This window comes from Thamnophis elegans, chromosome Z, assembly GCF_009769535.1.
Source record: "Thamnophis elegans isolate rThaEle1 chromosome Z, rThaEle1.pri, whole genome shotgun sequence".
Taxonomy (NCBI): Eukaryota; Metazoa; Chordata; class Lepidosauria; order Squamata; family Colubridae; genus Thamnophis; species Thamnophis elegans.
In genome coordinates this window covers 79,150,144-79,726,859 of record NC_045558.1, presented here as the reverse complement: position 1 = coordinate 79,726,859, position 576,716 = coordinate 79,150,144, and the positions used below count along the sequence as shown (strand labels likewise).

The window sequence follows — 576,716 nt, the reverse complement described above, 5'->3', positions numbered from 1 at the left end:
GGAAGAAGAATCGAGTTTAGTGTGTGTAGGTGAGCTCATTTCAGTTCAAAAAAGGATTTTCATGAAAATATTGTAATAAAACTTTAATTTTATAAGTCTATTTCCATTTATTTTGAGGTATTGCCTTATTTAATATAGTTACCTAAATTGTCAGGAAACGTGATGTCCTATGACAAAATGGAGATCATTTTTGGATTCAGCACACCAAAAACATAAAGATTACGTGGAATAACCAAAACAGCTCTCGAAAAATTTTTTTTTGCAGACCTGTGAAATCTGTCTATGGGTGGCTAAGGGCCAATCCAGTTTAAGTTTGTCTGGTCTTCAACCTCCCCTCCCCAGGAATGCTTGGGGGGAGTAAAGCTAAAACAAATAAAGGGTAACTAGGATTTATCTGTCTCCCAGAAATATGTACCTATTGATGAAGAGGATACTAAATAGGTATCTCCTTGGCCTATAGAGATGAAATACTACAATTGCTTTTTTTTAACTATGTGAAGTGACATTATTTACTTTTTAAAAATCCAGTGTGTTTACAGCAACATCTAATTCCTTGAATAATGGTTTCTTCTTGTGCCCAGCTTTTCCTAGAAACATGATCTGTGCCAAAATATTTAATGTTTTTAAGTTCTGAAAGTTCTATCAATTACCTTGAACAAAACAAAATAAAACAAACAGCAGTTTTGAAGTACTAGACCGAATACTTGGAAAAAATGCCAGACATCAAAAGTAAAAAATATATTTCTAAAAATTCAAAGTACATTAATCATAGAACTATAGATAATAAAGCTGTGTTTTATTTGTTTGCTTGCTTGTTTATATTTGAAAGAATTTCAACCTCCCCACCACCCAAGGTCTAAGAATGATCAAAAGGCAAGTTGTAGCAACAGCTAACCTCTAAACTCATAATAGCTTACAAGTTTGGAAAAAATCTTTACGGCTCCTGTAATATTACATATAAGAATTTATTTTCCAAATTCCAAAGCTGTTAAAGTTTGAATAAAAATTGGAATGGTTATATTCACTCACCTTCATTTTAAGGTTGGATTGTGATGATGTTTGTTGAATTTGCCTCTGTATGTGTGTGTGTGTGTGTGTGTGTGTGTTTAGGGAATAGCCAGTTGTGCACTTTGGTTGATTTGGAAAAGCTAAAGTGAAACCAGTTGCCAAATTGTTGCCAGAAACTTCTTCACTATGTTGACCCTGAGTTGAATTAAAATGGACCAGAAGGAGAACAATGTAGTATTTTAGTAAACAAAATATTGCTTGCTTGCTTCAATGTTTATATTTGTTATGTGCCATCAAATTAGCACTGACTCCTAGTGACCACATAAATATATTTTCTCCATGATTTTATCTTCCTAAATTGGCCCTTCAGCTTTTCCAACAGATCACCCATCAACACATAAGTGGAGTCCAATTATCTGGTTCCTGGCCAATCCTTTCACCTTCCTACCAGAAGAGCACTAGCTTGCTTAATGTGCCTCAAATTGGATAATTTGAGTCTATCACTGAAATTTGCAGTAGATACCTGCAAATCAGTGAATCTTCATTAGAGAAAGGAAAAGAGAGAGAAATTAATCAGGGGAGAGAGAGCGAGAGCTAGAGAGCAAGAGAGCGAGCGAGCGAGCGAGAGAGAGAGATCACAGTACTGTTTTAATCTTCACAGCTCTGATGAAGGAGATGATGATGAACTTAATTTCCCCAAAAGTTGGGAACATTTATCACTGGTCCTGCTGTAGCACACAAACACACACATAAACAGATTACTACATTTTTGTGAAAAGTGGACCATTTTTGGGAGGTCTGCAGAGTGCAACCTCCCTTTTTTTTATTTGCCTCTTCAAAATCTTGGTGCATCTTACACTCCAGGGTGTCTTATACACCAAAAAATACGGTATTATAGTGCAAATTGATAGCATGTGCTATGCAAACATGCATTTAATAAAGCATTCTGGTACCCAAAAATATATTTGTTTAAATGTTAAAATGAAATAATATACAGTACACACAAAATGATGCAGAATGAATGGATTCAGAAACAAACTAATATGCACATATATGTACAAGACAAACTAATGCAAAAACTAATGAAAAAGTACACATATATGTGTCCACAGGACATGGAGAAAATAATGGTATGTCTCTTGGAAGCACTAACTTCCTTTTGTTCTATATCAGAGTTGAGACCAAGCTTATAAATTCACATTTTGTGACATTGCATCCTCATAAATGACAAGACAAGGGGAAGAGCAATGGCTCAGTGGCTAAGATGCTGGGTTTGTCAGCTAGAAAGCCAACAACCTGGGTTCAAAATTCGAGCATTACACAATGGGATGAGCTCCTGGTTTTCACTCCGGTTCCTGCCAGCCTAGTAGTTCAAAAACATGCAAATGCAAGTAAATAAATAGGTATCTACTTGCCTTTGCATACAATAGAAGGGTATATTAGACAACATAGGCTATCTAGGCATAGAATTAGAGATGTGCACCATCCCTTTGAGTTGAGAATGTGTGATAGAGTCAACAAGGAAGCTCATAAAGTAAATATTATTTTGTAATGCACACACTATGTTCCTATGTTGGATATAATTTTGCAATATGCACACCCTGTTCTTAGGATGAACCAGATAAACTGTCATGCACATTATTGAGAAAGATTCATCTACAATTCTTCTAGTTTGGCCTTGAAAATCACATAGTTTACTTACATTTTCTGGCTGAGGTCTAAAATTGAATCACAGTTGAGGATAGCATGGTAGCGGATAGCTTTGAAGTGAAAGACTTTATGCACTTACAAATGGTCATATGATTTATTGTTTGTAGTTCTTCATATTTAGTATGAAAAGGTGTTTTGCCTTTCACTTGCATTTTTGTTCTAGTTCTAAAATATTTAGTTGTAGAAAACAATATAATAATAATATACAGCTAGACTACTTCATGTATTTAATAACAATTTAATTTTGGGTAGGCTCATGCTGTTTTTCACAGATAGTATCTGCTACAAAATAAGAACCCAAAAAATTACAGGTTTTCAATTACTCTCTCACTAGATTGCATTCTTATTTCAGAGAGAAACAAAATTGCAGGCAAAAGCATGCAGGTCATACTGTAATTTTCTTCTTCTTTGAATGCTGCACTGTGTAGGATATTTGCAGGACTGGAGTGCTAAAATGAAAGCCCTCTGACTTGGGTCCTACATCTACATGGAGGGAAGTAAGCAGTGGGTACCCTAAGATTTGGTCTTAGACTCAGTAGTCTTCATTATCTTTATAAATGATTTAAATGAGGGAACAGAAGGAGAAATTTGCAAATTTATAAAATTTGCAGACCATACCACACTGGCAATAGCCAACATTCCAGAAGATAGGCTCAAGATCCAGAAGGATCTTGAGAGATTCAAACACTGGGCCCTATCTAACAAAATGAAATTCAATGGTGAGAAAAGTTAGGTCTTACACTTAGGAAAAAAACCCCACACACTTTTGTACAGGTATAGAATAGATGGAACCTGCTGAATAGCAGTAACTGCGAGAGGAATCTTGGAGTCCTAATGAACAACGACATAAATATGAGCCAGTGGTGTACAGCTGCTGAAGTAAATCTATTACATTCCTTGGCTAAAAATACCAGTTCCTAAAAAAAATAAGGTTCTTAGGAAAGCTTTAAAAAAGAAATGATGAATTAACATAATTTTAGAAACAATTTTTACAGTACAAAAAATAATATCTAGGGGAGGGAGAGAAGGAGGGAGAGAGGAAATGCTTCTTTGCAATAGGAAAATATTTGGGGAATTAAAATGAAGAGAATTTTTTTCCCCAAAACCTGTGCTCCTTGAATTATTCTGTAGTATAGTATAGCTCACCTCCATAGATCACTTCCTTGTCAAGTTGAAGGGGCTTGCAAGTGCAAAGGGCTATGAGGTAAACCTTGCAAAATATACAGATCATAATGGAGATTTCTGACAAAGCATGATCCACTGGAGAGGGAAATGGCAACCCACTCCATTATCCTTGCCAAGAAAACTTCACAGGCACTACCAAAATATTAAAATACGTATAAGAAGTCAGAAGATGAATCCTTCAGGTTGGAAGGATTTGCTATTGGGGAAGAGCTGAAAGCAATTACAAGTAGCTCAGAAAGAGAGATGTGGCTGGACCAAAGTTAAAAGGAGGCTCAGCTGTAGATGTCTCTAGTGGTAAAACTAAAGGCCAATTATTAAAGAACAATAGTGCATAGGAACCAGGAATGTAAGATGTAGGATTCAAAGCTAATTGGATGCAGTCAAATATGAGATGGCAAGATAGAACATTGACTTCTCAGGAATTGGTGAACTAAAGTGGACAGGAGTAGGAAAATTTACTTCAGATGACCAACATATCTACAACTGTGGGCGAAATCCCTTAGAAGAAAAACAATACAGGAATACAATCTCCAAAATGATATAAAGATATCAGTTCAAAACCAAGGCAAATAATTCATCATCACAGTAACCTATGCCCTAACCATTGACGTTGAAGAGGTTGGAATTAACTGCTTCTATGAAACCTACAAGACCTTTTTTGCTCTAAAAAAGATATGGCTCAATAGCAGATATTTGATTCAATAACTGTAAGTATGAGAGGGAACCTGGAGTCCTAGTGAACAATCTTTTAACTAGGAGCTAACAATGTGCTCCAAAAAGCCAATGAAACCCATTAACTGAATGATAGAATCAGGACCATGTGAAGTGTTACTACCACTTTATAGTACCTTGATAAGACCACATCTGGAACACTGAATCCAGTTTTGCTCATCATAATATAAAAAACATGTTGAAGCTCTGGAAAGAATGCAGAGAAGAGCAACAAAGATGATTAAGGGGCTGGAGACTAAAACATATGAAGAATAGTTGCAGAAATTGGGAATATCTAGTCTAGTGAAAAGAAGGATTATGGGTGACACAATAGCAATGTTCCAGTATCTGAGTGACTGATACAAAAAAAGGGGGTCAAATTATTTTCCAAAGTACAAGAAATTCAAAATAAGCAGTGGATAGAAACTAATCAAAGAGGTTCAGCCCAAAACTAACCAGAATTTTCCTAACCGTGAGAACAATTAACCAGTGGAATAGCTTTCTTCCATAAATTGTAGATGTTCCATTGCTGGAGATTTTTAAAGAAAAGATTGGAAAACCTTTTATCTCAACTGGTGTAGGGTGTTCTGCTTGTGCAGGTGTTGGACTAAAAGACCACCAAGTTCCCTTCAAACTCTTTTATTCTGTTATGTTATTTTCATCATATGGTATTTGAATGCTAAAGTCAGGAAATAATCGGAGTAACAGGCAAGTTTGGCCTTGGAGTACAAAATGAAGCAGGACAAAATAGAGTTTTGTCAAGACAACACACTGGTCATAGAAAACATTCTTTTACAATAACACAAGAACTGAAGAAGCTTCTTGGATGAGATGCAAAACGTCTTTAAAAAAAACCAGAAAAGCTAGTTGCCTCTTGAAAAAGCACCTTCGGAATTCCAGTCAGTATATTTCTAGTACCTGAGGACTGGAAAAGAGCTGATATGATTCCCATCTTCATAAAAGGGGAAAAAAACAGATACAGAAAACTACAGACCAATCCACCATGACATCAATACCTGGAATGATCCTGGAAAATATAATAATAATAATAAAAAAACAAATCTGACTAAATTAGTGGATCAGCAAAATGCTGTTCCCATAGTATATTTAGACTATAGAAAGGCATTCAACAAAGTACAACCTACTTCTTTATAAGCTAGAAAAATGTGGGATAGACAGAATAACCATCTGATGGATTTGAAACTGACTGACATATACTCAACAAGTAGTGTTTAATGGTACTACCTCTACATGGAGGGAACTAAAGTTTCATCTTAAGCCCAGTATTCTTTAATATCTTCACAAATGACTTAGATGAGGAAATAGGAGGGGAACTCATCAAATCTGCAGATAACACTAAGCTGGGAGCTTAGTGTCAACCAAGCCAACACTCCATAAATTAAGCTCAGTATTAGATTCTGGACTGATTGAGGAGATGTGAGACTGGCTGAGGTAAGTTGAACAGCTTTTATTAACACAGAACAACTCAACAACAATTATAAACAGATTCAGCACCTTGCCCTGCTTGACCGGAGCTGTCAAGCAGGGCGACCAATATGAACATAATAGATAGCCCATGCTTAGCCAGCCACGCCTAAGCCAATAAGGGCAATGATAAGGACATCATCAAAGTAGGGAACCACACCTGGGAGCCCATGGAGCAATCCCCAGGGCAATGGAGCAGCCAAATTGCAAATGGCGGCAGCGGAAAGCCCCACGGTGGGTGACAAAGGTCTGGGAAGTGGTGGCCTCATCATTCACCAGAAGCTTCTGATAGGCTTGTGTCATAGCCAGCTTGGCAAATATGCAGCCCTGCCCCAAAGAGTGGAGCAGGTGCTGCACTACCGGAACTGGATACGGATTTGCCTGGAGGCCGAAGTTGATGGTCGACTTATACTCGGCGCAAATAGGGCTGGCAGGGACTTCCCCAGTGCTAATATGGGGAGCTTTCCATAGAAATCCCCATAGTTCACCTAAACATCATAGCTGCCCAGGGTAGGAATTTGATTCCACTGGTAGTCTTTTAAAGTTGTATCTGGAGACATCAGCTGGCTGTGTGAGATGGTAGGGCACATCTTGGAGAGGGCACCCTATGACAAGAGGGAGCAGGAAGATCCCGAGTCCACTCCATGACATAAGGTGAGCTGTCAATGAGCAGGGAAATCATGATCTTTTTTGCGTCAGCTGAAGCTTTGCTGACCAAGGCAGTTGAGATGTCTTGCAGGTTTTTGGAGATTGTATAGCAGTCGTCCCTCTGGGTCTGCTGTCATTGTTGCTGTTGGCTGGGAGCCTGGTGGTATTTGGCTTGAGGTGCCGGAGGTAAGTGAGGCAGACATGAGCGAGGTGGCCTTTTTTCGTACAGCAGTGGCAGGTGGCAGGTGGCAGCTTTGAATGGGCAGCCAGTGGAGGCAGTCTTCTAGGTTAAGCCCAGAGGTGGTCAACCTGGTCTTCTTCCAGGTCATCTAGTGGGACTAGCTCATTTATGAGGCAGGTTCTTGGAGGACGCACAATTAGCTTTTGGCACCGCTGTATTTCTGCTGTAGATTTTTCAGAGAGCTTGACGGCTCTGGCTTCGTCCATTCCTGCTGAAGGGTGATGTCTATTCAGGCTAGCAATCTCCTCTTGAGGTGGACATCATGGACCCAACAGACGAACTGCTCGACCAGTGTGTCATCGAGATTGATGAATTCGCATTGTATAGCTGCCATTCAGAGAGACTAAGAACTGGCTTACAGTCTCAAAGTCTTTTTGAATGCACTTACGGAAAGCATAGCGGCAGGCTATTCGAGATGGGAGTCGGTACATAATGATTTTTTAACTTGGCAATGAGTGTGTCCCAGTTCAACTCGTAGATGGCCAAAGGCAAAGCAAGAGCTCTGGCTGTTGTGAACATTTCCGGACCACATGAGCTGAGGAAAATACTGCATTTTCATTCTGATGGCAGCTGGTGAAAATTGTTAGCAATGAGGAAACACTTGAAGCGTTCAAGGAAACCGGGCTATGATTTGTTGGCCATACCGAAAGGCACGAATGGAGGCAGTGAAGCACGCTGAGGTAATTTTTTTTCCTTTTGCGCAGAGAAATCAAACAATTTTTCCTTCCTTCGCAGCTGTTCACTGTAAAACTCTCAGTATCCCACCCTCGTCGCCAGTATTAAATTCTGGACTGATTGAAGAGACATGAGACTGGCTGAAGTAAGTTGAAATAAAATAAAAGCTGTTAATTAACACAGAACAACTCAACAACAACTATAAACAGATTCGGCACCTCACCCTGCTTGACAGCTATTTATACTGGAGCTGTCAAGCAGGGCGACCAATAGGAATGCGATAGACAGCTCACACTTAGCCAGCCGCGTCTTAGCCAATCAGGCACAGCTGAGCTGTTGCTGGCTGTCAATTGTAAGTCAAAGACTTAGGACCAGTCGCAAGTCGAGGACTTAGCACTCAGGATCCAAAAGCTTTTGACAGACTTGAACAATGGGCCCTATCCAACAAAATGAAATTTAATGTAGAAAAAAATTAAGGTTTTAGAACTGGGCAGCAAATCCAAATGTACAAGTACAGGTTAGGTGAATTCTGTTTCAAAAATAGTAACCGTGAGAGGAATCTTGTAGTCCACTAGATAATCACTTAAATGTGAGTCAGTAGGGTATGGCAGGAGCCAAAAAAGCTAATGCAATCCTTGAGGAATAGAGTCAAGATCATGTGGAGTGTTAGTATCACTTTATAAAGCCTTAATAAAACCACACCTGGTTTTGGTCACCATATGACAAAAAAGATGTTGAGACTTTAGAAAAAGTGCATAAAAGAGTAACTAAGATGATTAAGAGCCCGGAGATTAAAACATATGAAGAACAGTTGCAGGAATTGGATATGACTACTCTAATGAAAAGGACTAGTGGTGACATGGCAATCCCTTTCGATATTTGAGGGACTGCAACAAAGAAGAGGGGATTAACTTATTTTCTGAAGCATCAGAAGGCAAGACAAGAAACAATGGATGGAAACTAATTGAGGAAAGAAGCAACCCAAAATTAAGGAGAAATCCTAACAGCTTGCTTAAGAAATTGTGGGTGCTTTGTCACTGGAGGTTTTAAGAAGAGACTGGACAGCCAATCATCTGGAATAGTTTAGGATGTCTTGTCTGAGCAGGAAATTAAACTAACATGCATTCTGAACTCTCTTATTTGTGGAGAGGGATCTCTGCTGGAGTTTGTGAGAAGATCTTTATACAGATCTAACAATAGTTCCAGCTATGGATTACTTCCCTTTAGATATCTTCCAATTGGAGCTATCCTTTATCAGTAAGAGCCAAAGATATTATTTGCTTGATAGAGCAATTAAAAGAATGTCAAGACACTAAAATTTTATGGGTTCCGTCTGAGTTCATAAAATCAAACATTATATGGTGGAATACTGATCTTATTCACATATATTCACCAATTCCTTTGGGATGGTCTGTCTGTTCTATGTTGTCTAGATGATTGTCAGGGTGCAGTGAGATGGGGCTGTAAAAGAATAATTTGGGTTTTGGGTACTGGAAAGGGGAAGAAAGAAATGTTGAAAGGTTCCATTCTGAGGATAATTGGGATCAACTATTTTTGTGAAATTTACTCAAATTTAATACATACATTTGTAGGTATTGAGCACAATTTTTGTTTTATTGTCAAGTTTTGCATTCTATTTTCTACTAGTACTTTGCTTCTGAATAAGAGTTCCAAGATTTTATTTATAAAAATATAGCTTGAAAAAAGTTTCAACGTTCAGCTAAATTTCTTACAATTAAAGTATCTTTTGCTATAAAATGAATAATGCTCATGTTGGTTTTCTAGCTTTTGTCCTTCATATGGCTGGAGATTTTGATAAGCATGGATTAACAGACTGGAAAACAAAATAAAAAGGGAAATGCTCTTTCAAGTCTTCTTTGTTAGGACTTAGCTCATTTTAATCTTCTTCCATGTGGTCCATCTTGCAAATGTCTTAGTTATCTAAAAACCAATCTTGATACAAAATTATTTTGTTTAAACCCTGTAGAATGCAACAAATAGTAAAGTTCTGAGCTGGATAATTGAAATTTGTCTTAATAATGCTGCTTTGCTGTCAAGAAGAAAAATGTCAATACTGAAAATAAAGTATTGTGCCCTATAACCTAACACAAAGCCTAAGAATCATAGAAGAGGGAATAACTACATTAAATGTGAAGCAGCCACTGCAGCTAGATAATCTTCACCATTTTCAGAACCAGTAGAGAGCCACAGGTTGAATTCTCAACAAAAACAGATTCAAAGTGAATTGGATTAGTTATTCTGTTAAATTAGACATTTCTTAGGCATTCTGCAGATTCTTAGAATGCCAACACCCAGAGAAAGATTAATTTAAAGAAAATCCTCCCCTTCATGGATCACTGCCTTGTTTCAACCAAGGAGCTTGTACAACTCAAAGAAGCTATGAGCTAAGCCATGAAAGTCCCAGAGGTGCTTTTTTTTTTCAATAGGCAACTGGATTTTCTGCTTTTTCTTTGAAGACATTCCACTTCTCATCCAAGAAGCTTCTTCAGATCTGACTTGATGGTGGGAAAGATCTATTTGTATAGTAGGCAAATTGAATAGGAACCTGGAATGTAAAATCTATGAATCAAGGTAAGAGAATCATGGTGGCCACAGTGATTAGAATGCAGTATTACAGGCTAATTGTGCTGACTGCCAGCAGTTTGATTCTCACCAGCTCAATCTTGACTCAATTTTCTATCCTTCTGATGTGGTAAAATGAGGAGCCAGATTGTTGGGGGCAATATGCTGACCAGGGGTGGCATTCACTTACCTTCCATACTGGTTCATAAATGTGAGTGCGCATGCACACTCGCTTCGCTCGTACGCGCCATCTCCACACATGCACTCAGCCTTCTGTGTATGCACTTTTGGCCTAAATGGGATGCCATGAGCTGGGTCATGTGGGTGGGGCCACCCATGATTTCTTTTACCAGTTCAGGCGAACTGGTCTGAACTGGTAGAATACCACCTCTGATGCTGACTCTGTAAATTGCTTTAAGGGGATTGTATAGCACTATGAATTTGTATATAAATCAGTAAACTAAAGTTCCATTTTTTTTCCAAATCTTTTTCCATTAAACCCCCCAAACAAGTTTCCAGAATTATCTTTATATTCATTTTAAGAATCTTCTGTATTAGAATATGACTCCTATTCCAATATTTCTTGCTTTATCATAAATTTTTAAAAAGTCCCTTTTTTACATTTACATTTTCAACCTTCATTTGAAATACCTTTATACATTCTTGATAACTTGTCTAGTGTTAAATACCAATGATACTGATAATTTTTTCTTTTAAATTGTAATTTAATGTAAATTTAAAACCCTTTGTCCACATACTTTCCCATTATTCAGACATTACATTATTTTCAAAATTCCATGCCCACTGAATCATACAATGCTTGACATTTTCACTTTTCAAATTCAAATTCAATAACATTTTATATACCTTAGTAGTAATATGTTTATCACTAGAAAGAGGTTCATTTTAAAAATGTTTAACAATATTCTTTTGGCTATTTTCAAGACTGCTCTTGCCTACTGGGTCCCTAATCAGTTCAAAAGTTGTTTTGGGTCACTCCTAAGTACTCCCATTCAAAACCAGAGCAATCCTGTCAAAGCACCAGCTTTAACAGTGAAACCACCAGATCAATGGTAAGAAAAGAAGAAACTCTTACTGTGCAGCAGTCATCATGAAAGGGCAGGCAACTCGAATGTAGCTTAGACTGATTACAAGAAGTCATTTGACTCCATGCCACATGACTGGATAATCAAGTACCTAGAAATAACAAGAATCAACAGAAACATCAGAAGCAGATGGCACAATGGAAGAAACAGTTTCTTTTATTGACACTCATTATGACACTGCTGTTTGTTATTGTACTTATTCTTCTATCAACAATACTGAACAAATCAAGCCATGGCTATCAAGCATCAAAAACATCGGCCAGACAATCTCTTTTACGTGCATGAGGTGAAGCTTTATGACCATATGAAATAGAATCACTGTTTGCATATATAGCCAAGACATTACAGTGGACTGGACAAATGTGCCATCCTCACCATCAACAAGGAAAAATATCCAATATCCAATTATTTTCTCCTTGAGAGAGGGATGTAAAAAGGGTAAAGGAGTCCCTTAGGATTTTATTCCAATTTGTCAACTATAAGGGACAGTGCTCATCTGTTTTTCAATACCATTGAGCCAGCACTGTCCGAAGACATTTCCATGGTCATATAGACAGCACGAAGTCACAGAGTGCTGCTGAAATGGTACCTATTAATCTACTCAAGAGAGGGAGGAGGAACACTTAAACCTATTTCAAAGACAGAAAAAAAGAGGAAGGAATCCTCTTCCTCTTTGAAATTTATCAAGGTACCAAAAATGTTGTGCTTATGGGGATAGCAACACTATAAAATATTAGAGGTATAATTATAATTAGATTTTCTGCAATAAATAATTAAAATTTGCTATTTATTAGAATTTGAATCTAGCTTTACAATGAAAAATCAGAAAAGTGAATATTGAACTCTATATTTTTTCCTATGTTGCATGGCATTTTTCATCAAAAAAAAAACAAAGCAGTTTTGTACTAGAGTGTTATTACTGTACAATTTATAATTTTTAACCAAGAAATTTACATGTTTATCTATACAGTTCAACTATAAGATGCATCCACACAGTGGTGGGATTCAAATAATTTAACAACTGGTTCTCTGCCCTAATGATTTCTTCCAACCAGTTCACCAAACTGCTCAGAAACTTAACAACTGGTTCTCCCAAAGTGGTGCGAACTGAATCCAACCACTGCATCCACATCAGGGACGTGCAGTCAGGGGAGGCAGGGGAGGCAGAGCCTCACCAATGTCATCATGAAAAGAAAAAAAATGTAAAGGAAAAAGGCAAGAGCTGAGGTCAGGATGAGCTAGTTGCTGCCAGAGTCACCATGGATGACTCTGCTTAGTGCTTAACTGTTTAAAAAAGCCTCTAAAAAAGTGCCCTCTACAGGAGGAGGCAGGAGAACGACGTGACTCATCTAGTCTGGCGTTTTATGATCACTTGAGCAGAGTTAAGCAAGGGTTAAAAGCTGAAAAATTCCAGACGTAGTACCTGGGTCCAGCTGCCTGGTCGCCTGCCTGCTGTCTGCATCCATTGCATTGGAGAGCTGCTGATTCTGCCAGCTGGTAAGTGATGCGGGTTTTTTTCTTTATGCCTTAAATGTTTTCTTTAAAGGATATTTTAGTTATTGTTTATAGAATATTTTTATATGGTTTTTAGGGATTTTTTTTATTTATAGAATATTTTTAATTTTTTTAAATGCATTGTTTAAAGAATATTTTAAATGTTTTTAAATTTATTGTTTATAGAATATTTTTAAATGTTTTTTTAATTTATTGTTTATAGAATATGTTTCTTTTTTTAAATGGTTTTTAGGGATTTTTTTTATTTGTTTATAGAATATGTTTTTTAATGGTGTTTAGGGAATTTTGTTTGTTTATATAATATTCTTTTTAAATGGTTTTTTAAATTTATTGTTTATAGAATATGTTTTTAATATGTTTTAATTTATTCTTTACATAATATGTTTCTTTTTTAAAATGGATTTTATGGATTTTTTAATTTGTTCATTGAATATTTTTAAATGTTTTTTAATTATTTATAGAATCTTTTTAAATTGTTTTTTTAACATATTGTTTATATAATATTTTTAATTTTATTATTTATTGTTATTTATTTAATAACAATTTATTGTTTTCAGAAAATGTTTATTACACAGGAAATGTTATTTGCTTTTGGGAAATATTTTATTTGTGATGCAATATGTTGCTTTTAAGTGTGCAGGTTGGTACATGGTTTGGGAGATTGTGTTTCTGTAGTGAATTCACTACAGAAATAAGCACTTTGTGTGCAGATTTCATCCTTAATGTAGTAGTGCATGCAATTAAAGTCTTCCTTTCTGTGTCTCTTTGTGCAGATCATTCATTGGATCAAGGTGGCAGTCCGTGATGTTGAAGACACACAAAAGGACAGTCATCTTCCTTTTCTATTATTTTGTGTGCTTGTTTCATCCTAATGCAGTGCATGCAATTGAAGAGTTCATTTCTGTGTCTCTTCTTTGTTCAGGCCATTCATTGGAGCAAGGTGGTCAGTGATATTGAAGACTGGCTAGGACAGTCATCTTCCTTCTGTAAGTAGCTCTTTTATTGTTTTGTGTGCTTGTTTAATCCTAATGTAGTGCATGCAATTGAAGAGTTCATTTCTGTGTCTCTTCTTTGTCAGGCCATTCATTGGAGCAAGGTGGTCAGTGATATTGAAGACTGGCAAGGACTGTCATCTTCCTTCTGTAATTAGCTCTTTTATTGTTTTGTGTACTTATTTTAATCTTATTTAAGTAGTAAGTGCACAAAATAATAAATCTCCTGTTTTATATCTTCTTTTTATAGGTCATTCATTGGGGTAAAGAATTCAGTGAGATCGACTTGGCCACTCCCACCAGGTCACATGATTACCAAGCCATTCCCACTCGATCACATGACCACCAAGCTACTCCCGCCTGGTCACATGACCGCCAAGCCACTCCCACAAAACAGGACACACCTACAGAAGAGGTTCTAAACAATTTTGAAACCCATCACTGTTCTAGATGCTCCAACCCTGGAGATTTTTAAGAAGACATTTAACAACCATTTGTTTAAAACGTTATAAGGTTTCCTGCTTGAGCAAGGAACTACAAGGACTTTTCAATTTTGTTATTCTCTTATAGATATGATATGTGTTTGTTTTATATTTGCTATTGCTTACTTTTATTAAGAGCCGAGGTAGCGCAGTGGTTAGAGTGCAGTACTGCAGCCACTTCAGCTGACTGCTAACTGCAGTTCTCACTGGCTCAGGGTTGACTCAGCCTTCCATCCTTCCGAGGTGGGTAAAATGAGGACCCAGACTGTGGGGGCAATATGCTGACTCTGTAAACCGCTTAGAGAGGGCTGAAAGCCCTATGAAGCGGTATATAAGTCTAACTGCTATTGCTATTGTTATTTTGGTGCCATTTTTCAATTTCAAATCGCAGTCATATGCATTTGTGTTTCTCCCAGCTCCTCAAGTACTTAGGTCCATTCCCAACTGTATGTGTTCTTTATGTTTTGCAACAATACTTCCATTAAATGAAAGGCTGGAAGGCTGGAATACTGACAGCATAGGAAACTGACAAGCACCAAGCACTTTGATAGCCTTCTATTAGCAGTTATTGTTTATGCAGACTGGTCCTTGAAACTTTATGGAAACTTAGTGTGTTATTATGTTTTATGGCCCCACAGGCCACAAGAAAATGACTTGCTCTAATTGCCAAATGTAAGCCCAGATGAAATTTAGAAATACCAGCATGTTTCTAAATCTATGCTTGCCACCTGCTAACCTCATGGTCCCTCCTCCTTTGCTTCTGCAGCTTGCCTTTCAAAAGGAAACTGTGTGGAACAGAAAAGAGGCTTTTAAGAGCCACGTTTGAGTCATGGCCAATTTCATATTGATGGAGGAATGCTGTCTTAGAAAGCCATAAATTATTGTACTGTGAACAAGGAGAATATTTTCCATTGATTTAATTGCATCATAAAATTCAGTTTTGCACAAGAACTGTCAAGAGCTGCATACTCTCATATACAGATATCTTCTCAAATATCTTTTCAAATATTAATAGGATCCTTCAACTTGTTACTATTTTACAAAACATTTTACCTTAATTGGTAAACTTCTCAGTGTAAATGCTCTGTTTGCAACAGCACCTATCTATCAAGAAAACATCTGGTTATTATTGGAACACTTGCATCATTCAATTTACCATCAAAGTAGCAACTACAAATTTGTATTGGAAGTTGCCCAGTACTTAAATTGAAGCAGACATGTGCAACAATAAGACTCCAAAGTATGTTGTAATCAAATTAACATTTTCACTCACCTTTTTTTTTAAAAAAAAATGCTTTGATCTTTTTAATGCTGTGTGCTTATAGGTGTCCGTGGGTGTGCATACAAGTGCCTCAGAGAGACAGGTATCAAATGCTTTTTAGAAATTATTCTGTGTAAATCTTATAGTTAAAAGTTAAACCTCCCAGATTATTAATAAATCTGTAAATTGCAGTTCTATTTCATGAACGCAACTGGACCGATGAGTATATACCTCAGTCTCCTTACACACAATTGCAATTCCTTAGTTTGATTTAAATCTTCTCATCCAATTCATTTTTAATCATGAAGAATGCAATGCTCAGGCATTGAACTATTTCATTGTGATTTTTACAGCCTCTATGTATCCACATAATAGTCATGCTATCTAATCCACACTTAACTAACCTATTAATCATTAAATTTTTTATAAATGCTTTCAAATGCTATCTGAAATCAAGATATATCAACAGCCTTCATACAATATACTACAAAATTACCCAATCAGAAAATAAGATATAGAGAGTCTGAAAGACAGACTTAGATTTGGCAAGGCCATATATAGTTAGTTGTTGAAGTTATATTTGGCCACTGTTATTAACAGAGAATAAGGCTATGTAACACTAGATTGGCAAGAATGCTGGCATAGTATATAAAAATGCTATAATGAGTTCACATAAGTTAAGTCAAACACATATCTTGTCCATACAACTGATTATAAACATAAGTTAAGCAAATGGAAATATATCACAGTAGTAATGGGATACTTTAACTACTCTGATATCAACTGAGAGACAAATTTTTCAGTAAGTGGGAAATTGAGCAGCATCCCAGCCAACTTAGCTGGGAACTTTGTCAACCAAAAGTATAGAAGGAAACTAGAAGGAAAACTTTACTAGACCTAATTCTTACTAATGGAAAAAAAGGGATAGAGTTGAAATTGCAGGAAACTTGGGCAAGAGTGACATGTCATGCTGAATTCAATATAATGCAAAGCAATAGAATATAATCAAACCTCCCTGGTGCTTTGAAAAATAAGTTGACCCCCTCTTCTTTCTGGTAACCTCTCAAATACTGGAATATTGCTATCATGTGACTAGTAGTTCTTTCTCTAGACTAGCTTCTACAGGTTGTTCCAAAATTCCTCAATACATGGGGCAGCCCTTGAAGAGCGTTCGGAGACTCCAGTTTGTCCAGAATGCAGCCGCGCAAGCAATTGTGGGTGCACCTCGGTATACCCACGTTACACCTGTCCTCCGCGAGCTGCACTGGCTGCCTATTGGTCTCCGGATACGCTTCAAGGTGCTAGTCATTACTTATAAAGCCCTACATAGTATTGGACCTGGGTACTTGAGAGACCGCCTCCTGCCGATCACCTCCCAAAGACCTATTAGATCCCACAGACTAGGCCTCCTCCGAATTCCATCTGCTGGCCAATGCCGATTGTCGACCACCCAGAGGAGGGCCTTCTCTGTGGCTGCTCCGGCCCTCTGGAACGATCTCCCTGTGGAGATTCGGACCCTCCCTACCCTTCAGGTTTTCCGTAAAGCCATTAAGACCTGGCTGTTCCGGCAGGCCTGGGGCTGTTGAGTTCCATCCGCACTCGAATTGGTGTGTTTGTTGAGACCTTTTAAACTGGTTTTGTATTGTTGTTTGTCTTGTTTTTTTTTCCTTTTGTATTGTTCCCTTCCCTTCCGGTTTGTTCGCCACCCTGAGTCCCTTTGGGAATAGGGCGGCATACAAGTTGAATAAAACCTCAAACCTCAAACCTCAATCTCTGAGAAATTTCTTCCCTTAGTGGTGTTGCCACATCCATGTCTTCGTTCATTCTCTTTTTCCAAGAGACATTGCAATGACAAAAATAAAAACTAATGCAAACTAAAAAAATAAATAAATAAAAGGATACAAAAAAATACAGAAATGGAAAAAGTAGAAAGAGAAATAGAAAAGAGAAAAAAATAAAAATATAGTAAAAAACAAGTATCAACAATTTTAGTAACTTATTACCTACTGCTAGAATACAATGTATTACTTCTTTTTTCTATATTCCATTTATTTTCTATAAACAAATATTTTACAAACTTTTCACTTTGGTCCTAATCAGTAAAAGTCCAAGAAGATTATCAGAGATAAAAACATGTCACACGTCTATTTCAGCCCTGATATAAATCAACTTCTTTTATTTTTCACTTTCTTGATATCTTGTCCCTTCAAATAATGTCCTAGAACCGTAATGGCGAACCTATGGCATGTGTGCCACAGGTGGCATGTGGAGGCATTTCTGAGGGCACATAAGGTGTTTCCCTGTCAGCTCCAGCACACATGTGCGTGCTGGCCAGCTGATTTTTGGCTGTTTTTCATCTTCTGGAGGCTTCAGAGAAGCCTCCAGAAGGTGAAAGATAGTTCAACGCACAAACCGGAAATGAGGAAGAGAGCTGCCGGCATGAGGGAAAGACAAATGCAGGCAAGGAGAAAAAGTGGCTTCCTTCCCTCATGCTGGCTGCTCTGTTCCCACCACCACCGCCCTGTGCTACCAAAGAGAAATGCTTGTGGGAAGTCGGGGCCTGGGAGATGGCGGGTGGGGCAGGCTCCACGGTGTGGCACTAAAATGGAGAAAAGGAGCAGCTATCATGAGGTGGAAAAGCTACTTTTTTTCTTTCCTTGCTACTTATCTTTTCCTCGTGCCAGGAGCTCTCTTCCTCATTTTCCTATAGATTGCAGCACCCAGGCGCTCTTTGGTAGCGTGGGGTGGTAGTGGGGAAAACAGAAAAGCCAGCACGAGGGAAGGCAGCCACTTTTTCTCCTTGCCTCCTGCTTGTCTTTCCCTCGTGCCAGCAGCTCCCTTCCTCATTTCTCTATTGACTGTAAGGCCCATGATTCTCTTTGATTGGGGAAGGGGCAATATAGCAACCGGGCTCACACCAGAAAGAGTAAAAAGGGACCAATCTTTACACAGGAGAATGATAAGGGAAGGTTTTTTGACCCAGGAGCGTGCTCGAGCATTCCCCTTGCCCCTCCCCTATCTCTGCCTGTTTGTGGCAGAGCAACTTCTCCCATCACTGGGTGTTAGCCAAGGGGAAGCAGCCCGAGCAGGGAGTGGCACAGAAGCCTTGCTCAAAAATGCACGGTCCGTGGAGGTGAGGGGGCATTAAATTATGGGAGTGGGCGAGCACCCGTAATAGCACATGTGTGCATGCTTTTGGCACCTAAGGCAAAAAAGTTTTGCCATCACTGTCCTAGAACTTGGTTTCTTTTCAGTTTGCGATGGTCTGGCATCTTTATTTGTTGTATTAATTTAAAATAATTATCTTTTTTAATGGTTGCACATATCACCATTAACCAAATTCCTAAATATTTTACTTTTTAGTTATCTGAATGCCCATCTTTTCCATCAATCCATTTTTCTGTTTATTTATAAGATTCTTTACCAGCATCGTAGTCTTTTCTTTGTTTATTTTTAATCCTGCTATTTCACCAAAATCTATTTTTAAATTTTATTTAGATCCAATTTCTAATGGTTCTTCTAGTATAAATACTAGATCATGCACAAACGCCTGTAATCTGTAATTTTCTTGTTTTATTTCCATATCTTTTATTTCTAGGTCTTGTCTAATCAAGACTTCCAAAGTTAGTATAGGGGGAAGAGAGGACATTCTTGTCTTGCACCTTTACTTATGTTAAAATTCTCTGACATATCCCCATTTACTATCACTTTCACCATTTGTTTAGAATATTTTGCCTTAATCATATTTATAAATTTTTCATTAAAGTCCATACATTTCAGTTGTAATATCATGAATTGCCAATTTAGGTTATCAAAGGCTTTTTGTGCATCTAAAAAGATCAATGCTAACTGTTTTCCAGAGTGTACTTCATAATATTCCAATGTGTTCAAGATGATTCTCATATTATTTTTAAATTGTATTTGGGTAAGAAACCATTCTGGTCTGGGTGTATAAATTCATTCAGGAACCATTTTAGTCTCTCTGCTACTATTGAAACACATATTTTGTAGACTACATTTAATAGCAATATTGGTTTATTGTTTTTTATTTGCTGTAAAACTGAATCTTCTTTTGGTATTAAGGTAATATTTGCATCTGCCAACGTTTTGGGAAGATTGGCTCTTAACAACACATCATTATAGATCTCCAAGCCTAAGAAATCTTGTAAATGTTTATAAATTTCTGCCAGAAGCCCATCTGGTCCAGGTGTTTTATTGTTTTTTTTTGCCTTTTAATTGCTTCTGTTAATTCCATCATTGTTATTCTTTTGTTTAGCATCACTTTCACTCTTTCTGGTTTTTAGGTTATGTGGCCTTTTATAAGTATTATTTTATTATATCTTCAGACACTTTTTATGGACTGTAAAGTTTCCCATAGAATTCCTGAATTATTTTCTTTTTATCTTTATTTTGATAGTTAAGGATCCCCTTCTCATCTATCAATTTCTTCTCTTTCTCTTTTTTCAGCTTGTATGCTAGTCATCTGCCTGGCTTATTTGCATCTTCCAAAACAAATGTATTGCCATTTTATTTTTTTGTGCCATTTCTTCTTCTTAAGTTTAATTTATGTTTTATTAATGCCATTTTCTCTTTTACACAATTCTATCTCCAGTTTTTTGAGTTATTCTTGTAGTGTTTTTAGTTGTTTCTTTTTCTTGTTTCTTCTTGATATTTATGTTATGGCTAATCCTCACATATATATGCATTAACCATATCCCAAACATTTTGTAGTGATGTTTTTTTTCTTTTCTATTTTCTTTAAAAACAATATAAAAAAAAAACAGTTTTGTTGTGCTCTTTTGATGATGTTTTTGATGTTAGGTGTCCATTTCAACTTCTGAGATATTATAGAACCCAGAAAAGTAAAGATCTCTACTGTTAACACTGTGTTGTCTAGTATTGTAAGATGTGGTTGAATAAGAAGGCTTCTCCTAAAATCTACCATAATTTTTATAGTTTTGAGTGTGTTTACTTCAAGATTGTTCCAGCTGCAATATGTGGTCAGTTGTTCAATTACTCCTCTCAAATGAGACTGATGACTGTTGTATCATTTGTAAGTACTTTAACAGAGAGAAGAAGGAAGACTTGCCTACAATCCAAGAATGGACATTGAAAGTCACAAACTTAGCCGAGATGGCTAAAATATCGGCATATCTTAAAGATCACTCAAATGAGAGATATAAACGAGACTGGAAAAAATGGATTGACTATATACAAAATAAATACGGGACAAAGAAATTCCAGTTAGCCTATGCTTAAGATCAGAAATGATTTAAACTGTTTAAAGTTAGTTCAGTAAGAAGAAGCTAAGGTCAATGTAGAATGTCATTAATTTCTTTATTTCTTTTTTCTCAATAGATTTTAGACTGTGTTAGTTAAAAATCCATACTGTGTACGGGTTCTGGGAAGTTGGGGGGGGAAGGAGGAGGGGGCTGGGGGGGGTGGAGGGAGGGAGGGGCATACAAAAAAAATTGTACTTCAATGTTTTAATGATTGACGAATGATGAAATATTTGTGTTTTTTAAAAGAAATAAAACCTTTTTTCCAAAAAAAACAACAACAGAGGGATCCTTTCAGATGCAGTCTTTGGAATAGACAGAAAAGAGTAAGGAAGAGAGTACCCAGTCTTGGGAGGCACTAGTGCCAATTGTATAGCATCTGGTGTAATTTTTCGGGAGAACTGGTAGTTAAAAATGCTTTAAAAAGTTTTTTAAAAAGTTTCCACGATTATGCAGCAAAGCTGATTGTTGCACAGATGATTGTCAGAAGTTTTTTTTTCTTTTTAAAGCATTTTTCACTACTGGTTTGGGCGAGCTGGCCCGAACCAGTAGCATTTCACCCCTGTCCTACCTACTTCTGTATATGTTACTTCTCAAATGTTCCCTACAGATGTGTTTAAAATGTTGTTCTTTGCATTAAGGTGTAGCCAAAAGCAGGAAATACTACAGTCATGGCAAACAGGGCTGTGATAGAGTCCTATTTAATTCATTCATTACATTTGCCAGTGAAAAATAGACAAAACCAGGACTATTTGCACAGCAGGGATTTACTTCCAGATTAAGTGGAAGACTTTTAATTCATTCATTACATTTCCCAGTGAAGAATAGACAAAACTAGGGCTATTTGCACAGCTTGAAAATAAATTTTATAAACTATCTCTAAATTTACTATTCATATTTATACCATTAAACTGTCTTCAAGTTTAATCTGGTGAGAATCTAAGTGGCAATATTGGAAAGTGCTGGACTTAAATAATATGATAGAACATCTTTTGGCAACAACCCTGATTCTTCTTTTTCTGTGTGGGTGGTGTGTGTGTGACAGAGAGGGGGGAGGGAGGGAGGGAGGGAGATTTGTACCATATGTAGAGATTGGATAACCATCACATAAATTGAGCTATTTCATCAGACATGGAGCAAATTGCATATCCTTGAATAAAACATTTACTTTCTTCGGTCTTTATGGATGTCCCTATGCTGTGACCAGTATGACATCATTGTTTCAAAAATAATCAACAGATGCTAAATCAAAAGAAGGCAGATGACGAAGGTGGAATAAAACTGAAAATGTGCATACACACACACACACACACACACACATATATGTTCTAATTCTAATACGTAGCAAAATAAATATTACATAGTATCGTGATATATTACACTAGTGTAGATTAGGGAGGGACTTGCTTCTGAAACTGAAAAGGGGCTGAATCATATTTATTGGAAACTTCTCAAACATTGGCAACCTAACAGGACTTGTGAAATCACATGAATAAGAGGACATATTTTAACATATAAACTGTATGAATATCATCACTCAGATGAAACTGAGGTAGTTATTGTTTATTGTTGTTTACTATTTATTATATGAAGTAGTTATAGTTATTGATTAAGTTTGGATTCATTTTCCTGAAAGAAAACGTTCTCTTGACAATGGGGGGGGGGGGTTGATTCCCATTTTTTTAGTGCTCATGTGAAAATTCCATATATGAAATTGGAACTGGAAGTGAAAGTGCATATTTCACTTTTCCTAATTTTCTTGGAAGAAAAGTGTAAGCCAAATGTAATACTGAATAAAACTAAAATCCCAAGCCTCAGAAAATTGATATAGTTGTTCCCACATGGCCCATGTTTATGTAGGAAGATAATATAAGGCTGAATAGATATATTTCCAGATTTAGCAATTAAATCTTTCATTATTGATGCTTCAAATATTCTGAAAACCATGTTGGAATTTGCAAATTAGGAAGCATGTATTGTTCCATCTCATGTATGTATGTATGTATGTATGTATGTGTGTGTATGTATGTATGCGTACATGCGTGCATGCATGTATATAATAGGAAATCATTTTTAGACTACTGGATATATCTTTTAGTTTCTCCATTTATAGAGGAGGAGGAGGAGGAGGAGGAGGAGGACGACGACGACGACGACTTTTGATATACCACATCAAATATATAAAAATAATAAAATAGAAATATATAAAATAGAAATAGATACAAAGAAAACAAAACTTCATTATAACGTCTCAGTTCTACAGTTAACCTCAATCTGTTATTTTTTAATTTTTATTTTATTTTGTCAAGAATGTATTAAGCAACATACTGTATTTTTTGGAGTATAAGACACACCGGAGTATAAGACACAACAAGGTTTTGAAGAGGCAAATTTTTAAAAAAGTAGGTAGGTAGATAGGGAGAGAGAGGGACAGAGAAAAACACAGTAGGTAGGTAGGGAGAGGGAGAGAGAGAGTACTTAGGTAGGTAGGTAGGGAGGGAGGGAGGGAGGGAGGGAGGGAGAGAAATACAGTAGGTAAGTAGGGAGAGTATGTGTCTGTGTGTAGGTAGGTAGAAGGATAGAGAGAGAGAAATAGAGGAAAGAGAAATACAGTAGATAGGTAGGTTGGTAGGTAGAGGGAGACAGAGAAAGAGAGGGAGAGAGAGAAATACAGTATAGGTAGGGAGAGAGAGAGAGTAGGTAGGTAGGTATGTAGGTAGATAGAGGGGAGAGAGAGAAATGCAGTAGATAGAGAAAGAGAGAGAAAGAGAGAGAAATACAGTAGGTAGGTAGGGGGAGAGAGTAGGTAGGTAGGTAGATGTTTTCAGGTGTATTTATCCATGTGTTGGAGAAGGAAATATTGACAATCTGCAGCATCTAAAACTTTGTTTCTGCTGGCATAGCACTTGATCAATGTAATTCTCATCAATCAGTTTAAGAGCTTTCTGAAAGGGGGAAAAAAGGTTTTTGCACTCTGCAAACCTCCCAAAAACTGCCCATTTTTTGCAAAAATGGGCCCATTTTTTGTCAAAAATTGTCTTATGGAGACTTATAGAGTCCTCTCTATAATGGGATGGGGGGAGGGGAAATTGAGCATAAAAGCCTGGTTTTTTTGCTCATTTCTGCCCTCCCCAGCCCCCAGGCGCTCTCTGAAAGCCTCCATAAGGCTATGCACAACCATTTTTGTGAAGGGGCAGGGCTTCAAGAGGCAAAAAATGCTGTATACAATGTATAAGATGCACCCAGATTTTCAGCCTCTTTTTTGAGGAAAAAAGGTGCATTTTACAATCCGAAAAATACGGTATGTAAGTTTACAGTCAAAAGTTTTTTCTTTTTTAATGATACATATAATATAATCCAAAGTATACCAGTACATCTTAACAAGCATTTTTGAGTATTCAATAATATATCAATTCCTTTTGCCATTAAGCCTCTTCAATTTTTATTTGCTCTTCTGCTTTCCATACACCATATTTATTTATTATCTATTTCATATTCAGCTCTCCTCCTCTCCTTCTCTTCTCCTCCCTACTCCTTTCCTCCCTCCTCTTCTCTTCCCTCTACCCTCTCTCACTTCTCTACTTCCCCTTGCTCTCTCCCTCTCCTCTCTTTCCACACCTTCCCTCTCTCCTATTCTTTCCCTCCCTTCTATTTCCCACTCCTGTCTCCTTTCTCTCTTTCCCTCTCTTTATCACCCTTCCATTCTCTATTTTACATGGTATATTTCCACCTTTTAGCAAACCCCATTTAATATCAATGGCATTAATAATTGTATTCTCAAAGAAAAAAGAAAAAAATATTTTCCATATTGCTAGTTTTTCTTTCAGAGATATACATTTATACCAATTCCATTTGTTTTCCCTCCCTGCTCTGTAGCAACCTCTTTTTTGGATGCAGTGTGTTAGATATTAGCAACTGTTATAATGGTTTCCACCAAGGTCCTCTGTTCCGGCGGGAACAGAGATTCAATCTCATTGGTCGAAGGGTCTGACAGCTCCCTATAAAAGGACTGCTGTCAAACTGAACCTTCACTGGATTGTACATAGTTGTTCTTTGCAATAAAGAGCTGTTGTTGCCTTTAGCTTGAGTGTGCCTTTCCTTTATCCAATCTAACACTGGTGACAAGGATGGGATTGGAAGACAACTAGGCAAACCAAAAAGAGTGTAGCAATCCAGCAAGTAAATCCAGCCCAGAGCTCAGCGCAGCTTCGAGCAGTCATTTTTGAGTGGCAAACTCAAAAAGCCCTCAGAACCCAAAATGGCCATGCAAGCCCCATCGACTCCATACAACCCAGTTACAGAGCACTGGGAATGGTATATGCTGAGGTTTGATTGCTTCCTCGAAGCCAACGACCTCATGGGCCTTTCTGAAGGCCAAAAGGAGAACATGTTCCAAGGTTACTGTGGACAGGAAGTGTTTGAAACAGCCAAAGATCTATCTGAGCCAACGCCACTCCAATCGGTCGCTTGATCAGTGCTCCAACAGACGCTAAGGACACACTATGCTCCCAAGCCTAAGCACGTCTGCTGGCACAAATTTAATATTCGCAATCAGAAGGAAGGTGAATCAATCAACAAGTATGTTGCGGTGCTGCAGTGTACTGCAAGTTCAGAAACCTAGATTAACTCATAGTTGACCGCATCATATGCGTTGTGCGGTACATTAATTTACAGAGGAGATTACTTGCCAAATCTAATCTCACTCTGCAAATTGCCTTGGACAAAGCCAGGGCATCCAAATCTGCCGTTAAGTCTACAGAAACCCTGCAGCACCAAAGAACTCCACAAGAGCGAAAGAGCGCACACGTACATTGCGAGGCTACAGAGGCCGAGGGCTCAGAAAGCGAAGATGACAGTGACCGCACCAAGTCAGTGTGCAAATTCAAACTGCATTTCCAGCCTTGTGCAAGCTGCATCACAGATCATGCCAGATCATTTTGCCATTTCTGTGGCGTCATCTGCCAGTGCTGCAAGCAGAAGGGGCACATCGCCAAGGTTTGCAGAAGCGAGCATCCCACAATGACCTGGAAGCCCAGAAGCCAAACTAACTGCCAGCAGAGGCCCAACCAATGGGCATAGCAGCCGCTACCACGGCACTCAGAGGGCGACACCAGAGTCACCTACCACACCTCAATTGGCCAATCCGCAAAAGGCAGCGGAAGGCATCAAGAGCTCTCCATGCGAGATGAAGATCGATGCAGGGTCATCACTGACCATCATGCCATGGTCTATACTCAAGCAGGCTATCCCTAGCCTGAAGAAGCAGCATTTACACACCCCTGACATCTGCCTTCACGATTAGCAGGTGAACTGAATCCCCATTGTGGGCCAGGGTACCTTCCGGGTGCAATTCAAAAACTTCAGCGACCAGGTTCCAGTGACGGTGGTCAGCGGTGACCTGCAGAGCATCCTGGGGCTTAACTGGTTTGAAGCCCTGGGCCTAGAAGTGACTGGTATCAATGCCTTGAAAGACGAGAGGGTCAAATAATTCTTTAAGGAGTTCAAGGGTGTCTTCAGCACCGGACTAGGTAAAATATGTGGGGACCCCAATCTCTTTTAATTTGGACCCCAACATAGCCCCCATCAGGTAAAACCCAGGAGAGTATCTTTCGCTTTCTGCTCTAAAATTGATCTGGAAATTGATAATCTCATAGGCCAGGGAATCCTAGAGCCAGTTGATCACGCATGCTGGAAATCTCTATAATGACACCTGTCAAATCTGATGGGTCTGTCCGTATCTGCACGGACTACAAGTCCACAATCAATAAAGTGTTACAAGAAAGTGCTTACCCTGTACCCATTGTACAGCATTTTTACATTCCTTAGGCCCTGGCAAAGTATTCGCTAAATTAGACATGGCGCAGGCATCCCAACAATTGCCTGTAGCTGGCGCTAAGGTGGAGGCCCAAACCATCGTGATGCACAGGGGTGCATTCAAATGTAACCGCCTGCAATTTGGAGTTAGTATTGCCCCTGGACTGTTCCAAAGCGTCATGGAATGGCTTTTGCAGGGGATTCCAGGAGTTGTCCCCTATTTTGATCACATCTTGATATCGGCTGCAAATGAGGCACAACTTTTCAAACGTTTAAGAACTGTTTTGATCAGAATTAGAGACAAGAGCCTCCGTCTCAAAAAAGAAAAATGCCAAATTAACGTGCCAAGGGTTGAATTCTTAGGGTACCTCATCGATGGCTCTGGGATTCACCCGATCTCTAAAAAAATTAAAGCAATCCAGGACATCCCTACACCTCACAATCATATTGAACTGCAGGCGTTCTTTGGGCTCCTTAATTTCTACAGTGTCTTTTTTAAGCAGAAAGCCACCGTTGCTGAGCCCTTACATCGTCTCCTGGCAAAGAACACAAAGTGGTCCTGGGGCAGAGCTGAAGCAGCCACATTTGCCATGGTAAAGCAGACACATTCCTGGCTCAGTACAGCCAGACAATGCCACTTGTGTTAACTTGTGACGCTTCCCCGTTTGGCATTGGAGCTGTCCTCAGCCATCGTATGCCCAATGGAACCAAGGCACTCATAGCCTATTACTCAAGGACCTTGTCCACTACAGCCAGCTGGACCACGAGGCTTAGATCAGCTACACCCAAACTATTCTGCCTCATCACCCCGAGACTCAACAAGCAAAATTCAGAATTTTAGCTTAGGGGATTCAGTTTATGGCACAACTACACTGGGGGAACTCTGTGGATTCCTGCCACAGTGATAGGCATCACCGGGCCTCGCTCTTATCTCGTAGAACTCGAGGACAGTTGGAATGGGAGGAGGCATGTTGAACAACTCTGTGGCCACCTCTCCAACTGCACTCTTAGCCTGCCAGAGGTAACTCCTGCACAAAGTTTAGCCAAAGCCCTACCCAAAAGGAGCACGAAGTCACTCCTTCCACAGTCAACTCAAACTCGAAGACACTGGGATACTTGTGCTGCAGACCCACAGCGAGCTCCGAGTGAACCAGCTCTAGAAGCTCCAGCTGCGGCCTGTGAAAGATTCCAGGAGCTTCCACCAGCAAAGCTGCAGAGCCAACAGGTCCGTCTGACCTGTCCAAAGAACACCCTCCGACCTAACTGCACAGGTCTGGCAGAGTTACCTAAAAGCCCGCCTACCTGTGTGACTATGTCACAAGTTGGTTGATTCCATCTAAGAGGGGAGGGGTGTTAGATATTAGCAACTGTTATAATGATTTCCACCAAGGTCCTCTGTTCCAGCAGGAACAGAGATTCAATCTCATTGATCGAAAGGTCTGGCAGCTCCCTATAAAAGGGCTGCTGTCAGACTGAACCTTTGCTGGATTGTACATAGTTGTTCTGTTACAATAAAGAGCTGTTGTTGCCTTTAGGCTGAGTGTGCCTTTCCTTTACCAAATCTAACACAGTGCAAGATGGATTCAAATTTCCCACTATCCTCATAATGCTGTTACATACATTTACATCATTAAGCGCCCCTATTTTATCTCATTTTATGATTTAAACTATATATTATTAGGCGTATTTCCATCTTTTCCCTTCATTTTCCCCTCCTCTAATAACTTTCCCAACTAATGTTTTTCTTGTTTGTAACCTGGCATAATCATTTCACCTTCCATTATTAATACATGTCAGCTAACCTATTACTTTATTCGCCTTAATTAGTTTACTTTTGATTCTTTTTTGCTTACAATCCTTTCTATACCATACACACATATTACATTTCAGTGTTACAGTTAATTAAAGTTCACAATAGCATATGCTTTAACATTCTCCATTCCCCCCCTCATCTACCAATTTTTATTTCCCCTTCCATTTATTTTTAAAAAATCTTAAATCCCAATCTCTTAACTTCTCCCTTCTCTCTCTGCTATTTATATATCTTTTCTTCCCAATATTTTTATAGCTTTTTGTTGTACCATTCGTCATGTCCTCTTCAGGATTTCCTTTTGTCTCCTCAGTCTAGTTTCCCTTTTTCTTTTCTTATTATATTTTCCTCCTGTAATAAACTTTTTTCTTTCTTTTATCGTGCTGCCTGTCTGCTCCATTCTTTTCTTTTCCTTTCTTTTGTTTTTTTTATTGGGACACACCCTTCCCTTTTCTTTGTGCCCCTATTAAGTCCAAAGAGATCCTTTATGTGCTTATTATTTCCCTGACTCTCTCTTGTCTTTTTTCATTTTCAATTCTTTCCATAATATCCAGGCTATGATCCTTTCTCAACACAAATGATTCACACATATTTTTCAACATTTTGCAAATTTCTTTAAGATCCCACCCCTCCATAGTGCCCAACTTTTAATTTGCTATTTTCGTTCTTCAAGTCATTTCCCAATTCTTTACATTTCAAACCTCCCCCCTTCAAACAAAAAAGGAAGAGGGTTTCATTGTAACAGAAAGTAGTTAAACTGCTTGTGCTCAATTCAATTCAGCTCTTTCATTTTCTTTTGTTCTTCCCAATGAATTTTTCTAGTAGAAATGTAAATGTAATCTTTAACTCCACGAAGACGCAAAATGCAAATTATAACAAAGGAGTAGGAGAGGAGAGGGGATTTCTTCTTTAGATTTGAAATCATGTTGAAATCATGTTGAAAGCAAGTCTCTTGGCTTTTGTTGTTAAACTCTGGCTGCCCACTCCTTCAGTTCCCAATTTTGTCTCTGCCTGATAATGGTTGTTTTCTAGTAAGTGCTTCCACTTTTTTTTTTCCAGTCAGTTATCTTAGGTTTCAAATGTAAACTTTAATCTTTAACTCCACGGAAGCACAGAATACAAGTTGCAGCAGAGAAGCGGGAGGGGGGTATTCTTCTTCAGTTTTAAATCAAGTTGTTGTTGTTTTCCCCCCCCCTCCTTCAGCTCCTTTGTAACATTTCTACGGGATTTGAAGTTTATCAGTTATCAATTATCCGCTATTAATCCAAAATCTTTCCAGATTTCAAGTTCAACTAGAGAGAAGATTTTTTCCCCTGTGTTAATAAAATATTCAGTCCTTCTTTTAATTCGGCCTCCTAAACTTGATAATCCTTCCGTACTCTTTAGGCTGTAATGTTTTTAAACCACCATCTTTTTTCCTTTCTCTCTGTTTTGCCATGCAGTTCCCAATTCCTCCATTTATGCTAGTTTACATTTGAATTCTCTCCTAATCACAACTCCACTCTTATTCTATTGATGGGTTTTTAAATCTTCTCACCCAATCTTGTCACTTTGTCTAACTGTGATTCCTGTTCTTGTGTTTAGCCTGGTTACCTCCAACTATATGACAGACATTTTGCTATGTCTGCCTCCCCCATTGCCTGGTCATAGAGCTAGTCTCTGGCTTTCGAGGAATCAGTTTCTTCTCTCTTGGTCATTTGAGATGCTGCTTTTTTTTCACCTTCACTCCAAGAAGGTTCCTGACTAAAAGACCCCCAGGCAATGGTTTGTCAGCCTGGATTCCACGGGTGCCTCAGGAGCTGTTTCCCAGTCTGTCTCATTGCAGCGCTAACCGGAAGTCAATCAGTATATAAATTTAAACATGATTTTAGATACATGAAATGGATACAAATAAAAAGAAACATTAGGAGAGGGATGGTAGGTACATTGGTACACTTATGCATACCCCTTATAAACCTCTTAGGAATGTGGTGAGGTCGATAGTAGACAGTCTAAGGTTAAAGTTTTGAGGGGTTTGGGGCAGAAACCACAGAGTCAGGTAGTGCATTCAAGGCATTGATCACTCTGTTGCAGAGGTCGTATTTTCTGCAGTCAAGTTTGAGGCGATTTACCTTAAGTTTATGTCTATTGTGTGCTCATATATTGCTGTGGTTGAAGTTGAAGTAGTCATTGACAGGTAGGTCATTGTAGCGGATAATTTTATGTACTATGCTTAGGTCAGACCGAAGGCAGCATAGTTCTAAGTTGTCTAAGCCCAAAATTTCAAATCTGGTGACATAGGGTATTCTGTTGTGAGCAGAGCAGCATAGGACTCTTCTTGTGAAGTATTTCTGGACACACTCAATTCTATTAATGTCCCATATGCAGTGGAGTTTCCAGGCAGATGAGCTGTATTCAAGAATTGGTCTAGCAAATGTTTTGTATGCTCTGGTTTGCAGTACTATATTACAAGAGAAGAAGCTATGCAAGATTAGGTTAACAACTCTTAATGCCTTTTTGGCAATATTATTACAGTGGGCTCTGGCACTTAGATCATTAGATATGAGTACTCCTTGACAAAGTGAGGGTTGTCTACAAGGTCATGTACAATCAGCTTGTATTTTGCATTCTGTTTTTTTTTTTTTTTTGCCAATGTGTAAGACAGAGCATTTGTTGGTTGAGATTTGAAGTTGTATTTTTGTAACATTTCTCTAAAAACTTGGGTGTTACATCGGGTGAATGAAGGCACACTCAGGCTTCAGAGTAACAAGCAGCTCTTTATTAACATGTCAACTATGTACAATCCAGCGAAAGTTCAGTCTGATAGTAGCCCTTTTATAGGGAGCTGTCAGACCCTTCAACCAATCAGGTTGAATCTCTGTTCCCACCGGAACAGAGGACCTTGGTGTAAACCATTACCAATGTTTCTGGCATCTAACACCTCTCCCCTCTTAGATGGGCTCAACCAACTTGTGACGTAGTCACGCAGGAAGGCAGGCTTCCTGGTGGCTCGCCCAGACCTGCGCAGTTCAGTTGGTGGGTGTTCTTCAGTCAGGTTGGATGGATCTGTTGTCTCCGCAGCTTCACCTGGGGGAAGCTCCTCGAACTTCTCACAGGCCGCAGCTGGAGTTTCTGGAGCCAGTTCACTCAGAACTTGCTGTGGGCCTGCAACAATTAAAGATAAGTGCCCCGGTACCTTTGGGATTGAGTTATCTGTGGAAGGAGTGAATTCGTGCTCCTTTTGTGTAAGGCTTTGGCTAACTCGTGCAGGAGTTACCTCTGGTTGCCTATGACTGGAGTTGGAGATGCGGCCATGGAGTTGGTCAATGTGCCGTCTCCAATTTCAACCGTCCTTGAGCTCTAATAGGTAAGAGCGAAGCCCGGTGATTCCTATTAGTTGTGGGCGTAAACTTGATCCCCCACACTAAAGTTTCTTATTTTGCCAGTTGAATCTGGGGGCGATGTGGCAGAGTAGTTTGGGTGTAGCCGGTCTAAGTGGGATCTTAGCCGGAGACCCATTTGAAGCTCGGAAGGGCTTCTATCCATGGTAGCACTTGGTGTGATGTGCTGTATGAGGAGGAATTGATCAACCCATGTTTGCCAATCTCCCGGGCCCATCCTGGATAGGGCTTCTTTTGCAGATCTCACCATTCTCTCCACCTGACCATTGGAAGCCGGATGGAATGGAGAGACCAGGACATATCTGATTCCCTGTGCTGCTAAATAGGTCTTGAATTGCATGGCTGTGAATTGGGGCCTATTGTCAGAGACCAGGATATTGGGCAGGCCATGTGTGGAGAAAAGTATCCATAGCACCTTGATGACTGCTTCTGCCATGGTAGAGGTCATGAGGACAACCTCTAGTCATTTCGAGCATGCGTCCACAACTACTAAGAATGTCTGGCCATGAACTGGGCCAGTGAAATCTATGTGCACCCTAGACAATGGTGCTTGAGGTTGCTCCTACTCCTTAGTGGGTGCCTCTGGGGGAGCTGGCCTGGACTCCTGGCATGGTGTGCAGGTAGCCACCCATTCTTCTGTCTCCCTGTCCATGTTAGGCCACCACACGTAACTCCTGGCCAAAGATTTCATCCAGACAATTCCCGGATGCCCCACATGCAAAGCTTCTAATACTGCAATGCACAGTTTGGGTGGAACAACAATCCAGTCCACCCACAACGAACAGCCATTAATAACAGACAATTCATCTCTTTTACAATAATACATTTTGAAATCAGACCCAACAGGCCCCTTCCCCCCCCCCCCATAGTTCAAAACTTGTTTGATCATGGAGTCTCTTGCAGAGTGGTGGGCAACATCACTAGATGAGACAGGATCAATCTCTAAGCAGTCAATAAGGAGGACTGGCATCTTGGGAGTAGGGTCTGCAAGTACTTCAGGCAGTGGGCATCAACTCAAGGCGTCAGCATGCACCAAGGTAGAGCCAGGTCGATGGACAAGGCGATAACTGTAGGCCACAAGGAAGATTGTCCATCTGGTCATTTGCGGCGACAAAGAAGCAGGGGTAGGCCGGTCCCCAACCAGCAATCCCAGCAATGGTTTGTGGTCCATGATAAGTTCAAAGTCATAGCCGTAGATGTAATTGTGGAACTATTTCAAGCCGGCAACTGCAGCCAGAACATCATGGTATAGTTGGCTGTAGTTCCGCTCAGTAGCAGACAATGTTCGTGAGTAGTAGGCGATGGGCGCCTTGGTTCCATTGGGCATGCGGCTCTTACGCCAAACGGGGAAGTGTCGCACGTTAGGACAAGTGGCAGAGTCTGGCTGTATTGGACCAAAAACATGTCTGCTGACAGCAGTTTCTTCACCGTGGCAAATACGGCTTCTTCAGGTCTGCCCCAGGACCACTTGGCGTGTTTGCTGAGCAGCTGATGCAAAGGCTCAGCAACCATGGCTTTCTGCTTGAGAAATACACTGTAGAAGTTAAGGAGCCCAAGGAATGCCTGCAATTTGGTCTGATTGCGAGGTGTAGGGGAGTCCTGGATTGCCTTAATTTTTTTGTTGGTCGGGTGAACCCCAGAGCCATCGATGAGGTACCCTAGGAATTCAACCCTTGGCAGGTTAATTTGGAATTTTTCTATTTTGAGGCGGAGGCCTTTGTCTCTGATTGTGGCCAGAACAGTTCCCAATCTTTAAAATAATTGAGCCTTATTTGCAGCCAATACCAAGCTGTTCCATGACCCTTTGGAACAGTCCAGGGGCAATACTAACTCCAAATTGAAGGCGGGTACATTTGAATGCACCCCTGTGTGTCACAATGGTTTGGGCCTCTGCTGTGGCACCATCTACAGGCAACTGCTGGTATGCCTGCACCATATCTAATTTTGCAAAAACTTTTCCGGGGCCTAATGAGTGCAGTAAATGCTGTACAATGGGTATGGGATAAGCACTTTGCTGCAAAGCTTTGTTTATCGTGCACTTGTAATCTGCGCAGATGTGGACAGATCCATCAGGCTTGACAGGTGTCACTATAGGGGTCCCCCAGCATGCGTGATCTACCGGCTCTAAGATTCCCTGGCCAATCAATTTGTCTAGTTCCAAATCAATTTTAGGGCAGAGAGCAAAAAGTACCCTCCTGGGTTTTAGCCTGAGGGGGGCTACATTGGGGTCCAAGTTAAAAGATATTGGAGTCCCCTCATACTTACCTAGACTGGTGCCGAAGACGTCCTCAAACTCCTTAAGGAATTCCTCAGTGCTTTCATCTCGTATGGCTTTGATTCCAGTCACTTCTAGGCCCAGGGCTTCGAACCAATCAAGCCCCAGGAGGCTCTATAGGTTGACTACCATCACTGGTAGCTGGCCGCAGAAGGTCTTGAACCTCACCCGGAAGGTCCCCTGGCCCACGATGGGGACTTGGTTCCCCTGGTAGTCGCAAAGGCGGATATCTGGAACCCGCAGCTGATGCTTTTTAAGGCTAGGGATAGGCTGTTTGAGTGCTGCCCAAGACATTATGATCAAGGATAACCCCATGTCAATCTCCATATGACTTTCAGCTTTTTTGACTGCTTCATGCGGACCTGGCCTATGGAGATGTGGTAGGTAACTCTGGTGTCGCCTTCTGTTCACCATGGTGGCAGCTGCCATGCCCCTTGGTTGGGCCTCTGCTGGTGGTTAGGTATGCTTCTGGACTTCTAGGTTGTAGCAAGGCGATCACTTCTACAGATCCTGGTGATGTGCTCCTTGTGTTCGCAGCGTTGACTGATGGCATTGTGAAAACGGCAATATGTTCTGAGGTGGTTTCCTCCACAGCCAGTGCAAGATGGGAAACACAGTTCAAATTTTTGCACCGGCTTGGTGCGATCACTGTGCATGCGGTAGCTGTCATCTTCGCTCTCTGAGCCTTCAGGCTCTGTGGCCTCGTGATGCATGCCTGTACTCTTCTGTGCGCTCTTTGGACTATTTTGGCACTGCATGGTTTCCGTTCATTTAATTGAAGACTCAATAGCCCTGGCTTCATCTAGGAAAATTTGGAGAGTAAGCTTAGTTTTTGCTAATAACATCCTCTGCAGGCCAATGTCCCTAACACCACATATGATGCTGTCAAGTAGTAGTTCATCAAGCTCTCTAAACTTGCAGTACACAGCAGCCTTTCTGAACGCCACAACGTATTCGTAGATAGATTTCCCTTCTTTTTGGTTACGGATGTTGAATTCGTGCCTCCAGACATATTTAGATGGTCTGGGAGTGTAGTGTGTCCTCAGTGTCTGTTGTAGAACAGACCAAGTGACCGGTTGGAGTGGCATTGGCTCGGACAAATCCTTCGCCATCTCGAACACCTGTGGCCCGCAGTAGCTCAGGAACATATTCTTTTTCCAGCCTTCAGAAAGGCCCATGAGTTTGTTGGCTTCGAGGAAGCAATCAAACCTCATCATGTAGGATTCCCAGTGTTTGGTAGCTGGGTTGTATGGAGTCGGTGAAGTGTGAGTTGTCATCTTGTGTTCCTGAGCGCGTTTTAATTTGATGCTCAAAGATGGCTGTTCGATGCCGCGCCGTGCTCTGGGCTGGATTGACTTGCTGGATTGTCGTGCTCTTTTTGTCTGCCTAGTTGCCTTCTGATCCCACCTTCGTCACCAATGTTAGATCGGGTGAATGAATGCACACTCAGGCTTCAGAGTAACAAGCAGCTCTTTATTAGCACAAGTCAACTATGTACAATCCAGCGAAGGTTCAGTCTGATAGCAACCCTTTTATAGGGGAGCTGTTAGACCCTTTGACCAATCAGATTGAATCTCTGTTCCCGCCAGAACAGAGGACCTTGTTGTAAACCATTACCAATGTTTCTGGTATCTAACATTGGGAATGGGAGAATTTTTGTATCCTCACTTCCTGTTTTTTTAAAAGTCATTTATAAATACTCAGATCTTCCAAGTAATACATCATAATGTCCTGCCAAGCTCCATGAAATGAACATTTTCTACAATTTGATTTGAAGAGAAACAAAATTAAATTAGAAATTTAAAAAATCTAAACAGATGGTTAACGTCAGTCAGATGGAAAGTGGTAATTGGCATGAATTTTGACTTGTAAGTAGGAACAGTAAAAAGAATGTTTATTCTTAATAAAGGTACATCTTTGTGTAGCATACTTAGAATACGGTCAAGAGAAGGCTGATGTAATAATACTTTTCAAAGTAGAAAATTGAAACTTCTAAATAAGGCATCCATGAAATGTTCCAGATTATATTTTTTATACTTAGATTTTAACTTTCAACCTCTGTTTTTATCTACTGGGTGACTCACACTGAATCCTGTAAAAACTTCTAGCTAACCTTTTTTTAAATTTACTCATTTTGGGCCAGAATCCCATATTTTACAGCCATGATGACGTATTTGCTAACTTAGAACTTTGATTCTATCATAAACTCAGAACAATATTTGAGAAGAGAGTTTTTAAAAAAGCATTAATCTTCTCTCTTCTAATAAATGCTGGAACACTTGAAATTAATTGGCAATAGCTTAAAACAACTGAACTGCTTTTTAACACTATATTTATATGTCCATCCTGAGAAATTATTCTGGTTGGCTAACACAATACAAATATCAATATAAAAATAAAAAACAATATAAAAAATGGCAACTGATGATAGACCTATCAACAACAAATTCACACAATTAAGAATCAGTTATATCCCCATTCTCATCTCTGGAAAAACATCTACATCTTGAGAGTTTTATAGAAGAAATCAACTTATCTTTGCTACTGGTTCACAAACATGAGTATGCATGATATATATGTGTTGGAGACAAAAGGTGGATCAAAGCACCATCTTTTTCTGCATCTGTCAACACAGCGCACCAATGATTGCAATGCCATTTATAAGATTGTCCTTGTGTTCATAAAAGGGACTTGCAAAATTTACACAAGCTCAAAACCTGAGAGAAATTTTTTATAAGATGTTCTATAGATGGCATTTAGATCCTAAAAAGCTGGCTTCTATGTATCCGAATTTACAGCCTAAATGTTGGAGATGTGGCTCTCTCGATGCTATATATTTTCATATATGGTGGACCTGCCAAAAGGTTAAGGCATTTTGGATAAAAATATGGTGGATTATGCAAAATATCTTTAAAAGAAGGATAAAGTTTACTCCTCAGTTATTTTTACTAGGTATAAGTACTGACTTTACAGTGGTAGAGACTAACTTGATTCTGCACCTAATAACGGCAGCAAGACTGTTGGTGGCGCAATACTGGAAGAAGGAAGATCTGCCTACAATTCAAGAATGGACATTGAAAGTTACAAACTTAGCCGAGATGGCTAAAATATCGGCATATCTTAAAGATCACTCAAATGAGAGATATAAATGAGACTGGAAAAAATGGATTGACTATATACAAAATAAATACGGGACCAAGAAATTCCAGTTAGCCTATGCCTAAGATCAGGAATGATTTAAATTGTTTAAAGTTAGTTCAGCAAGAAGAAGCTAAGATCAATGTAGAGATGTTATTAATTTCTTTATTTCTTTTTTCTCAATAGATTTTAGACTGTGTTTGTTAAAAATCTATACCGTGTATGGGTTCTGGGAAGTCGGGGGGGAGGAGGGGGGTTGGGGGGAGGGTGGAGGGAGGGAGGGGTATACATTAGGCTAGACACGATGTGATAGTTCTCAATGCAATGTGACTTCACATGTATACTGTTTTTCTCTTAATTTCTCTGTAAAAATAGGATGTTAAGTATATTGACATATAGTGGAAATACACCAAGGGGAGGAGGAGTGGGATAGAAGAAAGATGGGTAGAGAGGGATGGGAGAGAGGGTGGGAGGGAAAGTGAGAAGAAAGGAAGGGAGGGAGTGGATGGGGAGAGAGGAGTGGTAGAGGGGGAGGGGAAGTAGGCTAGAGGGGGATGATGGAGGGAGGATAGAAAGTTGGAGCGGGTGGAAGAAAGAGGTGTATGGAGAGTGGAAGAGGTATATTGGGTTTCTATTTTTTTAGGTATTGTTGACAAGAGGAATTGCTGCGATTATTGTTTAATGTTGTATGGCATTGGCTATGCACAGTATACATGTGAGTGTATGAAAATGAAAAAATGGAAAATAAAAATATTATCCATTAAAAAAAAAGATGAAGACCTATCAACAACAAATTCACACAATTAAGAATCAGTTATATCCCCATTCTCATCTCTGGAAAAACATCTACATCTTGAGAGTTTTATAGAAGACATCAACTTATCTTTGCTACTGGTTCACAAAAGTGAGCATGCATGATATATATGTGTTGGAGACAAAAGGTGGATCAAAGCACCATCTTTTTCTGCATCTGTCAACACAGCGCACCAATGATTGCAATGCCATTTATAAGACTGTCCTTGTGTTCATAAAAGGGACTTGCAAAATCACAATCAGAGGACAATTTAATTAAAATTACAAATGATCACAATGAGAATCATTTTAGAAAAATATATCCAGTTGATCTTATAGGTGCACATAGAGTTGTTAAAAATGGGATAAGGGATATGATTTTCAAACTAGCATAGCTAAAAAAAAAGTGGTGAGCTCCTCGATATTTGCTGCTGTCACTAATTATACCATATTATTTCATCCCATGTTAAATTCAATGCATTCCAGCAAGTGGGAAAATTGCTTACTTTTGTAAAATTGTTATATAAACATAGCTAACTCCAATTTGTTAGCCAGCCAATAGGTTATTATTTTAACAAACAGAGGCAAGACTGATTGGAGCCTTCAGTATACAAATGTGTAATGAAGGGATTAACAGATGTAACCTAGAGGTTCAGTGCAGGACACAGTATGGATTAAATGCTGAAGGTTATAGATTTTTCAGTAAACAATATTTTTTAGATTACTCTACTAATTTGGTTATAAACAGAATATTACTGTATATTAGCTTAAACAGACTTTCAATTTTATATTACATGTCTATCATTATTTAATTCTGATAATGAATGAGTGGGATTTATGGTTGTACTTTTTGCTTAATTATATGAATTATATTTGAAATGCTAAGATTCAAAAATGTTTTAGCAACAAATTTTGTATCTGTACTCTTATGAAAGTACATACAAATTTTGTATCTGTACTCTTATGAAATGCAAAGCTGAATTAAACAATTTTAAATCATGCACACCATTCCAAACACATTTCAGGTTTTTCAGTACTGCTTTGTTATTTCATTTCATTCTTTCTTAGTTTTATTTTTATTGTTGTTTTTCCCTCTGCTTAGTTTTATTTTTATTGTTGTTTTTCATGTCTCATAACATAATTCATGATAGCAATTATATTTTAACTTATGCGGTGCTAAATATCTGATGCCAAATTCAGAACTTGTACTAGTTTCCAATCTTTCAATATACTGTTGTATACATGGATTATCCTGCCAGATGGCTACCAGGGAGGAATAAATACAGTTACAGTCCCTCATTGCTGCAAAATTGATTGATATCTCTGCTTTTCATCTCAAATCATAATAACCAACATTGTTAAACAATATGCTAAATTTTATATTTATCAAAAACAACCTTGCATTTTGTATGAGTTTATAATAAGTAAGTGGCTCTCTCTTTGACTTTTGAAAGATGTTAGCCATATACATTAAACTATATTTGCATATAATTATGCATTATTATTTTGTGAGCCATCTAGAATATGTCTATTGCAAGATGAGTGTCAAATAAATTCAATTTAATAATAATATATTTATTAAGTTTTTAAAAATATAAAGTTTGGTGAAGCACTGAGCTGCTGGCTGCAAAAGCTGAGCAGGAACCAGTATAAATGTTTATGAATTAGAATCTCCATGAATAGATCACATGTATATCCTATATTTCAAAGAAGAAGATAAATCTCAGTAATAGTAACAGAGTTGGAAGGATTTTAGAGGTCATCCAGTCCAACCCACTGCTCTCACAGGAGACCTATGCTATTTCTGATAAATGGCTATCCAATCTCTTTTTAAAAGCTTTTCGTGATAGGACACCCACAACGTCCAAAAATAATTTGTTCCGCTGGTTAATTGTTCTCACTGTTAGTTTCTCCTTAGTTCTAGGTTGTTTTTCTTAAAACTAGAAACAATTCAAACCATTCTTTCATGCAGATATACTTAGAATTGTCTGTCTTCTGCCTGCCTGCCTGCCTATCTCACAATGGACAGCCACATTTCTACTTTGGAAGATGTTAGCTTTAAAATCTTGGAGTTTTTAAAACATTATCTATTTCATAGTCATGATTGATTTGATTTAATTTTGGTCAATTACTACATTATTTCCAAATTGAAGCCAAAAGTGACAGTAAAAAATGCTTCAACTAGAATAAACTAAACTAGAAAATAAACAAATAAATCAAGAGACATGACTCTTAGGGAGAAAAAAAGAGTGACAAATAAGTGTCAAAAAAGATTCCTCTTTGAACATTATTATTTTAATTTAATTAATTATCTTCACTCTCATAGAAAATAAAATTTTAAAAATTTGGATCTGGAAGTTTATTATCCTTATATCTGGATTAGGTTGCAGTGCCTCAGACAGACCATGTGGATAGTCTGGGGTTCCCCTAGACTTGCATCTTTTCCTCAAATGTCAGATGACAGTAAGCTGGTAGGAATAGCCCATATCCCAGAAGACAGGCTCAGGATCCAAATGGATCTTGATAGATTTGAACACTGAGCCCTATCTAACAAAATGAAATTCAATGGAGAAAAACATACGGTTCTACATCTAGCAAAGAAAAGAGGTACAGATTAGGTGAACCTTGGCTCAGTAGCAGTAACTGTGAGAGGGACCTTGGAATGCTAATGGATAATCACTTAAATATGAACCAGCAGTGTGGAGCAGCAGCCAAAAAAATCAATAGAGTTGTAGGCTGCATTAACAGAGGCATAAAATCAAGATCATGTGAAGTATTAGTACTCCTTTCTAAACTCTTAGTAAGACTTGGAATACTGCATCAGTTTAGGTTACCACAATATAGGATAGATGTTGAGACCACTGTTTTGCTCTAAGGTGCGCGGCTGTGCATGTGGAAAGTAAACACTGCGCAGCAGTTTCCAACTGCCATGCAGTGTCATTTGCTGGACACAGACTGTAGTCTGTGCACAATCATGATTGAAACCCCCTCCAGCTAAACAGGAGTGTTGAGCTGCAGCAAGGCAGCAAAGTGACTAGGTTGAGGGCTTGTAGTGGCTCGGGCTTCCTGGAGCAACTATTTAGAGGGAACATTGCCCACAGCTGCCTTTGCACAAATTTAAGAGGGCTAAATTTGTCTCGTTGAGTGGGTGGGGGAGGGAGTGATTGGCTGAAACTCGCTGAAGGAAAGTTCCATGTCTTTCTGACCTGCGTGATTAATTCAGCCTCTGAGATAAGTGTATTGTGTGAAAGCAGCTGGCTTCCCTTCCTCTCCATCATCTGTGCCTTGATTAACACATAAAAGCCCACAAGGGGTGGGGGTGGGGGCTGGTCGCGAACCAAGAACAAGCTAACTAAGCCGAGTGTGGGTTGCTCCGCAGAGAGTAACCCACACCGCCGTTTCTCTCGAGGCTACCCACCTGAGGCTCGCATTGGCAAATCCAGGACAGTGCAACAGCGATCCTAAACTCCCACCTAGAGCGACTGTGCCACAGAATCCAAATGCAAGAAGCAGGGTCTTTTCCTCGCTCATCTCTCTATTTCAAAGAAAGCCTTCCTTGTTCTACCTCTCCTGGCTGCTATCTCAGCTATCTTTGAGTCTCCCGCCGGCCAAGTGACATCACATGATATTTGATAACTCATTGTGATTTTCAAAGTCATTGAGAATAGTTTTGCTTTTAAGCTAATTAAACTTCCTATCTGTCAGTTTATCTGTGCAATTTTGTTGGATATTTTGGGTCACTAGTTACTATCACTAGTTATATGCAGAATTGTCTCCCAGAGTTCAGTAGTAGTAGGTTACTGAAACCACTTGTATAGAGAGGAACAAATTGCCACAATTTTTTAAACAATCAGCAAGCATTGTTGAACAGACAGGCAATAAATCCTTGCGTTTACAAATTAATGATGGAAGAAAACTGTTCGATGTGAATTAGACTTTATGCATGGGGATTTTAATCATTTTACTCATTTAAAATAGCAAATTGCATATAATACATTAAAATGAAGTATATCAAGTGAAATTCATTAAAATGAAGTATATCAAACATATATCTTTGAGTCTCCCGCCGGCCAAGTGACATCACATGATATTTGATAACTCATTGTGATTTTTAATCACAATGTTATTTTAATATTACCAGTATTAAGTGCCATTTATATATTCATTTCAAAGCTCTTTTTTATTTAATCCAAAATGAATTTGAAAAGATAATTGTAGTGAGTTTGCTTTTGAACAAATATTTCTAAATTTATTTGTTTACAATTTTATTCGTTTTAAAATTTTATTAGTTTGATTTGATATAACACTTATTTCATTGTTGTCTTGGGTGACATCTGTGAAAAAAATTCAGGTGCTCAGGCATGAAAATGTGTCGCTCAAACACTATACTTTTCTGCCCACACTGAAAAAAAAATTAGAGGGAACATTGGTTGAAACTCTGGAAAGAATTCTGAGAAGAGCTACGAAGATGATTAGGGGGGGTGGGTGCTAAAACATGAAGAATGGTTGCAGGAATTGGATATGCCTAGATTAGTGAAAAGCAGGACTAGGAGTGGCCTTTTCTGCTTGGAGCTTCGTGCAGCAGTAGCGGCAGGAAGTATGAAAATGGGAATGCTTTCAGCTGCCACAAACATGTTACACTTTTTGACAAAGTGACTAAATTAATGGATCAACAAAATGCAGTGTTCTTAGTATATTTGGATATCTGTATTTTATTTGGAAAGAATGCAGTGATCAATGGAAATAATGTTATTGTTCCCTTTTAATAGCTGTAATCAAAACTATAGGCTACTTTTTCTGATTGGAATTGGTTTATAACAGATGTCATATACATTAACCCTCTGTGATTTCTGCTGCTGATTCCAAATGATTCCCTTGATCTATAACTTATAAAAAACAGCTTAGTGAGCTAAAATTTATTTCACTGAAAGCATTTTCAAGTTCATAACAATGAGAACAATTAACAAGTGGAATGGGTTGCCTTCTGAAGTTGTGGGTACTCCATTACTGGAGGTTTTTATAAAGAGATTGGACAGCTGTTTTCATAACACCCCTTCTTTTTACATTGTTTGGGAAAAGGGACACACTATACTTTGTCAACCATGGTATGAGGTAAAATTTATGTCCTTCCTGACCATAGGACTCCTAACATATTTTTACCAGTGTCTGCTTCTTGGTTCATTAGTATTAATTAATCATTTTCAGATGCACAAGTGTATTTGCAGGCCAATTGAATACTTCTGCAGTAAAGATAAATTATCAAAGATTAACATATCAGAATATTGCCTGACAGGATATGGCTGAATGCAAGCAAATGAAACAAGCTTGAATAATTCATTGCATTTCCTATTTAGGTAAAAACAACATTATTCAACTACAGAGAACTTTAGTACTATTTAATTTTCTAAATTGGAGGTTTTTCAAGAAGATATTGGACATCCCTTTGTGTGGAACAGTATAGCATCACTCCTGTTCAATCTTGGGATTGCATTAGAAGACTTCCAACTCTTCCAACTTATTCTAAATTCAAGTTTCTAATCTTTTATCATTATATCAAACTGTCTCTCTATAAAAAAGTAAGTCTTCCTTTCCTTAAGAAAAATACACACATTTGACAACAACCTATCCACTTTGCAATAGCAAGGCTTTTCAAATGCATACACTGAATTATACCTTAAAGTCTCAAAATAAAATCATATCAAACTTCATCTATTTTGTTCAAATCTCATTCAAATGTTTCTTTAATTCACTCCTATATAAAAAAGGAAGAAGAGGTATAGCACAATCCAGCTTGCAAATATCAAGGTTGACTCAGTCTTCCATCCTTCTGAAATAGGAAAAATGAAGACCCAGATTGTTGGGTGCAATATGCTGACCAGAGGTAGGTTTATGGTGGTTCGCCCTGGATCAGACGAACCAGTAGAGGCTCCACCCACCCACCAGTTCATCCTGCACAAGCAAACCGGTAGTAAAATAAATTGAAACCCACCACTGATGCTGACTCTATAAACTGCTTAGAGAGGTACTGTAAAGCTGTATATAAGTCTAACTACTATTGCTATTGCTAGGATAGCCATTCTGGATAAAAATGCTTTTAACCATTCGGTATAATTGATTTCTGGTCTTGTCTCTCTAATGTGTTTACAATATTTCTATTGCCTTTTTTTTTTTGCCAAAATGTTACTTATGTTCTTATTGAGTAATGATGCTAATACTACTATTGGAAAAAAGAACAGCACTAAGAATGTGAATTCCAGGCCTGCCTCTGTTCAAAACCCAAGAAAGAAACCCCCCAACTTCATTGAAGTAGAGAAGAGGTACTTTTCCTGAGTTTGAAATGATAGCAGCAAAAGAAAAGCATTACCTGAGCCAAACGGCACAAAAATTACATATTGAAAGTTTTCCCAAATCCCTCCTCCCAGGGACCCAGGCTGAATGTCCAATCCACGTCCTGCACAATGCCATGTGTGGCACATCTTCAGGTGCATTCATCCATTTGTAGTTCTAGGATGGTTGGCCTTGACTGGATGTAAACAACTCTATTCAGCTGCACAATAATTCTGGAGAGCAAACCTCCCTTTTAGTTTACATGGGCCATTATCATATCAGCACACTTTCCAAACCCCAATGCCACACTCCTCCTCCCCATTACTATAGCAGCTGATAGCAAGTAAGAGAAAACCCATGCTGGAGATCCGGCTGACAGTGCAATTCAGCTGAATAAAGAATACTTTCTTATGTCGCCAATTATCCTGGTAACTGCCAATATAAAGACTAAATGCATAAAATGCCAATATGAAGATGAAATACAACAAAGCAGATGACACAGCAGTAGTGGTGGGATCAATAACAGGTTCTCTGCACTAATGACTGGCTGAGCAGGCATGACTGGGTGGTCATGTGACTGGGTGTGGCCAGGATCAGAGGTGGGTTCCTACCAGTTCGCACCTATTCGGTAGAACCGGTTCGTCAAATCTACCGAACTGGTTAGAAGAGGTTCCACCAGAAAGCAGGCCACACCTACAGAAGAGGTTCCAAAAAATTTTGAAACCCACCACTGACACACACACACACACACACACACACACACACACACACACACACACACACAGACTCATACAGAGGAAGAAAGGAAGAAAGAAAGAAATAAAAAAGAAAGAAAAAGTGAGAGAGAGATGAAAGAAAAAAAAGAAAAAGGGACAGAGAGACAAAAGGAAGGAGAGAGAGGGGGGAGGGGGAGAGAGAGAGAAAAAAAACATGGCCGGCAAGCCACTCCCACCAGGTCACATGGCCAGCAAGCCACTCCCACAAAGGAGGCCACACCCACAGAGTAGGTTCGAAAATTTTTTGAAACCCACCACTGGCCAGGATGGATGTGACATGGGATTCATCTGGTGCTAAGGCAGGACTTCCCTGAGATCCTCCCTCACTCTCATTATACAGGTAATCCTCCTGTTACAAATGTGATAGAGCCTGCCAATTATATTTGTAACCTGGGGATTCATTTGATTGAACCCTGCTTTCCCGAATGCATTTGTTAATTGAATATGCAGATCTTTAAATGCACATAAGATATCTCAGGCTGGGGAAAAGCATGTAAAACCTAGTGCTGTAGCAGACCATCCAAGGTCTTGAACCAGTCCGAACTGGTTTGCCTGAACCAGTCTGAACTGACTAAATCTCACTTCTGTGCAGCAGCCCTCAAAAACCTAAACAAGGACCAAACCATCACTATCTTCCCAGCAGACAAAGACTCAACCATGATTATTTTATTGGCAGAATACAATGCATACAGAAAGCCAAAGAATTATCAAGGACAAAGAAACCTACATCTCAATAAACACCAATGCAATACCAAAAAACCTAAAATACAACATAGTTAAAGAACTTATCAAGAACTTGGACAGCTCCTAGAGGAAAATAAATATTCCATTAATTCCCCATTATGAAGCCAAGAGCCTAAAAATAGAAGAATATGAAATTATGGTTTTATTCAATATCATAGTACTCTTCATATCCTATATGAAGAACAACCTAAAAAAATCCATGGCAGCAGTATTATATAACAAATCTAATCTTGCCAATATACTCAGATTGAAATATCTAGCATATGTACCTTATCAATCTCTGCCTCACTATTTTCTTTAAGTTTGATGGACAAATAGACCAACACAGCAGAGGAACAGTATTCTCAGGACTCATTACAGAGATCATAAACTGTAACACTTCCACACATACAGTATAATCAACATATGGATCTGATATGTAAACAACACTTCTGTTATAATAAAAAAAGAAACAAACAGAGAAGATATATAAAACAATCAACAATAACTTCAAATAAATGGAATTTACAAGAGAAGAAAACTGCAACAGAATAATAACTTTCCTGGGAATCATTTCACAGAGGAAATGATGCCAAAATAGAAATGTTGAAAAACAATCCACACTAACTAAATGCTCCATTACTAAAGCAACAACTCTACCTTCCACAAGAGGAGCTGTGTAAGAACATTATTCAAATGAGCATAAATGCAACGCAGCAAACCTGAACAGCAGAAAAATGAAACTGACCACATTTACAACATCTTCCCACAAAATGGATATTCTCACAAAATGTCTGACCACCGAACCCACTATAGCACATCTAACACACCTATGAAAAGGATAATGACATTACATATATCAAAACATCACCGAAACAACCAACAAAAGCAGCTCCATCGCACACAAACAAACTAAAGCCCTCCACAACACCTTAAGTAAACAAAAAATACACTCAATCAAGAAGAAGAAACAGGAATTATTTACAACATAGAGCAGGGGTCCCCAAGCACCGATCCATTAGGAACCAGGGCAGCAAGTGGTGGGTGTGCTTGTGAAAAGCTCCATCCTCCCCCATCCATGGCTGCCACCAGTCCACAGAGCCAGAAAAGTTGGGGATTGCTGATATAGAGCATAGAGATTGTAACCGCACTCTATTGGACAGGCAGGAAGAAGACAAGTAGAGCACATCATTAGATACCAATTAACAATCAGAACATATAATGAAAATCCCTTTATGTCACGGTACATGAATAGACTCAACATAGTTTCAACTGAGAAGTTCTAAACATCCTAGCCAAGCCAAATCCAAAACTGTGAGGAAATTCCTGAAAGCTTGGCCTTCAGACAAATGAAACATCAACAGACACATAGAAATAAAATAAACATACACATCATTCAAGCAGGCAACAAAAAGTTGAGAAGCAAAAAAGATTAGACCATATTCCTGTCCTTTAGCCAGCACAAGGTAAATAGCGATTAACACCAGACCTCCCCCCCACCCCAACCCCAAAAAATCAAGCAAAAAATAATAATCAAATCAAAGAAGTATCAAGGAGAAAATCACATTCTCACAAAACAGAACCATAACAGAAATGGAAATAGCAAACCAACAATCCCTTGTACCAATAACTCTGTTTTTCTGTAATTTAGTTATTCCTGATGTAATAGAGCAGTATTTCTCAACCTTGGCTACTTGAAGATGTCTGGACTTCAACTTCCAGAATTCCCCAGCCAGCGAGGGGAATCGCTGTAATAGAGGATCTGAGGAAGGCTATTCCACAATTCTATGTGTTTTATTGAAAAATTTTTCTATTGCATCCTTAAGAGAGAACACTGTTCTGAATTTTAAAATCTTTCTGTGGCTAAATGTTGGTTAGTTATTTTTTTATTAAATTTACTCATTGCCCATCTCACCACAGCTTTATCATATCATGAATCTGCAAAAGCCCCAATATTTTATTTTAAGAGAAATTATTGGCTTCATCTTTTGGAGTTTAAAATTTCTTTTTATCTCTTCTTATTATCTCAAAACCATATTTTTGAACTTGGTAGCAAAATGAATAATAGTCACAATGTTTTGTTATATAAACATTTTTTTTTGAAAAAGCCAAGGCAAATGGATGAAAATTGGGGGAATATGTCCAAACAGAACTAAGTGAGAGGAACTCAGAAATAATGTTTATTATGTCTTCTGACTCAATAAGCATTCATATGTTCCAATCTTGTTGTACAGTATACTTAGAGACAGGCATTATTTTTGAACTATTCCCCTCTATACCGATATGGAAGTGAATCAAATATTCTGATTTGATTCTGATCTGAGGATTTTGAAGGGCAATTGTTCAGAAAGCATGAAAGTTCTGACATATAGAAAAATTCCACCATCCCACACTACATCATTTTTATTCGTTTTTGAAAAGTATTAAAATGGGAGAAACTATGCAGAGCCAAAAAAAAAGGAGGGATGCTTTTCCATGTATATATTTAAACCTAATGCCATGAATGTAGTGTGAAAAAATGATATAATGTCAAACAGAAAAGAGTGATGTCTAAAAAAAATGTAAGTTTATTGGGATTTGTTCCAGATAGGTTTGTTCTAATATATGATGAAAATACCGTGCTGCAGGAAGTGGAAACTAAGCATAATGAGGTTGGATTGAAATCTGAATGAGAAGCAACAAGAAAATTTCAGACCTGTGGGCTAGACTGGAAGGTCGACAAACATTCCAGGAGAAGACAAAGGCGCACTATTTCAACATTATTACCAAACAAGTGCCATTGAAGTAAACATGTGCCCCAGGTGTTTAGCTTGATTTTAGAATATTTTATTATACAATGTTCTACATAAACAGCAGTTTCCCATAGATAATCTACTATATATTCCCAGATGATAAAAGTAGACTTTTTCTTTGAAAATTGCCTTAAAAAATGCTTTGAAACATAGAGCTGATAAACATTGTTGATGAGAAACTTCTGTTACACTTCTGCTGTCCTTGGGCTAATCTGCTTTCCATGGAGATACGTTTTGATGTGCTTCTTATCATTCAACACCTGGAAAAAACCTTCAAAAGTTAATTTCCATATGAAAGCATAGAAGCTAGAGCATCTGTAATCTTCTTTTCTCTTCACCATGGGATTTAGCATTTGTATATGAACTAAATGCCATATTTATGTTGTTCATGACAGTAAATTCAATATTGTTCAACAAAATTAGGATATGTTTTGCTATTAAATAAAATTTTAATTAGACCTAAATTATTATCTGTGTTGTGCATGAATACCTACATGAATACATCAATATATGAATACATTCAGGAAGTTTCCTCTCATTCAGTACAATTAGAATTTAATTTATCAATGTGGCATTTGCGCCCCATAACTTCATTGTCCCTATGAAGAGTTAAGCATTTTGTTGGTAATGAGAAATATGACTATTGTATTCCATTTGGCATTTATTAAGGCTAATTGAATATCAGCACAGCCCTGCATTTATTTTGAAGGATCTGAAAAATGTACATAAGCAATACCTGAGGGCTTCTGGGTGATCTCTGAGCTTGCTTGTTTTGTTGCAGACCTTTTATTACCCAAAATAGGTAACATCGTCAGTGCATCTGTAATTATTTCTGAGTCTCAGGAAAATTTGCAACGCATGTTAAGACCATAATTTTCTATTTAAAATATCAGTTCCAGTAGTACACATCCTTTTGCATTAGGTAAAGGAAAATAATGGAAATGTGTAATGGAAAATCATATTGAAATTTGTGACAAGAACAAGGAAAATTTGAGCAAACTCCAATCAACCATCAATAAATAAATAGAAAACTAGAGCAGGACTATCACATATATTGCACTGAATATCACACATACAGTAGGTCTCTCTCAATGCAGGATCAAAGTCCTGAGTATCAATCACTGCAATGAACACCTGGCTCTTAATTTTGTTTCTTAAGACTAATTTAACTGAATTGTAGAATATGGGAATTCATTTATTAAACAATTTTATACAACTGCCCCACTCACACACAGTGACAGCTTGGTGAAGCAAGCTTTAGAGGTAAAATGAGCAGATGTAATGGAATCTACCCTGCAGAAGCAGAAGGAAAGACTTTTGGAAACACAGAGCTTTCTCAGAAAGAAACCTGGATTAAGATAATGCACATAGGGTGTAGTATTACCAATTTACTACACACTGGCAATTGCTGAATGGCCAACTATTTTAGCATTTGGTAAACTATTAAAGATGACTGAAGTATTCCAGAAGGAGAATTTTAAAATCCTATGATTTTTTTTCTATATATTCTCTTTTAAAATCCATGTATGTGGTTATTTTCCCAACAACTGCATCTGATTCTCCTTCATGATAAACTGGATTATCTGGATGACCATGCACATTTATATTTATTGAACTGCATTTACTTTTTATATGGTAAATAGTAAGCTAGCTAATTGACCACTACTGGCATTCATCTATAGTGCTATTTTCTGGAAATGGCAATAGCATATTAATCAGAATTATCATTGTCAATTCCTCCATTTTTTAAATAAATATTTCTATTTCTGAGTTTAAAACAAAAATAATATCTTTTTCAGAAGATAAATATTTTAATGTTAAACTAACATGAAACTTATTTTTGAATCAAGTCTCAGGTGACATAATTTTTTTTTCTCATGATAGAGAAAAATTATCCACTTATCAGCAGCAAATTTAAAATTTAACCATTAGCTACATCTCCTAGTTGCTACTCTTCATGCTGGGGGTTAGGCCTTTGCCTTCCCATTAAATGTGGTACATAGAGAGGGCAACGAGTGTGATAGGCAGTGCCATGCTTTTCATTTATTTTGAATTAAATTAATATTTTGAATTATTGACTAAACTCACTATAAACCATTCTGTCATGGCCCCCTCAGAGCCTGGTTTGGAGGAGGAGGAGCTGGAACTAGAACCATCTGACAGGAATAGTACGTCTCCCTTGGCATGTTTGGAAAGGCCAGGGGCTGAGGACGATGCTCAGATATTGGGGAGGTGGACAACTAGACAGAGTTGCTGCTAACCTTCACAGACACAGGGGAGGATCAGCTGCTGGCAGCAGATAGGGAACAGCTCACTTCTCTACTCCAAGAACATGGAGAGTGGAGTGTAGGCAAGCTCAGAGAAAGGCTGCAAGGCTACTCAAGAGGAAGACACCCCACCCCTCCTCCCAAGGAACACCTGAAGGAGAGTAATTTAGGGAAAAGCCATGGGGCCTTTGCCATGAACAAATGTTTGTTTTGGATTATACTCCCCCAGCTTTGACTCGTACCTTTGGCTTGTTTCAAGGACTTCTTTTCGCCTTTGCTTTGAGGACTGCTGTTTGTCTTGCCTTCGCCTTGTGTATTGCTTTGCTTTACCTTCAGAATTGTCATGTACCTTGTCAAAGATATGCATTCTGCCTGCTACTCTTATTCTGATATTCTTCCATTACTCAATTTTGAACATAATTTTCCCAATGTTTATTCTCTCCCTCCCTCCCCCCTCTCTCACACACACAGACACATGCACCCACACTTTTTCATTCCACCACTGAATCTGTTTAGTGTTCACCTTTAAGTAAATGAATAAAGAAGAATGCCAAAATAATTTTTTTACTTTGATAAACTATTCAGTTTCATAAAGTAATACTTGTTTTTTATTTGGAATAATATTGATCCACAGTTGTAAAATAATGCAGAAATAGATCATTATAATTTGGAAACCATCCTTTTATTACCTTGTAGGCATGAGAAGAAATTTTATGCCATTAATATAACTTTTCTGCAGCAAAAGAATATTGCAGCTTGTAAAAGTGCCAAATAGAACCCATTAGAAACACCCAATCTAACTTGCCCTGGCATGAAAAATGTTTAATAGAAGTTGTTCTTGTCTGAGCAAGATGGATGTTTCCTTTGATCTCCTTCCCCCTATTAAAAGACAGTTACTTCACTACCAATTTTCTTTAAAGAATATTATTTTATGTTCTATTTGCATTCAAATGCTAGATATAAGGATTTGAAACAGAAGAAACATAACTTTAAAATTTCTTGATACGGAACAGAGCCTGGCTTTGAACAGGATAATCCCAATTTAGATTATTTTTTGTTTAGATATTATAAACAAAACTTGTTATCTTAAGCATTTTGGCAGTAGGTGGCAATTGCTGATTTGATACAACATATTATTATTGCTTTATTTTTAGCACATGCTTAAACATGTACTGTAGCTCTGTTACAATATTTGCCTAAATCAAGGAGTTTGAAGGGCTAAGTTTTGTATTGTGTGCAACTGCTGATGGGGATGAGGAAACAAGTTAGGTACACTATTACACATGGCAACCCTTTAACTATTCCATTGAAATGATCACAACTTCAAATAAATGAATTATTTAATTAAATTTATCACAGAGGGGTATAAAAAGCTAATATTGCAAATAAAATTTAAAAATGTTGCATGCATAATATAATCCAGTGCTAAGTACTAAATTAAAAGCAACGCCACCTGGCACAAATCTGCCTTCTGTCGTAGGAGCTCATAAAATGGAGTATCACAAAGTGGTTGTGAGAAAATTAGATAAGTCTCTACAATGCATATTAATGTTTGATCCTGTAGGACAGGAGATATATAAATGGAATAAATAAATAAAGTGATATATTTTAATGTATAAATAGTAATGCTATTAATTTATTCTTAGTTTCTAAAAATATATACATACTGTTGAAGTCTGGATTGACAGAAAAAGTGACAGACTAGCTGAGGTAAAACGGAACAGCTTTATTGCCAAAGAACAACCAACAAGGTAACTACAGAACACTTCAGCACCCTACTCTGCTTGACAGCTATTTATAAGAGAGCTGTCAAGCAGAGCAGCCAATAGTAACAGTGTAAAAAGCCTGCTTCCAGCCTGACGCATCTTAGCCAATAGGTGCGAGCCTTCGGTTACCAGGCAGTCAGTTGTAAGTCGAGGATTTTACACCTCTTCCCCCCCTCCCCAAGTGGGTGCATGCGTAGTCTGCTAAATAGGCAGGGCGCCGCCGGACCCACCCTGAACACCTCATTTGCTGCTCATGGGTGGACAAGGTAGGATACCCTGTTGCAGCTCCACTCCAGTTGGGGAGGAGCTCCAGGTGACATCACGAGGTTCCAGCCCTGGAGGTGAGCCCAGCTCCAGAGGTAAGTCCTGCGGCGGATATTGTGATGCAGGTTGAGGAGGAGCTTAGTCTGTCTGCCGGTAGGTGGAGGCTGGATGTGGGTCTTTGTAGGTGAGGCCTGACTGGGGGAAGGCCTCTGTTGGAAGATGGCACCTCAATTGATCGATGTGGCACCACCATTCTCGCCCATCACATAGGACCCTGTAGGAACAGGGGCCAGTTAAATTGGTAACGTGGCTGGTACCCACTTAGGATCCCCTGTGCAGTTCCTGGCATATATGGGTTCCCCCTCCTTGAAGTGGTGTGTGGATGCCCCCAGGTTGCCAGGCCATAAGGCGCCATACAGTGGGTGCAGCCTGTCCAAGGTGATTCTCAAGCGCTAGCCCATCAGCATCTCTGCGAGACTTTTGTTGGTAGAGGGACATGATGTGGAGTGTTGGACAAAGAGGCCCCCCTCCTCGGTCCATCCGTCCCAAAGCTTCTTTGGCCGATCAGGTGGCCCGTTCTGCTTGGCCATTGCAAGAAGGGTGATACAGAGCGGTGTGGGCATGGTGGATCCCTGGCTAGCCAGTAATTCTTGGAAGGATGTGGCTGTGAATTGGGTTCCATTATTGGAGACCAAGGTGTCTGGTAGGCCGTGCATGGCAAAAAAGCACCACAATCCCCTGATGGTGGCCTCAGTGATGGTGGCTGCTATTAGAAGGAGCACCACCTACTTGGAATAAGCATCCACCACCACTAGGAAGTTCTGGCCATGGAAGGGGCCTGCATAGTCTATGTGGATCCCGGACCAGGGTCCATGAGGCAATTCCCACTTCCTGACATATGCGGCTGGGAGAGCTGACCAAGATTCCTGGCATGGGTGACAGCTGGCCACACAGGTTGTGTGATGGTGTCATCCATTTTGGGCCACCAAACATATCTGAGGGCCAAGGCCTTCATGCGTGCTATGCTTGGGTGGCCTGAATGGAAGCGGTCAAGCACCTGGGTTCACAGGGACTCCCTCTCATCCCAGAGCAAGCACCCTCTCTGGAGTGACAGCTCCAGCTGGCTGGTTTTGTAGGGTCTGAACTCCTTGGCAATCCTGCTCAAGGGCCACCCCCTTCTTACCCAGTGGAGGACCTGAGAGAGGAAGGGGTCAGTGAGGGAGTGGTGGGCCACATCGGAGCAGACATAGGGAGGTCAAGGGCCTTAAATAACAAGACCAAGGAGGCCAGGGAGGGGTCAGCATCAATGGAGGGAAGGGGGCAGCAGCTGAGGGCATCAGCATGCCCCAGCTGCTTCCCCAGATGGTCTTGCAGCATATATCGATACACTGCAAAGAATTCTGCATACCTGGACATGCGAGGGGACAGGATGGGTCTGATGGTCACCAGCCAGAAGCCCAAGGAGAGGCTTGTGGTCGGTGAGCAAGGTGAAATGCCGTCCATGTAGATATTCGTGGAATCTTTTAATCCCAGACACTGCAGCCAGAGCCTCCTTGTCGATCTGGTTGTAGTTCCTCTCCACAGAAGAGAGAGTCTGGGAGTAAAAGGTGATGGGGCCTTCTGAGCCATTTGGGACGGCATGGCTCAGGACAGCCCCAACTCCAAAAGGGGAGGCATCACAGGCCAACATCAGTGGCAACCTGTCATTTTATTGTACTAGGACAGCCGCTGATGTAAGCATGTGCTTCGCAGTTGCCCCAGCACCAGGCCGCCAATCGGTAAAGCAACCAATGGAGGGGCTTGGCTAGTGATGCTTTGTGAAGTATGAATGGGGCGTAGAAATTAAGGAGGCCCAGGAACGCTTGCAATTTGGCCTTGGAGATCAGAGTGGGAACATTCCTGATGGCCTCAAGTTTTGAGGTGGTGGGGTGGATTGTCTGGGCATAAGGAAGCCCAAGAATTCCACCTGTGGCACAGCAAAAGAGCATTTGCTGTGCTTCAATTTCAAGCCTGTGCCCCTAAAATGAAAGAGAACCCTGTGTAATACTTCGATGAGCCCTGATCAGCTGTCAGCAGTGATCAGGATGTCATTGAAGTAAGGGACAGTGCCTAGTAGTCCATGGAGCAATTACTCCATAAGGCTTTGGAAGATCCCAGAGGCCATGGAGACGTTAAATTGTAGGCGGTGGCAATGGAAAGCTCCGCAGTGGGTGACGATGGTCTTGGCAGTGGTGGCCTCATCATCCACCGGGAGCTGCTGGTAGGCCTGAGCCATATCCAGCTTCACAAAGGTGCAGCCTTGCCCCAAAGAGTGGAGCAAGTACTGCACCATGGGAACTGGATACGGGTTTGCCTGGAGGCCTTTGTTGATGGTCATTTGTAGTCAGCGCAGATCCTGATGGACTCGTTAGCCTTAATGGGACCACAATTGCTGTCTCCCATTTGGACTGGTCGATGGGCTCCAAGACGCCTTGCGTCAAGAGCTTATCCAGCTCGGCATCAACCTTGAGCCTCAAGGCAAAGGGAACCCAGCAGGCCTTAAGCCTGATGGGGGTAATCTAGGGGTCCAAATTAAGGGAGATGGGAGAACCCAGGGTGCCATTGAAGATGTCTGTGAACTCGTGTAGGACGTGTTTAACTGAAATGACTTGAGGGCAGGTAGGGTGGACAAGCAAGAGGGATAGGCCCAGGGGGTTAAACCAATCTAAACCCAATAGGGCAGGCAGGGGCTTAGCAATGACCAAGATAGGCAACCCTGCCGTGGAAATCAGCATAATCCACCCAAACATTCAGGCAGCCCAGGGTAGGAATGTTAGTCCCTGGTAGTCTTTTAAGGTGGTGTCTGCCACAGTCAGGTGGTCATGGGAGATGGCTGGACACAAAGAGGTAAGGGTGCTCCATGGAAAGATTGACCTGGAGGAGCCAGAGTCCATTTCAATACAGCATGGAGCGCCCTCAATGAGCAAGGATCTGTAAATCTTCTTGCTGACAGTCAACCGAGATGTCACATTGCTGACCGAGATGGCAGGGAGGTCTTGGTTCCTGGAGATGGCAAAGCAGTCATCTCTGGGCATGGATGGGCAACATTGGGGCAGTTGTTGGATGAAGCTGGAGCTGGAAGGGAGGCATGTCAGACATAGGCAAATTGGCCCTTCTTGCTGCAGTGGCAGCAAACAGTGGTTTTAAAAGGACAGGCGGTATGAGCATGGGCACCTCTGCAGCCCTAACAACCCCCCGGCCTGAGAGTGGGAGAAGGCAGGAGCGGGAGTCTGTCTACTCAGTTGCAATTAGAGGCGATCAATTTGGTCTTCCTCAAGGTCATTTAAAGGGGCCAGCTCATCAATGAGGCAGGTCGCCCGGGTTTGCGAGACATACTGCTGGCATTTTTGTATTTTGGCCGTGGATCTGTCCGAGAGTTCTGCAGCTCTGGCTTCATCCACTGCTGTTTGATGTCTGAGCAGGCCAGCAGCCTCCAAGGTGGATGTCTCACACCCTGCAGACAAACTGCTCCAGCAGTGAGTCATCCAGGTTAGGGAATTCACACTGGATGGCTGCTGTTCTGAGGGACGCGAGTAACTGGCTGACCATTTTGTGTCTTTCTGGACACATTTCCGGAAAGCACAGTGCCAGCCAATGCAGGAAGGTGTCGGAGTATAGTGTTTCTGAGTTTAGCAATAAGTGTGTTCCACACTAATGTGTGGATAGCCAATGGGATGGCCAATGCTCGGTCATGAACATGTCAGGACCATAAGAGCTGAGGAAAAAAACGCATTTCTGATCCTCAGGCAACTGGTGGTAATTATTGGCTATTAAAAAGCATTCAAATATCTCCAAAAATCCAGCCCAAGATTCCATAGGGGAACCAAAAGGGGCAAAATGGGGGAGAGAAGCTATTGTAGCCACTTTACCAAAGCTGAGGAAAAAAATGAGAGGAATTTTTTTTTCTTCTTTCTTCTAGCTGTTCGTGCAGGGGGTTCCTCAGAATCCCATCCTCAACACCAGCGTTGAAGTCTGGACCGACAGAAAAGGTGACAGACTGGTTGAGGTAAAATGGAACAGATTTATTGCCAAAGAACAACCAACAAGATAACTACAAAACACTTCAGCACCCTGCTCTGCTTGACTGCTATTTATACGAGAGCTGTCAAGCAGAACAGCCAATAGTAACAGTGTAAAAAGCCCGCTTCCAGCCCAGCGCGTCTTAGCCAATAGGGACTTGTGACCGGTCGTACGTTGAGGACTTTGCACATACTATAGATTAATATTACTGCTTTATATTTATACTATAAAATCTTGAGTTAAAATTCTCTTTAAAGTAGATTTCATATTTCAAATATTAAAAATACCTTCCATGAGTTTTTTTCACAACACTTTTATTTTTATAAAATATCCCTCTTATATTTAGATTCAGTTACTTTAATGGCAGTCCCTCTTTTACTATTTTAACTTCTGGAAAGGTGTTTTGCATAATCACATGTCAACTCCAGTTTGAAATTTATCACCATACTAAGTTAATATTTTGAGGAAACCCAGACCCAAACTTGAAAACATCCTGGCAATTATTTTGTTAGAAAACATAAGTGGTCAGTAGAGTTGGTATGCCTTAAATGAATTAACAGTATCAGACAAGTGATATTTGTTATATGAAGAGTTGTCATATGTATATATCATTTGTCAAAAAGTGCAGATTGATGGTTTATTTCATGAAAACATCTCCCCTAACTGCTGCAGAATCTCCTTTAAAGTAGAAATTGGAAACTATTAGAAAATTACTGTGGATAATTATGTTGTCAGATTAGTTTCCACCCAGCACACTCTCAGTCTTTTCCTGTATGCAGATCAGACCAAGCGGGCACATCACTCAGTTCAATTTGCAAAAATATAACTTGAAGTTTATTTATTAAACATCACAAACATCAAAAATAATTAACATGCAAAGAGAATAAAAGGATGGCTAAGAAAGGGAGATAGTTGTGAACAAAGAGAAGAAATAAAAAGATCATCGGTGTTAATATTAACAAACCACATACTCTAAATATTTGTATCTCTGAAGCATCAATTTTGCAGAGTCCCTGGAAGCACTAACTAGCATGGATAAGGAATGACATTTGATTATTTCAACTTTAACATGCAGATGAAAACTGCAAACATATCTTGTATAAGTGAGCACAGTTGAGTTTTGTAAAAGGTGCTTTTTTACTATTTTCTTTGCTTTTTAATCACAGCTTATTTATGTTAAATTTTATATTATAACTTTTAATCTGTCCTCCAACTGATGATGGTGGAAAAATATGACATTAATTTTCTGCAGTAAGTGGGAAGGTTATTTTAGAATTGCAAAAAGAGGCAATTTATGGAATTGAACACAATATAGTTTGAATAAAATAATGAGTTTATTTATAAACAGTTAGAATATACCAAATTAATTGTTGTAGAATAAAGACCTGAAATATCCATTATATAAATATAGCAATATCCATGTCTTTTTTTATATAGACCTGGTAATCATGTTTAAGGCAAGAAAAATATTGTTTCATATAGCAATAGCAATAGCAGTTAGACTTATATACCGCTTCATAGGGCTTTCAGCCCTCTCTAAGCGGTTTACAGAGTCAGCATATTGCCCCCAACAACAATCCGGGTCCTCATTTTACCCACCTCGGAAGGATGGAAGGCTGAGTCAACCCTGAGCCGGTGAGATTTGAACAGCCGAACTGCGGAACTGAATTGCAGATGAATTGAACACCTATAGATTTTGGAATGAAATTAATAGATTCAGTCAAATACTGAAGAAACAGTATTCATAATACAATTTATATGATATGACATTTTCATGAAATAAGGGAAGCTGAAGCCTAAAACATTTTTTCCAGTAATAGAACCAACAATGTATAAATAGCTTTTCTTTGGATATTAAGCAGACCTACATGATGTCCTTCTGGAAAAGTAGACTATTCTGGAATAGTCAGCAATCAAATGCAAATTGTTGTTGTTAAATCATGATAATGAAATCATTATAATGTGAAATCATTGCTGATTGCTATATTATGGATCTTAATTTATGGTTAAAACAACATGTTATAGTTTCTTATAGTTGTGATTATGGATATTTTACTGCTTACTACAGGCATTTTAATGTTTATCAAGATTTTAAAAATAAGCCATGATGAAATTAAATAATTATAAATTTGTTTAATAAATAATAAATTAAAAATGCCATAGAGAAAAGGTTGAAGCTGGTGTACCAGGAATCCATGATTCTCAGACTATAGGGAAGCATTGTAGAAGTAAATGTCTCCTAAGAGAGGGAGGGAGGGAGAGGGAGGGATTTGATATCTTTGTTCTGCAGCAACAGATCTTCTGCATATACGATTTAAGTGTATCAACAAACACATTGATGGAAGACCTGAAAGGTCAGATCTAAGATAGATCACCTGGAGAGAGTTTATCTATGTTGTCAGTTAGAGCTCACATCCACTTGATGCTACATAATCAGGCAAAGTAACTTTTTCAGCAGGGTCAACTCTGTAAAGTTTCCACTCTAACTGAATATTGAGTTTCTGAGTAAGCTTTGTACTAATAAATTTTGAAAGATAGATTATTAGTATATTTTATTATTATACTTTATTCATTAAACATGAAACTCAGCCAACTGAACATTCAAAAATACATTACAAATACCATTGACTGGTGCTAATGGGTGATACTGTTTGCTGCCAGCATCCTAGATATCAACCAAGTACCTTCCAGTTGATGATGATGATTATCATTATTATTATTTTTATTATTTTTATTATTATTATTATTATTATTATTATTATTATTATTATCATCATCATCATCATCATCATCACAGTCAGCCAGATGTTCAGACTGAGTTTGGCATTTTTGTGTAACTATCAAATCCTTACCAAGGACCTAGGATAGGCTGATCTGGATGTTTGATGGTGTTACAGATATCACAGCAGAATGGAAGCTGTTCCAAATAAAGCAGTCTTCTGCAATTGATTGATAGCAAATTTGCAATGCCAATGGTGTTCAAGTGGTGCTTCAGTTGTTTTGGAACTGCACCCAAGCTGCCTACAATTGGTACTATCTTGCTTGTCTTTGCCACAGTCATTCTATTTCTCTTTGTATTTTGTTACCTCCTTTCTCTTCTATTCTGCTATCTCCAGGTTCTGCCAAATCAACAATCCAGACTTTTGTCTTTCCTAATCACAATTTTTAACTCTGGGGTGTTATGTGTCAGATGCCTGTATTTCAATTCTAAAGTCCAAGAGCAGCCTTATTCTGAGATTTTTGTGCTCTTCTAGATGCTCAGTTATTCTTTGTTTCAATTTTTCTACTTCTTTAGTTAGAGGGTTTTGTTCTTCCTGAGTGGAGTGGGTGTCTGGTTTCTACATGAAAACAACTGCATATCTCTGCTGAATTCCTCTACTGCTAACTCCCCCTGGTTTGACTCTACATTCTGAGTTATTTTTGGCAAGGCTTTGATTTCTTTGCCATGGGTAAATCTATGCAGTTCTTCCAATTCTGCTGCTTGTGATACTTTATTTTGTATTATAAATCAACATTGATCTGTTAGCCTCTGTTCTGTTATGATTCTGGAGATTGTTCTTTCTAGAACTGGTGCATTCATTTTAAATATCCTTTTCTTGTTAGACTTGATTTGTAATAACCGATCATTATTTCTTTGTTTTCAATCACTGTGTATTAGCAACAGGCAAACCACCTTTCTTCTGGTAGTTCTGCAGCTGCTGGCCTTGGTTGCTCAGCCAACAGACCTGAGACTTGTAGCCCATTTTTCATCAGATTTCGAGGAACTCCAACATATAGCATGAACCTTGTTAACCCAGGTGACATCCAAGCTGGTATGGCTTTCCGAAATTTACACCTCACCATATTTTTTATGGGAGAGACACTCTTTGCCTGACACCTCTGATGAAACTTGTTCAGTATAGTTGAACCTGTAGCATAGCTCTCATCTTCCTCAGAGCACACAAAGCCCACAATCATATCAAGGTAGTGCCTCACTGGGGGTATTGTTATTGTTGTTGTTGTTGTTGTTATTATTATTATTATTATTATTATTATTATTATACTTTATTCATTAAACATGAAACTCAGTCAACTGAACATTCAAAAATGTGTCACAAATACCATTGATTGGTGCTAATGGTTGATATGGGTTGCTGCCAGCGTCCTAGGTATCAACCAAGTATCTTCTTAAAATATATTATGTTCCTAGTAGCGCAGCTCTTTGCAGCTTTGCTGATGTTATTGCAGGAAGCTGCAATTTCTTGATGTGTTTGTAAAATTTTTGGACATGGTACCAAGGTACCCAATGACAATGGGTATCTGTTACATGTTTCATCCGTAGCTGTGTAATTTCAGTTGTCAGGTTGTGATATTTCGTGATTTTTTCCAGTTCTTTTTCTTCAACTATGGCATCCCCTGGTTCAGCGATATCAATAAACTGTATGCTTCGGCCCTCTACAACCATGATATCTGACATGTTGTGTTCCAAATGATGATCTGTCTTTATTGGAAAGTCCCACAAAATCTTCACCTTCTCATTTTCAGTAACATTTTCCACTTTGTGCCCCTATGACTTTTTGGATACAGGTAAGTCATATTTTTTACATAATAATCAGTGGATTAATTTAGTAACTCGGTTGGGTCTAGCTTTGTAATCAGTTTGTGCAATTTTGCTGCATTCACATATTAAATGTGGAAACAGTTTTGACTTTGTCGTTGCATAGTTGGCAGTTTGGATTGTCAGTGGATTTTTGTATCTTCGCTTTCATGGCATTAGTTTGTAGTGCTTGTTCTTGAGCAGCCAATATTAAACCTTCCTTTTCATTCTTGATAGTTCCCATCTTAAGCCATGCCCATGTAAGTTGTCATCACATTATCCTTCAATGTTTTTCAAGTGCTGTCCCTGCCATGCTTTGATTTTCCATTTATTTAATCTGTCATCCAGCTGTTTTTCCTTATATTCTGTCTTTGTTTCTGTTGTTTTCATAATGTTCTCCATTCTCACAGCTTGCGGCAATTTTTCTGTACTTTGGTTCACATAATTATTGAAACCTTTTTCTTCTACAGTTTGATGGATTTGCAATAGCCCTCTGATGCCTATTTTTCTTGACAGGTCCAACCTTTATGTTGAATATGTTACATATTCAAATGTTTGCACATTTTCTGGTCCCTATTTTCTAGTTCAGCCAGAGTCCAGTTGATGATTCCAGCTGAGTAGCATATCACTGGAATTGCCCATGTATTTAATGGCTTTAATTATGTTGCTAGTATTCAGCTTTGATTTTAATATTTTGTGCACCGTTCTGATTTATTCCTTTTGTGTTGACTCTTTGACTTTTCCATTCAAGATGTTATCTGCTTCCAATATGCCTAGGTATTTGTAGCCATAATCTTTTGCTAATGCTTTCACTATGCTTCCATTCCCCAGCTCTATTGCTTCTATTTTTTCCATGTTTCATCACTGCATGGATAATATAGCACATTTTTCAAGTCCAAAGTTTTGATGTCACTCTGAATAGTTGAACTGTATTGAGTATTATTTAAGTTCAGTGGGGTTTTTCGCATACATTTTTAAGTCATCCACGTATAGTAGATAGTTTATCTTGCCCTGTTGGCTTAAAAACATCCAATGATGGAGCGCTCACAACTTCTGGAGGCAAGCCATTCCACTAGTTAATTGTTATCACTGTCAGTAAATAACCAGTTCTAGGCTGGTTCTCCCCTTGATTAGTTTTCATCCATTTCTTCTTTTCCTGTCTTCAGGAGCTTTGGAGAAGAAAGTTGGTCCTACCTGAACATTGTTTCTCAGGATACTGTGGGAGGGGCCAGAAGTGGGATTATCACATCCTGATTGGTCCAAAGACTAGGTGAAATTTTTTGTAGCCACATCTCTGATTCTCTCTCTTGGCTCCAGCTTTCAATGAGGTTGCAGTTTACAGAGTGATCTGAAATGGCAAGAAAGACAACTAGCCCACCCCCCAACACTAACTTGCTACAGACCACAATTAGACCTGGTCCCTCCTCAGTGTCCTGAGAAACAACGTTCAGGTAAGACCAATGTTCCTTCTCCAGGGTATACGGTGGGAGGGGCCAGGAGTGGGACATACCCAAGCTATCATTCTAAGGGGGAGGGGAAGAAGCCTATCTAGTCCAGAGCAGCTGAGGTGACAATAACCCTGCGGCCGAAGGAAGTCTCGACGGATGTGAAAGCATGCTGCCAGTAATGTCTTATAAAGAGCAACGGTGTTCCCAGGAGGCCACTTTGCAGATGTCCTTGAAAGGAGCCCTGGTTGCCAATGCTGTGGTGGTGGCAGTGCTCCTGGTGGACTGGGCCATAATTCCAGCTGGTGGTGGACAACCCCTGGCCTCATATGCTCTAGCAATCACCTCTTACAACCAATGACCAATGGTCGTAGGAATGACTCTTGCTCCCAGTGTTGCTATCTGGAAAGGAATGAATAGCGTCTCGGTCCTCCGGATTGTAGCTGTGCATGTAAGATAAATCCGGAGGGCTCTACGGATTTTGAGTCTGTGCCAGAGGTATTCCCTATCATGCAATGAGGCAGGACAAAAATCTGGCAGGATTACCTCCTGCGACCTCTGGAAAGGGTATTCACTTTCGGATTGAAGGTGGGGTCCAATTGAAGGATAACCCTATCTTGGTGAAAAATGCACAAGCCTCCCCTTGAAGAGAGAGACCCTAGCTCTGAGATGTGTCTGGCTGATGTTATGGCAATCAGAAATGCAACCTTGAGCATGAGGAACTGAAGGCTAACTGTTCAAAATAACTCAAAGGGAGCATCTGTTAGGGCCTGAAGGACCAGAGGCAGATCCCATGTGGGAAACTTATGAATAGTAGAGGGTCAGAGATTAGCCGCCCCCTTGTTAAATGTGTAAGTATGCCTCTGTGAGGTCTATTGACACTAGGTGGTGCCCCGCCTGATCCTCTTTAGGATGGACCTTAGGGAGGATATCTTGAACCTCCTGTAGATGAGGTAAGTGTTTGGAAGCTTCAGATTGAGAATCGCCCCATCCCCCTAAATTCTTCAGTACTACAAAGAGGTTGGAGTAGAATCCCAACCCCTGCTCCACTGGTGGAACTGGTTCGATCACTTGTATCTCTAGTAGATGTTGAATAGCGAGCCACAGGAGCTTCTGATTCACCGGGCTCCTTGATGCCGGGAAATATCCTGAAGTAATTCAGAGGGAGAGAAATTCCAGTCTGAGTCCCTCCTTCACTGTGCTGAGAACCCAGGCACCAGTTGTGATTCGCTCCCATTGATCCACAAACTGAGCTAAATGACCACCAACGGTGAGACTCGGGTTCAAGCCACGTCCCCCTGCGATAGGGGCAACCGCTGGCCCCATGAAAGGGCTTCTTGGATTGGTTTTGGAATCTACTTCTGTGCTGATAGTAGGGCCTAGCGGTTTGCCTGTCTGACCTTGCATGAAAGTATCTATGCTGATGGAAGTCTGAGTCCAGTGGCCATAATGATGGCATGTGGTTATAAGGAGCTGGGCATGATGCAGTGCACTTGGCTGTCGTAGGCAACACCTTCTTCTTACCCTTGTTTTCTACAAGAATGGGATCCAAGATTCCCCAAACAAGGACCCCCCCCCAAGTACGAGGCTGTTACTACATGCCACTTAGACTTATTATCTGCCTGCCAGTTCTGTAACCACAAGAGATGTCTGGATGTTACAGAAGACGACAAAGCCCAGGACGCATATTTAACCGAGATAAGGGTGGCATCCTCAGAGAACTGGGTAGCTGCTATTATTTTGTTGACATCCTGCTGCAGGCATGGGTCTTAAGGGGGGATGCAGTCCTGCAATTGATGTAGCCACAGCAAAGTGGTATGATTAAAGAAAGAGGCCGCAGCCACCGATTTAATGGCCTGGAATGTCTTACATAATGTAAGTTTGCCTTTCTTATCCTCAGCTTTGAGGTTGTCAGCAATGTCTCCTGAAACTAAGGAGGGAGAAGATGTTAAGGCCACTACCGGGGCATCAATGGTTGGAATCTGTAGAGCCTAGGAGAACCACTGGTCCATGTTATTGAACCTGCGGTCATTGTCACCCAGGTTGGGAAAAGCCCCTGGTTCTACTCCACTGCTTTTTTACAACCTCCAAATATAACTGCAAAGCCAAAGGTTCTGAAAACTTCCCTCTTCAGGATCCTTCTGGGTTGTGGCCATAGCTGGAGCAATAGCTCCTGTCTCCAATTTGGTAGTAGCATGGGCCTTGTGAAGAAGGGGCATAAAGAGAGAAGGAGAAAAGAACCCTGAGAAAGTTGGGAGATTTGGAACCAATGCCTCATCATCGTCCAACATATCGAAGTCTCACTGAGCATCATCCCCCATGTTAGACCCTTCACTGGCCAGCGATGGAGAAATAGGTCTGTGCTCATCCTGGGCTGAGCCCTATGGCCTGAGTGGAGTGACCAGGCAACCTCGCCTTGCTCTAGAAACCGGGACAGGCTCTCTTTGTTGTCTTAGGCCTGAAGCAATGCCCTGTGATATGGCTGAGGCAATAATTTTTTGCAGGCTGTCTAGAAAGTTGTCCAGACCTGTGTGGTCCTCATAAGAATCAACGTCCCCTTGCTGAGATGGTGCCTGTGGAGCCAGAGTGGGTCCATGCAAAAGGTGCTCTGAGGCCTGAGATCCACCTTCCAAGGGATCCCCCCTAACTCCCCTAATGGTCCCGGGAGACGGGGGTGGGGAGGGTGAAATATCATGCCTAGAGTACCCTCGTAAACAAATGGGAGACAGAGGAGGAGGAGGAGAAGCACTAGAGCCTCTGACTTGGGATCAAGACCAGTGGGATGGACTAGGCCTTGAGCCATGGGCCTCCCTCTGTCTCTCTGCCCTGGACGCCCTCTTCTCCAGCACCTTCTGTCTGCATTGTTCATCCCTAACAGTGGCTCTTGAGGGGAACTGGGCAGACAAGATCTTAGCCTTCTTGGCCCTAGTATGGAGCCTGGCTGAGTCCTCTTCTCTTTCTGGGGCTCGGACTAGATCTGAGGGCCCCGACTCAGCATCAGCTCTGACAGCTGCCATCCTGCCTTGCCATGGAGTACTCACACACCTTTCGCTGCACTCCTCTCTGTCTCTCAACCAAGCATTAATAATTTAGCCACTTCCGATGACCTTGCCAGGTATCATGGCTGACTTGATGATTCTCGCAGCTGCTTCGCATAGCTCCCCAGTCTTTTGGAGCAGCTATGGACCATGTGGTGTGCTTTAAAATGGCTGCCATCTGTCCATCACTCCTCCAACCCTTGACATCGAAAAACAAGAAAGCTGATCATTGCCGGCATTTCCAAATGAACAGGCCACTACCAGGCTGTGAAAAAGTGCTATTCCTGGCTGTTTAGTTCTGCTGAATCCTTGCACCCCCTAATGAACAAAAACTCTACATGCTCCACATGGCCAATGAAGTTAGAAAATGGCTGTGACTGGCATTCCGAAGCTCCAGCAAGGTGGCTGCATTAGACAGTCCCTGAAGTAGCAATCTCTCTTTGACCAGACTGAGTTGAAAACTGGAGCCAAGAGAGCGAGTCAGAGGCATGGCTACAAAAAATATCACTCAGTCTCTAGACCAATCAGGATGTGATAATCCCATTCCTGTCCCTTCCCACAGTATACCCTGGAGAATATGTTAACCCCTTCATTTTTAACAGCCCCTCAAATATTGGAACACTGCTAATTCTTTCACCTACTGTTGCATTCAGTCTATATAATCATCTTTATTATTAATTGCTTCACCCACCATTGAACCCCATTATTTCTTTGTGAAGACATTAAACTAATAGCCATTTGTGGTAGAAAATTCCATATGATATATTGGAGTTGTGTAAGAAAGTGAATCCTTCTGTCTATTCTGTATGACTCATCTCTTCTTTGAATATAAAATCTGAATCCTATGATTAAGAAACCATTAAATTGCATTGGTAAGGGTGGTCTTGTTTAGAAACCACAATTAGAAGCAGCAACTAGGTTGAGAAACAAATTGGTCACTAAGTAAAACTGCAGCTGTGCTTGAGGTCTCACTTCAGTTCTCCTTTAATTTACATCTGCAAACATCATAAACCTACTTACTTAATAATTTTTGTTTATTTTTCAAGTTTATATAGCATCCCAATTAGAGTAGTTTATATAGATCCTAAAAATAACACAAAATATGGGATATTTCAAGATGCTGATTTAGCCCTGAGGTGAAAAGTTCTTCATATCTATGTATAAACTAGGATATTTACACACCTACCTTGTTGGTTATTTTTTTACAAACTAGCTGGATTATTATAATCCTTACCGGTTTAGTATCAATCTATCAAGTTTAATAATTGTCCCCCCAAATAAGATTGCTGACAATCTTAATTCAAATGTGCATTAGCAACATAGATTCTTGCCTTACTACTTGATTGATCAAAGAAACTTAAGGACATTTATTCTACTAGTAATTAGAATAAAACTGGAAGGATCTTTGGAGGTCTTCTAGTCGAGCCCCCTGCTCAAGCAGGAGAACCAATACTATTTCAGATAAGTGGCTGTCTAGTCTCTTCTTAAAAACTTCCAGTGATGGAGTGCCCGCAATTTCTGAATGCAAGCTATTCCAATTAAACCAGAGCTATCCTAATTTTACAAAATGACTGTTTTTTAGCCACAGCTAGATGTTTTAAAACTACATTCAGGAATATTTTATCTGTGATCATCAGATAGCATCATTAGGTAGCAAAAATATTTCTTATTTTGTGACAGTATAACTATAGAGAACAGACAGACCTATTTTTTACCATTTTCTCAATATTTTGTTAATTTCACAATGCTGATTGCTGTTATTCTATCCTTCTATCATTTCCATTATAAAAGTCACTGGATCTGCCTTCCAGTTTTGGTTTTTCCTCTTTTCCCTCTGCTGTTTTCTTCTTATCTTCCTTTCAGCTGATCTGATTCTATTTTGGCTTCCTTTCTTTCATTCCTTTCCTTGTTCTCCTCCTTCATTATACATAAACTGACACTTGCCTGAACTGACCTAAGCCCTATCCATTCTAAATCCCTCCCATTTTCCACTTCTATATTCAAAGTCCTAAAGCTCTACAGACATCATAAATATTTATTTAAATTGAACCCAGTGCTTCTGCTCAAAAATTGATTATTTGTGCAATTTTGGAATTATAAATGGACATTTGCTTGGCTTGCAGCATGAAGACATCTGGTGTTTTGTTCAGTTTCCTTTTTACAGATTAATTTCCAGGAAGTGCTGCTAATGACAACGTTCAGCAAATTCAGCAAAGCAGGTTATATTGTTGCATATTAGCAATATGTTTAATTTCCATGAAATCATATCTTAAGATCCTGTCTTCCACTTATTTAATGTACTTCATAATTAAAATACATTTTAATTTATTTTCATAAAATACTGCAAATATATTAACTTTATTTAATTCTCAATTTTCAAGCCACATTTTAAAATTGAATAGATTTTTCATAAAACAGACATATTACTATGTAAAATATAAAAATATGTACAGTAAATATTTTTCATACAAAAATATTTTACTGTATTTCATACAATTTCTTCCATAGAAGAAAAAAAATAGGGCAGCTATTTTTGGTTTACTATTGTTATATGTCCGGGATGGCGAACCTATGGCACATGTGCCACAGGTGGCATATGGAGCCATTTGTCAGGGCACGCGAGGCGTTGCCCTGTCAGCTGAGTTCAGCCTTTTTAAAAGCCATTTTTGCCATCCCCAGGTTCCAGAGGCTTTATACTCCTTTACACCTTCCTGGGGAGGGTGAAAAGAGTCTCCCTGCCCCCCCCCCGGAGGTTTCGGGAGCTTTCCTGAAGCCTCTGGAGCACAAAAAAACCGGTCCTATGGGCAAACAGGATATTCGGAAATGGACTTCTGGTTTTCTCATAGGGTCGGTTTTTTCCTCCGGAGGCTTCAGGGAAGCCTTCTGAAGATCCCTGAAGCCCCTGGAGGGCCTCGGAGGGGGGGGGAGTTTCTTTTTCCCCTCCCCAGGTTCCTATAAAGCCTCTGGAGCCTGGGGAGGGCGAAAAAAACATGCAAAAATGGGGGAAGCGCGTACAAGATTATATTTTAAAATGAAATACACTTGATAAGGAAATCTACTTTGTTCTCAATATGATGACTACTTAAACTTCTGTGTTTTCCTAGAAGCTTTCATCTGTGGAAACCATAGAAACTAAAAATGTCAAGTTCTAGGCTTGGTCCACTGTTTAAATTTTGACCTGAATTTGTGTCAAAATGCTATTTTTCTTTAACCAGCAGATAAGTTTGTTCTCTTCTTCCATATGGTTACCCCCAATATGTAAGATCTTGCTCAATTCAACCAGCTAGGGTTGTATGAGCTGCACTGGTTAAAAGTCAGCTGCTAGGTGCAATTCAAATTATGATTGTTCACTTTAAAGCATATCATGGTAAAAGATCTGGTTATCTGAGATCTGGTTATTCCTCTTGTTTTTGTCCAGTTAGTCAGCATATAGCACTAGGACAGCATTTATTGTGCTCTTGAATTGTCTTTGGTGGACTCAGAATGGGGTGGTATAACCAGCTTTAATTGCTTTCTCAATAGCCTTTGATATCATCAATTGTAGTTGGTTGAGGGGTATGGAGTCAGATGCAATGTCCTTCAGTGATTTTCCTCTGTTGTTTTTATTGGCCCCTGCTTTGTGGGATGCTACAGGACTTGTCTCTATTCCTGTTCAAAGAGTGAGTGGCAGGTGTTGCCAAAGGGACCTTTGCACAGATACAGTTGTTCCTTTCCTACATTGAAGGGGGACACCACTCTTGGTCATGCCTTAATCACCTCCCAATTGGACTTTTGCAATTCAGTCTGTATGGGATTGCCCTTGAACAGTTTTGGTAGCTACAGCTAGTTCATAATGCAACCACATAGGTAGTAATGGGCACACTGGAACTACCATGTAACTATTGTGTAACTACCACAATTGCATGAGATGCATGGGTCCTGCTAGCTTCCAGGGGCAATTCAGGTGACTGATTGTCACTTTTAAAACCCTACATGGTAAAGACCAGATTACTTTTATTCAGTTTACAATAAAAATGCTGAAACACTATTCCCTAGAGGGACCCTGCAAGTATGTACTCTATCAAACATCTTGATTTATGGACAGTCTCCTCCCTAAGATATGTCTTTGAGCCTGTTGCCTTTCACTTAACATTGAAGATCTGGCTTTTCCTCAACATATTGAGACCAGGACATTAATAGAGTTATCATATAGTGTTTGATGGATAAATGTTAAGTTTTATTGGGGTTCAACATTATTTTAAATATCTATGTTGTTTTATTGTATTTTTGTTTTGTTTGCTACCCAGAGTTCCTTCTGGTACAAGGAGAGCTATATAAATTTATTAAATAAATCAGATTACCACAGAAAAACATTATGATTTGAAGGAACTATGGAGATGAAGCTTTCTTAGTTGCAATATCTGTTTTCTGGATTCATTTTCTGGAATACACCCTGGAGATTTGAGTAGCTCCAAACTCTTGCTCTTTCCATAGGCCTGGTTTTTCCTTCAAGTCCTGAGTTAAAAGCAGGCGTTTCCTCAACATGATTTTACTGTCCCTTTGCAGTATGTTGTTTCCCTGGTTTAGCCTTTCATTTTTTTATTTACTGTCTTATGTTTTAACATTGTTGTTCTTAATTAGATGGTTTATTAAATTATGCCCCATTGTACCACAATGAAGTTTGCCTTTAGATGAGTCCCGAGGCAGGTTATATACAGGTGATAACAGTAGAAACTTGTTAAGTCATTGTTCACTACATAATGCCGTAAGTATTGATGTGATTGTTTTATAGAGAAACACGTTCAGAGCCAAAGTAAATAAACATGACTAAAAGTCTCTAAGTATTGTAGAAGTAAAGAAAGAATTACAAAATAGTGAAATCATAAAGTTCAAAGTGATCTAGTCCAATTCTTTTTGGTGTCAGATCCACTATACCATCCTCTCCCTAAAGATCTTGAGTGACCTTTATGAAGAAAGGAACCAAAACGAAATCTCTTCATTCATAAAATGAATTCTTGCAGATGCTATGCTTTCCCTCTTAAAAAAATTCTGGTCACAGTTTTATCTATCATAATTTCCCTGGTCTTCTTGAACTCCATCTTTTTAAAAGGAAGAAACTTGTCAGAAGAATCAATCCACAAGCCAGGTTAATGCAACACAATTCCTGTATTTATAAAACATCTTCTGTCCAAATAAAGAAGTCATCCTATGTCTTAACATTGGGTCCTATTCAAACAATATCCTAAGGCAAGGACATGTTTCTACCACACACTGAACCACCTCCTCACCACCTTCAGTTAGCTTTGTCTTGAGCATCATAGGAATGAAACAAAGCTGCCATGGTTTTGTTTTTACTTCAGGAAGTAATTGCATATGCTATGCTATATTTCCACTTTTCTTATAATTTCTTTCTTTTCTAACTGTGGTTTTATTCTAATGTTTTTCTTAGAATTTTCTTTTCTTTCTTCGAGGAGGAAGAAAGGTAGATGAACAATTATTTTTATGATTATTTAAACTTCTCTGTTTAAATTTGAAGAATGACCAGCTTAAAAGAACAAAGATTCTGTACCTTACTGTTCAAAATTCACAAGTCATTTAAGATAATTTGGAATATATATAATAAAGAAATTGCAATATTTCCCTTCCCTTTTCTTCTTACATAAATATGAATCATAAAAATTTAGCAAGATCTATTTTAGCCCTTTCAAAGTTTGATAGTGTTTAGAGTTCATCTTTGGTGCCATTCCAGTGGTCCTTCCTTCTCCTATGGGAACATTTTCTTAATAAAAATTAAATTAACTCACTTTTTATTATAAGGTAGCTAGCATACAGCATTTGTTTGGGAATCTGTACAGATAGAGTGTTGATAGGATGGCTAGAATGAGATTTAGATGAAGGTATTGTAGGTAAACAAATGACCAGACAATTGTTAGTGAGCCATTCTCACATCAGGGCAAGGAGGCTGTGTGAGCTTGCCCAAATAAAATAGTAGTAGTTGTTACGTTTTCATTGGTTATTTACATAACAATAGATTCAGATGTAATCAATTCATATACACTTACATTTATTTTAATAAATAAACATTAACTTAATTTAATGTTAATGGTTTTTTCATTGCCAAAGTCACAATGTGTGACATATAAAATAAATGACATACACAAATGATAATAAATGAAACTGATACAAACAGCGGGTGCCTGATTCTGGAGAGCAATTATAATCAGATCCAAATACACTGAATTATTGTCTAAAATGTTGAAGTTATCCTGGGATCTGGAATGGTAATATATTTGTTTGCACATCACAAGCAAAGTAACACAACTTAAAATATGTGTAGCTCTAGTTCTACTTCTTTCTCTACTTCCTGGATACCAAGCAAGCACAATGAAGGAAAAGATGTTCTAGCAGAGAAACAAAAACCTTTTTTCACAAATGTTATGTGGTGCAGATGTGCTGATATTATTAATCATTCTCTCATCACTCTGAAAATATAATTAGCTCAGAGTCTTACAGTGGTTTACATATATAATATGTTTCTGGGCAAAATAAGGACAGAGGGGGAATGAATTATCATGGACTACTGTAGTTAGTCCATAATCTAATATTCTTTCCTATACAGTCTCTTAATGTTATTTCCCAGACTATGTGAAACCTAGCAGCATATGCCATTTGGGCAAGATTCCAAAGTTGATATCATTACACCGGACATCCTGCCTTGCCACAGCAAGAACTTGCTAAGCCAGCTGGCCACGCCATGTATCTCCTACTGGAAATGGCAAATGTCCTTACACAATCTCTGCTCACAGAATAAAGAAGTCAGATCTTATTTTCCAACCCTAGGGACAGAATTTTGAGAATTGAGGGAGGAAGTATGCTGGCAGATAAAACAAAGAAACTATGTGACAAAATGCAGCACTTCTGAAATCTTAGTGGTAGTATACTTAGTAGTAATTAGTAGTATATTATAGTAATATATAGAGATATGGATAGATAGGTGGATAGATAGGTAGATAGGTAGATAGATAGACAGACAGACAGATAGACAGACAGATCTATGTATCTGTATATCTATCTTACTATCTCTCTATATATCACTATAGTATATCTATAAAAAACTATATATATATATATGTGTGTGTGTGTGTGTGTGTGTGTGTGTGTATGTATGTCTATGTGTATATATGTATATGTGTATGTATGTATCTATGTATGTATGTATATGTGTCCATATAAATACATATAAATACACACACACACACACACACATACATACATATAGACACACATACACAAACACATACATATACACCCACACATACACATATATACACATATACATATACATACACCAACCCCTACTTAAACGCACAATCCCATCACTACCCTGCCCAGGTCAACTCTGTAGCCAAGACCTTCATCTCTAGAACCAAATGCCTAGATGACAAAGACCACCTGAAAACTGAATTATACACTCTCACAAACGTATTAATTGCCAATGGGCCCGTTCTGGTTTGGCATCACGCCGGTGTGAGCTGCTGACAGATCCTCTGCTCGGTTCGCCCGGCCTTTTGCACGAGCGTGGCTGTAGCAGGCAAGGACTTTTCGAGGTGCAAGGACCAGTGGAGAGGGGAAGCATCGGAGCAGCGGAGGGAGAAAAGCGATCTCCCCAACGAAGCGAGAGGCTCCCTCAGATCGAGTGCAAAGGAGGTCGGCTGATTAATGGCCGACCAGAAGATGTGACTGCCAGCCTTTAACAAGGAAGGGAAAGACAGCTGCAGGGAACATATTGGATTGAAAGACGGTAAACGAAAGACCTTGATTTAAGAACCTAAATTTGAAGAAATTAATAATCTAATTGTTCTAAGCACGGATACGTAAGTGGGTGCATTGAGCTGAAGCGGCGAGTAAAGACAGACAGGAAAAGATTTAAGAGAGCTGAGCGGCAGATCGGATAGAGAAGGACTGAGTTTTTGAATATTTAAATTTGGAGGATTAACAGTGGGCGAGACGGTGAAGAGAAAGACAGTCGGTTGGATCTGTCCTCCTCGTGGGAAAAAGGGGAAAAAGATCCGCGAGTCACGAGGGTTTGATACTGATAGAGACAACAGAAGGGCGACATCTTAAAAGCGAAAACTGAGTGGCGGGGGGGGGAACCATCTCCCCCTGCCTCTTTCTTTACCTCACTGACAACAAGAAGTGATTGATGGGTGAGCTTTGAAACGACTATCGTGAACTCTGACCTCTCCTGTCTCTTGACTCTCCACGCTGAAACGTTTTCTCCCTATCTAGTGGACGCCTCTTAGATACTATAGAACTGTTCTACTGTATAGTACTGCTCTAATTTAACTATCTTTCTTTTTTTGGGTGTTCATTATACTGGATTGATTGTTGTTGAACAACACACTGAGACTTGATATATTGTTAACATTACTGACTAGATACCTAACTCATTGGTTAATCAATTAATTAATTAAATATAAATTACTTAAAAAGTTTATAGATTAATGTAATAGAATTGTATAAATACTCTAACAGCAGCTAGAAGGTACTGGAACTATAGATCAAAGCTGAATTAAGTTAAATGGCAACAAGAATAGTAACCTTAACTAAAGGAAGCAAAAAACAAACTTCTCTATCCACTCCGGTGAGGGAAAAGTCGCCTGAGGGCAGGCTGATGGGAGATAAGACAGCCTCAACTTCACAAGGCCAGGAGGTAACAATGGACTCTCTACAGGAAGCAATATTGAAGATGAATGAAAACACAACCAAAGGCCTGGAGGGAGTAAAGAACGAAATGAGTGAAGTCAAAAATAATATGGAGAGGATTGAAGAACGTGTAGGGGCTATCCAAGCAGCTTTGTCAAGGAATGAACAGGAAATAAAAGAAGTTAAGGAGAGAACGGAAATAGCAGAAAAAAGAATAGATAAGACAGAGGATAGACTGGAATCCATAAACACAAATCTGGAGGAGGCCATCCTCCACCTAGAATTAGAGAGATCAGCGTTTTATTTGAGACTACAAAATGTAGAAGAAGCGAGAGATGAAAATCTTCGGGAGCTGATTGCAGAAATTCTGGGACTAGTACTCGACAGACCCAAAAATGAGGTCATCAACGAATTGGATGAAGTTTACAGAATTAACACAAGCTTTGCGAGACGTCATCAACTTCCAAGGGAGATCCATGTGAGGGTTCTAAGAAGACAATTGAGAGAGGATATTTTAAGCACAATAAGAGGGGACTCATTAACATATAAAGGTAAAGAAATTCTTATCTTAAAGCAGATCCCCCGGAGAGTTAGAGAGAAGAGAAGGAAATATAACTTCCTCTTCTCACAATTAAATAGACATAGAATCCCGTTTCGATGGCTCCTTCCGGAAGGAATGATAGTAACATGGAGGGAAAAGAAGTACTGGATAGACACCTTGGAGAAAGCTCAAGAATTCCAGGAACTTTTATTTGCAGACGAAGAGAGGTTTAATAAAGAAGGAACCTCAAGTAGAAGACAGGAAGATATTATAACTGAATCCCAACTGGAGGAGCGAGAGACGAGAGAGGTCAGAGAGCGAGAGAGATATGGCAGAAAAGAATCAAGAGCAAGGTCACCAATTGAGACAAGATCTAAAGGTGCCCTCAAAGCAAACAGCATGTAAAGGAGTTGAGGAATGGGAAACGAATATACTATCAGCAAATATAAATGGTCTTAACATAACATCAAAAAGAAAACGTGTACTGTTGGATTTATTGAAACAAAAGTTAGATGTAATCTGTCTTCAGGAAACCCACATTAAAGAGAAATATAATAACCTGTTGAAATGCCCAAAATTAGGTAAAGCATTTTGTTCGTCAGCACAAACTAGAAAAAGGGGAATTGTGTTGTATATAAAAGAATGGTTGAACCCAAAATTAAAATATGCAGATAAAGAGGGTAGAATATTAATGGTGGAGATAACGAATGGTGGGAAAAAAATCTTACTAGTTGGAATTTATGCCCCAAACCAAAAACAAGAAAGATTCTATGTAAATTTACACAAGAGGATAAATGAAATAAAGTGGCAAAATATATGTATTCTAGGGGACTTCAATGCAGTAGTAGACGGTAAAATGGATTACAAGGGTATATACAAGAAAAGTACTAGAAGGAAACTACCGACTGCCTATGCAAATATGGTGAAGGAACTAGACCTCTATGATGTCTGGCGAACAATGAATGACAAGATACAACAGTACACATTCTACTCTCAACCACATAATTCTTGGTCACGTATTGATATGGTCTGGTCAAACCCGGCACTACTTATGGATACTGTAAATATTGAAATAACAACAAACAAGTGGGCCGACCATCATCCAGTCTTATGGCAATGGAAAGGAAAGACAAGGATAAAACCTAGGTGAACATAAACCAGAACATATTACAAGAGAAACAATTTGTACAATCAATAGAAAAGGAATTGGGATACTTTTTCAAAGAAAACGGTAAAGAGCAGACATCAATACAAAATGTCTGGGATATGATGAAGGCAGTCGTGAGGGGAACATCAATAGCCTATATAGCAAGAAGAAATAAATAGGGAAAAACTTAATACATTGAACAAAGAATTAAGAGAGATAGAACTGCTGATTCAGAAAGAGCCAGACAATATTAAATACAGGGAAAAAGGAGAGTTAATTAAACACCAAATAAATCTGATTTCTCAAGAGGAAGTAGCACAAAACATTAAGAGAATGAAGCAGAACTATTTTGAACACGCAAATAAAACTGGGAGATGGCTGGCTCACAAAATAAGAAAAGATGATGCAAAAAGAACTATTAAACAACTGAGGGATGAGGAGGGGAACTTGAAACAGGAAATAGGGGGAAAGAAAAAGATTGTACAGAACTACTATAAGAAACTATATGAACCGGACGAAATTAGTGAACAAGACATCAGAAAATACCTAATAGAACAGAAACTTCCAGTCTTGCCGGAGGAGATGAGAGAGATGCTTGACAAGGAAATTAAACAAGAGGAATTGAAAAAGGCCATGCAAAAACAAAAAAAACAATAAAACACCTGGTCCAGGTGGGCTTCCGTCAGAAATTTATAAAAAACTCCAATATACCGTAGAAGACAAATTATTAGAATTATTTAATGAGGCACTACAAAACGGTAAGGTTCCAAAATCATGGGGGGAGGCTTTCATTACCCTAATACCAAAGGAAGAGGTGGATAGTAGTAAAATCCAAAACTATAGACCTATATCCTTGTTAAACGCGGATTACAAAATTTTTATATCAATTTTGGCGGAAAGATTAAAAATAATATTAAATCAAAACATCCATTCAGACCAAAACGGCTTTCTCCCTAAAAGATACATTCGGAACAATACAAGAATAATAATTAACACCCTGGAATTCTATGAAACAAGATCTGAGAAAAATTAGCATTAATTTTTGTCAATGCGCAGAAAGCATTCGATAACTTAGATTGGAATTTTTTAATCACACAACTAAAAATGATGAAATTCGGCGACAAATTTATTAAGATTATAGAAACTATATATTCACAGCAATTAGCAAACATTATAATTAATGGAGAATTAACAGAGAGGGTACGAATCGGAAAGGGTGTTAGACAAGGGTGTCCGCTCTCCCCATTATTATTTATTATGTCGTTAGAGGTACTCCTAAATCAGATAAGATTAAATCAGGAAATTAGGGGTTTGACCATAAAAAAAGAATAATATAAAACACAGGCCTTCGCTGACGACATGGTCTTTATTGTGGAAGACCCTCTAATCTCAGGACTGAAATTAATGAAGGACATTGAGGACTTTGGGCGTGTGGCCGGGTTAAAAATAAATAAGGAAAAAACAAAAATGATTATAAAGAACTTTCCCAAAAAACAGATAGAAGAACTAGAGAAAGCAATGGAATTAAAGATAACTAAAAAGGTCAAATACTTAGGGATCTGGCTATCTGCGAAATGCTCTTCTATAAAAGAAGATAACTATGATAAACTATTACGAAACATCCAAAAAGATTTAAAAAATTGGTCGAAGCTACAAATATCGTTGATGGGAAGAATCGCAGTAATCAAGATGAATGTCTTGCCAAAAATACTCTATTTATTTCAAACGGCACCGGTCAACTTAGGAGAAAATTTTTATAACGATTTGGATAAAATGGTACGAAATTTTGTGTGGAATGGCAAAAAGCCTAGAATAAAATATAAGCATCTTCAAGATAAAAGAGAGCAAGGTGGAATGGGTCTACCGGAATGGAAAGCATATCATCAAGCAGCAACAACAATGTGGATAAAGGAGTGGGTAATGTTAACCAACAAAAGAATCCTAACGATAGATGGCCATGACTTGCAATGGGGGTGGCACAATTACTTATGGTGTGAGGGAAACAAAGTCCACAATTATTTTAGAAGACACCATTTAAGAGGGGTACTGATTAATGATTGGCTGGAAATTAGAAGAAAATTCTATATCCAACTACCCAAATGGATATCCCCGACGGAAGCCCTGATATACCCAAATCTGATAAATTTTGACAAAAATGTTATTTACAAACAGCTGTTAGATGACCAAAATAGACTAAATTCCAGGGAAAATTTGGCTGAAATGGGAATAAATATTGATTGGTGGCCATACTTTCAAATACAAAATAAATACAAATCAGATCTAGCACAATTTGGCTTTCAGGACAAGGACCAGGAATTGGATAAAATCTTAATAGGACCAGATGAGAAATTAATCTCGAAACTATATAACTGCTTGCTGATCTGAAAAATGGAAGCAGAAAGAGTGAAAGAAGTCATGGTAACCTGGGCCCAGAATATCGGCTACAAAATTGACCTGGATGACTGGGAAAGGGTATGGGAGTGGAACCTGAAATTAACGAAGTCGACGGCCTATAAAGAAAATATATACAAAATGTTCTATCGCTGGTATCTCCCTCCGACAAGACTGGCAAAAATTTCCTCAAAATTATCGGCCAAATGCTGGAAATGCAAAACAACACTGGCCACGTACTACCACATGTGGTGGACGTGTCTGGTGGCTAAGACATATTGGAAGCGAACGCTAAGATGGCTGAATGAAATCATGTCAATTAAATTAAGTCTTAGGCCGGAAATGTTTCTATTAGGGATAACAGATCAAAAAATCAATCAATACCTTCTCATCCACATCTTGACGGTGGCAAGGATCGCTTACGCGCAGTGCTGGAAGAGTGAAAATGCCCCCACTAGTACAATGGTGATGAAAAAGAAGACACAGACTTTTACAAAGTCTGGGAGAAATTATACAAATGGCTTGTTGAGACAGTGAGGATTCAGATATAAAAGGAGATAGCTGACTAACTTAAAATGATCTAAGCAACAACTCAAATAAACAATACACAAAGACAGAAGGACAAATGAGAGTAGAAATGTATTAGAGGTGAGAATTCACCGACGAGTAATACCATTAGACCACAACATTGGAAAAACTTGAAAAGCTGATAGGAAATCTGTTATAACTACCTGCGTGGAATTAGCAACCTAGTCTTATACTAGGTAAGGTGAGATGAGCTATGGGAGATGAAAATATGTAAAGAGCTTTATCTATTTTTGTATCTTGTATTTTGTAAATCTTGCCTTTTTTTATATAACTTTCAAATAAGGAGAAAAAAAAGAGAGAACCAGGTCATCCCCTGAAGAGGAGAATATGTAAACACAACAACGGATAGAGTGGATGGAGGGAGGAGTAGAAGGAAAGATAGGAAGGAGAGGAGAAAGGAGAGGAATAGGAGAAAGGGAAAGGCAGAGGAAGAATGGGAGGGAATGTAAGAGTAGGAAAGAGGGGAGGAATGGGAAGAAGAGGGGAAGGGTAAAGGGGAGGAAGGGAAAGGAGAGAAGGAAAAGGAGAGGAGGAAGGAAGGAGAGAAGAAAGAGAAGAAAGGGGGTAGGAAGGAGGGAGGGAAGGAGGGAGGGAAGCAAGGAGGGAAGGAAGGAGGGAAGGAAGAAGAGAAGAAAGGAGGGAAGGAAGGAGGGAAGGAAGGAGAGAAGGAGAGAAGAAAGGAGGGAAGAAAGGAGGGAATGTAGGAGATAAGGAAGGGGGAAGGAAGGAGGAAAGGAAGGGGGAAAGGAAGGAGAGGAGAGAAGAAAGGAGGGAAGGAAGGAAGGAAGGAAGGAAGGAAGGAAGGAGAGAAGGAGAGAAGAAAGGAGGGAGGGAAGGGGGAAGGAAGGAGGGAAGGAAGGAGAGTAGGAGAGAAGAAACGAGGGAAGGAAAGAGGGAGGGAGGGAAGAGGAAGTAGGACCATTGTAAGATAAGATGGATCTATGGGATGGTAAGAAAGCAATTTTCAAGTATATTGTCAACTGTAGGGAAAAAAATGTTATAAATACATATTATTAATAACAGTGATGAGATCATATAATTGTGACTGTATATATGAAATTGATAAAATAAAAAATTAATAAAAAAATAATTGCCAATGGATTCCAAAGTAACACAATTACCTAATTACCTACCACAACCTAATCCAAAAGGAGATACCCCCCCCCCAAGATCTGAGACACAGAACAGGACAACAGCATCACCCTCCTCCCTTACATCAAAGGCACCACAGATGAAATCAACAAAATTCTCCACAAACACAATATCAAGACAGCCTTTGGCACTGACCAAAAAATAGTGAACATCTTAAGACAAGATCCAGCTAGAAAACCAAGGAGTCTATGAAATACCATGAAAAAACTGCCCAGCCACATAAATTGGACAAACTAATAGGAGAATAAATGCACGCATTGCAAAACACAAGAACGCAGTCAGAAAAGAAGAAAAAACTTCCTCCCTCTTCCAACACCTTAAAGCTACAAGACATGAAATTGATTTTGAAAGAACCAAATTAATCTCTAAAACTGAACACTTCAACAAGAGAATAATTATGGAAGCCATAGAAAAACATGAATAAATGTGACGATACCTCCCGCCTACCAGACATCTGGAAACTAGCCCTAGTCAACAAATGAATCCCAGCCATGAAAACCGACACCAGACCTAGAACAACACAGGACTCAATCACCAATCACCCTCACCAGACTAAACCCAAACCCAAACCCATCCCATAGACCAAATGCAACCACCATCCAGAAGCCAAACCATGGCGGCATCACCAACTGCTGCATCCTGCTCTGATCCTCACATAAAGCAAACTGACACATGCCATGAACACATGGCCAGACCGCAAATTCGGAGCCAAACCAAAGGCCAGGATGTTACACCTTAGCCATCTGCTCAGGACATTCCATCACAGAACTCAGGAGATTACAAGACAAAGGCTCATGATGCAGCCAACCCCCACCTCACCCTCACAGGTTGCCACACAGGACTCAGGATATCACTACAATAGAGCTCAGGAGGTCATCACACAGCCCATTACAGGTTGTTACAACAAAGAAGAACAATAGGCATACAGCCAGTACCTCAGCCACACAGGATGTTATGAAACAGCTGAATAATCTGCAAACATCAACACCATCAACTAATCAAGATGTTACAACACAGCCAACCAATCTGCTTGCAGCAACAGAGCCAGCACTCCACATACCCCCACCAGTATTTATAGAGGGACAGCAGCTCCGATCACGCTTTGCTCGCACAGGCATGAGGCTGAAGACACCAGTCTGATGACGAGTGGGACCTTGTCGAAACATCGCCAAGATTCATAGATTTGTAGATTTTTACGGTTATAGGTATGCTGGTCTTGTTGTATTTGGGTCTTTTTCCATGTAAGATTGAGATTGCCTTGGCAACGTTTCGGCGAGGTCTCACTCGCCATCTTCAGGCTGGGTTTTGGGCCTAAAGCATGGCAGAGCTGCCATCTTTCTATAAATCTTGGTGTGTTTGGGGTGTGTGTGTGTGTGTGTGTGTGTGTGTGTGTGTGTGTGTGTGTGGAGTGCTGCCTTTGTTTCAGTAAGTGGAATGATTGGTTGTGTGCTTGTATCATGATTGGTAGATTGCTGCTGATTGGTGCGGCTGTGTGTCCATTTTTGTTTCAGGTTGCAATGGCCTGGATGGTGGGTGGAGCTCATTTGTTGACTAGGGCTGGTTTCCAAATGTCTGGTAGGCAGGAGGTATTGTCACATTTATTCATGTTGTGGGGGTGTTTCTCTATTTCGATAGCTTCCATAATTATTCTCTTGTTGAAATGTTCGGTTTTGGAGATTAACCTGGTTCCTTCAAAATTAATTTCATGCCCTGTAGCTTTAAGGTGCTGGAAAAGGGGGGAAGTTTTTTCTTTTTTTCTTACTGAGTTCTTGTGTTCTGCGATGCGTGCATTTATTCTCCTGTTTGTTTGTCCTATGTATGTTGCAGGGCAGATTTTGTATGGTATTTTGTAGACTCCTTGGTTTTCTAGCTGGATTTTGTCTTTGAGGTTTCTTAAGATGTTGGCTATGTTTTGGTCAGTGTTGAAGGCTGTCTTGATATTGTGTTTGTGGAGAATTTTGCTGATTTTCTCTGTGGTGCCTTTGATGTAAGGGAGGAGAACAATGCCTTTGTCCTGTTCTCCCTTTGGATTAGGTTGGTAATTGTTTTTCTTTGGAATCCATTGGAAATTAATACGTTTGTGAGAGTGTGTAATTCAGTTTTCTGGTGGCCTTGTCGGCTAGGCATTTGGTTCTGGAGATGAGGGTTACCCTAACTATCCAACATACTCCAAGACTCGTCGAAAAACTGAAGTTGTCTGAGCTGTCTGTAATTCAAGGATGTTTCTATGAGGCTCTCGCATCATGGTTCTGACAGCCCATATTGCTCTATCTCCATGAGGGCCATCCTAGTGGCATGAAATCCCTAGGGCGCAGCTATATCTGGATAGCGACATTACGATATCACAAGCTGGGTGCAACATTGCTCCCCTTGCCAACAAGTCCAATCAGCGCCTCCCGCCATTCCGCCCAGGGACTGAGACATGCCCATGGCTCCGTGGAGTGGACACTACGTTGACTTCATGGGTCCCATTGCTGGCCAAATGCTTCTTATCATAGTAGATGCCCTGTCCAAATGGATCAAACTTTTTCACATGTGCAGCACCACATCTGAAGTTACCATTACAATATTAGATAGCCTTTTTACAACCCATGGGTTACCAGACATTTTAGTGTCTGATAATGGTTCTAAATTTACATCCGCTACTTTTCAAACTTATTTAGGTGGCCTTGGCATCTGCCATGCTTTGGTAGCTCCATATCACTCGGCAGGGAATGGGCTGGCCGAACACACTGTGCACTCTGCTAAGGAGTCGTTAAGCCACAGGGAACTGCTGCCCGGGAAAAATCCTAAAAGTTCTAAAGGGCCGCTGGCTATGAACTACGTTAGACAGACTCCATCTTTCCTACTCTTCTTACAGTTCCCGCCACTTAAACCTGCCCAGGGCGTTTGCTGTGAGGGATGGGGTATTCACTCAGAATTTTGCAGGTGAGCCCAAGTGGCTGCTAGGCTGGATTACCCAGATAACCGGGCCCTGTTCCTACAGGGTCCAACTCACGGATGGGAGACATTGGCACCATCCTGTGAACCAACTGCACCACCACACCACAGAGGAGCCCCCAAGCCTGCAGACCAGACTGGCCTCCATTGACAGCCCTGACACTGCCTGCGAAGCCAAAAGAGCAGTTCCCATTGTGATCTCAGCGGAGGACTTACCGTTTGTCACCGGCTCAGCGTTCTGTCAATGCCGCTCTTCCTATTCGTCCTCCTAATAGAGACATCACTCCTCCTCTGGCGATGGACACCCCCATATCAAGATGATCGCAGCACATGCACCGAAGGCCGGCCTATCTGCAAGATTACACATGCATAGTCTGGGGGGAAGGAGTGTTGTGTCCTTGGAGATATGACTCATGCTGCCAAGAAATACAGGGGGAGCCCTGATTGGCTGTGATGTGCCTGGCGGCTGGTGGGAAAAATGCAGTTCCCCTATTGGTTCTCCGTCTAACACCTACCTTTTAAATAGCTATCAGACGGGGGTTGTTCGTTTGTTCTGTTCTGATTGTGTTAGAGTTAATAAATAGTTCTGCTGCAACTAGTCGCCTCCTCAGTTATTCAATATTCTGCCAACGGACATAAATCTGATGGTAGTAGACTACTACAGCAAATATTTTGAACTAGTGCAGCTGGGAAGTCTAAAAGTGTCAACAGTCATATGGGCTTTTAAGACAATACTTTCAAGACATGGAGTGTGTGAAGAACTTGTGTCCGACAATGGGCCACAATTCTCATGTGCTGAATTCCAGTACTTCCTGAGTGAATGGGGAATCAAGCACAAACCCACAAGCCCACAGGCCAACGGCCTAGCAAAGAAGTATGTTGGCATAGCCAATTCCATTATACAGAAAGCACAATCACCAGGGCAGGATGTGTACTTAAGCCTGTTAAACTCTTGTGCAACACCCATTGAGGGTTTATGTTCACCTGCACAGCTGCTAAGGGGGGACCACAGTGCCTACTGCACCACATAAATTGCAGCCTCATTCTATCCCACATGAGTGGGTAACAGCTCAGAAGATCATAAACATGAGAAAGCAAAAACTGTATTTTGATAAATCTACGAAGTCTCTTCGTCCACTGTTTAGGTTTTAGGTTTTATTGAACACTTATAGGCCGCCCTTTTCCCTGAGGGGACTCAGGGCGGCTTACAATAATGAGGGAGGGGAGTGCAAGACAAGACATAAAAGAAAATGTGAGTAAAAATAATTAACAATAAAAGCACAACATTCACTCGGCATTCGGGCGGGGAGAGAGTAAAGTTCTATCCCCAGGCCTGACGGGATAGCCAGATCTTAAGGGCCGTGCGGAAGGCCTGGACGGTGGTGAGGGTGCGGATCTCCACGGGGAGATTGTTCCATAGCGTCGGAGCTGCAACTGAGAAGGCTCTCCTCCGCGTAGTCGCCAGTCGGCACTGACTGGCGGATGGAATTCGGAGGAGGCCTACCCTGTGCGATCTGATGGGACGCAGGGAGGTAATTGGCAGAAGGTGGTCTCTCAAATAGCCAGATCCACTACCATGGAGCGCTTTGTGGATGGTAAGTAGGACCTTGAAGTGCACCCGGAGATCAACAGGTAGCCAGCGCAGCTCACGGAGGATCGGTGTTATGTGGGCGAACCGCGGTGCGCCCACGATCACTCGCGCGGCCACATTCTGGACTAGCTGAAGTCGCCGGATGCTCTTCAAGGGCAGCCCCATGTAGAGCACATTGCAGTATTCCAGCCTAGAGAGCACAAGGGCTCGAGTGACTGTTGTGAGGGCCTCCCGGTTCAGGTAGGGCCGCAACTGGCGCACCAGGCGAACCTGGGCAAATGCCCCCCTGGTCACAGCTGACAAGTGATGGTCGAAACTCAGCTGTGGGTCCAGGAGGACTCCCAAGTTGCGGACCCTGTCTGAGGGGTATAAATTTTGCCCCCCCAGCCTGATTGATGGAACATTCGCCAAATTGTTGGGAGGAAAACACAACAGCCACTCGGTCTTTTCCGGGTTGAGTATCAGTTTGTTAGCTCTCATCCAGTCTTTAACAGCCTCAAGGCCCCGGTTCATCACGTCCACCGCTTCATTGAGTTGGCACGGGGCGGACAGATACAACTGTGTATCGTCCGCGTATTGATGGTATTTTATCCCGTGCCTCCGAATGATCTCGCCCAGCGGTTTCATGTATATGTTGAATAGTAGGGGGGATAAGACCGAGCCCTGCGGCACCCCATAAGTTAGGGGCCTCGGGGACGATCTCTGCCCCCCCCACCAACACCGACTGCGACCTGTCCGAGAGGTAGGAGGAGAACCACTGCAAAACAGTGCCGCCCACCCCCACCTCCCGCAGTCGTCGCAGAAGGATACCATGGTCGATGGTATCGAAAGCCGCTGAGAGGTCAAGGAGAACCAGGATGGACGCATGGCCTCCATCTCTGGCTCTCCAGAGATCATCGGTCAATGCGACCAAAGCGGTTTCTGTGCTGTAACCGGGCCTGAAGCCGGACTGGAAGGGGTCAAGATAGTTAGCTTCCTCCAAGGTACGCTGAAGCTGGAAGGCCACCACCTTCTCAACAACCTTCCCCACAAAGGGGAGGTTGGAGACTGGACGGTAGTTATTAAGAACTGCTGGATCCAAAGACGGTTTCTTCAGGAGGGGCCTCACCACCGCCGCCTTAAGCGCGGTGGGGAAGTACCCCTCCCGAAGAGAGGCGGTAACAACCGCCTGGATCCAGCCTCGTGTCACCTCACTGCTGTTGGCAACCAGCCAGGAGGGACACGGGTCCAGTATACAGGTGGAGGTGCTCACAGCTCGCATAGCCTTGTCCACATCCCCGGAGGCAACATCCTGAAACTCAACCCAGAGATGGTCTGCCAGATCATTCCCTTGTGTCTCGGCTGGATCTGCAGGAATGGAGTCCAGGTCCGATAGAAACCGAGCAACTTTGTCCGCCAAGAACTGAACATACTCCTCCACTGTGTCCTGGACAAGCTGTGAAACACAGAGTCACTGGGAGAACATAGGAACTTGCTCGAATTGTCAGAGAAGCCAATTCACCAAAATCATATGTAATTGAAACCAAGTGTGGACAGCAACTGAGAAGAAACAGGCGTCATTTTCGTCCAGACACTGCTGCTGATATTTCATCAGAAGAAGCAAATATCAAGGAAAATGAAGCGCAAACGCACAATGGCACAAAATAGCTGAACACGGATACACAGTCTACTGAGGACGCAAGGATAACGTAAGCATATCAGCATGTGACAATGCTGGGAGTGACTCTCAACTTGACAGCAATCCTACTGATGATGAGACAGAGGTTACTTCCTCTCACTATGGTCGAGCTATTAAACCAAAAATATGGAAAGACTTTGTATCATATTAGATGCCTTATACTTAAGAGGGAAGATGTAATAATGTGTATGTTTTATGTTATATCTCAAGTTCAATTGTTATGCCCAGTTCTTTATGCATGTTAGGAAACAGTTAACATTTCTAGTCATGTGATCTGGAGGTAGGAAGTTGTTGTAAGATGGATGCTGCTGAGTAAAGACAAGCCTCTGGTTCCAGCTCCTTGCTGTCTGTCTTTATTTGTATTAAATCATCACAGTAATCAGTATCGTCTAAATAAACCAATGAATTGCATAAGGTAGTTTAACATAAATTATACAGATAATCCTTTCAATGCTGCATTGTCTACTTTGTTTTAATTTTTTCTCTATTTTTCTAATAAAAAAGGAAAAGAAGAAGAAAGTAGTACTGGGAAAGCACTAGAAATTGCAAAATGATTTCGTTAATTCATAGAACTCCATGAAGATAGCATTGCTGCATAACACAAGACTCATCTTGAAATGTTATTTATTTGCTTAATGTGAAAATGTAAAATTAAAAAAGGATAGATCTTCTGGACAGAATGGAAGCACAGGGGTCTGCAATAGTTAGAAAAAAATTCAAGATTGCAATTGCAAGTGTGTAATCAAAATGCTGACCTATTTTTACATGCATCATATGGTGACACATGTAATAAGTGACATGGCTGTGATCACATGATGAGAATATCTTCTTAACTTTTCAAACCCCATCTTGGATGAAGTAAAAGCAACAAGTGGTCTCTTTTCACCTGACAGAAAGAACTCTTTGGTTCTAAGAAAGGCAGTTTATTATTTATTTATTTATTTATTTATTTATTTATTTATTTATTTATTTATTTATTTATTTATTATTTATTTATTTATTTATTTGACTTATATACCGCTTCATAGGGCTTTCAGCCCTCTCTAAATGGTTTACAGATTTTTAGCAAATTGAGTCAGCAAATTGCCCCCACATTCTGGGTCCTCATTTCACCCACCTCAGAAGGATGGAAGGCTGAGTCAACCTTGAGCCGGTGAGATTTGAACCGCTGAACTGCAGATAGCAGTCAGCTGAAGTGGCCTGCAGTACTGCACCCTAACCACTGCGCCACCTCGGTTTGATTTTAATCATATTTTTCTATCGCTTTTTAATAGCAGAGTGAGAATGATTACTGTCCCCAATAAATTATTATCATACTGCAAGACAAACTAACCATTTTCAGAAGTTTCTAGCTTTCAGAAGTACAACCAACATCAATCAGAGTTCCTAGGAGACAGATTTAACCACTATTTCAATAATCTCTCTACCTTTGCTTTTACTCTCTTATTACTTTGCAGTCACAGTGTGAGAATGTATTTATGCAGTTAGTTTGTTTCTGTCCTCTGTCAAACTAGTTTGACAGGCAATATTTGGGTCAACTGGGGTAAGTTTAGCATTGCCTGAAACATTGACCTCAATATCTATATCCAGCATAGCATTACCTTGCTTTTTTAAAAAAGGTATTTCTGTAGCCTCCAGCAAATTATGGTGGCTAATAATCACAGCGGAATGAACATACACACCCTCTTGTCAGACATCTGTTGATAGCCATAAGGTAACTATGAGATAATATTTTGTAATGAATTGACAACTTCAATGACTCTTAATCAGCAGACCTCTTATGCACTACTTTAATTCATAATTAGCAGTCTTGTTTTGCTTTAGAAAGACGTAAATGGAATAATTAAATGGCTTTAAGATTTAATTGGTAAATTCAATTCATAATTCATCTTATACTTTAAATTTTGATACCAAAAGTTACCCAAATTTAATAACTACTTAAAATACATTATACAGTAAAAATGTGCACTGAAACTCCTAATCACTACAACTTTATTGCAATGTTAGAATTAGTAAAGATGTATTTAAATTTATCCAAGTATCATTCTTGGTGGCAAAAATAAGGTACACTACTACCTTCAGAGTGCAATAGACATCCACATTTACTCCCTTTATGAAATATACACTTTTATTATATATTATATGTGTTTCATTCTGTTCTTGTCCCCCAGTAATCTCAACCACCTCTTTCCTCCCTAAAGACTGCCTTAAATTACAAAACGTAAGATAAGCTGAGGTGCCTTGGCAACACTATAAGATTAAAGGTTCTTCTGCCTCTAAGATGAGACAAATGCAATCCAGCAATAAAAAATAGTTTCATGTAAACATCTAAGGACAAACCACTGTCTTTACAAACTGAAAGTTACTAACAAAACATAACTTAAAAACTATTCAAACCAATGAGAAAAGTCCAAGAAATAATTTAGTTACTTAAAGGTGGCAGACGTCCACTGTTTATTATTATCATACTTTGCTGCTCAGAAATGATATTCACTGGAACTATTGTATGTGCCCATGTGTGTACATAATAATTTTAACAAGAATGAAGATAGTTTAAAGCCTGATTTCTAGTTTTATATCAACATAAAACAGTTTTTAAACAACAAACCATTTAGAACTCTCACTTGACAAATTATAAGCAGCAGTTTGTTTCAAAGAAATAAAAATGATTCCTCTGGAACTTCTTTAAATCAGATCAATTACAAATTTATCGGGATGAATCAGAAACCGGCATTCCAGAATTCAGATGACATAGTCCAATTGATTTATTATATCTGCTATAAACACAAGTCAGTCAGTTCCTGCTTTTTTTCTGTGAATTGCCAAAAAGTATACCACAATATGTATGTGTGAGTCAGGGGTGGGTTTCTCGCCCCGTTCCAACCGGTTCGGTTGGAACGGGGCCGGCGGCGTCCTCGTGCACGCACGTGGTGCATGCATGCATACTAGTGTTTGCGCGACGCTCCAGCTGCTCCTGGAGGATCGCGCAGGCGCTGTATGCGTCCTGCGCATGTGTGGAAGCACTGAACTCGTCAAAACCGGGTAAGGACCGCGGGCAGGCGAGCGGGCCCTTTGCCATTCCCGGAAGTTACTTACTTCCGGGTTCGCCGACCAACCGGTTCGCAGGGACCGCCGCAAACCAGTTGAAACCCACCCCTAGTGTGAGCATATATGTATGCTTCATAAGAACAAAAATAATGGTTAGATAAGTAATCACAGAATTCATATTTAATGGAACTTCTTTTTCATCCTGTTATAAAGCTGAATATATGATAAATGTTATGATATATTCCCACAATGCTTTGTCCTGTCCATCTTTTAACAATTAAATGCTCTTTATTGTTCTATTAGTGCTGTAGTTTCAATTAAATATAAATAAGGATAAATGAATTAGATACACTCCCCTACTACTATTAGTAGAAGTATTACTACTATCACCAATAAGCCAGAAAACCACTGATCCCAACAATTCGTTACTCATTCCAATATCCACAAACATATACCATGTGTCTGTGTGTGTGTGTGCGCGCGCGCGTGTGTGTGTGTCTGTCTGTGTGTGTGTGTGAGTGTGTGTGTAATTATACAAGAGGAAGTGTAAGGGATTTTTCTCCTTATTAGATGACTATTTCTCATATTAAGACTTCTTCCTTCTGCTTAAAAAATAGTTCTTCCTTGAACTATTATGATGGTTAAGTAATTAGTGCCTGATTTGAACTCTGCTGACCTTGCCCACTTTCCATGGCTGATTGTGTTTTTGTGTGCCAAATTTGCTCTTGAAAATAATTTTAGACATGGTATGCATTTATCTAGTAGTCTGTACTTTGCTAATATTGTTACATTTATTCAAGCAGATGCTTCAAGTCAGTCAGTCTCTATGTCTTATACAGTTTCATTTCTACAAGTAAAGCAAAATACTGGTGCATATAATTTGAGAAACTAAATGCACTATGTCCAAGTATCTGTTTATGTGATTTGATATGCAGCTTTTTCTGACTGATCAATCTTGCAAACTAATTTTTTTCTTTTGATCAGGTATGTTTTTCTGTTGCTTATTTATTGGACCTTCCAAAAAAGTAATGCCAATGAGTATACAGGAATTATAATTTATATAGGCAAACAAAGTAACAGAAAAACCCAATATTGGATCACAGGTAAGCTTAACAATCAAGAATGACAATAGCCAATATACTACAGGTTTATCAACAGGAGTTGATGTACAATATTCATAGCTTTTTCTCATTCAAAGAAAACATATCTATTTTTGGTTCATTACTACTTGGCATAAAAATAATTGTGGAATAGAATGGGAGTTACACCGTAATGATCAAAATAAATTAAAAAATTTACTTTATTAAATATATATGTAACCTAATTCCCAGAGATCCTGGATGATACTTGTATTCAATAATATAAGAAAACATTTGTTAAAATGGTTTTGGAGTTCAATTGACTTATGAAATATGTACATCATACCAGTCCGAATAGCCAGACATATCTAGCTTGTTAGCTACTGCTACATATGGGTGGATGTTATTAAATTTACATGTTTTAACATGCTCACCGGGGTTTGGTTGTCCAAACCCTGGGAAGTTTAAGCAACTGTCATTGGCCGGCTGGGCTGCCAGAGCTCCTTAATTTATATCTTTTCACATGCTTACCTGGGATTGGTTGCCAAAACCCTGGTAGTTTAAACAACTGTCATTGGTTTGGCTGGGCTACCAGAGCTCCTTAAAAGGCGAGCTCCGGCAGCCCAACCGGCAGAGTTGCAGTCTAATCCCATGGGTGGTGTCATACTTTGATGACATATTCATCTCAGGGGACTCCATAAAGTAGCTGATGGAACACGTGAATGAGACTTTGGGGAGGTTCAAGGAGAAGGGACTTAAAGTGAACCCAAAGAAATGTAAAATCGACGTGAGGCAGGTAAGAGTTCCTAGGATACCTCATAGATGGGTTGAGCATCCACCCCACCGACAGCAAGTAAAGACCATTAGAAATACCCCCACCCCAAGGAACAAGACAGTGGTCCAAGCCTTCTTAGGACTATTGAAGTTTAATAGTATTTTTTTACAACAGAAGGCCACCATTGCTGAGCAGCTGCATAAGCTCCTGGGAAAGACAGCACCGTGGACCTGGAGACAGAAGGAAGACCGGGCCTTCATAGCGGTAAAAGAGCTCCTATCCTCCAACTATCCAGTTCAACCATACTTTGCCAGTTCGGATCACCTGTGATGCCCCCCCCCCCCTTCGGAGTCGGAGCAGTGCTCAGCCATTGCCTACTGGATGGATCAGAGGTTCCCATAGCCTATTACTCCAAAACCTTGTCCTCGGCTGAACGCAACTACAGCCAGATCAACAAGGAAGCCTTGGCTGCAGTCGTAGGGATCAAGAGATTCCATGAGTCCATGTATGGCAAACATTTCGAACTCGTCATGGACCATAAGTCACTGCTGGGGCTCCTTGCTGGGAACCAACAAACCCCGCTGTACATGTCCCCAAGATGACCAGATGGGACATTTTCCTCATGGCGTACGACTATGAGCTGATCCACCGCCCAGGGAAGGACATCAGCCATGCCGATGCACTTAACCATTCCCCGTTATTGGAGATGGTGGAAGACCCCGCCCCCACTGCCATGGAACTGCTGATTGATGTTGGCCCAGCCAGCCTGGTCACCACCAGGGATATCACCAAGCACACACAAAAGGACAAGGGATTGTGAAAGGTTCTGAATTGGATGTTGGGGGGGGTGGCCACAGGAGAAACTGAGTGAGGCGTTCCAGAGCTACCAGAATAAGCAGGCAGAAATATCAACTATCAAGGATTGCTTGTCGTGGGGGTGAAGAGAGTCATTGTATCTCAGAGGCTGCAGAGGTGAGCCATGGAAGCCCTCCAAGAGGATCACCAGGGATACTACAGATGAAGGCACTAGCCAGGAGCTACGTCTTGTAACCCAATATGGATAAGGACATCATGGAGTGGGTAGCCACTTACAGACCCTGCCAGGAGACATGACCAGCCTCACTCCAGGCATCCGTGCGAGAGTGGGAAGCAGCCAAGGGACCGTGGTCATGCATCCACATCGACTTAGCGGGACCAGTGGAAGGGCAGATGTTCCTGATTGTAGTGGATGCTTACTCCAAAAGGCTGGAGGTCATTATCATGCAATCAACCATGGCAGAGGCCACCATCAAAGCTCTCCAGAATTTTTTTTGTGATCCATGGCCTACCTGACACCCTGGTCTCCGACATTGGCCCACAACTGACTGCCAAGACGATGAAGGCATTCCTCGCAGAGCAAGGGATCCAGCATTTTCTCATTGCCCCATTCAATCCGTCGATCAATGGACAAGCCAAGTGAATGGTGAGGCTCACAAAAGAAACCCCGACCTGAATGGTACCAGGAAGCTGGCAGGAAAAGGTCAACAAAAATGGGCTGTTTTTTGTTCATTTTTGCCACCATCCCCACCCCCCCAGGGGCACTCTGCAAGCACCCCCCCCAAGGCTATTCATGCCTTTTTTGGGAAGGAAACCAGGCCCATTTTTGTGAAAAATGGGCCATTTTGGGGCGGTATGCAGAGTGCAAAAACTTTTTTTTCCTTTTGGAAAGCTCTTTAACTGATTGATGAGAATTACATTGATCAAGTGCTCTGCCAGCAGAAACAAAGTCTTAGGTGCTGCAGATTGTCAGCAAATTCCTTCTCCAGCACATGGATAAATACACCTGGAAACATCTACTCTCTCTCTCTCTCCCTACCTACTGTATTTCTCTCTCTCTCCTTCTGTCCCTCTATCTACCTACCTACTCTCTCTCTCTCTCTCTCCCTACCTATCTACTATATTTCTCTCTCTTCCTCCCCCCTCTATCTACCTAGGTATCTACCAACTCTCTCTCTCTTCCTACCTACCAGTGTATTTCTCTCTCCCCCCTCTACCTACCTACCTACCTACTCTCTCTCCCTACTTATCTACTGTATTTCTCTCTCTCTCCCCTCTATCTACCTACATACCTACTTATTCTCTCTCTCTCTCTCTTTCTCTCTCTCTCTCTCTCTCTCCCTACCTACCATGTTTCCTCCAAAATACAACAGGGTCTTATTTTATTTTTACCTACAAAATATGACCTTGGGCTTATTATAGGGGAGGGCTTATTGTTTTGGGGTTGCCGGGTGGCTGCTCGCGAACTGGCTCTCGAAGAGCTGGGCACAGCCTCAGGGGCGAAGTAGCAACTCACAAGCAACTGCCCGGCAAGCCCCCTCTCCAGTCAGGCAGAGTGCCATTCACTGACCAATGGGGTATCCCTAAGGCACCAAGCCACATGGTGCTCTGCCCACTTCCCAGCTCCCGCGGGTTGGCACATTAGGGATACCCCTTAGGTCAGTGCATGGAGCTCTGCCCGGCTGGAGCTCCAGAGCTGCCCAGGGGGGTTATTTTTGGGGGTGGGCTTACATTTTTGCCCACGTGAAAAATGTGGCAAGGCTTTAGTTTCAGGACAGGTCGTATTTTGGGGGAAACATGGTATCTACTGTATTTCTCTCTCTCCCTACCTATCTACAGTATTTCTTTCTCTCTCTCTCTCTCTCCCCCTCTATTTACCTAACTATTCTCTCACTCTCTTCCTACCTACCTATTGTATTTCTCTCCCTCTCTATCCCTCTATCTACCTACCTACTTTTTAAAAAAATTGCCTCTTCAAAACCTTGGTGCGTCTTATACTTCGGTGCATCTTATACTCAGAAAAATATGGTACTCTTGCAATAAAAAGGTGCTGAAACTCACCTGCGCCTCTCGCCTGCTGCTTCTTGCCTATCTAATAGCTACCGTAGACAGAGGTACAATATTAACAATGCCATTTTAGAAAATATATAATTATAAAACTAAAATCTAGAAGATAGGGCTTTCTGTTGCAAGAATAGGGCAGGTCTTTTTATGAATTAAGATTGTGAAAAAACACTGTGGAGTGGGAGAAGAATCTCACAGGATCCAAGCTCTCAGAAAAAAATTGATGTAAGAAGAGAAGCTGCAGATCAATGCAGCCTTTGTTACCTTGAAACACAGAATCTGGTCTTGATTTCAAGAGCTGATTTCCCAGAGAATCTTATTCAGCTTTTACAGAATTCATTTTAGGCAAATCTGCTGAGTAACCTTCCACCAACAGGTAGGCACTATGTATTGATTTGCCTCCAATATGGAAAAAATACCAATTATTTCTAGTTTTGAACTTCTTACAACTTTTTGACCAATATTATTAGGAAATAGCTTACATCCACAAGAGTGATGTAACATGAATAACACTAAGCCACTGAAAATATGAATGAGTCTCTCTGGGTCCTGTGGTGGGGGAGAAAAGATTTCCTTAGAATTAGAACTTGGCATCCTCTTTCACACATGTATAGTGAAAATCAAAACCATATTATGTATTCAAATAATTTCACCCTCTTTCTTTTGTACAAAGTAATTATTGCAAAAAGTCTCATATATTGTAATGGCATGAGGGATTGATTTTGGGAAGCAAGGATAAAGGTGCTGCCTAATGATCAGATAAAAAGGCATGGGGGAGGGGAGACTGCAGTTGAATAATGAACAGAGAGAAGAAACTTATAAAGAATCATCCCCGATTTATCATACTATAAAAAGGGACAATGGTAGATTTGTACATTCTGACTTGCAATATAGTAGAATTGTTATATTTCATGTCTGGTCTACTTAGAATGTTGACAGGTAACTTACTTCCATTAATGCTAGGTTCCTCCTCTGGAATATGTCTTCAATCTTTCTAGCTTGTCTTAATTTTCTTTGTAACCCTAGAAATCTCAGTTCTCCACCCAAATCCCCTGAGCAATTTTCTCAAAGGTGAAACAGACCCCCCTTCTATATTAATCTCCAGGTAAGCCATAATTCAGGAAGTCTAATAGGAGCTGTTTATATCCATCCACAATCTCCATCTTTTATTTTCCTACTACCATTTATGTATGATTTCTGAGGTTTCCATTTCTGCATCTTGCAATTTGAGCTTAGTACATTTTCTGAGTTTGCAATAAGTTTACTTCAACCTTCAGGAAGTATTTGAGGGGCAATGAGCCAGAATTTTCTGCCAATGTGCTTTATGTAATTGGCTGAAAATGTATTTGACTGAAAATGTATTTTGGCTGATCATTTGGCATATTACACTTTCCACAGCACTTTTCTAGTCAAGTGGGCCAGAGTAATAGAGGGAGCCAGTTTGACTCTCCCTGTATTGAAAATATTGGAGCAAGGAAACCTTTGTGTGTAATTTGTAATCTGCGGGTTCCTTCTTCTGCTAGCAAGAGATTAGTATTATGAATCAGACATGAGACACAATGGAAAAATCAAAATAAAGTAGGATCATATCAGGGGTGAAATCCAGGTTCTGACAGGTTCTGAACAACTGGTAGCAGAAATTTTGAATAGTTTGGAAAATCAGCAAATGCCACCTCTAGGTGGCCCCAGATTGGGGTGGGAATGGAGATTTTGCAGTATCCTTCCCCTTGAATAGTGTGGGAATGAAGATTTTACAGTATCCTTCCCCTTGAATAGTGTGGGAATGAAGATTTTACAGTATCCTTCCCCTTGAATAGTGTGGGAATGAAGATTTTACAGTATCCTTCCCCAGCCACCCACCAAGATGCGCCTACCAAGCAATGCCCACCAAGCTACACCACACCCACCAAGACACTCCCACAGAACCGGTAGTAAAAAAAATTGAATTTCACCACTGGATCATATAGACAACAGCATTTCCATTAACACAGAAGTCTTTGTTTAGTAGATTTATACAATTAAGTATTACACTTCTTCCTTCTTCCCCTAACTCTATTTTACAGTTTCTACTGTATATGAGTGATATTCCTTAGATTGTGCATGAGAAATCCAAATTATAAATTAGTACCACTCTACTGCAATTTAAATGCAGCACGACATCCTAAAACAGTTATGTTTGTATTGCCCAATCTATACAATTGGGTTCATAGACAGAGTTTTTGATGTTGTTGAGATATCATAAAATTCCAGCTTAATGGAAGAAAATGCCACTAAATGTGGTGCCGATCGTAATTTGAATTACTAGCATATAGAAAGGACTTGCAGATTTTAATTTGAGCTATATTCTAGACACAGAATGTGTCAGTATAGCTGGATATACTATAAGTATAAAATAATAATATAATCATAATGTTTCAGCTAACATTTTTTTAAATTTGAAAATATAGATGCTGGTCCACTGCTTGTGAAACAGTGTAAGTCAGCAATTCTTTTTGAGGATGTGAACAAGACGAACACATTTACCTAATGACTTCGGAATTGAAGTTAGTTATTTTAATCACATGCTTTAGGTTTTCCTATTTGTAAGAATATTTAATTATGAGAAATAATGCAAAACCAAAATATATTTTATAAACTAGATCTATCTTTGCATACACATACACACCGAGAGAGCAATCACTTAAAAAAATAATAGATGGCAGTGTGCCATAATGCTAGAATACATATTACAGTTCTACAAAATGCTGTTGTGTGTTTCTGATTGATGAGAAACACCCAAACCCAAAACAGCATAAATAAGTAAATTATAACTCATTGTAGAAAGACCTCCAAATATTTTAATATCACTAAGCAGAACATGTAATTCTAATACTGTTCCATTTACACTGGGTGGAAATGGATTTTCTTTCCATAATAACAACTCAAACTTTCACTTCCTATCCAAAACTACACAATGGTTGGCCTGCCAGCTGCATGGGGCATACATGGTAATGCAGTAAGAGAAACAGTATTTTCTATCATGTTTTCATGGCAGATAATAATAACTGTGGGAAATAGTTGAATGTGTTTCAGTGTTGCAAAAACACCACAACTGAAGAATAAGAAAGGGCATTGGAAGATTATTTGAAGGACTGTGAAGAAGATGCACTGAAGCTAATATACCACGAAGGCTTATCGAGACTAGAGAGATCAGAAAAGCTGAAGAAAGTTAATACTACCAGATGATGACACAGATAATGGCATGAGAAAGTCACAATGATGGTGCATTGGAAGATCAGCAAGAAATACCATTTGCCTATAAGCAAGAACTAGTAGGACCACAAAATACACCAAGTAATGGAAACTGAAGAAGCAGAGGTTTTCTGGGACTTTAGAATTCAAACAGACAAGCACCTGCCAAAATTAACAACTTAGATATGAAAGACAAAAAGGTTTGGTTAATAGATGTTACAGTGTGGAGACAGAAGAATAAACAAAAAAATAGAGAGAGAAAATCACAAAATTTCCCAAGAACCTGCGAATAAATGTAGAATGATTCTAAAAAATAAAAAAGTAAAGATAGTATCAATAGTAATAAATCCATTGGGCACAATTTCAAAATCTCTGACGTCCCAGCCTTGACAAAGTCATCATCAATTTATCCATTGCAAAAGGCAGATTTATTCAGAACAGGTTACATTAGATTTAAGCCAATCACACAGCAGCTGCGTATCCCAAGTCCTTAGAAATAATCTGATAGGTGGATAAAAATGCCACATCCAGTATAAACATCTTGCTAACTATGCGTCACACCATAGTGGCAATAATATTAAATCCTTGGGAAGGACTTGATAGGGGGATAACAATGCCATGTCCAATGTAAACATCTTACTAACTATGCGTCAAACTATGATGACAAAAACATTAGGTCCTTGAGAAGAACTAGATAGATGAATAAAAATGCCAAATTTAATCTAACCACCTATTATGCAACCAGCCATAATAATGATAATACTCTGGCATTGACTCTGTAGTAGGATCCAACCAGCCTGATAATTTTTAAGGGGTTTTTTTGTGGGGTGAGGAGGAAGTTTTAGACAGGATTATTGGTGTGAGCAATAGTCCACTGTTTCTTATAACTCCCTGTCTTGATTTCAGGTGTAGGGTTAATCATGATTAAGAATACACTGTCATAGGAAAATTCCAATAGAAAAGATAGGCAACAACACAAGCAATAATTCTTACTTTAAGATCACAGGTTTATTGTTTCTAATATTTTGGAACATTAGAAATGAATAGATATAAAAGATACAATAGCAGCATTGACATATTAATGCAGTGGGCCAATGAGAAATAGCAAGTCCTACAAGGACTGCTATAAATCAAAGAGCCCGAGCTGATCTATCCTTTATACTGTTCCTCTAACCACATACATGATTCACAACTTCACTAACTGTCACTATCTGTGAACACCTGTGTACATTATTTTCAATTCCTCATTTCCAACAGTTTCTTTAAACAGTTCCTGTTTTAAATGAATCCATACAAGTGCATATTTTACAAAAATTTATTTCACAGTTAGCAACGGTTCAGAAGAATTGCAAATATTTCTGGTAAATTTTGAAATCATCCTAATTGAAAACTTTGGTTCATATCTCTTTCTTCTGGGGCCTTCTATCATCCATAGAACTTATTGAATCTAATAGATCAATAGACTATATTTCTTGATTCTCACAACACTTTATATTCTTATAGTCCTTCTGTTATATATTTCCATAACATTTTATATATTTTCAAATGATAATTTACACTGGTGAAAAAAATCAACAATATGACATTTGCATATTTTAATATGTCTGCCCTTCCTGGCTATTTAAAGGGCAAATAATCCAATATGAACTGTTTCATACCATAAAAAGAACTTCCAGGAAGAGAATTTCCTTGGGTTAGAAAGAGAAAATCGCAGTCGCCACAAAAGAGAATATTTGGTAATCATATTATTATCTCATTTATCATATCTGATGAAGTTCCTCCTCCAAGCAGGATGCATTTGTTAACCTTATTTAAAGGTTCAGTGATCACCCAAAAGGAAAGTGAAATGTCAAATCCAAAAAGGACACATTTTTACTTCTCTAGAAAAGGCAGGTTTTGGCCTTGATTGGCATTGACTGGGTAGGAAAAGCAATCTACTCATCCTTACTGCTGACCACAGGGACACTGAAATGCTTCTCCCATCTATCCTTTCCCTCATCCCACCCAAATGGATCCCACAGGCCTTAGGTCTGCTTTCCATCTCATTGGCTCCCGCACTCCCCCCCCCCCCCAAACATTATGCTTTGTTTCTCTTTTCTTTGCAGAAGATCACCTTCAAGAAGGAGAACTGGCCAATCCTCCCTGCACCCTTCCTATGCACCCTCAATTTTTTACCCCCAAAATGATGGTACTTGTGGTATGTAGGAATATATAGGAAGTCTGCAGGGTGGATCAACAAGCCCACTTCTCTGAGCTTCCGCTCCTCTGCCACTTAGCTCTGCACAGCTGTTGCTCAGGGTACATCATGCTGCTCTCTGCTGGTCTTCTGCCACCTTTGTTCTTAAAAACTGGTGTCTTCAACAAAACTTTGGTTTTCTAGATCATGGTCTGTATTACATACATGAATGGCTACTGGCAAGGGGAAATGACTGGCTCCTCTTATCAGAAAGGCTTTAAACTAAAAATGAGGGGGAGATGGAGCCAATCTTTCATACCTTTAGAACCTGATTCCAAGCAAAAAGCATTAGATAAGCAGTCATATAAAGAGCTGGGGAATAAAGGGAAAGAAGAAATAAAAAACCAGTGAAGTAGAGTGATGGAAAGGATGGAAAGCCAAGATACAAAGTAGGAGATATAAGAAAAATACCCAAGAGCCTATAAAGGACTCAAATGCCTATACACAAATACTCAAAAGTTTAGGGAACAAACCGGGTGAAGTTGAAATACCAATACATGAAGGTAAATATGATACAGTTGCCATTACTGAAATTTGGTGGAGTAAAACTCATGCTCTAATAAAAGAGAAGGTGGAATTGCATTATATATAAAAAATCACTACATCTCTACAGAAATAAGCAAAACCCAGGATGGAAACTTCCTAGAATCCATATGGGTCAATATAAAAGGAAAAAAAGAATGACATTGCAACAGGTGTATAGGCCACCCAACCAAACAGAAGAAATAGATGAACCTTGCAAAACAACTAATAAATGTATGTAGGAAATATACTACAGTAGTAATGGGAGACTTCAACTATTCTGATATTGACTGGAAGACAAACTCTGTAGCAAGTGGGATATCAAACAGATTCCTAACCAACCTAAATTATAACTTTGTCATCCAAGATAGAGGAGGCAACTAGAGGAAAAACTATATTAGATCTATTTCTTACTAATAGAGAACAAGTGATAGAAGGGTTTGAAATTGCTGGAACCTTGGGCGAAAGTAACCATGTCATATTGGAATTCAATATACAATACAAGCAAACACAATTCAATATACAAGCAAACACAAATAATAGAATATAATCCAACCAGTGTCTTAAACTTTAAAAGAGCTGATTTTAACAAACCCAGAATTGGTCTAAGAAAAATTCCATGGATGAAAGTCATAAAGGTGAATATAACTTAAGAAATGAGGGAAACTCTGAAAAATATGGTCATAAAAGCCCAGTTCCACACAATACCACTTAAAAAGAAAAACAAGAAATCCAAAAAGAAACCAGCATGGTTGCACAAAAATCTCTCTGATAAACTGAAAGACAACAAGTACAAGGACAAAAAATGGAAAGAGGGACACATAACTAAGAGAGTGTATCAGCAAATAGCTGAATCTGCAAAGATGAAGTCAGAAAGAAAAGGCTCAGAATGAACAAAGACTTGCAATGAAAGTCAAAGATAATAAAAAAAGTTTGTTTCAACATCTGAGTAACAAGAAAAAAAGCCAAGGAAACAGTAGGCCCACTTAAGAGAGAAAATGGCAAGGAACAGGCAGTAGAAAGAAAGTAGACTGCTTGACTCATTCTTTGCATCAGTCTTCACACAAAAAGAAATTATAGCCCAACCTACCAAAAACCTAACTGTAAAAGATAGACTAGAAATAAAAATTAAAATAAGCAAGAAATTGGTTAGAGAGCATCTATCTAATCTTGATGAATATAAATCACTGGAATCTGATGGATAACATGCTAGAGTTCTGAAGGAGCTGACAGATGGTATCTCAGAACCATTATACCATCCCTGGAATATTGGATAAACTACATGAGGATTGGAAAAGAGCTGATCATATTCAAAATGATCAGCATCTGATGATTTTGTCATCTTTAAAAAAGGAAGAAAAAAAAACAGACCCAGGAAACTACAGACTAATCAACCTAACATCAATTCTTGGAAAGATACTTGGAAAAATAATCAAATAAATAATTATTAATTAAATAATTATATAAAAAATACCAGTGACTAAATTAATAACAACTGGAATAAGAGCTTCACCACCAGATGGATTTATAGCTGGCTGACAAACCATACTCAACGAATAGTCCTTAATGATACAACGTCCACATAGAGGGTAGTAAACAATGGGATACCACAAAGTTCTGCCTTAGACCCAGTACAATTCAGTATCTTTGCAAATGACTTAGATGAGGAAATAAAAAGGGAATTCATTAAATTTTCAGATGACACTAAGCTGGCAGGAATAACCAACACTCCAGAAAACAAGCAAGGATGCAGAAAGATCTTGAAAGATTTGAATAATGTTTCCTATAAAATAACAATTAAATTTAATGTGGAGAAAACAAGGTTTTACACTTAAGCAGGAAAAAACAAAGATAGAACTACTTGGCTCAGTAATTCTGAGGGGATCCTTGAAGTCCTAGTGGACAATCACTTAAATATGAGCCAGGAGTGTATGGCAGAGCCAAAAAGCTAATACAATACTGGATTGTATAAACAAAGGCATAGAATCAAAATCACATGAGGTATTAGTATCACTTTATATAGCCTTAATGATAACATCTGGAATACTGCATTCATTTTTTGTCATCACATTACAAAAAAGATGTTGAGACTTTGGAAAAAGTGCAAAGAAAAGTAACTAAGTTGGTTAAAGACCTGGGGACTAAAACAACATGGTTGCTGGATTTGGGTTTGGCTAGTCTAGAGAAAAGAAGGACTAGGGGTGACATGATAGCAGTATTCCAGTAGCTGAGAGGTTGCCACAAAGAAGAGAGGGTCAATTTATTTACCAAAGCAACTGTAGGCAGAATAAGAAACAATGGACAGAAACTAATCAAGGAGAGAAGCAATCTGGAATTAAGGAGACTCTTCCTAACAGTGAGAACAATTAACCAATGGAATAGCTTACAATTAGAAGTTGCTTCATCACTAGAGTTTTTTAAAGAAGAGAATGGATAGTCAGTTGTCTGAAATTATAGGGTGTCCTGCTTGAACAGAGGGGTGGGTTAGAAGATCTCCAAGGTCCCTTCCAGCTCTATTCTGATTCACTTGCTGGTGGTTATGGTTTTATGCTTGGGTCTTTGCTACCTTCAAATGTATGTTCTCCAGGAACCCTACATGTTCTAGGCACGATATAATTGTGTGGCTCAAGACATTGGGAAGTTTGCAATTCCCTCAATCAGAATATCAAATCAGAGGAATCCTCATCATTTCATTTTAATTCAGTTTATTTCCTTTCATTAAACATTGCACAGAAATATAAAGCCACTATAGCTCATGCAACAGAAATATTACATGGGCAAGCCCAGGGGCATCCATCACTGTGCATACTACAACATTCTAGACCAATTGAAGTTTTTGGGTGATCTTCAACAGTAGTCCTATATATAGTGCATTGCAGTAATCCAGACAGGGAGTGACCAAGGCATCACTAACTGTGAGCAAGATCTTGAGATCCAGAAGAGAGTGCTATTGGCACCCCAAATATGTATAACCCCCCTCTCCCCCAAGCATGGCTGAAACCTGCTCCTTGAACATGAATTGGGAGTTCAGGAGGAATATATATATATATATCTCTTGTGACGAGCCGAAGACAGAGAGTGGAAGTGTGACCTTCCCCCCATATTTGGGCATACCAGGGGTTGTGACTTTAAATATATACCTTTCACCCTGGCCTCGCTGATAAGGAGTCGAGCCCTGTAGCTCAATGGTTAACACATCTGCCTTAGAGGCAATAGAGCACAGGTTCGATTCCCAGTAAGGGTGTGGCTAGCTGATGAGAGCTAAGTAGCTTGAAATAGATCTATACTAGTCTCCCTTTATTTATTTATCAGCATAAATATAACTAATTAATATATATATATATATATATATATATATATATATATATATATATATATATATATATATATATATATATATATATATATAATGTTTTTTTATTTGTGCTGATAAATAAATAAAGGGAGACTAGTATAGATCTATTTCAAGCTATTTAGCTCTCATCAGCTAGCCACACCCTTACTGGGATTTGAACCTGGGCTATATTGCACACTAGGCATACTAGGCAGAGATCTTAGCCATTAGGCCACAGGCTCTTATCCGTTTATCAGCGAAGCCAGGGTGAAAGGTATCTATTAGATTTTTTTATACATACATACATACATACATACATACATACATACATATATATATATACACACACACACACACACACACATACATACATACACGTACGTACGTACACACACACGCGCACACACACACACACACACACACACACAAACACATATACATATGAGTGTCATCAGCATACTAATGACACCCAACTCTAAACCAACAGATGACTTTCCCTAAGGTTTCATGTAGATGTTACAAAGCAGTGAGTGGTGAAAGGCACCCATACTTGAGGAGCGTAAGGTTCGATCTCTCCTCTCCTATCAATAGAGACTGAAACTGGCCATGAAGGAAGGAGGAAGAGGAAAATGACTAATAGAGTCCTCCAGCTTCCAATCCCCAAAGCTGGTACAGAACAACACCATGGTAAATAGTATTGAAAGTCGCTGAGAAGTCCAGGAAGATCAGAATGGTTGCAATAAGAACAAAGAAGTTACAAAATTGGTTGAAAAGAGAAATAAAGCATTTAATTTTGGATTGTGTTATATGATACTTTAGTTTTGTAATATTGTAAGCTTCTTATATTTCCAGACCTTAGGAGGTAACTTATAGATCAGTGATGGCTAACCTTTTCCCCATCGCGTGCCAAAAGCAGGGGGAGCGCAGGGGGGTCGTGCGTGGGCATGCCCACACCTATAATTCTATGCACGCTTTTGGTGTGCGATGGACCCATTTTTCCCCTTCCCTAGAGGCTTTCTAGGAGCCTCCCCCACCCCCACCCCTGGAGGTCCTCCGGAGGCTTTAGGAGGCTTCCATGAATCCTCCGGAGGGTGAAAAACGTCTCTATAGGCAAACCAGAAGTCCATTCCCAAACTTCTGGTTTGCATGTTGGGTTGTTTTTTGCCCTCCAGAAGCTTCAGGGAAGTGTCTGGAGGGTGAAAGACAGCCGAAAATGAAGGCTGAAGTCAGCTGAGGTGTGCTGGAGCTGGCAGGGCAATGCATCACGTGCCCTAATAAATGGCTCCGCATGCCACCCATGCCATAGGTTTACCATCACGGTTATAGATGATTTTAACAAACAATTCTAGCAAACAAACATTTGCCTGCAATTTTCAAATTATCTCAAAGGGTCATATATTCTGTGAATATGGTTCACGATTCTGTAATGTCTTCAAAATATGTCTCTCAAGCTTTAATACTAGAAGTACAATAATTCGGAAACAGAAAACAGTTACAATCATGATATCAAAGGGAAATGGGAGGAAACACATAATAAATTTATAATTGTATGGGCAATTTTTTAGGCAAAACAAAACTCGTCGCCACCTAATGCATAATATAACCTGATTTACTTTGCATGATTGCACCATATTCTATGGTCCTGATTCACACCATATATAAAATGCCCTACCTTCTCAAGACACCTCATTTAGTTAACTTTGCTTTTTATATGCAAACTAAATAGAATTTGTAAAAGGATTTCTTGATATTAATATCTATGTGCAAATGAATGACATCTGTCAGTTTAACAAATTGATATGCTGCTGTATGACATCAAGTTATTTTCAAATTGATTTTGTATGAGATTTCAATTGCCAGGATATGGATGGTCAGACCCTTATGGACAGTAGCTTTCTTTCTTATGTATGGTCCAGATCAAGTTATTGCATTTCGGACCAACATAAATCAAATTGACAATTTAGCAATTACCTAAGTTAAATTCTATTAATATTAATGGGAATATAGTATAAACATTCAAGCTTGAATTAGATTTATATTGTAGGTGTATTATTCCATGAAACATTAGCATATTCAACAGTCTTATAACAAATTGTAAGGACCTTACAATACATGAGGACATATTACTGAAGATGCATACTATCTTCATGCAACTTCTAAAATAACTATGGTCATCTAGGGTATACAAGTACTGATATTGATCTGTGAGCCCCCAATACCTCAGTGTCCCTCTTATTACACAATAACTATTTCTGGTATGTTGATCTAGGTCCCTGCATGTCAGGAGTAAGGCGGCTGGTGGCAATAATACAACTCAGCTCTGTGCTTTTTGTCCTTTTGAGGCATACATGCTTATTAAATAGAATCTAGGTTGTTTTTTTTCTAGAAATCATCTGCATTTCAATTTTTTAAAAAATTTTGGGCTGACAAGAAGCACAAAATGTTTTCAGCAAACAGGAATATGATTTCACATAAGTGTGAGTAACAAGTACTTTTCTTACAAATATGTGCATGAATCTCCTAATCTTTTAAGTAAATGCGTTCTTTCACAAGCTACTCCTACAGTAGTGGATTGAAGATATCAGCAAGTATCTGTTTTCTCGTAAATTTCTGTTGAATGAGACTATTTTACTATATAGAGCGCTCGAATACTGATCGAATGATCCCGGGGCCCAATCGCCAGACAACGTTACTGGCCGCGCATAGGAAAAGGATGAAGCGTGCTGTTAGGCACGAGCTCCTGCAGGACGCAAATCTGCTTTTCTCATTCTCATTCTGTGAACTCTGGAAAAGGAAACGCGAACTACGCGGGGTAAATGGAGTAAAAGCGTCAGTAGACAGGCGGCAGTGCGTCCTAGATCTGAGGAAAGGGAAGAGGCAAAAAGCTTTCTGGGGGCGGCGGTAATGAAGACGCCGCGTTAACCCCAAACCGACCTGCCTGAATCATGTGCTTCCCAGCTGTTATCCTCAGGAGAGTCGGGAAGAGAGGGCAGAATGCAACACGCCAAGCAAATCGCTTTTGTTTGTGTTCCTGGCATGAGAAAGCGGCGACTCACTACGGCGAGAGATGATAAATAAAGGCAGAGATGAATAGCATGTCCATTACTTTCAGCACGTAGCTTCGACCTCATCTCTGAAATTGCCCTGTCTCTATCCACCTCTTCATTTTCCCGGATTCTTGGTGTACTCATTTTTAACGCGCATTGATCAAGGTGGCAACAGATCTCAAGATTTTAAAGAAGTCAAGCTATATTTTACCTGAATAGGTAATACTTGGATTAAATACACTAGGAAATCTTATATCATAGACTGGGAAATTGAACAACAAAGACCACAGAAGAAGGCTCTTACCAAGAGGAATAAAATGTAGAATATATTAGTTTATAAAGCCCAGATTGCAGTTCAACTCAGAAATTGATTCTTTGGAATGGGTGTGTTGGCTTCTGCCCTCTCCTCATCTCTTTCTGACATCAGTATGTCTGTGTGAAAAATTGCAATATCTTCTTGGCCAACTTAGTCAAATCTTTTCTCAAACAAAGTTAAAACATATAGTCTCAAAAAATATGTGTCTGAAACTATGGTAGATCAAATATTATCTCCAGCCTCATTAAATGTATGTTAAAGGTGAAATATGGGGTGGAAGAAGAGCTTTTTAAATGCTTTTTACATCTGTAATAATTTCCTGTCATAAACATTGAGACTTAAAAAGAATTCATCCCAATTGTATTGAACTATACCCTTAGGAAAGCTGGAAATGCATAATAACCACATAGTTGTATACTAGATCTTCTCCACACCCACTCCTAGAATACTTAAACACTAATTAAAGGAAAGGACTATTCACTGACATCTTACTATTTTCTCACTCTACATGATGCCAACATTGAATTTGATTTTAATTTATGGCAACACACGTGAATATGATATATTATTGAGACTAATGTTCTTTTAAGCCTAGAGACTTAAAATAAATTTATTATAAAGAATTTCTAAACATCCAGATTGTTCATGAATCAAAGAAGACAACCTTTTGACTCTGAATTGGAAGTTTTGACAGTTTTTCTGATATTTTAATTCCCATCATAATTCTTTTAAAAATAGTATGAGTGGCCCTCTCCAAATATATCAGTGATATAAATGAAAATTCCATGGCAATCAAAATTACTATTTATATAAATCACAAATAGGCTTTACAAGTCCAGAAAACCACTAGATGCTAACATAGAAAAAGAGAAAACTTCTAATTCTCTCCTTCCAATTAGAGGCCTTGGGATTTTAATAGCTCAGATATGGAATGCTTAGTTTCCTTTCAACTCCATCATTTTTAGTAACTTTATGGGAATTAATATATTATTAAAAGATCCCACATATTATTTACTTGGCCAGAGTATTTCCTATTATTTGCTTCAAACTTTAGATAACATTGGAAATTGATTACCCATAATTACATTTATTTTTGGTTATTCATGAATAACCTATTGTTCCATAATTTTATTTTTAAAGTATTATTAGCTGAAATGACTTATTTGGGGAAGGGGTTGTCCATGGAATATTTTATGTCTGTGTTTAATAATGATATCTTCTGGCATCAGGCAGCCGTTTAATCTGTTTTTAAAATAAATACCTTGATTTTCCAAGGTTATATTTAGGACCTTTTTTTTTAGAAATAACATTTTTCCTGGAAAAAGTGAAAAATTCTCCAGTACACTCCATTTCATATTTTGTAGTCAATTCAGTTGAATATTTCAGTTTTGGGTCCATCCACATATTTGCAGCAAATATTTGTAAGGTGCCCAGAGTCATCAGTGAGACAGGCAGCATATAAATTCAATAAACAAACATGCATATTCAATTTTGTTCTGTTCCAGAATCATAACATAATTAATAGGACCATTAGTTTACTAAATTTCAACTGTAGGATGTAGAAGAGGGATGAAAAACTTGAGAAAATAAGGTTTTATTCCATAATTTTTCACCATAGCAAGCTTATGAGGTGTCACATATGGATTTGTACAGAAAAACATTTCTTTCTACCATAGTTTAAGCATTATTTAGCTAAGAAATGTGTAACAATCTGTCAGCACCTTATTTTTTTATTATTATGATTATAATTATGGTTAATCTTCAATCCACAGTCTGGATTGGTAAAAATTTAATAGTTCAAGTTATAACCAAGGACCTAAGTTACTGTCCGATTAAGGTGAAGTGTTGTTGTTTTTTTTTGTTGCAAAGTCAGGATATTCAGGTCTAATAAGTTCAGAATTTCCTTGCTCTTTCGTTATTGCTCCAAGAACTCCAATTACTATTAGTACAATCATTGATTTCTTTCTCCACAATTGCTGAATTTCAATTTGCAAATCACAATATTATGTTATTTTTTTCTAGCTGTTTCTCTTCAATTCGTGCATCACTTGGTATTACAATATCAATTAACCAGACTATTTTCTTTTCCACAATAGTGATATCAGCATTATTTTGGGCCAGATGTCTCTCTGTTTGAATCTGAAAGTTCCACAGGATTTTGATCTCTTCATTTTCAAGAACTTTGTCAATTTGGTATTCCCAGTAATTTTTACTGCTTTCAAACTCAAATTTCTGGCAAAATTTTTAATGTAAGATTTTGGCAACTTGATCATGATGTTGTAGATAATCTGTAGTCTGTGAAATTTTGCTGCAGCCACTGATTCAGTGATTCACTGTTTCATCTTTCTCATTGCATAAGTGACATTTGCTGTTGTTAGTGACATGTTGAATTTTTGTTTTCATGGAATTGTTCTTGGGCAACAAAAATGAAGCCTTCAGTTTCTTTCTTCAGCATCCCTGATCTCAATCATCGCCATGTTAGCTTCGTATCTGCCTTTCTTTCAATGTCCTTCAGGTATTGGCTGCACATAAGCTTCTTTTTACCATTAGAAACTCAATTCTCAATTGTTTCTTTTCAATATTCTGCTTTTAATCTTGTTGTTTTAAAGAGGTTTCCTTTATTCACTTCCTTCAGCAGAGGCTCTTTGCTTTTTATGTAGTCATTTAAGCCATGTTTTTCCTTTTCCACAGAAGAGGAAAAATTCTTACAAACCTGTAAGAGTGCTCTGCCACCCTCAGATCTGGACAAATACAATAAATTGATATCATTTTTTGGGTGCATAGCATGATTAGGGTGACCAGACGTCCCGCATTTGGCGGGACAGGCACGTCTTCTCATAATTTTTCCCGCGTCCCGGGCCATTCCCAAAAGATCCCGCTTATTTTTGGCGCCTTCTTCGACTCGCTCCCCCGCCCATCCGCTGCCGCTCACATGGGCGGAGCAGCGTAGCAAGTGAGTGGGCGGATGGGCGGGGGAGCGAGCTCGCCTTTCCGGCCCCACCTCCGGACAAGCCGTGGGAAAGCCTCTGGGAAAAGAGCCACCTGGGGCCGCCGCTTCTCCAAACTCAGAGTAAGTGACGGGCGGGGCGAGTGAGCGGGCGGATGGTGGTTTTTTTTAAAAAAACAACACGCCAGATTCCTTGAATGCCCGCACATGTGCGCAACACAGCTAGGCAGGGGGAGCTCCACTTGGGATGCCCTCCATAGCCGGGTTTTTTTCTTTTCTTTTTTTAATTTAATATTTTTAAAATATTAAATGAAGCCGCCAAAGCCCAGGATCCCTGCCTGCCCAGCTGAGGTGTGCTCCGAGCCTAGGGGGGAAGGGGGAGGCGCTGCCGCCACTGTGAAGCCTCCAAAAGCAAAGGATCCCTGCCTGCAGAGCTAAGGTGTGATCCAAGCCGAGGGGGGGAGGGGGAGGCGCCGCCGCCGCTGTGAAGCCTCCAAAAGAAAGGATCCCTGCCTGCAGAGCTGAGGTGTGATCCGAGCCGAGGGGGGAGGAGGGGGAGGCACCGCCGCCGCTGTGAAGCCTCCAAAAGCAAAGGATTCCTGCCTGCAGAGCTGAGGTGTGATCCGAGCCGAGGGGGGAGGAGGGGGAGGCACCACCCTTGCTGTGAAGCCTCCAAAAGCAAAAGTTCTCTGCCTGCTAAGCTGAGGTGTGATCCGAGCTGAGGGGGGGAGGAGGGGGAGGCACCACCCTTGCTGTGAAGCCTCCAAAAGCAAAAGATCCCTGCCTGCCCAGCTGAGGTGTGATTCGAGCCGAGGGGGGGGAGGGGGAGGCACCACCCTTGCTGTGAAGCCTCCAAAAGCAAAAGTTCCCTGCCTGCTCAGCTGAGGTGTGCTCAGAAGACCTCCAAGGTCCCCTCCAGCTCAATTCTGATTTGACCAGAGTCCTGGTCAACAGCTGCAACACCGACATTGTGGAATGAGGGTTGCAATGGCCATTGCAAGCCACTAAATGGACTTTCCAGCCCCTGTTGTCTTTCTTAGAGAAGAATGCAGAATACCTGAGCTGGAGGTCATCTAGTCCAACTCCCTGCTCAAGCAGGAGACCTGATACCATTTCAGGCAAACTGTTGTACATTATCTTTTTCAAAACCTCCTGTGATGGATCACCCACAACTTCTGGAGGGAAGCCGTTCCACTGGTTAATTGTCCTCACTGTCAGGAAATTTCTCCTTAGTTCTAGGTTGCTTCTCTCTCTGGTTAGTTTCCATTAATTGCTTCTTGTCCTTCAGGGGCTTTGGAGAATAGGTTGACCCCTTCTTCTTTGGGGCAGCCCCTCAAATATTGGAAGACTGCCATCATGTCACTCCTAGATCTTCTTTTCTATAGACTAGAAATCCACAATTCCTGCAACTGTTCATATATTTTATCCTCTGGTCCCCTAATCATCTTTCTTGCTTTTCTCTGCACTCTTTCCAGAGTTTCCATGTCTTGAGACTGATTGATTGGTCGATCTCAAGTAGCTTCTATCCATCTCAAAGCCACAAAGTGTTTCCTCCAGCCTCTTATCACAGATCACTTATGTTACTAACTTATCAGCTGCAGTTATTCACTTAAGAACTGTCAACTGTGGCAAGAAAGGTGGTATAATGGGCTTAGTGACCAAAGTTACAATGGCATTGAAAAAAGTGACTGATGACCATTTTTCACACTTAGCGACCATTGCAGCATCCTCATGGTCACGTGATCAAAATTTTGATGTTTGGCAACAGATTCATATTTATGATGCTTTCAGTGCCCTGGGGTCATGCCATTTGGCTCTATCTGGACTCGCTTTTTAACAACTTAATAAGTGCGCAATTCTATTCTTTTCTTTCTTTTTTTTATTTTTCTATCTTTTTTCTTACTGTGTTTGGGATATGTTAGGAGTATGTATGAGATTGAATGAATGATCCCACTTTTTATCATTATTACTGTTGTATTTTTGTGTTTTAATTATCACGTGGGGATTGTTTGAGTGAGTGAATGAGTATGTATGATTCGGAGGACCTGGTGGGATTTGCGGGGGCCACCGGGGTGGTTGGGGGAACTACATCCACGGGAGAGGGTCGGAGCATTGCGGTCATAACAGGGAGAGGCAGATACGGCGGGGACTTTAGGGCTGGCCATTACCGGGGAAGGAGGGTTCGCTATATTACAGAGATCCCTCCTTCCGGCCCTACGAGTCCCACTCCAAGGTCAGATGGCGCGAGCAGTCAGGACCCTGGTCTCAGGCTGCTGTCGCTAAATGCCAGGTCTGTTGTTCACAAGGCTCCCCTCGTCCGGGACTTGATAACAGACGAGGGCGCAGACCTGGCATGTATTACTGAAACCTGGCTGGGCACAGAAGGAGGAGTCCCCCTCGTAGAGATGTGCCCAGATGGATTTCAGGTGCTTCATCAGCCGAGAGCCCAGGGAAGGGGTGGCGGTGTGGCTATTGTAATCCGGGAGTCCTTAGCACCTCGTAGGATCCCTGCTCCGGAGCTTGTCGGGTGTGAGTCCCTACTGGTGACGCTGGACCTCAAGGGTCAAGTGGGTCTGCTGCTTACGTACCTGCCTCCCAACTGCGTTGCAGCAGCCCTCCCCTCGCTCCTCGAGTCAGTAGCCGAGCTGGCAGTTGAGTTCCCTAGGCTTATGGTTCTGGGGGACTTCAATTTGCCTTCGCTCGGTGAACACTCTGATGGAGCGCAGGAGTTCATGGCTTCCATGACAGCCATGGGCTTGACCCAAGTAATTCGAGGCCCAACCCACTCAGCGGGTCACACGCTCGACCTCGTATTCCTCTCGGAGCAGTGGAGTTATGATCTTGGTCTGAGGGGAAATGAGATCATTCCCCTGTCGTGGTCAGACCACTGCCTACTGAGGCTAGACTTCCGGAGGCCAAACCCCCACCGTAGGGAGGAGGAACCGACCAGGTGGTTCCGCCCCAGGCGACTTATGGACCCAGTAAGGTTCCAGACGGAGCTTGGGGTTATTCCAGATGCTCTCGCCCACAGTTCGGCGGAGACTCTTGCTGCTGCCTGGCACTCGGCAGCATCAGAGTCTCTAAACCGGATTGCGCCACTACGGCCCCTCCGGGTCAGTGGCCCACGGAGGCCTCCTTGGTTCACCGAGGAGCTCCGTGAGATAAAGCGCCGGAGGAGACGCCTAGAGCACCTGTGGATGTCTGATAGGTCCGAGTCGAGCCGGGCACTGTTGACAGCTTGCACCAAGGAGTATATTCGGGCTCTAAGAACAGCCAAAAGATCACACATTGCCTCCTTGGTAGCGTCCGCCGAGTCCCGCCCAGCCGCCCTGTTTAGGATAACCCGCTCCCTCCTGAATAGGAGGGAGACGGAGAACCCCTTACAGGGTAAGGCTGAGGAGTATGTACAGTTCTTGGCGGACAAAGTTGCTCGGTTTCGATCGGACCTGGACTCCACTCCTGCAGATCCAGCCGAGACACAAGGGAATGATCTGGCAGACCATCTCTGGGTTGAGTTTCAGGATGTTGCCTCCGGGGATGTGGACAAGGCTATGCGAGCTGTGAGCGCCTCCACCTGTATTCTGGACCCGTGTCCCTCCTGGCTGGTTGCCAGCAGCAGTGAGGTGACACGAGGCTGGATCCAGGCGGTTGTTACCACCTCTCTTCGGGAGGGGCATCTCCCCACCGCGCTGAAGGCGGCGGTGGTGAGACCCCTCCTGAAGAAACCGTCCTTGGATCCAGCAATTCTTAACAACTACCGTCCAGTCTCCAACCTCCCCTTTGTGGGGAAGGTTGTTGAGAAGGTGGTGGCTCTCCAGCTTCAGCGTACCTTGGAGGAAGCTAACTATCTTGACCCCTTCCAGTCTGGCTTCAGGCCCGGTTACAGCACAGAAACCGCTTTGGTCGCATTGACCGATGATCTCTGGAGAGCCAGAGATGGAGGCCATGCATCCATCCTGGTTCTCCTTGACCTCTCAGCGGCTTTCGATACCATCGACCATGGTATCCTTCTGCGACGACTGCGGGAGGTGGGGGTGGGCGGCACTGTTCTGCAGTGGTTCTCCTCCTACCTCTCGGACAGGTCGCAGTCGGTGTTGGTGGGGGGGCAGAGATCGTCCCCGAGGCCCCTTACTTGTGGGGTGCCGCAGGGTTCGGTCTTATCCCCCCTACTATTTAACATATACATGAAACCGCTGGGCGAGATCATTCGGAGGCACGGGATAAAATACCACCAATATGCGGACGATACACAGTTGTATCTGTCCGCCCCGTGCCAACTCAATGAAGCGGTGGAAGTGATGAACCGAGGCCTTGAGGCTGTCAAAGACTGGATGAGAGCTAACAAACTGGTGCTCAACCCGGAAAAGACCGAGTGGCTGTTGTGTTTTCCTCCCAATAATTTGGCTAATGTTCCATCAATCAGGCTGGGGGGACAAAATTTATACCCCTCAGACAGGGTCCGCAACTTGGGAGTCCTCCTGGACCCACAGCTGAGTTTCGACCATCATTTGTCAGCTGTGACCAGGGGGGCATTTGCTCAGGTTCGCCTGATGCGCCAGTTGCGGCCCTACCTGAACAGGGAGGCCCTCACAACAGTCACTCGAGCCCTTGTGATCTCTAGGCTGGAATACTGCAACGTGCTCTACATGGGGCTGCCCTTGAAGAGCATCCGGCGACTTCAGCTAGTCCAGAATGCGGCCGCGCGAGTGATCGTGGGCGCACCACGGTTCGCCCACATAACACCGATCCTCCGTGAGCTGCGCTGGCTACCTGTTGGTCTCCGGGTGCACTTCAAGGTCCTACTTACCACTCACAAAGCGCTCCATGGTAGTGGATCTGGCTATTTGAGAGACCGCCTTCTGCCAATTACCTCCCTGCGTCCCATCAGATCGCACAGGGTAGGCCGCCTCCGAATTCCATCCGCCAGTCAGTGCCGACTGGCGACTACGCGGAGGAGAGCCTTCTCAGTTGCAGCTCCGACGCTATGGAACAATCTCCCCGTGGAGATCCGCACCCTCACCACCGCCCAGGCCTTCCGCACGGCCCGTAAGATCTGGCTATCCCGTCAGGCCTGGGGATAAAAATCTTAGTTCGTCCCCTCCCGAATGATGAATGAATGTTGTGCTCTATTTTTTAATATTATGTACTGTCTTATGCTTTTTGTCTTTGTACCCCCTTTCCCATGTTTTTGTAAGCCGCCCTGAGTCCCCTCAGGGAAAAGGGCGGCCTATAAATTATAATAAATCTACAAATCTACAAATCTACAATCACCTTGTGTGACCTTTTGACAAAATATAAAATTTTTAATCAAGCCCCCCCCCCGGTCAATGGTGTCCCTCTTTACCAATCTGAAAATCTGGTCACCTTAAGCATGATGCATTGTCAGTTTCCTTATCTTTCGATCCAAGTTATCAAATTCTAGCTGAGCCCAATCAATTATTCCAGCTGAGTATCATATTACAGGCACTGCCCAGGTGTTAATTGCCTCTGCTCAGCTTTGATCTCAAAATTTTCTGGACTTGTTTTATGTATTTTGCTTAAGTAACTTTCTTGACTTAGTTGTGCAACAAATCAGAAGCTTCCAAAACTCCTAAGTACTTGGATCCTTCTTATGGTATTATTAGAGCTTTTATCACCTCTTCATTTTTAAGTTCCAATTCATCATCTTCAATCATTTTTCCTGCCTTAACAGCAATTGTTACACGTTTGCCAATGCCACGTGTTTGTTTTTCCAAACACTTTTAAATCATCCAAGTAGAGGAAATGGAAAATTTTCAACCTTTTTTTAGCCAATTCATAGCCACAATTTGTCTTGTTCAAAATGCTTGTTAGCAGTGTCATTGATAGTACAAATCACAGAGGTGACAATGAGTCACCTTGGAAGATTTCTCATTTGATTTCAATTTCACCAAGTTCTTCTCCACAAACCATCAACTTACTTTGCCATAGTTTCATGGAACTCTTTGGGAATTTCTGGATGTTGCTGCTAATTCAAAAAATGTCAAAGTATTTCTCAATCCAGCAGTGTCAATCCAGGCCATGGCGTGTGTGCGCGCGCCGCCGTGTGCGTGCGTGAGGACGCCGCCAGCCTCGTTCCAACCGATCCGGTTGGAACGGGGCGAGAAACCCACCCCTGATACATACATACATGCATGCATACATACACATACACACACACACACACACACACACACACACACACACATATATATATATATAATAGAATACTAACTGAAATAGAAAAGCAGATAAAAGATTTAAAATTAATTTGGGGATCAGATTTAGGAGAAATATATGATAATGATTGGAAAATATTTGGAATAGAAGAGTATATATAATAATATGTCAGTTAGTTAAAGAAAATGGATATAAAGTGATATGGAGGTGACACCATATAACACCACGTAAATTAAATCAAATAGATGTTAAATATACAAATATTTGTAAGAAAGAGGTTGGATTGTGATAATGCACCAAAATATGGGATATAGTGTTTAGAGCACTTTTAAATTTAGATATGTCACCGAGGATTGCATTACTGTTGCTGGTGAAAAAACGGGATATAAACTAAACAAAAAAGGAATTGATTATAAATTGATAATGGCAGCTAGATTAGTGATAGCTAAATATTGTGTATGACATTGGGATATTCAAAGAAATGAGTGGTATAATGAAATTTTGAGTATGGCAACTCCAAATGATAAATTAACAACAGAAATTAAATTTTAAAGAGGGATTATTAAAGTAAACAATTAAAATGAAATATGGGGGATTTTATAAAAATCAGTGTTGGTGGAAGTCAAAGGGAATAAACCAACTCAAGAATATATGTTGTTTTGGAGGGGATAAGGGCACAGTTGGAATATATTATAACTTTTGTAGTTGTTATAGAATAGAAATATGAGAAAAAATGGTCTCGAGGGGTGGTGGTGCACAATAATATTTGTATTTTCCCCTTTTTTGTGTTTAGATCTACATATATGTATTATGATTGTATTATTTGTATTAAAAATTAAAAATAAAAATAAAAGATCAGTTGGTCTTTGATTACTCTTGAATTTTCGCAGCATCCTTTCTGTTCTACATGCAACAACTCGTTTTCTAGATATTCATAAATTTGACTTGCATTAATGCCTGTAAGTAATTAGTATGTTATTAGCAGGCAAGTGATTGGCCTGTAAATTTCAGACTTATTTCCCTTTTCTGCATCCTTTCAAATCAAAAGTTTTTCCAGCTTAGGGTTAGGTTCTGACCAGTTCTGGAGAATCAGTAGCGGAAATTTTGAGTATTTTGGAGAACCGGTAAATACCACCTCTGACTGGGCCCACCTGCATTTGGGGTGGGAGTGGAGATTTTACAGTATACTTCCTATGTCGCGCCCACCAAGCCACACCTACCAAGCCATGCCACACCTACCAAGCCACACCCATAGAATCAGTACTAAAAATTTTTGAATCCCACCACTGTCTGGTTTGCTAATCTTGCATGCAAATGTGTTAGTAATTTCAAACAGAATCCATACAGGTTATCTAAACCAGGGACACTACAGTTCTTGTTTTTGCACCATTGCTTTTGTTATATGAACATTTTCCATTCTAGTCACTTTTACAATACTTTCAACCTGCTTGATGCACTTTCCGTTCCCATTGTGTTTCTTGTTTTGCCACAAGTTCTTTCAAAATTTCAGGGTATTTTCTTTATTAGGTTTTTCACTTGTGATAGTACCATGTCTACATTTGGGGATCTTATAGAAATTATGCTAATTTGCTCAAAGTTGCGAATTTTGCTGAAACTGTTTTATTTGGTTATCATATTGCTTTATTTTCTCTGCAATAGCTACAATTCTTTGTTTCAGTTCTTCAATAATCTTTATTATTGTTGTTATTATTTAATATTCAACTCGATTCAATCAGGGACCATACTTTGAAGTAATTTTAGTCTTTACTGCCCATATCCACTTCATTGTGGTATTATAAACAATAACTTGGTGCTTCTACTGCCCCATTTAAGTTTGATAAACAAGGAAAACAGAATTGGGTGTCACCTACATTCATAATGATACACACCCTAAATCCTTGAATGGCAATTATTCTAGCTATTGAGACAACTATGCAAGTATAGATCATTGGTTGTTGTCATTGTGGTAAAAGATCCAGAAACAGAAATAAATATAAAGCATTTTATCTCTTATTTTATCCCCTAAATATGAAGGGGAAAGGCATAGTCATTGACAGGATACAAAGGAATTGCTTTTGTATATGGGGTCCCAGCCTGCTACATAACTTTAGCAATATGCATTTCAAGGAATGTTTGTGAGATTAGTATAGGGTCATCCATACTAGACTTAATTCTTACTAATAGGGATGAAATGGTTGAGGGAGTGGAAGTCATAGGAAATTTGGGGGAGAGTAACTATGTCATCCTGGAATTCACCATAATGCAAACACAGAAAACTGAACTAAGCCAGACTGTGTTTTAGACTTTAAGAGAACTGATTTCAACAAACTAAAAAAAAAAATAGAAGGAATGATTCCATGGATAGAAATCCTAAAATAAAAGTAGTTCAAAACACTTGAGAAATCCTGCAAAACAAGATAGTAAATGCCCAAACAAAAATGAAGAAATGCAGAATGCTCCAGATGAAAGTCAAGAAAATGATTGTTCCACTAATGGCAGAAGATGGCAAGAATGTGACGGGCAGTAGGGAGATAGCAGAACTGCTTAATTCCTTTGCCTTTATGCAGCTATGTTTATGCAAAAGGGGGGGGGGGAATCCAACCTATCAAAAGCTTGGCACCTGGGAGACAGAATAGGAATGCAAAATAAACAAGGAATTTGGTAAGAAAACACCTATGTACTTTGGACTAACTCAAATCTTTGGGACAAGATGGTTTACATCCCAAGATCCTGAAGGCATTGGCAAATCTCAGAACCGCTGAATGAAACCTTTCAGAGCTCCTGCAACTCAGGGGAACTGTCAGAGGGCTGGAAAAGAGGTAATGTGAATCTAGGAAACTACAGACTAATCACCTTGACATTAATACCTAGGAAAATCCTGGAAAAGGTAATCAAGCAGCAGATTTGTGAGCATCTAGAAATGAACAAGTAATTTGTGAGCATCTAGAAATGAACAGGTAATTACTAAAAATACCTATATTGGTTTACAAAGAAAGTACAGTATGTGTTTTATATTGAGTTCTGATACTAAAAATCACATAGTTGTTATTTTTTTTTACCAATTTACATAACAATTTACATATTAGCACATGTTTTAAAGGGAATATGTAACACTGGGATAGTAGATCAGCTTAGGTTTATTCTTAATAGGGAAAACATAGGAAAATCACTGTATATGCACCTTCGTTTTTTAATTAAAGTCTATGAAAATATAAGACTCTTCGGCAATACATAAATGTTTCTCAAATCATACAATATAGATTTTATTTAATAGTTAATAAAATAAGATATATGGATAGCAAATGTTGAGAATAGTGAAGTCTGACAATACTTGACAAAATAAAGATATATATTTAGTTTTCTTGCAACAAATGACAAGAACAATTCAAAAGATGAGATGACAAATCAAAAGGAAAACATCTGCTCCAACCAAAGGAAGAAGACCATATCCAAATTGAACTTAGTAGCAAACAATTACCAGAAGAAATGAACCTGTACATGAATCTTTAGAGATAAATAAACATGTCGCTCAAAGAAAACAACAAGAATAGGGGGAGGAGGAGCCAATGTCACGGCAATATGGACGTGCAGTCTCGATGTTCCTAAACCATCCCGAAGAGACGGTAAACAGGAAAAATATGTCTTGCTGACCTCAGGGACATCGCAAAGTCCCTGATTGATGCAAGAGAAGTTCTTCAGCTGGCGACAAAAAATCCAGCCAAGGCTGATGAAGTCGGGGCAGCTCCAAAATGGAAGGATATGGAAAGAGAAAGTGTTTCCAGCTGGTGAGGAACTTTTACTATTTTAAAAAGAGATTGCCTATAAAAAACTTAAAATTAATTTAAATTGGAGAACAGAAGAAATAAATTAAATTTGGAATGGTTTTGGACAGTAGGTTATCTTACTTTTTAAATGCTATATTCATGGATGGGATTTATGCAAGCCTTTGAAAACAAATGGATTAAGTTTTCTTCTTTTTTTTTCTTTTATTATTCTCTGTAACCTGTGGACTAAAATTTTCCTCTTTCATTACTGTGGGTGTTCTCCTAACTCATTCAAGAATCAGACTTTTTTTTTTTAACTTGAAATACAAAAAAGATACAAAAAGAAACAAAGGAAATTGTAACATAACACTGCTACTCGTAGGCTGTAAAGTTTGTGTATTGGAAATGAAAAACTCTTATTTTTTTTACTGATTATTTTGGTTTGGCACTACAAGGTCTCACTGCTTGGTTATAGAGAGTGTTAAGAAGGAAATCATACAGATGTCCCTTTGAAGTATATCTTTAACCAGAGAAAAGTGAAAACAAAACATTATTGTGAATCTATGCTTAATCTTATTAACCTTCCAAGCTAGAGCAGCTGTGTTTGTTAGCTGGAGATAATGTCACAATTTCAACAGCAGGAAGAAACCTTAAGTCGGCAAAATATATTCTCAAAAATACAGAAATTATCAAATACATATGAGACGATGGAGAAGAAGCTGGAAGACTTAGAGCATCTAACAGCAAAATATGATGAAGTTGAGGATGTTTATCAAGTGGAAAACGTGGTGGTTAAAACCCAAAAAATCAAAGTGGAAAATGAATATAAAGAAATTAAACTTGCTGATATTTATGGTGATTGGTTTGTCTCTGAAAATGGAAAGAGGAACTAAATGGAGGGGAAATTTACCCCAAATGGCAAGATACAGAAGAAGAAAAAACAAAAGAATTTATGAATTTAAAGAGAGAAAATTCATTAGCAATATCACTGATAACACTACTGACAATCAAAAAAAGGCTGATTAAGGAAACAGAAGAAGGGCATTGAGATTACATGAGAGATTTTATAAGCAAGGAGATGCTAAGAGGAGTCCATACAAAGTTGATTAAGGAGATGATTAGAGGACTGACACCACAAGTGGCAGAAGATATGAGACTGTTTTGCTACTGGAAAGATACAGGTCGATAGATGGAAGAGTATAATTTAAAACTAGTTAAACTTAGTGAAATTTAGTGACAATAGATATAGTCAAATAAATAATTGACAATGTTACTAATGTATACAATGTGTAGAGTCATGATGAGAAATAATTCGATATGAATATTGAATGGTAGCCATGAAAGAAAGATTAGAAATCCCTTTGGATTATATATAAAGGTTAACAGAAAAAGAACTAAATTAGATACAGTTAAAGCTTTGATTATTAGGGGGAAAATGTTATGATACAGGATATAGTTAAATAAAGGAGGGATAAGGATAACAATGCATACATAGATATGGGTATAACATAAGTAAATTGGATGTAAATTGTAAACAGTGATTTGGAAAGGAGGATTAGAAAATTTTGTTATTAAATATTATGGATGTTTAGCTAGAATAGGACGTAAGGATTTAGTGTTAATGGAGGATTTTAGAAATAGTAAATGAAAGGCCAGTATGTGGTTATGTATTAAATCTTGGTACATTTTATGATGAAGGACGTTTAAACAATTATAGTCAAATGAAAATGGAGATATGATGATGGTAACATGTATAAATATCTGAGTTAAAATACTTGAGTTAATATGAATTATGTTTGTTTACTGTGGAAGAGATGCACAAAAGTCTTTTTGTAACCAACTGATACACTTTCTACAGCATGTAAAGAAGAATGTGTTGTGTTTGTTTTGAAAATAAAAAATATTAAAAAAAGAAAACAACAAGAATAATGTCCCTGCTGTCTAGTGCAAACCAGTTCAGTACTGGAGCCAAGTAATCAATTTCATATCGGCCCCCAGGAAACAAGCATGAGGACACCTGGAAGAGGGATATCATCAAGTGTTCCAGTGATAGGAAGAAAAGTACCCCATACTTCTCAAGAAAAAGTAGGGAAGTGTTGATGACAGGAGATTGAAGTCAGTTTGTGAACTGGATAATCAATCTAGGGAGGTATCTTGTCTCCCACAAGCAAAAATCAAAGATGTGACTGAGAGCCTTCAACTGTTCCTTATTTAGAGACAGACAGTGTTTAGAGAATACCATGATATACCTAAAGGGTTATGGTAAAGGATTAAAGTTTTTCCTGTCCAGTTGTGTTCAACACTAGGGGATGGTACTCATCTCTGTTTCTTAGCTGAGGGAGTCAGGATTGTCATGGCCATGATTATACACCGAGGTGCATGGAATGCTGTTACCTTCCCATCAAAGTGGTACCTATTATCTACTTATATTTTCATGTTTTCAAACTGCTAGGTCAGCAGGAGCTGGGGTAAGTAATGGGAGCTCATTCTGTTGTGCAGTTCTCAGATCTTGAATCTAGGCTTTCAGCTTTCTAGTAGACAAGCTCAGTGTCTTTAACTGCTGAGCTATTTCCCTCTTCCCATATACCAAAACATAAAAAAAAAACAATTAAAAAAAAACATATGGATGCTATGTGATAAATCAAACAAGCAGCTAAACTTCCAAAGGGACTTTACATTCTGGAATATATAGATTATGTGAACTCTTAAGAGGAAAGCGTTCAGTGTTAAAATTATAAAAATACTGTCATGTATTCAATATTAAAAAATTTACATGATTCCAAAGTGAAAATGCACAATCATATATTGAAATGTATATTTATTTCCATAAATTGAAATAACAGATAAGTAAGGTTTTACAATAGACAAGAAAAAACAAATGTAAAGATTACATGAAACTTGGCTCAATAGCAGTAACTGCGAAAAGGATCTTGGAATCCTAGTGAACAATCACTTAAATATGAACCACCAATGTGCAGCCGCCACCAAAAAAGCCAATGCAATCCTAGGCTGCATTAACAGATTGATAGAATCAAAATCACATTAAGATTAATATCACTTTATAAGGTTTTGGTAAGAGTACACTTGGAATACTGCATCCAGTTTTGGTCACCACAATATAAAAAAGTTGTTGAAACTCTGGAAAGAGTGCAGAGAATAGCTATGAAGATGATTAGGCCACTGGGGAACTAAAACATATAAAGTATGATTGCAGGAATTGGTTATGTCTACTCTAGTGAATGAAGGACTGGTGCCACGTGATAGTAAGGTTCTAATATATGAAAACCAAACACAAAGAAAAACTGTGCTTGTGTCAGTCTATTTTCCAAAGTATCAGAAGACAAGACAAGACAAAATGTTTGGAAACTAACCAAGGAGAGAAACAATCTAAAATTAAATTTACTGAGAGTAAGAACAACCAGTGAAACCACTTGCCTTCAGAATTTGTGGGTGCTCCCATCTCTGGAGGCTTTTAAAAACAGACTGGACAGCCATTTGCTTGAAATGTTATGAGCAGTGAGTTGGATTAGAAGACCTCCAAGGTCCCTTCCAGTTCTATTGTTCTGTTAATAACTTGTGAAACACTAATATTTATTTACTTACTGTGGCTTATGGGTCAGGTTATATTATATATATATATTGCATAATACACTACACATTTATCATTTTTATTATAAATAAAAATCTGCATCCAAGAAACATTCAAGCAATTAAAAACACAAAATAAAACATGACAGGAGCATTGATTACTTACAATAATTCCACTCTCAAGTTTCTTAGAAAGCTACTTTTTCCATAAAAGAAACATGTTATGAAATTAAAATAAATATTAAGGTTAAACTATGATTTTACATGATAAAAATGTTTTAGAATAATAGTCTATTGCATTTTCTACTGTGTTTTCTCAAAAATAAGACCTTGTCTTATATTTTTTGCCACCAAAAAAAGGCATTAGGTCTTATTTTGGGGGGAGGGTTGTCCACTGACTCACCTCACTTGCATGCACCACCACCCTTCCCCCACCTATTTTTCGCTATCAGAGGCTCTCCAGAAATTGTTCGTCCTGCAAGGCCAGCAAGCCTTTCCTGAAGGCCTCTGTAATCGATAATAGAGCTCCAGATCGATCCAAAGCTCTGTTGTTGCCTACAGAGGCCTTCAGGAAAGCCTTGCCGGGAGAAGAAATGGGCCGAGGTGTGAGAGGCCTGGCCGCAACTATCTGAAGGTAATTAGTAGGATAACTCCACCACCCCATACCCACTCTACCTTAATTTTTACCTGTGCACTCTGGAGTATGCGGGGTACTAATTAGGCCTTTTGGGGGGGGATAGGGCTTCTACTGGGCACACATGTAAAAATCAAGCTAGGACTTACTTTCTGAGTCGGTCATATTTTTGGGAAAACATGGTACATATCAAGTCAATAAAGTTCTCTTGTGAATTTGCATTTCATGTGCATTCATTACTGTAGATATGTTGTGTGAGGGGAATTCAGAATACTTTATATGATATAATATTTCTGAATTGTGGAAATGCATTTATTCCAAACAGTTAATTTTTGGTATGGATAATAGCTCTATAAGCATTTGGTAAACACACCATATTCTGAGATTCCTAAATTGATGAATTTTTTTTTAAAGAATAGTTCCCATATAATCTCATTAATTTAGCAGCATAATACACTTTTGTCTTTCCAGCAAGAATTTTTACAAATGTGATTAGATGGCATTTTTCAATGGCTAGCATTCATTCTATTAATTTGAATGATAAATAAGCATGAAAAAGGATTTGGAAATATCTGTAAGGTATAAAAAAGTCTGCCAAACTGGATCACAGTGTAGAGATTTTGGAGAAATATCACAGGTATCTGTGGCATTTATATTTTACAAAAAATAAAATGAACATCTTGTGCAGTTTAGAATTATGTTCTAACATTTATTTATTCTTGGTATCCTATATTTTCAGTTTTTATTTTGAAGACAAAACTGGAAAAAGAGAGGAAAACTTGACATCATATTTCATTTCAGTTTTGAGGTTTTGCTAATGATATATTACTATTATATTAGTTTGGAACGAGCTAAAATGTTAAATTCACTGAGATTCTTGCGCCCCTACCTGAACCAGGAGGCTCTCACAACAGTCACTCGGGCCCTTGTGACCTCTAGGCTGGAGTACTGCAATGTGCTCTACATGGGGCTGCCCTTGAGGAGTATTCGGCGACTTCAGCTAGTCCAGAATGCAGCCGCGCGAGCGATTGTGGGTGCACCTCGCTTCACCCACGTAACACCTATCCTCCGCGAGCTGCGCTGGCTACCTGTCGATCTCCGGATACGCTTCAAGGTGCTACTTGCCACCTATAAAGCCCTTCATGGTAGTGGATCTGGGTACTTGAGAGACCGCCTACTGCCGATCACCTCCACACGACCCATTAGATCTCATCGTTTAGGCCTCCTCCGAGTTCCATCCGCTGGCCAATGCCGACTGGCCACCACGCGGAGGAGAGCCTTCTCGGTAGTAGCCCCGACCCAATGGAACGATCTCCCCGTGGAGCTTCGTACCCTCACCACCCTCCAGACCTTCCGCACAGCCCTTAGAATCTGGCTATCCCATCAGGCCTGGGGCTAAAGATTGTAACCCGCCCGAATAGTATGAATGTTGCATTTTAATCATGTACTGTCTTATATGTAAAAGTCTGTCCCCCCCTTCCTTTTGATTGTGAGCTGCCCTGAGTCCCCCCAGGGAAAAGGGCGGCATACAAATAAACAATCTAATCTAATCTAATCTAATTCTAGTTAATAGAATGGTCTTTCCTGAGATTTTAGAAAGAACAATTCTATTTCAAATATTTTTCAACTGCTTACTCTTCCGAGTTTCCCTTCTCATTCTTTCCTTGTTTATATTATAGGAAATTAGGACCAGGAGGAAATTAGGACCAGGGTAATACAAAGAGTCCTTAGGAATATAATTTTTATTTTTTCTTGAATTACTATATTAGAAATAAATAGTTTAAGTTTCACGGTTTCAGAACCAATATGCAGTGAGTACACATTACAAAGAAAACAAAATAGCTTTAGGAAAACTTAATATTCTCAGGAGCAGAAAGGAGACCATCTTTTTTTTATTCTTCATACTTCTTGGATAGTCACAGGATATCAAGATAATGACATATTTGTAAAGGAATGGAATGTCTTCTCATACCCACCTCCCCACTGAGAGCTTTCCAAGTATTCCAGAAGTCTAAAAACTGAAAAAGGTGTATCTCTTTAATAGGAGTAGTGTAATCAGAATGATAATGTTAACTATGCAATGATTGAGAAACATATGACTTTTAAAATATTTCCTAGATTTGTAAAATAGATTTATAAGAAAGTACTGGGGGGAATCAAAAGTATATATTTTTTATTTTTAACATACGATTAAAATTTCAACATTCTATTAAATCTTGTATAACAAGGCCATGCTCAAAAGAACTTTCAGTAGTTTATTGCAAATCTTGTCCTTTGTAGTCTTGTTTCTATACTTGAATAATGAAATATTAACCTTTAATAAGGAAGATTTACAAAAATACTTCTGTAAAAACGCAGCTGTTTCGCTAAAGGAGATAGGTGAGTTAACAAGCTTATATAAAATTGTTTTAACTTGGTTTAGTTTCTTTCTCTGAACTAAGAATTTATATCATTCCTCTAACATCTAACTATAATAAATAAATAAACACACAAACACACACACACACACACACATACATAATCAGCAAAAACTCCAACTAATGTGAGAATAAAATAATATAAATGAAAGACCAAGCTAATTGATAATGTCAATAATTAATTTGAATACTATAACATGCTGTACATGAGGCTGCCCTTGGAAAGTATCTGAAACTTCAATCAGTTCAAAATGCAGCAGTCCACATGGTTCTGTGTCACTCTAAAGTTGCTGATGTGTCACCTCTCTTGCAGAAACTGCATTGGCTGCATATTTGCTTTCAGATCTGAATCAAGATGCTGATTACCATCTTTAAAGCGGTCTATCCAATCTAGCTTGGTCATTGGAACCAGAGGTTTTGTCTTCCTAGCTTTTTGACTTGGCTAGAAAGAAGTGCCCTGAAGACTCCAGCATGAGTCCGAAAGTTCAGAAGACAAAACTTCTGGTCCCGGTGATGACCCAGATTGGCTCCTGCAAAATTACATGTATATTCGCCTTACTCCATTTGTTTATATTCAATTCAGTGATCTCCCACACTCCAGTGGACCCACTCCAGCCTCCCTGGCCTTTAAACAATCCACATATCTTTGAACAGTAGTCTAAGTTTGTTTTTATGCCCTCCTTACTATCAGGAGTAAACTATAGTTTCCCTTAACTTCAGGTGCTTTTAGTTTCCTATGCAGAATAGCAAAATCCACAACCCTTCTCATTGCCCAGAATCCTCCAACGCTAACTGTTAGATTGGGTAATGGATAGGCACACACAGGTTTAACGGTAACAACAGCTCTTTATTAAGTACAACAAGTGAGAACAATCCAGTGAAGGTTGAGTCTGACAACAGCCCTTTTATAGGGAGCTGTTGTGCCCAGCAGGAGCCTTTTGAGCTGCCACCAGACTCTGACAATGAGGGGCCCTATGAGTTGGTCCTGGAGGATGTGGAGGACCCTGGACAGGGTTCCGACTCCGAGCAGGGCGCAGAGAGACTGGTTGGCCACCAGGTGGCACCTGAGCCTTGGATCAGTGGGGAAGAGACAAGGGAGAGTGATCCAGAAACCAACTGTGAGTTGTTCCTGGATGCACGCCGTTGAAGGGCTACTCATGTCAAGAACAACTACATAATTACAGGAGGTAATTACGCTCAGATGATGGTCATTAGGCTCCTCTCCAGACTATAAAAGAGACTGCTTGTGCCACGCCCTTCTTGCAGAAGTCAACGCTTTAACTAAAGAGAAACAAACCTGGTAGGCTGGATTGCTGCCAGAGTTTGTCTGAATTGCTGCCAAAGTTTGTCGGCCTTGCTGCCAAGGTCCTTATCTGTTTGTTTACTTGGCTTTCAGCCACCGAGAGTCTGAACTCGTTATTAAAGGACATTCTCATTTAAGCTTGTCTCGGCATTCGTTACTGGACGGAGGAGGAGGTCAGAACAGGGAGCTGTCAGACCCTTTAACCAATAGGATTAAACCTCTGTTCTGACTGGAACAGAGGACCTTGGTGGAAACCACTGTAGTTAGAACAAGTATCTAACACCCCTCCCCTCTTGGATGGAACAATCCTACTTGTCACACAAGTAGGTGGGTTTTTGGGTAGCTCTGCCTGACCTGCGCAGTTCAGTAGGAAGGGTTTCCTTGGACGGGTCAGGCAGACCTGTTTGCTCTGCATCTCCGCTTGGTGGAAGCTCCTGCAACCTTTCACAGGTTGCAGCTGGAGCTTCTAGAGCTGGTTCGCTCGGAGCTCGCTGTGGGCCTGCAACATAACCAGATAGGTTTCCCGGTACCCTCGGTCTTGAGCTGGCTGTGGAAGGAGTGAGTGTTTGCTCCATTTGGGTAGGGCTTTGGCTAACTCATGCAGCAATTACTTCTGGTTGTCTAAGAGTAGAGTTGGAGAGGCAGCCTCGGAGTAGGTCAATATGCCTTCTCCAATTCCTACCGTCCTCAAGCTCTAGGAGGTAAGAGCGAGGGCCGGTGATGTCTATCACTGTGACAGGAATCCACAGAGTTCCCCCAGAGCAGTTGTGGGCATATACCAAATCCCCTACGCTAAATGTCCGAATCTTGCTTGTGGAGTCTGGGGGCAATGAGGCAGAATAATTGGGGTGAAGCCGGTCTAAGAGGGACCTTAGCCGGCGATCCATGAGAAGCTTGGAGGAGCTTCTCCCTGTAGGGCACTGGGTATGACGTGCTGAATTAGCAAATAGTGTTTGCCAATCTCCCTGGCCCATCCTAGAGAGGACTTCTTTTGCAGATCTCACCATTCTCTCCACCTGACCATTGGAGGCCGGATAGAATGGCGTGACCAGGGCATGCCTGATTCCCTGAGCTGCTAGGAAGGTCTCAAATTGCATGGCTGTGAATTGGGGCCCGTTGTCAAAGACCAAGATGTTGGGCAGGCCGTGCGTGGAGAAAAGCCTCTGTAGCACCTTGATGACTGCTTCTGTCATAGTGGAGGTCATCAGGACTACCTCTAACCATTTCGAGTAGGCTTCCACAACTATGAGAAATGTCTGGCTGTGAACTGGGCCAGCAAAGTTAATGTGCACCCTAGACCATGGTGCTTGAGGTCGCTCCCACTCATTAGCGGGCGCCTCTGAGGGAGCTGGTCTGGACTCCTGGCACGGTGTGCAGGTAGCCACCCGTTCTTCGATCTCCCTATCCATGTTAGGCCACCACACGTAACTCCTAGTCAAAGACTTCATCCTGACAATTCCAGGATGCCCTACGTGTAAAGCCTCTAATATTGCAATGCGCAGGTGGGTGGAACAATGACCTGGTCACCCCACAGTAAACAGCCATTTACAACCAATAATTCATTGCCTTTGGCAAAATACATTTTGAAATCAGCCCCAACAGGCCCCTTGGGCCACCCCCTCCACACCCAGTTCAAAATTTGTTTGATGGTGGAGTCCTTTGCAGAGTGATGGGCAATGTCACTGGATGAGACAGGCCCAGACTCAAGACACTCAATGAGGAGCACTGGTGTCTTGGGGGTAGGTTCAGCGAGAAGTTCAGGCAGTGGGCAGTGGCTTAGAGCATCAGCCTGTCCCAAAGTGGAGCCTGGTCGGTGGATGAGACGGTAGGAGTAGGCAGCTAGGAAGATGGTCCACCTGGTCATGCGAGGTGATAATGACACTGGGGTAGGTCGGTCCCCAGCCAGTAAGCCCAACAATGGCTTGTGGTCCATAACCAGTTCGAAGTCACGGTCATATAGATACTCATGGAACCTCTTTACTCCGGCCACTGCAGCCAAAACCTCATGGTCCAGCTGGCTGTAATTCCACTATGCGGCAGACAAGGTCCTTGAGTAAAATGCAATAGGAGCTTTGGTTCCATTGGGCATGTGGTGACTGAGGATGCCGCCGATGCCAAACGGGGAAACGTCGCAGATCAGCACCAACGGCAGGGTCTGGCTGTATTGTACCAGAAAGGAGTCCACCGACAGGAGTCGTTTTACCACAGCAAATGCGGCTGCCTCGGCTCTGCCCCAGGACCACTTCACATTCTTAGCCAGGAGACCATGTAATAGCTCAGCAACAGTGGCTTTCTGTTTAAGAAAGATGCTGTAGAAATTAAGGAGCCCGAGGAATGCCTGCAGTTTGATTGCGAGGTGTGGGGGCATCCTGAATTGCTTTAATTTTTTTGTTTGGTTGGGTGAATCCCAGAGTCATCGATTAGGTACCCTAAGAATTCAAGTTGCCTTCCAACCCCATCCTCATTTCCAGTGTTAGATTGGGTAATGGATAGGCACACACCGGCTTAATGATAACCACAGCTCTTTATTAAGTACAACAAGTGAGAACAATCCTGCGAAAGTTGAGTCTGACAGTAGCCCTTTTATAGGGAGCTGTCAGACCCTTCGACCAATAGGACTAAACCTCTGTTCCCGCTGGAAGAGAGGACCTTGGTGGAAACCACTGTAGTTAGAACAAGTATCTAACACTAACTATTCCACTACCTTCAGACCACCATTACATCACACCCAGCTGCTTTGCTGCAGGGCTTTATAACTGCTTATTGCTAAGCAAACCGGCTGGATAGAAATGTTAAGGGATAGGGAGCCATCAGCCGGGGTGCTGGCTAATTTCAGGCCTGCCTGCTCACAAAAATCCTACATGGTCTGAGGCCTTGAGGGACTTTCTTTTCCCAGTTATATCTACCTGACCAACTAGAGTGGAAAGGCAGGATATGTTATGGGTCCTCTCTCTTAAGGAGGTCAATTTGGTGGGACCAAGATTCTCCATGATGATCCCTCCTTGTGGAACATCAACTCTGCAGAAATATGATTGAGACAGCCACCACCACCACCCACCAACCCACTTTGACACTCTTTCAAAAGGCCATGAAGACATACTTTTCCAATGGGCCTGGGGAACCCAGGATAATACTGACCCATCAAGTGGTTGTTTATTTGCTGTTCCTGGGAGAGAGGGAATATTAGTTTACGCATTGGTTTGTTTTCTATAAACCGCCTAGAGTCACTGTGTGCCAGTTGGGTGACTATATAAATTGGTGTCTCATGAAGCAGGATTAATCATTTTTGTGATTTGTTCCTCCTCCCCTCTTTTCTCTCTCACATAAGGATAACCAGACATAGGGCAGATGCTTAGCCATCTTGGTCATAAATCCTTCCTTAAATTGGCTGATACACCCTGCACTTGGGTGTAACAGGATGTCAGGCTGGCACAATCTTGCATCCAGATGTCATTTTGGCCTGGGCCAAGGCTAAGGCTTACTTCCAGTGTGATTCAGTGGGCTTCATGGTGAGATATGCCTGATACCCATTTTATTATCTTTTTGGCTCCATTCGAATTTGTCTTTATTTTCCAAGGGATTTTAAGCTATAATTAATGCATTAATGTTTAATATATTAGTTCACTGAGTCCTATCCAATAAAATGAAATTTAACAAGCAAAGTAAAGGCAAGAAAAAAATCAAAAGTTCAGGCACAGACTACTGTAGGTGAAAGCTGGCTTCACACTAGTAATTAATAATTCCTTTTGGGGCCAGGATGAAAAAAAAATTCTCTAGGATTGTGTAGTTCTTCAAAAGTAATTCAGAAAATGTTCTTCGAATTATGAAGACTGTACATGTTGCATTCCACTCTTTAATATAGCTGTACCTTTTCCCTACAATTACATGGTTATGACATGTTTTGGAAAAATAGAGGTTATGTATGTGTTCCTATGAACTCCAAAGTGCTCACATTCTTTTTGAATGAGTTTGAAACACTACGTACTTCAATTTTTAGCATATAAAACAGCTTTGTTAGGTGAAATAGTGAAAAAATAATGGAGGAAAAAGGAAAATGTCCTTCACTGGCACATAGACTGTCAGATACCTGTTCTATTATTATTCTATTCTATTTATTAAATTTATAGTTATTTGTACTCAATCGCTTATTTGTTCATCGCTGTTCCATCTGTCTCCAGTTCCATCTGTTTTGGTCGCTGCAGCTGGCCCTGCTGCTTTGGGGCGGCTGTCGGCCTTGCCGCTGTCCCGCCGGCTCCGGTCGCCTTCTCCAGTCGCCGTGGCTGCCGCTCTATCTATTTGAGCCGCCACGACTTGGCCTGCTGTTTCGAGGGGACCGCCGGCCCTGCCGGCTGCTGTTTCATCCGCTCCAGCCGTCGACCTGCCCCTGGTGCCTTGGGGGGGCCTCCGGCTTGCCGCTGCTTCACCCGCCCTGGCCACCGTGACCGCCTTCCCACCACTGCCATCCAGGCTTTGCCACTTTTGTGGGGGCACTGGGTTGTGCCGCTGTCCCTGCCCTGCTGCCCGTAGAGTGGCTGTGGATGCTGCCCCCAAAGGACAGTTCGGACAGTCCATCCTTGATACTGGGGTGTATGTGTGAAAACTTACACCCCTCAGAAAGGGCTCGCAATTTGGTGGTCCTCCTGGATTCACAGCTGACACTGGAATACCACTTGTCGGCTGTGACCAGGGGGGCCTTTGCCCAGGTTCGCCTGGTGCACTTCAAACAGTCATTCACGCCCTTGTCACCTCAAGGCTGGATTATTGCAATGCGCTCTACATGGGGCTACCCCTGAAAAGCGTTCGGAGACTACAGCTAGTCCAGAATGCAGCCACGCAAGCAATATTGGGTGTACCAAGATACACCCATATTACACCTATCCTCCGCGAGCTGCACTGGTTGCAAATTGGTCTCCAAACTCAATTCAAGGTATTGGTCATTACCTTTAAAGCCCTACATGACTCAGGACCAGTGTATTTGCGAGACCGCCAGTGCCACATACCTCCCAACAGCCAATAAGATCCCACAGGGTGGGCCTCCTTAGGACGCCGTCAGCCGGACATCGTTGGCTGGTGGGGCCTCGGAAGAGAGCCTGCTCCGACCCTGTGGAATCAGCTACCCCCAGAGGTCCGGACCTCACCCACCCTCATGGCCTTCAGAAAAGCTGTTAAAACCTGGCTGTTCTGGCAGCCCTGGGGCTGTTGACCTTATTATGTAGGGTCCAGCCCCAATCAGAACGTATGCGTATTGGGGAATTTTTAAATTATTTTTTATTTTATTTTGTTTTGTTTTCTTGTTCTTTGTAAGCCGCCCGGAGTCCTCCGGGATTGGGCGGCCTATAAATCTAATAAATTGAATTGAAAATTGAATTGAGTTCAGATTCCTTTTCCTCTTTTCTAATAAGTGGCCCATTTGCTCCACTGTTCTTAGCTCAAAATATACCAAGATGCTAATTTAGTTAAATCTAGCAGAAGAAGATATTTGGGATAAATTAGTGTCCAGTATCAATTTTATATTTGATAGTTTGGTCAAAACTTCAACAAATCAGTAATGGCAATTAAAGTATTTCAGAGCTCTCTGAAAACCACTGAAATTCATTAGAATCCAGGAGCAAAGCTTTCTGATTCTTAACTCTTCCAGAACAAGAAAGCTGTTTAATATGCTAGACCAAAGGCTACTTTATGCTTATCGTTGATCCATTAAATCATGTAGGTACATAGGTCATGTACCTAATATCTATACAGTGGATGGCTCTACTTCAAACCTTTTAGGGAAGTACAGCCACTTACCCAGAGAAAAGACAAAGATAATCTGAAGTGCTAGAAAGCATGCTAGGGTGCTAAAAAGATTGATAAAGAGCATTTATTTATAAATGTTCTATGCCATGCTTCAAAATCAGGGGCTCCTCCATGGCAGCCATTTTGAGAACATGACAACAATTACATCTCAAAATTCCAAATGTACTCATAATCCCAAAATATATTGTATTTGAAAAATACACCAACTTCCCATTTTATTTCACTAAAAAAAATAAGTTAAATATCTATTGCAGTCTGCATAATCTATTTTGTGAGGCCCTACACAAAATAAAAATAAATAAATTCATAAAATAAAAATTTCTATAAACACTTGCATGTTATGATTGTGCTTCTAGAATAAGGAAAATAACTTCAGGAGACATACATGAAAAAAAATCATAGTTATCTTAAAATTATATAAATTAAAACATTTGTGCTGACTACTAGAGGATTAATTAAAAGCAACAGGAAAATCTGATATGTACACTTCGCTACTTCAGCTAAATAAGAATGAAACATTCCATGCTTTAGAAACCTTGATTAAGCAGATTGAAGAGCTATAACTCAAAAGACTATTTATATATCATATGAAATGTCAGAGAGGGTGATTTAGTTAGGGATCAATGATTCATATAAACCCTGCAATCTTATTTTTTACATTTCTTTCATATTGGGTTCAAATACTGCATAATTGTATCTGCCGTTCAGATGCTAACTAATACTGCATTAAATTTTATACTCTGGTTTCTCTTTACATCATATACATCTTTATATTAAATCATATTAAAGGATCTTGCAGTCCTTGTAGACAATCACTTAAATATGAACCAACAGTGTGAGACAGTAGCCAAAAATCCTATTAATAGAGGGATAGAATCGAGATCATGTGAAGTTTTAGTATTGCTTTAAAGGTAAAGGTGAAGGTTCCCCTTGCACATATTTGCTAATCTTTCATGATTCTAGGGGGCAGTGCTCATTTCCATTACAATGCCGAAGAGCCAGTGCTGTCTGTGGTCATGTGGCTGGCATGACTAAACACCAAAGGTGCACGGAACGCTGTTACCTTCCCACCAAAGGTTCCTATATTTCTAGTTGCATTTTTACCTGCTTTAGAACTGCTAGGTTGGCAGAAGTGGAACAAGTAATGGGAGCTTACTCTGTTACATGGTGCTAGGAATTTAAACCTCTGAGTTGCCAAACTTTCTGATCAACAAGTTCAGTATCTTAGCCACTGAGCCACCGCATCCCCTAGTACTAGTACTACTAAGTACAATAGCCTAGTACTGCTTTACAAAGCCTTAATAAGAACACACTTGAAATACTGCATCCTGTTTTGGTCACCACAATATAAAAAAGATGTTGAGACTGGAAAGAGTGGAGAGAAGAGCAACAAAAATGATTAGAGAGCCGGAGACTAAAACATACAAAGAACAGGAATTGAGTATGACTAGTCAACAAAAAGGACTAGAGGAGACATGATAACAGTATTCCAATGTTTAAGGTGCTCCTACAAAGACGAGTTCAAATTATTTTCCAAAGTACCAAAAGGCAAAATGAGAAACAATGAATGGAGACTAACTGAGAGAAACAATCTAGAACTAAGGAGAAATTTCCTAATGTTGAGAGGAACCAACCAATGGAATAATTGGATAATCATTTATCTGAAATGATATAGGTCAGTGATGGCAAACGTTTTTCTGCTTGGGTGCCAAAAGGGCAAGCACCTGCGTGATAGTGCGCGCATGAATGCCCGCACCCATAATGCAATGTCCACGCCCCAGCACATGCACACACACACACACCCTGTACTCTACCGTGCATGCACGCAGGTCTTACCGAAGCCTCGGGTAGACCTGTTGGGTTGTTTTTCACCCTCCCCATTTGCGCATGTCCCTGGAAGATGGCTGCCGAGTCTTTCGCTCCAGCTCGGCTCCTCCGATAAATGGCTTAAAAGAGATATATATCTGCCCAGGAGCCTGGCTGAAGATAAACAAACTCCCCAGAACATCTGTGCCAGCAGCGCAGGGGGGAGACTTGTCTCCTCGGAGCTGCTAGGAGCTGCTAGGCACAGAAAAACGCCGACGCTGACACTGCTGCTGTCGGGGAAGCCTTGATTTATTGAAGCTTTGATCTATTGAAGCTGCTGACGGAGAAGCCCGTTCCTATTGCTGTTTGGAGCCAGACGTTGGGAACTGGTTAGCTAGGGCTAGGTGGAGCTGTGTAGCTGTGTGTGTGTATGCCAGAGATTAAGAGCTGGGCAGTCTGGGCAGTCTGTTCACTCACCAAGAAATGCCGAAGCTGACATCTGAGCTGCTGCCCCTCTCCCCCGCCTGTTGCTGTTGCTGTTGCTGGATACCACGCTGTTGTATGTCAGGGCTGTGGGAGTTATGTTGAAAACAATTTGAGCTCTGAGGACACGGAAGACACTAGGAGCCTTGGGAGTTGACTTATTAAACACCATCTAAGGGGTAGGCAGTGCTGAGTTAGGGGAAGCAACCCAGCAGAGAGCGGGTGGCTACCTCGTTCGGAAGCGCTGGGGTTTTTGCGGTTCCTTCCATTCTTGCAGGCATCCTGGCTTGAGGGCAGCGGCGCGCTGGTGGTTGCTACCATTTCTGATGCCTGGGTGCTCCTGGCGCTACCCGATCGATCTGGTGAGCCCCTGAGAGAGCCCCTGAGGACTTTAGTAGATGACCCACTGCCCCAGAGAAGGGGGGATGATCTGGGTGACTGTTGGGGCTGCGTGAAGTGTGCGGCTGGCTGTGTTACAGTCGCCATGCCGCTTCCGGATGCCCCCTCCCCCCCCTCTCCGTTTAGTTTGGCCTTTCCCTCAGCGTGGCTTCATTCATTCATTTGTTACATCTTGCTCGGCTGGACTTTTTGCCTGGACTTTTGCCTGGACTTTTGCCTGGACTTTTCATCCTGGCGAACTCCCCCTCCAGACCACCTTTGGACCTATATTTCTTACTGGACTCCTCACTGGACTTTGTAGAGGAAAAGGCCAAGATCTTTAAGACCTCTACATAAGCCTTTACGAACTTGCACGACTGCGCAATTTTTAACTGGTATGGTGAGTGTATAGGATTTGCTTGTGATTGAATGAATGAGCCCACTTTTATTATCCCAATATTGTTGTATTTTATGTGTTTTAATTATTACGTGGGGACTGCCTGAGTGAACAAATGAGTGTGTTTGATTCGGAGGGCCTGTCGAGGAATGCGGGAGCCATAGGGGTGGTTGAGGGAACCACGGACACAGGAGTGGGCCGGAGCATTACAGTCATAACAGGGAGGGGCAGATATGGCGGGGAATTTAGGGCTGGCCATTACCGGGGAAGGAGGGCTCGCTACGTCACAGAGATCCCTCCTTCCGGCCCTATGAGTCCCACTCCAAGGCCAGATGGCGCGAGTAATCAGGACCCTGGTCTCAGGCTGTTGTCGCTAAATGCCAGGTCTGTAGTTCACAAGGCTCCCCTTGTCCAGGACTTAATTTTAGACGAGAGGGCAGACCTGGCATATATTACTGAAACCTGGCTGGGCCCGGAGGGAGGAGTCCCCCTCGTAGAGATGTGCCCAGAAGGTTTTCAGGTGCTCCATCAGCCGAGAGCCCAGGGAAGGGGTGGAGGTGTGGCTATTGTTATCCGAGAGTCTCTAGTACCTCGTAGGATCCCTGCTCCGGAGCTTGTCGGGTGTGAGTCCCTGCTGGTGAAGTTGGACCTCAAGGGTCAAGTGGGTTTGCTGTTAACGTACCTGCCTCCCAACAGCGTTGCAGCAGCCCTCCCCTCGCTCCTCGAGTCGGTAGCCGAGCTGGCAATTGAGTTCCCCAGGCTTATGGTTCTGGGGGATTTCAATTTGCCTTTGCTCGGTGAACACTCTGATGGAGCGCAGGAGTTCATGGCCTCCATGACAGCCATGGGCTTGACCCAGGTAATTCGGGGCCCAACCCATTCAGCGGGTCACACACTCGACCTCGTATTTCTCTCGGAGCGGTGGACTTGTGATCTTGGTCTGAGGGGTAGTGAGATCATACCCCTGTCGTGGTCAGACCACTGCCTACTGAGGCTTGACTTTCGGAGACCAAACCTCCACTGTAGGGAGGAGGAACCGACCAGGTGCTTCCGCCCCAGGCGACTTATGGACCCCTTGAGGTTCCAGACGGAGCTTGGGGCTATTCCTGATACTCTCGCCCACAGTCCGGTGGAGACTCTGGTTACTGCCTGGAACTCGGCAGCGTTGGAGTCTCTTGACCGGATTGCGCCACTACTGCTGCTCCGAGGCAGTGGATCCAGGAGGTCTCCTTGGTTTACCGAGGAACTCCGGGAGAGGAAGCGCCGGAAGAGACGCCTAGAGCACCTATGGAGGTCCAACAAATCCGAATCGAGCCGAGCACTTTTAACATCGTGCATCAAGGAATACATCAGGGCAATTAGGACGGCGAAAAGAGCTTATATTGCCACCTTGATTGCCTCCGCTGAGTCACACCCAGCCGCCCTGTTTAGGATAACCCGTTCCCTCCTAAACAGGAGGGACACGGGTGATCCCCTGCAGGGTAGGGCTGAGGACTACGTCCAGTTCTTAGCGGACAAAGTTGCTCGGTTTCGGTCGGAGTTGGACTCCGATTCTGCAGCTCCAGCCGAGGCACAGGGGGATAATCTGGTAGACCACCCCTGGGTTGAGTTTCAGGATGTTGCCCCTGGGGACGTGGACAAGGCCATGAGAGCTGTGAGTGCCTCCACATGTGTACTGGACCCGTGCCCCTCCTGGCTGGTTGCTAACAGCAGGGAGGTGAAACGGGGCTGGATCCAGGTGGTTGTTACCGCCTCCCTTCGGGAGGGGGTTTTTCCCCCCGCACTTAAAGAGGCGGTGGTGAGACCCCTCCTGAAGAAACCATCCTTGGATCCAGCCGTTCTTAACAATTACCGTCCAGTCTCCAACCTCCCCTTTGTGGGGAAGGTTGTTGAGAAGGTGGTGGCCTTTCAGCTCCAGCGGTCCTTGGAGGAAGCTAGCTACCTTGACCCATTCCAGTCCGGCTTCAGGCCTGGCTACAGCACAGAAACTGCTTTGGTCGCATTGACCGATGACCTCTGGAGAGCCAGGGACGGAGGCTTTGCCTCCATCCTGGTTCTCCTTGACCTCTCAGCGGCTTTCGATACCATCGACCATGGTATCCTTCTGCGACGACTGCGGGAGGTGGGGGTGGGAGGCACTGTTTTGCAGTGGTTCTCCTCTTACCTCTCGGACAGGTCACAGTCGGTGTTAGTTGGAGGGCAGAGATCGACCCCTAGGCCCCTAAGATATGGGGTGCCACAGGGTTCGGTCTTGTCCCCCCTACTTTTTAACATCTACATGAAACCGCTGGGTGAGATCATTCGGCGGCACGGGATAAAATACCACCAGTATGCGGACGATACGCAGTTGTATCTGTCCGCCCCGTGCCAACTCAATGAAGCGGTGGACGTGATGAACCAGTGACTTGAAGCTGTTAGGGACTGGATGAGGGCTAACAAACTCGTGCTCAACCCAGGTAAGACCGAGTGGCTGTTGTGTTTCCCTCCCACCAATTCGGCAAGCATTCCACCTCTCAGGCAGGGGGGTCAAACATTATACCCCTCAGACAGGGTCCGCAACTTGGGAGTCCTCCTGGATCCACAGCTGACTTTCGAACACCATTTGTCAGCTGTGACTAGGGGGGCATTTGCCCAGGTTCGCCTGGTGCACCAGTTGCGCCCCTACCTGAACCGGGAGGCTCTCACAACAGTCACTCGTGCCCTTGTGACCTCTAGGCTGGAGTACTGCAACGTGCTCTACATGGGGCTGCCCTTGAAGAGTATTCGGCGACTTCAGCTAGTCCAGAATGTGGCCGCGCGAGCGATTGTGGGTGCACCTCGCTTCACCCACATAACACCTATCCTCCGCGAGCTGCACTGGCTACCTGTCGATCTCCGGGTACGCTTCAAGGTGCTACTTGTCACCCATAAAGCCCTACATGGTAGTGGATCTGGGTACTTGAGAGACCGCCTACTGCCAATTACCTCCACGCGACCTATTAGATCTCATCGATTAGGCCTCCTCCAAGTTCCATCTGCCGGTCAATGCCGACTGGCAACTACATGGAGGAGAGCCTTCTCGGTGGTAGCTCCGACCCTATGGAACAATCTCCCCGTGGATATTCGTACCCTCACCACCCTCCAGACCTTCCGCACAGCCCTCAGAATCTGGCTATCCCGTCAGGCCTGGGGCTAAGACTGTAACCCGCCCGAATGGTATGAATGTTGTGTTTTTAATTATGTATTGTCTTATATGTTAAAAGTTTGTCACCCCCTCCCTTTTGGGTTGTGAGCCGCCCTGAGTCCCCCCAGGGAAAAGGGCGGCATACAAATAAATTTCTACATTCTACATTCCCCAGGCTTCAGGAATGCCACCTGTGGCACATGTGCCATAGGTTCACCATCACAAATTTAGGTTCTCCTGTATGAGCAGGAGGTTGGATTAGAAGACTCCAAGGTCCCTTCCAAATCTATTATTCTACCTGTGTTGTATGGATTTTGCCAACTTCCAAACAAGATGTAAGCATACCAAAAATGATTGATGTGCTCTCTCAGTTAGCATTTTAACTCTTATGGTCTGTTTTGCTGTGGTTGCCTTACGTATTACACAATGTGGTTGTTATATATATAGCACCAAATTTTCCATATTTCACAGTACAATTCTTTCCAGAAATCATATTTTAAATCCCTTAAAAGGATTAAAATTGGAATCTTTATTATAGAAACATAATGGGTACAGTTTTACCATTTAAATATCTGAAACCACTGCTTATTTCATTCATTACAGAATCTCTGCTCATATTTAGAATACAGTAGCTTTTATTTTGCTCAGGATGCATGAACCATCTCTGTTATTTTTGCTTTTTAAGAAATAGATGCCAAAATGAAGCACAAGTACTTTTTTTAAATAACTGAAATTGCACTTAACTCTCTATTAGATGGTGACCATAACCTATTATAGAATCCCAAAACTATTCAAAGTTTTTTTTAAAAAACCTAGAACACTATTCTGCAGTAGTATACTAGTAAGAAGGAAGTGATCAATAGCATCTTTGTAAATCAGTTCAATCACATTTGGTCCCCTCATCTCTGGATTAAACAATTAGCGACCTCTGTTAGCAAGTTCTCAGAATAAGAGAAACAAAGAAAGTATTTCCTGAATAATTCTGGAGCACTGACATTCATTTGTTATTTCTTCATCATACTTTAAAATATAATTTCTAACATAAGCAATAATAATATAAGCCAATTTGATTTTTTCTCCTTCATAGAATGGTATGAAATGGTAGTTCAAACACACATTTTAAGAAGGACTACTGCCATTCACTGAAAAACTGACTTCTAAAATGGTCTGTATGAAATTGCCATTTAAAAATTAAGCTTTTAATTAAACAAAGGATCAGCAGAGATGCTACATCAAAATATTGTTTTTTTTTAAGTTAAAATGACTGATAAAAATACTTCAAATTCTTAATCTTCAGCATGAGCACTATTAATTGATCTGGTTTAGAGATGAAACTAAACAATTTATTCATTCAATAACTACTTGTAATATTGATTTTTCAAACATTAAATGTTACCAATACCAAACCAGATCATTATCTATGCAGAAAGAGATTATCTTTTTTTATAAAGGAGATAGATCTTTTCCTAAAATTAAGAATATCGTGTAGAATAACCATGATCAGTGTTTTCTTAATTTAAGATAGGAATTTGTGCTTAATTGATATAATGCTTAATTGTCTCCCGCAGCTGCCAAGAAGGCAGACTGACAGGAACATGTATATAATCTTGCATACATTTCAGTTTCTTAAGGAAGTATAGATATCATATGAGGTGATATCCTAAACATTTTCTGCCATTAAAAAAAAGCTGGCCTCTTGTGTTTAATCTCTTCTTTTAGTCAGCTTCTACTGGAGACAAGAAAAGAATTTCCGATTTGGAGCTCTTTTTCTTGAATCGAGAAGCGGACGGTACATTTTATTTGAAACAAAGGCAAATGGAAAGGTTGGGAGGGGAATCGCGAGTCTCCTCTGCCCTCCACCCCCCAATACAAAAATATCTACTTTAACAAAATTTCTAAGAAGTAACCTTATCATTATGAATCATTCGCTGATCCTCCCGCCTTCTTTACTTTCTTGACCGAAAGTCTTCCCCCTCTTTCTATTCGGCTGCCAATGGCATTCATTATTCATAAGTCCGGGGCGTGTCTTAAGGAGGGGATCTATATAAGGCACTAACTGCGGCTGAAGAAGAGATCAGAACGAGCAAAGTTAAGAGAGGGAGAGCGAGTTGCAGGCAACGAGGAGATTTAAACGACAAAAATTAAGGACATTTATCTTCTTTATATTGCTATTATTTTGCATCATCTTTCCTCTTCTGCCTTTCTTCTCTCTTCCCCCCTTCCCCAAGGCACCTCTTATTTTATTGTTTTGGGGGAGGGACTCTTTAAAAATTGTGCGGCAAATTAGGGAGGGGGATAATTTCCAAAGGAAGCGATTTTTGTAGCTTTGAAAAGGAAGGAGCTTTGGAAACAGACAAATCTATACCTCTGAATGACTCTATTGATATTAAAGGGCAAAATAGGGGAATTGTTTCTGCGGCAAAACTGGAAGGACTGAGACTCTTTTCTTCTAGCTTATTTCTGCGAAAGAGGTTGGTCTCTTCCAGGCTTTGAGTTAGAAGGTTCAGATCTCTAACCTCCTGCCACCTTCTTTAAACTTAAGGGGGCTCCCGCAGAAGCTGCAAGGAGCTACACTTCTTGTCCTCCCTCTCCAGGCAAGCAGGACTCGACCTAAAGAAGCGTGTGTGCAAGAGCGAGTGAAGTTGTGCATCTCTTTTTGTGTTGGTGCTTGGTTGTTTTTGCCCTCTTGCCCTAGGCACGAGGGGTACCCGGGAGGCTAGCGCACATTGCTCGAGGCTGCTTGCAGACCCTCTTTCCTCTTTGCCTGCCGCTCTTGATCTTTTCGTCCCTCCTCCCTATCGCTGTTGCTATGGTGTCTGGGCTCTACATGCTACTCTGGGCAGTGGCGACGGCGCCGGCGCTGCTGAGCCGGCTGGCGGCGGCGGTGGGGCCGGTGGTGCGATGCGATCCGTGTGACGCGCGGGCTCTGGAGCAGTGCAAGCCCATGGTGCCGGAATGCCCGGAGCTGGTGCGCGAACCGGGCTGCGGGTGTTGCTTAACCTGCGCTTTGCAAGAAGGACAGCCATGCGGCGTCTATACAGAGCGCTGCGGCTCCGGGCTCAACTGCCGGCCCCGAGGCGACGAGCCGAAACCTCTGCAGGCGCTGCTCGACGGCAAGGGGCGATGCAAGATCGTGACCGTCGACGCGGCATCCGGCAGCAATAGCAGCAGCAGCAGCGGGGTCCGTGACTTCCTCCTGCGCGGGGCCTACCGACCAGGTAAGAAAACAAAGAGCGGGTCGTATATGATTCTCTCTAATCGAGGATCCCGACGGCGGCGGCCGCAATAGTGTGGGCTGCCTGCTTAGAAGATCGTAGTGCGCGTGCGCAGCTCGTAAGGCAGGTGAGGTGGTTTGTGCAAAAGAAGCAGCGCCGGCACTCCGCGGCTGGTTTGTTCGACTAGACTCCCCTCTTCCAAAAGATCCAGGCGAATGATGCAACCTCCCTCCGATTTTTCCCCTTGGCGACGACCCGCCATTAATAAAGGACTGGGAGAGAAAATTGTCCAAGGTTACCCAGTAGTAATCTGTACTTAGCCATACACGGCACTGTGTAGCAGGAGACGGGACGGTAAGGTTTGTAGGATTTGTTGCTTTCGTTAATGTGTACAAACTATGGGGTAAAAATATATTGTCTTTAGATGGTAAGTGCATAGCGTGAATGGATACAATGAATATTGATATTCCTTATTATTAGCCCCTATTAGAAATAACTATTGATACTTTGTAAAGTTCAACGCTTTGTGTTAAGTACGCTAAGGAAAGACGAGTCCGTATTTCAAATAGTTTGAAACCCGAGTGAGTTCACTAATAGATGACTTTCGGTTTCGTCTGATTCAGCGTGTGTCTGCATGTAGGAGACTATATCTTAGTTCTACGTGCAAAGGCAATTCCATATAGCAAACCAGCTGTGTGCACTGATGGTGCATAATTCCCATATCTATACGTAAATTTCCCTGGGTAATCTTGGTGGTAAAGTGTTATAAATATATAATATCCTATGCAACTTCAAGTCTGCATTGATCAGGAGCATTTAAGGTTTACTTGGCTATACATTGGCCAATGTATAGCAATGGTTAATAGCCATTAGCCAATATATTCTGCTGCCGATTTTTTCATTGGTGTTCCTATCTGAAATAAGCTATTCCTGTTATAAAACAACTTGATTGTGCATAAAAAGTGCATTCTTGTATCGGTTTTATTTAAAAGTTATTTAAGTGAAGTAACAGTGACAGTTACTTTTTGTAGCACAAGAAGCCTTTACACTGAGACCCATGAATTATGCCACTTTGTATTATTATTATATGCATGTATGGTTGCATGTGTAATAGACATATCCATTCCTTAATGCTTCAGAACAATTCTTCTTAAATTAGTAGTTCTGCAAAATGATATCCCTTTGTCTCTTTGATTTTCTAAAAAGTGGAAGACAAAGAGAAGGGAGTTGCTGCTCTGTGTCCTGTAATCAGCAGACTGACCAAGGCAATACAATTAGCTTATCTGATTTCAGAGATGGGAAACAAAAATTTAAAATGGATAGACCCCAGACTGCCTCTCTCCATTGAAGAAACAGTGCAATGTTTCATTGGTCACATGGTTAACTTCTGTATATATACATATTTTATTGGAGCACAATGTTGGGATTTATTGACATGAAATATTAAGATAAATTCCACAGGAAAGCATTTGTAAGGTATTGATGTAAGCAATATTGCCCATCTCTAGCTTCCTCCTCTTCCTCATCACATTCAATTTGTGTACTTTGTGTATTTACATAATGCCCATCTTTAGTTAAACCTTTTCATCTCAGAATTTGGCTACAAATCAACTTGTATATTGTTTCCCAGAATTAACTCAAAATCTGTTTTTATAATTACATATTTTTGATTCCAAACAGTCTCCCACATTATGACCATGGGATGCTGCAAAGGCTGGCCAGGTGTCAGTTGCTCAAAATGCAATCCCATGAGTGGGAGGGGCAATTATTGGAATTTGGAATCTGGATTGAAAGTATCCATTTGGGGATCTGGCATAATCTAAAACAGTTGTTAAGTGACTAGTTGTAAATTCAAGGAGTAGTTATTCACCTAGAATAAAAGATAAATTCAAGGACCAGTAATACAGTGACCAGTAATGGAAGAAATTATGAAGGGATTCACTGAAAAACCTCTTTGTCAATGGGATTTCATTAAAATGCTCATTTAATTGACATAGAGGAGAGAGCTGATTACAGATATGTATCATAATGTTTTTTTCATTATAAATCAAACTTTTTAAAAAGACTGATCTACTGTGCTTGGAGCATTTAAAAAGAGGCCTAGAGAGGTGCCCTTTAATTTAGCTATTCTTGATGGGAAATGAATAAATAAATAAATACTATAGTCTGCATTGTTGTATATCATAGGCAGTTGGGCTTCAAAGTGTGCTCTCTGAATATTGAGATTGATCCAGGATTTTCTTAGTGAGAAGCTATACAATAACTGATAAGCTACCCTGGGCAATAGAATACTATGAGCAATATTCCCCTGTTCAGCTTCCCCATACAGCAGCATTCACTGTGTTTAGGAGTCTCTTCTGACAAGATCAGATCATGTTCCCCACCCCAAATCTTAGCAGACATGCATAAACCACACATGTACTATAAAATATGCCATACGAATTTGTGCAATGTACTGAAATATCCCAAGTTCCTTGACAGATATTTCCATGAAATATCTTTCCACAGAAAGTTGTCAAATGATTGTATTAGATGCTATTGTCTACAGATGAATGTGAACAAATGAAGGTCAATTCTGGGCAGCATTTGACACATAAAGAGAAATTAGGTAACAGACTTCTTGCTGAGATGTGCTTATAGAACAATGTAGAGCATAATGTTTATTAATTTATGAAGCTCCTAACGTGGAAAAATGGTTAGTGATTAGACTTATAAGGTTGCTTTCAGGTAAAAATCCAGGTCTGAACTTGGGAGACTCCCAAATCTTCTAGTGTATAATTGATTGGTGTTGCCAGACATTACCATTAAAAAAAATAACAAATTATATCCCAATATTCTTCCAGAAGTTCAGACCTGGATTTTTACCTGAAAGCAACCTTATAAGTGTGTGTGTGTGTGTGTGTGTGTAGCTTTTGGCAGTCCTAACTTTTGTGCTGTTCAGGTACTTTAAGACACCCCTAAATGTATCAAGGAAAAGTAAGCAATGCAAGAAACAAACCCATCTTGGGTTTGTTTTGTTTCCATTTAAGGATAATTTAGAAAAAAAAATTAGTCAATAATTAGTATAGTTTAGTTACTATAAGGATAGACTTCCTAGGACAATGGCAACTCAGGTTCTTTACTTATGAGAAGAGGCTACTGGATTTGGGTGTTAAAATCCAGATCCAGTAGTTGGTTATTCTTTACTGCCACCTTATGCCTGGTCATATGACATAGTCTTTCTATAGAGATTACTAGATGATTTAAAATCATTTTCCCCCATCAAAAAGTCAAAAGGAAATATTTTTTAATATGAAGAGTGGGTCAGATTTTATCATTGGTATCTTAAATTGCTACATGAGAGATTATACAAATAAATTTTGTCATATTTTAATAATGGGTATTAAATATGCACACCTATGTGCATGTTGGGAAGGGATTTACAGACTTGAAAAATATGTTTAAAAAGGGAGCTGTACTTATATAATAAAGCAATTAATAATAAAAAAGAAAATGCAATTAAAAATTACATGTAAAGCTTAAGAGGGTAAATGTTGATGAAGCATAGAAGTAATCTATACAAAGCAAATAATTTTGCTTTCTTCACCATTTGTGGGAAATGTATTCTTCCCTGCTTTTCCCACTTGGTTAGAGGTGGGGGCAAGATATTAATAGCAAGTACCTAGTTTTGACCCCACTACTTTGTCTTTTGGCAACATGCCATAAACCTCTTCTGAGTGGGCTTTTTTGTACTATGAATAGCATTTTTCCCAAGTAGAACTTTTTACAATACTACATCATTTATATTATTTCTATAGCTGAATATGAAGATGGTATGCTTCTGAGCCCATTGCTTTATAGGTGAATACATTTCCTGTTAATCATTGAATATTGTGCCTTTTTAGCTATTGACACAGGTGTTTTTTTGGCTGAAATATAAATATCCAATGAGCTTGGGAAATACTAACTTTAATAAAATACACAGAGGAAGTGTAACCAAGTATAGTAACAGCTGGAGAGAAATTAAGTGTATAGCTCTTAACTGTATAGGAACTGTTTGTTTGCCATATATTTGAAACACTTCCTTTATGAAACTGACTTTTTTTTAAGTCTTAGGAAAAATCAAGTATCCATATTTGTTTTTAGAACGATAGTTCAGTAATATTAACAACTCTGAAAGGAATTGCCAGTTCCTTCAAAATAGCAGCAAATATGAAGTAATAATTCAATTGTTTAAAACAGCGGTGCCCAACCTTTTTTGTTCCACACCTGGCAGTGGTGGCAGTGGGAAAAGGGATGGTTTCATGCATACAACCTAATCCTGCAGATGTGTAAATGGAATTTTGTGTGCTTGCCCACTGCTTGCATGATACAGTTCCCAATGGGTTGGGGACCCCTGGTTTAAGAGTTACTTTAAAAATACTAATGATTAGTAATTACTATTTAATAATTTAATTTTATTATTACAGATTACACTATGTCTGCATCCATTTAGGAAAAAACTTTCATGACAAACTCAAAAATAGATACTCTTACAATAAATCTTACAAATAATAAATAGGCAAACTATTTCAATGTTTTAAAAGTCAAGATAACATCCCAATAGATTCTTGATGTAGGTCTAGATTTAAAGCAATTAAAACCTGGTACAATTCTGCCCTCTTCTGGTGACAGTTAGATATTATTTAAATACAGGGAAAGCAGTTTCTATCTATACAGGTAGTCCTCAGCTTACAACCGCAATGAAGCCCAAAATTTATGTTGCTAAGTGAGAAATTTGTTAAGGGAGTCTCCCCCCATTATACGACTTTACTTGCCACAGTTATTAAGTCAATCATTGCAGTTGTTAAATTAGTAACACCATTGTTAAGTGAATCTCCCCATTGACTTTGCTTGTCAAAAGGTTGCAAAAAGTGATGACATGACTCTGGGACACTGCAGCCATCGTAAAATATGAGTCAGTTGTCAGGTGTGTGAATTTTTATCACATGACCATGGGGATGCTGCAATGGTCATAAGTGTGAAAAATGGTCATAGGTCGCTTTTTTTCAGTGCTGTTGTAACTTCAAACTGTCACTAAGCGGACAGTTGTAAGTTGAGGACTACCTCAACTTAAGGTTCAAAAGTATGACTGGGAAAACAAATTGATGTAGAATATTTCTACATTTTTCAAACATTTAAATATAAATGAAAGGTGCATAAGCCTTGCAACCCAGTAATGATGTTGAAATTATAGGTTGAGAAGTTACTAGGTTCCTTCAGTCATGGGAACACTAAACTCTAAACAGGTGCTATTACCTATATGATGCCTATGGCTGCCATCTTAAAATCATGTGCTCTGAACTATGTATTGCATTCAGGACACAACAAGTAGGTGTTTTTAAGTATTGTGGCATCAGTAGCAGATCATTTTCTATATATAATCCTTAAACTAAATATATGCACAAAAATTATTTAGATTTCTGCTTTGTTATGCTTCCTCAGAATTAAATTGACCTGATTTTTTGTTTGTTTTCTGTTCAGTAATGTTCTATGTAAATGATGGCAACATATAAAGTTAATATTCAATATTCAAAAGCGTAAGTTGCTATTTATTTAACTGTCATTGGCTAACAGCTTGTTTAACTGGTTCTTTATTTAAAGGGAATTCCAGTGAATCAGATGAAGACCAGAATAGTAGTAGTTCAGAAAACCAGTCTGTTCCCAGCACCAACAGGATGTTAGATTCCAAGGCACATGTCCATCAGATCAAAATAGATGTCATAAGGAAAGAATATGCCAAAAATACCCAGCGTTATAAGTACGATTCGCAGAGCACAGACACACAGAATTTCTCTTCTGAATCTAAACAGGAGACTGAATATGTAAGTATTTAAGTTTGTTATATACTTACTTGCTGTTATATACTTACTTGTTTACAAATATGTAAGCATTTGTTAAACAATATTATGTAGATAAAATACTGTTTAATAGTGTCATATACATCCATGTTTTCACTAGATCATTTTAAATGGATACACTTTACAGATTTATTAATTTGCTTATTTTATTTATTTAATTTGTATAGTCACCAATCTCATGCAGTGACTCCTGGCAATGAACACAGTTAAAAAAATAAAAGCAATAAAAATAATTGAAAAAGTTAAAATATACAGCCTGGATTTTACCCAATTTTTTGTGGCCATCAATATTATTAGAGTACTAATTTAATGGAATTGGAAGTTTTGTTTATAAATTTTACTCTGTTATTGTGTCATTATCCTATAGGTGATTTAAATATTTATTCTTATGGAATTACCCACCATTTATAGCTAAAGATTTATGTCATTACATTTATTTATTTTTATTCACCCTTTATTGTTTTTATAAATAATTTTAGATGGCAAACATACCTAATACATCTCCCTTCTTTTTTTTTCTCACTACAACAACAGTCCTGTTGTTTTGGCTAAGAGCAGTGATTAACCCAGTTGGCTTTCAAGCCCAAAGCAGGACTAGAACTCATAGTCTCCTATTTTTTAGCTTGGGGCCTTAACAATAGACCACATTAGCTTTAGTTTGAAGATGTCACCAAACAGCATCTTCAATTACATTTTGGTAAATATAAAAGTTCTAGTTGGAGAAAATATTGCAGTCATTTTAGAGAAGATGAAAGGAAAGTCTTTTCTTGATTTACTTCCTTAAAATATTTTATTTATTCATTATCTGTTGTTAGAGTTACATCCTGCCTTTTGTTCATAAGCTCCAGGAAGCATATGCAATGTTTCCTCCTTCCCTGTTTTTTCCCATAACAACTCCTGTGAGTTAAATTGGGTTAGCTAACGGAGAACTGGCCCAAAGTCAATCAGTGGCTTTTTGTGGTTGAAGGTAGTCTTGAAGCTGGGCCTCACCAAAGGAGATCCACCACAAATACCAAAGCTGTTGTCATTTGTGTTCCTTTACCTATTAAAAGTAGAAATTTTCTTCTTGGGTTTGTGAATAATGTCTCTTTAAAATAAGCAGACTAGTAACAGTTAGATAGACAAATGTTGTGATTCCTATTCCAGAAAATGTCTAGTAATTTCACAAGATGTAAACCTTTTAATAAAGTTATCATTTAGAAATTTAAAGGAGAATGTGTACATTCATCCGCTTTGATTAACTTGGTTGTTTTTATGGAGGTAATGGATCAATTCACTTTTATTCTTCCCAATAGGCAAGACTAATTATTAATAAATATAAAATTTCTTATTTCTTCTCTGTGAGCTTGCATCTCAAGCAGCAAATTCCAATGAGTATAGTGAATGTAAGATTCTGAATCAACTTTTGGCTGTCTATCAAAAGGTGTCTACTGCTCCTAAAGTCATGTCTGGCTTCATTAGTGATTGCTCTGCCATACTGAAATGCCTTTGGGCAAAATAACACATGAGGATGAAGTGGCTACTGTTTCTTGTTCCTTATGTGCAGTGTGCGAACAAAGTCTGCAGGCCAGCCGAGTTGTAGGAAATGTGAGCATAGAATACTGTGGTTCATGTACTGTTCTTGGCAGGAAATCTGCTTATCCCCCATGTCTATGCCAACAGGCGCACAAAACATTGCTGGATATTTCTTGGCTTTGCATCAAAACATTCATAGCTGATCTAGACACAGTGTTGTGTTGTTGAAAAGAAAAAAAAATTGCAGGAGAGACTACTCCAAAAGCCTACAGAAATAAAAATGTCTGAAAAAATGCGAAAAGTGTCTGTCTTGCTAATTCTATCATAAAAAGTCTCTCATTTTTCAGAGGCAGTCCATCGATGTTAGCTTTCAGAGTCTGTTTCCCTCTTGGACAGAAATAAAATAGGTAGAATAATTGAATTTCAATGCAATCACTTTTTAGCCAATGAAAGTACCCAAATTCTGAAATCAGAAGAATTCAATTGCATTGATTCAATTGCATTCAATTGATGTACCTTTATATGCAGGGGTGGGTTTCTCGCCCCGTTCCAACCGGTTCGGTTGGAACGGGGCCAGTGGCGGCCTCGTGCACGCGCACAGCGCACGGATGCGTACTAGCGTCTATGCGATGCTCCAGCTGCTCCTGGAGGATTGCGCAGGCGCTGTATGCATCCTGCGCATGCGTGGAAGCGCAGAACTCGTCAAAACCGGGTAAGGAGCGTGGGCGAGCGGGTGGGCCCTTCGCTGTTCCCGGAAGTTACTTACTTCCGGTTTCGCCGACCAACCGGTTCTCAGGGACCGCCGTGAACCGGTTGAAACCCACCCCTGTTTATATGTTTCCCGATATGAACTACAGTTGTATTTATGATAAGGGAGAGAGAAGAAGATGATAGAGAATGAGACAAAGGATGACTGCAGGCTCTCAAAAGACTTTATGTTACTGGAAATAATCATGCATCATGATTTGGAAAAAAGAATATTTCTTAGATGTCAGATTCACCCAAACTGTTCACAAGATTTTATCTAAAATTGCTATGGATTCTGTTTTCATAAACTTCAGGGGCTCTGGCTTCTGAGAAGATATGAGCAGGAATTGACTAAATATTTTATATTTCTAGGCTTAAGAAATTTCAAATTCAAAGATTTTAAGTCAGCAAATAGTTTATAAATCTTCAAAAGATAGTAAACATTTCATTTCAATTTTTTTTCAACCACAGAAGCTACAAAATTAGTTTCACAAATAAAATTGTAATATTTTGGAAAAAGTCAGTCCTCATGATTTACATATATGAGGAAAATAAGTTTTGTATTCAAGTTTCAGAAAAATAATGCTAATTCAAATGTTCTGGTGAAATGCTTCCACCTGTTCTTACAATGTTTTAGTGTTCCCAGTTTAAAAAAAATAAAGTATTTCCTAAATAATTTTATAATTATTATTTTATTATAATTTTATAAATAGGTAAGGTATTTCTAAAATAATTTTGTCCTTGGCCATTTTTTTCTGTGGGTTGGGTGGAAATAAGTCCCCTCCCTTCCTCCCTCCCAGCAAGGCAAAAAATTACTACAAAAGTGAATTTTTGTTAGACATGCCATATTTTTGCGATAGGATTGGCTAATGGCTGCTGAGGAAAAAAAGCAATAAAATGTCTCTTTCAAGTTTAGTTCAAATCTATCTTCCACAGCCTCAATTGCCCAATCTAACCTATAGGCCTAATAGTTTCTTGCTTTCTTCCATCTAAGTACTGCTACTTAATTCTGACATTAACAATGTTCAGAGCAATAAGTACACTATTGTTCCATTTGAAATTTTCTGGCTTTATAAATCAGTAAAATTTGCTTTTAAAGGAATTGTGAAATAGCAACACAATAGAAGAGCTTGAAATGAGTGCACATTCAAGTAATTGTCAACATATTACCACAGTTCAGGGGTGGGTGCCTGCCAGTTCTAACCTCTTCTATAGAAGAGGTTCCACAAATCTACAATGCCGTTTAGAACCGGTTCCAGCTCCCTCCCCCCGCCCATCCACACATCATCAAGATGAAGAGCGAGAGGATGAATTCTGTGATTTGAAGTTCACAAGTCTTAAAGGCTGTCACGTTTGAACACTCCTGAGTTTTCTTTTCTAAAGGGTTAGGGGTCAAGGGTCTTGTAACTTGACAGCTTTAAGACTTGCGTCCTTCAAATGCCAGAGTTCCTCAGCCAACATGACTGGAGGAGGAATTCTGGGAGTTGAAGTCCACAAGTCTTAAAGCTGTCAAGTTTGAACATCCCTGGGTTTTTTTCTAAAGGGTTAGGAGTGCAAAGATCTTGTAACTTGACAGCTTTAAGACTTGCGTCCTTCAAATGCCAGAATTCCTCAGTCAACATGACTGGAGGAGGAATTCTGGGAGTTGAAGTCCACAATTCTTAAAGCTGTCAAGTTTGAACATCCCTGGGTTTTTTTCTAAAGGGTTAGGGGTGCAAGGGTCTTATAACTTGACAGCTTTAAAACTTGCATCCTTCAAATGCCAGAATTTCTAAGCCAACATTTTGGTTGCTAAGCAAGAGCATTGTTAAGTGAGTTTCACCACATTTTACAAGTTGGCCACTCCCATCCAGTCACATGGCTGGCAAGCCACTCCCACAAACCAGGCAGCACCTACAGAAGAGGTTCTAAAAAAATTTGAAACCCACCACTGCCACAATTGTGGTCCAAAATCCAGTTGTAATATTTCAGTCATAAGTCAAAGTAGCGAAGTTATTGGACCAGTTTATTTTAAACATTTTTGTGATGTTTGTTAAGTTAAATAAACTTTCCCCCCCCCCAAATGGGCACTGTTTGCCAAAAAGACAGTCACATGATTGCAGAATTTGCAACCAGTCACAAAGGCTAATCATTTGCCAGGTGGCTGGAATACAGTCATCAGGGAGTATAGCATGACAGCTGGATATGCTTTATAAACCACAATACCCATTCTGAAGCCATCATAACTGAACAGTCATAAGATAACCAGTCGTAAGTTGATTACTACCTTCCCTCACAAATGAAGGAAGAAAGACGAACGTCAGATTTAAATGCTCAATATTGCAAGGCATAAGGCCAAACCTCAGTAAAATAAGCAAAAGGAACATGTGGGTGTGTGTATGTGTGTACACGTGCACGTGTGTGCATGTATATATATACATACCCTTTCTATTGGTTTGTTGGGGTTTGTTTTTCTTTTCTATCATTGAGTTTCCAAATGCACATGAAAATCAAAAGTCTGGACCCTCTAGATCAGTGGTCTCCAACCTTGGCAACTTTAAGACCTGTGGACTTCAACTCCCAGAGTTCCTCAGCCAGCTTTGCTCTCTGAGGAACTCTGGGAGTTGAAGTCCACAGGTCTTAAAGTTCCCAAGGTTGGAGACCACTGCTCTAGATGAAATATTGCTAAGCCGAAGTAATATTAATAGCATCCATTATTTCCAGCTGTGATAGATGGGTTTGATAGAACTTGTGATTCAACAACATCCAAAAAAACTATACATTATAAATACACACGGGACTTCCCCTCCACAAATACCATTAAAAGCTGGAGTTTTTATTGCTTTTTTAAATTCATATAACTACAAGATATGAAAACATATTTAAACAAAAAGGTTTTATTAATGTAAGAATTCTGCAGTAATAACAGGCTGTGTTCTTGGTCTTCAAATTTCGGTAAATTGTCTCATCCACTACTTCTGAAGTGGATGAGATAATCCATCAGTTTCCACAGCATAGACACAATATCAAATATGTTTCCAAATAACTTTGGGCAAAACCATCAGACACAGGTGGCTTATAGTTCCCATCCAAGACATATCAAAATGCATGAATTGTACAATGAGTAAGAACACATGAGGGGATGGAAAAGAAGAAAAAGTTTAATGTATGCAAAAAATGAGAAGGTGAAGGCTAAGGAATTATTCTAAATAAGATTTTGACATGAATTTAAGGACAATAGGGAATGTTCCTATGTTCTCCCAGGTTGCACTATCTCATAAAATTCATGAGCCTCATTCCCAACTCACATTTTTACAAAATCACATGTAGTTGTAGTAGGAGCTTTTAGAAGTTTGTTTTAAAAATGTTAGGTTTGTTTAGGATCCAAGTCTTGAATCTAAGAAAGAGGTGTATACCATTTTTTTTTTTGGAAAATAAGACACACTTTAGTTTTGGGGGAAGAAAACAAGAAAAACAATTCTGCCTCTGCCTACCAGCATCCATCACTATTCATCTGGCTAGTGTCCTTACAGCAAATAGCAAACAACTGGGTCACCTTCATGATATTATCGCAGCCTGATTCAGCAGGAGCAGCTGATCAGCCTCCTGGAATACCTCCAATCAGCTATTCCAGGCTGCAGGGATTGCCATAGATCATAGGTACCTCCATGCATCGTGTTTTCAGCCTCCAAACACTCCGTTTCAGACCCATTCTAGGTTGTGGGGATCACCAGAGCAATCACCGAATCTGTGTTTTGTGTTTTTGGCCTTTGCACATCATGCTTTCAGCCTCCCGTTTTGGGCCTCTGCACGTCATGATTTTGGGCGGTTCCAGGCAGTGAGGATTGCTGCTGCTGCCGCCGATTCTTGCTGCCTGGAATTGCCAGAAAACACGATGTGCAAATTTCAGTAATCTAATCCATTGGTCAGAAGAAAGAATGAGGATTGGGCCATATCCTCACAATAATGCATTTTACCCAGTTAATTTCTGTTTGAGAGTACACGTAGATTGGGACCATAAAAAAAAAAGTAAAGTAGCCAGATTCTTAATGTATATGTATGACAGTGTTATCTTCAAAATTTAACTTTTTAAAATCTTTCTTGTGTGATTCTTGCTATTTTATATACACTTGCATATTCTTTATAATAGAATAAAATGAATCAACTAGAATGCCAAGATCCCTTCTATATATATTATTCTATGTTCGAACATACAAGTAATTGTTAATTTATAAAAATAAATTGAAATTGACAGGGTCCTTGTCGAAGAGAGATGGAAGACACATTAAACAATCTGAAGATTCTGAATGTTTTAAGTCCAAGAGGATTGCATATTCCAAACTGTGACAAGAAGGGATTTTATAAGAAAAAGCAGGTGAGATGAACTATTTAGTACTGTATTTCCATTTCTTCTTGCAGGTGCAAATCCATTACCATGTAATCATCAGTAAGCAACAACAAAGAAGAATTCATGTTCATTTCCTGTTTTTTTAAATGCAAAATAAATTGGCAATAGTTTAAAGCACTTTTTGGCCTAGATCTAAAGTAACATGTCAAGTCTGGTTGTTTTTATTTGCTATTATTAATAACAGAATAAACTTCCAACATGCAGTTATGTGAAAAAGTACTGCACGCTTTATGGTTTATGATATTTTTTGGATTGGCCATTGATTTTATGATATTTTATGCTAACTGCTATGTAAATATTGTTATATTTAAATATACTGGTAGTTTTTTGCTATAAGGCGATCAGCCTGGATATTTCTACTTTTTACCCGAGATGCCTCTGATAAGCTGTAGCCCTTCCACTTGATTAAGTATTGGAGTTGTCTCCTGTGGCACCTCATATGAAAGACTCGTTGCAGCTCATAATGGGTTTGGCCCCCTATAACCACAGGGTCTGGGGGCTCCCAGGGTAGTAATCTCAGAGTGGATCTGGCCACGGGATTTAAGAGGCTACTATGGAACACTGGGTGTATCTTCCCCAGCAGTTGAGGCAGTTTCAATTGCATTGTGACTGGGTTGATGATCTTTACTATGGGGAATGGTTCCATAAATTTTGGCCCCAGTTTCTTGATAGGGAGTTTTAACCTCAGATATTTTGTGGAGAGGTAAACTTCTCTCCCACCCGGAATGACCGTTGCGGTGCTTGGTATTTGCTTTTTCTTATAGGTTCATGCCACTTTAGCTAGCAACTTTTTTGACATTTTCCCAGGTTGCTTTTAGCATTGACATCCAATCAGTCAAGCTGACTGAGATGGGAGGATCCCTTGGATACTCTGGCATTGGAACAAAGTCCATGCCGCTCAGTACTTCAAGTGGTGTGAGTCCTGTGCTACTGTGAACAGCATTATTGTACGCAATCTTAGCAAAAGATAGGTCTGCCCAATTGGACTGCTGATAGTTCACATAGCATCTCAGGTACGGCTCTACCATGGTGTTCAGTCTCTCTGCCCCTCCCCCCCACATTGATGCTCAGATGAAAAGCTGAGCTAAGACCCTGGGATGACCCAACAGACTGCAGGAACTCCCTCCAGAACTTAGCCGTGGACGCCTCTGTCTGAGATAATTCTTTGAGGTATTCCATGCAGGTGCTAGATGTGCTTCAGGAACAGTTTGGGCAGCTTGTGAGTTGATGGTAGTCCACTGCAAGGTATGAAGTGTGCCTGTTTGGAGAACAGGTCTATTACAGTCCAAATCATCGTGTTTCCCCCACTTTTTGGCAACTCTACTATAAAGTCCATTGCGATCTCTCATGGCCTTGTTGGCTCTGTTACTGGTTGCAGCAGTCCGGGTTTTTTTTCCCAGCCCTCCTCCAAGGCCCTGCCAGCCAACACTGTACGGGTGACAGTGTCCTAAGGAGGCCCACCCTGTGGGATCTTATCGGCTGTTGGGAGGTATGCAGCAGTAGGCAGCCTCGCAAATATGCTGGTCCTGAGCCATATAGGGCTTTAAAGGTAATGACTCAACACCTTGAATTGCGTTCGGAGACCAATTGGCAACCAGTGAAGCTTGCAGAGGATAGGTGTAATATGGGTGTATCTCGGTACACCCAATATTGCTCACGCGGCTGCATTCTGGACTAGCTGTAGTCTCCAAATGCTTTTCAGGGGTAGCCCCATGTAGAGCGCATTGCAATAATCCAGCCTTGAGGTGACAAGGGTGTGACTGACTGTTTGAAGTGCACCCCGATCCAAGTAGGGCTGCAATTGATGCACCAGGCGAACCTGGTCAAAGGCCCCCCTGGTCACAGCCGACAAGTGGTATTCCAGTGTCAGCCGTAAATCCAGGAGGACCCCCAAATTGCGAGCCCTCTCTGAGGGGTGTAAGTTTTCACCCCCCAGGATCAAGGATGGACTGTCCGAACTGTCCTTCAGGGGCAGCATCCACAGCCACTCGGTCTTGTCGGGATTGAGCACGAGAGAAAGATATAGTTTGTGTGCGCACATCGCATTGATTCCTCTTAAGCCGTGTTTCTCAACCTTGGCAAATGCTGGCTGGGGAATTCTAGGAGTTGAAGTCCAGACATCTTCAAATTGCCAAGATTGAGAAACACTGCTCTAAAGTCTACACACAGTCTCATAGTTCTGTCTTTTTTCTCTTTGAAGAGGACTGGTGCCTCAACCCGTGGCTTGGCAGGCTCGATGAACCCTCGTGCTAGGTTTTTGTCTACCCTATATTGCCAAAAGTATTCGCTCCCAACTGAGTCTGATTATGTGGATGGGTGAGCGAATACTTTTGGCAATATAATGTATGTATTTGCACATTTCTTGCATTTCCTAGGGCATAATGGCATAGAGTTTGGGTTTGGTAGTTTTGCCCTGGGGATGATTTTGATGGCGCAATCTGCCTCACAATGAGGGGGTGCAGAATGTTGCACTTGATCTTGCTGAATACTTCTGTGAGGTCCTGATATTCCCCTGGGATCTGTTCAGTCTCTGGGGTTTCATTGGATGTGGCTGCCAGATGTTTTGGTGGGCTCTTTTGGGAGGTTCCCTTCATGGGTGGTGTTTCTGCTTGTTGGTGTGGAAGGGGTTGGGGCCCCTTTTCTATCCTAAGTGTGCAGGTATCCCCTTGCCACCAGATGGTCGGTCCCCACATGTCTAGCCAGGAGAGTCCCAGTATGACTGCATCTGTCATTTTGGGGACTATTATGAATCGAATTACTTCCCAGTGATCCACTAGTTCTAGTCTCGCTGGTTCAGTCAGGTGGGTGGCATAGGCTTCTCCCATTAGGGACCTGTGGAACTGTTCAAACTAGATTGGGTGGACCAGTGTTTTTGCTCTGATCCCCAGTTTCAGGACTGTGGTCAGGTTGATCAAGCATCTAATGCAGCCTGAGTTTATTAGGACTGAAAATCCCCCTGGCTTCCTCTTTTTGGGGCTGTGAGGCATATTGGAAAAAGGAAAGGGTGAATTGGTCCTCTCACCATTGGGTCATTTTCGCTCGTGTCATCACTGTCATAGGATTCTGGTGACTAGTCATTGCTTCCTGGGATCTTCCCTCCCCCTTTGTCTGTGTCGGGAGAGACCTCTGCTGCCTGGAGGGCCTTCCGGGATGCATGGGTGGCCCATTCTAGTATGACTTGGTTGGTGGCTCTGACCTTGGCAGCAGGGTTGGGGTCATGCATGTGGATACTGTGTGGCCCACCCCCCGCATCTGTAGCATTTCAGTGGACTTTGAGGGGGGGGCTGGTTTCAGGGCCCTCTGTGTTTCTGTGGGTCCCCATCGGCCGGGCAATTTCAAGTTGAGTTGACCTCTCTCTTTCATGTCTGGTGGCTTTCTCATGTTGTTAGTGTGCAATCCACCATCAACTTTTATTGCTACTTGGAACCACTCAGAGAGTCGGTTTGGGATTTCATGGTAGGCAGTTTCTTGAGCAATCTGCTGGTCCAGACTTGTTCTGAAAAAATACATTAACAGATGCTGTAGTAAAGGAGCCTTTCAATGACTCTCCTAAATCCATGGATGTGCTCTTTGATGGGGCAGCCCCTTTGCTTTAGGTTGCTGAGCTCATCTTCTGCATACAGGTCCTCCTCCACCTCCTCAAATCTGGCCTCTAAGCAGTCATAGGAAGTCATTACACCTTGAAGTTGAGGGGCTCCTGTTGTGTAGGGCTGCTAGCCATTCCCTTGCTTCTCCCTCTAGTCCCTCTATGATGGTATTCACCATAGCTCTGGGGGATGGGTAGAGGGGCCCATAGCATTCTAGGTAGATATCAGCTGAATCAAGGAACAGAGCTAACTGGTCTGAGTCCCCTGAATCGGAGCGGGTCATTCAGCCCTGCTTCTCCCACCTCCTGTCAGCCTCTGTATGCTTGCACTTGATATGGCTGGCCATCTTCCTCACCTCTAGTTCAGAGAGAGGAAGGGGTTGTCTACCCTGGGCAGACTGCCTGCTGCATGGGAGAGGCACTGGCTGTGGTTTCCAGCTCCTTCTCCTTCTGTTGGGTGGAGGAGGAGGGCTGCACTGCAGTCTGCATCTCCTTCTTTCAACAGGGTCGGATTTCCCTCCCCTCTCTTTTGGGTGGCATAATTATGAAGGGTGGTCCAGTCAAAATCCTCCCTCAGTTGCTCTATCGCATTCCCCCGGGATTCCACCTTGGGCTTTGGGAACCTAGCTTGTTCCCAGTCCCACATTCATCCTTGCCAGCTCACTCAGGACCCTTCCCTTTTCCTGGGCATTGGGGTAAGGGAACTCAACTTCAGCTGCTTTGGGGGCTAATTTCCACCAGTACTCATCCCTTCTTGCTTCTGCCACTGGGACAGGCATCTCAGCTTTGATATCTGGATCTTTGCTGTTTGGAGCTGGCTGCACTCCTCCAGTTGCAGTCAGGCTTTCTTCAGATAGTGCGTCTTCTGCCATTGTTGCTTGATTTTTCCCCAAGCACTCCAAATATTGGGGGAGTGCTTGGAGAGCCCGGGATTCAGGAGACCTGGTCAGGTCTCCAAAAGATGCCCTAATTAATTTACGAGCCTTGAGACAAAGTTCAAAAGAAATCCAATCATTTATTAGGAGCGACATTTTGGCGATACCTGTCATAGAGTCAGATCTAATTTCCGGTTAATGGTTGCTGACCCATACCCCTGTGTCTCCCCTCTCCTCAGTCTGTGTCGTAAATCACATCTAGCAATGAAGTGTTGCAGCAGGTTGTAAACTTTGCCTCACACGCCTGCTGTAGAAATCTGAGATCCGACCCTGGTCGAAGGTATGCATGGAATTCTCCCTCCCTTTCTTTCAATGTCAACTTGATAATAAGCATGGAAACACTTTACAAGTTGACACCCAAATCATCACATGCTTCACAGATAGATTCAGACAGTATGGCCTAAATTCTTCAGCTGGAAATCTTCTGACATACTTATTGTACTGATTCCCAGTCAAGTAGAAATTGCTCTCGTCACTGAAGATGACCTTGGCCCACTGTTCTTTGGTCCACTTGGCATACTTCTTGGCCCACGCATGTTGATGAGAGCAGTGAGCGTCTGTGAGCAAAGGTTTACTTCGAGCCCTGCAGCCTTTGAGCCCTCTGACAAACAGTCTGTGACACACTGTGCTTGTTCAACTTTTACATCACATGTTTCAACCCAAATTCTTGTAATCTGAGGTTAGGTGAGCTTCCTGTCAGCCATCAAAATGTATTGCAGAGCCCGATCTTGTCATCTTGTCGACTTTCTTGGTCTTCCAGAGCGGAACCTGTCATCAACTGAACCAGTTATTTGGTATTTTTTGATCACTCTGCTCACTGTGGTGCGATGGCATTTCACTCTCTTGGCTATTTCTGTACAGGAGTAACCCTCGAAGTACAAAGATGCAATGCCGCTGCTCAATACTGGTGAAAGCAAAGGCCTTCATCCTTGACCGCAGCCAGAGCTCAATTAAATTTCTCTATGCTTTTCATGCCTATTTATAGTAAGAGAAAATGACAACATTGATTGGTTCATAGATTTAGCCTCTGTGCCTTTTGATTGGTCAGCCAAAGTTCACTGCTGATTGGCTGCTTTCAATCCTAACATTCTCAAAAATTCAAGTTGTGTTTGTTTTAACACATAAACTCACTCAAAACCTTAAAAAGACTTTGGTTATATTAATAAAAATTATGCATCTCAATCCGACTACAGAAATTTTCATCAAAGTACTAATTTTGTGGGGTTTCTATGAGTGAAAAGTTGATTAAACATATAAATACAGATTAAAACTGAAAGTGTGCAGGACTTTTTCACGCAGCTGTAAGTCACAGATCAGTAGAGCCAGTGCCCTTCAGTTTAAAAAAGGCAGCAGCTCTCTAAAGAAAATTTTAAAAAAGCAAAAAAAAAAAAAAAGACAGCAAATATTGCTATCAATATATGACTGTACTAGGTCAATACTTTGAATTATAAATAGCTGCCTGAGAGTGGCTAGAAAAAGTGGGTTGGGTTATGTTACAGATGGCAACTTCAGCAACTCCATGTATCATTCCTTTTTATTCTACAGAATATCACTTCTAAAATCTAGCTCATGGAAATGACATGCAAGGAACTTTTATTTCGTAGTAATACTGGCATTTCATCTGGATCAGCCCTTGAGGTTGTGACGTTTCTGACAAATGTGAATTATTACAGCTATCAGTGCCATTGTTACACTAAGTATGGTCAGTGTAGCTGATTCAATAATGCTGATAAAAGGCCTTCAGTTAAACAATGGATTTTGCCATTCAATTCATTCTCATTTGATTTTGCAAATATAACCTTAATTTTTTTCCTCAAGAAAACTGAGAAACTCAGCAATGTGGTTAGGAATTTTCAAAGGTGGAATCCCAGAAAATTTAGACAACATAATGTTTAGAAAAATTATGTGTATATTCAAATATTAATTAAATTAGAGATGATGAATTTCCATGTCCTTGATTCAATATATATCATTTTGAATAGCATAAATTGTCTTCGAATTGATTGTTACATTAAGTTGAAAAAATGGGGAGGGGGGGCTATTATATGCAGATATAAACAAGGTAATGAATACCCAGTAGCACAAAGTGAATGGGAAAATGTTCAGATCAAAAAGTTTATGAATTACAATAAATGTACATTTAGAAACACTGCTGAAAGATCTCACTGGTAACAGAAGGATACCCTGAAAAGCAAGTATTTTAATTGATGCAGATCAAAATAAAGTAAAAACTGTTATGACTAATCCTGATTCAGACCTAAACTGGAGTTCTTTGATGACAATCCTTCTTCAGAAACATTTTTTAGAACTCCATTACTTTGTTCAATATAGCAAATTCTTCTCTGCATAATCTTCCATTAAGGAGAAGATTTTATATCTTACAGGCCATCTCTTTGAACTAGCAGCTAGGTTATAGTACTTAATTTGCAAGGCTCATATGATCAAATGTTCTTCTATATACATAAAACTCCTTAACCATAACTTTTAGAGAAAGCATTAGAATGAAATATCCCTGATGATTAATTTTGTGGTGTGGAGAAAAAGCTTTCTTGTTTGTTTTAGGTATTTTTTTTCCCCGGGATGAGTGATTATGGTGAAGGATTTCTTCCATCTGATCATCAAATCAAAGTACTACAGATTAGAGTGGAATATAGAGAAAATTTTTAAAAAATTCCCGATCAATTTATAATAAATTAACAGAAATCCTGACTTCTAGTTGTCTAAAAACAATAAAAATGAAGCTAGTATAAAAAAATAATTTTGAGATTTATGAAACAAGTGTAACTGTTTAATTTGAAGAAATGTGTATTTCTGTTCCCCAAAATAAGTTCCTAGATTGAGAATTTATGAATTTATTTATGAACCTTGTCGTGAATCTTCAAGGTTTAGGTCTGTTCAGTCTGTAATATAATTCAAGCTTCCCTAATATGTATATCTACATTTATGCTGAGATTCTAGAAATCATGAGCAGCTCCAATATATCTTGAAAGGTTGGCCTAGCCCATAAACATCCATATTTTTTTTCCAAAGACTTTTTTTATTTTTTTATTCTCAAACATATCATTTTAAGTATACATTCACATGTTTGTTATTTTTCTTTACATTTATCATTCTTATACATTTATTATTTCATTTAATAGGTTATAACATACAGTTTGGGTTGCTTTATTTACTATCCCTTCCTCCTGTTGTAACACCATTTTGTTTTCCCTTTTTTCTCCCTCCCTCCATTCTCTACTTCCTTCCTTCCTCCTCTCCTTCCCCTTCCTTCTTCCCCTACTTTTCTCCTACTTCTACTCTTCCTCTTCCCCTTCCTACCCTCTCTCCTTCTCTTTCTCTCCCTTCTATCCTCCTTTCCTTACCTCTTTCTTCTTTCCCCCATCTTCCTTTCATTCTCTCCTCTTCTCTCCCTTTCTTTCTCTATTGTTGTTGGTGTATATTTCAAAACTCAGTTCCATAAACTGAATATGAACCAAAATATAATATCAAAGGTTATATAAGTAAACTGGATTTGTGATATGAAAACCGATCAAACATTAATTTAGATGGAACTTCCCTGTCAGATTCTAGATCAAACCCGCCACAGGTATAGCAATTATTAAAGTTATATTTATTTTTCATGGATTATTATATTGACAAACTTGGCAGTCATCCATTTGAAATTTATGGGAGTGACGTCTGGATCAGAAGTTGCAGATAGCTCAAAGGTATGACCACAAAGTCATACCTTTGTCAGTTTTTAAAATCAAACACATGGAACACATGAAGCTGTACGTCACAACCTCTTCTTCCTCCTCCCTCCTCCTCTTCCCCACAGCATAGATTGTACTTTTAAAAGAAAAATTAGGTTGGCTCACAACCTATCTTCTTATGATTGATTTTCCAGGAAACACTTCCAGGGGCCATTTTACAATTACGCAATTTTGACTCCACTGCTTTTATTAGAGAATATTATTAGTAAGATGTTCTATATTTTTAGATGGGCTTTTATATGTTTGGAGAATTGAAAAAGAGGAAAGTCATCATCAAGTTATCAGCCAACCTCCAGTGAATTCTGAAAAGTCCAGAGGCTTTTTTAAAAAAAAAAATCTGTTCTTTTATTGCTTATATTACTCTATGTTAGTTTCTCTCTACATAGTAGTTTAGAAGCAGCTCTATCAAATCTTTTGACATCATGTTTATGATGTTTATGACATCACTGTCTCCTGGTACAATTGTTTTTTAATATTTTTTTTATAGAAGATTTTTCTGATTTAAAAAAATTCACCTTAAATTCCAGCTCTTAGCAAATAAAATTTCATTGACAATATAATTTTTTTCCGGTTTTTCAAACTTGAAAATTAGTAATTCTTTGTAACTGATCAGTTGGTATGCATGATTTTTTAAAAACAATGTGCTATAATATATTTATACATTAAACTTAGGCTAGAAATCAGGATATTGTGGATTCTAGTTCCACCTTTGGTTAATTTTTGATCAATAAATCTCTCTCAACCCTGAAGAAGATGGCTAACCATTTCAGAGCAATCTTGCCAAGAAAACTTCAGGGACTTGTTCAGGCAATTCAGGCTAATTGGAGGAAATAAGAAGGGAATGGGGGAAGTTTGGCAATGTGTGATCCTCCAAATATTACTGAATAAAAACTTCCATTAAGGTCAATCTGCAATATAATGGGAGTCGTAATTCTACAAAACATAGATGGTTAAGCATCTCTCTCTCCTGAATAATGCGATTCCAATTGATATTCACTGATACCTTTATTAATCAGTCTTTGTAATGTAGAGCAGATAATATTTTCCCTGCTGTATGAAGTTCAAGTACAAGTTAACTTCCCAAGAATTGTGATTCTATTCAGCAGGAGGGTGGAATATTAGGAATAAGTAATAAGAGTGTCTCCCAATAAAACGTAAAATTATTGCTCAAGACCAAATGTTCAATGACCAAAAAGCTGACAAAGATAATTCAATAATTAGTCATATATGCCTTTTTTATACTTTTTACAGAATTTGGAAGCTACCTTCAATGTGTAGAATACAGAAACAAGTGTACTAATTTATGAAAAATGAGCAGGGTGGTAGCAATTCAGAGACACAGAGAAACAGGCTAGCTTTTCAAAACTTGTCATACCCTTTGCAAATTTCTGCCAAATGCTTCAAACAGCACCAAGCATTGCTCCCTTCCTTACCTGGAAAAGCATAAATCCCAATTCCCGTTTGAAATAAATGCTTGTCAGGGTTACATATTCTTGCATAACATAAAGCAAGAGAAGAGGCAGGTTTGGGGGAATGGGCAAGCAAATAGCACGGAAGACTGTACAAGATTGTTCTTCATCTGACAAGACAGACCTCCAGGACTCAAAGTCTCATCAAGTTCTGATGAACTATTCAGTGTAACCATTTAAACATTCTGTCCTCTTAGAGCACAGCTGTGGGGATTTCAATACCCCTCTTTTTGTGGAATGTATCTGATGCTTACACCAATATGGAGGACAGCAACAGCTGCTACCACATGATGTCTCCATCTGAAATTACTGCAAATGATAGCTATGGCAGCAGCAATGATTTCAAGAAACGTTTTACTATTGTTCTCACTGTTAGCCAGGGAACAGCTCCAAGTAGTAGAAATTATATTTATTGCATATAATTCATTGTGTTTTTACTACAGCAGCAATCAGATCTCTTCTGAAGATTTCTGATGTAAAGAATGAGGAGTTTTCAACAAATAATGATTCAGTTTTAACAATGATGTCAGGATTCAAAAAACGGTTACTAATATTTAACACAAAACTCCAGTGAAACTGCACAGCTTCCCCTCTCTATTACCTGAACTTTATGAGCCTCCATGATTGAAGGAAGAATAAAAATAAATATCAAAATTCAAAATCATTGCGCTTCAGAGCTATTGCCTTCAGTGAGAAATAGAATAATTTGCACACAATAGTCAACGTCTCAATATTTGGATTCTAAGAAAAGCAAAAACCTTTCATTGCAATAATTAGAAACCTCTCACTATAAGCATAAAAACAAGGAATGCTCAACACTAGGAATGCTAAGTCCCAAATAGATAGTTGCTTTTGATGCAGAAATATCAAACTTTCTGAAAAATGGGACTGCTTTAATACATTGAGGAAGATATTTCACTTATGCATTGTCCTATGCAATACGCATATTTATATTGGACCTACAGTTTTCTGACAATGAAAGATTTTTGAAAAGAAACCGGTAAGGAAAGGACTGCCTCTCCATGCTGCTCCCCCAATTTCTGTGCATCTTTGCCCCATTGCCCCATCCTGTAGCATTTGAGAATTAGTAGATTTTTGTTCTGTTACATGCACTTAAGTTTAGCATAGATAATCTCAAAGTGTTAAGACATTTCCTCTGTCTTATGGATTCAAATTTTATTTAAATTTTAAAACTCCTCTGGTACCTTCTAGACTTGATTGGTACTTAAAATATGATTATATAGATAAATTAGATCATGTGAGCCCTCAGTTTCAGTTTGTTGACAATTTGTAGCTAAAATGCACAAACTAGGAAAGTAGATTAATAGCACCTGGCACTAGGAATTTATATTGAATCCAGGAAATAAAGGTATAATTGTATTAAAATGGATTGTTAAATTTATACCTCCAACCTTTTAAAAAAAATTGAAAGCAACAGAAGAAAGCTTAATGGGGAAAAGGACTTTGAATTCCTTGTACCAATAATTGACTTGTGAGAATCGAGAGTGATAAACTAGTCAGCATTAGTAGCCATTGACCCAGCATACATTGAATTTTTGGGATAAACATGTAAAAGATAAATTTGTATTTTAGTTGAGCTCAAATTCTGATGACTACACTGACTTTGTAGTTTTCTTGGCAATAGCAAGGAAATGGGAAAGAAGGAGCAGTATAAATGAACTCTTTCTCTCTTAGCTTGACTATTTTATTGTTCCTGTCCTATTGAAGCTTTACTTGCTACTTACTTTCTTTTGGCATTGATCTGTCTGAGTATTATTTCAAAAAGACAGAGGAAAATAATTTACTTTGTTCTCTGTATACAGCTATATGGATATGTTTCCTAAATGGGGCAAAAGACTTGGAGTAAAAGTAAGATTTGAAAGCGCCATGTATTTCCAGAAAGAAAAAGAATTGAAGAGAAGTTGAAATTGTAACAAAAAACTCAAAAAATTAGAATATTGTGCAAAAGTTCATTTATTTCAGTAATACAATTAAATGTGAAACTAATATATGAGATAGACTCATTACATGCAAAGCAAGATATTCAAGTCATGATTTGTCATAATTGTGATGATTACGGCTTACAGCTCATGAAAACCCCAAATCCGCAATCTCAGAAAATTACAATATTACATGCAATCAATAAAACAAGGATTGTACATAGAACAATATTGGACCTCTGAAAAGTATAAGCATGCATATGTACTCAGAACTTGGTTTGAGCCCCTTTTGCAGCAATTACTGCCTCACTGCGGCATGGCATGGAAGCTATCAGCCTGTGGCACTGCTAAGGTGTTATGGAAGACCAGGATGCTTCAATAGTGACATTCAGCTCTTCTGCATTGTTCGGTTTCATGTCTCTCATCTTTCTCTTGGCAATGCCCCATACATTCTCTATGGGGTTCAGGTGAGTTTGCTGGCCAATCAAGCACAGTAATCCCACGGTCATTGAGCCAGATTTTGGTGCTTTTAGCAGTGTGGGCAGATGCCAAGTCCTCCTGGAAAATGAAATCAGCATCCCCATAAAGCTCGTCTGCAGGAGGAAGCATGAAGTGTTCCAAAATCTCCTGGAAGACAGCTGTGTTGATTCTGGACTTAATGAAGCATAGTGGACCAACACCAGCAGATGACATGGCTCCCCAAATCAACACAGACTGTGGAAACTTCACACTGGACTTCAAACATCTTGCAGTGTGTGCCTTTCTATTCTTCCTCCATACTCTGGTTTCCTTGTTTCCAAATGAGATGCAAAAGTTGCTCTCATCAGAAAAGAGGACTTTGGACCACTGAGCAACAGACCAGGTCTGTTTTTCTTTAGCCCAAGTAAGACGCTTCTGACATTGTTTGTTGTTCAGGAGCGGCTTGACAAGAGGAATACAACATTTGATGTCCAGCATCCGTCTGTGTGTGGTGGCTCTTGATGCACTGACTCCAGCCTCAGTCCACTCCTTGTGAAAGTCCCCAACACTTTTGAATGGCCTTTTCCTGACAATCCTCTCTAGGCTGCGGTCATCCCTGCTGCTTGTGCACCTTTTTCTTCCACACTTTTCCCTTCCACATAACTTTCTATTAATGTGCTTTGATACAGCACTTTGGGAACATCCAACTTCTTTTGCAATTACCTTTTGAAGCTTTACCTCCTTATGGAGGGTGTCAATGATAGTTTTCTGCACAACTGTCAGGTCAGCAGTCTTTCCCATGATTGTGATTCCTACTGAACCAGATTGAGAGACCATTTAAAGGCTCAGGAACCCTTTGGAGGTGTTATGGCTTAATTAGCTGATTAGAGTGGGACACTTTGAGCCTCAAATATTGCACCTTTTCACAATATTCTAATTTTCTGAGATTGTGGATTTGGGGTTGTCATGAGCTGTAAGCCATAATCATCACAATTATGACAAATCATGGCTTGCACTCTTGCTTTGCATGTAATGAGTCAATTTCACATATTAGTTTCACCTTTTAAGTTTCATTACTGAAATAAAGGAACTTTTGCATGATATTCTAATTTTTTGAGTTTCAACTGTATTTGAGAAGATAAATTAATATGGAAAAAGATTAGTTTGAGGAAAGTGAAGTTACAAGGTGAAAGATTTATACAATCTAAAGAGAAATTAAAAGTCATAAGTGGATAGTTTATATTAAAGGAGTAGGAAGTTTGATCTACATAAAGCTGTACCTTGGAGAAGATACTGAAAAAAGGAATCCATATAAATAGCTGAGGTTGACGTTCTGAATGGATAACACTGACTTGCCCTTAAGAGGTAACCACAAGGAGGAATTGATGTTGAGGTTTATTTGATTTATATGCTGCCCTTCTCCCAAGGACTCAGGGCGGCGTACAACATTTAAAAAAACCACATAATACAAAAGTTAAAAAGAAATTAAATAGGATATCCCCAAACCCAATTAAAATTGACAATGACACATTTTTTTAAAAAAAGAATTAAAATTAACAGTAATCAATAGTTTGATTTGTTTTGTTCAGGCCAGGTTGGCTTGCTGGAAAAGCCAACTTTGTAGGGCGCGTCGGAAGGACCGGAGGTCAGGGAATATATGAAGCTCCTGGGACAGCTCATTCCAGAGGGAAGGCGCTCCCACAAAGAAGGCTCTCCCGCTGGGGGTCACTAGCCAACACTGTCTGGCTGACAGCACCATGAGGAGGCCAACTATGTAAGATAGCACTGGACGATGGGAGGCTACCGGTGGCAGTAGGTGGTCTCGCAGGTACCCTGGGCCTAAGCCATGGAGCGCTTTAAAGGTCATAATTAGTACCTTGAATCGTACTCGGAAGACAACTGGCAACCAGTGCAGGCCACCTAAAAGGGGTGTAACATGGGAGTACCTGGGTGCCCCCATGACAACCCGTGCATCCGCATTCTGGACCAGTTGAAGCTTCCGGGTGCTCTTCAAGGGCAGCCCCATGTAGAGAGCGTTACAGTAGTCCAGGCGAGAAATGATGAGGGCATGGGTGACTGTGCACAGAGCATCCCGATCCGCACTGCCTTCAGGCATCGGGGCATCACATCGAGGGCATCGTTTGGGTGGTTTGGGGTAGAGATGAAAAGTTGGGTATCATCAGCATATTGATGATACCATACCCCAAAACCACAGATGATCTCACCCAGTGGTTTCATATATATGTTGAACAGGAGGGGTGAGAGAACTGACCCCTGGGGCACCCCACAAGTGACGTGCCTCGGGGTCGATCCCTGCCCTCCAGTCAACACAAACTGCGACCGATCTGGCAGGTAGGAGGAGAACCACCGTAAAACGGTGCCCCCCCACTCCCAACCCCTTGAGTCATCGCAGTAGGATACCATGGTCGATGGTATCGAAAGCCGCTGAGAGGTCTAATAGGACCAGGACAGAGGAACAGCCCCTATCCCGGACCTGCCCGAGATGATCGACCAATGCCATCTCTGTGCTGTATCCAGGCCTGAAACCCAACTGAAACAGATCCAGGTAGACAGCTTCATCCAGGGACTGGGGAAGCTGACATGCTACCGCATTGTCAACAACCTTCGCTACAAAGCGAAGGTTGGAGATCGGACGATAGTTGGCTAAAGAAGCTGGGTCCAGGGAAGGCTTAAGGAGGGGCCTCACCACCGCCTCCTTCAAGGCGGTGGGAAAGAACCCATCTCTTAACGAAGCATTGGTAATCGCCTAAGACCTTTGGCTGAAAAAAAAGGTCCCTTGCTTTTGGAATGGATTGTTTATTTGTTTTTGCAAGTATGTTGAAAAATACTGCTGAAAAGAAGGCATTTTAGAACTGTAACTCAGGTTTTTTTAAAAAATAATACGTTATTAGTATATGATTACCATATTTGTAATTATTTTGATTCAATCTAAACAAAGACCTTAGGGATTGGTTGATAATTTGAAATTTGTTGTCAGCATTTTTTTTCTTGCATTGGCTTGTTTTATTTATTCGCCTTAATGGGAATTTTCTGTTTTTCTATATATCTCAATTAAGTTTTCCTCCTTATTTTATTCTTTGTTTACAAAATGCCATACAGTAATCTGAATAAGGTTAATAGATCTTTTGAAGATTGCGGTGTGCAAGGCATTGTTTTGGGCAAAGATTGTGGTTTGTTAGCTTGAGTATTCTCTAGATCTTTAATTCTGATTTCCCCAAAAAGGTCTGTTTCAGAATCCATTAATGTGGGTTTTATCAATCTCCCTGTCCTTTATTTACAACAGGAAAAATTGTCCATATATTTTCCTATTTAACTATGCATTTGTTTTTGTTATAGGGCAATTGCTGTTGTAAGATGACAGTTCCATTGCCTTACCAAAAATATAAAAAACTTCCCGCAATTTTACTATTGTTACGATTACCCTACCATTAAGGTAAAATAATCTAGCAGTGAGATTGCAGAAAGATTTTAAGAAGAAATAGCTAATTTGAAACATTTGCTGTTTCAACAGCAACACTTCCTAGAGCAATACAAATGCATTGGAAATGTGTACCTGTCACAGTGATAGATAATATGATGTATTTCTTGCATTGTCCCCCCTCCCCTCCCCCATAATCTAAGTTTTAATAAAAATATAAAATAATGTCATTACAGCAACATTTTAAAATTTATACACATACACATACATATATATCACATCCTTACCCCTGAGGAAACCATTTAAATTTTGCTAGCAAACTTATGATTCTAGAAAAGGTCTCATCTTCATATTTCATCTTCAATCTTAGCTTTGCTTTGGAGGTTTTTTCAGCAAGTTTATTAATTTTCTTACTTTAAAAAACTGGCTATTTTCTGCAACAATAAGCATATATTAGAAATAGAATTCACCTTTATTTTTTGGGAGATGATCTGCTTATTAATTTCTAACAGACATTCAGGTTCCCTAAGTGAATTGTATCCTAATTAGATGGAGAACCAGTACAGTATTCCTATCTATTTTCTTCCTATCTGTCAACTGATCTAGCAGTAGTATGCTGTTACATGACAGCAAAAATATTCATTTATATTTTATCTGCTAGTATTAGTAATAGCTCAATTAGTCCATTATGAAGAATGGGACATCATAAAACTCTGTTTGAGAATCTTTAAAGGTTTTTTTATTATTATTTTAACAACATTTTACAATGTTACTTCTAAATATATTCTGTTATTCTACTGGACAATTTTGATTCTATAAGCAATATGTTTGCATGACAGTTAGGTATGGGTTTTTGGATCAGTGTCAATAATGATTTCAATATAGCAGATATTTATTGCAGACCTAGACTCTCTTACAATTAGTATCTTTGCTTTTATGTAATTCTTTTTTAATAATCTTTTTTTAAAGGAGATATTTTTCAAGCTAACTTTCTGATTTTTTTCAAGAGTTTCTCCAGTATGTAATTGGATGAAAGTTGTAAGTTAAGATGACTTTGTTAAAATCTCAATAGTTTATACTCTGAACCCTGTATAACTGAGTCTATCTAGTTAAAACATCATTGGTGAGCTGTGTTAATTAGATGGCTAATTTGGAATATATAAACTTGACAGTCTGTTGAACAGACAGATTTTCATTTCTATAGGTAAAGGTATATGTAATCTGTATTTGTAATATTTAGCATGAATAAGACAATAAAGAAAATGCCATTGCCATTTATTGTTTTTTCTGAGTCAAAACCATTGCCTAAATTATATTAAAAGAATTTGATTTTACTGGATATTATCTATTAAGACAACTGCATGCATAGGGTTTACACAGATTTCCAGTATACGTAGCAGGTGTTCAAGTGATAACTCTGTTGCAAGAGATTATATATCTGCCAATAAATGTCCACAAGAAGTATGGAATTCCTCTGACAAACAGATGCAAGTAGTGTTGTCACTGTAACCAAAGCTGCTTGCACAGGCATGTGTTCTCTTTAAGGTCTATCAAGAAGCAACTGCCTTTCTTTCCCAAATAAATCTCATGCATAATTCCCATGAGATTCCGTTGTAGCCATTAAAGGTTGATGAGGCACTGTAATGGTAAGACAGCTGTGGTGTGTAGTGTTTCATTGCATGATTTAGAATTTTTTTTTGGGGGGGGGGTGAATAAGAATAGTTCTTTCTTTAAAAAAACATTATTACATTTTAAAAAGTAACAGGAAAAAGGGGGGAAAGGGAATAAAAATGGCAAAAAGTTAAAAAAAAATAAAAAAGGTGCAGGAAGCAAAAAAAAGACTTCTGACTTTTTTCAATACTGATAAAAATGAATAATTAGGCATTCTCTTACTCAATAAAACATTTATAATATTTCTGCAATCTTACATGAACTTGGTCATTTAAAAATTGGTTCAAAAATAATTATTGATCATTAATAAAAAATAATGTTTAAAAACAGACCTAAGCAAAATGCTAAAATAATCAAAGTAGCCAATTTTAACATCTCCTTTAATTCATTTTTCCAAATCCACTCTTTGTCACTAATTTTACATTAATGACATTTTTGTGCAGTATATTGTATTGCCTGACTAATATAATCCTGAAAAAAAGAAATTTCCTCCATTATATTCATCCAGTATAACAAGTTTCCTAATCTCAATTGCGTATCCATCCTTACATTATTTTTAAAAACTAATACTGTATTGAAATTGTTTTGAAATGCCTCAGTCCTTAAACTAACATATTTACCAATAATCAAAGTTAATTCTATTCTTACATGATTAATTTAGCAAACTATCAATTCAAATACATTTATATCTTAATTTTAAAATAACTTATTAATACATACATCCCTTATTAAAATCAATTTATTTTCTAAATTCTCTATCAAATGTATATACAATTTTATTAACAAATAAAATTTTCTTATATATTATTCTCTTGTTCTTTCTAAATCAAAATTTCTTTCAATGAAAATTATTTATTCAGCATAATCAGTACAATTAAAAAAAAATTGGGCACCATCTTACTGTACCCAATCTTCAGAACAACACATCCAACAAAATCAACTATTGAAATCTTTATATAACACATCTTAAATAGGCATGCCACTTTTTATATCTTCTCTTTCCAACATATGCCTCCTACTTTTCTATTTCCTCCAGGCCTTCATTCAGACTCCAGGTTGTTGGTGGTCATGTAGTCCCTACTGTTAAGGTTCTATTACATCTTGATCAAAATCTTGTATATTTGTGGTAAGGAAGTCAGTTCCTTTGAATGAGAACCTTTCAACCTTTGAAAGTTCAAAATCACATCTTTCACTTGATCTAGTGAAATCAATAGATTTACTGCTTAGTGTACATCTAGTAAAACAAAATGTTATTTTCTTTTTCTTAAATTTCATAGAGATTTCTTTCAAAGTAGTTAGGTTTGCAGGCTTTTAATCTTAAAATGATTACAAAAACTTGTTCCTGTTCTTTTTTCAATAGACCATAGAATCATTTAATACTAAATCTGTATTTATTGGTTGTCGTTCTTCCTCATTTTTATTATTATTTTATTTATTTGTGTTTATTTCTTTCATTTATATGCCACCCATCTCATTGTGGAGCAACTTGAGTGGCTTACATCATAAAACAACTATATAAAATAATTAGTATGTTAAAAACATAAGGATTAAAATTAAAAAGATTAAAATTTTAAAAAAAACGATTAAAAGGGACCAATATATAAACAGGGTAGAATTGAGATGAATGTTCCACACAGATAATATCCAATTTATTGTCCACTATTTTTCAGTTTTCTCAAACTTGACTTCAAAGGATTGTAATGATTTTTTAAAAATAGAAGTTCCATCTCTAAGAATATACTCTAGTTCTTCTTTTCCCATCATATTGAATAGCACATTCTAGTGGCAGATGATAATTGTAATTTATGATTTCTTAGTAAAGGAAGAGGAGGCATTATAAAGAGCTCTCCCAATTACATTCATCAATAGATCCAAACCAACCGACATAGAACTACCCACTCTCATGGCCTTCCGAAAGGCTATTAAGACCTGGCTATTCTGGCAAGCCCCGGGCTGTTGAACTCATGGCTGAGGTCCATCCCCAATTAGACTGGGTGTATGTTGTGGCTTTTTAAATCTATGTTTCTGTGTTTTTAACTTTTTTATTTTTAAATGTATTGTTGTAAGCCGCCCAAAGTCCTTCGGGATTGGACGGCCTATAAATTCATTAAATGAATGAAATGAATGAATGAATGAATGAACTAAGTAAAAACAAATTTTATATGAGACAGCATAGAATTTTGGCATATTATCCAGATCACTAGGAGACATTTTTCTCCAAATGCTTGGGATAGTTTTAATATCAGTTTGAAATGTTTAATAAAAATAGTTATTCAAAGAATGCAATTAATCTTTATTGTGATTTTGTTTTAGAGAAATACCATTATCTTTATAAAGTTAGGGTCTAGCTCTAAAACTATTAAAAATGTTTAGATTTTTAAAAATATCAATAAAATGTTACTGTTCTTTGTTTTTTAGTGTCGTCCATCCAGAGGCCGGAAGAGAGGCTATTGCTGGTGTGTGGATAAATATGGGCAGCCACTCCCTGAATATGATGGGAAAGGGAAAGGAGAAGTCCATTGTTACAATTTAGAAAGCAAATAAGAGGAGGCCACTATCTTCCATGGAGTCTGTATATGGCATCTTTACCAGTCAAGGCCTTGGAGTGACTGGGCTACAGCATGGAATGCATTGGACTTGGGAATTCTGAGTTTTGGCTCCTATCTATATTGGGGAGAGTCAATAGCTCTGGATTCTGCAGCTGCATCCTGCCACTGATTCACTTTCTGCTTTCCATAGATTTATATAGGGAGCTCTGAAATCCCAGATAAATCTGCACTATTGATCCCCAGAATGAATAAGAATAGCAAAAAGAGGCACTTCAGAATGGATTCAGGGAGCATCCACTCACTTTGGTTTTCGTTTTTTAAATAATGGCCTGTGACCAATTTGATCCCGAAAGATAATCATGCTTTTATTTTGAAGAATTTGTAGACTGTAATCATTGTGAAGATATAGCTATGACCCAACCCAAGCTAAGCACTTTTAAGTTACATTGGCTATCCAAATATTTAAACATCTTCCATTGAAATAAAAGAAACTTACATTGCAATCTCTAAGCTTAAGAAAGAGTCCCATTAAATTCAGTGGGAATTTATAATTGATAAATGTGTAGGATTGTGCTATTAATAGTGCTTATCTTGGCTGAATCAAACTCAAGGTTTTAAACTAAGCTGTTTTTTTATACAGGTCTTACAAGAACTTTATTTCACGGGTAAAACATGTTTTATTAAAAGAAAAAGCTCAAAGAACTTTTAAAAGACACATGTTTCTACTTGGTTATTTTTCCTGTCAAAATATACTGTATTATGACTATTCTGTTAGTCTGTATTTAATATAATTTTTTAATAAAGTATTTAAATGTAACATCAACATCAATGTTATCCAATCATTATGGTATATGCTTCCAAACTGTCTTTCACAAAGACTTACCAAGGTCGATTCACGTTAAACAGACAATTTAAAAGTAGAGTATCCACTGTTTGTGGATCAATCAATATTTACAAAATTCTAGATACAGAAAAGGCATTTTCATTAGTTAAAGTGCAATGTTCATTAAATTTTAATTAGCATTACTCACGAACCATTGTCCAATACTGAGTATCAGAATAACAGACTAGAGTTGGAAGAGACCTTTGAGGTCTTCTAGTCCTACCAACCTCCTCAAGCAGAAAACCAAAGACCATTCCAGACAAATGGCTATTTAGTTTCTTTTTAAAAGCCTCCAGTGATATAGAACACCACAACTTCTAAAGGCAAGCTGTTGCACTGGTTAATTGTTCTCACTGTCAGGAAATTTTTCCTTAGTTCTAGGTTGCTTCTCTCCTTGATTAGTTTCTATCCATTGTGTCTTGTCTTGCCTTCTGGTGCTTTGGAAAAATTAATTGACCCTCTTCTCTTTGTGGCCACCTCTCAAATATTGGAACACTTCCATCTCAAAATTACATTTCTTGACACTAGTCTGAATCAGTTTCCAAATATTGATTAAATCAATTGAGTAACCATCAGGCAAAATTTGAAATGGTAAATAAAGAGATAAGGATTTGATTACAACAAATACATATCAAGTACCTTACTAGGCCCTTAAATAGAGTTTAGTCATAGAATTACAGCACATGAAAAATGCTTTTCAAAGTGATATCTGATCTACAAAAGTTTATACTATATTAAATTTGTCAATTTTTAAGGTGCCATGATATTCTGTTGTCTTAGTTTAAGCAGATATCTGAACAGCCTGTTTAAAGATTTATCTATTTGTTCCTTGTTTCCAGTATTCATAATAAATGGATTCCAAAATTCTTGACATCACATTCTAAGTAAATAAAATAAAGACAATTTCGTGTAAGATACTGGACTATACGAAGATTTATATGGGAAAGGATTATGTGTTTATTTGCACTTATTATTTTTAGTTAGTTTTTAAAAGAAAATACTAAGCAAACAATGTCAAAGCTATCTCTTAAAATTCATAGAAACTATAAAATTTTGTTGCAATATTTCTGGTTTTGACTTGTATATTAATGAGGAGGTTACTATATGAGACAGCAATTAATCCAGTTAGAAAAAAAAACAATTATCAGGAATTGAATTGATTAATTTTCAGTTTACTTTGAATTACAATTAAATTAAATTGGACTATATCCAATTAAATGCAAATATCCAATTAAATTAAATATTTTGCAATATTTTGCAACTTATTCCAATTCTTTAACAATATAAATGGGATTAGACTCACTATCAGTTTAGAATAATTGTTTTGCATTCTATCAAAAATGTAAGTTCTGTTTGCTAACCATAATTAGCATGGGATACAATTCAGTAAAATATGTGGAATCAATTATTTTTGGCATACAGAAAACAGTGTTATATATAAAATTTACTGCTGGTGTTTGGACTTGGTTGGTGCTCTTAGTGAGGAAAGACTTAATGTTTTAGAACAGGGGTGTCAAACTGGTGGCCGGGGGCCCAGATGCAGGCCATGCCCATCCCAACTCTGCAAAGGCAAAAAACCATGACAATACATCACGTGACACGATCAAGTCTGACACCCATGTTTTCAGAATGTAATTCTGAAATTTCAAATGAACATGTAAAATATTTAAAATTATATCCAATTACTGGTAATTGTTTTAGATAATTCTGGAAAATATATGAATAGAAAATACAACAAATATGCTTTATGTTCCATATTAAGAATGCATGGGTATTCTCAAAGCCATTTCATTTAACATGGAGCAGAGTGAAATAGGTAGGAATTAGGTAATGATAAGATGTAGCACCTTATAATGAAGTAGGAAACACTTTTAATATTCCAAGCAAGTAACGAAAGTCAGTTTATTGATTTGCTGATGTGGCTATTGTTCAGATATAGAATAGGGAAAAGGGGGAATTTAGTGAATGTAAGCTGAATAAGTCTGTGTTAAGTAATTCAAAATAGGAATTCAAGAACATAAGCAGGGGTGGGCTTCAAAAATTTTAGCAAGGAATTCTCTGCCCGGTTGGTGGGTGGATGTGGCCATGGTGGGCATGACCTAGTTGGCCTACATCACAGCCGAGGGGGGCATTTTTGCCCTCCCTGGGCTCCGGAGGCTTCAGGAGGGTGAAAATGGCCTTCCCAGGCTCCAGAGGCCCTCTGTTTCCAGCCTTCCCCAATCCTCCATGCATGCCCTGCACTTACCTGCCACCAGACTCCTGGGAGGGAGTGGGTGGGTGGGGCCAGCCAAGAGTGGGATTTGGGGGTTCTCCAAACTGCACAGAATCTTAGCTAGAGGTTTTCCTGAACCCATGCGAACCCCCAGCAGCCCCTACATAAAAGCCTGATATATTTGGAATTTATATTGAGGGAGCAATAAATACATAGCTATATAAATTACCACTTTAAAAAGCTAATACTGTCAATAGATTGGTCTATTATATCCCAGTTCCTCTAGAAAAGTACTTTTTTCATCCACATATAGTGCAATAGTCTCTGGAGCTCACCTTCCATTTCTCTGGCATGCACAGCTAGAATACATATTAGATATTTGTGCATAAGGAGAAGGAAGGTTCAATGCAGAGCTAAACCACAGAATTAATTAGTTTTAGTACAGTCTAAACATATGACTAAATTCTATATAAACAGCACAATGTAATCCTTTATTAAGTAATGGTTTTATAAATCTTTTGGGAAATCATGTTTGGTATCTCTGCAAGCATTAAACAGAGATTTCTGTATTAACTTTTCAAATTATATTTAAAGAATGAAAAATGCTGAGCAATATAGCAGAAGATTTTTTTATTGAAAAATGATTTATATGGGGAGCTGTTTTGAAAATGGGGGATTTGTACATTTAAAGTTATCTTGACTGCTTTGGGGGGGGGGAGAACTAGACTTATTCAGAATGCCTAGAACAAGTATCCCGATGAGCCTTTGACAGAATTCTCTAAAAAGCTACTGGTGTTAAAAGCTACTGATCTTGTCTTATCCCATCACTTGTTGCTAGAAAAAAATGTGTAAATGAGGGTAAAGGTTCATTGTGGACTTATTTCCGAAAGTTTCGTTATCAGACTAGGTAACATCTTCAGCAGAGTTTAGACAATGTCTGCTGAAGATGTTACTAGCCTGGTAACGAAACATTCAGAAACCAGCTTATAAGCTTGGAGAACAAACCTTCACCCTCATCCTATATCCAAGCTACAGACATTCACCATCATTACAAATTGTATAAATCTTCCAGCACATCTGAACTCCAGTTAAGCTTTGAAGGCAGTAGAGAAGGTTGGATCAAAGATGTATGCAGCAACCTACGTGTTTTGAGTAACATTCTTCTCCAGTGCGCTGCTTGGAGAGTCCAAGCGTGGGTTAACACAATCTATCTGCCCTAGGACTGAGTTTTTTCTCTTGGCCACACCTCCCTTTGCCTCCATTTATCCAGTTTAAAAAACTCAGTCCGCCCATTTGGACTGTTCTGGGGAGCGCTCCAGTCCTAGAACAGATAACTAGACTCCCCATGTTAGTTTGCATCAGTTTTTTACTTCAGTTTTTTTTCATTTGATAGTCCTACGAGGATCAGAAATTCATTCTACAGGTATTTAAGCTGCTGAAGGGGCTCCAGGCCATTTCTTCACCTGCTGGTTGCACGCGGAGCATGGAACATGAGTGGCTTGTCTGGCGGTGGCTGGCGAGTGAGGGGACAGTGGGAGGCTTCCTGATCAGCGCTGTTCCCCACCGTGCCATCGCGAGGGTCGCGCGGAGCACCTGAGCGTCCGGCGAAGACGGCGGTGCTCTTCCTGCCTGGTAGAGGCGGTGGGCATTTTTTGGAGCTTCACGCACTTTCACCTTCAGCTGCGCGCACAGCGGCTGCCATTTTGTGGAGACTTGTGGACGAAAGAGACTTGAGCGCCATCGGAGCGAGGAGAAAGGAAGTTTGCAAGCCTCTCAGCCACAGACCGCCACCGAGGAGTGCGGGTCTTGTCCGGGGCGCCGGCCAGGCCTGCCTTCCTGTTTCCCCACCACTCGGAACCTCCAAGGGAGGCAGGAGGAGGGAATCCGATCTTCAGGCGGCCCTCTCCTCCCCATTGGTCTGCAGGTGCTCTGACTAAGTGCCCGATGCCCAGCTGCTGCATCAACCTTCTGGTCTGCACAGAGGACAATGGCAGACAATGGCATGGAGGCGCAGGAGGTGCAGGCAGGGACCTCCTCTAAACGCAGCAGGCTAGACCCTACACCTAAGGGAAGGAGGGAATGGCACCAGCAAGAAAGCTTTCCCGGGGACCTCTGGGACTGGTGATAGGGCAAGGGAAGGTTCCCAGCAGATTGGGCCCATTGAGGCCAAAGCCCCACAACCACAAAGGTCCCCCATGCCTGTGGGCCATGAGTTGGGCTTGCCCACATGTCATGGGGAGATGCGGGACTCTCACTCCTCCCAGGGCAGCAGGTCCCCATCCCTGATGGAAGAAGGGTCTGGGGGAGCTTCCCCAGATGCCTCCTGGGGTTACCCCGATTCCCCTAGCTCATCTCTCAGGGATGTGCTGGGACCCTTCCAGGGTCTCCTTCCAGCGGAGGAGGGATCCAGCACAGGGAGGCGCAGAAGCGGGCCTGGTCTGCCTAGACCATGGCCTAGGGAAGACGGGACCGGCCTTGTCAGCGGAAATGAGGGAGGTCATCTCCATTGCCATTTCCCAGGGGATTGCCAAAGGCATAAAACAGAGAAGCAGGAAAAACCGAGGGGTCCAAATCTAAGCGGGCGTCAGGTCTGGTTCCTATTCAGGCTCCGGCCTCTCCGGGCACCTCAGTCACCATGGAGGAGTTGGTTTGGGAGGAGGAGGCTGAGAGTTTTGAACTGTCAGAGGATGAAGATCTACCTCCTGACAAGCCAGCCTTTACCAGCCTGTTCAAGCTGACATTAAGGCCAACGCGGCTACCAAATTGGGTTCTACCCCTAGGGTACAGCCCCTGCGACCTCCTCATCAAAGGATCCCAAAGAAGATCTGTTCAAGGAGACTGCTCCCACTCAGGAGTTAATTCCTGTTCCAGATCTGTTTATGGATGTGGTCCAAAGACAGTGGGCCCAGCCTGGTACATTGACCAATCCTAGAGGAGGGGATAAATCCCTTTATTCCATTGAGGGTAAGATGGAAGACGTGCTGAAAGTGCCTGAGGTGGATGCCCCGCTGGTTTCCTTGATGTCAAACTTGAACTTGCCAGCAGACCTCCTAGAAGATCTCAAGGCGGAGGATAAAGGATATGAGATAAGATGCACCAGGTGTTGCCTGGGCTATCAGGGCATCCACCTCGGCCTCTTTCTTCACCAGAGCATCCCTTCTTTGGCTCAGACAGCTGAGGGCTAAGCCTCCCGCCGGGGGATCCCAGGGAAGCATGACCTCAGCAAGATTATTACAGCTGTAGAATACTCAGCGGATGTCTCGTTGAAGGGGAGGTTGGAGACTGGACGATAGTTATTTAGAATGGCTGGATCCAAAGATGGCTTCTTCAGGAGGGGTCTCACCACTGCCACCTTTAATGTGGGGGGAAAGAACCCCTCCCAAAGGGAGGTGGTAACTATTGCCTGGATCCAGCCCCGTGTCACCTCCCTGCTGTTCGCAACCAGCCAGGAGGGGCACGGGTCCAGAGCACACGTGGAGGGACTCACAGCTCCCATGGCCTTGTCCACTTCCTCAGGAGTAACAAGTTGAAAATCAATCCAGAGATGTCGCTCAAGACCCTCCCCCGGTACCTCGGCTGGCTCTGCGCAATTGGAGTCCAGGTCCATCCGAAGCCGAGCGACTTTATCCGCGAGAAATTGGACGTATTCCTCAGAACGAGCATAAGAGCTCTGGTTCCTTTCGAAAACAGTCCTTATACCAACCAGCCATCCACTTCTTCCACTTATCATAGACCCTACTCCCAGGGTTGGGATAAGAGTCAGGACAGGGGTTCCTTTGGGTCACATGACAGGGAACAACAACAACATTCCTTTCAGAAGCTCTACCTTGGTGGGAACAATTCCCACCAGTTCTGTAAGGGCAAGTGACCATCACAGGAATCCTCCCATTGGGGGTCAGCTACAACTATACACCAACGTGTGGGAGGATATTACTATGGACTCTTGGGTCCTCAACATGATCAGGAGGGGCCTAGTGTTAGAGTTCCTGTCCTTTCCCCAAGGGATGTTCATTCGGTGCCTGACTCCCAAGAGCCCTCTGAAGAAGTCCCTTATGCAGGCGGAAATGACCATAGAACCTGTGCCCTGGGAACAGGGAAGGCAGGGATTCTATTCCATACTTTTCTTAGTTCCCAAGAGCTCAGGGGAGTGGAGGGCCATCTTGGATCTAAAATACCTAAATCAACATCTGGCCTACAAAAGGTTCAAGATGCAGTCCCTCCACTCCATTCTGGACTGCGTCAGACAGGCAGATCTTCTCACATCGATAGATCTAAAGGAAGCCTACCTGCACGTCCCAGTCCATGCAGCCCACAGATGGTTCCTGAGATTCTTCTACGATGGGAGGCATTACCAGTACCGGCCCCTCCCTTTCGGCCTCTCGTCTGCACCCAGGACCTTCACAAAGATCCTAGCAGTGATGGCGGGCCATCTCAGGAACCACCCGATTCATCTAGAATGCTACCTGGACGACATCATCATTCACTCCGCAAGCCAGGATCAAGCCAGGCGAGACGTCCAGCTGACCATACGTTGCAACAACACGGCTTCTCGGTGAATCTGGAGAAGAGCCATCTGGAGTTGACCACACGCATCCAACACCTAGGCGCTGTCATAGACTCTATTACTTGTCAGATATTCCTCTCTCCAGACCACCTGCAGAACCTCAGACACAGAGTGCAGCAGTGTCGGAGATCTGGGTCAGTGCCCATCATCGCAACTCCTCGTGATCATGATCTCCTGCTTGAGGGTGGTTCCCTGGGCGCGTCTCCATGCCAGGGAACTACAATGGTTCCTCCTGCCAATGCAGAGGGCCAAGACCAGCAATTCTTCAAGACGGGTGAAGCCCCCCCGGGTCCTCCGGTCCCTTGCCTGGTGGAGGACGGTGGTGGTCAAGAAAGGGTGCCTCTTCAAGGAACCCAAAAGGGTTGTGGTGACCTCAGATGCCAGTCTTCTCGGGTGGGGGGCTCACTGTCAGGGCCAACTCACACAAGGACTGTGGACCCAGAGGGAGGCCTCCCAAAGCATAAATTGGCTGGAACTGAGGGCCGCCCACCTCGCCCTAAGGTGATTCTCAAACTTGGTTGTGGGTCAGCATGTACTGTTGCTGATGGACAACGTGGCCATGAAGGCCCACATAAACAGGCAGGGTGGCACTCACTCCAGGAGGCTCATGGCAGAGGTGGAGTCTCTGGGCAGGTGGGCAGAATGCCACCTGGCTTCCATCAAAGCAGACCACATCTCCGGGACCAGCAATCAGGAGGCAGATTGGTTGAGCTGGCAGCAGATCGACCACTCCGAATGGCAGCTGCATCCGGACCTGTTCAAGCAGATTGTGAGGAGATTCAGCAAACCGCAAGTAGACCTATTTGCCACACACGCCAACACACATCTGCCACAATTCTTCTCCCGATACCATTCTCACACAGATGCACTAAGGTCCAAGTGGCCCCCAGGATTATCGTACGCATGCCCCCCTCTGCCTCTCATTCTGCACGTGGTGTCCAAGCTACTAGTGGAGGGAGCGGAGATTCTCCTGGTCGCACCCCATTGGCGGATCTAGTGGGTCTCTCGGTTCAGAGACCATGGGGAATTCCTCAGGAGCAGATCTCCCTCTGTCAGGGGGCTGTCAGCCACCCGGATCCCCAGTGGCTGCAACTAGCCGTCTGGCACTTGAGGGGGAGCTCCTGAGGAAGCAGAAGCTCTCAGACAAGGTCATTCAAACTATTCAGGCGTCCAGGAGACCTTTGACCACTAGGATATATGAAGCAACCTGGATTGCATTTTTGACCTGGTGCAGAAAAAGCGCATAAGGGATGTATCTGCTTCAGTCCCACAATTGCTGGATTTCCTGCAGGAGGGATTGGACAGGGGATTAGCCCCCAAAACCCTCTGTCATCAGGTCGCGGCCTTGACCACCATCCTTATCAAGGGGTCTTTCCGTCCCTTGAGCCAACACCCACAGGTCAAGAGCTTCCTGAAGGGCGCAGCAAACATCAGTTCCCGAGCGGTCCATCGTTACCTGTCCTGGGACTTGCCACTTGTCCTTCAGGCCTTGATGGGGGTGCCATTCGAACCACTTCGACAAGCGAGTCTTCACCATCTGACTCTCAAGATGGCATTTCTCATGGCCATCAGTCCACGTGACAGGTGTCTGAATTGGCGGCTCTCTCTGTCAGGTCAGATCTATACATCGTTCACACTGACAGAGTCATTTTGAGACTTGACCCCACGTTTGTTCCAAAGGTCAACACCATATTCCATTGGACTCAGGAGGTAATCCTCCCGATTTCTGTCCCAAGCTGACACATCCTGGAGAACGTGACTGGCACAAATTGGACATGAGGCACACTGTCAAGATTTACATTAAAAGAACCAAGGAGTTTTGATGGTCTGAATCTTTCTTCGTGTCCTTTCATCCTGGGTCGCTAGGTCGCAAGGTGTCTTCCCATACCGTAGGACATTTTTTGCAAGCCTGCATCAAACTTGCCTACGAACATCAGGGCAGGTCCGCTCCTAGCCAGGTGACTGCTCATTCAACAAGGAGCGCCACCACCTCTGCGGCATGGGCGACCCAGGCATCAATTCTCAACATATGTAGAGCGGCCATGTTGGCTTCTCCCACTGCATTTATCAGGAATTGACACCTGCCTCAGCTGAAGCCTCTTTTGGAAGGAGAATTCTACAGAAAGTTGCAGAGGCTCTGAAGACTCAGGTCTCTTCCCACCCGGGGACACAATAGCTTGGGCATGTCCCACGCTTGGACTCTCCAAGCAGTGCACTGGAGAAAGACCGTTGGCTTACCTGAATGGTCATTCTCTGGGCGCTGCGAGGAGAGTCCAATCCTGCCTGGAGTCCTCGCAACTTTGAGGATGATGACTGGATATGACTTTTGAACGGGCTTCCTGCTTGGTGGTCTCCTCGTTTTTTAAATTGAATAAATGGAGGCAAAGGGAGGCGTGGCCAAGAGAAAAAACTCACTCAGTCCTAGGGCAGATAGACTATCTTAACCCACACTTGGACTCTTCTCACAGCACCCAGAGAACGACCGTTCAAATAAGCCAACGGTCTTTTTCCAGAAAGACACTATCTCTAAAAGAAAATTGCAATAAAGAGGACATTAAAAAAATAATTTGGATGGTAACAGAACTCAAGATTGTCTTTGTCCTTGGTCAGTCTAAGATGCTGGAGGATGATGGAAACTTGCAAACTTAAAAAAATAAATGGGGAGGACTGTTTGACAAATTGCTCTTTCTGCAGTCTCCACAGAAGGGAAAAGTCTTTCTTTGAAAGAAAAATCTTTGGGATAAGACATTACATAGAAATTACCTTTACTGAAACAAGCCTTAATGTTGTTTAAAGTCAGCTATTTTGGTTTTCAATCCATGGAATTTCCTTCTCAATTATGTCTGAATAAAGTCCAGCATATGAGAAGGAAGGTCAAAGTTCTGAGTTGCATCAATTCTGCAATTCATTCATATAATTTGCTGATGTGATGGGAGATAGTACTGTGGATTGGAGATAGCAATAGCACTGAGACTTATAAAGATTTGAACTGCCAAATTGCAGTCAGCTGGCAGTCAGCAGATGTATCCTGCAATACTGCACAATCAGGTGTCAAACTCACACCCTGGACTGCACTGGAAACAGTTGCACCACCATGGCTCATGGGATGGGAATAAACAATGCAACAGATAAAATCTTTATCATGATTGTAATTCTTTTGTCATGGTATTTAGTAGAGGCAGATATTCTTTATTGAAAGGACTGGAGGCAGGAGAAAACAATTGCTATCAATTCCTTTTTTTAGATGATTAGATTAATTCTTCACTTAAATTATAAATCTCTGAATAAATGGTTCGGCTAGAGAAATAATTTCTTTCAGCATTCCAAGAACTCATCTTTTGTTCATCATAATACATATATGGAAATTAAAAACAAAATGAATTGTCAGGAAAGAATCAGAAGCGTGTAAAAATAGAAAGTTAGTAGAATTGAAATTGAAGATTAGAAACTGTTGGTGTCTAATAGGAAATAATCATGTCCTTCATTTAGAACAGGGGTGTCAAACTCCATTTCATTGAGGGTCGCATCAGGATTGTGCTTGACCTTGGGGGTGATGGCCGGGGATGACATGGCTTGGGGCCATGTCCAGCTAAATGTCACTCGTGTTGTGGGGGCATCTGTGGTGGCAAAGTGCTAAGGCAGGACTTCCCTCAGACCTCTCCCCCCTCTCATTGTGATCTTCCTTCCCTCCTTCCTTTTCTTCTTTTTCCTTCCCTCTTCATTCTCCTTTCTTCTTCCTTCCCCTCTTATTTTTTTTCCTTGCTATATTTCCATCATTACTTCTTTTTCTTTGTCTTTCCTCTTTCCGGTCTCTTCTTGGATGCTCAAATGCAAAAGGGGAAACATCTCTCTTTTTGTTTTGTTTTGCTTTAAATTTGTTTTGTTAGCCTCTGCCAGTGAAAATAGAGGACCACACATGTCCCCCAGGCCCCATTTTTGGCTGCGATGGCCTCCAGCCCTCTGCCAGTGAAAACAGAGCTTGGGGGACACACGTGCAGCCGAGCTCCATTTTCACTGGCAAAGGTGCTGCAGGGTGGTCCAGTGGGTGAGATCTAAGTATCCCACAGGCCAGATGTGGCCTGCGGGTCTTGAGTTTGACACTCCTGATTTAGAAGGAAAAAATAAGGAGGCATGATAGACATATAAAACCTTTTTCCAAGACATTATACAGAAAGTGTCTTGTGGAATAGATAGCATCACCACCAGCTAGATTCACAATTGCACTGTACATATCTTTAATGGTATCTAGAAGGAGGGAATCATGCAATAGAGTGCCCTGAAGTTCTGTCTTGGAGCCAGTGCTCTTCAACATTTTCATAAATGATTTAGATGAGTCACTAGAAGGGGAACTCATCAAATTTATATTCGACATCAAAATGAAGGGAATAGCCAACAGTTTAGAAGACAGACTCAAAGGTACAGAATGATCTTGTTAGACTTGAATACTGGGCCTAATCCAACAAAATGCAATTTAGGGTTGAAAAACATAAGCTCCTACACTTAGACAAGAAAAACCAAATGCACAGGTATAAAATAGATGGTACCTGGCTTCACAGCAGGTATTGTGAAAGAAATTTATGTGTCCTAGAGGATCATCCCTTAAATATGAGCCAGTAGTGTGCTGCAGCTGTCAAAAAAAACCAATGTGGGAATATTAGTGGTCCATCACTGGAGGTTTTCAAGAAGATACTGGACAAACGTTTGTCCGCAATGGAATAGGGTATTCTGTTTGAGCAGGAGGTTGAATATTCCAATGCTATGATTTTATGTTTTAAACTCTCCAGGTGTTTGTTTAAGTTGCACCCTTATAATGCACCCTTCTGCCAAGTAGATCAAATTTTCCTATTGTCATCAGACTAGTCTCACTGTATCAGACTAAGGATACGTCTTGTTGGCCCATGCATACATGTGTGCAACCAGAAGTTTCTGGGATGTAAATGAAAAACACCTATCCCTGCACTGGGAATTAAGAGAATGCCATCAGTGATGCCAAATTCATGCCATTAAGAGACTTGAGCATTTTCATTTACATCATACTAAATAAGAGTTGTGAGAAAGAAGAGTACAGATGCATGTTTCCTTTTATCTGTTACCCTAAAAATGCAAGATTTAGGCATTTTCTAGCAGAGATATAAAGAAATTTGGCATAGGTACTACCTAGGGTGGATTTCAATTTTTTTACTACCTATTGTGTGGTTTTGGCCTATTTTGTGGGCGTGACTTGGTGGTCATGTGGCCAAGTGGGCATGGCCAACTTGTAAAATGTGGTGAAACTCACTTAACACTTGGCTTGGCAACCAAAATTTTGGGCTCAATTGTGGACATAGGTTCTCTTTCTTTTTCTTTCTTTCTTACTTCTCTCTCTCTCTCTCTTCCTCTTTCTTTCTTTCTTTCTTTCTTTCCTTCTTGTGTGTCTCTCTCTCTCCATTTCTTTCTTTCTTTCTTTCTTCCTTCCTTCCTTCCTTCCTTTCTTTCTCTTTCTCTCTTTTCTCTCTCCCTTCCTTCCTTCTTTTTTCTTTCTTTCTCTCTTACTCTTTCTCTTTCTTTCTCTCTCTCTACCCCCCTCTCTCTCTCACACACACACACACATTCCTTCCAGTTGGCAAAAATTTATTTTTTGCCAGCTGGGACGCTGGCAAAGAAGCCACCCTTTCCCCATCCATGCCCTCCTCCTATGGATTGACACTGCAATAGGGAAGGGAACAGCCCATGCTAGGAGGCAGCCTGGTTTGAACATGAGTGGGCGGTTTGGGGGCCGGAGCCTCCTTTGCTCATTGGGGTGGGCAGAGAAAGAAAGGAGGTGCACGATAAAGCACCCCGCCACCAAGAGCAAAGGGGAGCACCTTCACCCTCTGCTATCATGTGCCTCTTTTCCCAAGACTGGCAGGACACCTCTCCTCACTCCCTGCCATATGGGGCTGCATACACCCCTGCTACACCCCATGAGAGATTTCCTAGCCTGGGATCCCAGGAGATGTTTGTCTACCTAGAATTGCCAATCCTTCTACCAGCCCAAGAGGAAGCTTCTGCTGCTACCTTTATAGGCCAGGAGCATTGGGAGGGAGGCCCTGGTTTTTTTTGCAAGGTTACCAAAAAAGACAAGGAGAAAGTGCTTTTTGTCCCATAGGCTCTCGCCTTACTCAGGTTGCTGCCTAGTTGGTTGCAGTGCTTTGCAGCTGGAGAGAAAATCCAGCCATGGCGGCATCCTAAGACCTCCAGATCCGCACTGTCGAAGGAAAAGCCAATAGAAAGTTGTGTGCCTCTGCAGTGCCTGTGCCAGCCCCAAACTGCCTGCCCATGTTAAAACCAGCCTGCCTCTTCTCTCCCAGCATGGGCTCTCTGGAGTGGGAGGGAAGGTCCCTCCCAAGACCTCGCTTGTCCTGGCGGCACCCCAGTGATAACAGCTGAGTGAGGGAAGGAGGCACGTGATAAAGCAGCCGCAGCCCCGCCATCAAGGATGAATGGGATACCCTTTGCCCTTTGCTCTCCCAAGACCTGCTTCCCTTTCCTCGCGGTGCAGTTCGGGATGGCAGGATATTCTTTCTTTCACCAGTACAGGAGCATGGCCAGGCTGCTACTGGTCTGGTCCGGTATGCCAGATTTTTCACTACCTCTTGTGGTTTATCATACCTTACCAGGAGGAACCCACCTCTGGCACTACCTCACTGCATCTCTGTGTTGCCAGAGACACTAATGTCATGCAATGTTTAAAGTTTTCCATCTACTTCTTTGAAAATGTATAAGAAAAAGTTCTGAAGGACAAACTTTGAATCAGGATCAACCAACAAACTGAACAAAAAAAGGATAGGGTTCAAAGAAAAATGTTTAATAAATGTTTAAATAACATGATTTATGAATGTTTACATCCATCAAACATATATTACAATTTCTTAATTTTAGTTTGTTTATACTTGTTTGTAAAGTAACTGCATTTATTAAAAACACAGAAATAACTTTCCTTTTAAGGTGTCTTTGATCTTTCCTTAATAAGATTATTCAGAGTGAGAACTCCTTGATGATGAAATGAGAAGCAATATGAAGTAAAGCAACAACCTAATATACATACTTTTAAAATAAATCTAATATACACACTTTTTAAAATAAATTCTTGAACTGTCATCCTCAAACACTATATTTGCAAAGGATGTTAGTAATATATTGTATTCTTTAAAAACAGAACACTGCATATTCTTAGAGATAATATTAAAATGTTTTCATACAAAGTTTGAAAGTATACAGATACATAAATTAATATAGAAATAAAATAAAAATACTTGTTGAATAAATAATTCAATAATCTTTTGAACTTTATATTGTGTAGTCCATAATCTCTTCCTCTGTATTATTTTAATGGCACTTCTACTGCTTAACTTTTAGGAATATAATAGGATACAATAATAGAATCCTCATCCCACCAGTAATGCTGACCACAGTGCTATAATATCCTGGACAACTATTCTGCCACTCACAAAAAGACTAGTAACTACCAAAACTATACAGGATGCAAAATGCCCTATTTTTATAAAAAAGAAACATATTTCCAGCCCTTCACATATCTTAAAGATGCCATGATTGAGAAACACGAATCTATATTAAATGTTGCTTTCTTATCCGAAAGTCTGCTTTCTTGCTAAAATTCTTTTGTTATAAATTTAACCCTCCTTCTAATAAATATTATTAATCAGAACTGCTAGATTCTTGTTCCTTGAATTAAGTGTTTTGATAATGAATTGTAAAGCAGGAAATCTGACAGTATATTTGAATAGAGTCAACCCAATTGGGATCACTGGAACTTCACAAAATGAAAAAAGCAATTATCTAACCACATATTTAAAGTTCTGTTAACCAAGGTTAACAGACCCTGACCTAGAAATGCATTCAGCTTCCAAAAATACAATACATGTTTGTGCAAATTTTTTTGGCATTATTTTTGTGAGCTAATAAATTGTTCACATTCAAGATTGCCCATCATTTCTGGAGACTCAGGAATCCTCTTCCCATTCTTTGGATACACACACCAGCAACTTGCAGGATTTCCATCAAGTGAAGTTTCACACTAAGAGAATTTTAAAATAATATTAAAATAAGTATTTTTTTCAGTAGCAACTAGTTTAATAATTAATAATTAACATTTAGAGAATAATTTTTATCCAGTTCCTATTCAGGTAAATTTTACTTTTATTTTTTTACATTTTACATATAGTTCAATCTTTTTCATCCCTATTGTACTTAATCCAACCATTCCCAATCTGACATTGAAAGTCAGTTGACTTTGTCTGGTCTCTTGGAGAGATACCTGACTCCATTGCCCGTAACCCGACCGAATCCTTAGTCGCTGCTTGGAATGCTGCAGCGACTGAGGCACTAGATCGGATTGCCCCTTTGAGGCCTCTCCACCGCAGCGGATCCAGGAGGACACCTTGGTTCACCGAGGAACTCCGGGAGATGAAGCACCAAAAGAGACGCCTAGAGCGACGTTGGAGGTCTAGTAACTCTGAATCTGATCGAACACTACTAAGAGCCTTTATTAGGACTTATTTAGTGGCGATACGGGTGGCAAAATGCGCTCATTTTTCTGCTCTTATTGCGTCCGCAGAATCTCGCCCAGTCACCCTGCTCCCTCCTGAAAGGCGAGGGGGTGGGGGAACCCCTGCAGGGAAGAGCTGAGGAATTTGTTCAGTTTCTGTCGGACAAAATCACTCAGCTTCGGACAGACCTAGACTCTGCTTGGGCAATACCAGCTGAGGTGTTGAGGGCAAGTCCAAATCGGTTTTCCTGGGATGAGTTCGATTTTGTCACCCCTGAGGAAGTGGACAAGGCCATGGGAGCGATGAGCACCTCCACCTGTTTACTGGACCTGTGCCCCTCCTGGCTGGTTTCGACCAGTAGGGAGGTGACACAGGGCTGGTTCCAGGTGATCACCAACGCTTCTTTGCAGGAGGGGTCTTTCCCGCAACCATTAAAGGAAGCGGTGGTGAGGCCCCTCCTCAAGAAGCCTTCCTTGGATCCAGCCATCCTGAAAAACAACCGTCCGGTCTCCAACCTCCCTTTTTTGGGGAAGGTTGTTGAGAAGGTGGTGGCGCTTCAGCTCCGACAGACCGTGAATGAAGCGGATTATCTGGATTCCTTTCAGTCTGGTTTCAGGCCTGGGTACAGCACAGAAACCACTTTAGTTGCTCTGACCAATGATCTCTGGCGTGTTAGGGATAGAGGGCACTCCTCTAACCTAGTGCTTCTTGACCTCTCAGGGGCTTTCGATACCATCGACCTGCGACGTCTGGAGGAGGTGGGAGTGAGAGGCACCCTTTTACGGTGGTTCTCCTCCTACCTCTCCAGTAGGTCGCAGTCGGTGTTGGTCGGGGGACAGAAGTCGACCCCTAGGCCTCTCAATTGTGTGGTGCCACAGGGTTCAGTCCTATCCCCCCTCCTATGTAACATCTACATGAAACCGCTGGGTGAGATCATACGACGGCACGGGATAAAGAACCATCCAATACGCAGATGATACGCAACTGTATCTATCTGCCCCGTGCCAGCTCAGTGTAGTGGTGGACATGATGTGCCGATGCCTGGAAGCTGTCAGGATCTGGATGGGGGTAAACAAACTCATACTCAATCCCAACAAGACCGAGTGGCTGTGGATGCTGCCCCCGAAGGACAGTTCAGACAGTCCATCCTTGATCCTGGGGGGTGAAAACTTACACCCCTCAGAGAGGGCCCACAATTTGGGGGTCCTCCTGGATCCACAGCTGACACTGGATCACCACTTGTCAGCTGTGACCAGGGGGGCCTTTGCCCAGGTTCGCCTGGTGCATCAATTGTGCCCTACTTGGATCGGGGTGCACTTCAAACAGTCACTCACTCCCTTGTCACCTCAAGGCTGGATTATTGCAATGCGCTCTACATGGGGCTACCCCTGAAAAGTGTTAGGAGATTACAGCTAGTCCAGAATGCAGCCACGCGAGCGATATTGGGTGTATCAAGATACACCCATATTACACCTATCCTCCGCGAGCTGCACTGGCTGCCAATTGGTATCCGAACGCAATTCAAGGTGTTGGTCATTACCTTTAAAGCCCTATATGGCTCAGGACCAGCATATTTGCGAGGCCGCCTACTGCTGCATACCTCCCAATGGCCGATAAGATCCTACAGGGTGGGCCTCCTTAGGACACCGTCAGCCAGACAGTGTCGGCTGGCAGGGCCTCGGAGGAGGGCCTACTCTGTGTCTGCTCCGACCCTGTGGAATCAGCTACCCTCAGAGGTCCAGACCTCACCCAACCTCATGGCCTTCAGAAAAGCTGTTAAAACCTGGCTGTTAAGGCAGGCCTGGGGCTGTTGACCTTATTATGTAGGGTCCAGCCCCACTCTGAACGTATGTGTGTTGGAGAATTTTTAAATCTTTATTTTTATTTTTATTTTGTTTATTTTTTTTCTTTTCTTGTTTTGTAAGCTGCCCGGAGTCCTTCGGGATTGAGCGGCCTATAAATTTAATAAATTCAATTCAATTCTAAAAAAAAGGCAATTCTTTTTTCTGCTGTTATTTCTTGGCTGAATTTATACAGGAAAACTTTCCCAAAAGATTGAAAATGAGAAAGTTATTTTATGTAAATGAAGAGTGAATGTTGACTTTACACTAGATATTCCTTTAGGTCATAGCTATTCAGAAATACATGCTGGACTTTTTGTGTGTGTGTGAGAGAGAGTGCGTGCATGTGCACGCACACACACACACAAGTGCTTGTGTAGGGCGAATAAAGGAAATTATCAAGCAAATCTATTTAAAGATATAGCGGAATAATCATGATTTTAATTGTTCACTGTAATATATATATAAAATTGTACCAGATCTGTATATTAACTTAGCATTATCAAAAGTGCATAGGTTCATCTACAATTCTGTGAACTTTGTTCCACCTTCTCCATGGAAAACCAGTGCTTCTTATGGGAGCTTCTCTACTTCCTTCAAATCTTTTCTCTTAAAATATACAACTGAAATTGTTCCCTTCGAACAGAAAATTTGTTCTATTTCCTCCATCTTTATTTTTTTCTTACCAAAGTATAAGCAGACATAGCTATACATAGTCCACCTGCATCTGTTATCATTATAAATGTATCACACTATCTATGAGATTTGTGGAAGATCAAAAAATTCTGCTTTTAAACATATTTCTGGTGCATCATGAGACCCAGTGGCGGATTAAGGCTCACTGGTATCCTAAACACTGACAAATCTTGGTTCCCCTCCCCCTGCTTCCTTTGAACATTCTGTACAAATCTTCATTGGTTTTTTCTTTCTTTCTCAACTTTGTGGTGCTCTCTTGGGCCTGGTACCCTAAGCATGTGCTTAGCCTGCTTAATGGTTGATACACCACTGGTGAGACCTACAGACGTTTTGTTTCAAAAAAGTGTAATGTCCTTAGAATGATATTTAACTCTGAACAGTCTGCTTTTGTTCTATCAAAAAGAAAAAGGTTGAGCTGCCATCCTTAAGACACTTGAGGATGATAAGATTTTCATTTCTGAATTAACATATGGGATGGAGAGGTTTGACTTCTATCATTTTCAAAGTAAGGAGTTCTAAGCTTGTTTAATTCAATGAAAAAGGTAAAAAACCACATCATCCTTCATTAGCTTGGAAATATCATTCCCATCCTCTACCACCCAAATTACCTGTTTACTATGATAAAATCCATTTTTATTACAGTTGGGTAAATAGAATCTATATAATTGTCCTCCTGTTGTTTGTTGAGCTTTTGCCAATTTATCCAGTGCTTTGTACAGTTCTTTTTGACATGGTCCCTGAAAGAACAGTAAGATAATAAACAGTGAAGCATTAAAATAAAGGCCGGCATGCTTTTGTCCCACACACATTCAATATTACTTCTAAGTACTTCCAAAAGTTGAATCAATTAAAAGTAAGTCTGTCTTCTATTGCCTTACAAATAATATGTAATTATCTAATGTCTTTCTAGAAAACAATAATGACAGAGCTTTCCCAAAAAAACATTGAATGATGTTCTTATTTTTCCCTTTACTGTACTTTTTTTTTGTTTTTCACTTAATGCATTGCTTCTCAAATATTTCCTTCCCAAATTCCCTCTCAGAAAGTTATTTCTACCCTATGTAGGTAAAATCCTTTACGTCAATTTAAATGCCCCTGTTGTGATTGAGTAATCTGTTTGTTGCCATTATACCAAGGAAATTTCCATTATATAATTTTGGGTAATTTACTCAGATGTGAGACAGTTATGCAGGCCTGGGAAGCACTGACAATGCAGTTGCTAAAATGTTATTTATTATAATTAATTTATTCCTTGCAATGCTTAGTTGCTAGCTGTAAACCAGTGTGAGTTTCTGGTAGATTTGACAACATAGAAATAGAATAAATGAACATATGTCCCAGGTATATTCCTAAAATAAGAATACTTGAAAGCATTTGCTCTTTCTTCTAAGTAAATAAACATGAGATCAATTGTCAATTATAGCCAGAGCAGAGACACTAGTCATATACCGTATATACTCGAGTATAGGCCGACCCGAATATAAGCCGAGGCACCTAATTTTGCCACAAAAAACTGGAAAAGTTATTGACTCGAGTATAAGCCTAGGGTGGGAAATGCAGCAGCTACCGGTAAATTTCAAAAATAAAAATAGATACCAATAATGTTTTTGAATATTTATTTCAAAGAAAAACAGTAAACTAGCGGAGTATTCAATGAAATACTTCACTCACCTCATGATGCTGATGTCCCGCTGTGATGATGATGTCCCGTGCAGCCGCGGGAGCGATGTCCCGCCTCCTATGACACACGGCACAGTGATTCCTATCATTGGATCACTGTACCAGAGGAGGTGGGACATCGCTATGTGGCTGCTTGCCATAACAAGGAGGAGGTGGGACATCGTTGCAGAGCGGCAGGAGGGGGAGGAAGGGGAATCGTAAGACAGCCCTGCATTACATTAGAACGTGAGGAGGGGGGATGGTGCGGTGCGCGTTGCGCGGCAAACTGACACAGAGGGAGGGGAAACTCACAGGGGCACTGGGCCATTCACGAGTGTCACCCAGCGGCATGGCCCCGCCCCTTTTTCTCCTCCATTTCGGGCAAATTTTTCACTGACTCGAGTATAAGCCGAGGCGGCTTTTTTCAGCCCAAAAAGTGGGCTGAAAAACTAGGCTTATACTCGAGTATATACAGTATATAATTATTAGTTCTAAATAGAAAGAAGGATTTTCCTGATTATAACAGCTATAAACCACTTGCTTTATGAAGAGGTATGTGCTTTTTCATTGGAGGATTAGGTAGTCATCCTCCTAAAATGCTATAGTAGATAATTCATCAAGTAGAGAGTTAAACTAGATGACCTCTGAGATTATTTCCAACCGTCTTGATTCTATGATTTATGCATATAGTTTTAATAAAAGCAAGAGAATTTACTGGTGAATTCTATGAGCATATGGACTGTATGTATAATAAGCCATATGACTATAATATGTTATTAGACTTGGAAATGACATTTAGGACTTCTGCACCATGAAAAGTTAATATGTCAAGTCATGTATAGTGCACTTATGTTCTGATATTCTAATTAACTCATCACTTTTAGACCTTTGGTGCCATCAAGTGGTTCTTCAGAGCATACTCATATCGGCAAACATTCCTTGTATTCAATCTATTTTGCATCCAGTGAGAGCCTTTGCTGTTGAAGCAGTTGTTGCTTTGTGCCAAAACAGATCCTTTATCACTAATGAAAAAGAAAGCTCTACCAGAATCTTCAGACTTTAGCCTATGAGGGAAATTCCATGCTTTTCAAAACAAATTGCACCCTATTTTCAGAGAAACGACTAATAAGAAATTGCAATATCTGTTTTGAATGTGTCTTTTTCTTTTCTTTTATTTCCTTTCCTTTCCAACAACCAGGAAGCAGATTGGAAACTCGTGAAGCAGTGATGTTACAGGAGCCATTCTTGGAATCCCCCAAAATACCCATGCTTCCGCACTCCTTACCAACTGTAGCTTCCAAATATTCAGGTATCCTCATGTAGAGTGCATTACAATAATCCAGCCGTGACATGACTGAGGACTGGAGGACTGAGCACAGGGAATCTTGGTCCAGGAAAGATCACAGCTAGTGCACAACACAAGTTTGTCCAAAGACTCTCCTAGGCACAACTGCCACCTGCTTCTCAATAAATGCCTCCTCCACAGAATGCACAGATCTGAGGTCATTTGAAATTGCTTTGTGACGACAGAGAGGTCTTACCTGTTCCCTCCGCTTCTTAACTTCAGCAGGTTTGTCTGCTCTCAAACGTTCATAAATGTTATTAGCATCCCACGAGGCAGATTTATCTTGCTCAGCTGAAAACGCCACCTCATAGTTGACCAAGTGATCTGCTGTTATTTCATCACCTTCAGTGGGCATATCTTCTGGTTCTACAGATTCTAAGAGAAGAAATCAAAACAATAGTGTATTGAACTAGAACACAGCTTTATTGGAAATGAATTAAGGTTGCCAAATAGAAAATTTGTAATGGGCCATCAGAACCTATTATCTCTGTGTGTTCATTAATGCTATATATCTAAAGAAATATAGCAATTACATTCAATAATAATAATGACAACCACTATTATTAGAATATTGCACAGACTAACTACAAACAACAGCAAGATAAAGTAGCAACAATGGTGTATTGGAAGATTTGCAAGAAATACCATTTGTCTGAAAGCAAGAACTGGTGGGACCATAAAATAGAGACAATAATAATAATAATTGAAAAATGAAGATGCTAAAGTGCTCTGGGACTCTGGAATTCATACAGACAGGTATCCGCCACATAACATGTCATACTTAACAATTCTCAATAAGAAAGACAAAAACAGTGGATGATGGGATGTGGCAGGACCTGGAGACAGGAGAGGAGAGGAGAGAAGAGAATAAACTGGAAAAGATAACAAAATATAAAGACCTGCAATTATAAATAGAATAACTGAGGCAAAAAAGCAAAAAGAGTACAATAGGTGCCTTCAGTACAAAGTCAAAACAACTAGAACATTACTTGAACACCATCGGCATTGACAAATTCACCATCAATCAATTGCAAATAGCAGTTTTATTTCAAACAGCTTATATCTTCTTAGAGGGTACCTCTAATATCAGAGGTGGGTTCCTACTGGTTCAGACTGGTTCAGCCAAACTGGTAGTAGTTTGCCAGCCTGGGTTGCAGGAACCAGCAGCAACCCAGATCTGCCATGCCTTCAAACTGGTTCCCTGGTCAGCGAGGCATTTTCCCCCCATGCCTAGTTAGGGGCAACTGCGCAAGCCCGTAGAGCAAGAGCATGCACACAAAATTGTGCATGCACCGAACTGGCAGTAATGCTGGCAGCAACCCATCCCTGTCTAACACCACCTGCCAAGGGCTGTAAAAGACTAAGTCTTAAGAATAAATGCACACAAAGCCAGAATTGGGAAGACAACAACAAATAACAAATAATACTTCTGCAAAAACAGTGACCACTTGAATAGCAGCTGTAAAAAGATTGTATAAACTGCCTACAAACAATGCACAACAAAGTAGAAATAAAGGACAATCTGCAAGAAATACTATTTATCTACAAGCAAAAACTGAATGGGCCCATAAAATAAAGAATATAATAGAAAATGAAGCAGCTAAAGTGCTTTGGGACTTTCAAATTTAAACAGAATAGAATAATAACAGAATAAAACTTGTAAGGGACCTTTGAGGTGTTCTAGCCCAACCTCCTCCTTGAGCAGGAGGCCATATCCTATACTATTCAGGACAAAGGCAGTCCAAACTTCTGGAAACCAGTGGTGGTTGCTTCCGGCATTACTGCCGGTTTGGTGTGCACGGAATTTTGAACTGCTGTGAGAGCAAAATGAGAGGCTTGTTGCAGGAAGAAGCACATTAAAGAATTAAAGTTTTACAGTTAAATATAATAAAAAGTCTGTACAAGGGATGTAATTATAAACTTTGGGGGGTTTGTCACAATATACGGGTTATGTTGATGTTGAAATTGGTTTATTTGGTGTTCACGCAAGCTGCTTTTCAAAATACTACCATCTGATTTTTTAAATAGAATGTTCAGCATTTTCTTTAAAAATGCAAATGACATAACAGAGATGGTTTTTAAGAATGAGAGTTGAAAGTACGTTTCTAGTAACTGCGGAAAAAATGCTTCTTTCCTTGTTTCAGTTTGCTGAAAATTCAGTTTAGGCATGATCTCTTTAACATTGTCAATAGTTAAATGCATTATGAGGGGTGAAAATATAACATGCATGTAACAGGTAATTAGGTAATACAGAGGCCAAGGGACTAAATGTAGAGTATTTTATTCCTATCTGAATACAGACTTGATGACAGCTGTGGGTTTCTACTATTTAATCTGTAAATCAAAATCAACAAAACTTTAATAAATAAATTTTCAATCACGGTATATGACACCATAAGTAATTAAGAGGGGGATCAATGGGTTAGAGCATTTTACAGAAATATTATTCCATTTTTATTTAGTTTATTTAACAGTACTAACATGTCCCTATGTAAGGGAGATGGGTAGTTTTTAAATTTGATAGGTAACAAACAAACAAATGATCTTGTCTTAAAACAAAACACACATGCACAAATGCTTTCTATGCAAAATTTAAAGAACTAATTGCTTCCTTCCCTCATTGGGAGACGGATAAAGCAAATCTCTCCCCCTTTTTAAAAAAGTTTTCTCCTAGCTATGACAGTCAACCTCATATTTTCCGGGTCCTCCACTCAAACTAGAAATTATGCTTTTGTTTTAGAAATAATCTTATTTTGAAAATGCCATTGTCTGATTCCTATAGCCTTTGAACCAGTTCTTCAGTGCCAGATATTGGATGGCAAGTTTATGACCTGTGTTTTCTTACATAATGTTTTTGTCTCTATTTCCCAAACTTTGTTTTTAAACCCACCCCATAAACTAAGAAATTTCAGCCACGCTGAAACAAGTTAATATTTCAATCTTGTTACAAGATCACTCTAACCACTGTCATTTTCTTTGCCAGTCATCAGCCTCAACCAGCATTCTGAGTATGAGCAAAAAGAGAAACAGAAAGATATGTTTCTTACCTGCAGTTTCTGTCCTGCCAGCAATGGGGAGGCATGTACCTTGCCCCTGAGTGAGGACATAAAGAGGTCGAGCTTGATCTACCTGTACCTGGCAACTAAGCCCCTGGCTACACCTTGCTGTGTATATTCCACAAGGCTCCCCCAGCTGAAGGGCACAGCTATGACAACAACTGCAGCCTGGTTGATGGGATGTTTCTGGGCAGTTGGCTGACACTGGTGGACACAGCCTGAGCTTTTCTTCAGTACAAGGGGCACAATGCATTAAATGGAGAGCAGCACCCAAACTGAAGCCAGGCCCAAGAAATAAGAGCAGGAGCTGACAGCTGAAGCCTGGGTAAGTCATGACACCTTAGAAGGATTGTGAAGCAAAGTGTGCTGCTATTAGAGATAGAGGGAACACTACTCAGCTTTCCAATGCAGCTAGTCCTGAATTCTTCACAGTGGGCCATTTATACACTTTCTTGAGAGTCTATTAATCTTTAAACCTAAGTTAACTATTATTTGAAGAGGAGGGACATAAAAACTGAGTTTGATTGGTAGTTTGTATCCCATCCCCCTTATTTAATTATTTTCCCCTTTTATTAAGTGTTGCAATAATTCATCACTATTCAATTCATTCTTAACCTTTTCAGGACAGTATAAACATGTCTATAAAAAAGGGATGGATGTTTCCATTCTTATTTTTGCCTTTTTGCCTAGGGAAGAAGGGCATAAAACTTTTTATTAGAAAAGAAAAAATGGAGGGGTTGGAAGGATAAGTATTTCCCACACTCTCATCCCAAAACATCAAGAGATGACTTCATATTTGCATGAGAAGGGATGTAACAATCTCTTGTTTAATTTTTGTCATGTGGCTGGAAGTTATTAGAACAATGACGTACCAACAGAGGCCCTGGTGGGTCATCAAAACTCCTTAGATCCAGTAACCTCTGAACATAGCACGTAGGAGCTAATGTCAATTTCTGTCCTAGCAAGAATTGTTTGGTATGATTTCCTGGGGAGGCACTTGTCCTCAAACAGAGCTTAATGTGAGCACATGATCCACTGAGATGGGAAGGGGTTGGATCTGTATTTAAACATCAGAAAAAGAAAATCCCAATTATTCAACCCTTCATGGCAATTAATATCCTCACATTTCAGAATAAGTATACAAAACCTGCATCCCAACACACCTATTCTTGGTAAATGTCAAGGAGACTTAATTATAATTAAAAGAGTAAAGTTACAAAAGAGAAAAGACAGAGTGCCTGGAAGGGTCTAGTGAAGTATGGAAGCAATAAAACATGATTTTAAAAAATGGAGGGGGGCAAGAAATGGAAAATGTTACAGCTATGGGAGCAGCATTAACAAACATGAGAAAATAGCAATCTTTAAAATCTGACAGTATAAAGTATTGAAAGTATTAAATGAATAGTTGCAGCTTTAATTCAGTATTGGGGATGGTGTACAGACCGGAATAGGAAATTAAAATGGTTGGGAGTGCTATCAGCCTATCACATAATAGATTAGACCAGCGTTTCTCAACTTTGGCAACTTAGATATGATATATGGACTTTAATTTTCCAAATTTCTTAATCAGAATCTGGGAATTCACATAAAGAAAGAATACAGAGAAGAGCAACAAAGATGATAAGGAGTTTGGATGCTAAACTGTACAATGAATGGTTGTGTAACTAGGTATATGCAGTCTAACAAAGATAAGAAATAGGGATAATATGATAGCAGTCTTTCAATACTTCTCCTCCTGTTTTGTTTTTGGATTGTTTTGGTAGTCCTCTGCCAGTGAAAATGGAGTACCCCATGGGCTGGATCTGGCCCGCAGGCCTTGAGTTTGACACCTTGGGACTAGAAGATCTCCAAGGTACTTTTCAATCCTAATATTTTACATTTTATATTCTAATATTTCTAGTAATATTTTATTATTGAATTATTTGATTGGGTTTATATGATGAGTTAGTTGCTAACATAATAATGTTATCTTATAAACATAATAACATAATAATATAATCTGCAAGGCCTATTATTAAATTTGCACAAATATATTGTACTTAAAACCAACTCCTGCTGACTTTACTAGGTATATTTAAAAGTATTTTAATATTGCAGCCTTAATTTTGTTTTATCCTATGTTGAGTTTTCTTACCTAGCATCCAGCCAGATTTTCTTTTAATCATCTTTTTGCCATAAATGTTTCCTTTCTTAATAACAACATTTAAGAATGGAACAATATCTCCAGCATGATAGTTTTGAAAATATTGGGAACTCAGGAGACCAGTGGTGGGTTTTCATATTTTTTTACTACTGGTTCTCTCGTGCACGCACGGCACTTCTGCACATTCTGAATGGAGCCTCCCACCAGGGACGTGCAGTCAGGGGGGGCAGGGGAGGCAGAGCTCACCACTGTCATCATGAAAAGAAAAAAAATGTAAAAGGAAAAAGGCAAGAGCTGAGGTCAGGCTGAGCTAGTTGCTGCCAGAATCACCATGGATGACTCTGCTTAGTGCTTAACTGTTTAAAAAAGCCGATAAAAAATTGCCCTCTACAGGAGATGGCAGGAGAACGACGTGCCTCATCTAGTCTGGCATTTTATGATCATTCGAGCAAAGTTAAGCAAGGGTTAAAAGCTGAAAAATTCCTGAGTAGATGAGGCATGTCATTCTCCCGCCTCTTCCTGTAGAGGGTGCTCTTTTAGAGGCTTTTTTAAACAGTTAAGCACTAAGCAGAGTCATCCATGGTGACTCTGGAAGCAACTAGCTGAGCTTGACCTCAGCTCTTGCCTTTTTCCTTTTATATATTTTTTCTTTTCATGATGGCAGGCAAGAGCAGAGTTGAAATCATCTCTGAAACAGCTGGAAAAGGTATGTTTGGGTTGGAAGGAGGGGGAGGAATTCAAACTTTATCCTCCTGGTGCAACTCTCTCTCTCTCTCTGTGTGTGTGTGTGTGTGTGTGTGTGTGTGTGTGTATGTGTGTGTATTTGAGAGAGAGGGGAGGGAGCATATTGAGACAGTTATTTAGTTTATGCACTATGTAACACTCTAATACTATGCATTTGGGTCTTCTGAAATTTTAATTGTCCAATCATAAGAAAAAACAAGGTTTTCAGTAGAATGGATTTCCACTTCTACTTACACCTGCCAGCCAAAATGCTGCAAGTGGTATTGCTAACATAGGCTGAGGAGGAAAACCTAAATTTTCTGAATCCTGGTGCAACTTTGTGTGTGTGTGCGTTTGAGAGAGAGGTGAGGGAGGGAGAGAGGGAGGGAGGAAGGAGGGGAAGGGAGAAGAAAAAGAAAGAAGGAAGCTTATTTAGCAAAGGAGAAAAAGAAATGCTGTCGCTTTAAATCGGAACTGAGCATGCCTGGCTGTGGAATTCTGGGAGTTGAAGTCCACAAGTCTAAAAAAAATGCTGCCTCACCAGCCATAAACCTCACCGCACGTCACTGGTTGCCACTACTGGTTCGCCCAATCCGGGCCGATCCGGGAGCAACCCACCTCTGGCTCAGGCCAACCAAAATAGGATATAGATTAGTATGGTCTCCATATGTAAGGGTGTTTTAAGGATTTCTATGTTTTGGGGACATATCATCATACTGGCAGAAAACAGAATATGTTCATTTTATGTTTAAATAGAAATTATATAAATATTAATTATATTTTGGTAGTGGTTTGCTCTCCAAGCTTGTTTCAATTTAACTTCTGAACATTTCATTACGAGACTAGGTAATGAAGGTAGGGTTTTCTTGTTTTATTCCCCTTAGCTTATAAATGTCTTGTGTGCAGTTTGGTCAGTTTTTGTGTGATTGGTTGTTCATTTGGAGCTATATTTATATTAATTATATTTTCAGAATTCTTTTTCTTACTGTAATTGTCCCCCTTTATTTATATTTACTTCCTTTGTTCATATTTATGTTCATACCTATACTTGTTATCTTATGCATGTTTGACAAACAAACAAACAAATAAATAAAATTTGGAATTCAGATTATATACTTCACATCAGTTATTTTTATATTAGCACAGGAGTGTCAAACTCAAGGCCCGTGGGCTGAATCCAATTCATGGGGTGCTTAGATCTGGCCTGTGGCCTGACCTAGAAACAGCAAACACAGGCTCATGGCCCTCCCGAACATTATTTTCGCTGACAGATGATTGCAGGATGCTGTCACAGTTGAAAATGGATTTTGGGTGCCTGTTTTCACTGGCAGAGTGCTCGGGTCATCACAGGTGCCCCCAACACTAGTGATGTTGAACTGGCCATGTCCACTCTGGTCCCCCGACAGAACCCTGATGCAGCCCTCAATGAAATTGAGTTTGAACCCCTGCGTTAGCATATTTAAACCTTAATCGTGTTTTAGACTTTAAAACTAGATGTATTGTTAAGAGTAGATTTTCCTTTATGCCTGTGCAGATTTTCTCTGGCACAAAATGTTTTATCAGGGCTTAATTTGAATGTATGTTCCATTTTATTGACACTTAAAATTGAATCAGAACTGGGCAGTTCTTTATCCCAAAAGATGTATTGACCCTTGCTGGCCAGCTTGAATAAGATTTAAGAAAACTTGATTTAAAGCTCCATGTAGTAATCTGACATGACCTCTCAAGGATATTTTCAACCCTATCCTCTAAAAGCAGACATCATTATAAACCTCAAACTGAGTGGGGAACAAAATGTTAGCAGAAAAAAAGGCCTTGTAAACATTGGTTGTAGTGACTATGAATCATGTGTTCTTTCCTATGACTCAGAAAATATGTGAGAGCAGTCCAGAAGGAACACCCAGTTATGGTCAGAACATGTTACACTATGACCTAGTGGCCCAGATGTTCATTATTTTTATTTGTTTAAAGTAATGTCAAGGCTAAAGGGTGGGAATAAGGAAGATATAATACTACTACCTCAAACAAATACCCATAAACATTTCTCTCGCTCTTTTGCTACGTGATATTTTGCATCCTGTGTACTTTGCTTTGAATGAAAGCAAACAGGTAATTTGTTTTTCATCATGGACCTTTACAGTAAGGCTGAAAATTCCAATAGGAACAGTTGGGGTCTTTATGTGGAAAAGTGCCAATATTGCCAAAGACATTCTGTTTTTCAGTTGTTTACTATGTACTTGTGTAAAGAGATTTGTAAAGGCCATCTTCTATGGAATGTTTTACCTCATAACATTGGACTAGTTCCAACCTTGCTAGGTTTTAGGAAAAAGAGAGTTCATGTCCATTATTCTGCTTTCCTTCTTTCTTATATGGCATCTCATCTAATTTAATCCAATCTAATCTCCCTATAATGTACTTCCACTGCAAATAGTATAGAAATTCAAATATTTTAATTGCTCAGTTTTGACAAGTTTTACCAGCTGTTTTTCCTGTGAGTTAAGCAGGAAGTATCTAGGTATAGAAGATACGTGCTTTGAATTTATGATCACCTTCATGGCATGATATGATAGTACAGCAGATCTCAAGCTCATGTACCTCTGTGCTGAAAATGCCAATGTTAAACCAGATGTTGTTTTGAAAAATATATAAATATCTTTGCTAGTGCACATTCTTATACTCCTTCAAACATGAATATTTCATAATAATAAATATAGCAATGGTGATTTTTTTTGTAATCTTTGTATTATGATGTCAGACAGACAAGAAAATCAACCCCATTGGAGGGTTAAAGCTCTAATAACATAATCTTGCAGGTTTGATAATGCTGTACCTCCTTTTCCTCCTCTTTCCTCTTCCTTCTTATAGTTCTGTTCAGTGAATTATGGATGCATCTGCATGATTTGCTAGCAAATATTTTCTTGTAATTCTGGGCTTTAAAAATGCCTCAGTCAATTTTCCTTAGGTAACAGTTCTTGCATAATACTGGCAAGGTTGTCTCCCTTACTTTTTATAATTGCTGAAAGCACAGACATTACACAGAAGGCTTGTGATCAGTGAGAGTTGCCAGCATATAGATCATGAGATCTTAAACATTCAGAAAGCCATAAAAAGCCTTTCCTCCAAGGCATTGTGTAGTAAAGTTGGAGCATGGGATAGTGTAGATAAACTGAGTTTTAACAAATAATGAATTGGATATGGTTTTTCTTCAGGTTTGGTTTTATTATTGCTTATGAATTTATGATTATTGCTAGCTGCCCAGAGGTTTCTGTCACAAGGATGGGTATCCAAATCAATCAATCAACCAAATAAAGCAATATAATTATTTTCTAAGTGCAAAGATTACCTGTCCTGACTTGTTCATAAGGAGAGGGAGTGATCAGCTATTGATAGTAGCTATTTGTAGACATGAGTTTCATCTCTAAAAACATCACCCACATTCCTATCTTGGCCTTTTTCTTTAAACATTAATGAAATGAATTTGCTGAATGTGGAAACTATGTGTAATCTAGATTCTTTGTATTGATATTTATCTAGTCTGTCAGGCAAATACTCCTATAATGTTTAGAATGGTCTAATTTTGAAATATTAGACCATATTAACTCAGGCTGCTTAGTCTTACTTTTCATGTTTTTGATAAAATTTACTTTCTCACTTCAGTACACATTGTCTTTCTGATCCATTCTTAACTCCTAAATGTTCTATAGCATAAAGTAGATAATAGATTAGACAAACCTATACTGGACCTGGTTCTAACTAACAGAGAAGAAGAGGAACATATAATTAAGGCAGAATACCAATAAATAGCCCGAACTTGCAAAAATGAAGTCAGGAAAACTCAGGCTCAGAATGAAGTAAGATTTGCAACAAATGTCAAAAACATTTTTTTAAAAATTCTTTCAATGAGCAAAGATTACAGGGCAGTAATAGTAGAGATAATGCAGAGATACTTAATTCGTTAACTTTAACAAATTCAGGTTTGTTGAAAACAGATCATGCCAAACCAATCTTATTTCATTCTTTGACAAAGTGACTAAACTAGTAGACCAGCAAAATTCTGTTGACATAGTATACTTAGACTTCAGCAAGGCATTTGACAAAGTAGACCACAATGTACTTCTTCATTTGGTATTTGGTATTTTATTATTTGTATGCCGCCCTTCTCCGGGAGGACTCAGGGTGGCGAACAATTCAAAGGGGAAAAAAAGGGGGAACATAAAAGACAAAATACAAATAATAAAAGTAGACAACAGTCGCACAACCATACATGTCGAGAGGGGAGGGAACTCATCACCCCCAGGCCTGCCGGCAAAGCCAGGTTTTGACGGCTTTTCGGAAGGCCTGGAGAGAGGTGAGGGTCCGAATCCCTGCGGGGAGTTCATTCCAGAGGGCCGGAGCTGCCACAGAGAAGGCCCTCGCCCAGGTAATAGCCAGGTGGCATTGGCTGGTAGATGGCACCCGGAGGAGGCCAACCCTGTGAGATCTAATGGGTCTGTGGGAGGTAAAATAGAAAAATTTGGAATAGACAGTACCATCACCAGATGGACTTGACAAACTGAGTAGTTTGATTAGTCCTTAATGGTACCACATCCACATGGAGGGAAGTAAGCAATGGGGTATCACAAGGGTTTGTCTTAGGTCCAGTACTTTTCAATATCTTCATAAATGACTAAGATGAGGGAATACAAGGAAAACGCATCAAATTTGCAGATGATGCTAAATTGGCAGGAATAGCCAACACCCCAAAAGACAAGCTCAAGATAAAAAAAAAAATATCTTGACAGACTTGAACAATGGGCCCTATCCAACAACATGAAATTTAATGGGGATAAAAACAAGGTTTTACACTTTGGCAAGAAAAACCAAAGGTACAGATTAGGTGAAGTGCAGATTAGATGAAACCTAGCTCCAAAACAGTAACTGTGAGAGGGACCTTGGAGTCTTAGGTGACAATCACTTAAACATGAGTTAGCAGTATGCAGCAGCAGCCAAAAAAGCCAATAAAAACCCTGGTTTTATAAACAGAGGCATAGAATCAAAATAACATGAAATATTAGTACCACTTTATAAAGCTTTGGTAAGACTGTACCTGGAATACTGTATCTAGTTTTGGTCAACACATTACAAAAAGACGTAGAGACTTTGGAAAAAGTGCAAAGAAGAGTAACTATGTTGATTAAAGGCCTGGAGGCTAAAACATATGAAGAACAGTTGGAGGATTTGTGTTTGGCTAGTCTAGAGTAAAGAAGGACTAGGGGGGAACATGATAGCAGTATTCGAGTATTTGAGAGGGCCACAAAGAAGAGGGGATAAATTTATTTTTCAAAGCACTAGAGGGCAGAAACTAATCAAGGAGAGAAGGAACCTGTAATTGAGAAGAAACTTCTTAACATTGAGATGAATTAAGCAATAGAACAGCTTGGCTTCAGATGTTGTGGGTGCTTCATCACTGGGGATTTTTAAGAAGAGACTGGACAGTCATTTGTCTGAAATGGTATAGCATTATTACCTGCTTGAGCAGGGAACTGGATTCCAAGATCCCTTCAAGCTCCATTCTGATTCAGAATTCATTTTTTTCTATCTCTCTTCATGCTAAATGATAATATAGTCCAACCGATGAAAAATATAATTGTAAAAGGTAGACTAGGCATGCAAATTAAAATAAGCAAGAAAATGGTAAGAGAACATCCACTCTAGATGATTTCAAATCACTGGGACTGGATGGATTAGAGTGTAATTGGTTAGAATGCAGTATTGCAGGCTAGTTCTGACACATGTGATCTTGGAACCATTGAACCATATGTTTCATAAATCTTGCTCCTGGAGCACTGAGGAATTAATAGAGGACTGGAAAAGTGTCGATGTGGTTCCTGCATTCAATTGGGGGGGGGGGGGAGAACAGATCCAAAAAAATTACAGAGCAATCAGCCTGATATCAATACCTGGGAAGATCTTGGAAAAAATAATTAAGCAACAGATCTGCAAATACTTAGAAGTAAGCAAAGTTGGTCAAAAATAGATTATGCCAAACAAATCCTATTTCATTCTTTGACAAATGACAATATTAGCGAACTATCAAAATACAATAGATATTGTATACTTGGATTTCAGTAAAGCGTTTGACAAAGTACCAAAGTACTACTTGATAAACTAAAAAACATGGTATTGGCAGCATCAACGTCAAATGGATTTGCAACTGGCTGACAAATTGCACTCCATGGAACTACGACTACATGGAGAGAAGGAAGCAGTGGGATACCCCAAAGTTCTGTTTTTGGCCACGTACTGTTCAACATCTTCATAAACAATTTAGATGAAGGAATAGAAAGGAAACTCATAAAATTTGAAGATGATATTAAACCAGCAGGAATAATGAACACTCCAGAAGATAGATTCAAGATCCAAATAGATCTCAACAGACTTGAACATGGGCCCTATCTAATAAAAATAAATCCAATGGTGAGAAAAGTAAGGTTTTGACTTAGGCAAGAAAAATCAAATGAACAGGTACAGATTAGGTGAAACCTGGCTCAATAGCAATAACTGTGAGAGGAATCTTGGAGTCCTGTGGACAATTACTTAAATATGAGCCAGCAGTGTGTGGCAGCAGCCAAAAAAGCCACTGTAATCCTAAATTGCATTAACAGAGAGATAGAATCAAGATCTTGTGAGGTATTAGTACTTTATAAAGCCCAGGTAGGAACACACTTAGTATATTTGATCACTATGTCATAAAAATATGTAGAGATTCTGGAAAGAGTGCAGGGATGTGCAAGATTAGGGGAACTGGAGGCTAAAATATATGAAGAATTGTTGCAGGAATTAGATTTTTCTAGTCTGGTGAAAAGAAACTAGAGAAGACATGATAGCAGTGTTCCAATATTTGAGGGGCCACTACAAAGAAGGGGGGGGGATCAACCTATTTTCTAAAGCACCAGAAGACAAGACAAAAAACAATGGATGGAAACTATATGTAGTCCTTGATTTATGATCACAATTGAGTCCAAAATTTCAGTTGTTAAGCATGACATTTGTTAAGTGAGTTTTGCCCTATTTTATTATCTTTCTTGCCACAGTCCTTAAGTGAATCTGGCTTCCCCATTGACTTTGCTTTTCAGAAATGTGATCACATGGTCTTGGAACACAGCAATGGTCATATTTTCAAACCATTTGCCAAGCAACTGGATTTTGATCACATGATAATGAAGATGCTACAAAGGTTGTAACTGTGAAACTGGTCATAACTTACATTTTTCAGTACTGTTGTAACTTTGAACAGTCACTAAATGAACTGTTATAAGTTGAAGACTACCTGAGGAGAGAAGCAACCTAAAACTAAGGAGAAATTTCCTAACAATGAGAACAATTAATCAGTGGAATGAGTTGCCTTCAGAAGTTGCCTTCAGTGCTCCATCACTGGAGGCTTTTAAGAAGTGACTGGACAGCAAGTTATCAGGAATGGTAGGATCTCCTACTGCTTATGCAGAGGGTTGGACTAGAAGACTTCTAAGATCACCTCCAACTCTGTTACTCTCTTAAGATTCTGTTAAGAATAACAGTCAGTAAAGCAGCAAACACTAAAACCTACTATTAAAAATAATTAGACAAAAGTTATGCATGAACATATTTCCACAAATGTTTAATGGAATAAAATAATCACTCTTGCCATTCTCAATATTTGAAGGAACCAACTTGGCAAGGCTTCTAAGAATGGATATAAAAATCCTGCTCTTTGATAATTGTCAAGCTAGGGTGAAGCTATTGATACAGGCTTCTTTCTGAAATCAACTTACCACTGCCCATTAGTGTGATTAATCACGTGGCCTGTCTTTCTGTGAAGTTCTTTCCTATCTTTCTAATTAAGCATAGGGGACTTTGTCCTGGGCCAACACAGTTTGTGAAAGCCATCTGTCATTTGCTTGTCATCGTCTCTAGCTTGACAATGCACCAAAAGTTTGGACTTCACATGATCTAGCTGATTATAATTTGCACATTATAATTTATTTCAAAATAGATACTCAGTGTAGAAATCCACATCCAAATAACTAGGCCTGAACAATGTAAGTGATCATCTTTTAAACCAGCATTACAACTGGAGCTGGAAGTTTAATTGATGAGTACATAAGAGTTCCTGTTGCTATACTGATTTCTTTATTAAATTTCTTTGCTGACCATCTCATTGCAAGACAGCACATCTTATCCTTTGAATGATATTTAGCACTTGAAGAACACTTTCACATGCCCCTGCCAGGCAATCATGAAAATCGTTGATTTTTCTAGATAAATTCTCCATACGTTGTTAATTATATGAACAGGATTGTTATCCTGTGGCTTCAAGAAAATTCATCTTTAGGATTAAAAATATCCATGTGGTAATATTACATAAAATTCATGACAATTATGTAGAATATAGAAACTCAATTCTAGTTTTTTTAAATTTATTATTTTTCTTTGCCTTACTGATTTTCAAGACACTTGAATTACAAACCTAGCTTACGTGCTAAAGATTAATATTTATTAAAAACATTGTCTGTTCCTTCAGGGTTTTTCATCCAATTTTACAGGTGCTACTATTAATTAGGGAAATACATTTTCATCAAGTAAGCCTATGCTATTTCTCTTTTGGTTTCCAGTTTAGTTCCATTTCCTCCAGATCAATAAACAAAGCAGAGTGCTTCATTGGCTTTTGTGGTTACAACTGATTCAATAATTTGGCAACACTTGCAAAATGAACAGCAAAGGATCATCCGTGAGCTGCGCTGGCTACCTGTCGATCTCCGGGTGCGCTTCAAGGTGCTACTTACCACTCATAAAGCCCTTCATGGTAGTGGATCTGCATACTTGAGAGACCGCCTCCTGCCAATTACCTCCTTGCGACCAATAAGATTGCATAGATTAGGCCTCCTCCGAGTTCCATCTGCCAGTCAGTGTCGACTGGCAACCACACGGAGGAGAGCCTTTTCAGTAGTAGCTCCGACCCTTTGGAACGATCTCCCCGTGGAGATTCGTACCCTCACCACCGTCCAGACCTTCCGCACAGCCCTTAAGACCTGGCTATCCCGGCAGGCCTGGGGATAAAGACCACAATCTGTCCCCACCCGGATGATGAATGAATGTTGTGTACTATTTTACTCTCATGTATTGTTTTATGTTTATTGTTTTGTACCCCCCCTCCCTATTTTATGTAAGCCGCCCTGAGTCCCCTCAGGGAAAAGGGTGACCTATAAATGTTAATAAAATCATAAATCATAAAATCATAAATCAAATCACAGAAGCTGACCATGTAGAGGATATTACTTATCCAAGTTTGGTCCTAATAAGAACTAGAGATCACATTATCCATATGGCCATGAAAAAACTGACCAGAACTTCATAGGAACCTCTCAAAATCCTAGTTAACTTTTCTTTCTTTCTTTCTTTCTTTCTTTCTTTCTTTCTTTCTTTCTTTCTTTCTTTCTTTCTTTCTTTCTTTCCTTCCTTCCTTCCTTCCTTCCTCCCTTCCTCTCTCTCTCTCTCTTTCTTTCTTTCTTTCTTTCTTTCTTTCTTTCTTTCTTTCTTTCTTTCTTTCTTTCTTTCCTTGTTTCCTTCTATAATTTTAACTAATAGAGAGAAATAAAAACCAAATCCTTTGGTGATCATCCCAATATTGGGAAAGGTGAGGAGCAAAGAACATTATTTACTGTAGATATATTTTTCAGAAAAGTATCAATTTGTGTTTGATCTTTTAAAGTTTTGAAGTTCTGCAAACTTTCTTAGCTATTTTCATAACATCTGCTGACCATGTGTTTCTGTAGCCTTTGGAATTTTTTCTTTAGATATTCATACACTTGAGAGAAATATTTTCCCCTTCTAGGATCTGGAGATGTGGCTTTTTGAGATGGTGAGATATAGATAACTGCAAAAAGTTAAATGATTCCCTCATTCTTCTGCTTTGCCAATGTTCTTACTCACTATCCCTTCACAGTACCATTTATTTTTTTGGTTACCCTTTTCTGCACTAGATTTTCTTAACAGATATAGAATGACTAGTCCTAGGTCATTGTGTTCATTCTAGTGGTCTATAAAAGGTCACCATGACCCTCTGGGAGAGACTGTATTCCATTGTGATATGTTTATTGCTACCACATATCAGTGGAGTAAACACTGAACTTCCCACATGGTATATAGTCAAGCCTTGCAGCAGGACTAAATCTTTTTGGATCTTTTAAATTGCAGTCTGCAATTTAAACAATCAGATAAAATGTTGGAATGTTTTATTCAAAATTAATTTATTCTCTCTTATCAAACAAAATTATTTTACATGCTGTGGCAGAAAACCAAGTTCAGGTTGTTATTTCTCCTCAATCCTCACTACCATATAGATGTGAGACATTACTTTTAAAAAGGATAAAAATAAACTCCTACTTTATTGATGAAACTGTGAGGAAGAATATATCCGGGCCTAATTTTTATAGAATTTAAGTGCTCATCTCTAAAGCTGACATTGTCTGAAAATGGTGACTGTTATCTAAATATGGAATTGACTGGGCACCTCAGCCCTTCTCTCTGAATATAAATACATCCATTCAAATAAGCTATATAAAATAAAGCACAAGCAGTATTTTAGAAAAGATTTGCATAACTTGAAAATAATATGTTGAATGAACATAACTCTTATTACCATTATTTTTGTAATTGGATAGCTAAGAAACTTTACTGGGGACTAATATGACCTAAAGTTATTCTTGAATAATCAGAGTAATTCCAGTATTTAGCTGGGGCAATACTAATTTAAGTAAATAATAACAACAACAATCATAAATATTATTTATTATTTATTATAAATAAATATAAAGAAAGTAAATAAAGGAGGCCTTTTGAAGACAACTAAGTCAAAAGCTGAATATAAGAAAGAAGTAATCAAGAAGCGGGCTGAAAATTGGAAAAGCAAAGCTATGCATGACCAATACTTGAAAAGTATTGAAGGCAAAGGTGACCAAAAACTAACTTGGAACTATTTAAGATCAGAAGTACTTAAAAAAGAAACAGAAGGCTTTATTTTGGCAGCTCAAGAACAAACCTTAGCCGCAAACTGCATGAAGGCAAAACTTCAACAAGTAACCACCAACAGCAAAGTTTGGATTTGAGTACAGCAAAAACCACTGGGAACATCAAGTTCAGAAGGTTTTAGATAATGAGAAAGTCAAGATCTTGTGTGACTTCAGAATTCAAACTGACAGGCACTTGACCCACAACACACCTGACATAACAATAGTTGAAAAGAAAAAAGTATGGTTCATTGACATTGTAATACCTGGAGATGCACGAATTGAAGATAAACAGCAAGAAAAAATCACAAAGTACTGGGACCTACAAATTGAAGTTGAGCGACTCTGGAAAAAGAAATCTTGTGTTGTCCTGATTGTAATTGGAATTGTTGGAGCAATACCTAAAGGGCTACCTCACTATTTGGAAATTTTAAATTTATCAGACTTGAACATTCTGATTCTACAAAAAACCACCGTACTTGGAACAGCTTATATCCTCCAATGTTACCTTAACAGTTCCCAGGTCCTTGGTTAAGACTCGAGCTGTTGAGCTACCAATCAGCCCCAAAGTCTGTGAATCTCACCAAAGATTAAATAATAATAATAATAATAATAATAATAATAATAATAATAATAACTCCGCCGTTGCCGGTCCCAAGCCCGGATGAGAAAGGAGGAGGGTTGGGGTCAGGTTGGCATCTGGTCCCGTAAAAACCCCCCCGCCAACCCATACAATATGGTGAAAAAAACAAATAAGAATTCCATACCGCATCGGTCGTCGCGCGGGTTAACAAGGGCTGCGGCGGATGTTGGGGTCCCTGGACATCCGTCGACAAGTGGGCTACAAGTGGACCAGCCAACAAAACGACAAAAATATAGTGCAGATGAAAACCGTGCCATAATGGCCTGTTACTACAACTCAGAGCCAGAAAAAAGAGGCTATTTAAAGCGAATGTATGAATTATGGAAACAACAATATCCAGATTCAAATGTTAGTGAACAACGACTAGCAGATCAAAGGCGATTTATTATACGGAATAAAGTGTTTAGTGAAGTTGAGCATGAGGAAATTCAGGCAAATTGCAAAACCCAAAAAACAATATCACAAGCGGAAATAACTGATATTCAAGACACAACTAAAGACATTATAGTAGAACTCCCAGAAGAAGCTCTCGGGGAGGAAATAATATCACCACCACTAGAACCAGTTATCACTGAACCAACTGATGAACTAACTCAAAAACAAAAAGAATTGAAGGATAAGATCATGGAGCATTTTCTGCTTAATGAGGAAAGGCAACGTTTACCATCACTAAAAACTGTGCCTAAGAAAATTTTGGCCCCTATCATGAAAATGGTTAATGCAGTGTTTTCAACAATTGAACCGGGATCCATCTTGGAAACAAACCAGTTAATGTACAGCGCAGCTGTAATAGTCACTAATGAACTAGGCATTAAAATTAAAGTACCTAGTCACACAACAGAAAAAGCATCAAAGCCAAAGTGGAAATCCGTTTAGAACAAAAAATCAAAAAATTAAGGGCAGATGCTAGTAACTTAAAGAACATGCATGAGCAACGGCTTAAAAACAACAAAATCATAGATCGGCTAATCAGACGATATAGATTGGATACAAGAAACATCAATGAAGCTGTAGAGATTGTAAAACAGCAGATAACAGCAACAGCTAGAAAAATTGAAAGATATGAGGCACGAATCATCCAATATAAACAAAATCAGCAATTTCGATCAGACCAACGGCGTTTTTATCAAAGTCTTAATGTAAATGGTGACACCAAAAGTGAAAAACCAGAAAAACAGGCCACAGTTGAATTCTGGAAAGAATTGTGGGAAAATGCAAAGGACTACAACAAGGAAGCAAAGTGGATACATGACTTTGAGAAAAGCATTGGCAACAAGCAAATGCAAGTATTAGAAATAACAACTGAGATGGTCAAAAAGAAGGAACATGAAAAGATCACAAGATACCAGGACTTAAAAATCGAAATTCAACGACTATGGCACAAACCAGCAGTGGTAATTCCAGTGGTAATTGGCACACTGGGTGCTATTCCAAAAGCACTGGAATTACATTTAAAACAGTTAAAAATTGACAAAATCACCATCAGTCAAATGCAAAAAGCCGCACTGCTTGGATCTGCACGCATATTAAGAAAATACGTTACGACGTCCTAGGCCCCTGGGTGGGGCCCGACTAGTAACCAATGCCAAATCCGGTGAAACAACTGGCCGCTGTGATACAATTGTATAATAATAATAATAATAATAATAATAATAATAATAATAATAATAATAATAATAATAAAAAAAAAAAAAAGGGGCAAAATCACTGCATCTGAGGGAATTGAAATGCCCAATGGCCAACTAATTAAATGCAAAGAAAATGAAGCCTACAAATACTTAGGCATTCTGCAGTTGGATAACATCAAGCATGGAGAAGTAAAAACTATTTTTTTTTTTATAGATTTTATTGGTAAAAAGAAAATACAACATCCATAACTTGTAACAAAACAATACAACTACATTTCGAGATATTCCCATACTATCAAATCATTATAAATATCAAAGGTTAGGTATCTTTCCCTCCCTCTTTTCTTCCCTCCCCCCTTACTTCCTTCTCCCCTGCCTTCCCTCCTTTCTTTTCTCCTTTTCTCCTTTCCTTCCCCCTCCTTTCCCTCCCTTGCTCCCCCCCTCCTTCACACATACCTTCCCTCCTTCCCTGCCTCTTTCCCTCCTCCTTCCTTTTCTCTTAATCTCCCTCCTTTCCTCCCTCCTTCCCTCCTTCCTTTCAACTCTCCTTCTCTCTTTCTTTCCCTCCCTCTTTCCCTCTTTACTACCCTCTCTTCTTCCCTCCCTCCTTCCTCCCCCAGTTTCTTCTCTTTCTTCTCTCCTTCTTTCTTCCCACCTTCTTTCCCTTCTCTTCTTTCTCTTCCTCCTCTTTCTTCCCCCCTTCTTCTGCCTTTCCTATTCCTCTCCTTTCTCCTCTCCATCCAGACTTCCCTACTATCCTCCTTCCCTCCCTTCTAACCTTTGTTACATTTGCGTATTTTCCTCTGCTGAGGACAATCTGGTTCTCTTTCCCTTTCCTTGCTTGAAGAGGCAAGGATTATACGTCTTCTCGTCTCATCTAAAATGAAGTTTGATCACTAATTTCATGCAGGTAATTATAGCGAATTTCCTATCAGCTTTTTAAAGTTTTCCCAGCATTGTAGCGTGACAAAATTGCTCGACGGTGGGTTCTCGCCCCTGATACATTTCTCCTTTCGTTTATCTCTCAGTTGTTGTATATTGTTCATTTGAGTTATTGGTTTAATCGTGATAGGTTAGTTAGCTATCTCTTTTTATGTCTAGGTCTTCACTGACTCATCAAGCCATTTGTATAGCTTCTCCCAGACTGTATAAAAGTCTGTGTCTTCTTTGTCATTAATTCGCATCGTCAGTCTGTTCATTTCTGCTAGTTCTAAAATTTTATTCATCACCATAGTGTTGGTGGGGGCATTTTCACTCTTCCAGCACTGTGCGTAAACAATCCTTGACGCTGTCAGAATATGGACTAGAAGGTATTGGTCAGATTTGCAAATTTTTTGATCTATTATTCCTAATAAGAAAGTTTCCGGCTTAAAGCATAGTTTAATTGACAGGATTCCATTCAGCCATCCTAGTATTTGCTTCCAATATGCTTTGGCTACCGGACACGTCCACCACATATGGTAGTACGTGCCCAGCACCGTTTTACATTTCCAACATATGGCTGAAACTTTTGAAGACATTTTCGCCAGTCTTGTCGGTGGAAGATGCCAGCGGTAGAACATTTTATATATATTTTCTTTATAGGCCGTCGACTTTGTCAATTTTAGATTCCATTCCCAGACTCTTTCCCAGTCGTCTAGATCTATTGAGTGGCCGATGTTTTGGGCCCAGGTTACCATGACTTCTTTTACTCTTTCTGCTTCCGTTTTTCGAATCAGTAAGCAGTTGTATATTTTTGAAATTAATTTCTCATCTGGTCCAATTAAAATTTTATCTAATTCCTGGTTCTTGTTCTGGAAGCCAGGTTGTGCTAGATCGAATTTATGTTTGTTTTGAATTTGAAGATATGGCCACCAATCGATGTTTATTCCCTTATCAGCCAAATTTTCCCTGGGGTTTAGTTTGTTTTGGTCGTCTAGCAACTGTTGGTAGGTAACAATTTTATCCAAGTTTATCAAATTCGGGTATATCAGGGCTTCCGTCGGAGATATCCATTTAGGTAGTTGCGTATAGTATCTCCTTCTAATTTCGAGCCAGTCCTTAATCAATACCCCCCTTAAATGGTGACTACTAAAATAATTGTGGATTTTATTTCCCTCGCACCATAAGTAGTTGTGCCACCCGTATTGCAGGTCGTGGCCCTCTATTGTTAAGATTCTTTTATTAGCTAACACTACCCATTCTTTTATCCACATAGTTGTTGCTGCTTGATGATATGTTTTCCATTCCGGTAATCCCATTCCCCCTTGAGTTCTTTTATCCTGCAGGTGCATATATTTTATTCTGGGCTTTTTACCATTCCATATAAAGTTACGAATCATTTTGTCCAAATCATTATAAAATTTTTCCCCTAGCTTAACCGGTGCCGTTTGAAATAGGTAGAGGATTTTTGGGAGAACATTCATTTTAATTACTGCGACTCTTCCCATCAGTGATAGTTGTAGTTTTGACCAGGTTTTTAAGTCCTTTTGGGTATTCTGTAACAACTTATCATAGTTGTCTTCTTTTATGGAAGAGCACTTCGCAGACAGCCAGATCCCTAAATACTTAATTTTTTTAGTTACCTTTAATTCCATTGTTTCCTCTAGTTCTCCAATCTGGTTTTTGGGGAAATTTTTTATAATCATTTTTGTTTTTTCCTTGTTTATTTTTAAACCGGCCACACACCCAAAGTTCTCAATGTCCTTCATCAAATTCGGTCCTGAAAGTAAGGGGTCTTCCACGATAAAGACCATGTCATCCGCGAAGGCCTGTACTTTATATTGTTCTTTTTTTATGGTCAGGCCCCTAATTTCCTGATTTGATCTTATCCGATTTAAAAGGACCTCTAGAGACGTAATAAATAGTAGTGGGGAGAGCGGGCACCCTTGTCTAACACCCTTTCCAATTTGTATCCTCTCCGTTAGTTCCCCATTGACTATAATATTTGCAGATTGCCGTGAATATATAGATTCTATAATCTTAATAAATTTATCGCCAAATTTCATCATTTTTAGTTGAGTGATTAGAAAGTTCCAATCTAGGTTATCAAAGGCTTTCTGAGCGTCGACAAAGATTAATGCGAGTTGTTTCTCGGATCTTGTTTGATAGAATTCCAGGGTGTCCATTATTATTCTTGTATTGTTTCTAATATGTCTTTTTGGGAGAAAGCCGTTTTGATCCGAATGGATACTTTGATTTAATATTATTTTTAGTCTTTCCGCCAATATTGATACAAAGATTTTGTAATCTGCATTTAACAGGGATATGGGTCTATAATTTTGGACCTTGCTACTGTCCGCCTCTTCCTTTGGTATTAGGGTAATGTAGGCTTCCCCCCATGATTTTGGGACCCTACCATTTTGCAATGTATCATTACATAGTTCTAATAATTTGTCTTCTATGGTATTTTGAAGTTTTTTATATATTTCCGACGGGAGCCCATCCGGCCCAGGTGTTTTATTGTTTTTTTGTTTTTGAATGGCCTTTTTCAGTTCTTCTTGTGTAATTTCTTTATCGAGCATCTCTCTCATCTCCTCCGACAAGACTGGAAGCTTCTGCTTTATAAGGTATTTTCTAATGTCCTGTTCATTAATTTCGTCTTGTTTATATAGTTTCCTATAATAGTTCTGTACTATCTTTTTCTTTTCTCCTATTTCTTGTTTCAGATTCCCCTCCTCGTCATACAGTTGTTTAATAATTCTTTTGACCTTCTCCTTTCTTATTTTGTGGGCCAACCATCTCCCAGTTTTATTTGCATGTTCAAAATAATTCTGCTTCATTTTCTTAATGTTTTGTGCTATTTCCTCTTGGGAGATCAAATTTATTTGGTGTTTAATTAACTCTCCTTTTTCCCTGTGTCTACTATTTTCTGGCTCTTTCTGGGTCAGCAGTTCCGTCTCTCTTAGTTCTTTGTTCAGTGTATTAAGTTTTTCCCTGTGCATTTTGTTTCTTCTTATTATATAGGCTATGGAAATTCCCCTCACAACTGCCTTCATCGTGTCCCAAACATTTTGTATTGAGGTCTGCTCTTTACCGTTTTCTTTAAAGAAGTAGCCCAGTTCCTTTTCTATTTGTTGTACAAATTGTTTCTCTTGTAGTATGTTCTGGTTTAATGTCCACCTAGCTTTTATCCTTGCCTTCCCTTTCCATTGCCATAAGACTGGGTGATGATCGGCCCACTTGTTGGTTCTTATTTCAATATTTACAGTATCCATGAGTAGCTCCGAGTTTGACCAAACCATGTCGATACGGGACCATGAATTATATGGATGGGAGTAAAACGTGTACTGTTGCATCTTGTCATTCATTGCTCGCCAGACATCATAAAGATCTAAATCCTTCACCATATTTACATAGGCAGACGGTAGTTTCCTTCTTGTGCTTTTCTTGTGGGTACCCTTATAGTCCATCTTACCATCTGCTATAGCGTTGAAATCCCCTAGAATACATATATTTTGCCACTCTATTTCATTTATCCTCTTATATAGATTAATATAAAATCTCTCTTGTTTTTGATTTGGGGCATAGATTCCAACTAGTAAAAATTTTTTCCCACCATTAATTATCTCCACCATTAATACCCTACCATCTTTGTCTGCATATATTAATTTGGGGTTCAACCATTCTTTTATATACATCACAATTCCTCTTTTTCTGGTTTGTGCTGACGAGCAGAATGTTTTACCTAGTTTTGGACAGACCAACAGGTTGTTGTATTTTTCTTTAATGTGGGTTTCCTGAAGACAGATTACATCTAACTTTTGTTTCACTAGATCCAACAGTACTCGTTTTCTTTTGGAAGTTATGTTAAGACCATTTACATTAGCTGATAGTACATTCGTTTCCCATTCTTCAATTCCCTTACACGTTATTCGCTTTGAGGGCACCTTTGGATCGAGTCTCGATGGGTGACCTTGCTCTCGAATCTTCTCTGCCATATCTCTCTCGTTCTCTGGCCTCTCCTGGCCCCCGCCCCTCTGGTTGAGTTTCAATTATAGTGTCCCCCTGTCTTAAAAGTCCTTCTTTATTAAATCTCTCATCGTCTGCTAGTAAAAGTTCCTGGAATTCTTGAGCTTTCGCCAAGGTATCTATTCGGTATTTCTTTTCCCTCCATGTTATCAACATTCCTTCTGGAAGGAGCCATCTGAACTGAATTCTGTCTCTGTTTAAACGTGTGGAGAGGAAGTTGTATTTCCTTCTCTTCTCTCTGACTCTCCGTGGAGTCTGTTTTAAGATGAGAATTTCTTTACCTTTGTATGTTAGAGAGTCCCCTCTTATTGTACTTAGAATGTCCTCTCTCAGCTGTCTTCTCAACACCCTCACATGGATCTCCCTCGGAAGCCGGTGGCGTCTTGCGAAGCCTGTATTGACTCTATAGGCTTCGTCCAGATCATTAATAACCTCTTTTTTCGGCCTGCCGAGGACTAATCCCAGGATTTCTCCAATCAGCTCCCGGAGGTTTTCATCTTTTGCTTCCTCCACGTTTTGTAGTCTTAAATAATATGCTGATCGCTCTAATTCTAGCTGGAGGATGGCCTCCTCCAGGCTTGAGTTTATAGATTCCAGATTGTCCTCCACTTTGTCTATCCTTTTTTCCGCTATTTCTGTTCTCCCCTTAACATTTTGAATTTCCTGCTCATTTTTCAGCAGCGCTGTTTGTATTACTCCTATACGTTCCTCAATTTTTCCCATATTGTTTCTTACTTCACGCATTTCATTCTTTACTCCCTCCAGGCCTTTGGCGACACTTTCCCCCATCTTCAATATTGTCTCTTGTAGGGAGTCCATTGTTACTTCCTGGGTTGGGGCTGCCTTATCTCCCGTTTGCCTGCCCTCAGGGGACTTTTCCCTCACCGGGGTAGATAGGGGAGTTTGCTTTTTACTCCCTTTAATTAAGGTTACTGTTTTCGTTGCCATTTGCTTTAATTCAGCTCTTCCCCTATAAGGTGTAAGTCTAGTACCTTCTGAGTGCTGCTTAAGTAGTTATACAGAGCCCGGGGTACATACAGGGTAATTAAGCTGGAGCAGGGCTGTGAAATATAGGCTCAGTTAATTCTATAGTATCTGGGAGAGTCAGGAAGAGAAACGTTTCAGCGTGATACGACAGGGTGCAGGAGAGGCCAGAAAGTATTTAGAACTCACCCATCAAACTCTTCCTGTTGTCAGTGTAGTGTTTTCCTTCTGCTGTCTCTGGCTGTAATATGACACCGGGTACTTCAAACCCTTGTGATTAAACTTCTTTCCTTTTTCCCAGGCAGGCAAATCCAGCTTCTCTTCTTCGTCTCGTCCTCTGTTAATCCTCAAATTTAACTAGTCCAAAGCCTGTCTTCTTCTATTCACAACGTCAATCAGCTTTCACAAAAGTTCACTGTTTGTATTTAATAGCCGCTGCAGATAAATGCGCCCACACACGTATCTGTATTTATTGCAGTAAAGTTGTTTATCTTTTAGGTTTAGGCTTTTAAGTCAGATCTTGTGATTACCGTCATTTGGTCCGCTATATATTCCCTGCAGCTGTCTCTCCCTTCCTTATTAGTGGCTGGCAGTCACGCCTTCTGGTCGGCCATTAATCAGCCGACCTCTTTTGCACGAACTCTGAGGGAGCCTCTTGCTTCGTGGGAGGAGATCGCCTTTCACCCTCCACTGCACAGAGGTTTCCCCTCTCCAAAGGTCCTCGCACCTCGAAGGGACCTTGCCTATTACGGCCACGCTCGTGGAAAGACCGGGCGAACCGAACAGAGAGTCTGTCAGCAGCCCGTTCCAGCGTGACGCCAGACCGGAAGTCTCGGAGAAGTAAAAACTATTGTCAGGCGAGAGTACACCAACAGAGTTAGGAAAATTTTAAAATCTAAATTGAATGGTGGAAATACAATCAAGGCCATAAATACCTGGGCAATACCAGTTATAAGATACACAGCTGGCATAGTTAACTGGACACAAGCTGATTTGGACCTTTTGGACCGAAAAACCAGGAAACTAATGACAATACACTACAGTTTACATCCACGTGGTGATACTGATAGACTATATCTGCCCCGAAAATCAGGTGGCAGAGGATTATTACAAGTGAAGCAAACAGTTGAAGAAGAAAAACATGCACTGGCTGATTATTTAAAAGACACTCAAGAACATCTATTAATCGAAGTAAAGAACAAAAATCTACTGAAGGCCCAACAGACAAAACAAGAATACAGAAAAGATGTGATAAAATCAAGAATGGAGAGTTGGCAGAACAAAGCACTGCATGGTCAATTTCTGGAAAAAATAAAAGATAAAGTGGACAGTGAACCAACTTGGTTATGGTTAAAAACAGGTACATTAAAGAAAGAAACAGAGTCACTAATCCTGGCTGCGCAAGAACAAGCTATCCGCACAAATGCCATTAAGGCCAAAATCGAAAAATCCTCTGATGATGCCAAATGCAGACTTTGCAAAGAAGCTGATGAAACTGTTGATCACATACTCAGCTGCTGTAAAAAAATCACACAGACTGATTATAAATTGCGGCACAATTCAGTAGCACAAATGATCCATTGGAATTTGTGCAAAAATTATAATATTAAAACAGCAACAAACTGGTGGGAACATCAGCCTGAAAAAGTCACCGAAAATCAGATGGTCAAGATCTTGTGGGATTTCCGTATACAAACCGACAAAATACTGGCGCATAATACACCAGACATCACACTGGTTGAGAAAAATAAGGTCACAATCATAGACATCGCAATACCAGGTGATAGCAGGGTCGCCGAGAAGGAACATGAAAAAATCGCAAGATACCAGGACTTAAAAATCGAAATTCAACGACTATGGCACAAACCAGCAGTGGTAATTCCAGTGGTAATTGGCACACTGGGTGCTATTCCAAAAGCACTGGAATTACATTTAAAACAGTTAAAAATTGACAAAATCACCATCAGTCAAATGCAAAAAGCCGCACTGCTTGGATCTGCACACATATTACGAAAATACGTTACGACGTCCTAGGCCCCTGGGTGGGGCCCGACTAGTAACCAATGCCAAATCCGGCGAAACAACTGGCCGCTGTGATACAATTGTACAATAATAATAATAATAATAATAATAATAATAATAATAATAATAATCCGGCAAAACAACTGGCCGCTGTGATACAATTGTGTAATAATAATGAAAATTGTGGCACAATTCAGTAGCACAAATGATCCATTGGAATTTGTGCAAAAATTATAATATTAAAACAGCAACAAACTGGTGGGAACATTAGCCTGAAAAAGTCACCGAAAATCAGATGGTCAAGATGTTGTGGGATTTTCGCATACAAATGGACAAAATACTGTCTCATAATACACCAGACATCACACTGGTTGAGAAAAATAAGGTTACAATCATAGACATTGCAATACCAGGTGATAGCAGGGTCGACGAGAAGGAATATGAAAAAATCGCGAAATACCAGGACTTAAAAATTGAAATTCAATGATTATGGCACAAGCCAGCAGTGGTAATTCCAGTAGTAATTGGCACACTAAGTGCTATTCCAAAAACACTAGAATTACATTTAAAACAGTTAAAAATTGACAAAATCACCATCAGTCAAATGCAAAAAGGCGCACTGCTTGGATCTGCACGCATATTACGAAAATACGTTACGATGTCCTAGGCCCCTAGGTGGGGCCCGACTAGTAATCAATGCCAAATCCAGCGAAACAACTGGCCGCTGTGATACAATTCTGTTGTTTCGAATAATAATAATAATGAGGAGGAGGAGGAGCTTTACCTTGTCATGGTGGAGGGGCTTTCGCACTCTAATGATACTAAGGGAAGTTGACAGGTATGCTGAACAGGTACAACCATATCAGACAGGTCTTAGGTGAAGGGCCAGACAAAATTTGCTCCACAACCCATACAAATATGATGAATACGAAAAAAATGAAATTTATGCCGGCTGATCTGTCACTCGGATTAACAAGGGTTCCGCTGGATGCTTTGGCTCCTGGGCATTCTGTGCAAAATGAGCTACAGGGCTCAGCTCCCTCTGCTAGGCAACCAGGGCAGAGAGCTGACAAGCTACTGGAAGAAAATGTGGAAAAGTAAAAAATCTGGACTAGGGAAGAAAACATCTCTATTATGGAAGCTTACTATCAGTCTCAGCCAGCAAAACGTGGATTTCAAAAACTAATGTATCAGATTTGGAAGGTGAACCACACGGACAATGATATCAGTGAACAAAGGCTAATGGACCAACAACGTGTAATTCTAAACCACAAATTTTTCACTACAGCAGAATTAATAGGAATCAAAGAGAAAGCAACTAATGATCTGAGTATACCAACAAAGAAGAGTAACATCAAGAATGATTTCCAGGCTCAAAAGCAAACTGAGAAAGAAAGGGAGGAAGAGGATGCTGAAATGGATGAAGATAAAGAACAAGGAAACACCGAAGAACAAAGACTAACAGATATTGCTCAATTAGCTGAGAAAATAAAGCATCAAATGGAAGATGCTGAAAGAACACATTTGCCAAAGCTGAACCAAGTGAACCGGAAAGAATTGAGAAAGATATTTAAAAAGGTCAATGAGGCTGTGCAAACCATTCAAACCACTACATTAGCTGAAACAAACCAGCTGATGTATGCAGAAGCCTTCATAACCACCAAAGAATTGGGTTTGAAAATACAAAAGAACCAAAGAGGCAAGAAGAGGAAGCCTAGATGGAAAATTCAGTTGGAATTGATCAAAAAATTTCGTGGACACTTGAGCAATTTGAAGAACCTAAGGTAAGGTCAACTAAAGAACAAGCAGGTCAAAAGCAGCCTGGAAGCAAGATATGATTTGAAGAATAAAGAGATTGCAATAGTAATTGAAGAGCTGAAGCAGAGGGTTGTTGCCATTGCTGAAAAGATTAAAAGATATGAAAACTGAGTAACTTAATTCAAGGAAAACTCACAGTTCAAAGCAAATCAGCACCAGTTTTATAAGAGCTTAGAAAGTGGAGATGAAATAACAACGAATGAAAAACCTGATAAATAGAAAGCTCTGAAATTCTGGAAGAATTTGTGGGAAAACAACAAGAAGCACAACAGAAATGCAAAATGAATCAAACAGGTTGAGGATTCTATTAAAGTGCATAAAATGGAAGATGTGAAAATAACAAAAGAAATAGTGCGAAGACAGTCCAGAAAAGTGAAGAACTGGAGTGTACCTGGAGCAGATGAGTTACATGGCTTCTGGTTAAAGGCACTTACAAGTGTGCACAAAAGACTGGCAGCCCAAATGAACCAGATCTTAAAAACACCTGAAAATGATGAATGGATGACAACTGGAAGGACATTTTTGATCCAAAAAGATAAAGAAAAAGGAAAGGATCCTGCAAACTATAGGCCTATCACTTGTTTGCCAATAACATACAAACTCCTTACTGGTATCATTGCAAACCAAATTTATGGATACTTGGAAAGAAATAACTTGCTTCCTGTAGAACAGAAAGGATGCTGCAAAAATTCAAGAGGAACAAAGGACCAACTGCTGATTGACAAACTAATCCTAAAGAATTCAAAGAAAAGACGAACCAACCTGTTCATGGTTTGGGTAGACTATAAGAAAGCATTTGATTCAGTTTCCCATAGCTGGATCAAGGAATCCCTGAAAATCTTTGGCATTAGCAGCAATATACAAAAATTCATGGAAACTTCAATGAACCTCTGGAAAATGAAGCTTATAGCTAATGAAGAAGCACTGGGTAAAGTTAAAATTAAATGAGGCATATTCCTCGATTCCCTTTCACCCCTACTTTTTATACTCTCAATGCTACCACTGCACAAAAGAATTTAGCCAAGACATTGGTATGCAGTTTGGAATTGACAAATGTGCAACAATGGCAACCAAAGCAGGCAAGGTCATAGAAGATGATGGAATAGAACTTGAGAATGAAGAAATGATAAAGGCAGTAAAACCAGAAGAAGGCTACAAGTACTTGGGGATTTTAAAGGCCTCTGATTTAATGCATAATAAAGTCAAGGAATTAACTTCAGCCAAGTACATTTGACAAATTCGCAAGATATTAAAGTCCAAATTGAATGGAGGAAAAATCATAAAAGCCATAAATATCTGGGCTATACCTGTGATCTGATACTCTGCAGGAATAATTGACTGGACCCAGATGGAGTTGGACAATTTGGATAGAAAAACAAGGAAGCTTATGACAATGAATCATGCTTTGCACCCTAAAAGTGATGTTGACCAATTATATCTATAAGGAGTAGAGGGTGGTCGAGGACTCCTACAAGTAAAACAGACTGTGGAAGAAGAAAAACACAGCTTGATTACATCCAGAAAAGTGAAAAACCAATGATTAAGGAAGTAAATAAAGGAGGCCTTTTAAAGTCAACTAAGTCAAAAGCTGAATATAAGAAAGAAGTAATTGAGAAGCGAACTGAACATTGGAAAAAAAAAACTATGCATAGCCAATACTTGAAAAGAATTGAAGGCAAAGCTGACCAAATGCTAACTTGAAACAGGTTAAGGTCAGAAACACTGAAAAAAGAAACAGAAGGCTTTATTTTGGCAGCTCAAGAACAAGCCTTAGCCACAAACTGCATGAAGGCAAAAATTCAACAAGTAACCACCAACAGCAAAGTTTGGATTTGAGTACAGCAAAAACCACTGGGAACATCAAGTTCAGAAGGTTTTAGATAATGAGAAAGTCAAGATCTTGTGTGACTTCAGAATTCAAACTGACAGGCACTTGACCCACAACACACCTGACATAACAATAGTTGAAAAGAAAAAAGTATGGTTCATTGACATTGTAATACCCGGAGATGCACGAATTGAAGATAAACAGCAAGAAAAAATCACAAAGTACCAGGACTTGCAAATTGAAGTTGAGCGACTGTGGAAAAAGAAATTGTGTGTTGTCCTGATTGTAATTGGAGCCCTTGGAGCAATACCTAAAGGGCTACCTCGCTATTTAGAAATTTTAAATTTATCAGACTTGAACATTCTGATTCTACAAAAAACCACCCTACTTGGAACAGCTTATATCCTCTGATGTTACCTTAATAGTTCCTAGGTCCTTGGTTAGGACTCAAGCTGTTGAGCTACCAACCAGCCCCAAAGGCTGTGAATCTCATCAAAGATTAACCATATATAATAATAATATGAAATGTGAATGATTATGTGAACCAAAGCACAGAAAAATTGCTACGGGCTGTGAAAACGGAGAACAGATGGAAAACCAAAGCTTTGCATGGACAATACTTGAAAAACATTGAAGAAAAATGTGATGACAACTTGACATGGACATGGCTTAAGATGGGAATTATCAAGAAAGAAATGGAAGGTTTAATACTGGCTGCTCAAGAACAAGCACTACAAACCAATGCCATGAAGGCAAATATACAAAAATCCACTGACAACCCAAACTGCCGACTTTGCAATAACAAAGTCGAAACTGTTTCACATTTAATATGTGAATGCAGCAAAATCGCACAAACTGATTACCAAGCTAGACATGACCAAGTTGCTAAATTAATCCGCTGGTCATTATTTTTTAAAAAAACATAAAGTGGAAAAAGTTATCGGAAATGAGAAGGTGAAGCTCTTGTTGGACTTTTGAATACAAACAGATTATCATTTGGAGCACAACATGCCAGATATCACAGTTGTAGAGGACTGAAATATACAGTTTATTGATATTGCTGTTCCAGGAGATGCCAGAGTCGAAGAAAAAGAACTAGAAAAAATAATGAAATATTGTGACCTGGTCATCGAAATTCCATGGCTATTGATGAAGCATGTAACAGTGATACCCATTGTCATCGGGGCACTTGGCACCATGTCCAAGAATTTCATAAGATACATCAACAAATTGCAGCTTCCTGCAATAACAACAGTGGAATTTCAAAAAACTGTGCTACCTAGAACATCTTATACTTTAAAAAGGTACTTGGTTGATACCTAGGATGCTGGCAGCAAACTGTATCAACCATTAGCACCAGTCAATGGTATTTGTAATGCATTTTTGAATGTTCACTTGGTTGAATTTCATGTTTAATGAATAAAATATATAATAAATCCCTTGACCCTGAAATTTAAATTAAGATGTGAAGACAGTGCAGAATTTTTTTTAAAAAAGCACCTTCAAATAATAAAAAGCACCCATTCCTTTCTATGTGCATTCCTTGATGGTTGTACAAAATGTGTGGGCTTAGAACATGGTACCATGACCCATTCTGTGAATGCTTCCAAAGCAGTCTGATACATCATTGAACATCTCTTCCAAGAACACATTTTCCCCATGTCCAATCAAAATCTACATGTATATAATTGTTATAACCCAGCAACAACCTGTGTTGCGTTCTAATTGGTTGGTCAAGGCACAGCATCTGATTGGCTGGCCTCGTGACAGTTGGGCTTGACAGTTGCTTCGGGCTCGAGTATAAATACACTGACAGTTGAAGGGAAATCTTTGAATCGCTTGTCATCTGGTGCTAATAAACATCTTACTGGCTATCCATGGCTCCTGTGTTATTCCCACATCAGGACACAACAACTGGCGACGAGGATGGGATTTGCGATTCCCACAGGGCCTGGATCAAGAAAAACAGCCAGTCGCAGCCACCTCTGCCTAGCAGAGATTCAGAGGCTACCCAAGGCTACCTTCCAGCAGCAGCAGCTGTGGCCACCGCCCGTTTCAGCCAACTTGCCAGTGCGCAAGGACGAGCATTGTACCCGCGGAGCACAGCACGTGAAGGACCGCTGGGACCCGAGGCCAGCATGCGCCCAGCTAAACCAGTTTCTAGTCAACTGTCTGGGCCCGAGGTCATTGGGTTGTCCGTGCGCCTCACGGATCCGTCTGTCCACTCTGCCGGCCTGCAACGCCTGCCTGCCTCTTTACCCGAGAAGACAGCCTGTCAACCTCCAGGGAAGCTGCCTCTACTTGCTGCAGAAGCCGAGAGCCGAGCTCGGACTAATCACTGGCCTCCGTTCTCCAGGACCACGCTGCCGGCTCGCCCTCCGCGCCATCGAACTCACCTCCTGCCTCCGCTCCGTTTCGTTTCTAGCAGGGCCTACTCTCCTGTCCTGCCTGTCTCCTAAGATACAAACCTGCTTCCCACACTGCTCGAGGCCTTCAACGAGCCTGGACTGGGGAATTCATTGGGCATGCGCAGGAATGTGAGGGAAAAATAGTTGTGAGGGAAAAATAGAAAAAAAAATGTAAATAAAGAAATAAAATGTGAATAGGCACTGGGGGGTAAGGAAAATAGAAAAAAATAATCTGAAAGAATTTTACTAAACTAATTGAAGCTACTAGTCCCAGAATGTTCCTGGACAGAGTTGCTAAATTTCTACTTCTGTTACAAAGTTAAGCATTACATTAAAGTGGTTACAAGTGGTTACAGTTATCAGGTTGACTGGGGGGAAGGAGAGAACACAATTGCAAATGGTAAAACAGGAAGACAAAAATGTGAATGAATTGTACAACACAGAAGGGCAAATGTATAATGTACAATTGAATGGTTATTATACAAATAACTGGGGGGAAGGAGTGTTATAACCCAGCAACAACCTGTGTTGCGTTCTAATTGGTTGGTCAAGGCACAGCATCTGATTGGCTGGCCTCGTGACAGTTGGGCTTGACAGTTGCTTCGGGCTCGAGTATAAATACACTGACAGTTGAAGGGAAATCTTTGAATCACTTGTCATCTGGTGCTAATAAACATCTTACTGGCTATCCATGGCTCCTGTGTTATTCCCACATCACTATCCAACAATAATATGTACTATTTCTTGTTCTCAACATGTCCTCACAAAGGCTAATACATGATGTCACATTATCAGCAAGTTTATCCATGTCTACTTAAGCAGTTTCAAAAACACACTAATCTGTACAATCGAAACAAGCCTGAAACTCTCATTTTACCTCCTCAGTCCAAGACTTCACTGTTTTGACCACAGGTTTTTTTTTTTTACTTTATATACGCGGAGGTTGATATGGATCATACAATGATCAAAGAAATCCACAAGTGGCCTTGGGAAAGAGCGATAAGCACTTTTTAATGTAGAGTAGCAGTGATCTAATATGTTTTTGTCTCTTCTGAGACAGCTGACATGCTGAGTATATCTGGGCAGACTGAGATTACAACTGTTAAAATTCCCTGAAACAATGAGTAGGGAGTGTGGGAAGCCCTCCCTCCCAGAGAATGAAATATTTTGGGGGATATTAAAAGAAGCAGAATGTTATATTTCTCCAAAGGAGAAATGGAGAAACATGTTCTTAAAGGCAGAAAGAAGCTCCATTCTTCCTGCCATAGGAAAACAGCCTCAAGCAGAAGAGTCTAGTCTTTCCATTCAGAAAGACCGGGCCAATCTATTCATAAATAAAATCCCTTCAGTCACTCAGGAGGCAGGAGCTAATGGGGTTTTAAAAAGTAGAAAAACAAAGACTCCTAAAATCTATATCCCATACCCAAATTCTAAGGATGGGACATGACCTTTAGGACATAATAGCATTTACCCACCACCATTAAAATGGCAAAAGACACAAAGCTCACTTCAATGCACACCTCCCTAGAGCATCTCAATCACAAAAACCTAGAACCCTATAAAAATCCATCAACTCATCCAGCCATTTTATCAGCCACATCAGAAACATGCTGTTGTCACAGAAGTTTCTGGAAAACCAAATAAACAGAGACCTTCTTTCCTTGTAGCCAGCTTCCATTTTATTTCAATGTCTTTCTCCCAGATTGGAAGCAGAACAGATTTTTCTTTCAAGAGGAGTCTGAATATTTCTGTCCTGTGAACAGAATTTGGTCAGCTAAGGTTTGCAATACACTATTCATGCAAGCATGGGGTGGTTTACAAACATCAACCAATATGGAGCCTAAAAGAGTTTGCAATTGATGAATAAGTCCATATTGCAAAATTTCTTTAGTACTGCAACATCTATGCACCAGTGATTATTAACATAGAAGTAGATTCCCCCTCCTTTCTTTTTCCTAGATGTCTCTATAACTCTATCTGCCCTTGGATATGAAAACCTGGGATTTCCAATATATTGTCCTCTCTGGTCTCATTTAAACAAGCCTCTGTAAAGAAAATTTAGGGTTCTTTCTATTTAAAAGAAGTAGCTCAACCATTTTATTCACAAGTGAATGCAGGTTTGTTAGGTAAAATGAATAGAGCAGAGTCCTTACCTCTCTTTTTCTCACCCGAAAATGTTGCCTCCATGCTTTCCTTTCTGCACTTCTTTTGTTTCCTTTATTTTCTCCAGCTGTTGAAGAGAGCCGCTGCTCTTTCAATCAGAATCCACACAGCTTCTTCCACATTTATAAGGACAGGAGAAACTAGAGGAGGAATATTCCTAGAAAGTTATCTGATGTTCAGAAACTTATCTTTGGTCTGTAAATCACAGAAAATAAAACAGAATATCAAAATCACTAGAGAGCATTTCACCAAGATTGCCATCTTCAGGAATTATGAACAAATGTGATTTGGGGAAAGGGGCTTAGAGAGATTCCAACTCAAATTTATAGAAAGAGAAGAGATTACTTCTTTTTGACAGAACTTTTAAAGCAGAACTTTTAATATTGCATTTTGCTGGGACAAACTGGAAGGAATTATATTCACTTTTCACACATTATCTTTCAGATTAAATTCAATGAATAATGCTCATGATTTTACATAGAAATATGGAAGAGAACTATATCAATCTTCAAAAGATCCAAGATATAAAGACCAACCCTTGAAAAAACCCTTGTGGTTGGTTTATATACTCCACAACAAGAGAAAGCTAATTCTCTTATGGAGGAGCCGAAGGGGAGGATCTAAAGTCATGATGACACGACGTGTGATCACAATGCTCTGAGATCGCAGTCGATCCTTTTGTCTCTGGGTGGTCCAAATGGACCTAAACCGTCCCGCAGAGATGGTGAGCAGGAAGAATACATCTTGCTGATCACAGGAACATTGCAAAGTCTCTGATTGATCCAAGAGAAGCTCTTCAAGCGGGTGACAAAAAATCCAGCCAAATGGTTGTTGAAGTCGGGGGGCTCCAAAACAGAAGGATATGGAAAGAGAAAGTGTTTTCAGTTGGTGAGGAATTTTTACTGTTTTAGAAGTGACTGCCTATAAAAAAAACTTAAAATTAATTTAAATTGGAGAACAGAAGAAATAAGCGGCAGAATTAAATTTGGACTGGTTTTGAACAGTGGATTATCTTACTTTTTAAATGCTATTTTTATAGATGGAATTTATGCAAGTCTTTTAAAATGAATGGATTATGTTTCCTTTTTCTATTTTTTTTCTTTGACTATTCTCTGAAATCTATGGACTAAAACTCTCCTCTTTCAGTACTGCGGGTGCTTTTCTAACTCATTTAAGAATCAGGCCTTTTTTTTAACTTGAAGTACAAAAAGATATAAAAAGAAACAAAGAAATGGTAACATTGTAATATTGTAACACTGCTACTCGGAGGCCAGAGGTTTGTGTATTGGAAACGAAATACTTTTTCACTGATTATCCTGGCTTGGCACTTCAAGGACTCACAGCTTGTTTATAGAGAGTGATAACAAGAAGAAAAACACACAGATGTTCCTTTGAAGTAGATTTTTAACCAGAGAAAGATGAAATGTTATTGTGATGCTTAATTCTGTTAAAACCTTCTAAGCTAGAGCAGCAGTGTTTGGTAGCTGGATATCATGGCGCAATTTCAACACCAGAAAGAAGTTTTAAATCTGCAAAAGATACTCTCAGAAATACAGAAATTATCAAATACAAGTGAGTGGATAGAGAAGAAGTTGGATTATTTAGTAAACAGTAAAATATGATGGAGATGTTGAAAATGTTCATCAAATGGAAAAAGTGTCAGTTAAAATCCAAAAAATCAAAGAGGAAAATGGATATAAAGAAATTAAAATTGCTGATATTTATGATGATTGGTTTGTTTCTGAAAACAGAAAGAGTGGAATACTTAAAGAGGAATTAAATGGCGGAATTAAATTAAACTTACCTCCCATGGGAAGATACAGAAGAGGAAAAAATAAAATAATTTATGGATTTAATGGATTTAAAGAGAGAAATCTTATTAGCAATAGTTTTGATAACACCACCGATAATCAAAGATAAGCTGATTAAGTAAACAGAAGAAAGGCCTCAAAATTACATGAGAGATTTTATAAGAAAAGAGTTGCCAAGAGGAGTCCATACAAAGTTGATTAAGGAGATGATTAGAGGACTAATACCACAAATGGCAGAAGATATGACACTGTTTTGTTACTGGAAAGATACAGGTTGATAGATGGAAGAGTATAATTTAAAACTAGCTAAATCTAGTGAAATTTAGTGATAATATAGTTAAATAAGTAATTGATAATGTTAATAATGTATACAATGTGTAGTGTTATGATAAGTAATAACTAGCTATGAATAATAATAATAATTCCGCCGTTGCCGGTCCCAAGCCCAGATGAGAAAGGAGGAAGGTTGGGGTCAGGTTGGCAACCTGGCCCCATAAAAAAAACCCGCCAACCCATACAATATGGTGAAAGAAACGAATAAACATTTTATACTGCATCGGTCGCCGCGTAGGTTAACAAGGGCCGCGGCAGATGTTAGGGTCCCTGGACATCCGTCAACAAGTGGGCTAAAAATGGACCAGCCAATAAAATGACAAAAATATAGTGCAGATGAAAACTGTGCCATAATGGCCTGTTACTACAACTCAGAGCCAGAAAAAAGAGGTTATTTAAAGTGAATGTATGAATTACGGAAACAACAATATCCAGATTCAAATGTTAGTGAACAATGACTAGCAGATCAAAGGCGATTTATTATACGGAATAAATTGTTTAGTGAAGTTGAACTTCAGGAAATTCAGGCAAATTGCAAAACCAAAAAAACAATATCACAAGCAGAAATAACTGATATTCAAGACACAACTAAAGACATTATAGTAGAACTCCCAGAAGAAGCTCTCGGCGAGGAAATAACACCACCACCACTAGAACCAGTTATTACTGAACCAACTGATGAACTAACTCAAAAACAAAAAGAATTGAAGGATAAGATCATGGAGCATTTTCTGCTTAATGAGGAAAGGCAACGTTTACCATCACTAAAAACTGTGCCTAAGAAAATTTTGGCCCCTATCATGAAAATGGTTAATGCAGTGTTTTCAACAATTGAATCGGGATCCATCTTGGAAACGAACCAGTTAATGTAGTCACTAGTCACTAATGAACTAGGCATTAAAATCAAAGTACCTAGTCACACAACAGAAAAAGCATCAAAGCCAAAGTGGAAAATCCGATTAGAACAAAAATTCAAAAAATTAAAGGCAGATGCTAGTAACTTAAAGAACATGCATGAGCAACGGCTTAAAAACAACAAAACCATAGATCGGCTAATCAGAAGATATAGATTGGATACAAGAAACATCAATGAAGCTGTAGAGATTGTAAAACAGCAGATAACAGCAACAGCTAGAAAAATTGAAAGATATCAGGCACGAATAATCCAATATAAACAAAATCAGCAATTTCGATCAGACCAATGGCGTTTTTATCAAAGTCTTAATGTGAAGGGTGACACCAAAAGTGAAAAACCAGAAAAGCAGGCCATAGTTGAATTCTGGAAAAAAATGTGGGAAAATGCAAAGGACTACAATAAGGAAGCAAAGTGGATACATGAATTTGAGAAAAGAATTGGCAACAAACAAATGCAAGTATTAGAAATAACAACTGAGATGGTCAAAAATTGAGTAAAAAAGGTAAAGAATTGGACATCACTGGGAAAGGACCAATTACATGGTTTCTGGCTCAAATATCTGACCAGTTTACATGCAATATTGGCCAGGCAACTGAATGAAATTTTACAAAAGGGCCAAATTGATGAATGGTTGATAACTAAAAAAACATACTTGATTCAGAAAGGTGCAACTAAAGGAACAACAACTGAAAATTACAGACCAATGACATGCTTGCCAACAACCCTCAAATTACTCACAGGCATTATTGCAGATAACATGATGGATTATTTGGAAACAAACAACAGTAGAGCAAAAAGGCAACAAAAGAAGGAGCAGGGGCACAAAAAATCAGCTCCTAATTGATAAAATGATATTAGAAAATTGTAAGAACAGAAAAACGAACTTGAATATGGTCTGGATTGATTATCAAAAGGCATTTGACTCACTGCCACATAGTTGGATCATAAAATGCTTAGAAACAACTGGCATTAGCAAAAATATTACATCCTTTACTGAAAAGGCGATGAAACAATGGAGAACTGAATTAGCAGTAGGGAATGAGATTTACGGAATGGTTAATATCAAGCGAGGAATTTTCCAGGGTGATTCACTTTCACCTCTTCTCTTCATCATCGCGATGATCCCACTATTAGTAATCTTAAAAAAAATGAAATTAGGCTACCAAACAGCCAAAGAAGCTGAAAAAATTTCGCATTTACTATATATGGATGATTTGAAACTCTATGGAAAGTCAGAAATAGAAATCCAATCATTGACAAACTGATGAAACTGTTGATCACATACTCAGCTGCTGTAAAAAAATCGCACAGACTGATTATAAATTGCGGCACAATTCAGTAGCACAAATGATCCATTGGAATTTGTGCAAAAATTATAATATTAAAACAGCAACAAACTGGTGGGAACATCAGCCTGAAAAAGTCACCGAAAATCAGATGGTCAAGATCTTGTGGGATTTCCGTATACAAACGGACAAAATACTGGTGCATAATACACCAGACATCACACTGGTTGAGAAAAACAAGGTTACAATCATAGATATTGCAATATCAGGTGATAGCAGGGTCGCCGAGAAGGAACATGAAAAAAATCGCAAAATACCAGGACTTAAAAATCGAAATTCAATGACTATGGCACAAACCAGCAGTGGTAATTCCAGTGGTAATTGGCACACTGGGTGCTATTCCAAAAGCACTGGAATTACATTTAAAACAGTTAAAAATTGACAAAATCACCATCAGTCAAATGCAAAAAGCCGCACTGCTTGGATCTGCACGCATATTACGAAAATACATTACGACGTCCTAGGCCCCTGGGTGGGGCCCGACTAGTAACCAATGCCAAATCCGGCGAAACAACTGGCCGCTGTGATTCAATTGTATAATGATAATAATAATATTATTATTAATAATAATAATAATAATAATAATAATAATAATAATAATAATAATAATAAAAAGAATTAAGTTACATTCAGTTAAGTCTTGATTACTACGGGGGAAATGATATAATGCAGGATATAGTCAAATAAAGGAGGCATAATGATAATAACGTATATATATATATGTATGGGTATAACATAGGGAAATGAGATGTAAATTGTAAACAGTAATTTGGAAAGAAGGATAGAAAACTTTGTTATTAAATATTATGGATGTTTAGCTAGAATAAGACATAAAGATTTAGTGTCATTTGAGGATTTTAGAAATAGTAAATGAAATGCCAGTATGTGGTTATGTATTAAATCTTGATATATTTTATGATGAAGGACGTTTAAACAACTATAGTCAAATGAAAATAGAGGTATGATGATGGTAATATGTATAAATATTGGAGTTAAAATACTTGAGTTAATATGAATTATGCTTGATGACTGTGGAAGAGATGCACAAAAGTCTTTTGTAATCAACTGATACGCTTACTACAGTATGTAAAAAAGGAAGATTTTATGTGTTGTGTTTGTTTTGAAAATAAAAAATAAAAAAACTTTTAATTGAAAAAAAGAAAAGGCTAATTTTTTTTGAACATTTATTTCAACAGCGATTCTCCTTTTCTTATCAACACTGGTATATTCTTGGAGACTGGAATGGGGGTGGTAACCTTGCAATTGGATAGATCTAGTGATAAAAGCAATGCTAGGGAAACTAGCCTAAACATTTTTTTAGTTTATAGATATTCTATAAATAATTACTTGACTTAGGAAGGTAAGAAAATGAACCAGCAAAGGACTATGCATTTTTTCAAAAGAGACATAATTTTGTGTCTAGAATCAATATAATGTGGACTACAAAAAATATGAAAACCCCATGGAATGATGCTGGAAGATGAGCCCCTCAGGTTGGATGGTGTCCAATATTCTACTGGGGAAGAACAGAGAGCTAGTACTAGTAGTGCCAGAAAGAATGAAGTGACTGGTTCAAAGCCGAAAGGACACTCAGCCATGGATGTATCTAGTGGCGAAAGGAAAGTCAGATGCTGTAAACATCCATAGAAACCTGGAATGTAAGATCAATGAATAAGGCAAATTGGAAGTGGTCAAACAAGAGAGGGGAAGACTGATATCAACATCTTAGGAATCAGTGAACTAAAATGGACAGGAATGGGTGAATTTAATTCAGATGACCATCAAGTAAACTACTGCTGGCAACAATCTCTCAGAAGAAAATGGAGTAGCCTTCATAGCCAATAAAAGAGTAGGAAAAGCAATATTGGGATACAATCCACAAAATGACAGAATGATCTCAGTTCAAATCCAAGGCGAACCATTCAACATCACAGTAGTCCAAGTCTATGCCCCCACCACTGGTGCTGAAGAGGATAAAGTTGACTGGTTCTATGAAGCCCTACAACACCATCTAGAATTAACACCAAAAAATGATGTCCTTCTCATCATGGGGGATTGGAATGCTAAAGTAGGAAGTCAAAAGATAACCAGAATAACGGGCAAGTTTAGCCTTGGAGTATAAAATGAAGCAGGGCACAGGCTGGTAGAATTTTGTCAAGAGAATACGATGGTCATAGCAAACACTCTTTTACAACAACCCAAGAGACAACTCTACTCATGGGCATCACCAGATGGTCAACACAGAAATCACATTGACTATGTGCTCTGCAGCCAAAGATGGAGAAGCTCTATACAGTCAGTAAAAACAAAACCAGGAGCTGATTGTGGTTCAGATCATGAGCTTCTCATTGTAAAATTAAAGCTTAAATTGAAGAAAGTAGGGGAAAGCACTAGGCCATTCAGGTATGAACTAAATCATATCCCTGATGAATATACAGTAGAGGTGATAAAATCATTAAAATAGATTTAATGAATTAGATCTGATAGACAGAGTGCCTGAAGAACTATGGACAAAGGTTCGCAACATTGTACAAGAGGTAGCAACTAAATCCATCCCAAAGAAAAAGAAATGCAAGAAAGCAAAATGGCTGTCTGAGGAAGCTTTACAAATAGCTGAGAAAAGAAGCCAGAAGCACCGTGATGAGACCAGTCAGGAAATAATGGAGCTCTGTCGGGCTCCACAAAAATCCAACCAGACAAACCACTTTCAGGGACCTTCAGATCAGAATTGTTCTGGAGGAATAGGGGAAAAAAGAGAAGCATCTTGATGATGCTTTGAGGAACCAGCAGTTCCTCAAAAGGTCAGAGATGACCCAAACTGACAGCAGAGCGGCAGTGACCATGAAAATGGCCACTTCAAATTCGGGGCAACCAGATCAAGCTATTTGAGGAGGACTGGTGCTGGAACAAAGCTTGGACCTGGTTGAAAGAGTGATCAACCGAAGGCAAAGAAACTTTAAAATTGGATTCAAAAAGAGACCTGGAGCAGAAATTAGCAGCTATCTGGCAACGGGGATTTAACAGAGGAAAAAAGAAAGTGTGGAGACTAAAATAGAAAGCCCTAGAAGATTTTTGTTCCCAAATTGGGATCTGGAAACATTAAAAATAATAAAAGAACTCAGGGGGAAATTTCCTTTCTTTCCTTTTCTATCTTTTTTTTTTTTTTTGTAAATTAAATATGGATTTTGACAGCCAGTTGATTAGAGCTTAGGGTGTATGGCGGAGAGGGAGACATCTACTGCTGAGAAGAAGATACTACAAAACCTAACAGAAAATAACAGAGAAAAGACAGATTTGACCTTGACTGTAGCAAGATAAAGATACTTTGAAGCCATGCGAAACAATAAGGAGGATTTGTTTTTGTTACAGTGCTATGGATTGGACTTACTATTGTGGTGGAAGGGAAAAAACGAAATAAAAATGGAACTGGAACTGGACTTTAGAATTTGGAAACAAGAAAGGAGAAAAAAATTAATTAGTGAACTTTAAGTTTAAATAAATGTGATATAGTAGAAAAAGTTGTAAAAAATTGTTAAATTAACTAAGCAGACACTATGGAATTTTGGATATATAATGAACTGCTTGATATGCTAAAATGCATGTGAAATGCTAAATGGTAAAGAAAAAGTGGAAACACAGAGAGAGCACTTAGAACAAGGTGGAGGAGAAAAGGAGATAGAAAAGGGGTTAAATGAAGAACAGATACTACAGAAGAAAAAGTGATTGAAAAAGAAAAATACTCAGATGATTGTATTGTGATTTACAATGACACACCAAAAGGAGACAAGGGGGAAGCGGCCCCCCAAAAGGGAAAATTAAACAGCAAAAGTGGGAATAATGGGGAAAGACTGGGAGGTGGGCTGGGGACAGTTACTAAAATAATAGAACCAAAAGGGAGAAAAAAGAGTGAGAAGAAAAAATATAGAAATTACAGAAAGAAGAAAAAGAAAAAAACTAAGCGAATGGGTAAAAGAATAGAATATAAGGGAAGTGGAGTTCCTGAGAGACTAAGAGAAAATGGTTGAAAGGAGGAAAAAGGAAAAAAATTTACTAGTAGAACAGAATGAAATATAGTAATACTGCTAGTGGTATATAGTTAATTAGATGTGTGGCAATCAGATTAATACTATTAATTGTGGATAATTACCTAAGTGAAATGTTTACTATACATAATTACATTTGAGGATATATGTTATAGATAGTAAAGTAGAATAATAGTAGGAAATGGAATGTTGAATTTGATTAATATGGAGAGGCAAATAATGATATTGTTTATATATTAAAAAGAAACTGAAGTTAAATTGGAAAATATGGAAAGAAAATAAGATGACTGAAATTTGAAATGGAAATATGATGGTAAATAAACTATGCATAGGAGAATATGTAAAAGGGGAAAACCCAGGCAACACTTATAAAAGAAGTTAAAATATAACACAAAAAAAATCTTTGTTTTTTTAAAAAATAGCTGAGGAAAGAAGGGAAGCAAAAGGCAAGGGAGAAAGAGAAAGATACACCCAATTGAATGCAGAATTCCAGAGAATAGCTATAAGAGAAAGAATGCCTTCTTAAATGAACAGTGCAAAGAAATCGAAGCAAACAATAAGATAGGGAGGACCAGAGATCTCTTCAAAATATTGAGGCCTTTGAACTATCATGATGGAGAAGATTCCTGCAAGTATCTTAGACTGCAAAGTGATCAAACAGGTTAGTCCTAGAAGAGATCAACCCTGACTGCTCTTTAGAAGTCCAGATCCTGAAGATGAAACTCAAATACTTTGGCCACCTAATGAGAAAGAAGGACTCACTGCAGAAGAGCCTAATGCTGAGCATGATTGAGGGAAAAAGGAGGAGAAAACAGAGAATGAGGTGGCTGGATGGAGTCACTAAAGCAGTCGGCATGAGCTTAAATGGATTCCAGAGGATGGTAGAGGACAGAAAAGACTGGAGGAATGTTGTCCATGGGGTCTCGATAGGTCGCACATGACTTTGCAACTAACAGCAACAATAACAATAAAAACAACAACAACAACAACACACGTATATTGTAAGATGATTGAAACAGATATTCTTCCAAAATCTTTTTCAGATCACAACCCAGTATAATGGCCCATTTTAAACTTAGATCACAGTATTTTAACTGAAAGTTAAATGAATCCATTTTGCAAAGATCACAAATTCTTAAAGAAATAATATTTTAACAATAATTTGCGTAAGGGAGTCTAATTTGAGAACAATCTGGAACACCTGTAAAGCTGGGATAAGGCAACTTTATATAACATAATACATTGATTTTAAAAAATTGGCTGAAAAAATTCAAGATTGGAGATTAGATGGAAGGAAAAAGAATTGCCAAAATCACCAGAAGATTCAAACATACTTAAACAATTGAAACTATTGCCATAATGAGTTTCTATGTTAACAATTTTAGATATTGAAAATAAATAGAAATATACAAAACAGAATTTTTTTGAGCATGCAAATAAACCAATGAGATGGATGACTCACAAATTAAGAAAACAGACTGAAGAAAAAACTAACATTCAAGAAATTAGAAATAAGATTCACTTGGATAACAAAACACCCAAATACTTTTTTTGATTACTCTAATTTGTATTTGAAACAAACAGTACCATTGGAACAAAACCAAAATTTTCCTAAACTATCTGAAGAATAAAAGAACAAAATTATGAATAATCAATAACAACTTTGAAATAACAAAAAAGTCAAATCAGGGATGAGATGGTTTACCAAGAGCTTTTAAAAAGATGTTTCAGGATTAACTATTGTTGCCAATGAAAGACCCAATGAATTCTATTTTACAAGGTAAGACTATTCATGGGAAAAGCATACATCACTTTGATACCCAAGAAAAGGCAAGACTTAACTCTTACATAAAATTATAGGTCAATCTCCCTTCTTAATAATGATCATAATCTTTTTACATCCATTCTAGTTGAAAGATTAAAAAAAGCTCATGGAGATCAATAAAATTTCTTACCTAAAAAAGATAATGTGAGAATTATTTTGAATATAATTTAATATTTACAAAAAGTAATGACAAACTGCTGTATTTTTTTTTAAGTGCAGGAAAAGCCTTTGATAATTTAAATTGGAATTTTATGTTTAAAGTAGTTGAAAAGATGAACTTTGGACTTAGTTTCATACAGAATTTGACATCAATCTATACACTACAGAAGACCCAGTCATGGTTAATTGTGACTTGATGAAATCATGTGAGATTCAGAAAAGGGCAAGAAAGGAGAGACTTTTTTCCCCTTTCTTGTTTATCTTGATGTTGAAATTATTAAACAGAGATATTAGACAAGGTGGAATAAGAGGAATATAAGTAAAGGAACGTAAATATAATGTTTGTGCATTTGCTGATGTGCTCTACATGGGGCAGCCCTTGAAGAGCATTAGGAGACTTCAGCTTGTCCAGAATGCAGCCGCGCGAGCAATTGTGGGTGCACCCCGGTACACCCACATTACACCTATCCTCCACGAGCTGCACTGGCTGCCTATTGGTCTCCGGATATGCTTCAAGGTGCTAGTCGTCACTTATAAAGCCCTTCATGGTATTGGACCTGGGTACTTGAGAGACCACCTGCTGCCAATTACCTCCAATAGACCTATTAGATCCCACAGAGTAGGCCTCCTCCGAATTCCATCTACCGGCCAATGCCAATTGGCTACCACTTGGAGGAGGGCCTTCTCTGTGGCTGCGCTGGCCCTTTGGAACGAGCTCCCCGTGGAGATTCGGACCCTCACCACCCTTCAGGCCTTCCACAAAGCCCTTAAAACCTAGCTATTCCGACAGGCCTGGGGCTGACGAGTTCCCGTCCCCGCTCGAACTGTGTGGCTGTTGATTGTTTTTTTAAATTCTTTTGTAGTTGTTTGTTGTCATTCTCCCCCTTGTTTGTATTCCCTCCCTTTGATTTGTTAGCCGCCCTGAGTCTCTTTGGGAATAGGGTGGCATATAAGTGCAATAAAATCAAATCAAAATCTAATCAAATTTGGCTTTGGTCATACAAGATCCCCAAATGGTATTGAATATATTATGAGGAAGCTTAAAATATTTGGAGAACTGGTAGAGATGAAAATAAACAAGTTAAGGACCAAAATGTTGATAAATAACATAAATGAAGAAGAAAGTTAGAAAACAAAATGGGACTTAGGTGTGAAAAAGATGAAGTACCTGGAGGTGATTCTTTCCAATAAAAATTCTGTATTGTATAAAAAAAACAATTATGTTAAAATGTGGAGTGAATAAATTTGCACAGATGGGAAAAATTAGATTTGCCACTAATTGGAAGAATTTCTGTTGTTAAAATGAATGTTTTACCCAGAATGCTATTTCTGTTTCAGACTATATTGATATTGATCAAAGATCTCTCCTTTAAAAACTGGCAGAATGATATTTCCATATTTATCTGGCAAAATAAAAAAAACTAAGAATTAAATATAAACTTTATAAGCTGTGAAAGATAGGGGAAGTCAAGAATCAACAGCTGTTAGATTTTGAATGCTTTGATCTGAGATTTGAACGGCACACTTATTTATGGCATGATAAGATAAAGGTTAGCTCAGGTTTTAAGAATCATTTTACTAGATATCGATTGGCGTATATGGGTGAAGTATAAAAAAAGACTGGCTACTAATGTAACTTTGTGGATATCACCACATGAAGCACTATACAAGATATTAATTGCGTCCAAATAAATTACATATTGTGATCTGTTGTTACTGGAAGAAGATGAACCTAAAATAAAAACAAGAGAACAGATAGCAAGTGATGGATTTAATTACTATAGAATATATGAAAGCTTCAGACTTGATTTTAAAAAGTAGTCACATTCTGGAGAGGGAAGTTCCCTGATGGTGGCGTCCCGCTGACTCAGTTTGGATCCTGAAAAAAATGTTTTTTCAGCCAACAAATTGGAATTGGAATCAAATATATGCTCTGAAGATGATCTTTTGACTTCTAAAATTTATAAAATACTATGTGGGCTGAACTTGGAAGATGTATATGTTAAGGACTGCATTCTAAATGGGCAAAAACCCTGGTTGTAATATAATGTTAGACTAATGGTAGAATATTTAAATTTATGGTTTAATGTTTATTTTGAATTATAGCCTGAAAGAAAATTTTTTATAAGATGATCTATCAAATGTATTTGACTACAGATGAATTGGCAAGAATATAATATGGAACTGCCAATAAATGTGGGAAATGTAATCAAACTCCAGGAACATTTTATCATATATGGTGATCTTGTAAACATGCTTCATATTGGATAATTATGATTATGCAGAAAATACTTAAAATGCAATGTTAATGAAAGCAGAAACCTTTCTTCTAGGCACTATGGATAAATTGAGAGAAAAACAATTGGAACCTTGTATCTGTGTATGGGGTGACAGCTGCAAGGATTGTGTGATAAATATTGGAAAGAAAAGGGAATACCAACCATGGAAGAATGGATTTTGAAATTGGCAGGGATGGTGAAATTAACTGCATTGATTAGAGACAATGGATTAGACAAATTTCTAAGAGATTGGAAGCAGTTTGTGGAGTTCCTGTGAGTTAAATATAATCTGGGCTGTTAACAGTTTTATTTTGAGTATTAATTTATTTAGGGGTTAACAATAACAGCTTTCTTACAATAACTTGGTATTATACACATTTATTGACAGACAATAGATTTGTATATTTAGAAGATGTGTTAAAAGAATGTGATGTAAAATAGTAATTTAACAAGCACAGATGGAAAATGGATATAACTATTTGTAGACCATAATGTAAGTGGAGGGGGGGGGACATTAGATTTGTGTGAGATACAAATATTAGCATTGTACCAGAGTGGAGATTATATGTTTACTGTTAATCTAATATTTGTTATACACCTTTTTCTTTTCTTTTTTTTTTGTCTCTTGTTTGTAATTCTTTTAAAAAAATATTTTGTATTTTATCTTTGGGATAAAAAATAAAAAAGTAAAATAAATTTACAAAGGTTTAACATTATTTTCAATAGAAACATATGTATTGGTTTTGAACTGATTGCTTAATATTGGAATCTGGATTATATAATTGCTTTATATTTATATTTATTTATTATACACATATACATCCTTTCATGAATGAAGGTGGATATACATGTCCTAGGATAATGTTGCAGGATGTACAGCACATATTTTTCTAGAGTTCCTGGAAGATAGGCTCCAATACAACTCTGAAAGCTTGGAAGACAAAAACCACTTTTGCTACAACAAAAATGGTTGTAAAATTGGGTATATCTCATTTAATGACCACATTAGTTAGTTCTGATCCTAATTGTGGTCATTAAGTCAAAGATTATCTGAAAAAAAATTGTGCTGTAATTGTGTCCAACATGAAAAGCATTTCAGTTATAAGCTAAAGGTTAAATTGTCAGGCTTGTTCCCTTTGTAGAATTGCCATGCATTTATCAAATGTGTCTAATATATGTCTTTATAGATTTCTATCTTTCTTTGTATCTCTATATCATAAATATCTAAGAAGTCCATTGGCTAAACTATCTCCTTCTCAAATTGCCATTATTTGACTACATATACATTTACTGACTTTTTCTTGCCAAAGAAGCAGTGGAATCCTCTGGCCCACAGCTGGCCTTCATGCTGGAATAGAATTCAGTCTCCTGGTTTTTAGGCAAGCACCTTAATCACGACACCAAACTGACTGAATGAAACTATTTATCTTTTTTCTTCCCATTACAATATAAAGCATTTTATTATTGTAGTTAGAAACAGTATTATTTTAATTATATTAACAATTTTATACTTAATATTTTCCCCAATTTATCCCTTTGCCAAATCATGAATATTAACATCTGTTTTTAATTATATAAATAATTATATTGAAAGATTATCTGTATCCAATCAGTAATTTTAAATTAATTTGTTCTTTTCTTTTAAAACTTGTTTTTAATTTTAGTTTAAAGGATTACACTGTATATTCTCCTGAGACCTTAAGAAAAAAAAATGCATGTGATTTACCATTGCATGTGTATTACCAGTTTAATACTTTTCTTTTTCCAAGTATAAAATACATGTACCTTCATTTGTTATGCTGGCAATGTTTTGCGTTTAATCTGATTTAAAATCCAGATTCACTAGATTACTCTTTAATAACCAAAGATCTGAAAAATGCTAGAATTCAAGTCAATGTGTCCAATTGCATTGGAGAACATGTCCTAAAGATGGAATATTTGAAAATGAGTATTTAATATTCAAGTTGAAAAGCATGAATTATCTATTAAAGGCATGGTGTTCCTTTAGTAGTTCTGGATGATCAGCAAGGATTTTTACCTAACTATTTAGTAACAGTAATAATAATTAACATATCATTCAAATAAATACAGTATTTTTCTAGTTATTCCCCCAAAATACTTTTTGTAGAGTTGTCTTGTTGCTGGTCACCCCTTTAATCTTTTCTTCCAACTAGCTGTAGAAATTTCCAGGGAACTAGGTTTTTATATAATGTATCCAAAGTAGAATACTTTGAACTTAATTATATGGGTATTGAGTGAGAATTCTAAGTTGATTTGTTTAATGATCCATTTGCTTGTTTTCTTGGCTGTCCATGATATTCCTGGTGATGATTGGTAAATCTTCAATTTACCAATCATTTATTAGAATGTTGTCTGCCTGTCATTCAATTCTTCCTTTTTCTGTCTACTACACTATGTATTTACCACACTATGGAAAGGAACTTGAACAGTTTTTATACTGCCAGTCTCATCTGTACTTCTCCAAAATGCTTCTGATGTATGTAGCTCAGGTTTTATGCTTTTTATATTGTAGATTTGTACATATCTCTAGTGTATATTCACGTTGGCTTACTGCTGTGTACTCTAAATGGGTATTCCCTTGAAAATATACAGGAACTTTAATTGGTGCTAAAAACAGCGGAATAGGCAATTATGGGTTTTTATCATATATCACAAGTGGTGTTCTGCTCTGTGAGTTGCATTGCTGGCTGGTATATTTCCAAGTACAATTCAAGGCACTGGTGATTACCTTTAAAATCATTCACGACTTGGGATTCCCCAACCAATTAGATCCAGCAGGAGAGACATACAATACTTTGCCTCCCATCCATGAGGAATGCCATTTGATGGGACCTAGAAAGAGAGCTTTTTCTGCTATGCCACTTTCTAGAATATCTTCCCATCGCGCTGATATCACAATCATACTGACCTTTCATAAGATCTTAAAGACCTGGATTTATAATTAATTTGAATTATGATGGTGTAGGTGAGCTTGTTTCTTCATCATGTTAACTGTGATTATTAGTGTTATTATGGGTCATTGTTACCAGGTGTTATTTATATTTGTTTTTATACTTTTGTAATGCTGTTTATTTCATTTTTAATTCTTAGTCACCAAAGAGTCATGTACTTAAAATGTGAGCCACATACATTTGAGACTCTGTCTTGTTTAGGATGTCATTCTCCCATATTCCAAAAACTCTCAAAAACTGTTTTTTTCTCATACTTAAAAAAGACTTTCCTCAGATCCAGGCTCAAGCAGAAGTGTCTTGCTTTTGTATTTAACTTGGGATCCTTTCAGATTTTAACAGATGCCTTCTTTTTCTATTGCACTTTGATGCTGCATTTCACCAATTGCTCATCCAAAGTCACACAGAAGTGGGAAATAAACTAATAATCCCACTTCTACTTTACAAGCACCTTCAATGGTATCTAGTGCAAAAGATCCTCTACCAATCATTTCCTAATTATGATTAACTATAGTTAATCACAATAATCGTACCTTGAAATATGAGTATAATATCTGGTGTTTTCAGAAATTCCTCAAACCATAGCAATAGCACTTAGACTTATATACTACCCCATAGTGCTTTATAGCATCCTCAGCAGGTTACAATGTCAGCATATTGCCCCTAACAATGTGGGTCCCCATTTTACCAACTTTGGAAAGATTGAATGCTGAGTCACCCTTCAGCTGGTCAGGATTGAACTTCTGGCAATGGGCAGAGTTGGCCTTCAACACTACATTTTAACCACTGCAACACCTTTTTTTATTATTTCACAAAAATTATCCCTTCTCCAAAAACTTACACATATTAATTAGTAATTGCAGCTCCAAAATATCAACCAGTTGAGTTAAAACAACTTGTAATTCTTTTCCTTTAAAAGAGGAAAAAGAAACCAGAATCTTTCATTGTATGATCAATGCTGGGCAGGTTCCACATCCCTCAACAAATATGCTATGACTATATATGCCTAGTAATAATAGCTAATCTGGGTTGAGTCCAGTTGAGCTAGATGCAATTAATTTTTAATTCTAGTTGGAAAAAACAAGCTAGGTCAACCTGACTTGCTGGGAGACAGCTTTGAGTGCCCAACAGTCATCCACACCCAGTATCACCATCTGAAATTACTATCTAAGTCAGCTTGACCTGTGTTGTGCCATACTTTTTTGCCTAGTCGTGAAAAGTGTCACATGAGAATGTAACTTGGATTCAGTTTTTTACATCTTCATGTTTGACCTTCTCTTTTGTCTATCAACATTAAAAATGTCATATTTATTAGACAGAGTGAAATCCTTTTAGAAAAATTTCTTCAAAAATACCTGTAAATGTTTTAAGGAATTATTGCCACCTGGACATATTGAAACATATTGCAGCTATGTGCAATTAAATAGAAAATGTTGCTTAGGTTTTTACAATACTGTACACAGTCCAGATGTATATCACACACTGCAAAGGAATTCTGGCATTCTTGGGGATACAGTTTGATTATTATTTTAAATGTAGCATGCAAATGGAATCCTTCCTATACTCAACTGCCATTTCCTATCTAGTGAATCTAATATGACTGCAGCAGAACTCCTGTGTAATTCTGTGTAAGGAAGCAAATCTCTAGGCTCAGGTGCTTCATGAATACATACGGTATATGTTGGAAACTCTGTGAAACTTACTGGGAATTTTTTAAAAAGACTTTTTGTAACATCTCTTCCATTTATGCACCCATTTTGAAACTGCTGGATCCAAGAAAATAGCCTAGCTCAAACAAAATCTGATTAACCATATCATGTTATGTAAATCAGAAATTCAAATTAAATGCTATGTTAATCCCTTTACTATGCCAGGATATCAGCATAGCTTTGGTAAATAGCATGCTGACTTGTTAATGTGAAAAACAAGTGGGGCTTGCTTAGTATACCATAGACCACCTAACATTTGACAGAAGGAGTCAGTCAAATATCATGGAGCAGTGTTAACAGATGCAGCCATTGTACTTATAGTCTTGGATTCACAAAGCAGATAGAAACAGTTTTGCCTCTTGATCTGGAATAATTCACATACAGAAACATGCATTGCTAAGCAGGTCAGACTTTTCTTCCAGCCTCTTTTTCTCCATCAGGCTTTGCAAATCCTGTTATTGGTAGTAAACAAAACTTATGGTGTTTAATGGCCACATAATGCATATATTTGAAAACTGCATACTATGGCCTGATGGATGGAAAAAAAGAAAAATAAAACAACAGGTTCATTGAGAAATATCATAGCCTTAAAGAATGGAAAACACATGTCATTAATAAGTAATCCAAAAGTTGTCCTCCGATCATTTGCCTTTTGATCTTTCCCCATACTAGTGGAAAAACATCCCTCATTGCATCATCTATTATTACTCTATAGATAAAGATATTTTGCCAGCAAAGTTTATTTTACAAGCAACCTCACATAATTTCTCCTAGTCTTGTTGAGGGTACATTCATTAATTTTTCACTAAAGCTACAGCTTCAATACAACAAAGTTCATACTGAGTACAAGGTCATGAATTACCAGCCTTGCAATATTAGAGTGTCTGAGTCTTGTAATCTTTTTTCACTGCTTCTTCTAACTCAGATTCAAATGTACTCAGTTGTTAGTTCATGAGTGTTGCTTCTTCAATGTTTTTAAGTTGACATAATTCCCATTGCCTAACTCTTTCTTCCTGCAATTGAGAAGAAAAATAATGAGGTTGCCATACCAAAATTAACAACATGATTGTAGCATTTGCAACCAATTTCATTGTATTTATTTTGTACAATGACAATAAAGACTATACTACTATTTATGAGTTGAATGGAATGATCAAACATTATTTTAAAAATAAAAATTAAACTACAATATCCTAACTGGTATTAAATATGTCTACTGAAACTAAGCAAAGAGTTGAGAGGTGTTTAACACACTTTACAAATAGCAGCAACATTTTTTCTGGCTTGTGAACTAATTGGCAAACATTTGAGGAGGACCTCACCACTAGATGTTACAGTATTCAATTTAATATCAAATCAGGAAGAAAAAGTATTTTTCCAAATTCTCCCTCCCAAAAGAGTTTTTTGTACCCCCTGAAATATATTTGGAGTCTATAGTAGAAAAGAGTAGAAGATGTCACAGAATATGCTGGAAAGAGGAGTCATGAATAAAATTGATGCTCCTGTGTAACCTTCTGTGAGCACCAACTTCTCTTTATCAAGAATAATTTTGAAAAAGATGTTTGTATGATTAAGATATTTTCACTTCAAAAACAAATCCAGGATCTTAGGTCTAGAATGAGGGTATTCTGCATAAGTACAGCAGCAATGTAGGTCTTTTAGAAGAGTCTCCAGATTTAATTTCATAGGGTTCGTCTATTGGGAGGACCATATTTCTTCTCAGTTAAAATGGACAGTGTTGATTTCACACCTATTATTGCTCCTCCCACCAACCTAATTCACAGGAATGCTATGCAAATAAAATAGATTGGGAGAATAATACCATTGCATAATTGGACAAAATAATTCTTAATTATGACATACATATTACAGAAACACTAATGTTGCTGTAAAACACAGGATAGAAACTTCATACAAATCAGACACACTGAAATTCCAAATTAATTTGGGATAGGTGCACCAGAGATCTTTGTAAAGTTTGCTGAACACTACTTTTTTAAAAAGCAATCTTTCTTTTTATGTTCCAGTTTTCTTAAAAAAAACATGCTTTTAAAATTGCTGTTCAAGATTATGAGAGATTTGTTTCTGATCAGACCTATAGATTTGCTCAAATTATATAACACTATTTTTTTCCTCCCTGAGTTCTATCTTCTTTTAGCCACAATTATTAGGTTTTTAATAAGCACCTATAACTTTTGAAGAACCCCTTAGATTTATAAAGAAAAGAGCATGGGAAGGAAACATTTACCACAAGCACTTTTTTCATATTTCTTTTCTTCCTCCTTTTTGTGACTGATTGTTTAAAGATAGTTCCTTCTTGCTCACTTTTTATTTGCCTTGTGACAACCAAGCCTTCATTGGACTCTGCATCACTCCAATTACTGGGTCTTTTCCTTGACATCTGTTGATTCCTCTGAACCTATTACTGTTGAAAGCCTTCTTGTAAACATAATCTGGGAGCTGTTGCTTGACTCTCCATTATAGATAGTCATCATTTCTTAAGCTCTCTTCAGATACTGTGAGTTCATTCCTTCAGAACTGTCTTCAAATGATGAACTTACTTGAATTAATTTATTTGGGAAGGGATGTAGCAATGTCAATAGATTTGAAAGTAAAAGCATTTATTAGAGCAAATTGACTCTTCTTTTGGAGTGCTGTGTTTCACTACTGCTGTTTTTAGCTGCCTCAAAGAAATACTTTCTTCTGACATTTTTGGAGCAATATATTACCAATAAAATCAATACTTAAGTCTATGGCATATGAAACAATTGTTGCTTAGTGTTTTTATTAATTAATATAAAATTTAATTAAACTGCTGTGGTTGCTGATAAGCTAGTGATTCTGGTGTGACAATAAACAACTTTTTGTGCATTTGTGGGAATTCCTAATGAGGAATGCCACAAACTGACCTCCCCTCTACATCTACCCTTTCAATACATATGACACAACAGCAGATATAGGAGAAAGAGAAGAGGTTTCATATTCTAATCATGCCTTCTTCAGTGTAAGTCTTAATGACCACCAATGACTTAGTGGAATTTAAGCTTTACAGAATTCAATGATGCATTATTGAAGAATAATGCACACTGGAACTTTGCTTCCAACTTAGCAGATCTAAGATGGGATTCTGAACATTTGTTTAGAGAATATAGGTCTCAACCTATATATGACGCCAGTTGATTTACTGCTAAAAAACACCTCTTTTTCACCTGAAAATCTCTCAATTCATGTCATGGTATAAATTGCAACCACATTTATTTCCAAAGTTGTTTTTGAATCAATTATTGTACAAAAAAAGAAAGAAAAATCCATCCCATTTCACATTTTCTCCACCACTAAAAAATCTCATTTACCTTAAACCTAGTTGGAAACAATGTATACAGGCATATTGTTCAACCAACTATATACAGAATTACTTTTCTTGGGGGATATAAATAAAAAAGTCATATTTTGAAATATTTTGCTAATTCACATTCTAAAGAAAACAATATTTTAGAATACCATTATCTTTTTTTCTCGTGTACCACGTGCAGTAATTTCCTACATCAATTCAGTAGCTTGACAAATATAATAGTTGTGTGGCATATTGAAGCTATCAAATGTATTTTGAAGGCAGTGTATTAATTTTAAAGTTATCATTGTCTTGTGGCTTTGTTATAAAAATACTAGCATGATTGGAAACTTTAAAAAAGTCTTAAAGTTCAATCTGAATCATGCCTCCTTAAATTTATATTTAAATAAAGGAATATAAAATGAGAGCTTTTTCTTACCAGCTTTTATCTTCTTATTGGAAGCCAAATAATGTCAGCTGCCTAATGTTTATAGTAAATGAGAATAAGGCTAAATTAGAACATACTTTCAGAAGTATAAAGTTTTCTTCCTTCCTAGGCCAGAATCTTTTTAAAATGCAAATTTAAGCAGACAAGATTCAGCTGTAATCATTTAGTTGAAAGGAACTTCAAAAAAATTTTAACCTAGTCCTGAAGAATTTTCATTCTCTGTGCTGATTGTTTATTAGATAAAGGTGAGGTCTCAGCTTTTTAATTTCCTCTGGCACTTTAATTTTATATTCCTTTTCTGGAGATAAAACATTGCTTTTAACATCATGTAAATCTTAAGTCTATCCAAGAGCCGTTTGTAAAAGCTTTTCTAGAATTTTATATTCCTCATGTCCTTATGGCAATAGGAATCTAAAATTGGATTTTTGATATCTAGAGGTGAAATTTAACTAGTGGGGCATCAGTGAAACATACAGCTGGATTTCTTCATGTCACCTGGTTTCCAGTCCTTAAATATAATTTCAATAATACAAGATGTTTTCACATTCAGGAGCTGGCCATGATTTTCCAATTCATCTAAAGGTCGAGTAAGCACATTATTTTAATAAAGTCAATATAAAATAAAAATAAAATGGTTAAATTAGCATTTTGGTGGCAAGAGACAAGCCTATTTTTATAAAGTTGAAATTGATAAGCTTAACACTTAAAATTTAAATTTAAGTTTTATCCTAGGGCAAAAAGACTTTAATCACTTTATTATAGCATCTGCCCAGCAAAATATTTGTTAGCCAGATTTGGTTTTTTGAACAGAAATCATCCAATTTGCCAAAATGAAAGAAGTAATTATTGAAATGAAATAATTGGATGAGGTAGTTAATCTATTATTATAGTATATGAATATTTGTGATTTTTGTTTTTAATTTTCATAATTGTAAATAATGTAAGATTCATAAATATTATGATGCTTTAATGGAATTCTTGATGAAATTGCAAAGTAATTTGGCACGCACACACACACACATTAGTGTGTTATGGAAGAGCTTTTTAATAGGGAATGTTGCTACCTACTTGCATGGAATGGAAGTTGAAGTTGAAGTTGCATGGAATGGAAGTTGCAGAAGGAAAACTCCAAATTCATTTTTGTTTTAAAGAGAAATATCAAGTTTGCTGGAGGAGGAAGGGAAAAGGCCATTTTAGGCTATGCAAACACTTTCTATTGGAGGAGCATGTGTTGGAAATCTGCCTCAATTACTTATCTTTCAGACTTGCCCAAGTCCAATCTCTTAGGAAAGAAAGACCCTCGACTCCATTTGGTTGAAGTATTTTCCTAAAAGATGTTGGTTGCAGTAGAATCAGGCAAGAACTAACGTTCCCATGCTCAGAAGATGCAGAAAGCTTCTCCACATCCCAATCTCCTCCCCACATGACCAGTTTATCTTCAGTCAATGCTTAGGTGTTTTGAGAATGCTGAGATGTTTAAAGTAGCTCACATTCTTTCTCAGGTTGCACTGGCTTGGCTGGGAACAGGCACTTACATTTTTCGAATGCTGCTTGGCATACCATTGTGCATTTCAGTAGCTGGCTGGGCTTGCATTTCCCCTCCTTTTTGTCTTTAGCAGTTTGGTAATGGGAGGTCTACTTGGCCAAACAATGAGATGAATTGGTAGTAAGTGTTCATGAATCCCAGGAAGCTTTGCAGTTGCTTCTGGGTGTGGGGAGGAGTCCATTTTAGTACTGCCCTCACCTTTTTGGAGTCCATCTCTATCCCTCATGGGAAATGTGGTAGCCCAGATAATCAATTTTACTTTGGTAGAATTTGCATTTGTATAGCTTGGCATATAGTTGAGCCACTCAAAGGTTTTTGAGCACAATTCTAGCTAGTTTTACATGTTCTACATGTCCTCAGTGTAGATTAAAATGTTATGCAGGTAAACTAGCATTTCCTTGTCAAATGCTCATGCAGCACTTTGTTTATCAGCTGAATGAACAAAGTGGGAGTCCCATGCAATCTGAAATGAAGACCCAAACTTGGAACTATCCCTAAGGGGCACTTGGTGATGAATGGAAAGCCATTTTCCACTTATTGCCTTCCTTGATCATAACCTGGCAGTATGTCTTATGAAAATCCAATTTGGTAAAAATCCTCCCATTGGACAAATAGGCTTGCATATCTTTCATTAAGGGTAGGGGTGCATGTTCTCCATGCAGAGAGCATTAAGCCCATTATAATCCATGCACAGATGAAGGGACCCATCCTTCTTTTCCCTGAAAAGTTTTATAAAATGAAGTTGTGGTACCTGACCTCAGATAGACTAGTGAAAATGCATAAAGAGATTTCTAATAAGTGCTGGAAATCAGAGGTGAGTTCCTACCAGTTTGGACCGGTTCAGCCGAACCGGTACTGATATGCCATCCTGGATCGCAGAACCAGTAGTGACTGCTGGCTGCCATGCCCCTGAACCAGTTTTCCTGCTCAGACACTCACCCTGCCTCGCCTTCACCATGTGTATCCACTGCCTCCTCATGCCTCTGCCAAAGGCTGCCTGCCCTTTAAGTGTAGTGCCTGGTTGGGCTGCCCCCGCTGTCCCCAAAGGATTAGCATCTCCCAAAGCCACCACCATTGCGAAGGTGAGGCATGGCATCCAGAAAAAGAGGGGGTTGATCTGGCAAGTTTCCCAGCTGGCGGCTTTGGGAGATATTAGCCTGGCAGGGAGGTGGAGTGGCCAGACAAGCTTCACAGTTACGTGACTGCCCCTCACCCTGCCTCACCTTCACTACATGCAGCCACTGCTCCACCTGCCTCTGTCAAAGGCTGCCTGCCCTTTGGGTGTAGCACCTGCATTGGCTGCCTCTAACCTGCAGTTTACTCATGAGCACAATGCCAAGCTGCTCCCCCTGTCCCCTCCAGGTTAGTGCCTCCTGAAGCTTCCCGCATTGCGAAAGTGAGGTGGGGAAGGGGTCAGTCTGGCAAGTTTCCCAGGTGGCGGCTTTGGGAGATGTTAGCCGGACAGGGAGAGTGGGATGGCCAGACAAGCTTCGCAGTCATGTGGCTGCAAAGCTTGTTGGGCTGCCGCCGCTGTCCCCACAGGATTAGCCTCTCCCAAAGACACCAGCAATGTGAGGGTGAGGCAGGGCATCCAGAAAAGCTTCACAGTCACATGGCTGCAAAGCTTGTCGGGCCACTACCCCCATCCCTGCCAGGCTAATGACTCCCAAAGCTGCTGGCATTGCAGGAGTAGCTACTGGCTGCACCGGGCACCCAGGAAAACTCCCTGGCACGGTGAAGTTCTGGGGTGGTGGAGAGCCCTGCCCTGCTGTTCTCAGCTTGCTCATTTTGTGGAGCGAACTGGAAAAAGGATAGCAGGAGTCACCACAGAAGCAGCACGCGAACAGCTGTCTTCTGATGGTATCTTGTCAGCAAAACAGAATTCAAGCCTACCTGGAAAGGAACAAGATCTTTTTACCTCTTTGAGGTAAGACCCCCTCCGAGCCTCCAGCTTGCTCAGCTTGGACCAAGTCAGCAGCTCTTGGGTCTTCTTGACGTGAGCAGTGGCTGGCTGGGAATTGTGCACCGGGTCATACCAAGTTACTTAGCATTTGCTTTAATTGAAATTGTAATTGCTGTTGGAAGCAAGTGGTGTGGGTGTGTCAATTTACCTATTGCTGAAGGATTCAAGTTGTTGGTTGGCTATTAGCGATCAGATAGATCCTTCCCCATCCCTCTGTTACACATTTTTTTCTGTGTGCTGCTTCTTTCCCTTTCCACTTGAAGGAAGACAGAGAGAGAAGAGACAAAGAAAGAATGAAAGAAAGAGAAAGAAAGAAAGAAAGAAAGAAGAGAGAGAGAGAGACAGAGAGAGAGAGAGAAAGAGAAAGAGAGAGAGAGAGAGAGAGAGAGAGAGAGAGAGAGAGAAGAGGAAGCACCACAAACCCTGGCACTAGACATGGCTTCAGATGATGCTTTGAAACAGCACAGCAATTTGGGGCTGGAAAGCATCTCAGAGGTCATCTAGTCCAACCTCCTGCTGCAGCAGGAAACCTTGTCTGGATTATTTTGGTGCCTCTAACAGAGAGGAAAATGGCCAGAAAGGAAAAGGACAGGTTGCCATGCAGAGGAAGGCAGAAATAGTCCTTGACTTATGACTACAATTGAGCCCAAAATTTTGGTTGCTAAGCAAGAGCGTTAAGTGAGCTACACCACATTTTACTCAATCCATGACATCTGGTTCTAACTGTCATGTGCAAGCTATGGAAGAATATTTGAAGGCATGTGTAATGTTCTAATGTACAGAAATTATAGTTAAATGTGTAGCAGAAAGTGGACTCTGGGTGTGTTTTTCCAAATGCAGTAAGTGAGGTTGAATGTGTATAATTTTAGAAGGTGTGTGTGTGTGTGTGTGTGTGTGTGTGTGTGTGTGTGTACATACACATACAGTATATATAGTAGATAATGAATCTTTTTGTGTACCTATACACACACTGTACTATGTGTATACACACATATGGCATATATACATAGGATTAAATAGTATATTTTGGATGTTCAGAAGTAGTAAATAAATAGACAGAGAAATTGTATGTTGTTGAGGCCTTTGGGGTGAGGAGAGGCCAGGCAAGGCGCCCCTTGATGTGACTGACATCAAGTTGGCCACACCTACCAAGTCACATGACCAAAAAACTACACCCACCATCACATGATCAACAAGCCATACCACCAAACAAGCCACACCCACAGAACCGGTAGTAAAAAAATTTGAAACCCACCCTGCTGGAAATATAATCAAAATCCAGGTTTGTTTTATCATATGGTGGACTTGCAAATATGTGAAAACATAATAATGCAAAAACTATTTAAGATACAAATATTAATGAAATATTTCTTTTAGGTGAAGCCTTTCTTTTAGGTATGATGGACAAGTCAATTGAAAAATAATTTGGGGTGCTATTCCTTCACATGGTGATGGTTACGACGATTGTATTTACCAAACAATGGGAAAAAAAGGGATGACAGGACAATTATTCCTAACTTGTTCTACAGTTAACTCATCACCTCTGTAATTGAATGCACCCATCTTACTGCTGGTTATCCTCTTCTTTCTCTTTCCTCTATCATTCCCAGCATTAGAGCATTTTTAGAGAGCTGGATCTTTCTATAAAGTATCTGAAATAGGATAATTTGAGCCTTGTCATTGCCTTGATTGAGAACTCTGGTCTGGTTTGTTCAATGATCATCAGTTTATTTTTTTCGTTGTTGATAATATTCTCACCAAAGATGAAATGTATCAATATCTTCCTATCCTACAAGTCTAACTTTTGCTTCTATAGAGTGTCATGGCCCCTTTTTATCAACACTGGAAGCAATTTTAACTTCAATCTGAAACTTGGGAGCCATATTAATTTTGTCTTTCTTCAGCTTTTGTTCCATCTCTTTTGTTTCAGTCCTGTACATTCTTATCTCAAAAAAATGCCCACTAATTTCATTAGGGTTTACTTTTTGGTAGACACCTATAATTAATCTATACTTATCTTAAAATAATTTAACTAAAAATAAATAGTGTCATTATTTATTTAAGGCAACTATGGATGACTAATAGTAGCATGCTGATATCCATTGAACTACATTATTGGGGATTTTTTATTTCAAAATCATTCTTACTTTCTTATTTTATATTTCTCTTCTTGTGTAAAAATTGTTTGAATTAAACTTCGAAGTAAAACCATAAATTTATCAAGGAGTGAGGGGAGATTGAAAGGGGACAAGAGAACCAAACCCATAGATATTTGAATGGTTTTTGGGCAGTAGCATAATTTTCTTTAGTTCTGGAGGAAAAGCCTAAATTATTTGCCCATGTGCTATACTGATAAGCTTCATGCCTTTCCTTTTAAGGTTGTACAGACTATTCAGATACTATTGTCTTTGGACATTAATTCTGGTAACAAATTGAATATAATGTTCCCTTTTTTCTTAGTCATTGAAATTTATGACTAGCCATGTTTATTGTGGACATACCCTTTGCCATGAAAGAGGAATCATTGAAGGAGTTGATAGTTTAGAACTAAAACTCTTTTCTCTACACAGTACTTTTGATTTATTAAGATTATCCTATTGCTGTTGTGATTATAAAAAATATTATAAAGTATGAATAGATCACAAAGTTAAACTGATTTGTAACAGTTTCACTTGCCTATCCATCCCTGTCCCTAAAACCTAAACTGAAAGATAAAATGGAAAACATCCTGGGGGGAAAAACATAAAGATTCCAAGTGGTGATGTTATCTGAATTTCCTAAAATGTCCATTCTATCAACAATAATAAACTAGGTGTGTTTTAGCAGCTGTGGAGGTCAATAAACTTTGCCATTGCTGTAGGTTCCCTGCTTGTGTAATGACGTCAATAACAACTTTAGCCAGCCAGTAAGTACATTGATTCTCCATGATTGCTATAGTTGTATGCCACATTGTGTTTTAGTTTTGCAGCATTTATATCTTAGCAGGATTCTTATACAATCTCCACAATAAAGTGCTTCATTACTAAAGTCAATTAGAGTTAATATTCAAAAAGAAAACCTTCTGCAACATGCTCTGCATTTTCTGTGTAGTGGTTTTAGTATTTTCTGGGGATGTGTTACACAGGATGTTAATGCTGAAATGTAGCATAAACAATAGTAGAAGGCTAAAGAGAGAGCATACAGAAGTAATGGATAGAAAAGATATGGGCTATAAACATTTATGTTTTGTATCTTTTTATGCATAAACTCAATAAATTACTTCAGTGCAAACTCTATTTTATATTTATAAGTGTTACCAGCAACTCTTTTCACCCAAACCATACTTGCAGAGAAGGATAAAATTGTAAACATAAATCAACATTTGATTATTTGACTAAAATTATAATAAAATATAGATTTTATATTCAAGATAAATGTGACTTATTCTAATGCGTATGGTAAAAACAAGAATATTATATTGGGATCGGTGTTGACTATGCCAGAAGAAATGTAAAGTATTACAAATAAAAACTCTCAAATGGAACAGAATTTTCTAAAAATAATTTAGCATGGTGAACATGTTTTTGTTTCAGTCCAAGATAATACATTTGGATTATGTTCAAATGATGCATGAATATATATTTACTAAACATGCAGAGGTACAAATTGGATCCATTGAAGCATATGCATACCATAGCTCATTTCCCTTTGATTTTCAAATAAGAAATTAAATCAGAGTGTCATTGCAAAAAAAACCCCTCTGTTCAACACCCCCACCCGCCAAGCCTCCATAGTAATTATGGGTGGACTTCAATCACCAATGCTTTTATAGTGGTTGAAATTCATTTTTTCTCATTAATCTATACTCAGTACCCCATAATGACGGAGTGAAAAGAGAATTTTAGAAACGCTTGGAAATTTGTTTTTAAAAAATTCTGAAATATTACAGTGGTATAAATATTCAGACCCTTCGCAATAACACTTAAAATTTAGCTCAAGTACCTCCAATTTCTCTTGATCGTTGATGACATGTTTCTACACCTTGATTGGAATTGACCTGTGGTAAATTAAATTGATTGGACATGATTTGGAAGGGCACACACCTCTCTATAGGAGACTTCACTGCTGAAAATGCATACTGTAGTAGAGCAAAAGCCATGAGGTCAGAGGAACTGCCTGCAGAGCTCAGAGAAAAAAGGATTGCAAGGCACAGATTTGGGTAAGACTACAATAAAAGTTCTGCTACACCGAAGATTCCTAAGAGCTCCATAATTCTCAAATGGAAGAAGTTTGGCACAAACTTAAGAGCTGGTCATTCAGTCAAACTGAGCAATTGGGAAAGAAAAGCCTTAGTAAGAGAGGTGACCAAGAAGATGATGATCATTCTGACTAAGTTCCAAAGATCCTATGTGGAGATGGGGCAGAGTTCTAGAAGGACCACCATCACTGCAGCCTCCACTGATGTGGGCTTTATGGCAGAGTGGCTAGACTGAAGCATCTCTTCAGTGCAAAATACATGAAAGCCTGCTTGGAGTTTGCAAAAAAGTACCCAAAGGACATTAAGACTATGAGGAATAAGATTCTCCAGTCAACCAAGATTGAACTGTTTGGCCTCAATTTTAAATGTTAAATGTCTGGAGGAAGTCAGGCACTGCTCATTACTTGCTCAATATCATCCCAAGAGGGAGGCATGATAGTGTCAGCATCATGTTGTGGGGATGTTTTCAGCAGCAGGGACTAGGTTACTGGTCAGGTTTGAGGGAAAGCTGAATAGAGCAAAGTACAGGCATATACTCAACAAAAATCTGTTCCACAGTGCTCAGACTGGGCCGAAGTTTCACTTTCCAACATAAAAATGATCCTAAGTGCACAGCCAAGATCAAAGAGTGACTTAGGGACAACTCTGTGAATGTCCTAGAATAGCCCAGCAACAGCCCACTTGAACCCTAATGAACATCTCTGGAGGAACCTGAAAATGGAAGGAGGAACCCAGTTGCCATCCAACCTGACTATGCTTGAGAGGATTCATAAGGCAGAAAATCCTCCAATCCAGTTCTGCAAATTTGTCACCTAATACCCCAAAAGACTCAAGACTGTAATCACTGCCAAAGATGCTTCAATGAAGTACTGAGTGAAGGGTCTGAATATTTATGCCAATGTGATATTTCAGTTTTTAAAATAAATATACAGACGTTTCTACAATTCTGTTTTCACTTTGAAATTATAGGGTACTGAGTGTAGATTAATGAGGGAAAAATAATATCAACAACTGTAGAATCAGGCTGGAGTATAACAAAATTGACAAAAATGAAGTGGTCTGAATACTTTCTGAATGCATTGTATGCATTTTTATTTCAAATATTTTCTACATCTGAACACAGGGTTCCAACAAAGTACAGTGATAGTGAATTTTTGACCCAGGAGTACTTATTGACATTTGAATAGAACTGGAGAACTTTGCTTTGAACCTCTCTCTCTCTACAGATGATACATACAGAATATTCTCCATTAGTTAGTTAATATAATTCCAAAATCAGATTAATATGTTCCCTCTAGTTAGACATTCTGTAATAGTATTCTTTCTCCAGTTGTCAAAGCCTTCCTCTTCTAAATGATCACCTGGAGACAGAAACAGTCTGCAAGCCAAGTTCAAGCCAGAAATATATAATAGCATAAGAGCATCCAGTGTTGCAGAAATGAGTTCCCTAGACCAGTAGGGAAAACCAAGTTGTTTCAAGATAGGAGAGAAATGTCAGGACAAACTATCCAAATCCAGACTCAGAAAGGAAAAGACATAGGTTAATCATCAGAAAATGGTGCTCTGAGTGGCTGGAAGTTGCCCACCCACAACCGATGAACACCTGATTTTGCTGCCAAAGCTGGCTCTTTGGTGGCACTTAACTCCTCAGAATGGGAAACTAGGATCAGCCCCAAATGACTCTCAGATGATTGTACTACTTACGTACAAAGAGGAACCTGGATGATTGCAATTCACCGTAATAATGGCCAAAGAGTCAGGTCTCCATCTTTTCTTATTAGCTGTTTAGATTTTAAGGGTGTTTTAACATCGTTTTTTAAATTTGTTTTTGCTTTTGACTTGCATTTTAAATGTTAAACATCTGGTTGAATGCTAAACTATCCTTTACCCCTTGCTTGATTATAATATGATTTTTTTTCTTACTTTTTTTTCAAAATAATTAAACACTTTTGCTTTCCCCGCAAGAAAATTGATGGCACAACAGTTTCTTCCTTTGTGATGAAAGTGCTATGATTTACACCGGAATGGTATAATAAGGAATTCTATTTCACTAGCTTTTATCAGAACTTTTCTGTTTTATTGTATTTTATTTCTGAATATTTCTCTGGTCTTTTTTGGCCTTAGAGATAGAAACTTTATTCCTCTGTCTCTTCTATTCACTTTCTACTGTAGGAAAAAATTATCTCAGCCTCTCCTATGGCCAGCTTGTGATGGAACAGATTTTTCTTGAAAGGAGTTGCCTATGTGAATAAAGGCAAATATACATATCCTGGGATAATGTTGCAAGATTCAGTCAAGTCAGTCACGAGGAGGATGGGCTCAGCATGAGTTTGAAAGCTTGAAAGAACAAACTTTGGTGCTGGTGACTGACTTAGACTGGGTCCTGCAAAGGTGCATTACTGCTGACAAGCTAATTTCAAGATTAGGCTGGTTTGCTACTGGAGGTAGCAGAATGTGACCCAGAAACTAAACTTCCAGTTACACTTAAACTAAACTATCAAAATAGACTCTATTATGTCTGCCTTTGAAGAATGCTCTGAAACCTTGCCTACTCCTGAATCCAGTAAAAAGACATTGAGAATGTCTTAGCTTTGGAACATAATATAGCAATTCTCAATCAACCTATATGCTTCTAACTCTCACTGAAAACCAAGTTAAAGGGCTATATCTGTCTGACCTTATAATCTTGTCACAGGCTAGGAACCTCAACCTTCTAGGATGAGCACAACTGGCACACCAGATGAAGCTGTGCAAAGATCTTGAATCCAATATTTCTAGGACGAGCTGTGAGTTCAAAAAGTCTTCGAATTGCAAATTGACTCTGGGGAATTTTACTTAAATAAATCTTCCTTAGTATACACTACTCCGTCTTGTTGTGACTGAATTTAAGTCTGTTCTTTCTGCTTAGTCTCAGAGTATCTCTAGATCAACCTCAGATGAAAATATATCATTACTGTACTAATGAAAACTTAACAGAAAGAGGCAGGACCTTGAGTGGACTCACCTGCTTTGAAGGAATCATTACTAAAACCCTCCCAATTCCAATTCCCACACAATCCAGAAGGACATAATATGGTACTGAAAAAGCAGCTGAATGATCTAGCAACAGGAGGATTGTAACTCTTCATCCAGTCATAACAAAGGCCATCCATAGAGAAGCAATAAATTTAATTGTGGTGGCACAGTGGTTAGAATGCAATATTGCAGGCTAATTCTGACTGCTGATTGTCAGCCATTGAAGCAGTTCCATTCTCACTGGCTCAAGGTTGTCTCAGCCTTCCATCCTTCCGAGGTGGGTAAAATGAAGACCCAGATTGCTGGGGGTAATATGCTGACTCTGTAAACTGCTTAGAGAGGGCTGTAAAGCACTGTGAATAGCTATTGCGATTAATCACATTCCTAACTGTGGATTACATAGAAACAGCTTCAAATAATCTCCTTATTTCAGGCTCTCCACAATTACAAACCTACAATCCACTTCACAATGCTCCCTAAAAAAGGACTGGAGACAGGGGTCCAAACAGCTCAATTAAGCAACGAGATACAATGAAGCACCCATTACATCCTTCAAAATTGATGCACTCCCAGAATGCATAAACCACCATATGCATTTGGCTCCTATCATCTCCTTGCAGCTCCAAGACATGCAAGAATGCAGCATACAGGTGGCAAAGCTGATGTTGCAGAGACCTCTGTCCACTTCCTTTGGATTTAATAACAGAATAACAGAGTGCTCTAGTCCAAGCTGCTGCTCAAGCAGGAAACCCTATACCATTTCAGACAAATAGATGTTCAGTCTCTTCCTGAAAGTGCCATGGGATGGAGCATCTACAACTTTTGAAGCAAGCTGTTATTCTGATTGATGGTTCTTACTGTCAGGATATTTCTCCTTAGTTCTAGTTTGCATTTCTCCTTAATTAGTCTCCAGTGATTGCTTCTTATCTTGCCTTCTGATGCTCTTGAAAATAGGTTAACCTTCTCTTCTTTGTGGCCACCCCTCAAATATTGAAACACTGCTATCCTATCATCCTAGTCCTTATCTTCACTAGACTAGACAAACCCAATTCCTGCAACCGTTCTTCATATGTTTTAGTCTCCAGCCTCCTAATCATCTTTGTTGTTATTTTCTGCTCTTTTTCCAGTCTCTATATCTTTTTTATAATATGGTGACCAAAACTGGATGCAGTATTCCAAGTGTGATCTTATTAAGGTTTTATAAAGTGGTACTAATACTTCACATGATCTTGATCTCTGTTCATTGGATTTTTTGGCTGCCGCTGCATACTGTTGACTCACATTTAACTAATTATCTTCTAGGATTCCAAGATCCCCCTCACAATTACTGATGTTGAGGCAGGTTTCACCTAATCTGTTCCTGTATTTTTGATTTTTTTTGTCTAAGTGTAAAACCTTTCTTTTCTCTATACTGAATTTCATTTTGTTAGAGTTCAAGTGTTTTGAGATCCATCTAGATCTTGAGCCTATCTTCTGGAGTGCTGGCTATTCCTGGCAGTTTAGTGTTGTCTGCAAATTTTAGGAGTTCCCCTTCTATTCCCTCATCAAAATCATTTATGAAGAGGTTGAAAAGTACTGGGCTTAAAATGGAACATTAGGGTACCCCAGTACTTTATCAGGACCCTGCTCTAATTCTATCTCTAACCTTAACCCTATTTATACTTAGAACATTTCTTTCATGAAATGGACAGCTACAGTATATAAATGTTAACAATAGATAAATAAAAATATCAGGTTTGTATATTTAAGCATATTGTTTCCTTTATTAATTTTATTCCAGAAATTATAATAGTGCAAACACTCAGTATAAAAGTTGCAGTAAGAAATGTACATTCACAAGTATAACATTTTAGTCCATTAACTCCCCCCTCCCAACATAAAAATAGGACAAATATTTAATTGCTCATCTCAGTTCAACAATCTTGAAAAAGACTAGAAGATACTCTACAATATTCTATGTACAAAAAAAGACCCGTATTATTTATGCAAATATCTCATTCCATGTTACCGAAGGTGTTATTGTAATACTGAAGATAACATTACATATTTCTGTAATAGTCCTTTCCCAAATGCTCATACTAAATATTTTTGTATGTATACTTCTCAGTGCCTTTTCCCCTCATTCAGCATAAAAGCAGCTGAAGACATTTAATCATTCATAGACAAATCATTATAAAGGGAAAGAAATGAAACAGACTTTCTCTATTTATAAACAGCCACCTCAAAATGATTTTGATTCAGAATAGAAAAAAAATTAAGAAATACACAAAACACTCTAGTTTAGGCCTAAAATTAGAAGATATTGTATATTTAATATACTGTAAAATCTCTTAGGCCATCCTTATTTGATCTCGTATCCTACAAATATATTGCCACTACAACTGTCAGGAGTGATGGCAGGGAATTATTCAGCTCTAGTAGCAACATGACTTGGAGGGCACCAAACTAAGCAAAGATTGAATTAGGATATTTGCAATATAATGGACCAGATTCAGCTTGTTGAAATTAAAACAATTGTGATGTTTTAATATTAGAGAAAATTAAAGCAAGGGATTTGAATCAACCTGGCAATGATGATTTCATCAGAGATGTCAAATCAATTCTACTTGCTAAACTTCAGACAAAAAAGCAAATCAGTATAAGACCTTGTACATTTCGTAGTTCCTCCTTACAACTACTGAGCAGGCTCTATTAAAAAAGTTTTCTGACTGTGCCAGTTCAAAATGTAAATGTGGAGGAGCATGAATATTTTCAATTCCCCCACAAACATACCAAACTACCACCACCAGGAAAAACTAAATCCTTTGCTCCTTCTCATATTATTTAATGTTATTCTGGGTAAAGTAAATACTAGCAAACCAGGATTTACTATAGTGTTTTCCCGAAAATGCAACCTATCCCAAAAGTAAGTCTTGATTTTTACACATGCATCCAATATAAGCCCTACCCACCCAAAATAAGTCCTAGTTAAGATCCTGCCAACTCCAGAGTACACAGGGTGGGATGAGGCGCATGGGTAAAAATTAAGGTACAGTGGGGATGGGGCGTGGAGATGCCTTACTTACCAGGCCTCACATACCCTGACATCTGCATCGTCTTGCAGGCTCACTTCTGCAGCCGCTTGCCACTGCTCACACACATCACCCCAGCCTCCGTTTCACCATCAAAGGCCTTCCAGAAAACCCACTGCAGATGAGAAACGGGTTCCAGATTGATGCGCACGGTGTCCCCCCAGCCTCATTTTGCCATCAGAGGACCTTCCAGAAAGGCCTCTCCAACTGATAACGGAGCTCCAGATCAATCTGGCAAAACGGAGGCCAGGGATGACATGCACTAGTGGCAGCAAGCAGCTGCAGAAAAAGTTGGCCAGCAGCAGGCTCCTGCTGGGCAGGGCTGTTGGTGCCACCGCCATGAGGTAAGTCAGTAATTAGACTTACCATGAAAATAAGACCTGGTGCCTTTTTTAATTGCAACTATATATTAATTAACCATATATTTAATATGCAATATATATATATATATATATATATATATATATATATATATATATATATATATATATATATATATATATATGAATGGCCAGGTCTTATTTTCAGGAAAACACAGTAGTTCATTTTCTTGGCTAGATTTAGTAATTTTTAGCCTACTGCTTTTGAAATTGTTTTTATGTTTTTATTTCTACATTAATTTTTTAAGATCATTACTAATTTCCCAAACTGTATCAAATTCATTTAAGAATTATTTAAAATAAAATAAAATAAAAAGCTCTGCAGCCCCTAGGTTTCTTACTGGATCAAATATCTTAGGTTTTTTAGGTGGTAGTATGAAGTAGTATGAAGTTAGCTCAGAACTATCTGGATCCAGATACTCTCACCTTTGCACTCAGTGGGATTTTGACTAATCATAATGTGCTCAGTGGAATTATTTTTAATATGTTTCAACAGAGATAGATCCAGTGATGTGAAATAAAATTTTGACCCCTTCTAAATATTTTGAGGGTGGGGAAGATTTTATTTGTTACTAGCATTTGTACTCTGTATTTCAGTCCCTTTTCAAGGTATCTTTCTTTGGATCTATTTGTATCAGGACAGATTTTAATAATTAACACACTTTTTAAAAATAGTCTCTGGCTATTTTGTGTTGAATTTATGATCATTTGTGATGCACTCATGTAATAAAGATGCATTTTGTTCTGACTTATTAATTGCAGATCATTAGTAAACTTTGTGGTCAGGGATTCCTACAGTGCTATATGCTATCAAAATATTTATTGCCAAAATACCACCAAAGGTATGTATGATATGTGTGTACCACGTGGATTTGTAAATGCAAATATATGAATTTAGTATTTAATAAAATAATTAATACAGAATAAAGAATTTAGAAAGTACTTTGCTGTCTGAAGCAAAAGAATAACCAACAACAGATAGGAGTTGGTGTTTAATACTACAACTGGGCCTCAAACCTGCCTTCTTACAAACTACTCTGAATGATTTCACTAGCATGTGCATTCTGAAAGCAGGATTATTATTGTAGATTTACAGTTTATTTGAAAAATCTCATAAAATAAAGGCAAAAATAAAAAAAATATTCCATTAAAAAAAATTATAATTCAGCTGGTCTATTAAGTTTTGGGTTAATAGTAACCAAGAAATCAAGGCAAATGAAATTAGGTTTGGTAATATGAAAAAAATCTATAGTATGTATCTCAAATTTCACAACTAATTGTAATTTTCAAAAAACACCTACAAAGTAGGTAACTTTATTAAACCAAATGTTTCTACCCCTTTCCCATGCAATTCTGCCTATTTATACTCTGATGAAATCACCTATTGCTCTTACCATCTTGAGATTTCCACTACGACATCTTAAAATGAGAATGGACTTGATCTTTTTCTGGATGGCAAAGGCCATCACTCCATAGTACAGCATTTGCTTTGCATGCATAAATTCCCAAATAAAATCTCATCCTACCCAGGTAATCTTAGGTAGCAGGGCTGGACGAGTAGTTAATTGACAGATGAGAAAGGACCAAGCCAAAAGGACAAACAACCTTGGTACAAAACAATTTCATATATTCAGATCTAAATGTTTAAGATCATGGGGGGAAATCTGCCAACCAGTTCTTGGGCTACATGGACCAGTGTTTCAAGCCTAAGGCAGCTTCACATGACCATATCTACAGGAACAGTTTTGTGGTCTTTTAATATGTTCTGGGCTTTGCAGAGTTATTCACTGCCCAAAATCAATCATTTAATTATCTTGCTAAATCAAGAAAGGTATTAAATAGTACCTGTTGAATTAGTGACTCAGTTTTATGCCACTACCTACTTCTACTAATTTATATGTGTATTTAAATATAGATGTATTACAGTATATGGAGTTTAATTTATTGCTTCTAACGACCAAAGGTACTGTTATAAAGGTAGCACAGATGTTTGAGACACATTTCATATATCATATAATGTGGGCCAGTAACACTGAGGTTGGCAAATATGATAGATTTAATTTTATTCTGATGCCTTGTAATTTTAGCTTTGCTTTTGTTACACACACACATGCACACATGCAGCTAGTCGTGCTTTAAAAACTCTTGTCAGAAGTGATATGTTAAAAACAAGTAAGAAGAAAGTTACTCTTAGCATATTTTTTTTACCAAAGTCAGGCATGAATGGCATGCAGTAGATTGCAGAAAAGCAAAAGGACATCCATTTCTAAAGCGTTTATATTCATGCATTGTAAAACTTCAGTTTACAAAAAAACATTAGCCTGTTAAAAGTGTGCTATTTGCTCTTTTTTAAAGTCCAAGTAGACATGCAATAAACCTCTCATAGCTAAAGTTATTTACAAAAATTCGTATAATACTTTCTTTAAAGTAAATAAATAAAAACATGAAAGGCCAATGTTTTTATATATACAAGATTAAAAATAAATAAGGCATTACTATACAGTTTTATCATAATTTTTTTTAAGTTGCCTGTCCCTTTTATATAAAATTGTTATTTGAAAGGACATCATGGCTAATATTCTGATTAGAACCAGAAATGTGAAAGAATTTGGATAACAATTACTTGCATGCTTTACGGCTGGTTCAGTGAGATTCTTAGTGCCTTGCCTCTATTATCTTTGCTTGTCTTGTCCGTGGTCTCCAGAATATTCTTTTACATTGCCTGCCTGCCTGCCTGCCTGCCTGCCCACCCGCCCGCCCACCCGCCCATCCCTCCCTCCCTCCCTCCCTCCATCTATTTATCTATCTATCTATCAATCAATCAATCTATCTATTGAGTATCAGTACTTAAGTCCAGTTATGGTGTCCCTCAGGGACGTGCAGTCACTAGAGGCAAGGGAGGCGGAGCCTCACCAGTCTCCTCAGGAAAAAGAAAGAAATTTAAATATTTTTTTTAAATAATTAAAGCCAAGATAGTTGCTACCAGATTCCAGCTCACAGTGGCTTGGTGTCTGCTTAGTGTTAACCAAAGCAGGAGGCGAGAGAACTCGGGGCCTCTTTTCCATAAGGAATTTTTCGCCTTCTAAAAGTTAATAAAGAGTTAAAAGGCAAAGAAGTTCAGATGGAAAAGAGGCACTAATTCTCCCGCCTCCTGATTTGGAAGCAGCCAATCATGTCTTCTTGAGCACGCTTACGTTGGGCGGGGCGTGCTTCAGAGGAGAGAGGAGTGGGCGAGAAGGAGGAGGCTGCCTCTTTGCTGCAGACCTGGGCGCTTGGCGGCTCCCGCGATGCAAAGTGCCCCACTATCCCCGCTGCTGCCGCCCGCTGCCCCGGCCTGCTTCTCCAGGCTCTGCCGCTGGAAGTCCCGGATCGCCTCTGGGGGAAGGCTGGGTGAGAAGCGGAGCGAAGCTTCTCTGAGGCCTCCTGGTGCTGCCCAGAGGCTCTTGCAGGAGCACGTGTCAGCGGCCGGCGGCCTGGAGCGGCCCCGGCTGTGAGACAAGGGAGCACTTAAAGCAGCCGCTGCCGCCGCCGCCACCATCCCTCCTTCGCCCGGCGGGGGAGTGGTGGCAGCAGCGGCAGCGGCTACTTTAAGTGCTCCCTTGTCTCACAGCCGGGGCCGCTCCAGGCCACCGGCCGCTGACACGTGCTCCTGCAAGAGCCTCTGGGCAGTGCCGGGAAGCCGCAGAGAAGCTTCGCTCCGTTTTTCACTCAGCCTTCCCCCAGAGGTGATCCAGGACTTCCAGCGGCGGAGCTTGGAGAAGCAGCGAATGCAGGCTGGGACAGCGGGGGGGCAGCGGGGCACTTTGCATCACGGGAGCCACCAAGCGCCTTTGCTGCAGACCCGGGCGCTTGGTTGCTCCCGCGATGCAAATTCCCCCCCCCCGCCGAGGCCGACCGCTGCCCTGCTGAGCCTCACCAGGTATCAACCTCACCGCACGTCACTGGTGTCCCTCATATATATAAATATATATTACAGCAGTGCTTGATTCAATAAATGAAATGGTAAAAATCATTAATTTCCTTTTACTTGATAAAAATCCAGATACATAATAAAAATACACTATTAATCAATTTGACCATTGTGTGCATGATAGGACCATCCACTCATCTCCCACCTGTAATTAGCTTTGTCATTTTTACATCAGGCATGTTAATTGATAGAGCTCCTATTCCTTCCTCCCCTATCGAGCACAGCTTGGGCTGCTCATCCCCAGAGAATAATGGGAATAATAATCTGATATATCAGATGTTCCTGGGAGGCAGAAGAAGAAGGGGGAGGTATGAGAGGAATCCAGAGAGAATGCTGTTATAGCAATATCAGACAGCTCCACATTATTCCCTGGGGATGAGCAGCCCAAGCTGTGTTCGATAGGGGAGGAAGGAATAGGTGCTAAACTTCCATCAATTAACATGCCTGATGTAAAATGACAAAGCAAATTACAGGTGAGAGGTGGGTGGATGGGCCTATCATGTGCACAATGGTCAAATTGATTAATAGTGTATAAAGGCAGATATCTCTTTAATGGTAGTTTTTACACTCAATGTTAGCAGAGGCTATGAAAGCTAAGTGAGCAATATATTTTAAGTTCCGGAGATCACAATGTCTGTTTCTTCTTTTATAACTATACCTGGAACTTGTATTTTTAATATATGATAGGGGGGAGGGAGGGAGAGAATATATAGGCTTTTGGGTTTTTTTCAAACAACTTGTTTCTGCTAAGCAAGTATCTCTTGTTTTGATAGTCAAAATAATATGCATAATATATTAGACATTAAAGGCTGAAAAACCTGTAATGCATAGGATTTGAAATACAATTCTTTAGAGGCTAATAGATCATGTATAAATTGTTTTATTAGTATCCTTCAGATAAATGCAGAGAAACTATTAATCTTATAACTCTTTCTCATGTTCCTTCTCTCATTTCTCTTATTTGGCTTAAAAGGAAAATACTATTGAATTAGTTTATTTGATTGGTTATTATTATTTATGTTTATTGTTCCATTTCTGATTTGAATTCAAGACCATAGAAATTAGTGTTGGAGTTCAGGTTCACATTCAGCTTGATTCTGTGATATGAATTTTACATCCAATTGATACTAAAGAACTTATTGGTATTAAATAAGTACTTATTTAATACTTATTGGTACTAAAGAAGCAGCCCAGGGTTATCCAATTGAGGTACCACACGTAAAAATAAACTCATTCCATCACATCTAGGTTCCATATCTATTGAATCTTGCCTGAATTGGACCATGTATCAACTGGAATCAAATACCTGAATTGGAAAAACGATTAGATATAATTCTTATTCAGATTTTTGGTGCCAGTTATTATACAGAGAATCATTTCTTTCTTCTGATGGAAAGAATATGCTTAAGCCACCACCATTAGCATAGCCTATTTCAAATGCTGCAATTATATTGATGTGCTACATATAATTTGCATTTATTGGAGTTTATAGATTATTAATTTGGAAATGCTATCTATATATTGAAGGTTCATTTAGCTTTTTAGTGCATATTCTCTGATCACATGTTTTTTTTATTTATAGCATATATTCCGCACTAAAAATAAAATGTAAAGATTTAGTTGTTATACTCTGTACTAAAACAATAACGAACAATTTTAGCAATACAATCCTATGTCTATTAATAATACCCTCTTTGTTAAAATGAATACAACATTACAGGAAGAAAGAAATAGAAATAACATCTGGATACTAGATAAGTATAGTTTGTGAAATAATTTCAAAGACATACAAGTTAAGCTTGTACGTGCTTATATATGGCACATTTTACTTCCATAATATTTCACATACAATTTGGGAGAAGTGCACAGGTCTACTCCTCTGCTACATATAGATCCTTGTGTTAGTGAATAATAAATCTTTAGCTCTCTGAAATGGGATAAGTATACATTAATTTGTGGAAGCAGTAATGTTTGCTTTGCCTTATTGTTACTATAAAGGCAGCAGTGGACTAAAACCAGCAAATAGCTACCTGAAGTCTAATTATTATGTATATCAATCACATGCAGATGCTGGCACACAGTTGATGCAGTTAATCTGTGAAATTATTTATTAAAGAAAGCTTTTCTGAAAATGTAAAATGTTTGCAAATACCTTAATAATTCTATCCAGTATCTTTTCATAACAATATAAAAGTTAATCCTCACCTCCACCTCAGAACTTGGATATCTTTTCTGTTTTAATGAGGATTTAAAACACTTTAACATTATTATTATAAGAGTAAATTGTGCAAAGGTTGTAAAATATTGTGCTACCTACTAGCATATCCCTACTAATCATTTGTCAACCATATTTTTTTCAAGTTATGCTTTTAACTAAAAGCAATTTGTGCATGTTAAACAAAGAAGGCTAACCTGCCTTGAGGAATCGTGAGTGATTTCCTTAACTAAAATAGGATTATATATGTCAACATATTTTTCTAGGGAAGTAAAGCAAGAATATTCTTAATAATTGAACTGGAAAAAAGGTAATCAAAAGAAATTAGAGATGAACAAAAATTAGTGAGAAGTAACATCTTTTTGCAAATAACTATGAATTCCATTCCTTTATTTGACTTGGGAATAGTGCTTTGTGGAATAAAGAATGGTGACACTGTTAGTGTCCATATAGATCAGTGGTTCCCAAACCTTCTCAGTCCACCGTCCCCTTAGTGCTGATCCTCAGTGATCCTCAGTGCCCCCCACCCAGTGGTGGAATGCAAATTTTTTTTACTACTGGTTCTGTGGCCGTGGCTTGATGGGCGTGGCTGGGAGGTCATATGACTGGGCGGTTTGCATGACGGAAGGAAGATAGTAACAGTAAAATTCAAAACTGTAACAATTAATTGCACATTCAAAATCCAATTTAAAAACCTTTTTAGTTAATGTTAATTCAACAAAATTGTTGAACATGATCCAGTGATACCAGGTTTTCAAAGTCTGATAGTCATTTATCAAGAACCTTAGTAACTAGTAACTTAGTAAACTCAGTAAAATTTAGTAACTACTTCACTGTTCAGTAAATTCTTAATGTGATGGATGGGCTTGATGAAGTGATACCAGTTTCCCAATGTCTGGTTTTAAGTCATTTAGCAGGAGTCTTAAATCACCACGTTCAGTAATCTGAAGTTGATTTCCTTGCTTGGAGAGAAGCTGGATGACCACACTGAAGCCACATTCCACTAAATATGATGTTGGAAACGCAACAAGGAGCTTCTTATCCATAGTGCAGGATAGCACTATGGATAAGATAGCAATCAGAATTTTCTTTCTGTAACCAAAACTCTTGTTACGATTTCTTAAACTTCAGCTCAATGTCATTTTGCAGTTCTATGAGATGTTCCTCTACTACCCCATCTTCCTCAGTATCTGAAAATGGATTTATCACCCAATCTGGAATTTCCATCAAAAGAAGATCCTGATATCGCTCAGACATATCTTTATCCATTATGTCCAAATGGTCACAAAAAACTTGAAGATCATCATCTTGTATCCCACCTTTCTTTTCTAGCTCTGACAAGCTCAGAAATTAGTATAGCTTGCAACGGCCTATATTGCGCTTGAATAGAATTAACTTTTAAATAAACATAGAGGTGATAGATTTGGCCTTAATAAGATTGACCTCATTTCCTTGCAATTGCAAATTTACTTCATTGAACTTTGCAAATAGTTCTGATAAATAAGCAGTGTCATGCCTGATCTCTTTGAGTTCATCACTGAGCAAAGCATTCTTGTCTTAAAAAAACTCCATAACAGTGTCAAAAAGATTGTAAAAGCGTCTCACACAGTTGCCTTTTAATAGCCAACAAACTTCTGTATGAAGCAGCAAATGATCAAGATTCTAGGAAGGGAAGGAGCAGCATAGCAGCCACCAGAGACCTCAATTACTCAATCAGAATAGAGATGGAAGAGACCTTGGAGGTCTTCTAGTCCAACCCCTGCTCAACCAGGAACAATCTTATACAATTTCAGACTAGTGGCTGTCCGGTCTCTTCTTGAAAGCCTCCAGTGATGGAGCACTCACAATCTCTGGAAGCAACTTCTGTTCCACTATTAATTGTCCTCACTATTAGGAAGCTTTTCCTTAGTTCTAGGTTGCTTCTCTCCTTGATTAGTTTCCACCCATTGTTTTTATCCTGCTTTGGAGAACAGTTGACTCCCTCTTCTCTGGGGCAGCCCCTCAAATAATGGAAGACTGCTATCAGGTGTCCCCCTCAATCCTTTTCTCTAGACTGACCATTTCCAATTCTTGCAACTGTTTTTCCTATGTTTTAGTCTCCAGGCCTTTAAACATCTTAGTTGCTCTTCTTTGCACTTCTTCCAAAATCTTCCAAAGTGCATGGAACACTGTTACCTTCCCACCAAAGGTGGTCCCTATTTTCTATTTGAATTGTTTATGTGCTTTCGAGCTGCTAGGTTGGCAGAAGTTGGGACAAGTAACAGGAGCTCACTCCGTTACATGGCGCTAGGGATTCAAACCGCCGAACTGCTGACCTTTCGATCGACAAGCTCAGCATCTTGATTTATTAAATGTTCAAAATTACAACAGCACTGAAAAAAGTGACTTATGACTGTTTTTTACACTTAAAACCATTGCACCATCCCTGGGGTCACGTGATCAAAATTGGGATGCTTGTCAACTGGTTCATTTTACGAAGGTTTTGAGGGTCATGTGATCCCCTTTTGTGAGTTTTGACAAGTGAAGACAATGGGGAAGCCAGATTCGCTTAACAACCATGTGACTCACTTAACAACTGCAGAGATTCACTGTAACTGTGGCACAAAAGGTTGTAAAATTCACTAACAAATGTTTCACTCAACAACAACAAAAATTTGGTTGTGACGGTAAATGCTGGCTGCCTTCCAGTGAGCCTGGGGGAGAGGGGGGCATCAGATGGGTTTCATAAATACATCCCTAGTGTTTTTCTCCAGTCCCTGGGCAGTGTGTGTGTATGTGGGGGCACACCTGGCATTCCTCCAGGTCCTCAGAACCAGCTTTTCCCTGTGGAATGCCAGGGAGACACAGGAGATTGCCGCCCCATCAGCAAGTCTCCCCTGGATGCTCGGAACTGTCACCCATCTAGGCTCCCATCGTCCTTGGGCTAAGTCCGAGCCTGCAGGAAGCAGCAGCATCCCCCTCATCTCCTGCGCGTCCTCACCTGAGTCCTCCCCCCTCTTAGATGGGGAAACTTCAGCAGGCGGGATTGGCAGGTGGCACGTCGCCTAGGAGATGGGAGGAGCAGGGGGGCTTTGTGACCCTCTGCATTGGCTGCTTGTTCCAACCGGGGTTTCCACAGGGTGCGGAGAATTTGGGGCCAAAAGATGAGTGTCCTAAGTCAGTCTTGGACCGCATCCCCCCCGCCCTCCTGGTCCCTGCGCCAAGACTAGTCCGGGTCGCCAAAGGGTGTCCAGTGCAGCTGCTGCCTCATCCACCACTGGCGAGGAGAGGCGGCGGGAAGAGATGGAGCCCAGGCTGCGCAATCCTCTGCTTGTTATGGAGTGAATGAAGAGAAAGACAAATTGGGCAAGGAAGCAGGACGGCCAACACGGGGCAGCATCTGCGGGACAGAACTGCGTGGGGAAAGGCTGCGGCTGGCTATCCAGCCCGGCACCTGCCGCTCCAGACGAGCTGTCGGGAAAGGGAGGGATGGGGCTTGGGGGGCATTGTCCACTTCTTGGAGATAAGAGCCTGGCCTCAGGCAGCTGCCCACCTCACATTCTACAACTCATGACAGACCTTATAGTTCATCTAGTGATCTAGTCCCTTGTCTCTTAGAGCCCCCCCCGCCATCCCCCTTGCCTCTTAGTGTTCCCCTAAGTCATCCCACTGCCCCCGGTGGGCGGTACCGCCCACTTTGGGAACCACTGATATAGATAATTAAATCTTGTATGAGGTGCCAAAAGTCATATGGATTTTTTGGCCCTCTTTCTGAATTAAGGGAAAATAAATTATTGAGTCCAAAGACTATGTTTTTACATTGAAAATCTTTCTCCAAATTTGGCATATCAATATCTTAAATCAGAGACAGAATGTGGTGCAAGAGAAACAAGACTTATTAGTAGGATCACATTCTGATCTCTTATTATTGAGAGAGACATCGGCAAAAAAACCTAGCATGCCTTAAAATCTGCTAGAGAACAATAAGACTTTTTTCCTCTTATAGAACAAAGCCCTAAATCTCCAGGAAAGTCTCTTTGTACCAGCAAATAAAATGAAGCTCAGAGATAATAGGTCCAATGTAAAACTGTGAAAATATTTAGATAAATGAATGGGAGCTGAGAGAAAGCACAATGCAATGCTGTCTCTTGCTGGAAGCACGGTGTTCTTAAGAATGCAACAAAAGCTATTGTACTATAATAGAAGTAATATTTTTCTAATAGAGACTTAAAACAACATAAAGAAAAATCCATGAGGTTTCTTTTTTTTAAAAGGCCAGTGATAATCTTATCTTTCCAATACACCTATCTTTCATCATCAGGACTTCTAAATTGTATATATATTCTGTTCTTGAGATATACCATACTTTAAAAGTAAATATTTCTTCATGGAACAAGGAAAACATATTTACTAAAATTTTGGAAATACTTATATGAATAAAATTGATCAGAATTAAATGAATATAAAAATTAGCAATAATATCACAAATAAACATCTGGATATTCTTTATGTGTAATGATCAAAGAGACTTGAGTGCCTATAAAGGGTATTTACATTTGAAGTTAACTTTGCTAAAATGATGACAAAGTATATACTTGGTAGCCTCATTTTTTCTAGTACAAAGTAAAGTTGGAATCTGCAAGAAATTTCCCTTTTCAGTTTTTCTTCTATAAATCCCTCATCAACCATTTTGCAGATGAAAACAATGTCTTCTTCTGCTATTTAATTTACTACATCAATTTCAAGCAAAAGTAACAAAGAAGACAAGCACTTTGAATATTTTATAGGAAGTAAATTGAAATTTGTGTGAGCTCCAAAGAAGGTTTGTGCTTTATAGTAATTCCTGTTTATAAACAGAACTTGTAATGGAGACCTTTCTTGGAAGCTGTCCTCAAGGCATTGAAATAGAATTCAAAAGCCAGGAAATGGAAGAAAATCTTCTTATACAACATTTTTTTGGCTGCCTGACATTTCCAAAACTGTTATAATGTTAGTATTAAAGGTATTTTCATTTGAAATGCTAAAACCATCACTATGTAAATACATTAATTGATTCTATCAAAATAAGAAGTTTAAACTTTGTATTTAAAAAGTCAACACATATTTCATTAAGAGAATCTTCATATGAAAGGGACAAGAACAAACCTAAAACAGAAGTCATCTGTAAAGGATTTGCATCAAATAATATGGATCTGAAATGTTCATAAATCTATGAACTTTTCAGGGAACAGAACTATATATCTGTCTAGTAACAAAATGTACTATAATTTAATAGCTTTTAATAAATATCTTAAATTAGCCATTTGGCCAACTGAAAAGGCATAATTTTCTACAGCTTAATATTCTTTTGGCATGCATATAGCTGCCACTTTAGTAGCACTCTGTCCTGGAATAGTTAACCAAGTTCTATTCCTCTCTACTATCTTCTCCAATATGTGAGCTGCTGTTTCTAGGTGACTGTGTAACAATATGAGATAAATTGTGCTGCATCCAAATGTTTGTGTGAATAGGAAATCATTCGTAATTGTCATAAATTCAATGAGAACCCAATATCTCCAATAAATCTACTTATAGCCTGATCTCTGATTCATCACTACACAGTTAAGAAACACTCAAAAATACAAAACATAGTGAAATTTAAAAGCTGCATTTGTTTTCGTTAAGAGTTACTACTTTCAACATTACAGCAAGTGCTGAAATTTCTTTAGTTTTCCTATAAATTCTATGTTAAAATATTCCACAGTGCTTTCTTACATCTTCATATAAATCAAATTTATCATCATCCTTTGCTTAAACAGAAGCTATAAATGATAGATCAAGCACCCTGGATATAATCATATAAATGTTCTCTCTGCTATATGATATTGCAAACATTTCTGTGTGACAGCTTACAGGAGGAAAATCAGTAGGGAATGGAACAATCCCAATCTCTCTCACACAAATTCATATGTGTTATGTTGTTTATGCAAATATCCAGTCTTATTGGTGTGTCTTCTCTGTTATCTTATTTATCTATTAAAATTACTGATAAAATATTCCATAGTTTCAGAGAATTAACATTAGACTTCTCAAACAGAATTGCTAGCCCTTATTTGATCCTTCCCATAAGTTCTTATTAGTGGTTCCCAAGTTCTCTTTGGTTGGGTTGTTAGACTTCTTGGTTACTATCAAATTTTGCAGCCTTAACCTTCCTGATGACCTCTGCTGTACATGTTCATCTCAAATAACAGGACAAAGATTTTCACTGCTTTCATGCCTCTTTTATAGCTGGCACGGAAGGAAGATAATGGAGTGTCTGATTAGTATGTGCTATTGGTGGTTGAAGTGTTGCAGACCCAGTGTTTGTTGAAAGGCTGGGGGATAAGCACATAGATGGACAACTTGTGCCCAATTTGGTCTGAATGTTTGCTCTCCCATAGGAATAAATTTTCCTTTCTAAGTTTAAAGATCGTATTTGTGAATTATTTCCATCGGTCTTTCCTTCTAGAAAATAAGTCAGCATTTCACCTTTGCCTTTCACACTGACTTTTCCCCGACAAACACACTCATAATTGCACCTCTTCAATATACGTTGTACTTCTTCCGTAACCTGTAAATTAAACAAACCTCAGTCACTAGTGATTACTAGATAACAGATCTTTCTTCAATAGCCAGTTCCCTAAACTTCATTTTTTATTTTTTAAGAGAAAAGAGCATTTGTTATGGCTGTTTCAAACTCCATTCTAAGGGAAATCTCATTCTGTTTCCATAGTTATCTTTTAAACACCAAACAGAATTTGTCTCAATCCATTATCATCGTAGGGCTTTGGATTTTTTTTCATCTTTTTTTCTTGCAGATTTTAATATCACAGGGGAATTGTTCGACGTTCTTGTTGAATAAGAACTAGAGCTACTCCCCACTCTCTCACCTTTTTTTTAACTAATCATATTTATGTATTTTGTTTTCTTTGTCTTTATTTTAATTGTTCTACGATTTTACTTTCACTTTGTTTAAACCTCCTTTTTTAATTGCTTTGTTTTTTTTATTGTTGTAAGCCTCCTAGGATAACTCCATGAAAAGTTAATGGCAAATAAATTTAATAATAATAATCTCAAGAGGTAAGAGCAGCAAAACAATCTCTCTCTCCTGTTACTGCATCTGCAGAGTGCCACTTCTCTATTACCTGGTTATCTGGTCCTCTTGGGTAACGGGATGCCAGAGATTTACCTTCAGGGTTGCACAGAGGAATTTGCTATGGTTGGTGGCTTGAGGATGTTCTCCCCATCTTTTTAACTTTGTTACTTTTTTAGGGATGTTATGGGTTTTTTTATTTGTAAACCATTCAAAGTCACTCAGACAATGAGATGGGTGATGTATAAGTTTGATTAATAAATAAAATAAATATTTTTCCCCATAGGTGAAGCTTCACTATATTTTGAGAAGTAGCCCATTGCTTTGGTTTTTTTAATTAAGATTGATGTAATTTATAAGAGGACTCTGAAAATACTCACTTGAATTTTACCTTGCACTCCAGTACTATCCATCCTGCTAGCAACATTTACAGTATTACCCCAGATATCATATTGAGGTCTTCTGGCACCAATAACACCTGCCACTACAGGGCCTACATTAATACCTGAAAAAGAAGCCAAATACTTAAAAAAAAGAAATCTAGTGGTCATCGGGCTTGGCAAGGAAGTATCTGTGTCCCCTACCCATCCCTTTTTAAGGACATATTTCCATTCTACTAAAATTGCTTTTTGATACTAAGAAGCTGAAATGGAGAAATAATATTCACTCTATAGGACATTCCCAAGTTACACTCAGTTGTAAACAGAAATGGAGAAGAATGCTGACTTTCTTCTCCTACAGGCTTCCAGGTGACAAAACAGAAACAGTTAACAGATAACTTCCCCAAATTCTGCTAATAAACAATTAATAAAAACTCACTGGTGTGTGAAAGAAAGGCCTATAGCAGTTCTTCAATTAACACTGAATAGCTAGAAAATTATAGCTACCAACATATTTGATAAGCTCATGCTTTTCTTCGGGAGGAGTTCCGTTTTGGACAATCTCTGGGGAGATGGTGATTGGAAATGAATGTTTAATACCTCGACATTTCCAATACTTAATTGTTTGGAGTGGTACAAGCTGATTTTTCTGCTCTTCTTGCAAACAGTTTGAAAATGATTAGGAAGAGGGAATGTTGGCATAAACTAATGTAGAGCAATGACATAATATTTGGCTTTCCCAGTGCAGACATATTGTATCTGGAAATGCCTTTTTGCTGCTTATGATTTTTTTAAAATCTCTATGAAGATTACAATATAGTTTCTTTTTGTAATCTTTTTGTAATCTCTCTGGAAACTTTTCCCTATGGAGGAATGAGGAATGAGGAATGAAGGAAATCCAATTTCTACAAGATTGTCAAGTTAGATAGAAAAACATTATTTATGCAGCTATTAGATATAATATTAACTGCTATATACTGTCACAACGTTGTATTTATTTTGTTTGTAAAATCGTTGCTATGAATGCTGGCAGAAACAGTAACAGTATAGAATTCATTCTTGAAAATGTAACTCACCAACCCGAAGAACAAAATCATTGTAGGACTGATAGTTGATTTCATCAAGTACATCAAACATTTCTATTGCAAAGTCAGCCAGTGTACTCAGATGGAAATAAATTGATTTCTTTTCCTATATTTTAAAAAAGAATTTTTTATGTCATTCATAATGTTGTATTGATTAATTTAACACAGCTTCAACAAGTTTTTTAAAACAGATGAAGAATCTCTTTTAATATAAATGAATATAAAGGTGACATATATTTAACAGGTTAGAAGTGTTAAATACTCATTTTGGGGAGGAATTAATTTCACAAGATTAGAGCTGTTGTAGAGAAGAGTGAGGACCCTAGGATTACAAAATTCAGATGATTATAAAAATTTACAGTTATTGTATCAAAAGCAGTTAATTTTTAGTTATGTTTAGTGAGATTAAATTATTCATGAGGGGGTTCAATACTTGATAATTATTGATTTCATGTCCTGTACCTGGTTTCTTATAGGTATCTGTTTAGCCACTGCAGAAAACAGACAGAAAACAGATTACTGGTTTAGATGACTTTAGGTTTAGTGCTGCTTTATCATCTCTGACCTGATTAATGCGTGTTGAAAAGTTAGTGTGTGTGTGTGTGTGTGTGCTTATTATATTTATTATTTATTTATATTTGTTATACCTTTATGTGTTTATGTATGTATGTGTGTATGTGAGTACATGCGTATTATATTTATTATATATTTATATTTGTTAAACCTTTTATGTGTTTATGCATGCGTGCGTGCACGTGAATGTATCTGGGGGGTTCAGATTAGCACCCTATTTTACATTTAGGAAACACAAGTAGTCCTCTCTCTACTATTGCTGCACAATTTATCTTTGGAAACATAGATATGCTCATAGATTTTACAAATTTCCAGTTTTGTTTTTTTTGAAGAAACTTAGTTATTCAGCTGGAAGGGACCAATGAGGTTTTCTAGTCCAACACCCTGCTCAAAACATGAGACTTATAGCTCCCCATCAAATGGTTGTACAGTCTATTTTTGAAAATCTCCAGTGATGGAACACCCCAAGGAGACAAGCTGTTCTATTGATAAATTGCTCTTACTATCAGAAAATTTCTTGTTATTTTTACGTTGTATCTGACAAGCTTTCACACACTATTTCTTCTTTTGGCTCTAGAGAATAAGTTAATTCCTCTTCTTTATGAGAACCATTCAAAATATTGGAAGACAATGATCATATCCCCATCTCTGGATCATTCCGTTCAATAGACTAGAAATATCAAGGTCCCACAACAATTTGACGTACAATTTAGCCTCCAGACCCTCCATCAACTTTGCTGCTCTTCTCTGCACACTTTCTAGGGTCTCAATACCATTTTTGTGTCATGGTGATCAGAATTGTATGCAGTTCACTAGCATGATATCAATTGGTACCATCACTTCTTGTTGCCTTGATGCTATTCCCTCGTTGATGCATTAGCTTTTTAGCAGCAGCAGCAAACTCCTGGCTCATACTTAAGTTATGGTCACTCTCAGTCACTATTGTTGAGCCAGATATCACTTATTCTATACTTATGCATTTTATTTTTCCTACCTAAGTGTAGGATCTTACTTTTCCTGCCACTAAACTGCAGCTTGTTGGAAAAGGCCTAATGCTCAAATCCATCAAGATCCTTCTGGATCTTGAGCCTATCCTCTAAAGTATTTTTTCTTCCCTGCAAATTTGATGAGTTCCCCTTTTATCTTTTTATCTAGCTTATGTATGAAGATGTTGAAGAGTATTAGACATAAGACAATACCTTGGGGTACCCCACTGCATGCTTCCTTCCATATAGATGTAGTTTCTTTGAGGACTACGCGTTGAGTGTGGTTGGTCAGTCAATTACAAATTGTTCTATCTTAGCCAAGAGGTAGGTTGTGGTCTACTTTGTCAAATGCCATGCTGGTCTAAGTATATTATGTCCAAAACATTTCTCTGGTATACTAATTTAGTTAGGTTATCAAAAAAGGCAATTCATGTGTGGCATGATTTGTTTTTAACAAATCCATGCAGACTACTAGTTTGTTTCCAGGTTCTCACAAATCTTTTGCTTTGGATATTGCCATGTCTGAGTTGTAAATTTCATGAGTTAAACATGTATAGTTTTATTCAGTTCACTCACATATTCAGAGCAAACTCTTAACTTCAGATGTGATATTTCTTAAATAAAACATCCCACAGAAAGATAATTTACCTTGCTATCTGTAGTTGGAACAAGACCCACCGCTGCCATATATGTGCTTCCAATTGTCTTGATTTTTTCAATATCTTTGTAATATTCTTTGTCCAAAAGCTTTGTTGAAAACACAAAAGTATTAAATATTGCATAATATTTCAGATAACAAAGAACAATGTGTGTATCCTTTGTTTTAGCATTTATCCCTTTTACTGCCTCATACCTATAGCAAATGTCATCTAAAGACTTCAGTGGCCATGAAAAAGGATTATAGATCACTGTGTTATAATTTCAGCAGCATATTAATTATTCAGCATATTAAGCAAAACCTATTTATCTTTGCTTATTTTGTTTAATTCAATAAGAATGAGAGAGTATACAGAGTTTTTGAATTTTTTTCCCAACCTCTTAATAATAATTTCATTCTGAGATATACAGCTCCATTGGAGAAGAGCTTACAATGTTGGGAACAATTCAAGTCATTGTCAAATGTCTTCTGTTGTGGAGATGTCGTGGTGCGTTATACTAGAAATTAGGGAGTGGGGTGGGGTGTTGGAGTGGGCAGAATGACTCCTATTTCATCTAGATAATTTTTAACTTTGATCTAGTTTGTAGTTGATCTACTTTTGCTAGTCCCCCCCCTCCCAAATTGGTCTAATTTTGTTCAGTTTTCAAAAGGATTACAGGCAGACAGAAAGAATCCCAAAGCTCTTTACACAATTTCTTTCAAACATTGCACTTGGTTTGAAAAAAATCAAAAGGTTGGAATTGAAGATTTTAGAGGTGGCCATGAAGAAAATATATAGCAACCATTGGTGAAATATGAATTTAGCAAGGAAAACAGAAAAATGTGAGGCAGAAACTAAAAAATGTTTTACTTTGATCTTTCTTGGTATAAGAGGGAGGAAAAGAGAAATTATGTAAGGATTTCAGGTTTTGGTTACTATTGTCTTTATCAATATATTCCTAATAATTTTTGTGTTGTTTGTTTCACCGTAGTGGGGTGGCATACAGTATATATGGAAAGAGCACAGCAGTTGCAATGACGCATAGCTGGTTCTGTATGTTCTAAAACTACTAATTAATTATTATCACAAATGGCACAGAACCTTTAAGTTTTATTATTCCATGAATCAATTCTACACATGGGAAGATATTAGTTGAGAGAGAAAGGAAAATCTAGTGTAACAGCAAGTAAATGAAAAAAACTTCAAGCTAGACTTCAGTTTAAATGGTGGGGCACTGTACCATTGTATAACATAATTCCTTTCAATTTTTAGAGATATTTTTGGCACATGGCCAGGCTATCTATAGGACCTCCTTTCCCTTAAGGACATCTACTTGTCCTACCAGGTGACAATGGATGTATATACTCCTGTTCCTCTAATGGGAGCTAGGAAGCATGCCTTTTGCATAGCAATCCCCGTCTTATGGAACAACATGAAGAATGTTCTCCTGTTAAGGAGCCATATGTTCCTTTTATCAGAAATTAATATTAACATCAATTCTGCTTTAAAAATTATTATAATATTATAATGTCACTTTCCAAATTTATTCAGTAGCTCTATTTCTCCACAACTTCCCTGTGAGGGAGATTTGGCCAAAAAGAGAGAAAGACACATAGTCCCAATGGCAATAGAAAAGACAGATTAGCTCTTACCTCATCAAAATCAGCTATAATTTCATTTAACAGGCGTAAACATTCTACTCCCATATTATTACCATCCAGTTCAATGTAAAAATCATTGAAATTTGGTATGGATGCAAACATCACTCCTACTTGCGAATATGACTGGTAATATAAGTCCTATAATAAATGATTACATTCTTATTAGATAAAGAATATTCAAGGAATATTATATCTGTGTAATAATTGCAATATTAAATTATTATAATTATCTCTGCTAGAAAAAATGCTAATAAAAGAAAGAAGACTAACTTGAATGTAGGTTGGACTAATTATAAGAAGGCATATTCCTTCTAACATTGTCAGTGTCTTCATTTTAATGAAAGGTTTCTTCTATTTTAGAAGCCTTACCTTTTATCTATTTCATACTGTTACCCAGAATGGTGGAGAGAATTAATACTTCTAAATATTTTCAAATGCTTGGAATTCTTGCTTGATCTTTTCAGTCATGCAAATAACAGGACATTAATTTCTTGAGAAAAGCACAGTATAGTAAGGTGACCAGACGTCCCGCTTTTGGCGGGACACCCCCGCTTTTCAATGCATTTTCCCGCGTCCCGCCCGCCTTTTTAAAAGGCACGCTTTTTTGGCGCTCGCAGCTCCCGCCCATCAGCTGCTAGCTTGCTGGGCTGGCTCATCGTTTTGTTCTCTATCCTACCGATGAGCCAGCCCAGCAAGCTAGCAGCTGATGGGCGGGAGCTGCGAGCGCCAAAAAAAGTGTGCTTTTACCTACCTACAAATTTAAGCCAGCCCAGCCTGCCGCTCACTGATTGGATTGGCCTGGACTCCAGCCAATCAGTGAGCTGGCTGGGATGGGAAATTTTCAGCACGCCTGCGCGAGTCTCCATTTCCTTTCACCAAAAGACGAAAGAGGTTGCAGCTGCGCTGACTGGTGAGTATTAAGAGCCGCGAGCAGATGGTGTGAGATCGCCTCCCGGTAGCCGCCAGAAGCCGCTCCCGGCCGTGGGCCCCTGCCCTGCCGCGTCCAGTGTGTCTTCAACAGCAAGCGGGTTGCCCGCCCGCCTAGCTGCGTTGCCCACATGCACGGGGATTCAAGAAATCCGGCTGGATACTTTGAATCCCCGCGCGTGTGGGCAATGCAGCTATGCGGGGGAGGGGAGCTTCGCTTGAGATGACCATGCTATGCCCTCCATAGCCTGGTCCTCCCAAGCAGAGCCTGCCTAGCTGCGTTGCCCACACACGCGGGGATTCAAGAAATCCAGCTGGATACTTTGAATCCCCGCGCGTGTGGGCAATGCAGCTATGCGGGGGAGGGGAGCTTCGCTTGAGATGACCATGCTATGCCCTCCATAGCCTGGTCCTCCCAAGCAGAGCCTGCCTAGCTGCGTTGCCCACACACGCGGGGATTCAAGAAATCCGGCTGGATACTTTGAATCCCCGCGCGTGTGGGCAATGCAGCTTATGCGGGGGAGGGGAGCTTCGCTTGAGATGACCATGCTATGCCCTCCATAGCCTGGTCCTCCCAAGCAGAGCCTGCCTAGCTGCGTTGCCCACACACGCAGGGATTCAAGAAATCCGGCTGGATACTTTGAATCCCCGCGCGTGTGGGCAATGCAGCTATGCGGGGGAGGGGAACTTCGCTTGAGATGACCATGCTATGCCCTCCATAGCCTGGTCCTCCCAAGCAGAGCCTGCCTAGCTGCGTTGCCCACACACGCGGGGATTCAAGAAATCCGGCTGGATACTTTGAATCCCCGCGCGTGTGGGCAATGCAGCTATGCGGGGGAGGGGAGCTTCGCTTGAGATGACCATGCTATGCCCTCCATAGCCTGGTCCTCCCAAGCAGAGCCTGCCTAGCTGCGTTGCCCACACACGCGGGGATTCAAGAAATCCGGCTGGATACTTTGAATCCCCGCGCGTGTGGGCAATGCAGCTATGCGGGGGAGGGGAGCTTCGCTTGAGATGACCATGCTATGCCCTCCATAGCCTGGTCCTCCCAAGCAGAGCCTGCCTAGCTGCGTTGCCCACACACGCGGGGATTCAAGAAATCCGGCTGGATACTTTGAATCCCCGCGCGTGTGGGCAATGCAGCTATGCGGGGGAGGGGAGCTTCGCTTGAGATGACCATGCTATGCCCTCCATAGCCTGGTCCTCCCAAGCAGAGCCTGCCTAGCTGCGTTGCCCACACACGCGGGGATTCAAGAAATCCGGCTGGATACTTTGAATCCCCGCGCGTGTGGGCAATGCAGCTATGCGGGGGAGGGGAGCTTCGCTTGAGATGACCATGCTATGCCCTCCATAGCCTGGTCCTCCCAAGCAGAGCCTGCCTAGCTGCGTTGCCCACACACGCGGGGATTCAAGAAATCCGGCTGGATACTTTGAATCCCCGCGCGTGTGGGCAATGCAGCTTATGCGGGGGTGGGGGACTCCGCTTGGGATGCCAGGTCATGCTGTTGAAGACGCGCTGGACGCAGCAGGGCAGGGGCCCGCGGGCGTGAGCAGAGCCAGCGACTGCTCCCAGTTGGGACCGGACGCCCTTAACTTAGCAACCCTGCATTGCTCGTAATCTTGAGGCTCCACGCGAAAGGGCTGAACGTGGAGGAAAGGAAGGCGCGTCGGGCATCCAGATCGCAGCGAGGAGAAGGAGGAGGAAGTAAATACAAGTATAATAAATACAAGTATTTATTATACTTGTATTTATTATACTGTGGATTTGGTCTGCATCAACCTGCCGCCTCCCCTCACCAGGCAAATCGCGGTGAAAACTCTGGGTGAGTCTCCGTGGAGAGCTTGGCAGGCAGCTGGCTGGACTTCTAAGAGGTGGGGGGGGAGGAGCAGCAGCTCCTTGAAATGGAAAAAGGCTTGCTTCCTCCCCCTCCCCCAAATGAGACCGGGCTCCCAGCAGCGATTTGCCATTTGAGAGAGAGAGAGAGAGAGGGAGGGAGGGAGGGAGGGGGAGAACGCGAGTGTGTGTATCCCTCCTTCCTTCAGCCCAACACTCTAGCTCGGCTTGGCTCCCGCTTCGTCTCTCCTGCCTCTTCGCTTCTCTGTTTGATTGTTGAAAGTGGGAGCCAAACCGGGTCATTCCTTCCAAGAGGCAAGTTTCCCATTGATTGAATGACTCGCTGCCCTAGACCCTCTGCAGTCCCTCTCGTCTGGCCAGAATGCCAGCAAGAGTGTTGGGCTGAAGGAAGGAGGGATACACACACTCATGTTCTCCCCCTCCCTCCCTCTCTCCCTCCTTCCCCAGCCAGTCCCATGCCTTCTCCCAACCCCCGCCCCGTTCTCTTAGCTGCCCCGTTCTCTTAGCTATGTTCTGCCTTGTGATTGCTGTCTCCAGGCTCTCCTCTCCTATTATTGTGGAAGGTGTCTCATTTGGGGGAGGGGGGGGGCAGGCCTTTCTCCATTCAACAGATCCAATATACAGAGTTTTATTTTTTGGCCCTAAAAATATTGTCACTGAGGATGAGAGAAATTTCTTCATCATTGCTATTGGCCTCAAGTAGCAAATAATTAAACATGGTTTTTAGTGTACTTAGTTAGTGATCTGCTTTTTAACATTACATGGTATCAGTTTCAAGAATGCATGCAATCCTGAAAATTTGTAACAAACTTGTTGAAGGGCCTATGAAATATTTTCTAGTTTAGTGTAGAATAAGTATTCTTAATAAAAGAAAAAGTCATTTTTATTTAATCAATTGCATTCCTGTTTATAATGGCATTAATTAACTAAACTGGAAATAAATCTATGTTTTGCTAGAGTTTTAAAATTAAAAAACCTTACATTTTGTTGCTATTATTTTAATCAGAGTTTTGCCAAGTGAAATTATATAATGGTTCCTCATGTCTCTGTAATTTTCTAAATCTCATCCAGAAGTACCACAGAATCTGGCATTTTCAGCAGAATGATGCTGATGCTAATAAAACATCCTGATTTTTGGTGAAAGGATGGAAAGAGGAAGGAAGGAGGAAGAGAGATCTAAAGTGCAGAAAGACAGAAGGCAGATAGGCAAGAGGAAGGAAGGAAGGAGAAAGAATGGAAAGGAAGGAAGGCTAGAAGGAAGAAAGAGGGAGGGAGGGAGGGAGGGAGGGAGGGAAGGAAGGTGAAAGGAGGAAGGAAGGAAGGGTACTTCCACTTGTAGGCCTGGGACTGAATGCAGGAGGAGTCTCTCCATAGGATCAGCTGCTCCTCTGATCATGGTCTATGAAAATATTACTGCCTGCCTGATGCAAATTTAGACAGATGGTGCTTTGGGCTGCCCCTCAAATTCCCCCTTTACTCCTCCCCCTGTAGAATTCAGCCCCCTGAGTTTTGCCTTTGAGGGGCATGTGTGGTTATGGCGGATGGCAGAGTCAGCTGGAGGTTGAGAGGGGATTGGGGCTTTTGTCCGCCTGTGGAGTTCTCCCCATGGACAGGATGGGATGTTGGCATGAAAGGGATCCGGGCACAATCTCACCTGTTCCAAGTAAAGTTGCCTTTTGCAATTGGCTACCGGTAATCCTCGACTTACGACCAGGATTGATCCCCCAATTTCTGTTGCTAAGGGAGACGTTTGTTAAATGATTTTTGCCTCATTTTGCGACCTTTTATTGCCACGTTAAGTGAATCATGGTGGTTGTTAAGTCAGGAACATGGCTGTTTAGTGACCAAAATTACAATGGCATTGAAAAAAGTGACTGATGACCATTTTTCACACTTAGCGACCATTTTCACACTTAGCGACCGTTGTGGCATCCTCATGGTTACGCGATCAAAATGTTGATGTTTGGCAACAGATTCGTATTTCTGATGATAGTTTGAAATGGTGACAGTATAAATTATTGCTGGTGTAATACTTAACAATGGTTTTTAAGGATTTCTTTTATTTATAGAATACCTTTTTTATTATTTTGGGGGGATTTTTACTTTTAAATTGTTTATAAAATGTATTTACTACAAGAAATGTTCCTTTTTGCAAATGTGATCTTTGCAAATCTTTGTGATGCAATATGTTCAGACCAGGTTTATGTGTCTCAAAGTGGCTGCTATTCTGTGGGCAGGCCAGGTTGGTGCAAGGCAGCTTTGCCAGATTTGGTGTGTTTCACCCTCATTGAATTTTACATCGTATAAAGAATGGAAGGAGGAAGGAAGAGAAAAAAGGAGGAAGGGAGTGAGTGAGGAAAGAAGAGGATGGAAGGAGGGAGGAAGGAAGGAAGAGAGGGAAAGAGCAGAAGACAGATAAGGTGAAGGTAGATAAGCAAGAGGAATGAAGGAAGAAGTGAGGAGTCTCGAGGAGGGGGAAAACATTTAGTGACCAAAGTTACAATGGCATTGAAAAAAGTGACTGATGACCATTTTTCACACTTAGCGACCGTTGCGACCATTTTTCACACTTAGCGACCGTTGTGACCATTTTTCACACTTAGCGACCGTTGCAGCATCCTCATGATCACGTGATCAAAATTTTGTTTGGCAACAGATTCGTATTTATGCTGGTTTCAGTGTCCTGGGGTGACCTTTTGACAAAAAATTTTTTTTTAATCAAGCCCCCCCCCCCCCCCCCGGTCAAGGGTGTCCCTCTTTTCCAATCTGAAAATCTGGTCACCTTACAGTATAGCTAACTCATCTCATAATGGAAAACTGTATTTTGTCAGGGAATCAAATGACTTCTTGTAATCAGTCCAACCTACATTCAAGTTAGCTTTCTTCTATAGTTTTCCAAAATCATCTTGTCAGTTAGGAGTGGATCTTGTTCATCTGCTGTTTGGGAAGTTTCCTTTCTGCTCAGATGGAAAGAAGCATTCACCTAAATGCTGTGAACATTGCTTGTAAGCAGATAATTGGCCTGTAGTTGCCTGGTTATGCCCCTTTTGTTGGATCTTTAATTATTAGATATGTTTTACCATTATTAGGCAAAGGTTTTGCCAACCTTTAATTTCATCATTGATTATATTTATTACATATACAATGATTTGTAATCACTGCATGTTGGCATTTGAGCATAGTATGTATGCAAATTCCAGCAGTGTGTGGCCTTTTGTAATTGACAGATGGAATTTTTGTCAATGTGCAGATTTTCTAAGTGCCATTAAAGCCTTTGGTTTATGCCATAATCTTTCAACTTTTTAAAATCTTTCTTATCTAATCTTAACTTTGATTTTCAGATGGAATACTTTGTGAACTTCTCCACTTCTTTGTCTTCTATTTTAATATTAATTTTATTCTACTACATTACCACATGATTGTAATTATTACTATATCATTATAATTAAAGCCCCGAAGAAATGAAAAGGTTTAATACAAGTTTTTAAAAACAAATAATTAACTTCCTTACCATGTTTCTTGGATTAGACATCAGAAAATGCTGAGCAACATGTGCTGGCAATAGATTGAAAAGTATTCTTTTGTTATCTAGTTTCACTCTCTCCATATCATCTCTCTCCTCTTCTGCCTAACAAGAGGGGAAGAAAAGTTCTAAACAATGAAGGCTGAAAACATCAATAGACCTGTTAAGTATGTAGGACGTTTTAGATAGCAACCAGCAATGTGAATCACATCTGAAAGCAAACTGATAACTTGTGAAGCAAAGGTTCAAATAAGCATACCGACGCATGCCCATCAGTGCCCGCACTACTGCATTCTAGTCCAACTAAATCTTCCAGATGGTCTTCCATAGCAGCTGCATATAGAGCACACTGCAATAGTCAAGTAATCAGGTGACCAGGACAAGAGTGACTAAGAATCTGCCAATCTAGGAAAATGCAGAACTGACATATCAGATGAAGTGGACAAGACCTTCCTGGCCACAGCTTTCATTTGCTCATTGAGCAGAATTTGTGAATCAAGGAAGACCCCCAAATTGTGCACCATCATTTAAGATCAAAATTGGAATATCCACAGATATCCACAGATCTAGATAGTCCAAGATCCACTGGTCAGATCTGCAGATATTCTAAATTTGACCTTGGATGGAATTACACTTCCTCTCCAAGGATGGTATACAAGCTCAGAAGGATACCATAGCAGATGGTTGTGAGACTGAGAGATCAAGGTGTACAAGAACGGATGCACCATCACCATCTAGGATCCACCAGAGGTCATAGACAACCAAAACTATCTCAGTATTAAAAACTGGCCAGAAACCTGTTTAAAAGGATTTTAGATAATCTATTGCCTCCAGAATTCTCCTCAGCAGGGGTGGGTTTCAGTCGGAATGCACCGATACAGGCGTACCAGTTGGTGAAATTTAGTGGGCTTTCCCGTACCCCTTCTTCCTGAGGCCCCGTACTGGAACGCTCCCTCTCCTAGCCTGCCCACCCCTGCTCATTCACCCGCCTGCCTGGTCATTGTTTGCTTGCTTGCTTGCCCTGCCCATCCACACCATGTTTGCCCTGCCCATCCACTTCCTTTTCCCACCCAGCTGAGGCTCTGAGGCTGCAGGCATCCAGGGAATTGGGGGGGATGCTGCCCATCTGCCTGCTCCCTCCAGAAGAAACCTGGGAGGCCCTGGGACGGTCAGCAGCCCACGCACCACAGCCATGTGACTGCTCTCAGGGCTCAGCACCTGCCCGGACACAGGCAACAGGACGTGAAGGAGAGGCCATCCAGCAGAGAGTTCTGAGGTCAGTAGGTTGGTGAAGAAATTGCGAGGGTTTGGACTGAAGGCAGCAGAAGGCAGGGGTCGAGGCTACACCCCATACCAGTGAAAAGAAGAATACCAATTCCCGCCGTTCTGGAACTGCGCCGTGAGGTAAGGGAAGCAGGTCTTGGGAGAGACCATCCTTCTTCCTTCAGAGCGGAGATAGGAGGCAGCCTGGTTTGAATGCAGACGGGCAGCAGTGAAGGTGGCATGCGAGAAAGCACCTCCACTGCCTGAATGTGTGAAGGAGGCAAGCTGCAGGCTCCTTTGCCTTCAGCTTCACTCATTTGGACAGGTGGAGAATGAAAGGAGGTGCACATAGCCAAGGGCAAAAGAGCTTGCCACTTGCTTCCTTCACACATTCGGGCAGTGGGGCTGCTTTCTTGCACCCCTTCTTTCTCCAAAGGTGTGCAAGAAAGCAGCCTCACTGCCTGAACGTGTGAAGGAAGCAAGTGGCAATCTCTTTTGCTCTCAGCTATGTGACCTCCTTTCATTCTTCGCCTGCCTACTTCAAACATTCGGGCAGGTGGAGAACGAAAGGAGGTACGCATAGCTGAGGGCAAAGGAGCTTGCCACTTGCTTCCTTCACACGTTCAGGCAGTGGGGCTGCTTTCTCGCACCCATTCTTTCTTTCTTCGAAGGCATGTGAGAAAGCAGCCCCACTGCCCGAACGTGTGAAGGAAGCAAGCGGAAAGCTCCTTTGCCCTCAGCTATGCAACCTCCTTTCGTTCTCCGCCTGCCTCCTTCAAACGTTCAGGCAGGCGGAGAACGAAAGGAGGTGCACATAGCTGAGGGTAAAGGAGCTTGCCGCTTCCTTCCTTCACACGTTTGAGCAGTGGGGCTGCTTTCTTGCACCCATTCTTTCTTTCTTCGAAGGCATGTGAGAAAGCAGCCCCACTGCCTGAACATTTGAAGGAAGAAAGCGGCAAGCTCCTTTGCCCTCGGCTACGCAACCTCTTTTTGTTCTCTGTCTGCCCAAACATTTGAAGGAGGCACTCACTGGTCACTAAACCGCTGGTTAATCATCATTCAAACCAGTCTACTTCCTCTCTCCTGGCATGGGCTCTCTGGAGGGGGAGGGAAGGTCCCTCCCAAAAACTTGCTTGCCCTGGTGGCACCTTGGCAATAGCAGCCGAGTGAGGGAAGGCAGAATTCTGGGAGTTGAAGTCCACAAGTCTTAAAACTGACAAGTTTGAACACCCCTGGGGTTTTTCCTAAAGGGTTAGGGGTTCAAGGGTCTTGTAACTTGACAGCTTTAAGACTTGCACACTTCAAAGCCAGAGTTCCTGAGCCAACATGACTAGAGGAGGAATTCTGGGAGTTGAAGTCCACAAGTCTTAAAACTGTCAAGTTTGAACACCCCTGGGTTTTTTTCTAAAGGGTTAGGGGTGCAATGGTCTTGTAACTTGACAGCTTTAAGACTTGCGTGCTTCAAATGCCGGAGTTTCTGAGCCAACATTTTGGTTGCTAAGCAAGAGCATTATTAAGTTTCACCACATGTTACAAGTTGGCCACACCCACCCAGTCACATGGCTGGCAAGCCACTCCCACCTCATCGCATGACCACCAAGCCACTCCCACAAAACAAGCCACACATTTCATTGCCCTTATTATCACCAGATACTCCTTAATATGGGGGGTTGCTGCCCATGTTCAATCACTTTGAGTCTTCTACTGTTATTCAAGGTGTCTTTTTTGATGCTTCCTTTCCAAGAACTGCTCAATAAACTGAGATGCATCTTGTAATTAGTACACAGTGAGAGGCCATATAGGAGCAATATGATCCAAAGATGCAGCCATCTACCCATTACAGTCAGCGACTACATCTATAACTGAACTGTCCACCAGATTCTATAAGAAAATCCCCAGTTCTCTTTATAATTCCACTGGGTTCATCAATTGAACAATTGAATGGGCCTTGGCTCTCCCAGCAGGAATTACCAGTGATCTGAAGGCAACCAGGTAATTCTCTGTCCACTGAAATGGACTGATGTTAATATCCTTCACTGCCAGATCATATCTCAACTAGCCTGGAACAGATATAATATATGTCCTACATAGTATTTGACCATAAATGACTTGGGTAAGATTGTTGGTTGTCAGGAAAGTTATGAGTTCTTGAGCTGCCCTGAACTCAACAAACTGAAATCTCTAGAATGAGAAACTTTGGGGATTCTATTGCAATTGACCCATGAAAGCTAGCAGTTCAAGCAGGGAAGCTGTTGGGCAGCAACTCCACCTGTTCCCTTGAGCCCAAATGACCTCCTAACTGGTTATCTGCGAAGCCCCTGACAGCTGTAATGATTTCCAGAATACATCAACCACTCTTTCCCTCTCCTTGCTTGGATTCTTGGCTTGTGCAAAATGCAAAACCTATGGGGTGCTTTTATGAGAGGGGAACTTCTCCCTCAATCCAACCAGATCTTAACAAGACATGCCACATTAGCACAAGATATTGGGTTTCTGTCGTGATGGACTCTTGTGACGAGCTGATTGACAGATGATGGAAGCAGTTAGCTTCCTTCTATAATTGGGGCTTACCAGGGGTTGTAAAAATCTAATGATGTGTATGTATGTATGTATGTATGTGTATGTGTATATATATATCATTAGATTTTTACAACGCCTGGTAAGCCCCAATTATGGGAGGAAGCTAACTGCTTCCATCATCTGTCAATCAGCTCGTCACAAGAGTCCATCACAACAGAAACCCAATATTTTTACTGTTGCCTTTCAAATCCTAGTAAGGGTATGGCTAGCTGATGAGAGCTAAATAGCTTGAAATAGATCTATACTAGTCTCCCTTTATTTATTTATCAGCACAAATAAAAAAAACATATATACATCATATATATATTTAGTGTCACAACCCCTGGTAAGCCCCAATTATGGGAGGAAGCTAACTGCTTCCATTATCTGTCAATCGGCTCGTCACAAGAGTCCATCACGACAGAAACCCAATATTTTTACTGTTGCCAACTAAAACACATCATATATATATATATATATATATATATACACACACACATACATACATACACACACACACACACACACACACACACACACACACACACACACACACATCACTGTCCCAGTGGTCTGTCCTGCCCCTCAGCACCCCCTAGTCTACTCGCACATCCTGCCCTAGGTCAAAACATACATAATCAATACTGCCCTATCATCAAACCCAAAGCCCTGGTAGCCTACTCCCACAGGGAACTTCCTACAGCCCATGGGGAACTTCCCTGGCTTCACCTGCCCATTCACTTGGCAGTATCAGGAGGAAAAAAAACCCTATGGGAGAGGGGAAAAATATTAAAAGCAGCTGCGTTCCCTTCACTGATGACGTAAAATTATTCAACACCACTGACAATGCCATTATCCTACAAAGCAACCTTGACCATGTGTCTGAATGGTCGTGCAATTGGCAACTCCAAATCTCGACTAATAAATATTCTGTCCTACATATTGGCAATAAAAATTAGAACACCAAATACAAGTTGGACAGAAACGACCTCATAGACGACTCCTACTCTGTCAAGGATCTTGGAGTACTCATCTCAAATGATCTAAGCCCGAGGGCCCACTGTTATAGCATTGCCAAAAAGGCATTAAGAGTTATTAATCTAATTTTGTGAAGCATCTTCTCCAGTAACATTGTATTGCTAACTAGGGCATACCTTTGCCAGACCAATTCTCAAATACAGCTCATCTGCCTTGAATCCACACTGTTTATTGGACATTAATATGATTGAGCGGGTCCTAAGGTATTTCACGAGAAGAGTATTCCATTCCTCTACTCACAATAGAATTCCCTATGTCATCAGACTTGAAATTTTGGGCTTAGACAATTGGGAACTGCGCCGCCTACGGTATGATCTAAGCACAGTACACACAAAATTGTCTGCTACAACATCTTATCTGTCAACAACTTATTCAGCGTCAACTTCAATAATATATGGGCAAACAATTTATACAAACTCAAGGTAAACCGTTCCAAACTTGATTTCAGAAAATACAACTTCAGCAACAGAGTGCTCAATGCCTGGAATGCTCTACCCAACTCCATCGTTATATCCTCTAACCCTCACAGCAACCTTAAACTGTCTACTGTGGACCTCACCCCATACCTAAGAAGTTCATAAAGGGAGAGTGCATAAGCATACCAGCTTGCCTACCATCACTGTCCTACTGTCCCCATTTATTTGTATTCTTTTCTTCGTTCATATCCATGTTTATATTTATACCTGTTATCTCATACATGTTTGACAAACTAATAAATACAAATATAAAAAGAAAACACCCTAGATTCACTTAACTTTTCTATCCCGTAGTGGGGCAAATCATCTTTCCTCAATTAAGAGTAGGCTTAGCAACCATGGACCTTAACCACACACAATAATATCCAGGAAGTCCAAGTCAGCCACACTTCCAATGTTTTGGGATAAGTTAAAACTCTGATTTGCAGTGACCCTGAGGCTCTCTAGCCGTCTCTAGTCTCTCTAGTCCTCACAAGCACCAAGGTCATTGCCATGATCTTTCAGGTTTCCAAGGTCAGTTCTACGTGTTACAATCTTCTTTCAATTCCAATTCCAATAATTTATATTTGAATAATATGAAAGTTGGAAATTAAACTTATCTCCTAATTATGTACTTATCTATAGGAAAAGCTATAAACAGAATCTAATAAATATAAATATATATAAACTAATAAACTGCTACAAGAAAGTTTGTGAGCAGTTGGTTCAACAAACTCCTAAGTTTTCTGGGGAAAGTTCATTTCTTTAAGGCCAAAGTAGCTAAACTGGAGAAGATGGGAGGGACAGCTGGCAAGAGAGACCTTCAGGATCAGATACTGGTATCAAGCCATAAAAAATAAAGTTGATCTGAGTCCTAGAAAGAGAGGAGATTCTCTTAGAAGAGACTACATTCTTGAAGGCTAAACAGATTTGTTCATGTAGCATTAGTACGTTTCTAGCATGTTGAGCCTTTATTATAAAACTGATGATTGTGACAAATAATTCATTGAAAACAAATGCAGAACAATTCAAGACCAACAGAAAGAAAACGATTTTACCATACATAGTTAAATTACAGAAGTTTTAGAATTTTTTTTACAATGTCCATGGAGGTGAATTTATCTATAATATAATGTAATACCGACTGAGTATTAATGTGGACTGTTCTTAGGTCCACATTAGTACTATTCCTATACCAGATACTGATGCTACAATGGATACAAAGCTAGTGGTTCCCCTGGCTACTGCTTCACCCATGTTTGAGGAACTATGTGTAAACAAAATCATGGATCCACTCTTTAAATGATACTACTTTGCCATCAAGAGACAGTACAGGATCAGGATATTACTAGATAACAGTAGCTCCATCTTGCCTGTATTTAAATTCAGCCATTTTATTCTAATTCTTGATAGTCTCAAAGTACTACACTAAAATATTTTTTTCCAATTACCACTGGATAGCAATATAAAGCTGGATATAATCAATATATTGATACACTGTATCTCAAAGTGTTGGATGATTTTTTCTAGTGACATCATGAGTTGTAAAAAATTGGAGATACAGAACTGACTTCTATGGCACCCCACAAAAAAATGCCACTGACTCAATATCTCCCCCTCTGCTACAAGCTACTAGGATTGTCTGGTTATGGATATGGTTGGTGTAAGAGCAGGAACTTTGTTGCAACAGGTATTCTGATACTTGTGGTTTAATGAAGGTCCACAAGAATACCATCATCAATGAAATCAAAGATTGCCAAAAAGACTAAGAGAACAAAAAGTTTATCTTTTTGAATAAACAATACTGCTTCTATTCCAAATCTACTTCTTCTAGAGTGCTCTGTAATTGATCTGCCAGCAATGTATTAAGAACTTTAATTAGAAAGATAGGATTGAGGACTGGATAGTGATTATGTAAAACCACTGCATCCAGATGATCTATTTTATGAGAGAGCATACCATATCTCTTTCAATATAACAAGCAACACCCCTTACTTTGTGAAGCTTGGCAATTGACCATGTCCATATGACAACAAACAATGCAGCTTTCCCCAAATCAAATAGTTCAAGGAAAAATACTGCTGGGTAGCAAAGAATATTGTATCCTCCGAAAGAGCAACATTCCCACCCTCATGATTTTGCAATATACACCAGATCTGTCTACTCATTCACCACCAAATTATGAATGAATGAGTTTTTATTACAGACCTGGTATTTGCCAACAGCACCCCAAGGCCAGGAAACTGGGCAATTCAGCCATCAAGTTGAGATTATGTTAGAAGTAAATATTGTAAAGAAATTGGAAGACTTTCTTGCTTTGGAATGGTCCACACTAAACCATTTCTATCTCATTCATATAATCCTGTCTCAACTTTTCCCTCCTCCCCAAACTCCAAATTATCCCTATCTCTCCTTGATGTCTTTTTACTATGACCTGAGAGAGGAGAGAGAAGAGACTTTGCCTCCTCCTTATCTTACAATAAGTAAGGGCTAGCCATGATTCTCATCTAAGGCAGTTACTGTATTGGTCTAAGCTTTCCCAAGGCACTAGAGAAGAAGGAGGCATTAGCCTGAGACAAGGACAAATATAAAGCAGCTAACAAAACTGAGGTTCATAAAAGAAGATGTAAAGGCCAAGGGAAATCTACCAGAAAGGGGTGTTGGGGCTGGAATTGCCCACTGCCTAAATTTATAAAGTTCATATTTATGGTTGTATTTCCATATACATTTGATGAGTAATTTTCTAATTACAATTATTTATAAATAGTAAGAAGATATAGAAACTGGGAATTTAACACAATATTTAAGACAAAGTATTTCTTACCTGCACAGCCCAGAGGTAGTCCAAACGTAACTTCAAATCCACCTGCCTTGAATGAAGTGCCAAAGCACATGAAAACAGCAAGATGGCTAATATTGGTTCATAGCCACGTATATAAAAGGAACCATCCCTTTGGGAAAAAAATGAAACAAACTTTTATTCTTTGCTATTCTCACAAGGTGAAAATAATATGACTGATGATTTCACATTTAATGGCAAACTGTTGGAATTTAAGAATTGTAATGTTACTACTTATTATGGGAAACTTTATGGCATAACAGAATATAAAAAGAGCAGTGACGTGCGGTGAGCTTTATGGCTGGTGAGGCAAGACTTGTGGACTTCAACTCCCAGAATTCCACAGCCAGGCATGCTCAGTTCCGATTTAAAGCGACAGCATTTCCCCCCCTTGCAAAATAAGTTTTCCCATTCTTTTTCTTCTCTCTCCCCCTCCTTCCTTTCTCTCTCCCTCCCTCCCCCCTCTCTGAAACAGACACACACACAGAGAGAAGTTGGATCCCTCGCTCACTCACTCACTCTCAAACAAACACAAACACAGAAGTTGGATTGGATATATTTTCCAAAGGCTTGAAAGCAGCTCCTCTGCCATACCCCGCCCCCCCATTCCCCTGCTGCCTTTCAATCGGAGCCTTTGATTGCAGGTGAATCACGTTGCCTTTTCAAACTTATAATCAGTGAAGCTGGGCTTATATACTTTTATCCAGTTGTGTGTGTGTGTGTGTGTGTGTGTGTGTGTGTTTGAAAAGGCAACGTGGTTTTGTATGCAATCAAACTTTTTGAATTCTTCACCCCTCCCCACACACGCACCTTTTCCAGCTGTTTCAAAGATGATTTCAACTCTGCTTCTCCCTGCCCTGTCCTGACCTGCCCTCATGAAAGGCCAGAGCTCTGTCAGACTGAGCTAGTTGCTCCCAGAGAACTCTAAAAAGCCTCTAAAAATGCCCTTTACAGGAGGCAAGAGAATACGTGCCTCATTTGCATAAGGAATTTTTTCCTTGTTAACCCTTGGCTATCTCTTAAAAGGCAAAAAATTCCTTATGCACAGGAGGCCCCTAGTTCTCTGGCCTCCTCCTATGGTTAACACAAAGCACTGTTCCAAGACACTGTGAATCTGGCAGCAACTACCTTGGCTTTTATTATTTTAAAAAAATATCTTTAAAATTCTTTTTCTTTTCCTCATGACTGGTGAGGCCATGCCTCCCTTGCCTCTAGTGACTGCACGTCCCTGAAAAAGAGCAATAGAAGCAGCAGTAAAAAGAAAGGCTATGGATGGCGCTTCTGTACTTGTGGAGCAGAGCAGGAGTTTCCCCAATTTTTTAGTAAGTGTCTTGGTTTCCTCCTATGCTTCCGCTGTACTCTTCATCTCTCAGCTGAGAGATAGACTGAAGTATATTGAATTATCACAACCCTAGCTTTTGACTCTGCTGGGAAAACAAGACATGCAATATAATGATGGACATATGAACCCAATCATTTCCTATATTAAGGGCTTTAATAATCTAATGGTGGATTACATAAATAGGAAATGTAGGAAAAGCGCAAAAGAAAAATGGGACTAAATAGGAACAAATTCTATACGTGGCTTTGTTCTATGGAAGGCATAAATAGTTAAAAACTATCTTCAAAATCTCTGACAAATATTAAAATTCCTCCTATAAAAGAGCATTGCATTACAACTGTGAAGATAAACTTGGAAGCAGTCATGCCCATTTGTAACTATGCCAAAACTTACCCTACTGCCTTTCGGTATCCACTGAGCTCCAAAATAACTATATACAGAATCATAACAAAAAGTAGGAGGATCAATTTTGGCAAAGAAGATACACGTAAAAATATTGCCAGGGTCAAAGTCCCCACAACACAGGAGAGAAATGAATAATGAGCTGTATCACATGGAAGTTCAGTCATTGTCTTATTTATCCCACTGGAAGAAATTATAACTATAGAGCTGCTGGAATTAGTGCTCCAGATCCAAGGCATACAACCAACCTGCAGGAAAAAAAGTAATATATATTAAATCAAGTTCACTGTAAAATAATTTCATAAAATTGAATTTGGATATAGTGTATGCTAGCAGCAAACTGTGAAGTTAAAAGTATGATTTGCAATTGCTTATTTTAAATGTATCTTCTCTGAGGGATGATTTTCATCAGTGTGTGTGTGTGTGTGTGTGTGTGTGTGTGTGTGTGTGTGTATGAATTGATCAATAGTTTAATCTATTGTATCCTATTCTGATCTGGATACATTTCCCTGCATTTGCTCATAGCTATTTGCCTTGAACAGGAAGTACCTTTCAGTAATAATAAATTAACAGCCTAGCAATTGTCATGTATGTTGAATTTATTTCCACTAGTTCTGGGGCAGAACAGGAAAAGATTAAATTCCTTTCCTCCAAGAATAGTTGTCTCTTTTCATATAAACTAATGACTTCAAAAAGAAAAAGAGCTGTAATGCCACAGCCTGTTTAATGTCTACTTTGCCTCAATAATAAACCATTACAATACATGGAATTTCCATATCCCTAATTTCATTCTCCAAGTTTGGAACATCCTGTATTAAACTTTGAATTATTGTACTTGAGAAAGCACAAAACATGCAGAGAATATCTTGGCCATCCTGTGTTTCTTTAGTTGATCAACACAAAAGTGCAAACAATGTCATATAATTCACTTCACTTACTGAGGTACCAGCAGTCATGGAGTAAAAGTGATTTCCTAACTAATATTTCATCCCAAAATAAAATAAATAAATTGCTAGTGTCACTTTTAGGGTCTTTTAGTATGTATATTTAAATGCAATTATATGGAATTTCTTTAAACTCTAGAAAGAGTGCAAAGAAAAGCAAAAAAGATGATTAGGGGAGTGGATGCTAAAACACATGAAGAATGGTTATAGGAACTGGGATGACTAGTCTAGTGAAGAGAAGGACCAGGGGAGACATGATAGCAGTGTTCAAATATTTGAGGGGCTGTCACAAAGAGGAGTCAGTCAACCTATTTTCCAAAGCACCTGAAGGTCAGACAAGGAATAATGGATGGAAAAGTATCAAAGAGAGATTCAACCTAGAAATAAGGATAAATTTTCTGACAGTGAGAACAATCAACCAATGGAACAGCTTGCATTCAGAAGTTGTGGGAGCTTCTTCACTGGAAGCTTTCAAGAACATACTGGACTGCCATCTGATGTAGGGTCTTCTATTTGGGTGGGGGTTGGACTAGATGACCTACAAGATCTCTTCCAATTCTGCTACTCTGTACTGTGCTGATCTCTTCTGAATTTATTTAAGTGACAAGTTTTTCTGATGGGAAACTCTTTCCAATACTATATGTTCCAGTTGTGGATGAATTGGGGAAGGGTGACACAAGTTTTCAACAGTGCCTACAGAAAGAGAAAAACCACTTGCATGACAAGGCTTAAGGTCTGATGAAACAGAGAGCCAAGGTGAAGGAGTAGTGGGATTCCTGCCAATAAGATAATGGAATGGGCTTGCATCAGAAAACAATCTGATGGTGCCTCTGCATGGATCACATGCTTGTCATCATCAAAAGAAGTTCTGCTGTGTAGTATGATCAGATTTGTTCTCCTGGCATCAAGAAGATATCAGCACTGAGAAAGTTTTGAGAAGATTTTCTATTTTAACAAACTCAGAGAGAGCCTAAGAAAAGTTTCATGGATAAAAATCCTACAGGGGAAAGAAGTTTCAAGAAGAATGGGAAACACTGAAAAATATGATCATAAAAGCCCAGTCCAACACAATATCACTGAAAAAGAAACACAAAAAATCCAAGAAGGAATCAGCAAGGCTGCACAAAGATCTCTCTGATAAATTGAAAGGCAAAAAAGACAAGTACAAAAAAATGGAAAGAGGGACACATAACTAAGGCAGATAGCCTGAATCTGCAAGAATGAAGTCAGGAAAGCAAAGGCTCAGAATGAAAAGGCCTTGCAACAAAAGTCAAAGATAATTTTTCAAAAAGTTTCTTTCAAGATATAAATAACAAGAAAAAAAGTCAAGGAAACAGTCAGTCCAATAAAGAGAGAAGATGGCAAGGAAGTAACAAGCAGTAGAGAGAAAGCAGAGCTGTTTAACTCATTCTTTGCATCAGTCTTCATACAGAAAGAAACTATAGCCCAACCTACCAAACACGTGTAAAAGCCAGACTAGAAATAAAAATTAAAATAAGCAAAAAAATTGTAAGAGAACACTGCATGATCTTGATGAATATAAATCATCAGGATCTGATGGATTACATCCCAGAGTTCTGAAAGAGGTGTCAGATGTTATCTCTGAACCATTGTACCATATCTTTAAAAAAAATGGAGCACTGAGAATTGGAAAACAGCTGATATGGGTACCATCTTCAAAAAAGGGGGAAAACAGAGCCAGGAAATCACAGACTAATCAGCATAGTATCAATACCTGGGAAGATACTGGGGGAAAAACCAGATCTGTGAACATGTACAAACAAATAAAGATACAACTTGTAGCCAGCACAGGTTTGTTAAAAACAGATCATGCCAAACCAATCTTATTTCATTCTTTGATAAAGTGACAAAATTAGTAGACCAGTGTAGATAATATACATAGGTTTTATCAAGGCATTCAACAAAGTAGACCATAACCTACCTAGAGCACCGATGGAGGTCCGATAAGTCCGAATCGAACCGAGCAATGGTAACCACCTGCACCAAGGAATACACCAGGGCACTTAGGGCAGCGAAAAGATCTCACATAGCCACCTTGGTTGCGTCCGCTGAGTCCCGCCCAGCCGCCCTGTTTAGGATAACCCGCTCCCTATTAAATAAAAGGGAAGCGGGGGAACCCTTGCAGGGCAGAGCTGAGGATTATGCCCAATTCTTAGCGGACAAAATTGCTCGGTTTCGGTCGGACTTGGACTCCATCCCCGCAGTTCCAGCCGAGGCACAAGAGGATCAGGTGGAACATCTCTGGGTTGAGTTTCAGGATGTTACCCCCGGGGATGTGGACAAGGCCATGAGGGCTGTAAGTGCCTCCACCTGCGTACTGGACCCGTGTCCCTCATGGCTGGTTACTAACAGCAGTGAGGTGACACGAGGCTGGATCCAGGCGGTTGTGACCGCCTCTCTTTGGGAGGGGAACTTCCCCGCCGCTCTGAAAGCGGCGGTGGTGAGACCCCTCCTAAAGAAGCCATCTCTGGATCCAGCTGTTCTTAATAACTATCGCCCAGTCTCCAACCTTCCCTTCCTTGGGAAGGTTGTTGAGAAGGTGGTGGCCTTCCAGCTCCAACGGTCCTTGGAGGAAGCAAACTATCTCGACCCCTTCCAGTCAGGCTTCAGACCCGGTTACAGCACTGAAACCGCTTTGGTCGCATTGACCGATGATCTCTGGAGGGCCAGAGATGGAGGACATTCCTCCATCCTGGTCCTCCTTGACCTCTCAGCGGCTTTCGATACCATCGACCATGGTATCCTTCTGCGACGACTGCGGGAGGTGGGAGTGGGAGGCACCGTGTTGCGGTGGTTCTCCTCCTACCTCTCGGACAGGTCGCAGTCGGTGTTAGTGGGGGGGCAGAGATCGTCCCCTAGGCCCCTAACTTATGGGGTGCCTCAGGGCTCGGTCTTATCCCCCCTACTATTCAACATCTACATGAAACCGCTGGGAGAGATCATCCGCAGGCACGGGATCAGATACCATCAATATGCGGACGATACTCAACTGTATCTGTCCGCCCCGTGCCAACTCAATGAAGCGGCAGACGTGATGAACCGAGGCCTTGAAGCCGTTATGGACTGGATGAGGGTTAACAAGCTTGTGCTCAACCCAGAAAAGACCGAGTGGCTGTTGTGTTTCCCTCCCAAAGATTCCACCAATATTCCATCTCTCAGGCTGGGGGGTCAAATTCTATACCCCTCAGAGAGGGTTCGCAACTTGGGAGTCCTCCTGGACCCACAGCTATCGTTTGACCACCACTTGACGGCTGTGACCAGGGGGGCATTCGCCCAGGTTCGCCTGGTGCGCCAGTTGCGGCCCTACCTGAATCGGGAGGCTCTCACAACAGTCACCCGGGCCCTTGTGACCTCTAGGCTGGAATACTGCAATGTGCTCTACATGGGGCTGCCCTTGAAGAGCATCCGGCGACTTCAGCTAGTACAGAACGCGGCCGCGCGAGTGATTGTGGGTGCACCTCGGTTCACCCACATAACACCTATCCTCCGCGAGCTGCGCTGGCTGCCTGTCGGTCTCCGGATGCGCTTCAAGGTGTTATTAGTCACCCATAAAGCCCTACATGGTAGTGGATCCGGATACTTGAGAGACCGCCTCCTGCCAATTACCTCCCTGCGACCAATAAGATCACATAGATTAGGCCTCCTCCGTATTCCATCGGCCAGCCAGTGCCGGCTGGCAACTACAAGGAGGAGGGCCTTCTCAGTAGTAGCCCCGACCCTTTGGAACGAGCTCCCCGTGGAGATTCGTACCCTCTCCACCGTCCAGGCCTTCCGCACAGCCCTTAAGAACTGGCTAGCCCGTCAGGCCTGGGGATAAGGATAGCCGCCCCTCCCGAATGATGAGTGTATGTTGCTTACTATTTTATTATATGTCACTATGTCAATGTCTGTATTCCCCCTCCCTGATTTTATGTGAGCCGCCCTGAGTCCCCTCAGGGAAAAGGGCGGCCTACAAATATTAATAAAATCAGAAATCAGAAATCAGAAACCTACTTCTTGGTAAATTATAAAAAATGTGTGATACAAGATATCCACCAGATGGATTTGTATCTGACAAACTATACTCAATGAGTAGTCCTTAATGATACTAAGTCTATATGGAAGGAAGAAAGCAGTGTGGTATCACAAGATTCAGGGTATCATAAGACTGGGCCTTATGCCCAGTACTCTTCAATATCTTCATACATGTCTTAGATGAGGGAATAGGAGGGGAATTCATCAAATCTGCAGATGACACTAAGCTAGCATGAATAGCCAACACCCCAGAATATAAGATCAGAATCCAAAAAGATTTTAACAGACTTGAACAATGGGCCCTATCCAACAATATGAAATTTAATGTGTAGAAAAGCAAGGTTTTACACCTAGGCAAAAAAAACCAAAGATACACGAACAGATACAGATGAAACCTGGCTCAAAAATAGTATATCAAAATTCCGACTGATGAAACCAACCAAAATAAACACAGCTGAGACGATCCAATCTCTTAATGCAAATCTACAATATCCACAAATGCCAATTCCTCCCTATCCTAAGCCAATGCCTGGTTTATGAACCTCTTCATGGCCCAGAAGACTAAAAGGCTGAAACCTTCTAGACATTAGTGCTAAGCTATTCCAAAGGGCCAGGGCAGCTACAGACAACATGTCCTTGAGGTTTCATTAGACTGACATTTAAGGAAAGGGACCTTGGAAATGCCCACCATGTCCAATGGAAAGATGGGATGGGTACATACCCTAGGGAGGGGCAGTTTCACAAATTAGCAGGTCATGTGTCCTTCAGGGATTTAAAGGTGATAATCAGCCCCTTAAATTGCTGCTAGAAAGAAACTGTAACACAGTGCAACTCATATAATAGCAATGTAACACAGGCAAGTCAGGGGCATTCTAGATCAGGGATTCTCCAGAGGTACTCATTATATTCTGGATCATTCATTTCTTATAGAGTATGTTATAGTAATTCAGTTCAGTAATGAACCCAGTTAATATTAGACATTGCCAGAAGCAAGCTGATGGGATAGTACACCTCTCATTGATGATATTTGTTTATTTAGAAACTATCTCACTCCATAGGTTTTTGATAAAAATGTTATAAGAACAATAAGAAATCTCTAACCAATAATAGACAATAATGATGTGAATCTTCTCTGTCTCCTTCATCATTAAATGTCTTTTAGAAAAGCCAGGTTTTAACTGTTCTCCAGATGGCCATGGGGGAGCATTTTTGCTTCCAAGTTAGGCAATGGGCCACCAAGAATACTTTTCTCTGTATCCATATACATTGTACCTTTGATATAACAATTTATTTATAGGTTCATATTACTTACCACACAGCCTTGTGCCATTGAGTAAATTAAGATCACAATAAAAATACACAAAATGGTTCTAATTTGTATTGTCAGGCACCCCGGAAAACACTGAAAGACAAAACCAATATATATTCATTTGGAAAATGATTATCCACATTATTGTTGTGAAATCACAGTTGTCAATTCTTTAACTGATACTGGCCTTTATATACATCAAGTTCTTCCCCAAAATCTAGGATGTCATAATGTGGCAGTGTGGTATACGAATCTAAGCAGAGTGACCTTTTGTAATTGACAAATGGAAATAATGTCAATTTGCAGATTTTTAAAGTGCAATCCAATATTTTTAGTATGGCCCCAATGTGCCAGTCAACACTGGGATCACCATGGCTGGTTTATGCCATAATTTTCCAAGTTCAATTTTCAAATCTTTTGTGTCAGGTAATCTTTTCCAATTCTTATTCTTCTTGAAAGATGTGATAAAATTAGTAATGTCCTGATACATTTCCTTCAACCCACAAAAAGGGAAAATATTTTATTTCTTATGGTCATAAAACATAACTCGGTTGTATTTTCAGATTATGTTTCACATAATTAACATTTGACTTCAAAGAAAGTTCAGTCAGTTAAAGATGGGTGATATTTTAATACTTCTTTGTCACAGTTACTAATGTTTCTGATTATATTTATTATATTGTATTAAACAACAAAAATGATAATTGTATGAATATAATCAAGATTTTATCAATCCATAGGTTGTATGAAATGCATATAAAGTTTATATATTATGTGGATGTTCCTACCTCATGAAAAGTAAAAGTTTTAGTTACAAACACATCAGTTTTGATTGAAGAATGTTTACTAGCATCCACAAGGAATCACATGCAACAGACTTATAATGCATTTTAAGTCAACCTTAATCCAGATGTATTAAAAATTATACAATGGCCTAATATTGTCTTATGCTGAAAAATATATTTCAATTGTTGAAATTAATTGTCTAAAATAAGTTATTAGATGTTTATTTCTGCCTAATTTTGTTAAATAGATTGCAATTTATTATTTTCAACCAATAGCAAGATGAACCACAAAATAGCTATGGTTGCTAAATGGATTCTCTTAATAAAATAAATAAACTCTTCAAAATTTATATTTTTCATGCAACAATTTTCTCACTATGAATAAGCAACAGGAAGAGTAAAACTTTGAGTATGCTGGTAATAAAGTCACAAGTAAGCTGTTTCCTTTTTTTAAAAGTTTTAGCCTCATAGTCAAGCCAATTCTTTTCTGCTCCACTTGTTACTGGAAAGAAATTTCTCTGAGTGTTTATATCTAACCACTTTGCAACATAGGTATTGGCTTCCATGAGTTGGCCACCAGAGGCTTTCTCTGCCTTCTATTTGCTTTGGTAAAAACTGTTTCAACCGCTTTGTAAGGGATATGGGACTCTCTCTTGAGGCTTTTCAAAATCTTTCTTGAGTTTTATTCCAGATATTATCTACTTCTCCACGTGATTTCCCCAAGTCTTTTCATTTTGTTCTCTTTTCTATATAATTGCTCCTAGCTATAATGATGTTAATAATGCAAACTGAGCATTATAACTCCAGAATCAATATATTAACAAAATAATTATTTAAACGTAAGTAGAGTTAGGGTAAATTAAATTAATTCATAACAAACTCAGTTTCACAACCAAAAACTCTTTAAGCATTTATCATTTATTTACTGGAGTGTGATGTAGTCATTATTTCTCTGTGTATCAGAACTGGTACAATTTTTATTTTCATCGATAAAAAATAGATTTAATAAAAGGGTTTTAAAAGGAAGTGAAATATAAGATTCCTAAAAACCCTAAATAACATTAGATATTATACATTAAAACAGCTATCTTACTATAGACATGAAATATAGAAGAAATAAAATCAAGACTGGGATAATTGATACATATATTCCTTTTCCACAAGAACTTTCACATTTCAGGTCACTTACTTGTACTCGAGTGACATGTAGATACATGATGCATGCCACCAGGAAGCACATGCAAAATACTAAGAGAACAAGGACTACGGTACTCCTAGGGGGAAAACATATTAAAACTAAGTCATTGCACACAAATAAAAGCAAATTCTTAACATTACTAGAATCTATCTAAATATCAAGGATTTTTCTTTCTCAATACATATATTCCTTCACGTTGCTTTCTAAATTATTCTTTCTGTTATTCATTTTCAATGGAATTACTTTTTTGTTTATAATTAGTAGAATAATGGTTCTTTGAATGTAAAACAGGACCTCTGTGGATGAAATTTACTATGATTGCTTTTAAGAATAATGTGATCCAACCACTTGAATCTTCAATCAAAGATTCTTTTATTACATTTTCATTTTCCTTTATACAATCACTTAAATACTGTGCAGTTAAAAAAAAAAGAAGCAATAAACAACTCATAACACTTCTATCCTACATACACCCTTCCTTCTACCCCTCCAACTTTCATTTCTCCCTTCCAACAATCCCCTCTTCTACTTCCCCTCCCCCTCAGCCATTCCTTTCTCCCCTTCCCACCATCTCACCCTCCTTACATTCCCTTCTCACTCCCTCTTAATTCCCCCCTCTTCTTTCCCTCTACACCTCGCTTCGGTGTATTTCTAGTATTCATTGGTCTATTTGTTTTGTACTAAAACAAAAGAAAAATAAAAGGAAAAGAAAGAAGAAAAGAAAAAAAAGAAAAAAAAGCAACAGTATCCAAGTGCATTCATTGTTCTGAAAATTGAGTCTATATTTCCACCCTCCCCCCCCACCCACCCCCTGAACCCCCCTCCCTGACCCCCTTCCGACTTCCCAGGTCCCATTCCCGGCATCGTTCTTTATCAAGCAAAGTCTGGAGTATATTGAAACCAAATAGATTAGAAGTTACAAAATAATAATAATAATAAAAAAAGAACAAAAAAGAAAAGAATAATAAAAAGAAAAAAAAGGGGGGAACCCCCCCCCAAGAAAGAGAAGTCAATATACTCTCTAACATTAAACTCAGCTTCTCATTATTTTTAAAATCTTAAACAATGTCTTTACCTGCTTCCGCATATAAATTCTAAACCTCCCATCCTGCCTTTACCCGTGTCCGCATATATATTTTATCCTCATCCATTGCTCCTCTCATATTTACTCCACCCTCGTGTAGACTCTCCAGATAATCTTTCTTAACCTTGTATTCAAATAACAATTTATACAAAAATCAGCTTACATTCTGGATCAAGGTAATCTAATTGAACTTTCACTACCCTTCCATCTACCCCACGCCACCCGACTCCATTCATCCCAAACCACAATCCAAGAAAACTATGATCTCCACTCTCCTCGCCCCAAAGAATAGATCATGCGCAGTTTAAATTAAGATTCAAACAAGTCTTATATAAGTCCCATACAATATATGTCCAAATTCAGCACCGCTTCTTTCAGTCTCAATATCTCTTCATCGGTATACAGCTTTGTCATTTTATACCAGACAGGAGTCCTGAAATTTTATTCAAATTAAAGATTTAAGAAGTATTTTAAAGGCATAGCTGGATCTTTATTCTTTACTCTTCTGCCCTTCCGGAAGGGGAAAGCAACACCTTCCGCCTTGTAGCCACGTGTCCCGCTGCTTATCTTCTCCTTCTCCTTGTCTTTCTCCAAGTCCGGGTGAATCAGGAAGTCCCGCCTTCAGAGTTTTGTAGTAAAAATCTCGGGCTTCGCAAACAGAATTGAGACGATATTTTTGGTTCTCAAATGTGACTGTGATACCAGATGGCACTTCCCATTTATATTGTATCTGAGAATCTCTGAGTTTTTCAGTTAAGAAAGTGTAGTCTCTCCTTGCTCTTAATATTTGAGATGGTATTTCTTTAAAAACAATCAAGTCCTGTCCATCGATTCGCAGCCTGTTATTGTAGAACTTCTGTATTATCGCATTTCTGGATTCTCTTGTGGTGAAATATATAATTATGTCCCTTGGAAGCTGTCGTTGTTTTGCTACACACGAGTTCTGGCGATAACCACTTGAATCTTAAAGTCTCTTCTCATTTGTTAATGACAATGATGATTGTCGGATTGTTAATACCGCTGTTGACTTTATGTGATTGTAAAAATCATTCTTCTATATTTTATTAAATACATTATTACACTATTTGATTCAGAATATTTTCCCTTGTTTTCTTCCTCTAAAACCTAGGTGCGTTTTATAGTCAGGTGCGTCTTATAGTCAGGTGTGTCTTATACTCCGAAAAATACATTAATTATTTATAAAAAAAACAGAGAATGTAGTTAAGTAATAGCACTTAGACTTATACACTGCTTCTTAGTGCTTTACAGGCCTCTCTATGCAGCTTAGAGTCAGCATATTGCCTCCTACAATCTGGGTCCTCATTTTATTGACCTCAGAAGGCTGAGTCATCCATGAGGATCAAACTCCTGGTAGCAAGCTGAATTAGTATGCAAAACTGCATTCTAACCACTGTGCCACCCCGGCTCCTAGCAGCATGTGGGTGAAGTCCTAAATGGGTCCTAAAGGACTGAATTGTTATATCTTAAGGTGACCAGACATCCCGCATCTGGCAGGACAGGCATGCCTTTTCATAATTTTTCCCGCATCCCGGGCCGTTCTCAAAAAACCCCGCTTTATTTTGGCGCTCGCTGGCTTCCCTGCCCATCAGCTGCTGCTAGCTCGCTCGTTCCGTTCCCCCATCTATTCTATCTACACTAAAAATCTAAGCCAGCCCATCCTGCCACTCACTGATTGGCCTGGACTCCAGCCAATCAGTGAGCTGGCTGGGATGGAAAACTTTAAGCACGCATGCGGCATGCTTAAAATTTTCCATCCCAGCCAGCTCACTGATTGGCTGGAGTCCGCTTAAGCACGCTGCGTGAATTGCGACTCTCATGAGTCTCCATTTCATTTCACCTTCACCGTTTGCTTTTGCTGCACTGCCCTGGTGAGTAACTCCGGCAGTGCCGATGGGAATCGGGAGGCTTCGCCGCTTCAGGTGGGTGGCAGCGGCCTTTAGCAAGGGAAGGGAAGGCCTTCCCTTGCGAGCTACTCATGAGAGGAACTCGGGGGGGGGACCGGGCAACCTGAGAGAGGGGAAGAAGATCATCCCTCCCCACAACTCCCCAGATTTTGGAAGCTGGATGTGTGTGGAAGGTGGGGTGTGGGGGGAGGAAGGAAAATGCAGAGACCGGCAGCGGAGAAACATTGCTCTAGCGAAAACCCAGTCGCCAGCTTCCAAAATCTGGGGAGTTGCGGGGAGGGACGGGAGGTCATGGGAAGTGCCGTTTTTGAGGAAAGCGCTTGGCCACCCCAGACGGAGGGGCGGAGCCCGAGCTTTCATCGCTGTCCCCGCTAATCGCAGCGGGATGCGCCGAGTGACTTGGCAGCTCGTGCTGCGATGCCGGCAACCCCTGCCGCCCCCTCCCGGTTCTGCCGGCCCAATGCATTGCCGCCAGTTCCGCCTCCCGCCGCTGCCCAGGTGAAGCAAATTCCACATGTGGACGCGGAGATGGACCTCTCGCCTAGGGAGGCTGTGGGCTGGCAGTAGCTGCCATGGGCTGGCTTTCCCCCCCGCCCCGCCTCCTCCACTAGCCTTTGTCCCTCCACAGTAGGGCAGCTGGGGGGAGGAGACAGCCCTCCTCTCCTTCTCCCTTTGTGGAGTTGGGCAGGCAGCCCTGAGAAGGACTACCACTTTCTGAACTGTCTGCATCAGATTTGAATCGATTTTACCATCTTCTGCTCCCAAGCCTCTTGGAAATGTAATTTTAAAGTGGACAACGTGAGGAGCTCCCACTGCATGCTGGGAGATGTAGTTCTGCAAACGTCGAAGTCTCTGGACGGACGTCGTTTCCCGGCAGCCTTTTTGGCGCACCCCATTCAAAATGGCGACAGTTCGTTGAGTGCTCTTTTGCGGTAGCGGGCTAGTTTGAAGCCGTCTTGAGATTTCTCTGGCAGTTTAGTATGGATTCCAACATTTACAAGTGCCTTCAGCCTGGCTTATCAATTAATATTGAGCGCAGCAATGGTGAGTGCCGAGAGGAGAAAGGCAATTTGCTTCAGAGCGTCTTTTGCCTCCTTCTGTAGCCCTGGTGTTCTCTGGAGGCTCCATGAGATTAGTGCTCAGTGCGTTATTATCGCTTTCCTGCGGATTCGTATGTCTGTAATGCAGAAGGATGGTGGCTGGGCTAAATTCCAGACTCTTTTCTCCTGTTCTTCGGGACAGAAGAGTTGTCAAAGAAGCAAGTTAAAGTCGGGCTATTCTGCCCCTTTGCCTAATGTTACTCGCTGGGACTAGCTAGCGGGGCTGTGTGCTGAGCAGTACCTCCATGTGGTCTCGCTCCTTGATGCTTTTTTAGAACAGGAATGGGGAACTATGGCCCTTTTAGCAAAGGACCTCCCCAGACTTGTTTTGATGAGCACAGAGCGACTGACGGTAGTTTGTGCCGCCGCAGCCGCTCAGACTAGTGTCAGTCGCCCCCGTGTTCAGCAAAGCAAGCCCGCTGGTGGCGCCTGTGCTGTGGTGGGAAGCGAGCTGCGGGTCCCCCCCCGCCGCCGCCTTCTTTACCTCTGCCTCTTCCAGAGCCCGGGGTGGACGTTAGGATGCTGATGGCGGAGCGGACTCTCCCAGTTTGTTACTGCTTCCAGTGATCGAGACGGATGAGGGAAGCGGCGGTGGCGGATGTCGGACATCGGCAGCGACTGTAACGACCACTTGGGTGAGGTGTGGAGGAAGAATGGAAGGTCCTTCCTGCCCGCGATGACGGCTCCAGCCATGGACGAGCAGGCTGGCCCCAACAACAACAATGCGTTGCTCTTGACGCCATCTCCGGGTGGGAAGCAGCCACACCTCGCGGACTCGCTTCCCACCGCAGCACAGGCGCCGCCAGTGGCGGTGTGCTGCGGTAGGAAGCAAGTCCGCGAGGCATGGTTGCTTCCCACCTGGAGGTGGTGGCAAGAGTAGCACGTTGTTGTTGTTGAAGAAGACGCCGGGGCCAGCCTGCTCGTCCATGGCTGGAGCCGTCGTCGCGGGCAGGAGGGACCTTCTGTTCTTCCTCCACACCTCGCCCGAGCAGTCGTTACAGTCGCTGCCGATGTCTGACGTCCGCCACCGCCGCTTCCCTTGTCCGTCTCGATCACTGGAAGCAGTAACAAACTGGCCGCGTCCGCTCCGCCGTCAGCGCCCTGACAGCCACCCCCGCCGGCGGCTACCAGGCCTCGCTGGAGTCAATTGCAAAACCGTGTTCAGTGCTTTGGGGACCTGAGGCATCTTGGGAAATGCAGTTCCCTATCGGAAAGAATGGAGTAGCTGCGAATTTGTAACAACAACAGAAGATAATAACTTGGTGCTTCGCAGGTTATGAAAATCTCAAGTTTGATTTGCACACTGTTTTTTAAAAGTTAGATAAAGAAATTATGCTGTGAAAGCGACTAGAAAGCCGCCCCCTCCCCTTCCTGTGTGTGAGAAAGGGAAGGAGAGGAAGGAAGGAGGGAGGGGGGAAGGAAAAGAAGAAGGGAGGGGGAGAAGATGGAAGGGGAAAAGATGGATGGAAGGAGAAAGAATGGAAGGAGAAGGAGGAAGATGGAAGAAGAAAGGAAGAAAAAGAAGAAGGGAGGGAGAAAAGAGGGAAGGAGGTAGGAAGAAAAGGGGTAGAGAGGGAAAAGAGGGAAAGAGCAGAAAGACAAAGAGGATGAAGTTGATAGGCAAGAGGAAGGAGGAAGGAAGGAATAAAGAAAAAGGGAGGGAGAGAGGAAAGAAGAAAAGATGGAAATAGAAAGGAAAGAAGGGAGGGAGGGAGGAAAGGGGAAGACAGGGAAAGAGCAGAAAGACAGAGAAAGTGAAGGTAGATAGGCAGAAGGAAGGAAGAAGGAATAAATAGGAAAGGATGGAAAGAGGAAGGAACAGAAGCGAAGAAGAAGAGAGAAATGGAAAGAGCAGAAAGACAGAGAAGGTAGATAGGCAAAAGAAATGAAGCTGAAAGAATGGAAGGAGGAAGGAAGAGAAAAGGAGGAAGGGAGTGAGTGAGGAAAGAAGAGAGGATGGAAGGAGAAAGGAAGGAAGAGAGGGAAAGAGCAGAAGACGGATAAGGGGAAGGTAGATAAGCAAGAGGAATGAAGGAAGAAGTGAAGTGTCTTGAGGAGGGGAAAAACATTTAGTCACCAAAGTTACAATGGCATTGAAAAAAGTGACTGATAACCATTTTTCACACTTAGCGACCGTTGCAGCATCCTCATGGTCACGTGATCAAAATTTTGTTTGGCAACAGATTCGTATTTATGCTGGTTTCAGTGTCCTGGGGTGACCTTTTGACAAAATATAAAATTTTTAATCAACCCCCCCCCCCCCCCCGTCAATGGCGTCCCTCTTTACCAATCTGAAAATCTGGTCACCTTATTATATCTCCTTCCCACAATGGCTATGGGCATGTTTTCATTGGTTTCATTGCTGGCCTACGACATGTCAAGGATCCAAGTACTGTTCTAATGATAGTTTATCTCCTTTCTAAGATGGCTTATTTCATTCTCTATCACAGATTCTCTTAATTCTCCTCCTCAAATAGCTTATTTATTTTCTTAAAATAACACATTAACTAATTTGCTCATTCTTGATAGACGGTTTGTCAATTATTGAAGAAAAATATAAATTAATTAAAGCTGGGGTTATCCAGTTCTTTCTTTCTTTTTTTGAGATTTCCACATGGTGGAAGATCTTATGGAGCTGAAATAAAGGAGGAGATGATGGAGCTCAGAATCATCAAAAAAGAAGAGTTCATGGAGCAAATCCAGAAAGTGAATGAGATGTCAAAATTTTCAAGAAGGGAAATGGAGAAGAAAGAAAATCTACAAGAAAAAGGGAAGCTGGATGAAGCAACAGGAGTTACAAGTTCGCTGTAGAGACAGTATATAAATATTTGTAATAGCTATATTAAGGGATATGTGTTACAACATATATTTGGGTATAGAAATAGGGTAAAGATGGTTAAGGGAGGTGGAGTGGATGATCGAAGTCCACGTATGGATGGCTCCTCTTCTCTCCCCTGGAGGCGTTATGCGGCGGAGAGGAGGAAGATCTCCTGAAGAAGGGAAGAGGGTTATTATATATGTTTTTAGCTTATTTACATTTTGGGATAATATGCATACTGTATAGTTTTAGTTTTGTAAATTTTATGTTAGAATACATATGGAGACCAAAGGGATTATGTAATATGAGTAATAGATAGGGAAATAATAAAAGTAGCTACATGGAATATACATGACTTGGGGAGAGGAATTTTTTTTTTAAGTAAGTAAAATCTTTATTACGGTCAAAGACGAGCAATACACATTAGTTTTTACACTATATTAAAAAATACTAATATTAAGATATAATTAAAAAGTATTGACATTAAAAGTGGATGATAACATAATGGTCCAGAGATTGTTAGAGGTATGTCCAGATAATTGGTACAAGATGGTACTATACTTCTGTAACCAAATTTTTTCTTATGGACATTGCAGCAGCACAGAACTTTGCCACTGCATATGTGGTAACCGGGTTAGTGTCCTGGAGGAGAAAGCCTAGATAAAAATTGTCTGCCCTCCCTGGCAATCTCTCTAATAAGGGGAGAATATGTGCAAACCTACAAGCTCTGTATAGCTCGCAGTGTAATAGAACATGTAAATTATCTTCCACTTCTCCTTTACCACATATACAAACCCGTTCTGCTATAGGTGTTCTCTTATAGGAGTGCTGAAGGAAGAATGTTAAATCTGGCTCTGAAGAAAGCTATTCTTTGTTTTGGGAAGATCAGGTCATTTAGCTATCTTGCTGATTCCCACATACCCTGTTTGATTCTGTCCCTACTGTGGAGAGGCAACCTATTTAGTTTTTCTTGGAACTACATCTCCCTCATTCTATTAATTACTACTTGTTTTGCTTGATCAAAGCATAGGGACATTAAGAATAATGGTGAGAGTCCATAAGAGCCCAGCTTGTGATTAGCTGTTTCCAGAGGGAAGGGAAATTGTCAGTCAACACTAGTGGGGACAGTCCCTCTGGAAAGAAATGCATTTTAAGGCAATAAATGATCATCATCTTCCAGGCTCTTACCTGAATTTGCGGCATGCCTATCTCAATTCTTAACTGGGCATTTGGAGTTCCATTGGGTGCAGCTAAGATGGCTCGCAGGAATTTAGTTTCTGTGGTTTCTAGCAAGTCTCTCTTTGCAAGGATTCCTGTTTGTGCCCCGTAAAGAATTTGTGCCAATGTTTTGGCCTCAAAAAGTTTTAAGGCAGCAGGTACTAACTGACCTCCACCTGTATAAAATAAATATTTGATTGCATTTGAGGACCTAATGGCTACTTGCAATGTGTGATCCAGATGTGCCTTCCATGTCCCTAGCGAGTGGAATACCACACCAAGGTATCTAAATGTTCGAACCTGTTCCAAACTATATCCTTCTATTTTCCATGATTATTGGCTTGGTCTTTTAGCAAAAACTAAAATTTTTGATTTTTCAAAGTTAAGGACCAGCTTGTTTTGCCTGCAGTAGCCGAGTGTTGCCCTAATTGCTCTCTTCAGTCCTATGGGGGTTTGTGAAATGATAGTGGCATCATCAGCAGATAAGAGAATTGGTACTTTGCGTTGTGCTAGGTTAGGAGGATGGAAAACAGGGTTCTGTAAGAGATCAATCGGGATTAATATAGAAGTTGAAGAGGGAGGGGAACAGGATGCAACCCTGCCCGTACCCCTTTTTGTACCCTTAGTGAGCCGGTTAAACTCCCTTGGGGATTGCACCTCACTTTCAAGGTGGAATTGGCATACAATTTTTGTATGAGGAAGAGGAGGCGTTTATCGATAGTGGTGCATTTTAATTTAAGAGGGCGATCCTGGATATTGAATTAAAGGCCTGTTTAAAATCCAGGAAGGCCACAAAAAGAGAGGATTTTTTTAAATATGTGTATTTTTGTACTAAATGGTGGACTACCAAGATATGATCCACTGTAGATCTTCCTTCTCTAAAACTGGCTTCTTCGTCTTTATTTATCCCCCCTGAAATTAGCCAATCTTGAAGTTTATAACTTAGGTGTTTGGCATACAGTTTACTAATAACGCTTAGAAGACTAATGGGCCTATAATTGCCTGGGTCATTTCTATTCCCTTTTTTATAAATTGGTATGATAATTGCTACTCCCCAATCTCTAGGCATATGGCCTGTTTTATCTATAAATGTAAACAGAGATGCTAAAAGTGGAGCCCACCAAGGGGGGTTCTTTGTAATTATTTCTGGCAGGACATTCTGGCCTTATTAGCCTTTAGGGCTCCAATCAACTGGGATATCTCTTCCGGTATAACAGGGGGCCAGTAAGGAGTTTGGTCCAAACTAACTTGGCTCTTCTTGGTTACATAGTCAGGATCTGTATAAAACTCCCTAAAATACTCTTCCCAGGCATGAATCGGAACCTGATTTGTTGGGGGTAGGGGAGGTTTTCCCCAATCCTCTGGTGATGTACCAAAAAAGGGATGCATTTTTTGTCCTGACTGCTGTAATTAGTCTATGCCAAGACTCCTTCAGAGCTGCACTTTTCTTTTCTTTTAGAAGGTTCTTATATTATGCTTTCAGCTGCTTTAAGTAGTAAGTGTGCTCCTCAAAGAGGGTACTTTTACTTTTCTTGTATTCCACATTATATATCGTTTTTAGTTGAACACAATCTCTATCGAACCATTTTTTGTTTTTTGAAACCAGCATTTTGGGGTGAGCTAGTGATCTGTTACTGATAACCGAATTCAAATTTAAAATTAAAGATTCAAACCCCTCTAGGTAAGATCCCCACAGTTATTTCTTAGTAGAGATGTATGTAGCTCTATGGTTTCAAGGGCTAACATCCATTTGGTAACTTCCTTAGCGTTTTTCTCATTCCATTTAATTTTTACCTGGGTATTTTGAGTCTCTAACCTGGGTAGGTAGGCTGTGCCTGCTCTTAGAGAATTCTGGTGGAATGTGAGAGTAAGGAGTATTGTATTATGATCACTTTCCACATTTTAAAAAGGGATGATTAAAGCAAACAATTATAATGAAATATGGGGGATTAGTGTGGGTGGAAGGCAAAGAGAATAAACCTACTCAATAATATATGTTGTTTTGAAGGGGATAGGGCACAATTGGAATATATTGTATATCTTTGTTATAGAAAAAGATTTATAAGGAAAAAGAACCATGGTCTCTGGGGGGGGGGTGCACTGTAATATTTATTTTTCCCTTTTTATATTCAGATGTATATGTATTATGTTTATATTATTTGTATTTAAAATACAAATATTTTTTTAAAAAAATCCTGATAGAGGCAGGAAATTCAGAACATATGTATGGAAAGGTATATTTTACTTATTAGATATAAAGTTCCACCAGTCCTATGATTAACACTCATAGTCAAATAGAGGAACAATGAATAAACACCTTCTCAGAGCACGAATAGAATAGAACAGAATAGAATAGAATAACAGAATTGGGTGGGACTTGGGAGGTCTTCTAGTACAACCCCCTATCTAGACAGGAAATTCTACATCACTTCAGACAAATAGTTATCCAAAATCTTCTTAAAAATTTCCAGTGTTGGAGCATTCACAACTTCTGGAGGCATGTTGTTCCACTGATTAATTGTTCTGTCAGGAAATTTCTCCTCAGTTCTAAGTTGCTTCTCTCCTTGATTAGTTTCCATGCATTGCTTATTGTTCTATCCTCAAGTGCTTTGGAGAATAGTAGTTTGACTCCCTCTTTTTTGTGGTAACCCCTGAGATATTAAAACATTGCTATAATGTCTCCCCTAGTCCTTCTTTTCATTAAACTAGACATACCCAGTTCCTGCAACCATTCTTCATAATCATCCATTAGCTTCCATTCTCCTAATCATCTCTGTTGCTCTTCTCTGGACTCTTTCTAGAGTCTACACATCCTCATTGCTATTATACACATATATTTTGCTTATAACAGCTTCAGACTATCTACAGTTCTCTATAGTCAAATAGATCTTGGTCATCCCCTATTCCAAAGACTTCCATTTTTTCAAAAACTGCAAATTGGCTGGCATTGCAGGAGGAACTGTATTCAGCCAAACATCCTAGCTGTCAGGGCTCTGACAGATGCTCTAATTAATTATTAATTAAATATTTTTCCAAATAGTCAGGAACCCCACCCCATCCACCTTTTTGCTGTTGAAGAGTTAAAATTTTAGATTTTCTATTCCAGATCAATATCTAAGAAGCTAGATACAAGTTCTTTGGATTATTTCCCTACTACAACCAAAAGTGAGATTCTTCCATAATTCTTTTCACATTACTTATTAAACTAAGATAGGATAAGGTTACAGAAGTTGCATTGCTTTCCATTTATAATACAGTTCATCTCTCCACACCCCAGGATATTTTCAATCTTTTGTTAATACTCCTTAAGTGAATTTGTAAGACTATTAATTTTATTATTAAAGGAGGAATATCAAGACAAGTTATTTTGAGTCCAAAACTACATATAAAAATAAGATTGGATAACAATTCCTGAGTATCTCACAAAATGAGAGTTATATGAAATAAGTGATAGATACTTAATATTTTTATTTTTAAGAAATAAAAATAATAGGAGACAACTAGGAGAAGTTAAATATCTTCTTAAGTACATTGGTCATATGGAAGAAAAAGAAAAGCGGATTGTTATATCAACTTTTCTTGTTCTGCAACAATAAAGAATTGTGCAGATATCTCCTGCAAGAATTCTACAATACTCTTTCCAAGAATGTAGCTTTCCATAATGGTTAGACCCTTCCTTTTGTGGAATTTACTTGGATAGCTGCATTTTCACAAATTGACATAGCTGTAATAATAGCTTACAGATCTTCCAAGGGGAGTATTTGATGCTACTTATGTATATTTTCTATTTCCTTCCTTCATTCTGCCAATCATCCATTTTTTTCCTGATGGCTTTAATCAATATTAACTGTATATAAACAAATCATATTTGATTTTATAGTGCAATTCTTTTCCATATACACTAGACAAAATATAAACTATGTACAGTACTTTGCTTCCTTACTTTCTGGTTTATTTTTCCTGGAATAAATTAGTTTCATAAAGCATTAACTTAATTCCTATTAGAAAGCCCTTAGCAGAATGTGGAAGCATTTCTTTCAAACTGAGGTAAGTCATTAATCACTCTTTCTGTTAGAAAAAAAGCCATAATCTGCTTTTATATTTCAGTAGAAAGAAATAGATAAAATAAATAATACTACCTCTTTTAAACAAATAAAAAAATACCCCATGGATGAATATGTACTAACTCTCCCCTGAAACAAATATTTAAAAAACTTATATGAACTAATCTTTACCCTAAAGAAAAGAATCCCTGATCTCAGACTGTATTAGGATACCATATTGTTGTACTGGAAGGGAAAAAAGTAAATAAGATATTATGGTACACAATTTATATATAATCTGTTTAACACTTCAATTTTCTTTACACTGATTTTTTGATGCACTGAATCCTTGGCTCTTAAATTTCCATTAGCATTAGAAAAGCCATGAATGCAGATATTGCTCTGTTAAACTTTCCTAGCTCCAAGATGAAAGTAGGAACAAAAGCAAATTTGCTTCTTATTATGCATGAATGTAAAAATGTCTTTGTTTTATTACTTCCTACAAGATTTGTTTTTCCACAAGCAATCCACTGCATTAGCTTTGTTCCCATTAACTTCAGTTAAAGAGCAATGGAAAATTTTCAAAGCTAAAAGACATTAATTGAGGGTTTTTTAGTATGTTGGATAGAATTTAAGACTTAGACACTTTTAATGAATACAAAGCACATTCAAAATAGTTATTTACCAATATAAATGCACTTGGCATTTAAATTGTTGGAAACAAAATAACTTACTGTGGTATTATTAAAAGATAGACAAGGCCAAATAAGGCAGTTAGAATCAGTGACAAGACTACAGCACTGGTGAAATATTCATCTTGAAGTTGGTGATACTGTGAATGAAAGAGGGGAGGGAGAGAGACCGATTTAGTTAGCCATTTGCTTTGCATTTTGTGATTCCGAAGACAATTGTGTTAAAAATGAAGTACAGAAAGTGATTTAAAATCCTGAACTTTGCCAGTTACATATTTCTTTTTAAATATTTAGAGTTAACCTAGATTTGGAAAAACAAGTCTTTACATCACTCTTTAACTTGGAATCAGGAAAAGAAGTGGGGGGAGGGGGAATCCCAGATAAATGTGTGCTATTCTTGAAAGTATGTTGTATGCTATTCAGAAAACAGCAAAGGCAAGCAGTAGCCTCTTTATACTTCAGACTGGAAAGGAAAGGTAGAATGCAATCTCTGCAGTTATCTCAGGTCTCAAAAGTGCTGTAACATAGCAGCCTTCATTTCCACTCAAAGCTCGCATGGTTTTTTAATTTTTCATTATATTGGAAGTATCAATATTTTATTAACTATCATTAATAACCTTCCTTTAGGAGCAGACTTATCTAACTACAGTTACCCATACTGATTTCAGAGAGCTTCCACAAAGCTAGGATGTATACATTTTTAAATAGGTTAGATTATTATAATTCATTCAAACCTACAGAAAAAGATAGTTGAATAAAGGTACAATAATTCTCAGGAAGAAATGATCCACAGGAAATAACTCAATGGAGAGGACAAATTGATTTCTGAGACTAGGAGAAAAAGTTCAGCATGAAAAGGATTTCTTGCATTTACAAGAAAGTTCTCTAGTTTCTTAATGAAGTCATGAAAAATATTGACATCCTTTCCCCAGAAGAAAATATTTTTTTTCTTGGTGAAACTGTTTATCTAGGATGAAGTCAACCCTACTTTATCACAAGCTGTGTTTTTGCTTATCACTGCAATTTGTTTGTTAAACATTGTTTCTTACAAAATACACAAATACTATATAATTAATCTTGAATCAAAGCCAGTCCCAACAAACAATATCACAACTTAGTGGCAGTAGCTAGTAAAAACAAAAATGATTAAACAGTTGTAGGGGAAACTGCCAAATATTAACTGAATAAATAAAGAGTACACATTTGTTGTATGTTAGTCTTCTACAGATAAAAATTTTGAAACCCTAAGTGCTAATATGAACAAAACTCTGCTCCAAGTTTCCTTCAATATTTTTTTTTCAAAATAGGATAGTTTTGATCTAAAATTATGAAAGGATTACAATATCCTGATAATTTAAGGGAGAAATTAGGGTCCTACAGTCAGGCAAAACAACTATCTGATATCGCAAAGTACATTTTACTTGCTTTTCCCTTACATGTAAAGAATGAAGGAAGAGGATACAGAGATTCCTTTCACTCATTGCTGTAATATTAAGGCAAGATTTACTATCCTACGTAACTTGGAACATTATCACAATCAATTAAAACTACAGTGATGAAATAATAATTCTGTGATGAATGAAGCCAATCCTTTCCTGAAAGTATTTCTTCATTTTTGTTTCTTTCAGCTGAAGAATGCTGTGTAAAATATCTCAAGGAGCTCAGGTTTGGAAGGCTAAATCTTGCATTTACAAAAAGATGCAACCACGTTTCAGGTATATACAGGAAGTAAAGATACTTCAAACATAGAAAGAACCTACCGAAGGAGCGTCAAAATGTTATGAAGACAAAGAATTACAGACCAATTTTATTATATTATATTTTTATTATTTATGCTGCAGTTTTGGCAGAAAGACTAAAGAAGATTTTATAAGTATATTCATGAAGACCAATCTGGCTTTCTGCCAAAAAGACAATTAAGGGATAATGTGAGAACTGTTTTGAATATTATTGAATAGGTACAATATCATAATGAGAAACAGCCACCTCTAATATTCTTAGATGCAGATAAGGTGGTTGACAATATAAATTGGGCTTTTATGTTTAAAGTGCTGGAAGAAGTGGACTTTGGAGAGAGCTTTATTCAAGGGGTCAAAGTTGCTTACATGTCAGAGCAAGCAAAAATTGTTATAAATGGTGATTTAACTAATTCATGTAAAATTCAAAAGGATACAAGACAAGGATGCCCCCATCTCCTTTGTTGTTTATTTTGTTGCTGGAAGTTTTGAACAGAGATATCAGGCAAGATGAAAAAACAACAGATATAAGTATCAAAAAAAGTTTATAAATTAAGGGCATTTGCTGATGGTTTGGTTATATTCCTGTAGGACTCAAAAAGCAATATAGAATATTTAATGAGGAAATTAAATATGTTTGAGGCTATAGCGGGTTTTAAAATAAACAAACAGAAAACAACAATGCTGACTGTTGATATGTCCTCTTAGGACTTGGATATATTGACTAAAAATGATTTTAGACTCAGGAAAAAGATGAAATATTTGGGGGCTATGTTGATAAACACAAACATAGAACTGTTTCAAAATAATTATGTGCCTCTCTGGAATGATATTAAAAAGGACTTACTAAGATGGGACATATTTCATTTATCAGTTTTGGGTAAAATTTCTGTAATTAAGATGAATGTCTTACCAAAAATGCTTGGACAGTTTTAGACATTACCATTACTTACCACTAATATTCCATTTAAATAATGACAGATGTATATTTCCAAGTTTATATGGCAAGGAAAAAAACCCAAGAATTAGACATAAACTATTGCAAGATGCTAAGGAAAGAGGGAGTTTGAGTTTACCAGATTTGAAACTTGCCCTATCCTCCGCAAGCTGCACTGGCTACGTGTCGATCTCCGGATACGCTTCAAGGTGCTACTTGCCACCCATAAAGCCCTCCATGGTAGTGGATCTGGGTACTTGAGAGACCGCCTACTGCCAATCACCTCAATTCGACCAATTAGATCTTACCGATTAGGCCTCCTCCGAGTTCCGGTCAATGTCGACTGGCGACCACGCGGAGGAGGGCCTTCTTGGTGGCAGCTCCGACCCTATGGAACGATCTCCCCGTGGAGATCCGTACCCTCACCACCCTCCAGACCTTCCGCACAGCCCTTAAAAACTGGCTTTCCTGTCAGGCCTGGGGCTAAAGATTGCAACCCGCCCGAATGGTATGAATGTTGTGTTTTAATGATGTTTGTTCTATATGTTAAAAGTTTGTTCCCCCCCCCCCTTTTTAAGTTGTAAGCCGCCCTGAGTCCCCCCAGGGAAAAGGGCGGCATATAAATAAACTTTAAATGAAATGAAAATGAAATGTTATTTGGTCTGGCTAAAGGAGTGGGTAAAGCTCCAGAATAAGAGGCTACTTGATTTATAAGGTTATGAACTAAGGTTTGAATGGCACAGTTATTTATTGTATGATGAAGTTAAAGTAAATGTTGATTTTAACAACCACTTTGTTAGACATGCCATTCTAAGAATTTGGAATAAATATAGAACAAGGTTTCTACAAAGATGCCTCTTTGGGTGTCCCCCACCACCCAGGAAGCCTTTTTCAGAAAAGAGTGAAGCTGGCCTGGTGGACTTATGGTAAAATAATATCTTTTGATTTTGGTGATCCTACCCCTTTTTATTTTTCATTTTTTATTTTTCATTTTATTTTTTTATTTTTTAAAGCCATGCCGCCTCGGCGCGCCATAGAGCGAAACATGTCCTGGTTTGTGGCTGGGCGGCATGCACTTTAAAGTGCAAGCGTGCTGCCCGGCCACAAACCAGGACATGTTTCTCTGAATAGCGGCCGAGCCCTGCCATTTAGAGTGCCAGCATGCCTTTAAAGTGCCAGCATGCCGCCCGGAAGGCATGCCGGCACTTTAGAGCTCGGCCGCCATTCAGCAAAACATGTTTCACTGAATGGCGGCCGAGCCCTGCCGGCACTCTAAAACACTGATTGTATTCCTCGTTTGCTAGAGTACCCAAGCAGTAGCAGACGCTGCGGGAGTGATTGTGGAGAAGCTGCAAGGTCCGGGCGACCCTCGCTCCCCAACTTCTTCCCCAGCAATCCCAAAGGCGTTCTGCATGCACTCAGGAGCCCGTCGCCTCCGCCCATTGGCGGCTCGTCACTCCTCTGGCCGGCATAGCTCAATTGGCGCTCATTCAGCGCTGCCTTGGCAGCTCCATGTGGGCACGGCGGCCATGGCAGCGGGCGCGGAGGGAGGCGGTGGTGGCCCCCTGGCCCTAGTGGCAGGTGAGCGCTCCCCCGGGAGGGTGGGGGGGCTTTGGGGCCGGGGGAGGGAAGGGGCGCCTGGGGGGTGGGGTGGGGGCTTGTGGAGGGACATGGGGGGAGGTCCTGGGTGGAGGGAGGGGGGGCAGGAGGTCCTGCCAAGTGTGGGTATAGATCAGTGACGTGAGGTGAGCTTCATAGATGGTGAGGGTCCCGCTCTATGGCGGACATGGCACCGGGGCTTCGGCGGGGCTTTTGCGCTTGCCTCACCGGCCATGAAGCTCACCGCACGTAACTGTGTATATCTTATATATGTTGACGGCAGCAAACTATACAAAAAGAAAAGGAAGCACATTTCTATCCCCAAATCTATTTAAAATGAAAAAAACCACCCATAAGTACTTCTGTTTCTATTTGGAACTGCTTGGACTTAGTGCATGAGGGGGAAAAAATGAAGTTTTGATTTTGGATTTTATTGATTAGATAAGTTTTTGTTATAGAAATAGCTAGTTTATACTCCTATGTAAAAGTAAAAAGTTGCGGTTTCATTTTACTATTTTATTCTAGTGCACCAGAGGGAGTCATAAGTGAACATCTTTTTTTCTTTTTTCCCTTCTTGTCTACACGTCTCTTTTCCCTCCCCTATTTTTTCTACTACTTGATTTTACATTTTTGCATTTTATTTTATAAACTAATAAAAACTGTAAACACACAAAAAGATGCAACCAATCTTTTAAAAGTGTCTCACCTACCTTTTGCTCACGTTCTATCTGCTTATACCTTAGAGTAAAAAAGTTTAGATCTGCCATTTCTGATTCAGTTTGCCGAGCCTCTATTAAGCGGCTGATATACCGATTAACTCGGGTTCCAGGAGTGTTATAAACAACATTTGTAGAAAAAGAGGAACGATTCCTGAGTTTTTCAGAGGCTGTCCTTAATGCTCTTCTCTGTGGCAAAAATTAAAAATGAAAGGTTAGCGATAGGACTAACAATATAGTTGAAAGATTAAACAACACTCTATTCTAGCATTAAATGGAGTACAGATTGCTCTGCCTTGTGAAAAATCTATGAAATTACAAAAAAATTATAGCAGTAGCAACCAATATTTAGAGCCCATCCTCAGACTGATTAATATCAGGTGCCATAAACTTGTAAAATATGAAAAAGGTAATTTATTAGTTTTATTACATATTCTGAATTTTTTCCATCATGACTTTATTTTTACTTTTTAAAAACATGTCTATAGGGACATAAGTTCTTAATATATTTCTTCAAACTATTACCGGTACAGAAATGGTAATGGAGAATTTTTATATGGAAATTGTGCTTCACAACATCGCCAAGTATCATCTTGGGAAACTGAAGCTCTTGTAACAGTTGTAACTTTTTCATGTAAATAACAACCTCAATTATGTACAAAGATACATTGGTTCCTTTGTTATAAAACATGGATTAAGCCCAACTCTGATCATTTTGGAATCCGATAGAATCTAATAACGTTTAAAACTAATGTAAGAGAGAAAAGCAATATATCACAGAGATTTCTCTTGTAATATTTAATTTCCTGGATAAGTGGGCAGAAACAGTAATTTAGAAAGGAAGCTTTTCAAATCTGGCTGTTCTTGCCATTCACTCCTCAATGAAAGACCTACAAAACTACTGCCCTTTGCTTGGTGGCACAAAATGGTGTAATATCTCCACCTAGCGGGAAAATAGAATATACATTTATTTATTGCAATATAAAATTGATTAAGGATGGATTATTTTTAGAGGGAACAGATTTTAAGATGAAACCATGCCACTTTTTTCAATATTTAACAACAGAGAAATATTATGTTCTGTATAAAATCAGGAAATGTTTAAGACTTATTTGATCTTAGGTCCTGTATTAGAGGCAAATTTCATCTGCGTTTCTTTCATTGACATTGCCATGTGTATGTGAAAGTCATACTGTTTCATAGCTCCTGAGTGCTATATCTCTACTTATTAATCTACATTCATTAATGTTAACTATTAATATTCCATAATGGCCATTTACAATAGATCAGCATTCAATTTATTATTTCCAAAGGAAATATTATCTGAAGTGTGGGGAAGTTGTAAAAGTGAGTTGTTAAACTGTGAGCACCAAGCCTCTTGTTAGCTTTGTAGTTTATCTCCTGCTTAATTGCTAAATAGAAACCTCTGTATAAATAGTATATGGCTTTGGCACCAAACAGTAGAAGAAGGAATTATCATTTATTTCTATCCCTTCATTAACTAGTGAGGGGAAAATGTCTTCAACAGATAAGCCTGCAACGAACATAAAAAGATGGGACTTTGTTCACGTGATTGCAGCAAGCAACTTAATTTATTTTTTTCTCTTTGCAGATGCCATTATTTATAACCTGTTTAGACAATCATGCAAGACTTGGAAACATTATTTATAAATAATAATTAAATATTATGGAAATAATAATAATAAACTTGAAATTAAAAAGTATATTAAGAAGTGGAGGGTGTTCAAGATAAAATGGTTTTATGCAAGGTTTGATGCACAGAAATAATTTTTGATTCTAGAATATGGATTTAATGCAGAAGAAGATGATTATGAAAATCCTGTGCTATTTATGGAAAAACTCATATGGCAGCTCTGCAATGCAATTTGGCTAGAGATTAGAGACAGAAACACAGATTAGTTTCCACTTTCATTCAAAAATGAGATCCAGTTGAATGCTAAAATTTCTTGTTTGGTTTTTTAATAAGGCATCTTTGACAACAAAGATATTTAGCTCCCTATCCAAATAGCCCCTTCCACATAAAAAGTACATAAGAAGTGCTCTGAGTGCCATTGATAAGTTTATTAATCAGGAGTCAGAAGGAAAAACCAAACAATCTGTACGTATTTAAGAACTTTTAGTTTTGAACATTTTTAGTTTAGAAAAATTATACTTCTTGTGTCAATTATTTCCACTACATCCAATTTTTATAAATAGTTTGCCCGTTGTTCTATGTCCAAAAAAGATATAACTAACGTTACTTCTAATTGTTGCAGTTCTAATTGCTTAAGTTTATTCTTTCAATGTGTTGGTTAGTTTTGCATGGCTTTCTTCTAGCTGATGCTAAACAAAAGAAGTCATGAAATAAATTGTTTGGCTGAAACCCATTCTTTAATAAAATGATAGAAGGATTTTTTTTTTGTAGAAGCTTTTCAAATGACACGTTTATAGTAAATTGTTAAATTTCCTTAACAATTGTTTATTTTGTTAATCTTAAAATTGTTGGATTATAGTCTGTATAGATGAAAGGTACACCTTCTACATTTATAAATTTGGATAAGGATGAAATGGAAACAACACATGTGTATTTTTGAGTACATTTTATGAGAAGATGAAGAGTAAGTATATTTATTTTTAAAGTTCAATTGCATTGTCATTTACGATAGTGACATACAGTCTAAACATTTTTGAATGCTTAGCATAAGTTCCTTTGAATAGTCCATGTTTATTTAAATTTAAGAACAAACAGCTGTTCATATTACCACAAATTAAAATATCTCTCCCGCAATTTCAAGAAATAATTGGATTTATTTTTTGAGAGGCAGAGGAAACTTGACTATATTAACATTTGGAGTACAGATTGAAGCAATTGTTTGCTCATTTCTGAATGGCCAGTTAAGCTGCTGATGCTAATTGAAAATAACTTTGTATGATTCACAATGACTGAAATTAGATTAATTGATAAAGGAAGAACAGCTGTTTGATCAATTTTTGATGCCCAAAAGACTTTCAAGTGGAATAGAATATTTCATCAATATCTAAAAAAAATGTGCTGGATTGAGCTTTATAATAAAATAAATATTTTTGATACAATCACAGTGTGTTTAAAATTGTTTGATGCATTGCAATAAACCTTGGAATGATATGAAATATTATATAACACTATAAACCTAAAGATGGGCATATCTTAATGTAATTATAATTTTCTATAGTACAATCCATATTTAATTGAGGTAATATATTTATCAATGTTGAACAACTAATTTGTTGGCAATATTCAGGGCATGAAAAATCCATTTCTGTTTCTCAGTCATAAATTTTCATGCAGTAAATAGTTCAATTGTGTTGAATCCAAAAATATTAATTTGTGTATGTCAAATAATTAATAGATATCCAAAATATTATAAATTTTGAACATTGCAAAGGCTTATGTTTTAATGACAGCTAATTTAATCTTATTCAGGTTGTATTTCTGCTGACGGAAGGTTTTATTTACATCTTTTCTGTACAAATACAAAACAACCAGTTATCCAGAATATTATTTCGCAATAGCACTTATACTGCTCCATAGTGCTTTATAGCACTCTAGGAATGTCAGCATATTGCCCCCAATAATCTGGATCCTCATTTTACCCTGAGTTGGTAAAATCCTCAGAAGGATGGAAGCTAAGCCAGCCCTAATCACTGTACAACCACTATGGCTATATTATTTTTGTTATATAGTAAAAAAAATTAAAAATATATGAAATTGATTTATTAATAACATATATTTATAAAGACTGATTACAGACTTTTAATTTCATATGAATTGGTGATCTCACCTTATAATTTGGCTGTCTGTAAGGCTAATAAATGCCATAGGTGCAATGTTAAAAATATTTCAATTGTAAATCCTACCACAGGGTTGCAGTTTACAGATGGTGTGTCTGTGCCTGTGTGTGTGTGTGTGTGTGTGTGCGTGTGTGTGTGTGTGTGTGTGTACACGGTGTGTTCAAATATGTTTTTGACCTGGTCACTGCTTGGAAGTTTATTTTTTTGCAAGATATTTTGGAAGTGATTTGCTATTGCCTGCTTTCTACGGCTGAATGGCCAAATGGGCTAAGCAGGGCTGGAATTCACAATCAAACAATTTCTAGCTTGATATGCTGACTACTATACCAAACTGGCTCTCTTAGAATGTGCTAATTGAGAAGGTTTTAAAATGTTAGATATCAACTGCAGAACATTAGTAACAGCGGAAAATATCTAGGTTCCTATTATTTATTTATTATTTATGTTCCATATTTATTGAATGTTGGCTTTTCATTTATAAGTTAATAGTTTGGGGAAAGGAAATAAGATTTAAAACTGTGAATGTAATATTGACCTATTAGTATGAATAATTTGAATTTTTTTAATTTGATGTATTAAAAAGACCATTTTGTTACAATGTAAAATATTATTATTTTGGATTTATAAATTGAAAATGTATATTCACCCTTTACCTATGAACTGTCTGTATATCGGTTTGAATTTGAATTGGTTTACTACATATAAGCTATTATATTCATAAATATTACTTTTTTCACTGTATATATTTTACTTTTTCTTGTACATTTTCTGTAGTTAAGCTCTGTCCTCTCTCTTTCTCTATGCCTCTCTCTCTCTGCTTGCATTTGTACCTGTACCTGTGTGTGTTTGGGTGAACCATATACATACTCATTCATTCATTCTTTAAAGGATATTTACTGAATTAAATATATATATATATATACCTTGTCATCATCTTCACAAGTCATCACGTTGGAGAAGGGAATTTCAGCTTTAAACATTTTGCGACAATGCATCAGCTGAACTAAGAGGTAACAAACAGTCTTGAACTTCATTCTTTTGGCAGGCTTTATGTCAGAGAGAATAAGCCCTGGAAATATCTGGAAAGATATATATACAAATATGTTTAATTTGTTTAATACATTGTGTTCATTCTTACAAGCATTTGAATTACTTACCTCATCATTATTATGATTTGGTTGGTTGGTTGGTTGGTTGGTTGGTTGGTTGGTTGGTTGGTTGGTTGGTTAGTTAGTTAGTTAGTTAGTTATTGTTCCTTGTGACAGTTCATATTACAATAGAACTATTCATATTCAGAGTGGAAATATTTTTCCAAAAACAGTTTCAATTAACTACAAAACCCAATTACCCATTTGAATTCATCAGCTAAAACATTAACAGTTAATATATTAAGATAACCATCTCCAAAGAGATAGGCTCAGGGCCAAGCTATGGAAATATATACATCTCTCTATTTGTTTTAATGGATCTATTTTAAGATAGGATAGGACAGGACAGGATACAATAGAATATAATAATAGAGTTGGAAGGTATCTTCTAGTCCAATATCCTACTCAATCTTATACCATTTCAGATAAATGGCTACCAATCTCTTCTTAAAAGCCTTCAGTAATAGTACTGAATACCGTATAGAAGTATAATACAGTATACAGTATTATACAGTATATACTACTGTATAATAGTAATAGTAATCACCCAAAACTTCTTTTTTTTAATAAAGTATTTTGTTTTTTATTTTCATACATCTCATTGTGTGAATGGTTTGATTTCTAAGTGTCAAACAGTTCAACACCAATAAACATAACAGTATTATTCCTAGTAATTACATTTTCATTTTTAGTTTTACTAACATGTAATTTCCACTATCATCCTTCAATTCTAAACCTTCCACTACACATTGTATCATCTTATCTGTTTTTGCTATTTTCCTCCTTTTATTTCTACCTCTATTTTAGCCCCCCCTTTTCCCCTTCTAATATTCAAAGACATGATCCTTCCTTTTTTCATTATTCAATATGTCAATATGCACATTTAGCATCAATCATGATCTTTCAAGCATTTATCAAATTACTTAATCCAAACTTTTCACTGTTAATCACATTTTATACATATTTAATAATGCCCTTATACAAATACTGTTTATCTAATTTACAAACCATTTTTCAGCATCTATAATTCTAATAATTTACATTATATTACTACCCTATTAATATATATTCAAAAATACTATTTGTCTCATACCACATATAGAGCAGTTATCCAATTTATATAGTTCTAATATTCATACACATTATAAGGTATTTTCATAATATATTGCTTTACATTCCTTTCCCTTTACCCCACATTTCACACTCATCCAAATTTTAATCATCTTTTTTGGTGGGGTTGTCTCCCATACACTTCTTTTAATTCTTTTATTTCACCTACTTTTGAATCTGCATTGTAACTATACCTCTAATTTTCTCTCCCTTTGCCCTTTCCCCCCACTGTCTAATTCTATGATTGCCTGTTCTAATCCCTTTTTCTTCTCTCCAGCTATCTTTCTGTTTCTCCCATTTTCTTTTCACATCTTTTAGAGTATTTCCCTTCTGCTCTTTCTGATGATTCCATTTTTTCCCCTCATTGTCCTGTTCTTTACTTGTTCCTTGTATATTTTCTAGTTTTTGATCTATACATTGTATACAACCAAATATTTTCTTCATCTCCTTGTGTTGTTCTTTTATAAAATCCTTAATGTCTTGGTACATCAGCTCCATTTCATTATCTCCACTAGCTTCCATTTTATAACCAATCCAATTTAAAAAAAGAAGCCAGGAGAGCACCCACAACTTCTGAAGGAAAGCTGTTCCATTGATTAATTGTTCTCACTGCCTGGACATTTCTCCGTAGTTCTAGGTTGGATCTCTTCATGTGTTTCTATCCATTGCTTCTTATCCTTCCTTCAGGCACATTGTAGAATAGGTTGGCCCTGTCTTTTTGTGGCAGCCCCTTAGATATTGGAAGACTGCTATCCTCCCTAGTTATTCTATTCTATACACTAGAAATACCAACTTCCTGCAACTGTTCTTCAATGTTTTATCTCCAGCCCCCTAATCATCTTTGTTGCTCTTCTCTGCATCCAATATCTGTTTCATATTGTGGCAACCAAAATTGTGGATGTAGTATTACAAGTGTCATCATACCAAATGATGACTTTATAAAATGGCATTAATACTTCCTGTGATCTTGTCCGGTGGTGCCGTGCAGCCTGACGAACGTCTCCTTTGAAACGCTTCAGTCCTGAGATCTCATTACACTGTTTGGAAGTGTATATCAACTATCTGGCAGTTTGATAACCTTTCCCTCAGGTGAAGAGGAAGGGGGGAGCTGCTGAGCATGGGTAGAGCTCTATTAACCCCCCCCCAGGAGATAATTCTGGGGTGTGGAAGGTGTGAGCCCCCCTGTAGCTCAGCACACTCTGGGATTTATTCTGCTCTTCTCAGAAACAAAGGCTCATGACCACCCCTGCATCAATGTTTGATTTACATCTGAGCAAGAAGCAGGCAAAGCAAATATCGGAGAGTCCACAACTGCAGGTACATTTAAACTTTAGTTCTGTTTTACAAAACTCCTTCTGTTAAATCTAACAAGACAGAAGTCAAAATGGCGCTTGAATTTTGAAAATGGGGCTGAACCAAAACTTAACAAACTACTACGGAGTTTAAGATCACTTAAAACAGCATTGATTTATTACAAGTTATAAGAGTAATAATTGTAGTAAGCGTTCTGTTTAGACTTAACAGTTTGGTGGAAGATAAGCTTAATTGAATACTAGAAATGCCCTCAAAACAATTTAAAACAACAACGACTTCAAAGAGTGCTGGCAGTTCTCCAGCCCTGACAAATAAATTACAGTCATTATTACCTCCCCCTCCTCCTGTTTCTGCTGTCGAGGTTTTAACTCTGGAGGTGCTGCAAAGAGCCTTAAAGGACGCTTTAACAGAACAGGCTTCTGCTTTAGAACTTAAGATTGAGGAAAAAGTTACGTCTGCCTTCAAGGAGGTCTCGGAGGAAATTTCGGGGGGTCAAAGAGCTAATCCAGATTCGCAACCAGGAAATAAGAGAAGATATACTGGAAGCATTTAAAGGTTTGTCTAGCTATGTATCATCATTGGATGACAGAGTGGAAGAAATTAACCAGTCCAATGTCAATTTAGCAAATAAAGTTGAAGAAGTTCAAAACAAAATTGATAACACAGAATCAGAAATTACAATGATGCAATATAAAGTGATGGAATTTGCTTTGAGAATAAGAGGCCTCAAAGAGAATAATCAAAAAAATCTGAGGGAGATTCTTTCAGAAGCCTTCGACCAACTAGTTAGTCAACCGAGAGCGGACTACGACTGGCAAATGGACAAAATATATCATGTTAATTCATGGATTGCCAGACAGAAACAAGCATTGTAGTCTATTTTGCTATGAGGAATACAAAGAATCTGATACTACAAGAGTCCTACAGAACCAAGTTGTAGATTGCGGGCCAGGAGACGACAGTTTTGAAGGAAATTCCATCCAAAATGCTGAGATCTAGAAAAGACTATGCATTCCTCATGGATGAACTTAAAAACCACCAGATACAATAGAGATGGGAAGTTCCAGCTGGATTAGTGGTTAATTACCTGGGACAAAGACACCGTCTTAACTCAGTTTGGAAGGCCAGAGATTTTTACAGCAACGTATTAAAGTCATCTCCAGGACTCAGAGAAAAGGAGCAAGCAGGAGAGGTTAGATGGCAAGATGCCCAAGGACCATCGGAGGTGGCCCAAGCTTCGAATCTTCTTGTGGACCCAGAAGGATTTAAAGAGCAAAGACAAACCCGAGCAGCTACCAAACGCAAGGAACAAGAATTAAAGAGGCAACAAGCCCAGACAATAGCTCAAGAAACCATAAATATTAACTCAGAAGCTGTGGGAGGAGCTAGGCCAAAAACCAAATTACAGGATTTCCAGGTGGCTCTTAAAATGCTTCAGGGAGCTAAAGATGACAATTAAATTTTTAACCTGGAATGTCAATGGTTTAAACTCACCACAAAAAAGGAAAAAAATATACCACTATTTGAAACAATTTAAAAATGATGTAATTTGTTTGCAAGAAATGCATATTAGAACAAATGACCAGAAATATTTGATGAATGTAAGATTGGGACAACATTTTGTAACCTCTGCTTCAGAGAAGAAAAATGGTATAGTTATATATCTAAGAAAGGATATAAAGGCTGAACTAATTGAATCAGACTCTCAAGAAAGATATATTGCAATTGAACTATTAATAGAAGTAAAAAAGATACTCTTAATGGGAGTATACGCCCCCAATCAACAACAAGAAAATTTTTACAAGATGCTCCATACTAAGTTAACACAATGGGATTACAGATCGTGTATACTATTGGGTGATTGGAATGGACTTCTGGATACCAAGAAAGACAAGAAGGGTCCATTGCAAAATATTCAAGCATGTGCAAAATTACCTAAGTCTTTCTTTGATATGATGGATGATCTGGAGCTAAGAGACATTTGGCAGGAAAGGGATGCCAAAGAACAGGACTTTACATTTTTTTCTGATAGGCATCAATCCTTTTCTAGGATTGATTTTAAACTAATTACAAATGATTTTCTTTCTAAGGTGAAGAAGACGAAGATATGCTCGAGAGCCTTGACAGATCATAATTCGGTTTGGATGGAATTGGAATATGGGAAGGAATCTAGAAGGTGTTGGAGGTTAAATGAAAATTTATTTAGATATGAGAAAAATGTTAATGAATGTAAAAAATTGCTGAGAGAATATTTTGCTTTTAATATGAACAAGGGCACATTTATGGAAATGGTTTGGGGTGCAAGTAAAGCGTATATGAGAGGAGTTTTAATAAATTTAAATAATCTATATAGACAGACAAGGGAAAAAAAGAAAGGAATTAGAGGAAGAGATAAAGAAGAAAGAGCAGGAGTTAATATCCAATCCAGGTGATAAAAAGACAAAAGTGGCAATCATTTTACTATGAGTGCAATTTAATATGTTGATGTCAGATCAGGTGGCTACTAATTTGTTATATACCAAACATAATACTTTTTGTAATGCAAATAAACCAGGCAGATGGTTAGCATATATGATGAGGAAAAAAGAAAAATTTCGTACTATAGAAAAAATAGATTATAAAGGTAAAGAAGTTTATCAACAGGATATGATTAAAAAGGCTTTTTTAGAATTTTATACAAGATTGTACACTGGTGATAAAATACAAGGTTTAGATATAGATAGATACTTGGAGAAAGAGAAAATACCCATAATTAAGGATGAGCAAAGGGAGAGATTGAACCAATCAATAACTTCGGAGGAAATCCTCCTGGTTATTAAACAGTTAAAAGTTGGGAAGGCACCTGGTACAGACGGATTGACAGCGGTTTATTATAAAAATTTACAATTAGAAATGGTAGAACCTCTTAGAGCCAAGGTGGCGCAGTGGTTAAATGCAGCACTGCAGGCTACTGCTAGATCAGCAGGTCAGCGGTTCAAATCTCATCGGCTCAGGGTTGACTCAGCCTTCCATCCTTCCGAGGTGGGTAAAATGAGGACCCAGATTGTTGGGGGCAATATGCTGACTCTCTGTAAACCGCTTAGAGAGGCCTGAAAGGCCTATGAAGCGGTATATAAGTCTACTGCTATTGCTATTGCTATTAAGGAACTATTTAATAGAATCCAATTGGAAGGAAGTGTACCTCCATCTTGGAGAACAGCTTTCATCTCCCTGATTCCAAAAGAAGATCAAGATCTCAGCCAGCCAAAAAATTACAGGCCTATATCATTACTCAATATAGATTATAATTTTTTTGCTAAAATATTAGCAAATAGGTTGTTGTTAGTTATACAACAATCGATCCACAATGATCAAACTGGTTTTATTCAAAGAAAATAAATGAGAAATAATGTAAGACAAATTGTTAATATATTGGAGTATTTGGGAAAGATCAACCAAGTCCCCGCAGCGTTCATATTTCTGGATGCGGAGAAAGCATTTGATCAAGTCAATTGGCAATTTTTAATGAAAATAATACAAAAGATGCAAATTGGAGAGCACTTTACACAATCTATTAAGGCAATATACCAGGAACAAACAGCACAAATTATAGTTAATGGTAGTTTAACAGAATCCTTTAAAATTGAAAAAGGTACAAGACAGGGTTGTCCCCTATCTCCATTATTCTTTATTCTAACTTTGGAGTTATTGTTGAATAAAATACGGGGGTCAGATGACTTACAGGGAATTAAGATCAAGCATTACGAGTACAGACTACGTGCATTTGCGGACGACTTGGTTGTAACTTTAACCCAACCAGGGAAATCAACTATGGTCCTAATGAATATGATTAATCAATATGGTCAAATATCTGGGTTTAAAATAAATTTAGGCAAAACAAAGATGTTAGTTAAAAATATGAATACAAATTAAAGAGAAGAATTAGAAAAAATAACAGGATGTGAGATAGTAAAAAAGGTTAAATATTTAGGAGTTTATATTACAACTTCAAATGGGAAATTATATAAATATAATTATGAACCATTATGGCATAGAATACAGGTAGAGATGAAAAAATGGGAAAAATTACAACTGTCTTTGTTGGGAAGGATAGCAGCAGTAAAAATGAATGTTTTGCCTAAGTTTTTATTTCTTTTTCAAATGATTCCAATACTGAAAAAGGATGCAAATTTGATAGAATGGCAGAAGGGTATAATAAATTTGTCTGGGCAGGGAAGAAACCAAGAATAAAACTTAAAATAATGCAAGATTCATTTGAGAAAGGAGGTTTGAAAATGCCAAATTTAAAACTATATTATGAAGCAGTAGTTTTATCAATAATTAGTGATTGGATCAACTCAACAGAGGATAGAATACTGAACATTGAAGGGTATGATTTAGTGTACGGTTGGTATGCCTATTTGATATAGGACAAGAAGGTGGATAAGACTTTTAAAAATCATATTTTAAGGAACGCTCTATTGCATGTCTGGAAAAAATATCAACATAAATTAAATGACAAGATACCTATGTGGGCAATTCCCAGACACGCAATAGAGAATATAAGCACAGAACAAAAACAGGATGTAACCATATATAGACAACTTCTTACCATAGAGAGAAGTATATTACAGCTAAAATCTCTGAATGTATTAAAAGAGGAAAGGGTAATCCAAACATGGTTTCAGTATGGACAGGCCAGATGGAAAAAAGACCAGAAAATTGGTATTACACAAAATGAGGATAATCTAGTAAAACAAATTAGAGATCAAAGTGAAATGCATATAAAAAGCTTATACAATATATTGATAGAAGTAGATTCTGAAACTGAATTAGTTAAAGAATGTATGATAAAGTGGGCACAAAATTTTGAAGAACCAATAACAATGGATACATGGGAAAAGATATGGGTAAGAAATGAAAAAGTTTACGCAAGCCCAAAACCTGAGATAGAACTTTTACAAGATGTTTTATAGATGGCATCTAGATCCTAAAAAATTGGCTTGTATGTATCCGAATTTACAACCTAAATGCTGGAGATGTGATTGCGTTGTTGCTATGTATTACCATATATGGTGGACTTGTAAAAAGGTCAAAGCATTTTGGATAAAAATATGGTGGATTATGCAAATATCTTTAAAAAGAGGATAAAGTTTACCCCTCAGTTATTCTTGTTAGGTATAACTACTGATTGTACTGTTATAGAGACTAATTTGATTCTGAACCTAACAACGGCAGCAAGACTGTTGGTGGCGCAGTACTGGAAGAAGGAAGAAATGCCTACCATTCAAGAATGGACATTAAAAGTAACAAACTTAGCAGAGATGGCTAAAATATCAGCATATCTTAAAGACCATTCAGATGAGAAATACAAGCTGGAATGGAGAAGATGGATTGATTATATTCAGAATAAATATGTGACTAAGAAATTCCAGATAGCTTATGAGTGAATGAGCAAGGAATGATACAACTTGTTTAAAGTTAGCTTTATAAAAGGGGAGTTAAAGTACAAGTGAGGGATGATGCTAAAGTCTGTTAGTTTATTTTCGAATATGGTTGTTAATGTTTATACCCTATATTTGTTTTGGGAGGTTGGGAGGGGGAGGTTGGGGGGGGGAGATGGGTTCAGGGGGAAGGTATATATCTGTAAAAAAAATTAAAACTTTTAATAAAAAAATACTTCCTGTGATCTTGATTCATGTGTATTTGATTTTGAAATTGAAATTGATTCTCCTATCTATCTATCTATCTATCTATCTATCTATCTATCTATCTATCATCTATCTATCTATCTATCTATCTATCTATCTATCTATCTATCTATCATCTATCTATCTATCATAGATGATAGATGATAGATATGATAAATCAAAGAATAGAAGAGTATTTAAAGACAGATATGATCACAAGGAGGCAGGATGATATTCTATGATACATAATGTTAGATCGGGTAAAGGAAGGCACACAAAGGCTCCAGTAACAACAACTCTTTATTGCAAGTCAAGTAAACATCTGGCTGAAGACGGGTCGGACAGCATCCCCTTTACAGGGATCTGTCAGACTCTTGACCAATGGAATTCGACCTCTGTTCCTGCCAGTGACGTGCAGTGAGGTTTATGACTGGTGAGGCAAAAAGAAAGAAAGCGCCTCACAGCTTTGTCCGAAATAGAGGCATCCCGCGCCCCGCAGCTATGTCCGACCCAGCTGCGGGGTGTGGGACGCCTCTATGTCAGACATAAGCGGCGGGGTGCTTTCTTTCGGCTTTTGCCCGCCCCACAGGGCAAAAGCCAAAAAAAAAGTGCCCGGGACAGAAGCAGCAGGGTGCTTTTTTTCAGCTTTTGCCCTGCGGGGCGGGCAAAAGCCAAAAGATAGTGCCCCACTGCTTCTGTCTGACAGAGAGGCATCCTGTGACCTGCAGCTGGGTCGGACATAGCTGTGGGGCATGGGACGCCTCTGTCAGACAGAAGCGGTGGGGCGCTTTTTTTCGGCTTTTGCTCTGTGGAGCGGCCAAGAGCCTCTTTCTTGAAAGTGCCTTTTGCCCACTGTCAAGAAAGAGGCTTTTGGCTGCTCCGGCGCTATGTCTGCCATCAGAGGTGGGACATGTCCCACTCTATGGCAGACACAGCGGCAGAGCTTTAAAGCCCTGGCACTGTGTCCACCATACAGGTGGGACATGTCCCGCTCTATGGCAGACACAGCGGTGGGGCTTCAGTGGGGCTTTCCGAAAGCCCCGCCAAAGCCCTGGCGTTTGGACCTTCACTTTCCGACTGCTTCTCGCTGCCGCCACGCTCCGCCACCTTCCCCCCTGCCTTCTCCGACGAACAATCTTCCGCTTTCTTCAGCTCAGATGGAGCCAGGACACCCAAGCTGCTGGCAGCGGCGGTGGGGGGCACCTGAGCGGCCATGATCCCCCTCCCCAGCCAGTCTGCCCACCCATCCCCCACCCGACCTACTCCCTGCCTGGCTGGCCAGCACAAGACCTCACCGCTCTTCTCCTCCTCCTCCTCCCTGCTCAAGCAGTGGCGGACTCCGTGGGACAACGGGGTCTCATTCCTCTCCCAGCGCGGTAAGTTCCAGCGGGCTGGACATGGGTGCGAGGGGCCTGGCCCCACGGTGCCTCCTAGCTCAGTTGCAGCCGGGGAATAAAGGGGAGAGGGGGAGGAGGAAGAAGGGGGGAGGGGAGCAGGATGGGGCTCCCAGTGGGGGAAGATGAGAAAGGGAAGGGGGGCACAGCAAGCAAAAGAAAGAAAGCGCCAGCCTGCCAGCAGAGGTGGGTAAAAGACCCGCCACTGCTGGCGGGTGCCCCTCTCTTCTCAAACAAGGCTGCCCCTCTCTTCTCAAACATACTCTCTCTCAAATTGAGAGAGTTTGTTTGAGTGAAGTGAAGAAACAAACAAACACACACACACACACACACACAAATTACATACAATAAAAATTACTTACAAATTACATTAATTTTGAACTCTGACTCCTCCCTCCAACTCACATACCTTTTCCAGCTGTTTCACAATCACAGAGGATTTTAACATTGCTCTTGTCTGCCATGATAAAAATGTAAAAAATGTAAAAAGAAAAAGGCAAGAGCTGCTGAGGTCAGGCTGGGTTAGCTGCTGCCAGAGCCTCCAATGGATGACTCTGCTTAACTGTTTAAAAAAAGCCTCTAAAAAAGTGCCCTCTACAGGAGGAGGCAAGAGAATCACGTGCCTCATCTACATAAGGAATTTTTCGGCTTTTAACCCTTGCTTAACTCTGCTCAAGTGATCATAGACTAAATGGGGCACGTGGTTCTCCCGCCTCCTCCTGCAGAGGGCACTTTTTTTAGAGGCTTTTTTAAAACAGTTTAGCACTAAGCAGAGTCATCCACTGTGACTCTGGCAGCAACTACCTCAGCCTTTTTCCTTTTAATTTTTTTTCTTTTCATGATGACAGTGATGAGGCCCTGCCTCCCCTGACTGCTACAGGAACAGAGGACCTTGGTGGAAACCTCTATCAGTGGCGGGGGGGGGGGATATCTAACATATAAGAACTATTGTTTTTCCCTATTTGCAAAGAGGTCCTATTCAGCCATTAAAGTGAAAGAAAAACATTGCTGCTTATAGAACTCAGATTATTATAAGCAATTTCATTTTAATCCTTTTATAACAATGTGATGAGATGCAAGAAATGACAAACTAGACTTGCCAGTGTTCAGAACTTGAGCCCAAAAAATAAATTTAGTAGTTACAGCTTTTCTTCAATTCTTACACTTCAAAAACACCTTTATATGAAAAACAGCACCAGCTACAATTCCATTTAGCACAGATGTTTAATATGCAAAGCTCTTTTATTCTGCCAGACTACTTAAATTCGTTTGATTAGTAGCAGCTCCTGAACTTGCAAACAAAGCATGCAAAATGTCTAATAAGAGTCATGCAGCACCTCATCTGAATAAGATGATCTGGCTTTTTAGTATTCCATCTTTTTCTAAAATGTATTGCTTATAGATTTAAAATTTTGTTTCACTTTTATAGAACGGCACACATGAAGTTTCGGAGTACTTATACTAGTAGACTACCTCTGGTGCAGTTATTTGTTTTGACTGAGATTCAGCAATTAAAAAACTTAGACAAGTTTTCAGATATTGACAATTTATTTTGTGACAGAAGAAAAATCTGAATTGATTAATGAGGTATTTAAAAATTAAGGAATGTTAAAACATTTTCTTAATAGCTCTAAAAGACTAATAACAACTTTAAAGATACGTTCATCACTTCCTGGATCCAGCAACCTATTAATCACTCAGCCTCCTGAGGAAACTAGGAAAGGTCCTAGCCACAGGAAGCAGGGTTCATGGTACAGATCAATCAGACCACTTTATCAGAATTCCCCAACTGAATTAATCTCAGACATCGTAGGACATTGTTCCACTTACAGCCACACACACCTCCACCACTACAAGGAGTCAGTACAGGTACAGTATAGATGGTACCTTGGTTAATAGTAGTAACTGTGAGAGGAATCTTATTGGACAACCATTTAAATATGAGCCAGTAGTGTGCAGCAGCTACCAAAAAAGCCAACACAGTTCTAGGTTGCATAATCAGAGGGATAGAATCAAGATTATGTGAAGTTAACACCACTTTATAATGCCTTGGTAAGGCCACACTTGGAACACTGCATCTAGTTTTGGTCCTCACCATGTAAAAAAGATTTTGACACTCTAGAAAGAATGCAGAGAAGAGCAACAAAGATGATTAGGGGACTGGAAGCTAAAACATATGAAGAACAGTTGCAGGAAATGGGTATGTCTAGTTTAATGAAAAGAAGGACTAGGGGTAACTTGATAGCAGTGTTCCTATATTTAAGGGGTTGCCACAAACCCCTTAAGAGGGAGGGAGTCAAACTATTCTTCAAAGCATCTGAGGGTAAGACAAGAAGCAGTGGGTGGAAACTAATCAAGGAGAGAAGCAACTTAGAACTAAGGAGAAATTTCTTGACAATTAGAACAATTAATCAATGGAACAACTCGCCTCCAGAAGTTGTGAATGCTCCAACACTGGATGTTTTCAAGATGTTGGATATCCAAGCAGGGGTTTGGACTTCAAGATCCCTTCCAACTCTGTTATTCTATTCTGTTCTAGAAGGACCTTGGAGTCTAATGGATGATCACTTAAACATGAGTCAGCAGTGTGTGACAGCAGCAAAAAAAAAGCTAATACAATCCTTGGTTGTGTAAAACCAGAGGCATAGAATCAAAATCATGTGAAATACTAGTGCTGTTTTATAAAGCCTTAGTAAGACCACACCAGGAATACTATATCCAGTTTTGTCATCACATTACAAAAAAGATGTTGAGACTTTGGAAAAACCGCAAAGAGCAGCTAAGATGATTAAAGGCCTGGAGAGTAAGAACAGTTGCAGGAAATGAGTTTGGCTAGTCTAGATTAAAAAAAAGACTGGGGGGACATGATAGCAGAATTCCAGTATTTGAGAAGGGGAGGATCAATTTATTTTCCAAAGTACCAGATAGCATGTCAAAAAACAATGAATGGAAACTAATGATGGAGAGAAACAACCTGGAATTAAGGAAAAACTTCCTAAGTGTGAGGACAATTAACCAGTGGAACAACCTGCCTTCAGATGTTGTGGGTACTTCATCACTGGATGTTTTTATGAGACTGGATAGACACTTGTCTGAAAGGTACAGGATTTTCTGCTTGAACAGGGGGATGCAATAGACTTCCAAAGTCCCTTCCAGCTCTATTCTGATTCTGATACAGTAGTGTGTCTTTAACTGATCTGCAAAACTTTCATCTATTTCCAATACTTGGTTGTGTGGCCTGTAGCATACATCTATGGCAAAGTCATTATTTTTTCCCTTTTATATTAACCCATATTAATCCATTAAAATGCTTTCATCCTGGTTTTATGCATTTCTATAGAGATGTACTGATTCCCTATGGGCATGCTGGAAGAAGCTGAGGTGAAGCAGGATGTTTAGTGTCATCGCACATGTGCAAGGAATGGAAGATGGCTGCTCGAGTGAAATGCTTGAGCTTTGTGAAGAGAGAAGAACAGAATTGTGAGGGACGGAGCTCCTAGACCTTCGAAGGGAGAAGTCCCCCACTGAGGTTACCCATCGGGTAGGCCAGGGGAGCGTTTCTGGTTGAAGAGGGGTCGCTCAAGCGGCTCCTAGACGCCTGAACGCTCTGAACCTTACCATCTATACTGAGTTGTGGCAAAGACGGCGGTGCTCGAGATTGGCGTTCTGAATTTGATGGCGGCGATTGTGGTGGTGCTAGGATGGCAAGCCCCTAAACTTCTGGCTATTAGATTTTGAAGGGAGGAGTGGGGGAGCACTGAAAGGGGGGTCGCTCAAGCGGCCCCTAGACACCTTGAACGCTCCGGAAACCTCCCATGCTCCATGCTGGCTTGTGGTAATGACGGCGGTACTCTGAGACCGGCATTTGAATCTCTCCTGCTCTGAGGAGGCTAGGGGCACAAACAGTGGGGATGATTCGGATTGTGACAGGAGCGTCACTCCTGATGAGGATCCCCTCTACCAGGAAAACATTTCTCATTCTTCATGCTGGTGCCATTCTTATTCTCCAGGCATGGCGGACATGATTTCTGAGACCATAGAGTGTGGTATTGTTGCAGGTCTTAAACACAGGCTTTCTCACCATTCTGCTTCTCGCAGGTCTTCTTCTTCCTCTGGTTCCAGACACAGGGATGGTGATCTCTCGGCTTCTTCGTCACATGAACTGCCCGGCATTCCAACCAACAGTCGGTCTTCGGGGAAGAGGAAAGCCCTGCAAGACTCAGACCTCTCGGAAGATGAGGGTCTTCCACCCGACCCTCCTCCTTTTGTTGGTTTGTTTAAACCTGCTGTCTTTCATTCTCTCCTGTTTAAGGCAAAGAAAATTGCAGGCATCCCAGCCCCAAAAGCATCCCAGAGTGCGGAAGCAGACAAGACTGACACTACCGACCCACTCTTCGTCCAACCTAGGGTGGAGAAGGAGGTGATCCCATCACCACGGTTCTTTGTAGACATTGTCCAGAAACAATGGGCATCTCCAGGTACCGCAATCCTTCCCAATGCCTCGGACAAGCATCTGTACAATGTTGCTTCTTTTTTATTTGGAAAAATGCATCAATATTTAGATGAGGGAACACTGAGTCTTCAAGATTTGTTGATTGAAATTCAAAAGTTATCGGAAAGATCTGAGAAATTTGATAAGTAATTGGATAGACTGCTATCTCCTACAATAAAGGAGGATGGAGTTGGAGTCCCAAAAAATAAAAAAAAATGAATGAAGATGAAGAAGACAAGGGTAAGAAAGTAGATGAATTTAATGATGGAGCAAACTTGGGTGGAAATGGAAGAATATGGAAAAGTGAACTTGATATGCAGGAGTTCTATCCCTTTTTTCAAGAAACAGAGGGGGGGAGTGATGATGATAGAACTAAGAAGAGAAACTGCTTCAGAAATACTTTTAATCAAAGACATGCTAATTTTAATACCAGCTCAAGGGCAACAAGGTTTTTTGAGAGATCTTTGAAGCAAAAAAGTGTGGAGAGAAGTTTATAAAAACTTTATAAAGGAATTAGTAAGAAGATTGATACAACAATTGGCAAAAGAGACAAGATTCTTTTTTTACTGGAAAGATAAAGGTTGATAATGAATGTTGATGATAAAAAAATTAATTAATTTGTGGTGATTAATAGATAGTAACCTTAATACTTTATAGACTTTTCTTAGATTGTTTTTAAATCTTTATTCGTTAAAAAGTAATACATTATGACAATAACAATGAAATAATAACGCTAATCAGTTAAAACAACTTGGATATAAATAGTAAATTGGGACCTGGGGGGGAAAAACTTTATGAATGTTATTAAATTTTTGTTTAGATTTTGTTATAAAGAAGTAAATTTTTCTTGCGTCTAACGAGAGGAGAGGTGATATAAACAGTAAGTAATCCTTAGATGATGATGATGATGATGATGATGATGATGATAATAATAATAATAATAATAATAATTTATTATTATTATTATTATTATTATTAATAATAATAATAATAATAATAATAATAATAAAAACTCCGCCGTTGCCGGTCCCAAGCCCGGATGAGAAAGGAGGAGGGTTGGGGTCAGGTTGGCATCTGGTCCCGTAAAAAAACCCCCGCCAACCCATACAATATGGTGAAAAAAAACAAATAAGAATTCCATACCGCATCGGTCGTCGCGCGGGTTAACAAGGGCCGCGGCGGATGTTGGGGTCCCTGGACATCCGTCGACAAGTGGGCTACAAGTGGACCAGCCAACAAAACGACAAAAATATAGTGCAGATGAAAACCGTGCCATAATGGCCTGTTACTACAACTCAGAGCCAGAAAAAGAGGCTATTTAAAGCGAATGTATGAATTATGGAAAAAACAATATCCAGATTCAAATGTTAGTGAACAACGACTAGCAGATCAAAGGCGATTTATCATATGGAATAAAGTGTTTAGTGAAGTTGAACATGAGGAAATTCAGGCAAATTGCAAAACCCAAAAAACAATATCACAAGCGGAAATAACTGATATTCAAGATACAACTAAAGACATTATAGTAGAACTCCCAGAAGAAGCTCTCGGGGAGGAAATAATATCACCACCACTAGAACCAGTTATCACTGAACCAACTGATGAACTAACTCAAAAACAAAAAGAATTGAAGGCTAAGATCATGGAGGATTTTCTGCTTAATGAGGAAAGGCAACGTTTACCATCACTAAAAACTGTGCCTAAGAAAATTTGGCCCCTATCATGAAAATGCTTAATGCAGTGTTTTCAACAATTGAATCAGGGATCCATCTTGGAAACGAACCAGTTAATGTACAGCGCAGCTGTAATAGTCACTAATGAACTAGGCATTAAAATTCAAAGTACCTAGTCACACAACAGAAAAAGCATCAAAGCCGAAGTGGAAAATCCGATTAGAACAAAAATTCAAAAAATTAAGGGCAGATGCTAGTAACTTAAAGAACATGCATGAGCAACGGCTTAAAAACAACAAAATCATAGATCGGCTAATCAGAAGATATAGATTGGATACAAGAAACATCAGTGAAGCTGTAGAGATTGTAAAACAGCAGATAACAGCAACAGCTAGAAAAATTGAAAGATATGAGGCACGAATCATCCAATATAAACAAAATCAGCAATTTCGATCAGACCAACGGCGTTTTTATCAAAGTCTTAATGTGAATGGTGACACCAAAAGTGAAAAACCAGAAAAGCAGGCCACAGGTTGAATTCTGGAAAGAATTGTGGGAAAATGCAAAGGACTACAACAAGGAAGCAAAGTGGATACATGACTTTGAGAAAAGCATTGGCAACAAGCAAATGCAAGTATTAGAAATAACAACTGAGATGGTCAAAAATTGAGTTAAAAAGGTAAATAATTGGACATCACCTGGAAAGGACCAATTACATGGTTTCTGGCTCAAATATCTGACCAGTTTACATGCAATATTGGCCAGGCAACTGAATGAAATTTTACAAAAGGGCCAAATTGATGAATGGTTGACAACTGGAAAAACATACTTGATTCAGAAAGATGCAACTAAAGGAACAACACCTGAAAACTATAGACCAATAACATGCTTGCCAACAACCTTCAAATTACTCACAGGCATTATTGCAGATAACATGATGGATTATTTGGAAACAAACAACATCTTGCCAGTAGAGCAAAAAGGCAACAAAAGAAGGAGCAGGGGCACCAAAGATCAGCTTCTAATTGATAAAATGATATTAGAAAATTGTAAGAACAGAAAAACGAACTTGAATATGGTCTGGATTGATTACAAAAAGGCATTTGACTCACTGCCACATAGCTGGATCATAAAATGCTTAGAAACAACTGGCATTAGCAAAAATATTACATCCTTTACTGAAAAGGCGATGAAACAATGGAGAACTGAGTTGGCAGTAGGGAATGAGATCTACGGAATAGTTAATATCAAGCGAGGAATTTTCCAGGGTGATTCACTTTCACCTCTTCTCTTCATCATCGCAATGATCCCCCTATCAGTAATCTTAAAAAAAATGAAATTAGGCTACCAACAGCCAAAGAAGCTGAAAAAATTTCACATTTACTATATATGGATGATTTGAAACTCTATGGAAAGTCAGAAATAGAAATCCAATCATTGACAAATACAGTCCGAGTATTCAGCACCGATATTTCAATGCAGTTTGGCATGGAAAAATGCGCCACTGTATCCATAAAAAGGGGCAAAATCACTGCATGTGAAGGAATTGAAATGCCCAATGGCCAATTAATTAAATGCAAAGAAAATGAAGCCTACAAATACTTAGGCATTCTGCAGTTGGATAACATCAAGCATGGAGAAGTAAAAACTATTGTCAGGCGAGAGTACACCAACAGAGTTAGGAAAATTTTGAAATCTAAATTGAATGGTGGAAATACAATCAAGGCCATAAATACCTGGGCAATACCAGTTATAAGATACACAGCTGGTATAGTTAACTGGACACAAGCTGATTTGGACATTTTGGACCGAAAAACCAGGAAACTAATGACAATGCACTAAAGTTTACATCCACGTGGTGATACTGATAGAGTATACCTGCCACGAAAATCAGGTGGCAGAGGATTATTACAAGTGAAGCAAACAGTTGAAGAAGAAAAACATGAACTGGCTGATTATTTAAAAGAAAGTCAAGAACATCTATTAATCGAAGTAAAGAACAAAAATCTACTGAAGGCCCAACAGACGAAACAAGAATACAGAAAAGATGTGATAAAATCAAGAATGGAGAGTTGGCAGAACAAAGCACTGCATGGCCAATTTCTGGAAAAAATAAAAGATAAAGTGGACAGTGAACAAACTTGGTTATGGTTAACAACAGGTACATTAAAGAAAGAAACAGAGTCACTAATCCTGGCTGCGCAAGAAAAAGCTATCCGCACAAATGCCATTAAGGCCAAAATCAAAAAATCCTATGATGATGCCAAATGCAGACTTTGCAAAGAAGCTGATGAAACTATTGATCACATACTCAGCTGCTGTAAAAAAATCGCGCAGACTGATTATAAATTGCGGCACAATTCAGTAGCACAAATGATCCATTGGAATTTGTGCAAAAATTATAATATTAAAACAGCAACAAACTGGTGGGAACATCAGCCTGAAAAAGTCACCGAAAATCAGATGGTCAAGATCTTGTGGGATTTTCGCATACAAACAGACAAAATGCTGGCGCATAATACACCAGACATCACATTGGTTGAGAAAAATAAGGTCACAATCATAGACATCGCAATACCAGGTGATAGCAGGGTCGCTGAGAAGGAACATGAAAAAATTGCAAAATACCAGGACTTAAAAATTGAAATTCAACGACTATGGTACAAACCAGCAGTGGTAATTCCAGTGGTAATTGGCACACTGGGTGCTATTCCGAAAGCACTGGAATTACATTTAAAACAGTTAAAAATTGACAAAATCACCATCAGTCAAATGCAAAAAGCCGCACTGCTTGGATCTGCACGCATATTAAGAAAATACGTTACGACGTCCTAGGCCCCTGGGTGGGGCCCGACTAGTAACCAATGCCAAATCCGGCGAAACAACTGGCCGCTGTGATACAATTGTATAATAATAATAAATAATTTATACAATAATAAATTGTATAATAATAATAGTTAGGAAAATTTTGAAATCTAAATTGAATGGTGGAAATACAATCAAGGCCATAAATACCTGGGCAATACCAGTTATAAGATACACAGCTGGTATAGTTAACTGGACACAAGCTGATTTGGACATTTTGGACCGAAAAACCAGGAAACTAATGAAAATGCACTACAGTTTACATCCACGTGGTGATACTGATAGACTGTACCTGCCCCGAAAATCAGGTGGCAGAGGATTATTACAAGTGAAGCAAACAGTTGAAGAAGAAAAACATGCACTGGCTGATTATTTAAAAGAAAGTCAAGAACATCTATTAATCGAAGTAAAGAACAAAAATCTACTGAAGGCCCAACAGACGAAACAAGAATACAGAAAAGATGTGATAAAATCAAGAATGGAGAGTTGGCAGAACAAAGCACTGCATGGCCAATTTCTGGAAAAAATAAAAGATAAAGTGGACAGTGAACAAACTTGGTTATGGTTAACAACAGGTACATTAAAGAAAGAAACAGAGTCACTAATCCTGGCTGCGCAAGAAAAAGCTATCCGCACAAATGCCATTAAGGCCAAAATCAAAAAATCCTATGATGATGCCAAATGCAGACTTTGCAAAGAAGCTGATGAAACTATTGATCACATACTCAGCTGCTGTAAAAAAATCACGCAGACTGATTATAAATTGCGGCACAATTCAGTAGCACAAATGATCCATTGGAATTTGTGCAAAAATTATAATATTAAAACAGCAACAAACTGGTGGGAACATCAGCCTGAAAAAGTCACCGAAAATCAGATGGTCAAGATCTTGTGGGATTTTCGCATACAAACAGACAAAATGCTGGCGCATAATATACCAGACATCACATTGGTTGAGAAAAATAAGGTCACAATCATAGACATCGCAATACCAGGTGATAGCAGGGTCGCTGAGAAGGAACATGAAAAAATCGCAAAATACCAGGACTTAAAAATTGAAATTCAACGACTATGGTACAAACCAGCAGTGGTAATTCCAGTGGTAATTGGCACACTGGGTGCTATTCCGAAAGCACTGGAATTACATTTAAAACAGTTAAAAATTGACAAAATCGCCATCAGTCAAATGCAAAAAGCCGCACTGCTTGGATCTGCACGCATATTACGAAAATACGTTACAACGTCCTAGGCCCCTGGGTGGGGCCCGACTAGTAACCAATGCCAAATCCGGCGAAACAACTGGCCGCTGTGATACAATTGTATAATAATAATAATATTAAAACAGCAACAAACTGGTGGGAACATCAGCCTGAAAAAGTCACCGAAAATCAGATGGTCAAGATCTTGTGGGATTTCCGTATACAAACGGACAAAATACTGGCGCATAATACACCAGACATCACACTGGTTGAGAAAAACAAGGTTACAATCATAGATATTGCAATATCAGGTGATAGCAGGGTCGCCGAGAAGGAACATGAAAAAATCGCAAAATACCAGGACTTAAAAATCGAAATTCAATGACTATGGCACAAACCAGCAGTGGTAATTCCAGTGGTAATTGGCACACTGGGTGCTATTCCAAAAGCACTGGAATTACATTTAAAACAGTTAAAAATTGACAAAATCACCATCAGTCAAATGCAAAAAGCCGCACTGCTTGGATCTGCACGCATATTACGAAAATACGTTATGACATCCTAGGCCCCTGGGTGGGGCCCGACTAGTAACCAATGCCAAATCCAGCGAAACAACTGGCCGCTGTGATACAATTGTATAATAATAATAATAATAACAACAACAACAACAACAACAACAACTCCGCCGTTGCCGGTCCCAAGCCCGGATGAGAAAGGAGGAGGGTTGGGGTCAGGTTGGCATCTGGTCCCGTAAAAAAAAAACCCGCCAACCCATACAATATGGTGAAAAAAACAAATAAGAATTCCATACCGCATCGGTCATCACGCGGGTTAACAAGGGCCGCGGCTGATGTTGGGGTCCCTGGACATCCGTCGACAAGTGGGCTACAAGTGGACCAGCCAACAAAACGACAAAAATATAGTGCAGATGAAAACCGTGCCATAATGGCCTGTTACTACAACTCAGAGCCAGAAAAAGAGGATATTTAAAGCGAATGTACGAATTATGGAAAAAACAATATCCAGATTCAAATGTTAGTGAACAACGACTAGCAGATCAAAGGCAATTTATCATATGGAATAAAGTGTTTAGTGAAGTTGAACATGAGGAAATTCAGGCAAATTGCAAAACCCAAAAAACAATATCACAAGCGGAAATAACTGATATTCAAGATACAACTAAAGACATTATAGTAGAACTCCAAGAAGAAGCTCTCGGGGAGGAAATAACATCACCACCACTAGAACCAGTTATCACTGAACCAACTGATGAACTAACTCAAAAACAAAAAGAATTGAAGGCTAAGATCATGGAGGATTTTCTGCTTAATGAGGAAAGGCAACGTTTACCATCACTAAAAACTATGCCTAAGAAAAATTTGGCCCCTATCATGAAAATGCTTAATGCAGTGTTTTCAACAATTGAATCAGGATCCATCTTGGAAACGAACCAGTTAATGTACAGCGCAGCTGTAATAGTCACTAATGAACTAGGCATTAAAATCAAAGTACCTAGTCACACAACAGAAAAAGCATCAAAGCCGAAGTGGAAAATCCGATTAGAACAAAAATTCAAAAAATTAAGGGCAGATGCTAGTAACTTAAAGAACATGCATGAGCAACGGCTTAAAAACAACAAAACCATAGATCGGCTAATCAGAAGATATAGATTGGATACAAGAAACATCAGTGAAGCTGTAGAGATTGTAAAACAGCAGATAACAGCAACAGCTAGAAAAATTGAAAGATATGAGGCACAAATCATCCAATATAAACAAAATCAGCAATTTCGATCAGACCAACGGCGTTTTTATCAAAGTCTTAATGTGAATGGTGACACCAAAAGTGAAAAACCAGAAAAGCAGGCCACGGTTGAATTCTGGAAAGAATTGTGGGAAAATGCAAAGGACTACAACAAGGAAGCAAAGTGGATACATGACTTTGAGAAAAGCATTGGCAACAAGCAAATGCAAGTATTAGAAATAACAACTGAGATGGTCAAAAATCGAGTTAAAAAGGTAAATAATTGGACATCACCTGGAAAGGACCAATTACATGGTTTCTGGCTCAAATATCTGACCAGTTTACATGCAATATTGGCCAGGCAACTGAATGAAATTTTACAAAAGGGCCAAATTGATGAATGGTTGACAACTGGAAAAACATACTTGATTCAGAAAGATGCAACTAAAGGAACAACACCTGAAAACTATAGACCAATAACATGCTTGCCAACAACCTTCAAATTACTCACAGGCATTATTGCAGATAACATGATGGATTATTTGGAAACAAACAACATCTTGCCAGTAGAGCAAAAAGGCAACAAAAGAAGGAGCAGGGGCACCAAAGATCAGCTTCTAATTGATAAAATGATATTAGAAAATTGTAAGAACAGAAAAACGAACTTGAATATGGTCTGGATTGATTACAAAAAGGCATTTGACTCACTGCCACATAGCTGGATCATAAAATGCTTAGAAACAACTGGCATTAGCAAAAATATTACATCCTTTACTGAAAAGGCGATGAAACAATGGAGAACTGAGTTGGCAGTAGGGAATGAGATCTACGGAATAGTTAATATCAAGCGAGGAATTTTCCAGGGTGATTCACTTTCACCTCTTCTCTTCATCATCGCAATGATCCCCCTATCAGTAATCTTAAAAAAAATGAAATTAGGCTACCAAACAGCCAAAGAAGCTGAAAAAATTTCACATTTACTATATATGGATGATTTGAAACTCTATGGAAAGTCAGAAATAGAAATCCAATCATTGACAAATACAGTCCGAGTATTCAGCACCGATATTTCAATGCAGTTTGGCATGGAAAAATGCGCCACTGTATCCATAAAAAGGGGCAAAATCACTGCATGTGAAGGAATTGAAATGCCCAAAGATGTCACACAAAAACTGGGAAGGGGAAATACAGACATTAGGACAAACAAGTAATAAAATAGCAAGCAACATACATTCATCATTCGGGAGGGGTAACTATCCTATCCCCAGGCCTGACGGGCGAGCCAGTTCTTCAAGGCTATGCGGAAGGCTTGGACGGTGGAGAGGGTACGAATCTCCACGGGGAGCTCGTTCCAAAGGGTCGGGGCTACTGCTGAGAAGGCCCTCCTCCTTGTAGTTGCCAGCCGACATTGGCTGGCCGATGGAATACGGAGGAGGCCTAATCTATGGGATCTTATCGGTCGCAGGGATGTAATTGGCAGAAGGCGGTCTCTCAAGTATCCAGATCCACTGCCATGTAGGGCTTTATGGGTGATTAATAGCACCTTGAAGCGCATCCGGAGATCAACAGGTAGCCAGCGCAGCTCGCGGAGGATAGGTGTAATGCGGGTGAATCGGGGTGCACCCGCGATCACTCGCGCGGCTGCATTCTGCACTAGCTGAAGTCGCCGGATGCTCCTCAAGGGCAGCCCCATGTAGAGCACATTGCAGTATTCCAGCCTAGAGGTCACAAGGGCCCGAGTGACTGTTGTGAGAGCCTCCCGATTCAGGTAGGGTCGCAACTGGCGCACCAGGCGAACCTGGGCGAATGCCCCCCTGGTCACAGCCGTCAAGTGGTGGTCAAATGACAGCTGTGGATCCAGGAGGACTCCCAAGTTGCGAACCCTCTCTGAGGGGCATAAAATTTGACCCCCCAGCCTGAGTGGTGGAATAGTAGCCAAATCTTTGGGAGGGAAACACAACAGCCACTCGGTCTTTTCTGGGTTGAGCACAAGCTTGTTAACCCTCATCCAGTCCATAACGGCCTCAAGGCCCCGGCTCATCACGTCTACCGCTTCATTGAGTTGGCACGGGGCGGACAGATACAATTGAGTATCGTCCGCATATTGATGGTATCTAATCCCGTGCCTGCGGATGATCTCTCCCAGCGGTTTCATGTAGATGTTGAATAGTAGGGGGGATAAGACCGAGCCCTGAGGCACCCCATAATTTAGGGGCCTAGGGGACGATCTCTGCCCCCCCACTAACACCGACTGTGACCTGTCCGAGAGGTAGGAGGAGAACCACCGTAGCACGGTGCCTCCCACTCCCACCTCCCGCAGTCGTCGCAGAAGGATACCATGGTCGATGGTATCGAAAGCCGCTGAGAGGTCAAGGAGGACCAGGATGGAGGAACGTCCTTCATCTCTGGCTCTCCAGAGATCATCCATCAATGCGACCAAAGCGGTTTCTGTGCTGTAACCGGGCCTGAAGCCTGACTGGAAGGGGTCTAGGTAGTTTGCTTCCTCCAAGGACCGTTGGAGATGGAAGGCCAAAGAACAAAAATCTACTGAAGGCCCAACAGACGAAACAAGAATACAGAAAAGATGTGATAAAATCAAGAATGGAGAGTTGGCAGAACAAAGCACTGCATGGCCAATTTCTGGAAAAAATAAAAGATAAAGTGGACAGTGAACAAACTTGGTTATGGTTAACAACAGGTACATTAAAGAAAGAAACAGAGTCACTAATCCTGGCTGCGCAAGAACAAGCTATCCGCACAAATGCCATTAAGGCCAAAATCGAAAAATCCTCTGATGATGCCAAATGCAGACTTTGCAAAGAAGCTGATGAAACTGTTGATCACATACTCAGCTGCTGTAAAAAAATCGCGCAATTATAAATTGCGGCACAATTCAGTAGCACAAATGATCCATTGGAATTTGTGCAAAAATTATAATATTAAAACAGCAACAAACTGGTGGGAACATCAGCCTGAAAAAGTCACCGAAAATCAGATGGTCAAGATCTTGTGGGATTTCCGTATACAAACCGACAAAATACTGGCGCATAATACACCAGACATCACACTGGTTGAGAAAAATAAGGTCACAATCATAGACATCGCAATACCAGGTGATAGCAGGGTCGCCGAGAAGGAACATGAAAAAATCGCAAGATATCAGGACTTAAAAATCGAAATTCAACGACTATGGCACAAACCAGCAGTGGTAATTCCAGTGGTAATTGGCACACTGGGTGCTATTCCAAAAGCACTGGAATTACATTTAAAACAGTTAAAAATTGACAAAATCACCATCAGTCAAATGCAAAAAGCCGCACTGCTTGGATCTGCACGCATATTAAGAAAATACGTTACGACGTCCTAGGCCCCTGGGTGGGGCCCGACTAGTAACCAATGCCAAATCCGGCAAAACAACTGGCCGCTGTGATACAATTGTATAATAATAATAAATAATTTATACAATAATAAATTGTATAATAATAATAGTTAGGAAAATTTTGAAATCTAAATTGAATGGTGGAAATACAATCAAGGCCATAAATACCTGGGCAATACCAGTTATAAGATACACAGCTGGTATAGTTAACTGGACACAAGCTGATTTGGACATTTTGGACCGAAAAACCAGGAAACTAATGAAAATGCACTAAAGTTTACATCCACGTGGTGATACTGATAGACTATACCTGCCACGAAAATCAGGTGGCAGAGGATTATTACAAGTGAAGCAAACAGTTGAAGAAGAAAAACATGAACTGGCTGATTATTTAAAAGAAAGTCAAGAACATCTATTAATTGAAGTAAAGAACAAAAATCTACTGAAGGCCCAACAGACGAAACAAGAATACAGAAAAGATGTGATAAAATCAAGAATGGAGAGTTGGCAGAACAAAGCACTGCATGGCCAATTTCTGGAAAAAATAAAAGATAAAGTGGACAGTGAACAAACTTGGTTATGGTTAACAACAGGTACATTAAAGAAAGAAACAGAGTCACTAATCCTGGCTGCGCAAGAAAAAGCTATCCGCACAAATGCCATTAAGGCCAAAATCAAAAAATCCTATGATGATGCCAAATGCAGACTTTGCAAAGAAGCTGATGAAACTATTGATCACATACTCAGCTGCTGTAAAAAAATCGCGCAGACTGATTATAAATTGCGGCACAATTCAGTAGCACAAATGATCCATTGGAATTTGTGCAAAAATTATAATATTAAAACAGCAACAAACTGGTGGGAACATCAGCCTGAAAAAGTCACCGAAAATCAGATGGTCAAGATCTTGTGGGATTTTCGCATACAAACAGACAAAATGCTGGCGCATAATACACCAGACATCACATTGGTTGAGAAAAATAAGGTCACAATCATAGACATCGCAATACGATGATTAGTGATAGTGATAGCAGGGTCGCTGAGAAGGAACATGAAAAAATCGCAAAATACCAGGACTTAAAAATTGAAATTCAACGACTATGGTACAAACCAGCAGTGGTAATTCCAGTGGTAATTGGCACACTGGGTGCTATTCCGAAAGCACTGGAATTACATTTAAAACAGTTAAAAATTGACAAAATCGCCATCAGTCAAATGCAAAAAGCCGCACTGCTTGGATCTGCACGCATATTACGAAAATACGTTACAACGTCCTAGGCCCCTGGGTGGGGCCCGACTAGTAACCAATGCCAAATCCGGCGAAACAACTGGCCGCTGTGATACAATTGTATAATAATAATAATATTAAAACAGCAACAAACTGGTGGGAACATCAGCCTGAAAAAGTCACCGAAAATCAGATGGTCAAGATCTTGTGGGATTTCCGTATACAAACGGACAAAATACTGGCGCATAATACACCAGACATCACACTGGTTGAGAAAAACAAGGTTACAATCATAGATATTGCAATATCAGGTGATAGCAGGGTCGCCGAGAAGGAACATGAAAAAATCGCAAAATACCAGGACTTAAAAATCGAAATTCAATGACTATGGCACAAACCAGCAGTGGTAATTCCAGTGGTAATTGGCACACTGGGTGCTATTCCAAAAGCACTGGAATTACATTTAAAACAGTTAAAAATTGACAAAATCACCATCAGTCAAATGCAAAAAGCCGCACTGCTTGGATCTGCACGCATATTACGAAAATACGTTATGACATCCTAGGCCCCTGGGTGGGGCCCGACTAGTAACCAATGCCAAATCCGGCGAAACAACTGGCCGCTGTGATACAATTGTATAATAATAATAATAATAACAACAACAACAACAACAACAACAACAACTCCGCCGTTGCCGGTCCCAAGCCCGGATGAGAAAGGAGGAGGGTTGGGGTCAGGTTGGCATCTGGTCCCGTAAAAAAAAACCCGCCAACCCATACAATATGGTGAAAAAAACAAATAAGAATTCCATACCGCATCGGTCATCACGCGGGTTAACAAGGGCCGCGGCTGATGTTGGGGTCCCTGGACATCCGTCGACAAGTGGGCTACAAGTGGACCAGCCAACAAAACGACAAAAATATAGTGCAGATGAAAACCGTGCCATAATGGCCTGTTACTACAACTCAGAGCCAGAAAAAGAGGATATTTAAAGCGAATGTACGAATTATGGAAAAAACAATATCCAGATTCAAATGTTAGTGAACAACGACTAGCAGATCAAAGGCAATTTATCATATGGAATAAAGTGTTTAGTGAAGTTGAACATGAGGAAATTCAGGCAAATTGCAAAACCCAAAAAACAATATCACAAGCGGAAATAACTGATATTCAAGATACAACTAAAGACATTATAGTAGAACTCCAAGAAGAAGCTCTCGGGGAGGAAATAACATCACCACCACTAGAACCAGTTATCACTGAACCAACTGATGAACTAACTCAAAAACAAAAAGAATTGAAGGCTAAGATCATGGAGGATTTTCTGCTTAATGAGGAAAGGCAACGTTTACCATCACTAAAAACTATGCCTAAGAAAAATTTGGCCCCTATCATGAAAATGCTTAATGCAGTGTTTTCAACAATTGAATCAGGATCCATCTTGGAAACGAACCAGTTAATGTACAGCGCAGCTGTAATAGTCACTAATGAACTAGGCATTAAAATCAAAGTACCTAGTCACACAACAGAAAAAGCATCAAAGCCGAAGTGGAAAATCCGATTAGAACAAAAATTCAAAAAATTAAGGGCAGATGCTAGTAACTTAAAGAACATGCATGAGCAACGGCTTAAAAACAACAAAACCATAGATCGGCTAATCAGAAGATATAGATTGGATACAAGAAACATCAGTGAAGCTGTAGAGATTGTAAAACAGCAGATAACAGCAACAGCTAGAAAAATTGAAAGATATGAGGCACAAATCATCCAATATAAACAAAATCAGCAATTTCGATCAGACCAACGGCGTTTTTATCAAAGTCTTAATGTGAATGGTGACACCAAAAGTGAAAAACCAGAAAAGCAGGCCACGGTTGAATTCTGGAAAGAATTGTGGGAAAATGCAAAGGACTACAACAAGGAAGCAAAGTGGATACATGACTTTGAGAAAAGCATTGGCAACAAGCAAATGCAAGTATTAGAAATAACAACTGAGATGGTCAAAAATTGAGTTAAAAAGGTAAATAATTGGACATCACCTGGAAAGGACCAATTACATGGTTTCTGGCTCAAATATCTGACCAGTTTACATGCAATATTGGCCAGGCAACTGAATGAAATTTTACAAAAGGGCCAAATTGATGAATGGTTGACAACTGGAAAAACATACTTGATTCAGAAAGATGCAACTAAAGGAACAACACCTGAAAACTATAGACCAATAACATGCTTGCCAACAACCTTCAAATTACTCACAGGCATTATTGCAGATAACATGATGGATTATTTGGAAACAAACAACATCTTGCCAGTAGAGCAAAAAGGCAACAAAAGAAGGAGCAGGGGCACCAAAGATCAGCTTCTAATTGATAAAATGATATTAGAAAATTGTAAGAACAGAAAAACGAACTTGAATATGGTCTGGATTGATTACAAAAAGGCATTTGACTCACTGCCACATAGCTGGATCATAAAATGCTTAGAAACAACTGGCATTAGCAAAAATATTACATCCTTTACTGAAAAGGCGATGAAACAATGGAGAACTGAGTTGGCAGTAGGGAATGAGATCTACGGAATAGTTAATATCAAGCGAGGAATTTTCCAGGGTGATTCACTTTCACCTCTTCTCTTCATCATCGCAATGATCCCCCTATCAGTAATCTTAAAAAAAATGAAATTAGGCTCCCAACAGCCAAAGAAGCTGAAAAAATTTCACATTTACTATATATGGATGATTTGAAACTCTATGGAAAGTCAGAAATAGAAATCCAATCATTGACAAATACAGTCCGAGTATTCAGCACCGATATTTCAATGCAGTTTGGCATGGAAAAATGCGCCACTGTATCCATAAAAAGGGGCAAAATCACTGCATGTGAAGGAATTGAAATGCCCAATGGCCAATTAATTAAATGCAAAGAAAATGAAGCCTACAAATACTTAGGCATTCTGCAGTTGGATAACATCAAGCATGGAGAAGTAAAAACTATTGTCAGGCGAGAGTACACCAACAGAGTTAGGAAAATTTTGAAATCTAAATTGAATGGTGGAAATACAATCAAGGCCATAAATACCTGGGCAATACCAGTTATAAGATACACAGCTGGTATAGTTAACTGGACACAAGCTGATTTGGACATTTTGGACCGAAAAACCAGGAAACTAATGAAAATGCACTAAAGTTTACATCCACGTGGTGATACTGATAGAGTATACCTGCCACGAAAATCAGGTGGCAGAGGATTATTACAAGTGAAGCAAACAGTTGAAGAAGAAAAACATGAACTGGCTGATTATTTAAAAGAAAGTCAAGAACATCTATTAATCGAAGTAAAGAACAAAAATCTACTGAAGGCCCAACAGACGAAACAAGAATACAGAAAAGATGTGATAAAATCAAGAATGGAGAGTTGGCAGAACAAAGCACTGCATGGCCAATTTCTGGAAAAAATAAAAGATAAAGTGGACAGTGAACAAACTTGGTTATGGTTAACAACAGGTACATTAAAGAAAGAAACAGAGTCACTAATCCTGGCTGCGCAAGAAAAAGCTATCCGCACAAATGCCATTAAGGCCAAAATCAAAAAATCCTATGATGATGCCAAATGCAGACTTTGCAAAGAAGCTGATGAAACTATTGATCACATACTCAGCTGCTGTAAAAAAATCGCGCAGACTGATTATAAATTGCGGCACAATTCAGTAGCACAAATGATCCATTGGAATTTGTGCAAAAATTATAATATTAAAACAGCAACAAACTGGTGGGAACATCAGCCTGAAAAAGTCACCGAAAATCAGATGGTCAAGATCTTGTGGGATTTTCGCATACAAACAGACAAAATGCTGGCGCATAATACACCAGACATCACATTGGTTGAGAAAAATAAGGTCACAATCATAGACATCGCAATACCAGGTGATAGCAGGGTCGCTGAGAAGGAACATGAAAAAATTGCAAAATACCAGGACTTAAAAATTGAAATTCAACGACTATGGTACAAACCAGCAGTGGTAATTCCAGTGGTAATTGGCACACTGGGTGCTATTCCGAAAGCACTGGAATTACATTTAAAACAGTTAAAAATTGACAAAATCACCATCAGTCAAATGCAAAAAGCCGCACTGCTTGGATCTGCACGCATATTAAGAAAATACGTTACGACGTCCTAGGCCCCTGGGTGGGGCCCGACTAGTAACCAATGCCAAATCCGGCGAAACAACTGGCCGCTGTGATACAATTGTATAATAATAATAAATAATTTATACAATAATAAATTGTATAATAATAATAGTTAGGAAAATTTTGAAATCTAAATTGAATGGTGGAAATACAATCAAGGCCATAAATACCTGGGCAATACCAGTTATAAGATACACAGCTGGTATAGTTAACTGGACACAAGCTGATTTGGACATTTTGGACCGAAAAAACCAGGAAACTAATGAAAATGCACTACAGTTTACATCCACGTGGTGATACTGATAGACTGTACCTGCCCCGAAAATCAGGTGGCAGAGGATTATTACAAGTGAAGCAAACAGTTGAAGAAGAAAAACATGCACTGGCTGATTATTTAAAAGAAAGTCAAGAACATCTATTAATCGAAGTAAAGAACAAAAATCTACTGAAGGCCCAACAGACGAAACAAGAATACAGAAAAGATGTGATAAAATCAAGAATGGAGAGTTGGCAGAACAAAGCACTGCATGGCCAATTTCTGGAAAAAATAAAAGATAAAGTGGACAGTGAACAAACTTGGTTATGGTTAACAACAGGTACATTAAAGAAAGAAACAGAGTCACTAATCCTGGCTGCGCAAGAAAAAGCTATCCGCACAAATGCCATTAAGGCCAAAATCAAAAAATCCTATGATGATGCCAAATGCAGACTTTGCAAAGAAGCTGATGAAACTATTGATCACATACTCAGCTGCTGTAAAAAAATCACGCAGACTGATTATAAATTGCGGCACAATTCAGTAGCACAAATGATCCATTGGAATTTGTGCAAAAATTATAATATTAAAACAGCAACAAACTGGTGGGAACATCAGCCTGAAAAAGTCACCGAAAATCAGATGGTCAAGATCTTGTGGGATTTTCGCATACAAACAGACAAAATGCTGGCGCATAATATACCAGACATCACATTGGTTGAGAAAAATAAGGTCACAATCATAGACATCGCAATACCAGGTGATAGCAGGGTCGCTGAGAAGGAACATGAAAACATCGCAAAATACCAGGACTTAAAAATTGAAATTCAACGACTATGGCACAAACCATGTGGTAATTCCAGTGGTAATTGGCACACTGGGTGCTATTCCAAAAGCACTGGAATTACATTTAAAACAGTTAAAAATTGACAAAATCACCATCAGTCAAATGCAAAAAACCACACTGCTTGGATCTGCACGTATATTGCGAAAATACGTTACAACGTCCTAGGCCCCTGGGCAATGTTCCCTCTAATTTTTTTTCAGTGTGAGCAGAAAAGTATAGTGTTTGAGCGGCATATTTTCATGCCTGAGCACCTGAATTTTTTTAACAGATGACACCTAAGACAACAACGAAATCAGTATTATTTGAAACTCAAAGTTATGTTTATTCAAGGGATCCGCTTAATTAAAAGTGTTATATAATATCAGTATCACTTAACAATGCTTCTGCTTAGCAACCAAAATGTTGGCTCAGAAAGTCTGGCTTTTGAAGCATGCAAATCTTAAAGCTGTTGTTACAACACCCTCGCACCCCTAACCCTTTAGGTAAAAAAAAACCCAGGGGTCTTCAAACCTGACAGCTTTAAGACTTGTGGACTTCAACTCCCAGAATTTCTCCTCCAGTCATGTTGGCTCAGAAACTCTGGCAGTGAAGCATGCAAGTCTTAAAGCTGTCAAGTTACAAGATCCTTGCACCAATAACCCTTTAGGGAAAGAAAACACAGGGATCTTCAAACCTGACAGCTTAAGACTTGTGGACTTCAACTCTCAGAATTCCTCCTCCAGTCATGTTGCGGTGACATCATCTGCGTGGATCTGTTCTATCTTCGGGTTTTTTCACAAGGGGCAGGGCTGCCGCTGAAGATGCTGACGAGCCCCGCCACCACCAGAATAACTGCTGCCGCCTCCCCCTCCTCCTCCAAGAGGACCACCACATTTACTGCCCGGCGCTGCGGCTGAGGTGAAGCCTCCAAAGCTCCCGCAGACGCCCCCGCCCATGGCAGCGGCGGCGGTGCCTCCCCCTCCGCTCAGAGCACCTCAGCTGGGCTCTGGGTTACCCCTGCCGCCACGTCCACCTCCACCGTGCTTTTCAGAAACCAGGAGGCCTTTTTTCCTGCTCCCGCCCCCTCCGCCGCCTTTCTACTAACTCCCGTGGCCTCATGGCTCCTCAAAAGCACGGCAGAGGAGGAAGGGGGAGGGATAACATGCGGGCCAGCTCAGGTGCTCCACGTGGAGGGGGAGGCGGGGGTGCTGCTGACGGGAGCTTTTGTGGCTTCATCTCAGCCGCGGCGTCAGGTGGCAAATCCAGTGCTGTTAGAGGAGAAGGAGGAGGAGGCAGCAGATATTCTGGTGGCAGCGCCGGGCACAAGCAGCTGGGATTAGCTGCCCATAAAGGACCTCCCCGGGGCCGGGCTTGCTTTGCTGAACACAGGGGCGACTGACGCTAGTTTGAGCGGCCGCGCCCAGGACAAACTACCGTCAGTCGCTCCGTGCTCATCAAAACAAGTCTGCGGAGGTCCTTTGCGGATGGCCAGTTCTAGCTGCCTGCAAAGGACTTCCCCACATTTGCTTTGGCAGAAATCACTGTGCGGCAGTTAGAAACTGCTGCGCGGGATTTTCTTGCCACGTGTGCGGCCGCGCAGCCGCACACCTTAGAGGAAACAGTGCCCCTGGGTGGGGCCCGACTAGTAACCAATGCCAAATCCGGCGAAACAACTGGCCGCTGTGATACAATTGTATAATAATAATAATAGTAATGAAATAATGATTATGACTAGTAAAAGCCATTTGGATATAAATTGCAAATTGGGACTTGGGGGGGGGGAAACTTATAAAACTTATTAACAAATTCTTAAATAGACCATGCATAAAAATGTAAGTTTTTTTTCTTTTGGGTCAGATGAGAGAAGATGTGATACACATAATAAATAATTCTTAATTAGTTACAATAATAACCAAAGAAGTGTTAATGGATAATGTTTAATGATATTTATATGTGTTGGCATTGGTAAAAGCAATTGTATAAAAACTTTAAATGGTGAATTATAGGGTGGGAAAGAGGGGGGGGGATGCTTAGATATATTATTAATTGATTTTTTCTTTTAGAATATGTGATAAGATGTAATGCTACAGAAGATTTGTTGAGATTGTCAATGAATGCCAGTGGGTGGTTGTGTTTTTGAATGCAAATGATATCAGATAAAAGCACGTTTAAATAATTTCAGTTAAATGAGAATGGTGATGTATTGTAGTAAAATACATGAAGATATTTGATATAAAATGTACTATTCAATGGGAAGGAAATATATGTAATAATTATGATAGAAACTCATGAAAACTGTTTGTAACCAATCGACACGCTTTCGACAGGATGTAATGAAGGATAATTCTTTTTTTGTTTTTGTTTATTTAAAACAATAAAAAATTTTTAAAACAAAGATCCACTCTCTCTTAGCAATTCTGGAGAGTGTTTGCAGACACGATCTCCTCACATCAGTGGACCTTATGGAGGCTTGCCTCCACATGCCCATCCACAAGCAGCACAGGAGGTTTCTCTGCTTTTTCCATGCGGGCCTCCATTACCAATATCGGGCCCTTCTCTTTGGGCTGTCCTCAGTCCCAAGGGTTTTCACGAAACTTCTATCAGTTGTAGGCGCACATCTGCAGGCCAGGCCCATTCGGATCTTCTGCTACCTGGATGACATTATTTTGTTGTCCAGGTCACGTACCCAGGGCCTCAGGTATCTCCAGGACACCCTTTAGGTACTAGAGGAAGTGGGGTTCTCCATCAATCAGGAAAAGAGTCACTTCATCCCCACTCCTCCCCTGGTGCACCTGGGAGCCCTCACAGATTCCTCCCAGGGCAAGGTCTTTCTGTCCCAGGACCACCAGAACAGTCTCAGGGATTTGGCCAAAGAGGTACGAAGGAGGCAGCGGGTCCCTCTTCTTCAGCTGTCTCAGCTGCTGGGGAAGATGGTCTCCTATTTCTCCATCGTCCCTTGGGCACGACTTCACAGCCGCTGCCTCCAGTGGTTTCTTCTGCCATTCCAGAAGTCCAACATCAGCTGTTCCTCAGTGAAGGTCCCCTGTCCCCGGAAGCCCTATTATCCCTGGACTGGTGTTTCTCCCAGGCCATTGCTCAGGGCTCTCTTTTCAGGGACCCTCCACGTCTTGTAGTAACGAGGGCTGGGGAGCTCACTTGGAGGAACAAGTAGCCCGGGGGCTTTGGTCCAATTCAGACCTATCACACAGTATGAATTGGCTAGAGTTGAGGGCCATTCATCTAGCTCTCCTTCACTTCCAGCTCTTTCTCCAAAACTCACATGTGTTGATCCAGACAGACAACACCACCGCCAAGGTGCATGTCAACCACCAGGGGGTGACAAGAGCTGTCTCTCTCATGGACTGCCTTTCAAGTAGGAACTTGGGTGTAGGTCAACCTTCTCTCCCTATACGCCAAGCACATCTCGGGGTTGGACAACACCGCAGCAGACTGGCTGAACCGCACAACGATCGACCCAGCAGAGTGGAGCTTGAATCACCACATATTTCATCAGCTGTTGGCCAGGTACGGGACTCCAGCCTTGGACCTCTTTGCAACATCTGCCAACAACCAGCTGCCAAGGTACCTGTCTCGATACATGACACCAAGCACGGAAGGAACGGACGCTCTCAGGTGCAGATGGCCTCGTGGTCTCCTGTACGCCTTCCCTCCATTCCCCCTGATACAGAGGGTGATTTGGAAAATGCTGGAGGAAGAGGCCGAGCTCATCCTAGTCGCCCCCAATTGTCATGCCAACCATGGTACGCGGACCTGATCAATCTTTCAGTGGAACTTCAGTGGCTCCTGCCAATGATTCCATCCCTCCTCCATCAGGGCTCCATTCACCACCCACTGGCTACACTGGCTACACTGGCTACGCCTAACCACTTGGAGGCTGAGCGGGCGGTCCTGAGGGCAGATAACCTTTCCGAGATTGTGATCCATACCATTCAAGCTGCACGCCACCCGCTACCAATAGGATATACGAATCTACCTGGCAGACCTTCGTATCGTGGTGCCTGGGGCAAGGGGAGGATCCTTTGAAAGCTGCAGTTCCCCATCTTCTTGAATTCTTGCAGCAGGGTCTTGATAGGGGACTCTCTCTGAATAGTTTGCAGAGACAGGTGGCAGCTCTCTCCTCAGTCCTCTCTCTCCACAGGGATGAACCCTCTCCTTGCACCCTCACATCCGCAGATTCTTCAAAGGGGCATCCAATATCTGTCCTCCTGTCATGCACCAATTCCCTTCTTGGGATCTGACCAAAGTCCTCAACTTCCTTACAGAACCGCCCTTTGAACCCCTCAGGGCAGCAACTCTGCACCACCTCACCCTCAAGACTGCCTTTCTGGTGGCCATAACATCAGCATGGAGGGTATCAGAGTTGGCGGCCCTGTCCATCCGGGCTGAACTGTGTGTCTTCCACCCAGATGGTGTGGTTCTTCACATCGACCCTACCTTTGTCCCGAAGGTGAATTCAGCTTTCCATTGTTCCCTGGATCTCACCCTTCCAAATTTCTGCCCGGCTCCATCTCACAGTCTGGAGCGCAAATGGCACAAGCTAGATGTCAGGCGTGCTCTTAAAACTTATATCACCAAGATGGCTGCCTTCAGACGCAGCGAAGTCCTCTTTGTCTCCTTTCATCTGACCAACAAGGACCTTAAAGCCTCTTCTTCCATGATCAGACGGTGGATCAGATCGGCTGTTGCTCAATTTTACATCTCGCATCATCTTCCTCCTCCACCCAACATTACAGCTCATTCCACGCACAGCACAGCCATGTCAGTGGCATGGGCGTGGCAGGCCTCGGTGGAGGAGATCTGTAAGGCGGCGACCTGGGCTACCCCTAATTCCTTCATCAGACATTACAAGGTAGATAAGTATGCATTGGCCGATGCAGCTTTCGGACGGCAAGTGCTCCAGCAGGTCCTTCCATCCTCCAGATCCTAGGCCAGTCTCATGCCCTCCTAGGACATGCCAGCTTTGGTACATCCCATGCATGATCGCTGTCTCCGCCAACTTAGGAGAATGGGGTGTTGGTTTTTACCTGATATGCCCCTTCTCTGGGCAGGTGGAGACAGCGGTCATCCCCACCCGGGAATTCTGGCCTACATCACATGGGTGTGTGGGGAGCATATTATATTGAGTCTGGAGAGAAAGCGATTATTCACACACAACAGTCTACTAATCTCCTTCGTCAAGAAAAGCGGGGAGCATGCTCCTTAGAGCCGATGACATCACTTTGGTAGACTCAGTTCTATTGGTTACTGACTGAGTTAACCCATGCATGACCACTGTCTCCACCTGCCCAGAGAAGGGGCATATCAGGTAAGAACCAACACCCCCATTTTATCATATCATTCATCTCCACATTAAAGAGGAGAAGGGGATAGTAATCAATAGGCTTGATTATTTTAGTAAATCACATCTTTGATCTTTGCGCTAACCTCCCTAGATTTGATTGTCCTGTCTATAAATTGCTGGTTCAATAATTTGAGACATAATAATTTGGGTTTGAGACTAATTTTTTTCCTCAATGTTGTTTGCAGAAATTGTAGTTTGTATATCTTACATTTCAGTTTTTAAAGCATAACATTAAAATGTTCGGTATTAGCACAAATTAATGACTTTATTTTTAGCTAACTGATGTTGATATGATTTTTATTAACCTGTTTCATGATGGTTAATTTTATTAACCTGTTGCATGATCTACATTTATTGCTGATTTGTTTTTTTATAACAATTTTTATTGTTTTTATTACACACAAAAAAAGGAAAAGAAACGAATCATCTTTCATTACATCTTGTAGAAAGCATGTCCATTGGTACAGATACATTTCATGAGTTTCTTCCACAATCATTACATATACTTCATTCAAATTAAGTTGTACATTTTAAAATTTATGTATTTTACTATCACTTTATTTGATTACAGTTACTTAAACTTGTTTTTTTCTAAAATCATTTATATTTAAAGACACAACCACCTACTGGCATACTTTCAGAATCTCAATGAGTCTACCATAACTTTACATCTTTATAACATATTCTAAAAAAAGAATCAATTAGTAGTATATCTAATACTCCCCCTCCTTCCCCCCAACTCACAAATTAGCGCTTGTCTGAATTATTTTTAGTAGTACAACACACATATATCATTAAATATTATCTATTAACATTTCCTTATTATTATTGTAGTTAACTATAAATTGTTTACTATTTATCTCACCTCTCCTCTGTTCAGGCCCAAAGGAGATTATACCTTTATAACCAGCTCTCAACAGAAATTTATTAATAAGATTTATAGGTCTTTTCCCTAATCCCCAAATTGCAATTTATATCCAGTTTCTTTTACTAATTAAGGTTATCATTTCATTGTTATTATCTTGAATAATTAGATGTTAACAAACTAAACATTTAGAATCTAGAACACTCTAAAAAAATGTTAACATTTCTACTTAATAATCACCAAAAGTATCCATTAACATTTCCTTATTGTTATAATAGTTAAAAAAATGAAAAAATGAATTGTTTACTATTTGTATCACATCTCCTCTCTTCTGATCCAGATTAGTTTACCTTCATAACAAGATCTAGACAAAAGTTTGTTAGTAAAATTTATAAGTCTTTTCGCCAGATCTCAATTTAGAATTTATGGCCCAATTATTTATCTTAATTAAGGTTATAATTTAATTATAATGGTAAATTATATGTTAACGAATAAGCATTCAATGATAATCTAAAACAGTCTACAAGATACTAAAATCCCTACTTATTAATCATCAAAAATTGGCTAGTTTTTTTATCATCAACTAACATTATCAACCAGTGTCTTTCCAGTAGCGGAATGGTCTTATCTCTCTCGGCTGCTGGTGTGGCAACGATCTTTTCAGCTCCTTTCCAGAGCTTTGAACTTCTCTCCACACTTTGTAGCTTAGAAGATTTCTCATATAGTTTTATTGCCCTGGAGTTGTTTTTAACATAAGCTTAACTTTGGTTATCAAACTTATTTCTGGATAGGTTTGTCTTCTTAGCTCCATCCTTTTCGCTCTTTATTTTTCCTCCTAGATCTTGAAGTTTGGGGTAAAGCTCCAAATTGTCAGTCACTTTTCCAGTTTCCCTTCTTTCCACTTCCACTCACATTTGCTCCATTAGTAAGTTCATCTTTTATCTTATTTTGTTTTCTGTATTTTCATTCTCTCCTTTAATTTTGGGGGGTCCAGCCCCTTCATCTTTTGCTGTGATACTCCATAGTCTATCCCAGTTCTTGCCAAATCTCTCAAATCCTTCTAAGATATTTTGAAGTCCATCCAGGATATTTTGAACTTTTAAGTTTTTCTCATCTGAATATTGATCCATTTTTCCAAAAGAAAAGAGATGTAAAGAAAAAGAAAAAGGAAGAATCTGATAATCTCTGCCACTCTAGCCTGTCAAAAAGAGAAAGTTTCTTGGAGAATATACCTATATTTAAGCATAAGTTCTTTTGTAGTTTTCAAAGTAGAAGAGTTCTTGCCTTTTTCTTCCCTTTTCCTTCTTTTGCCAAAATATTTTCCAAACACACCTGCAAAGCACTGTTCATGCCCTTGAGTCTTTATCAGGTTTTATAAACAAGCTCCAAACCCTTCCTTTGCAAAGTCAGTGAAGTCAAGTAGGAGTGAACAAAGGATACATTGTTTCAGAAAAAAACTTCAGGCTCAGGCTTCCAACTGGCAGATTCAGCTTTTTTTATATATATACCATATATATATATATATATATATATATATATATATATATATATATATATATATATATATATATATATATATATATATATATATGGTTATATATATATATATATATATATATATATATATATATATATATAAAATCTTTAATATGCTTTTATAACAAATAAAAGGAGGAATTGTTAAAATAATTTTTTTTAGTTTGAGCCAAAAGAATTAAGGTAGTAAAAAATAAGGAAAAAATCAGTCCATTCACTTTAAGCGAAGAAACAGGAAATGTTACAATCACTTCAATCCACAAAAGATCGTTACAAGCAAAAGTAAAGAGTTTTCTAAGACAGTCCAATAAGGATTAAATTCGCCGCTTTACTTAAAGGACTAATATCTTTAAAGGAAAAAAAATTTCTTAGGGCAATTTTCTAAAAGTGAAAGAAAGAAACTTCACCAGATGGAACACTTTCACTTCTTCTTTCCTTCCGGAGCCGTCTCCGACTATGTCAGCCTGTGAGCTGCCTGTTTGCTGCCGGTTGGAAGCGCTTTCCTTGGGTCGACCAAGGACTTTGTGGTGTCCCTGAGACCAGCAAGGTTTTGTCTTCCTAGTCACCATCTCTTCGGGATGGTTTAGGTCCTACCAGACCATTCAGGGGCAAAAAGTGTCATCGGCGGACTCGGACTGTCGAGTCCGCATGAAGTATCGTCGCGACGTTGGCTCCTCCTATTGCTGATTTGTTTTGAAGCATATATTTGCTGTAACCAACCTTCATTTATTTAATGATAGAAAAATGGAATTTAAATGTCCAGATAAATAAATATGCCCCACCATTATCTTATTCCCTATGTTTTTAAAAGCACAACTTTACACCATCTGCATCTTTTCGTAGACAACAGAAAAATAGCAGTTTAGAATACAATCCAAAGTCATAATGGGTACATGATGTTTAATGTCACAATGGTGAGAAATGGAATGGTACATGATGTTTAATCTTAGCCTAGTATTTATACTGTGAATACAGTATAAATACTAGGCTAACTTTAGATATATCCTTAGACTAGGATTTAAGCTGTCATTTTTTCATTTTCAGAATGTGTTGGAATATTTTGTTCCTACCTTAGATTCAATGAAGAAGATGCTAAAGTACTAGTACCTATTACATCAAACCAGAGACAATTAACCCTGATTATTTTGAAATGCATAGATTAGTTTCTGTCTTACATTGGTTCCTGCCAGGAATGATTTTTAAATGAATATATTGATAATTTGATTTCCATCTCATAAAAATCCCTCTTGCAATTGCTGAGGCTTCCTGCAAAACTTCCTCCTGCCTCTTTGGAATTTGGAAGATGACAGGTTAATAAAATGTTTAAAAGTTTTGAATATTTTAAATGTTATCTTTATTTAAAAGTATAACTGTAGATGAAAAAAGCTTTCATGTACTCTTGTATTAATAAATTTGATAAAATTATGGTAGAATATATTGTCAATTCACATTTTTAGACATTTTTATTTTTAAGTCCAAAGTAAATATTTTACTTTTGAATAAAACATTTTTATCTTCTGTTAACAGTGATTTTTATTGCTTCTTGTGTCTTCCTGAAGAAAATCTTACTTCATCAAAAAGAATTATGCACAATGAATATAGAAAAGTTATTATATCTCAGCATTTGGATGCCTATGGGGAAGTCATATAAGAATAAAGTAACAAAAAATGTTCATATACAAATCAAGACTACAGCATTTGGACTAAGATAAATAGAACAATTCAGTTTTCTCTAATATCCCTATCCCACAGTCACTCATGAGAATGCTCCTTTGGTTTTTAGAATTCCCATCTTAATCAATGCCCAAAGGGGATAGGACAGGACTATACAAACACATTTCTTTTGGAAATTGTGATGATTTAGCAATCCATATGTAAGTGCACAACAAGCATGAAAAGCCTAGATAAGTTAGAATACACCAGCAAGTGACACTGTGACTGATCTACAGGCCCAAGGGAAAAACCAGCTGATATACCAGTGAAGTGTTTTTCCTGCCAACTTGGCAGACACTCCGCTGTTGCATACCAGAGATCTAATGCTGCTAGCCAAGCTGTACAGTAACATCTGTCACTTTGATAGATCAATTACTGACACAATAACAGGGAAGCTGCTGTTTACTTTTATGCAAAGATGAGACGATGCATTCCTCACAATTCAATAGAAATATAAGCATAGTCAATATATATAATTTTACTTATTTACAATCAATATTATATTTTATAATAAAAAGCTACAAATTTTTATAAGATTATTTTTCTGAGTTTCAAATTTATATGGTTTTATTTTATCTATACAGTTTAAACAAAATGAGCTAAACCACATTTGTTCTTTAAAGGAATTTATTATTCATTTCTAATACTGCAATAATAATTCACAGGTCTGCGACTAAAAAGCTGTTTGATTATTTGCATCTAATTTCCATGTATTTTGGTGTGTTGAAAACAAATAAAATATTGAAAAAACTCCTAGACGTCATGATTTGCCACAACATGCAAAATTGTCTTCAAATTTATCATTTTTTTTTAAAAAAATGGTATTTTTTTATATTATGGGTTTTTAACCAAATTTAAAGTCCCAATTACTATTAATTAATTCACATAAGTGCATTTAAGATATAAAATGCCAAAAAAAACCTTAAAGGGTTTGTCCGAGTTATGTAAAAAAAATATAGCACTGTAAATCTGATGGTCAGCAATATATACATAAGCTAAGCAAGTTTTAAGTCTGTGCTTCTAATGGTAGAAGGGGTTAATCTTTCCTGAAGAATCCAGTGGGAGGGAGACACAGGAAAGATAGCAGCATCTCCGGTCAGTGCAGGGGGCGTGGCCGCACTGTGACATCTCGTGTACAGAAACAGAGCTGCTTTCTCCTGCATGCCACACTTGTGCACAAATCATCATCAGGTTCTTGGTTCTAGGCTGTTCATACTTTTTCATCGCAATTCATGTTAGCTCGTCATTCTTCAACTGTTATGTTATGGCTCCATGAAAGTGTATTAATTCTCCAGAAAGTTTCTGTTTCATCTGTGGTGAATATACAGTGTTGAAGCAACAGCAGAATATTACAGACTTTGTGAAAAAAGTATACTTTGCATACTTTGGACTAAAAATTGGAGATCAAGATAAAGTTTGGGCACCTCATAAAATGTGCAAACGGTGTGCTGAGGACCTCCCAAACTGGTTCAAGGGTAAGAAAAAAACTTTCCGTTATGGGATTCCTATGATATGGCGAGAGCAAAAGAACCATAGTGATGACTGTTACTTTTGTTCATGCGATGTGAAAGGGTTTAATTCCAAATGGAAGCATTCCATTTCATACCCCAATCTTCACTCAGCAATTCGTCCCATCCCCCATGGCACAGATATACCAGTATCCAAGCCCCCTACTACCTTGGAAGAGATACCTAGCTCCGATGAAGGTGAAGTCATACTTGAACCAGATGATGAATCAAGTTCTGACTTTGAAGATGATACAAGACCTAAAATTTTTTCTCAGGAGGAGATGAATGATTTGGTAAGAGACTTGAATCGTCCCAAAGATGCCACTGAGTTACTCGGATCAAGGCTGAAAAGCAGGAATTTATTGTTGCCAGGAATGTCATCTGGTTCAGACATTGTGAAAAGGAGTTCATTCCTTACTTCGCTGAGGAAGACAAGTTGGTTTATTGCATCGATGTCGAAGGTCTGATGGGCCAATTTAAAATCCAATATGATTCAGAGCAATGGCGTCTTTTTATAGATTCTTCAAAAAGAAGTCTCAAAGCAGTTTTACTCCACAACGATTTTTACGCTTCCATACCTGTAGGACATTCCGTACACTTGAAGGAAACCTATGAGAACTTGGAATTGGTTCTTCATAAACTTAAATATGAAGACCATGGTTGGCAAGTGTGTGGGGACTTGAAGGTCTTGTGCATGCTGCTTGGGCAACAAGCTGGGTATACCAAATACCCTTGTTTTCTGTGTCTATGGGACAGTTGAGACTTACAAAATCACTGGACCAAGAAGAATTGGCAGCTGAGGGTGCTAACAGTCGGTGAAAAATATGTCCTCCAAGAAACTTTGGTACCTTCTCATAAAGTTCTTCTACCACCTCTCCACATAAAATTGGGATTGATGAAGCAATTCGTAAAATCACTTCCAAGAGATGGAGACTGCTTCAAATACTTGGTCACCAAGTTTCCATGCCTGTCGGAGGCAAAATTGAAGGAAGGTGCGTTCGTTGGACCAGACATTAGAAGGCTTATAGTTGATCAAGAGTTTGTCAATATCTCAAAAAGAAGGGTGGATTTCATTTAAAGAAGTCGTACAGAATTTTTTAGGTAATAACAAAGATACTCACTACAAAAAGATTGTTGGAAGAATGCTGAAAGCATTTCAAGCTTTGGGTTGCCTGATGAGTTTGAAAGTGCATTTCTCCAGTCCCACCTTGACTACTTTCCTGAAAATTTGGGAGCTGTGAGTGAGGAACAAGGTGAACAATTCCACCAAGACATTAAAGAGATGGAGAGGAGATACCAGGGAAAATGGAGCATTACAATATGGCAGACTACTGTTGGATGCTTCAGAGAGACATTTCAGATGCTACTCACAAGTGTAAATGCACCAAGAGGAGCCTCACAAGGAAGAAGAATTGAATTTAGTGTGTGTAGGTAAGCTCATTTCAGTTCAAAAAAGGAATTTCATGAAAATATTGTAATAAAACTTTAATTTTATAAGTCTATTTCCATTTATTTTGAGGTACTGCCTTATTTAACATAGTTACCTAAATTGTCAGGAAACGTGATTTCCTATGACAAAATGGAGGTCATTTTCGGATTCAGCACTCTAAAAAACATAAAGATTATATGGAATAACCAAAACAACTCTCAAAAAAATTTTTTTTGCAGACCTGTGTATAATTTCTTTCTCTCTGTCTCTCATCACAACAATATCAGTATTTATTTAACCATTAGAACTTTTATTGATCTTTCTATAATTTTTTTCTAAATACTTTTTCAATGTTTCAAATACTGTTGGCCTAATAGAAGGGGGAAAGAACTAAAATGTTTAAAGAGGAGAATTTTCTAGGAGGAATGGGTTTATGCCTTAGATTTCCCTGTCTCTCCTATTTCCCTTGCTAAGGGTTTCCCAATTTTGTCCTACCAGTCCCTGCTATGAGAGATAAGAGTAACTGAGGAAAAATATTGTAGGGCCTACTTTTAAACTAAGATTACAGGTTGGAAAGAAAGTTAATTTAGATTTTTTTCTTCTTTATAATTATGTCTGTGGATAACTGATAAAGTTGATAAAAATATAAAATATTTTCCAGAGTAATGTAATTCTTTGTTTATGTTTATCATTATTATTTAGTTACTAGATATTTTAGTGGGGGAGTATCATATTGGAGGTGGCTATTAGATTAATAGCAGTATGGCCACCTCTCTTTCTGTCCCTTGCTTCTCCCATCCAATTTTTAATCTCATATTACTATACCTTCCTCATTTATTTTGTTATTCATATTTATTATTTCATTACTTTGATGTGTTTAAACTTATTTTCAATTCTCCATTTTTTACTGTTGTAAATCACCTGGAATAACCTCACAGCAGCAAATAAATTTAAGAAAGAAAAAAACAAACAAACAAGCTCTTTTCTGTCATAAAATGTAACTATTTCCTCCTGCAGGACAGTTTCTCCCTCAAAAGCACTATATAATCATGATAGACAATAGATTCTACATGTGAAATGACATCCACTAGAGGGAAGCTATACCACCATCTCAAATATCCATAGGTATGAATCTGAAAAAAATTGTTTCATTAAATAAAGAAAAGAACTTTTGGTTTTTATGGTACAATTGCCAGGAATCCAATAGAGAATCCTATGAAGAATCCAGTTTTTCCATTGTTTCATATTCTTTCTAGAAACTGTATGGCGGGAGAAACAAGAATAATGGAAACTTTCTGTCTGGAATTATGTCAAACATATTTATTTATTTTATTGTGAAGTGTATCGTACTTTTTGTTTGCAAGGCATAATGTACACACATAATTATATAGGCAGTCTTCTTAAAATTTACTAAGTTTACTAAACTACCAACAGAAATAATAATTTATTAAAACAATGTAAATAAAATATCCCATAAATCAATAATTTATTTATAGTTTCAGACCAATAAAACGCAGGGATACATAATTTAAAATACAGAATCACCTATAAAATAGAAAATTTAAAATGTTCCAGATATCATAAATATTTCATTTTTCCTCAAAATAAAGCAAAACTTTACTGAATTTGCATGCCACATTAAATTTATATAATGCAGTAGGTTGAAAGCCAGCAAACTATACTAGTCTTTGCATGAATTCTCTGTAAAAAATTCATGATGCATACAGAAATACAAAATAAAAGGGAGGTTTGTTTCTGTATTTCCTCTAGATTCCTACATTTTAAAAGTCTTAGGTTGAGATCTAGCCCTTGTTGTTATTGTTTCTTTAAGAACCTCTTTCTCCAACATTATAATTAATCCAGACCTGGTAATTTCCTCTGTTGACCAGCAATCTTCTTTTCAGGATATATTTAGTAGCTTGAAGCTCAGTCATTCATAGAGAACACTTCCACTAACATTCTAACACTTGATCTAAACTTACGTTATACATTACATAAATGGCATTTAAATGTTTCCATATCTACACAATTATCTGCTAAGTTAACACATAGACACTTCCACTAGATACTAACAATTCAGTTATTAGCAACCTCTGCACTCCATTACCATATGCAAAAATCGATGCCTTCCCTTCCTTTTGGAATTTTTAATTCTTAAAATCAAGCATCTTAAAAGAACAGGATAAAACAGAAAAATATACACATAATACAAACTTTAGAAATATAACTATATAAAGAAAGAAAGAAATGTAGATTTAATATTTTAAGGACACAATGAATTGGAGTACAGATAGTCCTCAATTTTTGACCACAATTGAGCCCAAAATTTCTGTTGCTATGCAAGACAGTTATTAAGCAAATTTTGCTCCACTTTATGACTTTCAGTTGTTAAATGAATCATTGCAATTGTTAAGTTAGTAATATGGAGGTTAAGTGAATCTAGATATGACTTTGCTTGTCGTAGGTTGTAAAATGTTTAGATGTCCCCAGGACAAAACAACTGTCCTAAATACATGCCAATTGCCAAACATCTAAATTTTGATCACATAACCATATAAAATGGTCATTGGTTGTTTTTTTTTTTCAATGCCATTATGACTTTGAATTGTCACTAAATGAATGTTGTTAAGTTGAGAATTACCTATAAAACAAAAAGCATAAACAAGAAGTTGTTCTTATCCATAAAAAATATGTAAAAGGAATCGCATTTTGTACAATTTCCTTGTAAAAACCTTTTTCCTTGTGGAAAAAAGTTGAATAGTAAAAACACAGAAAATTTCCATTCTTGAACATAGCATTTCAACGGAAACAACATTTCCAATTCAATCAGTTTATCATGTGTTTATTAATTTATAATATTATCTAAGTCTGTGTCAATTAAAAAATCTAATACATAATTAATAAAAATCAAGTGCAAACCTTTCTCCGATGAGATGGCACAATGAAAAAGGTTTCAATATTATGCTTCTTTAAGAAACTATTCCTTTCATAGCCATATCCGGGTTCCACCTCATAGTCACCATTTAGGCACTCTAATGTAGTCTTTGTTATATGCACTTTCCTAAGTATAAATAAAGAATAGTTATTTAATACTACAATCCATTAGCTTTCTTTATAGAATTCAGTCTGAATCTTCTTTCTTGGTACATGAAGCTCAACACACATACATACATACCATGTTTCCCCTGAAAATAAGGAAAGGCCATATTTTTTTGGGTGGGCAAAAATATAAGCCCTCCCCCGAAAATAAGCCTCTTGAACAACTCCCCCCCCCGCGAGACAGAACACCACTCACCACTGGGGGGGGGTGTGAGCGGGGAGTGGAATAGCTACTCGTGCAACCCCCTTCTCCAGCCATGCAGAGCACCGTTCACTGACCTAGGGATATTCGGAAGGCACCAAGCCGCGGAAGCTGGGGATGGATAACAGGTGCTCACGTAGCTTGGCACTTTCAGGATACCCCTAGGTCAGTTAATGCCACTGTGCCCAGCTGCAAAGGGGATTTGCTGGACAGCTGCTCATGAGCATAGTCACCTCATGGCTGCTGTGTTGCTCTGCTGCAGCAGCACAACACAATTGTTCATCCCTGAGGCTGTGCCGGGCTCTTCAGGAGCCTACTCGCAAGAGAGCAGCCGCCCAACTGGGCACAGCACTACTCACCAACCTAGCAGTATCCTGAAGGCACCAAGCCATGGGAACCAGGGGCAAAGGCGCTCACATTGCTTGGCGCCTTCAGGATACTGCTAGGTTTTTACTAAAAATATTGGGTTTCTGTCTGGATGGTCTCTTGTGACGAGCCGATAGACAGAGAATGGAAGCAGTGAGCTTCCTCCCATATTTGGGCATACCAGCGGTTGTGACACTAATTACATACCTATTTCCCTGGCTCAGCTGATAAAGGAGGAGAGCCTGTGGCTTAGTGGTTAACACATCTGCCTAATATGTAATACAGCCCAGGTTCGAATTCCAGTAAGGGTATGGCTAGCTGATGAGAGCTAAATAGCTTGAAATAGATCTATACTAGTCTCCCTTTATTTATTTATCAGCACAAATACAAGCTTATATATATTTCATTTCATTTCATTTCATTTATTTCATTTGTATGCCGCCCTTTTCCCTGAGGGGGACTCAGGGCGGCTCACAACTTGAGCAAGGGAAAGGGAATACAGACAGTTTGACACTAACACAAAACAATACATAATTTAAAAAGCGCAACAATCATACCATTCGAGATAGGGGCAACGGTTATTTAGCCCCAGGCCTGTCGGAACAGCCAGGTTTTAAGGGATTTGCAGAAGGCCTGGAGGGTGGTGAGGGTGCGAATCTCCACGGGGAGTTCGTTCCAGAGGGTCGGAGCAGCCACAGAGAAGGCCCTCCTCCGGGTAGTCGCCAGTCGACACTGGCCGGCGGATGGAATTTGGAGGAGGCCTACTCTGTGGGATCTAATCGGTCTGGTGGAGGTAATTGGCAGCAGGCGGTCTCTCAAGTACCCAGGTCCAATACCATGAATACCATATATAGTTTGAAATGAATACAAATAAAAAGTTTTTTTCTAAAACACCTCTTTGACTGTCATCCCAGAAGCCTTCTTTAGGAAGGAGATGGCAGTGAATCTTAATTTATGAGTTTATAGTGAAATAATATCTTTCATTCAAAGTGAACCCACTCTTAAAATAACTAAAATTTGGAGCTACAAGTTCATAGATGTCATTTTTTTTACCTATTTACTATTGGGGGGAGTTCACTTAGATTTTTAAAAAAATGTGATTTGATCTTGCTGTGAGAAGAGGGAGAAACAGTTTTCCAATTTTACTCACTTCTGATTGGACCAGCTGTGTTGGCTATTAAGCAAAAAAGCATAGACTTTCTGTTTTGTAGTTCATTATTACAGTGGTGTTGTTTGACCATATGAGAGAGCCAAAAATATTCCTAATCCTTTTTAATTATCCAGTAGCATCATTTAACCCATTGGATTTAATGTTATAAATTTACAAGTCTAAAATTCTTAACTGTAAAATCCAAGCTTTAGCTAGACTCTGACAGGATGCTTATGTGTAAGAAAATGGAGAAAATGAGAAGAAATACAGAATCCTTAAGGATCTTTTTGGATGAATAGCAAAAATATATGAACTAATTCAGGCAAATTGAGCATAGCTTGAATCCAAACTTCATGCACTTTCAAAGGAACTCTGTAAGGAGAGACAACAGTTGACTGCAGATATCAAACAGGTGAAGGTTTGAGTGGATCTTATGGAACACAAACTGGAGAAGAAAGATGTTATGTATGAAGCTGATCTGATATTTTTTTAGATGAATACGGTAGTTTGTAGTAGTAGAAATTGAACTTAATAAAATCGATAGTAGTTGGACTTTTATGTGCCAAATGATGATAAAAGTAAAATTTTCAAATATCTTATTTGAAATTTTCAAATATCTTATTTACTGCCCTTTTCATATGTATGTAAATAAGTAAATCTTTATTATGGTCAAAGACCAGCAATACACATTAGTTTTTACAATATGTTAAAAAGTACTGACATTAAGATATAATTAAAAAGTATTGACGTTAAAAGTGGAAAATAACATACATGTTCTCAGATTGTTTGGGTCACTCCCTGGTTTACCTGGGTGCAGCGCTGTTAAGTATAGACTAACCAATTATTGTACCTTGGTGACTTGTTAACCAATAATGTAATAACACGTAAAGTAGGTGAGAACTAAGAAGCTGCAAATGCTATAAAAATGATGTCTCATGATTAATAAGTTGCTGTTTATTCTGCTATCCATGGAATGCTTAATTCTGTTGATTCTTCTGTTAATTCTGGATGCTAAATAAACTTCTGTTGGTTCAGCTATCCATGGATTGGATTACTTTCTTTCATCTTCAGCCTCAGGATCATAATGCTACACAGGGCTGGTTGATTCCCACTGTCTTTCTCTCTCTTTTCCAAGGTTGAAAATGAGGAGGAGGCAGCCACCTTCAGAGTTTGCATGTTAGCTATCACATGACAATTGGATTATGCTGGGGAATTGGAATGGAGCGAGTTCCCCAGTTTTGGATAAAACATCCATCAAAGGGATTAAATTCTCCCCGGGTAAATTACCAAAGCCTTTGTTTGAGACGATGGACAACTTAGCATTAATAGATTTGTGCAGGCAAAGAAATGGCTCAGCTAGAGAATATACTTTTTTCAGAAACATATAAATCATTTTCAAGGATTGATATGAGAAGCATTTATAAAAACCTTGGAAATAAAATTCTAAATCTTTTTTCTGATCACATCTGTTCTTTTGGCATTTAGAAAAAAAGAGTTTGAGTTACAGATAGGGATTAAATGAATCTATTTTGCAAAAGGAGACAATTGCAAAGAACTATAAAAAGAAATTTAATGAATATTTTGATAATAATCTAGATATAGAGATACAGATTTAATGCATGTTTAAAATGCTTTATATGACTGTTTATATGTCACAGCAAATAAAAATTATTGTCAATTGTGATTTAACTAATTTATGTGAAACTTAAAAGAAAATGAAGTCCCTTGTGTCTTTTGTTGTTCATTTTGGGGTTGGAAACTTTGAACAGAGATATCAGGAAAAATGAGAAAATAACAGGTATCAAAAAGTAAGTTTATAAATTGAGGGAATCGGCTGATGATTTGGTTGTTATCTTGCAAGGCCCCTCAAATAATATAGAATATTTGATGAGGAAATTAAATGAATTTGGGGTTTTTAAATAAACAAAAAGGAAATAATGCTTTTTAAGAATATGATCTCACAAGATTGTGATATATTGACTAAAAATGTCTTGTTTTAGAGATGAGAAAAAGATGAAATATTTGCGGGTCATACTGATAAAGACAAAACCAATTCAAAATAATTATATTAAGGTGACCAGACGTCCCGCTTTTGGCGGGACACACCCGCCTTCCAACGCATTTTCCTGCGTCCCGCCCGCCTTTTTAAAAGGCACGCTTTTTTTGGCGCTCGCAGCTCCCGCCCATCAGCTGCTAGCTTGCTGGGCTGGCTCATCGTTTTGTTCTCTATCCTACCGATGAGCCAGCCCAGCAAGCTAGCAGCTGATGGGCGGGAGCTGCGAGCGCCAAAAAAAGTGTGCTTTTACCTACCTACAAATTTAAGCCAGCCCAGCCTGCCCGCTCACTGATTGGATTGGCCTGGACTCCAGCCAATCAGTGAGCTGGCTGGGATTGGAAATTTTCAGCACGTCTGCGCGAGTCTCCATTTCCTTTCACCAAAAGACGAAAGAGGTTGCAGCTGCGCTGACTGGTGAGTATTAAGAGCCGCGAGCGGATGGTGTGAGATCGCCGCCCGGTAGCCGCCAGAAGCCGCTCCCGGCCGCGGGCCCCTGCCCTGCCGCGTCCAGCGTGTCAGCAAGCGGGTTGCCCGCCCGCCTAGCTGCGTTGCCCACATGCACGTGGATTCAAGAAATCCGGCTGGATACTTTGAATCCCCGCGCGTGTGGGCAATGCAGTTTGCGGGGGAGGGGAGCTTCGCTTGAGATGACCATGCTATGCCCTCCATAGCCTGGTCCTCCCAAGCAGAGCCTGCCTAGCTGCCTTGCGCACACACGCGGGGGATTCAAGAAATCCGGCTGGATACTTTGAATCCCCGCGCGTGTGGGCAATGCAGTTTGCGGGGGAGGGGAGCTTCGCTTGAGATGACCATGCTATGCCCTCCATAGCCTGGTCCTCCCAAGCAGAGCCTGCCTAGCTGCCTTGCGCACACACGCGGGGGATTCAAGAAATCCGGCTGGATACTTTGAATCCCCGCGCGTGTGGGCAATGCAGTTTGCGGGGGAGGGGAGCTTCGCTTGAGATGACCATGCTATGCCCTCCATAGCCTGGTCCTCCCAAGCAGAGCCTGCCTAGCTGCCTTGCGCACACACGCGGGGATTCAAGAAATCCGGCTGGATACTTTGAATCCCCGCTCGTGTGGGCAATGCAGTTTGCGGGGGAGGGGAGCTTTGCTTGAGATGACCATGCTATGCCCTCCATAGCCTGGTCCTCCCAAGCAGAGCCTGCCTAGCTGCCTTGCGCACACACGCGGGGATTCAAGAAATCCGGCTGGATACTTTGAATCCCCGTGCGTGTGGGCAATGCAGTTTGCGGGGGAGGGGAGCTTCGCTTGAGATGACCATGCTATGCCCTCCATAGCCTGGTCCTCCCAAGCAGAGCCTGCCTAGCTGCCTTGTGCACACACGCGGGGGATTCAAGAAATCCGGCTGGATACTTTGAATCCCTGCGCGTGTGGGCAATGCAGTTTGCGGGGGAGGGGAGCTTCGCTTGAGATGACCATGCTATGCCCTCCATATCCTGGTCCTCCCAAGCAGAGCCTGCCTAGCTGCCTTGCGCACACACGCGGGGGATTCAAGAAATCCGGCTGGATACTTTGAATCCCCGCGCGTGTGGGCAATGCAGTTTGCGGGGGAGGGGAGCTTCGCTTGAGATGACCATGCTATGCCCTCCATAGCCTGGTCCTCCCAAGCAGAGCCTGCCTAGCTGCCTTGCGCACACACGCGGGGATTCAAGAAATCCGGCTGGATACTTTGAATCCCCGCGCGTGTGGGCAATGCAGTTTGCGGGGGAGGGGAGCTTCGCTTGAGATGACCATGCTATGCCCTCCATAGCCTGGTCCTCCCAAGCAGAGCCTGCCTAGCTGCCTTGCGCACACACGCGGGGATTCAAGAAATCCGGCTGGATACTAGTCTCCGTGGAGAGCTTGGCAGGCAGCTGGCTGGACTTCTAAGAGGTGGGGGGGAGGAGCGGCAGCTCCTTGAAATGGAAAAAGGCTTGCTTCCTCCCCCTCCCCCAAATGAGACCGGGCTCCCAGCAGCGATTTGCCATTTGAGAGAGAGAGAGAGAGAGGAAGGGGGAGAACACGAGTGTGTGTATCCCTCCTTCCTTCAGCCCAACACTCTAGCCCGGCTTGGCTCCCGCTTCGTCTGTCCTGCCTCTTCGCTTCTCTGTTTGATTGTTGAAAGTGGGAGCCAAACCGGGTCATTCCTTCCAAGAGGCAAGTTTCCCATTGATTGAATGGCTTGCTGCCCTAGACCCTCTGCAGTCCCTCTCGTCTGGCCAGAATGCCAGCAAGAGTGTTGGGCTGAAGGAAGGAGGGATACACACACTCATGTTCTCCCCCTCCCTCCCTCCCTCCCTCCTTCCCCAGCCAGTCCCATGCCTTCTCCCAATCCCCGCCCCGTTCTCTTAGCTGCCCCATTCTCTTAGCTACGTTCTGCCTTGTGATTGCTGTCTCCAGGCTCTCCTCTCCTATTATCGTGGAAGGTATCTCATTTGGGGGAGGGGGGGGCAGGCCTTTCTCCATTCAACAGATCCAATATACAGAGTTTTATTTTTTGGCCCTAAAAATATTGTCACTGAGGATGAGAGAAATTTCTTCATCATTGCTATTGGCCTCAAGTAGCAAATAATTAAACATGGTTTTTAGTGTACTTAGTTAGTGATCTGCTTTTTAACATTACATGGTATCAGTTTCAAGAATGCATGCAATCCTGAAAATTTGTAACAAACTTGTTGAAGGGCCTATGAAATATTTTCTAGTTTAGTGTAGAATAAGTATTCTTAATAAAAGAAAAAGTCATTTTTATTTAATCAATTGCATTCCTGTTTATAATGGCATTAATTAACTAAACTGGAAATAAATCTATGTTTTGCTAGAGTTTTAAAATTAAAAAACCTTACATTTTGTTGCTATTATTTTAATCAGAGTTTTGCCAAGTGAAATTATATAATGGTTCCTCATGTCTCTGTAATTTTCTAAATCTCATCCAGAAGTACCACAGAATCTGGCATTTTCAGCAGAATGATGCTGATGCTAATAAAACATCCTGATTTTTGGTGAAAGGATGGAAAGAGGAAGGAAGGAGGAAGAGAGATCTAAAGTGCAGAAAGACAGAAGGCAGATAGGCAACAGGAAGGAAGGAAGGAGAAAGAATGGAAAGGAAGGAAGGCTAGAAGGAAGAAAGAGGGAGGGAGGGAGGGAGGGAAGGAAGGTGAAAGAAGGAAGGAAGGAAGGGTACGTCCACTTGTAGGCCTGGGACTGAATGCAGGAGGAGTCTCTCCATAGGATCAGCTGCTCCTCTGATCATGGTCTATGAAAATGTTACTGCCTGCCTGATGCAAATTTAGACAGATGGTGCTTTGGGCTGCCCCTCAAATCCCCCCTTTACTCCTCCCCCTGTAGAATTCAGCCCCCTGAGTTTTGCCTTTGAGGGGCATGTGTGGTTATGGCGGATGGCAGAGTCAGCTGGAGGTTGAGAGGGGATTGGGGCTTTTGTCCGCCTGTGGAGTTCTCCCCATGGACAGGATGGGATGTTGGCATGAAAGGGATCCGGGCACAATCTCACCTGTTCCAAGTAAAGTTGCCTTTTGCAATTGGCTACCGGTAATCCTCGACTTACGACCAGGATTGATCCCCCAATTTCTGTTGCTAAGGGAGACGTTTGTTAAATGATTTTTGCCTCATTTTGCGACCTTTTATTGCCACGTTAAGTGAATCATGGTGGTTGTTAAGTCAGGAACATGGCTGTTTAGTGACCAAAATTACAATGGCATTGAAAAAAGTGACTGATGACCATTTTTCACACTTAGCGACCATTTTCACACTTAGCGACCGTTGTGGCATCCTCATGGTTACGCGATCAAAATGTTGATGTTTGGCAACAGATTCGTATTTCTGATGATAGTTTGAAATGGTGACAGTATAAATTATTGCTGGTGTAATACTTAACAATGGTTTTTAAGGATTTCTTTTATTTATAGAATACCTTTTTTATTATTTTGGGGGGATTTTTACTTTTAAATTGTTTATAAAATGTATTTACTACAAGAAATGTTCCTTTTTGCAAATGTGATCTTTGCAAATCTTTGTGATGCAATATGTTCAGACCAGGTTTATGTGTCTCAAAGTGGCTGCTATTCTATGGGCAGGCCAGGTTGGTGCAAGGCAGCTTTGCCAGATTTTGTGTGTTTCACCCTCATTGAATTTTATATCGTATAAAGAATGGAAGGAGGAAGGAAGAGAAAAAAGGAGGAAGGGAGTGAGTGAGGAAAGAAGAGGATGGAAGGAGGGAGGAAGGAAGGAAGAGAGGGAAAGAGCAGAAGACAGATAAGGTGAAGGTAGATAAGCAAGAGGAATGAAGGAAGAAGTGAGGAGTCTCGAGGAGGGGGAAAACATTTAGTGACCAAAGTTACAATGGCATTGAAAAAAGTGACTGATGACCATTTTTCACACTTAGCGACCGTTGCGACCATTTTTCACACTTAGCGACCATTGCAACCATTTTTCACACTTAGCGACCGTTGCAGCATCCTCATGATCACGTGATCAAAATTTTGTTTGGCAACAGATTCGTATTTATGCTGGTTTCAGTGTCCTGGGGTGACCTTTTGACAAAAAAATTTTTTTTAATCAAGCCCCCCCCCCCCCCCCCGGTCAAGGGTGTCCCTCTTTTCCAATCTGAAAATCTGGTCACCTTAAATTATATGCCTCTCTGGAATGATATTAAAAAGGACTTATTTAGGTGGGATAACCTGCATTTATCATTATTGGGTAGAATTTCTGTAATTAAAATGAATGTCTACCAAAGATGCTTTTTTGTTTCAGACGTTACCAATACTTGCAACTGATACTCCATTAAACAATGGCAGATGGATACTTCTAAGCTTATATGACAAGAAAAAAAACCAAGAATCAGATATATACTACTGGGCTTCCGGCTGTGCTTCCAGTGGTGTTGGAGGCAAGGACTGCGAGCTCCACAGCCATGGTCTGAGCTCTGCATGTCAGGGGGTTCTGAAAGGAGTCATAGCAGACATGGCATTCAGCAGGTTCTGACCAGGTCTGGAGAACTGGTAGTGGAAATTTTGAGTAGTTTGGAGAACCAGTAAATACTACCTCTGACTGCCCCCCTCCTGTCTATTCTCTGCCTCCTGAGTCCCAACTGATTGAAAGGAAATGGGGATTTTGCAGTAACCTTCCCCTAGAATGAGGAGGGCATGGAGATTTTACAGTATCCTTCCCCTGTCATGCCTGCCACACCACGCCCACCAAGCCACACCCATAGAACTGGTAGTAAAAAATTTTGAATCCCACCACTGAACCATAGCCATCCTGTAGAGATGGTGAAGTAAAGGGGGGCACCTAGCCATCCTGTAGAGATGGTGAAGTAAAGGGGGGCACCACATCTCTCCTCCCTGACTTGGAAAATCCCACTCATCCAAAGATGAGGAGCAGTGGCAGTCAACATGGCTGCCATGAAGCTGTGGACAGCCAGAACACCTAAGAAAGTACATGAGCGAAAAGACAGTGAACAGAGATAATTTCTCGGTGAGATGATTTTTTGTTTCTTTAAAAATTATCCCAAGGAAAACAAAAAAAATCTAGAGAAGAGGTTCTAAAAATGTAACCGTTTAAGCGGTAAAAGAAAATATTTTTGATAGAGATCTATGCTGAAAAATAAGTTGACAGCACCATCAACTGGTTAAGGAAAAAGTGACTCCTAGACTCCTGGAAATTTACAGAGGAGAAAAGGAATATCTGATATTTGGTGGCTGTGACTTTTAACTGCCTTATGCTTACCATAGGTGGAAATAAGAAAGACGTTTTATTAAAAAGACTCTGGGAATCTAGAATAAAAGACTAAAACCACAGAGAAGACTTAAAGAATCTAGAAAATACCTTGGACTATTAAAGTATTGAGTAAATGCTGGAACTGGCTCATTAAATAATTGATTTTGTTTTGAATGAAATGGATTTTGAGGGGAATAAATACCTGCTTGAAAAAGACAGCCTGGAAATTTGAGAGGACAGCTCCATTTACTAATGATTGGAAATTTGGACTCTTTCTGAACTGAATTATGACTTTATTATTTATGTCACCTTTATTGCTATTATAACTGGAGTTGAAGGAACAATTGTGGAAATAAGACATTTTAATGAGATGACTTCATTGTTCCAAAATATTAAGGATTCAATGGATGGTTTAGATGAGAAAATGAAAAACATTTTGCACAATGAACAATGATCAAACTGACCATGAAGTGGTGGAAGCATCAGAAAGTCTAGATGAAATGGATTACTCAAGCCAGCAAATTGAATATGAATAGGGAAAAATATGGATCAGAAAAAACAGCAAATGAAGCAACAGCTCGATGAAGTGAAAGACCAGATAGATGGCAAGCAAAAGGAAAAGAGAGAACAGATGGATTGGCCACATCAACAAATAAATCAAGGAGTGGAGCAAAAACCAACTGATAAAGGGAGAAAGACCAAATAAAATAAGACAGACAAATAGACAACTGGAGAGATAGGAAGATGCCTTTGATAAGGAGATTGGGACATGAACAGACATCTAGGAGAATTGGCATTATAAGATTGTACTGGGAGAAAGGTTTAGATTGAACAAATTATAGATGAAGATAGAGACAAAGATGAGGAGTGTGGGAGGTGAATTAAAAAGTGAATAAGAATTAAAGCACTAAAGAGGAGAAGAGAGGATGGATAGAAAGAATTGTCATTTAAATATTAGAGTAGCTTGATTGTAAGCTGAAAGAGGCACACATAAAATTAGTTAGGGGAAATAGTAGAATATAAATTTTTATAGAATGAATAAAAATAATAGAAAGATTAGAAGTTTACAGATGTAAGACATTTTTTATGTTTAAACAATACAATGATGATTACTTAAATTTGATCAATGTTACAGAAACTACTAATATTGTTAGCATGCATTGGATTAATATGAATGATAACAAGAAACAACATTGCCTATACATAATAGAGAAATATTTAGTTTGAACAAGAAAGATACAGATGAAGATAGAGTTAAAGATGAGGAGTTAGGCATTTTTTGTTTATATTTGTTTAAACAATATGAGGATTACTTAAATTTGATAAATGTGAAAGAGATTACTAATATTGTTACTGTGAATTGGATTAATATGAATGATACCCAGAACCAACTATGTTCACACACAATATGAATGCATATTTAAATTAATAGTAAAAATATAACAATAACAACAAATTGCAGCTTCTTGCGATAACACCAGCAGAACTGCAAAAAACTGCACTACTCGGAACATCTTATATTTTAAGAAGGTACTTGGTTGATACCTAAAACACTGGCAGCAACCCATATCAACCATTAGCACCAATCAATGGTGTTTGTGATGCATTTTTAAATGTTCAGTTGGCTGAGTTTCATGTTTAATGAATAAAGTATTAATTATTATTATTATAATTGAGAATGAAGAAATGATAAAGGCAGTATAACCAGAAGAAGTACAAGTACTTGGGGATTTTAGAGGCCGCTGACTTAATGCATAGTAAAGTCAAGGAATTAATCTCAGCCAAGTACATTCTATGATATCACAAGTCCAAACTGAGTGGAGGAAACATTATAAAAGCCATAAATACCTGGGCTATACCTGTGATTCAATACTCTGCAGGAATAATTGACTGAACCCAGATAGAGATGCACAATTTCGACAGAAAAACAAGGAAGCTTATGACAATGAATCATGCTTTGCACCCTAAAAGTGATGTTGACCTATTATATCTACCAAGAGCAGAGAGTGGTCGAGGACTCCTACAAGTAAAGCAGACTGTGGAAGAAGAAAAACACAGCTTGAATGATTACATCCAGAAAAATGAAGAACCAATGATTAAGGAAGTAAATAAAGGAGGCCTTTTGAAGACAACTAAGTTAAAAGCTGAAAGAAATAATTGAGAAAGAGCTGAAAATTGGAAAAGCAAAGCTGTGCATGGCCAATACTTGAAAAGTATTGAAGGCAAAGCTGAACAAAAACTAACTTGGAACTGATTAAGATCAGGAGTACTGAAAAAAGAAACAGAAGGCTTTATTTTGGCAGCTCAAGAACAAGCCTTAGCCACAAACTGCTTGAAGCAAAAATTCAACATGTTACCACCAACAGCAAATGTCGTCTTTGTAATGAGAAAGATGAGACAGTTGACCACTTGATCAGTGGGTGCAGCAAAATTTCATAAACTGACTACCTACAATGCCATGACCACGTTGCTAAGATCATTCACTGGAAATCGTGCCAAAAGTTTGGATTTGAGTACAGCAAAAACCACTGGGATCACCAGGCTGAGAAGGTTTTAGAGAATGAGAAAGTCAAGATCTTGTGGGACTTCAGAATTCAGACTGACAGGCACTTGGCCTACAACACACCTGTCATAACAATAGTTGAAAATAAAAAAGTATGGTTCATTGACATTGCAATACCTGGAGATGCACGAATTGAAGATAAACAGCAAGAAAAAATTACAAAGTATCAGGACTTGCAAATTGAAGTTGAGTGATTGTGGAAAAAGAAATCGTGTGTTGTCCCGATTGTAATTGGAGTTCTTGGAGCAATACCTAAAGAGCTACCTCGCTATTTGGAAATTCTAAATTTACCTGACTTGAACATTCTGATTCTACAAAAAACCACCGTACTTGGAACAACTTATATCCTCTGATGTTACCTTAATAGTTCCTAGGTCCTTGGTTAGGACTCGAGCTGTTAGGCTACTAACCAGCCTCAAAGGATGTGAATCTCACCAAAGATTAACCACATAATAATAATAATAATAATAATAATAATAATAATAATAATAATAATGATATAAACTATTACAAGATGTTAAGGAAATAATGGGCTTGGGTTTACCAGATTTGAAGCTATATTTTGATGCTTGTTGTTTGGTCTGATCTGGCAAAAAGAATGGGTGAACCTTCAGAATAAGAGATTACTTGATTTAGAAGGTCATGAATTAAGATTTGGATGGCACGGTTACCTATGGTATGATAAAGTTAAAGTAAATGTTGATTTCCATAATCACTTTATTAGACGCACTATTCTAAGAGTTTGGAATAAATATAAAACAAGGTTTTCTACAAAAATGCCTCTTTGTGTGTTCCCTCGTCAAGTTTTTTTTTTAGAAAAAAATGATGGCAAAGTGAGGCTGGTGGACATATGGTAAAATAATATATTTTTATTTGATGATCCTATCCTCAAGTCTAAGGAAGAGGTAGAATCAGAAGGACATGTCTGCCACTGGTTTACATACTTACAATTAAAAGAAAAGTTTAAATTAAACAAATAGAGTTATGGATTTGACTTTGTCTAGCATTTCATTGTATTTTTATAGCAGTGGCATCAATATACAACTTGTGCTTCATAAATAAATAATTGGCAAGCATGTTGTGACTTACCCAGGCAACCCTCCAGCTTCCATTACATTAGCAAGAGTCACATCATTTGACCAAACATCATACTGCCATTTTCGAAGACCCAGAACTCCACAAAGAACTCTTCCAGTGTGCAAACCAACTCTCATATTGAGGTCTACTTCAGTGGCTTCAGCCACTGATCTGAAATATAGAAAAATCAGAATATTATTTATCGAAAGAGTATCTTTTTTACCTTTCCCTCATAAATCAAAGTTTTAAAAACTTCAGTGTTATTACTACAGATACTACATGGGTTACAATGGCAATTGAGACCAGAATTTCCCCACCCAGTTGAAAGTTCATGATCTTGCCCCCACACCCACAAGTCCATCACATGGTCAAATCTTCCACTGCCATGATGGTAGCTCCACCCATCCAGTTCTGGTCAGGTGCAGAGGTGTAGAGACAAAGCATGACTTTGGATTCTAGAAAGGAATTTTATTTTGACATCATCACATTCTATTAGTGTGACAGGCGAAAGATGCCAAAAGGAACTGGCTGCAGGCCTGACAGGAGGCCTCTCCTCAGAAGAAAAATGTTTCCTGAAAATAGAATAATGTAAGAGTTAATAGAACAGATTTAACCACCTCTCCCCCCCCGGGGGGGACCCTTTCGCTTATCGGGAAACTTCTTGTGGAATTGTTCTACTAACTTATCTGCTTGGGTTCCAGCTTTTCACCCAAGTAGCTTCAGACAAAGGGTACCCCTTCCAATGCACTAAATACTGTAAGCGACCCCTATAGCAGCCCAGAGTCTAAGATTTTTTTCACCTCATAATGTGTCTCCCCTTCTATCACTACAGGAGGAGGGGGAGCTTGGGTGGATGGTCTTATGTTGTACCCAATTACTGGCTTCAACAAGCTACAATGAAATACTGGGTAAATTTTCCCTAGAATTCTGGGTAGACTGAGTTGAACTGTAACAGGGTTGTAATTATCTTCACTATTAGAAATGGACCTAGAAATTTTGGGCCAAATTTTTTGCTAGGCTTTCTTAATCTTATGTATTTGGTAGATGCAAAAACTTTGTCCCCCACATGAAAGGGGAATTGGAGCGAGCGGTGTTGATCAGCTTGCTTCTTGTAGGCTTCTGCCACTTCCGCTAGAGCTTTCTTCATATTTTCCATCCTTTGTTTAGTGTGTCTATCCATTCAGTCAGAGACATGGAGGAGGGAGGTAATTTGGAAAGGAGTTAATCCAGTGCTGTTGTGGACCATGTTGTTGTATGCCACTTTGGCGAAGGGTAGCAAGTCCAACCAGTTGTCTTGCTGATAGTCCATGTAACACCGGATGTATTGTTCCACCATCAAATTGGCTCTCTCTACTGCGCCGTTCAAGCTCAGATGAAACGCTGAGCTCAGTCCTTGTGTGGACCCAATGGCCCTTAGGAACTCTTTCCAAAACATAGTGGTGAACTGGACTCCATGGTCTGAAATGATCCTCTTGGGCACCCCATGCAGGCAATAAATGTGTTTCACAAATATTTTCGCTAATTTCTTTGTGGAGGGCAACCCTGAGCAAGCAATAAAATGTGCCTGCTTGGAAAACAAATTAACAACTGTCCAGATTACTCTTTTCCCACTGATGTCTGGGAGTATGAAGTCCATTGTGATCTCTTCCCATGGTCAGCTAGGGCTGGCCACTTGTAGTAGTCCAGGGGGCTTCCCCGGCTGTGTTTTAATTGTTACACGAGTAGCACAGTTTTTTACATAATCTTCCACTTCCGACTTCATCTTTGGCCACCAAAATTGATGAGCTGGAGCATTTTTAGGAATCCAAAGTAGTTTCCTAGTTTTGATCATGGCTTTGCTGTAGAACTTTCAGCCTCATCCCCGCAGGGACATATAGTTTGAACCCCTTCCAGGCTAAACCATCTTTCATAGTTAGAATGTCCTTGTTATTGTTGAGCCGGGAGCGCCAATTTCATTGCTGTCATCAGCTTATCCTGGCTGCAGGTGGTGACTTGGGCTGTCTTTTGGTGGGAGAAAGAAAGGATGGGGGTGAACATCTTCTCCCTTCTTACTGTCGTACTGCGGGTTTCTCAACAAAACATCCGCCAACAAGGTTTTTTTGAACTTGTTGGATACTTAGGGGTTTTGTCTCTGCTGCAGGTGCTGCAGGTTCTGGGCTCTTGGGTTCAGTCGTCGTCCCTGGGTGGCCCTTTGGCTCCATGCGTGGTAGTGCCCCAAATGCGATAATCAATTTCCTACCACTGTCTTCCCACTTTATCATAGGCATCCACTTGTCAAGCATGCAAGCCCCAAGATAAATAAATCCAACACCTCTGGAGCCACAATGAATGTTAGGAGTTCATTGGGCTCGAGGTCTTGCGCGTATGGCTAGTTGCTTTACAATCGACATGCTGATTAAGCATTAGGTGTAGCCAGTGTCCATGACTGCTACAACTTCCCCTTCCACCCCTGTTTCAGGTACTTGGAGCTTGGCTTGGATGATGAAGGGATGGACAGATGCACTCACCATTGGGTCATCTACACTATTCTCTTCCTCTGAGGTTTCCCCATTGGTTGGATTTTTCATCACCTTAGGTTGGGGATCAGCTTTCTGAGGTTGTTGATCCAGATGACTCTTTTCTGGTGGCTTCTGGGGTCTTCTCTTTACCGTGCTGGCAGTTGGTGTGCACACTTGTGATATTGGGGCTGGAGCCAGACACTCTGATTCTCTGTGGCCAGGTTGATAGCAATGGTGGCATTTTATTGCTCCCCTCCCCCGAAAGAAGGAACCCAGTTGCATTTCTAAACTTAGGAACCACCTCATTACATTGTTCTGCTATTCATCCTACAGCTTCCCCTTCATTCATCCCTTCTGCCATTGTCGAGAACATGTCTTTGTTGCAAGGTGGGGTAAGAGCCTGTTAGGGCATTGCAGGTGGGACTGGACTCGGTGGAGGATCAATCCCTGGGTTGGCCCCTGCCCAGTTATCTGACATGGTGCCATCTGCTGAGGGAAGGCAGGTGACCACTGGCATCTCTCCCGTCCATGACCTGGAAGGAGAGCTCATCCCAGTGGTGCTTGATTCACAGGCTGCAGCCCAAACATTGGTGGCTGGCTAGGGGGAGATATGGGCCAAGCCTCTTTCTTCTGGTTGGATTGATTTTCCCATGTTGGTGGCCAAGCAGGCAGCTACTGGTATCTCTCCCATCCATGATCTGGAAAGGAATGCCAACTTGGTGGTGCTTCATTCACAGGCTGCAGCCCAAACATTGGTGGCTGGCCAGGGAGAGATGCAGCCCAAGCCCCTTTCTGATGGCTGGATTGATTTCCCCATGTAGATGGGGGATCTGTCTGTGGCTGAGCTGGAGGATAATGGATCATTTCACCTGTTGCTGTGTGGAAGGAGTAAAAATCTCCAGTCCAGTATGTTGCAGCACCTTTGCTAGGAAAGGAGCGGGGTTTTCACTCATGTTCGGCTGCACAAGTTGGTTTGGAAGGCTCCAATCATCTGGTTGGCTACTGGGTGATTGCTTTTGTCCTCTCCAGCCATGTGTTGAAATAGCCCTTTCAACCCCCTCCGGTTCTGACAGCATATCTCTAGACACTATAAATCTCCAGTTTTCCTCCTCCACAGATTCCTTTGCAACTTTGGAAGGTTTGCAGAGAAGTGACCTGTCATCTGCTTCTATTCCCATGGTCTCTATCTTCATCTCTGCTGATATTTTATGCTGACCCGGATCAGGTCAGTGATGGGAGTAAACACCCCTCCAGGCACCCCATGCAGGGGTAGCTGGTGAAATATTTTAAGGGAGATTCGGGTTAATGTCAGTGTTCCAAATAACATCCAAAATTAAATCAGAGTACAAGGCAAAGTATTGCTCAAAGTTCTAATTTATTAAGAGAGTTATGTTGGCACATCTGTGAAAACCCAAATCTGAGCTTTCTGGGTTTTCCCCATCCAGTTGAAAGATCATGATCTTACCCCCACACCCACAAATCCATCACATGGTCCAATCTTCCACTGCCATGCTGGCAGTTCCACTCATCCAGTTCCAGTCAGGTGCAGAGGTGTAGAGATAAAGGATGACCTTTGATTCTAGAAAGGAATTTTATTTTGACAACATCACATTCTACTCCTTACTATCCCCCCCAATTCCCCACTAATGAAACAGCATAGTAGAATAGAATATTAGTGTGGCAGGCCAAAGATCCCAAAAGGAACCAGCTGCAAGCCTGACATAGTGATCCTGGCAATTACAGTTTTAAATTGTCAAGGTCGTAAGGCAGATCACTATGTGAACTGACTTAATTTTATGATCTTTTCTGGCCATTAAATGGTCATTAAACAAATGTGTTGGACATTAAATGAATCTGTTGTTTGCTATAAGTTCTTGATAAAAACTGGAAGTACATGCTAGTTTCTGGCAAAACCATTGTAAATTGCGGTCAAATAACTACATGCAATGCAAATAGCTCAAAATGTGGGCAGAGCAATGTCAGAATTTTTAAATCAGGTCACTAAGCAAGTGGTCATATGTCAAGGATTACCCATATTAACAAGTCAATTAAAGAACTAAGAAAAAAAAGATTAAGAAAGGAAGGCAAGACTACGATGAAGAGGATCACACAGCCCATTGTATCAGGTATATTACAATAAAGCTATTCTAGAAAACAGCTGGTGGAAGCATGATGGAGGCTCATCCTTTCTCTTCTTGATCTCTCTTCCTTTTGATATTATTAAACATGGTTTAATATGTATCCTTTTGGGCCACCTTAGGAAGTTGGAAGCGATATGGCTTTGTACTGCCTCACCTCCTTCCTCCAAGACCAATCTCAATCATTGTTGATAGGCAATAGGAGGTCAAGTGAAGGCCCCTGCTTTGTGGGGTGTCATAGGACTTGGTAATTTCCCCACTCCTTTCTACATGAAACTGCTGGATGAGATCAACCATGACCATAAGGGGAGGTATCACCAATATGGTGATGAAGCCCAGTTATATCTCTCCATCCCAGTTGAAGTGAGTTGGATGTTATTTTGCACTGCCTGGAAGCTGTGGAGCCCTGGATGGGGAACAACAGACTTTAGCTGAATCCTGGTAAGATGGAGTGGCTATGGGTGGGCCCCTCTGTATGCAGTAGCTTTTCATCTTTGGTCTTAGATTGGTTTGCATTTAGATGGGTTTGTCCCAGAACAGAGTTGGTACTTAATCTGAAGTCTTGGACTCATAAAGAACAGGTGGAAGTCATGGCTAGGAAGGACTTTGCTTAACTTGATACTATGTGGAGATGAAAGAAACAAAATGTTAAAAAGTTATTTATGTAGTTATCAAGCATATCTAAATGATATTAAAGTAACCAAAATATCTTTACAATCCCCAAGGCATGTCACAACTTTTGAGCATCTCTAATGTTTGGAAATTGAAAGTTGAAAAATTTGACACTCTCTAATGGTGGTTATATTATTTCCTGAATAGGGGGGTGGGGAGGGGGCTTCCATTTGGTCATTTATGTGATGATCATCTCTCATTTAGACTATTGGAATGTGCTCTACATGGGGCTACCCTTGAAAAGTATGCAGAAAGTTCAGATGGAACAGAATGTGACTGTGTGGGTAATTTGGGGGACCCAAAATAGCCATCTGCTTTTTCAACTGCATTGGGTGTCACTTTGCTCCTGGATCCAATTCAAGATGTTTCTTATAACCTATAAAATCCTACATAGATGGTTATCTATGGAACAATCTTCATCTCATTGTATCAACCTATTCCACCCACTCGGGCAGGGAAGGTATGTTGTAGACCCTGACAGATAAAGATATTCAGCAGGTGGGATCTAGGTAAAGATCCTTCTCTGTCGTTTTACCCTGTGGAATGTTCTTGCCTTGGATGCGAGACAGGCCTCAACTCTCCTGGCCTTCCAAAATGAAGTTAAAACATGGCTCTGCAGCCCTACTTGGGGAATGCAGAGGAGCACACAGCCATGAGGATGGTTAATGCCCTGAGAGTTCTCCCTTTGCTTTTCAATTGATTTTTAACAGTGGTTTTAGTCATCCTTGTCTGTTTTGAAATTTTAATTTTTATGTACTCTTTTCGTGGTTTATTATTTTACTGTACACAGCCAGACTCCCTTTATGAGGAAGATGGGTGGTTCCAAAATGCAATGAATAAAATAAATACATAAATGTGTACTGTTTATAGGAAAAGAATGAAATTTATTACATTTCTGGACTTCCAGTTTGGCACTACAGCGAGATGGTTGGAGATAGCAGGGCTCCGCGAATCCCTGCTGATGCGTCTTCTATAGGAGGCCTTAAGGGACCAAGATCACCCTGGAAGGGTGACAAAGAAAGGAGGGATTCCTTGTTGATTGCAGGAGATTGCAGGTGCCTCCCCCGAGATGCCCTGCTGACCAATGGAGAACAGAGAAAGCCATTGTGGCTGGAATAAAGCAGAGACAACTGAAGGAAAAATGAGCTGGAGCAGTGTGTGAACAGAGGATTGGAACTTGGTGAGATCAACTTCTTTATTAGAGACCTCTGCTAGATAAAACAATTTCTGAAAGACTCCAAAGAATAGAAAGCTGTAAATGAATACACAGAGACAAATTATAGACCCAAAGAGAAATGAAATTTTAATGGAAGAATATGAAGTTTCAAAATATAGAAAAACTGAACTGGAATTTGTGGTGCTGTGAAAAGTTATTTTGTGGACTTCCTGGGGGCGTGGCCTGTTGCCGAGGAGGGCTCCACCAAGCTCCTCAGAGATCTGGTCTGTATATCTAAATAAGATCATAGATAGCACCCCTTTTTGGCTAAGAAAGGGGCAGGGAGGGTAGCTCCGTAGACTAGGGTCTATTCGTAAGCCACAGCCTTTTTCTTTTTTTGGCTGTGGAAGAGATTAGATCCAGCCGAAGCGGAGCTCTTATCTCCGGCCAGTTCTTCTCAGCTGCCTTTTTTTTTTTTTTGGCAGCCCCAGACAGGCTAGCCCCCCCCAGGACAAAACAAAGTTTTTTTTCAAGCTAGATTTGATACGGGAGGGTACCACCCCTGTGAGATTTATGCTTTTATTACTATCTTAAATACCAGCACCATTCGTCTTAAAGACTTCTTTGTTTAAATAGACTTCAAAATGGCGATTTCTCTCCGTGGATGATTACTGGATGTACTTAGCCGGGCTTATCTTCCTGCAGACCGCTCCTTAACAAAATAAACTCTTTTTCTTTGGAAATAGAGGGGAGCGAAGCGCTGCTTACTTGTTTATTTATTATGGCACCCAGATCAAAGAAGCGTCTTGCTACAAATGTGTCTAAAGAATTTAAAGAATCTTTTTTGGAAATACAGCCTTTGTCTCCTACGCCCTCTACTGGAGAAGTTTTAACACAGGAATATCTCTTTAAAATCTTTGATGCCTTTAAGCAAGAACTTAAGGAATTTGTATTGCAACTTTATGATGATCTAAAATCTAAAGTTAATCAAATGAAGGCGAATACGTTTGCAGCCGTGTCTGCCCTGTCGGATTACTCTGCTGAAATAGAGAACAAATTGGAAAGTCTGGAGAAGGCTAATTTTGATTTGACTACCAATATTCAAATTTTACAAGAAAAAATTAGAAATAACGAAGAACAGCTTATGATGCTAAATTTTGATAGGAAGGCATTTTCAATAAGAGTCAGAGGATTCCGTGAAAAGGAGCAAGAGAATTTGAAACAGACCTTTGCTGAAGCCTTCAGCCATGCGCTGGGAAGCCCGGGACTTAACTTTGATTGGCAGATTCGGAAAATCTATCGCCAGAACTCATTGATAGCGGAACAGCGACAGCTCCCGAGGGATATAATTATACATTTCTCTACAAAAGAATCTAGAAACGCGATTGTGCAAAAGTTTCATAATAACAGTCTCCGAGTTGATGACCAGGACGTGATTGTCTTCAAAAATATACCTTCCCAGATGTTGAAAGCAAGAAGGGACTACACCTTTTTAACTAAAGAGCTTAGGAGTCAACAGATTCGATACAGATGGGAGGCCCCTGCCGGCATCACGGTTACATTTGAGAATCAAAGATTTCGTCTTAACTCTGTTTCAGAGGCTCAAGATTTCTATTGTAGGATTCTGAAGGCGGGACTTCCTGATGCGCTTGGAAGAGAGGAGAGACAAGCGGAAGGAGAAAGCAAACGGCTGGCCATGCGGCTGCAAGATGGAGGGGGTAGCCCCTCCTCCCTCGGAGAAGCAGAAGAACGCAGATCGAGAATTTAGATACTTCAAAAGACTTCCTAAAGTTGAGGACTGAATGGGGGTTTGAGACCTCTCTCCGGTAGAAAAAGTGGACTAATTTTTATCAGAAGGGAAAGCTGGGTGAAACTACTTTGAGCTAGATTCTAAAGTAACGTTAGCATAAATTTGATAGTGGTTAAAAGAATGCGGAATGATTTATGTTGTTTAAACTTTGTTAGATGGGACTATTTTAAAATAGAAGGTTAACTGACTCCTGCTGAAAGTATTATTTGAATATGATCCATGCTATTTAACTTTTATTTGAAGGGAAAGTTGGTTGTAATAGTTTTGAGTTACATTTCAAATAAACGCTAGTATAAATTTGATAGTGGTAAATATTAGACAAGCAAGAGATGAGGGTAAAATGCATGTGGAATGAACTACGTTATTTGAGGTAAATACCAGACAAGCAAGGGAAGAGGGCAAAATTTATGTTGTTTAAAGCTTATTAGAATAAGAAGCCGCTTGGGATTATCTTAAGATAACTGTAAAAAGAATGCGGAATGATTTATGTTGTTTAAACTTTGTTAGAAGCGACTACCTTAAAATAGAAGGTTAACTGATTCTTGCTGAAAGTATTATTGGAATATGTGGAATGATTTATGCTACAAATCGCTCTGAGTTATATTTTAAACAAATGGTAGTATAAATTTGATAGTGGTAAATATCAGACAAGTGGGGGATGAGGGTAAAATACATGTGGAATGAACTAAGTTATTTAAATTCTATTAGAAGGGGAAGTCGGTTGGAATTATCTTAAGATAGAAATTGATTCCTGTGTAAAGTAATATCTGATCTACGCTGCTTAACTTTACTAAGAAGGGGAAATCTGGTTAGATTATTTTGAATTACTGTTTGAAAAAGGGGTAAAGAAAGATCACTTACGTTGTTTAAATTTTACTAGAAGGGAAAGTTTGATTACTTGTCTGTAAAGTTATATTTGAATATATGGCATGAACCACGTTGCTTAAATCTTATTGGAAGGGATCATAAGGTTTAGGAAGGGAACGGGAGAGCCTACAGAAGGTCGGGGTAAATAGCAAAGAAGTAAGAGATGAGAATAAAATATAGATAGAATGATTTATACTATTTAAGCATAGATAAAGATGGGGGGCTGAGATCAACACAAAGAGTGGTTTCTTTTTTCTTTTTTCTCTTTTCTCTTTTCTTTTTTTCCTTTTTTTTTTCTTTCTCTGCTTTTCTTTTTTTTTTTTGATATATTACTTTTATTTTTTAATCCATATGTATACAAGATATTTTAGATAGAAGGTAGTGCCAGGTGTGGGCCCTGGGAAGTCGGGAGGATTAGGGATGGGGATTGTGGGGGGTGGGGTGGGGGGTGTTAATATAGTTTTAATAAGAACAAGAATGTATTTATATACGGTGGTTCTTTTTTTATTATTATTATTATTATTATTTTCCTTGGTTCACTTTACTTTTATCAGATCAAACAATACTCGAATAAAGGCATACACCAAGGAGGGAGGTAGAGGGAAGGAAGAGGGAGGAGTAAGGAAGGAGTAAGGGGAATGTAAGGAGTAAGAGGAAAGTAAGGAGGGTGTCTGGGGAGTAAGGGGAGAAGGAAGGTTTGAGGGGAAAGGGAAGTAGGAGGGGAGTGTTAGAGGGAGAAAGGAAAGTTGGAGGGGGTAGATGGGGTGTATGGAGGATGCAAGGGTTAGGTGGGGTTGTGAATGATGAGTTGTGTTTCCTTTTTATTTGTTCGTTTTATTCCCTTTTTCTTTTTTTTTCTTTTCTTATAGTAAATACCCTGTATATAAATGATTGCAAATGGAATGTGAAAATTGAATAAAATATTTTATACAAAAAAAAAAAAAAAAAAAAAAGTTATTTTGATTTGCTGGAAATATTGATTAACTGCAAGAAGAAATTATATAAAGAAAAAATGTTTTTTTTCTTTTGTTGAACTTTGACAATCACCTGTTGGAGCATCTGTCTCATTTTCATACTGGAATTTAGAATTGGAATGCCATCTACTGGCCAAAGAAGAGACTATATTATTATATGGCTGGAAAGGACTTTGAAAAAAAAGTGAGGCCTTATAAAAAAGAAAGGAAAGTCAGGATTGATAAGAAGAGAAACGAAGTGAAAGGCAAATAACATCTGCAAGGCCATCTTTTTGTTTTTCTTTTCTATCTACTTGTTTTCTAGTAGATTGAGAGTAACTAGTGAGCCATTTGAAATTTCTCAAAGAAGTGTGGATTATAAATAATAGGAATTGCCCTTTAAATCTATCACCTGAATTTGTGAATTAATGAGATTTGGTGGATTACAAATACTGTTTGATGAAATGCTTTATGAGATGAAAGAAGAAAAACTAAAAAAAAACTATAAATTTGAATAATTCAGAGGGAGCAAAATGGCAGATTTTGAGGATTACAAATATTGTGGATTTTGAGGAACAGTTCAGGGACTGAGCAAATTCTTCTAATATTGTTTTTGGACTCTTGGACACTTTTATTTTTTTTTATTTTTTTTTAATTTTTTAAAAAAGATTTTATTGGTAAAAAGAAAATACAACATCCATAACTTGTAAAAAACAATACAACTACATTTCGAGATATTCCCATACTATCAAATCATTATAAACATCAAAGGTTAGGTATCTTATTCCTTCCCTCCCTCTTCTCTTCCCTCATTTCTTCTTTTCCATACCCTTTTCTTCCCTCCCCCCTTACTTCCTTCTCCCCTGCCTTCCCTCCTTTCTTTTCTCCTTTCCTCCTCTCCTTCCCCCTCCTTTCCCTCCCTCGATCCCCCCTCCTTCTCACATACCTTCCCTCCTTCCCTTCCTCTTTCCCTCCTCCTTTCTTTTCTCTTAACCTCCCTCCTTTCCTCCCTCCTTCCTTCCTTCCTTTCAACACTCCTTCTCTCTTTCTTTCCCTCCCTCTTTCCCTCTTTACTACCCTCTCTTCTTCCCTCCCTCCTTCCTCCCCCAGTTTCTTCTCTTTCTTCTCTCCTTCTTTCTTCCCACCTTCTTTCCCTTCTCTTCTTTCTCTTCCTCCTCTTTATCCTTCCCCCCTTCTTCTGCCTTTCCTATTCCTCTCCTTTCTCCTCTCCATCCTGACCTCCCTACTGTCCTCCTTCCCTCCCTTCTAACCTTTGTTACATTTGCATATTTTCCTCTGCTGAGGACAACCTGGTTCTCTTTTCCTTTCCTTGCTTGAAGAGGCAAGGATTATAAGTCCTCTTGCCTCATCTAAAATGAAGTTTAATCGCTAATTTCATGCAGGTAATTATAGCGGATTTCCTATCAGCTTTTTTAAATTTTCCCAACATTGTAGTGTAACAAAATTGCTCGACGGTGGGTTCTCGCCCCTGATACATTTCTCCTTTCGCTTATCTCTCAGTTGTTGTATATTGTTCATTTGAGTTATTGGTTTAATCGTATTAGGTTAGTCAGCTATCTCTTTTTATGTCTAAGTCTTCACTGACTCATCAAGCCATTTGTACAGCTTCTCCCAGACTATATAAAAGTCTGTATCTTCTTTGTCATTAATTCGCATCGTCAATCTGTTCATTTCTGCTAGTTCTAAAATTTTATTCATCACCATAGTGTTGGTGGGGGCATTTTCACTCTTCCAGCACTGTGCGTAAACAATCCTTGACGCTGTCAGAATATGGACTAGGAGGTATTGGTCAGATTTGCAAATTTTTTGATCTATTATCCCTAATAAGAAAGTTTCCGGCTTAAGACATAGTTTAATTGACAAGATTCCATTCAGCCATCCTAGTATTTGCTTCCAATATGCTTTGGCTACCGGACACGTCCACCACATATGGTAGTACGTGCCCAGCACTGTTTTACATTTCCAGCATATGGCCGAAACTTTTGAAGACATTTTCGCCAGTCTTGTCGGTGGAAGATGCCAGCGGTAGAACATTTTATATATATTTTCTTTATAGGCCGTCGACTTTGTCAATTTTAGGTTCCATTCCCAGACTCTTTCCCAGTCGTCTAGGTCTATTGTGTGGCCGATATTTTGGGCCCAGGTTACCATGACTTCTTTTACTCTTTCTGCTTCCGTTTTTCGAATCAGTAAGCAGTTGTATATTTTTGAAATTAATTTCTCATCTGGTCCAATTAAAATTTTATCTAATTCCTGGTTCTTGTTCTGGAAGCCGGGTTGTGCTAGATCGAATTTGTGTTTGTTTTGAATTTGAAGATATGGCCACCAATCGATGTTTATTCCCTTATCAGCCAAATTTTCCCTGGGGTTTAGTTTGTTTTGGTCGTCTAGCAACTGTTGGTAGGTAACAATTTTATCCAAGTTTATCAAATTCGGGTATATCAGGGCTTCCGTCGGAGATATCCATTTAGGTAGTTGCGTGTAGTATCTCCTTCTAATTTCGAGCCAGTCCTTAATCAATACCCCCCTTAAATGGTGACTACTAAAATAATTGTGGATTTTATTTCCCTCGCACCATAAGTAGTTGTGCCACCCGTATTGCAGGTCGTGGCCCTCTATTGTTAAGATTCTTTTATTAGCTAACATTACCCATTCTTTTATCCACATAGTTGTTGCTGCTTGATGATATGTTTTCCATTCCGGTAATCCCATTCCCCCTTGAGTTCTTTTATCCTGCAGGTGCATATATTTTATTCTGGGCTTTTTACCATTCCATATAAAGTTTCGAATCATTTTGTCCAAATCATTATAAAAATTTTCCCCTAGCTTAACCGGTGCTGTTTGAAATAGGTAGAGGATTTTTGGCAAAACATTCATTTTAATTACTGCGACTCTTCCCATCAGTGATAGTTGTAGTTTTGACCAGGTTTTTAAGTCCTTTTGAGTATTCTGTAACAACTTATCATAGTTGTCTTCTTTTATGGAAGAGCATTTCGCAGACAGCCAGATCCCTAAATACTTAATTTTTTTAGTTACCTTTAATTCCATTGTTTTCTCTAGTTCTCCAATCTGGTTTTTGGGGAAATTTTTTATAATCATTTTTGTTTTTTCCTTGTTTATTTTTAAACCGGCCACACACCCAAAGTTCTCAATGTCCTTCATCAAATTCGGTCCTGAAAGTAAGGGGTCTTCCATGATAAAGACCATGTCATCCGCGAAGGCCTGTACTTTATATTGTTCTTTTTTTATGGTCAAGCCCCTAATTTCCTGATTTGATCTTATCCGATTTAAAAGGACCTCTAGTGACATAATAAATAGTAGTGGGGAGAGCGGGCACCCTTGTCTAACACCCTTTCCAATTTGTATCCTCTCCGTTAGTTCCCCCTTGACTATAATATTTGCAGATTGCCGTGAATATATAGATTCTATAATCTTAATAAATTTGTCGCCAAATTTCATCATTTTTAGTTGAGTGATTAGAAAGTTCCAATCTAGGTTATCAAAGGCTTTCTGAGCGTCGACAAAGATTAATGCGAGTTGTTTCTCGGATCTTGTTTGATAGAATTCCAGGGTATCAATTATTATTCTTGTATTGTTTCTAATATGTCTTTTTGGGAGAAAGCCGTTTTGATCCGAATGGATACTTTGATTTAATATTATTTTTAGTCTTTCCGCCAATATTGATACAAAAATTTTGTAATCTGCATTTAACAGGGATATGGGTCTATAATTTTGGACCTTGCTACTGTCCGCCTCTTCCTTTGGTATTAGGGTGATGTAAGCTTCCCCCCATGATTTTGGGACCCTGCCATTTTGTAGTGCCTCATTACATAGTTCTAATAATTTGTCTTCTATAGTATTTTGAAGTTTTTTATATATTTCTGACGGAAGCCCATCCGGCCCAGGTGTTTTATTGTTTTTTTGTTTTTGAATGGCCTTTTTCAGTTCTTCCTGTGTGATTTCTTTATCGAGCATCTCTCTCATCTCCTCCGACAAGACTGGAAGCTTCTGCTTTATAAGGTATTTTCTAATGTCTTGTTCATTAATTTCGTCTTGTTTATATAGTTTCCTATAATAGTTCTGTACTATCTTTTTCTTTTCTCCTATTTCTTGTTTCAAATTCCCCTCCTCGTCACACAGTTGTTTAATAATTCTTTTGACCTTCTCCTTTCTTATTTTGTGGGCCAACCATCTCCCAGTTTTATTTGCATGTTCAAAATGATTCTGCTTCATTCTCTTAATGTTTTGTGCTATTTCCTCTTGAGAGATCAAATTTATTTGGTGTTTAATTAACTCTCCTTTTTCCCTGTGTCTACTATTTTCTGGCTCTTTCTGGGTCAGCAGTTCCGTCTCTCTTAATTCTTTGTTCAGTGTATTAAGTTTTTCCCTGTGCACTTTGTTTCTTCTTATTATATAGGCTATGGATATTCCCCTCACAACTGCCTTCATCGTGTCCCAAACATTTTGTATTGAGGTCTGCTCTTTACAGTTTTCTTTAAAGAAGTAGCCCAATTCCTTTTCTATTTGTTGTACAAATTGTTTCTCTTGTAGTATGTTCTGGTTTAATGTCCACCTAGCTTTTATCCTTGCCTTCCCTTTCCATTGCCATAAGACTGGGTGATGGTCGGCCCACTTGTTGGTTGTTATTTCAATATTTACAGTATCCATGAGTAGCTCCGAGTTTGACCAAACCATGTCGATACGGGACCATGAATTATGTGGATGGGAGTAAAACGTGTACTGTTGCATCTTGTCATTCATTGTTCGCCAGACATCATAAAGATCTAAATCCTTCACCATATTTACATAGGCAGATGGTAGTTTCCTTCTTGTGCTTTTCTTGTGGGTACCCTTATAGTCCATCTTACCGTCTGCTATAGCGTTGAAATCCCCTAGAATACATATATTTTGCCACTCTATTTCATTTACCCTCTTATATAGATTAATATAAAATCTCTCTTGTTTTTGATTTGGGGCATAGATTCCAACTAGTAAAAAATTTTTCCCACCGTTAATTATCTCCACCATTAATACCCTACCGTCTTTGTCTGCATGTATTAATTTGGGGTTCAACCATTCTTTTATATACACCACAATTCCTCTTTTTCTGGTTTGTGCTGACGAGCAGAATGTTTTACCTAGTTTTGGACAGACCAACAGGTTATTGTACTTTTCTTTAATGTGGGTTTCCTGAAGACAGATTACATCTAACTTTTGTTTCACTAGATCCAACAGTACACGTTTTCTTTTGGAAGTTATGTTAAGACCATTTACATTTGCTGATAGTACATTCGTTTCCCATTCTTCAATTCCCTTACACGTTATTCGCTTTGAGGGCACCTTTAGATCGTGTCTCGATGGGTGACCTTGTTCTCGAATCTTCTCTGCCGTATCTCTCTCGTTCTCTGGCCTCTCCTGGCCCCCACCCCTCTGGTTGAGTTTCAATTATAGTGTCCTCCTGTCTTAAAAGTCCTTCTTTATTAAATCTCTCATCGTCTGCTAGTAAAAGTTCCTGGAATTCTTGAGCTTTCGCCAAGGTATCTATCCGGTATTTCTTTTCCCTCCATGTTATCAACATTCCTTCTGGAAGGAGCCATCTGAACTGGATTCTGTCTCTGTTTAAATGTGTGGAGAGGAAGTTGTATTTCCTTCTCTTCTCTCTGACTCTCCGTGGAGTCTGTTTTAAGATGAGAATTTCTTTACCCTTGTATGTTAGAGAGTCCCCTCTTATTGTACTTAGAATGTCCTCTCTCAGCTGTCTTCTCAACACCCTCACATGGATCTCCCTCGGAAGCCGGTGGCATCTCGCGAAGCCTGTATTGACTCTATAGGCTTCGTCCAGTTCATTAATAACCTCTTTTTTCGGCCTGCCGAGGACTAATCCCAGGATTTCTCCAATCAGCTCCCGGAGGTTTTCATCTTTTGCTTCCTCCACGTTTTGTAGTCTTAAATAATATGCTGATCGCTCTAATTCTAGCTGGAGGATGGCCTCCTCCAGGCTTGAGTTTATAGATTCCAGATTGTCCTCTACTTTGTCTATCCTTTTTTCCGCTATTTCCGTTCTCCCCTTAACATTTTGAATTTCCTGCTCATTTTTCAGCAGCGCTGTTTGTATTACTCCTATACGTTCCTCAATTTTTCCCATATTGTTTCTTACTTCATGCATTTCATTCTTTACTCCCTCCAGGCCTTTGGTGACACTTTCACCCATCTTCAATATTGCCTCTTGTAGGGAGTCCATTGTTACCACCTGGTCTTGTAGGGTTGGGGCTGCCTTATCTCCCGTTTGCCTGCCCTCAGGGGACTTTTCCCTCACCGGGGTAGATAGGGGAGTTTGCTTTTTACTCCCTTTAATTAAAGTTACTGTTTTTGTTGCCATTTGCTTTGATTCAGCTCTTCCCCTTTAAGGTGTAAGTCTAGTACCTTCTGAATGCTGTTTGAGTAGTTATACAGAGCCCGGGGTACATACAAGGTAATTAAGCTGGAGCAGGGCTGTGAAATATAGGCTCAGTTAATTCTATAGTATCTGGGAGAGTCAGGAAGAGAAACGTGTCAGCGTGATACGACAGGGTGCAGGAGAGGCCAGGAAGTATTTAGAACTCACCCATCAATCTCTTCCTGTTGTCAGTGTAGTGTTTTCCTTCTGCTGTCTCTGGCTGTAATATGACACCGCGTACTTAGTGATTTAAAGTTGGTTCAAACCCTTGTGATTAAGCTTCTTCCCTTTTTCCCAGGCAGGCAAATCCAGCTGACTGCCTTTCTCTCCTCCGTCTCGTCCTCTGTTAATCCTCAAATTTAAATAGTCCAAAGCCTCCGTCAGTCAGCTTTCACAAAAGTTTTCTGTTTGTATTTAATAGCCGCTTCAGATAAATGCGCCCACACACATATCTGTATTTATTGCAGTTAAGTTGTTTATCTTTTAGATTTAGGCTTTTAAGTCAGATCTTGTGATTACCGTCATTCGATCCACTATGTTCCCTGCTGCTGTCTCTCCCTTCCTTATTAGTGGCTGGCAGTCACGTCTTCTGGTCGGCCATTAATCAGCCGACCTCTTTTGCACGAACTCTGAGGGAGCCTCTTGCTTCGTGGGGGGAGATCGCCTTTCACCCTCCACTGCACAGAAGTTTCCCCTCTCCAAAGGTCCTCGCACCTCGAAGGGACCTTGCCTATTACGGCCACGCTCGTGGAAAGACCGGGCGAACCGAACAGAGAATCTGTCAGCAGCTCGTTCCGGCGTGACGCCAGACCGGAAGCCCCTGTAACATCAATATTAATATTGTTTTTGGATACCTGGGACCTGGATGGATTGCTAAGTAACTTTTAGCTCTCTAAAATAAAGCAAAATGTCAACAAGGAAGAACAAATACATCCCAAACAGAAATACTATTAATGCTTCAAGATATCCAGGAAGCTATGACAGGGAACCATTGAGAGAGATGATGGAACTGATGCATGATACAGATGTAAAATCAGGAAATCTCCAGCAAATGATAATGAAAAATGAACAAAAAATGCAGACAATAAGGAAAATTCAAAAAGAGTAGAGTAAGGAATAGAGTAGATAAATCAACAAATGACACAAATGGATAAAGATACAGAAGAGATAGTAAAAATTCTTGAAATACAACAGGTAGTATTTTTCAAGAGGCCAAAATGTGGAAGAGAGTAAAGAGAAAAATCCCCTAAAAAGGATGAAAGAATCATTGATGGGTATTTTAGAGAGTAGACAACAAGAGGCAGATGGAGGAAATATTTAGACTAAACATGAGTGATGTAGAGGAATCCAAGATCCCAAAGGAGGAGCATGAGAGATTGATCAAAAAGTCAATAAATGTAAATATTAAAAAGGGTGAGAGATGATGGATAGATGCAGAATACCTCTTAATATGGATTTGTTTTTACTAAAGATTAGAAAATAAAGTTAGAACTTAGAAATTGGGAAAATGTTATTATGCATACTGTCACATGATATAGCTACTATAATTGTTATGTAAATGTTAGAAGTTGAAAGACTAGTACCATGTATATTTAAATAGTAATGGGTAAGAGATGATGGATAGATACATAATACTTTTTAATATGGAAATAGTTGTATTAGGGGTTAGAAAAAAGAGGTAGAAAGTAGAAATGGGGAAAACATTAATATGCATACTTACAAAATATAATACATTATATTTATATACATATACATTGCAAATCTTAGAAGTTGAAATATTGTTTTTATGTATACCTAAACAGTATTACTACTGTTATCAGTACTCTGTTTAAGGTAAATTGACCCAGACAATGTACTATTCACTAAGTATATGTTAAAGAAAAAAACCATAAATAAAATCATTAAAAAAAGAATGTCTTTTACACAGAGGCAACATGGATTTGCTGCTGGGTGGTACTATAATTTTAGTTGTAAACTCTTGATGAGCTTTAAGTTTGCAGATTGCTGGTTGTGCACTAAAGCTTTTCTTCATGCCTTTGGATAGTCCTGAAATCAGACTACGGGACTCATAATTTTGTAGAAATACTAGTACTAACAGATATAAGCTTCTGTCTAAAAGTGTTCTTGAGGTTAGTGTGGTTTGTTTTTAATTAACAGAAAATTCAACTGGTCCCTATTAGCATCCTCTACATGAAATTCTTCAAGACAAATGATGCATGAGAAAAATGACAAATAAAGGTCTGGTTAAAAAAAAAGAAATTTATTACATTTACAAATATTTCTTAGCTATTTAACAAAAACATTTTACTTACTGAGAACTACATGTTAAAAGAAAACCATGGAATTTCTTGTGAACTCTCACATTATTCAATCCTGCTTCTTTTTAATAGTATCATTTGTCTAATTACAAGTTAGTAGAATTTTCATTCAAAACTTTTGATTTTCAAGTGCAATACTCAGCTATGAAAGTGCAATACTCAGCTATGATTACATGTACTATGAATCAATGCTCCCCAACAATGGAGAGAAAGATACAAGGGTTGCAATTCAATAGAATCATCTTGCACCCAAGACAATGTTGCATTTTCCTCCCCCTATGCCCCTTATCTTCCAGTAGATAATCTTATTATGTTCTATTTGAAGTAAATCTCCATCTGCTTCTGAGAAATACATTGCTTACAAAATTTTTGCAAATTTCTCTTTTAATTCGAGCTTGAGTGCACCTTTTACAGGGACATTTTTCTTAATGTTTTCCTTACAATCTTCACTTTAGTATTAAGTCACCGGGACAAAATGCAATCAGGTAACATTAAATATATTTATTTAACTTTTGCTTGCTTTTGTTCAAATTTTGCTAAAATCAATTTATTTTCAGATACAACTTCTATGCAGTGCTTCCATTGACAAGCATTTATTTTGCATATGATCCTAATTTACTTATATTTTCTTATATCAGAGAGTTATGAATATTTATCTTAGATTGCTATGACAGCTGACAAAAAATGGAATGTTCATATCAAAGAAAAATTGCAGAGATCACCATGCGATATTTAAATTACTGTTTTATAGTTTTATTTAAGTAACTAAGCAAACATGGCCCACAGAAAAAATATTGTTACAAAGAATTGTTTTCAAAGATAAAAATAAAACATTATTGTGAAAAGACATTTACCTCCCTTTGTTTCTGTATTAGAGTGAGTATTAATTTTATGACAAATAAAAAAAAAATCCTTATACTGTTCCTCTGAACAGTTTTCTATGAAAAGTTAATCCTTAGAACTCAGAAATTACAAATGCACAGCAGTTCTCAGTTAAGCAAAGGAGGATGAAATTGTAAAGCTCTGCTATTTCTTGCTGATGAAAGTGAGTATGTTTTTTTTCCCAGAAGATAAATTCAGTGGATCTTTAGTCTTTTAAATCCCCCGTTATAACACACTGTTCTACCAAAGCAAATTTCTTGGAAGAATTTGGGTATTTAGAGCAGGACGTTTTCACAACTTGAGACTCACAAAGCTGAATGTAGGCAGTTTTCCAGTGGCTGAACATTTTTCACACCATTTCTGTATTCAACATTGAATATTCAACATTGCAGTCTAAAGTAATGAGAGGATCTTGCTTCTTCTTTAATCTTTTTTGCTCTATTCACAAACTTCTCTTAAAAGATTAAATTATTGGATTTTTTTTTGCCTAAAATACATTACATTAAGCATGTAAAGTACTTACGTGATGGTGTCAATCATATCCAATCCCATTTCAACACAGCAATGAGCATGATCAGTTTTGGGTTGGGTCAATCCTGATACACAATAGTAACAGTCACCAAGGATCTTTATCCTTCTGCAATGGTTTTCCTTTAACGAAGGAAAGATAGGGAGAGGAGTAAAATTAGCTTAACTGAACACCTTTCTATAATAACTAATTTTAATTATCTAACACTGTTGCCTTAGATGTATCGCAGCCCATCTCTTTTATGAAGTCTTGGTTTACTATTTTAATGCTTCATTTTTAAATGGACAATCTCATCTTAAATAATCTTACTTAGTATACATAGAAATGTTATGTGTCCTTAAATATCTGCAGTTGTATATACCTGCATTCTGTTAGTCTTGGTTTTGTCTTCTTTTCTTGTAGTTTCAGCTGCTGTTATATGTAAAGCTTGGTGACAATGGAGGAAGATAGTATGTCAGGGTAGTATACATGGAATTCATACTACCCAAATGCCCATAATTATCAAATGTTAGAATCAATCAATGGATTACATCTGACTGCCCATGATAATGGCAAATTAAATGGTATAAAATAAAGCAACCATTTCTTAGTGGATGTATACTTTAGAGAATTGGGACTGACTCTTTTAAATGTTTTCTAATGAATGAGGAATGGGAAAGTATTGCACTCTCCTAGCACATGAGCATTCATGATGAACTAACATGGAACATCTGCTTAAAAAATTTGTTGACAGTCAGAATGAGTTCTTTCTTTTGAAACTGATGAGGACTTTATAATAAAAAAAATACTTAGGAAATTGTTAATTGGGGATGTAAAAGAAATCTTTCTGAAAATTCTATATTCTCTCCATCCATTTGTCCATCTATTCAAACACTTTGCAGCTATCCTGTCTGTGCAGCTACCAGCTAGTAGCCTGGACAGGTATGGACTACTAACTTTCCAAAGGTAATTGTAATAAAGGAAATTACAGTAGGAAATCAGCAAGCTGCAATGGATTACTGAGAAAAAAAAGGAAGATTTTCTGCTTTCTTTCTTCTTTTGTTTACTAAACAAGCAGATTGTGGCAGGGGGAACAACCCCCCCCCCCATTACAGGATCTTGTTCAAAATCATAAAAGTTTAGCTATTTACTTGCTAGGTAACAAAGTTTAAAATTCACCTTTTTTCTTATTTGAAAAATATGAGAGGGATCTGTAGGCAGGTCAATGGGGAGGGGTCAGTTAGTTCCTCAGAATTATTTGGCAGAAGAGAGAAATAGTTTGCTTATGCATGTGGTGTGGCCCAACTAGCAACTTGCACAGAAAAATTACCTATCCATAACAGAATAACAGAGTTGGAAGGGACCCTGGAAATATTGTAGGTAAATCCCCTGAAGTAGGAGACCCATTACCATTTCAGGCTGTCCAATTTCTTCTCAAACCCTCCAGTGATGGAGCATCCACAACTTCTGAAGGCAAACTGTTCCACTGATTTATTGTTCTAACTGTCAGGAAATGTCTCCTTATTTCTAGACTAGATCTCTCCTTGATCAGTTTTCATTCACTGATTCTTGCACTGCTTTGAAGTACTTTGGCGAATCGATTGTCTGTGGCAGTCTTATAGATATTGGAAGACTGCCATCATGTCACTACAAGCCCTCCTCTTCTTTAAACTAGTATTTTATAGGATGTGTCATTTAATGAGATGAAAATTAATTTTTGCATTTTTTTTCAATGAGAGGTTTTAAATACTGTATATGTGTTTGTACACTAAAAATTCAAATCTGCTATTATTTTTGCAATTGCACAATGTTTAGCTTAGTCTGGTAAGTCCACGTATGATCACTAATGTCACTGGTTTATTTGCTAAAAATAAGAAATCAATTAAATACCCTTATCTTTCTTCAGCCATGAGACCAATATGATGACAATTTGTTAGTATTAAAATCACCAAAGAAATGGTGCTTAGATGAAACAGATGAAGATATTGCAATGTACCGAGTAGGCATAGAAAGTGACAATGATCCAGCTGAACTGTGTATGTCTGATGGGTCTCATTTCATAACTTAATCAGAATTAAATGATCTGGTCAGGGACTGAGGTTTATCAAAGTCAGAAGCAGAACTACTGGTTTCAAGACTACATGGATAGTGTTTGATCTCATCAGGTATAAAAAATTCTGTCTTTTGAAGCCACCAAGATAATTTAAGAAGTTTCTTAAGCTTTGTGACAGGCTCATTTTCTATAGTGACAGTGATGGTTTGTTCACAGCTATGGGTTGTGAACATGACCCAAGGAATGACTTATTTTATGGATTCATCAGTGTTAAGTCTCAAAGCTATCCTGTTACATAATGGCAATGTATACCCTTCAATATTTGTTGCTGCACATATTAAAGAAACATACAAAAGCATGGAACTGTTGTTAAAGCGCATCCATGCACTGAGTGGAATACATGGAATAGCCATAGAAATCTAAAAGTAGTGGCTTTGTTGCAGGGGTGGGTTTCAAATTTTTTTACTACTGGATCGGTGGGCATGGCTAGATGGGGGGCATATGACTGAGTGGGTGTGGTCAACTTGACATCACTCACACACACCCAGCCACATGGCCCCCTCACCAAGCCATGCCCACCGAAACGGTGGTGAAAGGTTTTGATGGGGGAGGGGGTCCTCCAGCCTCGCTGGAGTTAATGGAGACCCTGCAAACTACCCAGTAAGAAAAAAAAAGCTTTGGCCTCCGCAGGCCCCAGGAACACTCTGCAAGCTTCAGCAGAGCTGGGAGAAGGGAAAAATGCACCCTTTTTTTTTTGCAAAACTTGGGGCATTTTCCCTTCCCCCAGCCCTGCTGAAGCCTGCAGAGTGCTTCTGGAGGCTGGGAAAAGGGGAAAATGCTGCCACCCCACTCACTCAACCTGCTGATCAACCTCCCTCCCTCCTTCATCCAAAGCCTTGCACCACATCAGGAGGCTGAAATTGGAATTTCTTTTCTTTGTTTGTTTGTTTATTGGATTTATATGCTGCCCTTCTCCCAAAGGACTCAGAGCGGCATACAACATTAAAAAAAAAACACATATTACAAAAGTGAAAAAGGAAATTAAATAAAGTATCCAAAAACAAACCCAGTTAATATTAACAATACAATTTTAAAACTTAGATTAAAATTAACAATTAAATTAATCATTTATTTTATTCTGTTTAGGCCAGGCTGGCTTATCAACTTTTTAGGGCGTGTCAGAAGGACTGGAGGTCGAGGATTATACAAAGCTCTGTGGGCAGCTCATTCTGGAGGGAAGGCGCTCCCACAGAGAAGGCTCTCCCCCTGGGGGTCACTAGCCAACACTGTCTGGCCGATGGCACCCTGAGGAGGCCAACTCTATGGGATCGCACTGGGCGGTGGTCTTGCAGGTACCCTGGGCCTAAGCCATGGAGTGCTTTAAAGGTCATAATTAGTACCTTGAATCGCACCTGGAAAACAACCGGCAACCAGTGCAGGCCGCCTAAAAGAGGTGTAACATGGGGGCACCTATGTACTCCCATGATAACCTGTATGGCCGCATTCTGGACCAGCTGAAGCCTCTGGGTGCTCTTCAAGGGCAGCCCCATGTAGAGAGCATTGCAGTAGTCCAGGCGAGAAAGGACGAGGGCATGAGTGTGCACAGAGCATCTTGATCCAGAAAGGGGTGCAACTGACATACCAGGTGAACCTGGTAAAAGGTCCCCCTGATCACAGCCATCAAATGTTCTTCTAAACTAAGCCGCATATCCAGGAGGACTCAGATTGTGGGCCCTCTCCAAGGGGGCTAAAATTTCTCCCCCTATCATCAAAGATGGAATAAGATGCAAAAATTGGGATGACTCCACTCAATCTTGGAGGGATTGAGCTTGAGCTTGTTCCTCCCCATCCAGATCCACACAGCCTCCAGGCATCGGGACATCACGTCATGGGCATCATTTGGGTGGCTTGGGGTAGAGATGAAAAGTTGATGATACCATACCCCAAAACCACGGATGATCTCGCCCAGTGGTTTCATATATATGTTGAACAGGAGGGGTGAGAGAACCGACCCCTGGGGCACCCCACAAGTGGGTGGGGTCGATCCCTGTCCTCCAGTCAACACGAACTGTGACAGATCCGACAGGTAGGAGGAAAACCACCATAAAACAGTGCCCCCCACTCCCAACCCCCCGAGTCGTCGCAGTAGGATACCATGGTCGATGGTATTGAAAGCCACCGAGAGGTCTAATAGAACCAGGACAGAGGAGCAGCCCTTGTCCCGGGCCTGCCAGAGATCATCAACCAATGTAACCAATGTAACCAATGCCGTCTCTGTACTGTACCCGGGCTACAAAGCGAAGGTTGGAGATTGGACGATAGTTGGCTAAAGAAGCTAGGTCCAGGGAAGGATTCTTAAGGAGGGGCCTCACCACCGCCTCCTTCAAGGCAGTGGGAAAGAACCCCTCTCTCAATGAAGCGTTGGTAATTGCCTGGAGCCAATCTCATGTCACCTCCTGGGAAGCTGAAACTAACAAAGTGTTAGAACTGAATTTATATTCCTTTTAGAATTTTGGCCTGCCACACTTTCTCTTATTTCATTATGCTGTTTCTTTAAGTATAGTCAATGGGAGGGGGGATTAAAAGGAGTAGGATTTTGGAATGTATTGTTTTCATTTTTTGCTAGAAGCCAAGGTCATCCTTTGTCTCCACACTAGTACACCTGACCGGAAGAAGCTGGGCATGGACGCCAGCATGAAAGAAGGAGATTGGACCTTGTGATGGATTGTGGGTGTGGGGACAAGATCATGAACTTTTAACTGGGTAGGATTTTGATGTAACTTCCAGAGTTGGGATCCCCACAGCTATGTGCCAACATGCCTGCTTTATTAAATTGGAACTTTAAGCCTTTGATTCTGATTTGATTCTACATGGCATTTGGAACGCTGACACAAAGAGGGACATGGGTCCAGCATAGAAGTGGCAGCACTGAGTCTCACCATAATCCTGTCCATGCCCTCGGGGGTCACAGGGTCAAACTCATCCCAGATAGTCTCCACAAGATTCATCTCCGTCTCCGACTCACCCGAATCTACCCATTCAGAGTCCAAGCCTGTCCGGATCTGAGCGATTTTATCCTGCAGATACTGAACAAATTCTTCAGCCCTACCCTGCAATGGATCTTTCCTAGTTCCTTGGTTAAGTAAGGAACGGGTCACCCTAAACAGGGCAGCTGGGCAGTTATCTGCGGATGTGATGAGAGCGTAAAAATGTTGCCGTTTCGCCGCTTTTATCACCACCACGTAGGATTTAATATGAATTCTTACTAGTGTTCGATCAGATTCAGACCGGCTGGCCCTCCAACCACTCTCTAGGCATCTTTTCTGGCGTTTCATCTCCCGGAGCACCTCGGTAAACCAGGGAGCTACCTGGGATCGACACCAGGTCAGAGGCCGCAAAGGGACAATGCGATCCAAGGGCCCAGTGGCTGTCCTATCCCAGGCTTCCACTAGGGCTTCGGTTGAGCTGTGAGTAAGCAATTCAGGAAAAGTCCCAAGCTCCATCAGGAACCTTTCAGGTTTCATCAGGCACCTAGGGTGGAACCATCTAGTCGGTTCCGCCTCCCTTCAGTGAGGGGTAGCAGTATGGAAGTCAAGCCTGATGAGGAAATGATCAGACCATGACAAGGGTTGGATAGGAATATCCCCTAAATCTAGATCATTTCCCCCCTGTTGCATATCTTGGCAACAGGATTGTTTCTCTCGGCCTCCTTTTCCAGCCAAAAAACATATCAGCAACAGCAGTGATGACTGAGGGAACCAGTTAGGGGGCATGGCCAGGCTGCTATTACTACCGGTTCGGAAAGGTACGCCAGATTTTTACTACCTATTCGGGCGAACCGGACTGAATAGGTAGGAACCCACCTCTGCTTCGTTGCTTCGAATGCAGCTCAAATATACCAAGTATTGTTGTTATATACAGTATGTGAATGGGGCAGACATGCAAGATCGTTGCATTACATTAAAAAGAAGTGGCACAAATAATTTGTTTCCTGAACAATTTTTAATTTCTACACAAACATGTGACCATACACAATTAAATTAAGCATAATTGTGTAATCAACTCAGACATGGAGTAACTCCTTTAAAAGTTTGATATTGTACTTTTGGAGTTATAACAACATTCTGATATAATGGCAGATTTCTTGATTGATTCCATACCCGAGAAAATAAATATTTTGACAAATTTTACAGTTACCTCAAAAATGTTTGTAAGGCTTAATTCAGCAAATTCACATTATGTAGTTAAAATAATGAAAAGTTATCAAGTATCTGTCATCAATATTGAGTCCTGCCTTCCTGGAATATATCACTTTGTCCAATATATATATATATGGGAGGGTTTCAGGACAGTTGAATAGAAGCATATATCTAGCAGTCCGCAAGTTTTAAAATGACTGTGGCCAAATGTAGTAATTTACATAAATAATAAAAGTGGAGTTGAATCTTGACACAACAGAAATGGTGGTGGCTAGATGATTTTGTATTTGGGGGCAAGTTGTATAATATGTTCTGGATGGCTATACATTCATCTATCCTCTAAAAAGAAGAAATTCATTAAGATGTTCATGTCACTATAGGTTTTATCTGATTGGTAGCTAGCCATTTCCCATATGTTATCTAAAGAATGATTGTAATATATCATGGGTAAGACTGGTTTTACATACAGAATATGTTGGCCTCTAATACATCTTGTCTGATTCACTGTAAGACAATTTTAATAGAGCTACAATATCAAATTGCCTCTGAGACCATTTCAATATACTGATACATATCTTTAAAGCCTCAAGTGTCATTTGACTGAACTAACGACAATTCCTATATCTACTTTCTTCTATTTTAAGAACATTTTCTTTAATGTCCCTCTTCTACTTGAAATCTGTCCAGCATCAATAAAAAGATATGTTTCCTCTATCATTAAACTAGCCATTTGTTATTTTTTAAGCAACAGGCAAAAACACTTTATGAATGCACTTTTAATATTTTAAAAAATATTTTATCTGCTGTTGTTATCAAATCAATTCAGTTCAACTTCAATCAATCAATCAAATACGTTGTATTTTTGTAAAAAAAAATGGTTATGCCTACAGCATACAGAATCATTCAATCATGGTATTTCCTGTGATGTTGTATGAAAATGAAAGTTGCACTTTGAAGAGGTAGGATAGATTATTTACATTTTTAAACTTTGTTATTGGAGAATCCTCCTGAGAATACTGTGGACACAATCAAGAAAACCAAACAAATCAACCTAGAGTTCTCATTTGAGGCACAAATGATCAACTCAAATTATCTTATTTCAGATACATTACACAAAATCTAATGCCATAGATAAGGCTGTAATATTGGGAAGATAGAACATAAGAAAAGAAGAATATGAGCAACAGCAAGGTAGATGGACTCAAATGCAATGGCAACTTTTTTCCTCCATGATCGCAAGTTCTTCTTTTAAATATTTAAAGTATGGTACAAGTTAGCAAAACAGAAAAACAAAGGAAAATGAATTTGTGCTATTGTTAAACTAAATTATCTGCTAAAAATGGTGCTAGAAAGCAAAATTAAATATGATAAAATATACTGTATAGGATAAAACTTAAGCTAGATAAATTAATGCTTCTGTTCCCTACTACTTTTTCTCTTTTCTACATAAGCAGTATGTTGTCTAGTACTACAGAAATAGCGGGCAAAAAAACAAAACAGAAGAAAAAACCAAGTAGATTCCACACAAACACATCCATGCAACAGAGTATCAAAGGAACTTAAATTTTAGTAAAATAGGATGAAATTAATAAAGAAAAGAAAATGCAAGGGTCTTAACATCTCCTTGCAAACAGCCAGTATTCCATCATACTTGAAAGCAGCCACCATCATCCCAGTCCCAAAGAAAACAGCAATTAACTGCCTGAATGACCACAGACCTATTGCATTAACATCTGTAGTGATGAAGTGCTTTGACAGATTGGTTCTTCAACACCTTCGGTCATGCCTTCTACCAAATTTTGACCAATACCAGTTTGCCTTCAGGGGGAATAGGTTGACAGATGACACCATAGCTACTGCTTTACATTCCATAGTGAGTCGTCTAGAGAAACCTGGAAACTGTGTCAGAATGCTTTTCATAGACTACAGCTTGGCCTTCAATACCATTCTGCCGAGCATCCTTACTGAAAAGCTGAATGATTTGAATTTTCCTCTCCCATCTGTGAATAGATTAAAGACTTTCTAATGGACCAGACACAAACAGTGAGGGCTGGGTCTTTCATATCCTTCTCCCTGAAACTCAGCACTGGCTCTCCTTAGGGCTGTGTGCTCAGTCCATACCTGCATTCATTGTACACATACGATTGTGTATCTTCTGACCCATCCACTGTAATTATCAAGTTTGCAGATGATACCACCATATTGGGCCTCATTACAGGTGGAGATGGAGCAGCATATTGGGGGGGGGAGTGTCAAAAATTATCCACATGGTGCTCAGAAAACAATTTGTACCTGAACATCAGCAAGACAAAGGAAATAGTGCTGAACTTCCAGAAGAAGAAAGAAGAACCTGCCCCACTTTCCATTGAGGGGGTCTGTGTGGAGAGATTCCCCTCCTTCAAATTTCTGGGAGTCCATCTTAGCAAAGATCTCACCTGGAAAACCAACACAATCCAGGTGGCCAGGAAGGCCCAACAGAGACTCCACTTCCTTAGGGTCTTGTGGAAGAACAAGGTGGAACAACAACTGATGACCTCCTTTTACTGGTCCACAATAGAAAGCGTCCTCACTTATTGCATGGTATGGTATACTGGCTTGACAACCATGGATAGAAAGACATTACAGAGGGTGATGAGCATGGCACAAAACATCATGGGCTGTCCCCTGACACCACTAGATGTGCTGCCTTAGAAGAGTGAGAAAAATTCTCAGTGACAACTCACACCCTGATCAGCATTTATTTACTCTCCTACCATCGGGCAGAAGATATAGAAGCATAGTCAATCATACAAACAGGCTGAAGAACAGCTTTTATCCACGGGCTGATGGACTCCTGAATGCAACATAACATCGTAAGTATGTAATATGATAGAATTGCAGGGATAGTGCAATGTGCAACGTGTTCATTTTGGTCCAATTTATTATAATGTAATGTTATGCACATATATGTATAGAAGATTGTGTGTTTGTTAGTATGATTTACTGGGTTAGGGATTTTCTTTCTTTCACTGTGAGTTATTGAGATGTATTTGTGTTGGGGGTACACTAAGGGAAGCTCAGCCAATCTCATTGTACACAGGTGCATTGACAATAAAGGTTTGAATTGAATGTGCACATACAAAATTGCCTAATTAATATTATGAGGTTCTTTTCTAAGTGAAAAAAATAAGGAACATTATGTAGTTCTGCACTCTATGCACGGTATGATCAATATTAATTCTTCAAAATAATTTTAATTGTGTTATGTAACAACTGGTGATGAAATGTCAGCTCTAATTATTATTTCTATCACTAATTCCAATTGATTATTTTAGGGGCGGCTGACTTTTGGTAGCTAAGAACTGCATAGAACATTTTTTTAAAAGCTACAGAATGAAAAAGGCTACAATATAGAGGCTTTTTGTTTTAGAAAAAAATCCATGGAACACCTATTTTTATAGATTATATTAGAACTGTCATCTATAATGCAACATTCTCTAACTCGGTGTGACAGAAAACAAAGCTAGCAGTTTTTAGCAATCATGAGCACAAAAATGGTACTTGGAACTTCCATCAATTGTTTAAACATGGTTTTATAGATTGTTAACCAAAGTATTTGATGAGCTATTGACTTTTTAGAAGAAAAAGTGATGGAAATTGGATTAGAAACACATCTCAGCTTTGTATAATTCACAAAGCATTAAATATTAAATTCATGGTGACAAAAGCATATGCACTTACTGTGGCTAATTCGTCAAACTTTCCAAAAAGTTCATTCAGAAGCTTCACTAGTTCTTGAGCAGTACACTGAGATGCCAAACTGGTAAATCCCACAATGTCTGCAAATAATATACTGTAAAATGAAAGGAAGAGTCAGAAATATTTTGCCAATAACTTACATGTTAACATTTTAGAGAAAATTGGGGAAGGTGCATAAAACAAAAATTGTGATAACTGCACATTATTTTATGTAGCCAGCCTTTTCTTGGCCATGCATTGAAGGGATGGAGTGCTCAGTCAGCAAGGATGCTGGCAGAAGTATGGATTGCAGATCTCAGCTCCATTAAATCTCTCATAAAGCTGAGCTAATATTTTTGAATTAGTTTGACCACCATGATATTCCATCATACTTTTCAATTCCTGGGTACATTTGTATTATCCCTGTGCCTTACTTTGATTTAGGATGAAATTTATGTCTATAAATTCCAATTTCAATTATATTACCATACCTCAGTGCAAGTACAGGTAGTCCTCGACTTACAACAGTTCACTTAGTGACTGTTCAAAGTTACAATGGCATGGGAAAAGGGACTTATGACCATTTTTCACACTTATGACCATTGCAGGATCCTCATGGTCATGATTTACATTCAGATGCTTGACAACTGACTCACATTTATGAGGGTTGCAGAGTCCTAGGATCATGTGATCCCATTTTGTGACCTTCTGACAAGCAATTCAATGGGGAAATCACTTTACTAATTTAATAATTGCAGTGATTCACTTACCAGAAAAGTCATATAATGGGGCAAAACTCACTTAACAAATGTCTCACCAACATAAATTTGGGGTCAATTGTAGTCGTAAGTTGAGGACTACCTCTACTTTAAAAAAAACAGGAGCACACAGGAAGAATCTCTCTTCAACTAATTAAAGGTATCTCTGCATGATCATGTCTTTATTACCATGATATTTTACATTTTTATTACTAATATTTTTGTGTTGCTTCATTTAGTTCAAAGCAAGGTATAACATAAACAGAAAATTAAAAATGGTAAGATCATATTATAATGGCAATGCCATCCATCTGGGGCAGGTTGTAATTTAAGGTTTTCCTTAATCTCCTGTATTGCAAGACAGATTAAGAAATGGTGCAGCATTTTACTCTTATTTCTACATTATGTTAAAAAAATAAAATAAAACCCTCAGTAGCCAAACTGGAGCCATAGCAAAATGGCTGAGAAAAATTATCTACCAGAAGAGTGTCCACTTATTGACTGCTTTAATCCAGAATACCAAGGGTAAAAGAGATTATCCAAAAAAAGTCTGAACCATATTTAAACCAGCTTTAAATATCTGTACATGTGTTTAAATGCTGCAGAGATAGATATCCATGTTAACGGACCATTTTTGGTAATCTTGAGAGAGAGAACAGAGGAGAAATGTTGGAGGTCTTCTGGTCCAACACCTTATACAGAAGATCCTCTACTATTCTGGAGAAATGGCTGTCCAGTCACTTCTTGAAAACCTTGAGGCATAGAATACCGACAAGTTCCTGAAGCAAGCCATTTCACTGATTTTCTTTAATTCTAAATTGCATCTCTCTCTAATGTTCTTCCTTCCATTGCTTCTTCTCCTGCTCCCAGGTGCTTTGGAGAATAAGTTGATTCCCTCTCTTCTGTGACAATTCCTCAAGTATTGGAAAACTGTTATCCCTATTATCCCTAGCCCTTTTTCTTCATTACCAAGTTTCTAGTTCCCTCAGTTAAGGCCTCCAGACCAGGGGTGGATTCTAGCCGGTGTTACTGCCAGTTTGCTCGTGAGTGTGCTTTGCGCACATGAACAGAACTCAAAAACAAGATTGCGGTGGCAACTGCGGCAACTGGGGAATCGGTTCAGAGGCATTACCAACCCGAGTCACAGCTGGTTCTGCAACCCAGGCTGGCACACAACTACGGGTTTGGCTGAACTGGGCCGAACTGGTAGGAACCCACCTCTACTCCAGACCCCTTATCAACTCTGTTGCTCTTCTCTGCACTCTTTCTAGAATTTCAGCATCTTTTTAATATCTTAATGACCAGAATTAGATATGGTATTCCAAGTGTGGGTTCACCATAAAGTGGGTGCAATATAAAGGGTGGGTGTGGGTGCAATATAAAGCAGTCTTATCACTTCATATGATCTTGAAACTATCCCTCTGTTGATGCAAGGTAGGATTAGATGGTTAGGATATGTTTTGCTTTTTTCCTGTTTTAGTTTTCTTTTCTTTTGAATACTTTTGAATACTTTAAAAAATATGCAATTTAGGAATGTCTTCATTTTTTCTAATCACATTTATATTATAATAATAAGAGTTTTAAAAGAAGTAATGGCCCCTATCTGGTGTGAAACCTCCTGATTTCCACCTCACCAATCACAGTCCTATAGCCTTTATTAAAAAAACTTTCTATCACCCTCTATATTTTCTTCAAATCCATCAGCCACCACCTTTTATGTGGAGGTCTCACATGAGAGGTGGGTTGCCAATTTTTCTACTACCGGTTCGGGTGCACTCACTGCACGTATGCACAGAAGTGTCTGAGCGGGTAGGCAGAGCCTCCCACTGCTGCTACTACCGGTTTGCCTAATCCGGGCCAAACTGGGAGCAACCCACCTTTGTCTCATATGCTGTGTAAGTCATTGTTAAATGCCACAATGCCATGCTAAACCTTTTAAACAAAAATAAAATCTATATTTTGCTTCAAAGTAGTGTCTGAACCAGCTGCAGTCTCTATATTTAGGATGGGCATAGAGAGTTGCAAGAATAGAAAATGACTGCTGCTTTTTTTTGCTGCTGAAAGAGCATCAAGAGACATGTGTCTCTTATGCATGTTCTTTAAAAAAAGAGTTGGATTAGATAAACAGGAGATGTGTGAGGCAGGTAATGCCTTTTTAGCTTACTCCTTTGTACAGAATTGTGATTTGGCCTGCCATTAAATAGCTTAATAGGAATGGATTAATATGTCCATGGAGTAGATGACTCACCCAAGTCCCTGAGACATTGCATACAGTTTAATTACAAACCATTTGATCATGGGAAGTGCTGGTGAAGTAGCAAACACTCACCCAGCAAGGGGATGCAGAACACTTTCCTACTGGAGTGAAGTATCTAATGAAATGGATTCTGAATGATGGATCTGAAACTTGATGAAGGAAAGCAACAACCCAGAAGTTTTGTTGGCAATATGCCTTATCACCTTTTTAATGTCAGATGATGCAGCATCTTCCTTTTTAGAGACTATTCTATTATTTCTTTCCAAGTGATTTCAGACTGATATTCTAAATGCTAGTTTACTTTCAGGGATTTAATTCTAAATAAAGTTTTATCTATAAAAGATTCACACTACAAACATTCAGAATTCAATGAAATATATAAATGAAGAAGTTCAGTAAAAGAAGTGTACCTTCTTGCTCTTTGTAGCTTGGAAGCAAAGGTAACAATATAGCTCACATTTGCACGTGAGTCATGTGGGTATATATTCCTAAAGATCAGTGGTGGGTTTCAAAATTTTTAGAGCCTCTTCTGTAAGTGTGGCCTGCTTTGTGGGAGTAGCTTGGTGGCCATGTGACTGGGTGGGAGCGGCTCGTGGCCATGTGACCAGGTGGGAGTGGCTTTCCAGCCATGTGACTGGGTCAGCGTGGCACACTTGTAAAATGTGATGAAATTCACTTAACAACGTTCTTGCTTAGCAACCAAAATGTTGGCTCAGAAACTCTGGCAGTGAAGCACGCAAGTCTTAAAGCTGTCAAGTTACAAGACCCTTGCAACCCTAGCCCTTTAGAAAAAAAACCCCCAGGGGTGTTCAAACTTGACAGCTTTAAGACTTGTGGACTTCAACTCCCAGAATTCCTCCTCCAGTCATGTTGGCTCAGGAACTCTGGCATTGAAGTGTGCATGTCTTAAAGCTGTCAAGTTACAAGACCTTTGCACCTCTAACCCTTTAGAAAAAAATCCAAGGGAGTTCAAACTTGACAACTTTAAGACTTGTGGACTTCAACTCCCAGAATTTCTCCTCTCATTCTTCATCTTGATGATGTGTGGATGAGCGGGGGGAGGGAGCTGGAACTAGTTCTAAACGGCACTGTAGATTTGTGGAACCTCTTCTATAGAAGAAGTTAGAACTGGCAGGAACCCATCCCTGCTAAAGATAGTGAGTGTGGGCTCAAACTCATCAACAAACAGACCATCTAGTATTTGTAAAAAAATAGATATAAATAATTATATTGGGACCTTGGTAATGTAATAATAATTGTGCAGAAGCAGGAAAAGACTAAATTAATACTGTACAATTTGGATTTGTCAAAAGGAATATAGACAGAAATTGAACATTTCTGTTTGTACCTGAAAAGACATGTAACATGTTCAGCTAAATTCTGAATTTAAAAAAATCACAAGGCCAGGAGTAGTAGCCATGCTACAAGAATTCTTTAATCACAGAGATCACTGAGGGCTTCTGTTCCAAATGAAATCTAGAATTTAGTAACTAACTTGGTTTCCAAAACATCCTATAAAAAAGAGTTTTATAAAAACATTGTCCATCTCTATTAAAAACTAGTATGGCATTTGCTTGGTTGTATCTCTTGTAATGTTTTGAATGAGATGGTATTTTTCCTACTTTACTAACTCAAAATAAGTTAATACTCTTCATTTGCAAACATTCAGATTTTCATTGCATATGTTTTTGCTTTTCATTGCCTCTCATTATTGTAGATATGTGAAAAGTTCATACAGCCTGATTTATTTTGTAAGTTCATATCAATCCTACCTAACATTGTCATGTCTCTGAATGTAAATCTTATGGAAAATTCTTTCAGGTGGCTTAAGGAAATCTTCCTTCATTTCCATGGCAACATTTCTGGGCAAAAGGCTCATCAGGAGTCGTTCCTAAAAATAAGAATAAACATATTAATTGTAAGACACATAATGAACTTTTCTTCTTTTCATTACATCTAGTAAACTGGAATATATTTGAGACTGTCCATTCTGAACAGAATTAACCCAGTGTTTGACAAACTAGAAGAAAGGGACATTTTGCATGTCTCCTTCCTCTGTGAATTAGAAGATAAGAGTCAGGAAACACCTTGCTTCTGCTATGGCTTTTGTCCTTTGAAGCAGTCTGTCCCCAAGAATATAGAAGAGTTTATCAGTAAGGCAATCAAGATGCTTCTCTTTTACAGAGACTTCAAGGAATGGCTGTTATGAATCCTGAGCTGTAATTCAGGTTTTTGGCAATATGATACGAAGACTGTTACTTTTTTATTGTTAGAGATGTCTTTATTGTTAAAAATATTGATAAGTTATGACCAATTCTGGTAGAAGCATTTATTTTTATTTTACTTGTTGCTTTTGAATTACATTATATTATAAGGCATCTAGACCAAATAAATGAGGCAGCATACAAAGTTAATGAAATAATTCATTGTGTAAAATTTACATATTTTTAAAAATAATTTAAAATTAACCCAGAAAACATAATTAGAATTATTTCAGGCATAAGATTATGAAGATGTTTAAAATGTTCATAATTTAATACTGCACTTATCATTTTCATTCAGCAGTGGATTTGCTTTCAGCTTTCAGAAATGTCAATTATTTTCATCCAGCATAAGGATCATGGGTTTGGCTCTATACACCTTTAAGTGTTATATGAAACATAAGATTAATGCAACTGCAACTAGCATTGCTGATCATTAATTAAATGTTATTTATAACATTCTATAATAAAAGTTGTGGTAACTTTCAGAAACATATCGATGTTCTTGTTTATTGATCATTTTTTACAAATAGATATGTGATAAAATCTTTCATTCTTTCTTCATGTTTCTTTTGAATTCTTAAAATGATAAGAATGGTTGATAAATATTAACATCCCTCAAAAATCTTCAAATGTGTAATATTAGTCATCTATCACTTTCCATGAAATAAGATGGAATGGATTGGCCTGGTGATATTTTGCTTTCTGGAAAAATGATAGGATCCACTAATGTATTTTGAGATGCCATTTTAATATCTCCATTCCTCTAAACAACATAAACCATTTTGCTGAACAGAACATTTAAGAGCAGATAATTGGCTCTTATTACCATTATGATCATAATGCTATTAATAACAGTTTATAGTAGAATCTATAACATTAGTGTGTGAAAGAATGTAGGATCAATTGCTATCTTTTCTATCTGCTGTTTTAGAATTTAATTAACCTGCTCTTTTGCTACACCTAGCAAGGCAGATTATAAAACAAAACTATTACAAAATTATTTACAGAAACTGATATCAGTTAAACATTAATTAATGTTGTGCTATTGAAGTTCTTAAAAGTGTCAACTTTATTATCTAACATTCTATTGTGATTTTTAAAAAACTGGTTTTTTTAAATGCTTTTAAAAAACCCTTTTAGTTAATAGTTACTTTTTAATTTTTTTAATAAATTAAGTAGGCAATTAATGCTTAATATTTTTGAGCTTGACTCTTCAAAATTTAGAAGTACTGAAGTTTACCCATTATTCCTAATTATTCAGGAATACTGGAACTGCACTAAGGTTTTTAAAAATCTCATTGATGTATGTATGTAGCCATTATTTTTCTTTAAAAAGTAGCTAGGCCAAGCAGCTTTTTTCAATGCTCTTGCTGCATAGCTCTTTTTTTTTTGACGACAGAAATGCAGCCTCCAAAGCTGCTGAAGTTGGGACAGCTCCGGAACGGAAGGAAAGCGGAAAGAGAAAGTGTATAGAATTGGTGAGGAAATTTCATTATTAGAAAAGAGATTACCTCCCAAAAAATCAAAGCTAAAGTAAAATTGAAGACAGAGAAGAGTAAGCAGTGAAATTAAACTCAGTGTGTTATCTTTTTTAATTTTTCTTTTTATGGATGGAATCTTTGCAAATGTTTCCTATTTTTTTAAACTGAATGGCTTAGTTTTTCTTCTTCTACTTTCTATTCTCTTTTCTACTTATGGATTAAAAGTTCCTTTCTTATTTTTTTTACAACGCTGGCTGGGACTGTTTTCTTTTTCCATTTAAGAATTTTTCTTTTTAAAGTTTGGAATATAAAGAGGATACAAAGAGCAATATAAAGAGGACTGGAACAACAGAGGAAAAGAATTAACACTGCCAGAGGCTGGAGGCTTGGAAACATTGTTTTCTTTTCTTTCTCTTTGATCATTTGATTTACACTTCAAGGTTTTTCAGTTTGTTTATTGAGAGTGATAGCAGGAAGAGCACAGGTTGTTTACACAGGTGCTCCTCGGGAGTGCTATCAGTAGCTGGATTGGAGTGAAGACAAAGCCTTGATTTGAAAGATTATAATGAATTTGCTTGAAATCTAATAAAAAGCCTTGAATGCTATAGTGGCAGTGTTTATAAGCTGGAAGAATGGCACAACATGAAAAAGAAACCATAACATTGCAAATGATTATGTTTGAAATTCAAAAAATATTAGTAGTAACAGAGAAAATTGAGAAAAGAATGGAAAATATAGAATGCAAAACAGTAAAATTTGATGGAAAAATTGAGGATGTTTATCTAATGAAGAATGTAGACAACAGAGTTCTAAAAATTGAAGGAAAAAATGAGCAAAGAGATAAGAAAATTGTTGATATTGGCAGTAAGTGGTCAGAAATGGCAAGAGTGGAACATGGAAAGAGGAGAAGGATGGTCTGGAACTTTATCCCAGATTGCAAAGTACAGAAGAAAAGAGAGAGAAATTGATGGAAGTAAGGAGAGAAATCTTGAAAGAAGCATCAGTGATAACCAAAGACAAGCTGATGGAAGGAGGAGATGGAGGGTTCTGAGTCTTTATAAAATCCGAAATGAGCAACAAGGTGTGAAGAGAAGTCCATACAAGATTGATTAAGAAAGTAACCAGAATACTAAGGCTACAAATGGCAAGAGACATAAGACTGCACTACTACTGGAAAGATACAGGTTGATGTTGTGAAAGTTTATAATAAAAAATTAAATTAAATTTAGTTTAATCTAGAGTACTATGTATAAAATGGAGTGATAATAGTTATAGTTAAATAAATGATTAATAATGATAACAACGTATATATACATATTAGTTTGATAATATGAAATATGAAATTTTATATAAACTGTAAATGGAGACTATGAAAGGAGGTTTAAAAGTTTTGTTATTAAATATAGCCAACCTTTATTTAGAACATGTTATAAAGATGTAATGACATTGGATGATTTTAAGAGGATATAATGGAATGCCATGTTATAGTTTTACTTTAATTCATATAAAAGGATGCAAAAAGAATTATAGGTTTAACAATTATATATATATGATGATATGAGAATTTGTTTAAATTGTAAGAGGGGACCACTTTAAGAAAACATAAAGCTTTGTATGTGATTGAAATGAGTAAATTGACATTTAAAATTAGAGATTAAATAGATAAATAATGTTACAGGCTATGGGATATATTGTATTTGTGGTTAGATAAAAAACATGGAAATGAAAGCTATCAGAGTAAATACAAGAACAACTGTATAATAATAGTAAGGTATATAAATATACTTGATTTAAAAATATGTGATTTGATATGAATTGTAAGTGATGACTACGGAAGGGATGCATAGAAAACTTGTAACCAACTGACACACTTTCTGTAATTTGTAACAGAAAAGGGTTTTATGTCTTTTGTTCTGTCTGTTTGTGTTTGTTTAAACAATAAAAAATCTTTTAAAACAAGGTTTCTGTTCTATGGCCCCGAATGGCTGAATCAATTGAGGAAGGCATGCCCCATTCATTTCAATGGTCCACAGTTGTTTCTGCGGTTCAGGAATGCGGAATGGGGTCCAGGGCCATGGATTGAAATAGAGGTCGGTAAGAACAGAAGGGGAAGGGGATTGGGAAGGAATTGCTGGGAACAGACCTGGCAACTTCATGCACAAACCTAGGTGAGTAATTCTGGTGAAATAAGAATACACCTAGGTGGTTGGAGGTTGGGTAGGACTGCGAGAATCTGAAACTTGTGTGAGAAGCGTGTGAATAAGGTGTCCCTAGCAGTCCATAGGATTGTGGTAAAAGGACAAGGTCCCTAGCAGTCAATAAGATTGTGGTAAAGGACAAGGTGAAGGAGGAGTGTGGATTTTAAATGGCCGTGAGGGAATTAGCTGGAAATTGTCTCTTTAGAACAAGTTGGGAAGGATAACTCGGGTCTGGTAACCAATCATGGGCAATTCAAAGGGATCCCAAAGGAAATGTGTTTAAAAAATTCGTAAAAACCCCAAATTAAAAATTGAATCCCAGAGCGCACAAGGAAAATTGCTAGAAGGATAGAAGAGCCCACCATATAACAAGTTAGTTACTTAACTCAATCTGACTAAAGAAGACATGGTGAATCTTTGCTGTTTTGTCTGATGGGATGATGAAAAAGTTAATTGGCCCCAGTTAGGAACTAATGAATATTTTGCCTGCAAAAACCTATACGATTATGTTAAAGGAAAGACTTGTAAATCTCTTGATAATGAGCTAGAGTATGCCCTAATATGGAACCCAACCAAGTGGGCCAGTAAATTGGAAGCAAAACCTCCCAACCTCTTCTTGGTAACTGATGAAGAAGAGGCAGAGAGGAGAAAATATCTGCCCCCGCCATATAATAAAGTTCCAATAAATATGCCACAAGCCCCACCATAGGAACTAAGTGTGCCAGAAAGCCCTCAAGTCAGGCAGAAAGTAAATCAATATAATGCTCTAAGGAAAGAATTGGAGCAATGTAAGCAGGACATAGAGGATTTTCAATTTAAACAACACCCTGTAATGAATAAAAAGGAATCAGCCATGTTTCCCTCGAGGGAAGTTCCAAATGGAATCAACCCCCAAGAACAACCAATAATAAGCTTTGTTCAAGATTCTCTTCGAGCCTCCAAAGTAAGATTTTTTAAAAGGGAAATGAGGAACCTGATAGAAGATCCCCTGGGGGCAGAAGAACAATTAGATGATTTGTTAGGACCTAACATCTATACTTGAGATGAATTAACTGCCATTCAGAGTATGCTTTTCTCTGCGGAAGAGAGGCAGTTAATTCAGAATGCTGCCATGCGGGTCTGGGAAAGGGATCACCCTCCTGCAAATAATAACAATATCACAGGAGCTGATAAATTTCCCCTCGGTAGGCCTGATTGGAATAATAACAATCCAGCACACAGAACTAATATGGAAGATTTAAGAAACATGATAATAAGGGAATTAAAGAGCACAGAATATGAGTAAAGCTTTAAGTGTAGAGCAGGAGAGGGAGTAATTTCCAGGAACCTTCTTGCAAAGACTTAAAGGCAACATGAGAAGGTACTCTGGAATGGACCCTGATGATTTGGCAAATGTGCTACTCATAAGAGTCCAGTTTGTGACAAACACTTGGCTGGATATTTCTAAGAAGCTTCAGAAATTAGATGGGTGGACAGATAAGGCTCAGAAAGTGTATGTAAAAAGAGAGGAAGAGAAGATGAAAAACAAAGGAAGAATTATGGTAGCTACCAGGGGTCAGCAAACTGCGGTTCTGGAGCTGCATGTGGCTCTTTCCTCTCTCTGCTGAGACTCCGTCACTGGTCGGCGCCACAATTTTGAGAGGAGCTTCCGGTGGGGGTGAGGGAGAGAGAAGCACAGTGCACCAAGAGAAGACTCTATGGTAAGGGGAGGGTTTTCCAGTTGTCTCCACAATTGATAGGGCTTTCAGTTATGACAGGTAGAGGAAAAAGTACACCGCACTAGGAGGAGACTCTATGATGGGGGAACTGAATTTCCGGTCAGCTCCAGAATTGAACAGGGGGCTTTTGGTTAGGACCTTTGTGGCTCCCGGTGTTTTCTTTTCTGTGGGAAACGGGTCCAAATGGCTCTTTGAGTGTTTAAGTTTGCCAATCCCTGGTAGCTACAGTAAAGGAAGTAGTAAAACAACAAGCACCTCCAAATCCTAGACCCATTCCAAAGGAATTGGGTATAGGAAGAGGAAAGGGGAATGTAGGAGGAATGGGATGGGAAGAAAGAGTAAAAACGTGTTTTGAGTGTGGCCAGCCCGGACACTTTAAGAAAGATTGTCCTGTCTGAAGAAGGGATGTGCAAGTATATAATATGATGGAAGAAGATGGAAGTCAATATTAGGGGTGTCCGGGGCACTTTATTTTTTTGTCCCAGGGAGAGTCCTTGATAAATTTGGTAGTGGGACCCAGGGAGGAAGCGATAGTGTTTTTAGTGGATACAGGCGTGGCTCGGACCTCAGTCTCAGTATTAACATCAGAAATGAAGCTGAGTGTCCAGACAATTAAAGTATCTGGGGTAAAAGGAGAAGGATTAGAAGTGCCCAAGATAATGCCTCTGGAAATAGGTATTAACAATGAGGGGAAAATAATAAAAATAGAAATGTTATATATCCCAGGAGCAGGAGTAAACTTTTTGGGGAGGGATGACTTGGGAGCATTACAAATGAGGTTAGAATTTGGACAAGATACTTTTATGAGAATACTAACCCCAGAGGAGGAAGAGAAAATAAACCCCTCTGTGTGGATTAAAGAAGGGAACAGAAGAAGCCTCCAAATTCCCCCCTTGAAAATTAATCTAAAGCAACCAAATGAAATTGTGAGGCAGAAACAATATTCCATATCAATGGAAGGGAAAAAAGATTTGGAACCTGTAATAGAAAGCCTATTAAAGGATGCCCTCTTGAAACCTTCTATGTCACCCTATAATATTCCCATTCTGCCAGTAAAGAAACCTGATGGGACCTTCAGAATGGTACAGGATTTGAAACTTCTGAATAGCATTGTCTAAAGAAGACATCCAATGGTGTCTAATCCATACACTTTGATGGGCCAGATACCCCGGATCATCAATGGTTCAGTGTAGTGGACCTAAAGGATGCCTTTTGGACATGTCCACTAGACCCAGAATCAAGACCATTGTTCGCATTTGAATGGGAGAATCCATTCACTGGGAGTAAACAACAATACCAATGGACTGTACTGCCACAAGGATTCACAGAGTCCCCTAATTTGTTTGGACAAGTATTAGAACAAGTCCTGGAGCGTTTGGTTTTGCCAAAAGGAACCAGTCTGATACAGTATGTAAATGACCTATTAGTCTCAGGGAAAAGGAAGTAGAAGTCACCCAGGCCACTAATGTATTACTAAATTTCCTGGGTGACCAAGGATTAAGGTTATCACAAGCCAAGTTACAATATGTAGAGAGGGAGGTGAAATATTTGGGTCATTTAATAAGTGAAGGGAGTAGACGAATTACTCCCAATAGAATAGAAGGGGTGGCTTCGCAACCCCTACTCAAGAATAAGAAGGAACTCAGAAAGTTCCTAGGATTGGTAGGATATTGCAGGTTATGGATTGATAACTATGCAGATTTGACCAAACCACGCTACTCCATACTAATAGACACAGAGTCATGGAATCTGAAATGGACACGAGAGAGGGAGTTTTGAAAATTTAAAGCAAGCTTTAGTGAAGGCTCCAGTGCTGAGCCTCCCACATGTAGAGAAGCCCTTTCATATTTTTGTAAATACTGTAAATACTGTAAATAGCACCAGGAGTGTTGACCCAAAATTGGGCAGGACAGTGAAAACCTATAGCTTTCCTATCAAAAATAATGGATCCAGTTATTAGAGAATGGCCTCTTTGCATATAGGCAATAGTGGCTACTACTATCTTGGTGCAAGAGAGTAGGAAATTGACCTTTGGGGGAGCACTTATAGTCAGCACCCCACACCAAGTAAGGACCATTCTACAGAAAAAAACTGGGAGATGGCTTACCGATTCCAGAATTTTAAAATATGAGACAATATTGATGCAGCAGACTGATTTAGTACTAACAATTGATCATAACTTGAATCCTGCTCAGTTTTTGGCCAACCTTAGGCAGATAGATCAGGAAGGGTTAGAACATCACTGCACTGAAGTGATTGACTTACAAATGAAAGTAAGGCCAGACTTAGAAGAATACCCTCTTGATCAAGGAGAAGCACTATTTATTGATGGATCTTCCAGAGTAGTGGGAGGAATAAAGAAGAATGGTTATGCAATCATAAATGGGCACAACAAGAAGCTGGCGGAATCTGAAAATCTCCTCTGTAATTGGTCAGCTCAAACTTGTGAGCTTTATGCTCTGAATCGGTCACTTAAAGTGATCGAGGGAAGGCTTGGAACAATTTATACAGATTCTAAATATGCCTTTGGAGTGGTCCATACATTTGGGAAGATTTGGATGGAAAGAAGTATGATTAATAGTAAGGGAAAGGAGTTAGCCCATGAGGGACTGATAAAACAAATAATGGAATCACTGCAATTGCTCAAGAGAATTGCAGTAACTGCAATGCACATCAAAAAGGGAGCTCTTTTGAGGTAAATGCACATCAAAAAGGGAGCTCTTTTGAGGTAATTGGAAATAGAATAGCGGATGAGGAAGCTAAAAAGGCATCAAATGTTGGAAGCATGCATGTGTTAGTACCAACTGTGGAACAAATAGAGGAGATCCCTGTATTTTCAGGGAAGGAAGAAAAGGAGTTGGTGCAATTAGGGGGACACCAGGGAAAGAAAGGAAAATGGTTTCTTCCAGATGGAAGAAAGTAATCAGTAAGCCTCTAGCTGGAGGTTTGCTGGAAAGATTACATTAGGGAAGTCATTGGGGAATACAGGCATTAGCAGATGAAGTATTGAAGCATTATGGATGCATAGGAATTTACACATTAGCTAAGCAAATCATTGATAAATGTCTAATATGTAAAAAGGTAAACAGACAAGCCATAAGAAGGCAACAAGCTGGGGGAAGGCCCCCTGCTTTCAGACCTTTTCAATGTATCTAATGTATCCAGGTGGATTTTACTGAATTACCTAAAGTAGGGAGGATAAAATACCTGTTAGTAAATATTCATCATCTAACTGGATGGGTGGAGGGTGGGTGTATCCAATGTATCCAGGTGGATTTTACTGAATTACCTAAAGTAGGGAGGATAAAATACCTGTTAGTAATTATTCATCATCTAACTGGATGGGTGGAGGTTTATCCTTGTAGTAATGCAACCGCAAATGTGGTATCTGGAGTACTACTGGACCAAATAATACCTTGATCACTCAAATTGATAGTGACTGGGGAAGTCACTTCACTTCCAAGGTATTACAAAATATAATGGAGGGTTTGGGAATAGATTGGAAATTTCACATCCCTTGGCACGTTCAGAATGGTGGTAAATCTGAACGTGCCAAAGGCAGAATAAAAGAATCTTTGACTAAATGTCTACCTCTGGCTCTCTTGAGAATAAGAACCCAACCAAGGAAAGATTTGGGGTTATCACCATATGAACTAATGTTTGGGGTTGCATTTATTCCAGGGGAAATTTGCATAGGCTCATTGCAAACTAGAGATAGAGTGCTGAGACAATATGTGCATAAACTGTCCAGATATTTTGATGTTCTTAGGAAACAAGGATTGTTGACACAAAAACCTCCATTGGAGTTTCCAGTCCACAAATTCCAAATCGGTGACTGGGTGCTGATCCGAAGCTGGAAAGAGGAGAATCTTACACCCAAGTGGGAAGGACTTTTCCAGGTGCTACTGAAGTCTGAAACAGCTGTCCAAACGGCAGAGAAAAACTGGCCTCACTGTACCAGAGTGAAAGGACCGATGGAGGCCTCAATAGAGTGGAAAAGCATTCCTCAAGCCGACCCACTGAAACTAACCCTAGCCCTAAGAAGGCAGAGTATAAATAACCACTGTGGATGAGTTGGTTCTGTGACTGTAAGTGCTGGTTCAAGTGCTGCTGCTGCACCCATTGTCCAGATTGTGCCCCAGTACATGGAGACTGTAAGGAAGAGTGTAACATTGCCATTATTGAGGATCTAATCCCAGAATGATGAGCCTTTCCCAAGTGTTGGTGTTACTGGGACTTTTTAGAACTTTACAGGGGCTGTGTATTTTAGATGGCCAAAGCCATTGGACAATAAATAACCAGGCTCTACACTATTGGGAGTCTGAGGTCCCTTAGAACTTCAGCTGTTATAACCTATCATCCTTATACTGCAATCAGTTAAAGGAAATTGGGTGAGCATTGCACCAGAGTTGTAAGGACTAGCAGAACCTCAGCTTGTGTAACAACATCCAAGGGGTAAAATGTAAGCTAGGAAGCCCCAACAGAAGACAGAAAAGAGCTTTAAAAACAGTGGAATGTGAGGAATGTATCAGCACCATAAAGACGGGTAATAGAGTTACTAAAACCCTGAAATATCATACTGCTCGAGAATGCAGAGAGACTAGTACTCCATTCAGTTACAATGGGACTTAGTACTCGATGTGCAGACATGGAATTGAAACTTTCTGTTATGATCCAAGAAAAGACCCAGGGCAATGGGCACTCAGAGTAAAAAGTGGAGGAAGGAGGAATCAATTAGTGTTAGGACAGTCTGAATGGACTCATAATGTAAATGGAGCCTTTACAGTAATCTTTGACGTTTGTAAAGCAGCAAATACTTACGCAGTCGTAGATAGATGTAGAAACATTGGATGGATCCAATCCTACACTAGTAATGAGAAATATCTATGTGCTCCTGATTCATGTCAAGTGAGTGTAGTGAGATGTAAATGGTGGAGTTGTGTAGGATGACAGACTAGGGGAAAACAAGAGGAATTGATATTGTTTCAAAGGGTAAAGACTTTAAATACTAATTGTGGAAGCGAAACCTGTAACCAAGTGAATCTCACTGTAACCAATGGGATGCAATTCTTGGAAAGATCAGAATGGAGACAGAAGGATTGGAGATTTGGAATAGGAATAGATGCAAGTGGGACAGATCCAATATCAGAAATCCAACTTGAGGTAATAAAGAAACCACCAAGCAAGGATACACCTAAGTCAGTTTTTCACTCTTTCTATGAGGAGATGACAAGAGGGGATGAGTTAATGGCAGATATAGCTGATGCTAACAAAAATGTCTTTAAAGAATTAGCAGAAAGTATAGCTGGTATAGTGAATGTAACAAACTGTTTTGTATGGGGGGGTACAAAAGTGGGAGGAAGGTGGCCATGGGAGACCAATGAGGTAGATCTAAGTAATACTAGCTGGAGTTGGAAATTTAATTTTACCCAAACTTGAATTGGTGCATGGGTATTAGAGAACGAGATATTGGGGGAAACCTACTTCAAAAGAACCCAACCTGGTGAAGATGTAGGAGATATGGTATGTGAAGGAGTCTTGGCTTGTAACTCCAGTAACCAACCAGAATGGTGGAGTGGAACTAATAAAACGTTGACAGGGTGGTATAAAAACATTTCCAGTAAATGGAAAGGATTGGAAGGAATCACCAGAATCTGTCACAAAAATATAAGCTGGGTGGCACCAGATGGATTATATTGGATCTGTGGGAAGAGGGCATATGCCCACCTGCCTATTCATTGGAGTGGGACATGTATATTTGGAACTATATGACCTACGTTTTTTTTAATACCTATCCAGAAAGGAGAAACTTTATTGAGTTTTAAAACTGTTTTATTTCATTTTCATTTTCATTTTATACAATCACTTATATACTGTGCATAAAAAAAAAATCAATAAATCTTCCACCATGGAAAACCATCATAACACTTCGATCCCCCATACACCCTTTCTTCTCCCCCTCCAACTTTCATTTCTCCCCTCCAACATTCCCCTCTTCTACTTCCCTTCCCCCTCAGACATCTCCCCTTCCCTCCATCTCACCCTCCTTACATTCCCCTTTCACTCCCTCTTTACTTCTCCCTCTTCTTTCCCTCTACTCCTCACTTTGGTGTATCTCTACAATTCATTAATCTATTCAGTTTATATTTTGCACTAAAATTAAGAAAAATAAAAAAAGAGAAAATAAAAGAGAAAAAGAAAAAAAAGAAAAGAAAGCAACAGTATACAAGTGCATTCTTATTGTTCTGAAAATTGAGACTGTATTTCCACCCTCCCCCCTCCCCCCGGTAGACCCCCCCTCCCTAACCCCCTTTCGACTTCCCAGGTCCCATACCCGGCATAATTCTTTATCAAGCACAGTCTGAAGTATATTAAAACCAAATAACTTTAAAGTTAAAAGATGAAAGATAAAGGAAAAACAAAAAAAGAGAAATAGTAAAAAAAAAAAAAAAAAAAAAAGACACACACACACAAAAAGGAAAAACAGGAAAAATCAACAAACTCTCTACATTAACTCAGCTTCCCATCATCTTTAAATCTTAAACAATGTACCTCATTCCTAATTTCAGTTATTTTATTACTTGCAGGATTTCAAACTATATTGGAACCAAGTAAGTTAATCAAATGGAATTCTCCAACTAAGGGCCTTATCACTTTATCTATATATCCAAACCTTTAATTTATCTCTTTTTTATCCAAATATCCAAACCTTTCTGTAAAGCCTTTTAAAGACTCAAGTACTTCTTTCATTTTTCATTTCCAACACCTCCCATCCTGCCTTTACCCACGTCCACATATAAATTTTATACCTTCCATCCTGCCTTTACCCGTGTCCACATATATATTTTATCCTCATCCATTACTCCTCTCATATTTACTCCACCTTCCTGGAGACTCTCCAAATAATCTTTCTTGACCTTATATTCAAATAACAATTTATACAAAAATCAGCTTACATTCTGACTCAAAGTAATCTACTTAAACTCTCACTATCCTTCCATCTACCCCGTGCCTCCCGACTCCATTCATCCCAAACCACAATTCAAGAAAATCACGATCTCCGCTCTCCTCGCCCCGAAGGATAATTCATGCGCAATTTAAATTAGAGTTCAAACGAGTCTTATATAGGTCCCATACAATATATGTCCAAAATCAGCACCGCTTCTTTCAGTCTCAATATCTCATCATCGATATACAGCTTTGCCATTTTATACCAGACAGGAATCATGAAATTTTATTCAAACTAAAAATTTAAAAAGTATTTTAAAGGCATAGCTGGATCTTTATTCTTTACTCTTCTGCCCTTCCGGAAGAAGAAAGCAACACCCTCCGCCTTGTAGCCACGTATCCCGCTGCTTGTCTTGTCCTTCTCCTTGTCTTTCTCCAAGTCCGGATGATTCAGGAAGTCCCGCCTTCAGGATCTTGTAATAAAAATCTCGGGCTTCACAAACAGAATTAAGACGATGTTTTTGGTTCTCAAATGTAACTGTAATACCAGATGGCACTTCCCATTTATACTGTATCTGAGAATTTCTGAGTTCTTCAGTTAAGAAAGTGTAGTCTCTCCTTGCTCTTAATAATTGAGATGGTATTTCTTTAAAAACAATCAAGTTCTGTCCATCAATTCTCAGCCTATTATTGTAGAGCTTCTGTATTATCGCATTTCTGGATTCCCTTGTGGTGAAATATATAATTATGTCCCTCAGAAGTTGTAGCTGTTTTGCTACACACAAGTTCTGGCGATAAATTTTTTGAATCTGCCAATCAAAGTTAAGTCCCGGACTTCCCACCGAATGACTGAGAGCCTCAAAAAAGGTCTGTTTCAAATTCTCCTGTTCCTTTTCACGCAATCCTCTAACTCTTATTGCAAACGCAGTCTTATTATAATTTATCATGAGAAGTTGTTTTTGAGCATTTTCAATTTCCTGTTGTAACGTTTGAATTTTAGATGTCAAATTAGAGTTAGTTTCTTCCAAAAGTTCCAATTTATCCTCCATTCCAGCAATATAGTCTGTCATAATTCCGATCATATCCTTCTTTGTTTGAGCAATTTTGGCATCAAATTTATCATATAAGTCCGATATAAGTTGATTGATTTCCTGTCTGAAATTTTTAAGGGTTTCAAAAAGAAATTCTTGCGTTAACAAGTCTCCAGTAGAGGGCGTAGGAGGCAAGGGCAGCGACTTTATAGCAATTTCTTGAGATGTGTTGTTAAGGAAGCGCTTGGACTGCTTCGATTTGGGAGCCATTATAAAAAAAAAAAGAACAAACAAACAAGCCAACAAACAAAGTCTCTGCTCCCCTCAGTTTTAGATGGGATACTATTTGTAAACTTTTAACAGTTAATAAGGAAAAGTCTTCAGGAGAGTAGGGCTGATTGAGTACGTCACATATCAAACGCAGTATAAAATCGCCATCTTGTAATGCAGCTAGACAAAGAAGCCTTTTACAAAATTGAAGCTGGTATTTTGAATAGTAATAAAAACGATTTCTCAGGAATGGTCCCCGCTCGAATTGATTTTAAATAGCTTAGCTTTGTCCTGAGGGGGGGGGCAACCTGCCTAGGGCTGCAAAAAAAAAAGCAGCTGAGAAGAACTGGCTGGAGTAAAAGCTCAGCTATTGTTGAACCTCTTCTCCATTCACAGCGGGAAAAAAAAGCTGTGAATTACAAAGAGATCCTAACGACTGAACTTCTCCCTGCCCCTTTCTGCCAGAAAGGGGAGATATCTATAGATCTTATAAGATATACAGACCAGAACTCTGAGGGGAGCTTCGTTGAGCTCCCGACGGCGACAGATCCTCCCCCGGAAGTCCAGAAAGGAGAAACTTTAGAGGTACCGGTTTATGATGAAGCTGGGGCAGCTGGATATAGACTCAGGATAAAGCGGGAAGTTAAATATAAGATCCAGAGTATTGCAAAAGAAAGACTAAAGTAGTTGATGGAGATAAAGTGCTGAGAGTTTCAGATTGGCCTCCAGAGAGGATAACCGCAGTATATGATCCTGTGACATGGGCAACGGATGAAACTTATGGGTACTGTACTCCAATATATATGTTAAATAGGATAATTAGACTGCAAGTGGTGGTGGAAAACATAACTAATGAAACTGCATTGCCCCTAGATCTATTAGCTGAAATGAATACTAAAATGAGAACAGCGATCTACCAGAACCAATTAGCCTTAGATTATTTGCTAGCCAAAGAAGGAGAAGTGTGTGGAAAATTTAATTTAACAAATTGTTGCTTAGAGATTGATGATACTGGAGAAGTAATCAGACAGATAACAGACCAGATGAGAAAGATTGCCCACGTCCCTGTACAACCTTGGACTGGAATCTTTGATGATGAAGGATTTTTAGGGGGAATTTTGAGAAATTGGAAACAGGTCTTATTTATGGTAGGCCTGGTATTTCTCGGACTGATGTGCCTACCGTGTCTAATTCCTCTAATAAGAAGTATTATACACAACACTGTGAAAGGAATGATAAGTGTAACTAATAGAAATGATGTCAACAGGGGTAACTGAACTGCAATTGTGAAATATGAAAATGCTGAAGAAATTAGGGAGAGTTTGGAACCTTTTAATAACTAAGTTTTATTTTTGAAGGTGAATAAAGAATAGAAAGGATTTGTAGGGAATGCTAAAATTCAAAAATAAACGCCTCTGACTGTTGGGGATTAGCTGGGGATTAAAACTGCAACTGCACGTGGGCAGGAAGGGGCGGGGGGAGGGTTAATGTATTCTTAATAGGTGCCTCGAATTAGTTGTAACCCCTGAGGACCTATCCAATGGGACCAAAGGGGAGGGAAAGGGGCGTCACATTAGGGACTGGGTATGAAAATTCTTACTTTTGAATTCAGGAGTGTATTCTTGGGCCTAGAATTTACAGTTGACGTCTTGCTCAAGCTCACCACACTTTGCAAACTGCTTTTTGTTTTCTTTTATTGTTGTTAATAAAAATCTTTTCTTACTAATCCAAGTTTTTGTAAGGATTTATTTCCAACAGACTGCTAACAACAAAATTAAAGTGATTTGCATGTTCATATTCTGCTTTAATGTTTTCATTACTGAAAATAAAATACTAGATTCTGGCTTTGGAATCATTATCATTTTGTTTTTATGGTTCTCATTCCCCACCCTAGCCTGGCATCCAACTGTATCATATTCTATTTAGTTAACTGGTAAAGAATAGAAGAAAGAAAAATACAATTTTCATTCACTTTCCTAATACATCTTTCTAGAAACTAAAAGTTGCTGGCTATTTATTAATTGTGTATTTTCACTTCAGAAGTATCCATTAACCTGTTATGCCTGCCCTGAGCTTAGAATGAATTATATTCATCATGCCATTTTCCAAAGTAATAATAACATGCCTTATCATTTCAGTCTTTTAAATAAATAGTACTTGGAAGTGAAGATCTTGAAAAATCAAATATCTATTATAAGATCCTGTTTTGTTTCAACTCTCTATTTACTTAACTGAAACCTCTGTAACTATATTCAATCAATCAGAATAGAGCTGGAAGGTACTTTGGAGGTCCTCTAGACCACCCCCTGCTCAAGTAGGACACCCTCTACCATTTCAGACTACCATGTCTAGTCTCTTCTTAAAAACCACTGTCAGCTCCGGCCAGCCCAGAGGCCTGGAGCTGCCATTCAGGGGATAAGACTGGACCAGCTGCCAAGACTCACAAGCTGAAGAAACTCCTGCAAACAACACTATATAATGCAAGATACACTAGATTCCAGGTTGCACAGAGGACGGTTACAATATCTTATTTTATAGAAAGGTTATCCTCTGTCGGAGGCATCTTAGGTTCATAGCAAGGACTGTAGAGCACCCCACCTGTGATATTCCACTGTAGACATCCTACAAAACTGGGGGAAAGGGGTCCTTCAACTCCTAACTGTAATTCGTAGCTCCCCAGATGCTGTCTCCATAGTAGGGGGCCGCATGTCAGCTCTGGCCTGGAGGCCTGGAGCTGCCATTCAGGGGAGAAGACTGGGCCAGCAGCCAAGACTCATCATCCCACCTCCACAAGTTGAAGAAACTCCTGCAAACAATCCATGATTAATTGCCAGGTGGTTTTTGCTCTGGGTCACAAGGTGATGGGTGTGCACACGCGTGGGGTGCGGTTTATCTTAATTACCAATGTAGCTATAAAGGTGATGGGAATCACAGGGTGGCAGCTCTGACAATTTATTCATTGCCTTAGTGCTTTGTTGGTCAGTTCCTGCCGAAGGAAGAATACAAACTGCATTTACAAACTGTTTCTGTGTTTGGCTGGTTTCATTAACCCTTCGGAACCTGACAACCACCAGTGATGAAGCACTCACAACTTCTGAAGGCAAGTGTTCCACTTATTAATTGTCCTCACTGTTAGGAAAGTTCTCCTTAATTCCAGATTGCTTCTTTCCTTGATTAGTTTCCATCTATTGTTTCTTTTCCTGCACTCTGATGCTTTGGAAAATAAATTGACCTTCTCATCTTCTCTCAAATACTGGAATACTGCTATCATACTGCTACCCCCTTTCTTTCTTTTTTTGTAGACTAGCCAAACCCAAATTCTGCAACCATTCTTCACTTTTTCCAAAGTCTCAACATCTTTTTTGTAATGTGGATGACTAAAATTGGATGCAGTATTCCAGGTGTGGCCTTATTAAAGCTTTATAAAGCAGTACTAACACTTTACATGATATTGATTCCATGCCTCTGTTTTTACACAACCAAGGATTGTATTAGCTTTTTTTGCCACTGTCATACACTGCTGACTCATGCTTAAGTGATTGTCCATTAGGAATTCAAGGTCACTCTCACAGTTACTGTTTTTGAGCCAGGTTTCACCTAATCTGTACTTTTACTTTAGTTTTTTCCTGTGCAGGTGTAAAACTTTGCTTTTCTCAACATTAAATTTCATTTTGTTGGATAGGACCTATTATTCAAGTCTTGTCAAGATATTTTTGGATCTTGAGTTTGACTTCTGGGGTATTGGCTATTGCTACCAACTAAGTGCCATCTGCAAATTTGATGAATTCCCCTTCTACTGGTATTCCCTTATCTAAGTCATTTATGAAGGTATGGAAGAGTACTGGACCCAAGACATAATGTCGTGTACCCCACTGCTTCCTTCCTTCCATGTAGATGTAGTATTGTTAAGGACTACTCATTGAATACAGTTTGTCAGCCACTTACAAATCCATCAGGTAGTGCACCCACATTTTTCTAGTTTACCAAGATGTTTGGCAAGTTTGTCAAATGCCTTGATGAAGTCTAAATATACTATGTCCACAGCATTTCGCTGGCCTACTACTAATTTAGTCACTTTGTCAAAGAATGAAATAAGATTGGTTTGGCATGATCGGTTTTAACAAACCCATGCTGGCTACTAGTTATAACTTTATTTGTTTCCAGATGTTCATAGATATGGTTTTTTCTTATTTTTTCCAGTATCTTCCCAGATACTGATGTTAGGCTGATTGGTCTATACTTTCTTGAGTCTGGTTTCCCCACCTTCCCCGTTTTTTGAAGATGGAAACCAAATCAGCTGTTTCACTCCTCTGATAGTTTCCTAGTGCTCCAAGATCATTTTTAAAGATATGATACAATGGTTATGAAAAAACATTTGCCAGATCCTTCAGAACTCTGGGATGTAATCTGTCAGGTCCCGGTGATTTATATTCATCAAGGTCAGACAAGTGTTTTATTATCATTTTCTTGCTTATTTTAATGTTTATTTCTAGTCTGTCTTTTCAGTTATTAGGTTGGACTATAGGTAGGTTGGACTATAGTCTCTCCTAGTGTGAAGACTGATGCAAAGAACGAGTCAAGTGGCTTTGCTTTCTCTCTACTGCCTGTTACTTCTTTGCCATCTTCTGTTTCCTTGACTTTTTCCTTGTTATTTTGATGTTCAATTTTTCTTCTGAAAAATTCCAGGAGAGTGCAAGATTGGGTTATCTCATCTGTTCTGCCTAGAGACTGACCTGTCAACTTTGTGACCATGCTCCATTGTCACCCTCTCTCGGCTCAGTGTAAGCCATAAACAACTTGATCAGAGCATCTTGCACTCTCAGGAACAGGTTAAATTTCTCTTTTCTCATGATTCAGCTCCATTGCAATAGCAAGTGGCAGTGGCTTACTGCTGCACACTCCTTTTGGCTTGCCAAGCTTCAGCTTGTCAAAAAGCCCACCGATTATTTCAGTGGTGCTTTGCATAGCTACCTAGCCCAACCAGATCATTGATTGTCTTAATTAGTGCTGCCTGGCTCACCCAGTCCCCTGGATCAGCTGCACTGTCTCCAATGCCAAATCACGATAACCTCTGGAGAGGCACGGAGTCCCTGCCTAGGCAAGGCAGGCACACCTGTTGTTGAAATGCATCATGCCGCGGCAGTATTCACTCTGCCAGATGCTACAGCCTCAAGCTCTGCTGGCCTAAAAAGGTTCAGAGTCCTTGCCTAGTTTCAGCTAGGCATACCCATACAGCAGGCAGACCAGAGTAGCAGTAGCAGCAGCAACAGCTGCCTTACTTCTTTAAGCAAACAAAATGGAGGATAGAGCTGCAGGACAGAACAGGGGGACAGGAAAGACCTTTCTCTTCTGTGGAAACTTCAGTTTCCAGAAAGGCAAAGTCTAAGGCTCTAAATATTAACAAGCACTCCAAGGCTTCTGAAAGGGATGCCAACAGAAGGCAAAAAGCCTTAGAAAAGCAATTTCTCAGGGCTGAGAGGGGACTGTCAGAACATCAAACAGCTTCCCCTTTGACAGAGGTTGCAACTTCTCGCCCTTTTCAAAGACAGCAGTTGTCTCACTCAGGGGATGTAATACTGGGTCATCAGAGGGAGCAAGTGAGCACTCCTTTCACTTGTCTTCCCAAGCCTGCAATGAAGCTGAAGTAAATCCTTTTTTCAGCATGGCAACAACTGAAGGGCAGCAGATCTCCAGTGATAGAAGGTCCATTCCAGAGGCTACCTTCATGCCTACTGCAGCTGGACTTTGCCAAGGCTTTTATCTTTGATATCGGCCTTGCCTGGAAATATAAAATTATTGATTTCCCAGGCTATTTCTCAGAGCATTACTGCAGCACTGCAGCAATCTCTTGCCAGACAGTCCTGCCTCCTGAGCCATCTACCAGCCTCCAACAGGGTCCCCAGTCAACAGGGATTTGGCCCCACTGGCATGGTATCCCATCTTACAACCACTCTTCTGATAATGAGGATTCACTTCTCCAAGATGAGGGCCAAAGGAATGTAGATTTATCCAAGGACTAAAGTTTAACTCCAGATATTCCAGCCTTCACCGGGCTTTCCCTCCCCCCACTATCTTTAAGTCACTTTTGCATAATGCAAATATAACATCTGGTATGGAAGCTGATCCCACCCCAAGACCCTCAGGCCTCAGTGGTCCCAGGAAACATCTTTTCTCTGACCCTGCCATGAAGCAGGAGGACATACCTACACTGCAACTTTTTGTACAGAAACTGGGCATAGCCAAGCACCTTTCCAAACCCAAGCAGAAATGATAGATGCTTTTATAACTTGGCTCTCAATCTGGCCAAAGCTCTCAAGATACTTAAGGTCCTGTGGCATCCCTCCCTTATGTCAGGAGACATAGCAGAAGGGCTAAAGGCTGAGAATAAAAAAAAGTGGAATTAGCATTGCACATGACACACTAATCTACAGCTTGGGCAATCAAGATGTCCACTACCACCTCATTGCTCTGGCTTCATCAAATGCAACATAGGATCCCACCGCATGAGGCCAAGCTCCAATAGGACCTAAAAAAATTAATAGCAACTATTCAGTTCTCAGGGGATGCCACCCTGAATGCAGCAAAGTATGCCTCCGGAGCTCTTTCATTCTCCATTACATCTAAGAGGATGATTTGGCTTTGTCACTGGCAGGCTGGTGGCATGCTTTTTGGGGAGGTCTAGAGCCAATCCTTATTGAAAATAAGGACAAGAGGAAGGCTCTTCTATCTTCATTTAGGCGGGCTGACCAGTGCCCTTCAGCATACTACTGCAAGTCTTCCTTTTGGTCACTGAATCAGCTTTTTCTCAGCCCCAGAGGTTTTTTTCCTCACAGGTCAGAATGCCAGCCAGCCAGAGTTGGGTTTCACAACCAGCCCAGATGATAACTCCAGGCAAAACGGCCCTTTCGTGGAGTAGAAAGTTGCTCTTTTCGTGGACCAAAATAACTCCCAAACCTATCCTTCCATAGGTGGCCAATTAGCTCTATTTGCAGCTCAGTGGGAGGCAGTAACAACAGACAATTGATTATTCAACACAGTGAGGCTAGACCTCACCTTGGAATTGCTTTCCACACCCCCAAATTTCTTTATTCATTGCCCTGTCTCAAAAAACAATAAAAAGCAGGGTCTCATGGAGACTGACATCCAATACCTGTTGGATATCCAGGTATTGAAGCGGTCCAACAGGTATCCATTCTCTTTGTTGTTGGAAATATTTCTTTTTGGGGGGGTGAGATGGAGAGCTATTTTAGATCTAAAAAGAATAAATGTACATGTGGTCAGGAGGTTCAAAATGAATTCCCTCCAATCCATCCTGGAGGTAATTCAGGAGGGTGACTTCCTCACTTTCATTGATTTGATGGAGGCCTAACTTCATGTGCCAATTCTTCCTGCCCATCACCGATTCCTACACTTTTCCTACAAAGGAACTCACTTCCAATACCAGGCATTACCTTTCTGCTTGGCATCAGCATCCAGGATCTTACAAAATCATGGCTTCTCCGTCAACTTCCAAAAAAGTCATCTGGTTCCATCACACAACTCAATAGATACGGGAAGAATGCAAGGTCCCTATAGACCTCCTGTCTCAGCTATTGGGGAAAATGGGCAAAGGAACTCACTTCCAATACCAGGGGCACACCAGGCCCCTTCACTGGTTTCTGCTCCCATTCCAGTGGGCCTGCAGCAGTAACTCCTAGACCAGAGTTTTGGTCGACCCAGTGGTATTGCAGTCCCTCTGATGGTGGACATCCCCAGCCCTAAACAAGGGACGTGCCTTCAAAGAACCCAGCTGTATCATGATAACATCAGATGCCAGTCTATTTGGCTGGGCCACCCATCTCCAGTCTCACATGGTTCAGAGTCATTGGACTCAGGAAGACCTGAACAACAACATCAATTGGCTGGAGCTTCAAGTAGCACATTCGGCCCTTCGACCAGGCTTGTTTTGGAGCTGGCAGCTCTTTCAGTCAGGAAAGACTTATGTATATTTCATCAGAACAGGGTAGTTCTCAGGATGGATCCCTACTTCATCCCCAAGGTGAATTCCTGGTTCCAGTACCAATTGATGCCCTGGAGAAAAAAAAGCACACCTTGGATGTGAGGAGGGCCAGGATTTACATCAGGAGGACATCCCCTACTAGGAAGACTGAGACACTGTTTCTACCCTTCATCGGTGGACTCAAAGGTAACTCCATTGATTATAGGCTGTTGGCTGAGAGCTTGCATCACTAAGGCCTATGAAGTAAAGGCCTTACTGCGCATTCTACCAGAAGTGCAGCAACAACAGTGGCATAGGCTATGCAAGAGTCCATCAAAGACATTTGCAGGGCGGCGACATTAGCTTCTCCTTTTCCTTTTATTTGCTACTACAAATTGGACATATTTGCTTTGGCAGAAGCATCCTTTGGACAGAGGGTCCTGCAAAGAGTGTATGTGGATATGTGGATTTCCAACCAAGTGATGTCCCACCCTTAGATCCACCAGCTTTGGTAAGTCCCATTCTTGCACTCCCCCGGAAGCACTCAGGAGAAGTGGCATTGGTCCTGCCTGATACGCCCTTTATCTGAGTAGCTCCGGGAGAGTGCAACCCCACGCTTAGTCTGAAGCCAGGAGCTATCACTTAATCTTGTTGAGATTTGATTCACAGCTATGTCCTCACTGAAACTGGGCCAAAGAGGGTGATGATGGGGCATGGCCACAAAGTTGAAAGCTTGGCCTCTAGGCAGAACAGACAAGACAACCCATGCTTGCACTCTCCCGGAGCTACTCAGAGAAATCGTATCAGAAGGCGTAACAGGCAGGACCAATGATCCTTTGATTACTATCTTTTACTTTTGTTGCAAGTTTTTGTCATTCTGAGTCTTTGCTTTCCTGACTTCACTTTTGCAGATTCAGGCTATCTGCTGATATTCTGCCTTAGTTAAGTGTCCCTCTTTCCATTTTTTGTACTTATTCTTTTGTATTTCAGTTTATGAGAGAGATCTTTGTGCAACCATGCTGTTTTCTTCTTGGATTTCTTGTTTTTCTTTTTCAGTGGTATATTAAAAGGGTTCCTAATATCACACTCTTCTGCAATCTAGTATTTAACTGAGGATATTAAATCCTAGCCACTGAATGGCTTTCTGTCAAGCAAAACTGGAATATGATTTGTCAAAGATGCTGGCCTAAAAGCTTACAGCAGAATAACGGTGTAAGAAAGTAGAAATGTGATATTGCAAGATAGCTGTTTCTAAACCCATCTTCTCCCAGCTGCTTATATATTTGCTGTGACAATCTTATATTCCATGTGCTATTATTATTCACATTTTCCAACAGATTAAACTTTCTAAAGGTTAAGAGCTTCTGGCAATATTTTTATTCATTGTGGTACTTGATTCATTTTTTTTTGTATTTCCCTGTAGTCACTAAAGAGATACAGTAGCTACAGCAGAAGAAACAACTTTTTTTCCCAGCTGAGGGTCATACTTCCCTCTTTAAGTAGCATGCTGGAGAACATTCCAAAAAGTAAATGAGAACAAGACAAAGACATTGAGTGAATTCTATTTTGTTTTGCAATTTTTAAAAACAGATTAATTTCAACTACTGCTGTCAATTAAAAATATTATTAATCTATATGCTTCTTGGTCTTCTGTAGTACCTATTCTCAACCTTGGATATTGAAGGTATTTGCAGTGTTTTGATTAATTATTATTGAATGAAGCAAAGGCTTAAACTAGTGGAGTAATACACACAGACACAGCAGGAAAAGCAAACAAAAAGGGATAAGATGCTTTTATAATTTTTAGCTTAGTTTGGGGTATTTATATTTTGACACATCATCAATAATCCCATTTACTATTATTGCACTATTTGCTGCATGTTGGCTAACATTATTTTTACTGTTTGAGAATCCCTATACAGCTTCTGATAGCTATATTTGTATTACAAAAGTCTTTATTCTAGTTGCATTGCTATACAAGTAGAATAAAGGTATAAACCGAGGTTGCTGAAAGCAAATTACTTAAAATACTATGCAAATTAATATGCTTATTACAGAAACCTATTCAAATTCAATTATTCTGCAAATATGCTCTTATTTTTGGATTCAGAGATCTGATAGCCTAAACTGAAGGTTTTGATGTCAAACACATCAGTAGTTTGAATATCTAGAGTTAATTGTCAAGGGTAAGAGCACTACATTGGTGAAAGACCTATACTACACAAGCTCATATAAACTTTCCTGCTCTATCGTCTGTGAAAGTGACATCCTTATTTCTTCCAATATATATGCAAATAGGTTTTATTAAATGCTACTATTTACCATAATAACCACAAGTTTCCTTATAAATAAGAACTTGTAGCACTCAATTTAAAATAAAGCTTCATTTGTCTAAAATGATACAGGGTGTCCTGCCTGAGCAGGGAGTTGGACTAGAAGACCTCCAAGGTCTTTTCCAACTCTGATATTTTATATTCTAAAATACATTAGCAGCCAGATTATTGCTTGGCCAGCAAATTTTATGCAAATGTTTGTACTACAGTAAATTTATTGAATGGTAACTGCCACACCTTTCTTTAAAAAATGACATTGTTAAGGATGATCTACTCCTTAGGCACTTGTAAAGACTTAATCAATGGTGATAAATTGGGAGACAAAGAAAAGAGTCCACCAATCAAAATTTGATTTTTGAAGTTCTGTTTGAATCAGATCCCCCTCAACTACTTTGTCATTGTTCAATTGTGCATTGACTTTAGCAGTTTCTGAAATAGTGACTGGAGATCTATAAAAGATTTGTGACCGTAGGTGAAGAAAGTATACCAAATAGGTCATGGAAAATTTCCTACCAAGTTCTGGATAGAATTGAGCATCTTATTCTAGAAATCCTTTCTGAAACTTTGTCGGCAATAGGTCAGGTCACAAAAAGCAGTTTTTCTTCCTTTGTGCCAACTTCTCTTGATTAATGTTTAGTGCCTTCATCTCTTTTTCTTCCACAGTACCCTACATTCTTTCTTCAATATACAGTACCCTCTATGGTCTTTCTAAAGCTCTTTTTGCCTCAGCAAACTTGATTTTGGTTGTGACAAGTTCTTGGTTGAACCAAATTTAAAATGAAAATATTGGATAAGATATAAGACTGTGGGTTAAAATGAAGACAGAAGTAACACTGGATCTTAACAATTTATTGGGAAAGTTTATCATATGCTGATGTACCATATATTTAAAATAAGTGGTCTGCAAAAATTATTAACACACTTTTTTCAGTTCATGAGGGAAAATGAAAAATGTTTTTCCTGGGTTTCAAAGCAGCAATTTCTTACATACTAGGAAAAACTCTTATTCACTGCATAAATGGCAATGGGTTTAGAGATTATTACAGTGCAAAATAGCTGGCAAGAAAGTACTTTTTTAATTTTTACGTGGTTGTTCTGCTTGCATATATACATAGCATGTTTCCGTGAAAATAAGATAGGGTCTTATTTTCATTTGACCCATGAAAGAAGCGCTTGGCCTTATTTTCAGAGACGTCTTTTTATTTTTGAGGTGCAGGAGATGGCAAGCGAGGTCACCTCATGGCTGCTGCTGTGTTGCAATATTTTCGGTGAGGGCTTATTTTCAGGGGAGGGCTTATTTTAGTGCATGCACTCAAAAGTCCAATTGGGCTTATTATCCGGGGAGGTCTTATTTTGGGGAGAACAGAGTATTTTGTATATATGCAGTAAAACCTGCCTACAGAAAAAAACACAATTGGATATTTCTTAACCTGGTTTAAAATTTTGATGCCTCACAGAATGGTTGTTATGGGGAATCGTAAGGAGAAAGAAAAATTAGGCTCATTTGCTATCTTAAATTATTTATATTTTTATATAAATATAAAGGCTGCCTACAATATATCCTATTTGGCCTTCATGAATATATTTGGGAATTAGTCATTTTGGATACTTTTATGTTTTTTTTTAATGAGATGTCTTGAATAATTGATGCTGTTATCATTATATTTTCCCTTAATGCTTTTTAGAAGATCAGTTTAATTTTTTATTCTGAACTTGAAATTCTCTATATACTGACCTTTCTAGAACTAATGAATAGAGTTTTGCATTATTGACTGAATACATTCTGATTGTGATTGGAAGCAATGTAATTATCCTATAATTATATATTCTTGTACTACAATCCCCTTTTATGAATGCACACATATATATCCTTATGGTCCCTAATTTAATTAGTAATCCATAAAACTCTCAGAATTTGCAATCTAAAGAGATATTTTTCTCACCTAGAAGTGCTATTTATTAAAAGCCATTCCCCATGATCATGTATGATCATGTATGATGAATCAATCAAATATCTATTATGGTTATAGACCTGCATAAGAAGAATGGAATAGAAGCAATTCATAATTTTAAAAGCTAAAAAAATGTAGGATACACAAAGTATTTTTTTAAAAGGTCTCTGTGTTTATATCTATGTGTGTTTGTGTATAATATAACAATACAGCTTGATCAGGGACTATTAGAAATCTCCAAAGTCCCTTCCAACTCTGTCATTCTATATTATTCTATGTATATTTTTGCATAGCAAACATAGTTTGGTAATTGTTAAAATCAAATGTATCCTTTTCCTGGATCATACTGCACCTGTGGAAGACAGCTGTGCAATCCCAGGAAAACACAAGAGGCAAAGGCTACTATGTATATAACCCTTCATGCTCTAAAAGAACTGTTTTGTCAAAATTTTAAAAAACTACATTGCGGTTATGTAATTAAAAGACACTGCAAATGACCATAAATGCCAATTACTCAGCATTCAAAATGTTATAATAGGGCTGCAAGGGAAGAGTGGGCATTAGGACTTTGAATCTGTACCGCAAGTAACTTTTGGGGTTTGTAAGTTCAAACTCCACTGTAAGTTTGAACTATAATTAAGCAACCACTTGGAAGTCAAAGACTATTTTGTACTGAGACTCTTCTTTGTAAACAGTCTCATGATCAATGAGATATTTTGGCCGCTTGCTTTCTCCTGAATGCCAGCCAAATTTAATTGCTAAACTTTAAGAGATTGCTGTCCTGTCTCAATATATTTATTTATTAAGATTAATACATAATACAATTATTGATTAAAAAACAATAGCTTATGATAGAGCAGAAAGAAACTCATAGCCTTGTTATTATCTTAGTAATGTCTTGAGGTCCTATATAGATTTAACCAAAAATTTTAGAAATAAAAGTTAGCAAGTGACTGTTGCACCTGCCTCAAAGAAACCCTGAACATACAGATAACCTTAAAGCATAGTAATTGTTAAGGGTACTAGAATAAAGTAGATATATAACTGCCAAGCTGCACATAATAGACATAATTGACAAATTTCAGAAAGGCATTTTAATGCTAATCAGAGATAAAAAAAACTTAATTCTCAGATCAAATTATAGCAAGTCAATTAAGATAAAGTGAATTTGAATCATTTCTTGTCCAATGTCACTATTGAATTCTAGGGTCCCTTTTGAAACTCATTGAACTTCTCTTCTACTGGTTCCAAAGTGTCACAATATCAGATCGATTGTTTGCCAAGGGTCCACTATGCTTGCTATTCATTAAATCACAAACTTCTGGGTAAAGAAAATGATGATCTGGCACATCCCCCAAAAATGGAGATATTGCCAAGGCGAAGGTTGATGGTAGTGGCCCAAACTAACAAACTTCTGTTGATCAAAAGAAGCCAAGAGATTCCCAGGCATGTCTGGTCTGGAAGGCTGCTTCTGTGAAGAAACTTACAGGATCTAGAGAACATGCAGATAAACCATGAGTAGATGTCAGAAACTGAGGAGGAAATATCAAATTCTCAGCATCAGGCAAAGATTGCCAAGGGGAAAATAATAGTGAAGGGCAACACTGAAAGGTGGTGGAGGAGAGGAGAAACCTGCTGGGGGAATGGAACTAAAATCGAACATCTCCTATAGTTGTAATCTTCTTGCTGGTTTTCTCATTAACTTTCTGGGAAAGCCGAAGAAGATTGCAAATGGTATTCATATGATCACAAGGCAATTGGCAACTGCTCATAAAAACAAACAAGTTGCCAAGCACCTAAAATGTTATTTGACACGGGCACAATATTTTATGATGCCCAGAAGTGTTTTACAAGCCATAAAACATTGAGACAGATGTTAAACAACCAGCTGTAAATCAAGGATTACTTGCAACGTAATTTAAATGGAAGTGGGGTGATACTAAATTTGTAACTGCTATAAAGACCAGAAGTCACTTCTTTGAATGCCATTTTTCTTTTTTGTTTATTTTCTACGCTTTACCCTTCAATTTTATTTCAATTTGTTTCTTAAAGTCATTTTTTTATATTTTTCATGTTTTACATAAAAAATCACCAATAAAAATTATATCTAAAAATAACAAATTCCATCATTTCTGCCAATTTTGATTATATAATTATACATTATATAAGGATTCATTCATGTTAATTAATTTCACAAATGATGTATCTCATTTGTATTAATTTATTTCATAAATTATATAAAATTACTACAAATTTAGCCACTTCAAAATGCATTGAATTGTTGGTTATTTTGCAAGGATACCTTCTGGTCTATTCCATCCAAAGTCTGCTAAGTAAAGATCATTTTTTTTTTACTTTACTTTAAATCAATTAATCAATCTACCTACCTACCTACCTACCTACCTACCTACCTACCTACCTACCTACCTACCTATCATCTCCATCCTATCAGACATAGCAATACTCTCATATTATTTCAAAATGCAACAGTTGTCATCTTTCTGATCTATGGAATTCCACATCTGTCTATTATACTTAATGGATTTTTTTCTGTTTAAATTCTTTCTGTTATCTAACAGAGTTATTAAATAATTGTGATGCTGCATTTACTGTATATTAATAATGATAATGTAAAAAATATATGTGCATGGAAAGTGTATCATTTGTTTGAAAGTTAATATAGCTATTCTGTCTCGCAAAATCAACAACTTAAAGGTTATGTTTGCTCAAAGTTAGCAGTGTGCTCTCCCAATTTCATGACATTCACAAAATCATCAGAGAAAAGTAATTATTAGATGTAACTTGCTATTTTAGGTCTACAGTGTCCCAAAACGTAGGATTTCAGAGCACCATAAAAACTTTTAAAATATTAATGGTTAAATGTATTTAATAAATTTATTATTTATTTAGTAAAATGTATTATTAATAGCTTTCCAGATATTTCACTACTCAGAGTATAGGTTCTCTTAACTTTAAACATTTTCAGTCATCTATCATTCTCTTTGATTTCCATTCTACTTTCACACTAGAATATAAATGCAATTAATTGGAGATCCAATTTGGTAGAATGGCCTAGAAACCAGGAGACTGTGAGCTAATCCTATACATGAAGGCTGGATAAGTAACTTTTGACCATTTCCTCTATTCCTCAGCCCAATCTCAAAGGGTTGTTGTTGTGACAACAATAGGAGGAAGAAAGCGTATTATGTATGTTTGCCAACTTGAATTACATATGAATTTCATAATTTAACTTTTTAAATCTTAAATTAAATGTAATATTATATTGTTAAGTGTATATGCTGGTTTATATGTTGCTTATATTGTACAATGTCCAGAGCCCCTCCTTAAGGGAGATGGGCCAGAGATGGGATTCAAATAATTTAACAATTTGTTCTCTGCCCTAATGATTTTTTTCCAACAGCCAGTTCACCAAACTGATCAAAAAGTTAACAAACGGTTCTCCTGAAGTGGTCTGGACTGGCTGAATCCCACCACTGAGATGGACTATTTAGAAACATCAACTATAAGTAAATAGATAAATAAATAATAAAGTAACATAGGTAAAATTTAAAAAATCAAATAAATAATGTTTCTTATTCCCTTGAAAAACTCTACATACTTTATTTTGTTATTTCTAGGTAACATTCTTGAGGATTAAAAATGTCATTTTTCAAAATTTAGTTTTTTCACAAGGTGTTGCTGTAACATGCTTAATTTTTTTATTAATTCAAACAATTTTATTCATCCTCTACTTAATATCTATATCAATTTTAATTGTAAGCCTTGAGACTCATTGCACAGAAAATCCTGTGAATTATTAAATAAAACCTTCCTCATCTGTAATTGTATTCTACCCAGCTTCTATGGAAGATTTGTTGGGAATAAAAGTTTTAAGAAAAGGCAAAAGAAAAGTTTTAAAAGAGTTTAGTAGAGATAAAATAAAATAAATAAATTTGCATAGATTTTGTTTTATGCTAAATAGGTTGATAAACAAAACTCAGCTTCCCAACAGACATATTACAACTAATTAGAAACATTTGCATTAAATTGAATATTTACATTATTCTAATAATGAACAATCAACTATTATAAATGCCACTGGTGTATTAGAGTTGATTGCCCATTAATAGAAAAAGCCCCCGCTTCTAACTTTTTAGGGCTCATCTACACAGGCTTTTTGCCCCAACTCAAAGATGTTTCTCTTACCATTTTTTGAAAATAAACTTTTACTACAGAGCCTCTCATTGCCTGTCCACCATTCAGACCAAGATCTGTGTATTTTTCCCAGTTCTTGCAGCAAAAATGTGTTCATGCAGACATTCTGGGTCACCTGGAGGAGGAGGTTTTTTCAATACGGGATTAAATACCACCAATACGCGGACGATACACAACTATATCTGTCCGCCCCGTGCCAACTCAGCGAAGCAGTAGAAGTGATGTGCCAGTGCCTGGAGGCTGTCAGGGTCTGGATGGGAACGAACAAGCTTGCACTCAATCCCGACAAGACTGAGTGGCTATTGATGCTCCCTCCCAAGAATGGTCCAGCTATTTCATCTCTTAGCCTGGGGGGTGAAACTATATGCCCCTCAGAGAGGGGTCACAATTTGGGAGTCCTCCTGGATCCACAGCTGACGCTAGAACATCACTTGTCAGCTGTGACCAGGAGGCCCTTTGCCCAGGTTTGCCTGGTGCACCAGTTGCGACCCTATCTGGACCAGGAGGCCCTTCGGATGGTCACTCACGCCCTCGTCACCTCAAGACTGGATTACTGTAACGCGCTCTACATGGGGCTGCCCTTGAAGAGTGTTCGAAGACTTCAGTTAGTCCAGAATGCAGCCGCGCGAGCAATAGTGGGCGCACCTAGGTACACCCACGTTACACCTATCCTCCATGAGCTGCACTGGCTTCCCATTGGTCTCTGGACACGCTTCAAGGTGCTAGTCATTACTTTTAAAGCCCTACATGGTATAGGACCTGGCTACCTGAGAGACCGCCTCCTGCCATTTACCTCCCAGAGACCCATAAGATCCCACAGATTGGGCCTCCTCCGGATTCCATCTGCCGGTCAATGTCGGCTGGTGACTCCCCAGGGGAGGGCCTTCTCTGTAGCTGCTCCGGCCCTATGGAACGATCTTCCCATGGAGATCTGGACCCTTACTACCCTTCCGGCCTTCTGCAAAGCGACCAAGACCTGGCTGTTCCGGCAGGCCTGGGGCTGTTGATTTTTCCAGCCCCATCCTAAGTTATGAATGTTGTGGAATTTTAATGTTTTTTTTAGTTTTTGTATGTTCCCCCCCCCTTCCTTTTTATCTGTAAGCCGCCCTGAGTCTCTCGAGAGTGGGCGGCATACAAACCCTATAAATAAATAAATGAATTAATAATTAATAATTAATAATTAATAATTAATAATTAATAATTAATAAATAATAAATAATAAATAATAAATAATAAATAATAAATAATAAATAATAAATAATAAATAATAAATAATAAATAATAAATAATAAATAATAAATAATAAATAATAAATAATAAATAATAAATAAATACTGACTCATTTAATTTGGGAATTGGATTCCATACCTTCATGCACACTTTTATTATGACTTTCAGACAGTTTGAGCATTTATCTTGAGTAACTAATAACTTGTTCTCTTCCTCTCTTTTCCAAAAGAATATAAATCTTTGACCAAGGTCTCTCAGGAGATTGATGATGATTAATGAATAATACACCATGCTACAAAATGACCAAGGATCACACCAGGCAAGGTGTTATCTCTTTGACATTAACTCTGTTTGCTCAATGAGTTAAAAGGCATGATATAGGATGTGTCAAATTTTTCAAATTTCAATTTCTAAATATTACTGTGTTTCCCCGAAAATATGATAGAATCTTATTTATTTTCTTTTTACCTACAAAATATGGCTTGGGCTTTATTATGGGGAGAGGGTTTATTGTTTTGGGGTTGCCGGGCGGTTGCTCTCTTGCAAGCGGGCTCCCAAAGAGCCAGGCATAGCCTCATGGGCAAATGGCTGTGTTGCACTGTTGCAGCAGCGCAACACAGCAGTCATGAAGCAACTATGCTTACGAGCAGTCACCCAGCAAACTCCCTTTGCAGCTGGGCACAGCGCCATTCACTGACCTAGGGGTATCGCCAAGCCACATGAGCCCCTGTTCATCGCTGCCCACCTCCCGTGGCTTGGCGCCTTCCAAATGCCAGTGAATGGCGCTTTGCACTGCTGGAGAGAGGGGTTGCGCGAGCGACTGTTCCACTCTTGCTCACCCACCTCCCATCCTCATGATGCATGGCCCAGCTCTCATTACAGAGCCAGGGCACCTCCACTGCTATCGCCATCCCAGCTTGGCTTTTTCCGTGGCTTCCAACCCAAGTCTTTTAGCAGTGGCCGCTCTGGGCGCACGCTCTATGGTTGTGGGCCAGCTGCCTGCAGAACATACAACCATAGAGAGTGCGCCTAGAACAGCCACTGCTGAAAGACTCAGATTGGAAGCCGCGGAAAAAGCCAGGCTGGGATGGCAGCGGCGGTGCCATGGCTCCGTAATGAGAGCTGGGCCATGAATTGGGAGGGGGGTCAGCAAGAGCGGAACAGCTGCTCGTGCATCCCCCTCTCCAGGCATGCAGAGTGCCATTTACTGGCATTTGGAAGGCGCCAAGCCGCAGGAGCCTGGTGGCGGCGAACAAACGCAGCTTGGCAATACCCATAGGTCAGTGAATGGCACTGTGCCCAGCTGCAAAGGGGGTTTGCCAGGTGGCTGCTCGTGACCGTGGTCACTTCATGGCTGCCCATGATGCTTTGCCTGGCTCTTTGGGAGCCCACTTGCAAGAGAGCAGCCACTAGCAACCCCCCTCTTCAGCTGGGCACAGCGCTGCTCACCAACCTAGTGGTATCCTGAAGGCGCCAAGCAATGCGATCACCCTTGCCTCCCCCCCGGTTCCCACAGCTTTGCCCCTTTGGGATACTGCTAGGTTGGTGAGCGGTGCTCTGCCTGGACGGAGGTGGGGGGTTGTACAGGGGGCTTTTATGTTGGGGGGGCTTATATTTTTGCCCACCAGAAAAATTTGGCATGGCTGTATTATGAGGATATGTTGTATTTTCAGGGAAACATGGTAGGGAGGCAGAAAGGTTTTGACATGACTTGGGAATTATAAAGATAGTTTGGTTACTTTAATATAATTTAGATGTGCTTGATTAATCACTACATAAATATCATAACTTTTTAAACATGTTCTGTGTTTGATTTTACAAGTTCAACTGGTTTTCTCTTTTTGTTAAACTTTATTTTGTCTGAGAGTGTTAATACTGCTGGCCTAGTTTCCTGTGAGTGTGATAATGTCTTTTTTTAAAAAGAACAAGACCGGTAATATTCACTCATATGAGCAACCCAATTGGAACTGGGAGAGACTTGTTACCACCAAACTCCCAACACTGCAAGACATTCTCAGATATGCCTACTATTAAGAAAACAAACTAGTAATAATGCTAGAAATACCCAGCAGCCAGTCCTGCAACAGACATAGTTCAAAAATGCTTTAAAAATGGGAATGCGTGAACAGTTCTTTTATGACCACTGTTGTAAATTCACAAGTGACAATCTTGAACAAATCAAAGAGAGCTGAAACCAAACAAAAACATATGTCTTGGTAGAGAAAAGAATCAGTGAAAGTCAAAGAGACTTTTACTGTGAAACTTGACAAACTGTTTGTCAACTGCAAGTGTCAAATTGTTCTGTGTGCTGAATTTGGCTGCCCTATTGGCTGCAAAAAGGAAGCTCACATTAACTGTACCTGTCATAAGGAGAGGAAGATATCATTGAAAGAACTTCCTTTCATGAAAGGTCAGAGAGACAAGATTGTTTCTTTTGAATCACATCAGATTGGTTTGCCAGATGTGCCCAAGCAGAAGTGACTACGCCAAAGGTAAAAGTGCCAAGCCAATGATGGTGATCACAATGAAGTCAAGAGAACCCAGGAAAAAAAATTATGAAGTCCATAGATCAAGAATTTTGATGAGTTCTGTAAGAAGGGTGAAGTCCATTCAACTTCAATGACTTTATAGGTGCAACTAGAGTTATGCTGAAAGCAAACAATTCAGGCCAACAATTCCCTAGTATCACCAAAGAAAAATATTATTCTGTGTGCAATAAACTGGGTGGAAGTTATCTTTATCATTTCACTCCAGAAAAAGGCTCAAAAACAGGAAAACCTACTCAAGTGATTGCAGATAATCTGGTGTATTTCATGAGGAAGAAAGGTATTGACAAAAGCTGGCAGGTTATTGGAAGTGATTTCACAAATGTTAACACTGCTTGTGAAGGTGGTGCCATGCACTGGATAGAGGTCAAACTTGACTGGAAGTTGATTTGGTTGATGTGTGTACTCCATATGAATGAGTTATCCCTTTGACACTTAATCATAAATTGATGTGGTCTAACAACAAATGGGCAGGTAAAATTGGCAACATACTAGAGACTGCAACAGAACTTGACATTGATCCTTATTCACCAGAGTTTCAGCCTCTCATTTCACTGAACAACAGTGTTGTAAAGGATCTCTCTACTAATCAAGCATACATGTATAGGATCAGACAGGCAATAAAGACAGGAGAACTTCTCACAGATCTGGGTTTTCTGGAAATTGCACTGTAAGCCATTTATGCTGGTTGACTACTACAAATAGTGTTTGCTAGATATGGGTTTCAAAACATGGCTTTAAAGGCAGAACTCTCTAAAAATTAAGTGTGTACTACCATTACTAGTTCAACATCAAAATAAAACATTCTTGGATTGAAGGTCTACATCATGTGTTATTCCAGCTGCAGCAAGTCAGATTGCAAAAGAAGGCTGTAGAAGATGCTATTTTACCAACCATTCAGCACTCAGTAAGCAACTCATTCAGTGAAATGAAAATCCAGACACTTTTGTATTCCGATGATATTCAAGAGAGGACAGCTAGTGTGCAAAAGACCATTGACTTGAAGGGTGCAGATGATGACCCACTGGGATATTTTTCTGTATGTGCAAGAAAAACCTTTAATCAATGTCAGAATGTCTACTCTTCTGGAGCTGATTGCTCTGAAGGTGTATATGAGCCACCTTTGACATGTAAACTGACTACAATGGAAATAAAGAGATCATTGACGAAACAATGCAAGTACCACAGATGCCATGGCATACCCAATCAATAGAGAGATGTGTGAAACAAGTCACAGAGGCCACAAGCAAAGTGTATGCACATGAGAAGCATGAGGCTTATATCAGAGGACAAGAAGCAACTCAGCAGCTGATGTTGAAGAACAAATTAAAAGAAGGCTTGATGGATTCCTGTGGTAATGTCACTTCAGAGCAGGTGTAGGAATAGTGGCTCCACTAGCTTTGCTCAAGTTTCCACAGTGAAGATTCTGAAAAAGGATGAAGTTGAACCTGGAGAAGCAACAGGAGAGAGGGGGAGCTTGAGTGATGGAGAGGAGGCAAGCAACTTCCCTACTGGATGAGAGAAACCCCTTGGAATCACCAGAGAAGAAATCGGCATCTATGGCTGATCCTAAGTGGTGACTGAGCCACATAGGAGGGAGAGAAGATAGCAACACAGCAACATTGGTGAGAACATTTAAAACAACTAAATGGTATAAATTTTACTAAAAACTCTTTGAGCTAGAATTTCAAAGCTTTGAATCGATAGCTCAATATCAGGCGACTATAAGGAGGGAGAAAAAGTATGCAATTTCCTGTAGCAATAGAACGACTTGTAGTGACTTGAGAACGGAATGGAATAAGGAGTGGAGGAGGGGACTGTTGGAGTGATTTGGATAATAAACAGAAATTGGAGTCAGACAAGACAGTGACAACAGTGAAGACGGGGAATGAATTATTTTGGATTACTTGAGAGAAAGCTGTGTGTAGAAAAGTAAAGATCAGACTTTTGATGAGAGAAAAAAAGCCTATACGAAAGAAGAGTAATAGCACCATCCAGTGGAGAGACAAACTGAGTAACATAACTGGATAAACTGGCTGATGCAATCTGCTGAAAAATTGACAAAAGCAATTTTGTGGTCTCTGAAATTGGATTAAAAAAATTGAAGAACATTGAAAGAATAAATATAAATGTAAACTGAATTGTGGTGAGATCAAATATTGATTAATTGTATTGAACTATATTGTATTTGGAGGAGAGAGTGGATATGATATATGAACTATTGGTGATACTTTGAAATTATTAACATTATAGACTTCCTGGGCGGGGCTTACTGATAGAAGCAGCTTAACATAGCTGCTCCCGAGTTCCTGGTCGCGTTATCTGTTTAGATGATTGTCTATCAGACATCTGACAGGTACCTTACTCTTCAGGCAAGAAAGGAAGGAGAGAGGTCCTGCTGTACAAAGTGCCTTTTGATCTTTGCAGCTTCTGTGTCTGCGAAGAGAGGGGGGCCAGCCGAAGGCAGAACCGTATCCGTGCCGGGATCTCCAGATGCTTCTTGCAGCACGAACTAAGAATCCTCCCACTCAGAACAATGTTTGAACTATTTGATTTTAACACGAGCAGAACTCGTATGCGAGAACTTCATTTGTTTATTTAAATCCTAGCTTCATTTTTACAAGATCTTCTTCCGTTAATTTAGCTATTTAAAGAGGTTTTAAAATGGCGACGATGAATTCTTCGTAACAATGTTTACCTTCTTAATCTTCTTGTAAAGCTTTACAGAGCTATAAAACTTCAAAGGAAGGGAGTGATTTATCACTTTGCCTCATAGCCGGCCAGCAGATTTTTACTAATTAGCTTCACTTTTACAAGACTCTCTTTTGTCAACTTTGCTAATATAGAGATGCTTAAAATGGTGATGAATATGCTGAGCTGTTTCATTACAACGTTTTTTTTCTGAAACCTTCTGCAAAGTCCTACGGAGTTTTAAAACCTCAAAATAAAGGGGTGATTTAATACCTCTTTCCATAGCTGTATAGCGGGCCAGTAGAGTTTGACTAATTGCTTGAAGATAAAACTTGGAATGGCCTCAAAACCAAATCCTAATTTGAAACCCCCTCCAGCACCCAGAAGCACATCGCCAATACCTGGTACAAAGTCGCAGCCTCCACCCTCTATGCCCCCTACTGGAGATTTACTAATGAAAGAATTCTTCTTGAGAGAATTGAGTGAAACTTTTAACATTCTGACAATTAAAGTGGAAGACAAACTTAAAGATTTTAAAGAAGAGATAAAAGAGGAGATAAAAGAACTTAAGGAGGACTTGTATGATAAAATTGATGTCAGGGTTGCTAAAATTAAAGATGATATGCTGGGGCTTGTAACTGTACTGGCAGAACATGTTTCCGGAATTGAAGATAGTCTAGAGGATCTTAATGATGCCAATACCAACTTGACATCGAAAACAGGTGGTGCAACAAAAAGTTGAAAATGCTGAAAAAGAAATTATTATGATACAGTACAGGCAAATGGAACTGGCATTAAGAGTAAGGGGGTTGCGTGAAGAAAAACAGGAGAACCTGAAACAGATTCTTTCAGAAGCTTTTGATTGTCTGGTGGGAAGACCGGGGGCTAAGTTTGACTGGCAAATCGATAAAGTTTATTGCATTAACTGTTGGGTGGCAAAGCAGAAGCAGCTTCCTCGAGACGTAGTTATATACTTCACTACAAGAGAGCTCAGAAACACGATATTACAAGAGTCTTATAACACTAAGCTCCAAATTGGGGGTCAAGACCTGACTGTTTTGAAAGAGATACCACCTCAAATGCTAAGAGCCAAGAGAGGTTATGCTTTTTTAGTTGAAGAACTTAGAAACCGTCAAATACAGTACAGATGGGACGCACCATTTGACATTATACTTACATTTGACAGGCAAAGATATCGTCTCAACTCCGTATGGAAAGCCCGTGATTTTTATCATAATATTTTGAAGGCTGGACACCCTGCACCATCTGGACCCGGAGAAAGACCACAAGAAGGACAAGACAGACAGCAAACCACACAACTACCAGATAAGATGGATCATCTCTCCCCCCTAGAAGCGCAAGGTGTTATGGAACAAAGACCTAGCCGTATGACTATTAGACGAATGGAGAAACAAGCTAAAAGGCAACAACCTCAACAATCACTGGCCATCTATCAAGGAGCTACAGCAACAAGTCCGGAAGCCATGGGAGGAGCTAGGCCAAAGGTTAAACAGGCCATGCAGGAGGCTCTAAAAAAGCTTCAGGTAACCAAAGATGACAACTAAGATTTTAACATGGAATGTCAATGGATTGAATTCTCCACAGAAGAGAAAGAAAATATTTCACTATCTTAGACAGTTTAAGAATGATATAATTTGTTTGCAAGAAACTCATATTAAATCAACCGATCAAAAATATCTGATTAACCCAAAACTTGGTCAACACTTTGTAACTTCTGCTATGGAAAAGAAAAATGGTATAGTTGTATACCTAAGAAAAGATATGAAAGCTGAATTAATTGAAGCAGATCCCTATGGAAGATACATCGCATTAGATCTAATCCTAGAAGGGAAAAAGACATTGCTTCTGGGAATTTATGCTCCTAATCAACAGCAAGACTGATTCTATAGAAATCTTCATGCTAAATTAGTACAGTGGGATTATAGGTCTTGTATACTATTGGGTGACTGGAATGGCGTCATAGATACCAAGAGAGACAAGAAGATTTCTCGCCCAAATACTAAGATGCGAGCAAAGCTACCTAAATCCTTTTTTGACATGATGGATGACTTTGAACTGAGAGATATCTGGTGAGAACGAAATGCAGAGGAAAATGATTTTACCTTCTTTTCTGATAGACATCAATCCTTTTCCAGGATTGATTTCATATTAATCACTAATGATTTGCTTTCTAGGGTCAAGAAGATGCAGATTGCGGCTAGGGTCCTATCGGATCATAACCCAGTTTGGATGAAATTGGGAGGGGTGGTACAGGCAAGAAGGTCTTGGAGATTGAATTAAAACTTATTTAGATATGAAGATTATATCAATGATTGTAAAAAATTGCTAACCGAATACTTTGTTTTTAATATGAATAAGGGTACACCCATGGAATTCATATGGGATGCAAGCAAAGCGTATATGAGAGGAGTACTGATAAATATAAACAAAGCACATAGACATAAACAAGGGGTAAAACGAAGAGAATTGGAAGAGGAAATTAAGAGGAAAGAGCTGGAGTTAACATTAAACCCAGGCGTTACAAAGATCAAGGAAGCAATTGCCATATTAAAATCTCAATTTGACATGTTGATTTCTGACCAGGTTGCCACTAGTTTGTTATACGCAAAACACAATACTTTCTGCAATGCAAACAAACCTGGCAGATGGTTAGCTTATCAGATTAGGAAAAAAAGGAAATCTTGAAATATATCTAAATTGACCTATAGAGGGAAGGAGGTGTTTCAACAGGATGAGATTCAAAAGGCATTTCGGGAATTTTTTACAGAGATGTATAAGGGGGATAAGATTAATGGTTTAGATATAGACAAATATTTAGATAAAGAGAAAATACCCTTTGTTAAAGAAGAGCACAGGCAAAAATTGAATCAACCAATAACCTCGAGGGAAATTTTACCGGTAATTAAGCAGTTAAAGTCAGGGAAGGCACCAGGCACAGATGGCTTGACAGCGACTTACTATAAAAACTTACAATTAGAAATGGTAGAACCTCTTAGAGAATTATTTAATAAGATTCAAATGGAAGGTAAGATGGAAGACAGCTTTTATATCTTTGATACCCAAAGAAGATCAAGATACTACTCAACCCAAAAACTATAGACCTATCTCATTATTTAATGTAGATTATAAAATCTTTACTAAAATATTAGCAAATAGGTTAATGCTGGTTATTCAACAATTGATACACGCTGACCAGACAGGTTTTATACAAGGGAGACAAATGAAAAATAATGTTAGATTAGTTATTAATGAACTAGAATACTTGGGAAAGAACAATCAAATCCCTGCTGCGTTCATATTTGTGGATGCTGAGAAAGCTTTTGATCGAGTTAATTGGCAATTTCTGTTGAAGATATTGCAAAAAATGCAGATAGGAGATAATTTTTTACAGTCAATTAAAGCAATATATCAACAGCAAACAGCTCAAATCATAGTCAATGGAAGTTTAACAGACTCTTTTCAAATTGGAAAAGGTACAAGACAGGGCTGTCCTTTGTCCCCACTATTGTTTATTATAACTTTGGAAGTATTGTTGAATAAAATACGGGGCTTGGATGGTCTAAAAGGAATTAAGATTAGGCAGCAAGAATACAGAGTGTGTGCTTTTGCGGATGATTTGATCATAATATTGGAACAACCGCAGGAATCCAGTATGGTTTTAATGAACATGATTAATCAATATGGTCAAGTGTCTGGTTTTAAAATAAACTTAGGGAAAACAAAAATATTAGCCATAATAAACAAATATACTAAACAAAAGGAAGAATTAGGAGGAATGTTAGGATGTGAGGTAGTCAAAAAGGTCAAGTATCTTGGAGTTAATATTTCAATCTCAAATGGGAAATTATTTAAGTATAATTATGAACCACTCTGGCATAGTATACAGATAGAGATGAAAAAATGGGATAAGTTGCACTTATCTTTTCTGGGAAGAATAGCGGCACTGAAAATGAATATCTTACCAAATTTTTTATTTCTTTTCCAAATGTTACCTATACTCAAAAAAGATGTGAATCTTTTAGAATGGCAGAAGGGTATCAATAAATTTGTATGGGCAGGAAAGAAGCCGAGAGTAAAGATGAAAATAATGCAAGATGCACGCAAGAGAGGAGGTTTGAAACTACCCAATTTAAAATTATATTACGATGCAGTGGTATTATCCTAATTAGTGATTGGATCGATTTAATCAATGATAGGATATTGAATATTGAGGGACATGATCTGGTATATGGCTGGCACACTTATCTGTTATTCAACAAAAAACTGGACAAAAACTTTAAAAGTCATATTTTAAGAAATGCTTTATTGCGGGTCTGGAAAAAATATCAACATAAACTAAATGACAAGATACCCATGTGGGCAATTCCTAGACATGCAATTGAAAATATGAATATAGCAGAAAAACAGGATAGAACTACCTACAGACAGTGCCTAATTTTGAAAAGGGGAGCACTACAACTAAAATCCTTAGAGGTATTGAAAGAGGAGAAGGTAGTTCAAACATGGTTCCAGTATGGGCAATTACAGGCCATGTGGAAAATAGATCAAAAAATTGGTTTTATCCAAGTTGAGGATAATCTATTTAAACAAATAAGAGACCAAAGTTTAATGCATATAAAGAGGATATATAATGTATTAATACAGATGGATTTGGAAACAGAATTAGTTAAAGATTGTATGGTAAAGTGGGCTCAAAATATTGAAGAACCAATAATGTTGGGTACGTGGGAAAGAATTTGGGTAAGAAATGTGAAATTTACACAAGCTCAAAACTTACGAGAAAATTTTTACAAGATGCTCTATAGATGGCATTTAGATCCTAAAAAGTTGGCTTCTATGTCCGAATTTACAACCCAAATGTTGGAGATGTGGTTCTCTTGACGCTACATATTTCCATATATGGTGGACTTGCCAAAAGGTTAAGGCATTTTGGATAAAAATATGGTGGATTATGCAAAATATTTTTAAAAGAAGGATAAAGTTTACTCCTCAGTTATTTTTGTTAGGTATAAGTACTGACTTTACAGCGGTAGAGATTAACTTGATTTTGCATTTAATAATGGCAGCAAGACTGTTGGTGGCGCAATATTGGAAGAAAGAAGACTTGCCTACAATTCAAGAATGGACATTGAAAGTCACAAATTTAGCCGAGATGACTAAAATATGTGCATATCTTAAGGACCACTCAAATGAGAGATATAAACGAGACTGGAAAAAATGGATTGATTATATACAAAATAAATATGGGACTAAGAAATTCCAGATAGCCTATGCTTAAGATCAGGAATGATTTAAATTGTTTAAAGATAGCTTAGCAAGAAGGAGCTAAGCTCAATGTAGAGATGTTGTTAATTTCTTATTCTTTTCTTTTCAATATATTTTAGACCGTGTTTGTTAAAAATCTATACTGTGTACGGGTTCTGGGAAGTCAGGGGGGGAGGAAGTGGGGGGTCGGGGGGTCGGGTGGGGGGAGGGAATATATTAGGTTAGACAAGATGTGTTAAATCTCAATGTAATGTGACTTCACGTGCATACTGTTCTTTTTTAATCTTTCTTTAAAAATAGGATAGGACAAGTATATTGATATGTAGCGGAAATACACCAAGGAGCGGAGGGGTGGGAAAGAAGAAAGATGGGCAGAGAGGGATGGGAGAGAGGGTGGGAGGGAAAGGTGAGAAGGAAGGGGGGGAGTGAATGTGGAGACAGGAGTGGTAGAGCGGGAGGGGAAGTAGGGTAGAGGGGGATGATGGAGGGAAGTTAGAAAGTTGGTGGGTGGTGGTGGAAAGAGGTATATGGAGAGCGGAAGAGTTATATTGGGTTTCTATTTTCTGGGACCTTGTTGACAAGAGGAATTGAGGCAATTATTGTTTAATGCTGTATGGTGTTGGCTATGTACAGTATACATGTGAGTGTATGAAAATGAAAACAAAAAATTTGTGAGGAAATTATTAACATTATAAATAGATGACATAATATCATATGAGAATTAAAATTAAGGATTTATTAGTCTAAATATATTGCATATATTGAAAATATAAAGGAAAAAATAGTAATATAGTGTTTAGGTGGGGGTGATAGTTTGTAGCTATCAAAAATACATAAGATTATATATGAATCAAATCAAGAACGTGTGAATATTGTGTTAATATTGTGTGGATTGACTTGCATGCAAACTCAAATATATAGAAATTAAGTTGTTAGATTATAGTATTGAATTGTATTGTATTGAATTGAACTGTGCATGGAAGATTAAAAGTCCAAAGATTGAAGGGACTGGTAAGAGGGTGGAAATAAGTAGTGGGTGGAGAGAAGTACATGTTATTGTGGGGAAAAAATATAAGGAAATTAAAATAAAAAATGTCAAATACAACAACAACAATTAGTAAAATGAACAGGAAGGCAGCATCCAACCTGGCATCAGCAACATCCTCACCCTCAAATCAGCACACAATTGAGAGCAAAATGGGTCTAGAGAGAGAGAGTGCTCAACAACAAACCTTCAGGGTATGCAAGATGCATTAGAAATGATACAAGAAACAATGTTGAAAACACAGGAAACAGTTACAAAAAACCATGAAGAAACTAGGAAAAACCATGAAGAAATGAAAATAGAAATGGGAGAAATGAAAAGTGAGATTAGAAGAGTAGATGATAAAATAGAGAAATTACAAAGTGAACTAACAAAAAATGAACAAAAAATTCAAAAAGTAGAAACAAAGGTAGAAAAAAAAGGAGAAGAGAATGGAGATAGTAGATGAGAAACTGACCACAGAGAATGAGGGGGAAAATAGTCTTTTTAGAAATGGAAAAAGCTGGCTTCTTTCTGCATTTCAAAATATAGTAGAAGAAAAGGAGAAGGATTTAGGGGAAACAATTACAGAGATTGTAGTGAACATATTACAAAACAATAAACAAGAAATGAGAAGGGATATAGATGAGGTGTGCCGAATCCACACAAATTACGCCAGGAGACACAGGCTCCCAAAAGAAATCCACATATGCTTTACTAGAAAATCGGTAAGGGATGAAGTATATAAAAAAGTGAGAAAAGAACAAATAACATATAAAGGAAGAGAGATACAAATTCTGAGACAAATCCTGAAAATAGTGAGAGACCAGAGAAGGTAATATCAGTTTTTACACAACAATTAATAAGATACAACACAATGGTTAGATGGCTTACACCAGAGGGAGTGATGATTACCTGGCAGAAAAAAGATATAAATTAGACACAGTCGAGAAAGCGCATGAGTTCTTTGAACACCACTTCACCGTCGAGGAAGAACAAGAGAGTAGAGAGGAACCAGAGAATAGAAGCCAAGAAGAACAGTCAGTTGAAAACAGGGAAGGAGAAAGAGAAGAAAGAAGAAAACAGGAAAGAGAACAAATAGAAGAAGAGGGTAGTAGAATAGAAATAGAGACAAGAAATGCAAGGAAACTGAGGGCGGCACACAAGTAACACAATGAAACAAGAAATTAAGTTACTTTCACTCAATATAAATGGAATAAACTCACCGGAAAAGAGAAGACACATTTTGACTATATTACAAAAAAATGAATATGGACATCGTGTGCCTTCAAGAGGTACTTATAACAAGCTACTAGAATATCCAAAATTAGGAAAATTATTTATAACACTAGCACAAAAAAAGAGGAATTGCAATATATATTAAAGAATGCAAAAAACATATGCAGATGAAGAGGGGAAGATTTTAATGATAGAAATAGAAACAGAACAAAGAAAAATTCTCCTCACAGCAATATACGCCCCAAATCAAAACCAAAAAGAATTTTATAAGAAGATCCACCCAAAAAATAACAGAAATAGAATATAAGGATATATGTCTAATTGGCAATTTCAATGCTATAACAGATATCAATGATGATTACAAGAGTAGCAATAGAAATAAGAAAAAAAGAACACTACCAATTACCTTTTTCAAAATGGTGCAGGAACTGACCCTGAAAGATGTATGGAGAGAAAGAAACATAGGAAACAAACAATTTACATATTATTCAAATCCCCATAAATCATGGTCAAGGATAGATACAATTTGATTGACCCAAGAATTGAGAAGAGATACAGAAGAGATCGAAATAATGACAAACACCTGGGCAGATCACAACCCAATAAAATAACATGGAAAGAACCAAAAAAAGAAAAGGAGATGGACAATGAATCAAAGAATATTGAAAGATAAAGAATATATAAAAATGGTAGAAATGGAATTGAAACTTTTCTACAAAGTAAATAAGAAGAAACATTGTGTGGGAGGAGCCAACATCGCAATGTTACATCATGCAGACTCGACAGTCCAAATCTGCCGATGACACTTTTGCCCCTGGACGGTCCGGCAGGACCTAAACCGTCCCGAAGAGATGGTGACTGGGAAGACAAGACCTTGCTGGTCGAAGGGACATTGCAAAGTCCCTGATCGACCCAAGGGAAGCGCTTCCAACCAGCGGCAAATAGGCAGCCCCCAGGCTGACATAGTTGGAGACAATTCCAGAAAGAGAAGTGAAAGTGTTTCCATCTAGTGAGTTTTTTTTCTTTTCTTTTAGAAGATTGTCCTAAGAAACTCTTTTCTTAAGATAAATTAGTCCCTTAAGCAAGAACAAAGTGGCATATTTAATCCCTATTGGACTGCCTTAGAAAGTTTTTTGCTCTTGCCTATAACAATCTTTTGTGGATTGAAGTGATTGCAACTCAATCTCCGCTTGAGATGAAGGGATCTTTTTTTCTCTATTTCTTTTTACTACTTTAACTTTTTTGGCTTAAATTAAAACATTTTTTTACTTTAATAAATTTCTCCTTTTACTTGTTACAATATCATATTAAAGATACTTAAGGAAAAAGTTCTTAAAATAGTTGAATCTGCCACTTGGAAGCCCAAGTCTGAAGTTTTTTTTTCTTCTGCTGTTGTAACAATGTATCCTTTGTTCACTCCTATCTGACTAAACTGACTTTGCAACAGAAGGGTTTGGAACGTGTTTTTAAAACCGATAAAGACCCAAGGTCACAAATAGTCTACTGCTGGTATGAGTGGAAAATATTTTGGCAAGAATTGAAAAAGGAAGGAAAGAAAAAGTTTAGAACCCTTCTTCTTTGAAAACATAAAAGAACATTTGCTTAAGATTTAAAATAAAAATAGATATATCCTTCAAATTTGTGACAGGCTAGAGTGGCAGAAAGTACCAAATTTCTTTCTTTGCTTTTCTTTTTTATATTTCTTTTTACTCTAAAAAAAAGGATCAATACTCAGATGAAGAAAACTTGATAATTCAAAACATTTTGGCTGGACTTCAAAACATCTCAGAAGGACTTGAGAGATTTGACAAGAAATGGGACAGACTATGGGGTATCACAAAAAAAGATGATGGGGTTGCAGCCCCAGAAACTAAAGAAGCGAATGAAAATACAGAAAACAAAGATAAGAAGTTAGATGAACTTATTAATGGAATAAACGTGAGTGAAGATGGAAAGAAAGGAAGCTGGAAAAGTGACTTTGATAATTTGGTGTGTCACTCCAAACTCCAAGATGCAGGAGAAAAAGAAAAAGCAAAAAAGATGGAGTTAATAAGACAAATCTATTCAGAAATAAACCTGACAACCAAAGTTAAGCTTACATTAATAACAACTCAAGGGCAACAAAACTACATGAGAGATCGTTTAAGCTACGAAGTGTGGAGAGAAGTCTTAAACCCTAGAAAGGTCCTGGAAGGAGAATCGACAAACAGCTGGCGAGAGAGGAAAGACCATTTTGTTACTGGAAAGACACTGGTTAATAATGCTAGTTGATGGAAAAAAGCTAGTTAATTATTGATGATTAATAAGTACAGATCTTAGTACTTTGTAGACTGTCCTAGGCTACCATTGAATGTTTTTTCATTAACATATAATTTACTATGATACTAATAGTGAAATGATAACCTTAGTTGGGATAAATAACCGGGCCATAGAAATGCTAATGTATACTTTTGACGATTGTTAAGGAGAAATGTTAACATCTCTTAGATTGTCTTAGATGTCCAATGTTTATTTTCTTAGCATGTAACTAACTAATTTGGGATTGAGGGAAAAGTCCTATAAATAAATCTTATTAATAAATCATTGTTTAAAGATGGCTATAAAAGTATAATATTGTGTGGGCCTGTGGAGAGGAGAGGTGAGATAAACAGTAAATAACTTTTAGTCAACTACAACAATAACAAGGAAATGTTAATGGATAATATTTAATGATACATACAGGTGTGTTATGGGGGGGGGAATCTTACTTAACTAAATTTGTTTTAGAATATGTCATAAAGGTGTAATGTTATTGGAGATCTTTTGAAACTGCAAATGAATGCCAGTAGGTGGTTGTGTCTTTAAATATAAATGATCCTAGATAAAAAAACATGTTTAAATAATGGTAACCAAATGAGAATTGTGGTACAGGGATAGTAAAATACATAATTTTTCTTTCTTGACTTAAAATGTACAACTCGATTTGAATGAAGTATATGTAAGGATTGTGGAAGAAATGCACAGAATATATTTGTAACCACTTGATACGCTTTCTGCAAGATGTAACAAAAGTTGATTCTTTTTTGTGTGTTTTTGTTTAATTAAAAAAAATTCTCAAAAAAAGAAAGAAAGAAGAAATATTGTTACAAAATCTATGGGACACTACAAAAGCTTTTACTAGAGGGTTGACAATAGCATATTTGGCAAGGAAAAACAAGGAAAAGAGACAAAAACAAGAAATATTAGAGAAAGAACTAAAAAAACTGGAAACAGATTTGCAAAAAGACCTCCAAGAAGCAAAAATAAAAGAGAAAAAAGAACTGATAAAACACAAATTAAATTAAATCTTGACACAAGAAGAGATGGCCCAAAAAATCAAAATTTCAAAACAAAACAATTTTGAAAATGCAAATAAACCGGGAAGATGGTTAGCACACAAATTGAAAAAGAAAAAGAAAAAAAGAATAATACACCACTTGCAAGATGAAAGAGGAAACATACAACACCGGAAAGAGTGGAAAAATATAGTACAGAAATATTTCTAGAAACTATACAGCAAAGAAAACATTATTACAAGACAACATCGAACAATACTTAAATAAAAAGAATGAAATTGAGTAAGAGAAAAGAGAAATGTTAAACAAAAAAAATGATGGAATTAAAGGAAGCACTGAGTAGACAAATAATAATGAAACAGTGGGCCCAGATGGTATATATGTAGAATTTTATAAAGCCATGCAAGAGCAGATGGAAACAGTGATTTTAGATTTATTTAATGAAGCACTTATAGAAGCGAAGCTACCAAAGTCATGGAGGGAAGCATTGATACCGAAAGAAGATTTGGACCATCAACAGATAAAAAATTACAGACCAATTTCTTTATTAAACGCAGACTATAAAATCTTTACAACAATAATGGCAAAGCAAAAAAAAAAATTAAATGAAATCATTCACAGATCAAAACGGCTTCTTACCAAAACGCCAAGTAAAAAATAATATGAGGATAATTATTAACACACTAGCATGTTATGAAGAGAATCCAGGGAAACAAATTGCACTGGTGTTTTCAGATGCCCAAAAGGCCTTTGACAATTTAAATTGCCAGTTCATTATTACACAGTTAAAAATAATGAGATTTGGAGAAAAAATTATAAAGATGATAGAATCAATATATTTGATCCAAGACAGCAAAAGTAATAATAAATTGTGACACTACAGAAGAATTAAAATATGGAAAGGAGTGAGACAAAGATGTCCATTATCACCTTTATTATTTATATTAACACTGGAAGTTCTATTAATAGAAATTAGAAAAACACAGGCATTTGCAAATGATATGGTATTCATATTAGAGGAACCATTAAAATCAGGAATTAAATTAATCCAAAAAATAGAGGAATTCGGTAGGGTAGAGGAACTTAAAATTAACAAGAACAAAACAAAGATCGCTATGAAGAATTTCACCCAAAACAGGAGCAAGAATTAGAGGAAAATATGGGAATGCAGATAGTAAAAAAGGAAAAATATTTAGGAATTTGGCTGATAGGGAAATGCTCAACTATTAAGGAGGACAATTATGATAAAATGATTCAGAAAATTAAGAAAGATTTGGAAAATTAGAGGAAACTACAAATATCACTAATGGGAAGAATTGCCATTGTTAAATTGAATATCCTACCAAAAATTTTATTTTTATTTCAAGTGGTACTGATTAGTCTAGGGAGAAACTTTTTTTATAGATTTAAACAAATTAATTGCACAATTTAGTTGGTCAGGAAAAAACCAAGAATTAAATTAAAATTGTTACAGGACAGTAGAGAAAAAGGAGGATTTGGACTTCCCGATTGGGAGCTTTATTATCAAGCAGCAACTCTCACCTGAATAAGGGACTGGATCAATCTAAAAAACAGAGGATTACTAACAATAGAAGGTTACAATTTGGAACTGGGTTGGCATGCCTTTATCTAGGATGGGAAAGACAAAACCCATAGCTATTTCCAAAAACATTTAATTAGAAAAACTCTACTTCAAATATGGTTAAAAATCAAAACAAAACATTACAACAAAATCCCAATCTGGCTATTACCATGGAAGCTCTGATATACCCAAATGTATTGGACATAAACAGGATAATAAGATATGAAGACATATTAGATAACCAAGAAAGACTAAAAACAAGGCAAGAATTGAAAGATGAGGAAATAGACATAGGCTAGTGGACATATTTACAAGTACAGGCAAGGTATAAAAAAGACCAGAGAAAGGGATGGATTTTATAAGGAGCCACAAGAACTGGATAAAATTCTACAGGGGACCGAAGAAAAATTGATAAAAAATACCATTATTTATTAAAATTTAAAATGGAAGAAGAAACTGAAAAAAGCAATGATAACATGGTCGACAAATTTTGGGTATACTATAGAATTGGTGGAATGGGAAAAAAATTGGGAAATAAATTACAAATTAACGATGGCAACGGCATATAGAGAGATGTTCTACAGATGGCATCTCCCACCAGTGAGAATTGGGAAAATGTTGCCGGAGTGCTCTCCTATCTGTTGGAAATGCAACCAACAACAAGATAATACTACCATATGTGGTGGATGCGAGCATCTGTGAAAAAATATTGGGAAAGAAAAGATTGGCTGGAAGAGATTACCACACACCACATTGAACTAAAACCAGAATTATTTCTGTTAAGAATTATAAAAGGAAATTATGAAAAGAATATTAGATACTTAATTCTACACATAATCACAGCAGCAAGAATTACATTCGCACAAAACTGGGAAACAATTACATACCAACAGAAGAAAATGTAATTAAAAAATACTGGAATGTGCAGAGATGGATAGGCTCACGAAAGAATTAAAAGAGAAAGAAGAATCTGAATCCGTATGGGATTTATGGTATAATTGGCTAGAGGAAAGTGGGGGCAGGAAAGCAACAAAGAAAGAAAGCAATAGCAATAGCAATAGCAATAGCAATAGCAGTTAGACTTATATACCGCCTCATAGGGCTTTCAGCCCTCTCTAAGCGGTTTACAGAGTCAGCATATTGCCCCCAACAACAATCCAGGTCCTCATTTTACCCACCTCGGAAGGATGGAAGGCTGAGTCAACCCTGAGCCGGTGAGATTTGAACAGCCGAACTGCAGTCAGCTGAAGTAGCCTGCAGTGCTGCATTTAACCACTGTACCACCTCGGCTCAACAAATCAACAAATTAAAAAACAATTGCAAAACTGGAAAAGGATTAAAAGATAGAAATACAAAATAGACTGTAACAAATAAATAATAGGAAATGAATGCAAAATGACTCAAAAGTAATAAAGGTTGTTATACATAGAATATATAGAATGCTATATATATAATGAACAAAAAAGATGTATGAAATTATATAAATGCATGCATGCATGCATGCATGCATGCATACATACATACATATATATATATATATATACACATACATACATACATACATACATACACACACACACACATACATACATACAAGAATCAAAACAGATATGTAAAAGAAGTGTAATGTGTTGCAAAGATGTGAAGTTTGCATAAACAAATTAAAAGTTTAAAAAAACAAAAGAAAACTTGATGAAACTCACTTAAACATTTTTGTAACTCAGATAATTGCTTTCTGATGTTAGTTTACGATTGCATGGATTGCTTTTTTGCTTAGCTAGATAACATTTATGCAGAAAAAAATCTTTAATTTTTGTAGCACAGTGTAACTTTGAGAAGATAAAGTAAATAGTGTTTGGGTTACTTTTCTGGGGTATATGATCAGACATGGATTTACCATACAAGCTAAACATTGTGCAATTGCAAAAAACCCAGCAGATTTGAATTCTTGGTCTAAAAACACATATTTTTAGAACCTCTCACTGAAAGAATTGCAAAAAATAATTTCACCCCATTAAATGACATACCCTACTGAAGCAGCAACTTCCTAATTAATTTTAGTTATCCCCCCCCCCCCTTCATCTTGTCTCCTTTTCACTCAGGCTAACCATTATCCTGAAAATAACCCATATTAAAACTTTGGGGTTAAATTTTAGCAAAACTATTCATTGCAAATAATTGTAATAAAATACAGTAGAACTTTCTTCCTTCTTCTCCATTCCATAACTTCCCCTAATACTATTTTCATCTTATTCTCTAGGTTTCTTCTTGTGGTTACCAAGTATGTGATAATTCTGAAGATATCCTTGAAAAGAAACATTGGTTTACCTGAACAGTCCTTCTCTGGGCGCTGCAGGAGAATTCAAGCATTGGTTAAATTCTGCCTTTCTGCCCAAGGACTGAATTTAAATTTCTTTGGCCATGCCTCTGGTTCCTTGCTAGCTTCAGTTTTTTTAATAAAGACGTGGACCTACTGCAGATATAATCCAATTTCACCTCTGTCATTCTGGAAATATGCTCCAAGACAGGTAGGAGATCCCAGGGTAGGGTTGGACTCTCCCACAGCGCGCAGAGAAGGACCATTCAGGTAAGCCAAAGTTACTTCTCCTGTGTGCTGCTTGGAGAGTCCAAGCATGGGATATACCCAAGCTAAATGTTACTAGGGCGAGAAACAGTCGTGTTGGGGGTCTCTGCAGTGGAATGAACCTCTTGTAGGATCGATCACCCAAAGGAAGGTTATGCGGATGCAAATTTGTCCAATTTGACAAAAGGTGAAGAAGATGCCCAAGTGGCCGCTCTGCAAATTTCCTCAATTGAAGCTTGTATCACCTAGGCTGCCGTGGTAGCCGCACTCCTAGTGGAGTGCGCCGTTATGCAACCCAGCAAAGGTTTGACCTGATGTTTGTAGGCTAAGGCGATACAAGCTCTGAGCCAGCGTCCAATGGTCAAATGGGTGACTTTGTGACCCATAGAAGCCGGTTGGAAGGAGATGAAAAGTGCTTCAGACCTCCTAAAGGAAGTGGTCCACTTAATGTATTTCCATTCAGACATCTAGAGTGTGCCAACACTGTTCCCTGGGATGTCTTGCTTTTGAACAAAAGTCCAGTAAGATGACATCCTGGGCCCTGTGGAACCAGGAGTTGATTTTAGGAATAAATGAATGGCCCAGGCAGAGAATGATTCTGTCAGTTGCATAATGCATAAGTCCTCCCTGACTGATAGAGCGGCCAACTCTGAAATCCTCCTGGCCGATGACGGAAAACAATGGATAACCGGGGGTTAGGTTGGTGGCCCCTTTCAGAAAGCTATGCACCTTGGGATGCTGACTGAAAGAGTAATTGGAATCACTTGTGAGAATCGTAGCTAGCACATCCACCTGGCTCTGGATGGTGTTGGGAGACAGATCTCTGTCTAAGCCGTCCTGCAAAAAGTCCAGAACCTGTGGAATTGATGCAGACAGGGAGTCAATGTCTTTGCTGGAGCAGCTCTTGGAAAAGGCTGACCAAGTCGCATCATAGATTCTGATAATAGACTCTCATCTCAAGGCTTGAATGGTTTGGATAACTTTGGTGGAAAAGTTGTCCCATCTCAGGAGGTCCCTCTCAAGTGCCAGACAGTCAACTGGAGCTCCTGAGGCTCCAGATGGAGGAAGACCCCCTGGCTGAGAGAGAGATGGTCCTGAGGAATTATCCCGGGTTTGGCGATGGAGACGCTGCAAGGTCAGCAAACCAGGACCAGGGCTACCAGAACCACCTCTGCCCATTCTATCAGGATTCTCTGGATCACCCTGGATCTGAGAGGCAATGGTGGAAATGCATATAGAAGCCAGGGGGCTAAGGGTAACAGAGGGCGTTGACACCTTCCGCCTTAGGGGTCTGGAATCTGGAAAAGAACCGTGGAAGGTGTATGTTCTCTGGGCTGGCAAAGAGGTTGACCACTGGATGGCCAAACCTCAGCAAGAGTTTATGAAATAGATTGGGGTGCAGGCACCACTTTGTCTGATCGATGGTGGCCCTGCTTAACCAATCCACCCAGACATTGTCGATCCTGGAAATGTGCTCTGCTTTGATGGAACTGATGTGATGTTCTGCCCACCTGTCCAGGACCTCCGCCATGAGGGACCTGGATTGGGTGCCGTCCTGCTGATTGATATGCACCTTGGTTGCTACATTGTCTGTCAAAATTAGGATATGTTAGTGGCAAATTTCCATCCTGAAGCATTGAAGAATCAGGCGAACTGCTTTGAGCGCCAAACAGTTGATGCTGTGGGACAGTTCTTGTGAGGACCACTTGCCCTATGCTACTTGGTTGTGTAAGTGTGCACCCCATTCGAACAGGCTGACATCCGATGTGATGATCAGTTGGTCGGACTCCTTGGAGAGATTGCCCTTTGTCATGGACAGAGATATCCACCAACGTAAGGCTCCGAGGACCTGCTGAGGAACCTGAACTGTGGCATGGGAGTTGCTGGCCTTGGCCCTCTGTATCGGAAGAAGGAACCATTGGAGTTCTATTGCGTGCAATCGCATCCATGGAACAATTGCCAGGCACAAGATCATCTTCCCAAGCAACTGGGAAAGGAGGATGATCCTCATCTTATGAGAAGAACAGACCTGTTGAACCAGCAATGTGATGCTGTTGATGCAGTCCTGAGAAAGGAATACTTGAAGGACAAGATTTCTATCACAGCTCCCAGGTGGAGCAACCTGGTGATGGGAGTCAGGTGGTTTTTCTCTATGTTGATGGAAAACACATGAGACTGCAGGGTGTGCATTGTAATGTGGAGATTGCATGTTGCTTGCTGCTGGGAAGACAACTGGATTAGAATATAATCCAGATAGCATTGGAGTCTGATGGAACGCAATCCGAGGAAGGCTGCTATCACCGACACTAATTTGGTGAAGGTCCTGAGGGCCAATGACAGACTGAACGGCAGGGCTCAGTATTGGTGTGGGAAATGGCCCTAGCTATGATTTCCATCATCTCTGTGGAAAGCAAATGTCCTTGATCCTCTGCTGGGCAAGGTAGTTCTACAGCTAGAGCAATGGGAGGTTATGGAATCACTGGCAAGAGTAAGGCCAATTGCTCCTCCAATACTACTGGGAAGCAGGCGAACAACTCCACAGCCTCACTAAGGGAACGTCTGGGTGAGCCAGGATTCCCTCAAGGGGATAGTTCCTGTTGTTCCTCCTTGCTATCCAAGATAGGATGGTCTATGCAAGCAGAAGCCTGCCTGCCAGTGGACCCCGGTGGGGAAGATTGCTGGTTAGTAGCCCTGGTCTGATGATGGACCTTGGCAAAGTGCTTTTTGATGCCTAACTGCTACTCTGTCCAACCCCTTGGCCTGTTTCTTGCCCTGATATTGAGGCTTGACTCCTCTTAAGGTCTCACTAGCCTTCTTGCCAGCCTGCCTGGGATAATATCTCCTTGTAGATGGTCCTCCTCCTCCTCCTCCCTAGATCCTCTGGAAGCCATGGCTGGATAGAAGTGGCTCCTTGAAAAATGCTGGACAGGGGCAGCTCCCAGTGGACACAAGGAAGCGCTGAGGCAGGCTGCACTCACCCTCAGGTTGCAAGTGTGGTTGGTAGGTGCTCAGAGTGTCCTAGCTGCTATGAGGCTAAACATTGGATTTGACACTAACTGGAAGTGGCTCCCAGCACCAAGGCAGATCTCCAATCTTGGAGGATGACCAGAGAAGGCCAAGCACTCCGAAGCCACAGAGCAAGAGCTGGAGTGATCAAAAACCCACTGGCTATGCCAGATGTCACTGACGGCAATCTGCTGCAGGGCAGGCAAGTCAGCAAGGCGTTGGAGCGGCAAGAGAAAAAGGCACCCAAAATGGCCACCCAGCCACTCGACAGAGGAGTTGATTCAACCTCTGTCACCTTCAACGAGGGAGCTGCAGGAGCACCCACAGTGCAACTGCTACTCAACGCTGCTGAACTGGCTGTTCCAGCTGACCACCCCGGCTTCTGAGCGAGCCCAGAACGTTGTGGCACTGGTAAGGGAGAAAAAAGGGAAATAAATAACCGAGGGAACTCGCAACCTGTCTCGAAAAAAAAATATAACAGGAAAAACAAACAGAGGAAGTTCAAGGAAAAGGGGGGGGGGGAGGGAAAAATGCAAAAAGAGAGTGCAAGCTAATCTGTTCAAGAACTGCTGGAACTTCTTTGGATAAATCCTATGGGTTAGACTGAGTTGAAAAAACTGAAGCTAGCAAGGAACCAGAGGCATGGCCAAAGAAATTCCAATTCAGTCCTTTGGCAGAAAGGCAGAATTTAACACATGCTTAGAGTCTCCAAGCAGTGCACAGGAGAAAAATATGTTTGAAATAGGGCTATGCAAAGCATTTAGACACACAAATTAAACACCTTTCTTCCAATCATTTAATTATCTAAAGTGTCTTTTGTTAAGACTCTCTTTGAAAAATGTTTCTAACTGTCTTCACATGCTTGTACCTGTACAAACTGTATAAACAGTTTGCTTTGATTTCTTCCCAGGACCTTGTTCAGATACTTCACACAGCCTACTAATAGTCTTACATATACTGCATTGAGCCAATTACCAGTGTTCACAGACACACACCAGTTTGTGCTTTTAAAATATGTACAGCTTGTTTCTGTTTCAGAATTGAGTCAGGAAAGAGATGGAGGGGTGGGGGGGAATTATTTTAAACATATTTATTTTTTCAATGTAATGGTACATTTCACATTCAAAATAAATTGTTCCCATAATCAAGAAGATGGAGGAGATAGTGTTGTCCTGAAAGAACTGAGTGAGAAACTGAAAGCTACCCAAATTTCTCACTAAGGATGATCTGTAGTTGACCTATATTTTATATCTAGATACCGAAGGAAAATTGTATTAATCTTACACATTTTATTAAAAGGCATATGCTTTCATATGTATTTCCTGATGGCTGGGATTGCGTATTATGCTGTGTTTTAACTGGGTCAAAATAGGAATGTGTTTAGGGAATCCTGGGGTCAAGGGGATGCGAAAACTTTATGGGGTTCCCCATTCATTATCCAATTATCACCCTTTACTATTAAAACTGATTTTTAAAACATAACTACATTAAAATATTCTCATGAGATTCTTTATTGAATCTCAAAAGCTTTGGATCACTGTGAATGTCACCAGGCTTCCCAGATTGCCAGATGTGAATAAGCTTCCACAAAATACATTTTCACAAGCAATATTCTATGTCATATACACAGGATCTAACTCAGCAACTCTCTTTATCTGGAAGATGCAGATATTTGCGTTCTTTTAGAACCAAATTGGAAATTAATGTACCGAGTTTAAGACAAGAGAGATTTATATGAACCTTCAAGCATCAGTTTAAGGTTTGAAATTTCCAGGAAAAAGGGAAGTTGAAACAAACTGAAGCAGGGGAAAAAGATTCTTTAGACAAGGGGTCCTCAACTCCCAACTCTGTGGACTGGCACTGGTCCACAGCATGTCAGCAACCAATCTTTACAAACAAGTGAAGCCCCATCTGCAGGATGCAGGCAGCATGCAAAACCATGTCCCCTCCGGTCCATGGAAAAACCTTTCTCCACATAACTGGTCCCTGGTGGCCAAAAGGTCGGGGACTAGTGCTTTAGACACTAGTTCAAGAAGGGATAAGTAACAAATCTAAAACAAATCGGAATTAGAATGTTAATGATTGTTTTCCTGTTTTTATATGCATCCTGGTATTTATTTATTATTAAACTTAAATACAGCCCATCTTATCTGAGGTGATTCTAAATGGCTTACAACCATTCAATTAAAATGCAATATAAAACATTAAAACAATATAGATCCTGAATTTAAAATTCAATTAAAAATTGACCAGGATGAAAAAGGAGGAAGAAAAGTGTGCACAGAGAGGAGGTGGAATGTTATCTAATCCATTAGCTACCTCCAAAATGCCACACTCAAAGCCAGTTAACACAGCCAGATCTTCAGGTCCTTTCAGAAGGCCCAAAGAGTAGGCACAGATCTCATTTGGCATGATATTCCAGAGGGCAGGAGCTACGGCAGAAAGGGCTCTTCTTCTGGACCCCATTCATTAAAATTCTTTGGTCAATAGTGTCCGCAGCATGCCCTTCTGCTGGTGCAAGGAGGGAGTGGACTGCTCCCATTGGGGCAAGCCAGTTCCTCAGATTGGACTATAAAGCAAAATGCAGCTTGCAAAGTGATATAACATAGTGCCCCAAGAATTGCATGTCCCGCTGCATTCTGTACCATCTGAAGCTTCTGGATACTCTTCAAGGGAAGTCCAACGTAAAGCACATTGTAGTAGTCCAAATGCATCAAATGACCAGGGCTTGAGTGACTGAGTATAGGGATTCTGATCCAGGAAAGGAAACAACTGGCACATAACACGAAATTGTGCAAAGGTTTTCGTAGCCCTAAATGTCTCTGGTCTGCCACCTTTCTCTGTGAAAGTTTAGTAACGATGTATCTTTTAGTTTTTTTATGTATGTCACAAATTGTGCATGAGGAAATAATTTTTACAAAATATATCTAATGAATCAAAGGCATTATGTTATGCACTTATACACTCTCTTGAAGGGTCATATACTTTTCAAAGATGATTTGTAAGAAACTTCTCTGACCTCTTACAAGCAATTTACAAGCTACTGTCCAAACGTTTCACTCCTTGATGCCCACTTTGAAAAAAGATGCTTCTGCCTTAAATATGAGATGCTGCCCCTTCTTCGCACCCCTTCAAGGGGGGTTCTGATCTAAAAATATCTCAGTATTGGTTTGTAAGACAGGGTTCATGTGATACTCTACAGAGCTCACATCCCCCACGTCTCTCCAGCTGGAGAACTTCCGGTCAACTCCGCTTTTGATGATGTTTTTTATGTTAGGTATCCATTTTAAGTCCTGAGATATTATAGAACCTAGAAACTTCAAGCTCTCTGCTGCTGATACTGTGTTGTCTAGTATTGTAAGAGATGATAGAATTGGAAAGCTTTTCCTAATATCTACTATAATCTCTACAATTTTGAGTGTGCAGTTCAAGATTGCTCTGATTGCACCACAGGGCTAATTGTTCAACTTCCTGTCTGCAGATTTGTGTTCATCTCTAATGAGACCAATCACTGTTGTATTATCTACAAACTTCAGTACTTTAACAGAGGTTTCCTTTGAAATGCAGTCATTGGCAATAGAAAAATAAAAGAGTAATGGAGATACCCTTGCATAGGTCCTTGAATATTCAAGATGTTATAAGAAGTAGTGCAGTGCCATATTAACAACATCATTAGCCAATCTATTTGCTTGGTAGGCAAATTTCAATGGGTCTTATAATGGGTCCATGGTGGTTTTCAGGTGCGCCAGCAATAGCCTTTCAAAGGTTTTCAAACTTACACATGTCAGAGTAACTAGTCTGTAGTTCTTCAGCTCCTTGATGGAGGGCTTCTTAGGCACTGGGATTATAGTAGAGAATTTGAAGCAAGAAGGAACATAGCATATATCTAAGAGATTTATTAAAGATACCGGTGAATATGGGAGCCAACTGTCAACAAAAATTTTAAGCAAGGAGTTGCCTTGTTTGTACCTGATTTTTCAGGCTTATGTCTATGAAATAGACTTCACACATCTTTTTCTGTGATCATCAAGGGTGCGGGTCCCAGAGGGATAGTGTTGGGTGTAGGAGACTTGGCTATTGTTACTGTATTTGAGATGGAGATGGTGGCAATAGTTGATAGTGGTTTTCTATCAAATCCACAGTAAAACACAGTTGATTCCCTTCAGCATGGGAAGGAGGTTTGCTATAGACAGTGATATTTTTAAAGGTTTTGCACACATTTGCTGGCTCATTTGTTCAGACATGATTCCTCAGCTTTTCAGAGTAGCTTCTTTTTGCTGCTCTGTTCTCCCTTGTTAATACATTCCTGGCCTGAGTGTACAGCATTCTAGCTCCTTTCCTGTGGGCTTCCTCTTTGGTATAAATGTTTGAATTTAGCTATGAACCAAGGTTTGTTGTTACTGTATATTACTGTATGTTACTGCGTATTCATAGTTTTCTGGTTGTCACACGTAAGTTTTCACAAAAATTGACATATGATATCACAGTATCTGTGAGTTCATCCAAACCTGCAAAGGTAGCTTCAAAAATGTTTCAGTCTGTGCAGTTAAGGCAAGCCTATAGCTTTAACTTTGGCTCCTCAGTCCAAGGCTTCACTGATTTAATTGTTGGTTTTATGGTTTTAAGCCTTTGTCTATAAGTAGGTACAAGGTGAATCAGTGATCAGCTGCTTTACCAGCTGCTTATGGTAAAGACTGATAAGCATCTTTTAATGTTGTGTCACAATGGACAAAAATATTATTGGCTCAGTTGACATGCTGAATGTACTTTGGCAACTCTTAGCTTAGGTTAGCACTGTTGAAATCATCTAACACAATGAGAAAGGAGTCTGGGTATCTTTCTTCATCTCACAGAATCTGCTTAGATAGAGTTTGTAATGCATTGTTTATGCAAATTTGGGATATAATGTAGCAGCCAGAATAAATGAGAAACACTCTTATAGACAATAAAATGATTTAAAATTGATAATGTCTCATCACAAATTTCTTCAGTAAAGTTCTACCTGATCTTTGAATCTGAAATCCTGGGATTTGTAGGCAGTTATCATTAATTGAGTTGTTCAGCCATATTTCAATGAAGCAGAGAGCTGCCAAATTAGAAAAGTCTGTATTGTTTCTATTTAAGAGTAGCAGTCCATCTATCTTATTTACTACTCTGAGCGAAGATTAGTTAAGTGCAGAGAGGTGAGGGGATATTTGCTGACCCAACACTTCCTGAGCCTTTGTAATCTCCTCCCCTCTTGCCTCTCTTACTCCTCCTTTTGTTTCTTTCTCTGCTTCTTCGTTTCTGCTGGGCCAGAAAAGATAACTGCCCTTCTCTCAGTCAGAATTTCCACCACATTTGAAAAGAAGGAAGGAACAGTCCCAGAAAGCTGTTTGTTATGTAAAGACCATTCTTTGATATACAAAAATTCAATTCTAGAATATGAAATTCTTAGAGAGTCACAGAAAATAATAAAAAAAACATCAAAACTACAAGAGAGCATATCACTGAGGCTGCCATCAGCACCACCATCTTGAGGCGATTCTACTAGGGACAAACTATGAAAACTGACAAATTAATTGTGTGCTAATTGTGCTGAACAATATATAAAGTAAATCTTATCCATGGGACATAGATGATACACCACATTAAGACTGTTTTCAGCAATATCCTCTACATCTACAATATCTGCTTGGTGTCATTGCTTGTGATTTGGAATAAAGCTTGTAGCTGAACTAAAAGGCAGATAGAAAAAACAGTTGGAAAAAAAGTGATTCAGCCATACAGAGTCAGGCAGATGAAATTATCTTGGTTCTTATTAATCTAATCAGGAATTAATTTGTAGCTGCAATAATGTTATTTAACCACCTATAACCGGGATAGCGAACCTATGGCATGCGTACCACAGGTGGCACGTGGAGCCATTTGTCAGGGCACACGAGGCATCATTTCTGGTTTGTCCATAGGGCTTTTTTTCATGACTTTCAGTTTGCTCATAGGGTCATTTTTTGCCCTCCAGGGCCTTCAGGGAAGCCTCCAGAAGTCCCATGAAGGCTCCGAGGGCTAAAACCACCCCTACTGACAAACCAGAAGTCCATTCCTGAACTTCCAGTTTGCCCGTAGGGCCAGTTTATGTGCTCTGGAGGCTTCAGGAAAGCTGAAGGACGGGGGAGGCTGTTTTTGCCCTCCCCAGGCTACTATAAAGTCTCTGGAGCCTGGGGAGGGCAAAAAAAGCATGCCAAAAATGGGGGGGGTGCTGGTCATGCGTGCATCCACACTGGGGTCATGCACATTGCATTATTACGCCCGTGCACTACCCCCTTCTACTCCCCTCGCTTTTGGCACGCAAGCCAAAAAAGGTTAGCCATCACTGATCTATAGCAATGGTGCTTAAATGCTGCAGACAGCAGCAAACAGTTTAATCTATAGCAAAACAACAAAAAAGGCATTAAAAAGCCTTTCAAAAAATTTCAAAGTTCCTTCTGTTTATGGTACTTACAAGTAAGGTCCAAGATTGCCTGGATATCAAAATGCAACTCTCCATCATAAAAAAATTGCTTCATTTTCAATTCATTTTTAGCTTTCAGAATAAAACTCCACAATTTGCCATAACAAATGATATCAAGAATCTTAGTTTTACATCTGATCACATTCAGTTTTGACCTGTGTTTGAATGTCTGCTAAGGTGGCCTTTCAGCTCAAGGAAAGCTTAAGATAGATTTTTAATATAACATTCCAAGGGCAGGAAAGAAGTGAGTCAGGAATAACTTTGATTCTAATAGATAGAGGATTGAATCCCTCAATTGTACTCTTTGGGAAAACATTTATCTCACTTTTATTTATAAGAATGGGAGGGTTTCAGAAAGAAGAAAATCCTTTAAGAATGATTTCTTCATACTTTAGTTAGTTGTAGAATGGTAAGTATCTACCACTGGCTACTTCTTTCCAATTAGGAGTGGTTTGTAAATGTCCTTTGTTAAATAATTTGTGTAATGAAACAATAAAGAGTATATGATTATTGTCAAACATTTATTTATTAGCTTGTATGCTGTTCCAGATGAAACACCAATATAAAAATAGTAAAAAACCCAACATTGTAATAAATACAATTTGGTGGAGTTATGGTATATTTTATATGAAATATGATGTGAACTCCATAGCCAAGCTTTAATTCCATTCTTATACTGCCTCCTTTATAATTTTACTTCAATTAACTTGATGCAACTGAATTGCTTTAAGACTAGTGTAAAACATCTTATACATAATATCTGTTTAATGTTTTACTATGGAAAACTCTGTAAATTTAAAAATAGGTTTTAGCCCAACAGTGTAGTTTTGTTTATTGAATTATTTCTTCTATTCATATTAATACTTCTTAGATAAGATGTGATTATGAAATCTACTTTGCAAATTAAAATAACTATATTATTTATTAAAATGTTACCTTATTAATAACAATTCTGTGGGGTTTTTACTTTATTTAAAACTAGCTGGATACCCGTGCTTCGCGATGAAACTATGGGATTGGGCAATGCAGGAGAAATCCGATTCATTCCAGTTCAATCTGTTGGCTCAGTGGTGATTGAAACACATATCGTTCCAGCCACCTTGAGTCTGAAAGCAGTTCCATAGGTGGAAGGCTTAGACATTTTGGTGAGGTGTCAACATTTAGTATTGTAAGAAGCCCCAGACTACTCCTGAGTGAAGGAGTACAACGTCTGTCAGTTTGAACTGAGGTAACAGAATATGAGGCAACTGGCAGTTGGAACAGAGTTATTTTCAGGTAGGGAGGGGGAGTAGAATGTCTAACCCCTTAGCATCAGAACATGCTAATATAAGGCAACTGGCAATTGGAACAGATTTATTTTCAGGTGGGGATGGGGATAGAACTCCGTAGCACAGAAGCGTGTTAATTACTGTATAAAAAATACTAATGATCTGATGGACATTGAAGGATTTGAAAAATCCTTTCTTAGTGAGCACTTAGAAGCCAAGAGGAACATACATGCCAAATTTCAAATTTGTAGGCTTTATGGTTCTGGAGATTTTGTGATGAGTGAGTGCTTTTTGGCTTATATATAGAGAGAGACAGATTAAGTTAAATATAAAAAAACATAATGCCTGTTGTGTTTTCATTGTTGAAAACAAATAAAAAGCAAGACAACAAGTTACTGTATAAAGTTATAACTTTATGGCTAAGTTTCTATAAAGATCAGACTCTTATTCAACTGTGATGTTGAACAAGATAAAAAAAACATATTTTAACTGACCTGTTTTTCATTTTCATCCTCCAGCTTCAGTCTGTCCTCTATGCAGTTCCTGGCCTGAAGGAAGGCCTTTCTTTGTGCCCTCTCTGTTAATATCCTTACAAAGACCCCATATAAGTTTACACTGACAAAAAGGATAGCATTGGCCATAAGCTGTAAAAAAAAGATAAAAAAGAGAAGGGACAAAAAAGATATATTATAATATTATATACATCACCATGCCACTGTAATTTTATCTAAAATTCTGCTAATTTTATTTCATTATTTTGATATTTAAACATTGTTTGTTATTCTCAACATTTGTTCAGTCATTAGGTTTTCCAACAGGCAGGAGTCAAAGGTTTTCTAGATCCACACATTCTTTCAAATGTACCATATTTTTCGGAGTATAAGACACACCTTTTTTCCTCAAAAAAAGAGACTGAAAATCTGGGTGCATCTTATAAATCAAATACAGCATTTTTTACCTTCTGAAGCCCTGCCCCTTCACCAAAATGGCTGTGCATACCCTTTCAGAGAGCTCCTGGAGGCTGGGGAGGGCAGAAATGAGCAAAAAATGAGCCATTCCCCCCCCACAACCCCCAGCAGCACTCTATAAGCTTCCATAAGGCTATGTGTGCATTTTTTTTTTTTACAAAAAATGGGCCCATTTTTGTGAAAAACGGACCGCTTTTTACTCGTTTTTGCCACACACACACACCCAGGAGCAGTCTGCAAGCCCCTCCCATGGCTATTCATTTCTTTTTTTGGGGAAAAATGGGCCGTTTTTGAGAGGTTTGCAGAGTGCAAAAACTTTTTTTTTCCTTTTGGAAAGCTCTTTAACTGATTGATGAGAATTACATTGATCAAGTTGTGCCAACAGGAACAAAGTCTTAGGTGCTGCAGCGATTTCCTTCTCCAGCACACAAATACACCTGGAAAAATCTACCTATCTACTCTCCTTCCCTCCCTCCCTCCCTCCCTCCCTCCCTCCCTCCCTCCCTCCCTACTGTATTTCTCTTTTTCTCTCTCTCTCTTTCTATTTCTTTCTCTCTATCCCTCTACCTACATACCTACCTATCTACCTACCTATCTACCTACACATTCTCTCCCTCCCTACATACCTACTGTATTTCTCTCTCTTTCTCTCCCTCTATCCCTCTATCTACCTACCTTTTTAAAAAATTTCTCTTCAAAACCTTGGTGCCTCCTATACTCCAGTGCATCTTATACTCTGAAAAATACGGTAAATGCTGGCTACTGAATCTGAGAGCACAGCATATGCTATATCACTGGATTACAGACCTTCTCCTTTGCAGTGACAGTGACCACAATAGAAAAAAAAATGTCTACATCACCACCAAATTCAGAAAATGCTTGGAGCAATGACTCTGCAAAAAGACTACATAAACCATTATTTTCATTCAATTTCATTCTATAAAGTACTAAAACTCCCCTCAACTAAGTGAAATAGTGCATCACAGAGGAACAATTTTCTAATCAAAATACTTCAAATGGGCTAACTTATGGAACATATCTATTTTCTATAATTAAAGAACAAGGTGATCAAAATGTTCTGTGTATTCTCATCCATTACTTTAATATTATTAATTATTAAGTGACTCCTGAATTCAACATTACTGATCCATCAAATCAAAAGCAAAAACAAGGAAAAGGCAAAATAATCATCTATATATTTACTTATTAATTACCATAAATATTTCCTTAAAAGATGCATCTCTTATAGGTAGGTATCAAAGGAATATTTTCCCATATAGCTTTCAAATCTGGTCACAGACTTTTATATGTATCTTTATATTTCATATTCAAAATTGAATTATATAGAGGAAAAAGATAAATATGTATGTATTTTTTTATTTCTTTGAATCACAGAATTATACGGCAGGAAGGGACCTTGGAGGTCTTCAAGTTCATCCCTTTCCTAAAACAGGAGTCTTTATACTATCCCAGACAAATAGTTGTCAAACTTTTCTTGAAAACCTCCAGATCTGTAAATCCTGGAGGCAAGCTGTTTCATTAACTGTTCTTTTTTTTACATTTTTTTTATTTTTCCATTTTCATAACATATAATCACATGTATACTATTACATAGCCAACATCATATTGTATTATTAAATGTTTACATCAATTCACCAACTCCCAAAAACAATTATTGGCTCTTCTGCTCTCCACTCATCATATTTGCACCTTATCCATCACTTTCTTCTCTCTCTCTCTCCTCCCCCTCCCTATCTCCTTTCTTCCCTCTGTCATTCTTCTCTTCTCTACTTCCCCTTCCTCTCTCCATATCCTCTATCCCCTTTCCACTTCTCCTTTCTCTCCTCCTCTTCCCCCACCCTCTCTCCTATTCCTCTCTTCTTCCCTTACCTCTCTCCTCTATTTCACACTCTTCATCTAATTTACTTGGTGTATTTCAGCTTCTGAGCGAGCTCCATTTTATGTTGATGGTGTTTATAATTCCTTTTCGATATATATTTAATTTTGACATATATCTTCCTTCTTTTCTTAAAAAAAATTACAAAAAAGTATACATATATAGGCATTGTGCTTTTAAACTCACCCACCCCAACCTATTTTTGGCCGAGATGTAGACCTGGTTACAAGTCCCAGCTATTTTCATCATTATATTCATATAATTATACATCCTTACATGCCCCCACTTTGATTCTGCCTTTAAAACTCAATAGTTTCCCATTTTAAGTATATTTCATGTTCCCTCTCCATTTTTCCATATCTTGGATTAGATTACCCTTAATTGTCTATAAATGGCAATCCTTACTGTTCAATACAATTCCCTTAATCTACTATATAGAATAATAAGCGATACTTCATTTATCATCTTAAAGGTTCTATATATGTCCATGTTTCATATATTTTAACCCATGCTTAATTGTCATATTCAATCAATTAGCAACTCAGTTTCATTATCATGTAAAAAGTGAATGACAAACCTCTGCTTTACAATCTTCACTTATCAGTTTCATATTTGTCCATATTCCATATATTTTAACCTTTATTTAATTATCTTTCCATTATCATATTCAACCAGTTAGCAACTCCATTTTATTGTTATATTTAGGAATAAACCCCTTATCTTAGCTTTATATTTTCCCATATAACAATTTCTAGTTGTCTGATTTTGTCCTAGTAAGTCTTTTGTCCCACTTCTCTGTTTCTGACTTTTCCTTTTTCTTTGCTTTGACATGTCCACCCTCTTCAATTTTCCCCACTCCACTGTCAAAGGATCTTTTATATTTCTCTTTGTTGGGACATAACTTCCTACTTCAATTTTCCTTATGCCACTGTCAACCTCTGAAACCTCTTTTGTCTGCTTTTTATTCTCTTTTGTTGGGACACACTCACCCTTTACATTTTTCCCTATACCACTACCAAGCCCAATGAAGCTTTTTGTCTGCTTTTTATTTCCCACCATTTCTACTCCTTCATTGTTTCTCTCCCTTTCTTCCTTCCCTTCTTCTTTAAATACCTGCTTCTCTGAATTCAGAATTCTATTTAGGCTTGATTTTAATGATGTATGCATATTTTGTAAAAATTTCATGTAGTTCTTCAAATTCCCAGCTTTCCATGATGTCCAGTTCCAAAGTTACAGTTAGTTATACAGTTCTTCTTTCAGAGTTCTGGTCCACCTTAAATTTATCTAGTTCAGCTACTGTGGGGAAGAGCGATGGGAACCATCTTGGTCTTTTGTTCTTCCTTAATGTCCAGTTTCAATATTACAGTTAGTTATACAGATCTTATTTTGTGGTTCTGGTCCACCTTAAATTTAGCTAATTCAATTAATACAAAAATGGAAGAGAAGCTGGAGCCATCTTGATCTTTTGCAAAAAAAGAAGAAGAAAAACTTCAGAGTTTCCCAGTTTTTGATTTTGTTATTATTTTTTCTTTTGCTATCTTCCCCTCCAGTTGGTTATAGCTGCTCAAAATATATTAATTGAAACAAACTTGTGAACAGCCAGACTCGGATATGTTTCTCTTCGCCTCCTGCTTTTCCAAATTCTGATTTATGGCAGTTGGTTAATTAAAACGTCCCACACAATCAAGATTAGGTTATCAGTTATCAGTGAGAAGATAGTGCCTTTTTCTTGATTTTGCTGCATTTCATCTCTCATTAATTGGAGTTGCTTAAGATATATTAGTTGGAAGAAGTTCAGACGAAGTAAATCCCTTGGAATGTTTGGTTTCTATTTCAAATCCAAAACCAAATTTAGAGTTTGTATTTGAGTGGGTTTGTCACTTCTCTGCTTTTTCCCTTTCTGTCTGAATTGTTTCAAACAAATAACTTTTTGGGGGGGCTAGTGTTTCAACCCTCCATTTTCCCTTGCTTTCTTTCCTTTTGCCAAAATCCAGATCTGTCTATTAATATTATTTGTACTCTCAAGATTTCTTGCCTTTTCCAAGTTTTGATTTATGACTGTGGGTTAAATGAATCTTCTGACCGGTCTTTCATCTCATCTCCTGCACGCTGCTGTTCAGTTGCTTTGGCTGGAAGCCAGCTTCTAGTGCAGCCATGTTGCCATGCTGCCACCCCTATTCCAATTTAGAGGGCAAATCTCCGACCTGCGAGGGACCTATTGCCTCCCCCTGGGTCTGATGAGATACTGCCCCTTCTTCCCCTTCCCCTACAGGGGGGTTCTGATCCAAAAAGAATCTTGGAATAGGTTTGTCAGACAGGATTCATGTGAAGCTCTTGAGAGCTGTGTCTGTTCAGCTGGAGAACTTCTGATTGAATCCCACTAACTCTTCTAACCATCAGGAAATTCCTCCTTATTTCCAGGTTGAATATCCCTATGACTAGCTTCTGCCCATTGTTTCTTGTCCTACCTACCCTGTCCTTTGGAGATTAAATCAATTCTTTCTTCCATTCAATGGGGTCATGTCACCTCTAGTCCTTACCTTTATCAGACTAGACATATCTAATTCCCTTAGCCATTCATCACACAATTTAGTCTCCAGACTTATTATCTTTGCTGTTCTTCTCTGCAATCTTATTAGATTTCAACATCTGTTTTGATCAGAACTGGACACAATATTCCAAGGGCCTTACTAATGCAGTATACTATCACTTCCCATATATATTGGAAAACATGCTCAAAATGTTGTTGAAGAAGAGACTTTCCTTTTCCTTTGGTTTTAATTGAGTTAATAATTATGTCCCCTGGGTAACTCCTCTTTGGTGCATGTGCGCTCCATTTTTGGCACTTGGTGTCGAAAAGGTTCATCATCACTGACCTAATCTGTACCTATACAATTTTTTTCTTGCCTAAGTGTAAAATTTTATTTTTATCTATGTTGAATATTATTCAGATAGGGCCAAATATTTAAGTCTTTCAATATTTTTTCGTAGCTTTACCTTATCTTCGGGGTTGTTGGCTATTCCTTACAGCTTAGTGTCATCTGCAAATTTGATGAATTTCCCTTCTATTTCTTCATCTAAAGCTTCTTTATGAAGATATTAAAGGTCACTGGGCTTAAAACAGAACCTTGGGATATCCCACTGTTTATTTCCATATATGTACATATAGTGAAATGAATTAGAACCTTGGTCACTTAACAAAAATTATTGAGTAAATCAATATAAATTTGCATAAGTAATAAAAAAGAAATAGCATAATTTTCAAAATCACCAAAGTTACGTACATGTTGGCTTTCAGCAGTACTTGGGGCAAAATAACTCATTAAATACAGGTCTGACGCTTCCAGTAAACTTAAGTCATTATATTATTTTTAAAGAACAAAAAAGCAATGCATCTTTTCATCACACAGGAATAAATTTTAAACCAATAGTTGGTAGGTATATACTTTTTAAAAAGTTGATTAATGGATTACTTTAACTTTAATTTTTTTAAAAAAATAATTCTATTAAATTGGACTTTATCATTAAAGCATTAAATTTAAGAGCTGTGAGGTGCTGTGGTTTGAATTAAGTATTTCAGGCTAACTCTGCCCACAGCCAGGTGTTTGATCCTCAGTGGCTCAAGATTAACTCAGCCTTTCATCCTTCCAAGATTGGTAAAATGAGGACCCAGATTGTTGGAACAATATGCTGCCATTTGTAACCACTCAGAGAGTCCTGTTAAACACTTGTAAATCTAAGTGCTAGTGCTCTAAGTGCATTTAGTCTAGGCTGCCAGTTGAATTTTTTTTTCGTTTTTATATTTTTATTTATATTATTTTTACATTATACAGTTTCAGTTTTAAGTTTTTTTTAAACTTTTCCAATGGCTCCTATTTTGTACATTTCAGAAGTTGTGGTCAAAAGAGATAGAGTAGGATAGGATTGTCTTTGAAAGTTTTATCAAATTATAATGGTTAAATGCTAATAGCTATTGAATCTTTACTATTTGTCCATTTGTCTCCACAATACATTAATGTAATATAATCCCCATTGTGGTGCTAGTTTTTATTTTGGGACTTGCAAGGGTTTTACTTAAATAAATAAATTTGATCCAAACACAATTACTTCCAGGGCTAGGATTGAAATATTTTAGCAACCGGTTCTCTGCCCGGTTGCTGGATGGGTGGGGCAATGGGGGGCAAGGCCTACTCAGCCTCGTGCACCATGGTGGGGGTATTTTTCACATTCCCAAGGCTCTGGAGACTTTTGTTGAGCCTCCGGGAGGACGAAAATGGCCACGCCAGCCTCTGGAGGCACTCTGGAGGTCGGAAACAGGCCCGTTTCCCAACTTCCAAAACTTCAAGGAGGCCCATTTTTTGCCCTCCCCAGGCTACGGAGGCTTTACTCGAGCCTCCAGGAGGGCGAAAAAATCCTCCCCAGGCTCCAGAGGCCAGAAACAGGCCTGTTTCCAGACTTCTGGAAGGCCCATTTTTTAACTTCCAGAGCCTCCACGTGGACATTGCACTTACCTGGCATGATGAATTGGCCATGTAGAGGTTCCTGGGAGTGGAGGCCAGAGCAGCCTGTCCTTCCAACTACTGGTTCAGTAAACCAGATGTAAAATTAGCATCCAATTCGACTGAACCGGTCCGAACTGACTGAATCCCACCCATGGTTACATCTCCCTGCCCCCCCCCAAAAAACCTGCTTTTTATTTGTTTGTTGTCCAGTTATCAAAATTACATCATTTCCCACAATTTATCCTACATTTTCCTTCATCCTGGTTTTTCACTTGCAAAATCCCTTAAATATTTTGCTATGGAAAGCCAAAATGATATCTTTAGAAGCATATGCTTCTGTGTGTTTTCTGCTTGCTCTATGTTTCTCATAGAAACAAGAAAACTCATAGTTAATCAAATAAATCAACTCTCTGAAATATTGTTTAATATATTTAATATATTGTTTAACAAGTAAAAAGTTCAGGGGGGGTCTTAATTTTATTCCTTTGCTCACATTTCATAGACATCAATAAGCTCCAATTTTTATCTACACTTACTCAGATTTATTTTCCTGAAACCATTCAATCAGTGCTGAAGCGTTTCCTATTTGATTCCTGTTCATTCCATGATTTCCTTCATAGAGTGTTGAAAGAACTGATCTTCTAGATGTGAAGTTTTCTTTGGATAAATATCAGATCCCCACTGCTTTTACACCATGACTAATCAAAAGTATCATCTTTGTGAAAAACTATAAAATCATATCCCTCAAGTCCTTTAGAATCCCTTTGATATTGGTACCACCATGGGCATCTCCACACTTTTTCTTCCTAGAAGTCAGGAAGAAAAAACAATGTAGAGCATTCTAAACCCACATTCTCTATCAAAATATTACATATTTGTCCATTTATAGTTAATTTGTTGATTTCCTTTCTCTGACAGCCCAGTGAGAAACACATGCTTTCCACCTTCCCTGCATTCCATATAGGTCTAAATCTAACTCCAGATGCTGGATAGATCATCAACCCCTGGACCTAACAGCTGACTTAAGCAAATAATAGCAACCTTTTTAATCCTAGTTTTTGTTTGTTTAAATAATATAAAGAATTAAAAACCTATGTTCTTCCAACTATCTCCAGTTGTAACAAGTAAGGTGGAAGTTTGTCAGAAACAGATTCGCTATTTATGTATTCATTCATTCATTCTTCTATTTACATGTCCATTTTCCAAGGAATCCTCTCTGGCATTTATTTATTGTCCATATTTTCATTCCTTCATTCCTCATATTTATATATCATCTCTAAAGAGCTAAACATTATACATGATATGCCTAAGATGCATTTTATATTCATTGAAATAATTAGAACTTCATCAGATATTTATCTAAGAAATAATCATCAGTTCAAATGCAATCAAGTACTTTCCATTTTCAAGAAGGGATTGAAACTAGGTTAATGTTGGTTATTCAGCAATTGATTCATAATGACCAAACAGGTTTTATTCAAGGGAGACAAATGAGAAGTAATGTAAAACTAATTGTTAATACATTGGAATATTTGGGAAAGAATAACCAAATCCCTGCTGCACTTATATTTTTAGATGCTGAGAAAGCCTTTGATTGAGTGAATTGGCAATTCTTACTGAAAATATTGCAAAAAATGTAAATAGGAGAGCACTTTTTACAGTCAATTAAAGCAATATATCAGGAACAAACAGCTCAAATCATAGTTAATGGAAGTTTAACAGATTCTTTTCAAATTGAAAAAGGTACAAGGCAGGGTTGTCCTTTGTCCCCATTATTGTTTATTATAACTTTGGAACTATTGTTAAATAAAATACAGGGCTCAGATGATTTACAGGGATTCAAGATTAGGCAGCAAGAATATAGAGTACGTGTTTTTGCGGATGACCTGGTTATAACATTAACCCAACCATAGGAATCTAGTAAGGTTTTAATGAATATGATTAATCAATATGGCCAAGTGTCAGGATTTAAAATAAATTTAGGGAAAACAAAGATGCTAGTTACAAATATGGACACTAAACAAAGGGAAGAATTAGAAGGAATGACAGGATGTGAAATAGTTAAAAAGGTCAAATATTTAGGAGTTTATATCTCAACTTCAAATGGGATGCTATATAAGTATAATTATGAACCACTATGGCATAGCATTCAGACAGAGATGAAAAATTGGGAGAAATTACAATTATCTTTGCTGGGAAGAATAGCAGCTGTGAAAATGAATATTCTACCCAAATTTTTATTTCTTTTTCAAATGATACCAATACTTAAAAAAGATGTGAATTTGCTAGAATGGCAGAAGGGCATTAATAAATTTGTATGGGCAGGAAAGAAGCCGAGAATAAAACTAAAAATAATGAAAGATGTGCGTGAGAGAGGAGGCTTGAAATTACCCAATTTAAAATTATATTATGAAGCAGTAATTTTATCGGTAATTAGTGATTGGATTAATTTAACAGATGACAGAATACTCAATATTGAAGGGCATGATTTGGTATATGGATGGTGTTCTGACCCCCCCTAGACGGTTCGTTAACAAACGCAGGCAGACAAGGCTTAAGAGGACTTTTTATCAGTTTTTCAGTTCAAACTGGCTTCGAGCCCAGGAAATAACATAAACAACTCTCCGATAAGAATTCAAAAACAAAAGCTTACAAGCAAGATGCAACTTCCTCCGAAGTCTTCACGGAACAGTTTTACATGAAAACATCAAAGCATTTCTCCAAATGTAACAGGCATAATCACGAGTAATCAGCCAGCAATATTGTACCAGACACGGAACACACGAAGGAACAAATGAACGTATGTTGACTCCAGCCACTGGGGCGTGGCAGCCTCCGTCCTTTTATCTCTAACCTTGCTTCTAACCACTCCCAGCTGCCTAATGAATCGTGATCCTGAAAAAGCTCTCAGCAGAACTGCTGAATCACCACACTGAATTTTGTATGCTGAAAAAACTCTCAGCATAACTGCTGAGTCACAACAGGATGGCATGCTTATTTGCTACATAACAAAAAGGTAGATAAGAACTTTAAAAGTCATATTTTAAGGAATGCTCTACTGCGGGTCTGAAAAAAATATCAATACAAATTATGTAATAAGACACGCAATAGAAAATATAAATATAGTACAAAAACAGGATGTAATTACATACAGACAGCTTCTTACCTTAGAAAAAGTTGTATTACAGTTAAAACCTTTGAATGTACTAAAAGAAGAAAAGGCAATTCAATCATGGTTTCAGTATGGGCAGTTACAGGCCAGATGGAAAATAGTCAAAATGTCGGCTTTATGCAAGTTGAGAATAATTTACTCAAACAAATTAGAGATCAATTCCAATGCATATAAAGAGATTATATAATGTATTAATAGAAATGGATTTAGAAACAGAACTAGTTAAAGACTGTATGATAAAATGGGCTCAAAATTTTGAAGAACCAATAATTTTGGATACATGGGAAAAGATTTGGGTAAGAAATGTAAAATTTACACAAGCCCAAAATTTGAGAGAAAACTTTTATAAGATGTTTTACAGATGGCATTTAGATCCTAAAAAACTGGCCTCTGTGTATCCGAATTTATAACCTAAATGCTGGAGATGTGATTGTGCTCATGCTACTTACTTTCATATATGGTGGACTTGCAAAAAGATTAAAGCATTTTGGATAAAAATATGGTGGATTATGCAAAATGTTCTTAAAAAAAGGATAAATTTTACCCCTCAGTTATTTTTCTTAGGTATAATTACTGATTGTACAGTTGTAGAGATTAACCTGATTTTGCATTTAATAACCGCAGCTAGACTGTTGGTGGCGCAATACTGGAAGAAGGAAGAGTTGCCTACTATTCAAGAATGGACATTGAAAGTAACAAACCTAGCTGAGATGGCTAAAATATCTGCATATCTTAAGGACCATTCAAACGAGAGATTTAAACTGGAGTGGAAAAGATGGATTGATTATACTCAAAATAAATACGGGACTAAGAAATTTCAGATAGCTTATGTTTAGAGCTAGCCTAGCAAGGAGGAGTTAAAGCTCAAGTGAAAGATGTTATTAACCTTTTTTCTTTTTAAGATTATTTTAGAATGTTTTTGTTAAAGATTTATACCTTGTATTGGTTCTGGGAAGTCGGGGGGGGGAGGTTGGGAGGGGTTTGGGGGGAGGGTGGGGGAAGGGAAGTAAATATTTGTAAAAGCTTGATTTTTAAAATTTTCATTAAAAAAAAGAAGAGATTGAAACTAGATTGCTCATGTCCAATCCTGTATTCTAATGTGGTCCCAGAAAAATGGTAGAAAAATTATCAATTTAAAATATCAGCATGTTTGCTCATGGAATTTCATGAGAGTAGTTAATTTTTAAATAAAATCATATTTTGCAGCCTCCAATTTAACATGAAATCTTTAAATGATGCCTGAAAACACTGCTGATTCCTACTCCAGTCACTATATCACACTAGGGGAAATTATGTTCAACCAAATTGTTTCCCTTCCCTGAAGACCATGATATTGTATGAAAAATAAAATTAGTTCAGGGTTTTTTTTCCCAAAACAGTCAACTGCCATGGCTTACAAGCAGGAGATGGAATGAAGAAATACATATTTTGTATCATAGTTTCTCTACAATACATTTAGATTGCATACCATCCAAAATCTAAAAGTGTAAAGGAACAAATATATAATCTTGAAGAAAATAAGCAGGAGACAAAACAAGAGATTACTCAGTTCTGGGAAAGGAGAAGATGCAAGAAAAAAATCCCACAAAATAACTTTACCTAAAGCCTTTTTGTATAAGATGGCCAGTGAATAACTCTGATAGGCTTTTAAGATTTGGTTATTACATTCTAGAACAGCAATTTAAACATTTTTGAGGAAGTGTAGGAAGAGTTATAACCAAGATGGCAGACTTAAAATTATGTCCAATTCAGTAATATAACTTGAAAAAGGATTCAGACTTGACCATCTCGAGTTCACTTGAAAATAAAAGGAGACAAGGGAGGCACAGACTTGTAAAATTCTATAAGACCATTTAATAAAAGTAGTATTAGCATCCATAACTTTGGTTTTCTAATTTGGTCTACCTCAGAACACCAACATTAAGAAAGGATTTACCATGACTTTATTTTTATTTTATTTATAGATGTACTGATTTTTCTTCAGCTAGGATTGTTCTCCTACGTGCTTTCCTTTTTATTAGATCATTAATGTAATCTATAACCCCAGCTGCCAAGAATAGACTTCAAGTTGACCAAACCTAATAGTTGGATCTACAAAATGTACATTTATTATTTCAAAGCAACTCTCTGTAGTGGTATTTCAGGGTAAGCTAGTTTCATCTTTCCTTTCACCTGTTCTGCTATGAAGCCAATGACTACTGGGATATTTCAGCTTTTTCTTGTCGTATATTTCTGTCATATATTACTATATTGTTTAAAAACTACACTGGAGAAAAAAATAGCCACTGATGGCTGCACAAGAGAACTGTAAATTGAATGCATCTGAAGCTGCTCGACAACCCAGTTCTCTGATTTCAATTGTGCATTAACTTTTCCAGTCATAAAATATAAAAGTGTAAACAAAATTCTCGAGAGATTCAGTTTGAAGATAGAGAGCTGGGGTCATTTTTATTTGCTTCTTCTAATTTTTCCTGTTTGGAAATACAGATTGCCGAGACAGGTTGATATGAAAGCAATCCTCCACTGACCAGCTATAAAGATTCACCTCATGAGTTGGATATTCTCCATGGCTAAAATTAAACAACTAAGCTTCTTGGTTGAACAGTAAATCATGTCTCTTCAGTTTATGTTTCCTGTACATAATCATAAGTAAAAAAGTAAAGGAATCTCTGAAAATTTTACTCCACTACTTGTTGCTGACTACAGGGAGCCAGTGTTCATCTCCATTTCAAACTCATTGAGTTAGCACTGTCCGAAATAATTTCTATGGTCATGTGGCCAGCATGATGTCATGGAGCTCTGTTACCTTCCTACTGAAATGATACCTATTTATCTACTTGCATTTGCATGCTTTCGAACTACTAGGTTGGCAAGACCTGTGAGAGGATGGGAACTCACCCCATTGCCAGGAGCTTGGGTCTCAAATCTGGGCTGTCCTGTATATAATCATAAATGCATTAAATTAACACTGACTAATATTTATCATTTTGCATTGTACCACAAACTGAAATTGTGTGTGTGCTGTAAGTAGAAATAAAGGCAAATATCATACCTCTTGCAATAACAGTTGTACAAGTTGTTCAATTGTTGATGTATACTTACATATATAATCACTCACAGATACATATGTATAAAATTTTTAACTATCAAAATGTGAATAGAGATGTGACCATGTTTTAACAATGTTGATCTATTTGCTGTATGTGCAAATTTATAAATTTTACCCAAAAAATAAAATAGATTTAATTATAGTTTAATTCTCAATAGCATAAACTCAGAATACAGCAGGGACGTGCAGTCAGGGGAGGCAGGGGAGGCAGGGCCTCACCACTGTCATCATGAAAAGAAAAAAAAATTAAAAGGAAAAAGGCTGAGGTAGTTGCTGCCAGAGTCACAGTGGATGACTCTGCTTAGTGCTTAACTGTTTAAAAAAGCCTCAAAAAAAGTGTCCTCTGCAGGAGGAGGCAAGAGAACCACATGCCTCATTTAGTCTATCTTTATGATCACTTGAGCAGAGTTAAGCAAGGGTTAAAAGCTGAAAAATTCCTTATGTAGATGAGGCAAGTGGTTCTCTTGCCTCCTCCTGTAGAGGGCACTTTTTTAAAGTCTTTTTTAAAACAGTTAAGCAAAGTCATCCATTAGAGGCTCTCGCAGCAGCTAACCCAGCCTGACTTCAGCAGCTCTTGCCTTTATCTTTTAACATTTTTTACATTTTCATCATGGCAGACAAGAGCAGAGTTGAAATCCTCTGTGATTGTGACACAGCTGGAAAAGGTATGTGGGTCAGAGGGAGGGGGAGAAGTTCAAAATTAATGTAATTTGTAAGTAATTTTTTATTGTAAGTAATTTGTGTGTGTGTGTGTACGTGTGTTTGTTTCTTCACTTCACTCAAACAAACTCTCAATTTGAGAGAGAGTTTGTTTGAGAAGAGAGGGGCAGCCTTGTTTGAGAAGAGAGGGGCAGCCTTGTTTGAGAAGAGAGGGGCAGCCCGCCAGCAGAGACTGGTCTTTTACCCGCCTCTGCTGGCAGGCTGGCACTTTCTTTCTTTTGCCCGCTGTGCCCCATTTCCCTTTCTCCTCTCCCCCCACTGGGAGCCCTGTCCTGCTCCCCTCCCCCTTTCCTCCTCCTCCTCTCCCCTTTCTTCGGCGGCTGCAACTGAGCGAGGAGGCACCTCGCACCCGCATCCAGCCTGCTGGAGCTTGCCATGCTGGGGGAGGAATGAGACCCCGTTGTCCCACGGAGCCTGCCTCCACTTGAGCGGGGAGGACAAGGAGGAGAAGGAGAAGAGCGGCGAGGGCTTGTGCTGGCCAGCTGGCCAGGTGTGGAGTAGGTCAGGCAGGGGGTTGGTGGGCTGGCTGGCTGGGGAGGGAGGATCATGGCCGCTCAGGTGGCCCCCGCCATCGCCGCCAGCAGCTTGGGTGTCCCGGCTCTGTCCGAGCACGCTGCTTCTCGCCACCGCTTGAGCAGGGAGGAGGAGGAGGAGGAGGAGGAGAAGAGCAGTGAGGCCTTGTGTTTGGCTGGCCGGCTGGCCAGGCGAGGAGTAGGTTGGACAGGTGATGGGTGGGCTGGCTGGCGGTGGAGATGGGATCATGGCTGCTCAGGTGGCCCCCTGCCACCGCTGCCAGCAGCTTGGGTATCCCACTCCATCCGAGCATGCTGCTTCTCACTGCCACTGCATTCTGCCACCTCGCCCCCCACCTCCTCCAATGAACAATCCTCCACTTTATTCAGCTTGGATGGAGCCGGGACACCCAAGCTGCTGGCGGTGGCAGCGGGGGCCACCTGAGTGGCCATGATCCCCCTTCCCAGCCAGCCAGCCCACCCACTCCCACCCGACCTACTCCCCGCGTCTCGCATCTGTGGCGGACACAGTGCTGGAGGGGCCAAAAGCCTCTTTCTTTGCCCGCCGTCAAGAAAGAGGCTTTTGGCCGCTCCGGCGCTATGTCCGACATGCCTCACCAGCCATAAACCTCACCGCACATCACTGGTATACAGACTCTATGCTTCCTACTATCTTCTCTTCGAATTAAGAAAACTGAGATGGATACCTGTCAAATATCATAAGGGATGTTAGCTGAAACAGTTCCAAAATAGATAATTAAAACATGTAAATTGGTTTTGGTTCATGATACATTTTCAAACAAACCTACAGTGCTGAATAAGCTTCAATATGCTTCATTTCCAGGGACATGAAGGCCAAAAAGAAAACAAAGGAAATAAAAATTGAATATGCAGATTATTACCCCAATTTGAAACAGAAAGATGAATATAAATATCCAATGAAGGTATAATTCCTGGGTGAAAATTGCAGGACTGCTTCCTACATTTGAGACCATTATATAGATAAATATGCTGCAAGTTTAGTGAGTATACACCTCAAAATGGTCTTGCTAGCTGTCCAAATCAATTAGATCAGCAGTTCTAATGACAATGATGCAGTAGAGCCTTCTTGCAATCACATATAAATTTGAAGCAGTTTAGGTACTGATGGCTGACTTAATCAGGGCAACAATGGGGGGGGGGGGGTAAGGCAATGTGTATGTGTCCTTGTAAAGCAAAAGGATTAATCTCATTCTTCAACATCATGACTGCAGTCTTATTCCCTTTCTCTGCAGCTATCATCAGTAAAGTAACACAGAATATCTTAATAGTTACTCGGCCCCATTGCCCTTTTCAGTTCAGATGACAGGAAGAACTAAAGTCATACACCTATCTTCTAAAAGATCAATAAATCTCTTGTACAAAAAAAGTTCAACTACCATATCAGTGGAATGGACAATGATTGATAAGTTAGAACAGAAAAAAAATCATGGGGCTTTGGGGCAGAAAGGGAGGCAAAGTGAGGGCAGGTTTGTGGGGCCAGTAGGCCAGTAGATATACCATACCGAGACATCTGAAATGATGGCTGAAATAAAGCAGGTAAAGATAGAGCAACACACACATGTCTTACTTTCCTAATAAATCATTACAGAATCTAAGCAGGTTTTATTTTTGCTCAAATCCTGAACAATAAAAAAAAGATTCTGGATTTTGTTTCTGGTGAATTTCAACACTTTACAGAATAGTTCGGCATAACTTCCAGAACAAAATATGTTTGTAATGGGTTAAAATTACACATTTCTCATTTCATGCAAATGTATCTGTTTAGAATAATATATAATATTCACATGTTTAGTAATTACATAGTATTCTACCACATGTAATTGAAAAGAGAAGATAATGAAGCACATTTCTGTAAGAATCATTATCCTTATAATTCCCATGAAGAACTAGATATTTATATTTCAAGATTGCAATATTAGCTATTATTCTTGTTTGTTTTCAATTTGGTACCAATTATGTGGACACAGAGGCTGCGTATTTCTATTTTATTTTGGGCACTGCATTTTGGCTTAGCTATTCATTTATTCATGACTGTACTTAACTGTGTAATTGGATAAGTACTTTATCTTATGGCTAGAACTCTGTAAAATACACAATTGCTTTTTGAGAATATGTTCAAATATTTTAAAACTAAGTATATTTCACTGAATGTATTTCTTATGTTGTGTAACAAAAAACTGGTTCCCTTATATTAAAAAAAAACATAGTCTAAGACAGTGAGGGCGAACCTTTTTTGGTTCCTGGGACAACAGTGGGGGGAACGAGGGGGAGGTCATATGCAGCCATGCGACACCCATAATGCTATGTGCACGATATTCCCCTGAGTGTGCATGTGCATGCAACCAGCAGCACCCCCCGGCTTTTGCCGTGGTTTTTTCACCCTTCCCAGGCTCCAGAGTCTTTCTAGGGGCCTGGGAAGGGCAAAAACAGCTCAGGAGCTTCCCTGAAGGATCCAGAGGTCGAAAAACAGACCTATGGGGAACCTGGAAGTTTGGGAATTGTGACTTCCAGTTTGTCTGTAGGTCCATTTTTTGCCCTCCGGAACTTTCAGGGAAGCCTCCTGAAGGTCACTGAAGGCTGAAAAATGGCCATACCATCAAAATGGAAATCCGTTCCTGAACTTCCGGTTTGGCCGTAGGGCTGGGAGGGCAAAAAATGGCCTCAAAAGAAAGCCATGTCACTGGCCAGTGCCCTAACAAATGACTCCATGTGCCACCTGTGGCACGCATGCCCTAGGTTCGCCATCACAGGTCTAGGGCATTGTGATTTTAAAAATGTATCATGGAAACAGAACACAATGTGTATATGTGTGTGTGCTTTATGTCCTTCCTAGCTGCATTTCTTCATCAAGATTTTATAAACTAGTTGACCCAAAAAGCTCCAGATTCATCAAATGTTTTTATTTATTCACAGTAAAAAAATTCCTTCATCATTTATTTTTAAAAGTTTGGCTCTAATGAGCTGTCAGCTCACTAAAGATTACTGGGGGTACATTTTCATGAAGAAGCATCAATTTTTCAGGGTAGAACAGACTAGAAAGCCAGAGTTATGACTGCTAATATTAAGTAGCAAAATTCTGCAAATATTAATGCACCTGCCCATTTATGTCCCAGAAAAGGTCAGTCTGAGAAATTTTCCCAAATTAGATTTATGCTCTGGACTCATACATTTTTGTCTCGTGGCTCTTCTTTTAGTTCTTCAAGGTTATTTCTATAGTCCACTACATAATATAATATTAATATCAATGAAAATTAGGTCTCCATTAGAGCTTTTTCTATCTAAACTACAGAATGTGCTGAATGTAAAGCATTTCCATGCCCGAATGTAAAGCATTTCCATGCCTGTTATCAAGTTGACATTGGAAGAAAGGTGGGGGAAGAATTCTACACATCCCTTCAATCAAGGTCGGATCTCAGATTTCTACAGCAGGCATGTGAGGTGCGAAATTTTACAACGTGCTGCAGCACTTTGTTGGTGAATGTGATTTATGACACAGACTAAAGGAGGAAAGACACAGGGGTAAAGTTCAGCCACCATTAAACGGAAATCAGTTCTGGCTCCGTGGCAGGAAATGCCAAAATGTTGCTCCTAATAAATGACTGGATTTCTTTTGAACTTTGTCTCAAGGCTCGTAAATTAATTAGGGCATCTTTTGGAAACCTCACAGAGAGCCAGAACTAGCTTTTAAAATCTATCAAGATTATAGTTTCTTGACTTCTTGGGCGGGACCTTGCTGATGGTAGCAGCTTAATAGAGCTGCTCCCGAGTTCCTGGTCGCATTATCTGCCTAGACATCTGACAGATACCTCATCCTTCAGGCAAGAAGGGGAGGAGAGAGATCCAGCTGGCAAAGTGCCTTTTTTGATCTTTGCAGCTTTTATGTCTGTGAAGAGAGGGGGGCCACCCGAGGCTGAATCATCTCTGTGCTGGAATCTACAGCTGTTTTTTTTCAGCTCAAAGTAAGATCCTCCCACTTAGAACAATATTTGAACTATCTGATTTTAATACAAGCAGAGCCCGTATCTGAGAACCTCATTTGCTTATTTAAATCCTAGCTTCATTTTTTTACAAGATCTTCCTTCGTTAATTTGGTTATCTAAAAAAAAAGCTTTTAAAATGGTGATTGTGTATTCTCCATAACAACGCTCACCTCTCTAATCTTTTTGCAAAGAACAGCTATAAAACTTCAAAGGGAGGGAGTAATTCATCACTCTGCTTTACAGCCGGCCAGCAGCTTCTTATTAATTAGTGTCATTTCTAGAAGATTCTACAAGACTTTCCTCTTATCAACTTGAATATGCTGAGCTGCTTCGTTACAATGCTTTTTTTTCTGAAACCTTCTGAAGAGTCCTACGGAGCTAACAAAGGGGTGATTTAATACCTTTTTTCGTAGCTGCATAGCGGGCCAGTAGAGTTTGATTAATTGCTTGAAGTTAAGACTTGTAATGGCCTCAAAACTAAATCCTGGGCTGAAACCTCCTCCTAGAACTACATCCCCAATACCTGGCACAAAGTTGCAGCCTCCACCCTCTATGCCCCCTACTGGAGATTTGCTAACGAAAGAACTTTTTTTGGAAATTTTTAGAGAATTTAGAGAGGAGATAAAGGAGGAGATAAAAGAGCTTAAGGCAGACTTATATGATAAAAATTGATACTAGGATTGCTAAAATGAAAGGTGATATGCTGGGACTTGTAACTGTACTGACAGAACATGTTTCTGGAATTGAAGATAATCTATAGGATCTTAACGAAGCTAATACCAATTTGACATCCAAAACTGATGTGGTGCAACAAAAAGTTGAAAACGCTGAAAAACAAATTATTATGATACAGTACAGGAGCTGGCATTAAGAGTCAGGGGGTTGCGTGAGGATAAACAGGAGAACTTGAAACAGATTTTTTTCAGAAGCTTTTGATTGTCTGTTGGGAAGACCGGGATCCAACTTTGACTGGCAGATCGATAAAGCTTATCGCGTTAATTCTTGGGTGGCAAAACAGAAGCAACTCCCCTGAGACGTAGTTCACTACAAGAGAGCTCAGAAACATGATACTACAAGAGTCCTATAACACTAGGCTTCAAATTGGGGGCCAGGATTTGACTGTTTTGAAAGAAATACCACCTCAAATGCTAAGAGCCAGGAGAGATTATGCTTTTTTAGTGGAAGAACTCAAAAACCATCAGATGCAGTACAGATGGGATGCACCATTTGGTATTATATTTACATTTGACAGGCAAAGATATAGTCTCAACTCCGTATGGAAAGCTCAAGATTTTTATCACAATATTCTGAAGGCGGGACACTCTGCACCATCTGGATCTGGAGAAAGACCACAAGAAGGAAGGGGCAGACAGCAAACCACACAACTACCAGACAAGATGTACCATCTCCCCTCCCCAGAAGGGCAAGGTGTTATGGAACAAAGACCTAGCCGTATGACTACCAGACGAATGGAAAAACAAGCTAAAAGGCAACAACCTCAACAATTATCGGCCATCAATCAAGGAGTTACAACAAAAAGCTCAGAAGCCGTGGGAGGAGCTAGGCCAAAGGTTAAACAGGCCATTCAGGAGGCTCTAAAAAAGCTTCAGGTAACCAAAGATGACAACTAAGATTCTAACATGGAATGTCAGTGGACTGAATTCTCCACAGAAGAGAAAGAAAATATTTCACTATCTTAAACAGTTTAAGAATGATATAATTTGTTTGCAAGAGACTCATATCAAATCAGCTGATCAAAAATATTTGTTTAACCCAAAACTTGGTCAACATTTTGTAACTTCTGCTATGGAAAAGAAAAATGGTATAGTCGTATACTTAAGAAAAGACATCAAAGCTGAATTAATTGAAGCAGATCCCTTTGGAAGATATATCGTGTTAGATCTAATCTTAGAAGGGAAAAAGACATTACTTTGGGGAATTTATGCTCCTAATCAACAGCAAGACGGATTCTATAGAAATCTTCATGCTAAATTAGTACAGTGGGACTATAGGTCTTGTATACTATTGGGTGACTGGAATGGTGTGATAGACACTAAAAGAGATAAGAAGACTTCTCGCCCAAATACTAAAATGCGAGCTAAGCTACCCAAACCTTTTTTTGACATGATGGACGACTTTGAATTGAGAGATATTTGGCGAGAAAGAAACGCAGAGGAATATGACTTCACTTTCTTTTCTGATAGACATCAATCCCTTTCAAGGATTGATTTTATACTAATCACTAATGATTTGCTTTCTAGGGTGAAGAAGACAAAGATTGCAGCTAGGGTCCTTTCAGATCATAACCCAGTTTGGATGGAATTGGGAAGGGCAGTGCAGGCAAGAAGGTCTTGGAGACTGAATGAAAACTTATTTAGATATGAAAAGTATATTAATGATTGTAAAAAATTGTTTTCTGAATACTTTGTTTTGAATATGAATAAGGGTACACCTATGAAATTCGTATGGGATGCAAGCAAAGCGTATATGAGAGGAGTGCTGATGAATATAAATAAAACACATAGATATAAACAACGGCTAAAATGAACAGAATTGGAAGAGGAAATTAAGAGGAAAGAGTTGGAGTTAACAATGAATCCAGGCGATACAAAGGTTAAGGAAGCAATCACCATATTAAAATCTCAATTTGACATGTTGATCTCTGACCAGGTAGTCACTAGTTTATTATATGCAAAACACAATACTTTTTGTAACGCAAACAAACCTGGCAGATGGTTAGCTTATCAGATTAGGAAAAAAAGGAAAACTCGATATATATCTAAACTGATTTACAGAGGGAAGGAGGTGTTTCAACAGGAGGAGATTCAAAAGGCATTTTAGGAATTTTTTACAGAATTGTATAAAGGGGATAAAATTAATGGTTTAGATATAAACAAATATTTAGATAAAGAGAAAATACCCTCAGTTAGAGAAGAGCACAGGCAAAAATTGAACCAACCAATAACCTCGGGGGAAATTTTGCAGGTAATTAAGCAACTAAAGTTAGGGAAAGCACCAGGTACAGATGGCTTGACAGCGGTTTACTATAAAAATTTACAGTTAGAAATGGTAGAACCTCTTAGAAAATTATTTAATAAGATTCAAACGGAAGGTAAGGTGCCTCCATCTTGGAAGACAGCGTTTATATTTTTGATACCCAAAGAAGATCAAGACACTACCCAACCAAAAAATATAGACCTATCTCATTACTTAATGTAGATTATAAAATTTTTACTGAAATACTAGCAAATAGGCTAATGCTAGTTATTCAACAATTGATACATACCGACCAAACAGGTTTTATACAGGGGAAACAGATGAAAAGTAATGTTAGATTAATTATTAATGCATTAGAATATTTGGGAAAGAACAACCAAATTCCTGCCGCGTTCATATTTTTGGATGCTGAGAAGGCCTTTGATTGAGTTAACTGGCAATTTCTGTTGAAGATATTGCAAAAAATGCAGATAGGAGATAATTTTTTTACAGTCAATTAAAGCAATATATCAACAGCAAACAGCTCAAATCATAGTCAATGGAAGTTTAACAGACTCTTTTCAAATTGGAAAAGGTACAAGACAGGGCTGTCCTTTGTCCCCACTATTGTTTATTATAACTTTGGAAGTATTGTTGAATAAAATACGGGGCTTGGATGGTCTAAAAGGAATTAAGATTAGGCAGCAAGAATACAGAGTGTGTGCTTTTGCGGATGATTTGATCATAATATTGGAACAACCGCAGGAATCCAGTATGGTTTTAATGAACATGATTAATCAATATGGTCAAGTGTCTGGTTTTAAAATAAACTTAGGGAAAACAAAAATATTAGCCATAAATATGAATACTAAACAAAAGGAAGAATTAGGAGGAATGTTAGGATGTGAGGTAGTCAAAAAGGTCAAGTATCTTGGAGTTAATATTTCAATCTCAAATGGTAAATTATTTAAGTATAATTATGAACCACTCTGGCATAGTATACAGATAGAGATGAAAAAATGGGAGAAATTGCACTTATGTTTGCTGGGTAGGATAGCAGCAGTGAAAATGAACATCTTACCAAAATTTTTATTTCTCTTCCAAATGTTACCCATACTTAAAAAAGATGCGAATCTTTTAAAATGGCAGAAGGGCATCAACAAATTTGTATGGGCAGGAAAGAAGCCGAGGGTAAAGAGGAAAATAATGCAAGATGTACGCGAGAGAGGAGGCTTGAAATTACCTAACCTAAAACTATATTATGATGCAGTGGCGCTATCTGTAATTAGTGATTGGACTCATTTAACTAATGATAGAATACTGAATATCGAGGGACACGATCTGGTATATGGTTGGCATGCTTACCTGTTATTCAACAAAAAATTGGATAAGAATTTTAAAAGTCATATTTTAAGAAATGCTTTACTGCGGGTCTGGAAAAAATACCAATATAAATTAAATGACAAGATACCCATGTGGGCAATTCCTAGACATGCAATTGAAAATATGAATATAGCACAAAAACAGGATAGAACTACCTACAGACAGCTTCTCATTTTGGAAAGGGGGGTACTACAACTAAAATCTTTAGAGGTATTAAAAGAGGAGAAGGTAGTTCAAACATGGTTCCAGTATGGGCAATTACAGGCCAGGTGGAAAATAGATCAAAAATTTGGTTTTATCCAAGTTGAGGATAATTTGTTTAAACAAATAAGAGATCAAAGATTAATGCATATAAAGAGGATATATAATGTATTAATACAGATGGATTCGGAAACAGAAGTAGTTAAAGATTGTATGATAAAGTGGGCTCAAAATATTGAAGAACCAATAATGTTGGATACATGGGAAAGAATATGGGTAACAAATGTGAAATTCACACAAGCTCAAAACCTGAGAGAAAATGTTTATAAGATGTTCTATAGATGGCATTTAGATCCTAAAAAGCTGGCTTCTATGTATCCAAATGTACAGCCTAAATGTTGGAGGTGTGGTTCTCTCGATGCTACATATTTTCATATATGGTGGACCTGCCAAAAGGTTAAGGCATTTTGGATAAAAATATGGTGGATTATGCAAAATATCTTTAAAAGAAGGATAAAGTTTACTCCTCAGTTATTTTTATTAGGTATATGTACTGACTTTACAGTGGTAGAGACTAGCTTGATTCTGCACCTAATAACGGCGGCAAGACTGTTGGTGGCGCAATACTGGGAGAAGGAAGACTTGCCTACAACTCAAGAATGGACATTGAAAATTACAAACTTAGCCGAGATGGCAAAAATATCAGCATATCTTAAAGATCATTCAAATGAGAGATATAAACGAGACTGGAAAAAATGGATTGACTATATACAAAACAAATACGGGACTAAGAAATTCCAGATAGCCTATGCTTAAGATCAGGAATGATTTAAACTGTTCAAAGTTAGCGTAGCAGGAAGAAGCTAAGATCAATGTAGAGATGTTATTAACCTCTTTTTTTATTTCTTTTTTTCTCAATATATTTTAGACTGTGTTTGTTAAAAATCTATACCATGTACGGGCTCTGGGAAGTCGGGGGGGGGAGGGAGGTGGGGTGTTGGAGGGAGGGTGGGGGGGAGGGAGGGATATATACTATGTGTTAGATTTCAATGTAATGCGACTTCACATGCATACTATTTCTCTTTAATTTCTCTGCAAAATAGGACAAGTTGAGTACATTGACATATAGTGGAAATACACTAATGGGAGGAGGAGTGGGATAGAAGAAAGATGGGTAGAGAGGGCGGGAGAGAGGATGGGAGGGAGGGTGAGAAGGAAGGGAGGGAGTGGATCGGGAGAGAGGAGTGGTAGAGGGGGAGGGGAAGTAGGGTAGAGGGGAATGATGGAGGGAAGATAGAAAGTTGGAGGGGGGTGGAAGAAAGAGGTGTATGGAGAGTGGAAGAGGTATATTGGGTTTCTATTTTGGGGGGTATTGTTGACAAGAGGAATTGCTGTGATTATTGTTTAATGTTGTATGGCCCCGGCTATGCACAGTATATATGTGAGTGTATGAAAATGAAAAAAATGGAAAATAAAAACATTTTCAAGCAAAAAAAAAAGATTACAGTTTCTTGAATTCCGGGGTCTCAAATCACTTCCCGATATTTGGGGTGCTTGAAGAGGAAATCAGGCAACCATGGCAGAAGGCGGACTATCTGAAGAGAGCCTGATTGCAGCTGGAGGAATGTCTGGAATGCTCCAGACATCAAAGCTCCAGATATCAAAGCTGAGATAACTTTCCCGGCTTTGTGGAAATTAGCCCCTAAGGCTGCTGAAGTTGAGTTCCCTTATCCCATTGCCCAGAAAAAAGGAAGGGTCCTGAGCAATCTGGCAAGGCTGGACTGAACGTGGGATTGGGAACAAGCCAGGCTCCCAAAGCCCCAGATGGAATCACTGGGGAGGGCAATAGAGCAACTGAAGGAGGATTTTGACTGGACCACACTTCATGATGAGAGTCCATCATGCCACCCAAAAGAGAGGGGAGAGACATCCGATGCTGTTGAAGGGAGGAGATGCAGACTGGAGCACAGCCTCCCTCCTCCACTCAATAGAAGGAGCCCCAAACTGCAACCAGTGCAGTAGGCAGCTTGCCCAGGACAGACAGCCCCTCCCTCTCTCTGAACTAGAGATGAGGAAGATGACCAGCCATATCAAGCACAAGCTTACAGATGCTGACAGGAGGTGGGAGGAGCAGGGCTGAACAACCACCCCAATTCAGGGGAAAGTTTGACAGGGACTCAGACCAGCTAGCTCTATTCCTTGATTCAGCTAATATCCACCTGGAGCACTATGGGCACCTCTACCTATCCCCCAGAGCTATGGTGAATACCATTGCAGAGGGGCTAGAGGGAGAAGCAAGGGAATGGTTAGCAGCCCTCCACAAGAGGAGAGCCCCCCCACTGCAAGGCATAGATGACTTCCTACAACTGCTAGAGGCCAGATTTGAGGAGATAGAGGAGAACCTGTATGCGGAAGATGAGCTCAGTGACCTAAAGCAGAGAGGCCACCCCATCAAAGAACACATCCATGAATTTAGGAGAGTCATTGGGAAGCTACCCCCTTTACCAGAGCTGCTGTTGGTGCATTTTTTTCAGAACAATCCTAGACAAGCAAATTGCCCAGGTAATTGCATACCAGGACATCCCAAATCAACTCTCTGAGTGGTTCCAAATAGCAACAAAAGTTGACAGCAGACTGTGTGCCAACGACATGATAAAGCAACTGGACATGAAAGAGAAAGGTCAACCAGACCTGAAACCGCCCAGCCAATGGGGAATCACAGCACCCCAACAGGCCCTGAGACTAGCCCTCCCTTGAAGTCTGCTGAGATGCTACAGATATGGGGGGATGGGCCACATGGCATCTGGTGCTCAACCCCAGCCTCAAAACCAAGGCCAGAGCCACCACCCAGGGCATAACTAGAAAGGGCCCCCAAACAGGCCCCCAACACGTCCCGGAAAGCCCTCCAGGCTGCAGAGGCCCATTTCCCCCTTAGGCAAAAGAGGTAGAACCCCAGGAAATGACAACCAATCACCCAAATCCTATGACAATGAGGACGAGGGAGAAAACAACCCAATAGTGAGTGAACCAATTCACTCTTTCCTTTTTCCAATATGCCTCACAGCCCCTAAAACAGGAAACCACAGGGATTTTCAAGCTCTAATAGACTCAGTGTCAGCGTTCCAAATATCATGCAGAATTAAATCAGAGTCCAAGGGAGAACTATCCTTAAAGTTCCAATTTAATAAGACAGATATGTTGGCACATCTGTGGGAATTCCAAATCTGAACGCTTGTTGGGTTACCACCCAGTTTAAAATTCAATATCTTGCCTCCACATGCACAAGTTCATCTCAAGGTCCAATCTTCCTTTGCCCCCCTGTCATTTCCACCCATCTAGTTCCGGTCAGGTGCAGAGGTGCAGAGACAAAGAATGATCTTGGGCTTCTAGAAAGGAATGACAACAACACATTCTACAATTCTACTCCTTACTATTCCCCCTCCCAATTACTACACTCATGAACAGCATAGGGAAATAATAAAGAGTCTGGCAGGCCAAAAATCCTAAAAGGTATATAACTGCAGGCCTGACAGGCGGCCTCTCCTCAGAAGAAAAACATTTCCTGAAAAGAGAATAACATAAAAGTTAACATAACAAAATTAACCACCATTTCCCTCCGCCCCCCCCCCCCCCCCAGGGGGAAACTTTGGCTTATCGGGAAACTTTTCATGGAATTGTTTTACTAATTTCTCCACTTTTAGGTTCCAACTTTTCACACAAGTAGCTTCAGACAAAGGGTAATTCTTCCAATGCACTAAATACTGTAAGCGACCCCTATTCAGCCTGGAGTCTACAATTTTTTCCACCTCAGATTGTGTTTCCTCTTTTATCACTACAGGAGGAGAGAAACCTTGGATGGATGCTCTTATGCTGGACCCAATTACTGGCTTCAACAAGCTACAATGAAATTGTAGGTCAATTTTCCCTAGACTTCTGGGTACACTGAGTCAAACTGTAACTGGGTTAACTATCTTCACTATTGGGATGGACCTAGAAATTTTGGACCAAATTTCTGGCTAGCCATTCTTAATTTCATGTATTTGGTAGATACAAAAATTTTGTCCCCCACACGAAGGGGGTTTGGAGTGAGCGATGTTTATCAGCTTGCTTATTGTAGGCATCTACCGCATCTGCTAGAGCTTTCTTCATATTTTCCCATCCTTTCTTTAGCGTGTCCATCCATTCATTCAAAGATATGGAGGAGGGAGGTTCTTTAGGCAACTCAGGCATGGCAGCAATTTCCATGCTACTGGTAATCTGGAAAGGAGTTAATTCAGTGCTGCTGTGGACCGTGTCATTGTATGCCACTTCGGCGAAGGGCAGCAAGTCCAACCAGTTGTCTTGCTGATAGTCCACATAACACTGGATGTATTGTTCCACCACTGCATTAGCTCTCTCTGCTGCACAGTTCATACTGGGATGAACCTCTGAGCTCAGTTCTTGTGTGGACCCAATGGACCTCAGAACCTCTCTCCAGAATTTGGCTGTGAACTGGACTCCGCAATATTTTGGGCACTCTGTACAGGCGATAAATGTGTTTCACAAACATTTTCGCTAATTTACCCCTGTCATGGTCGGACCACTACCTACTGAGGCTTGACTTTCGGAGACCAAACCCCCACTGTAGGGAGGAGGAACCGATTAGGTGGTTCCACCCCAGGCGACTTATGGACACTTTGGGCTTTCAGACGGAGCTTGGAGTTATTCCTGATACCCTCGTCCGCAGTCCGGCGGAGACTCTAGTTGCTGCCTGGAACTCAGCAGCGACAGAGGCTCTTAACCGGATTGCGCCTTTACGCCCGATCCAAGGCAGTGGATCCAGGAGGGCCCCTTGGTTTACTGAGGAACTCCGGGAGATGAAGTGCCGAAAGAGACGCCTAGAGCAACGATGGAGATCCAGTAAGTCCGAGTCAGACCGAGCACTTTTAACATCCAGCATCAGAACTTACATCCGGGCAATTAGGACGACAAAGAGAACATACATTGCCTCTCTGATTGCTTCCGCTGAGTCGCGCCCAGCCGCCTTGTTCAGGATAACCCGTTCCCTCCTAAATAGAAGGGATACGAGCGATCCTTTGCAAGGCAGAGCTGAGGACTACATCCAATTCCTCGTGGATAAAGTTGCTCGGCTTCGGGCGGACCTGGACTCCAATTCCGCAGAACCAGCTGAGGCACCAGGGGATAATCTGGTAGGACATCACTGGATTGATTTTCAAGCTGTTACCCTTGAGGACGTGGACAAGGCCATGGGAGCTGTAAGTGCCTCCACATGTGTACTGGACCCGTGCCCCTCCTGGCTGGTTGCTAACAGCAGGGAGGTGACACGGGGCTGGATCCAGGCAGTTGTTGCCGCCTCCCTTCGGGAGGGGATCTTTCCCCCCGCACTAAAGGCAGCGGTGGTGAGACCCCTCCTGAAGAAGCCATCTTTGGATCCAGCCGTCCTAAACAACTATTGTCCAGTCTCCAACCTCCCCTTCGTGGGGAAGGTTGTTGAGAAGGTGGTAGCCTTTCAGCTCCAGCGGTCCTTGGAGGAAACCGATTATCTAGATCCCTTCCAGTCGGGATTTAGGCCTGGCTACAACATGGAAACCGCTTTGGTCGCATTGACCAATGATGTCTGGAGAGCCAGGGATGGAGGTCATACCTCTGTCCTAGTGCTCCTTGACCTCTCTGTGGCTTTCGATACCATCGACCATGGTATCCTTCTGCGGCGACTGTGGGAGGTGGGGGTGGGAGGCACTGTCCTACGGTGGTTCTCCTCTTACCTCTCGGACAGGTCGCAGTCAGTGTTGGTCGGAGGGCAGAGATCGACCCCTAGGCCCCTAACATGTGGGGTACCGCAGGATTCGGTCCTGTCCCCCCTCCTATTTAATATCTACATGAAACCGCTGGGTGAGATCATTCGACGGCACGGGATAAAATGCCACCAATATGCGGACGATACGCAGCTGTATCTGTCCGCCCCGTGCCAACTCAATGAAGCGATTGACGTGATGTGCCAGGGCCTCGAGGCTGTTAGGGACTGGATGGGGGTTAACAAGCTTGTACTCAATCCAGATAAGACCGAGTGGCTGCTGTGCTTCCCTCCTACTAATTGGCCAAGTGTTCCATCTCTCAGGCTGGGGGGGTCAAACAGTACGCCCCTCAGACAGGGTCCACAACTTGGGAGTCCTCCTGGACCCACAGCTGACTTTTGAACATCACTTGTCAGCTGTGACCAGGGGGGCATTTGCCCAGGTTCGCCTGGTGCACCCATTGCGTCCCTACCTGAACCGGGAGGCTCTCACAACAGTCACTCGTGCCCTTGTGATCTCCAGACTGGACTACTGCAACGTGCTCTACATGGGGCAGCCCTTGAAGAGTATTCGGCAACTTCAGCTTGTCCAGAATGCAGCCGCGCGAGCAATTGTGGGTGCACCCCGGTTCACCCACGTAACACCTATCCTCCGCGAGCTGCACTGGCTGCCTATTGGTCTCCGGATACGCTTCAAGGCGCTAGTCGTCACTTATAAAGCCCTTCATGGTATTGGACCTGGGTACTTGAGAGACCGCCTAATGCCAATTACCTCCACTAGACCAATTAGATCCCACAGACTAGGCCTCCTCCGAATTCCATCCGCCAGCCAGTGTCGACTGGCGACTACCCGGAGGAGAGCCTTCTCTGTGGCTGCTCCGACCCTTTGGAACGAACTCCCCGTGGAGAGTCGTACCCTCACCACCCTCCAGGCCTTCCGCATAGCCCTTAAAACCTGGCTGTTCCGACAGGCCTGGGGCTAAAGATTCGCTGCCCCTATTTCGAATGGTATGACTGTTGTTTTTAATTATGTATTGTTTTGTGTTGTTACTAAACTGTCTGTATCCCTCTTCCCTTTTTGAGCTGTGAGCCGCCCTGAGTCCCCTTAGGGAAAAGGGTGGCATACAAATGAAATAAACTCAAACTCACTCAAACTTAATTTCTTTGTGGATGGCAACCCTGAGTAAGCGATGAAATGCACCTGCTTGGAAACCAAATCAATAACTGCCCAGATTACTTTATTACCACTGCTGCCTGGGAGTTTGACAATGAAGTCCATTATGATATCTTCCCATGGTCAATTAGAACTGGCCACTCGTTGTAGTTGTTTAGAGGACTTCTCCGGCAGTGTTTTCATTGTTGCACAAGTAGCACAAGTAATTTTCCACCTCCGATTTCATTTTTGGCCACCAAAATTGATGCACGGCAAGGTGGAGCATTTTTAGGAATCCAAAGTGGCCTCCTAGTTCCACTTCATGGCTTCACTGTAGAACTTCCAGCCTCAACCCTGTGGGGATGTACAGTTTGGACCCCTTCCAGGCTAATCCATCTTCCATTGTTAGGATTTTCTGGTTATTGTTGAGCCACTGGTCTGTTGGGAGAACCAATTTCATAGCTGTCATCATCTTATCCTGGCTTTGGTTAGTGACTTGGGCTGTCTTTTGGTGGGAGGAAGAAATGATGGGGTGAACAACTTCTCCCTTCTTACTGTCGTACTGTAGTTTTCTCGACAAAACATCCCCCGACAAGGGTTTTGGTACTTGTTGGATCCCTGGGTTTTTGTCTCTACTGATGATGCTGCAGGTTCTGGGCTCTTGGATTCAATCATCCCTAGGTGGTCCTTTTCCGCCACTGGTGGTAGCGGCCCAAACCAATCATCAGTTTCCTAACGCTGTCTTCCCACTTTATCGTAGGCTTCTACTTGTCAAGCCATGCAAGCCCCAAGATAATATATTCTGGCATCTCTGGAGCCACAATGAATCTGAGAAGCTCATAGTGGTGGCACACTTGTAACTTTACCAGTTCAGTTATTAGTGTGGCTGGGGCCCCTTCAATTAGCATTCCATCTACCTGCTCAACCCGAATGGGGCAGGTTAGAGGTCTTGTGTGAATGCCCAGTTGCTTTACAATCGACATGCTGATTAAACATTGAGTGCAACCGGTGTCCACAACTGCTTCAACTTCATCTTCTGTCCCCATTTTGGGTACTTGGAGGTTGACTTGGAAGGTGAAGGGATGGATGGGTGCACTAACCATTGGGTTGTCATTGGCATTTCCCTCCTCTGAAGCCTCCCCATTGGTAGGACTCTTCGTCACCTTAAGTTGGGGGTCCTCTTCTAGAGGTTGTTGGCCCAGATGACTCTTTTCTGGTGGCATCTGGGGCCTTCTCTTTACTGTCATGGTGGTTGGTGCACACTTTTGTGGCATTGGGGCTGGAGCCAAGCACTCTGTGGCCAAGTTGACAACAATGGTGGCATTTTATTGGGCCCGACGAGGGAAGGAACCTAGTTACATCTCTAAACTTAGGAACTGCCTCATCATTGTTCTGCTATCCATCCTGCAGCTTCCCCCTCATCCATCCCTTCTTCCATTGTCGAGAATTCTTCTCTGTAGGAAGGTGGGGTAAGAACCTGTTGGGGCATTGCAGGTGTACATTGTTCCACCATCCATTCTGCAGTTTTCCCCTCATTTATCCCTTCTTCCATTGTCAAGAACACTTTTCTGTAGGAAGGTGGGGTAAGAACCTGTTGGGGCATTGCAGATGTACATTGTTCCACCATCCATTCTGCAGTTTTCCCCTCATTCATCCCTTCTTCCATTGTCAAGAACACTTTTCTGTAGGAAGGTGGGGTAAGAACCTGTTGGGGCATTGCAGGTGGGACTGGACTCAGTGGAGGGGTCAATCCATGGGTTGGCCACTGCCCAGTATTCTGCCATGGTGCCATCTGTTGAGGGAGAGCAGGTGCCCACTGGCATCTCTCCCATCCATAACCTGGGAAGGAAACCCAATTCTGGGGTTGCTTGATTGACAGGCAGGGGGGAGTTATGGGCCAACCCCCCCTCTGCTGGCTTGGAGGATTTTTCCATGTTGCCCAGTGGCATCTCTGCCATCCATGACTTGGGAAGAAAGCCCAACCTGGTGGTGCTTGATTCACTAGCTGCAGCCCAATTTTCGGTGGCTGGCTAGTGAGAGGTGCTTGCAAAATCCCTTCTTGCTGGCTCAGCTCATTCATCATTCATCAAGGAGTAATTATCTCCACTCCAGTTTATTGCTGTGTTTTTGTTGGGGAAGGAAGGGGGAGTCCCCACTCACGTTTAGCTGTAGAAGTTGGTCTGGGATTCCAAACATCTTGTTGCTTCAAGCCATGTGTAGAATAAGCCTTTCCAGCCCCCTCTGGCTGCATTTTCCTAGATGCAATAAATCAGAAAAAATCCTCCTACGGAAATTGTTTTGCTGCTCGGGAAGTATATAGAGAAGCGTCTCATCTCAGCTTCTTATCTCAAAAGACTTTCTTTTAATTGTTCACTGATAATTTACATTGACTGAGTCAGTCAGCATTGGGATTCAGCACCCGTATTTTAAAGGAGATTCGGGATAATGTCAGTGTTCCAAATATCAGAAATAAATCAAAGTCCAAGGTAGAGCTAACCTTAAAGTTCCAATTTAATAAGACAGACAAGTTGACACATCTGTGGGAATCACGAATCTGAACGCTTGTTGGGTTACAATCTGAAGAGAAACCAGAGTATATTCCCCAAAGGTGCAATAATTATAGGGGGGGGGGACTTAAACGCTAGGATGGGTCCAAATGATCAAGCATTATATAAGCAGTTTAAGATTCACTATGATGAAAATGCAACAGATGAATCTTTACATGCCAGACAATTTAAAGACCCTAAAGCTAATCGGGCAGGCTTATATGTAAGACAAATGACTGAATGTTTGGATCTTTGTATCCTTAACGGGTCCCCATGGGGCGACTTCCCAGCAGAATATAATTATCAGGGAGCAGGAAGAAAATCCACAGTTGATTACTGGATAATATCATATGACTTCCTGAAGTTCTTACAGAAGATGGAGGTAGACTCGCGATTGGAAAGTGATCATAATACAATACTCCTTACTCTAACATTGCACCAGAATTCTCTAAGGGCAGGCACAGCCTACCTACCCAGGTTAGAGACTCAAAATACCCAGGTAAAAATTAAATGGAACAAGAAAAATACTAAGGAAGTTACCAAATGGATGTTAGCCCCTGAAACCATAGAGTTACATACACCTCTACTAAGAAATAACTGTGGGGGATCTTACCTAGAGGGGTTTGAATCCTTAATTTTAAATTTGAATTCAGTTCTCAGTAACAGATCACTAGCTCACCCAAAAATGCTAGTTTCAAAAAACAAAAAATGGTTTGATAGAGATTGCGTTCAACTAAAAAAGATATATAGTGAGGAATACAAGAAAAGTAAAAGTGCTCCCTCCGAGGAGCACACTTACTACTTAAAGCAGCTAAAAGCACAATATAAGAACCTTCTAAAAGAAAAGAAAAGTGCAGCTCTGAAGGAGTCTTGGCATAGACTAATTACAGCAGACAGGACAAAAAATACATCCCTTTTTTGGTACATCACCAGAGGATTGGGGAAAACCTCCCCTACCCCCAACAAATCAGGTTCCGATTCATGCCTGGGAAGAGTATTTTAGGGAGCTTTTTACAGATCCTGACTATGTAACCAAGGAGAGCCAAGCTAGTTTGGACCAAACTCCTTACTGCCCCCCTGTTACACCAGAAGAGATATCCCGGTTGATTGGAGCCCTAAAGGCTAATAAGGCACCCGGAGCTGATAATGTCCTGCCAGAAATAATTAAAAAGAACCCCCCTTGGTGGGCTCCACTTTTAGCATCACAGTTTACATTTATATACAAAACAGGCCATATGCCTAGAGATTGGGGAGTAGCAATTATCATACCAATTTATAAAAAAGGGAATAGAAATGACCCAGGCAACTATAGATCCATTAGTCTTCTAAGAGTTATTAGTAAACTGTATGCCAAACACCTAAATTATAAACTTCAAGATTGGCTAATTTTAGGGGGATAATCAAAGACGAACAAGCCGGTTTTAGAGGAGGAAGATCGACAGTGGATCATATCTTGGTACTCCACCATTTAGTACAAAAATACACATATTAAAAAAAATCCTCTCTTTTTGTGGCCTTCCTGGATTTTAAACTGGCCTTTGATTCAATATCCAGGATCACCCTCTGGGACAAGTTAAAATGCACCACTATCGATAAACGCCTCCTCTTCTTCATACAAAAATTGTATGCCAATTCCACCCTGAAAGTGAGGTGCAACCCCCAAGGGAGTTTAACCGGCTCAGTAAGGGTACAAAAAGGGGTACGGCAGGGTTGCATCCTGTCCCCCTCCCTCTTCAACTTCTATATTAATCCCGATTGATCTCTTACAGAACCCTGATTTCCACCCTCCTGACCTAGCACAACGCAAAGTGCCACTTCTCTTATGCTGATGATGCCACTATCATTTCACAAACCCCCATAGAACTGAAGAGAGCAATTAGGGCAACATTCAGCTATTGTAGGCAAAACAAGCTGGTCCTTAATTTCGATAAATCAAAAATTTTAGTTTTTGCTAAAAGACCAAGCCAATACTCATGGAAATTAGAAGCATATAGTTTGGAACAGGTTAGAACATTTAGATACCTTGGTGTGGTTTTCCACTCACTAGGGACATGGAAGGCACACCTGGATCACACATTGCAAGTAGCCATTAGGTCCTCAAATGCAATCAAACATTTTTTTATACAGGTGGAGGTCAGTTAGTACCTGCTGCCTTAAAACTTTTTGAGGCCAAAACATTGGCACAAATTCTTTACGGGGCACAAACAAGAATCCTTGCAAAGAGAGACTTGTTAGAAATCATACAAACCAAATTCTTGCGAGCCATCTTAGCTGCACCCAATGGAACTCCAAATGCCCAGTTAAGAATTGAGACAGGCATGCCTCAAATTCAGGTGAGACCCTGGAAGATGATGATCATTTATTGGCTTAAAATGCATTTCTTTCCAGAGGGACTGTTCCCACTAGTGTTGACTGACAATTTCCTTTCTCCCTGGAAACAAGCAATTGATCACAAGCTGGGCTCTTATGGGCTCTCACCATTATTCTTAATGTCCCTAGGCTTTAAGCAAGCAAAACAAGTAGTAATTAATAGAATGAGGGAGATGGAGTTCCAAGAAGAACTAAATAGGTTGCCTCTCCACAGTAGGGACAGAATCAAACAGGGTGCGTGGGAATCGGCAAGATATCTAAATGACCTGATCTCCCAAAAACAAAGAATAGCTTTCTTCAGAGCCAGATTTAACATTCTTCTTTCAGCACTCCTCCAGGGCAGGTATAAGAGAACACCAATAGCAGAACGGGTTTGTATATGTGGGAAAGGAGAAGTGGAAGATAATTCACATGTTCTATTAGACTGAGAGCTATGCAGAGCTTGTAGGTTTGCACATATTCTCTCATTATTAGAGAGATTGCCAGGGAGGGCAGACTATTTTTATCTAGGCTTTCTCCTCCAGGACACTAACCCGGTTACCACATATGCAGTGGCAAAGTTCTGTGCTGCTGCAATGTCCATAAGAAAAAAATTGGCTACAGAAGTATAGTACCATCTTGTACCAATTATCTGGACATACCTCTAACAATCTTTGGATCATTATGTTGTTATCCACTTTTAATGTCAATATGTTTTAATTATATTTTAATGTTAGTATTTTTTAATATAGTGTGAAAACTAATGGGTATTGCTGGTCTTTGACCGTAATAAAGATTTTACTTACTTACTTGTTGGGTTACCATCCAGTTTAAAGTTCAATATCTTGCTCCCACACCCACAAGTTCATCACATGGTCGAATCTTCCTTTGCCATGCTGGCATTCCCACCCATCTAGTTCTGGTCAGGTGCAGAGGTGCAGAGACAAAGAATGACCTTGGGCTTCTAGAAAGGAATGACAACACATTCTACAATTCTACTCCTTACTATTCCCCCTCCTAGTTACTACACTAATGAAACAGCATAGGAAAATAATAGAGAGTGTGGCAGGCCAAAAATCCTAAAAGGAATATAACTGTAGGCCTGACACTCAGGTTGCACTAGATGCTTGATCAATCTGACTACAGTCCTGAAACTGGGGATGTGAGCAAAAAGACTGGCCCACCCGATCCGGTTTGAATAGGTTGACAGGTCCCTAATGGGGGGAACCTATGCCACCCACCTGACTGAACTAGTGAGGCTAGAGCTAGCGGATCACTGGGAAATAATTTGATTCATAATAGCTCCCAAAATGACAGACGCAGTCATACTGGGACTTTCCTGGTCAGACAAGTGCGAACCGACCATCTGGTGGCAAGAGGGTACCTGCAGACTTACAATAGCAAGGGGTTTCCAACCCCTCCTACACCAGCAAGCAGAAACACCACCCACACAGGGAACCCTCCAAAAGAGCCCACCAGAAAAACTGGCAGCCACATCCAACAAAATCCCAGGGGCCAAACAGATTCCAAAGGAATATCAGGACCTCCCAGAAGTATTCAGTGAGGTGAATACTTCTGAATGCAATGTTTTGCCACCCCACCACCCCATCCCCGTGAGACAGAGTGTGCCATTGAAATCATCCCCGGGGCAAAACTACCTAAGCCCAACCATGACACCCCAGGAAATGAAAGAAATGCGTAAACACATAGACAAAAACCTAGCAAGGGGGTTCTTCAAGCCAGACAAGCCACAGGTCGCAGCACCAGTCCTTTTCAAAGAAAAAAAAAGATGGAACTATGAGATTGTGTGTGGACTTTAGAGGGATAAATGCCGTGTGCATAGACAACCTATACACCCTCCCCCTCATGAAGGACATGCTATCTCACCTGGCCAAGGGAAAAGTCTTCACCAACTAGACCACAGAGAAGCATACTACCAAGTACGTATCAGGGAGGGAGATGAGTGGAAAACAGCGTTCAACTGCCCCCTAGGGAGCTTTCAATTCAAAGTGATGCTTTTCGGACTTCAGGGAGCCCAAGCGGTATTCATGCAGTTAATAAACAAGGTGTTGCACAAGCACCTCTACAAAGGGGTCCTCGTCTACTTAGATTATATCCTTATCTACACTGAGACCATGTATGACTATATATCCCTGGTCTGCCAAGTACTGGAAAAACTTCTGGTAGCCAACCTGTACGTCAAGGTATCAAAATGCAAATTCCACTGTGCAGACTACCTGGGTTACCAAGTGTCAAATGAGGAAACAGAAATGGACCCAGACAAAGTACAAGCCGTCCTAGGCTGGCAACTCCCTCACACCCTCAGACAGCTACAAAACTTCAAGGGTTCACAAACTTCTACAGACAATTCATTCCCTCCTTTGCAAACATTGCCAAAACCATGACAGATCTCCTAAAGACAGGGAGCCCAGGAATGAAATTTCGCCTGGGACAACCTGCACAGTGGGACCTAACCTGCCAAGAGGCATTCAAAACACTAAAAGAAATGTTTGAAAGGAACCAGTGCTGAAACATCTGGACCCAGAACAACCCTTTGTTATCCAAGCAGACACCAACAACATGGCATTGGGAGCAGTGCTCCAAAGAAACAGCCAAGGAAACCTACAGCCCTGCACCTACATCTCCCGCAAGCTCACAGACACAGAGAGACAGTGGGCCGCATGGGAAAAGGAAGATTTCACAGTGAGATGGGCATTGTTAATCTGGCAACACCCGCTGGAAGGGGGGCAGAAACTATTCAAAGTCTGGACTGACCACAAAAATCTGGAGGCCCTCAGACCCCGCAGAGACTATCACCCAAACAAGTCCGCTGAGCTCGATACTTCAACTGTTTCAACTTTCTTTTAAAGCACATTCCAGGGGGAGGAACTTTTTAGTTGACGCCCTCTCCTGCATGCTCCAGTACAAATGCGAATGGGAGCAGATGGTGGATGACATCATTCCCCATACTAGCTGCCCAAGTGACCACCAGACCACAATGCTGTCATCAGCAAGACCAACCAGCAAGCGACCTAACCACAAGACTCAAAACCGAACTGTTAGCAGACTCCTGGTTCTGAGACAACCAACAGATCTTGACAAAAAGACATGAACTCAAATGGAAGAGGATGAAATTCTATGTCCCGGAATCTCTATGTACCCTAATTCTCCAGAGGAGCCACAACGCCAAACTGGCAGGCCACTTTGGTTTCCTAAAGACTTTACACTTAGCCCAGAGGCAGTTCTAAAGAAAAAGGCACATCTAAAGAAAGATGTGGACAGTTACGTGAAAATTTGCACCATCTGCGCCATGAAGAAGAGATGGGCCCGTTTCTTGTAAAAAAAATTTTTCCATGCATAGCCTTTAGGAGGCTTATAGAGTGCTCCTGAGGGCTGGGAGGAGAGCAAATTGAGCAAAAAACACCCTGTTTTTCACTCATTTCTGCCTTCCCCAGCCCCCAGAAGCTCTCTGAAAGCCTTCTACAGGCTCTGCATGGCCATTTTGGTGAAGGGGGTGGGGTTTCAGGAGGCAAAAAATGTTGTATTCAGTGTATAAGATGCATCCAGATTTTCAGCCTCTTTTTTGAGGGAAAAAGGTGTGTCTTATACTCTGAAAAATACAGTGCATGTTTTTCATTGTTCCTTTTATGGACACATCCAAACTGGATTAATGCTACCTTGAATAACAATTATCCTTCTTGTTGAAGTTGAAATATAATATATACAGAACTTTGTACATTTTTCTATTCCTGATTTTTATCTTTCAGATTAGCATTGTAAATTGTTAATATCTTTAACAAAATAATGTTATTTTTCTTGAATGCAGCAGAATATGGCTTGATTAAATAAGTTTATTGAATTCTATTAAAAGATATTTTGTAACAAACCTGACCCAAAGTTTCTAATTACAGCATACAGTACAAGGAAAATAGGAAGCAAAAAGACAAAAGAAATATTCTTGTGACTTAATTATACAGTATGTCTTAAGGATTTAAGTTTGTTCTGATTTTTCTTGCTTATTATTTCAAGTAAAATCCTTCACATCAAGAGGCACATTATTAAGGTCTTGAAGTTCAAGCTCCTACTTCCAGGATAGTTAGCCAATTATTCTATTGATTCTAAACATATTATTTTCTGTACTTGATGATTAAGAAGAAATACAAATTATCTGAAAGCAAATACATCAAATTCTTATTCAACACTGGCATTCAAATTTGTACCTAAAAAAGCATTGTCACACTCATGCCAGTGGATTGTAAATATATATAATCAATACATAGAAGTTTATAATAAAACTAACCATGCTCTTTTATGCAAATGGTGAGTTTGCCCAACACATTAGACCAAACCTGGAATTAAAAATGAGTGATTAACTATCTCTCCAGGGCTGCACGCAGTTAAAAGGTTATTTTCTTTATTAGTTGGTATCTTATCTGTTTTTGTCTAGCCACACTTTCCAACTATTGTTTTTAGTTTTTCTTAAAGAAACCAATGGTCACAATGTGTCTGAAGCCACTAAGGATGAAGTGAATAACAACTGAGCTGCCCCATGTCTTAAATGCAGATGGAATAATACTGGAGGTCGAAAATAGGTAAAAAATTGTATAATAACTAAATTCTATGTAGTTAAGGCACTAAAATATTGCATATTACAATTTGAGCATTCCAGATCACTTTCTTGGATATTATTTAAACTAACATATTGAAGTCACTAATAAAAGTCTAAATACACCAGTGAGATTATCTTTTATACCTAAGCAGTGCTATTTACCAGCTATACCCATGATGGCGAACCTATGGCACGTGTACCAGAGGTGGCACATAGAACCTCTATGTGGGCACATGTGCCATTGCCAGCTGCTCTTTTGGTTTCCAGCATGCACATGTGCGCCAGCCAGCTGGTCTTTGTGTTTCTGGCACTCCGGTGCCCACATGCACACACACGCGTTCTGGTTTGGGCACTCAGAAATTACAGCCACCTTATTAACTGTTAGAATATCTCTGATGTTTGGGCCAGTGTCTTATACTATTGCATGTGTGTGCAATGCATTTCTTGGTACATGAACAAACAGTTCTGGACAACTTTTGTTCAGCTATCTCTCTAATCTGAGTGATGCTGCTGATAAAGTAGAGAGGCTACAAATTCAGAAAACATATTATCAAAATCCTTTTCAATTGGATTGTAGCACTGAGACTGCATTGATAACACTTGTTGATGATCTCTGAGAACATCAATTAAATTACAAGGTGTGATTCATGCCCCCTTATTGATTCATAAATACAAAAATTGTTCTCATTTCTATCCAAAGATCAATAAAAAGTCCATAAAGGATTTCCAGAATGTTATAGAAATATTTCTTATTTTAGCTCTGATCAAATAAGTCAATTTTATATTCTCTTTTTTTAAAAAAAATACTTACACATAATCTTTAACTCATCAAATTTTTGTTGGATTGAATTTTTATTCAGACTATTTTCTCCTATCTTTTTTTCCATCTCTTAGCTCTGATTCTCAACAATTAAATTTGATTACTATTTAACTTTGGATTCACTCCTGGGTCCAAACATTTTGCTAAAAATTATTACAACCAACTTCTCTTTCTTTACTTAGTATGCTGTGATATATACTTCACAGGTACTCAAACTTTCAAATAATAATAACAACCTACGTTTTACTACAAAATCTCAAGATAACCTACATTAGCATTACAGCTGTTAGTAAATGCACTACTTCCTCCTTTTCTGAAAGGAACAAGATGTCCCTATGGCAGACTTTCTGAGATTAGCTCCTTAGGAAGTTCTCAGAGGAATGTTTTTTGAAGATAATTGCTTTTTAAATCCACTGGAGGCAGTACAAAAGATATTAGTGTAACAGGCAACTTGCAACTGAAATCAGTTGGTATTGAATGAAAAATTATTTAATTAATGTGCTTTTTTCATCTGCTGAATAAGCATCTTAAACACCATTCTGGGCAATTGGAGGAATCTTGGAAAATAATCAAGATTTTTTTGCCTTTACAAAAAAGATGGGAGAAAAGTTTCCCTAAAAGTTGGTTTGTCCTACTTTATTAATCTGCTTCAACAGCAATTCGAAATAAATTTACATTGGGTTTTACAGCACAATCTAAGAAAAAAAAATGCATCCAGTTTTAGGCATGTGCAGAAATATAAAGGCAGATGACAAAAAAATTTAGTAAAAAAATTCATATAGAAAGGAATAATTGAATCTAGAATGTATGAAAAACATTCATTTAGTTTTTTCTGCCATGACTTCCATCCTTTGGAACATCTGCCCCAAGGTGAGATCCACACACACCCTTTTGGCCTTCCTGAAGGGCCTGAAGACCTTGCTCTGGCTCGAGTCCCTAGTGGGCGCGTGTCAACTATTAATGGATTAATTATTAATGGATTAAGAGAAGATCCCATCTCCTCCTGTGTACATCTTTTCCCCTTCGCATCTTGCTAATTTTAAAGCAATTTTAGTATTACTGATTTAATGTTTTAGCTTGTTTTTATGGTTGTAAGCTGCCCAGAGTCACCTCTAGACAAGGCATGTAGTATACACCATATGTTTACTAAATAAATTTAGAAAAGGATGCAGGAAGTGAACAATTATAGATAGAGGAGATGATATAATACAAATTTCTTCCTTGAGGGACGATGTCTTTGAGTGAAAAATGGGATGAATTTCTGAAATCGTAAAACAAGGTTTTTACATTTCAATTTTAACTTTTGTGTAAACTAGGTTGGTGAGAGATAAAAAGGAATAGCTTTATTTAAAAATGGCATGAAGTTGGATAATCAGGATGACTTGCTATCAATTTCTATGTTAAAGGATAAATAGCATTTGTCTGGTATTGGTTAAGGTGCTTGGCTAGAAATCAAGAAATGTTGAGCTCTTGATCTGCCTTATGTACGGAAGCTAACTAGGTGATTTGGGCCACCCAGAGTCCTTGTATAGGATCATGCCCATGCAACCTCTCTCATGTCATGGATTCTGCCACGCCCTCTGGTTCAAGGAAGGTTTGAGAATATAAAATGGGAATTAGAGATATTCGGAGGACATTAAGGAACGGCTCTACCAAACAGATTAAGAATCATTATTAAGGCTTATCTCATAGTGATCAAGGTAGCAGAGCAGCAGTACTTCTCTGCCCTTACTGCAAATGCAAATATCCAAACAGTGTTTGTTTAAAGTGACCCACATCCTCCTGGGGAAGAAGTACTCAAAGATCTATCTACAAGGCTATGTGGAAGAATTTGCAGAGCATCTGACAGACAAAATTGTTCACATTTGTTACAATTTGGATGCCATTTAGTATAGGTCCTCAGGATATGATTGGGGTACAGTCTTGTCTGGTTACATGGAACATTTTCATCCTGTTATGCCTGAGGAAGTGGACAGGGTCCTTATCACTCAACCACTTGCTCATTAGATCCATGTATCATACCCTCAGCTAGTTAAGGGTAGGGTAATCATGTCATTGGACCCTAGTGGTTAATTCTCCTTTGAAAGAAGGAGCTGTTCAGCCCTACTTTAAGGATAGCTTGGTTTAACCATATCACTGGATCTTATTATATTGAACTATTTTCAATAAGAATTGAACCCTTTTCAAGAAGGTTGTGGCAAAGAAGATTATGTAGTTTTAGCAGGCCCTGGTTAAGCAGATTATCTGGACCCCCTTCATTGATGCCTTATCAATTGGACTCGCTTCAAGGTGCTAGTCATTACTTTTAAAGCCCTACATGGTATCGGACCTGGCTACCTGAGAGACTGCCTCCTGCCATTTACCTCCCAACGACCAATAAGATCACACAGGTTGGGCCTCCTCCGGGTGCCATCGACCGGACAATGCCGGTTGGTGGCTCCCCGAGGGAGGGCCTTCTCTGTAGCTGCACCGGCCTTGTGGAACAAGCTTCCTGCTGAGATCCGGACCCTCACCATCCTCCCGGCCTTCCGTAAAGCAACTAAGACCTGGCTGTTCCAGCAGGCCTGTGGCTGTTGAGTATTCCAGTCCCATTTGATGAAATGGATGGTGTGTTGATTTTAATTTTGTAATTTTAAATGTTTAAATGTTTTTATTTGCTGTTTTTATTTGCTGTGAGCCGCCCAGAGTCCCTAGGGAGTGGGCGGCATACAAATACCATTAAAGTTTGAAAGTTTTAAAGTTTATCATGGGACAGGATGACACTGGTCACATATTTAGATTATCTCTGGTTGGAATTGGACAGGATAATGAATCTCTTCTTGGCTTCTGGGCAGTCTTTAAAACTATTGACCATGGTATCTTTCTGAATCAGCTCCAAGAGCTGGAAGCTGGTTGCACGATAATGAGCTTGTTCACTTCCTTTCTTCAAGGCAGTACCAGTTGTGTTAACTGGAACTCCTATTCAGTGGGTTCCACTCTATTCCATTCCATTACTATTTAATAACTACATGAAATTGTTGGGTAAGACTACCCTTCATCCTGAAGTGATGCATCAACATCCTGGTAAACTGAAATTCAGTTATATATCTATCCCTGAAGAACGTTCATGTCTTATCCCAATGTCTCAAGATAGTTTGGATAGGGGTTTGGATAGAGAATAATATACTTCAATTGGCAAAATTGAGTAGCTCTAATTCTGGGACTTTTCCCAGAAAACAATTGTCATTCAGGAGGTCTGTCTAGACTCATTCCTGTTTAAGCAGTCATCGCTAGGAGGACATTTGCACAACTTTGTAGTGTGCACCAATTATACTCCTTCCTGAACCATGAGGTCACAGTCACTATCTTCCTAATCATCTCCGCAATGTATTAGTGTAACACTCTCTAGATAGGATACTTCTAGAGCAGAATATGGCTGCACAGACAATGATGTATGCATCTAGAAAGGCACATATTATACCTCAATACACAAGGTATATTGAGAACAAGAAAATTGGAGTCTTCTAGCACAACACCTGCTCAAGCAAGAAACCCTATACCATTTCAGACAAATAGTTATCCAATCCAATCAATCTCTTCCTTAAAAAACCCAGTATTGGAGCACCCACAACTTCTGGAGGCAAGTTGATACATTGATTAATTATTCGGGAAATTTATCCTTAATTCGAAATTGCTTCTCTCCTTGATTAGTTCCCATCCATTGCTTTTTGTCCTGCCTTCAGGTGCTTTGTAGAATAAGTTATCCTCTTTGCAGAAGAAGTTATCTAAGGCTTTGTGGCAACACCTTACATACTGGAGCACTATCTGAAAGACTATTGAGTCTTTCTTTTCATTAAACTAGACATATTACTAATTCCTGCAACTGTTGTTTATATGATTTAGCTCCAATCCCTTAATCAACTTTGTTGCTCTTCTCTGCCCTTGTTCTAGAGTCTCAACCTATTTTTTTATATTATGACAATTAAACTGGATGCAATATTCCAAGTATGGTTATCAACGCATTATAAAGAGGTAGAAGTTTTATAGATTGTAGATTGTAGAAGTTTATTTATATGCCGCCCTTTTCCCTGGGAGGACTCATGGCGGCTCACAACCCAAGGGGGAGGGGGGGACAAACTTTTAACATATAAGACAATACATAATTAAAAACACAACATTCATACCATTCAGGCGGGTTACAGTCTTAGCCCCAGGCCTGACGGGATAGCCAGATTCTGAGGGCTGTGCGGAAGGTCTGGAGGGTGGTGAGGGTACGAATCTCCACGGGGAGATCGTTCCATAGGGTTGGAGCTGCCACCGAGAAGGCTCTCCTCCGCGTAGTTGCCAGTCGGCATTGACCGGCAGATGGAACTCGGAGGAGGCCTAATCGATGAGATCTAATAGGTCGCGTGGAGGTAATTGGCAGTAGGCGGTCTCTCAAGTACCCAGATCCACTACCATGTATGGCTTTATGGGTGACAAGTAGCACCTTGAAGCGTACCCGGAGATCGACAGGTAGCCAGTGAAGCTCGCGGAGGATAGGTGTTATGTGGGTGAAGCGAGGTGCACCCACAATCGCTCGCGCGGCCGCATTCTGGACTAGCTGAAGTCGCCGAATACTCTTCAAGGGCAGCCCCATGTAGAGCACATTGCAGTACTCCAGCCTAGAGGTCACAAGGGCACGAGTGACTGTTGTGAGAGCCTCCCGGTTCAGGTAGGGGCGCAACTGGTGCACCAGGCGAACCTGGGCAAATGCCCCCCTGGTCACAGCTGACAAATGGTGTTCGAAAGTCAGCTGTGGGTCCAGGAGGACTCCCAAGTTGCGGACCCTGTCTGAGGGGCGTACTGTTTGACCCCCCAGCCTGAGAGGTGGAATACTTGCCGAATTGGTGGGAGGGAAACACAACAGCCACTCGGTCTTATCTGGGTTGAGCACGAGTTTGTTAGCCGTCATCCAGTCCCTAACAGCTTCAAGTCCCTGGTTCATCACGTCCACCGCTTCATTGAGTTGGCACGGGGCGGACAGATACAACTGAGTATCGTCCGCATACTGGTGGTATTTTATCCCGTGCCGCCGAATGATCTCGCCCAGCGGTTTCATGTAGATGTTGAAAAGTAGGGGGGACAAGACCGAACCCTGTGGCACCCCATATCTTAGGGGCCTAGGGGTCGATCTCTGCCCTCCAACTAACACCGACTGTGACCTGTCCGAGAGGTAAGAGGAGAACCACTGCAAAACAGTGCCTCCCACCCCCACCTCCCGCAGTCGTCGCAGAAGGATACCATGGTCGATGGTATCGAAAGCCGCTGAGAGGCCAAGGAGAACCAGGATGGAGGCGAAGTTTCCGTCCCTGGCTCTCCATAGGTCATCGGTCAATGCGACCAAAACGGTTTTTGTGCTGTAGCCAGGCCTGAAGCCGGACTGGAATGGGTCAAGATAGCTAGCTTCCTCCAAGGACCGCTGGAGCTGAAAGGCCACCACCTTCTCAACAACCTTCCCCACAAAGAGGAGGTTGGAGACTGGACGATAATTGTTAAGAACGGCTGGATCCAAGGATGGTTTCTTCAGGAGGGGTCTCACCACCGCCGCTTTAAGTGCGGGGGGGAAAGACCCCCTCCCGAAGGGAGGCGGTAATAACCGCCTGGATCCAGCCCCGTGTCACCTCCCTACTGTTAACAACCAGCCAGGAGGGGCATGGGTCCAGTACACATGTGGAGGCACTCACAGCTCTCATGGCCTTGTCCACGTCCCCAGGGGCAACATCCTGAAACTCAACCCAGGGGTGGTCTACCAGATTATCCCCTTGTGCCTCGGCTGGATCTGCAGAATCGAAGTCCAACTCCGACCGAAACCGAGCAACTTTGTCCGCTAAAAACTGGACGTAGTCCTCAGCCCTACCCTGCAGGGGATCCTCCGTGTCCCTCCTGTTTAGGAGGGAACGGGTTATCCTAAACAGGGCGGCTGGGCGCGACTCAGCGGAGGCGATCAAGGTGGCAATATAAGCTCTTTTCGCCGTCCTAATTGCCCTGATGTATTCCTTGATGCACGATGTTAGAAGTGCTCGGCTCGATTCGGATTTGTTGGACCTCCATAGGTGCTCTAGGCGTCTCTTCCGGCGCTTCCTCTCCCAGAGTTCCTTGGTAAACCAAGGAGGCCTCCTGGATCCACTGCCTCGGAGCGGCCGTAGTGGCGCAATCCGGTCAAGAGACTCCGACGCTGCCGAGTTCCAGGCAGCAACCAGAGTCTCCACCGGACTGTGGGCGAGAGTATCAGGAATAACCCCAAGCTCCGTCTGGAACCTCAAGGGGTCCATAAGTCGCCTGGGGCGGAACCACCTGGTCGGTTCCTCCTCCCTACAGTGGAGGTTTAGTCTCCGAAAGTCAAGCCTCAGTAGGCAGTGGTCTGACCACGACAGGGGTATGATCTCACTACCCCTCAGACCAAGACCAAGGTTCTGAAACTTCACATGATTTTGATTCTATCCCTCTGTTAATAGTTGCTTTCTTTTGGTTGCTAGTTTGTTTCCAGGTGGAATTCAAGATACTGTATTTGATCTTTTATTTGATGGCTTGGGACCAGGTTATTTGAAGGACCATCTTTTCGTGATTACATCTTTTGCTCACTTTAGTCAGAAGAGTATGCTGTAGGCCCGATTTGGTGGTATGCCTTTTCTCCTCTGATCTCCACACTCATTCCCTTTAAGGTGTGGTTAGTCTGACATCTTTGTTAACCTTCCAGAAGACTCTTAAGACATGGATTTTCACCAGCTTTGGGGATTCCATGGAGATTCTACTTAAACATTTAAAAATTCACTGGCTTTATCTGTTTATTTCTTGGGTTTTTGCAAAAGGAAGCCTGCTTACTGCATTTAAGCCCAGTAAAGCTTACCCATACGTGAAATGAGTAACTTCTGGTAAGTATCCTGTCCCATAAATAATTTCATTTCACTTCAATAAATTTTAAATGCAACCATAAATCAAAAGTTCAAAGCTTTAGCAATTATTAATTGCAATTAGTTGATAGCCTTTACTTTTTATACACATAATGGCCCATAAGGGATTCTACTGATGTATCTATTAATATATCCCTTTTAGAAAGGCATTGAAAGCATTATGGTGTATTTTCTAAATAATCCTGTTAGTCTCCAATTATGTTAAAGATGTAGAAGACCCTTCAGGGTAATATCTAGCAAACAAACAACATGTGTTACGAGATCCTTACTGTTAAAAATGTTAACTTGCAACACCCATGTTAATGTGACCTATAAATATTAAACTGATGTATATACAATGTCCCAACCCATAGAATTCAGCTGCACTCATTCTGTTTTCAATTCTGCATGATAAACAGTAACGTCTAATCCTTACATGTGAAGGAAATAAAATATGATGGCATAAAAATACAAAGAGGGCTGAAGAAATAGTTCAAAGCTCAGGACTAGTCTAATAGAACATATTAAAGGAAAAACAATGACTCCCCCCTTCCCTTGCTTTTTTGGAAAATATATTATCAGGTTCCTCCTGATTTTTTTAAAACTTGTGTGTGTGTGTGTGTGTGTGTGTGTGTGTGTGTGTGTGTGTGAGAGAGAGAGAGAGAGAGAGAGAGAGAGAGAGAGAGAGAGGTGTTATATAAATAAAATAATAATAATAAATTATAATTCTAGTTCGAAAACAATTTCTAATTAACATTTTACAGAGGCAACCTTGTTTGTTTTTTAATTATTATGTTGTTGAGATAAAGTCATTGCATCTATTGTTTTTCTATGCTACATATTGATAAAGTAGTTTATCAATTGTTTTATGTGTAATACATGCATAAAACATGCATAAAAGAGCTGTTGAAAGTTCACTGCCTATTTGCAAACTCCTTTTCTGGAAATAATTTACATGGGGTTGTTTTACTTGTTTAGAAATTCCTAATGACACAAACATACCTTTCCCTTTAAAAAGTACAAAAAAAAGTCAATAAATACAGACTTCAATAAAAGCAAATATCAATTATTAAAGTTATAAGCACAATTTTAAGACTCTAAAACTTTAGGAAGCTTGTGACTAAGTATATTTTAGCATTTCTCTGAATTAAAATGAGGAAGTTTTATTTCAGTTTTAATGACAATTTATGCCATAAAATGGATTCTATCTCAAAAAAGAAAAGAAAAGCAGAACTGTTTGTTTCATTAACACAACAGGTGCACATAGAGTGCAGTAGATCATTCTGGCACAGGCAGCCCTTGAGTTTGGATGTAGTTAGTACAGCAGTGCTGTATTACAGCATTATAGAACATTCTGGATCCCTTGAATTGGATTGTCTTTAAGGACTGTGCCATAAAGAGCAAAATGCAATTAACCAACCTTGAGATTGCCAGACATAAGTAATCAAAACCAGTATTCTCCTTTAATAGTCAGGGATGTACTTGAGATTAAAAAAAAAAAACACCTGATAAAATAATCTCCTTTTCCTGATGCTTTATGGCTATTTTGCTTTTGTGCTGTATCCAGAAGGATATCCAAATTGCAAACATGATATTTAAGGAAGAGTGTAATTCCACCTCTAATAAGGCATATTTTTAAATTTTGAAAGTCCAACTTTATTTTCAGTTTCATTTTTTTCTATATCTACTTCTTTATAGCCTGGAAATACTCAGAAGCCCTAGAGATCCCAAGTTCATAGGAAAGAAGCAGTATGGCTAAGTATCATTTGCCTAATGATTGTTATCAATCTCTCTTAGTTGCTACTAAGAGAGAGAGTTTGGTCTAGTTGGTTAAGGCACCAGGCTAGAAACCAGAAGACTGTGAGGTCTAATGATCCCATTTTAGCCATGAAAGCTGGTTGAACAACTTTGCGCCAGTCATTCGCTTTCAGCTTAACCCACTTCAGTATTGTTATTGTGGGAAAATAGAAAGAGGAAATATTAGATATGTTCTCTACTTTGAGTTGTTTATAAAAAATAATAAAATACAATAAAAGATATCAGCATCATCCTTTCCAAGGATTTGGGATAAGCAGATGTGGATGCATGATATCTGTAGTAACATCAAACATTCATATCTAACTCTTTCAGGTCGTTAAAAAGGACTTGATAGGTAGACAAAAATACTAAACCTAGTCTGAACATCTGGCTGACTGTGCGATGAACCATAATAATAAAAATAAATAGTACTGCCTTAGGTTCAAACTGGATACCTCTAATTAATAACTCTGATTGAGTCATTCAGCAATGGCAAACACTTCAAATTTTTACCAAGAAAACTGCAGGGATTTATTCAGGCAGTCTCTGGGAATCAATACTGACTTGAAGGCACAAAGTAAAAAAGCTCTAATACTCTGAGTAATCATTCCCAGTGGGTTCATATAGATAGTGCGAATGGAATGTTTGTAGGAACCCTCAAAATATTTCACAGGGATCAGGGAAGTTTCCCAGTGCCACTTTCTGATATCATCAGAAAACATAACCATCATAGGATGGCACTGCCAAGTGGTACTCTACTAAGTGCTTCAACCAAATGCCAGAACCAATATTATTGAAAACTATCAAGAGCTATGCAAATATTGCAAGGTTTTATTGTATTTACTTTTCTCCAGGTTCAGATCATCCAGGGGGATGACCACATGGTCACATTTTTGTTTAAACCTTGGGGAGATATTTTGTATTATGTATAAATCAAACTGAATATATAACACAGGGGAAAAATAAGTCAGAACATAATTCACCACAGTATTATTCTAGTTAGTATATACTCACTCTCTTCTGAGTGGTTAAAGATGACCAAAAAGCCTTAATAATTATGATACTAGTTCTTAACAAACTACAAAATTAATATGCCGGCTATAAATTATAATTTGAAATTCATATTTGTTGCCTGAAAATATACTAGTTTGTTACCTAAAGAATATTTAGATGTTGAAATAAAGCATAACTAGAAAAAATTAACAATGCCTTACAATTTAATATGAATTTAGTATAGAGGATCAATTCTTCTGTTTCTTTTTAATGTAATCTTATCACTGATTTTACCAATATTTCTCTAATGAAGTACATTGTTATATACACACAATTTTTCTATAATGGACACAATTTTGTATATATGCCATATATCTGTATTACAAACCTTATACAAATTGGGGAGTTATATAATTGAAGTAGCTTAAAAATAATCGAAACAAACAAATAAATGCAAATCCTATGTTTATATTAAAAATAGGATTTAATGTCATTTTTTCATGTGTGAGACCAGTCTCTACAAAAATATTTTTAAATGAAAATTAAAATTACTTTAATTATTCAAGTCAAAGGGAAAAAAACAAATATCAAACTAAATATACATTGACTATGTTGAATTTTGGAGAAGCACAATGACTTTTCTTCAAAGGTATTTCTTTTAATTGGGAAAAATATGCCTGTTGATCATCAGCTTAAACAAGCCTCCCTAGAAAATCAGTTTCAAATGCCACTATAATCGCCTGAATTGAGACTGGCAGCAAATAAATTTGATAACAAATGAAGCACATGAATCCTGACTTGTAAAGTTATTATAAAAGCTTTAAAAAAAGCTATTTCCTAACTACTGATTATGGTGACTTCTAACATCACCCAAACATTGTAAAGGGAAGCTCTCTCCTTAATACTATTATATAGGTAGTCCTTGTTTAATTACCCTAATTGGGATTGGGACTTCCATTGCTCTTGAAGCAACTGTTAAGTGAAATATAGGTAATCCTCCACTTACAACAGTGCATTTAGTGAGCATTCAAGTCACAACGGCACTGAAAAAAGGGACTTTTAACCTGTTTTTATAGTTAGGACTGTTGCAGCATTCCCATGGTCATGTGATCAGAATGTAGATGCTTGGCAACTGTTGTGGCCCAGCAGGATCCGGTTGAGCGGCTGATGGACTCAGATCAGGGGTGGGTTTCAACCAGTTCGCGGCAGTCCCTGCGAACCAGTTGGTCGGCGAACCTGGAAGTAAGTAACTTCTGGGAACGGTCAAGGACCCACACGTGCGCCCGCACACCCGCGCGCTCTCCTTACCCGGTTTTGATGAGTTCTGCGCTTCCACGCATGCACAGGACGCATACAGCGCCTGCGCGATCCTCCAGGAGCAGCTGGAGCATCGCACAGATGCTAGTATGCATGCGTGCGCCACGCGCATGCACGCACATGCCACACACGTGCGCGAGGACGCCGCTGGCCCTGTTCCAACCAAACCGGTTGGAACGGGGCGAGAAACCCACCCCTGACTCAGATGGTGAGGAACCATATGAGTCTGTGGTGGAAGATGTGGAGGATGCAGGGTTCAGACTCAGAGCAGGGACCAGAGAGACTGGTTGGCCACCAGGAGGTGCCTGAGGCATGGAGCAGTGTGGAGGATCAAAGGCTGTTTGTCCCTGATGCTCGATTGAGAAGGGCTGAGAAATGCAAGCAGCAACTCCGTAGGCAGTCTCATAGAAGATAATTACACAGGTGGTTATGGATGTGTCCCTCCCAAGAGGGTTTATAAGTGAGGCATTGGGAGGGGACATTTGCAGGAAACAACCGTTCGAATTAGTATTGAATAAATCTGTCTGTATTCTAGCCGTGTCATGTGGATTATCTGTGTTGCTTCATTTGAACTTTCGGGGTTGCTGCCAATCTATTATCTTGAACGTGAGTTGGGCCCTCAGCCAAAGGATTTGTTATCGCATTAATTGACTAGTGGCAAACAGACAAGCCAGTGTTCTGTTTTATTCACAGGCCAGGAGGGGGATCAGAATAGCAACTAATTCATATTTATCAGTTGCAGTGTCCTGAGGTCATGTGATAACTTTTTGCAACTTTCTAATAAGCAAAGTCAATGGAGAAGCCAGATTCACTTAATAATTGTATTATTAATGTTAGATACCAGAAACCTTGGTAATGGTTTACACCAAGGTACTCTGTTCCGGCAGGAACAGAGATTCAATCTGATTGGTCAAAGGGTCTGACAGCTCCCTATAAAAGGGCTGCTATCAGACTGAATCTTCACTGGATTGTACATAGTTGACCTGCTAATAAAGAGCTGTTTGTTACTTTGAAGCCTGAGTGTGCCTTCATTCGCCCGATCCAAAACTGGCGACAAGGGTGGGATCAGAAGGTAACTAGGCAGACAAAAAGAGCACGACAATCCAACAAGTCAATCCAGCCCGGAGCATGGCACGACATTGAGCAATTCCGTGCTCAGGAACACAAGATGACAATGCACGCCTCACCGACTGTACAACCCAGCCACCAAACACTGGGAATCCTACATGATGAGGTTCGATTGCTTCCTTGAAGCCAACGACCTCATGGGTTTTTCTGAAGGCTGAAAAAAGAATATGTTCCTGAGCTACTGCGGATCAGAGGTCTTCGAGATGGTGAAGGATTTGTCCGAGCCAATGGCACTCCAATCGGTCACTTGGTCAGTTCTACAACAGACACTGAGGACACACTATGCTCCCAGACAGTCAACATCTGTAACCAAAAAGAAGGAGAAAACATCAACGAATTTGTTGCAGCGCTCAGAAAGGCCACAGCGTACTGTGAGTTTAGAGATCTTGATGAACTACTACTTGACCGCATCATATGCGGTGTTAGGGACATTGGCCTACAGAGGAGGTTATTAGCAAAAACTAATCTTACTCTCCAAATTGCCCTAGACGAAGCCAGGGCTACTGAGTCTTCAATTAAATCAACGGAAAACCTGCAGCGCCAAAATAGTCCAAAGAGAGCGCGGAAGAGCGCAGGCGTGTATTGCGAGGCCACAGAGCCTGAAGGCTCAGAGAGCGAAGATGACAGCTACCGCATGCGCAGTGATCGCACCAAGCCAGCGTGAAAATTTGAACCACATTTCCCACCTTGCGCCGGCTGTGGAGGAAACCACCTCAGAACCTATTGCCGTCTCTGCGATGCCATCTGTCAACGCTGCGAACCCAAGGAGCACATCGCCAAGGTCTGCAGAGGCGATTGCCCCACTACAACCTGAAAGCCCAGAAGCATACCTAAACGCCAGCAGAGGCCCAACCAAGGGGCATGCAGCCACCACCACGGCAAACAGAAGACGACACCAAAGTCACTACCACACCTCCATAGGCCAAGTCTGCAGGAAACAGCCAAAAAAGCTGAGAGTCACTGTCCTCATTGAGGACTCTCCATGCAATATGGAGATTGACACGGGGTCATCCTTGACCATAATGTCTTGGGCAGTGCTCAAACAGGCTATCCCTAGCCTTAAAAAGCATCAGCTGCAGGTTTCAGACATCCGTTTTCACGACTACCAGGGGAACCGAGTCCCCATCGTGGGCCAGGGGACCTTCTGGGTGAGGTTCAAGACCTTCTGCGGCCAGCTACCAGTGATGGTAGTCAACGGAGACCTACAGAGCCTCCTGGGGCTTGACTGGTTCGAAGTCCTGGGCCTAGAAGTGACCGGAATCAACGCCATATGAGACAAAAGCACTGAGGAATTCCTTAAGGAGTTCAAGGATGTCTTCGGCACTGGTCTAGGTCAGCATGAGGGGACTCCAATATCTTTTAACTTGGACCCCAATTTAAAACCCAGGAGAGTACCTTTCGCTCACTTCTCTAAAATTGATCTAGAGCTAGACAAATTGATTGGCCAGGGAATCCTAGAGCCAGTAGATCACGCATGCTGGGAGACCGCTATAGTGACACCTGTCAAGCCTGATGGGTCTGCACAGATTACAAGTGCACATTAAACAAAGCTTTGCAGCAAAGCACTTATCCTGTACCCATTGTACAGCATTTACTGCACTCATTAGGCCTCAGAAAAGTTTTTGCAAAATTAGATATGGTGCAGGCATACCAGCAGTTGCCTGTAGATGGTGCCACAGGGATGCATTCAAATGCACCCACCTTCAATTCAGTGATAGTATTGCCCCTGGACTGTTCCAAAGCATCATGGAACGGCTTTTACAGGGGATTCCATGAGTCGGCCCCCTATTTTGATGACATATTGGTATCGGCTGCAAATAAGGTGCAATTATTTAAAAGATTGGGAACTGTTCTGGCCAGAATCAGAGAAAAAGGCCTCTGCCTTAAAAAAGAAAAATGCCAAATTAATGTGCCATTAATGTGAATTACTAGGGTACCTCATCGACGGCTCTGGGATTCACTCGACCAACAAAAAAATTAAGGCAATCCAGGACGCCCCTACACCTTGCAATCAGACCAAACTGCAGGCGTTCCTCGGGCTCCTTAACTTCTACAGTGTTTTTCTCAAGCAGAAAGCCACAGTTGCTGAGCCTTTGCATCGGCTTCTCAGCAAACATGCCAAGTGGTCCTGGGGCAGAGCTGAAGCAGCCGCATTTGCTGTGGTGAAGAAATTGCTGTCAGCTGACATATTTTTGGTCCAATATAGCCAGACCCTGCCACTTGTCCTAACTTGCGACGTTTTCCCATTTGACGTAGGAGCCATCCTCAGCCATCGCATGCCCAATGGAACCAAAGTGCCTATCGTCTACTACTCATGAACATTGTCTGCTGCCAAGCGGCACTACAGCCAACTGGACTGTGAGTCTCTGGCTGCAGTTGCCAGTGTGAAACAGTTCCATGAATACATCTACAGCTTTGAACTTATCATGAACCACAAGCCATTGCTGGGATTGCTGGCTGGGGACCTGCTTCTTTGTCACTGCGAATGACCACATAGGCAATCTTCCTCACGGCCTAGAGTTATCGCCTCATCCATCGACCTGGCTCAACCTTGAGTCATACCGATGCCTTGAGTCGATGCCCACTGCCTGAACTGCTTGCAGACCCTACCCTACCCCCGAGATGCCAGTCCTTCTCATTGACTGTCTTGAGGCTGGTCCTGTCATCTTGTGATGTCACCTAACGTGGCCTAACATGGACAAGGAGATAGAATAATGGGTGGCTACCTGCACACCGTGCCAGGAGTCCAGACCCCAGAAGTGCCCGCAAAGGAGTGGGAGTGACCTCAAGCACCATGGTCTAGGGTGCACACAGATTTTGCTGGCCCTGTTCATGGCCAGACCTTTATGGTAGTTGTGGACGAAATGGCTAGAAGTAGTCCTCATGACCTCTACCATGGCAGAAGCAGTCATCAAGGCACTACAAAGACTTTTCTCCACTCATGGCCTGCCCGATATATCTGACAATGGGCCCCAATTTACGGCCATGCAATTCAAGACCTATTTAGCAGCACAGGGAATCAGACATGCCCTGGTTGCTCCATTCCATCTGGCTTCCAATGGTCAGGTGGAGAGAATGGTGAGATCTGCAAAAGAAGCCCTATCCAGGATGGGCCCAGGAGATTGGCAAACACGGGTTGATCAATTCCTCCTCATACAGCACATCACGCCAAGTGCTGTCTCTAGTAAAAGCCCTTCTGAGCTTCTAATGGGTCGCCGGCTAAGGTTCCACTTAGACTGACTATACCCAAACTACTCTGCCGCATTGCCCCCAGATTCAACTGGCAAAATAAGAAACTTTAGCATAGTGGATCAAGTTTATGCCCACAACTACACTGGGGGAACTCTTTGGATTCCTGCCACAGTAATAGGCATCACTAGACCTCACTCTTACCTAATAGAGCTTGAGGACGGTCAAAATTGGAGACGGCACATTGACCAACTCCATGGCCGCATCCCCAACTCCAGTCTTAGGCAACGAGATGTAACTCCTGCACGAGTTAGCCAAAGCCCTACACAAAATGAGCATGAATTCACTCCTTCCACAGATAACTCAATCCTGAAGGTACCAGGGCACTTATCTGTAATTGTTGCAGGCCCACAGCAAGTTCCAAGTGAAACAGCTCCAGAAACTCCAGCCGCGGCCTGTGAGAAGTTCCAGGAGCTTCCACCAGGCGAAGCCACAGAGACAACAGGTCCATGACCTGACTGAAGAACACCCACCAACTGAACTGCGCAGGTCTGGGCGAGCCACCAGAAAGCCCATCTATCTGCGTGACTATGTCACAAGTCGGTTGAGCCCATCAAAGTGGGGAGGGGTGTTATATACCAGAAACATTGGTAATGGTTTACACCAAGGTCCTCTGTTCCAGCGGGAACAAAGATTCAATCTGATTGGTCGAAAGGTCTGACAGCTCCCTATAAAAGGGCTGCTGTCAGACTGAACCTTCGCTAGATTGTACATAGTTGACTTATGCTAAAAGTCACTCTGACTTTTGTTACTCTGAAGCCTGAGTGTGCCTTCATTCATCCGATCCAACAATTAATTTAACTACTACAGTGATTCACTTAACAACTGTGGCAAAAAAGGTCAGAAAATGGAGCAAAATTCACTGTCTCACTTAGCAACAAAAATTTTGGGCTCAATTGTCAAGGACTATCTGTAAAACAGGACCATACACTTACTGATGACAATTCCAATAGTCACAGTTGTGGTTGTTAAACAAAGATTACTTTTATGTTATTCTCAGGGACCTGTGGCATTGCAGAGGCCTCATGTGGCCACACAAAGGGCCAGTAGGTCATTCAGGCATATCTCATCACTAGTGAGAAAAAGATAGTGAAGATTAGCTTGAGGCAAGACAAGTGGCAGAAATAAGTAGGAAGTGGTGGAGTTCAGAGCTGCTAAAAGGGCACAGATGAGGCAAGATAGATGGTTTTTGGGAAAGTGCATGCTGCTTAGGTTCCAAAATGATCATATTTTATCACATAATCACAAAGATCTACAATACTTGTAACCTCAAGGATTAGACAAAACTACCATTTGTTCAGCACATCGTAAATCTGAATGGTTTGTGAACGAATGGTTGTAAAGCAGAACTACTTGCATCAGCACAATGATAGCTAAATAATAGAACATGCTATAAATCACTATTGAGAAAATCATCAAAATGATATGGACTATCAGTTGTATATTCCAAAATCTTGAGTTTTTGAGTTTTTGAAATAGAAATGAATGTAATATAATAATGTCACTTTAAGTCAAACAGTTGTTATTGACTTTTCATATTTGTTATTGTGGCATTAATTTATCAATAAAGTATGAATAAAGAAATTCCAATTTAGGACTTCCAGCTGATGTAGCAGCAGTATCGGATGTGACAAGTGGATCTCCGCATTCCCACGCTGACTTCTCCTTGTTGGAAGACTCTGAAACGAGCTAAAGCCACCCTGTAGGGGTGGTGAAGAAAAAAAAAAGGTGCCCTGTAGTTTGAGGAGAGCAGCAACTCTCCTGCTGGACTCAGGGTTTCTTCCCTGTCCCTCGACAAAGAGAAGGGACCTATGCTTAAGATCAGAAATGATTTAAACTGTTTAAAGTTAGTTCAGTAAGAAGAAGCTAAGGTCAATGTAGAATGTCATTAATTTCTTTATTTCTTTTTTCTCAATAGATTTTAGGGTTCCACCACAAAACCACGGACGACAAAATCGCGGTCGACGAAAGCGCGCATTTGACGTCATCACAGCGCGATGAAAACATCGCACTGTGATCGAAAAATGTAAAAATAAAGCAAAAACCTTACCCTAACCCCCCCAAACCTAACCCTAAACCTAACCCTAAACCTAACCCTTAACCTAAGCCTAAATCTAACCCTAAACCTAACCCTTAAACCTAACGCTAACCTTTAACGTAACGCTAAACGTAACCCTAACGCTCTAACCCTAACCCTAACCCTTAACCTAACCCTAACCCTAATCCTAAACCTAACCCTTACCTTTATGTGAATCGGCTTGCTTTAATTTTATTTTTATTTCAATTTTTAATTTTTTTTCGTCGCGCTGTGATGACATCAAATGAGCGCTTTCGTCGATCGCGCTTTTGTGGACCGTGGTTTTGATGGGTCACGGATTTTAGACTGTGTTAGTTAAAAATCCATACCGTGTACGGGTTCTGGGAAGTCGGGGGGGAAGGAGGAGGGGGGTTGGGGGTGGAGGGAGGGAGGGAGGGGCATACAAAAAAATTGTACTTCAATGTTTTAATGATTGACGAATGATGAAATATTTGTGTTTTTTAAAAGAAATAAAACCTTTTTTAAAAAAAGAGAGAAGGGAGAGCCATCATGGCTACCATGAAGCTGGGACAGCCAAGGCAACAAAGAAATGTGCAGGAGTGATGCAGATGAACAAGGATTGGAGTTGGGAGAGAAGTTTCCTTTTTATTTAGACCCTAACCTTAAAGAAAAAAAGAAAGAGGAAAATCCAGGAAAAAAGACTCTTAGAACTATTTTTTAAAGCAGAGAACTACCATAGAGAGAAATATCCTAGACCTGAAAGGAGGAGAGAAAAGCAAAAAACCTTTTAAAAGATAGAAAATTTGGACTTTTAAATTGGGTAGGCATTGTTTTGGAAAGGCATAAAAATGCTGGACTATCAACTTGAAATTACTTGAATAATGGACTTTGTTACAATAAACTGAAATAAATTTGGATTCATTATATCTATAAGACTTGAAACAATGCTGAAACCTAAGCTGAGGGTGCCATCTACTGATGAATGGAATATATCAAACCCCTACAAGTTTAGAAAAACTTTTTGATGAGAGAAGTAACATCCATCTGGAGGGTTGTGGTGACACTGTTTTATAACTAGTTACTTTTATGATTACTGGAGATCATATCATGAGAATAAAAAAGACTTTTAAGTAAAGTGATTTTTGACTTGTGGAACCTTCCTGGACTACTTAAATGGAATTGATTAATAATGCTGAGATGTAAAACAGAATGAGAGGGAGAGAAAGAGAAAGACAGAAATGAGAGAGCAAAAAGGGCAGAAAATGAGAGAAAGAGAGAGAATGAGAAAATGATAGAGGGAGAGAATGAGAGAGAGAGAGGAAAGAGAGATAGAAACAATTGAGAGAGAGAAGGGGAAGAGACAGAAAGAAGGAGGGAAAATGGAAATGAGAGGGAGTGGGGGGGAGAGAGAGACCCATTTCCCATAGAAAACACTGGGAGCTACAAAACCTGGGTAGGCGTCGCTGGGGGGGTTCACATGATTGGGTGGGAGGTTTTGTTGCTTCTGGTGTTTTCTTTTCTGTGGGTGTCCAAATGGCTCTTTAAGCGTTTAAGATTGCAGATCCATGATATAGCCAAATCATTATTGGCAATATTTAATGAAAAGCACTATGGAATAAAACACCAATACCAAAACATTCCTTTCTCAGTTAAGTTTTCCATATTGCATATGAGAAAAATAAGAAAAATCATTCAGAGCAAACATTTAAACACATACTAGGAATAAACTCATCAGTGAAATTGGTATATAAATATCATATTTGATCTCTTCTCATTATCTGAAGCACAATGAACTATTGTTTATTTATTTCATTTTGATAGCCACTCAGCCATCTCAGCAAGTAACTATGAGTAGCATACATCAAGTAATACTTTTTCCCCAACGGAGGCTTCATAATAGCCAACTTCTGAACTTTAATGGGATTTCCTAATCTAAATCTAGAATCATATATAATAAGTCTGCCATTTGCTAGAACTTTGCTTATGTTATCAATTTCAAAATTGAAAAGTGTTCATAAAAGATTAATTAGCTAGTAGCTAACAGTTGTGAAACAATAAGAAAATATCTGGAAGACAAGAAATTGTATCCATAAACTCCTAAGTTGCCACAGTTGACTTCAAAAGGTTCTTTTATAAATCATTTTTCCTTTGATCAATCAGCTTTGGCTTGAATGCTGGATGACATTAGTCAGTTTCAATAATATTGCTATTGTACAAAATGAAATAGTTGCTTGAATCACAGAAATGCCGCTTATTGTTTTCATTTTGAATATTAAATATAAGTACGTTGATATCTTACACACATACACACACATGCAATTATAATGTGCATATGAACACTTTGCTTTTATATTTTAAAAAATCTATGGTTCAACCCTAACTAGAGGTTGAATTCACACTGAAATTTTGAGATGCCAGGGTCTATGGACTTTTGTCTCATTATTGATAAATCTTTTCTCCCCATTTCTGAGTAATACAGAATGTTAGCTATTGACATGTGAGATAATAGCAACTTAAACCTAGCACCTCCAACTGCATTGATGTTGTGGGCTGTTAATAATTGCAAAAGTAATTCTCTCAAAAATATTCAACATATTATAATGACAATTATTATATGGTAAGGAATGAAAACCATCATATTTATTTCTAAATTTTATTTATTTCTAAAATTTATATTGCCTCCATTAAATACTAATTAACATACCCAAGGGTGGGTTACAACAAATGCTATTGTTAACATAACATCAAAAATATTATAGCTTTTGGAAAGTTTCGGGCCTACACCACAAACTGCTCATAACAACAAACCTTCTTGATATCAAGATGATCCATGTCTTTGGTATTAGCTATAACTGTTATAAATACAAGGTTTACTTTTGGGGGGCAATATGCTGATTTTGTAAACCTCTTAGAGAGGGTTGTAAAGCAGTATATCACACTAAGTGCTTTCAGCTCTAACTAGAAAAGAGAGTTGAGCAAATGTCAGCCTGACCAAAGTTTGGCTGAACTCTCCACTGTCAGCTAAGTTACACTTACGTATGTTTGAAGCATAATGCTTTGAGTGTTTATTAATAATACTTTTATTTCTTAATTGCATGTGGGTGGATAATTACTCCGATCTTTCTAGAAATTATCCCAAGTGCAATTACAGATGACTGAAAGTGTCTTTGCTGTAACAGAGGGAATTAATTCAGAATGAATTAATTCAGTCAAAAAATAGAGTCTATTATATTTGCTACAAATCACTGCAAACTATTTCATGTAAGCAATTAATTAGTTAGTCCAGGCATACTGCAGACATTAGATGCTATGTTGCTTTATAGTCATATATTCTGTAATGGAAATCAATATAAAGGATAGGAATTTGTATTCGTAACATATTTTGAGTTAAGTGCTTAACTAATTTCATTTTTCTTACTTCTTAACACTCAAAATCTATGGTTGTTAGAGAGAGCTCCATGGTTCAACTATCAGGAATTATTTAGAAGAATAGAATAGAGTGCTCAAGCACAGATCAAATTTAACTTATCCACAAAACAACTTGAAAAGCAAAATAGTATGAAACAGTAAAAAAAAGTTAAGCCTCTCTCAAGTTGAATCCAATATCCAGTTTGCTTTCTTAGCAACAGTTGTAAATAATTTACACCTGTTTTGGATTGTAGCCTATTTGGCTTTTTTGAGATTTGCCAACATCAATTAGGTGTGCCAAGTGCTACGATAAATGCAAACTAGGAAACACCTTTGCAATAAAAGCACCTTCTTCATTTGCCAGTCACAAAAGTAAAATAAATATGTATGCACTTTTCTCTAGTTTTTCACTAGTTGCTTGAATGCTGAAAATTTTCTACATCCAATCAAACTTTTCTCAGCAAGATTATAAACTAATAGTAATTTGTTTAAATTTGGAAAAATACGTTTGGCAGGATAGTCTTTAAAACTAAATGATGAGTATTTAAAGGTTTGCTTATAGAAAATGTGGTAAAATATGAAATGAATAGATTGCTCTATTTTAAGAGATGGTGTTCAGTTATTAAAGTTGCTTATATTTGGTGGCATAAAGGAGGTAGCTACTATTTTCTTCCTCTCTCTAATTTCTTTTTCTTTCATACTGTTTGTTTTTTGTACTTTGCATTAGTTTTATCTGTACAACGTAATTTTTAATAAATTATTATTTAAAAAGAATAGCATCTGGAACGAATATTTAGTGAATTGTGCTATAAAAGCAAGCAGAATATCTGGTAAATGAAGTGTTGAAGAATAATATATATGTAGATGGTACTTCCTAAAATGAATTTAGTGAAGTAATGGGATTTGGCAGTCAAAACTATCAATATGTGGCTAAGGCACCAGTCTGTATAAACCAGGAGACTGAATTCTAGTCCCTCCTTGGGCATGAAAGCCAGCTGAATGACTTTTTCCTCAGTCAGTCTCTCTCGGCCCAACACATGTAACAGTATTATTGTTGTGGCGAAAGTATCAGGAAGAAGGAATAGTCACTAAAATCAGCAGGTCTTGACAGTCCAGTAAATATTTATTGGACTCTTGTGCCAATAATCAATTCTATATAAGCTTTTTCTGCACTATCCATTGGTCAGACTATCAATAAAATATTACATCCCATTCTGGGTATTGTATTTTGGGAATTACATTAAGACTCAGCTTCAAATTCAACAACAAAAATAAGAATCCTCTTCTAAAGAAATATTTGATCAGTTAGTATAGATACACTGGCTAAAATATGGAATTATGAGTAGGGACATATGAAGAACTCTAATATTAACAATTCAGTTTATATTTTAAAAAATATGCACTGATAAAACTACTTGACATGATAGTGTATATAGTTAAATATGTTAAAATTTCAACCAGAACATTTGAAAAGTTATGGTGAATAGTGATGAACATTTTTCTCCTTGAAATGTACCATATTTTTCAGACTATAAGATGCTCCAGATTATAAAACACACCTAGCTTTTGGGGAGGAAAACAAGAGAAAAAAATCTACCTCTGCCTCCTAGCATCCATCCAGTATTCGTCTGACCCACATGCTGCAGCCCATTCACCACTGTGGCCCAATCAACACGGCCCGTTTGCTGCCACTACTCATTTGCTGCAGCCCATTCACTGTCGCCGCAGCCCTTTCGCCATTGCTGCAGCCCATTCGCTGCGACCCATTTGCCACAGCTGCCGCAGGTCGTTCAACAGGGCGACGACACATTCAGACCACTGCCAGTTTGCCACCTCTGCAGCCCATTCTACAACAGCTAATTGGCATCACACTCCCCCCTCCCACTGCAATATTCACTGTGTAAAACGCACAGACTTTTCCACCCACTTTATTCTATCTTGGATTCTCAAAAACAGAAATTAAAACCCAAACCATAACATCTAGGTTCTGGCTATTTTTTGTGATATTTCATGTGTTTGTCAATATCTTCTGTAAAAATATTATATTCCAATACTATCTTGTCTTATACTTGTTTCTACAAGTGATGTGTCTAGATGTCTGCAGAAATTCAGAAGGGAAGAAAATGACAAAATATACAGTATATGATGATTTCATTCTGCTAATGCCATTTATTCACATATTTGTTCCAGAACTGGGACACAAGTACATTTATATAGTGCCATCATCACATATATGCCATTCTTTTGATGCAATTTTGGATTCCTGAAGATATTGCTGGTGGTGGTGGTGGCTGCCTCAAAAACAAAAATTATAGACTTTGTGCAGATTCTTCTGCTGAACTTACATTACACTACTCAGGTGACCCCAAGGACACAAATTTGCAAGTGGATTCAACGACTATCTGAAAAGAAAGCAAATGACCAGCTGTCTACAAGGAAATCCTTCCATTCCCCATCTTCCCTTCTACTTTCTCTTGCATTAAATGTGCTTGTATCTCCGTTTTCCTAAATTCCTTGTAATATCTTCTGTTAGCTTGAGAACTTTGTTTGAACATTCCATAAGTTATACATTAATTCTCTGCTTTAAACCAATTGTACATGTTTGAGACTCTTCAGTTCCTTTAATATTTTTATAACCAAAATATTATGCAAATATGTAACAGTACTGTACATATTCATATGCTGTACATATTTGTGTAATGTTTTGGTTATAAAAAATACTTGAGCAGATATTCCAAAGGTGCTTTTTCAAGAGGCAACTCGACTTTGTTTTTCTTTGAAGATATTTTGCTTCTCATCCAAGAAGCTTCTTCAGTTCTCACTGGATGGTGGGGTGTGGTTTATATTCCTTGCAGACAGCTGGTTGTTTGCATTCTTTTAGAGTTGTTGAGGCTTCCAAGTGAGACAGCCATATGCTGGATGAATGAGAATCTCTATAGATATTTAGCTATGCACTTTGGAATGAAGTGCACCTTTCAATGGTGTGGGAGTAAGCAAATTTTCAGAAAAAAATTGCAGTGAAGGGACACAGGGCAGAAAACATCCTGCAGAAAGCACAGCTCCACAACACAGTTCTCTCAGCAGTTCCAAGAAGACTCCACACCCATTTACATTACTCAGGTGACCCCAAGGACACAGACAAATTTCCAAGTGGATTCAATGACTATCTGAAAAGAAAGCAAATGACCAGTTGTCTACAAGGATTATAAATCCTTCAATTCCCCATCATCCAGAACTGAAGAAATTTCTTGGATGAGAAGCGAAATGTCTTCAAAGAAAAACAAGAAAGTCCAGTTGCCTTTGGGACAACCACATTTGGGACAACTATGACCTGGATGACTGAGAATCTCCAGAGACACTTGAGCACATACTAAACTTTATTGCATTGATTCATAATGATTTTCTAAATTAGCTTGAATGTTTGCAATTATTATTTGACATAATTATCAAATCAAATTTGTCAAGTAGTTAAAAAATTTTAGGGCTTAAATGTTAAATCACTTAAAACTTAATTATATGTTTCATTGATTCCCTTTTATTCTTCAATTAGTTTTACAGATAATTATTTTACCTGCTAATCTAAGTAAACAAAGAAAAATCTCATAGTGAGTCCAATCAGGCCAGGAAAAGAAATAGGATGCTAACCCTTTCCCAATACATGAATTGTGGGGAAAAATTAAACCATAACCCAAAAGACCCTACATGGATTGTGCTGCATTTTTAAGATGTTATTCAACAGCAAATCGTTAATGAATCAAGATGCTGAATATTTTTTTAAAAATACTTGAATAGAAATCAGAAAACTGAAGCACTTTGGCAAAACAGTGAAAATCACACAAAATCTGAGTTAGATACCATTTTGTTAGAAAATGTGTTTTATTTCACTAACATTCTTATTCAAATCTAAAATTCTGCAAACTTCCTTTTATATATTATATATGTATATATAAAATATATAGAGTATAATTTTCTATTACAGAGAATATATAGCTAAGAATAAATTAGTTTATTGCAATGATTGTATTTACATTGTACCCTGTTCAAAGTATTGAAATAGGCTATTGCTTAATTCCAATAATTAGAAAAATTGCCATCCCTAATAATTTTTCATCATTAGTTGATCATTCAATCTTAGCCAGACAAGATTTTTAAAAATATTTTTGGTAATAATAAGCAGAGACTGAGTGGGATGCATAAGTAAATAAAATATAAAGTGTATGCATATCATATCAAATTAAAGAAGTCTCTATTCAGTATAATATGGCTGATATCAATGTCTTTGTTTCCCATTGTGGTACAATTTGCTGGTAATCTTCTTATAAAACTAAGCCTGAAAGATAAAAATAGCTTTAAATATACAGATTCAATTAATATAGTAATATTTTTATATTAAACAGTTCTCATAGTTCATTCATGGAGATATCTGAATTTGCAATGGCCAAGAACTATTCTCAGTGCAACTCTTGATGACATAATTACACTACCATTTTTCTGAACTCATCATTGGTTCTACTTATTTCTTGGATGCCTATGAAATATTTTAGTCCCTTTCACATATAAATTAACTTAATTTCCTAGTACAATGATTGTTTTTTTATATTTTCCATTTTCAGATGTGGCATGAATAAATAAATTATCATTTTAAACAGGCCTCGCATGAAGTATTTATTGGAACCCTGGCTATAAGAAAATCCACTTCATCTCTGCACAGAATCCTTGGTAGGTCCAACATTAATCTCAGGAACCATTCTGACAGTCTTTCAAATTAAGGGATTCATGGAGATGTTTTAAGGGGTTGTTTAAGGAGATGTTTTAAAATCCTCCCATATTTTAATAGCAATAGCAATACCAATAGCAATAGCAGTTACTTATATACCGTTTCATAAGGCTTTCAGCCCTCTCTAAGCGGTTTACAGAGTCAGCATATTGCCCCCAACAACAATCCGGCTCCTCATTTTACCCACCTCGGAAGGATGGAAGGCTGAGTCAACCTTGAGCCGGTGAGATTTGAACAACCGAACTGCAGAACTGCAGTCAGCTGAAGTAGCCTGCAGTGCTGCATTTAACCACTGCGCCACCTCGGCTTTTAAGGGAACCTTAAAATCCGGGAGGCACTATTAATGCACTGATAACATAAATAAGGGAGGAATTCAACTGTGTCAGGGATGACTATTTGGTTGCAAATTGAGATGCCATGCTTGATTATTAAATGTTCCTTTCAAACATCTACTCCCATTTGCAAAAATGTATAAGGGAAAAAATGTACACAAATTGCTCTATTTTATTTAAACTATTCTCCCATTTTAGTTCTTAACTTCCATAAAAATACCTGAGGATTAAATAACATAAAATATTCTTTATTTCCCATTGGATAGCATGGGTTATTAAACACAGATGTGATATCCTTTGCTATAAAAGAATAGTGTAAAATAATACCATCTTCCATAAACCAGGCATAGTCTGGGCAGATGCTTTCTAATTTATGGATATATTGTAATTCATCCAGAGTGTTATTGGAATTGACCTTAGCAAATCTAGTATGTACGTACATACATACATATATTTCGTTGGCAGTTGGACATTGGCAGTTGGAGACCAATTATTCCATGATGGATGAGCTAGTGCTTTGAACCAACTCCTGCCAACCAAGCAGTTTGAAAATGTGCAAATGAAAGTAGATAAATAGGTACCACTTATTATTATTATAGAATTGTATCACAGCGGCCAGTTGTTTCACCGGATTTGGCATTGGTTACTAGTTGGGACCCACCCAGGGGCCTAGGACGTCATAACGTATTTTCGTAATATGCGTGCAGATCCAAGCAGTGCGGCTTTTTGCATTTGACTGATGGTGATTTTTATTGAGGATTCAGAAAATCCTCCACTTACGACCGGGAGGCAAGCAACAGTGTAGGCTGTGCCCTGATTGGCTAGGGCACAGCATAGCCTGTTGCTAGCCAGCCGGGCCATCCTGATTGGCCGGGGTACTGCGTCTGGCTCTCGCGTCTTCCCTTCAACCCTCGATCCTCTAAACTGGCAACGAGGGTGGGATACAGCAATTCCTGAAGCAGAGCCTAGGACAGAGTGAGAGGAGATTCAGCCATAGCCACTCAAGCCGTGTCAAACTGCCGGTGCGACGAACCGCTGAATTTTTTCCCCTCTACGCTCCCTGTCTACTCTCTCTCTCTCGAGTCTACCGAACTGAGATATCTTCTGCGGCGAACATGGCATCCACCTTACTGCCCTTCGCTCCTTTCGGAGCTGCTGGTGAAACCTGGGAAGGTTTCATGGAGCGATTCAAACAGAACATTTCCCCGCCAAGGTATTTATATACAGAGATTGAATGGGGGAACCAATCACAGGCCTAGGAGCGTCTAGCAATTGCTGACGCAGTACCCCGGCCAATCAGGGTGCAGCCTACACTGGCTAGCAACAGGCTATGCTGCGCCCTAGCCAATCAGGGTGCAGCCTATACTGTTGCTGGCCTCCCGGTCATAAGTGGAGGATTTTCTGAATCTCCCTTGGGGAGGAGCTACCACGAGCAGGTCTCACCCCTCCGACGACTGCAGGCGAACTGCGAAGATCTGGGCGGGTCCGGCGACACCCCGCCTACCTAGAGAACTACGCATATTCCATTCAGGGGCATGCGCTCTAAGTCGGGGGGAAGGGTTGTTGAGGATTCAGAAAATCCTCCACTTACGACCGGGAGGCCAGCAACAGTGTAGGCTGCGCCCTGATTGGCTAGGGCACAGCATAGCCTGTTGCTAGCCAGCCGGGCCATCCTGATTGGCCGGGGTACTGCGTCAGCAGTTGCTAGATGCTCCTAGGCCTGTGATTGGTTCCCCCATTCAATCTCTGTATATAAATACCTTGGCGGGGAAATGTTCTGTTTGAATCGCTGTCACTGCTGTTTCTGAATAAACCTTGTCTTCTTTTGAAGTCCTGGCTCTCGCGTCTTCCCTTCAACCCTCGATCCTCTAAAATTTTGTCAATTTTTAACTGTTTTAAATGTAATTCCAGTGCTTTTGGAATAGCACCCAGTGTGCCAATTACCACTGGAATTACCACTGCTGGTTTGTGCCATAGTCGTTGAATTTTGATTTTTAAGTCCTGGTATTTTGCGATTTTTTCATGTTCCTTCTCGCCGACCCTGCTATCACCTGGTATTGTAATATCTATGATTGTAACCTTGTTTTTCTCAACCAGTGTGATGTCTGGTGTATTATGCGCCAGTATTTTATTTGTTTGTATACGGAAATCCCACAAGATCTTGACCATCTGATTTTCGGTGACTTTTTCAGGCTGATGTTCCCACCAGTTTGTTGCTGTTTTAATATTAAAATTTTTGCACAAATTCCAATGGATCATTTGTGCTACTGAATTGTGCCGCAATTTATAATCAGTCTGTGCGATTTTTTTACAGCAGCTGAGTATGTGATCAACAGTTTCATCAGCTTCTTTGCAAAGTTTGCATTTGGCATCATCGGAGGATTTTTCGATTTTGGCCTTAATGGCATTTGTGCGGATAGCTTGTTCTTGCGCAGCCAGGATTAGTGACTCTGTTTCTTTCTTTAATGTACCTGTTGTTAACCATAACCAAGTTTGTTCACTGTCCACTTTATCTTTTATTTTTTCCAGAAATTGGCCATGCAGTGCTTTGTTCTGCCAACTCTCCATTCTTGATTTTATCACATCTTTTCTGTATTCTTGTTTCGTCTGTTGGGCCTTCAGTAGATTTTTGTTCTTTACTTTGATTAATAGATGTTCTTGACTTTCTTTTAAATAATCAGCCAGTGCATGTTTTTCTTCTTCAACTGTTTGCTTCACTTGTAATAATCCTCTGCCACCTGATTTTCGGGGCAGATATAGTCTATCAGTATCACCACGTGGATGTAAACTGTAGTGCATTGTCATTAGTTTCCTGGTTTTCGGTCCAAAAGGTCCAAATCAGCTTGTGTCCAGTTAACTATACCAGCTGTGTATCTTATAACTGGTATTGCCCAGGTATTTATGGCCTTGATTGTATTTCCACCATTCAATTTAGATTTCAAAATTTTCCTAACTCTGTTGGTGTACTCTCGCCCGACAATAGTTTTTACTTCTCCATGCTTGATGTCATCCAGCTGCAGAATGCCTAAGTATTTGTAGGCTTCATTTTCTTTGCATTTAATTAATTGGCCATTGGGCATTTCAATTCCCTCACATGCAGTGATTTTGCCCCTTTTTATGGATACAGTGGCACATTTTTCCATGCTAAACTGCATTGAAATATCGGTGCTGAATACTCGGACTGTGTTTGTCAATGATTGGATTTCTATTTCTGACTTTCCATAGAGTTTCAAATCATCCATATATAGTAAATACGAAATTTTTTCAGCTTCTTTGGCTGTTTGGTAGCCTAATTTCATTTTTTTTAAGATTACTGATAGTGGGATCATTGCGATGATGAAGAGAAGAGGTAAAAGTGAATCACCCTGGAAAATTCCTCGCTTGATATTAACCATTCCGTAGATCTCATTCCCTACTGCCAACTCAGTTCTCCATTGTTTCATTGCCTTTTCAGTAAAGGATGTAATATTTTTGCTAATGCCAGTTGTTTCTAAGCATTTTATGATCCAACTATGCGGCAGTGAGTCAAATGCCTTTTTGTAATCAATCCAGACCATATTCAAGTTCGTTTTTCTGTTCTTACAATTTTCTAATATCATTTTATCAATTAGAAGCTGATCTTTTGTGCCCCTGCTCCTTCTTTCGTTGCCTTTTTGCTCTTCTGTCAAGATGTTGTTTGTTTCCAAATAATCCATCATGTTATCTGCAATAATGCCTGTGAGTAATTTGAAGGTTGTTGGCAAGCATGTTATTGGTCTGTAGTTTTCAGGTGTTGTTCCTTTAGTTGCATCTTTCTGAATCAAGTATTTTTTTTCCAGTTGTCAACCATTCATCAATTTGGCCCTTTTGTAAAATTTCATTCAGTTGCCTGGCCAATATTGCATGTAAACTGGTCAGATATTTGAGCCAGAAACCATGTAATTGGTCCTTTCCAGGTGATGTCCAATTCTTTACCTTTTTAACTTGATTTTTGACCATCTCAGTTGTTATTTCTAATACTTGCATTTGTTTGTTGCATTATTATTATTATTATTATTATTATTATTATTATTATTATTATTATTTGGTGGAAACATAACAGCATTCCATGTGTCTCAGTGCCCTCCCCCCCACATATATATATATATATATATATATATATATATATATATATATATATATATATATATATATATATATATATATATATATATATATATATGATTTTATATATAAATTATCAAGTCACATCCCAGGATGGGGAGAAGCAGCAGCTGCACCACAAGAAAAGTGGTATATAAATTGGATAAATAAATGAATAAATAAATAAAAATGAAAGTTCTCTTCTGAAGGAGCTAAACAATATATACATGAAACATTAACCTCAATTAAAAGTGTTGAAGCCATGTATAAAACACATTTGCCATGAGCAAACTAATTTGATTTAAATCAGGTTATCTCCATGTATATTTGAATGGAAATGATTTTATATGGATATTCTACATCCAGTTAGGTGGCTTAAATTCTATTGAAATAAGTATCTAACCACACAGCTACCAACCAAAAATTAGGAGAAAAGGAATGGGAGTGTTACATTCACCTGTTTTTGTGGATCAGTTCCACCTGTGGAAAATGCTACAAGAAATGTCCTAATGATGGTGATTTCATTGGAATGTCACAACTAAAGATGACTTTGCCTCAGGTTTTGGATCCACTGGGTCCAAATTATTCAGTGCCTCCAGCCAAAAAGAGGTCTGAGACTGGCCCTCAGTTACCTTAGCTTAGAGTTTCCATAACTATTTCTCTTTCCAGTGGCTCTAGTTGAGACTGATATAAAAGAAACATACAAAACAAAGGTGGGTTGCTCCTGATTCAGCTCGAATTTGATGAATGGAGTGACAGTGGTGGGAGGCTCCGCCCAACTGCACGGACAGCTTCTGCATGCACAGAAGCGTTGCGCACACGAGCGAACCAGTAGTAAAAAAAATGGAAATCCACCACTGATACGAAATGACTAGTGGGCTGAAAATCGAACAAAAGGATTCATCCTGCCCATAATGCAAAGCTTTTAGCAGTGATGTGCAAAATGTGAAATCAGATGGCACAACCGATGCTATAGTGACTTAGATTTGAGGGAATCTTAGATCTTTTTATTAAGAAGTGAGTCCCATTTCTCTGCAGAGTTTCTTATGAGTAAATATAATTAAATCAAAACTGTTCATCTATTATAAGGGAGATGTATTTACTTCCTTAATAAATAGATGAGAGGAGAAACAAGGCAAAACAGTTGTAAATTGGTTACTTAATAAAATAATTCTAACTGAAAACACTGTAAAGAGAAATAGTTATCTTTTTATGATATTCAAACAAAGAAAACTTTGCTCCATCTGTTATTCAAAGACATTAGATGCTATCAAACATCTTGATTTGCTTTTGAAATGAAATGTTTAAGGGTTTCTTTTTATATTTTATAGTGCAATTGCTTTGAAAACTAGTGATTTATTTGAAAGTTCTTAATTATTGTTTAAATTTCAATTGCCCACATATTTTCCCTTCTTCAACTGAATCTGTAAATCATGAACTTAAAAATAGACTACCAGATTATCTGGACACATCATAATGCTCAGCTTATCTCTCTCTCTCTCTTTCTCCCTCCTCCCCACCCTCCCTCCCTCCCTTCCCCCGTCTGAAAATATACAATGTATTTTGTCCATCAGTTCAAAAGCAGTGGGCAAAGAGTAATCCTGTATAAATTGTCTGGCTACATATAATTTCATTGAGGTACATACATACATATGTCAACTTTATGTGTAAAAATGCAGGACAAAAACATTAAAACTTGATTTAATGCCTAAGCTTGTAGGTTGTGTTCATGGTTGTGGCAGAGGGTATTTATGTTTGTGTGTCATGACAATATATTCAGTCGAGGAAAACAACCTCAAAAAGCACAATAGAAGATTGTTTCCTTTTGTATTATTCTCTGATTAAAATAGATTCTCTATTCTCTCTTTAAAAAAATACAAACCTGTGGACTGTCAAACACAACAGTAAATAGATGCTCATCTTTCTTTAAGCTCTTTCAACTTGGATTCAAAATAGAAACTAGCCTTGTTAACATGCTGGTCCAGCAAACTCAAGTCTGCAAACCATCCCTATTCTTTGCTTTTATTCACAGTACAAGTGTGTAAATCTGTAGACACCTGAGGAAGCCCTGAAGAACTATAAATAGCTTTTTCTGAGGCAGGGGGAGGGGAAATAGCACATTCCTAAAGATGGTGCAGAGCAGCTTTTTGTACAAATAATTCAGGAAAGAAAACCTCTTAAGAAGTTAAACAGAATGATATTATACACAGAGTATGAATGAAAAATCTGCTGCCATTAAGAAGGATCCAATAGAAAAACCAAGATCTCAGGCAGATGGAAGGATTTTGTCATTGGGATAAGGAACAAGAGGGGGAAGAAAATATCAAGAAACTGGGTAAAGGGATCTGTGTGTGTGTGTGTGTGTACATAATACATGCACACACACAAAAATTCCCTTTCCCCAGTTCAAATGTGTGTGTGTGTGTGTGTGTGTGTGTGTGTGTGTGTGTGTATGTATGTATGTGTGTGTGTATGTGTGTGTGTGTATGTATGTATGTATGTATGTATGTATGTATGTATGTATGTATGTGTATGTATATATATATATATATATATATATATATATATATATATATATATATATATATATATATATATATATATATATATATGAATACTAATAATACTACTAATAAAACCAGTGGTTTGGAAGGATTTTCTCATTGGAGGAACAAGAAGGGGAAGAACATATCAGGAAACTGGGAAAAGGGATGCATGCATGCATTCATGCATGCATGTATACACACACACACACACACACACACACACACACACTACATGCACAAGCACACAAAATCCCTTTCCCCAGTTCAAATATTTATATTTGAATAGTAATAAAATTAGTGGTTTGCCCTTCTTATATTTTTATAGAAAGAAACAATTTCCTTCATTATTAATTCCCACAGATAGCCTAATTCAAACTTTCTTGTATCCCTTTGGGGGTAAGCCATCAGGCTAGAAACTGGAAGATCATGAATTCTAGTCCTACCTTAGACACAAAGTCAGTTGAGTGACCTCTGCATATATCAAAGTAGACTTTATGACAAAATATAAGGCTATGCTCTCCTGTATTTCACAAGAGTCTCAAAACATTCTGGAAGGTTGCTTAATATTAATCAAATTATTTTTTTCCAAGCAGAGTCACCCCAAATTCTACAACTGGCTCGCTGGATTATTTTATGAACATGTAAAATATAGAGTCAGTGGTTAAGGCATCAGAATAGAATCTTGGAGACCATGAATTCTAATTCTTAAGTACAAATCTAGGTGACCTTGGCCCTGTCATTCTCTCTCTCAGCCCTAGAAAGGAGGCAATGGCAAACCACTTCTGAAAAACCTTGCCAATAAAACTGTAGCTCGTTCAGCTTCTGAGAATCAAACACAATTGAAAGAAGAAAAAATAATGATCCATTTACCATATCCTACCCCAACCCACTTTGGTCTCATTTAAAATATCCCCAAATTGGGCATGGGATAATGGTTGCACATATATTCACAGAGAAAGACATGCTTCCGAATACCAATTCAGCACTGTATCAGTTATTGATACCACTAATATATGATTTAAGAGGAGCTCATGCCAATACCAATATCACCTCTACTCTTTACTCCTACCAGATACCCTCAACAGATGTTATGCTCCAATCTGTAAGATAAGCAATTTCACATGCATCCAATATACACAAAACATACAACACTTCACATCACAAACTGCAAATCATGTTCCAATGCTAAGCCTTTTGGTTAGAGATTTTCAAAACATTTAATTTGTCAAAGAATTTCTTAAAAATAAATTTGCTACTTGTATAATAGAATAACATGATTGCAAAGACAATAACACTTTGTTATAATTTTTAAGAAACAGATTCAGCTTGTTTGCCCTAATCCTTATCAATCCTAAGAAGACATTCTACTGTGAACATTTTTTTAGCAGCCCCCCCCCCTTCTCCCTTCTGAAGACTGAAGAACAACCTGGTGAGGAACAGTTCCGAGGAAACCTACTCACCATCTTCCAGAGGGGCTGCCTCTTGGCACTGACTGAAGTGGCAGTGACTATGAGATGGGAGACGGACACTATCAAACCGAAGACGATGGCCAGGAGAGTGCGGACGGGCAAAAGGGAGTAGGAAACGAAGATGACCAGCATGAGCTGCCACATACCCTGCTCGGGGGCGCTGGGTGATTCCATGCCATTGGCGCCTATCGAGAAAGGGCAGCAGAGGAAGGCGAAGGTAAAGCTGAAAAGCAAGGTGAGCTTCACTATCTGCTGCAGCTGTGTGACTTGCAGGTACTTAACATTGGTGACAATGAAGAGGGAGAGGAAGATAATACAGTGTACAGGATGGGAGCCCTTGGAAATAGTCAGGCTGGGGCCCGAAAGCAGCTCCAACAGCGCCAAGCTGGCCGTCAGTGCGATCAGCACGGCCAGCGCTTTGAGTGTGGACGTCTGCTCTAGTTTCAGATTGTAATTCTGGAAGAGCGACTCCAGTTCCTTGCAGTCGAACTGGTCCTCACAGGCGACGCCGTCCAGGAAGGGTACCGGGGAACCCTCTCCGACAGTTCTCACTGCCGCAGCTCCGGAGGTGTTGCTACTACCGCCTGCAGCCGACGGAGGTGGTAGCGGCGGCGGCTGAGCCGCCAACGGCGGGCCGGGTGTGGAGGAGCAGCAGCAACAGCAACAGCAGCGGCGGCGGCGGCAACATTTCTTCTTCCTCGTCTTCTTGCTCTTCTTGACTTTCTGAAACGGCATTTCCTCCATGTCAGGGCCATTCATAAACCCCGCAGAGGGAAAGCTCCTCCGCTGCTTCGGCCACTGTCGCTCCCGTCGCTCAGCTCTGGAAAGAAACCAGGGAAAGAGGGGCGGGAGGGGGGCGGCGGCGGCTTTTTTGAGAACGCGGGAAAGCCGTAATGGGGGTTGGTGAGCAGGAGCGGTTCTAGACACCGAGAGCCAACTGAAAAGAGAGCAGCAGTCCCCGAAGGCAGCCCACCCGCCGAGCCGCTGCCACACGCAACAGTAACCGCCGGAATGGTCCGCTTTTCAGATGGCCTCAGAGCGACTTTCGGAGGCGCAAAGTCACTTTCACTAGGCTCCAGGCTGCTGCCGCTGCTGCCGCTAATTCAACGCGCGGTGTTCCCTGCTGGCACTACATAGCTAACAGCTTCTCGCCCTCCGCACTCGGCTTTCCTAGGCTGAAGCTTTCAGGGGCTACAATCTTCGAACGCCTTCGTCCGAAGACAGGAAAGCCAGCAAAAAATAGGAACGCCTGGGAGACAAAAGACTAGGATTGACAAGAGACTCGATCCACAGGCTGATTTGATCAGAGGCGGCAATTTGGAAGATACGATGGTAGGAGAGAGACACAAGCATGCTGGTTCCTAGGGAATTAGGCGAAGCAATAAGAGCTTAACCCTCCCAGCAGCAACGCAAGCAAATTTTAAAAAAAATCTTCCGAATAATAATTATACATAAAGGGTTAAATTAAGAGGATTCCAAAAGCGACAAAGCCAGAGCAGGGAAGAGAAAGTAAGTGAGGGATATCGAGACAGGGGAAGACAGGGTGATCCCCTTCCTACGTCCAAAATCATTTTAACTGAGGAAGCGTCCTGCGCCTGCGCACCTTTTGGCTTGAGAAAGCAGGCGCGTCTGCCCAATCTTAGTAGATTGTTGGGGGGGGGGGTTATCCATTTGAGGTTTTAACAGATCGTATCCGAGTTTGATGCTCCCCACCCCATCTCCTTAGCTTTCTCCTAATTCTTGATCCTCCTCCATTTCTCCATCACGCGTATTCTTGCTCTTATTCCCCATCACCGATCAAAACGCGTGAGGTGGGTTTTTTTTAACTTTGTGTCACGCCTTCCTGCCAACAAATTAGAATGGACACCTGGTAGTGCATGCAGTATCGGCAGCAAACAGGCTGCAGTGCATGAGGAAGCGGAAAATGGCAAGTGGGGAGAGGAATTTAGTGGCATATTCGGGGGCGGGGCGGGGGGAGCTGGTTTCTTGCCACGATTTCTTTTATAAAGTTAACTCGGACGACGCTTGAGATCGCTGAACATATCGCCATTTAAAATTTACCTGCAAAACGAATCTCATTAGTCTCCCAGTCTAACTAGGAGGGATATTCATAACATTTAAATACTCTGGAAAGGAGATGAATTCTTCAAAGCAGGGTCCACAAAGAAGCAACTTTTATGTCAGAATGTCTTCTTTCAAGGTTTAAGGAGAACGGGAATCAGCCTTTCAGCATTCTAGCCGTTTTCAGATTTTCGAGATCTGGGTGTGCGCGCATACATAAAGAACTGCGGTTACCATTTTGTTAGGTTGCTTTTAGGTTCCCTCGCATTCGTTAGTGCCATACAGTAGAACAGGACAAAGACAGCCTCTGTTCAAATGGCAAGCACCTCCGCTGCTGAGGAATGAGATCGTTGCTGCCACCTGGGTAGCTGTTAACTACATCCTTGCTATAACTGTCCTTTTTTGTAAGCAGTCTGATAAATGTCTGTTTAAGTAAATTAGCAGGTAATATGTTTTTTTTTTTAAAGCATGTTAATATACTTCGGACCCAGTTCTACAAAACTTCACAGTTAAAATTAATCATCTTTGTTCTAAACAAATTAGAGCCTGATTGTTCCCTTCTATCAATTGTCAATAGTTCATAAGTATGTGGTTTTTTTAAATCCATTCTCTATTAGCTAGATGAAAGGAATAACATTATCATAGAGCTCAGTTTGAATTTTATCAAAAATATAGAGCTTATTACAATTGCCAAGATGGGAATAAAAAAATTGGGAATTCTCAATTGTTAAATAGACTTAGTAAGTGGATAAGCATATACATTAAATAAATAAATAAATAAACAAACAAATACATAAATAAATAATAGTTGATTATGTACAGCTTCCATCAAGAAACTGGTTCATTTGAAAGATAGGGTGGTTGCAATTGTGAAACTGATCTGCTGGAAGCTCTGCAGAGCTGCAATATTTCCAAGATCAACTTTACTGCAGTTTCAAATTCATCAGAGTTAATCAAGAAATAAATCAGCCTATCTTTTTAACATACAAAATTTTGTGGAATCAAGGAGTTCAAACTTGCTTTTGAAAGCAGGACAAAGACTTCATGTAGAAATAGTGTAATGGTTGCTCTGTATCAACCATTTGCTCAGAAAAATTCTGTATCACAAAATTGTAACACAAAATGTATGCCTGAAAATCAGATTATGTTAATTGTAATAGCGTGTTATATATTATCTATATTATACACACCTTCAAAGCGTGGTTGCTTTTCTTTAGGAAGAAATAACTTTGGTATAAAGCAGTTTGAAACAGATAACTCACATCAGAAAAAAGTATGAACACTCTTTATACTGCATATAAAGTATATTTGAAAAACAACAGGGATTAAGTAAGAATTTTTCTCTAGAGAAGAGGTTAATGAGGAAAGAGCTACATTCTACTTCCCGATAAGGCTTCTAGACTACACAGTTTCCTTATTCTGAAGTTATTCTTCAGGAATAGCAGTTTTTAAACTTTTCTTGATGTATCTATGGTATGTGATAACTCACAGGTTTATTGGGTGTCTTCATGCTTATTTAACTGTATGGTAATGTCAAACAGATATATGTTGAATTCTAGGACTTAGAGCATTTTCACACATAAACATTACAAATGCTTCTTTGCTATATAGCTTCAAGAAAAATACACATGTTTATAACTTGAGTTTCATATTGAATGTGAAATCATGTTATGGTTTAACTTCCTAGTGTGGGACCATGCTGACTTCCTTGGTTTGGTTTCCTTGCGTGAAAAGTGGAAGCTTTAACATTATTTAACTTACTTAACATATTTTTTCCTACTCTATTGGCTACCAAAGATTGTAAAGAGAAGATGGCTTTGAGATTGGATTAGGAAAACAGAAAAATAACAAAAGAGATGGGCTAATCTTTGATTTAAGAAGCAAATAAAGATCTGCAATGATTACAGCAATGCAGAGTTTATAAAAAGGTAATATATAAAGAGAAAAAGTTACTGGGCAATATATGCATTTGAAAAAAATGGGAATAACATATTTCAAAACTGAAAACAAAATAAAAATATCACAAATATTTTGCATCATAAATCTAGATATAAGAGTAAAGGTGCAATGCTGTTTTACATACGTGGGAAAATTCAGTGAACATAATATAAATTACATCTAAACAAATATGCTGTCATGGAATAATTAAGTAAGATAATTAATAGGATTGATCAAATATGCTATGAAGGTTTGGTGATTTTTCAGGCACTTGAATTATACTGAATATACTGAAGATGAGTCTGAGTTTAGCTCTTTTTTCTAAAAAAAAAAAAAGGTTAGACATTTCCATAATACCTTCAATCCAGTTAATCAGAGAGTTCAAATGGAGCCATGACAATAGTGTTATTTCAGTTTTAGAATCTTACGTTGATGAGGAAAAAGAAGAACAAGGTTAAATTAGATTGGTCAGTCAAGTAAGGATTTTTCTCCGATAACTAAGTGGTAGTACTTTGGTAGTAGGTTGACTTTGATGTAGGTTGATTTGGTTGACTCAGCCTTCCATCCTTCCCAGGTGGGTAAAATGAGGACCCAGATTGTTGTTGGGGGCAATATGCTGACTCTGTAAACCGCTTAGAGAGAGCTGAAAGCCCTATGAAGCAGTATATAAGTCTAACTGCTATTGCTATTTTTATAATATTTTTTAAAACAAATACTACTTTAAAATTAACAATTTTCTGAACACACACACAATATGTTTGATTTGTTATTATATTGTGTAATAAATCAAATACACTGCTATGATTGGACATTCATGCCACTAAATGATCCTCCCAAATTTAGCTTTAATTGACTTTGGTGGCCTAATGCAATAGACAAAATTATATCCACATTATCTTGATAGGATTAAAATAGTTTGTTTTTAACAGATGGATTAGATGTTTTCCAATTATCTTGCTTGTTCTATTTTTTTTTTTTTAGTTTCTTATATCCATGCACCAATCAGAAAATTCTCTTTCATTTTTAGCCCTTCGTATTTGTTTACCTTTAACTCTAGCTTGATTAATAACCAGATCATACCACCATCATTATGCTTACCATTTTATGGTTTTACAAAAATATAATGCACTTATAAATACTTATGTTAACATAAATACTTATGTTAAAAGCTGTTTTAACGTATGCTTCTTTTACATTCCAAATCATAATCTTCCATACAGATTGGCCGATTGATATTGCTCCTTATCACACTTCATGGCGTGTATAACTGAGGCTTTCACATAATATTTAGTAATAAAGTGAAAGTAAAATGGGTGCTGGCTTAGTTGAAGCCATGCAGTTGTCAGGCCATATGAGGCAGGCCTACTCTGGAAACAAGAATCTCATGGATGAAATACTTTATTGAGCACCAAGAAAATTGATTTGCAAATTTTAAACCTGAATTGACAATATCAGAATAATTATACAAAATTAAAAATATAGAATGTTAAAAGTACATCTAGAGGTAAAAGTACCTCTAGCTACACATGACAAATTTATACTGAGCACTGCCTTAACAGAGCCGAGGTGGCGCAGTGGTTAAATGCAGCACTGCAGGCTACTTCAGGTGACTGCAGTTCTGCAGTTCGGCTGTTGAAATCTCACCGGCTCAGGGTTGACTCAGCCTTCTATCCTTCCGAGGTGGGTAAAATGATGACCCGAATTGTTATTGGGGGCAATATGCTGACTCTGTAAACCGCTTAGAGAGGGCTAAAAGCCCTATGAAGCGGTATATAAGTCTAACTGCTATTGCTATTAACACCAATCACTTTCTGACCCGAGTTCATTAGGTCTCTATTGTGAAGAAAAAATGTGGAGATGCTGCTTTGAAGTTCTGAAATAAATACAAGATATAATTTAATAAATAAAATAATAATAAACATATTACTTTCCTTTCTTCATCAGAATAGATGAAAACCCATTTTCAAAATTCCCAAGTCCTTCAAATAAAAATATTTCTATTTAATCATGTACATTCAAACAAGTTATTCCGTACACTAAATTTAGATTTGGAATAAGTTGTTATGCTTTATTTTTGATAATAATAAATACATTAAATGAAATGAAAATAAAGAATTCTGCTGGTCAAGGTAGTCCAGAAAGTTGTCAATAGCGGTGTTAAGGAATCTACGAGGACTAATCATCTGAAGCCTCTCTTCACTCCTAAGGATAAACATTCATCTGGGCAACAAAGTCTGCTTCTGTCATATCCATTAAAGGAAATGTTTAAATTAAGTAAATCCATTTTTCTTTTTAAAGATATCAACAAGTTCCATACCAGAAATCTTAAAAGCATGCTAATGAAAGGAATGTGTTTAAAATGTTGCAACAGACCTGAATACTATTTTTCAGAAGCTAAAAGTGATTGAACTTCACTGTCAGAGCGTTCTCAGTTTTGCTCCTATGAAAGAACGACCCTTGACTCCATAGGTGTTAGAGAAAAGGTACTTTTACTAGGGAACTGGATGAAGCACAAGCGAGGCAAGCTCTGAGAAAAATCTGTGCAAGAATAATATATTGAAAGCAATCCCCAATGTCCAAATCCCTCCCCCCTCTGGGAATAGTCCAGTCAGATCCCATTCTAATATTTTCACATTATGCAAGATTCGATAGCCCAAATAGTCAATTTCATCATGATGAAACTCACATTTTGAGAAACTCACATTTTAATATATACTTCTGCAGCTCGTTGCTTTTTCAACACTGCCTGTACAAACTTCACGTGCTTAACCTTGGTTTTGGTGTAGATTAGAATGCCATCCAGGCACACCAAAACCCCTTTGTACAGGTGCTCATGCAGAACTTTATTTATTGCATAAACGGGGGAATGGGAGCACCCTGAATTGGAAGCACCCATGAAATAATTAAATGCCATTTTCCATTCATCCCCCTCCTTAATCCTGACATAGTAAAGTGAAGATCATGCCCTTGGACTGGCATGTCCTTCATTAGTGGTAGTGAGTACACATTTTCTACACATTCCCCATTTAGCCCATGGTAGTTGATGATAAGCAAAGGGACCCATCCTTTTGGCTGGATAAATTCTCGCTGTAAAAGTTTTTGCTTATGAACAGGTAGAGTTCTTCTAGCTCAGTGTTTTTCAACCACTGTGCCGCGGCACACTAGTGTGCCGTGACATAGTGTAAGGTGTGCCATGGGAAAATTACTTTATATATAGTCAATATAGGCACAGAGTTAAATTTTTTTAACATTTTCTAATGGTGGTGTGCCTCGTGATTTTTTTCATGAAAAAAGTGTGCCTTTGCACAAAAAAGGTTGAAAAACACTGTTCTAGCTCACAGAGCATCATGGAATACAATTTGGGTTTTGGTAGTTTGGCTCCAGGGAGGATCTCAATAGACATGTGGGGCAGGGGGGCAGGAATGTATTGGGCTAAATGGATTGCTAAAGTCTTCTCTCGAGTCACAAAATTCTTTAGCAATCTTAGGGCTGGTTCATGCCATGACAGCCAGGTCCTTATGTCTTTGGGGCCTGGGCAGCCAGTTTTCGGGAGGGGCTCCCCCCACTTTATTGGCCAGGCAGATTTTTTAAAGTCTTTTTGTCCAGTTTACATAAGAGTTCCATTCCTGGAGCCACAATTAAACTCAAGGTTTCCCAGTGACTTCCAATCCATAATTCCACCAGCTCCATTATAAAATGCATGAGCACTCCAGCCACAGTCCCATCCAGTTGGCAGAAAACTATGGGCACCCTCAGCTGCCTGAGGCTTATTCCCAATTTCTCTACTTCTGCTGCGCTCACCACACATCTGGTGCAGCCCAAGTCCAACATCTTCCCCTGGATGCCCAAAGAAGGAACTGTCAAGTTCAACAGGGATGGTAATGGGTTTCATGTGGTGATTTATCAGGGGGAAACACCATCAGCATCAATATTTTTCTTTTCCTGGGAGGGGGTTTGGAGTCACTTTGGCGGCTTGTCATTCCATTGCTCAATGCCTCTCTTTTCCACATCTAAAGCAACCGTGGTCTTGCGCTTTTGGCTGATGTTTCGGGTCAATGGTCCCTTCTCCACTCACATGTTGTAGTTGCAGGACTCGCCAGGTCGATCTCAGCTAGCACATATCACTGACAAAGGGTGCAGGAGACTCTCCGTGAGATGCAGGTGTTGTACAGAACATCATTGAGCACATCAGGATGTCTTCTGCTAGTCGGCTAATTGGCACACCAGTCAGCTAACTGGCATGCCATTCACCAATTGTAGGCAGCCAGTGCTCTCCAGCCTTGATTGATGGTTTTCATCCAGCCCTTGCTGATGAGTGCAGGCCTTTTGCTACACCAGGAGGTCTTTGAACCATTTATGCAGGGCCATCATGAACTGGTTGAAATTCTGGAGCATAGTTGTTGTGTATGGAGGCCATCCACTCTGCTGTGCTGCCTTCCATGGCCATGGTCGCGCATCTGATCCAAGCTATTTCCTCCAGATCTTCCTCCTTTGTTCCCAGGGTCAGTGACCATCAGGGCTTCAGAGTTTATTTGCTGAGGTTCTCAACTCCAGGGCATTCAGTTCTGTCCCTAGGGCAATAGGATTTTGCCAGAGCACCCTATGGGCTCTGGCTTCCTCCAAGTCACTTTTGTGGCTTGACATTTTTGCTCAGTTCCCTCAGTAGACATTTGTCTCTGGGTTGACCATTACAGCAAAGATTGCCTGTTAGACTGGTCCCAGCTTTGCTTCTAGGAGAGCATGACCCTTGACTCCAGGCGTTAGAGAAAAGGTATTTTTACTAGGGAACTGGGTGCAGCAAAAGCAAGACAAGCTCTGAGGAAAATCCATGTGAAAATCATATCTTAAAAGAAATCAGCAATGTCCCAAACCCTCTCCTCTTTGGGAGCAGTCCACTCAGATCTCATTCCAATGTTTTGGGAATCAAGTGCCTTTGATATGATTGTAAATTTCTTTCCCATGGTCAGTGTCCTTGAAGGCAGGAAGGTGGTTAGGTTTGATACCCCTGTTTCCTGTTAGTGTCCATACTCCCAAATACCCACAGCATTTCTTCACACCTCCTGCTCTCCTCTCCCTCCCAATGCAACCTACCCCCAAATTCAGTGAAGATTTTAAGATCTTTGGACAGGAGGCAGTCAGCCACCTCCATGTGTTTTTGTTGTACTGCAATGACCAAATCATCAGCACATCCAAATTTGCTTCCCTTATCGTAGGCTATCTGAAATGTATACTTTAATAGTGTAGGTGCCTTTACAGAGTCTTGTGGAAGGCTGTTTTTTTAATCTTATCTTGGTTATGCTATCTTCCATTATTATCTGAAAGGATCTATCACTCAACATGTCAGTTGAAGATATTTTTTCAGGGGATAATATGGCACAATTTGTATAACTTCCAAACAGTGTCATATGCTGCGGTTTAGATCTACGAATATAGCCATAAGTTTGAGGCCTCATGGGAAACCTGCTTCAATATAGCCTATTAGGCTTAGCACCCAGTCTACATAGCTCCAGTCTTATAGGAAGCTGACTTGTTCCACAGGCAAGATGTTCATTTATTATGGGACTATCCTGTTGATAATTAATCTTTTCAGGAGTTTGTAGTAGTAGGTCAAAAGGGCTGTAGATTTCAACTCTGTTTTGTGTTTGCCAGGTTTTAGAAGTGATATTATTTTAGCTTTTTTGAATTCTGGCAGGAGACAGATGTTGAAAACTATTTCTGAAAGGAATTTACCAATCCAAGTTCATGTACGTTTCCTGGAATTTTTTCAGGAAGAATGCCACTGAAGCCTGGTGCTTTACCACATTTCAGACTACAAATGGCAGTGTTAATTTTCTTTATACAGAAAGGATACAATTACTCAGAAAGGGTTCAGCCTGATCACCAAAAATCTGA

General features: G+C 39.4%; 3 protein-coding genes across 3 annotated transcripts; 1 reads left to right on the top strand and 2 right to left on the bottom strand.

Annotated features, from left to right (window-relative positions):
• Positions 1 to 142,244: 142,244 nt before the first annotated feature.
• Positions 142,245 to 176,523, top strand: IGFBP3 (insulin like growth factor binding protein 3). Its single transcript, XM_032237792.1, has 4 exons — positions 142,245 to 143,375; positions 148,995 to 149,215; positions 155,748 to 155,867; positions 175,570 to 176,523. Exons 1-4 carry the CDS (start codon positions 142,967 to 142,969, stop codon positions 175,693 to 175,695), a joined length of 876 nt encoding a protein of 291 aa, XP_032093683.1. The 5' UTR covers positions 142,245 to 142,966; the 3' UTR covers positions 175,696 to 176,523.
• Positions 176,524 to 190,164: 13,641 nt separating this feature from the next.
• On the bottom strand, positions 190,165 to 200,906 carry IGFBP1 (insulin like growth factor binding protein 1). Its single transcript, XM_032235413.1, has 4 exons — positions 200,476 to 200,906; positions 197,625 to 197,803; positions 195,033 to 195,161; positions 190,165 to 191,415 (listed from the first exon to the last, which is right to left on the bottom strand). Exons 1-4 carry the CDS (start codon positions 200,816 to 200,818, stop codon positions 191,284 to 191,286), a joined length of 783 nt encoding a protein of 260 aa, XP_032091304.1. The 5' UTR covers positions 200,819 to 200,906; the 3' UTR covers positions 190,165 to 191,283.
• A 79,580-nt stretch (positions 200,907 to 280,486) lies between these two features.
• On the bottom strand, positions 280,487 to 567,584 carry ADCY1 (adenylate cyclase 1). Its single transcript, XM_032234747.1, has 20 exons — positions 566,817 to 567,584; positions 492,500 to 492,649; positions 429,130 to 429,248; positions 424,346 to 424,457; positions 414,389 to 414,516; positions 394,127 to 394,285; positions 380,785 to 380,926; positions 333,894 to 334,049; positions 329,134 to 329,328; positions 324,194 to 324,291; positions 311,263 to 311,347; positions 309,292 to 309,381; positions 302,992 to 303,248; positions 301,242 to 301,368; positions 293,091 to 293,207; positions 286,789 to 286,935; positions 285,147 to 285,245; positions 282,931 to 283,045; positions 281,855 to 281,979; positions 280,487 to 280,952 (listed from the first exon to the last, which is right to left on the bottom strand). Exons 1-20 carry the CDS (start codon positions 567,582 to 567,584, stop codon positions 280,614 to 280,616), a joined length of 3,528 nt encoding a protein of 1,175 aa, XP_032090638.1. The 3' UTR covers positions 280,487 to 280,613.
• Positions 567,585 to 576,716: the final 9,132 nt, after the last annotated feature.

What these genes read in the sequence shown, in the direction of transcription:
- ADCY1 (XM_032234747.1), bottom strand. Translation starts at nt 567,584, where the DNA reads ATGAATGGCCCTGACATGGAGGAAATGCCGTTTCAGAAAGTCAAGAAG. An exon ending in AGGATGAAAATGAAAAACAG is followed by an intron (nt 429,249 to 492,499) that starts GTCAGTTAAAAT and finishes TCTTATTTTTAG; the next exon opens with GAACGACTCCTGATGAGCCT. An exon ending in TTATAGCTGATTTTGATGAG is followed by an intron (nt 285,246 to 286,788) that starts GTAAGAGCTAAT and finishes TTTTCAACAAAG; the next exon opens with CTTTTGGACAAAGAATATTA.
- IGFBP1 (XM_032235413.1), bottom strand. Translation starts at nt 200,818, where the DNA reads ATGACTTACCCAGGCTTCAGCTGTCAGCTCCTGCTCTTATTTCTTGGG. An exon ending in TTAAGAAGCGGAGGGAACAG is followed by an intron (nt 195,162 to 197,624) that starts GTAAGACCTCTC and finishes CTGTTCTTTCAG; the next exon opens with GGACCATGTCAAAAAGAACT. An exon ending in GATTTTATCATAGTAAACAG is followed by an intron (nt 191,416 to 195,032) that starts GTAATTTGGGTG and finishes AAATTCTCTTAG; the next exon opens with TGTGAAACTTCACTTGATGG.
- IGFBP3 (XM_032237792.1), top strand. Translation starts at nt 142,967, where the DNA reads ATGGTGTCTGGGCTCTACATGCTACTCTGGGCAGTGGCGACGGCGCCG. An exon ending in GCGCGGGGCCTACCGACCAG is followed by an intron (nt 143,376 to 148,994) that starts GTAAGAAAACAA and finishes CTTTATTTAAAG; the next exon opens with GGAATTCCAGTGAATCAGAT. An exon ending in GATTTTATAAGAAAAAGCAG is followed by an intron (nt 155,868 to 175,569) that starts GTGAGATGAACT and finishes TTTGTTTTTTAG; the next exon opens with TGTCGTCCATCCAGAGGCCG.